This window comes from Heptranchias perlo, chromosome 36 (assembly GCF_035084215.1).
Source record: "Heptranchias perlo isolate sHepPer1 chromosome 36, sHepPer1.hap1, whole genome shotgun sequence".
Taxonomy (NCBI): Eukaryota; Metazoa; Chordata; class Chondrichthyes; order Hexanchiformes; family Hexanchidae; genus Heptranchias; species Heptranchias perlo.
This window is the reverse complement of record NC_090360.1, coordinates 5,882,256-6,422,294: the sequence shown is the minus strand read 5'-3', so window position 1 is coordinate 6,422,294 and position 540,039 is coordinate 5,882,256. Positions and strand designations below refer to the sequence as shown.

At 43.0% G+C, this 540,039-nt stretch overlaps 8 protein-coding genes across 21 annotated transcripts; 4 read left to right on the top strand and 4 right to left on the bottom strand.

Moving 5' to 3' along the window:
* The first annotated feature begins 150,039 nt into the window (after positions 1-150,039).
* On the top strand, positions 150,040-185,199 carry ecd (ecdysoneless homolog (Drosophila)). Of its 2 annotated transcripts, XM_067972447.1 has the most exons (14): positions 150,040-150,299; positions 151,868-151,985; positions 154,494-154,581; positions 155,263-155,441; positions 155,561-155,710; positions 156,823-157,015; positions 162,096-162,224; positions 165,225-165,359; positions 173,335-173,420; positions 178,172-178,278; positions 180,759-180,942; positions 182,097-182,164; positions 182,446-182,663; positions 184,618-185,199. In XM_067972447.1, exons 1-14 carry the CDS (start codon positions 150,092-150,094, stop codon positions 184,810-184,812), a joined length of 2,058 nt encoding a protein of 685 aa, XP_067828548.1. In that variant the 5' UTR covers positions 150,040-150,091; the 3' UTR covers positions 184,813-185,199. The 2 variants fall into 2 exon arrangements, with proteins under 2 accessions (XP_067828548.1, XP_067828549.1); XM_067972448.1 differs by lacking the exon at positions 155,561-155,710.
* On the bottom strand, positions 181,632-192,221 carry si:ch211-248a14.8 (solute carrier family 35 member D3). 2 transcript variants are annotated; one of them, XM_067972460.1, is made up of 4 exons: positions 192,046-192,221; positions 190,458-190,752; positions 187,698-188,248; positions 181,632-182,276 (listed from the first exon to the last, which is right to left on the bottom strand). In XM_067972460.1, exons 1-3 carry the CDS (start codon positions 192,214-192,216, stop codon positions 187,734-187,736), a joined length of 981 nt encoding a protein of 326 aa, XP_067828561.1. In that variant the 5' UTR covers positions 192,217-192,221; the 3' UTR covers positions 181,632-182,276; positions 187,698-187,733. The 2 variants fall into 2 exon arrangements, with proteins under 2 accessions (XP_067828561.1, XP_067828560.1); XM_067972459.1 differs by lacking the exon at positions 181,632-182,276 and having other exon boundaries at positions 184,474-188,248.
* A 2,580-nt stretch (positions 192,222-194,801) lies between these two features.
* nudt13 (nudix (nucleoside diphosphate linked moiety X)-type motif 13) lies at positions 194,802-206,592 on the bottom strand. 3 transcript variants are annotated; one of them, XM_067972457.1, is made up of 9 exons: positions 206,159-206,592; positions 205,206-205,344; positions 203,916-204,055; positions 203,182-203,289; positions 201,819-201,925; positions 200,620-200,745; positions 199,544-199,655; positions 198,533-198,687; positions 194,802-195,563 (listed from the first exon to the last, which is right to left on the bottom strand). In XM_067972457.1, the coding sequence occupies exons 2-9, from the start codon at positions 205,286-205,288 to the stop codon at positions 195,375-195,377; spliced, it is 1,020 nt and encodes a 339-aa protein (XP_067828558.1). In that variant the 5' UTR covers positions 205,289-205,344; positions 206,159-206,592; the 3' UTR covers positions 194,802-195,374. The 3 variants fall into 3 exon arrangements, with proteins under 3 accessions (XP_067828558.1, XP_067828557.1, XP_067828559.1); XM_067972456.1 differs by having other exon boundaries at positions 206,365-206,592; XM_067972458.1 differs by lacking the exon at positions 206,159-206,592 and adding an exon at positions 205,443-205,995.
* Positions 206,593-207,087: 495 nt separating this feature from the next.
* Positions 207,088-283,849, top strand: p4ha1b (prolyl 4-hydroxylase, alpha polypeptide I b). Of its 7 annotated transcripts, none has more exons than XM_067972452.1 (15): positions 207,088-207,171; positions 235,602-235,719; positions 237,583-237,679; positions 237,903-238,054; positions 241,846-241,983; positions 244,052-244,291; positions 246,663-246,868; positions 249,669-249,845; positions 251,230-251,300; positions 264,031-264,130; positions 268,195-268,248; positions 270,669-270,734; positions 274,184-274,252; positions 276,237-276,333; positions 281,013-283,849. In XM_067972452.1, the coding sequence occupies exons 2-15, from the start codon at positions 235,632-235,634 to the stop codon at positions 281,081-281,083; spliced, it is 1,626 nt and encodes a 541-aa protein (XP_067828553.1). In that variant the 5' UTR covers positions 207,088-207,171; positions 235,602-235,631; the 3' UTR covers positions 281,084-283,849. The 7 variants fall into 7 exon arrangements, with proteins under 7 accessions (XP_067828553.1, XP_067828556.1, XP_067828555.1 ...); XM_067972455.1 differs by lacking the exons at positions 251,230-251,300; positions 268,195-268,248 and adding exons at positions 251,743-251,813; positions 268,308-268,361 and having other exon boundaries at positions 207,096-207,302; XM_067972454.1 differs by lacking the exon at positions 251,230-251,300 and adding an exon at positions 251,743-251,813 and having other exon boundaries at positions 207,099-207,302.
* Positions 283,850-291,783: 7,934 nt separating this feature from the next.
* Positions 291,784-297,587, top strand: pla2g12b (phospholipase A2, group XIIB). 2 transcript variants are annotated; one of them, XM_067972446.1, is made up of 4 exons: positions 291,784-292,156; positions 293,806-293,882; positions 295,368-295,533; positions 295,811-297,587. In XM_067972446.1, the coding sequence occupies exons 1-4, from the start codon at positions 291,937-291,939 to the stop codon at positions 295,927-295,929; spliced, it is 582 nt and encodes a 193-aa protein (XP_067828547.1). In that variant the 5' UTR covers positions 291,784-291,936; the 3' UTR covers positions 295,930-297,587. The 2 variants fall into 2 exon arrangements, with proteins under 2 accessions (XP_067828547.1, XP_067828546.1); XM_067972445.1 differs by having other exon boundaries at positions 293,806-293,894.
* oit3 (oncoprotein induced transcript 3) lies at positions 297,472-312,151 on the bottom strand. The gene is made up of 9 exons (XM_067972444.1): positions 312,016-312,151; positions 309,142-309,516; positions 306,360-306,470; positions 304,788-304,910; positions 303,994-304,116; positions 301,359-301,519; positions 300,657-301,072; positions 299,607-299,706; positions 297,472-299,043 (listed from the first exon to the last, which is right to left on the bottom strand). The coding sequence occupies exons 1-9, from the start codon at positions 312,077-312,079 to the stop codon at positions 298,876-298,878; spliced, it is 1,641 nt and encodes a 546-aa protein (XP_067828545.1). The 5' UTR covers positions 312,080-312,151; the 3' UTR covers positions 297,472-298,875.
* A 7,295-nt stretch (positions 312,152-319,446) lies between these two features.
* On the bottom strand, positions 319,447-433,821 carry mcu (mitochondrial calcium uniporter). Its single transcript, XM_067972443.1, has 8 exons — positions 433,614-433,821; positions 336,333-336,405; positions 330,284-330,454; positions 328,217-328,321; positions 324,540-324,700; positions 323,670-323,873; positions 321,487-321,603; positions 319,447-320,026 (listed from the first exon to the last, which is right to left on the bottom strand). Exons 1-8 carry the CDS (start codon positions 433,725-433,727, stop codon positions 319,949-319,951), a joined length of 1,023 nt encoding a protein of 340 aa, XP_067828544.1. The 5' UTR covers positions 433,728-433,821; the 3' UTR covers positions 319,447-319,948.
* A 2,091-nt stretch (positions 433,822-435,912) lies between these two features.
* On the top strand, positions 435,913-519,006 carry micu1 (mitochondrial calcium uptake 1). 3 transcript variants are annotated; one of them, XM_067972441.1, is made up of 14 exons: positions 435,913-436,004; positions 444,487-444,569; positions 456,617-456,778; positions 471,971-472,130; positions 477,314-477,476; positions 480,386-480,429; positions 485,720-485,758; positions 493,463-493,577; positions 500,851-500,933; positions 502,678-502,875; positions 509,147-509,284; positions 511,744-511,852; positions 513,364-513,453; positions 517,615-519,006. In XM_067972441.1, exons 3-14 carry the CDS (start codon positions 456,618-456,620, stop codon positions 517,773-517,775), a joined length of 1,461 nt encoding a protein of 486 aa, XP_067828542.1. In that variant the 5' UTR covers positions 435,913-436,004; positions 444,487-444,569; position 456,617; the 3' UTR covers positions 517,776-519,006. The 3 variants fall into 3 exon arrangements, with proteins under 3 accessions (XP_067828542.1, XP_067828541.1, XP_067828543.1); XM_067972440.1 differs by having other exon boundaries at positions 444,484-444,569; XM_067972442.1 differs by lacking the exon at positions 485,720-485,758 and having other exon boundaries at positions 444,484-444,569.
* The last annotated feature ends 21,033 nt before the right edge of the window (positions 519,007-540,039 follow it).

The following is a 540,039-nucleotide window of genomic DNA, read 5'->3' as shown; positions in this document are numbered from 1 at the left end:
AAGCTTGTGAATTTAAAATAAAATTGCTGGACTATAACTTGGTGTTGTAAAATTGTTTACAATTGTCGCTTTGTAAGCAGTGCTTGGTGGTGTTTGGAGAGCTTTACTCTGGATCTACTGCTGTTTACACCATTCATATAACACATGGAGGCAGGAGTCTAAAAAAGATTTTCATGCTCTTTTCTAAGTTCACTCAAACATATAAAAGTCCTTTTAAAGTCACGGTACCTGACACTGCACACAATATGCAAATTGCAATCTTACCAATCAGTTACTACAGGGTTAACAGAACCTGTGACAAGTTCAAATCAATTGCCCTTGATATGCAGCCCAGTACACGATTAGCTTTGCTAACAGTTTTGCATTGATTGTCTACTCCCAGTGAATGGTCAGTAATCGCACCCAAGACCTTTTCCTTATCAGTAGAGTGAACCTAGTCAGGGGCTGAACAACGGATATTGTAATTTCAAATTGACATCCTGGAGGTTTTGCTTGATTATATTCAGGGAGCAGGGAGAAATTTCACAGTTTGTGATTATTCACTTCCCCCAAGAGAGCAAACGAATAGAGACTGTGACAGTGCAAACATCACACTACTCGTTGGAAGGCGCCTGCCCAATTTGCAAAAAGGCTTTTCTTTGTCCCATGATTTCTATTTGGGGAACAAAAGCAAGCAGGATCTCTAAATGAAAACTGAACAAACTCAAATGGTGTAGTTTAAAAATCACCACCTGAAATTTGGATTCAAATCCAACCACAATTAGTAGGATAAAAATCTCCTGTCTCTGATGACCACAGGAAATGATTTGGTGACAATTTTAGTTCAGTTCCTGGTAGGGGTAAATGCACAGCACATAGCAACCTAAAATTTAGCACCAAATTAGCTGGGATTTAGCAGGGCGGAAGATCAGCAGACACCCAGTAAGATACGATACCCAAGTTTGTGAAGACTAGGAATGCCTGCCTTATACAACAGACCATTTGTTTTCTCCTACTGCCTGCTCCTCAACATCAAATCCTAGACTCCCTCCTCCATCTGCTTCACAGGTATCTTCAAGTGTCTTGTCCTGCTCACTCCTTGTGCCTACATCTGAGTTCTCCTTACTACTTTACACACGTACAGCTGAGACCTCTCCTGCTGTGTGAGGCTTTTAAAAAAACAGGGTAGCTCCATACTACTCTACTGATAACAATGGCATTTCAGGTGTATTTACCACTGCACTTAACCATTGGGTTCTAGAGATCTTGTCCTGTGAAACCAGCTCCATGTGTCACTCTCCTGCTTTTACTCAGAATCAGGAAAAAGTCTCTGTAGGTGTGCTGAACTCTGCTATTAACAATGAGACTTGGAGAGCATATAGTCACATTCACTTTAAACTAAGAGGTTGCCTTAAACCAACAGTCGTTTCACATTTCCTTGGATCAACAGTTCTATTGTTTCCTGGAACTTTGGGTTGTTTATACTAGGGAGCAGAGCTGGTGGAAAGAAAAACAAGACAGTCTTGCATTTGTATAGCGCCTTTCACGACCTCAGGATGTCCCAAAGCGCTTTACATCCAATGAAGTACTTTTTGAAGAGTAGTCGCTGTTGTAATGTAGGAAATGCAGCAGCCAATTTGTGCACAGCAAGATCCCACAAACAGCAACGTATCAGATAATCTGTTTTAGTGACGTTGGTTGAGGGATAAATATTGGCCAGAACACTGGGAAGAATTTCTTTGAATAGTGCCATGGGATCTCTTTCGTCAACCTAAAGGGCCAGACAGGGTCTCGGTTTAACATCTCATCCAAAAGATGGCACCTCCGATAGTGCAACATTCCCTCACTACTGCACTAGAGTGTCAGCCTAGATTTTGCACTCAAGTCTCTGGAGTGGAGGGACAGCATCTGCAGTCGGCTGCATTCACGGAGTGAAAATCTGCGGCAGTTCCACTGGTCTCCTGCTATAACTCTGGCAGGAAACTGGCGGAACCCACCAGAAAATGGCGGGGGTCTGGCTGTGCTCCTGTCGTTCGGATCTCAGGGCAGGAAGGCTCATGCACCAGCTCCCTGCGTTCCCATGGATAAAACCAACTCTCCTCTCCCGAGGGCAGAATCACAGGTCCATGAAAATGTGGACCTCGGATCCTGCCATCAGGATAAGAGATTTGGTTTTAGCAACGTAAGCGGAGGGAGGCAGGCCCACGGATCGGCACTAACATTGCTAAAACCGACTTCCTCATCTCAACAACAAAATTGTAGGCCCCACGGTCTTAGACCACAAGGAACTGACGCAAGGATTCCGCAATCGGAACTACGTAAGTTCTAAATATAAAAGCACCTTTTCGTACTCAGGAAGATAGCCTCAGTAGATTAATAAAAGCGATACTTACGGTTAATGTATTATTTTCAATGGACAACCCATTTCCTATTTATTACAATATTGATCATTCATATTAGTCACCCAGCACAAACTTCTATCCGCTCAGCAATACTAATTTTAATGTATATGCTGATTTTTAAAAATTCAGCATTATCCATAATACATTAGACTTGATGGTATGACAAATGTTCCTCTCTGTTTTACAACACGCAGTCACTCTCACTCACCTAAGTGGGTAGACTCTGCTCCACTTACCTGTTAAGTGTGCACAGCGGTTTTAAGTGTATGGATTTTTGAAAGTTAAAATGTTTTCTATTTCATTTTATTGAAGTTTGCACTGTTAAAGCTGCAGTCCCAGGACAGTTGCTAGAACATTCTACCAGGTCATCTCTCTAACCGTCTTGTTGTATATCGAAAAGATACATTACGTGGGGCACTGCAGCTTTAAGTAAATGGCATAAGGTCTATTGATGTTCAGAGAACTCGAGTTAGGTTGCTTTTGGTTGATAAAAGCCAATCGAGGTACAGGACTGTGAACTGCAGGGTTAGATTCTAGGGAGAAAACAGCATTACTGCCGTACACACCAGGTAAAAGGGAATCGCAAGGGCTGTACATTTATGGTAACAATCAATCAAACTCATTTTTATTACATTGGATTCCAGGATTTTTACCAGTGTTTTGGGGACCACAACACATTCAATGAAAACCACAATCATTCACTAATATGTCTATTGCAGAAAAGCTTCCCCAATGGCTTAGGATGTAAAGAAAGAAAGACTATATTTATATCGCACCTTGCACGACCTCAGGACATCCCAAAGCGGTTTAGAGCCAATGAAGTTCTTTCTGAAGTGTAGTCACTGTTGTAATTTAGGAAATGTGGCAGCCAATTTACGCACAGCAAGCTCCCACAAACAGCAATGAGATAATGATCAAATAATCTGTTTTTGTAGGTCTTGGTTGAGGGATAAATATTGGCTAGAACACTGGGGAGAACTCCCCTACTCCTCTTCGAAGTAGTGCCATGGGATCTTTTACGTCCACCTGAGAGGGCAGACCGGGCCTCAGTTTAACGTCTCATTCGAAAGATGGCACCTCCGACAGTGCAGGACTCCCTCAGTACTGCACTGGAGTAAATGGACCTCCTGGTGTAGGCACTGAGCAATACAGCCCAGGGGGTCCCCAGGTTCGGTCTCCTGTCTATACTGAGGTAGCTGATCTCGGCTGTGATGGCAGTAGGGGTGTTCTTGAGCTAGAATATGTGTGGGAGAAATCAGCCAGGGTTCCTGTACCTGATCACTGTACATCCTGCCGCAAAATGTACTGTGCAGACAAATGTTGAGGACAGGATCAGACTCACCTGTCCCCACACTCTGAGTATCCTGCTAGCAGTCACTGTCTAAGCTCATGGGTGAAGAATTGCCAATTGGGTATGGACGACCCACAGCCGAGGAACTGTATCCCAGCATGAGAGGAGGGGAGAAACTGAGAGCACTATGCATGTAGTTCTGAATGGCTTATAAATTTCACAGTGTTAACACCAATAGATGTAAAATACACTGGAGAAAATGGAAGAATTTATTTATCTGATACAATGGGGTAGATTTGAACTTTCACCTCCGGGCAGAACACTGGCGGTAGTGGATTGGCCACCAGTTGTACATCCTGCCCGGTTTTCCTTTCCATTTAAGTTGGGTGGCGAGTTTCCCACCCGGCGCTGAAAGTTAAAATCAGCTTATATATGCCTCATTGTTAACTGCTGTGTGTGTACAGTGCACATCAGGGAAAAGTAATTATTTTCTGATATCTGGTACAGCAAAGTCTATGCAATCTCCTGGACTAGTTTCAATTGCCTGAGGCGGTTAGAGAGGAATTTTCCAGAGTATTTTTCCCCTTTTTGGCCCTGGATTTTTTCTTGGCTTTGTTGCCTCTCCCAGGAGTTTACGCGGTTGCGGTGGGGGAGAGGGAGGGGGAGGAGAGCGGTAGCTGGTGTCTGGTCACGATGCTCCAGTCATCATGGTGTGTGGGGCAGGCTTGTTGGACCAGCTGGTCTTTTCTTGACCGTCGTATGTCTCAGATTTAACACCTATGTTTATATTACCTGCAATCACAGTAAACTGTATTACACCCACTAGAGCAGTAGAGTGTGCAGGGCAGCTGTAAATATTTAGGTGAACAGAACTCCACTGTGATTGACAGATGCTCCATGTTCCTGTTGTGGGAAGGTCCTGTTAAATGAAGTTCCCTTTTTGAGTCATGAGACTCTTCATTGCTATCCCAAATTTATAGAACTTCACCTAGATGAAGCGTGTCAGATTAAGTTAGGCATTTCCCATTTATTTTCTTGAAGGGGGGTTGGGGGGAGAGGGAGGAAGATGTGGGTTTAGTTTTGGTGGGTTAAAAATTCATCTATTTGCAAAGCTCAAACCCAGTCCCAAACAAAATGGCAAGGCTGGTATTTGTGAGTCACCTTAAATTACTGATGATTATTTTAATCAGATGTTTCCTATTAGGTTTTAACCAGCTGAGCAATGTTTCAGTGTAGCCACTTCTGTTGCTTGTCCTCTACAAAGCAAAACAATGAGAACATCTTCAAAAATTCTGCAGCGGATTAATCAACAATTAGTGCAGGATTATCTTGTAGACTGTGTAACAGCACCGTCCTCTCCCCTCTCAGTCCAGGGCAGAGGGGGTATAGGCTTCGTCTCTTGGACTGGGGACAACCTTCCACTCCGTGTTAATCTGTTAGGACACCATCCTCTCACACTGTAGGCCTGAATTCCCTACCGAACACCAACGTGGGAGCACCATCACCACAAGGACTGCAGCAGTTCAAGAAGACCCACCACCACCTTCTCAGGGATGAGCAATAAATGTGGCCTTGTCAACATTGTCCACATCCCGAGAATGAATTAAAAAAATTCCAAGCTTACTCCCTCTCTGATGGACATTAAGGACCACAAATAAGAAGAGTTTGGGAAGTTATAATTGAAAACCCTTGCACATGATCACAAGATTCATACTGATAAAGGCCATTTGGCCTATGTTAGTTTATACATTCAGAAAGGCCCTATAATTTCCCCATTAAAAAAAACAATTGTTTCTTCAATGATTTCAGGATTTTTGCCTCCAATACCCTACCTAAAAAAAATCCCTTCCATACGTTGCAGAAGAATTTTCTGACATGTCCTTAATTTGCATTTTACTGGTTATAGCCTATGTCGCCTTGTCCTACTGCCATGGTTTAATTTGGTGCAGTGTTCCGGATTTACTTTTTTTTAATACTGTTTACTATCTTATAATGTTCTATATACGTCACGTCTCAGTCACCTCCTCTGAAGGCTGAAAAGCCCAAGTTTCTCCAGTCTTTCCTTATAGCTCAATCCTCTGACACTGGGGATCAGCCTCGTGCTTCTTCTCTGAACCTCCTTGATGGTTTCAACGTGTCTCAGTGACCAGAGCTGGACACAGTATTCAAGGTGAGCTGCACCCAGCATTAATTGTACTCAATCAAATCAGCAATTTAAAATACTCAGATCAAATAAGTTTTTATTTTAAACTGGTTCGTGCTGGTTAATAAATGTATTCCACCTCTTTAATATATTAGGGATCCCACCTCTTTAATATGTTATTTCGATGTGTTAGATCATTTCCTATTCATTACTATACGGATCATTACTAATAATTACAAAAAACATACTTTTATTAACTCATTATTCTGCTTCCTTTCTACAAGCTGAACCAGTAAATTCAGCATCATATATATAATGCATTAAGTTTATGGCATGTCAAAATTTATCTCACAATTTACTAACATGACTAGGGCGTTTAAAGGGGCAGGGTGGCTTCAGTAAAGTTTTGCAGCTTATGGATATATGACTAGCTCCTCTCAGGACTCCAATTCAAACTATTATAGGTCCCAAGACATAAAAGTAGAAAGAAAGACTTGCATTTATATAGTGCCTTTCAGGACCTCAGGATGTCCCAAAGCACTTTACAATTAATTAAGTACATTTTGAAGTGTAGTCACTGTTGTAACGTGGGAAACGAGGCAGCAAGCTCCCACAAACAGCAATGTGATAATGACCAGATAATCTGTTTTAGGTGTTGGTTGAGGGATAAATATTGGCCAGGACACCAGGAAGAACTCCCCTGCTTATCTTCAAAATAGTGCCGTGGAATCTTTGACATCCAACCAAGAGGGCAAACAGGGCCTCGGTTTAACGTCTCATCCAAAAGACGGCACCTCCGTCAGTACTGCACTGGGAGTGTCAGCCTGGATTATGTGCTCAAGTCTCTTGAGTGGGACATGAACCGAAACCTTCTGACTTGGAGGTGAGACTGCTACCCACTGACCTAATTATCAAAATGGTGGGGAACATTTTTGTCTTCAGTGTCCCAGTGCAGTGCTTCACATGCTAGGAGTACAAGGTCTTGGACGTTTGGTTGTGTGCTCAATTGCGAGGACACAACTTTCCATCTATTAAATGCAACTGTGCACCTGGTATCTCTGCACCAGGAGCAGGGTAGGCAGGGAACAGGAAGAGACCATCAAAACCCAGCTGGCTGGTACAGTCCCTTGTATCCCTCAATCATTTCTTTCACTAAAATACCTTCCAAGTTCTCCCTGAATTTACATTTCAGTAGTCATGTCTGGGGGTAACAGGGGGTGGATGAAGGTTACAGCAGCAGCGAGGTGGGATGGTGGGGGATCCAATGTTGCAGACATGAAATGTGGCAGCTTCTTGGTAGTGAGAATGCAGAGTCTGAAGGTCAGTTCAGGGTCAAACAGAAGATGCAGGTCAATTTTTCAGCAATTTGTAATCTATATAGAAAAGAATCACAGTAGGGCTCCAGTGATTTCTGTGAAATAAACTGGGAATAATCCAGGCTGTATAACTCACAAACGCTGCAGGACTATTAAATTATGCTGCTGAACCTTTTCCTATGGGGAAAAGGCAAGGAAATGGGATTGAAGTAGACGACTCTAGTTGAAGAGCTGCCTGGACCGAACGGGCTCCTTCTGTGCCGTAAATTCTGATTCTATGGAGGCAATTTGAATCTAACCCGCCCGAAGGGAAACTGACGGGAGAGAGTGCAACGCTAGTTTTACTTTCCGCCCAATTTTACTCTCCATTGAATATTGGGCAGGGTGGAAAACCGGCATTCCATTCAATCCCGTGGTTTCACGCCTCGCGAGTTAGGTTAAAATTACACCCAATGCGTCAGATGCAGCATTGCATGTATAAAACCACCAGTCACTGTTGGGTATGCTATTTTTACAAAACTTGATTACTTTTTAGATAATTTCTGGGCGAATCAGCTTTAGAATTTAATGGGAGATTCTGTAGTGACATCTTTAAAGCTGCAGTACACTCAGCTATTTATATCCAGGTCGCACAGGATAGGATACCATTGGTTTCGTGGCTCTGGTTTAGTTCTGTGCTATGGACTCGCATTCACTGGGAACTGGGTTGAGATAGTCCACTGAGGGGGGAATTTGACTCCCTCTGACTGGGCTGCATTCAAACCAAAACCCCAGAGGTAATAAGGTTATTTGGGTGAAATTTATCTTGGGAGGTAATGCAAAACGGGCAATAGCGAATCAGCAGCTTGTTTTACACTCTGTAATTCTATAAAAAAAGAAAATTGTGCACAGAATTTACAGCACAGAAACAGGCCATTCGGCCCAAATGGTCTATGCCGGCATTTATGCTCCACACGAGCTTCCTCCCACCCCTCTTCCTCTAACCCTATCAGCATATCCTTCCACTCCTTTCTCCCTCATGTGTTTATCTAGCTTCCCCTTAAATACATCTTTGCTATTTGCCTCAACTACTCCATGCTCCACATTCTAACCACTCTCTGGGTAAAGAAGTTTCTCCTGAATTCCCTATTAGATTTATTAATGACTATCGTGTATTTATGGACCCCTAGTTCTGGTCTCCCCCACAAGTGGAAACATCTTATCTATCCTATCGAACCTTTCATAATCTTAAAGACTTCAATGGATGGGAAACAAAATCAGGCGGAATATAAAACAGGCTGTTGATTTGCTATCACTCATTCTGCACTATTGCCCATATGGATTTCCTCCCCCCATAGTTTTTATACACCTTATAAGATCATTTTAATGATGGAGATGGTTAAAGAATGATAAAGTCGGTGCTACTGAATGGTAGACAGCAGGATATTTGGGGGTTGTTGCAGCTCTCATACACATCTGGAATCAACCACATGCATGGCAAATATAACAGCCAGTGAGGACTGAGCCTGTCATCAATTACATCAGTACTGAACTGGGGTCCCAACTTTTGCCTTGAGTTTGGGCTCTTTGAATATGAGCACAGACAATTAATGTATTTTTTTTTTTTTATTCGTTCACGGGATGTGGGCGTCGCTGGCAAGGCCGGCATTTATTGCCCATCCCTAATTGCCCTCGAGAAGGTGGTGGTGAGCCGCCTTCTTGAACCGCTGCAGTCCGTGTGGTGACGGTTCTCCCACAGTGCTGTTAGGAAGGGAGTTCCAGGATTTTGACCCAGCGACATTGTTTTGTTATTTTAACAGAGGTGCTAATCTGCTTAAAATAAACCCGTTAAAAGCCACGTTAAAACAAGTAAAGGAATTTCGTTGGACTCCAATATTCAAAGAGCCTAATTTCAAATACAGTTTTTTATATTGATAGTGGTAACAATCGCTGACAATCTTTTTTGGTGAATAGCGTGACTTGGGCAGGACAGCTCACTTACATGCTACTCTTTAGCTGCATGTTAAAGATTCTCTAGCGCTGTTCAGAGAAGAGCAGCGAGTTCTACTAATGCAAGGTGTGATTCTTCTAGTGCTGGCTAACATTCCACCCTCAACCACCACAACCAGCATTGGTTAACTGGCTATTCAGCTCATCACCGTTTATGGGAACTTGCTGTGCGCAAAATTGCTGCCACATTTGCCTACATCACAACAGTCATTGCACTTCAAAGTAATGAATTATCAGTGAAGCGTTTGGAGACAAAGGTCAAGATGTCTGTGTCCATTATTCCTAGACACAATGGGACACTGTAATATGAGATGAGGAGGGGGGGAGCTTTGCTGGACCAGATTAGCGACAGATATTACTTTTAGCAATAGAGGAGGTATTGCAGGGATGTGCAGCGATATAAGAATCATATGACACTGAAATCATCAGATAAACTGAAAGAAAGCAGTATCATGGGTGACTAGGGTGTTAGTGGCAACCCTCAGTAGAGTGGAGCTCCAAACTCAGGGAAATCACTCCAAATCCAGGCCTGGCCTGGCTCATTAACAATCCAATAATGTTCTTCCATCTCAATGATATATGAAGACTTAGCATCCTGCTTAAAAATTAGAGTATTTCTCTGCACCCCTAGGGGAGGGAACCCAAATCTCTTTAATCCAGAAAAGAGAAACTTTCTTTGCTCTTTTTGATTGCAATTGGTGGGGAATGGAAGTGGGGGGGGGGGGGGTCAGATTTCTGCTCCAACTAATTAATTTTGTCAGAGACTTTGGTGTGTGTTGTGAAGGAGATCTTTCCAACTAAAACATCTCCAAAGTCTGACATCTCTGCAGTGGGCCCATAAATTCTTTTGAAAGACATTTTGAAGAGCACCCATCTTTAAGGACTCTGATCCCTAAAAGCAACAAATGTTAATGGGACTTATTTCACAGTAGAAAGCTAATAATTGTGACAAAATAATCTGTTACAAGCTTAGCGTGTGTATAGACTCACAAACAAATCAAAGGCTCATAAAGATCAAGGGCCCTACCTCCTACCGTTTTTCTCCAGTATTTAAGTGTTTGAGCTTTGATAGCCATTGTTGTCATCTCTCCTTGTTTCTTTATCACCCAGCTCTGTGTTCATCTATCTGTGCACTACTTCATTGTGGAGTGCTTCTGTATGGTTAGCTGTATGCCGGGGCACAGGGATCACAGATAGGTAATTCAATCCTTAATGTTTACTGTGGGCTAGAGACCCTCTTCTGTTAATACAGCCCAAGCAGGAGGATTTTAATTAAAAAGATTGGCAATAAGTTGGCATATTGCTATAATCTGTGCTGCTCGTCTACTGGAAAATGACTTAACCTTTGTCTTGGTTGCCGTGGCAACTAATGGACCTGATTGCACCAGTGTGCACTGGCTGCACTGCTGTGTTTTTAATGGCTCGGGTATGATAACAGGGGAGATTAAAGTCTTATCTGGGCAGTTAAACAGCGAATCTTCATTGCTGGTGTTTTTGTGGAGAGAGGATCCTCTTCCTTTCTGCCCCCAAAGTGAGGGGATTAATTACAGCCATCCATCCTGTGACGCTGGAGCTGGACTTGCCAGCTTTCTGCTCATCTATTGATTTGAAATGTAACGTCGTGCTTCCTGCTTTGTACCATTAAGCAGGATAATATTCATAATGGTTTTTAATCCAATACAGCTCAGCACCTGTTCTTCACCCTCACCACCCCCCATCCCGCATATCCTTAATGATAAGACTTAGCTGAGCTAGTGGCCCTTTCCATCACAACTACATACACAGGCAATTGTCAAAACATCTTACTGGGAATAATTAACATTAACTGCTGTGCCAACTAATATTTCTCAGTTAAGAAATAAATTGAGCATTAACAGAGATAGATCGGAAGACAGGAAATTTATTTCCTTTAATATTAATTCCTGTCCACAACCCATGCAGGAGCAGTTTGCTGTCACATCAACGGCCCCAGCAAGAGGTCAGAGCAGTCAGCCCGCTAGACATCTGTATGACCACCGTGCTGTGTTGTTTCCTAACATGACTGTGGAGCAAGGTGCTCCATCTAGTGGATTGATCAAGAATAACTCCCAAGAGTGGCAATTGGGTTTGAGTTAAAGGGAGCCCTGAGACCTGGGCTATTCTAACACCAGGGCCTCATTTAAATGCCACCAGATCACTTTCGGCCTCTAAACGGGCAACAAAGAGGCTGCAGAGTGGCTGCCGGCAGGTACATAGTGGAGAGAGGTTTTTGGGAGGGTCTTGCGGGAAGGAAGGGGGTTTGGGGGAGGTGTCCAGGGTAGGGGAGGTTGTTACTTTCCTTGTGGGGCCTCTCCTCTCCACTCTTGCTCCTCCTGGACCCACAAAGGAAAGTTTTAAACTTACCAGAAGGGCCTCTTCTGTCTTCAGACAAGCTGCAGACCTGCTTCTTCCGAGTGGGAAAACCACAGCTTCCCCAGCTCGGGCCCCGAGTTAAAATTGCATCAGGATCCGATTGACGTAATGGGACCCCGATTTGCATAAATTGATGATGTGCCTGCCTGCTTTAGCACCTCTTCGCCACCTGTCACGGCTTCTGTTGCTTTCGGATTTGTTTTCTGCTCATATTTTGCCTTTGCTGTTAATGTCTAATGAGGCTACAGACATTGTGAAAAGCGCACTCCATATATTCATTGCTACAGAGAAAAAAAAAGCCACATGGAACTAGCATGCCTGGTCAGTGGCCAAAAAAGAAAGTTTAGCATTCATGAAACACTTTATCATGTCTCTTAGAAGCGCCTCAAAGCTCTTCAGATATAATGGAATACTCTGAAGTGCAGCGACTAATACTTTCCAGGGAAGAATGACAACCATTTTACACACAGCAAGATCCCACAAACAGCACTGAGATGAATGACCAGTTAATCTGTTTCTTTTGGTAGTGTTGGATGAGGGAAAAATGTTGGCCAGAGGATTGGGAGAGTTGCCAGCAGTTCTTCAAATAGTGCCACGGGATCTTTAAAATGCACCTGAACCTTCGGAACAGCCAGACTGTTTAATTGGTTGTCACTTTTGCATACATAACACTTTAATTTGTTTAATCTTTCATCTGAAGGTCAGCACTTCTGACAATTCAGCACTTCCTCAGTGCAGCACTGAAGTGTCAGCCTAGATTATCTGCCCAAGTCCTGGCGTAGAGCTTGAATGCAAAAACTTGTGACTCAGAAAGGTTACAAAGAAGAAAGGGAAACCAGTCCAAACCTACCCACTGCTCCATCACCCCAAGATGGCACACTAACAAGATACAACAGTCAGGTTACAGCAAGTAGTTTTATATATTATTAACATAATTACATTAGTTAGGTTCCTTTGACATGGAAAAATGTTCTTTCGGTACATCTAAGCAATAGTAAGCATTGTGCATTAGTTTTCTGCTTCGTGGCTGTGACTTCCTTACAAGTTAAAGTAAGGCCCTATCTACCTGTTCAGGTAAACTATAAAGGGGCACTTTTCCAACTTGGCGCTGGAAGCGCATACGGGAAATTTGAACAAGCATAGTGCACGATTTTCAAAATATCCATTTCAAAAAATCGTGCCCAAATTTCCAACATTTGCTAACAGTGGGAAACGTTCCGTTTGGAGTGAGGGATTCGATCAACTACCCATTAAAGGTCCCATGGTAATACTCGAAGAGCAAGGGATTATTCCAATGTCCAGTCTTCATTCAACCACCAGCAAAAATCAGATTAACTAGTCACTCCTCTCGTTGCTGTGCACCAAATGGCTGCCACTTTTGCATACGCAACACTTCAAAGTAATTCAGTGTGTGTAAAGTGGTTTGAGGTTATCTGATCACTATCACATTATGGGATCTTGCTGTGGGCAAATTGGTTGCCGCGTTTCCTACATTACAACAGTAACTACATTTCAAAAGTACTTCATTGGCTGTAAAGCGCCTTGGGACATCCTGAGGTCATGAAAGGTGCTATATAAATGCAAGTTCTTTCTTTAGGTGTTCCGAGGGGCTTCATAAATTCTTTGATAGATTTTTTTTCATCTATTAGGCACCTCCAGATTTGCCAACGTTCAAAATTTTTGTTACCGTACCACTCTGTCAGCAGCTTTCAAACGCTGCCGCTCCTTCAAATTTTTATATTATTCAGCTGATGATGCATTTTTTATTTTTGATCCATAGACACTGATTCGATTCTATTAAAAAGAGACACCAATGGGAAAAGTAGGAAGACTGGAACATCTGGAATAGCTGAAAGGACTAGATTGGTGTGTGGTAAGTGGATAGAATAATGACCACTGATGTCTGAACAGTCTACACTTAACACCTCCTTCAGAGCAGCAGGGTCAATCTTACACCCTTCCTGATGGATTAGTCTGACCTGCCGTGACCCTTTGTTTAATATTACAGTGCACACTGGTATCATCTACTGCCTTGCAATGCAAGTGTAATGGGTTAGTTAACTAATTAACTTAATTGGTCCATTCAAACCAGTACATTTTCTCTAAGCACAATTGAGTTTTTAGCCCCATGAATCATGTAAAAGTCCAGCTTGGGTGAGTACCTCACTCTGTGCGATAAGCACTCTGCACCTGTACGAGAACAATCATCTGCTACCTGTGACCACCTGATATCTAGGGTTCTCCCTCAACAGCCCTATCCATTGCACCAATACTCCTCCTCCTATGAATTCATTCCATTAAACAATCAGGCTGCTCACTAGACAGACACTGCTTGCTGCAGATGTGAACACAAACATGTTTGAAACTCAAGTCACACATCAGCTGTCTTAAAGCATCCTTCTCGATTAGCACACATTTGTAAGACATGTACCAAACCCATCCATGTGGAATAATACCACAATTGGAATTTAGGTCTATTAAAGTCGTATAATTCAAGTTTATTATAGCAGTATATTGTAGCAATGGATTATAGTAGTGCAATGCATATGTATTATAGTAGTGTATTATAAAGATGCATTTCAGCACTAATGCAGATATTTATAGCAGTGTAACACAGGTGCTTATAGCAGGGTAATACAGGTGTATTATAGGAGTCAAATATGGGTGCATTGCAGCACTGTTCTATTGGTGTATTGTAGCAGTTATTTATATCAATATAATTCAGGTGTAATATAGTACAGTGTTATAGCAATGTAATACAAGCTTTTTAATAGAAGTATATTATAATATTATAAAACAGGTTCATTATAGCAGTGTAATACAGGTGTATTATGGCATTAGGACATACTTTACAGGCAGGTGTAATAGATCTGGGGTAATAAGAGCATAATGGTACTAGCATATAAAGAATGGGAGTTCCTTCAGTAAGGGGGTAACAGTGAGATAGTAATTTATTCCAATTTCTTTGTTTGTCACAGAACTAGATATTCCCATCTGGGCTGTTAATCACTCATGATAATATGGATGAGATAGAGACAGCCATGTGAATTTAAGGCTGAGCTTATACTGGATGTAGCAGATTCAGATCAGTAACTACAGAATTAGTTCCAGCTTAGTGTTACCTTGTTTATATTGCCTGACTTCAAATCGAATTCTTAGGGTTGGAGCGAGCTCTGCGTGGGAATATTTAGACATAAGCATGGAGTTTCATTCCTAGCCAGTACATTTAAAATATTTTGAGAGCATAAGCAGAAACATATTGGCTCAGTGGGTAGCAATCTCACCTCGAAGTTAGAAGGTTGTGGGTTCAAGTTCCATTCCAGAGACCTGAGCACAAAATCTAGGCTGATAGTTCAGTGCAGTACTGAAGGAGTGCCTCTTGTCAGAGGTCCTTCGGATGAGGCGTTAAACCAAGGCCCCGTCTGCCCTCTCAGATGGACATAAAAGATCCCATGGTACAATTTTGAAGAAAAGCAAGGGAGTTCTCCCCGGTGTCCTGGTCAATATTTATCCCTCAACTAACATCACTAAAAACAGACTATCTGTTCATTATCTCATTGCTGTTTGTGGGAGCTCTCTGTGCACAAATTGGTTGCCGCGTTTCCGACATTACAACAGTGACTACACTTCAAAAGTACTTCATCGGCAGTAAAGCGCTTTGAGGTCGTGAAAGGCTCTATATAAGTATAAGTTTTTTCTTTATTTCCTCTGACTCTGTATACGTTTAGAAAGTATCCAGGAGGCTCTTAGGAACTTTTTAAACCCTGTTTCAGTGGATTGAAGTTATACTTGTCAGTGTCAATTCCATACAGTTTAAGGCTTTGGGGATTCTCCCACTGCTCTCCTCTAGAGTCATCTCTGGCCCAATGTGCAGTTATATTATTACATTTGCTACAAAGCAGCCTGAGTTTACATCAGTTTACAGGTGACATCAACTCAAATGAATTGGCCATTGAAACACAAACATAATAAAGCCACAAAGCCTCATAGCAACCCAAGTCTTGACATGCCTCAGGGAGCAGTTCATTCCTTCAACCAATCCTGGTTTTAATCCCAAAGGTACTTTATTGAAAAGAAAGAAACCCACGACATAATACATCACTGACAATAAAGCTTCATTTCTGTCACAGGTAGTTCTGTCACAATTCAAATCATAAAGTTCATACATTTTTAATAGCTATGTATGAGATGTCACTGATTACTTTAAATTTGTGTTACTGTAGCCTAATGTCTTTGGGTAAAGTAGAATCTACATTCTGTGGTCAGAAATTACATTGAGAAAAATGAGCCCCACAAACGTGCAGCTGCCGTGACACTAGTTGTCCTCGACATCTTAATACTTTTTAATTGCAAAGCCATTAGTGTTGATCTCACCAACACACTTCCTGATAGCAATCTGCATAGTTACCAGTTTATCCAGCCGATTGTCAGGCTGCCATCTTGGTTGACGAGAGACATGTTTTTTTTTGGGGGGGGGGTTCCTGATGCTTTCAAGTCCATTTGAGGGTCAGCTCTGCAGCTGGAAGCGACTGTGTCTGAAGGATAAATGGGACAGCTTCCCCCTATTTATGAGATCATCTGAGTCTGGAGGCTGGAGACTCTTTGTTGGTGGACAAATTCTCATGTATAGAAGTTACATTAGAGACACTGCTCCAAGTTTAATATTACTGAGATAGTGTTGCGAATTTATTATTTTTGTATATCTCTGATGAAGTGTTAGTTAAAGGCTCTGTATCTGAGTGAAATCTGTTGTATTGACTTTCTGCTATTGTTCAACCTTTACTTTAAGTAAACCCAATTTCTATTTTAAAGCGCAAGTCATATGGCCTGAAAGTGTGTTTATTCTTCTGCTGCCTGAAGACTATAGGAACATCAGAGGGCTCATGTAAATTTCAAAGAGCTATTACAGTAACAATAACAATGGACAACATTACATTACCAGATACTGTGCGTCTGGAGTGACACTCCAGGATCATAGGGAATGAAAGCTTACAGGAGTGATCTTTGGCACTGAGCATGAGCGATATATCTAGTGAAATCCTAAAAAATACAGCTATCTCTAAACAGAGTGTCTACTGACACCACTGCGTCAGCCAATGAGTTGGAGGCGGCGCGGGGCTTACGGCAGGACTCACAGCAAACAGATTATTTACTTAGCAGAGTCTATTTACTCAGTAAACAGAATCTGTTTAAACAGCACACTACAGCAAACAGTGAACAGAGTCTATTTAAAAAGAGTCTCTATGAACTACAACATTAAGATCTCATGACCGAAACTGCAGCAATATCTCCCGATAATGCATGGTGATTTCTCTAGCAAAATGCAGTCAGTGGAGGTTGGTTAAATACAAATTATGTGCGTAAAATCAATCCCAGTCACTTACAGCAGTGCGGTCTCCAGGTGTGATTAACGGGGGAATTACCCAATCATCTCCATTCTGGCTGTGAGTAGTGGTGTCACCATATGCAGCCATCTTTAAAAAAAATAAACAGAAATTGCTACAACTTTCATTCTGTTTTACCCAGATACTTGTACAGTTGCTTTCTGAGGATTCAGTTGACACCATATTGACTGTTTTTAACAGAAATCTACTTCAGGTATCTACAGTCTACAAATGATTCTTCTCCACTCCATAAATCTTGTACATAAGAGGTTTTTTCAACATTCTGTATTAATGCTAGGATATACTCAAGCAGCCAAAATCATATCATAATCTAAACTGACACTCCAGTGCAGTACTGGGGGCGTTCTTTGAATTAGATGTTAGACCAAAGCACTGTCTGCCTGTTCTAGTGGTTCAGGTGGATGTTAAAGATCCCATGGCACTGTTCAAAAAAGAGTAGGACGTTTTTCCAGTATACTGGCCAACATATTTTCTCAAAGAACAGTACCAAAAACAGATCAGCTGGTTGTTGCTCTTTGTAGAATCTTCCTGTGCGCAAATAACAGTCACCCCAAGTAATTCATTGTATATCATCATAGAATCATAGAAATTTATCGCATAGAAGGAGACCATTCGGCCCATCATGTCCGTGCCAGCCAAAAAAGCCTAATCCCACTTTCCAGCTCTTGGTCCGTAGCCCTGTGGGTTACGGCACTTCAGGTGCACATCCAAGCATTTTTAAATGCAATGAGGGTTTCTGCCTCTACCACCCTTCCAGGCAGTGAGTTCCAGACCCCTACCACCTTCTGGGTGAAAAAAAATTTCCTCAGCTCCCCTCTAATCCTTCTGCCAATTACTTTAAATCTATGCCCTCTGGTTATTGACCCAACTGCTAAGGGAAATAGGTCCTTCCTATCCACTCTATTTAGGCTGCTCATAATTTTATACACCTCAATTAAATCTCCCCTCAGCCTCCTCTGTTCCAAAGAAAATGACCCCAGCCTATCCAATCTTTCCTCATAGCTAAAATTCTCCAGTCCTGACAATATCCTCATAATATGAAGCACTTTGGGTCTTTTGTGAAAGATGTGATAAGGTGCCATATAAATGCAAGTCTTTCTTTTTCTTTTATGTAAATAAAAAACTAGAACGATTTATTTTTGTACTCCTAAGTGTGTTTATATAATTTTTTCTCATCAATCACGCTCAAATGTAACATATTAAAAGTCAACACCTTTTTAAAAAAGAAATTCGCTCAGTCAAAACGGAATTTCCCCTTGAAAACTTTCCAGCCCACAGCTACCAATCACAGACATTACTGCTAACAGAATGTGCCATGCACTTCCACACATGACTGCAACTTCTGGCAGCTTATCCCTTTAATGCAGTAGATCCACATTTCACCTGCCTCTTCCCACTGACAGTTATTTTGCAGAGTGGCTCCCAACTAACTTAGACCCCAGTTACCATCAGACACTGGAGTGCCTCTTCCTATTCCTTTCACCAATGTCTTCCCAGTTACCTTTGCCACTAAGTAGTCTGTTCCCAGCACAGGAGATTAACCATTTCACTTCCAGTTACAGCTAATCATTACCTAGACAGTCAGTTCCCAGCACAGGGAATTAACGGTTTCATCCACACTTACAGTTAATCCTGTTTCCAGAGACATGATTCAATTATTTGATTAAAAATAATTCTAATTGAATAAGGGACGATACAATTTGACCAATAAATGGACTTGAAAACAGAAGACGAGAGGTGGAAGGGGGATTTCACTCAGACACAAAACCGTGTGTGAAAATTAGAGTTTTTTGATGCAGAAAGAAAGAAAGACTTGCATTTATATAACGTCTTTCATGACTTCAGGATGCCCCAAAGCGCTTTATAGCCAATGAAGTACTTTCTTTTGAAGTGTAGTCATTGTTGTAATATAGGAAGCACGGCAGCCAATTTGCACACAGCAAGATTCCACAAACAGCAATGAAATAAATGACCAGATCATCTATTTTTTAGGACTTGGTTGAGGGATAAATATTGGCCAGGACACCGGGGAGAACTCCCCTGCTCTTTGAATAGTGCCGTGGAATCTTTTACCTCCACCTGGGAGGACAGATGGGACCTCGGTTTAACGACTCACCGAAAAGTCAGCACCTCCGACAGTGCAGCATTCCCTCAGTACTGCACTGGAGGGTCAGCCTAGATTTTGTGCTCAAGTCTCTGGTGCAGTAGTGCAGCCGTGTGAAACCTGCAGCCCCCAAGTGTTGGCAAATTCAACCCTTGAAGGGGGCTTTGTCCTGTTTGAATTTCATAAGCATGGAGCTCTGGAAAGGGCTGCTCTTGGTGCTGTTGCCTCATTGGTGAATAAATTCTAAATCACAACACCAAGATCGGTTAGTATCTGTACCTTGAGATATATGGGAATTAACAAGAATATTGATTCAAACTTTATTTGTGCCCCCAGGGCACTCCAAGGTTCACCACTACACAGCCCACTAAGACGAGAAGCTCGGACACAAATGTGCCCACCACATTGGTGCTAATCCCGCACAGAGACTATAAAGATGGTTGACATGGGACGTTCGGATATCATACAGGTAAAAGAAGGAGTAATCTTTTGAAGTTGGAGCCAAGAAGCATTTGACAGGAAGAGCGTGCAGTTAACCAACTTCAATTGGGGGTCAAAACAAGGTAAATGTTCCTTTTGTCAATAAGGACAACAACTTCCGTTGAAACACCTTTTACTTAGAAAACATCTCAAGGTACTTCACATGGGGTTAGAGAAAAAGTAAATAAAATTAACAAATACTGATGTAGCCCTCAACTTGAACACAAAAATTCACAAAACTGAAATTATGAAATAAAACCAAAAGGGACTGAGAGTTGAGCTATTTGCCATCATCTGCAAATATAACAAAAAACAAAATTGGGAGATCTTTTGTCACATTGCTTACAGTAAGTTGGGTAGTTTGTGTTTTCTAATCACAACCTGTTGTACACGGAATATAAGGGGCAATGTTCCATTTCAGTGCTCCTGGCAAGAATTAGTAGAAAATCTCCCCCATATTGTATAATGCAAGTGGAAACAGATCACAATCCTTCCCAGCTAAACAATTATAACATTACAACTGGAAAAAAAATATTGTTTGCAGAGGAAAATAGCTGCAAATTTGTATGAAATATGATGGGGTAGATTTTCCTGGCTTTGCACCTGGACTGTTGGCTCTTGGTGCAGAGAATATAGGAAATTCAGGTGGGCTGGCAGATCTACCCTACCCAGACAGATCTACCCCACCCAGACAGATCTACCCCACCCAGACAGATCTATCCCACCCAAATTCATGGCTGCAGATGGTGCAAGAAGGCAATAATGGAGAAAAAAAACACAGGGAGACAACAAGTTGTGTTTTCTGCAGAATGGCCTAGAGGTTCCATCAAAGATGGAGAAGCACTCAGTGGTCAGCCCTATTCTTCTGTTCCCTACATTACAGTAAAAATTGTTAACCCCACCCCCCCCCCCCCACCACCACCACCGTTTATAAAAAACAGATTTCTGCTTTTGTAACACATAACCTGTGCAGGAAATCTATCCCCATTGTTTTCAACAATGGTATTTGACTATATTTTGTTTTGATGGACTAATAATTGGCCGTCCCAAATTATTTATGGACAGACTGTGAAAATGGAGTACTGTTTCTGAAGCAGGAATTTTTCAACCTGTAAAGGCAAACAATTCCCCCTGCTCTTGATGTAGTGCCACTCAGCAGCTGAAGGATTACTCCTTCCTCAGGGGAAAATTTTTATTGATGACTAAAATGATTCATGACAGTCCAGATGGATGAAAGCGTAATCCACATAACACGACCAAAGCTTTTAATGGACCCTTCCAGAAGTGACTTTCTGTGAAAAAGCAGCATTTTTGCAGAGGAAAATAAACACTTCTTGTTTCTCCCTTTGATCACCATTCGCCCCCCTCTCTTTCACCCCATGTCCTTCACAAGAGGCACTGAACCAAAAGCCTGTTCCAAAGGTTGAGGTGGACATTAGATTCCTTGGAGCTATTTGAAGAGGAGCAGTCAGTTATCCTGGTGTCCTCACCAAACTTTTCTCCCTCAACCAACACCACCAAAAACATACAATTAACTGACATCCATCTCACTGCTGTTTGTGGCAGTTTGCTGTGTGAAACATGACTGCCACATCTGTCTACATAGCAACAGATAATGCACTCCAAAAGTAATTCATTGCATGGGAAGTACTTTGAGAAATTTCTGAGAAATGCTGAAGTACAATATGCAAGTCTTTCTTTAGAGGTAGGGCTTGTCTGGGCTTCTGATGCGTTAATGCTGCTTTGCAATGTTGCAAACTGGAAGCAAGATAGGTAAGTCAGAGTTTCCGAAATGAAATGACTTTCTCATTCTGCATGGCGCTCCCTCTCATTCCAATAATGCAAACTGATGAAATTCACCTCACCAAGGTAATGTACAAGAAGTAAAAGAGATAAGATGCCTTGGTATTGAATATGGGGTGGACTGGCACCCCCAAAAAGGGGCAGGATTCTCACAGAAAAGGGTGAGGGCAGGGGGTGTTGATAATACAGTGCATGGAATCGTTCACAGGAACACTCAGAAATCTCCCAATTTCCTTTATGGTCAGTCCGCCCTGTATTGAATGATGGGTAGCCCTAAGACTTTTTATTCCCAACACAAATGTTGAGAGTTAAGTGTTCACCTGCTGAATCTATAGTATAAACCAGGAAAAACCAGAATGTCGATTAACATGTGACACTGTACAAGAAGGCAATAACTTGTGCGTGTCTCAATGTCAAATGTAACACATGTATAGTGCTCAACTAGGGTAATTGTTTACCACTCACTTCTGGCAGGAGAAGTGGAAAGGAGGGAAAGGGACTGAAGAGGGAGGTGATTTTTTTTTTAAAAACGACAATTTGCAAAAGTAGAGGCTTGGGAAAATCAAACACACTGTATTTAGCTCGAGCTGCTCGAGAGCATTGATTATACATTATTGTAAAAGAATCAGGGGTGTGGAAAAATGTGCATCGACTGATCTTTATGATTTAAATATATGTGTAATTAAATGAATATTAGGCTAAAATTTGATGCTGTAATTTGCCCTGTCTGAACATGCAAAATGAACAAACTAACACTTCGTTTTGCAACACAATCTTTAGATTTAGCCAATTCAATACTGACGATCAGATTTTGAGGACAAGTAATAGAATTGTGGCATGTATTACAGTATTATATTCTTGAAGAAACAAAGCACATTCCCTTCTCCCTGGAGATGCTGTATTGCTGTACACAACTCTCACATTTCACAATATCTAATTACAAGCTATTTACAATGAAACCCGCATCTAACAGCCAACTTTGGGGGCTATATATTTGGAGTTGCTGGTAAAAGGCAACAACAAAGAAGGCATGTGAATAAGGGATGATTTTTTTCTCCCTGTCCATATTTGCCTCGCTGAGGAAAGAAAGACAGACTTGCATTTATATAGTGCCTTTCACGACCTCAGGATGTCCCAAAGAGCTTTACAATCAATGAAGTACTTTTGAAGTGCAGTCACTGTTGTAATTTGTGCACAAAGTCCCACAAACAGCAATGAAATACACAACCAGATAATTTGTTTTAGTGATGTTGGTTAAGGGATAAATATTAGTATGCCACTAAGATACACGTGGGTACAGTCTGAAATGTATTGATCTAGTCCATGTTTTATATCTGACACTAAAACAGACTCATCATCAGAGGTCAGAAGTGAGAGAGTGACCTGCAGAAACCAGATAGTACCAGCTGTTTATGAAGGTTGTTTCAGTTATTTTCAGAACACATTTGTGTTTTGAGTCTTTATCCACTACACATCCCAGAAACGATTTAGCCTCTGCCTTTGCTTCCCTGTGGAATAAAGTCTTGCTTCCGTACAGTGGTATGTCCTACTGCTCCTAGTTACACCTGTTGACACCTGCAGTCAGAAATGGATCTTATTAAAAGAAATTCAAATTGGAGTGAGGACACAATTCCAGTACACCTACTTCCTGGAAAATCTACAGTTGGCCTCTGCTTTCACCAATTCTCTTTCTTCTAGTTTCACATTCATGTCTGAAGTTAGTCACATGCACAGTCCTGGGCTGTTACTACTGCAGGTCTGTTTAGTATTTCTCACGAGTTCCTTAGAACATATAAGAAATAGGAGCAGGAGTAGGCCATACGGCCCCTTGAACGCTCTCCACCATTCAATAAGATCATGGCTGATCTTCAACCTCAACTCCACTTTCCTGCCCGATCCCCATATCCCTTGATTCCCCTAGAGTTCAAAAATCTATCTATCTCAGCCTTTAATATACTCAATGACTGAGCAACCACAGCTGAGGAAAGAAAGAAACCACTGCTCAGATGGTCTCCTTCCCCGCTACCCAAAGTATTGGAGTTTCCTTTTCTTTATCTTAATGAGCATAGTTTTCATGGCCTCAGTCTTTCAAGCACCCATTCATTATCCCTCTCTGCAGTCCATGGACTACAAGGATCTTTTTCATTCCTTGCGACTCGAAACCTTGCAAAATTTCTCTGTCCCTCTTTTTCAATGTGCATCTTCGTATCCATAGAGGACCACTGGCCATATCATATTTTCTGTAGTCTCTTCAATGTGCAAAATATACATCTATTTTTCCAAACTTGTTCACTTTTACCTGTCTTGCTCGATGGCGCCACTCTCTTTTGCATATTTGTTACACTCTGTAACCCAGCATCGCAAACAAGTTCTGAATTGACAGAATCATAAACTCAGAATGCCTCACTTGTGTATAAATGGGATAGTAACTCTTTTCTAAGCCAGTACCTTCAATAATGTCATCCATTTTTCTTACCTCACACCAAATATGGGGGCAAGTGATTGAATCCTAACGTGCTTAAGGCTTTGAGGGTAATTTTTATTTTTGGCCAAAAACTGGCACAAAGTCAGTGTTGTGTCCACAGCACCTGCCCAGGGCCACTGCCAGGAGGCTGAACCATTTTCAAGTTTGGGCCTCATTTGAGTTTAGCTGGCAAGCTGCGGGCACCAAACTGGCACTCCACTGTAAACCGCCAGTTTTGGATGGCTGAAAATTGAATCAGGCAGGCCTTGAGCATCAAAGTGTGCCCAAGGTGCCCACCTGATCTTAAGACGCGGCGAGCGGCAATTGAAAATCGCCCCCCATTCCGCTTTGGACCCTAAAAGTAGGCCTGGAATATTAGGGAACCTTTCTGGGGTAATGACAATTTGTACAGAGAGGATGGCCTGCATGTAACCAGGATTTAACGGTTGGCTAAGAAGTTGGCTCAGAACCTGAGAGAACTAACTGGAATTCAGTTAAACTGGATCTGACAAGAGGAGCAGCTAAAAAAATTAGTGAACATAGATAAGCAACTAAGAGGAAGAAGGAAGTAATAATGTTCAGGGTAAATAGAAATAGAAATACAATAAAAGGTTTAAATAAGGATACGAAAGGGCTGAATGATAAGCTGTAATGCTTTTATACTAATGGAAGGAGCATTACGAATAAACTATTGGAATTAGCCAGCAACAATATTGACATTATTGGCATTAGAGAAACATGGCTAGGAGCAGATGGCAGTCAACAGATGGGGCTAATGGAGCATAGAATGATTATAAAGATGAACCAAGGTGCAGAAGTGGCATTCTTAGTACAAGGTTTCACAACAGCTATCGAAATAACTGGAAAATGAGAGATGGCAGCAATTTTGAGTAGAAACTAGCAAGAAGGACTTGCATTTATATAGCTCCCTAGTACATTTTAAGTGTTGCTGTGATGTAGGCAAACACAAGAGATATTTTGTGCACATCAAGATCCCACAAATGGCAAATGAGATAGAACCATAGATATTTACGGCACAGAAGGAGGCCATTCAGCCCATCGTGTCTATGCCAGCCGAAAAAGAGCTATCCATCCTAATTCCACTTTCCAGCACTTGATCTGTAGCCTTGTAGGTTACAGCACTTCAAGTGCACATCCCAAGTACTTTTTAAATGTGATGAGGGTTTTTGCCTCTACCACCCTTTCAGGCAGTGAATTCCAGACCACCACCACCCTCTGGGTGAAAACATTTCTCCTCAGCTCCCCTCTAATCCTTTTATCAATTACTTTAAATCTATGTCCTTTGGTTATTGACCCCTCTGCTAAGGGAAATAAGTCCTTCCTATCCCCTCTATCTAGGCCCCTCATAATTTTATACACCTCAATTAAATCTCCCCTCAGCCTCCTCTGTTCCAAAGAAAACAACTCCAGCCTATCCAATCTTTCCTCACAGCTAAAATTCTCCAGTCCTGGTAACATCCTCGTAAATCTCCTCTGTACCCTCTCTAGTGCAATCACATCTTTCCTGTAATGTGGTGACCGGAACTCTAGGTAGTACTCAAGTTGTGGCCTAACTATTGTTTTATACAGTTCTAGCATAACTTCCCTGCCCTTACATTCTATGCCTCAGCTAATAAAGGAAAGTATCCCGTATGCCTTTTTAACCACCTTATCTACCTGTCCTGCTAACTTCGGGGATCTGTGGACATGCACTCCAAGGTCCCTCTGTTCCTCTACACCTCTCAGTATCCTCCCATTTATTATGTATTCCCTTGCCTTGTTTGCCCTCCCCAAATGCATTACCTCACACTTCTCCGGATTGAATTCCATTTGCCACTTTTCTGCCCACCTGACCAGTCCATTGACATCTTCCTGCAGACTACAGCTTCCTTCCTCACTATCAACTACATGGCCAATTTTTGTATCATCTGCAAAAATCATAATCATGCCCCCTACATTTAAGTCTAAATCGTTGATATATACCACAAAAGGCAAGGGACCTAGTACAGAGCCCTGCAGAACCCCACTTGAAAGAGCCTTCGAGTCACAAAAACATCTGTCGACCATTACCCTTGCTTCCTGCCACTAAGCCAATTTTGGATCCAACTTGCCACTTTCCCTTGCATCCCATGGGCTTTTACTTTTCTGACCAGTCTGCCATGTGGGACCTTGTCAAAAGCCTTGATAAAATCAATGTAGACTACATCAAACGCGCTACACTCATTGACCCTCCTTGTCGCTTCCTCAAAAAATTTGAGATGGATGACAACTAATCTGTTTTTGCTGCTATTAGTTGAAAGGGGAATGTTGGCCATGACACCAGAAGAACTTACTAATCTTTATTTAATAGTATCGTGGGTTCTTTGATGTCTAACTGAAAAAGCCGACAGGTTCTTGGTTTCACAGCTTAGCCAAGAAGACGGCGCCTCCAACAATGTAGCACTCCTTCAGTATGGCATTGGTGTGTCAGTCTAGATTATGTGTTCAAGTCCTGGAATAAACTTGAACCTAACTCCAAGACAAGAGTGCTACCAATTGAGGCAAGTTGAGACCTGGTGACATAATAAGGGTAAAGGAGTAGTAATGGGCAGTTCAAGGTGAAAAGTGGACATCAAATCATTCAGGAAAATAAGAAAAGCTGTTGGAAACAACTAGAATAGATTCTATTCCCTGGAGCATCAAGATGTGTCAATTATGCCATGGCGGGGGGGGGGGGGTGTGGAGGGTGCAGGGAGAACAGCTGTGACGATGTTATTAATTAGCAGCACCCTCAGTTTCAACAGTGTATTAGAAGTTGAATTGGCCACCTCAATCTCAGCCTTTGGAACCGAATCAGCCAGATACCAATTTTGAACCAAGGTTGGGTCAATTTGTAACCAAGGAGTTGAAGACCCTAATGACTTCTCCTTGGTCATACAAGCTGACAGATGATACAGACAATACTGATGCCTCTTTGAGGGAGTGGTCTTGAAAATGCTCCCTTCTCACTAATGATTCTTTCAAATCTGGGTGTGGCAGATTGTTTAAGAACATAGGAAATAGGAGCAGGAGTAGGCCATACGGCCCCGCGAGCCTGCTCCACCATTCAAGCAGATCATGACTGATCTTCGACCTCAATTCCACTCTCCCGCCCAATCCCCATATTCCTTGATTCCCCTACAGTCCAAGAATCTATCCATCTCAGCTTTGAATATATTCAATGACTCAGCATCCACAGCCCTCTGGGGTAGAGAATTCCAAAGATTCACAACCCTCAGCGCGAAGAAATTCCTCCTCATCTCAGCCTTGAAAGGCCGCCCCTTTATCCTGTGACTATACCCCCTTGTTCTAGACTCACTAACCAGGGGAAACAATCTCTCAGCATCTATCCTGTCAAGCCCCCTCATAATCTTGTATGTTTCAATGAGATCACCTCTCATTCTTCTAAACTCCAGAGAGTATGGGCCCATTCTACTCAACATCTCTTCATAGGACAAGCCTCTCATTCCCAGGAATCAATCTCGTGAACCTTCGTTGCACCGCCTCCAAGGCAAGTATATCCTTCCTTAGATAAGGAGACCAAAACTGTACGCAGTACTCCAGGTGAGGTCTCACTAAAGCCCTGTACAATAGTAGTAAGAATTCCTTACTCTTGTACTCCAACCCCCTTGCAATAAAAGCCAACATGCCTTTTGCTTTCCTAATTGCCTGCTGTACGTGCACACTAACATTTTGTGTTTCTGGTACGAGGACACCCAAGTTTCTCTGAACACCAACATTTAATAGTGTGATATATTGAGCTATATCTCCGGTCTCTGTGCATACATGAATCACATTTTGACCATTCTCTTATGACAGTTGAATGGATCATGTTGAACCCATGCACAGAGTAAGGAATAAACTTTATGTGTGGAAAACCTGTGTTGTATTGGTAAATTTTCAACCCCATTCATCATCAGCTGCAGACAGATCAACTGAGGTAAGTTCAATTGAGATAGGCCAATTAGGAAACAATCCAAGATGGCGCGAGTGGAAAAGAACACAATGTTTTCGTCTGAAAGTACAACTGATAATTTCTTCAGGGATTGAAAGAAGGGACTTAAACTTGTTGTGGGAGGCAACAAAACTGTTAATGACAGGAGAAAAAGAATCAAAAGACCCTTGTCAGAATGAGTCTGTTACACAACAGTCAGGAAAGGCCACCTGACCACACAGTTTCCTTACGGCGCAGGGTTCTGATTGAGTATTCCTCAGTGAGATGATGGCAATTCCTATTTATATGTGGAGCTTACACTAATGGGGAATAATTTATTACTTTCTCCCATTGTCCTTTCCAGTTGCCCTACACAACCCATTTTCTTTCTCACGGTGGCTTTCTCTCAAACATCTTGTACTGCCATCCTGCAGCCTGAAATTAAGATGTCTGTAAGTATCACCCACTTCTTACGGGAAAACGACAGTTTCTAATCAGCACTTGTCTACGATTGCGTACCTAAGTTCAGGAACTCGCTCCATGGGAAATCTCAGTCACAGTCTTCCCTTCCAACAGATACTGCACTGTGCACTGTCCACAGAATTGTTCTGGACACACGACACTCCTGGTAATTGTGTATTCATTTTTATCTGTCAAGTTGCTACTTATTGTACATTTTGGCAACCTACCCCATAGTCAGAGTTCAAATCCTTGAGATTAAATTGGAAATTTACACCCTTGAAATTAAAAATTGTGGGCATTAGGATACAAAAACTTAGCATGGTTCTACTGAGATTCCTTTGCCTGATGTTTTAGCCAAAGCTATAACATGTTTATTGTAAATAAGTTAATGCCTATAAGATAGTGAGAGAAGGAATTTCAGACAAACGCACCAAGCATTCATATATTATTATTCCACAGTGTAATTTAAGGACCTATGTTATTTGTGTTCAGGATAATATGACAGTTATTGACGACTTAAACAATCTGCTCCTTTGAGCAGCTAGTCTCTAACTCAGTTTTAATGAATAATGAATAAAACCAGAAAATGCTGGAAGTGCAATGCAGGTCCATCAGCACCTGTAAAGAGAAATGGACAGATTAATGTTTTGGATGTAGACCCTCCATTAGAACTGGAAACCGGAAGAGTTCTGACAAAGGGTTTTCTGAAACATTAGCCTGTCTTTTCTCTTTTCAGAAGTGTATTTCCAGCACTTTTCCCACAATTTTCACATAAGTAGTTTGTTCTTTCTATTTGTACTGTTTTAATTCAACACTGTACAGATTTGCATTTACATATAGTCGCGATCAGGAGCAGTTAAACTCTGAGTGTAAAACAGGGATAGCAATCATGATGTCATGTTCTTCCGATCAGCCTGCTCAGTCAGGCTCCTTGTGATTTATTTGAGAGTCGTCACTCACAGGATATTCAAAAGGAAGTCCAGTAGCAATTAAGAAAAATCAATGTAAGAAATTTCTGTTGCCCACCACCAAAGTCAGTTCATGTACTAACATTCTAAATAATACCCAATAAGATAAATGGCTATGTATTTAATTCCAGAATAAAACAAACCGAGAATCCAAATTAAAGTATTTTCTATGAAGGTCTGTCACATCTCATGGCTCGGTGATCAAATGGACTGCCACTATAACACCAAAACCATACAGGACAGAGTTTTGGAGAAACTTGAACTTTTAAGCCTCAAAAGGCGGTAAGAGAGGTCATCTTACAGAAGTCTATACGAAAAGGTAGATTCGGAAAATTAAATTAAATTGAGAGAGAAGTGAAGAAAGAAAGACTTGCATTTATATAGCTCCGCCCATTTTGTACCTGAATTTTGCTTTCAGGGTCCTACAACCAGCATAGGACCTCGATTCGCATATTTAAGGAGCCTAACGTGTGCGTCAGGCAGATGCCTTGGACGACTAAAAGTCACCCGAGTCAATATGATGTCCAGTGTACTTCCGGTCCAGATTGGGCACAACAGGTCACGATGCAAAAACTCGGAGGCCTAACGCCCATTTTATAGGCGCAAAATGGGCAGCTGTAAGTTTGAATTTCTCCCTCATTATTTATACAATGAACCCCTTATCGCTCCTGCACTTCTTTCCCCGCTATCAAAGTCCTCCCTCATCTCATCACCCAACAACTTCCTGCGCCACCAAGTAGCCCCCATGTATTACATTTGTATATCTCTTTCGGTTTCCAATTTTAAAAAATTTGTTCTCAGGATGTTAGCGATGCTGGCAAGGCCAAATTTATTGCCCATCCTTGTTTGACCAGATGGGCATTCTGTAGCGATCGTTTTTACAGCTTAATAGCTTGCTAGACCACCTCAGCAGGCATTAAGTGGTCTACCATATAGTATGGTATAAGGGAGCTGGTTCCAACAGTGCAACAGGAGAAATCAGCACACAGACATTGCTTTCCCCGTGATCCAAACTAAAAATGTGTCAAAAGGGCTTATAGCTGACTCCCGCCATCAGGGAAAGGGCGTTGATTTTAATAATGTAAACACAAGGAGTTAGAACTGCACCTTGTTCTTTGTGGCTCAATGTACTGAAAGTGCTCCTGAGCTCTCAGCTTCAAGTGCAAAGGTGGAAGAATGCACAGAGGTGACTCTCCTGAAACTGCACCTTTATTCTCATTCGCAGTTAGTACAATGCCCACAAAATACTGTACATTCACAAAAAAACATTCCCATTGTTTTCCAGTTTCTGCTGGAGTAGTCACGCCCTATACTTCCTCCATCAATTCCCTGCCAGTACACAGCGATTTCTCTTTCCTTTGTATGGCACTCTTGGGAATTAGTGCCTCTTAATTGAAACAGACCCTCATAAAAAATCACCAGCTGGTTTTGTTGCCAAATCCTCATAAACAACACGAGCATAAAAAAAACAGACAAGCCAATTAACACAAAGCGCAGCTTGATGGAGCAAGGCCACACTACGAGAACAGCAAGGCAACCTGACGCTATAAGGAAAAAGAAATCATCGAAGGCTTGGTTTTTGAGATGTAAATAGAACTCCATAGTCTACAGGCTGTATTTATACCATGGCCAACAGTCCGAGACCACTAGGTGCAGTCTCGATTACAGCCCGGCGGCACCTGGTTTACACGGCCTGGCTCCGATTTGAATTCTCTCGGTCAGGAGGGAGCTCTGCACAGGTGTGCTCATACACAGAGCTCCGTTCCCATCCAGTAAATATTCAAGTGTTTTGAGTGGGAGAGCCCGTATACCCAACGCAATTAAATAAACTTCGGGCAAGTTATTCAACGTGTCGAGGGGGCCCAAGGAATCCCTGAGTACGCTTTAAAACAGGTTTGGTACCGCACTGCGTATTGGCATCACATGCAATGAGCAGGCCAGGGATTTGGATGTTGAATTAGTCCTATGCATCACTGTGCTCACATCATGGTACTACTGGGAGTAATCCTACTCTGAAATCATCAAGTCAGGGAGAGGCATTTATTAGTGTTTTGGATGAGATTGTTAAACCAAGCCCTGTCTGCATGTTCAAGTGGATGTTAAAGATCCCAAGGCACTATTCATAGAGAGCTGGGTTTGACCTAGCAAACACTCATCCCTCAATCAACACTACTAAATAAAAAGCCAGGTAAACTAATCCTGCGTCTCATTGCTTTTGTGGGATCTTGATGTGCGCAAATTGCCTGCGGTGTCGGTCAAAGCAAAAGAACTCACTACTCTTCTTGGAATAGAGTTGTGGGTTCGGTGCACCCACCTAAACCACCAAAAAGGTCCCATTTTATCATGTTACCTGAAGAACAGTACAACTTAGCACTCCCTCATTACAGCACTAGAGTGTCAGATTTGATTATGTGCTCAAATCCAGGATTGGGAACTGAACATATGGCTCAGAGGCAACAGTACTACCAATCAAGCTGAACCAAGACACCAGTGTTTTACTAAGGTCAGTCATAAGAGTTTATTTCTCAGTTAAAAACCTACAAACATCAAATAATAAGATTGTGGTCCATCCAAATGCAATAGAGGAGGTACAGTATGTGGATTCAACTGTGTCCTAGAAAGTACTCTGAATAGGCAGCCTGAGTAACATTATCAAGAACTGAGTGTACAAAAATAACCAATACAGAGAAATTTATAAGTAGCCTAAATATTTACTTGTCCCACAGTATTGCATTTGGGCTTTGGTGAAATCCAGTACTTCACTTCAACATGTTTCCAGTCAAGAGGATTTTATGCAAACATGATCTATAAGTTCACCTGCAGATTGGATCAGTAGCTCTAGAATCAACTATGGCAGAAAATTACCTTTCTGTTCTGTTACATGCTCCCAAGGAACTTCCTGCTCACAAGAGAACAGGTGCAAATTAAACACAAAGAGGAGATTAATTTTTCTTCACGAGGAAATGGGAGGAACAGGGTGACAACTGGCTGAGTATACAGCACTGAGTCGGGATATCAACACCTACTGGAAACCGTCAACACTTGCAAATCATCTGCATGTGTCACCAAGGCCGCTGAGAGGCTTCAAATTTATCTTTCTTCTCCCTCCAACAGACACACAATAACTTTTATATCTGCTTCCCAGGTAATTGTCATTAGTTAAAAGATTTGCATTAATACAGCACGGTATCACGATTCTCAGAAACATCTCGAAGTGCTTCACATACAGTGAATTACCTTGAAGTCAGTGACTGTTGTTAAGTAGGTCAACTTGGTAGCCAATTTGTGCCTGCGACATCACACATAGTACAATGAGATGAGTGAACCCCTTGGGACATTTTACTATGTTAAAGGAGCTACAGAAATGCAAGTTGTTGTTGTTGTTTAGTGATCAGTTATTCTGTTTTTTTGGTTCTATGGTTGAAGTATGAATGTAGACTTCCCTGGCAACATGAGCAATGACTTTGATTAAGCATTTTTCAGGTTACATTTTTATGACCATCAAGTAGAAGAATACTAGTTCTGGAAAAGGGAAAACATTGTCACTCTCAGTGCCCAGAGTCAGTAATGAGTGCTCCGGGTCAGGTGCACTGTAGCTCATATGCAGAGCAAAGCTCCATCTGCTCTGCCCCAAAAATGTGCTTTAACCTCATCAGAAGACCATCCCCTACTGCACCTCTATTACATTTCCCATATAAACTACCCTCGTAGGCCCTCTGGGTAAGATTACTGATTTAGTATCAGTAGTCCTGAATTGTACTGTGGGCTGATCAGTCAGTCGACATTACCAGGCTAACCATAGATGCCACAAGAGCTTCCTATTGTACTCTTCTCAGTGCCAATTCCTTAACCTATCTGACATTGTTACTCTTCCTTTTCGGTCCTTCCATACACAGTCCCATTAAGTAAAACAAGTTTGGAGCTGCCTCAGTCCAGCTACAAGTTACAGTATTTTACTTGTTGTGATACACTGACACTGAATTACTGACGAGAGAGATCTGTTCCTCCCAAGGTATTTTTCTGTTCAAAAACTGCAACCAACAGCAAAGGTATAGTTCTCCCGGTGTTTTTCCGTGGGCTTTACAAATAGCTGCTGGATGGGCTGGCTCCTCCTCAGCCTAGCACTTGAAGGAGAACAGCACCAGGTAAAAATATAAACTGGGAGAACATTACCAAGAGGCTGGTAATAGGATCACTCTTCCAAAATCAGTATAACGGTGCAGAAACACCACAAATGAAGTCTCTCTGCTAAAACGTCACATTCATGACATGTACCTAGTGCTAAGCCCATCACAGCTAATATCCTCCATGCATTAGCTCTGAGATCAATTGGTGAGACTGGAAAGATTTACTTGAGAACTTACCTTTCATGTAATCTTTGTGAGGCCTCTCAAAGTCCCTAATATACAATGAGTTCTTTCAAAGTGCAGCGACTATTGATATATAAGCAAATATGGCAACAGATTTGCACATCAAGGTCCACTGGGAAGCTCTGGGTTTTGCCTGAATGAGGCGGGAGCCTTATTACTGTACGTGAATCGGAGTACAATGACGTATATAGGACCCCAATGCAATTTCGAGGGACAACTGGATGGAGCATGCGTGCATCCCTGGTGTCCTGGCCAATATTTATCTCTCAACCAACATTACTGAAAGCAGGTTATCTGGTCAATATCACTTTGCTGTTTCTGGGACCTTGCTATGCGCAAATCAGCTGCCATGTTTCCTCCATTTCAACAGTGACCACACTTCAAAAGTACTTTATTGGCTATAAAGTGCTTTGGGATGTGAAGGTGCCATATAAATGCAAGTCTTTCTTTCTTCTTTCTTCTATTGGAAGCACAGGCAAAGAGTGCCCAAAACTGTCAGAAGGTTGCAATGCTAAGATTACAAGTTGAATAATTTTAGTATTAACCCGGCTGCTGCATATTCTGTTGACACAATGGGTCCCACTTCACAGCCCTCCATTTACTGCATTACATTTATTTGTAATAGACACCATCCAAATTAGGGTTCGGGCAATTTCAAAGCAATGCCCACAGTCTCACCTGTTTCAATTCCTAATGGGCACAGTTCAAAATCTGGCTTTAAATCTGAGCAGAACACTGTGTGGTTCCACCTAAAATAATATTCAGTTTACTCTACAACAGATTTTTAATTAATCTTTATGTAATACCCTTGGTTTGCCGTATGCATGAACTAGCAATGAAAGTTAAATTGTTTGGAATCTGCTCACAGTGCTTTAGCTACACAGAATTGCCATCAATTTACAATGTATACATATTGATTAATAGATATCCATTAGGAGTGACAGGGCAAGGAAACATCAGTACACGCATATAGCAATACATATATATATCTTTTATTCAAAAAATCTATTCTTAGACCCAAGTCCTCGGGACAATATTGGCTTCAGATTCACTACTAAACGTTACACCATTGCAGTATGGGGTGCTTCTTTAAGACTGGAATTAGAGCAGATTGTCAAAATGAAGTAGGGAAAACATGGCATTGCACTTTGCCTTTGTCATGCCCGACTTGGGAATGCCAGATGCTGCCGCTGGGTGCAAAGGTAAGGCATTTCCCAGCATCGTCCTTTATCAAACTGTTGAGAAAAATATGCAGAAAGAACAGAAAACCAGCCAGAGAAAGCAGCGACAAAAGCTGGTGTCATCCAGGACTCAATGCACAGAAAAGCAAAGGGCTGGTGTCTTAGGACTGCAAAAAGATCAGCCACAGCTATCTCAAGACCCATAATTTGGCTTGACAGACCATGGGCCTCTCCGAATTAACCTTCCATTAACCTTGTCTAAAGGCAGCTTGATTCTCTATAGCGTGACTAATCATTCCAGCACTCATCTCCTCAGGTCAAGTACACACAAGGCTTCCAATGGCTGGAAAGGTCAGTATAGCCACTATCGTGCCAATTATATCAAAGTCCATCTAAATGCAAACACTTCTGTGATTAAAAGCTAGCTTTTCAGCTCTAGGTCATTGGCATTAAAAAATATCCCAAACAGGAAAAGCAAGAATAAATACAACGTAGGTTTCCTGGTCTGCATTTCAAATATTGAATAGTTTCCATATTTTCAGAATATCAGACTGCTGGCTATCACACCTGTTTCCTAACCATTTTAGTGGTTCTAAAGTGTAGCTGGTGAATGCTCTCAGATAAGACCACCAACCATCCAGTGTCAGACTGGATGAAATTTCTAAACTCCTAACTAATCTCCTGTGGCAATGCTCACAGATATTCTGGGATCTGAGGAGCTTTTGATGGATCTCTGTTTAACCCAACTTGTCCCTTTAAGTCCGCTGCTCACCTGTAGGAACGTGGTCCAAATATGTATGTGATGACGTGAGTTGGAGGCTGAGGTAATTTTCTCTCGATTGGCACCTACTTTCAAATTCCCAATTCTTCTCGTTGGAAGACCGAGACCAGTAGATAATGTCTGGATTTCTTTCCCTTATTTTTAATACAACTGAACGATGTTAAAAAATAGTAACATGGCTGTTTTATGAATATTTGAGCCAATCAGATGGCTGTGTGACATATACTTTGCACATGTTACACAAGTGTGACATTTCCAATGTGACACTTTAAGGTGCGACAGACACACCCTAGATGCACAGTGGATAAACAGATAGTCAGACAGACAGAAAACAGACACAAGAATTCCAGCTTTAAAAATAGAAGTCTTACTTTCCAAGTTACTTCTGTTCAGTCTCTGGTCTTGGTGTCACTTTGACTCCAGGTTATTGTCTTGGAGCTAATGAAGTTCCTGATCTCCCAACATCCTTTGGTGGAGCGGCTTCTGATTGATTACTGCTAATTTGAAATTTGGAGAATTTGTCACATTTTATGGAGTTGCCGGCAGCCTCAAGCATGTCATTAAAAGTGAGGCTGTGGCCAAGGATTCAGCGAATGACCAATTTTGGACTTGTCCACCAAGCACTCGCTGGTATTTCTCCAACCTCCAGTAAGGTAGCCACACTTCTCGTCTCACTAAGTGCAGAATTTCAGACCGGCAGCAATTAATGGATCTCCAATATGTCCACTTCACCGACAAAAGAAAATTCTCACACTAGACCCTAAGATGACCTGGTTCAGATCAGGATCCATTTCTCCTTGCTATAAAATTTTATTTTTTCCTTCCCTTCTGCAGATATTCAAAGCCATAACACACCCTTCCAAACAGTGTTTCGTAGGGCCTTTGTGGACTCATTACTGAGATGCTCTTGGTCAATCAGGTGAATCGGTTAACCTGTAACCAATTAAAAATCTTCATGAAATATCAGTTGCTCAGGGTTTTTAGCAGGTGGCAGAGCTCCCTCCAGTGGCTCAACAGGCAAATGTGTGTTAATGACCCATGCAAACCAGGAACATCCCACGTTCAATCCCACTGACCAACATGGATACAAACTCCGCTCAGCTTTCTTTGTAAGATCTTGGCTACCTCCTCCGAGTTCACATAGAATCATAGAAATTTACGGCATGGAAGGAGGCCGTTCAGCCCATCATGTCTGTGCCGGTCGAAATAGAGCCATCCAGCCTAATCCCACTTTTCAGCTCTTGGCCCGTATACTTGTATATCCAAGTATTTTTAAAATGCGATGAGGGTTTATGCCTCTACCACCCTTTCAGGTAGTGAGTTCCAGACCCCCACCACCCTCTGGGTGAAAGGATTTCTCCTCAATTCCCCTCTAATCCTTCTACCAATTATTTTAAATCTATGCCCTCTGGTTATTGACCTCTCTGCTAAGGGAAATAGGTCTTTCCTATCCACTCTATCTGGGCCCCTCATAATCTTATACACCTCAATTAAATCTCCCCTCAGCCTCCTCTGTTCTAAAGAAAACAACTCCAGCCTATCCAATCTTTCCTCATAGCTAAAATTCTCCAGTCCTGGCAAAATCCTCGTAAATCTCCTCTGTACCCTCTCTAGTGCAATCGCATCTTTCCTGTAATGTGGTGACCAGAACTGTACGCAGTACTCAAGATGTGGCCTAACTAGTGTTTTATACAGTTCTAGCATAACCGCCCTAGTCGCATATTCTATTCCTCAGTTAATAAAGGAAAGTATCTCATATGCCTTCTTAGCCACCTTATCTATCTGTCCTGCTACCTTCAGGGGTCTATGGACATGCGCTCCAAGGTCCCTCTGTTCCTTTACGCTTCTTGGTGTCCTACCATTTATCGTGTATTCCCTTGCCTTGTTTGCCCTCCCCAAATGCATTACCTCACACTTCTCCGGATTGAATTCCATTTGCCACTTTTCTGCCCACCTGACCAGTCCATTGATATCTTCCTGCAGACTACAGCTTCCTTCCTCACTATCAACTACATGGCCAATTTTTGCATCATATGCAAAAATCTTAATCATGTCCCCTACATTTAAGTCTAAATCTTTGATATATACCACAAAAGGCAATGGAGTTAGTACTGAGCCCTTCAGGAAACCCACTGGAAACAGCCTTCCAGTCACAAAAACACCCGTCGACCATTACCCTTTGCCTCATGCCACTGAGCCAATTCTGGATCCAACTTGCCACTTTCTCTTGAATCCCACGGGCTTTTACTTTTCTGACCAGTCTGCCATGTGGGACTGGTCAAAAGCCTTGCTAAAATCCATGCAGAGTACATCAAACGTGCTACCCTCATCGACCCTCCTTGTCACCTCTTAAAAAAATTCAATCAAATTATTCAAACAAGGCCTTCCCTTAACAAATCCATGCTGACTGTCCTTGGCTAATCTGTGCTTTTCTAAATGAAGATTAATACTGTCCCTCAGAATTTTTTCCAATATTTTGCCCACCACCGAGGTTAGGCTGACTGCCCTGTAATTACTCAGTCTATCCCTTTCTCCCTTTTTAAACAATGGTACAACGTTAGCAGTCCTCTAGTTCTCCGGCACCACACCTGTAGCCAGAGAGGATTGGAAAATGATTATCAGAGCCTCCGCTATTTCCTCCCTTGCTTCTCTTAACAGCCTGTGATACATTTCATCCGGGCATGGCGATTTATCTACTTTCAAAGATGCTAAACCCCTTATTTCCTCTCTCACCGTTTATCCCATTCAATACTTCACACTCGTCCTTAACTACAATATCAGCATCGTCCCCCTCTTTTGTGAAGACAGACGCAAAGTATTCATTAAGAACCATACACACGTATTCTGCCTCCACACACAGGTTACCTTTTTGGTTTCTAATAGGCCCTACTCTTTCCTTAGTAATCCTCTTGCTCTTTATGTATTTATAAAACATCTTTGGGTTTTCCTTGATTTTACTTGCCAATATTATTTCATGCCCTCTCTTTGCTTTCCTAATTTCCTTTTTAATTTCACCCCCGCACTTTCTATACTTTCTGCAGTATTGAGCTCTCGGTATCTGACATAAGGGGACTCTAGATTTGGGAGTCCCACCTTTTTTCTTTGTGGGAACTTATTTGCTCTGAACCTTCACTATCTCCTTCTTGAATGCCTCCCACTGCTATGACATTGATTTACCTCCAAATAGTTGTTTCCAGTCCACTTTTGCTAAATCACATCTCAGCTTAGTAAAATTGGCCTTTCCCCAATTGAGAACTTTTACTCATGGTCTAATTTTGTCCTTTTCCATAACTACATTCCTTTGAGAGTTTGATTCAAGGACATTTGTGTACACTGGGAAGAAAAGGGCCCAGCATGTATGCATGGGGCATCCACTCAATAGCTAGCCCATTGCTATTTAGCTCTGTTTATGACTACCCTGTACTTCTTAGTTTGTAAAGCAGTCTCTTAGGTGGTGCTTTAGCCTTCAGAAGTTAAGCTAGATCATGACAGATGGATTTCTCCCTCAATTTGGGATATCACCTCCTCAGAAAAGTCTACAAGATTGGTCAGGCAAGGTAAATAAATGATATAGATGATGTTACGCTCGTTTTTTTAAAAACCTGAATATCGCAGGAGGAAGGAAAGACTGGGAAGCCAAGGAGTTCCACAGCTGGGAGGTCCTGGGAAAAAACAACCTAGAGTAGGAGATTGTGTTTCGAGTTTGAATTTCAATACAGAAGGGCGAGGGAGTGGGAAAGTGAAATGAAACCTGGCCTTACGCCATCCACATAACTTTTTTTTTATTCGTTCACGGGATGTGGGCGTCGCTGGCAAGGCCAGCATTTATTGCCCATTCCTAATTGCCCTCGAGAAGGTGGTGGTGAGCCGCCTTCTTGAACCACTGCAGTCCGTGTGGTGACGGTTCTCCCACAGTGCTGTTAGGAAGGGAGTTCCAGGATTTTGACCCAGCGACAATGAAGGAACGGCGATATATTTCCAAGTCGGGATGGTGTGTGACTTGGAGGGGAACGTGCAGGTGGTGTTGTTCCCATGCGCCTGCTGCTCTTGTCCTTCTAGGTGGTAGAGGTCGCGGGTTTGGGAGGTGCTGTTGAAGAAGCCTTGGCGAGTTGCTGCAGTGCATCCTGTGGATGGTACACACTGCAGCCACAGTGCGCCGGTGGTGAAGGGAGTGAATGTTTAGGGTGGTGGATGGGGTGCCAATCAAGCGGGCTGCTTTATCTTGGATGGTGTCGAGCTTCTTGAGTGCTGTTGGAGCTGCACTCATCCAAGCAAGTGGAGAGTATTCCATCACACTCCTGACTTGTGCCTTGTAGCTGGTGGAAAGGCTTTGGGGAGTCAGGAGGTGAGTCACTCGCCGCAGAATACCCAGCCTCTGACCTGCTCTCGTAGCCACAGTATTTATATGGCTGGTCCAGTTAAGTTTCTGGTCAATGGTTACCACCAGGATGTTGATGGTGGGGGATTCGGCGATGGTAATGCCGTTGAATGTCAAGGGGAGGTGGTTAGACTCTCTCTTGTTGGAGATGGTCATTGCCTGGCACTTGTCTGGCACGAATGTTACTTGCCACTTATGAGCCCAAGCCTGGATGTTGTCCAGGTCTTGCTGCACACGGGCTCGGACTGCTTCATTAGTTGAGGGGTTGCGAATGGAACTGAACACTGTGCAGTCATCAGCGAACATCCCCATTTCTGACCTTATGATGGAGCTGACGCAACTTGTTTCCATTTGAGTGCAGTAAATGGGCACTTAAAATCCAGATTACTTTTGGAGCATAGAGTTAAAAAAAAAATCTAGGAAAGTTCCGATTCGATCAAGAGATACTAACTGGATGCAACGTTGCAAGGGATACTGGGAGCTCTGTGTCCATTCATTGCACAGGCAGTAGTATCCATATTTCCTATATATTACCTTTGATAAGAGAAATAAGCTTGGAAAATATGTCACTTGCTACGCTCAGTCACCACTTATTGGGGCTCTGACTGGAAATAGATTTTTCTGCCTCTGATCTCCCACCCAAGCTATTAACTTAATATGCTGACCCTTCCTTTCCATCAATCCCCCTACAAGGATCCATGAATACGTGAAAGAGAGCCAGCTTTGTAGATTACAGAAAGATAATGCTCCCTTTGGGAAGCCAGACTGCAATAGTACCAATTAAATTTACAAGACACCGTTGCTTTTCAGCAGTCACAATTAACACTTGCTATTCACTCCAATTTGCTTATTATTGGGTGCATTCGGTCTCATTAAAGTACAAGGTAACAGCGTTAGGGAAACGGAACATTTTGTGAGCAAGTGACAGCATCAAGTACTTCTGGCTCTGTATGGGACAGGTCAGATGAAGGTCAAAATTCATCCTAGATTATCTTAACAATCAGGGGATTTACTGGACGCCCAGCAGATGCTTACGAGTCTGACATCAAAATGTCCACGGTCTCTGTTAAATATGTTGCATGATTAAGCAGATTTAAAAAGCTAAATCGGACCCATAGGCTGAGTAATGAACTAATTCTGCAAATTGAGTTTATATTCCATTGATGGCTGACAATCTCCTGTGAGGGCATGCTGTTGTCAGTTTCATTGATATCAAACAGAGAATTCTACAAACATAAGCCAGACCAGGCCACCATCACAAGGTAATATCCTATCTTTAGGTGAATGTTTTTGGAGTTATTGTACTGGTCTGTGCTCCCAGTGGGGAGACTAGCCCACTGGGAGTGTGTATCAGAAATTCAGGCACGCATCTGGTCACGATTTTGCAACCATTGAAACAAACAGTCAGAAAATCACGCCCAAATTTCTGACATACACTCACAGCGGATGAGTATGGTTGCTTAAATTATCCCATTTATGTTGGCTAACTGGTGAAATATTAAGTTTCAATACTTCGAGCTTGTGAAAAGAAAGGAAATAGTCCACTTGTGTCAGACTTTCAATACAGTGGCATCAGACACAAATGCCTAACATCTTACAAATAGCCTGAAAAAAATTGCTTCAACCCTAAAGAACATATCCTACTGCACCGAAGTGACATCCTTCAATTAGTGGTGAATTATTGGCATTGCTGTGCTGTAGACTCGTGACCCTAGATTAAGCACAAATTCATTTTTCTCAAACCATAAAAGTCAATGTTCAACTATAAAGGCTTAATATCTGACCCTTTGATGTTGATTTATTGTAATTATCACATTCATCATGGAGTATAATTATCATGATAGGAAGAAAGAGGAGAATAAACACTGTATAATTGTCAGTGGCTATACATTTAGAGGATGGAGAATGGAGAGCATTAGGATACAGAGAAAGGCAACGGGAATCTGTGAAATGCTAGAGACAGTTCAGGGGTGAGGATGACCTCACAACTCAATGGAAATGAAGCAACAAGTTTCTAAAAGCTTGAAAAGCTTAGAGAACCGGGATGTGAGAAGCTTATTTAACCTAAACTATAGGGTGAATTCACCAGTCCCATAATACTAGCAGGGAGGCAGCCTCAAAGGGAGTGTGGGTCAGAGAACCTGCAGTACATTGTGGTAGCCCCAACTCTAACTTACGCTCTCCTCCAGCGGGCTCTTCACTGGGATAGGTACAGTCAACTTACTTGAATGAATGCAAATTTGAAGGATGTGAGTGCAAACAAAACTGAAGACGATGGAACAAATATTCTTGCCCACCTCCTAACGGCAGTGAAGTGTACACGTAGAAAAGACTACATCAAAATTAATTAAAGGGGGACAGTTCAAAGCACTCCACTTCCTTTTAATAAAAGAAATTAGTACGTGCCAGTAATTTTTTTTTGATGTTGGAATAAAAGCACGGAGACACACAAGTACAATCTCCCTACCAGGTGGTTAACACTGAAGTGCTCCCATACGCCAAGGCAGCTCCATAAGAAACAATGGGAACTGCCTGAGAGCTGCTCTGGACTGGAGGGGTCTCAGGAACATACCCAGTCAGTGCTGTCACCTGATCAACGGGACTCTCCAAACTACCAACAAAAATGACACTTTTAAGCAAAGTATGTGTATGTGTACCTCTGTTATGTGTATTATTTTCTTCTATAAAAGGGGAGTGTTTTAAACAAAAACCCTAGTCTTTCCTTTCCTTTTAATTTTAGGTTGAATAATTCCTTTAAAAACAAAGAGCTAGAAGAACAGGTCCGAAGGTCCTAGTTTGGAAATAAATGATCAAATGTTCTATGGGAACAATGTGGCTGGAGTCCTTCTGCAACCATGAAAATGCTCTTTATGGAATGGAACTAGTCAGGGATAAACTTTAGTGGTCGTGGAGAAAGTTTGGAGTTTTCACTTTTTAAAATTTTTATCTGTGCTTAGTCACCTTACTCATAAAATGGAGAGAATCCACGAGAAGTAGAAACTGCATAAATGTTGGAAAAATTTGGCCCTTTCTTTGATACTGCTCTTAATCCTCACCAGTGAAATACAAGCACATACGTGAAGGTGGAAGAGTATTACAACAAGGCAATACAGGATTCAGATAAACCCCTAAACTACTATTTTAATTAAAATACATTTTATGAAAGGAGTTTGCATGGCAGTGAATTGTATCCATGTTGATTTAACAGCAATCACTTGTATTTTGCTAATGAAAATAGATCCAAGTCACAGAACCTCATAGAATATTCAACAATAGTGTATAAGACTCAGGAAAAATAGTCCTATGCTATAGGATCTCCGAACATCACGCTAGATTCGGATGGTGAATCACAGAAAAATGCACTACCCTCTGTATAAGATAACATCTTACACTTCACTCACGTATTTATATTTATACTAGGCAACATGAATAATAGGTGAAAACTGATGAGCAACACTGTAACATAATAAATATCTCCACTCAGAGTGACCATAATCCTCTTGTGATTTTGTCACTGACGAGTTATTCTCTCAACCTCACATATTCTTTCCCAAAGCTAAAGCTTCATAATAGACCCATTGAATTAGGTTATATTGGAAGCTTGGACTACCTCATCAATTATAGTTACCGGGGAGCGGGGGGAGGTGGCGGGGGAGAGAATAGCCCATAGATCTGTAGCTGAACTGCACAATGATAAATTCTCTCAGTTTCTGCGTGGGCTGAATGGAAAACACACTCGCTGTCCTAAATTTCAGGCTGGGGCTATTCTAAATCCTGAGTGCACCTGCTCCTCCTGGCCCCAGAAAGGAAAGTTTTAGACTTACCAGAAGTGCCTTTTCTGTCTTCAGACCAGCTACAGACCTGTTTATGCCGAGCGGTGAAAACCACGGTGGTTTTCCCGCTTGGGCCCCGGTCAAAATTGCACCAGGGTCCGATTGACATGTTAGGACCCCGATTTGCATAAATTTATGAGGCTCCCATCTGCTTTAGGCGGGTGCCTCATCCACCTGAAAAACCCTGCAAGTTAACACCACAAATGGTAGGAAATGGTCAAGATCTGAGCGGGTTAAGTAACCTGCTCGTATCTAACTGCCCACCCACCTGGTTTCCGCAGGGTGGATAGGGTTAAAATCAACCCCTTGGTGTTCTGATTTAGGATTTATCCAGCAAGGAGGCAAAAGCACCAAGAACAGCCCTTTCCAAACCTCCAGGCCCATAAAATTCAAACAAGACAAAGCAGCAATAAGAAAGATAAGCACAAATAGAACTCAATTGCTTTGGGTTTCAAGGGCCAGATTGCCAGGGCTTGCAAGCCACATGTAGCTCACAGGCCATAGTTTGCATATTCCTACTGGAAAAAGATTTTTTGTTTTAACGTTAAATACCACATTAAGTTTGTATCTGTGCTACACACTGAAAAGTACATTTACCTTTTGTACCTGGACCTTTGTTGGCAGCATGATGGATATGTAACAAACATTACAGCAATATACAACTGTTACAATAAACCTCGAGCTATTTGTTTTGGAGTTCTTTTCATAAGATCTTTACCTATATGAGAATGATTAATAGATATGGAGAGTAAGAGAGTCTGGTGAAGGAAAAATTCCATTTTGGCCAATGAGCCTACTCTTTCCAACAGAGGGTGTACAACCCATAGGGCCATGGACTCTCTCCAACTTACTTAATCTCCTGAGGGAGGGAAGTGACCATAGGAAAACTGGAAGGAGAGAAATCTCTGACGTTTTACCCTGTCTAGTGAAGTTGACTGACTGACACTCCAGGTTATCAATCTAAAATTACAATTTACATTATTCACTCTTAACCAGTTTCATTTCATAGACAGTAGAGTGCAGTATGCATTATAATCATTATGATTAATCTCATCCAACAATGAGTGTGGTTGGATTGGTTACTCTAGTCAAACAGGAGTCGGAGACCGATCACTGTAAGTATCGTACACTGCCCGCACATCGGGGTAAAATTTCCTGTGGGGACGTAATCAAGAAGTTACATCCAATATTAAGCCCATTCTTGTGCTCATTTTGCCGATGTCAATTTACGCCTCAGTTTCCTGTCAATCACATTAGCATACGCCGGAATGCAAAAATCTACATAATCAAATGGAAATCAGTGCAAACAATCGGGAACTAAGGTATGCGTGGAACTCACATTAGATATTCCTTCTTTAAATATGAATATTAATGTACCAATCAATCTAACCATTATTCATGCACATCAAGCACAGCATGTTTAAGAAGCTTTTCAATTTTTAATGTAACTCATAAAATTGCATTCAAAAAAACAGAAAATAGAGTGCTGGTTTCATTAAGGATAATTATTTCTTTAAGATCACTTAAAAAATCTCAATAAAACACCACAAAAATTACTGTTTGCTTCTGTGCCTAAAATTCTGGGCTTAATTTTACACCTGTTTTGAACCAGCCAATAAATATACAAATATCTGAACACAATTTCTGGACCCCCTTGTGTCCAGCAGGTTTGTCATCCTCAATCATTTTCCTCCCAACAAATGCATTTCACTTTTCCTTCTGAACATTTGTAGAAGTTACAGTTGTTGTTTTGTATTTCACTGACAGCTGAAGATCAACTTTAGAAGTCTCTGTGCTGGGAAGGGGCTAAGGAGCACAGGCACACCATTCGCTGGAATTACTCCTGTCCCCATTTAGACACGGTCACTGCTGGCTGCCTGACTGAGGAGTACAGATCCTGTTCACTCTGCTACTCTCAGTGTCAAAGCACCAACCGATCCTTGAGTGTGGATTTAAATCAGCTTTGCAAATGATCGCTCTATACCAGTATGAATTTGAAGTGATGTTAGGTTAAAAGAAAAAAAATGCAAATGCTGAAAATCTAAATTAAAACCAGAAAATACCCAGCTAGTCCTCTGAAAAGGGAAAGGATGAATTTTTTTTTTTGACACTCTAGGGTGCCTCATTGCCTTACAGGTCCATTTCAGATTCCTTACAGTGACATTACATCAACCCAAAACTCTACACTCTGCCAGAGAGGATTTCTCCCTGACTGCATCCCCCCGGCATACAATGGCGGGAAGGCTCCAAACGGTTGCCTTCCCCCACTTGACCACTTGATCTTAGCCAAAAGGCCGAGAATTAATGCTTCAAATGTAAATTCCATCCGAGCTTCTGATGAAGTGTCTGCACCTGAAACATTAACCTACCTTATCTCTTTACAGATGGTGATGAACCTGCTGTGCATTTCCAACATTTTCTGCATTAATTAATTCTAAGTTCTTTGTACGAATACAATGTTCCAGTTTTCTGCAACACTCATTTTTTAAGCCTCCTCTATCAGTGGGGAGTTTAAAATGATCCATTAAATTTAAGAAGTAATATCTATTTAACATATTTTAATTTAGATCCATTTTTATTTTGAGTTAAAATGTATGGGGTGCTTCATGCGTTTATTTTACACTGCAATATCATTTATTTAATTTTGGTTCTGAATGACAGTTGGGCCCCACTTACTTACATAGTGTCAGCAACAAAAAGCTTTATGCAATTAACTGGACACATTGATTAAATGAAGAAAACAGTGGACAAAACAACTCACAGATTGAACCACATGTCACTGCATCTCATGTTCCCTTAATAAAAACAGAAAATGTTGGAGAAGCTCAGCAAGTCAGGCAGCATCTGTGGAGAAAGAAACAGAATTAACGTTTCAGATCGAAGACCTTTCGTCAGAACTGGAAGACCTTAAAAGAGTTAAAGTTTTTAAGCGTGCATAGAGCCAGGGAAAGTGGAGGAGGGAGGGGTGGGGAGGAAAGAACAAAAGGGAAGGTCTGTGATAGGGTAGAGGGCACGAGTGATTAAATGACAAAAGGGATAATGGTGCAAGGCAAGGAGGGTGGTAACTGGACAGGTTAAGAAACAAAAGATTGATCAGGAGTAGCTGTAAATGGCAGCAGCAGAGCCATTACCAGCACTAACCGACCAAAAAAATGGGAGCAGTGTTACTCTCATGAGAAACATGAGAGAGCACTCTCATGTTTCCTTGTTGCTTTGCGGCAGAGAGCCAACAGTGTGCTAGGAACTCATGTTTGCGCTCGATCAGAATACATCAACGAATGATGGTAGTGCAAAAATACAAGGCGACAGACTGTGAAAGGACCAAAAATATTGATGCACATAAACAGGTTATGCAAATATCTGCAATATATTTTTTAAAAATTCCATTAGTGAATGGAAATGAATGGGTTCCAGGCAGTCACCTGCCTGTAAATGGACGCTACAATAAACCATTCTACTGATACATGACACCCACTCTATTACTCTGAATAATTATTGAAACACATATTGTTCTAGACCACCATTTATTTAATTTTAATTTTCAAGCAAGTCTCTTTTATGCCCAGCTGTTCACAGTTTCTTTAGTTCTCCTCTTTTGTCTCAGTTTCTTTTCAGTCTGCATTTGAAGTTGGTTTTAATCTTGTATAAAAGTAAAAGAACAAGTGAGTATATTTGAACAGTAGTTAAGCTTGGCTAGCTCCTCATGTATTAGAAATAATAAATAGCTCATAATTGCTGCACTAAAAGCAATATATGATAAAAGCAATATTCTTAAATAGCAGTTTTTTTAAATGGAAGCTAACTGGCCTGACTATATCTCTTCAAAGGTCCTAGAAAAACTACAATTTCAAAAAAAAAGGCCAATAAATACCTTTCAGAAAAAGTGACCAGGATCAAGCAAATGTAAGTAAATGTGTGAAAAATTCAAGAAAACCTTCCAAACAAACAAATATTTGAACTAATCCCAAAAGATGTTTGTATTTGAATTGAACGGCTTGGGGCATACTTGGGCAGGCCATCTCAGCCAAACCAATTATTTGTTGCAACAATTTATAAAGTTAAGCTGGTCCATCACTTTTAAGAGTGAAGCTGGTTTTTAACCCTTTATGTGCCATGAAAAAAGTTTTAAAAATCCAATGCTAAGTTAAATTTTAGACAAAAAAAATGCATCAATTTGTCATATAGAGTAACTAACAGCCACCAAGTACTGACACGTTGGACTAGCACAACAGCGTATACTAGCGTCACTGTCACTCCCTGGAATCAGTCTCCAAGGTCATCCACAACCTTGCCACAATGCAGCACAGCCACCCGAACAATGTACATCGTGTATTATGTATGTCAATGTTATAATCAATTTCAACCTAAAAGAAAGTTAAGAAACTAGTGCTTTACCATTTTCCCCACTGGATAAACAGGACCCACGTACAGTTACATAACAAATGTAATGAAGAGTGCTTTGACCCTGGCGAATGCGCTTGCTCAACAGGTGTTGTGGCTACAGTTTCAATATCATCTCGACTGAAGAGTCACGGTACTACTGATAGTGATTGTGCTTATCCTCTGAAACTGAATTAGTTACAAAATATATAAAAGACACATGTGTCGTAGTGATTCAACCTCCCCCCCTCCCATCCCAATTTTAAAAAGAACAATTATTCTGTATTTATACCAAACTGCTCAGGAGAGATCACCATTTTAATTTGGCCTGGCCTTTATTTTTTCACATTTATTACTAGTTTTCATTTACTGAACGCAGGTCTGGGGATTAATGAGGTATTGAGAGTTTTTTGCTGTTTGCTTCAGTGCGTTTGACTCTTCCATCAATCACCAGAACTGATTGCTTTGTAATCAGGAATTGTAAACTTTAAGATTTCATTAAAGGATCCAGCTTAACATTTAAACGTGAAATTAATATTTTTCTTATTAATATATCCCAGATGTAAGAATAGAAACTGCTGAAATTTACTTTTGTACTGTGATTAATTTTTAATTTCCACGTGCCAGAGATTGGCTTCTGTGTTTGGTTAACATGCACTGCCCTCTCTAATAGAATCAACAACACAGAACCGCACATTATTCAGGGATAATCCCAGGCCATTGGTTCACGATGACAGAATCAGTCCGATTCTATTTTTATTACATGGAATTCTGGGACTGTTGCCTCGTTCTTGGAAATCACATCCATTTTTTCCATTGAAACAGAAAACCAGTGGCCTTGGCTGCAATACACAAAGTGTCTGCTGGTTCCTAAAATTAGAGGCATTGTTTTACAGTGACTGAATAAAGTCAAATTCCATTCTTATTACATGGGATTCCAGGAATTTTTATCCTTATTTTGGGGACTGCATTCTGCGATTCCCTCCATTTTTTCAGAAAAATGGAAAACCAGATCTAATTGCAAGTTTCACTCAGAGAGGCTATAAAAATGGGACACTGGTAAAAATCTCAGAATTCCATGGAATGTCTTGTTAGTTTGAAAGGTCTCATCTTCGAAGAATGAAGTTAAGCAATGCTGTTGATGCATTTAGTACAGTCTGCATCTACCAGTGTTAACGTAATCTGGGAGTACTTCATTCTCACCTTGATGAGCACAAAACGTATGAACATTTAAAAAGGATGAATAAAGACCATTAAGCCCATCAACATTCACACTATCCACTAGATGCTGTGACCTCACAAACTGCCCTCCCAACCACTAGTTAAAAAAAGAGGAACAGAGAAAAAAAATCTTTGAACAATTTCAGGAAAAACAGTGGGAAATTTCTCCTGAATCCACAAGGCAAGCTCTAGGAGACCGCAGTTGTCCATGGGACATCATTGAGCAAACTTAACCAACACACACACGCACAATGTCTTCACTGAACAACTTCTCATGTCCCTTCTTAAAGGGCTGCAGCATGCCCATAGTTACCACATCTTCCAATAACAAGTGCCAGAGAGTGACATCCCTCAGAGAAGAAATCGTTCCTGGAATCCAACCTGACCCACTGCCTACATTTTTCATACTGCCTACTGCCTTCCCTTCTGCCACTATCCATTTTGTACACCTTATCCAAATCCACTACCTCCAATCCCTTTACAATTTCAGTAACATCAATTATATTCCCAGAGCCTCCAATTCTTCAGAGTAAATAACCCTATCTCTCTAAACCTATCCTCTCAACAAAGTGATCTAAGTTTAAGTATTGCCCTAAATTTGAAAAACAGAAATACAAAAAAGAATTTCACATGTAAGAATCAACAAAAAATTACTCCAATTTGCTACATTGTTGTAAATTTGCATTTTTTTAAACTGCAAAAATGAATTGCACATGTTATGTCATGAGTTACTGTGCAAAATGCTGAGCTGCTAGCTTTATATATTTTTAAAATATTTGCTGCTGTGGCTGCATTAATTGTTCAGCCCCCAGTGCCCATTGCTAGGACTTTAAATTTGTTATAGCAAATTTCTAGGACACACATGGATTAATAATGGTAAAAATGTTAGGACTTGTGAAAATCATAGTAAAAAAATCATGAACTGTCACAGACTGATTTTGCTGAAATAGTCTTACACAAAACAGAAAGTGTCTGTGTGGTGCAGAGTACTTTCTACCCAAGAGTTAATCAGTACTTTCGGCTGTGTGTCATCTTGGCTTAGTTGGTAGAAAGCCCAGCTAGACTTGAGCACATAGTCTCAGCTAACTCCTCAATGCAGTACTGAGGGAGTGCTGCATTGTTGAACTTGCCATCTTTCTGATGAAAGGTTAAACTGATGCCCTTTCTTCCTGTTCAGGCGGATGTAAAAGATCCTTTGGCACTATTCAAAGAGCGAGAAGTTCGTCAAGTGTCCTGGCCAACATTCTTCCCTCAACCAAAACATCATCCAGTCAGTCATTCATTCAATTGTTGTTTATGGGAGCTTGCTGTCCACAAATTGGCTGCTGTGTGTGCCTAGATAAAACAATGACTGCACCTCAAAAGTAATCCATTGGCTACAGAGTGCTTTGGGATGTTTGATAACGCAATAATGCTCTTCATTTGGGCAACAAAAGAATGCATCAAATACTTAATTTCCAACAGCTCCTTCCTTTCATCCACATGTTCCATTAAAACATTCTAAAAAGCAACGGCGGGGATTTCCTTGCAGCTACTCCCACTCCAACACCGTAACTTTGTGGGAAGTGCAGCGGAAACCCCGCCGTAAATGGGATTTCCGTCACGCTTCTTTCAAAGGTACAATGGTCGGAGCAGATGCAGCTTCGAGGAATTTTCTGGCCAAAGTGTTCCCTTAGTAACCACACTGTCAACAGTAACAGGACAACTAAACTAACCAATTCAAATGCTTCTTCAAATGATGACAGTGACAGTATGTCATGGCATATGGGGGGGGGGGGGGGGGAGAAAAGTTTTGACCATAGGAAATAGAGAGTTTCAAAATGTAAAAGTGTTTTTTTTTATTCGTTCATGGGATGTGGGCGTCGCTGGCGAGGCCAGCATTTATTGCCCATCCCTAATTGCCCTTCAGAAGGTGGTGGTGGTGAGCCGCCTTCTTGAACCGCTGCAGTCCGTGTGGTGACGGTTCTCCCACAGTGCTGTTAGGAAGGGAGCTCCAGGATTTTGACCCAGCGACGATGAAGGAACGGCGATATATTTCCAAGTTGGGATGATGTGTGACTTGGAGGGGAACGTGCAGGTGGTGTTGTTCCCATGTGCCTGCTGCTCTTGTCCTTCTAAGTGGTAGAGGTCGCGGGTTTGGGAGGTGCTGTCGAAGAAGCCTTGGCGAGTTGCTGCAGTGCATCCTGTGGATGGTACACACTGCAGCCACAGTGCGCCGGTGGTGAAGGGAGTGAATGTTTAGGGTGGTGGATGGGGTGCCAATCAAGCGGGCTGCTCTATCTTGGATGGTGTCGAGCTTCTTGAGTGTTGATGGAGCTGCACTCATCCAAGCAAGTAGAGAGTATTCCATCACATTCCTGACTTGTGCCTTGTAGATGGTGGAAAGGCTTTGGGGAGTCAGGAGGTGAGTCACTCGCCGCAGAATACCCAGCCTCTGACCTGCTCTCGTAGCCACAGTATTTATATGGCTGGTCCAGTTAAGTTTCTGGTCAATGGTAACCCCCAGGATGTTGATGGTGGGGGATTCGGCGATGGTAATGCCATTGAATGTCAAGGGGAGGTGGTTAGACTCTCTTGTTGGAGATGGTCATTGCCTGGCACTTGTCTGGCGCGAATGTTACTCGCCACTTATCAGCCCAAGCCTTGATGTTGTCCAGGTCTTGCTGCATGCGGGCTTGGACTGCTCCATTATTTGAGGGGTTGCGAATGGAACTGAACACTGTGCAATCATCAGCGAACATCCCCATTTCTGACCTTATGATGGAGGGAAGATCATTGATGAAGCAGCTGAAGATGGTTGGGCCTAGGACACTGCCCTGTGGAACTCCTGCAGCAATGTCCTGGGGCTGAGATGATTGGCCTTCAACAACCACTACCATCTTCCTTTGTGCTAGGTATGACTCCAGCCACTGGAGAGTTTTCCCCCTGATTCCCATTGACCTCAATTTTACTAGGACTCCTTGGTGCCACACTCGGTCAAATGGCTGCCTTGATGTCAAGGGCAGCCACTCTCACCTCACCTCTGGAATTCAGCTCTTTTGTCCATGTTTGGACCAAGGCTGTAATGAGGTCTGGAGCCAAGTGGTCCTGGCGGAACCCAAACTGAGCATCGGTGAGCAGGTTATTGGTGAGTAAGTGCCGCTTGATAGCACTGTCAACGACACCTTCCATCACTTTGCTGATGATTGAGAGTAGACTGATGGGGCGGTAATTGGCCGGATTGGATTTGTCCTGCTTTTTGTGGACAGGACATACCTGTGCAACTTTCCACATTGTAGGGTAGATGCCAGTGTTGTAGCTGTACTGGAACAGCTTGGCCAGAGGCGCAGCTAGTTCTGGAGCACAAGTCTTCAGCACTACAGCTGGGATGTTGTCGGGCTCCATAGCCTTTGCTGTATCCAGTGCACTCAGCCATTTCTTGATATCACGTGGAGTGAATCGAATTGGCCGAAGACTGGCTTCCGTGATGGTGGGGACATCGGGAGGAGGCCGAGATGGATCATCCACTCGGCACTTCTGGCTGAAGATGGTTGCAAAAGCTTCAGCCTTGTCTTTTGCACTCACGTGCTGGACTCCGCCATCATTGAGGATGGGGATGTTTGCAGAGCCTCCTCCTCCCGTTAGTTGTTTAACTGTCCACCACCATTCACGACTGGATGTGGCAGGACTGCAGAGCTTTCATCTGATCTGTTGGTTGTGGAATCGCTTAGCTCTGTCTATAGCATGTTGCTTCTGCTGTTTAGCATGCATGTAGTCCTGAGTTGTAGCTTCACCAGGTTGGCACCTCATTTTTAGGTACGCCTGGTGCTGCTCCTGGCATGCTCTTCTACACTCCTCATTGAACCAGGGTTGATCCCCTGGCTTGTTGGTAATGGTAGAGTGAGGAATATGCCGGGCCATGAGGTTACAGATTGTGCTGGAATACAATTCTGCTGCTGCTGATGGCCCACAGCGCCTCATGGATGTCCAGTTTTGAGCTGCTAGATCTGTTCTGAATCTATCCCATTTGGCATGGTGGTAGTGCCACACAACACGTTGGATGGTGTCCTCAGTGCGAAGACGGGACTTCATCTCCACGAGGACTGTGCGGTGGTCACTCCTACCAATACTGTCACGGACAGATGCATTTGTGACAGGTAGGTTGGTGAGGACGAGGTCAAGTAAGTTTTTCCCTTGTGTTGGTTCGCTCACCACCTGCCGCAGGCCCAGTCTAGCAGCTATGTCCTTCAGGACTCGGCCAGCTCGGTCAGTAGTGGTGCTACCGAGCCACTCTTGGTGATGGACATTGAAGTCCCCCACCCAGAGTACATTCTGTGCCCTTGCTACCCTCAGTGCTTCCTCCAAGTGGTGCTCAACATGGAGGAGGACTGATTCATCAGCTGAGGGAGGACGGTAGGTGGTAATCAGCAGGAGGTTTCCTTGCCCATGTTTGACCTGATACCATGAGATTTCATGGGGTCCGGAGTCAACGTTGAGGACTCCCAGGCCACTCCCTCCTGACTGTATATCACTGTACAGCCACCTCTGGTGGGTCTGTCCTGCCGGTGGGACATGACATACCCAGGGATGGTGATGGAAGAGTCTGGGACATTGGCTGAAAGGTATGATTCTGTAAGTATGGCTATGTCAGGCTGTTGCATGACTAGTCTGTGGGACAGCTCTCCCAATTTTGGCACAAGTCCCCAGATGTTACTAAGGAGGACCTTGCAGGGTCGACTGGGCTTGTTTTGCCGTTGTCGTGTCCGGTGCCTAGTGGTCCGATGCCGGGTAGTCCGTCCGGTTTTATTCTTATGACGACTTTTCGTAGCGAGATTTTACAACTGAGTGGCTTGCTAGGCCATTTCAGAGGGCAATTAAGAATCAACCACATTGCTGTGGGTCTGGAGTCACATATAGGCCAGACCGGGTAAGGACGGCAGGTTTCCTTCCCTAAAGGACATTAGTGAACCAGATGGATTTTTACAACAATCCGGTAGTTTCATGGCCATCATTACTGATACTAGTATTTTAATTCTAGATTTTTATCTAATTAATTGAATTTAATTAATTAATTGAATTTAAATTCACCAGCTGCCGTGGTGGGATTTGAACTCATGACTCTGGATTTTAGTCCAGGCCTCTGGATTACTAGTCCAGTAACATAACCACTATGCTACCTGTTGACATAATCTCTAGAAAAAAAGGAACAAATGGCATTCCCAGCAAGGTTCCTTTGCTTCCAATAGTTTACATGCTGATGAATCAGTACTGGGAAATGATATTAAATAGTCCATTAGCAGATACACATGCAAATCAGAATTCCTGCAGTCCACAGGAGGTGAGGTTGACAATTAGTGCTCTGCTGTGGATGATACTGTGATGTCTGAGTTCTGAAGGCTGACTCACTTCTGACCCCATCTACTGCCATAACAAAAGACTTTAGGAGAAGAGTCTATGAGGAAGAAAAATCATCAAATTGGTGATGAGAAAAATACTGTACCAAAAGCAGCTCTCCAGGGCATGAGTCGGCTTGGCTCAGTTTGTATCCGAGAGTCAGAAGGGTATACAGTCAAGCCCCACTCCAGAACTTAAGTACATAATGCAGGCTGGCACTACAATGCAGTCCTGAGACAGTGCTGAATAGTTGGAGGTGCTGTCCTTCAAATGTGATCTTAAACTGAGGTCCCGTCTGCCTGTTTCGGTGGATGTTAAGAACCCATGGTACTATTCAAAAATAGAGCAGGGAGTTTTCCCAGTACCCTGATCAAAATTCCTCCCTTAACCAACACCAACACAAGCAGATTAACTGGCATTGCTATTTGTGGGATCTCACTCTGTAAAAATGGCTGCCATGTTTGACTACATAACTACAGTCACTGCACATCAAAATGATTCAGCATATGTGAAGAGCTTGGAGATGTTTCTCAGAGACATGATAAGGTGCTGTAGGAATGCAAGTTTTACTTTCTTAAGAACCCCAGACTGTCTAATGACATCAGCAGACACATATGACTATTGATTCCACTATGTCACGCAGATTGTCACTGACAAAAAAAATTCAGCGGTCCACTTTCCTTGGTACTGTGTGCTTGCTTGGGCAGGATAATATTTCTCGTTCTCTCTCTCTCTCTCCCCCTCCCTCTAACTGGGTGTAAAAATATGTTTCTTAAAAGTAATTTCCTGGATGCAAACATTTACTCTGCTATTACGAGGAAAAATAGTCTTATTACTGCTCTAGCCCTCCGGGCAGCAGCCTTTTCACTTAATTACCATATGCTAGCAATGACAGCAAGCAGTTTAACATCCTGGAGTCTGGTACCATACAATATGCGTAGTATAAAAATCAGATTAAAAACCACTCAAGACAGATTGCACTTTAATCATTTTTAAAAACAGCAAAAAATAAATAAAACGCTCCGTTCTGAGTCATGATGAACTGATGGCTCATACACCAGAAGCTGTATGGTTTATATGTGCCCTGTAACCAAGCAATGACCTTTAGCCATTTCATGAGACAATCCATTCTACCATTGCCATTAAATCCCTTTACATCCTGGAGGATGATCATGTGTCCAGCTACTGGATGCACTGGGTTTTGTGTCTTTCACTTTCCACAGCAGCTCAGGTTCCAGCTGGTCATCCATCTCAGTTGATAAGGGAATACTGCACTCCCAGGAACCTCTGCGAATATTGACAGTCCTGGGAGATCCCCTGCAAATATTGGCACATTTTCAGGAACCCCGGCACCCTAATGGAAACCCCCTGCAAATACAGACATTCTTCCCCAGAGCCCCTGCAAATACAGACATTCTCCCCCAGAGCCCCTGCAAATACAGACACACTCCCCCAGAACTCCTGCAAATACAGACACACTCACAACGACCCTCTGCAAATATCCCTCAATAACATAATAACAAACAAATTATCTGATCATTTATGTCATTGCCTTCTCAGGTGGACGTAAATGACCCCATTGTTCCATTTGAAGAGAAGGGGAGTTCGCCCCAGTGTCCTGGTCAATATTTATCCCTCAACTAACACCACCAAAACAGATTAACTGGTCATTATCTCATTGCTGTTTTTGGGACCTTGCTGTGTGTAAATTGACTGCCACATTTCCCGACATTACAACAGTGACTACACTTCGTAAGTACTTAATTGACCGTAAAGCGCTTTGGGATGTCCTAGGTTATGAAAGGTGCTATACAAATGCAAGTTCTTTCTAATAATGGGGCCAGTGACTCATCAGCATGAAACACCCCATAAGTGTCACCCTACAGTGCAACTTCTCCCGATAGCTTCTCAACTTAGAGGCACTTGAATTTTAACAAGCAGTGTGCTTTACAGTCCAGGTGTTCTGCCTCTCTCAGCCTGGCTAGGAGTAGAGGAAATTGCCAGCCCGGTTTACCATAACAGCTACTCATACAGTGGAAACATGCTCTTCTTACTAGCAATGTAATCCAAACTCTCATTCTAAACCATGTCACTGAGTGGAGCATTTACCATACATCCAGCTGCTACAGTAACCAGATAGAAATTTCCTTCACTCTTTGCTTGGCTGAGGGGAGAATGGCATCGCACTTTAAAACATGCTGCTGATTCGTAAAACTGAGCGGAAATATGACAGGATACAGTGCAACGACTCAGTAGGCCAACTCTGACAACATCACCAGCCCCAAGGCCTCCAGCACCAAAAGGACAAGAGCAGCAATGTCATGGGAATACCATCAGGGGGATTCAAGAAATGATTCTTCTTGGAGGAGAGGCTCCTTGGGTTGTCCTTCCCTTCCATGGTGGTCCAAGAATATTTTTATTTGATCTTTTAAAAAATAGAACCTTGTATTTTGCACATTTTGACATCATAAACACTGGAACAAGTATATGATTTTACATTCTCATGATCCATTTATTTTCCTTCTCTATGTAATGAACTCTGTACTCAGTGATTCGTGGTTTTTTTCTAACAAATTAAAAGTATAGAGTGTATTAATTCACACCCACAAATATCAGTTAACAAAAAGAGAAAAACCTTACCCACGAAAGGTGTCAAGGGAGCATAGTCGGCGTGATTTGGGTCTCGGAGCCTTGGCTGAAGCATCAGCACTATTTACGGGTGCAAGTTCCTGAAATGAAAAATGAAAAAATATTTGAGTATTTTCCATAGCTTCAGGTAGGGGGCATAAACTGAACAAAACTAAGGATTGGGGAATGGACTGCACCAGTTGACGCAGTCTGCAAGTACATGGTCCCTTCACCTCAGTGTTCAAATTAAGCCAAGAGCGATGGACTAAAAATCTCCTTCTTTGTAATGGTTCTTGAAGGTATTAAGTGAGACAGGTGCTAGTGATGCACAATGGAGCTCCAGAGCAGGACAAGAGCTTATGCCCTTGCTTCCTCGCACTGTGAGTTTCCAACCTTGGCCCTATCATCAAGAGGAAGCCAAGTAGGTGCTTCCACAACTGGGGTGGGGGAAGGGGGTGGAATCAAAGCCTGGGTTGCTGATTACTAGTGGACAGTTAACAAGCAGCATTGGTAGAACTCTTCCCACTTCCTGCTACACTGAGAGCAAAGGAAGATGATTGCAGTGAAGGCTCACTGGAAGAAAGGCCTGAAAAATTGCAGCTTCTTTCACTGGAAGATAGAAGGTTAAGGGAGGATCTCATGCAAGTTTTCAAAATCAGAAGATTTTGAGAGTAAATAATGGAAGACTGTTTTTGCTGGTTGGCAAAGTAATAACAAAGGCACATAAACTCAAGATTATCGTGAAGAGAATGAAGGGGGAAGTTAAAGAATTTTTTACTCCCACAGAGGATTATTAGAACATGGAATGCTTTACTGCAAAGTGGTAATTGAGGCAGACAGATTTTAAAATGGAATTGGATAAGTAGTTGAAATGGAATAATATAAACAGACATGGAGAAAGGGCAGGGAAATGGGAATAGTTAGCTCTAATTGAAGAGCTAGCACCAGCACAGGGGCAATGGGCCAAATGGTTTCCTTCTGTACTATGATTCTATGTGAGTGAGACTGTGGGATTGGAAGCATTGAGCTGGGTAGAAGGGGGTTCAATTCAAGAGAAACACGATCAGAAGAGAGAGTGGTGTGTATTGCATACAAGATTCATGACCTGGGGTATGGTCTTGTTGCACAGCTCCCAACATGTTGCATCACTGAATAAGAGTGTCTGACCTCTTCACTTGCCTCTAGAAAGGGCTCACTAAGGAAATACACAATGGTTAAGTTGTGCAATTGCCATATAAAAGGTGCAAATGTTAATAGATTGAACCTGCAGTATGCAAGAGGAGCAGTGGCTGCTAACCTGAACTGAATACCAGTGATGATGTCTTGTGTCCTTAGCACTGTACTAGTTATAAACCCCTGTGGCCAAAATAATGGGTACTAAGGGTGAGCACAGAGGTCTCCAACTACAACTGGATAAAAGAACTGTTATCCTCATATTTAACTCAAGATGTTTCTAAGAACCATAGCATACCTTTACAATACTGCTTGTACTGACCCATTGATTAGATTAGCACACATCCTTATATATTGACTTAATTGCCACTAATTACAACAGTTGTGTAGGCTGCCTGCTTGTGTAGTACAACCCTGCGCATTATCCTTCTCTTCAACAAGTGTTACAACAACTCCATACAGACTGTATGCATTACATATTGTCTTTTTGTTATGTATGATACCCAGCCAATACAACTTGTCTCACACCAGGCATGAGATGCTTTGTCAATAGTTTATTTTCCAATCCAGAAAACACAAATATCACATTGATTGCAAAGGAGGGTGTTAAACCAGCTGTGTTCTAAAATCAAAACAGTTCCCCATGCAATTTAGCAGCCATCTTTGTAACAGTATCATAGCTGGAAGGATTTCTTCACAACTTCCTACTTTGGTGCTTCATGGCTCTAAGTAGGCCCCTTAAAAGAACTCTTCACCCAGCTAATAAGGCAAGCCTCAGTTTTACCTTCTGATGAGATAACTAAAATCAATCATTTATATAGGGGCAGGAGACGAGGAATGAGGTTAAAAACCCATATCCTGCAATTTTGCTGTACCGCATCTCAGAACATCAAATGTATTGTATCACTAGACCACCTTTTATCTAATTACCACTTGTTTCTTCCTCCTGATAGCCCAGCAGAGATTATGAACTCCACACGGGGAACAAGAATCGCAAACTCATATCTTACAAATTTGCAGCACCCCACAAACAAAAAGCAGAACCAAAGGAGGTAGATTGGTAATCACTAGATTGTGAGCTTTGTACCTGCCCTCATCTGACTGTATATACCTGGGAACCCAAATATTCATCTTGGAAAGTTGCTAAATGGGCAAGGCCTGTGGTTATTTTTTTTTTATTTATTCGTTCATGGGATGTGGGCGTCGCTGGCGAGGCCGGCATTTATTGCCCATCCCTAATTGCCCTTGAGAAGGTGGTGGTGAGCCGCCTTCTTGAACCGCTGCAGTCCGTGTGGTGACGGTTCTCCCACAGTGCTGTTAGGAAGGGAGTTCCAGGGGCTGCCATAAACCAAAATCCTGGTAACCATATTGAAAAGCCACTGACATTTCTATTTAACATTTACATTTTCCCCAGAACGACACCCAACCCTCCCAGACCCATCTTGTCATTCATAAAGCACCTACCTGCCTCCATGAAGTAGATTTCCATATAGTTTTATCAATTCTAAATTGTAAATGAAACTTCAAAAGTCCAAAATGAATTGATAAATTATATGCACAGTAACAATACCTCCCAAAATCTTGTTTTGGCATAGAAGTTTATACACGAATGTTTGTAGCGCTGCAGAATGCAGCAGTCATTGATTTGATTTGGATGTAGTATTACCCTGGGCTAAACCTTCAGTCCGACACAGATCAGATTACAAATCTAAACAGAGCCGGAATCTGCTTTCAGTCTAATTTTCTTTGATAGATCTTTTTGTCATTTCGATTTGTCAGGGTAGAGATAGCCTGAGCCGAGCAATGGACGGTGCTCCATGGCTGCAGGCTACGTGTTCAGACTGAGGAAATGGGCAAGGCTGAGCTAGTCTTAAAGGGACAGTCCTCTTCAGAAGCACTGCACAGACTGGATGCTTAAAGAAACTGCAAGAACAAATCAACAGTTTGATTCTGGTGTGCTCCTGTAAGAAGCAAGTCTTTGAAATTATGTTTTCAGGGTTTTCTTCAATTCGATTTTCAAAGAGAAATAACAATTTTGGAGATTCTATGAAGTTTTTATTCTCAAAGAGCTATTGGATTCTCCAAAACAACACTCTGTTCCCTGGTCAAGGTCCCTGACCTCAGTCATTGCCACAACACGCAACATTTCACCGGTGAGCTCTTTCACCTGTACTAGTGCTACAGCATACACTATTCCCCAATGAAGCTTTCAAATTTTTGCCAGTGCCAAAACCACTAAGCTGCCAATCCTCTCCCAAACTGCTCCATAACTGCCCATTAGGGAACCCACAAAAATAGCACCAATTAACTCACCTTACCAAATTCTTTCCCTCACTCAAACTCCTGTTCCCATTCTGCCTCCAATCAAAAGTTCAGAAGTATAAAACAAGTCAATGGAATGAGGAGATTTTCTGCTTTGTGCCACATGAGGAATTTCTTGTGATTTTCTGCTCATCAATTTTAATGCGTGCAAAATCGCAGGCCCGACTGGGAGTGAGCAATTTCCCACTATACGCTACTGACAACTGCTGAATAGGAAAAGCTCCCTGTACTTCTCAAGCTATAAGATCTAAAATATAATCTGCAATCTTGGGTATACTCCCCTTAATTTCCAAACCCAGGTCATTTATATACGAATGAAAATCTTGGGCCTTGACACCAATCCCTGGGGGGACACCACATGTCACCGCCCACCAACCAAGGATTGTCCCTTTAACCCAACTTTTTGCTTTCTACCTCCAACCAGTTACCTATACATGCTAAGAGGTTGCCTCAACTTTAGCTTGTGAGAAAAATCTATGTATACCACCAATGCTGCTCTATCCATCACCTCACTCACAAATCTCTGTTCTTCCCTGTACCTCTCATATTTCCTCCTCCTTCTCCACGGTGAAGACCAAAGCAAAATATTCATTCACCTTATCTTCCATTATTGTCATATTTAAACATAACTGTATCGGAACCACCTCCTCCTTTACTATTCTCTTTTCTTTTACCCTTGATGTCTTTATATATTCCCTCTTTGCCCTCCTTACAGTTTTTGGTCTATGTTTGTTGACTTCTATAATACGCCCAATCCTCATTCTTGCCATTATTCTTTGCCCTCACATGTGTCACCTCGCTTTGATAAATACTGGCCCTAACCACTCCCGTAGATCATAGTTACATTACTCCAGAAGTTTCCTTTTGTCTTTCAGGAATATATAATCTACCAATTACTTTCTTGAAGAGTTCCCAATGTTAGTCCATAGTTTTGCCAACTAGTTGTTTCTCTCTCCCTGTTCCAGCCAATTCCTTCTTTGTCTCTTCAGAGGTCACCTTGTTAAATTCAAACCCATAGTTTGTGACCCTCCTGTCTCCCCTTCAAGCCCGATAGTGAATCCAATCACGTTATGGTCATTACTACCAGATTGCTAACTATTTCCCGCTCGTTACTCATAACTAAATTGAGGATCCCTGCTCTCTTGTTTGGTTCTGCTCCTTTATGAAACTGTCTTGAAAACACTTAATAAATCCACTCCCTTTCCTACAAGTAGGAAAGGGAGAAACTGCATGTGGTTTCTCTCCCAACCACATGCAGTTTAAAATCTCCCATTATTACTTTTTTCTTATAAGCCTTTCTGTTCTTCATATACGTATAGTCCTCCGTTAAGACATTCATGGGACATCATGCTACATTAAAGTTGCTGCACAAGTGCAAATAATTGGTGTAATAAGTGAAGTTGAGTGTTAGCAGTGAGCTTAACAATTCAACTTGTTCCAGTTTAACCTCTTACTGTGCAAGAGGCTCAGTAAAAGTGTTTCTGCTTGGTGCGTATTCCATCCTCCTCTATGGCCACCCCACCTTGTATTGTACAGCGTGTATTATAAGATATGTACTATTTTAAATTGTAATATTGGAATCATATTATGTACGTTGTATTGTTTTGAATTGTATTACCTTGGAATTGTGGTATCTTTAAATTTTATGAAATAAAATGTATTTTGAAATTTTAAAAAAAGTATTCCATCCTCCTCCAGTTCAAACTTAAAGCAATCACGAGGTCAAGCACCAACAAAACCAATGATTAAGTACTTGGGTCACAGGGTAGCTATCAACGTTTACAAACCTTCTCTTAAACAGGATGGTTTCACTTCAGTCAGCTTTGTCCTCAGCGCCATAAAATTTTCAATCAATAATCTCTGATCAATATGTGATTATTTTACTAATTAATATTTTAACCAGCTTTTTTTAGGGGTGTAAGGATATTAATTTGCTATTTCGTTGACAAATTTGGTGTCAGTCTTAGAGGCAATTCCACAGTCCCATGGTTCCAGAATGGAGCCACATTCGCAAGCAGCACTAGTCGGAGATTTAGGGGTAAGTCGGCCAAGCAAAGGGGGAAACCTATCCTGGCATCAGGACCCCTTTTCATATTTAAAGTTTTTAGGCAACTGACTACTTCCCCTAAAATACAATTTCTGACACTGCTCTTTCATTACCTCACTCAGTTCTGCTTGTACTTCGGTACTAGAAACTAAGGAGAAAGGTTTGGAGCAATCTGATTGGTGGAAAACAAAAGTAGCAAATAACCAATTTGAAAACACAAAAACAGAGACTAAAACAGTTAACTGATGAGGAAGAAGAGAATTGACTGATGGCTCAACATGGACAGACGACTTGATGTACAGAAGAAATGTTATTAGAAAGATTGATTAGCTAATGGAGCTGAATCTTGCAACAAAAGATACTTATTAGCACTGAAGTCTCAAATTTTTGCAATCTTATTAAAGGGGAGTAATATCCAATTTAAAAATAGACACAAACTCAATCCTCTGCCAAGACAATCGGCTACAACATAGTGATGTGGTAAATTCCAACTTACCTGACTGTATTTCACAACTCTGGAGAAATTAATGGTCACTTGAACTGCAGGCATTGATGTGACAAACACTGGGTTGTGCTTTTCTTGTTTTAATCACAACCCAGATTACATAAAAGACCATTTTTTTAAGTGTCTCAGACAGACAACAATAATCTTCAAATTACACTATATGTAAAATAGCACATAAATGCTTAAAGGGCTATATGAAATATCTTTGCCCGTTATTTTAACAGAGGTGTTACTTTTAAATGAATTGGCACTTCAGTTAAAATAGCATACATTGAGCAATCATTCATTGTTATTGCACAGTGTAATTTCAAGGACCAAGAATATGAAATGTGGGATCTTTGTACAAAACAACTGTCATATTTGCCGCCATAAAACTCACCTCACTTTAACAAAATGAATTTTATCTGAAGTGCTTTGGGACGCTATTAAAAGACACAGTGAACTGCTGTCTAAATGCTAGTTCTTTCCTCTGAATAGAGGAATCAGTAACGCTACAGCTCCCTTCAAAGATGTGTTCAAATGATCCGTGGCTGGATCATTTTGGGCTTCACCACTTTCTGGCTACTTCAGGCAAATGCAGCTTTTTACTTCAGGTTCAGCAACCACAATTCAAACATTACAGCCTGTAGATTACTTTGTGCAATAATACTGTACGGATGTTTGGTGCAATCATGTGAAATTTTTTTGCTATTTTAATGAAAGTGTTAACCCATAATTTAAAATGAAGTAACACAATAAAATTTGCATAGCAATATGGAGCAATGTAACTTCTTGGCTTTTATTTCTACTCGCTCTCTGGAATGTCCCAAGATCAGGAAGTGGGGGGGTACAGCGGTTTGTGGGAGAAGGTTAGGGTGGAGGTTGGAGACCGGGGCTGAGCTTTAGGTAGAGGACAGACCAGACAATGTGAAGGACATCACAGAACAATGAGATGGATGGACACACAGTTAGCATGGAACAATCAGATTGCAGAATGCAGGGCTTCAGCTAAATGACTAATCAGATCGCAGAAAACAAGGCTTTAGCAACAGACAGACCAGTCAGGAGTAGGGCTTCAACACTGGTGTCAGTGAAAGATGGCTGGATGGACTCAATGTTTTTTCCTATATAAATAAATTTATTGACAACTCTATACGACAGTTCTCATTCAAGAGTTAAGAGCCCCTCCTCACACACACAAACACTGAACAAATTAGGCATCTTACTTTTCCTCACTGGGTATCCTCTTTAACAAGTGTCAAAGTGGGGCCCCAAGTGTCCACAAATACGTTCTCTCTCTGATCTTATTCTACCAACGGGTTTCCATCCGCTGTCGCTCTGCGTTTCCAGCACAGTGATACTTAAACTGCAACTCTCCCTCCCTCCCGACTACAGTCCTGGCTCCCGCTGCTGATTTTAAATCTCCTCTCCCTGTACCTTTCCCATTGGGCTGTGCCCGATTTAAAATGAGCAGCAGGGTCCTAGATTGAGGTCAGGAGAAAAAGTCATTGTTTAAATATTTGCAGGGCTGGAGGAGCAGAGGGGCTTACATCCCCTGATCCTCCCTGGCCTATCCAGCTCAAATAATTTATTGTTAGTGCTTGATGCTGACACAAGATGCCAAAGGGACAATATTTTCCACTCTCCACCAGATGCATTTCTCCAACTTGATGAGTTTAAAACTTTGCTCAAAGAAGTACAAAGAGCTGGAATAGATCTGGTACTTACGGTGCTGACACTGTGAGTGGACAACGCAAGGAGCTGCTGTACAGATCTCTCGGTGCATTTCATCCTGAAACAAAACACAGTCTTTGTCTGAAATGATTTGGTGCTCGGGATCAGATTTTTCACAATTTTTACACGGAAACAAAGTTGCAATTTTTTTTTAGGAGTCTGGGAGTTCAAGGGGAAAAATTAGTAAAATCAGATGGACTGGGGGAAAAACAGCAGGAAAACATGGGCAGAAGGTGGCACAGTGCACGATGGGTGCTTGTGCGCATGGGTGTCTGGCGGGCAGGGTGTAGGACAGGTGAGTGTGTAAGTGGTGTCTGGTGGGCAGGGGGCAGGACGGCCGAGTGTGCGAGTCGGTATGTGATGGGCAGAGTGCAGGACGGGTGAGTGTGCAAGAGAGTATCTGATGGGCAAGGGTCAGAACGAGTGAGTGTCCGAGTGAGTGTCTGATGGGCGGGGTGTAGGACGGGTGAGTGTGCGAGTGAGTGTCTGATGGGCAGGGTGTAGGATGGGTGAGTGTGCAAGTGGTGTCTGGTGGGTGGGGGCAGGACAAGTGAGTGTGCAAGAGAATGTCTGATGGGCAGGGGGCAAGACGGGTGAGTGTGCATGTGGTGTCTGGTGTGCAGGTACCAGGACGGGTGAGTGTGCAAGTGAGTGTGTGATGGGTAGGATGTAGGATGGGTGAGTGTGCGAGTGAGTGTGTGATGGGCAGGGCGGGTGTGTGTGCGAGTGGGTGGCTGGTGGGACAGATTCATTAGGTAAATAGGTAAATCATCAATTCATAATTTTTCCAGATTAGATTGAATGCTTTTGACACCTAAGTAATTGAACTGTATTTTTGCCAATTAATTTAAAGGCTCCATCAAGATAAACAATTAAGAGATTATTTGCAAAATGAAAGCCAGGGTCATTAAATCATCCAGCTAAGTGAACAATGTATAATCAAGTGGGCTGCAAAATTATACACTTCATTCATTATTCTGAACGCTAATCATAAAAACAAGAATCTATATAATAGAAACAAATAAAGGAAGTTAAGCCTTTCATAATATTTTGTGACAGTAAGCCTTTGACAAGTAAATTCTTGATAATCCTGCATGGATCACAGAACTAAATTTAGGCTGCAGTTACACTGCCATTTTCACGTTAATGCAAAGCAGCTTTGGGTGTGCATCAATGTGAAAGGGGGCAGTATAACTTTGTGCCACATCCTGATATGACACTGAAGCACCCTAAAGCCAAACAGTGTGAGATCCTCTCTAAAAGCCCACTTCACACTGCTCACATCAGCTTCAGTATAACTCCAGTCCGTTGTAAGGTGCCTGTTGGAGCTCCCATCAACTATTAAAACTTGGTACTAAATATTTTTTAACATTAGGACAAAGTGGGCAATATTGTGCAATGTCTAACATTAAAAGCTGCAGCTATACACAGTAGCTGCACCTCGATGCCAGTCAGACCGAGGTTGCTCTGTAGCATATGAAGGGTCTGTCAGCTGCATGTCGCAGACAGCAGACTGAGATCGGGGGCTGCAATGTAACTGAGCCTTAATCTTTTAGTAAGGACATCATCACACATCAACCATTGACTGCCCTGACAATTATCAACTAAGGCAGCCACCAAAGCAGTATTTTAAAAAGTCTTCCACACAACAGACTTAATTTGATAATTAAAATGAGATTCTGATGTGTGTATGCAAATATACATACTCACACATATGGGAGCGTTTATGTATATATATTTATACACTGCCTGGGGCGAGACACTGCCCTAAACGCGCCCATTAAAATGGCGGGGCGCACGAGTGCATCGTGGACAAGGTGAGCACCGCACTGCTGATGTTTTAACCCCCGCACGCCCCACTCTTGTCTGGCGCAAGAGGTTAAAAACGGCATTGTACACACAAATAAAAACAAAGGGTGGACGAAATTAGTTAACGTCTCATCTTGCTCAATTTGTGGTTTAGATAAAATCAACTACTTGAACTTCACTCTTGTGGTTTCTGATATCATCGGAGTCAAAGACATTTTCTTGTAATCAATATCCTCTTTATAAACTAATAACTAATAATTCAAATAGTTGAATGGAATTTTTAAACAGTCTTGAATCCACTGGAATGGCATCATTCAGCTGCCTTGGATGACATCACCTGCAAGTGTTCTGCGAGCCTTTTATTGACATGAGTGATGTCGTGACATGATGCCATCATGTTGTGTGTTTATAGAACAAAAGTGGTGTAAGAATATCCCTATTATCCTCACGGGGCAACGATGCCCTGTAAATACAATTTCTTGCCCCCATTGATACTGTGTAGCAAATGAGACTATGTGGAAATATTGGGGTATAAATTCATCTTGGTAGCACAAACGGGCAATAGCGAATTGGCCGCCCATTTTGCACTCCGCCCGATTTTGACTTCAATGGGAAAGAAAATCGGGTGGACGGCCGATTCGCTGTTGCCCGTTTTGGACTACCGCCCGAGTCTAATTTAAACCCCATTGGCACCGAAATTCGATGGGAGGTCTTTTGCAGCAGACAGCAACTTTCCCCCACCTGATGGATGCATTCCCAACCCCATCCCAAATTCCAGGACTGGGACTTTAGCTTAGAATTGGCTCCATTGTTAATTGTATGATTTATATCAATCAGGATTAATTGTATTCAGGTGGTGGGTATTAATTGGGGATTCTCTTGTATCCTTTTTATAGGAGAGCTTAGCTGTGATGTGGTGTATGTGTAAGGGGAATCTCTGTGAATAAAGGCTTGGAAACAACTAAAGACCAGGCTTTAGTAATCTATCCTTCACCACATAGCTATCCAATTTTAGCATCTATGATCAATTGCTATAGGGAAACCAGCCATTGAAAGCTTTCAATGCTGGACGCTAGTTACACATGGGCATCCCTTGCTCTGTTTTTACACTGATTTCACTGAGGAAATTTGGGGTCATAGATTTTACCTCATGTTGCTAAGTACTCTTCCCCTTAACAAATGCTTCCTACAATCCACTCCAGAGTGCAGTGATGCTAATTACAATCCATGGTCTGAGAGTCTTTGTTAGAGTTCTTCTTTTATTTTGGTCACTTTTTATTTTGTGATGTCTTCCAGTGGGGTGCACCTTCCTCCAGACTGAGGATTGACAGCAGGCCTGCCCATAGACCTCTAATTCTGCTTTCCCATGTCAATTATGGTCTAGCTATTGGAAAGTGGGTTTTGGTGAGGCAGAATCAGGTTTAGCCTTGGGAACCACTCTCTGGATCCTGATTGATTTGCAAATCAGAAAACCTGCCTGTGCTCCACCGTCCCAGTATCGACACACCATACTGTAACCATCACTGGTTAGTTCAATTTATATTACCCTATTGAAGATATAGAAAAACAATCCCATCATTTTATAATTTGCAGCTCAACATCCACCACAGATGGGCCAGCTGTGCATGCCCAGGTTTTATTTCCGATTTCGAACATTTTCAGTTTTTAATTCAGATTTCCAGCATTTGTGGCTGTCTTTGCAACATCTGCAATTCCATATATACTTAATGGACGTACTGTAAAATAGATTAGGACATGAAAAATATTACCTGCAAAGATAACATCCCATTGCATAAATAAATGTCAATCCCACGAAGATAACAACTGCAACAGCGATGGCTGTGGGTGAAAAATAAGAAAATGTCACTCTTTTTGGTGCTGATTGAAGATGATTATTTTGTACCACAACCTCCTACCTCATGATGGCTCAGGCTAAGCACACATTGAAATCCTTGGGGAGAGTAGTGTATGAGACTGCACTGCCCAGTGGCTAGGGAGAGCCTCACTATTTTTGTTTCATCTTCTTTTCCTATATTCTTACGTCACCAGCAGACATTGTGAAAGTCATTTTATTTCAACTCAGGTGTTAGATTCAGGTCCCAAGGGTTCAATCTTCCCACACTATTGCATTCCCGATCTCAGCTGCATTATATTGGAAAGTAACTGAGCCAATGTCAGACAGGTCCCCAGAAAGAAGGATCCTCTCTGGACTTTACTCAAATGTCTAAAATCTACACCCCAAACGTTAACCCATCTTTCCTCTTCACAGCTGCTGATGAACCTGCTGTGTATTTTCAGAATTTTCTGTTTATATTTCACACGTCTACTGAAAATTAATAGAGGACAGCGTAGGAAAAAAATCTACATTTATAAAGCACCTTATCACGTCACTCAGAAAGGTCTCAAAGTGCTTCACGTACAGTAAATTACTTTGAAGTGCAGTGATTGCTGTTATGTAGGCAAACACGACAACCATTTTGGGCACAGCAAGTTCCTGCTCACAGCAATGAGGTGAATGATTAGTGAAATTTGTTTTTGGTGGTGTCAATACAGACAGGACTAGTAGCCAGGACATTGGGCGAATCCCAAATACTCCCATGGATCTTTACTGTTCATCTGAACGAACAGCTGGGACCTCAGTTCAATGGCTAATCTGAAGGACCTCGGACAATGCAGCATTCCTCAATAATGCACTGGAGCATCATACCCCCTCCCTCTGCTGCAAGAACAAAAAGGAAGAAAATTTACAATGCAAATAGTATTTGAATTATTAGAATTCATGGTTTACCAGGAAACCTTTACACCTGCTTCGAGATTACTGTAAAGTGTCTTAAAAAAAAGTTTAAAAGAACAATATCTAATCCACTTCACCCATCATCAGATGAAAGAGCTAATGGTATGTTTAGATAAAGAAAATCCTTCAGCACATTTTATCTTTCCCTTCCAGAATACCAGCCCTACCATCATCCCACGCAGCATTAACAAGCAAACATGATTCCAGTTTATCTGAAGGACAGCATCTCTGACAATGCAATACCCCCTCGCATTATACATGAAGGTTATTCTAGGTTATGTGTTATATTCTGGTGTGGGGTTTAAAACCACAAATGTCTGATATCAACTGAGCCAAGCTGAGACAAGAACTTCTCCACAGATTAGGTGTGATCTGAATCCAACTCCCAGGGGTGAAAAGACCATTATAACTTGCATCATCACTGAGGGTCAGACCTAGGTGGTTGTTAAACAGTCCTGACATGTTTCTCAGTTTTAAGCCATCTCCCAATGTAATTCTCAGGTTGAGACCCCTGAAATGGTCTCTAACTTCTAGCCAGACATACGAGTATCAATTCTTCTCCAACACAGAGAATTCAGATCTGCAGTAATCATTTTGAACCGTACCTCACAAGACTTAATAATAAGAATACATAAGGAATCCCATGAAATTAAATGGGACAGGTTTCTGATCTGCTCCACCCGCACAGGTACTTTTTTGCACATTTTAAAGCTGGTCACCAAATCATAATTCTTTGAAGCTCAAACTCAAACTGGATTTCTCTTGGTTTTCCCAGATTTAACCACGTACCTCAAATAGTCTATCTGACACTTATTTCGGTGGTAGTCATGATGTGGAGATGCCGGTGATGGACTGGGGTTGACAATTGTAAACAATTTTACAACACCAAGTTATAGTCCAGCAATTTTATTTTAAATTCACTTATTTAAATTTAATAAAATTAATTTTATTTAAAATAAAATTGCTGGACTATAACTTGGTGTTGTAAAATTGTTTACAATTGACACTTATTTCAGTTATGAACACAGTCACCCATAGACAGAACCACTACTTTTTTGTACTGATCTTTTCTAATGGATCATTACAAAATGGATAAGGAAGACAAACTGAGGACAGCTGGACGAACATCAATGGCCTTAGTATTGCTTTACAAAGTAGCAATCAAGCTTTGGCCTCCATGTGCCATTTAATGAAACTCAGCCACTATTTTACTGACTTAAGTAAAAGAAAGAAAGACTTGCATTTCTATAGTCTTTTTCACGACCGCATGACGTCCCAAAGCGCTTTACAGCCAATGAAGTACTTTTGAAGTGTAGTCATTGTTGTAATGTAGGAAATGTAATGTAATGTAAATGTAATATAAGTAATCATAAGGGTCAAATCTGTTTAGAAGATAGAAAAAGACTAGCCCTCATGAAGCTTGCTAAAGATCTGGACGTTAGATGCCTGATCCTCATGGGGCACAAGGATGACACCATGATACAATATTCTAAGGAAGGGGACCAATCTCCCAGTATTTAAAATTATCATTAAAATTAGCATTATCTTTAAATAAACACACATCTTCCATTTCCCTTCTCTTCACCCCCCAACCAACTAATTTTAAGATAATTTGTGATGGATTTTTAAATATATAATTGCAATCTATTGAAGTTCTTGCATTGTTGGCCTCAGAATGTATACAGTATTGTGCGGTCAGCATATTTTCCAAATTTAATCAGGGTTAGAGCCAGATAATACTGCAAGCTGTATAGTTTGCCAAGATTTTGTTATTATTGACAGACCTTAAGCGAGCTGACTCTATCCATGTTTGAGAATTAAGAGGTTGTCTGAAACTGTCAGTATTGTCACAACTGTACCTGACAGTTTATACTTAAGAGGAAGGTGGAAGGCAGATGTCAACCGCACTTTTAAAAGCTTACTTTGTCTTCTTCCCACGGGAAACATGGCACACGGCAGAGGTTTGTAAACAAACTTTCTTCTTACCAAAGTCTCATTGTGCCTGAACCCTTGAGGTTGTTGGTGATTGATTCCCACCAATCTGTTGCTCAGCGTGATCCTTTTACATTGTTGCTATGTGATCCCTGTCGGCTCCGAGGCAATGCTTCCAAATTGAGTTTTGCTGGCGTGTGATCTCCATTATTCAACAAAAGCAGGGAGTTCTCCCAGAGTCCTGGCCAACATTCCTCACTCAACCAAACACCGCCAAAATTAACTGGTCATTCAGCTTGCTATGTGCAAATTGGATGCCGTGTTTGCCCACTGTACTTCATTATATGTGATGCACTTGGAAATAGTTCTAAGAAACATAACATGAAATATAAATGCAAGATTTCATTTCTCTGTCCCTCCACCACCACCCCCCCCCACCCCCCACCCCAACCCCGATGCAGAAAGCAAAATCACTGGACCATTCCTGCATATCTTTCAGTGGCCAGTTTACAGTGAGCTTGGGAGTAGACCTGGAAGCAACTTTCCAGCCTGTTTGGGAAGAAAATGTTGAACCATCAGACTCTCAAAATAGTATGGAATGATAAAAAACTATTCAGGCCATCAAGTATACGCAACAAACCACGCGTGCATTGTGCACCATTGTGAACGCTCCGTAATCTCCTGAGGAAAAATAAGCTCAAGCAACAGTTTTGAGAAGGAACATAAATCTCAAATTCCTCTAGATGCCAAAGACAATCAAGGCCAACTTTCAAACTAACAATACAGCTGATATTATTCAACCCTGGCCAAGTGAATTCCACAGATGACACTGCTGTGATTCAAACAAGACTCATACATTGTGTTCTATCAAGTATTGCATGATCTGCATTTATATTTACCTCTATAAGGTTTAATCCCTCTTTCTAAAACCTAATTTAACACAAAGTCCATTTCTGGCAGCTTCTCCTTGTAACTCAACATTTTGAATCCCATAATTATTCGCATCACTCTGCTTTGAACCCTCACTAATGCACCATTGTCCTTTTTAAAATATGGCAACCAAAACTGCACATAGGATTAGTGAGTTTCAATGGCGGTCTTCTTTGTTAAGTGAAGAATATGTTAAGGGACCAAGACAGTGCAAATTGTTCCTGGCCCATTGGAGGCCATTGGGTTGAATGGCTCTTTTCCATTACACACTTTACCTCACATATTTACCATGTCATTATAGGGTAACCTTCACAGCTGGGAGCCTTGCTCAATGGAACACTGGATTAGAGAATCGGGTGCAGAGGGCAGCGCTTCCAAATTTTCTTGTGATTAAAATTAACCTTCCCATTAAGACAAAAGTCCAATTCTGTCAGCTTCTCCTCATAAATTAACATTTTGAATCCCATAATCATCCTCATCACGCTGCCTCTGAGCCCTTCCAAATGCACAAGTGTCCCTTTGAAAATATGGTAGCCAAAATCGCACATTACGGGGTAGAAACTCTGATGCATACTCGTGGAGAATCATGGGCTCAGAGTGCGCAATCTTCTGATATACATTCCCAGCACACACCACAAACAGGCACACTGGAATTTTTACACCAGTATTCCAAATAAGAATTTACTAAGGGCTGAATTGACCTGTTTTGGTTTGTAGCCAAATGCCCTTCACAGGCATCCCAGGGCGTTATTAATGATCAGATTACAGGTCTTCTGAAGGTTGTAGTGCAAAAACAGACTAGACAGTTTCTTAAAGTGAGCTTTTCAGTCTGTGGCAAGGTTTAGAACCCTCTTGTTATATTCGTTTATTTGAGAGTGCTTTGTTACATAATATGTGATTGAAATGGTTAATTCTCCCTAAATTATCACCTATCTATTTAACTAATGTTATCATTCTTCAGTCTAACCTATTAATCTGTGTTACCCAGTGGAGCATTTTTAGGGAAGGGGTTTCAAGATAACCTGGAATTTTACGACACTCAATGCATATATTGTGTTGCAGAGATACTAGCTTTGGAGAAATTATGTAAATAAGAGTAATGAGCACGAGCCACATGCTGGAAGCTTAAAGCACAATTTGTTAATCAGTGCCTGCAGCGGGATCACAGAAAAAGAAAGACTTGCTTTTATTTGGTGCCTTAACCCATCTCAGAAACATCTCAAAGTGCTTCACATAAAGGAATTACTTCTGAAGTGCAGTGATTGTTGTTGCATTTTCCCTCGTAATCATTTTACAAAAGAGCAGCAGTTTTTGGTAGTTTGGTTGAGGGAGGAATGTTGGCCAAGACATCAGAAAAACTCTCTCCTCTTCTTTGAGTAGTGCCATCAGGTCTCTAACATCCACCTGACTCACCAGAACAGACAGAAAGGGCCCTTGCTTTAATATCCAGAGGAAGGTATCTCTGACAATGCAGCTCTCCCTCAGTACCGCATTAGTGTGTTAGTGGTCAACAAGGTTAAATTTTATTGCTTGGAAAAAAATTAAGGATTTGTTTTAAATGGAATTGAAGGTTTCACATCTCCCATTAAATCTAAGAAAGAAAGAATTTGCATTTATTTAGCACCTTTCACAACCTCAGCATGTCCCAAAACACTTTACAGCCAATTACATACTTTTGAAATGTAGCCATTGTACTCCAGGAATTGCGGCAGCCATATTGCGCACAGCAAGGTCCCACAAACAGCAATGAGATAACGACCAAATAATCTGTTTTAGTGATGTTAATTGAGGGATAAATAAACATTATATTTTCAAAATTTTAACATAAATTGCAAATAGTGTACTACCCCCCTCCCCCCACAACCAAATAAAAAGAGGCAAGAGCTCTCTTCATTTTTGTTTCTTTAAAACTAATTACTGGGTGGAGAAAAACTAATTTTGCAACCAAGATGACAGTGCATGAGTGTTACTGAATTGATTTACTTCCCGTTGCAGGCACGTAATAGCCCCCAACATGCGATCAGGGAGTTGTAACTCGCAGCTCATCAGCCAGCCGACACTGTTTATTGATCAGAAAACAGATTGTGTTCGTGATATTGCAACAAGATATTTTAATTACTGCTGTACACAGCGTCCCGACCTCCAGTCCATTAGCACAGAATTAACCCACACAAGTAACTATTAAGAAGTGGAGGCCTGGACTAGTCTGCCTTGAAATCATATTTGTAACATCAATACCACCAAATCAATAGCCAATAGCTACATATTCTTACAGGAACATGTTCAAAATGCTTTCGATTTAGTTTATCAGAGAGCTTTCACTTGCCCAACACAGCAGGACTCTCTCAATCATCAATCAACTCAATATCTCTTACAACTCAACACTATCTCTTTTGTGTACCAGAGCCTTGTAATAATAATCATGGTATTTAAGACTGCAGTGCCTTGTGGTGAACTATAATTGCCGTTGTTGTGCTCATTAAGCTCAATTAAGTTCATTACACCGGATAGATATCCGATTGGGAAAGAAATCGAAGGTTAGAGGGATATGGTTAGGCTGAGTTGATTAATTACTTCATGGGGCATGATGCTGGCTGTACAACCAGGGCTCAGGAACAGCAGCACAGAATACAGCAACATTTATATTCTTTGCACCCCATGTTAGCATCAAGCACGCCAATGGAATGGTCAAGGACTGAACAGGTCTGATGCCACAAGTCACTATACTGCCCCAGAAAGATGCCTGAACCAACCCCTCAGAAAAGAGCCCAACATTGCAACAGTGATATTTACATTTCTCTACTCTGTAATTGCCATTTAATGAAAGAAAGACTTATACTTAAGCAGCATCTTATCACATCTATACAAAACATCTTAAAGGACGTTGCCCACAATGAATTACAATTTATTCCTAACAATTCAAAGTTATTTTTCTGCTTTAAAAATTGAATTTCCTAAAAAATTTAATTAAGCCATGTAAATAACATAGCAAAGGGGAAGTTTAGTGCTAAAATAATTTTAATTAAGTCATGCTTAATTAAGATAAGTTGACTGCTCTTTGAAGTGTATTGACTCTTGTTACATTGGCAAACATGCCAGCCATTTTGGCACACAGCAAGATCCCACAAACAGCAATGTTATTTCCCATGAAATAGGAATTCCCAGTAAGTGCTGTCATTGGTCTTCATCCAACATCCTAGAGGGACTAGTGGCATTTAGCCACATAAGATCGAGCAATAACAAGTCTGTGATGCCCTTAAACGTCTAGGGCTGCACATGTACAACACTCAAATGGCTCAGCCTGTTACTACTCTATGCTCTCAGTTGTGGGTAACCCATGGACCCAATTTGTGATGGGGACTGTGGATTGCAATTAATAGTCATTTAGTGCAGGTTATTCTGCACAATGAACAAGTGCCCACTGAGATCTGGACTGATGCTCACAAGCCAAATTATATCTTCAGCTCTTCAGCATTTTAAATCCTCGATGCTACCCTGAACCTGAATCCCAAAACCCTTTAGCTCTTTCACATCATCTAGCCTTTGCCCAGAGTTTAATTATTACTAATATTTTTTTAACCAAAGTGTACCACCTCAGATTTACTGACATTTATTTCCATATACCATTTTTGGCCCATTCTTTGACAACTTCTCTGACAACAGTTTCACATTAATCACAAACTCCGAGTGAATGATCAATAAACTCAGGCAAATGCTTTACCTTTTTCACCTTGATTAATGGACTTTCCTTCAAATATGTATCTGTTTCACATTTCCTGTTCCACTTTATAACTTACATTGCTTTACAGATTAAAATTCATCTTCATTAAAATTCCAGCTTGCACCCTCTGCTCTTCCAACCCTAAGAGCCCCCTGTCTACACCACAAGAAGCAGAGTCTTCCCCTTCACACCCTGCACTCTAGAATTCCCTTAATGAACTCCTCCACCTTGCTACGTCTCCCCACCTCCTAAAAACTTACCTCTTCAACAGTGCTTTTGGCCATCTTCCCAACTCCCCTTGATAAGTTTTTGCTATATTAAAGCTGCTATATAATTGCAAGCTGTTATTGTTGATATTTCAAAAGGTGGAGAAGTCCTGATAGGATAGGATAGCCAGCTCTTTTCAGACGTTAGAAGTAAAAAGGTGACACCATCTGGGAGATTTTTTAAAAAACTTTAGAGCTCAGTAAAGTTTAATAAACCCCAAGAGCACTGGCTGCAGTTATGCTCCTCAACAAACCCAGGTTAGCAACATGACAATGTCGATTTTCCTCATGTGTGTTCCTGACATGGAGCTTCACTGCTGGGAGCACATATCGGGAAATCAGGGGCGTGCTCCATGATTTTCCATCCATTTATTTCAATTGTGCTTGAACAATTCAAAAGCTTACAGCCCTCCGATGCAAGACCGACAATATAACAAGAGCTTAAGAATACCAGAACTAGTTGCACTAGACCCTTAATATATACGAGATAGAGTAGATCGTCATTCTCTCATGGCAGGATTTGTACTCAGGTCCCCAAAGTGAAAAAACAGGTTTAAAGCACCCACAACCACTGAGTTTCTCCTGTCAGACAGCACGCTTTCTACTCTCCTGTCTAGGCTGATTTTAAGCCAAGGTCCCAGTTATGCATCATCCAATTCCCTCACCAGAGAAAAGATACTTTATGTTGAATATACGAATTAAGAGCAGGAGTAGGCCTTTCTGCCCCTCGAGCCTGCTCTGCCATTTGATAAGATCATGGCTGTCAATAGCTTCAATTCTTTATCAGGTAGAAGATACTTTTTCAATAGTAGGATGTAGCTGGACAGGATTACGAAGACAAAAGCCTCACCAAATGAACCCTGGTGAAGGGAGGGGAGGGGAAGAGGATGGAAAGAGAGCAGGACAGAGAGAGGGAGAGGGACAGAGGAAGGGGGAGAGAAGAGGGGAGAGAGGACAGAGAGGGACGGAGAGAGCGGTAGAGGGGGGAGAGAAAGAGGGAGAAAGGGAGGAGAGAAATGGGGGAGAGAAAAGGGGGAGAGATGAAGAGAGAGAGAGGGGGGAGAGAAAGGGAGAGAGAGAGAAAAAAAGAAATCTTTTCAGGTCATCAAAACATCTCAAAGAATTATGTTTTGAAGTATAGTGACTGTTCTCATTTAGAAAACACAGCAGCCATTCTCGAACATCTCACAACCAGCATTGAGATGAATGACCAGTTAACTGGTGTTTTTGGTGATGTTGACTGAGGGAGGAATGTTGGCCAGGACATTGTGAAAGTTCTGCTCTACTTTGAATAGTGCTGTGGGATCTTGGTAACATTAATAAAATCCAGGTAGAAGACAACTACAGGCCCATCCAACCTGCCCACGCAACTATCCTTTTCCTTCCCTGAGATGTATCTCCATCATTTATTTAAGTGAACAAGCACAAATCCCTACAGATGACAGAAAATTGCCCATTTATTTTTTGAACCACCATTAAATTTTCCTGTTGTCAAAAACATATCATTGAGGTCCAGTGATGCACAGAAAAAGGTACTGCAGTGAAGCAAGGAATATGGCTTGAGCAAGACAGGGAGGATACAGTGTACTTTATGGAACAGCAATATTGAAAGAAAGAGGGAACATAGGAAACCTATGTTTACAATGTCATTAACACACAGTGACCAGAAGAAATCATCTCCTGTTATTAAGCGAAATAAAGAAAGTCTTGCCCTACAGCTGACTACACTATCCACTATTAGGGAATGCTAGATGTTGACACCAGATGACAAGATTGGCAAATATGCTCGATTACACAAGAATGACATCCTTCACCCAAAATAACATTCACAAAATGCCACCACTGACAATTCCAAATTTATGTTACTCTTTTCTTGGTTTTTGGACCAAAAAACACAGCTTTTTTCTCAAAGAAGTAAAACCATTGGCAGCTTATAAATTCAGTCAATTTACACGGACATCCAGATACATTTAAAGCTCTATTTACTTCACAATATTTACAGCATCACTGTAAATTAAAGTCTGATCCAGCATGAAGGCTCCTGACAGATTGAGTAAATTGAAAAGTGTTGAAAGTTGCTGGGTAATCATAGCCTGGGGAGGAGGGGAGGAGGAAACGAGACTACATAAAAAGCAGTCAAGAGTCTCGCTATTCGCTTCTAATCTTGTAGTTAATAAAATCTCTCCCAAGGAAAAGGTCAACATACACTACAGTAGTTTACATTTAACTCTCTGGTATCTAGGATAGACTAGAAGAACAGAGAGAGAGAGAAAAAATACTGCAAATGTGAGCTAAATTTATAGAAAATACTGGAAATGCACTGTAGGTTAGACTGCATCTGAAAAGAGAAAAGATAATTTAATATTTGGGATGTAAACCCTTTTCAGAATTGGAAAAGTTAGATCAGGGTGAAATTGATCTACGTCATAATGAATTGACTTCAATGGAAAATAAAATCGGGTGCTGTGTAAAACGGGCTGTTTATTTGCACAAGACTATTTCGTACAACTGGCGTAGACCAATTTTACCCCCATGAGCTCCAATGTCAGCTTGGCTCAGTTGATCGCACTTTCACCTCTGAGTCACAAGGTTATATGTTTGAGTCCTATATCAGGAGTTTGAGTTCATAATCCAAGCAGGCAGTCTCCAGTGCAGTACCGAGGGAGTGCTGCTCTCTGAATGGGACATTCAGGTGAGAGGGGAGAGATACAAAAGGGTCCAGAGGGGCAATTTTTTCACTCAAAGGGTGGTGAGTGTCTGGAACGAGCTGCCAGAGGCAGTAGTAGAGGCGGGTACAATTTTGTCTTTTAAAAAGCATTTGGACAGTTACATGGGTAAGATGGGTATAGAGGGATATGGGCCAAGTGCAGGCAATTGGGACTAGCTTAGTGGTATAAACTGGGCGACATGGACATGTTGGGCCGAAGGGCCTGTTTCCATGTTGTAACTTCTATGATTCTATGATTCTATGATTAAGGCAAGATCCTGTCTGCCTGCTCCAGTGGTTCAGGGGGACATTCGAGATCCCATGGCACTTTCGAAGGAAAACAGGAAATTCTCCCAGTGTCCTGGCAAACCTCCCTCCCTCAACCAATATCACCAAGCTTCTCATTCATCCCACTGCTGTTTGGCGGATATTGCCGTGTGAAAATGGCTGCACATTTGCCAACACAAGAACAGTCATGGCATTTAAACATAATGTTTAGTACCTGAATCACAGACGTTTTTGAGAGATGTGACATATGAATGCATTTTTTTCTTTACAAAGATAGTGGAAATAGATAATATCATCACTTATAAATATTTTAAGTAAAATTCTGAAGCAAGCAATCAAGACTGAGGAAGAATAATGCCATTTCTTGTTTGTGAAAAATTCAATCTTTTTTCTGGAAATCAAAACATCATCAATGAGAAACAGAAAATATTTGCAAGGCCATTATCTCTAATTGGGATACATATGGCTATAACTTAATTTGAAAATGCCATGTTGATAGTAGATTAGGAATACTGTACGTTTATTGCATTACCTAACGACCCTGTTAGAAGAAGCTCACTATCCCTCGAGTGCACACAGCACCAGACATCACTTTTGTGCTGCTTTGTTATGTGAAACACATATTCTAAATTGAACACAATTTTGAGATGAAGAAATGTTTCCATTCATTAAAAAGCTGTTTCAGCCATTGAGCAGAATGGCATTATTTCTAGTTATCACCCACCTGAACTGAAATGCAAATAATTATCTGCTAATTGTCCTCCAGTCTATTCAATTTTCTTCTTCTAACTGCAGAATCTATTGTATGTGAGGAACACAGATGTCTCTGACACATAGACGCCTCATTTGATGGGGTGAAGCATCTCAATGGATATGGGTAAGGAGCAAGAATGTGGTAGCTCCCCTCGATGGCTCAGCAAGTTTGTCCAGTGAATAACTGAAGTCATGAAGGGCTCATTTGATGCTCAATCCCCCGGTCTGTGCAGAGTTAGCTGATGTCAGTCAAGGCAGTGGTAGCAGCACTATAGTTGGCCGCTGCATGCTCCTGGATTAGGGAACGGAAAATCAGTCAGCAACCCCTGGCGTAAAGTTCACACGTGAGCATTGACTAAGGACAGGATTGGGCTCAGCGGTGATGCCTTCTGTAGTCAATACTCACAACTGAATAAAGGTCACTTGGGCTACGTACTGGAAAGTGCCTTATTGCCTGTGGAACTGTATCTCACCAGCAAGTCAGCACCTGTACAGGAAGAGGGACGGGGAGAGCAGCAAACTGGCAAAAAAAAACCACCAAGAGTGTTTGTAATTCATCTCCATATAATATAATGGTCAAACTCGTATCAGATACAAGGACCACTGGAGTGAATTCAGCCAGGAACCCTACTGGCTCATTTTGGGGATTAAAGGGAAGTGCTCTGATCATCAAGGAAGACCATCAAAATAAACCTGCGCAGGTAACAAGATTGTCAGCATGTTGTAACAAAATGGGGATTTCTGTATCAGATTTCATATGACTTTAGATAGACAGGGAAAGATGATTTCTAAATTAGTTTCAGCCAGCTATATCTATGGTGTAGCCCATTGTTTCTGTGGCAATGGTGACCAAGACACTTAACGAGTTCCACAATCAGACCATGGCAATGGGAGTTGTCTGTCCTGATGGATTACCTTCATTTGTCCTGAAAGCATTCTCTTTGTTTGTATCAACACCTCTATTCCAAAATTAATTAAGTCATAATTTGTCTGAAGATTCGGGCTGGCTGATTGAAATGTTAATGACTCTGGAATAGAAGAACTCAATTACCATACTCTAATTGTTGAATCATTCAAGCAAGATATTTGTAGGAAGATGGTAATAACTAGACATTAAAACTCCCCTTCACAAGATGTGAGAACTGACTTCAAAAACATAGCAGTAACTTGAAAGGACTCCCATGGCAACAAGTCACCTCTCTGGTTACTCAACTTTTGTCCTGCCTGGAGATCTGAACTCCACAGATTAGAAATTCACATTAACCAAGCAGAAATTTGCATCACGAAAGTCTATAAAAAAAACTGTTTTGTATCAAACTGTGTTAAGATGTGTTCTAAAAGGCTACTTTAACCCTTGTGGGCTGATTCTATATTATTTTCATAGAATCATAGAAAGGTTACAGCACGGAAGGAGGCCATTCGGCCCATCGAGTCCATGCCGGCTCTATTCAAGAGCAATCCAGCTAGTCCCACTACCTCACCCTATCCCCTAGCCCTGCAAGTTTTTTCCTTTCAAGTACTTATCCTGTTCCCTTTTCAAAGCCACGATTGAATCTGCCTCCACCACCACCCCTGGCAGTGCATTCCAGATCATAACCACTCACTGCGTAAAAAAGTTTTTCCTCATGTCACCTTTGGTTCTTTTGCCAATCACCTTAAATCTATGTCCTCTGGTTCTTGACCCTTCCGCCTATGGGAACAGTTTCTCACTATCTATTCTGTCTAGACTCTTCATGATTTTAAATACCTCTATCAAATCTCCTCTCAACCTTCTCTGTTCCAAGGAGAACAACCCCAGCTTCTCCAGTCGATCCACGTAACTAAAGTCCCTCATCCCTGGAATCATTCTAGTAAATCTTTTCTGCACCTTCTCTAAGGCCTTCACATCTTTCCTAAAGTACAGTGCCCAGAACTGGACACAATACTCCAGTTGTGGCCGAACCAATGTTTTATAAAGATTCATCATGACTTCCTTGCTTTTGTACTTTATGGAGGTGATTTTAAATCCCAAGAATGGGCGGGTTGGGGGCGGGTGGGAATTGAAAATAGTTGTTTTTTTGGGTCACAACCGCAAAGTTTTCGGACTTTAAACCCGGAAATAAAGTCGGGTTGCGGTCGCGACCCAAAAAACAACTATTTTCAACTCCCACCCGCCCCCAACCCACCTGTTCTTGGGGTTTAAAATCACCCCCTATGCCTCTATTTATAAAGCCCAGGATTCCGTATGCTTTTTTAACCGCTTTCTCAACCTGTCCTGCCACCTTCAACGATTTGTGCACATAAACCCCCAGATCCCTCTGTTCCTCTACCCCCTTTTAGAATTGTGCTCTCCAGTTTATATTGCCTCTCCTCGTTCTTCCTACCAAAATGGATCACTTCCCATTTTTCTGCGTTAAATTTCATCTGCCACGTGTCCGCCCATTTCACTAGCCTGTCTATCTCCTCTTGCGGTCTATCACTATCCTCCTCACTGTTCACTACACTTCCAGGTTTTGTGTCATCTGCAAATTTTGAAATTGTGCCCTGTACACCCAAGTCCAAGTCATTAAGATATATCAAGAAAAGCAGTGGTCCTAGTACCTGGTATTTTAAGCTTGTAGTTGTGGTAACTTGTGTCTTACAGCTTCTGTGTATCACTGCACCAATATAATTGACTATTATATTGAGCCTGAAAACATTGATCTGACGGTGCGGGTGTTACTGCTTTGCAAAAGAGACATACAACATACATGATCTCCAGTGCATTAATAGTTAATCCTATGGTATGCTGATCCACTGATGGTATGTATAGGGGCACAGGTTTTGATTCATAGGAGACACAGTCAGATTTTGGAAAGTTTTTTTGTTGAGCAGAAGACAACAACTTGCATTTGTACATAGGAACAGGAGTAGGCCATTAAGCACCTCTAGTCTGTTCCGCCTGTACAGCACTTTTAACATAGGGAAATAGCCCAAAGAGCTTTACAGAGAGAAACATTTCAAAAGATGAACTGGATGCTTAAACATCTGTGCTATTCACTCTTGTACACAAGCCAAAGATATAACTGCCCAAGTAATGAACACTTTAAATTGCATTCTGTGGTCACCTCTTCATTCTTCTGAGCTTCAGCCCAGGAGAAACAGAAGAGACATCCAAAGCTCAGTGGAATTTGAATAAATTTCTGCTTGAAGTTCAGATTTGTGTTCTACCTCAAATCTATCATTAAAGAAGAATAGTGAGCTTTTATCCATAAATAGGATGTCAGAGATGGGAAAAAGTTAACAGGCGAATTGCCTTATGTTGTAGTCTCAGATGATTTAGTACAGCTTTAGTAACCAGGATTAAGCTGATATTTGCTTTTAAAGTCCATTATTTCCAAGTCCCAGTAGTAACTTAATGGATCTTAAAGACGGAAATTGGGGGCTCCCCATTATGTTGTGTATTAAGTACACAAAACAATGAGAAATGGGGAACACTGACTAAGTGAACTGAGCGAGTGCACTGCTTATTGCTGATTAATGGGGAGGATGACAGTGATGGATAACAGCCAGCTTCCCCAGTTTGACCAAACAGGACACCACACCAGGGATCAGTCATTAGGAATCAGCAATGGCCTGTCTAAGTGCACAGTCCTCTGCAATTACAGGCAAAGATTTGGTTGTGAGCGTATAGTGTGAATTAGTCATTTAGACTACCCACACCCCATATTAAAAGAGCAATCTCAAGATATTGGGGTATATCTTTGTGTGGATGATGAGCTTAACACCTCACAAGTGACAACAATGTCCTGTACCCAGTAGCTCAGTAGCCGCAGGAACAGTATTCAAACCCCACTCTAGGACATGAGCACATAATTTAGGCTGGAACACCAGTGCAGTATTGTCAGAGGTACCATTCTATTCACGTTAAAACCAAGGCCTTTGCTGCCTATTCAAATGACTGAGACCAATCAAACCTCCATTTACATTTTTGGAGCTGTATTTATCACAGTGCAATATATTAACATAGGATAGATTTTTAAATCAAAATAAGAGAACTTCACTCAAGAGACTTGAGTGATCTTTGATATAGGACAGATTTTCCCATTTGTCTTAATATACATTTTTTGTACATTGTCTGGGCCCAAAACAAATAATGGGGGTGGGGGAGGTACAGGTATCTGGAGGACAAGGAGAGCTTGAGTAATCATAGCAGTGGCCTCCCAATCAAAAGGTCAGGGATTTGTTACTTAAAAAAAACTTGTCTCATGGGGACATTTTCATTCTGTTTCCAACTGGTATAATATGACAGGCTGGCATTCAAAAAAAGATTTGTACTTATATATACACTGAGAAAACTCCCCTCTCTACTTTGAACCATGCAGATCTTTACTTTTTGCCTCAACAGGCATATGGGGCCTCAGGTTAACATATCATCTGAAGAGCTGCTCTTCCAACAATGGAGCACTCCCTCAGTACTGCACTAGAATGTCAGCTTAAACCCGCAACCCTCTCATTCAGAGGCAAATGTGCTACCAACTGAGCCATGCTGACCCACTAATCTGGAGATGCTCCCTATAGGAGTAAACACATCCCATATGCAATTTTTTCACCATGTGAAACACCCTCACACTTCAACAAAAAGCTCATATCCCGTGATAGTGCAACCCAGATGCTGAACTATAACCTTCAACAATAATTTGCACTTATATAGTACCTGTAACAAGTGTCTGTAGGCACTTAGCAAGAGTGATTGGACATTGAACAGGAGTTAGGAGGTAAATTAGGGGAGATATTTGAAGAGATATGTTCTGAGGAGGATTTTGAAGGTATATGATGATATAGTGATGGCAGAATGGCCGAAGGCTCTTCCACCAACGGTTCTGCAGATGGAGGGGGCGAGATGTAGAGTAAACCAGAGTCAGAAGAGCAAGGGTTGTGAGCTAGAATGTAGAGCTGGAGGAGGTTGCAGAGATAGGGAGGGACGAGTCTATAGAAGAATTTGCAAAAAAGAATGAGGATTTTGAAATCAACATGTTGGGGTGCAGTACACAATGGGATGAGGGCTTAAATCTTTCCTCTATAATAATTTAAAACTTGAATCACAGATTATTCTTCATCTTAATACTCAAAAGAAAAATAACTGCACTAACAAGCCACTGAAATTCCAACACAGCGAAAGTCCATTATTATACAGTGAAGTGCTACTGGTGAAATGGATGTGAGCCATTAACAGAAATGTGAAAATTAACCTTAATGCACTTTGTAAAAGATGATGAATACACCAGCTTGAGCCCAGTTATTATATGTGGAAATTGGTTTGTTCATTTTTTTCAGAATAAAGCATAACTCAAAACATCAAGTCTTGAAAACAAAATCTGCAGACGTGCCTTTAGGGAGGCTAGCACTTGTGGAGCCTTAACAAATGGAGGATAATCTATTAAACCTGAAGAGGCAGTAACTGTAGAATTAATACACTTTGTCACTTGGCTAAGATTGAAAAAGTAGGAGGCAGCAGCTGATGTTTCATTATTGAGTGGCGGGCAGTGCAAAATTAGCTGCTCCATTCAGCCGTGACCTGAGCTGAATGCCTTATTGATTGGCTGAGAGAGAGAGAACTGGGCTTAAACTGGAAACCTGCAGGCCTTTATCTTTGAAAAGCAGACAGCCAACACTTAGATGTGCTTGGTGCAAACTGGAGGGGAGGGTTGTGCAGGGGGGGGGGGGTGCGGAGAGAGTTATTTCTGCAGGTTCCCTCAGTGGTTGTAAGGGATATGCTGACCCCTTAATCCTGTTGAACATGCTGTCGCTGTTAACTATCACTGCAATGCAAAGTCATGCCTTCAATAGAGACACAGGCAGAGTACACTGGGACCATAAACTCTTAGGGCGAATGATTCCTGATGCACTGTCACATTTTCAGATCATGCTTATGCCTTATTCCCCTTCATTTTTCATCTCCATGAAGCAGTTAAATTGTGACATGAATGTTATTACAATGATAGGGTCAGAACAAAGGTACAGGAGCTTTGAATTTAGGCTGTGCAAATATTAGCACACAAATGTTTAACACATTCATATAGGATTCCTTTGTCCACTATTTTAAGGTGTCAACCCATTCATTTCATACAAATACATTAGTACTTGAACAACACCATTTCAAGGCCATAGAGATTGTGGATGGTTGGGAGTGAGTAATGAATATAGTTTAATTGAAGGGTTCAGATATCATCATAAACAATTAGATTAAAGCTTGAGTGGTTTATGGGCATCACTGAACCCCAATATTCAATGAATTTACAACCATTTTCATACACTCTGACATCCACTAGAATACATATTGAAGCCTAACAACAATGAAAAATTAATACATTGAATAACAGAGGTTGGAGTGCATTAAGGAGCCAACAAGCTGGGACATTTAAGGGAACTGTCAGGCAGCAGCAGCAACAACAATTTTCATTTATATACCGCCTTTAACATACAAAATGTCCCAAGGCTCTTTGGGCACAGCTGAGATACTTCTCTGAAGGAAGGGAGGAAGGACACAAAACTTGGATGTGTAGTGAACAGTGAGGAGGATAGTGATAGACTTCAAGAGGATATAGACAGGCTGGTGGAATGGGCGAACACCTGGCAGATGAAATTTAATGCAGAAAAATGGGAAGTGATACATTTCAGTAGGAAGAATGAGGAGAGGCAATATAAACTAAGGGGCACAATTCTAAAAGGGGTACAGGAACAGAGAGTTCTGGGGGTATATGTGTACAAATCGTTGAAAATGGCAGGGCAGGTTGAGAAAGCGGTTAAAAAAGCATGGGATATTGGGCTTTATAAATAGAGGCATAGAGTACAAAAGCAAGGAAGTCATGATGAACCTATATAAAACACTGGTTCAACCATAAATGGAGCATTGTGTCCAGTTCTGGGCACCACACTTTAGGAAAGATGTGATGGCCTTAGAGAGGGTGCAGAAAAGATTTACGAGAATGATTCCATGGATGAGGGACTTTAATTACATGGATAGACTGGAGAAGCTGGAGTTGTTCTCCTTGGAACAGAAAAGGTTGAGAGAAGATTTGATAGAGCTATTTAAAATCATGAAGGGTCTAGACTGAATAGATAGTGAGAAACTGTTCCCATTGGTGGAAGGGTCAAGAACCAAAGGACATAGATTAAAAGGTGATTGGCAAAAGAACCAAACGTGACATGAGGATAAAAGATTTTACGCAGCAAGTGGTTAGGAACTGGAATGCACTGCCGGGGTGGGGGGAGGGTGGTGGAGGCAGATTCAATTGTAGCTTTCAAAAGGGAACTGGATAAGTCCTTGAAAGGAAAGAACTTGCAGGGCTACAGAGATAGGGCGGGGGAGTGGGACTAGCTGAATTGCTCTTGCATTAAGCCGGCACGGACTCGATAAGCAGAATGGCCTCCTTCCATACTGTAACCTTTCTATTATATATAGCATATATAAATGTAGGGCCCATTGGTGTTTTGCTCCTTCATGGTCAATGGGCATAAAATCTGGCCCATATAACTTGCAGAGTGGATCCCCAATAGGTTAACAATTAAATTACAGACCGAGCTGGAAACTCCTCAACTAAACACCGTACAACATCTGTGTTATGGGTTCCACACTACAGGCCTACTTCCACACAAACCCTACATGGTTGTACATCACCAATTGGACCCCAGCTTGAAGACTCCAAAGCCCACATTTTCCATTTGGGTTTATTCTAACATGGCATTAATGCATTTTGCATTAATCCTAGCGTTAAAATAATGTCACTGAAAATTAGGTTTTTGAGTGAAAGTTGAAATTACAGTGAATGTTGAAAGAGGCAATTGGGACATCTTCGTTGTCATTGCAAAATAATACTGTCACAGGAGAATGCAAGGGAATTAGTTCCAAAATTATCAGATTATAGGGGTATTGTGGACTTAAAACAGGTGCAGCTATAACCAGTTTAGCAGGGCAGAGGCCTGTGTCCAATCTGCACAGGTGTTCAAGCCACTGCTAAATTGGTCGGGGTCATTTTTTAAGGTGGTCTCCATTGAACGCAGGCCTGATTTCAATATTGAATTGAGGCTATTGTATCCATTTCCGACCCAAATTCCTAAATTCACTTGGACTGCAAGCTCCGACTGGTATTTCTGCGTCTTGAGCGGTCTAACTAGCTGACATTAAAGGAACCATTGGAAGCCCCTAAAAAAAAAGCCCCAAAACTTTGAGAAATTGAGTTTTTTTGTGGAGTCAGAAAGAGCAGGAGTGCTCCTCCTGGTTCCACATAACAACTGCGGGCCGCTATCAGCCCACGCTCACCCCCTCCCGGACTTACCTGTGAGCCTTGCAGACAACCAAAGTTGGTTAGGCCCTAAATGGCGAGCTGCGTTGGTGCCCGTAGCTTGCAGGAATTATGATGAAATCTGGCGCGCCGAAGCTGCGAGCCACCGGAATCGCGCCCAGTTTTGGGGGCTGTCCAATTTCTACCCCACAATTTCTACATGGTGTGCTATTGCCCTGTAACTTGCAATGAAGCAAAACTTAACATTATGTTGTTTCAAGTCATTGATTTGATAGAGGGAGATCGCCATCTGTCATTGCCCACTACAATATCAGCCAGCCAAAACAAAGCAGCTTGCCAAAACCAAATTAAAAATGCACGGTTCAAACCTCACCTCTTTACTTGATGAAGAAACTCACATACTGGAATGTGTTTATAAATGGTAATGTACCTCTGGGTTCAGCTAGAAAACTACTCCAGTTTCGTTCTCAGGTCGTAATTTCCATTTATCAACGTGTTATTGTCTTGTAACACACTCTAGCTCGTGCGTTGTTCAGGGCCGCGGAGGACCCTAATTATCTTTTATATATTAGTAGCCTTGTATACAGCGCACACTTCCTGTAGGTGTCACATTTACTTCCTGCAACACTTTCCTGTCACACTTCATTGATGATACCTGTATTGTTAAAATCAGATTATCCTCTGACTGACTGAGAGCAACTGCACAGGTCTATTGGTAATATAACCTAAAAATATTCCATTATCTTTCTGCGGCCATGGTCAAGTAATAGCTTGAATAGAAAATAACTAAATATAAAGGGAAGATACTAAAGGGGGAAATTAATGAGCTGAATGACATTAGACCCAAGTTGTCCCAGGCCAGAGTGATCTACTGGTTTGAAATGACCTCTTCCCACCATTACTGTGGTGTTGATTACTCAATGATCTCCTGGGAAATCAACCATTAGTAGGTTAATTGGAGTTTGTTCTAATATCTAGCAATAACAGCTATGTAGAACTGCCAGTGCCAACAGTAACAAACCATTGGCCCTAGCTGCAGAGGGATCACCAGAAATGACCAGACACGAGAGATGGCCTGGCAGGACCACTCTCAATTTAAAAGCTGATTATAATTCCAGTGCCAATCTACATGCATTGGGTAAAAGGAAGCCACAAGATACCATGGAGCATTTGAAGCTGAGATCTGTGTAAGGTTTAGCGTCGCTGCAGAGAGGTACTTAATTGGGAAGTGATTGTTTTGTGTCTGTTACTGCTATTCCCAATTCAGTGTGTAATTTAATTGTTAATCTAATGCAGATCCACACTGCAAGTTACATAAACCAGGAGGTTGTAGTTTTGTAGTATTCTACATATCTCTGTTACCTAATGTACCAATTCTTCAAGTACATACCACTGGTACTGGGTTTGGGAATCAGATGCTGACTCTGGACGGACATCCCAGAATGAAAAGGATGTCGATTCTTCAATGGCTATTTATTCATTATTGACGTCTTACAAAACATGTCCATTTTATAGGATCCTATCTTGAAAGAGATAGGCTTGCATTTATGTTGCACCATATCAGGTCTCTCAGAAGCATCACAAAGCAGTTCAAATACATACCTTGAAGTGTAGTGACTGCTATATAGGAAGTCATTTGGTGCACTGCAAGATCCCACAAAAGCAATGAAATCAAATGCCCTCTAAAGACAAGTGCAATATAAAGTGCAATGTTGTACAAAAGAACAAAATTGTTTTGGTAAAACTTTTCAAACATATAAAAATGATCGTTTAAAAACTTTATTACATTAACACTGGCTGTTCTCCAGTATTTAGTAAACATTTAAGTGTCATACTGAACCATTGGACGATCATAAAAAGACTTGCATTTACCAAGGCAACAATCAGGACCATTATTAATACAATGCTAAAGTGGCAATGTACTTATAACAGAATGCACGGATGTTGCACTCAAGCAAAAAAAAATCAGCCCAGTATGGATCTCAGCGCCACCTCATGCACATACAAGCGAGCATGATTTGAGCTCCGGTACTTCAAGCTAAACCACGACACTAGGAAAAGGGGGCGTGGGTTTAAACTGGCAAAGGGCAAATATAGGACCGACGGCAAGAAGAATTTCTGTGTACAGACAGTGATCCACACTAGGAATAAATGGAATAGACTGCTGGAAAGAGTAGTGGAGCCAAAAACCTGAAAATCGTTCAAGAGCTAATTAGGCACAGTGATGGGCCACTGTAGGTTTTTCCTTTTGGACGAATAAGCTAAGTTGGGCCTAATGGCCTTTCTGTATTCATCTTATAATAGGAGTAAATGCTCCATCATCTTTTATGCTAGCTATTATCGTTGTTGAAGATGCAAGTGGCAATTTTTGATTTAAGTATCATAGAGTGAAAGGATTTGGGTTTATATACTGAATACTAATTAAAGCTGCATCATCCAGGTAGTACAAACAGGCAGCAAATGCGGCCTCAACAGGGAATCAAGGGAACATCTCCGGGAATTGTGGGAGTATCCCAAGGCTGTTCTCACGCACCTCCCAGTTGTCAGTTCAGGGGGAATGGAGAGTGCCCTGGGAGCTGATGAACTCCTTTTCCTCTTGGTATTTATACAGCACAATTTACGATCTCAGGACATCCCAAAGCGCTTTACAGCCAACAAAGTACTTTTGAAGTGTAGTCACTGTTGTAATGTAGGAAACACGGCAGCCAATTTGCGCACAGCAAGGTCCTACAGCTAGCAATCAGATAATCTGTTTTTAGTGGTGTTGGTGCGATAAATGTCGACCAGGACACTGGGACAACTCCCCTGCTCTTCTGCGAATGGTCCAACGTGATCCTTTACATCCACCTGAGGGGGCAGATGGGACCTCAGTTTAATGTCTCATCTGACAGCACCTCAGACATGGAAGAACTCCCTCAGTACTGCACTGCAGTGTCAGCCTGGATTATGTGCTCAATTCTCTGGCGTGGGGCTGAACCCACGACCTCCTGACTGAGAGACGAGCTATCAACTTAGCAAAGCAGAGGGAAAAATGTAATTGAATGTAAAGCTATTTTTACAAAAATGAAACATGCAAAACAATTCAAAAATAAATACTGAGCAAAAAAAAAGAATGAAGTAACATCCCCATTATTCTCTCTTAAAGGGATTTGCGCGGCCCATTTATTTGTGTACCTTTCCCTCCTTCTGTGTATCAGTGTAGAAACGGTTTGACTTTTTGAAATACCTAGAGCCTGATTTAGTGCCTGAATGTCATAAAAATGTCGCGCAATCATCCTACCATTAAATACTTGTCACAGTGACAGATGCTTTAATACCCAACTTAACCTCACCAACCTTACCTCATTTATTATTCAGTTTTTCAATATTTAAGCCGTGTCAGCTGTCACAAATCCAGAAATGAACAATGTAACACACAAGTTGGTTTCCAAGTCATTGATTCAACTCATAAAACCCAAATACATTCCTACTCCAATCTGCGGTCTTCAGGATTTCAAGCCCTTTGCGCCCTTCCTCAGATTCTCAAGTGTCCAGATCGAAACAATATACCCGCCAATCCATCAGTGCTCTGACCCAGGGATGTCCAAACAACGCCCAGGGGTCATTTCCAGCCCCTGAGCCTTGACAATCTGGCCCACGAATCTCAGGAAACTCGTGTATTCCTTACTCGCTGATTTGTCCTGTATGAATTTCATGAGCCTGGTGGTTTGGAAAGGACTGTTCTTCGTGTTGTTCTCTTTTTGGTGGATAAATCCTAATCAGAACACCAAAATCTTTAGTATCAGCAATTTGAGATTATATAGGGATTAATGGAAGCAGGGATTTAAACATTATAGGCTGATCTTTCACCTTCAGCTGGGGTATAAAACGGGCAGTAGTGGATCACACACCACACCCGATTTTCCTCTGCATTAAAGTTAGTAGAAAGGTAAACGAGCAGGCTGTACAACAGATGGATGAGCCACTACCACCCGATTTACGCCCCTGCCAAATTTGAAATTTCCGCCCTATATGTGCTATGTGTAAGGTGCACACCTTAGGGCCCCATGAAGACAACAAGGTCCTGCTCTAGTCCCTCACTGGGACACATTCTGATATCTGATACCATGCCCTGTTTTATGGCTCCATCATTGAGCATTCAAATAACACACCAGCATCAGAAGAGTCTTCGCTTGTCCATTTTTGAGTCACATCCGATCAGAGATGAAGTTTAACAGCACAAAAGAAATGTAATTTCTAAAAGGCCCCTTTCCTATCAGATTTCCCTGAAGTCCTGCCAGAAACTAAATCATATGTTCAGAAGGTATTTGATCAGTCAGTAATAAGTACCCCACCCCATTTCCTCTCGGGCTTATAACCAGCCGCTAGCTTGTGCTCAGGTAGATTTGCTGCCCACTCAATTATTTTCAGCTGTAGCTTGGATTATTATCTCCATAACTCCAAAATCCAACTAGGCAGACAGTACTTGCTGCTTCAAGAGAATGATCTCCATGCACTGCCTCCCCCCACCCCCACTCCTGTTTTTATACTCGGCATAGTGAGCCTGTCTCCACAGGCATGCTAGGCTCCACCGTATAAAACAGAGACCCAAAATTCCTTGGGTGGACAGTCTGCTAACATAAATGCAGCAGAGTGGAACCCACATCCACCCTAGCCTCCATCAAGAGGCCCAAGGTGGACCATGTGTGCCTGCAACGGCACCTCCCTTCCCCTGGCCTGGCCCGGCCTGGCCTTGTAATGTCTGTGGTAATCCCATAACTCAACCAGGCAAGTCCACAGGACACTGTTGATGATTGGCCAGCCACCCTGGCCCACAGGTGGGTAAGAGGGGACTAGTATTCTTCACACTTCACTTTGCAATCTAACAGCCTAATGGGTAAGTGTGGTCCCAGCTGGACAAGCAGCAGAAAGCTTATCAGTGCAGCCATAATGGGCACCAGAAATTCTCAGTAGCTTGGTTTGGGAATTCAAACATTAGGGTGGGTTGTGTGTGTGTGAGATGTCAGAGTGACGCAAAAATAAGAAAAAAAATTCACCATTGGCTACATTCCTCTAGAAAGAAAGCACCAAAATAGTCACACGTGGTTACCAAAAGTGGCAGAAACAGAACATCGTCACATAATCCAAGCCATGATGTTTTAACCAAACCCCCCATATATACAACATAGAAAACCTGTTAGACTGGTCACTGGCTGAATTTGTGGCATTCTCATGTGTTACATTGATAGAACATGTTGTTCTGAATGGGTGATGGGGATAGTGAACATTCATCAGACTCAAAGCTACTGCAACTGAGATTCCAGCAATTGCCCAGTTCTTTGCTGGTCTGTATAATGTGTTACTATGGTGATATTAACATTACATCATTGTAAAGTGCAGCTTTGTTACTGGCTATAAAAACCAGAACAGCAGAGGCCCATTAATCAGCAGGTTAGAGCAGGCAAGAGCAATCAATCATTAGGCGACTGCACTCCAGTAGCTTTTTCAACCTTACACCACTGCTGTAAGAGCCGGAGAGCTGGAAAATGAGAGAGCTGAAGGGAGAGAACTGAAGCAAGTGGTTAGTCATGTAGAATCTTCAAAATGTAGTGATCTACACTCATTAGCGATGCAACATGTGAGCCATATTCTATAAAGAAAGTAGCTCGATGCATTTTGTGCCGATAGATTTGCACAGCGGAGCAACCACAGATAAAGTCAGGGAGGGAACATCGGGGGACAATTCCTGATTTGAAGTGGGGGTGATTGGAGGCAAGGAGCACATAACCCATGCCAGGAAAATGGGGGCTGGTAGTTGGAGATACAATCCCCTTGTCCACCCAGTGGCTCAGTCTATGATGTGCACCAATATACTCTTTTAGGTTGATGTATGTGATAGAGACACTTTGGCAGGAAGCAAAATATTTTTATTTCATACTCTGAATTACTTACGGCATACAGTAACTTGTTATATAGGCAAACCTGGCAGCTAGTCTGTGGAGCAACAATCCACAAACAGCAGAGATGAGTGATTAGTCAGGTGTTTTGTGGTGATGGTTGAGGCAAAGATGTTGGCCAGGACACCAGAAGAACTCCTTGCTCTATGAATAGTTCAATGGGATCATCAACATCTACATGAACAGGCAAACAGGACTATGGTTTATCGTTCTTCTGAAAGAAGGCACAAACTAGAGAAGTAAAACCCTAAGACTGTCTGTTAATGCACTGATTTGGTGTTATTCTACACAATATTTACAGAATTGTTGGCCATTTTCACAAAAGTCAAAAGTTTTCTAGTGGCAGGCACTTGTAGTTATCAGAGATAAACAGAAAAATGTTGGAAATCTGAAATAAAAACAGACAATGCTGGGAATGCACAATAAGTCCATCAGCATCTGAGGGGAAACATAGATCAACTTACATCAGATTTGCACCCAAAACATTAACCCATCTACTCCTTTCAGATGCGGACAGGACTGTGTATTGCGCGCATTTCTCGTGTGACTCAAACTGCATTGTTATAACTTTTACTTAACTGAACGCTACAGTCTATCATTGTATGGTGCAGATATAAATCTAGTAATTGTTTCTTGTAAAAGTAAAGATGTGTATAGTGATAACAGCAAATTTAAACAGAAAGACCACCAGGGGAAAAGAAAGTAAATTATTTTCGATTTTTTTTTTTGGATCCACATCTCATGGCATATGAGATGCATCAGAAGATGCTGCACTCTGGCTTAAATGGAATCAACTGCTCCATTCTAGTTCAGTAAAGAAATTGCCAGTGTCCAAACTCACATCAGCTTGTAGATTCGAGGATACTGCATCATGATAAGGTCTAGTTGCTTAATTACTGCTGCCGTTCTTCTCTTATCAGTAACACAGCTGAGCCAAGATTTCCCATCCTCATCACAGACTGCATCAATCTGTTTTGGGCTTTTTGTGTCAATAGTCCTCAGTTTCAAAGAGCAAAGATGATCGATATCAGTATAGTCTCCTGTAGGACACATTCTAAGGACAAACAATGACTACGTGTCTGGTCATGGGCTCAGGACAGAGATGATGAGGGGCAGTTTTGATCTTTATAAATAAATGCAAAGCCACAAGTTGGGACAAGTGGAGTCTCTCCATCGACTGCTTGATATAGAAGAGCTGCCAAGAAGCCGACTGAAGGCAATGGACAACTCAAAATCTGGACTGGAGGATGCACTGGAGAACATCAAGAGGGACTACATCCGGGATTAGTTAAAGCTGGGTGGGGGGGGGGTCCAAGAGAGAGAGGAGGATGGAATGACAGAGAAAAAAATCGAGGGAATCATAACTTTAACTACAAGGGCGATATAAACATACAGGGAATCTCAACAATAATCCTAAAATAGACTAATGCAAATTGGACAATCTGAAAGATGAACTTGATGTGCATGGAAGCACTCAAGCAGGATTGCAATACAAATCCAATAGAAATTGGCCATTAGCCATTGGCGATTAATGATGTGGCACAGAAGTAAGCTGCCCTGGCGTGGTGTATATATTTGGGGAAAAATATAGTGACTAACAAATTTAAATTTAATTCATATTTTCATAGAGCACAGTGACATTATATGAATCCCCAAAGCATATAAGAAATGTGTCTTGGAACTATTTTATTAAAGCAAAAAAAAAGCAACTAAATGTTAATTGGTTAAATCAGAGAAATATCAGGCTTCCTAAACCAGCCATTTATAACTGTTCAGCTAAAACTAAACCTGATATTACAACAACAACTTGCATTTTTATAGCACATTAAACGTAGTAAAACATTGCAAGGTGCTTCAGAGGGGCGTTATCAAACAAAATTTGATACCAAGCCACGTAAGGAGTCATTAGGACAGGTGATCAAAAGCTTGGTCAAAGAGGTAGGTTTTAAGGAGCATCTTAAAGGAGGAGAGGGACATAGAGAGGCAGAGTGGTTTAGGGAGGGAAATCCAGAGCTTAGGGCCTAGATGGCTGAAGGCACGGACGCCAATGGTGGAGCGATGAAAATCAGGGATGCGCAATGGAGGAGCACAGAGATCTCGGAGGATTGTAGGGCTGGAGGAGGTTACAGAGATAGGGAGGGGCGAGGCTATGGAGGGATTTAAAAATAAGGATAAGAATTTTAAAATCGAGACTTTGCCGGTTCAGGAGCCAATGTAGGTCAGCGAGCACAGGGGTGATGGGTGATCAGGACTTGATAAACCTACTCAAATGTCAGTGTTATTCCTTCATTATTGTCAAATCAATGCGCTACTACCCAAAAACGATTTACAATACAATTTTAAATACAAATTACATTTTATACACTTCATATTAGCCCAATTTGGCTTTCCCTTTCCCTTTATCAACCATTTTAACTTTGCTTCCAATTCTAATACAACCTAATCTATTCTATAACTTTTCTTAAATAAAGTCAATTTTAAAACATTTCACAGAGCATTTTTTTTGCATTCCTTCTCTCAAAAGATAGGAACAGCATTAAAAAAAAGTCTTAGGTAATCTGAAATATCAGCTCTAAACACCCACGTTAGAGTTAATTCAGGCTTAGAAGAAGTGAAAAGGTTGACATGGTCACATCGTAGGTGCAACCAGATCAACCTTTGACATGATTTTTCAATGTTAAATAGAATCACGTGTAGTAGGGGTTAACAGGAGCAGTAAGGGTTAACAGGAGCAGTGGGCTAACACGAATTTTGCTAACCCAATGAACTAACATATTTACAAATTTCATCACTGCTGGGGTGTTGTTTTGGCTGCTTTTAAGTTCAACTACAAATATACAGCTAACATGGTTATACTATGTGCATAAGAGTTGACACTGAATTATACCCATAAACTCAGATTAGACTGCTCTCAAATGCCTCAAAGCATGTAGCTTTGGGTGGCATAAGTAAGGTTAGTTGCCATCTCTCAGTTATAGTTAGAGCATAGTTGATTATACTAGGGAATAGAGAGGGCAGAAATATCAATCAATTTAAAAAGTATTTGTTCCTTTCCTTCCAATATTTGAATATCACATGTGTGAGGTTTAAGAGGTTAAGCTGGTTACAATAAAACCTTGTACATTGTGTGTTCTGTACAAAGAATGGGAGCTTTGTTGTGCTCATTCTCTGCATATGACATTAAAATGGATAAAATCAAGTGAAATGTATAAAGGTTTTTAAAAAGCACTTATGCCTTAAAGTTGACCAAACAGACAATGAATTGTTCCTGGATACTACCAGATAGCACTTTAGTATCTACACTTAATTGAGAGTGTCGACAAATTCAAGAGATAGTTGGATAGTTTTTTTTGATGAGGGGTGTAAGAGTACAGTAAAGTATTTTGTCAACTTTGAGCTGGCCAGATGGGCTACAGTGGTCTTTTTCTGACGTGTGCATTGCGATGTTCCTACGTATACTCACGTATATAGCTATTAACAGGTGCCTGGTCGGTGGTGTATCTGCACGAGAGGTCGCTTATTGACTCATTGCCTGAGGCACTCTGAACCCAGATCGAGTAATGACCAAACTCTCCATATGAGTAATGACGACTATTAAAAGAAAAAAAGTTAAAATTAGCATCTTAAACATGGAGAGCAATGTTACACTTTACAAAATCCAGGGCAGATGCTAAAATGATATTAGGCAGAGCTCAGAGTTTAATATGGTTTTAAATTTTAAATACGTCTTTGTCAAAGCTGAAAGTAACAGATGGTGTTAACTTATGCTAGAAATTTTTAAAAACTATAAAAGCTGAAAATCTGAAATAAAATCAGAAAATGCTAGAGGTATACAGCATGCCCATCACCATCAATAAAGAGAAGAGAGAAGTTCAGGCAAAGGATCTGCACCCAAAATATTAACCAGTCTTTTCCCTTTTCAGATCCTGATGGACCAGCTGTGCATTTCCACCATTTTCTCCTTTTTTTAATTTTTGCTTCATTTGCTTTTTTGTTCTCCCATTATTTACATTGCGAAACTTAGACGTCGTATGCAGTCAGAAAAATTTGGCTTGCAAATCTGAAATTGTTAGCATATCAAGGATGGCAACAAAACTACAAACCAAATTTTTTTTAAATTACAAATAATGAGGTTTTTGGGAAAGTTTCAAAAGTGCAAACTTTAAATAAACAGACCATGCATGACAGGTGCTCATTCAATACCTGTCCAAATAATACATGAGCATTAAGATTGTTACTGCATTATAGTATATAGTCTGCCTGCAGTGCAGTGACTGTTGCTATGTAGATCAGCACAGCAGCCATTTTGTATACAGCAAGATTTCACAAACATCGATGAAATCAGTGACTGGTGAATCATTTTTGGTGATATTGATTGAGGGAGAAATGTTGAGCAAGACACCAGAACTCCCTGCTCACTTTCAAATAGTGAAATGGGATCTTTAACAATCCAGTGGTGGTAATGAAGACTGACTCACGACAATCCTTCAAGAAGGTGCTAGACAGATTTTTAGAAAACAAAGTGATCATGACAATGAAAGATAAGATTAATTATTCTGGAAAATAATTAATGGATTTGGGGTCTTCTAGGACTTGCCTGGTCAGTGAGGAATTTTTCAGAGGGCATCAGAACTATGTACAGGTCTCCGTTTGTTGCCTCTCCCAGGAGGTGAGGGCAGAGGGATGGCTGGTACAGGGGGAGAGAATCAGACAAAAATTGGGGCGAGCACATATGAGCCTGATGGCTTTTTCTCATCCCAAGCATACAACACTGTCACTGAACAGGTCGATGGGACCTCAGTTTATCATCAAATCTGACAGACTACATCTCTTGACAATACAACAACAACAACTTGCATTTATATAGCGCCTTTAACATAGTAAATTATCCAAAGACGCTTCACAGGAACGTTATTAAACAAAATTTGACACCGAGTCACAAAGAGATATTAGGACAGGTGACCAAAAGCTTGGTCAAAGAGGTAGGTTTTAAGGAGCATCTTAAAGGAGGAGAAAGAGGTAAAGAGGCAGAGAGGTTTAGGGAGGGAATTCCAGAGCTTAGGGACTAGGCAGCTGAAGGCACGGCCGCCAATGGATGCACAAGAGGCTAGAGTTGTATGAACCCAGAGATCTCGGAGGGTTGTAGGGCTGGAGGAGGTTAGAGATAGGGAGTGGCGAGGCCATGGAGGGATTTGAAAACTAGGATGAGAATTTTAAACACAGAACTGCACTGGAGTATCAGCCTTGATTCTGAGTCCAAACTTCTAGCAGGGGCTTAAACCTACAACCTTCTAACCTAGAGGTAAGAGTCTAGCAACTGAGCCCAGCTGACAGTCAGACAATTAAAATAACCAAAGAATGAGTGGCCTGTTTTCTGCTTACACCCTCAGGAAATAAAAATATTTAAAAGCCTTTTTTAAAAAATAACAAACCATCAATGTAAAAATGGTAGCTTTAATGGTACATTAGATTGATGCAGAGGAAAAGGACAACTGCAGCACCAGCAAATTGTATTCAATGAATGCTATCTAAAGAGTTGAACAATCCAGTCCAAATGTGTTAGAGCTTTTAGATGAGAATCGTGCTTTGGAAACTCTCCAAAAATATCCATTGCGAAAGTCTGGCAGACTTACACTTCTATTGCCTCTGGGCTGCAACTTTGTGCTGCTCAGTGGTAACTGTTTCACTATCACCTGTAAACTCAGGATGCTATTATTGACAATCACTGTAAAGAAATTTGCACTTCGCAGCAATGCAGAAGCGATTGATGGCTCTGATCGGATTTAGCACACAGCTCTGTCAGACCATTCACTTAAGAAGTATACTTCCAATGCTGTATATCTATAGGTCACATTTTTAAAAAAATTTTCAGACTTTCTGTTGGAGTTTTTTCAAGTGGTTTAGAAAGCATTTGTTCCTGTCCATGTCCTGAAGCCAGGTATGGAGTCCTGACTCTACATTTAAGCAATCATCTGCAGGACATTCTTCTGGCCATTAGAGTGCAATTCACAACCTGCAGGATAACTTAGGTGTTACTGCTGCAAATCACACTGTCCAGCTGCCGATCTGAGACGAGTACTGCACTACAGCATTTGTGACACCTGGTGTGGTGATTTTCACTCCTCCTAAAGTAAATGTAATCACTAAGAGGATGCAGTGCACGAGAGGGGCAGCCCCAAAGCAGGTCAGGTTTTCTTTTAAGGCTATATGATTTTTCCAGTTGAACTGTAACAGATCACTATATCTGGAGTTACAGTCCCCCTGATATAAATAAAAGTTATTGACAATGCAGTTCCTAAATTAAAATGAAAGAACTACTCAAGCCCCAATTGAATCTCATAAGAGTAACAATATCCATTTCTTGCTAATTACTTTAATCACAACAATGACAGTGCTTCAAAAGTAATCCATTGGTTGTGAAGCATTTTGGGGCATCCTAAGGTGCTATATAAATGCAAACTCTTTCTTACTTGGATGAATTCACTTCACCATAAAAATAAAACCTGGAAGTAACATTCAGTCTGCTATCAACAAACTTCTTACAAATGATAACTGACTCTCTTCTCATCATACCTTTCCATAAAATGTTGGGCCTACAACCCAGAAAACCAACCTTCCCTTCAACTCAATACTAGTAGAAGAAACTACCAAATGCCCAGTCCTTAACAATTCAGACCCTAACTAAGTCCTACTTCAGCTGTAGGCAGCACAAAGCAGAGTAAAGCACTTCTCAATTAAAATAATCCACAAAACTTTTATTTAACCCGCAACTCTCCAAACTATTAAAGTGTTTTATTGTGTACATCATTGCTTTGCCTAGTCACCTTCAGTCCTCAAATCGGTTCCAACATTCAATTAGATCATGGCTAATGTGTGTTTTAACTCCATCTACCAGCCTTAGTTCCATGACCCTCAATACCCTTGCCTAACAAAAATTTACCAATCTCAGTTTTGAAATTTTTGCAGCAGCCGATTTGCACACATCAAGGTCCCATGAACAGCAAGGAGAAACATGACCAGATAAACTGTTTTTAGTGGTGTTGGTTGAAGGAAAAATATTGGCCAGGACATCGGGAGAACTCTCTTGTTCTTCTTTGAATAGTATCGTGGGGTCTTTTACGTCCACCTGAGACGGCAAATTCTTGTTGGTTTAATGTCTCATCTGAAAGACAGCATCTCCGACAATGCAGCACTCCCTCAGTACTGCACTGAAGTGTCAGGCTGGATTATGTGCTCAAGTCTCTGGAGTGGGATTTGAACCCATAACCTTCTGACTCAGAGATGAGGTTGCTACCAATTGAGACACAGCTGACACTTGAATGTAGCTGACAGGCTCTCACTGCCCATGTACAGTATTAAGCTACACTCAGTATGCCCTGTTACCTAAGGCTGTCTTTCAACACTGTGAACTAGAGTACTGTCAATTAGTGAAGCTATATATTATACTGCAAAACATTTGCAATTAATCATAACCTATAATTTATGTTAAAATCAATTAGTAATAACCAACCTGCCTCTTTATTTAATTGAAGGGAGGTTCTCCATGTTCAGGCCATTTCTGATCTGTCAGTCTCACTTTCAAAGTCAAATAATGAAATCAAGTTTTTTTTTCCTTTTTAAATAGTCATAAGATTAATGACCTCTGAATTATGACTGTAATTTTTAAACAAGGCCTTAATCAATTCCAGTCAACAGTTCTGTTTTGCGTATCTGAAGTTTCTCACAGGAGAATGAGGTGACATGCTTTTAACTCATTTTTTTTCCAATATCCCAACAAACTGCTTTGGGACTTCTTAAAATCCTGGTTCTAAAGACTGAGAGAAAAATAGAGCGAGAGGAAGATAGAGATATAGACAGGAGAAAGAAAAAGATTGCATTTGTATAGCACCTTTGCACATCTCAAACCACTTTATATACAATGATCTATTTTGAAGCGTAGTGATTTGTTATGTAGGCAAAGATGGCAGCCATTTTGCACACAGAATGTCATAAACAGCACTGAAATCAATGACCAGTTAATCTGTTTTGGTGGTGTTCTTTGAGGGATAAATGTTGGTCAGGGCACTTGGAATTCCAAATAATGCCATGTGATCATTAACATCCCCTGAACCAGCAGAAAAACCTGTTTATTATCTTGCCTGAAGGATAGCACTCTGACAATGCAGCACTCCCTCAGTACTGCACTAAGTGTTAGCCAAAATGATGTGCTCAAGTCCTTGCGTAGGGTCTGAACACATGGCTTCTGCCTTGAAGGCAGCCAAGCTAACACACAAAGAAAGAAATAAAGAACAGACAATACAGGTCGAGGACTTGCATGGACAGCTTTTAACTGTAAAAAACCTATAGAATGAGATTGTACGAGAGTTTAACAATTTCCAACATGTCCATATAAAGACGATACTTGGGATGAAGGGTATTAGCTATGATGAAAGATTGGTACAATTTTGGCAATATTCTGGTTTTTGGTTATATTCGTTGGAGATTAAGAGATTAAGGGGTGATCTGCTCGAAGTATTTAAAACAATAAAGGTTGACAGGGTAGAAGGGGAATGATGATTCCTTCTAGTTGGGGAGTGTGGAAAACGGGGTTTATGGTCTTAGAATTTGAGCTAAGACAATTAAAAGTGCATCCAGAAAACTTTCTCTACACAAATGGCTGAGAGAATGTGGAACGCACTGCTCCTGAAGGACATAGACGCCAAATCAATTGCAGTGTTTAAACGGGAGGTGAAACCTCTGATTTAAACCTAACCCATCTGGAGGCATTGGGGCAAGTCCGGGTCAGGCACCCGTTATATGCCCCGTGACTTTAATGAAGCGTAAAATCAGGCGGGATGTAAAATGGCGGCCCATCCGAACTCTCCCATTCCCGCCAGTTGGAATATGTTAAAATTGGGGCTATATATTTACCTGGGAAGGCTAGCAAGAGATACGAGGGTAAATTCACTGATCCCACGGTCCCAGTTGGGAGCCATCCGCAAAGGGAGTGTGCGTCGGAGACAGGGCTACAACACTGTAGCCCCCATCCTATGACCCAAGTTCCTTTCAAGCCACAGGATCGGAGAACTTATACCTGGAGAAAAGGTTGATAATTGGGATTAAAAAGATCTGCCATGGCTAACAAAATGGCGTAGCAGCCTCAAAGAGCCAAATAGCTGGCTCATGCTCCTGGGCAAAAGATCCAGTGGTCTTTCTGAAAACCTGGTGTGTGACCATTCAAAAATGGAGATGGTTCTACAGGTTGTCACTCCAGAATCAACTGAGAGTGAGAACACTAAAGGTTTGAAATTCTGCTCAGCACACTAGCTAACACACCCATTTAAAGATTGTTGCACTTGATATTTTAATGCAGCCCTTAACCTGTTTTAAATCTTCTACCGCACAAGTTTGCTTTGTATGGTATACTATGTACAATGCAGTATTATCATGCTTTTAATCAATGGAATTTGGTTTAGTGTGATAGCGTCTGAAATTCTATACAGGCTTTTTCTAAGGAAAATCAAATATGTTCAATTACCCGATTTTGTCGCAAGTCTGTCCATACCTCAGTCTCAGCAGAGTTCGACTTTCAGTCATATTTCAATGTAGAAATTTTATTATATTGCCACCCCGTGGCAATATTCAGGAAGAACAGCAAATTTAATAAACCTCAAGCTTTAAGAAAGAATTACATTTCTATAACACCTCATCACTTCTCACAGCAACATCTCAAACTGATCACGTATAATGAATAGCTTTGAAGTGCAGTGACTGTTGTTACGTAGGTAAATATGGCAGCCATTTTGTACACAGAAAGATGTCACAAACACCAATGAGATAAATGACTAATAATTTTAATGTAGTTTTGGTTGAGGGAGGAATATTGGTCAGGAGACTGGGAGAAATCCCTGCTCTTCTTTAAATAGTGTTGTGTGATCTTTAATGTTGATCTGAACCAGTACAACAGGCGGTCAAGGCCTCGATTTAATGTTTCATCCAAATGATGGCACCTCAGACAATGCAGCACTATCTTAGCAGGCATGTAGGCAACTCCCTGCTCTTTCAAATTTTTCCCATGTCCCGGCCAGCTTTCCTCCCCTAACAAATGCCACCAAAAACAGATTTATTGATCATTACTGTTTGTGGGATCCTGCTGTGCTCAAAATGGCTGCTGTGTTTGCCTGCATAACAAGAGTCACTACAATTCAAAGTAATTCATTATACCTAAAGCACTTAGGACATTTCTGAGAGACATGATAAGGTGGAAGTCTTGATATGCTTTAAGGACAACTTATGTGTTATTTTGCAAACAGAGTATTGTTCAGGAAGTAAAAGTCTGGCTAAGGAAGCTGAATTTACATCAGTAGATTCCACATATAACTCATTGGGCCGTAGCAATTCAAGAACAGTAGCCTGCTCTTTGGCCTCTGCTAATGTTGCTCTGTAACTGCTCATGTGAAGATGCACAACAGCGTCCGGCCAACTCTTTGATCTTTCTCTTCCTCTTCACATGTAAAAGATTACTCCCTATATTCTTCACTTCCACCTGAATTAGGAATTCATCACAGATGGATTAGAAGTTTTTTTTTCTCCCTGAAGACAGTGGACATTTGGAACAGACCACCACAAAAAAAGTTAACTCTGCCTCAGTTAATTCCTTTAAAAAGGAACTGGATCAATACCTGCCAAGAAAGAGGAGTGAGGGTTACAGAGATACTATAGAGATGGCGACCGATTCTAAAACCATTTGGAAAAACTCTGTGTAAGCTTATGAAGTGCGCAGGAGGCCTGAGGGACACCATCCCCCAGAGAAAAATGTTTTTAAAACCTGTTTACACCTTGCGGTGTGAAACCCCAGCGGTGTGAGGCTGCCTCTTCTGGAAGTTATCCAATATCTAACTGCTCCTCTCCAGGATCCAATTCCAGAGTTATACTGTCACGTTTGCATCACTGTTAAAAGAAACTACTTCACAGTGGCACAACAGTAAAAGTATGTCTGTAAAATAAAGACCTGCATTTATATAGTGCCTAATTAGTGTCTCTCTGAATGTCTTAAAGCACTTGATGTACTTTGATTTAGTCAGTGATATTACGTAAGCAAACTCAGCAGCCAATTTGTACAAGATCCAACAGACAGCAATGAGATGTGTTGGTGGTGAGTTCGAGGGAGGTATGTTGATCAAGACACCAAAACTCCCTGCTCTTCTTAAAATCTTTAACATTCATCTGAAGGACAAGAACTGGAAGACTGGTGATCCATTTAACATTTCCTCTGAAAGGCATCACTGCTGACAGTGCAGCATTCCCTCAGTATGACACTGAAGTATCAGCCTGGATAATGTACTCAAGTCCTGGAGTGAGGTTTGAACTCACAACCTTCTAACTCATAGCCAAGAGCTTCATTCTAATTCAGCAAGCTCAGGAGTGCCACACTTCAGAGCTCCCCAGCCATCTGTGACTATTTTATTCCAGTTAAGATAAGGTTTCATTCAGCTGTGAGGCATTTTTCTTTGTCTCTTCTATTTTAAAATTGTCTGTATTGATTTCCTCACAGATATATAATATGATCAGGACAGCCTCAATTTTTTTTTTGTGAGCATCGGTCGATAGATACTTGGGTTAAAACAGAGAGGGACCTACGCATTGATTTGAAGATGATATGCTGGGCCAGTCCCAGACGAGAGCAGGGCAGAAAGAAATCCAATGCTTTCAAAGTTCAGTTAAAGCTGACCCTAAATGAGATTTTCAATCTCAGTGTCTACTTCATTCAGAATGTTTATAAATACAGACAGAAAAAATACCTTGAAAAGGACAACCGTTTGAGGTTTTGTTTTGCCTTTGTATCCTCTAAATTTTTAATAGGATCTTGTAAAGTCTTTAGGCTGGAGCGTTCTTGTGTTTTACAACATCAGTTTTTATTAACTGGGAGACATCAATACATGGGCTGCCATTGTTAGGATCATATTCTAACAATTTGCCCAAAAGGGATTTGGAATATAGATAAAAGGGGAAAAAAACAAGAAAATGCTGGAAAAGGGAAAAGATGGGTTAACATTTCGGATGCAGATAACTCATCAGAGCTCAGGTGTAGACCCTTTGTCAGAATTATTGTGAAATGTTAACCTGTCTTTTCTCTTCACAGATGTTGCCAGACTATGGGCTTGATATTACCAGGGCGGCAGGTTCGCGGCGGGGGGGTCTATTGGGGACGTGGGTAACGCGCCCGGTGAAATCAGTCTGCCCCGCGCGCAATCGCAGGCTAATTCGATCCACTTGCCTGGTCTTCCAGGTTCCCCGCTGCTGAGCTGCGCATCGGGCGGACTGCGCATGCGCAGTAAGGTCTGTCAGCTGGAGGAGCTCTATTTAAAGGGGCAGTCCTTCACTGACTGATTCTGCAAGAAATAGGAAAAATTACAGCATAGAGCAGCCCAGGGGGAAGGCTGCTCCCAGGTTTAATGATGCCTCACTCCAGGTATCATTGGATGGGATGAGGAGGAGGGGGAGGACAGAGATCTTCCCCCCGGCGGGCTGGAGGAAGGGGCCTGCCTCTGCCACCAAGAAGGCCTGGCTCAAGGTGGCAGAGGAGGTCACCTGCACCACCAACATGTCGCACACCTGCATACAGTGCAGGAGGCGCTCCAATGACCTAAGTAGGTCAGCCAAAGTGAGTAGACTTACTCATTCCCCTACACTCCATCTGCCACATCACCGCCCCCACCCCACATCTCCTTCTGCACTGCCAACACTACTCTGTCACATCACTCCTCACACCCACTCAAACCTCATCCTCATCTTACCTGCACTTACTCACCTCGCCAGTACTCATCCCGCCACTACCACTCAACCCAATCCTCATACAATCTCATGGCTCTATCTCATACTCACCCTCTCATGCATCTCTTTCACGGTCAGCCTCACTCAACCTGCCATTACCTGTGCTGCAGCCACAGGGTATGCATCACATATGTGCAGTAGGCAGCGTAAGGCAAACACGTCGTGAGCATGAAGGGGATGCACAAGGGTGTTTGAGGGTTTGTCATGGTTTTTACTTATATTTAATTTCTGAGCAACTCACATCACATATTATATTGGCACCACTTTGCGAATCTTGTCTGGTTTGTGCAATAATGCCCTTTCCTGAGGATCACAATGAAGACCCACACCTGATGCCACCCATTGTGTCACTGCAGAGTGGGTCTAGGTGTATTTGCAGGGCTCTTTTGTGCAGACGACTGAGAGACATCGGCGATGTCCCCGGTGGCACCCTGGAAGGATGCGGAGGAGAAGTTGTTGAGGGCAGTGGTGACTTTGACAGCAACAGGTAAGAAGATGGTGCTCGGGCCAGCCGGGAGCAGCTCGGCATGAAGGAGGCTGCAGATGTCCACGACTACACGTCGAGTGACTCTGAGCCTCCGTGTGCACTGCTGCTCAGAGAGGTCCAGGAAGCTGAGCCTCGGTCTGTGGACCCTGTGGCGAGGGTAGTGCCCTCTGCGACGCATCTCTCTCTGCAGTTGCCCTCCCTCCTGCTGTGCAGGTGGATGTGTCACAGCATTGTGTTGTGGAGCTCCACGTGTCAGAGGTGGACGGCGTGCCCAGCTTGGCTGGTGATACTGTTCGCCCTCCAAGGAGGTCATGACTGCAGCTACGGCGGCCCCCATCCGGAAGATGTACATCTGAGGGGGTCCGCAAGGTAGGTACATATGTCTGGACACCGGGGTAAGTGTGCAAGTTGGTGAATTTTATTGTTAGGAGGAGGGTGGTGGAGGCCAAACTTTGTCCAAAGTGACAGAGTGGCCTCCTGCAATGAGTGAGGGTCTCCTCGCAACCTGTCAAATGGACCTTTGCAGCTGCCACAGGCTGATGGCTGCAACACGTCCATTTGAACTGGGAGTGTTTCCCCCAGTACAGGAAACAGTCCCGGTTGTTTCCAAAATCCCACCCCATGTAAAATATCTCCTTAATCAGGTCTCTAAACGACCTGAAGTACCTAAATAAATAGCTTAAGTGGCACCCCGCCGGCTTTAATTGCCTGCGGGAGTCCCACATGCGGGGGCTGCACGCGCATGTCAGCGCGTCTGTGGGAAACCCGGAAGTGGGCGGGTTGGTGCCAGGCTCCCGCCCCGCCCCAGGATTCCCCGATTTTCGGAGCCCCCCCTGCCAGGAACGCACCGGATAACGGGTGCTAAAATCGACCCCTATGTATTTCCAGCAATTTTAGGATGTAAAGAAAGAATTGCTCTCTATAGCACCTTTCACGACCTGAGGATGTCCCAAATTGCTTTACAGCCAATGAAGTACCTTTGAAGTGTAATCACTGTTGCAATGTAGGAAACGTGGCAGCCAATTTGTGCACAGCAAGGTCCTACAAACAGCAATGTGATAATGACCAGATAATCTGTTTTAGTGATGTTGGTTGAGGGATAAATACTGGCCAGGACATTGGGGAGAACTCCCCTGCCATGAAATAATACCAAGGGAGCTTTTGCGTCCACTTGAGAGGGCAGACAGGGCCTCAGTTTAACATCTCATCCGAAAAACGGCACCTCCGACTGTATAGCAATCTCTCAGTATTGCACTGAAGTGTCAGCCTAGATTTTGCACTCATGTCTCTGCAGTGGGATTGGATCCCACTACCTTCTAACTCAGAGATGAGGGTGCTACCAACTGAGCCACAGCTGACACCTTTGGAATTTTAGGGTATAGTTTCCGATGGCCAAAATTCCTTTGTACATTGTTTCTAGGCAGGAATCAACCCATTTATTCCAAATGGGCTAATGCCTACCTGAAAAGAGCACACCATGGAATGCAAGGTATGATTCCACAATCTCACACTCCCAGTGGGGAATGGCAATCGAAGGGAGGGCAGGTCGGAGGTTGAGCCGCACCATGTAGCTCTGATTCTCCGACATACACATTCTCTGTGGGAGGAGGAGTGCTGAAGCACCCCCAAATGTCAACATGTTAAGCACTTGTACCTGAACTTCAATGATCAGAAAATATATCCGTTTGTGTCTAGAACCAAAATGGGGATGTAGCATTTGATATTTCCACTGAAGCACTTGCTTATCAGAAAGGCCTATGACCATTATTATTATAAAGCTAGGAAAACATGAAGTGTCAAACATACAACTGTTGGATTACCCAGTTAATTGGGGGAGTGGTTTGCTGCAGGAACAATGTGCAGCAGCAAGAAGTGATGGGACACAGGTTCAATCTCCCAGTCTGCCAAGTTCCTGATCTCACTAATATCACTGTGAAGAAAAAATGAGCAGGAGCCGACACTTCTCGGAGTGGAGGGACGGTGATGTCATCGACACGGAGGAGCACGTGCTTCCCAGACCAGCTCCACTGGGGACTGTGAGTTCAAACCATCCTGAGTGCCAACCCAGAACTGCCCATCCAAAGGAGAACATGCCATTGCCAGGGCATCAGGCATGCCCAGCCAGTCACATATTATCCCAGGATCAGACAGCTTCAGATCAGCACTCAGGCCAATCTTAAGACACAACCCAAACTGTAATCAATGGAGCCTCATTTCCCTATCAGTGTCATCATGGCGTGGCCTAGCAACAAGGAGACCTGGTATGGTGAGTCTCCATGCGGGTGAGAAATTTGATTTTTTTTAAATCGATATTATTGATCAAGACTTTTCAAATTACAATAGAGGATCTGAACAGAAAGTATTCCCCCTGGACCATGCTTTCTCCCTTTAATCTCACTCGTCCCTCTATTGAGCTGATGGAAAATATTATGTCTGCCTTTTATAATTGGTCTATTTTCCTTTGAGCAGAGGATGGAATAGTCATTAACACAGAGTAAATCCTGTGACCTTGAATTTACCCTGTGTGAATATTAGCGTGCAAAGGCTTAAGGTGTTTTTAGCAATTCCCATCTCCGATATTTTAACAGAGGTGTTAAACTGTTTATTTCAATAGATTAATATCTCTGTCACAGTAGCAGAAAAAGCTAATTTAAGGCCCATTTATTTAGCTACTAACCAAAAATATGAGGCTCCCCAATTATTTTTTTAAAAAAGCTTTTTTGGGTTGACAATGTCAAATTTCCATTAATTGTCTGGTAGGTCGCCAAAACCAGGTAGCCTCCTGGTATTATCATTTGGTTACATTTAGCTGCCAGTGATACAACTCACTAAATTATTTTATTTTGGAATCCCATCAGCATGGTGGCAAAAAGCTTTCTTTTTTCAATTAAAAAAAATATCATTCATATTTGCTGATGCTTAAATATAAGCACCCCAGAGTAACAGTGTAGTCTGCAGAAAGCTCCTTTGTCTTGTTTCAGGAAAATGCTCCATACACAGTGCTAGGCATTGTGGATTCATTTCTATATAAATAGATGTACCAGTAGTCTATGGTATAAAGAAAGATTTGCATTTATATAGCACCTTATCACATCATTGAAACAGCTCAAAGTGCTTCACAGAATGAATTACTTAAATGTGCAGTGACTGTTGTTTAATAGGCCAACACAGCAGCCATTGTAGACCAGCAATGTCCCACAAACAGCAATGAGATAGATGAGTCTGTGTTTTTTTGGTGGTGTTAGTTGGCCAGGACACTGGGAGAACTCCCTGCTCTTCTTCAATCTTTAATATCTACCAACTCTGCCTCAGGTTAACATTTTATATAAAACACTCCCTCAGTATTGGACTGGAGTTTATTTAAAACAAGTTAATGCCTAATTAAAATAGCAAACAGAGGGATGTCATACTAATGCATTCAATGTAGATTAATACGCATACAGTAATTTCTAGATTTATACTTTTTTTTAAACAATCAGAATCATTTAGAAACAAAGCAAGTAAGGGTTGATGCAATAAAAACACTGCTGTCTTCCTCTATCACAAGACAACTAAAAGGTTTTGTTTTTGTTAATTTAGATGATTAATAATAGATTATAAGCCACCACCATTTACTAAAGCGAGCGTTTAAAACAGCTGGTAAATTACTGGGGAAAAGCATCCAAAGGCTTTGTTCTTGGTTCATTTTCAATCATTAATGCTCAAACTTCCAATTAAATACCATTACCAGTTCAAAGAGCTCTCCCTTTCCATACTCAACCACTCCCACTCTCTTATGCTTTGAAACTGAACTGATAACTTTTACAAAGAACATAATTCACTATTTTATGGAATTGGGAAAGGGCGAGAAAGTTGCAGGGGGTTGTTTGGGTTTGTAATTATCAAGATGAAGAATCTTGTTGGTTGGAAATAAAACACTCTTTCACCTAGTCTCAGCATCAGGCATTCTGTAGCTGTGAAGGATGGTAGAACTTCAGATCATTTGCTCACAAGGTTTTCAAATCAAGTTGGTCATTAGGGAGACAACCCAATAAAGGCAACACACTTTACGCAGACTGCCCACATCTGTCCTAGTGCCCTGTACCAAAGCAGCTTAGACATAAGGCCTGAGAACAAGTCACCCATCTGCTCTGCCTAGTGAAAAAATAACTTCTTTGAATGGGAGCAACGAAACCTTGAATAGAATATTTTAGTGGGAATACCATTTTTCTCCCAGTGAGTAAGATCTTATAACTCGCTTGCAACTTCATCATTTATGCACTCAGGATAACAAAAGCACCTATCAAGTATCTCTTATACTTCCTAATTAAATAAGGCAACAACTTGAACGTTTAAGGTTATCTTTGACATCGTTGAGAGTATCGGCGACAGATCAAGAGTCACGAGTCTCCACGACCATCGGCTGAACAGAAGTCTGTATTTGGAGTGCTGTTGATTTGTGACATTCAGGTCTGTACCTAAAGCACCATTAATGTATCAAATGCCTTGGAGTAAGAGGAAACATATTGCCTTGCTGGAAGGAGGAGTTCCTCATTTTCCCTTTTCCTCTTTGACTTGCACTTCGATAGTAGTCTCTCCAAGTACTCACCCACTTCCAAACAGTTTGATATGAATGCGAATTATCTAAATATTCCCCCCCCAAAAAACAATTATGCTGAAAGGTGACTTCTAATGATGTAAGTACATTTGATCTGGATTTAAGCCCCACTCCAGGACTTGAGTACATAACTTAGACTGACGCTCCAGTGCAGTGCTGAAGGAGTGCTGCATTGTCAGAAGTGAAGTTCTTTGTGTAAGACATTAACACAACAACTTGCATTTATGTTCTGCTCTGCCTGCCTGTTCTGGTAGTGTGGTGAACGTTAAAGATCCCATGAAACCATTCAAAAAAGAGCAGAGTTATCCCATTGTCCTGGCAACATTCCTCCCTCAGATAACATCAACAAAAACAACAAGTCAAAGTGGCTGCCACATTCATCCACATAACAACTTCAAAGTAATTCAATGCATGTGAAGCACTATGGGACGTTTCTAAGAGGTGTGATAAGGCACTATACAAATGCAACTCTTTCCTCCTTGCAGAATGTTTTTGTGTTGGACTGAATGAAGTAGCATCTTGCATTGTTGTATGCAATTCACTCAAGGAAGCTGTTTTGCTTTCCTCTCTGATGCAGAACTGTGTTCAGGAAGTTGCCTTAATGACTCCCATTATCAACTGTACAGATGCATTTGTAAAAAGCGATTTCACTGACAGGCAATGGGACTAAATAAATAAAAAATGTTAAAATGTTAGGAATTATGGCTGTGCTACAGCATACATAATAAAGGAGAAGCCTGGCTCTACTAAGGTCTGCAGCGACCTTTCACCTCTGGTCCAGGAGTCTAATCTCACCCAGACTGATAAAATACAGATTGTTTCTCAGCCAGGTTTCCATTTCAAACTGGGTGCAAGTCCGCAGCACAAAATTGACATAGTTAGGAACAATAAGCAATTGCACTCAAAGGAGCCATTAGGATAGTTGTGGTGTGAATTGGAAACGTCACACTCGTGCAGTAGTGGTGCTCGTTTGACTCTCATGTTAAGGCTGCAATGTTGGAACATGATAGAGGGAGCTTTACCCTGCAAAACAGCAAAAAAGGGTAAATGATTCCAATCATATATTCCACTAGCTAGACATTGATTTATGACTTCTACTTTTATCCCACCTTTTATCTATTACTTGAGTGATGTAAGCCTGTTTTTGAGCCTGTATGTAAGATGCAGACACTTGAGACACAACCCTTGCTGAGATCAGTAAACTCAGCACAAACTTGGGACCTTTCTGATTTGAATGGTTCAGGACCAAATGAAGCAGCACATTCAGCTGCTGAATGATTGAGAACATAAAAATGGAGATTTTGAACCCCTTACCTGCAAATGGCAGAGTTGTTGTACTCATCTCCGGCAGCAATCTGGAATGTCAGGGGGAAACGAACACTCACAATGGCACTGGCATTTGTAGGACTGCCTCCCTGTTGGACTCCTGCCCGCATTAGAAGCTGGTAGAGACACTGGATGAGAAAACAAGAAAGAAATATTACCATTATTCTTTAGCACTGTGGCCTCAAGAATTCACAATGATTAACAATAGCTTCTAGCCTCTTGCCCTCCTTTGAGCTTTTCATTGAGAACTGCTACAGCAACACTGGTCATCTGTTTCTCTCCTTCTCTTACTCAGTCTCATCTGACTCCCTGTTGTTGTTTGGTGCAAGGACCTTTATCTGCCTGAATACTGATCACCAACGATATGACCCCCTTTCCTTTTAAAAAAAAGTTCTGATGAATGATCTTCACCTGAAATGTTAACCTGTCTTTTCTATTTTCAGGTGCCAATGGACCTCCTGCACATTTCCAGCATTTTCTGTTTTTATTTCAGATTACATTGCAGCACCCCATATCCATAAAGTAGTTCAAATAACTCTTTGTGAAAATGAGAATATTCAGACATTTACAATGCTGAACATATATCTCTCATTTTATTATCAAATTGATATTGTTCATCCTGGCAATCATAAGAAAGCACAGATTCAGGGTCAAGAGGGCAAAGGTTCACGGTCAAGAGGCCATAAGTTCAAGATCAAGAAAGCACAGTTTTGAGGTTATAAAATGTGAGTTCAGGACACATGTCATGAAGCATTTCTTTACACAGATGATGATCTAAAGCTGGAACTGGTTGCTAGATTTGGTGGCTAAGACTAGGACGCTGCACTCGTTTAACAAGCAGCTTGGTTTTGTGACAGAAAGACGACAGGGTGAGAAAGATGAGATCAAATAGGCTGAAGGGCCTTCATCATCATCATCATCTTGTGAAAAACGTAAGTATGGAGTAAATTAAAACCATTTGACTCAGTAGGCCCATTCCTTACAACAGACTTTGTACAAACTGCACTGCCCAATTTATTTAATGCCCTGAGGAAGATGAAAGTGAAACTTTACAAATGAAGTTTTGTGAAATTTACCCATGACCTAGTGAGATAATCAAACTCAAGGTTATCAATCTAATATTATAATCTGCATTACTCAATCTGAACTCACATTCCACAGGTAGCACTTCTTTGATTCCAACTATACAAGAATGCAAGAAAAGTCAGACATGAGAAAAGCCATAAAATCCATTGAAGCTCATCCTTCTCATACCCTAACTCTCCCAATGAAGCTCATCCTTCTAGTATCCTATTTGCCCCAACACAATATCCAACAATATTTTGAACAACTGCAATGCTTTTGGTTCTATTTGCTTTGCAGATTATTGCAAATATTTATCACACTGAGTAATACATCTGTTTTAAATTAACTTTTCATTCACTTCCATTTATTTCCTCTGGCCATACTTTCCTGACTTAATAATGGTCTGGGTTTACATTATCTATCTATTTAATGTTTTATATACTTTGATGAGGTCCCCACTCAACCTCCTTTCTTCTAAATTGTAAAGCTTTAGTTTTGCCAAGCTTTCACCATAACTCATCCTCTTCATACTTGGCATCACTTTGTTGCTCTTCTCTGCATGGCTTCAAGTGTATGTATATTGTTTTTGTGGCATGGCAACCAAAACAGAACATAGTGATAGCACAGAAATCAGTGGCCAAGAAATTTGTTGACACCGTGCCTGTTTTACAGGCGTAAAATGGGTGCCTAACCATCCAATATAGCGTGCAGCATGCATGCACACATTCCACGCCTGAAGTGCGCTGTCCCCCATAATGATAAAGGCCGAAGTACAGGCGTCCAAGGCCCCCACCTGAAACAGGCATTAGGCCCTTTGCATCTCCAAATAGTGGGCCTAACACCTGTTTCAGGGCTCTTACCCAAAATTGGGCTGTCTTGAACACAGCCGGTGCCAGGCCTGCTGCATTTAGGATAACCAAGTCTACAATCCATAAAGGGACTGCTACAGGTTGCCACCAAAAAGGTAGGTTTTTAGAAAAATACTTACCTGAATGTGGAACCAGAAGGATTAGCAGTTATCCTCCCAGCTCCACTGCAGTCCTGAAGACCGTTGTCAGCCCCCGCTAAGCCCCCTCCCGATCGCCTCACCCCCTCCAGAGACTTGAGCACAAAATCTAGACTGACACTTCAGTGCAGTACTGAGGGAGTGCTGCACTGCCAGAGGTGCCGCCTTTCGGATGAGATGTTAAGCCGAGGCCCCATCTGTCCTCTCAGGTGGACGTAAATGATCACACGACATTATTTCGAAGAAGAGCAGGGGAGTTCTCCCCAGTGTCCTGGGCAATATTTAATCCCTTAACCAATGTTACTAAAACAGATTAACTGGTCATTATCACTTTGCTGTTCGTGCGACCTTGCTGTGTACAAATTGGCTGCATTACACCAGTGACTACATTTCAAAAAGTATTTTGTTGGCTGGAAAGTGTTTCGGGACATCCTGAGGCCATGAAAGATGCTAAATAAATGCAAGTCTTTCTTTCTTTCTTTCTTCTTTCACCTCCCCTAATCTCCTTATTTCAACTTAGTGTTTGATCTCCTCTTTGTGAAGCTCTTTGGGATGTTTTGCTACATTAAAGGTGCTATTTTAGTGTAAGTTATCGCTAAATTTGTTGTTGTAATTGATTGAATCTCAGCCATTCATCTTGTATTTGCCTTGAAATTAAATTCTTTGAATATTAGTGTATGGACATTTAACACTTTCATGTGCAATCTTTATTCACTATTTTAACAGTGGAGCTCACCCATTTAAAATAAATGTGTTATCACTTCCGTAACAATAGTGGTCAATTTCATATGAATGTCATACAAATCTTCTAATATTCCAAAATCTCAATTTCAGGTCAATTGCCTCTAACTCATGACATCCATCAGTAGAACAGATGAACGACCAGTTAAACTGTTGCACTTCAGTATAGAAATACAACTGCAGCCCTCAAAGGGTTAAACATGTAGCTCTTTAATCCAGATGCACACTTTGCAGCAGATTAATAGTCCCTTATTCACACCTTCCCAAATGCTGATCTGTTTTAAGTGTTCATCCAACAGATCACTGTAGCACCTTCATTATTCAGTAACTACTGGAGTCTTGCCAATGTAAATACAATTATTCTAAATTCCTTTAAACTGTCCTAAACTAGTGGCAATACAAACATAAATGGATCCTGACATAACTAGCCTGCCAAGAAATATTCTGCTTGAATCATGATTTCTGTCGACTGTTGATAAAATAAAACTGACAAATCTATAATATTTACATCTTAGCAACAGTTCATTATTTGTGCTTACAAAATAATCTAAATGACTTATAAATAAAAAATTATTTTTATAATTCAAAGTTTTCAATGTGTAATAGAGGATTTAAGTGCTACACAAACAATTCTCAGTGTACTCAGCAAAAAGAAATGGAATATTTTTAACCAGGATCAAGAATTCTATTCACTGAATGGTAAGTGGTTCGGTTCATTAGAATTCTAAACAATGGGAGTGAATGAGGAACGATTGGTCCAATAGAATTCTTTATAATGGGAGTGAATGGGGAGTGATTTGCTACATTGAGATTCTATATAATGGAAGTGAAAGGAAGTACTAATACAATCGGTATCATTAGTGCGTCACCTTTGTTCAGTTGGTAGCACTCTTACCTTTGGGTCAGAAGGTTGTGGGTTTGAGCCCCAAACCAAGACCTGAGTTCATAGTCAAGGCTGACACTTCAGTGCAGTACAGAGGTGGTGCTGTATTGGTGAAGAAAGGTACAGAAAATCATGGGCCGAATGGTAAGGCTCCCACCAGCAGCGTGACTCGGAAAATTACCTCACGTGTACTGACCCAATAAACATGTTTCTTTTGCGATGACATTACATGTAGCGACCAGAACAGCATTGTCGGAGGTGCTATCCTTCGAATGAAACATTAAACTGAGTTCTGTTCAAGATTGTTCACTGCTGTTGTGAGATCTTGCTGTGTGCCAAATAGCTGTTACATTTGCTTACATAACAGCAATCGCCTGCAATTCGAAGTAATTCACAAGCCCCAGTTTGAGCCTAACCTTCCGTGAATGGGGCAGGTTCGGGTCGGACGCTTGATTTACATCCCACCTGATTTTCGACTCTATTGAAATTAATGGAGTATAAAATCGGGCGGAGTGTAAAACAGGCTTTCGACTCGAATACATCCTGTTCCCGCCGGGCGGGATAGGTTAAAATCGGGGCTCTAGTATGTGAAGCAGATTGAAATGTTTGAGAGTTGTGATAAAGTCTAAATACAAGGCTTTCCCTTTTATTGGTGAAATAGTTAAACCTTCCTTTTTCTGTCTGTGGTGATCCTGAGCACTACTTGCACAGGGAATACTATCTGAGAAGAGTGGTTTGCAGAGATTACAGGGACTGATGGCTATCAGTTGGTCAAAGTAGCCAAGGATATCAATCAAATGTCTGCCTCTCTTTACATAATACAGTTTCACTGGTAGCTAATTGTTTTCCTCTCCTTTCATCTCTCCAGTAAGGTTAAATGCAAGGGCAAAGGGTGGGGATTTGTGTAGCGTTTGAGCAGACAAATCCCTGCACGTAAAAAAAATTATTCTCAAGAGCCATTTACCGAGGGCATAAATTCCTATTTAATAATTTAATAGTGTGGTTTTTGGTTAAACAAGCATCTGAATTTCTTAACAGTTTCACATCCAGCATTGGAAAACTCATTGATCAGGGGGTTAGACAGGTATGTCAGTGATTATGGCTGCTGTGTTGGGTTCAAACTAGCAAAAGGAAAGCTTAAGACTGATATAGGAAGTTAGTCTTCACACAAAGAGTGACCAACATGTCAAATGGACTACCAGATAGGGTAATATAGGCAAAGACCTGGGATCATTTGAGAGATAGTTAAATACTATGCTGATAGGGCTGTAGGCTTTAATAGATGGATAAGCTGAGTGGCCTTTATCATCTGTACCTGTTTGAGATCTTGTGAACTCAAACTGCTCTGTTGCCTAAAGTTGAATTGCCACCAACCTTGCGTTAAATTTCTTCCCTTCTGCTCCATTACCTATTTTTCTAGCTGTTGCTGCTGCCATGGATACAATTCCTTTCCAAGCGAAACAGATAAACTATCCTCTTTCACACACTGCAGTTCCATCAATCAGACCATCATTGGCCTGACTGTTCCCTAGAGTAGAATTTCATTTTAAAATAAAATTATGAAGTAATTTAAAGGGTTAGTATTCTAATCAATTTTTTGCCTCACCCAGTCAAATTTATGGTATGTATACAAACATACAAAAAGGATGAGTAAAGACATTAGTCCCATCAATGTTCATCCCCTCCATCAGACAGTGCAACCTGGTGTCCCACCCTCCCCAATCACAAGTAATGAGGCAAAAAACCAGAGAAAGAAAAAAAATCACCAGACTCAATCTCGAATCCCTAAGACAGTCAAGCAAGCTGTAAGGGACAACAGTTACTTAGTACATCACTAGATGTAATGCGTGCATCCCCCAATATCCTCCTCCCTCAGAAACTTGAAAGAACTGTGATGTGCCCACACTTACCACATCCAATGATAATCTGCTGCAGAAGCTAGTAATCAGAAAATAAGTCTTTCCTCGTCTCTTTGCATTTGATAAGCACTTGCCACAGTCCTGTACCATCCACTACCCTTCTCAAATATCATCCAAATCTACTGCACCCAATCTTTTCATAGTTTTAAGAATTCCATTTATAACCCTTCAAAATACATGCTGTTTGGCCTTGGTTTTAATTTCAAATCTAAAGGGCGCAGCAAAAAGATCTTAATTGTAACTTTAATTCAATGGACTATTTTGAGTTATTATTGGCTATTTTTTAATCTGTGACAATTTTATACAGAATCCAATTAAAGTCAAGTGAACACTCTTGCTCTAATACTGGATTTGAGAGGGGAAGTGTACTGAAGTGCTGTGCCAATTTATAGCTGCAAGTTTCATGTACTCGTTCGAGATTTGAGATAGTGCTTTACAGAATAGGGAAAGAAGAACAAACTTGCTTTTATACAAGCACCTTTCACATCCTCAGTCAATAAATTAATACTGAACTGTAAACACTGTCGGCTTGTAAGCAGATGAGGCAACCAATTTGTATACAGCAAGTTCCCATGAACAGCAAATGAGATAAATGACCTGTTAACCTGTTCTAGGAAGGATATTGGCCAGGGAAATTCCCTGCTCTTCCAGTGATGCCAGTGGACAGGACCTCGGTTAATATCTTCATCCAAAAGACAGCACCTCCATTAATGTAGTAGTCCTTCAATACGGCATAGGAACATAGGAACAGGAGTAGGTCATTCAATTAGATCATGGCTGATCTGTACCTCAACTCCACTTAATCACCTTTGTTCCATGTCCCTTGATACCTTTCCCCAACACAAATCTATTGATCTCAAAATGTCAGCCCAAATTATTATATGCTTAAATCCTGGAATGGAACTTGAATCCGCAACCTTCTGACTCAAAAGCGAGTCCTGTCATTGACAATTAGGGAATAGCTGACACAATAGGGGGAAAAAAATGGGAGAAAAGAGTGGTGCAATCAACCTAGGTACTTTCCATGTTCCTGCCAGCGTCAGGATAGCATTCTACCAATGACAGAAGCTTGTGGACGGGTTATATCCCCACACTCTCGGTAACAGTACAGTGTGTGGTAAGTAGCACAAAGCACAACTAAAATAAAAGGCCCATAAAAGGCTCACACACAAATCAGATTGCTGCTTTGGTGGAGTTGTTGATGCAACATAAATATTTTATCAGATGATACAGCTGTTGCCAGCCCAATTAAAAAGTATGTTGTTATATACCAAGGGTACTTAGGAACACGCTGCCCAACATGGAATTCCTCCCACTGGTGTTGGGACTCAATTAAATACCAAGTTGGATAAATTCCATATTCCATGGCTTGCCATTGAATGTTCTGCCTCTACCGCATTATGATTTTGCAATAATAATCTAATTTTATTGGAGTATGTTGCTTGCCTGCATAAAAGTGATTACACGTCAAAAGTAATTCAGTGGCTGTGAAGCATTTTGAAAGAAAGAACTTGCATTTATATAGCATCTCCAACAATGCAGCATTCCCTCAGTACTACGCTGAAGTGTTAGCCTAGGCTATGTACTCAAGCTTCTAATGTGGGGCTTGAATCCAAGATTTTCATCATTTAGAGGTAAGGGTGCATTCACTGGACCAAGATGACATTTTAGGACAGTCTGAGGATGCGCTGCATGAATGTATTTCTTTTTCTTAACACAATTTTTAGCCTGGGCTAAAATTCAACAACTTTAAGGTAGTAAAACATTCCAAGGCGTTTTTTGTCTGATTACTCACATGAGAGTAATCAGACAAAAAAATTGAAACCAAGCCAAAGAAGGAGACATTAGGTCAGGTGACCAAAAGCTTGGTCAAACAGATAGGTTTTAAGGGGCATCTTAAAGGAAGAGAGAGGCGGAGAGGTTTAGGGAGGGAATTCCAGAGCTTAGATAGCCAACATTTTTCATGTCTTTGTTTAAATCCTCTTCAGAATATTTCATCTATGATCTTACAAATCAAGTTGCCAGCAATTAAAGGCTCTTTTATGTCATAAAGGTGCATCTGACAATTCCTCCTGTGATCTGCTGCACGAGGAAACATAACAGTGCTGATGTCCCTTGTTCCGGCAGCAGCAGACATCAGCCTTTTTGTTATTATTTGCGAATGCACAAGTCATAGAAATAAGTTTGGGGAAAAAAATTCAAAATAGTAACTGTAAAGTAAAGAGGTAAACTATAAATCAGACATGTACTAGAATGATTCCAGGGATGGGAGACTTTAGTTACGTGGATAGACTGGAGAAGCTGAGGTTGTTTTCCTTGAAACAGAGACGGTTGAGAGGAGATTTAATAGAGGTATTCAAAATCATGAGGGTCTAGAGAGACTATGTAGAGAGAAACTTTTTCCATTGGCAGAAGGGTCAAGAACCAGAGGACATAGATTTAAGGCGATTGGCCAAAGACCCAAAGGTGACATGAGGAAAAACTTTTTTACACAGCGAGTGGTTGAGATCTGGAATGCACTGTCCAAGGGGGTGGTGGAGGCAGATTCAATCATGGCCTTCAAAAGGGAACAGGATAAGTACTTGAAAAGAAAAAAACTGCAGGGCTACGGGGATAGGGCGGGGGATTGGGACTAGCTGGATTGCTCTTGCATAAAGCCGGCAGTGACTCAATGGGCCGAATGGCCTCCTTCCGTGCTGTAATCTTTCTATGATTCTATGTCAAAGGGGGTACAATGCTGCTCCGTTCTCGCCATGCACCCTGTCGTTATCCTTCGAGGGAAACCAAAGCTGCAAATAGCAGAATAGGGACAACCTGGATCCCTGTTACTGGAGCAGCCATTTCATGGTGCCAGTGGACGACCGCTGGACTCACCAACTCCGCTTCTGCCCAGCATCTGATTAAGAGCAGTGCCAGGTAGGAATGTAATCAAGCAAGACGGAGCCAGTGTGGCAAGTGGAAAGTCAAAGTGCCCAATCCTCCCACGACACCACATCCTGGATTTTCCGTTCGGTGTTATTTTAACGCCGGTGTTGGCCCAAGATTTAGGCCCTAGAAACCCAAGTCTCCCCATCGCACTAGCTTAATGCAGAGTCCTGGCCTCACCCACTCTTCCGAGAAACCCGTTCCAGCTGCTGGTCACCTTCTATGTAAAGAAATAATTCCTGACATTCGTTCTAGACTTGCCCTTCACAGTCCTGACCCTGTATCCTGGTATATTTGAAAGTATTGTTCCAGGCTTACTATCTCATTAAGCATCTTATATACCTCTATAAGGTCCTCTCTGAGATGTCCCTTTTCCAAGCTGAAGAACCCTAGCTTAATGTTCCAAATTGCCAATGTTCCAATCCTAGTACGGAGTGTTGAGTCCAGATGGTGTCCGTTGAAAGCAGCCTTCGAATCCCCATTGATTTGCAGCTCGTGCATTTCACACGATGCACATTTAACCTGCATACAAAGTGCGCATATACAGAAACTCTTGAGCCTGTTTTTTTTTATTCGTTCATGGGATGTGGGCGTCGCTGGCGAGGCCAGCATTTATTGCCCATCCCTAATTGCCCTTGAGAAGGTGGTGGTGAGCCGCCTTCTTGAATCGCTGCAGTCCGTTTGATGAAGGTTCTCCCACAGTGCTGTTAGGAAGAGAGTTCCAGGATTTTGACCCAGCGTAGATGAAGGAACGGCGATATATTTCTAAGTCGGGATGGCGTGTGACTTGGAGGGGAACATGCAGGTCGTGTTGTTCCCATGTGCCTGCTGCTCTTGTCCTTCTAGGTGGTAGAGGTCGTGGGTTTGGGAGGTGCTGGCGAAGAAGCCTTGGCGAGTTGCTGCAGTGCATCCTGTGGATGGTACACACTGCAGCCACAGTGCGCTGGTGGTGAAGGGAGTGAATGTTTAGGGTGGTCGATGGGGTGCCAATCAAGCGGGCTGCTTTGTCCTGGATGGTGTTGAGCTTCGAGTGTTGTTGGAGCTGCACTCATCCAGGCAAGTGGAGAGTATTCCATCACACTCCTGACTTGTGCCTTGTAGATGGTGGAAAGGCTTTGGGGAGTCAGAAGATGAGTCACTCACCACAGAATACCCAGCCTCTGACCTGCTCTTGTACCCACAGTATTTATGTAGCTGGTCCAGTTAAGTTTCTGGTCAATGGTGACCCTCAGGATGTTGATGGTGGGGGATTCGGTGATGGTAATGCGTTGAATGTCAAGGGGGGGTGGTTAGACTCTCTCTTGTTGGAGATGGTACTTGTCTGGCACAAATGTTACTTGCCACTTATCAGCCCAAGCCTGGATGTTGTCCAGGTCTTGCTGCATGCGGGCACGGACTGCTTCATTATCTGAGGGGTTGCGAATGGAACTGAACACCGTGCAATCATCAGCGAACATCCCCATTTCTGACCTTATGATGGAGGGAGGTCATTGATGAAGCAGCTGAAGATGGTTGGGCCTAGGACACTGCCCTGAGGAACTCCTGCAGCAATGTCCTGGGGCTGAGAAGACTGGCCTCCAACAACCACTACCATCTTCCTTTGTGCTAGAGACTCCAACCACTGGAGAGTTTTCCCCCTGATTCCCACTGACTTCAATTTTACTAGGGCTCCTTGGTGCCACACTCGGTCAAATGCTGCCTTGATGTCAAGGGCATCACTTGTCACTTGTGACCTCTAGCAGGTCAATGACACCATTTAGACCCAGAGCACTAGATATTGATACACTATGTATTGGAACCCTTGATACTGGTACACCTGGTATTGGTACATCGGGTATTGATACACTAGTTATTGGTGTTGGTACACCAAGCATTAGTACACCAGGTATTTGAATCCTTGATACTGATACACTAGGTATTGGTGAATCAGACATTTATATTGGTACTCCTGTTATTGGTGTTGGTACACCAGGCTTTGGTACACCAAGCATTAATGCAACAGGTATTGGTATAGTAGGCATTGGTTATCTGCCACTTAACACCTAACGGTCTCACCTGGCTAAATAAGCTGAGACAATTAGGTGTTACTATAAAAGGCTGAGCTACCTATGGGGCTAAACACCGTAAACTGCTTTTAATCAGTTTAAATGCCCAATTTTTTGAAACAAAAGACACCAGTTTAGTGCTATTTTACAGAATGCTTTAAATAATTATATGAACTGTCCCCAGATCCAGGACAGACGTCACAAAGTCTAAATCTTCATGCTGCAGAGTTTGATGTTCAGGTGCTACAGAATTCATAGGGCTCTGTCCCAAGTGGTAACGTCACAACGAGTTATGTGAGTCTTCGTCTTGAAGCTAACAGATTGGCGTCCCACTGCTCCTCACTGTGCATTCTGTTATATCACAAGTGACAAATGAGGTACCTAAACAGGGTTTCAATTGATTAAAAATATCCTTTTAAGTGCAGCGAAACTGCGAAACACTGGAGGCTGTTAAGCTGCTTTATGAGGTTATGAAGAATCTGCTGTGACTCCAGGGTAGTTATTGTGCCATCATCGAGAATTATTATCTCTCCCAGAAGTTAATTTCTTAATGTAAAATCCTCAAGAATAAGCCTTGAGTATTTATTTGCTGCCAACAGCTGTTGTCAACCAAAGTGCAAAAGACACTAAATTCTTCATTCTCTTCTTTCAAAGATCACCCCACTTCCCCCCCGCCCCTTCCCCCACCACATTACCAACAAGGACTACCAAGTTTTCAAATTTGTGAACTGAAATAAAGGTTTGTATGTGGGGATCTCCACTGTCATAGATCCTTCCTCTCAGGAGCTCTTGTTGAGAGTGCAACAGTTCTTGTTGAATGCAGGGGCACAGAGGCGATGGAACAGTAATCCCTTCCTGCTACGTGCACACTTCCAATCAGCCAACAATACCACATCACTGCCAGGAGTCACAGCAAAACCCACAGCCCAGACTGCCCCACTGTGAGAGGGGCCAAGTCATTCCTGCAAGAATGTATGGGAGTGGGGTGGAAACTGGGAAAATGAACAAAAAGCAGTGGGAAGTAAACTAAATTTCTCTAGTTCGGAACACAATGCAGGAGGGAGATCTGTGGGTATTGATTGATAGCGCCATGAAGCAATAGTACAGAGTGCGGCAGCACGAGGAACGCTAACCAAATCGTAGGATATGTGGCCAGAGAGATAGATAGAGTACAAATCCCGGAGGTGAAAATGAGTCTGTACAAGGCACTGGTACAGCCACACCTGGAGTACTGGCTGCACTTCTGGACACCACAATATAGCAAGGTTATCCAGGCATTGGAGGCAGTGCAAAAAGAAGTGCAACTGAACCAATACCGACCTTAAGGCATCTGAGTTACGAGGTGAAAGTAATGAGCTTGGGACTGTTTACTCTGGAGAAGAGAAGGCTCAGGGAAGAGGTTATTCAAGTATTCAAGGTCCTTAAGAGGTAATGACAGGAGGCACTTCTTCACACGAAGGTTAGTGGAAATCTGGAACTCTCGCCTCAAAAAAGCTGTTGAGGCTGGGGGTCAATTGAAAATTTCAACACTGAGATTGATAGATTTTTGTTCAGCAAGGGTATTGAGGGTTACGGAACCAAGGCGGGTAGATGGAGTTAAGATTCATCTAACTGAATGGCGGAACAGGCTTTAGGGGCTGAACAGCCTACTCCTGTTCCTATGGCAATAGATAATTTAAATCTCAATAATATATTTGAGATATAAACCCTAGAACCATGGGACACAAGCTCAAGCGTAGAAAGAGAAAGGTGCACAGACAGTTTAACTACTTTACGCAGAAGGTGGTGAATGTGTGGAAGGGACTGCCCGGGGAGGCAGAGAATGTGGAAACATTGAAGGAAGAATTGGATAGGTATTTGAGTGGAAGATTCAGAGCCATTTGTTTTTGGGACCAGCCAACTGACTGTAGAGTCTTACCCGGTCCTGTACTTCACTGCGTTCTTATGTGAAAACAGTTAACGTAGCAAATCTGATGTTCGCCAAGCGGCCAAGTGGGATGCCGAAAATCTTGTGAATTTCTACACCTTCCACATGGAGCACGATTTGCTGCCTGCACAAAAGGTCCAGAGGCCATGAAAATGCTGAGCACGGAGCAAATGAGTGATAACAAATCAGCTGCACTAATCATTAGCTACAAGCTACCTGACTGCAACAACAGGGGCGTGTATCTAATGGTAGATTGATTCTCATAATCTGTTAGTCTTAACTACCAAGACAGTTTTTAGTTCGATTGGAACTTCATAACTGGCTGATGATTTCGCCTACATGAAAAAGTGTCGGGGTTGATTTCTTTTGTTTTCAAATGAACGCAAGACAAACAACGTAAATTGCACTGAATCGTTTGTGTGTGATGCCAGCAGAAAGCTCCTGGTTCTCATGACCTCAAACCAAAGAAAAGTGCATTGCCAGAGATGCCATCCTTTGGATGAGATGTTAAAACTGAGACTCTGTCTAACGTTAATCTCTTTACTCAGAGGGTTGTTGGAGCATGGAACGTTTTGCCACAAAGAATGGTTGAAGCAGAGATTATTGCATCTTTTAAGATGTTTGAAGCAAGGCTATGGGGCGAGAGTAGGGCGTTGGGATTAGCTTTGGATTGTTCCAGCAAAGAGCCAGCAGAGGCATCCTTCTGTGCTCTAAACTTCTATGGTTTTATGGTGAAGGTGATGCCCTTTAAAACAGGGCACAATGTGTAATATTTGTACCTCTGCCGTGTAACCACTCAGCGTGTAACCAACTCAAATTAAAACACACAAAACAGGACTTTTACAAGACATTCCTTTGTGCTGACATGCAAAAGGTAAAGGACATATTGGTCTGACAATACTCAATGAGCTGAAAGAAAGAAATGAAGACTTCCATTCATACAGCACCTACTCACATCTTTCAAAAAACCCTCAAAGTGCTTCAATACAATACTTTAAATGTTTGTTGTTATGTAGAGCAGCACAGCTACAATTTTATGCAGAGCAAGATCCCATAAACAAAACTGAAACAAGTGACTAGTCAATTAATGTGTGATTTTGGTAGAGGGTGGAATGTTGGCCAGGACACAGGGAGAACTTCCTGCTCGTCTTCAAATAGTGCCACGAGATATTTAACATTCACCTGAACTATCAGACAAAATCTCAGATTAAAATCTCATCTGAAAGACACGTCCCCAACAATGCAGCACTTCCTCGGTTCTGTGTCAGCCTTTGTGCTCACGTGCTGGAGTGGGGCTTGAACCCACAACCTTCAGACTCAGACATGAGAATCGACTGCAAAATCCAAAAAATGAAACAAATATTGAAGATTATTTGATGCCTCGATCAAGAATGCGACATAACAGTAAATAAAAAGTGATTTGTCCAGTGTGTCCCCGTCTGTGGATCACTCAGAACAGTTTGGGCAAGGGCTATATTTGATAACAAGTCAGCCCTTACAAAATGTACAAATTTAGTCAGAATATCTAGCTTCCAACACCACCTGGTGGTTAGAATGAATAACTGTAGATTTTTTTATTCGCTCTTCAGTTTTCTCCTTCCTACACTAGGGACTCAATTTTAAAAGAAAAGTCCGGGTGCGTTGGGGGCAGGGGGGCAATGAAAATCGGGATCTTCTGGAGCGGGCAGGAATCCCCGCTCCAACACGCTGAAGAACGCGCACGACCCAGAGTCACCTGGGTGTGCGCGCTGTTCCCGAACCCGGAAGTCCGGCGGCAATTAAAGCCGGCGGGAAGGTATTTAAAACACGAAATCAAGTACTTAAAGTACTTGAAATGTACATAAATCCAATTAACTATGAAGGCAAGCGATTTCAACGCTGCCTCAACGTGTTCCCGTGCTGTGTGAAACACGCCATGGTGAAGGAGTCATGTTTCAGCCGGCAGCCATTTGGACATTTAAATGCCTGTTTGACAGATGGGGATAAAAGGTGAGTTAATGCAGCAGGGCACTCAATTCTCTCAGGCAAACTTTTGGCTGAGAGATCTTTGTGTTTAGACTGAAAAATCTTGGTTTCCACTCAGAATTCTTCTGTTTACGCATATTTACCAACTTTTCAGACCCCCTCAAACTGACACCATCAGGATGGGGGGCATGATGGCTGCATTCACCACTACATCCAAGGACGAGGAACATCACCATCCTCGCCAGGCACGGCATGCACTTCCGCCACATGGAGCTCCACAATGCAGTGCAGCACCACAGGTACCTGCACAACAGCAGAGAGGGCAACAACAGAGGGAGTGACATCGCAGGAGGCACTACCCTCGCCAGAGGGTCTACAGACCGAGGCTCAGCTTCCTGGGCCTCTCTGAGGAGCAGTACATACGGAGGCTGAGAGTGAGTCACCAGGTAGTCGCAGACATCTGCAGCCTCCTTCGTGCCAAGCAGCTCCTGGCCGGGCCTGGTGGCATCTCTTTACCCGTCGCTGTTAAAATCATCACTGCTGTCAACTTCTTCACCTCCAGATCATCCCAGGGTGCCACCAGTGACATTGCCAGGGTCTCTCAGTTTTCTGCATAAGTGCATAAGGCAGGTCACCGACAGCTTGTTTCACAGGACCTCGCAATTTGTCAACTTCCCCATGGATGACCTCAGCCAGATGGAGAGGGCAGTGGGATTCCACTCTGTGGCTGGCTTCCCACGGGTACAGAGTTCAATCGATTGCACGCATATAGCAATTCGAGCACCTCCACATGAGCCAGGACTGTTCATCAACAGAAAGGGCTATCACTCCATCAACACTCAGCTCGTTTGTGACCACCGCCAAAGATTCCTTCACATGTGCGACAGATTCCCTGGCAGCTGCCACGATTCCTTCATTCTGAGGGAATCCAACATCCCGGACCTCTTCCACGCACTGGACACGCTTAAGGGCTGGCTCCTCGGGGACAAGGGATAGCCCCTGCACACGTGGCTCATGACACCTCTAAGGAACCCCATCAGTGAGCAACAGCATCGATACAACAACAGCCACATTGCCTTCAGGTCTATAATTGAACATGTGATAGGACTGCTCAAGATGCGATTTCGGTGCTTCGATCATTCTGGGGGAGCGCTTCAAAACGCACCAGCGAGAGTGGGTCGCATTATAGTAGTGTATTCTATCCTGCACAACACGGCACAACAGAGAGGGGTGCCGGTTGAGGAGGCCCCATCCCCTCATCCACCATCCACATCTGCCATGCACGGTGAGGAGGAACAGGAGCAGAAGGAGGAGGAGGACGACGACGACGACAAACCCATGGGCAGACAACAGTTCACCTGCCTGCTTATGAGGCCAGGGAGTCACTCATATGTGAACAGTTCTCGTAAGATCAGAAAGTGAGAAGAGTCCAGTCCTCACACCACCTGGAAAGACCAGCGCCAACACCAGCACCCCCCCCCATCCTGCACAAAACAGTCCTGCAACTGCACATACACCCATAGTAAAATGACCCACTGGGTGGCATCAAGTTTCGACGTTAATGGTGAAACCCATGAAAGGGCGCTATCACAAAAGCCAGTCAATAATGGGCAAGACGTGGCAGTAGTGGTGAGAAAAGATAGCATTTAATGTGACTTTAACAAAAACCAAATATAAATCAAAAACATGACAGTCTGTCAGGCACCCTTGTGCATACCCTTCGTGATCACAAATCCTTAGTCTTTCTCTTCCTAACGCTTCTGTAGCTGCAGCAGAGGTAGTGGCAGGTTGCTCATGGTCATGCCCTGACTACTTAGATGCTTTCAGCCTACGTCCTCTGAGTTTTGGAGCCCCTGAGGGCCCCTCCAAAGACTGCTGCAGCTGCACCTGTGCAGAGGCAGACTCGGCCAACTGGAGAGGAGGCAGCATTGCGGGTACTGGTTGAGAGGTGGGCAACAGGTGAGACGTGGGAGCGCTTTGAGTGGCGTCCCCACTTCCATGTCCCCTTTCGCCATCATCCCTCTCCTGGGTCAGGCCCACATCACATCATTCCTACCATCCTGCTGGACAACAGTTTGGAGGACATGTGTGATGCCTTGGTAGGCCACTTCTAAAGTATCTGTCAGCTTGTTTAAGGCGGCAGAATGTTGTTCACCGTGAGTCCGAACGGCCGTTGTCAGGGCCTGAATGGGCTCATTTGTGAGCCGTGCTTGAAGCTCAACAGAGACTAGCCTTCTCTCCATCATAGACATTCCCGCACTTGCCTGCAACACTATCTCAGACTTTTCCGCAGTTACTGCAACACTATCTCAGCTATTTCAGCAGTTACCTGCAACAGTATCTCAGATATTTCAGCAGTAACGTGTGACACTACCTCAGACAGTTGCTCATGTCCCTGTGACACTATCTCAGAGATTCCCTCCCACACCTGTGCCACCCTTCCACTCATGCAGGAGTTGGACTCCTCCATCCTCTGCGCTATTGTGGCGAATGTGCTGCTGTCCCTCGATCATTCTCCTTTTAAAAGATGGCCCCCGGGGTTCAGCACCTGCGTCCAGCTGAGCAGAGCCTGGAGAGGAGTGCGCCCACTGATGCGGACTCTCCGCAGCTGCCCCTGCCACTAGTGTCTGCACGTGTGTGTGGTGACTCATCAGGGGCCAACCCAACTAACTGACTACTAGGACCCACCGAGATGTGAGTACCAGTGCTGGTGGATGGCTCACTAAGGTGTGACTTTGCACCCTTAGAGGCCAGGAGCTCCTCTGAGGAATCGCCCTCTCCTGCCACTGGGGTCGTTGAACGGCCTGTAAGAGAACAGAAGGTAACATTAAGCATCATCACAGATGTGTCATGTTGCGATGAGCAGACTGAGTTCAACATGCCAATCACTGTTAACATCAATTCATGTTGTGTGTGGTGAATGTTAAAGTTGTGTCACCAGACGTTTGTAGTATGCCAGTCTCGGCGTCCCCGGCGGATAGACACTCGAGGGTGCAGCTGATCTTCATGGCCTCCTCCTCCATGTGGCCCTATTTGTTGTGGCCCCCCTCCAGTCCTCGCCCTCTCAAGTGCATTTTGCGCTCTCTTCTCCTAGAAGCGGATAAAGTGTGAGTGAGTGATGGTAAAGTGGCCAGCCGATGAATGCATTGCTTTGGGTAAGGCTGACCGTGAAAGAGATGCATCAGAGGGTGAGTATGAGACAGAGACATCACATTGGATCAGGATTGGAGTGTGTGGTAGTGGTGGGGTCACAAATGGGGAGGTGAGGAAGTGCACAGGAAGTGCAGGTAAGTTGAGGATGAGCCTTCAGTGGGTGTGAGGAGTGATGTGATGGAGTCGGCTTGGCAGTGCAGAATGAGTTAGCAGAGGAGGGGGTGGCAGGTGATGTGCAACACGGAATGCAGGAGAATCAGTAAGTGTACTCACTTTTGCTGACCTAGCTAGGTCATTGAAACGCTTCCTGCACTGGACCCAGGTGCGGGATATGTTGTTTCTTCTGGTGACCTCCTCTGCCACCAAGAGCCAGGCCTCCTTGGTGGCAGAGGCAGGGCACTTCTGCCTGTCAGCCGGGTAAAACATTTCCCTCCTCCTCACCTGGGCCAGTAGCACCTGAAGTGAGGCATCATTAAATCTTGAAGCAGCCTTGCCCCTGTGCTGTTTCTTTGTGTCTTTTTGATCTTTGCTCCAGCAAAAGCCATTCGAGCAATGGCCCTTTAAATACAGACGTTCCAGCTGACAGCCTGTCACGCGGGTGCACAGTCCGCCCACTGCGCAGCTTTCGGACGGCAAACCTGGAAGCCACGTGAAAGGACCACCAATTGAGTCGCGATTGCATGGGGAAAGGTAAGTTTTTATTATCCAGATTTGCCGCGCGCCCATTGACCCTCCCCCCACCGCCCCCGTTGCCATCCTGCCGCCCTTCTAAAATTGAGCCCTATGTATTTGTCCACAGCTAGGATGGGGAGTGGAGTTAATCTGGAAAATATAATCTCTCTATATGCTCCAAGGAATGTTGGTCCATGTTAAATCAGCAGCATGTGTGATTGCAGAAGGGTGAACCTAACAGAGGCAGTGTGGGATTTCAAAAGTATCATTAAAGTTCTCATTGCTGGAGTTACCTTCTGAGTGACAATGAATTTTTATACATTATGATGCTGGATGGCACATATCTTCTGATATGAATCTTACATAAAAATCAGCCACTACTCATATCTTTTTATAGGAGAGGTTTGTTGTTCTTTACAGGGATAAGATTTCCTCTGTATGCTGTTTGTAGTGAAGTCAACAACTTGCATTTAAACAGTGCTTTTAATGTAGTAAAACACCTCTGTTTCACAGCAGCAAAAACGGAGGATAAACAACTAGAGGAGGAGAGTTGGGGGGGGCGGGTTCCGATGGTATGGGCGGAGAGGTATGTTTTGAGAAGGCTTGTGAAAATGGGGGTAGCTCTCGCAAGGTGGAGAGGCTTGGGGAGAGAATTTCAGAGTGTGGGGCTGAGATGCTGAAATCAGACATTATAAATGCATTTTACAAGTTTATGAACAGAAGATATCTTACCTCAACATTTTCTGACTAGATGTTACCTAAGATGATGCATATAGGTTACCTAGTGACAGTAAAAGCTTGTTTACATGGAAACCTTAGATATCATCAGTTTATTGCTCCTGTGCACTTTGTATTATCAGTTACTCAGCCTGTGGCTATTTTATCAACTTTCCAGTAACCATGAGCTTTTTAACCTCAATGCTCCCAACAGAGAAATATTCATTGGCCACTTGTTTGTAACGCTGTAACTTGTATCAGTACCTCATTTGGTAGCACTCTCAGCTCTGGCTCAGAAAGTTATGAGTTCAAGCCCTCTCCAGGACGTGGGTGCATTAGCAAGTCAGATAAGCCTCTTTTGTGGTTCCATGGCTGCCAAATGGATTTGTATCCTCACTCATGTTCTTACAGAATTCAATCATATACTTGAGTAGTTCTTCCCCCATGCTCCTTAGAATAAGTAAAAATTGCTTTATGAGCCTCACAGAGTGTTTTCACATATTCAGACTTGTTTATCATTGCAAAGTCTCTAACATCTCACACTTGACAACTTGAAAAAGACAGCATCTCTGCTGTTTAGGCTATAGGAGGGGACTTCAAGGAGAGTCTACAGAAGCTGAGAAAGATGAGAGGGAACCTTGATGAGGTGTTCAACATCCTTAAGGGTATCGACAAGTTAAACTCTGAGAAATTGTATGCCATGGCCCAGAGAATGACAACGAAAGGGCAAGCTCAGAGAGGGAGGGTGAATGAACGGATCAGATATAACTATTTCACACCAAGGGTGATAAATGTTTGGGATGGGCTGCCCTGGGAGACAATCAACGCTAATAACTTCAATAATTTTAAGAGGACGGTGGACAGATATTTGGTGGAAAAAAAATCCATTAAGTAATATAGGTAGTGAACCCTACATTCTATTTTTGAACTTTAAGACCAGCCAGATGGACCTAAATGGTCTTTTCTGGTGCTGTACTTTCCAATGATCCTATGAATTAGAATGAAGTTGCATTTATACAGTGACTTTCAAGTTGAAACATCTCAAAGTGCTTCACACAATGAATTACTTTTTGGAGCACAGTGAGTTAGTTCTGTAGGCGGATGTGGCAGTTGCCCTATGCCAGCAACATCCCATAAACAGCCATGAGATGAATAGAGACAAATTAAGCCCTTCCATTCTAGGATGGATTTTGTCAAGTCACGACCCATTCCCCCAACCTTAGAGGCAACTACACCCAGCAAGGATGGTGTTTTCATCGCTCCGCCATTGGCAGCCGTGCCATCACCTGCCTAGGCCCTAAGCTCTGGAATTCCCACCCTAAACCTCTCTGCCTCTCTCTCCTCCTTTAAGACGTTCCTTAAAACCTACCGCTTTGACCAAGCTTTTGGTCACCTGTCCTAATATCTCCTTATGTGGATCAGTGTCAAATTTTGTTTGATAACGTTCCTGTGAAGCGCCTTGGAATGTTTTATTACGTCAAAGGTGCTATATAAATGCAAGTTGTCGTTGTTGTTATTTGCCAGCGGTGATCTGGAGGCAGCCATGAGCGAATACAATTGTGAAAATCCATCCATCCAATAAATTTAAAGGGGATGATTGAGCGGTAAAAGCAAGGTCTAAGTGACAGATTGTTTCCAATCCAAATTATACATAGAATTTCCGAACAGCAAACATCACATGCGAGTTATGGCCTGTGTAAAAACAGCGGTTGCACACGGACTTCATCGATTAGACGTTCTGCCCTTAGAAATCGCTGCTTCCAGATAAATGTTCCAGATAGATCTTACAGGTAACATTTGAAATGTGTTGACAAATACCCTCTTACCTTATAGCAGTAATCAGACAAGTAGAAGATGCTGACATTATGTCGGCTCAAGGTGTTATGCAAAATAACTGAGGCTTGATTGATCTGCGGATCCGTGGCTATAAGGAAGCAAAAGAAAAGCAAAGTGTCACATCTCCTTTTGTTCCTCTTTTCATTTCCACCCACATCCACCTTAGCAGTCAGACGGTGCTTCAGTTTAATGTCTCATCTGAAAGACAGCACCTCCGACAGTGCTGCACTCCCTCAGTCCCACACTGGAGCGTCAGCCTAGATTTTGTGCTCAAGTCTCTGGAGTGGGATTTGAACCCATAACCTTCTGAGGCGAGAGCGCTACCCACTGAGCCACAGCTGACACAAAGGTAAAAACAGTGCAGGTTTGAATCTTTGTTACAGGTACTATATGGCATAATAGAGTGATGGTAAACACATTGGAGCCATAAAGTGATGAAATCGTATTATTAGATTGCTAAGTATCAGCAGCATTGATCCAGTCTCTCCCTATTATCTCAGTTTCTCTCTACGCTCCCCTCCCATTCCATTTCTTTACTCTAGCAAGTCTCTCTCTGTGCCCTCTCTCTCTTGTTTGTTTTCTTCCCATTCCAGGTTCTTTCCCTGCTCCAAGCAATCTCTCTGTACTCCAGGTATTCTCCCAGCAGTATTGTTTTTTAACTTTTTTTTTGTTCATACAGGCCTAAATTGTTTAAACCCAATTCCCTTGTAAACAGCACAACATTATGAAGCAATTCTAAAGCCCCTCACACCAGCAGTGTACCCAATAAGGTGGAAGGAGTTGCTCCAGCTCCTAGAGTCAACACTTTTCTCATCACTACGTGTCAGGCTTGGCTCAGTTGGTAGCACTCTCACCTGTGATTTAGAGCTCCACTGCAGGACTTGAGCACTTCAGTGCAGTACTGACAGAAGTGCAGCCTTTTGGATGAGACGTTAAACCGGGGCACCATCTGCCTGCTCAGGTGGATGTAAAAGATTCCATGGCACTATTCGAAGAAGAGTTGGGGAGTTCTCCCATGTGTCCTATCCTACATTTATTCCTCAACCAACACTGCCAAAAACAGATGAAGTGGTCGTTCATCTCACTGCTGTTTATGAGACCTTGCTGTGTGCAAAATTGCCTGTCAGATTTGCTTACAAAACAGTGATTGCACCTCAAAAGTAATTCAGTGGCTGTAAAGCGCCATGGGACATCCTGAGGACGTGAAAGACGCTATGTTTCTTATGCTCTACAACTGCCTACGGTGGATATAAATGATAAAATATTGAGACATGATTTTTACAAAGGTTCGACTATTAAATCAGCTTTCTGTACAAGTACTTCATTGGCTGTAAAGTGTTTTGGGATATCCTGAAGTTGTGAAAGACGCTATGGAAATGCAAGTTCTTTCTTTCTTTAAGTTACCAGCAGGCTGACAGCACCACACCAGGGGCTCGCTGCGGCCACCAGCTTTTGCCACACTCCGCAGGTTACAGGGCAGTACTGGCAGGGGTCTGGCTGCAACTTGCTCTTCTTAGCTGGAGAGCAGTGCGTGTGATGCGAGGAGGAGAATGAAAAGCACATTAAAAACACAGATTTTAAAAATAAAATCCATTCTTGCAACTCACTTTTCAGTGTCCAACTAACTAGTAAATCCATGAATTATTTGTTTTAATCTGTGGCCATTACTCTCCACCTGTAAATCATTCATCACAACTGTACTTTCTTCATCGAGGGAATTTTTATTAGACACTCTATCCTTGTCAGTACATTTCTGATTCATCTTTGCCGTTTCTCCTAGGGGACTGCCAATGCTGCACTCACAAGAATCAGTCACATGCACTGGAGTTTCTGATCACTCATTGGTGCATTGTTACTCTGACAAGTCTAATGATCTGTTCCACCGATTTTTTTTTGCCTGTTGTCAGGTACGAAGTGATATTTGAGTCATGTTACACATGCTTTATGGGCTCCAAATGTGAATAAACCTCCATCATTTTTTGGGTGCAGGTCAACTTAGATGGACAATGATACCTACCAGTAATGTATCAATAGGTTCTGATAACATTGCAAGTTCCAAGGGTGAAGCTCGATTGTGTTGTTAACTTTACCTGACTCCATGATGTATTAATCCCTTAATCCACCCTGCCATCTGTGTCACTCTTACTAATATCTTTGATTTATCTAATTATCAATCTCTCTTTCTAAATTTGAGCCTAGCATACATCTGCCATACTTCAGAGTATTAAAAGTACAAACAGAGAAAGAAAGCCAGTCATTTCCTGCTGATTTTTCTGATCTTCATAACCTGGCCTCTCCCCAAGGGCCAAGTTACTGCCAATCTACAGAAAAGTCCCCCAATAATTATTCTCTAATTAACTTCAGGACCTGCGTATTTAGACCACTTCCCCACATGAGATACCCAAGCAGTGGCTTTAAAGGAACAGGCCAGGTTAAGCACAGCTCATTTTAGCAGCAAAACAGTCATGCTCCAGACGCCAACTGCTTATAAGCGATGCCATGAGTGATCAACTAGTATACTGTACAATAATAGTTCATCCTCCATGATGTTGCTCAGTATATTGGAAATGTTACTGGGGCACTTATCATATAGGTTGCCATAGTTGATGGGTGAAAGGCTTTAACTGTGTCCTTTCAACTGTACTGGCTCATGATAATTGGCCTGATAACTGTGCTAACATTTGTTCAAATAAGGGAATTAAAACAACAAGAAAAGTAATTCTAAAAAGAATGGTACAGCATATGTATTTCCTCCCAGTGTTCAACGGATCCAATAGAAGAAACAGCTGGAGACCTTATTGGAATGGAATTGGGTAGGGAGGCTATGAGTATCAAAGGGGGAGGGGGTCATCAGCAAGGCCACTGATTTAAGGCTTTCACAGAAAAGTGGATAGAATCATAGAATTCAATCCTCGCACATGGGTAAAGATCCCAGAATTCTTTGTAACAGAACCAGAATTTGAATTATTCAGTCATCATAAATCAATGGCCCTAATTGTAAACAGATGAAATTGTGGAATGCAATCTGAAAAATGTTAGTTAAAAATCTCAGAATTTCATCATAAATACACAATTTGGCTTATTCAGTCATTGTAAACCAGTGGTCCTGATTCTCAGGGCACAGAGTGTAGAGTGGGTACCAATGCAGATCTCTTACAGTTATTAGTACCATGCAATGAACTCCTCTGGTTCAGATAGTGAGTGACTGAGCCACATAGACCATCCCAAATAACAATAACTTGCATTTATATAAAGGCTTTATCATAGAGAAACATCCAAGGCACTTCACAAATTAAAAACATACACCGAGCAGTAGTGGAAGAGTTAGGAGAGTTGACCAAAAGCTTGGTTGAAAAGATATGTTTTAAGAGGCTTTTAAAGGCGTTAGATAGATAGTAAGGCAGAGGGACTTAGGAAGGGAGTTTCAGAGAGTAGGACCAAGATGGAAGAGTTAGGAGAGTTGACCAAAAGCTTGGTTGAAAAGATATGTTTTAAGAGGCTTTTAAAGGCGTTAGATAGATAGTAAGGCAGAGGGACTTAGGAAGGGAGTTTCAGAGAGTAGGACCAAGATGGAAGAGTTAGGAGAGTTGACCAAAAGCTTGGTTGAAAAGATATGTTTTAAGAGGCTTTTAAAGGTGTTAGATAGATAGTAAGGCAGAGGGACTTAGGAAGGGAGTTTCAGAGAGTAGGACCAAGATGGCTGAAGTCTTTACAGCCAATGGTGGATATAGGGCTAAAGGACATTGAACAGCTAGGTGGACCGAGGCTGTGGAGAGAGGATGTTGAATTCAATGTGATTCGGGAAAAGGAACCAATGGAGGTCAACAATAGTTGGGGCGTGGGTGTTGGTGACGGGCAACCGGTATCTTGTGAATTTTTTTTATCACAAGGTGGTGTTACATCAAGATTTAATATCTGGTGAAGTCCTACATTGCAATCTGAACTGAACTTGTCAAAAGAAGCAGTTAAAAAAGTATTCTGGTCAGCCAAGTGTGAAGAAACCCATCCTCATGTTTAAGAAACTCTAAACTAAATTACTGAGAAAGACACACAAGTAGAGCATCCATTTGCCTAAAACGCACTGCATAAGGTATCATGACTGGGGCAATAAATGGACCGGCTGGTCTCTTCCTGATTGGAATTATTCGTATGTTCGTACACTCTCCTTGTTTTGGCAACCTACTTACCTACGCCTAGAGAACTTAGGACCAGTTTGTCAGAAGCCAAGTCATAGGTACCCCTAAAGTTTGTGAAGTTAGGTACTGATGGAATTTCAATGGCTAAAACACCACGGTTGCTTAGCAAAAGAACTGATGAGCTTCCATTGCTAATCCAGACAGGGTCACCATTTGCATTAGGGTGTTAGCTTGCAGGGTCACCTGGAGGCTAGTAGAAAAACTCCTAACCCCGAGTACTCCAGCCGTCTCTGTCAATAAGCCAAGCTGGAGTACTGCAGATGTACTAGCTCAGAGATTACACAACTGAGTCTGTCGCAAAGGATCAACTATGTTCCAATCTCCTGTCAACAAACATGCTACAATAGAGCCAACTCAACGCCAAACAGACCCTGCTTATCTCCTCTTCCAAGATGAAAAGACACCAGTTGATCATTATACAACTGACAGTCATGGGTTTGAGCTCCTCTCAAACTGTACGGTGAGCAGCACAACTCATCATAAAATGTGTGAATGCATTGCCACGATCTTTCTGACCACAGTACGGGCAGACACCATACCCCATCCAATAGTGGTTCAAACACTTGCAGTGCAGAGTTTTGGTAGCAGCTGCTTGCCTCTCTGCAACCCAATCAAGGTGTTCACACACCTGTCTTCTAGGTAATGCCTTCTCTTAGCTGTTGTCCCAAACCTCAGAGTTTCCTTATCAGCCATTGGACAAACACTGGCCTTCAGCATAGTGGGACTACACATTGATGTTCCAGATGTCCTAGTTCAACGCTGCGTACTAGGCTTACTCAACACCAACATCTTAATCCAGGTCCCCATGTAAAGCTATTTCACATGTAAAACATGAAAACAATAGCACATGCCTACTAAAGGATTACTGGCAGTGTTCTAGTCTTAGGATTCAAACCATGAGAGATTCAGCCTCACAGATCATGGTGTTATCTGAACATCACAATTGAATCACTGCCTTGTAATTCACAGTCAGGCATCCAGTATTCCTTATGCATTTCTTACCCAAAGAAATTCCCTGGCTACACATCACTGCAGCGAAAACCACGTAGACCACAGCCTTTTTAACCTCCATGTTTGACAAACGATTGAGGATCTGAACTTTGGTCTATGCTTGAAGAACTAAGAGCAGAGTTCAGAGCTAACTTTAAGATATATAGCTGCAGATATAATCTAAGTAATTTACTTTACACAAGTACAATAAATTGATTGTTAATATTTCAGTTCACATATCTAGTGCCCTCACTGAGTGCATGAAATGAATGTAAATAACTATTGGACATCTGCAGCATTACATTGCAAATATCCCTTCCACCTCAGTCATGTTCCCCTTTAAGTCAATATTCAAGTAACAGAAATGCAAATTGCCTGTGACATTGCCCAGGATGAGTTGATGAATACAAGTTTGTTTTATGCACAAGATGTGGAAGGAGTTGGGACAGAACCTTGCTCCATAGCATGGCCTACTGGCCAGAACCTGCAACCACATCATTACAGGCAACTGTTCACATACAGGATTTTAATTCTAAATGATTGCATAGGCAGTTTCAATGCTAAATGTTGACATAAAAGCCTGACTTTTAAAATCTTAACAGCAAGTTGAACAAAAAGTTCACGCATGCACAAGAATGTTAATACTTATAGATAATGCTTTCAGACCAAATTCTGACTTTTCTGTAAGATGCACTTTTTCTGTATTTCCTTGGAAATGTGCCTGTTCGATTTAAATTGCATCAAGAAAGGTATGAAATTGTTGCCTTACTTTGCTAAAACAATGTCAGTTACACCTGGCTGATACTGGCATGCATCATTAAGTGACAGGTTCAACTTTGATTGAATTCATACTAAAACTAGTCATTACCAACCAGGTAATTTAAGTTGTACAGCTGTAAATCTAATTGTCGGGACAATGATGTGTGTAGTTACAGGGGTGCACAGAGCTCTGTCCCCAGCCATGAAATTCTAAATGCTTTGAGTGTGCAGGTGGCAGCACCCACACTCATAGAACATTTAAATAAGCTCTGGGAGAGTCCCAATGAGCCTTAAGGGACTCCAAGCACTTCCTAAACTTGGTTAAGCCAATGCACCAAATGGCACTAACCAAAGTCACACCTGACATCCTCTGTGACTGTGACCACGGTGCATTATCCCTCCTCGTCTTTCTCAACCTCTCTGCAGCCTTTGACACGGTCAACCACACCATCTTCCTCCAAGGCTTCTACTCTGTTGTGAAGCTCAGTTGGACTCCTCTCACTTGTTTCCACTCTTACCTACCTGATCGTAGCCAGAGAATCTCCAGCAATGACTTCACTTCCCACCCCTGCATCATTACCTCTGGACGTCCCAAAGTACTTCACAGCCAATAAGTTACCTTTGAAGTGGTCACTGTTGTTATGTAGGTAAACACAACCTTGAATGAAGGTGGTTGAGGAGTGACCTCATTGTAATATACAAGATAGTAAATGGTATGAGAAAGGTAGATCTGGAACATTAATAAACAGTGTAGGACAAGGGGACAGAGTCTCAAACTAGCAAAAGGCAAATTTAGAACTGATGCCAGGAAGTTTCATAGAAACATAGAAAATAGGAATAAGAGTAGGCCATTCGGCCCTTCGGGCCTGCTCCGCCATTCAAAATGATCATGGCTGATCGTCGAACTCAGTACCCTATTCCCGCTTTTTCCCCATATCCCTTGATCCTTTTAGTATTAAGAAATATATCTATCTCCTTCTTGAATATATCTAATGACTTGGCCTCCACTGCCTTCTGTGGTAGAGAATTCCACAGGTTCACCACCCTCTGAGTGAAGAAATTTCTCCTCATCTCAGTTCTAAATGGCATACCCCGTATCCTGAGACTGTGACCCCTGGTTCTGGACTCCCCAGCCATCAGGAACATCCTCCCTGCATCTAGTCTGTCTAGTCCTGTTAGAATTTTATATGTTTCGATGAGATCACCTCTCATTCTTCTAAACTCTAGTGAATATAGGCCTAGTCAACCCAATCTCTCCTCATACGTCAGTCCTGCCATCCCAGGAATCAGTCTGGTAAACCTTTGTTGCACTCCCTCAATGGCAAGGACATCCTTCCTCAGATAAGGAGACCAAAACTGCACACAATACTCCAGATGTGGTCTCACCAAGGCCCTGTATAACTGCAGTAAGACATCCCTGCTCCTGTACTCAAATCCTCTTGCAATGAAGGCCAACATACCATTCGCCTTTCTAACTGCTTGCTGCACCTGAATGCTCGCTTTCAGCGACTGGTGTACAGGGACACCCAGGTCTCATTGCACCTCCCCTTTTCCCAATCTATCACCATTCAGATAATAATCTGCCTTTCTGTTTTTACAACCAACGTGGATAACCTCACATTTATCCACGTTATACTGCATCTGCCATGTTCTTGCCCATTCATCCAACCTGGGTAAATCACATTGGCCTCTTTGCATCCTCCTTACAGCTCACATTCCACCCCAGCTTTGTGTCATCTGCAAACTTGGAAATGTTACATTTAGTTCCCTCATCCAAATCATTGATATATATTGTGAATAGCTGGGGCCCAAGCACTATCCCTGCGGTACCCCACTAGTCACTGCCTGCCACCCGGAAAAAGACCCGTTTATTCCTACTCTCTGTTTCCTGTCTGTCAACCAATTCTCAATCCATGCCAGTATATTCCCCCCAATTCCATGTGCTTTAATTTTGCACGTTAACCTCTTGTGTGGGACCTTATCAAAAGCCTTCTGAAAATCCAAATACACCACATCCACTGGTTCTCCCCTATCTATTCTACTAGTTACATTCTCAAAAAACTCCAGTAGATTTGGTAAGCATGATTTCCCTTTCATAAACCCATGCTGACTTTGTCCAATCCCGTTAATGCCCTCCAAGTGTTCTGTTATCATATCCTTTATAATAGACTTTAGCATTTTCCCCACTACTGATGTTAGGCTAACTGGTCTGTAATTCCCTGTTTTTTCTCTCCCTCCTTTTTTAAATAGTGGGGTTACATTTGCCAACCTCCAATCTGTAGGAACTGTTCCAGAGTCTATAGAATTTTGGAAGATGATCACCAATGCATCCATTATTTCCAGGGCCACTTCCTTTCGTACTCTGGGATGTAGATTATCAGGCTCTGGGGATTTGTCAGCCTTTAGCCCCATTAATTTCCCGAGCACTATTTTTTTACTAATACTGGTTTCCTTCAGTTCCTCCCTCTCACTAGACCCTTGGTTCGCTAACATTTCTGGCAGGTTATTTGTGTCCTCCTTTGTGAAGACAGAACCAAAGTATGTGTTTAATTGTTCTGCCATTTCTTTGTTCCCCATTATAATTTCTCCCATTTCTGACTGTAAGGGATCTACATTTGTCTTCACTAATCTTTTTCTCTTGACATATTTATAGAAGCTTTTACAGTCAGTTTTTATGTTCCCTGCTAGTTTACTCTCATACTCTATTTTTCCCCTCTTAATCAATCTTTTTGTCCTCCTTTGCTGAATTCTGAACTGCTCCCAATCCTCAGGCTTTCTGCTTTTTCTGGCAATTTTATATGTCTCCTCTTTGGATCTAATACTATCCCTAATTTCTTTTGTAAGCCATGGTTGAGCCACCTTTCCTGTTTTATTTTTGCGTCAGACAGGAACGAATAATTGTTGTCATTCCTGCACATGTTCTTTAAATATTAGCCATTGCCTATCCACCGTCATCCCTTTTAGTAAAGTTCCCCAATCTATCATAGCCAACTCGCACCTCATACTTTCATAATTTCCTTTATTTAGATTCAGGACCCTAGTTTCGGATTCAACTACTTCACTCTCCATCTTAATGAGGAATTCTATCATGTTATGGTCGCTCTTCCCTAAGGGACCCCGCACAACAAGATTGTTAATTAATCCTTTCTCACTGCACAATACCTAGTCTAGGATCGCCTGCTCTCTAGTTGGTTCTTCAACGTATTGGTCCAGAAAACCATCACATACACAGTCCAGGAATTCCTCCCCCACAGTATTATTGCTAATTTGGTTTGACCAATCTATATGTAGATTAAAGTCACCCATGTTGTACCCTTCTTGCATGCGTCTCTAATTTCCTGTTTAATGCCCTCCCCTACATCTCCACTACTGTTTGGGGGCCCATAGACAACCCCCACCAATGATTTCTGCCCCTTGGTGTTTCTTAGCTCCACCCATATAGATTCCACATCGTGATTTTCCGAGCCAATATCATTCCTCACTATTGCATTGATTTCCTCCTTTACTAACAATGCTACCCCACCTCCTTTCCCTTTTATCCTAAATATTGAATACCCTGGATGTTCAGTTCCCATCCTTGGTCACCCTGCAGCCATGTCTCCGTAATCGCAACTATATCATAACCGTTAATATTTATCTGCGCTGTTAATTCATCTACTTCATTGCGAATGCTCCGCGCATTTAGACACAATGCCTTTAGACTTGTCTTTTTAAGATTGCTAGTCATCTTAGTTTTATTTTGCACTATGGCCCTATTTGTTTTTCGCCCTTGTTTTCTCTGCCTTCCACTATTGCTTCTTCCCTTTCTGTCTTTTGTTTCTATCCTTGTTTCCCCCTCCTCTGTCTCCCTGCTCAGGTTCCCATCCCCCTGCAATTCTAGTTTAAACCTTCCCCAACAGCACTAGCAAACACCCCCACGAGGACATCGGTCCTGGTCCTGCTCAGGTGTAACCTGTCCCGCTTGTAAAGGTCCCACCTTCCCCAGAACCGGTCCCAATGTCCCAGGAATCTAAATCCCACCCTCCTACACCATTCCTGCAGCCACGCATTCATCTGGTCTATTCTCCTGTTCCTATACTCACTAGCACGTGGCACTGGTAGTAATCCTGAGATCACTATCTTTGAGGTCCTGCTTTTTAATTTATCTCCTAACTCCTTAAACTCCTGCTCTACCTGCCTCGTCCTTTTCCTTTGCCTGGCGATCACCCATTTCCTTTCTGCCTGCGTGATCTTTACCTGCAGTGTGACCACCTCACTGAACGTGCTATCCACGATAATCTCAGCATCGCGGATGCTCCACAGTGAATCCACCCGCAGCTCCAGCTCCGAAATGCGGTTAGCCAATAGCTGCAGCTGGACACACTTCCTGCACACATGGTCGCTGGGGACACCTGTAGTGTCCATGATGTCCCAAATAGTGCAGGAGGAGCATATCACGGGTGCGAGCTCTGCTGCCATGACTTGCCTTAGATTTTCACTGCGTTCACCTCTCGGACTCTCTTCCCGCTCTCTGGACTCTGCTTTTACATTGCGCTCACCTCTCGGAACTCTGCTTTTACATTGCACTCACCTCTCGGACTCTCCTCCTGCTCTGGGACTCTCCTCTCGCTGTCGGACTCTCCTTTTACACTGCGCTCACCTCTCGGACTCTCCTCTCACTCTCGGACTATCCTCCCGCTCTCGGACTCTCCTTTTACGCTGCGCTCACCTCTCGGTCTCTCCTCTCCCTCTGGGACTCTCCTCTTGCTCTCAGACTCTCCTTTTACACTGAGCTCACCTCTCAGACTCTCCTCTCGCTCACCTCTCGGTCTCTCCTCTCCCTCTGGGACTCTCCTCTAGCTCTCAGACTCTCCTTTTACACTGTGCTCACCTCTCGGACTCGCCTCCCGCTCTCGGACCCTCCTTTTACACTGTGCTCACCTCTCGGACTCTCCTCCCGCTCTCGGACTCTCCTTTTACACTGCGCTCACCTCTCGGACTCTCCTCTCGCTTTCGGACTCTCCTTTTACACTGCGCTCACCTCTCGGACTCTCCTTTTACACTGCGTTCACCTCTTGGACTTTCCTTTTACACTGCGCTCACCTCTCAGACTCTCCTTTTACACTGCGCTCACCTCTCGGACTCTCTTTTTACACTGCGCTCACCTCTCGGACTCTCCTCTCGCTCTCAGACTCTCCTTTTACACTGCGCTGACCTCTCGGACTCTCCTCCCTTCACGTCACACAATGAATGGACAATGAATAATGGTGGCAAAAATAATTTTAAGAAACAATTGAATGCCCCGAAGAGCAAAGCGTATGGGCTTTCTGGAGAGCTAAGCTGGATCGAATGACCTCCCTCATGTGTATTTACCTTATGATTTGGAAAAGCTTTCATTTGAATGTCTGGACAGAATATAGGAAAAAGTCTGTTTTGTGATAGACAATTCCTTTCTCACTTCCAGCCTCCAGCCTTTCTCCATCAGAACCTTCCTTTCTCTACTTTACCAATATCACTCGGGTCATTGTTTACTTGAACTTTCCTCATTCCTCCTAAGCTCCGCACGTGCCATCCTGTATTCCTTCTGCGTCCTCACTGTGTTGAAATGATGGCTAATTGCACCATCAACTATTGTAACCCACCCTTTTCCAGGAACCTAGAATTGTGGAACTCCTTAAAATGCTCAGCATTTTAGTCTTCCTCACACTCTAAAAAAACAAGTTCAAACATTACCTAATACTGCTTCTGGAGTTATCTCATCTGATCTCGTTCCCTTTCTCACCGTGATGGTGCCCTGGTCTACAAGCCTCACCTAACTTTCTCAATGAAATTCACACATTGTACATCCAGGACTTCCAGAAGACATTCGATAAACTCCTTCATAAGAGACTGTTAGCTAAAGTTGAAGCTCATAGAATTGAAAGCAAATTATTGACTTGGTTAGGAAATATGCTTAGTGGCAGGAGCAGAGAGTATGGATAATGGGCAGGTACTCAAATTGGCAGGATGTGACTGGTGATGTCCCACAGGGGCCTCAACTATTCACTAACTGTATTTATTAATGACTTAGGTGGCAGAATAGGGAGCCATGTATCCAAGTTTGCTGATGCATTGTAAGCATAAAATTACAGAGAGATATTAATAGATTAAGTGAATGGGCATAACTGTGGCAAATGGATTTCAATGTAGGCAAGTGCGAGGTCATCCACTTTGGACCTAAAAAGGATAGATCAGAGTACTTTCTAAATGGTGAAAAGCTCGAATCAGTGGAGGTCCAAAGAGACTTAGGGGTCCATATACATAGATCATTAAAATGTCATGGACAGGTACAGAAAATAATCAAAAAGACTAATGGAATGCTGGCCTTCATATCTAGAGGACAAGAATACAAGGGGGTAGAAGTTATGCTGCAGCTATGCAAAGCCCTGGTTAGACCACACCTGGAGTACTTTGTTCAGTTCTGGGCACCGCACCTTAGGAAAGATATATCGGCCTTGGGGGGAGTGCAGCGATTTACTAGAATGATACCTGGACTCCAAAGGTTAAATTATGAGGCGAGATTACACAAACTAGGGTTGTATACCCTGGAATTTAGAAGATTAAGGGGTGATTTGATCAAAGTTTTCAAGACATTAAGGGGAACTGATAGAGTAGATAGAGAGAAACTATTTCTGCTGGTTGGGGAGTCTACGACTAGGGGATATAGCCTAAAAATTAGAGCCAGAACTTTCAAGAGTGAAGTTAGGAAACACTTCTACACGCAAAGGGTGGTAGAAGTTTGGAACTCTCTTCCGCAAATGGCAGTTGATGTGAGCTCAATTGTTAATTTTAAATCTGAGATTGATAGATTTTTGATAACCAAAGGTATTAAGGGATATGGGGCGAAGGCAGGTATATGGAGTTAGGTCACAGATCAGCCATGATCTCATTGAATGGCGGAACAGGCTCGAGGGGCTGAATGGCCTCTCCCTGTTCCTATGTTCTATTGGGGAAAAATTGGATAGGGCCTATTATTGGGAGGGGTAGCGCGATCCGCTATTACCCTGCGCCCAATGGCCCCTGCGCAGGCAGGACGAGACTTTCGTAAGGCCTGAGGATTTACCTTCAAGCAGGGTTCCGAATCAGTGTTGACACGAGGATTCAATGCAATTCGCACTTTCCACCAGCAGGGGGAGCCCCAATCTCTTAAAGGCAGGCTGTCGCTTAAAAATCTCTTATTTGCTGAAAATAACAGTCTGCTGACTGCACGGAGTCTGAACAGAGATCAGACATCGCACATGCAAAACACATGTCCCTATGTTTACAAACTGATGAGTTACGTTAAAACATTGAATAAAGGTTTTGCACTACTAAATCCCACATCCTCCAATCTTCATGGCAGACCTCACCAATCTGCCGATCTAACTTTGTACCGGACCTGCGAGAGTGCATGCAGCAAGGTTCTCTGCTGATGCACTATAAGACCATAAGAGATAGGAGCAGGAGTAGGCCATTCGGCCCCTCGAGCCTGCTCCGCCATTTAATGAGATCATGGCTGATCTGATTTTTACCTCAACTCCACTTTCCCGCCCTTTCCCCATATCCTTTGACTCCATTGCTGATCAAAAATTTGTCTAACTCAGCCTTGAATGTATTCAATGACTCAGCCTCCACAGCTTTTTGGGGTAAAGAATTCCAAAGATTCACGACCCTCTGGGAGAAGAAATTCCTCCTCATTTCCATCTTAAACGGGTGACCCCTTATTCTGAGACTACGCCCCCTAGTTTTAGATTCCCTCATGAGGGGTAACATCCTCTCAGCATCTACCCTATTGAGTCCCCTCAGAATCTTGTATGTTTCAAGAAGATCTCCTCTCATTCTTCTAAACTCCAATGAGTATAGACCCAACCTGTTCAATCTTTCCTCATAAGACAACCCTTCCATACCCGGAATCAACCTAGTGAACCTTCTCCGAACTGCCTCCAATGCAAGTGTGTCCTTCCTTAAATAAGGGCACCAGGTGTGGTCTCACCAGCACCCTGTACAGTTGTAGAAGTAGTAGTATTAGTGGCCTTGGTGCGAGAGGTGGACAGAAGGAGGGACATCCTATATCCGCTGGGGGGGGGGCGGTGCAAGAGGCCCTCCAGACATATACCCAAAAGGCATTGGGAGGCAGCGGGGGACGAAGTCAATGCCAGGCGCACAGCATCATGAACATGGATGCAGTGCAGTATGAAGTTCAATACTTTGACATGAGTGGTCAAAGTGAGTGTGGTTAACTGTCAAGTGGTGCTCCTACCAACTGCTCCACTAGCCGCATCCACTGCTCCAAGCACTACACCCCCCCATCACCCACAAACCAACAAACTCTTTCCATCAGTACTCAACTCTTCCAATCAGATGCTTCCTCTCACCCTTACACTTAACCACTGCTGCAAGCCCCCCACGCACAAGTCACAGGCCACACACACTGGCAGCTATTCAACCAGGACAGGCATATCACCCTGACACAGATCCCGCTTTCTTGCAGGAGAAGGTGGCGCATATCAGTAGGCAGCAAGTGGCAGTGGCATTTAGCCCCTTGAGCCTGTTCCGCCATTCAATGAGATGATGGTAGACCTGTGACCTAACTCCATATACCCGCCTTAGCCCCATATCCCTTAATACCCTTGGTTCACAGAAATCTGTCAATCTCAGATTTAGAATTAACAATTGAGCTAGCATCAACTGCCGTTTGCAGAAGAGCGTTCCAAATTTCTCCCACCCTTTGCGTGTAGAAGCATTTCCTAACTTCACTCCTGCACGTCCTGGTTCTAAATGTTAGGCTATGTTCCCTAGTCCTAGTATTCAAGTGCAGGAGACCTCCAAAAACAGTTACAAATGTCTCGGCAGCCAGAAGCAATAATCCAGTCACTAACCTGTAAATCCTGCATGGTCCCTTTAAATAGCACTGGTGGGCGGTCCTCCAGGCACTCTGAGACACGTTCAGATGGTCAGGGTTAGGACTGCGCGTTGAGTTGAGCGTTAAGTCCCAAAATGGGGTCTATCACTTTAAATTTTCTCCGAACTTTACTTGCTTTCAGCGTTGGATATTTGCGCCTGCGCTAACTCCTAGACCAAGATAGCGTCCAACGCACATCACGCTGGAAACTTGCGTGCGCAGCCAAGACACCATCTTGGATGTTGGAGAGGCCGGGTAGCGCCGAAACAGCAGGCGCTACACGGCCCAATTTAGCGCCCTATGTTCCTACATTTCCTACCTGGTCCAATGTCGCACAAAGCCCTTTATCAGTAGACATTGCTGTTTAAATGTATATTTTAACTGTATATTTTTCAGTCAATTTTGGAAATTAATGAAGAACAACAACAACTTGCATTTATATAGCGCCTTTGATGTAGTAAAACGTCCCAAGGCGCTTCAAAAAAAATATTTAAATTATATAACGCTGGGATAACATTTAAATCTGGCACACATATTTTAGCAATAATTTGTGATTTGTAATATTCTAAAAAGTTCATTTAACGGTTGACTCCGGCGCGTGGCGGATTCAAAATTAACGTGCGTGATGTCGTCATGAACATGGATTACGTCACGATCGTGGACCACGTGATCTCGGCGGGGACGCGTTTCAGTGCCGGACCTTGTCGGTCGCGGTGATGGAGGTTTTGGCGGGGCAGAGGAGCGGCGAGCGGCCGCAGGACGCGGTCCGTTACAGGCTTTACCTCAGCGGGGAGACGTCGCAGTCCGACCCCAGGGACGCCCTGGAGCGCCAGCTGGAGGGGATCGTGGGCCGCCTGGCCCTGCTCTGTGCCGGGTACATCTGGCACAATGAGGCCTTCAGGCTGAAGTACACGGCGGCCCGGGGTGAGTGCAGGGTCTCCCGGAGGAGGGGAGACTGGGTCTCCGAACGCACGCACACCGATCCGGGGGCAGTGCAACCAATTGTACCTCTGTGTTTAAAAATCTCTGTTAAGATATTAAATCTTCCATCTGTGTGCCTTTCATGTCAACAACTTTCCACTATAATATATATGTTCACATTTACACAGAAAACTCCCCATGTAGGTGTGTCACGCTGTCAGCACACCCACCTGCAGTGAAGGAGCCTTAGTGTCTGTCACCATCAGCAGCAGGATGAACAATATAGTGTGAAAAATATACATAGACAGTTTCCAATATAAAGGAGGACACAGGAATGTACAATGGCAATATAAAAATAAAAGACACAACTTATGACTTTATAATGGGGACTGAATTACATCTGCAGGCACTAGTCCAATTATCCTTCTGCCTCTAACCCTGCTTCACCTGAGGACTGCAACTGGTCTTGACTCCCTGTGTGCAATGCCACGGGAGCAAAGCTTGTATAGTGAATACTATATTTCCCTGCCCCCCCCCCTCCCCCCATGTTTATGGTCTTATCTAGACAGAAACAACAGTAACTTGCATTAATGCAGTGTTCCTCACCTAGAAGAATGCCTTAGAGTGATTTAAAAGGGGGAGAGGAGGACCATGAATAGGGGATGGGAAAGTTTGAGGGGGTTGAAGGAAACTGAAGGCATAGCTGAAGAGGTACACAGCAGATCCATCTGCATCTAAAAAGAAAGAACTTGCATTTATATAGTGCCATTTGTTTTCTTAGGGTGTCCCAAAGTGCTTCACAGCCAAAAAGTTACTTTTGCAGTGTAGTCACAGTTGCCATGTAGGCAAACACAGCAGCAAATGTGTGCACAGCAAGATCCCACAAACACAGATAAATGACCAGATAATCTTGTTTCTTGGTCTGTAGTCAGAGTCTGTATTTGAAACTTGAACCTCATTTTACAGATGTTGGTGTATGTCCATTTGCAGTTTGTTTGCTAGGTGTTTAATGCTTTTGAAGGATTGGAGAGAGTTACCACAGGAAAGACCTTTTGAAAGAGAGTTCCAAAGAGCATGAATGGTAATGGTGACTGAAAGAACAGCCTCTGACTGTAGAGGGGAACAGAGATTGAGGGCAGGAGCAGGGAGGGCTGAAGCATAAGGCACAAAGGTGAAGGATAGTGGAGGATATTTGATAAAACATTTCAAGTTTCATTAAAAAAAAATTCAGATTGTGACCCTCTCTGTGGTCAGACAGCTTGCTGGATTCACTGGACATGCACATGAAGAATGGACACTGAGCTAAGGTACTAGAGGGCTCCCATTGCTGGTTGAACTATACCCCAGTTGAGATTCAACACCTTCAGTAGAATTTATTTTCCCTGCAGTCACTTTTAAATTGTCATTGCTGAGTTTGAAGTGAGGGCTGCTGGGCCAGTACATCTCCATAGGTTGATACCTGTATGATGTGGCAGTAGAACAGGTCCCAGGTTTGATTCATGATCTGAGCCATTTAGTGTAACATGGCTCAATGTATTAAGAAGATAATGCAAGTCTGTGATCCTTTTTAGGAGACATTCCTGCCCACATCGGTGGTGTCACAAACTTTGGTGATAATGTGGATGATGAATGGTTCATCGTGTACCTTATTCAGCAGGTCACCAAGGAGTTCCCGGACTTTGTGGCAAGGTATGTAATCCCTTAAGACTAATTACTGTAACTAGCTGTAACTAGCAGGAATCATTGATTTCAGTGGAGGGGAGATAGACAGCTGATGAATCAGTCCTCCTCCATGTTGAACACCACTTGGAGGAAGCACTGAGGGTAGCAAGGGCACAGAATGTACTCTTTGTGGGGGACTTCAATGTCCATCACCAAGAGTGGCTCGGTAGCACCACTACTGACTGAGCTGGCCGAGTCCTGAAGGACGTGGCTGCCAGACTGGGCCTGCAGCAGGTGGTGAGCGAACCATCACGAGGTAAAAACTTACTTGACCTCGTCCTCACCAATCTACCTGTCGCAAATGCATCTGTCCATGACAGTATTGGTAGGAGTGACCACCGCACAGTCCTCGTGGAGATGAAGTCCCGTCTTCGCACTGAGGATACCATCCAACATGTGTGGCACTACCACCGTGCTAAATGGGATAGATTCAGAACCGATCGAGCAGCTCAAAACTGGGCATCCATGAGGTGCTGTGGGCCATCAGCAGCAGCAGAATTGTATCCAACACAATCTGTAACCTCATGGCCTGGCATATTCCTCACTCTACCATTACCAACACGCCAGGGGATCAACCCTGGTTCAATGAGAAGTGTAGACGAGCATGCCAGGAGCAGCACCAGGCGTACCTAAAAATGAGGTGTCAAGATGGTGAAGCTACAACTCAGGACTACATGCATGCTAAACAGCGGAAGCAACATGCTATAGACAGAGCTAAGCGATCCCACAACCAACGGATCAGATCAAAGCTCTGCAGTCCTGCTACATCCAGTCGTGAATGGTGGTGGACAATTAAACAACTAATTCGATTCACTCCACGTGATATCAAGAAACGGCTGAGTGCACTGGATACAGCAACGGCTATGGGCCCCGACAACATGCCGGCTGTAGTGCTGAAGACTTGTGCTCCAGAACTAGCTGCACCTCTAGCCAAGCTGTTCCAATACAACTACAACACTGGCATCTACCCGACAATGTGGAAAATTGCCCAGGTAGGTCCTGTCCACAAAAAGCAGGACAAATCCAATCCGGCCAATTACCGCCCCATCAGTCTACTCTCAATCGTCAGCAAAGTGATGGAAGGTGTCGTCGACAGTGCTATCAAGCGGCACTTACTCACCAATAACCTGCTCACCGATGCTCCGTTTGGGTTCCGCCAGGACCACTCTGCTCCAGACCTCATTACAGCCTTGGTCCAAACATGGACAAAAGAGCTGAACAGGCAGCATTTGACCGAGTGTGGCACCAAGGCGCCCTTGTAAAATTGAAGTCCATGGGAATCGGGGAAAACTCTCCAGTGGCTGGAGTCATACCTAGCACAAAGGAAGATGGTAGTGGTTGTTGGAGGCCAATCATCTCAGTCCCAGGACATTGCTGCAGGAGTTCCTCAGGACAGTATCCTAGGCCCAACCATCTTCAGCTGCTTCATCAATGACCTTCCCTCCTTCATAAGTTCAGAAATGGGGATGTTCGCTGATGATTGCACAGTGTTCAGGTCCATTCGCAACCCCTCAAATAATCAAGCAGTCCGAGCCCGCATGCAGCAAGACCTGGACAACATCCAGACTTGTGCTGATAAGTGGCAAGTAACATTCGCGCCAGACAAGTTCCAGGCAATGACCATCTCCAACAAGAGAGTCTAACCACCTCCCCTTGACATTCAACGGCATTACCATCGCTGAATCCCCCACCATCAACATCCTGGGGGTCACCATTGACCAAAAACTTAACTGGACCAGCCATATAAATACTGTGGCTACAAGAGCAGGTCAGAGACTGGGTATTCTGCAGCGAATGACTCACCACCTGACTCCCCAAAGCCTTTCCACCATCTACAAGGCACAAGTCAGGAATGTGATGGAATACTCTCCACTTGCCTGGATGAGTGCAGCTCCAACAACACTCAAGAAGCTCAACACCATTCAGGACCAAGCAGCCCGCTTGAATGGCACCCCATCCACCACCCTAAATATTCACTCCCTTCACCAGCGGCGCACAGTGGCTGCAGTGTGTACCATCCACAGGATGTACTGCAGCAACTCGCCAAGGCTTCTTCGACAGCACCTCCCAAACCCGCGACCTCTACCACCTAGAAGGACAAGAGCAGCAGGCACATGGGAACAACACCACCTGCACGTTCCCCTCCAAGTCTCACACCATCCCGACTTGGAAATATATCGCCGTTCCTTCATCGTCTCTGGGTCAAAATCCTGGAACTCCCTTCCTGTGGAAGAACCTTCACACAGACTGCAGCGGTTCAAGTAGGCGGCTCACCACCACCTTCTCAAGGGCAACTCGGGATGGGCAATAAATGCTGGCTGCACCAGCGACGCCCACATCCCATGAATGAATTGTTTTTTTAAAGAAATTTAAAATCAAAACAGTATATTCAGATTATCTCCAGAGGAAGAGACAATATAATTTATTTGGCTTTTTCCTGTATTTCAAGCTAATATTGACTGTTTTTGCCCTTAGTGTTGAGGATAACGATGGGGAGTTCTTGTTGATTGAGGCTGCCGAGTTCCTGCCCAAATGGCTGAACCCAGACACCAGTGCAAACAGGGTAAGAGAGTGTCCACTTTTTTTTCCTCACCAATTTTCTCCCCAATGAAGGCAATGAGTCATGTTGGCCTGTGGTTTCATTGGTGTTGGCAACCGTCCTTAGAAGTACTTAGTGAAGTAGCCATTCTTGACGTTTGTGCCACACAGTGCCTGCTGGCAGGCGGTTCCTGAGCCCAGTCCTGTTCTTACTGAATAGCGATCAGAAAGTCGGACTGTCATATAGGGAAAGCTTGCAGCCACTTTGCACATATCAAGATGTCACAAACAGCATTGAGATGAATGGTTAATTGTCTTTTACGAAGGTGTTTTTGTTGATTTTGGCCTCGGTGGAGGTAGACCAGAAAACTGTAAAAACCAGTTAATTATTGACCTGTTTTTATATTGGATTAATATTTTCAAGAAAATAATGGGTGTCCTGAGGCACTGCTCAAGGTGATAGAGGGTACATTTTTTTTAGAATGACAGGAACATTATACCCAAATTGACCTGTGGCATCGCTCATGGACCAAAAACTGTGCACCACTTCCTGTAATTGTTTCTTTACATCTTTTCCACCTTCTAATTTTCTGCTGTACAGCAGTGCGCCAGATGTAAAGACTTTAGTTATGTCGGTAGATTTTTGTTCCTGACTATGTTGCATTTTGTAGGAAACTCAGCGTTATTATTTCTTGTTGCTCTGTAGGTATTTTTCTATCATGGAGAGTTGCACATCATCCCAATCCCTCAGAACCCAGGGGAACTGTCTTGGTTACCGTCTAGCAATCCCACCATCCCGCAAGCCCTCAACCTGCTCACCGCTCATTCTGAAAAGTGCCTGGCTGCAGAACCCATTCGCAAAGCTATAAGCAGACGCATTCAAAGGTAACTGGAATTGATTCTGAATCTTTATTAAACCTCAAAGAACCACCAAAAACTTCAGAAAAACAAACACAACCTGTTGTAGAAATTCAATTTTCAATGTCAAAATTCCACACTTGCAGAGGCAGCCACAAACTGGCCTGCTGGAGAACTTCAAACCTCCTAGGTACAGAGGTTATTATGGTCTTGTGTGCTGGATCTGTCGGTGATTGGAATCTCTCACGTTACAAGATGCAGTCCACAGAGTTCTTCCTTATGCAATCACTTGCTCTGTGAGTACCTCCCAGACTTATCCTTTTTTTAAAAACATATCATTAGGTTCAGAACCCATTGCCAGCCCTGTAAGCATATGTTACACATGCCAACATCTGGAGTTAATGCACTGAAATACTATCAAGTGGTAAAATCCATTTCAGCATTCCTACGCCACAGCCTGGATTGTTTAATCTCCTACGACAGACGAGTCCCGAGTCTTCGCTGTTCATTTCTAATGTTTGGATTTGAAGGAGAGATCAAGAACTATGAAACAGTTCTCCTTCTCCTATAACTGAAAAGTTTGCTGCATTCAAGTTGGTAGCGATTAGTCTTGTATTCATTCTAGCACACTGGGAGACTCAGATTGACCTCCAAGCAGAAATAGTAAATCCAAATTAGTATAGGTTTAGAGAGCAGAGAGGGTTTTTTTTTCTGGTAATTGCACTGTAATCATGAGAACACAGGAATGTACAGGACAGAAAAAGACCATTGCACTCAATCGCATCCAACTCTGGATTTTTTTTTACCAGTGAGACTGATTCGTTTTGTGCTGGAATCCCCATTGTTTTCCCCCATTGCCACCATCTGATAATGCTGGTGTGAGTGAGCAGTGTTAAACAACTGAGAGGTGCTGCTCAGAATGCACACTTCAAACATTTGAGTGATCAGCTGATTTGTCTCTCAGTATCAGTGCTGTTAATACCAGTTGCTCACTACTGCTTATTTTTGTTGTATTCATTCTGTCCTAAGCTGGCACTCAAGTGGAACGCTACTAAGTGCTATTTGGCAATTGAAAACGTTGGATGGCACATTGTGCTGGATAGTGCTGTGCAGTATACCATCGGGACTGAATGACTGCAGAAAGAAAGTGGTAATATTAAGAAGAGAAGCTGAAAGGAGTCACTGACCAGCTGATTAATCAGCTGTTTAAAGTGTCGGTGATCTCTGAACAGCACAGTCGCATCAGTAATTGCCTATGCTGCTCAGTTAGTTATAATGTTGATTTGGGTTACTGGATGAGTTAATCACCTCAACGTGGTTGGACTAACTTTTTTTTAAATGCGCGGGGTCTGCCGACTTTCAATCCTCCTTTCTTCAGTCTTGATTGGTACTTCTTTGTCTTCTACAGTTACCCAGAAAAGATTCATGGTGACCGACATTGTGCTTACTGCTACGTTCCAGCAGGTATTGCTGCGGTGCTGAAACGTCGTCCGGACCTATTGGCGCCTGCCATCCAAGCCTTCTATCTACGTGATCCTATTGACCTTCGTGCTTGCCGCCCCTTTAAGCTCTTTCTCCCCGAGACCCGCGTGACGACTCTGGTAAGACCCTTCATTGGATGCAGTAGAAATGAATGCGCCATCAAACTGGGCCGTAGGTATATGGAGTAGTGATGGGTTGTAATTTATATCTTAAAATCTCTTGTGCATGTCGGGCACCAGTCAGATATTGTCAGATAGTTCTGTATCACCAGTCTGTGACACCCAGTCACACCTGTAGCTACACGCATCTACCGCTAGATGGAGCTTCAGAAGCTATAAATCCCCATACCTACAGCATCACCAATGCACTGAGGGAAATCCGCTTTGTCCTGACTTTCCGTGGGCAAAACCATGGGAGATCCACGAGCATTTTTAATCCGCTCTTTTAATTCTCCAACGGTGATACATTGACCATTATTCTTTAAATGTATTTATTCTATTAAACTTGTGTTTTCAATCAACTGAATATTATTTCCATTTATAACAAATAGATACCTGAGCAGGGAGTCAGAAGGGAATAAAGTTGAGAGCAGCAAGAGAGGGGAAGACCCAGGGGAAATCTACAATACAAATAGTACAAACAGTTGTTCAAGAACAAGTGAAAGGGAAAAGCGTAGAGCAGCGGAAAGAAAGTGTACTTTAGGCACAACAGATAAAATAAAAACTAGAAGGCGTAAGGCGATTAACCCAGCATCAAAGCTGTGGCAGGGGGTTGGGAACTTGAGCAGGGAGACAGAGGAAAGCGTGTCAGGAAGGGAAAGATGGTATGGAGTAAAAGGTAAAGTGTTAAAAAAGGAAAAAGCAGGAACTAAGTGTCACAAAACATATTTGAAAGTTCTTTATCTGACTGCACGTAGCATTCGTAACAAAATGGATGAGTTAACGGCACAAATCACTACGTATGGGTATGATCTTGTGGCAATTACAGAAACATGGCTGCAGGGTGACAACGACTGGGAATTAAATATGCCAGGGTATTTAACAATCAGGAAGGACAGGCAGGAAGGAAGGGGAGGTGGGGTGGCTATGTTAATAAAGGAAGGAATCACTAATACAGAGAAATGATATTGGGACAAAGGATCAGGATAATGAAACAGTTTGGGTAGAGATAAGGAATAATAAGGGGAAAAAACACTAGTGGGCGTAGTATATAGGCCTCCTAATAGTTGCAACTCTGCTGGAAGAAGTATTAATCAGGAAATAGTAGGGGCATGTAATAAGGGAACAGCTATAATTATGGGGGATTTTAACTATCATATTAACTGGACAAATCAAATTGGGCAGGGCAGCCTTGAGGAAGAGTTTATTGAGTGTATTAGGGATGGATTTCTTGAGCAGTATGTAACTGATCCTACAAGGGGGCAAGCAACCTTGGACCTGGTCCTGTGTAATGAGCCAGGATTAATTAGTAATGTCCTAGTGAAGGATCCCCTTGGAATGAGTGACCATAACATGGTTACATTCCATATCCAATTAGAGGGTGAGAAGGTTGGTTCTCAAACAAGCGTACTGAGCTTGAATAAAGGAGACTATGATGGTATGAGAGCGGAATTGATTAAAGTGGACTGGGAAAATAGATTAAAGGGTAAGACGGTACATGAGTAGTGGTGTTCATTTAAGGAGTTATTTTACATCTTTCAAAAAAAATATATTCCACTGAGGAAAAAAGGGTGTAAAAGAAATGACAGCCATCCGTGGCTAAGTAAATAAATTAAGGATAGTATCCGACTAAAAACAAGGACATATAAGGTAGCCAAACTTAGTGGGAGGATAGAAGATTGGGAAGTCTTCAAAAGACAGCAAAAAGTAACTAAAGGATTGATTAAGAAAGGGAAGATAGATTATGAAAATAAATTAGCAAAAAATATAAAAACAGATAGCAAGAGTTTCTATATTTATATAAAAAGAAAAAGGGTGGCTAAGGCAAACGTAGGTCCCTTAGAGGATGAGACCGGGAAATTAATGGTGGGAAACATGGAGATGGCAAAAATGCTGAACAAATATTTTGTTTCAGTCTTTACGGTAGAGGACACTAAGAATATCCCAACACTGGACAAACAGGGGGCTCGAGGGGGGGAGGAGCTTAATACGATTAAAATCACTAAGGAATTGGTACTCAGTAAATTAATGGGACTCAAGGTGGATAAATCCCCTGGACCTGATGGCTTACATCCCAGGGTCTTGAGGGAAGTGGCAGTAGGGATTGTGGATGCTTTGGTAATAATTTTCCAAAATTCTCTGGACTCGGCAAAGGTCCCGGCAGATCGGAAAACTGCTAGTGTAACACCCTTATTTAAAAAGGGTAGCAGGCAGAAGGCTGGAAATTATAGACCAGTTAGCCTAACATCTGTGGTTTGTAAAATTTTGGAGTCAATTATTAAGGAGACAGTAGCGGAACATTTGGATAAGCATAATTTAATTGGACAAAGTCAGCATGGCTTTACGAAGGGGAAGTCATGTCTGACAAATTTGCTTGAGTTCTTTGAGGACATAACGTACAGGGTGGATAAAGGAGAACCAGTGGACGTAGTGTATTTAGACTTCCAGAAGGCATTCGACAAGATGCCACATAAAAGATTATTGCTCAAGATAAAGAATCACTGGATTGGTGGTAATATTCTGGCATGGGTGGATGATTGGTTATCTAACAGGAAGCAGAGAGTTGGGATAAATGGTTCATTCTCGGACTGGCAACCAGTAGCCAGTGGTGTTCCGCAGGGGTAGGTGCTGGGTCCCCAACTCTTTACAATCTATATTAACGATTTGGAGGAGGGGACCGAGTGTAACATATCAAAGTTTGCAGATGATACAAAGATGGGAGGGAAAGTAGAGAGTGAGGAGGACATAAAAAACCTACAAGGGGATATAGACAGGCTGGGTGAGTGGGTGGAGATTTGGCAGATACAATACAATATTGGAAAATGTGAGGTTATGCACTTTGGCAGGAAAAATCAGAGAGCAAGTTATTATCTTGATGGCAAGAGACTGGAAAGTACTGCAGTACAAAGGGATCTGGGGGTCCTAGTGCAAGAAAATCAAAAAGTTAGTATGCAGGTGCAGCAGGTGATCAAGAAGGCCAATGGAATGTTGGCTTTTGTTGCTAGGGGGATAGAATATAAAAACAGGGAGGTATTGCTGCAGTTATATAAGGTATTGGTGAGACCGCACCTGGAATACTGCATACAGTTTTGGTCTCCATACTTAAGAAAAGACATACTTGCTCTCGAGGCAGTACAAAGAAGGTTCGCTCGGTTAATCCCGGGAATGAGGGGGCGGACGTATGAGGAGAGGTTGAGTAGATTGGGACTCTACTCATTGGAGTTCAGAAGAATGAGAGGCGATCTTATTGAAACATATAAGATTGTGAAGGGGCTTGATCGGGTGGATGCGGTAAGGATGTTCCCAAGGATGGGTGAAACTAGAACTAGGGGGCATAATCTTAGAATAAGGGGCTGCTCTTTCAAAACTGAGATGAGGAGAAACTTCTTCACTCAGAGGGTAGTAGGTCTGTGGAATTTTCTACCCCAGGAAGCTGTGGAAGCTACATCATTAAATAAATTTAAAACAGAAATAGACAGTTTCCTAGAAGTAAAGGGAATTAGGGGTTACAGGGAGCGGGCAGGAAATTGGACATGAATTTAGATTTGAGGTTAGGATCAGATCAGCCGTGATCTTATTGAATGGCGGAGCAGGCTCGAGGGGCCGATTGGCCTACTCTTGCTCCTATTTCTTATGTTCTTATACTTTAAGGTACCTGAATACTTGCTGGATATGCATTCCTTATATGGTGTAACTAGCAATAAATTCAGTTCCTTTTTGACTTTGAGAGGGAGAGAAAATGATGAGAAACACAACAGAGTTACCACGTGTTGCACTGTTGGATGGAATGCCTTGTAGGGTTTGCATCTATAAAAGTGAGATTAAAAATACTGAGAGCTGAAGTGGTTCTTATGAAAATGAACATTATTAATGCAACAGTAAGCCTACTTTAAAAAGATTTTATGCAAATAGATTATACTACATCTGGTAACCCCTGGCAAACATTTTGCTGCAGTATCTGTAATAGTGGTGTGATTTGATTTTATTTTTTGTCTGTACATATGCTCTTTGTCATACATTTTAAGCTGGTCCAAGGCACAGAGTTTTGAGTTTAACCCATCCAATGCTATTGGAGACTGCTGATTAAAATGAGATATTATTGCAGCTTCCCCAATGGCTCAGAGTATAAAGGCACCAAATGACATGGTACAGAGGGTTACAGATCAGAGAAGCCCTAGGCTCCATCATTGTTCTGTACTGAGGTGCTGACCTTGGCCAGGGCAGCATTAGCAAGGCATTGTCAGTGGTTTTGGTGTCCCCAGGCTAATGAGAAGGGAAAAATCAGTCAGGGCCACGCTCCTAATCATACAATTTTGAAATTTTGGCAGTGTTATTGTACGGATGCTTGTTCATCTCGGATCATCCTAGCTGTTGGGGCATTGGTTTATAGAGTCATCTGGAGCTGAGTGGAACGAATCCTCATCCCCAGGCCCAGGTCTACCCATCAGTTACCCACTATGAGCCAGGTTGGCTAGTCAGTCTTGAACTAGTGTCCTTGAGTGCTGCAGACCCCCCCCCCCTTTCTCAGCTTAGGTATCAGATTATTAAGTCTACCAAAGAAGGTTGACTTGAATCCAAACTTTTGTTATCTTGGAATTACCTTGACTCCAAGGATACCCCAGTTACCTCCATCGATTAGTCACCAGTTGGTCATTAGACAACTGACATGTGTAGGTTGAAGCCCCCATTGCATGAACAGCAGGTACCAGGAGTTCCTCGCAAGTAGCATGATGAACTCACCATAAAAATGTGTGAGGGCATGCCACTATCCTGAGCCACAGCATGGGCAGAAATCATCCTATCAAATGGTGGTTGGAGCTTTAGCTGCAGTTGCTTTCCTCTCTGTAACCCAGTATGGCGGGCACCAAGTCCTAGAGAGAAAACTAGGGCGAGGGGATAAAATGAAAACTTTGATTCGCTGGCTTAGGAAGCAGTTAATATTTTGTTATAAGCATTGCATGTAAGCATGAGAAATGTGTTCTTCTGGAAGTCGGGTATCAAATGTTCCCTTGCATTTCACTGCAACCCTTCTTTGTTTTAGGTGACGTTTACAAAATGTTTGTACGCCCAATTACAGCAACAGCAGTTTATTCCAGATAGGCGCAGTGGTTATACGCTGCCAGCACAATCCGACCGGCACTTCAAAGCACATGCACTAGGCATGAAACTGGTAGGTAATGTGGAATATGAGTGTTTTAGAATGCCTTGCGTGTTCTACTGCTGTGGTGAGCAGTCTGGTTATTGTTTGGATGACTCTGGGACAGTGGAGGGAACAAAACAGGTCAGACTAGACCTTGAATACTGTGTCCATTTGTGGTTACCGAGACACAAGGGAGACATTGAAGCACTGGAGGTGGTGCAGAGAAGAGCCACAAGGCTGATCCCTAGTGTTAGAGGTCTGAGTTATGAGGAAAAACTGGAGAAATGTCATCTTTCCAGTGTCGAAAGGGGGCATCTGAAAGGTAATCTTTAGAGGTATGCAAGATAGTTAAGAGTATGGAAAAGATAAGTCTAGAATATTACTTCCAAGTAAATTTCAAGAGTAGGGCAATAGGACATGGGTTCAACTAGTAAAAGACAAATTTAGAACTGATATCAGGAAATGCTTCTTCAGTGATCAGTACCTGGAACAGACTAGAGTAGTGGAGGCAAAAAGCCTGGAATCATTTGAGAAACAATTCAGTGCTGCAGTGGGGACACTAAGGTGCTTCTAGATGGGTGGAATTGGATAAGTATTTGAAAAGGAAGAATATAAAAAGATACAGGGAAATGGGACTAGAGGAGACTGCTCCAGTTTAAGAACTAGCATCACCACCAGTTCGAATGGCCTCCTGCTATGCTATAAATTCCATGAGGAACACCTCTATGATTCATTAATAGATAAGTTTGAAAGTGAGTTATCGATTGTCACAAAAAATGAATTCTTTATTCCTCAGTTTCTCTTCCTAATTCCTCAGCTCCCATTCTGTTTTCCCAAGTCTCCCGTTAAGTTTTTTGTTATTTGCCTTTTAAAAGGCCTTGAAAAAATCTGAAGAGGCTTCCCAACTCCCTTTAGCAATATTTGTGCTAAACATTGAAAACTACCATTTAAATGAACAAAGTACAATGAACAATCATTTTATTTTACACTGTAGTTCATACCTCTAAGAGGCACTGGAGACGGTGCAAAAAAGATTTACAAGGACGATACCAGAACTGAGAGGTTATAACTATCAGGAAAGACTGAACAGGCTAGTACTCTCTTTAGAAAACAGAAGGCTGAGGGATGACCTAATGGAGGTCTTTAAAATTATATGAAGTAGTTTGATAGGGTGGACATAGAGAAGATGTTTCCACTTGGGTTGTTTGGGGAGTCCAAGACTAGAGGTCATAAATATAAGATAGTCACTAATAAATCCAAAAAGGAAATCAGGAAAAACTTCTTTACCCAGAGAGTGGTGAGAATGGAACTTGCTACCATATGGAGTAGTTGAGGCGAATAGCAGAGATACATTTAAGAGGAAGCTAGATAATTACATGAGGGAGAAAGGAATAGGAGGTTATGTTGATAGAGTTAGATAAAGTAGAATTGGAGGAGGCTCGTTTGGAACATAAACACTGGCATAGACCAGTTGGGCCGAATGGCCTGTTTCTGTGCTGTAAATTCTATGTAAAAATTGACTTTAGATTAAAAGAGCATGCCTGGGTATGCTCAAAAATCAGATTCGTGAGCCTTCTGTTAGTACCAGCGGTCCCTAAATTGAAATTTAAGCATACTTTTGGTAATACATTATTTTAATTTTTAATAATCTGTTCAGTTGCTTCTGCTGTTTCACCCTCCCTTTCCCTTGCCCACCAAGCCAACTCTCTTACCCCCCCCCCCCCCCTGCTCTGAACCCACCTTTGTCTAGTTTCTCTCCTATCTCTCCACGCGCTCTCTGAACTCATCTTGTCCATGAGACCTACTTTCTGCTATCTTGACCCCATTCCCACTAACATGCTGACCACCCAACTTTCCTTCCTGGCCCCCATGGCAGCTGTAAATGATTCCCTCTCCTCAGGTGCTGTCCCCGTCCTATTCAAAACACCCATCATCATGCCCACTCCCCCTCAACTGCCCCATTTCCAACTTCCCTTTCATCTCCAACGTCCTGGAACATGTTGTCCATCTTTCCCACTACTCCATGTTTGAATCTTTCCAATTGGCTTTCTGTCCCTATCACAGCACCGAAACGTCACTAACCAAAGTCACAAATGACATTCTCTGTGACTGTGACTATGGGGCATTATCCCTCCTCGTACTCCATGGCCTTTCTGCAGCCTTTGACACGGTCCACTGCACCATTCTCCTCCATTTTTCAGCCCAGCGAAATTGCCCTCGCTTGGTTCCACTCTTATCTATCCAAGCGTAGCCAGAGCATCTCCAGCAGTGACTTCTCTTCCCGTCCCCACGCTGTTACACTGAGAGTCCCCCAAGGATCTATCATTTGTCTCTCACTGGGCACTTTTATGTTGCGGCTGTGGAATTGGGGAGTGTTGCTACACCAGCCTCCTGCCACTGCTTCCCTGCCTCCCCCCATCCCCCCTCATTTGCATTTCTGTCATGCAGGTGAGAAGCAGAGCTGGCAAATCTAATATCAGCTCCTGAGGCCCACTAAACAGTGGGGCACTGCTACCAGGACAGGGTATGTCGGGCAGTTTATATTTCCATGCAACCAATGGTGAGAACTGTGTTTTTGAAGCCATTTGGGATTTTAAAACTTAAAAGCACCTCCAGAGAAATGTTATTCATAAAAGTGAAGACAACAACCGAATTCGAAATAAATTTTGGCTCTTGTTAATATACAGGATTCAAACGAATGCCCAATCCATGCTGAATCAGTGGATTTTCTCACTTTGAGCAAGAGTGGTTAATTGGCTCCCCAGCAACTTCCACACTTGAAATACTGGTCGTGTATGTGAGATGGCAGGGGAGACAGTTGAAATCTATTACAGGTAGATTCCTAAAATCTCCTGCCCAACACACAAACTCTGTTTTACACTACCACTTTTGGTGGCCAGCTGTCTTTTTAAGATGGTCTGTCTACTGCAATGTTTTTTAATGCCGTAGTTTTTGAATACTTACTTATAAATACCATTATCCTCATTTTTAATCTTATATGACACACATTTTCTCCCTTTCATTTTCTAGGCCCATGGCTTTGAGATCCTGTGTTCCAAATGTTCGCAGCCCTTAACTACAGATTCTAAGACTGGAAGCAGCGTCTCCAGTGACCCCCTCTGGGAAGGATTTATAAACAGTCTAAAGAAGAACGCCTATTTCAGGGTAAGGACTGAAGCTGTTTTTACTCACTGTCTTGTGTTCACTGTCGTGTGTTGCTTCAGTGATGGCACTGCTGGAGTGTTGCAGCTGAGCTTGTTGGGTTAAGTTGCAGTGAATGTTTTTCCAGAAGAGTTTTAATGCCAATTTCATGTTCTTGGGGAAATATGAGATCAACTCATCTGCTCTCTCCAGGTCCCTGAGTTAGTATCTGTGTATAATTTCTTTTCTTCCAGAGCTCCACTGCTTTATCACTGCCTTATCACCTCCCTCTCTGCCTTTAAGACCCTCCTTAAGACCCACCTCTTCGACCAAGTTTTTGGTCATCCGTCCTAATATCCTCTTCTTTGGCTCGCTATTCATTTTTTCATTAAACCTCTTTGAAGCAGCTAGGGTTGTTTTTTTTCTCCATTAAAAGTGCTTTATAAATGCAAGTTGTTGAATTTGTAGTGACCCATCTTGTGAAACTGAATAAAATCTTGTTTTGTCATCCAGCTGTTCAAGCGCATTAGACAAGTAGTGAAAAGTAAGAATTGCATCTTTTGCCACCTTGGTATTGCTTAAAGAAATCCCTGAACCTACTTGATTCTTACCAGCAGATGACAGCGGTGCGCTATTTAAATCTTCAAGTAACATTTAGTATTGGGAGTTGAGTACTAGAACCTTTGCATGACTTTGTTTGCAGTGCTGAAATATAAATTTGGCCTCCCACAGGTCTCGATAAACATTAATACCATCAACAACTTATATTTATAAAGCACCTTTAACATGGAAAACATCCAAGGCGCTTCACAGAGGAGAAATGAATGGCGAGCAGTAGTGGGAGTGTTAGAGGTGACTGAAGGCATGGTTGAAAAGGTAGGTTTTGAAGAAACTTTTAAAGGCACAAAGGAAAGCAGCGAGGGGAGGTAGAGGGAGGGTATTGCAAAGGGTGAGGCTGAGGTGACTGAAGGCTTTGCCACCACTGGTGGTGTTGAGGGATGCACAGGACGCCAGAATCAGAGGAGAGAAAGAAAGAAAGACTTGCATTTCTGCAGCACCTTTCACAACCTCAGGACGTTCCAAGGCACTTTACAGCCAATGAAGTACTTTTGAAGTGTAGTCACTGTTGTAATGTAGGGTACGGTAGCGTAGTGGTTATGTTACTGGGCTAGTAATCCAGAGGCCTGGACTAAAATCCAGAGTCACGAGTTCAAATCCCGCCACGGCGGCTGGCGAATTTAAATTCAATTAATTAAATAAAAAATCTGGAATTAAAATACTAGTATCAGTAATGATAGCCATGAAACTACCGGATTGTCGTAAAAACCCATCTGGTTCACTAATGTCCTTTAGGGAAGGAAACCTGCCGTCCTTACCCGGTCTGGCCTATTTGTGACTCCAGACCCACAGCAATGTGGTTGATTCTTAATTGCCCTCTGAAATGGCCTAGCAAGCCACTCAGTTGTAAAAAAATCTCGCTGGGGATGGGCAATAAATGCCGGCCTTGCCAGCGACGCCCACATCCCGTGAACGAATAAAAAATGTGGCAGCCAATTGTGCACAGCAAGCTCCCACAAACAGCAAAGTGATAATGGCCAGATAATCTTGTTTTAGTGATGTTGGTTTTCCAGAATGTTAAACTCCCGCCCAATTATAGGTGTGATTAACATCAGCAGGGTCGAACCCCAACTACCAGAATGAACATGGTTTTTTTAAATTTATTCATGGGATGTGGGTGCCACTGGCAAGGCCAGCATTTATTGCCCATCCCTAATTGGCCTAGTTGGTTCAGTCCTACATAAGAACATAAGAAATTGGAGCAGGAGTAGGCCAATCGGCCCCTCGAGCCTGCTCCGCCATTCAATAAGATCATGGCTGATCTGATCCCAACCACAAAAGAACACAAGAAGTCGGAGCAGGACCCGGCCACATAGCCCCTGGGCCCTCTCCGCCACCCACAGGGCATTGACCGATCCGAACTCAGCTTCATGTCCAATTTCCTGCCCGCTCCCCATAACCCCTAATTCCCTTTACTTCTAGGAAACTGTCTATTTCTGTTTTAAATTTATCTAATGATGTAGCTTCCACAGCTTCCTGGGGCAGCAAATTCCACAGACCTACCACCCTCTGAGTGAAGAAGTTTCTCCTCATCTCAGTTTTGAAAGAGCAGCCCCTTATTCTAAGATTATGCCCCCTAGTTCTAGTTTCACCCATCTTTGGGAACATCCTTACTGCATCCACCCGATCAAGACCCTTCACAATCTTATATGTTTCAATAAGATCGCCTCTCATTCTTCTGAACTCCAATGAGTAGAGTCCCAATCTACTCAACCTCTCCTCATATGTCCGCCCCCTCATCCCCGGGATTAACCGAGTGAACCTTTTTTGTACTGCCTCGAGAGCAAGTATGTCTTTTCTTAAGTATGGAGACCAAAACTGTATGCAGTATTCCAGGTGCGGTCTCACCAATACCTTATATAACTGCAGCAATACCTCCTTGTTTTTATATTCTATCCCCCTACCAATAAAAGCCAACATTCCGTTGGCTTTCTTGATCACCTGCTGCACCTGCATACCAACTTTTTGATTTTCTTGCACTAGGACCCCTAGATCCCTTTGTACTGCAGTACTTTCCAGTCTCTCGCCATTAAGAAAATAACTTGCTCTCTGATTTTTCCTGCCAAAGTGCATAACCTCACATTTTCCAATATTATATTGCATCTGCCAAATCTCCGCCCACTCACCCAGCCTGTCTATATCCCCTTGCAGGTTTTTTATGTCCTCCTCACTCTCTACTTTCCCTCCCATCTTTGTATCATCTGCAAATTTTGATATGTTGCACTTGGTCCCCTCCTCCAAATCGTTAATATAGATTGTAAAGAGTTGGGGACCCAGCACCGACCCCTGTGGAACACCACTGGTTACTGGTTGCCAGTCCGAAAATGAACTATTTATCCCAACTCTCTGCTTCCTGTTCGATAACCAATCCTCCACCCATGCCAGAATATTACCCCCAATCCCGTGATTTTTTATCTTAAGTAATAATCTTTTATGTGGCACCTTGTCGAATGCCTTCTGGAAGTCTAAATACACTATGTCCACTGGTTCCCCTTTATCCACCCTATACGTTATATCCTCGAAGAACTCAAGCAAATTTGTCAGACATGACTTCCCCTTCATAAAGCCATGCTGACTTTGTCCTATTAAATTATGCTTATCTAAATGTTCCGTTACTGTCTCCTTAATAATAGACTCCAAAATTTTACCCACCACAGATGTTAAGCTAACTGGCCTATAATTTCCAGCCTTCTGCCTACTACCCTTTTTAATAACGGTGTTACATTAGCAGTTTTCCAATCTGCCGGGACCTCTCCTGAGTCCAGGGAATTTTGGAAAACTATCACCAAAGCATCCACAATCCCTACTGCCACTTCCCTCAAGACCCTAGGATGGAAGCCATCAGGTCCAGGGGATTTATCCGCCTTGAGTCCCATTATTTTACTGAGTACCATCTCCTGAGTGATTTTAATCGTATTTAGCTCCTCCCCCCCGAGAGTCCCCTGTTTGTCCAGTGTTGGGATATTCTTAGTGTCCTCTACTGTAAAGACTGAAACAAAATATTTGTTCAGCATTTTTGCCATCTCCATGTTTCCCACCATTAATTTCCCGGTCTCATCCTCTAAGGGACCTATGTTTGCCTTAGCCACCCTTTTTCTTTTTATATAACTATAGAAACTCTTGCTATCTGTTTTTATATTTTTTGCTAATTTCTTTTCATAATCTAACTTCCCTTTCTTAATCAATCCTTTAGTTACTTTTTGCTGTCTTTTGAAGAATTCCCAATCTTCTATCCTCCCACTAAGTTTGGCTACCTTATATGTCCTTGTTTTTAGTCAGATACTATCCTTGATTTCTTTACTTAGCCACGGATGGCTGTCATTTCTTTTACACCCTTTTTTCCTCAGTGGAATATATTTATTTTGAAAGTTGTAAAATAACTCCCTAAATGAACACCACTGCTCATGTACCGTCTTACCCTTTAATCTATTTTCCCAGTCCACTTTAATCAATTCCGCTCTCATACCATCATAGTCTCCTTTATTCAAGCTCAGTACGCTTGTTTGAGAATCAACCTTCTCACCCTCTAATTGGATATGGAATTCAACCATGTTGTGGTCGCTCGTTCCAAGGGGATCCTTAACTAGGACATTATTAATTAATCCTGACTCATTACACAGGACCAGGTCCAAGGTTGCCTGCCCCCTTGTAGGATCAGTTACATACTGCTCAAGAAATCTATCCCTGATGCACTCAATGAACTCGTCCTCAAGGCTGCTCTGCCCAATTTGATTTGTCCAGTTAATATGATAATTAAAATCCCCCATAATTATGGCTGTTCCCTTATTACATGCCCCGACTATCTCCTGATTAATACTTCTTCCAGCAGAGTTGCAACTATTAGGAGGCCTATATACTACGCCCACTAATGTTTTTTTTCCCTTATTATTCCTTATCTCCACCCAAACTGTTTCATTATCTTGATGCTTTGTCCCAATATCATTTCTCTGTATTACAGTGATTCCTTCCTTTATTAACATAGCCACCCCACCTCCCCTTCCTTCCTGCCTGTCCTTCCTGATTGTTAAATACCCTGGCATATTTAATTCCCAGTCGTTGTCACCCTGCAGCCATGTTTCTGTAATGGCCACAAGATCATACCCATACGTAGTTATTTGTGCCGTTAACTCGTCCATTTTATTACGAATGCTACGTGCATTCAGATAAAGAACTTTCAAATCTGTTTTGTGACGCTTAGTTCCTGCTTTTTCCTTTTTTAACACTTTACCTATTACTCCATACCTTCTGTCCCTTCCTGTTACGCTTTCCTCTCTCTCCCTGCTCAGGTTCCCAACCCCCTGCCACTTTAGTTTAAACCCTCCCCAACAGCACTAGCAAACACTCCTCCTAGGACAGCGGTCCCGGCCCTGCCCAGGTGCAGACCATCCGGTTTGTACTGGTCCCACCTCCCCCAGAACCGTTTCCAGTGTCCCAGGAATTTGAATCCCTCCCCCTTGCACCATTCCTCTAGCCACGTATTCATTTGAAATATCCTCCTATTTCTACTCTGACTAGCACGTGGCACTGGCAGCAATCCTGAGATTACTACCTTTGAGGTCCTATTTTTTAATTTACCTCCTAACTCCCTATATTCTGCTTTTAGGACCTCATCCCCTTTTTTACCTATATCGTTGGTGCCTATGTGCACCACGACAGCTGGCTGTTCGCCCTCCCCCTCCAAAATGTTCTGTAGCCGCTCCGAGACATCCTTGATCCTTGCACCAGGGAGGCAACACACCATCCTGGAGTCTCGGTTGCGGCCGCAGAAACGCCTGTCTATTCCCCTTACAATTGAGTCCCCTATCACTATAGCTCTGCCACTCTTTTTCCTCCCAGCCTGTGCAGCAGAGCTACCCGTGGTGCCAGGAAGTTGGCTGCTGCTGCCTTCCCCTGATAAGTCATCCCCCCCAACAGCATCCAAAGTGGCATATCTGTTTGAGAGGGGGATGGCCACAGGGGACCCCTGCACTACCTGCCTGCATCTCTTACTCTTCCTGGTGGTCACCCATTCACTTCCTGCCTGTATACCCTTTACCTGCGGTGTGACCAACTCGCTAAACGTGCTATCCACGAGTTTCTCTGCATCGCGGATGCTCCACAGTGAGTCCACCCGCAGCTCCAGCTCCGAGATACGATCGGTCAGTAGCTGCAGGTGGACATACTTCCCGCACACATGGTCGGCAGGGACACTGGTAGTGTCCATGACTTCCCACATCTTGCAGGAGGAGCATATCACGGGTGCGAGGTCTGCTGCCATGACTTGCCTTAGCTTAGTTACCCCTTTTAAATTACGTTGAAATTAGAAAATGTTAACTATACTAGGGACCTAGGTTCACTAAAAAAAACACTATCTGCTATAAAACCTGCAGATCTTCCCTTTCTTATTACTTTACTTACAGTAAAATGGTAGAAATACTCACCTGAACCTACTCACCAATCAGCTGCCTCCCCTGTGCCGCGTCACTTTCTGACTGGTGACGTCACCCCGAACTCTGCCGCTGGTCTCAGAGTCTCGCTCTCAGAGTAAGCTCTGGTCTCGCTCTCTCCGCGTTGTTTATATCCCCGCTCTGGTCTCGCTCTCTCCCGCCGCTCACCGACTGGACTCTCGCTCTCTCCGCGCTGTTTATATCTCCGCTCTGGTCTCGCTCTTTACCGCCGCTCACCGACTGGACTCCTGGATGTGCTTAAGGGCTAGAGTATAAAACTGGAGGAGGTTACAGTGGTAGGGTGGGCCGAAGTAATGCAGAGATTCATAAATGACACAGTATTGAATTGACGATCTAAGCTGCAGATTCTGTACTTAGCCTTTAATCCCATTGTCACCCAGTGACACCAGCAGGTATTCTCTCATCGCTACAACGGTCGATTTTGTTGGGTAAGGGTATCAAGGGATATGGTGCAAAGTTGGGTAAGTGGAGTTGAGGTACAGATCAGCCATTATCTAATTGAATAGCAGAACAGGCTTGAGGGGCTGAATGGCCTCCTTCTGTTCCTATCTGTTCCCTCCACAAGCTGTTTCTGAATGTGCAATTAAAGAAATCTCTGAACCCACAGAATTTTGAGTTGTGATATTCACATCCCCCAACGGCCTCCACGATCCCTTAGTTAACAGCATCTTAGAAAGTTTTCACTCAGTGAAAGGCACTTAAAAATGCCAGAATTGTAAAGCCCATTTGTAACCTTCAAGGTTTGTCCTCTGAGACTGCTTGAGCAGTAAACACAACTGGGTGAGATTTCTCAGCAAACAAATCACAGCCATAGAACAGTTCACATTCCTGTGTCAATAGCCAACTTCATCTCCTCAAAAGCATCTCTAGCCCCAGTAACTTAAGTGATAATGAAAATAAAAGACACCATGGATGCTACTGAAAACAAGTAAGCATGGTAAAGTGGGGTGTAGTGGACATTGGAATATCAAATCTCCAGTGGCAACTTTTTAATGCCATTGTATTGGGTGGATTTCAGTCTGAGACTCCTGTGAAATGTGAGAGCCCTGAAATAAATACTATCCATTGCTTCATTGTGTTAAATATGCAGTTTTGGAAATGCAGATAGGCTGAGAACTGTTGCCTGTATAGTTTTAAACTAAAAAATGACGAGTATAAGCACACTGATAAAAGACCAGTAAAGAGCTGGGAGCCCTGGAGAGCAGAAAGAGAGTGATAATTAACCCAACCCTATATAGCTCATGGCTAATTGGTTACTGGAGCATGTATGTTCATCTAATAGCAGCTTTAGCAGCCAAGCATATTAAAGGCACCACTTTAGGAAGCTGCTCTGTAGTACTGGGTGCCTATTCACATATATTGCGCTATGGTTCCTGCAACACATGATTAACTTTGAAACAGGTGCATTTGTGCATGCAAATTTGTGCTAAAGTTTGCTGCTCTCTAGCTGGTGACTTTCCCAGTCATGAGAACGAGCCAGCAATCGTAAAGGGCAGAAGCGCTTCAGCTGCTTCCCTCTGACCATTGCCAAAGGCTCTGATGACAAGCTTGCATCTGTTTGTATCACTGTTGGAGGCACCTTTAGGTGCCTATTAGGACTCCAGTTAGTGGCTCCCAAATTGAAACATAGGGCTGAAATTAATTTAAATTAATCGACTGGTGATGCAACTGTTGTCCTTAGGTGCCCTTCACAGGGGACATTGGAAAGGTGTCCTACAGAACATGCAGTGTGAGTCAATACAGAGCAGGATTGGCAGAAGTCAGAGATTTCTCACTAACCTGGTTGGAGAACAGCCTGGAATCGGAAAGGCAGCAGGAGGATAAATAATGAATTGAACCCTCCCACAAGACAGGCAATACATTTACATTGAAACAGCTAGTTTTATTACACATTGCAGCTTGATGCGAGCAGGTTGTGTGTTTGTGTCTGACAGGGAGAGCTGGCGGGTTCTGCACAATACAGAGAATTGCTCCAAACGGCAGAGATTTACTTCCAACAGGCTGTCGCCAGATCCAAAAGGTACAGTACAAGATATGTGCTCTGTGCACTTACGTTTACGAAAATGGAGTTAAACTACCTCACCCAATACTACAAACCAGGGAACACTATCTGTGCAAGTAATTGTTCTGATACATTGAATAAAATCAAGACATTGTGTATTAAGAAATAAACTTAATTGTTCATTTGTATTAACTACTTTAGGAAGCGGTTCTATAACATTGCTTCTCATCCATTTACAGTGCACTGTGTTTGCAGTTAGAAACGTAGAAAAATCTACGGCACAGAAGGAGGCCATTTGGCCCATCGTGTCTGTGCCAGTTGAAGAAGAGCTACCCAGCCTAATCCCACTTTCCAGCACTTGGTCCGTAGCCTTGTGGGTTACGGCACTTCAAGTGCATATCCAAATACTTTTTAAATGTGATGAGGGTTTCTGCCTCTACCACCCTTTCAGGCAGTGAGTTCCAAACCCCCACAACCCTCTGGGTGAAAAAATTTTTCCTCAGCTCCCGTCTATTCCTTCTACCAATTACGTTAACTCTACACCCCCTGGTTATTGACCTCTCTGCTAAGGGAAATAGGTCCTTCCTGTCCACTCTATCTAGGCCCCTCATAATTTTATAACCTCAATTAAATCAACCCAGAGCCTCCTCTGTTCCAAAGAAAACAACCCCAGCCTATCCAATCTTTCCTCATAGCTAAAATTCTCCAGTCCTGGCAACATCCTCGTAAATCTCCTCTGTACCCTCTCTAGTGCAATCACATCTTTCCTGTAATGTGACCAGAACTGTATGCAGAACTCAAGCTGTGGCCTAACCAATGTTTTATACAGTTCTACATAACTTCCCTGCTCATATATTCTGTGCCTCGGCTAATAAAGGAAAATATCCCGTATGCCCTCTTAACCACCTTATCTACCTGTCCTGCTACCTTCAGGGATCTGTGGACATGCACTCCAAGGTCCCTCTCTTCCTCTACACCTCTCAGTAGCCTCTCATTTATTGTGTATTCCTTTGCCTTGTTGACCTCCCCAAGTGGATTACCTCACACTTCTCCGGATTGAATTCCATTTGCCACGTTTCCATCCAACTGACCAGTCCATTGATATCTACCTGCAGTCCACGGCTTTCCTCCTCACGATCAACCACACGGCCAATTTTTGTATCATCTGCAAACTTCTTAATCACACCCCCTACATTTAAGTCTAAATCATTGATATATGCCACAAAAAGCAAGGGACCGAGTACTGAGCCCTGCAGAACCCCACTGGAAACAGCCTTCCAGTCACAGAAACACCCATCGACCATTACCCTTTGCTTCCTGCTACTGAGCCAATTTTGGATCCAATTTGCCACTTTCCCTTGGATCCCATGAGCTTTTACTTTTTTGACCAGTCTGCCATGTGGGACCTTGTCAAAAGCCTTGCTAAAATCCATGTAGACTACATCAAACGCACTACCTGCATCGATCATCCTTGTTACCGCCTTAAAAAAATTCAATCAAGTTAGTCAGGCATGACCTTCCCTTAACAAACCCATGTTGACTCTCCTTGATTAATCGGTGCCTTTCTAAATGACAGTTTATACTGTCCCTCAGAACTGATTCCAATAATTTGCCCACCATCAAGGTTAGACTGACTGGCCTGTAATTACTAGGTCTATCCTTTTCTCCCTTTTTAAACAACAGTTCAACGTTAGCAGTCCTCCAATCCTCCGGCACCACGCCTGTCGTCTAGTGGTTTTACTGTCGCTGTTTCTGACTCCCGAGCTGGTGATAGTATCTTCCCCAGTAGTTGGAATGAAGCCAGAAATTCGAGTAACAGCCTTGCTACACTTGGGCAGTGGGAGCACTTGTGCTGCTTCCTTCTGACAGGAGCCAAAAAACATCATCAGCTCCACCTCAGACTCTTTGTTGGAATTACAGTCAGAACCACCTGTGGCAACCTCTCTGTTTTGGTGGTGCGCAGCTACCCCCCCCCCCCCCATGGCAGCAGTGCTTCACTGACCGTGGAGGTGCCATTGGCAGCAAACTGGCATTGCATGTGCAGCTCATAATTGATGACTTGGAACTGTGGTTCAAGCAAACTCCTCGATGATGAATTTCCATTTAAGACCTCTGGAAAGGTACTAGTCTAAAGCATCCACATCTCTGGGACAAACCTTATGACTGAAAAGATTAAATTGGCTATGGTGCAGATTTGTGAAGTGCTTTGTTCTCTTTGTAGCAGTGTTTTGTATGTGCTGACAAATCTCGCCCAGCCTTTACTACAGAAAAGCCTTGATGGGTTGCAAAATGGACTTTAAACCTGCCATATAATTACAGTAAAACTTGTGTAGCGCCTTTCACATAATCAAAACCACTCAAGTTGCTTTACGAGGGGCTTGAGGGAATACTGAGCTGGAAGTGAGAAATAAGTTTTACAAGAGGTGACCAAAAGCATAGTCAAACGGGTAGGTTTTGAGCAAGCTTTTGAAGGTAGCAATAGAGATATCAGAATAAAGGGAGGGACACACAATAGACGTTGGAGGAGGATGTATGCTGGGATGCAGGGCTGGAGCAGATTGCAGTGATGGGGTAGTGGAAGGCCGTAGAGGGACTTTAAATCTAGAATTTTAGTGCTGGTTCATGTTAGGTGTGCATAATACGCCATCACTGCAATCTGCTCCAGCCCTGCATTTCCAGAATGCATCCTCCTCGACTGGTCTATTGTGTGCCCATCCCCTCCTTCTGATATCTCTGCCCCCACCTTCATAGCCCATCATATATCGATTTCTGGCTTAGGTTTAATCATAAATGACAGTAAGAACAAAAGCTAAGTATATGTTCTATAAGTTTAAGAATGGTGAGTTTCATAGTATAACAGTGCCTTCTCCACTTACTAAATTATGGGTTATAGACCAAAGCACATTCTTCAGTAATTGTACTTTTTAAACTGTATTCAAATAGGGGTCTTCAGACATTAAAGGGGCTGTTGGTTTGCTAGCACATTATTTCTGTTGCTGTACATGAATTTAAAGAAGCACATTTTCAGTCATATTTTCCTTTTAAGTAACTGACATTGTCTTTCAGATGTTAAGATAGAAATGCATAGGGTCCCTGGGAGTGTGTCAGTATTTGCAGGATGTCCCTGGGAGTGTGTCAGCATTGGCAGGATGTCCCTGGGAGTGTGTCAGTATTGGCAGGGTGTCCCTGGGAGTGTGTCAGTATTGGCAGGGTGTCCCTGGGAGTGTGTCAGTATTTGCAGGATGTCCCTGGGAGTGTGTCAGTATTTGCAGGATGTCCCTGGGAGTGTGTCAGTATTGGCAGGGTGTCCCTGGGAGTGTGTCAGTATTGGCAGGGGGTCCCCGGGAGTGTGTCAGTATTGGCAGGGGGTCCCCGGGAGTGTGTCAGTATTGGCAGGGGGTCCCCGGGAGTGTGTCAGTATTGGCAGGGGGTCCCCGGGAGTGTGTCAGTATTGGCAGGGGGTCCCCGGGAGTGTGTCAGTATTGGCAGGGGGTCCCCGGGAGTGTGTCAGTATTGGCAAGAGGTCCCTGGATGTGTGTCAGTATTGGCGGGGGGTCCCCGGGAGTGTGTCAGTATTGGCGGGGGGTCCCCGGGAGTGTGTCAGTATTGGCGGGGGGTCCCCGGGAGTGTGTCAGTATTGGCGGGGGGTCCCCGGGAGTGTGTCAGTATTGGCGGGGGGTCCCCGGGAGTGTGTCAGTATTGGCGGGGGGTCCCCGGGAGTGTGTCAGTATTGGCGGGGGGTCCCCGGGAGTGTGTCAGTATTGGCGGGGGGTCCCCGGGAGTGTGTCAGTATTGGCGGGGGGTCCCCGGGAGTGTGTCAGTATTGGCGGGGGGTCCCCGGGAGTGTGTCAGTATTGGCGGGGGGTCCCCGGGAGTGTGTCAGTATTGGCGGGGGGTCCCCGGGAGTGTGTCAGTATTGGCGGGGGGTCCCCGGGAGTGTGTCAGTATTGGCGGGGGGTCCCCGGGAGTGTGTCAGTATTGGCGGGGGGTCCCCGGGAGTGTGTCAGTATTGGCGGGGGGTCCCCGGGAGTGTGTCAGTATTGGCGGGGGGTCCCCGGGAGTGTGTCAGTATTGGCGGGGGGTCCCCGGGAGTGTGTCAGTATTGGCGGGGGGTCCCCGGGAGTGTGTCAGTATTGGCGGGGGGTCCCCGGGAGTGTGTCAGTATTGGCGGGGGGTCCCCGGGAGTGTGTCAGTATTGGCGGGGGGTCCCCGGGAGTGTGTCAGTATTGGCGGGGGGTCCCCGGGAGTGTGTCAGTATTGGCGGGGGGTCCCCGGGAGTGTGTCAGTATTGGCGGGGGGTCCCCGGGAGTGTGTCAGTATTGGCGGGGGGTCCCCGGGAGTGTGTCAGTATTGGCGGGGGGTCCCCGGGAGTGTGTCAGTATTGGCGGGGGGTCCCCGGGAGTGTGTCAGTATTGGCGGGGGGTCCCCATACAGAAAAGTTTAAAAACCACTGTACTAATATATTGTAACCGATGAATTGTAATTACAAACTTTTTTTGCGCTTTATATTTAACTGGATGGAATATTCATTCAAGTCTTAAATACCAGCACACTGAAAATATATATAATATATTTTTCCACTTATGCAAATACTACATATACGTTCTGTTTATACGCCAAGTTTTGGGACACAGTCCCAAGTTTAAAAAAACATTTCTAATTTTTCTGTGTGACGGTGCATCTTAACTGGCATCCCATCAAATTTCTTCATTGCTTGTAGGAAGTTAGCTTTTTTTTAAAGTCACATTCTTTCTTTCTGGTCTCCTCAGTTCATCTACCTTAAGCCCAGGGGAGCAAGTCCTGCAGCTTTTACAAACTCTGTCCTACAGTGTGGAAGAACTACAGAAAGAAGGGGACAGCCTCTCTCCAGAGGATGGTGGGTACATTTGAGTAACGATGTCTGAAAAGTTCATATTACAGACTTTCAGACTGTGCATTAGAAGTCAAAGGAACTATACAGGGCTGTGGTCAAACCACAGCTTCAATACTGTGCCCAGTTCTGGTCACTTGAGACACAAGAGAGACATTTAAACCCTGGAGGCAGTGCATAGAAGGGCCATGAGACTATTCCTTAGGACTGAGTTATGGGGAAAGATTAGAGAAATCTGAAATAAGGCAGCTTGGAGGAGGCTTTATAGAGTTGTATATAAGATAGTAATCAGCAAAGAAAAAGTAAATCCAAAACATTACTCCAAATTACACTAGCAGTAGGACAAGGTTCAAACTAGCAAAAGGCAAATTTAGAACTGAAGTCAGGAAGTTCTTCACAGTGATCAACATGTGGTGTGAACTAGAGGTATTTTAGTGGAGGCAAAAACTCTGGAATTATGTAAACAGCTGGAGATTATGATGGCCAATTACTGGTGTTTCTGGATGGAGAGGTTAGAATGAGCCAAATGCCCTTTTATCATCTGTACGCATATTGTGGCTGGTTTGTGGTCAGCTGGTGTAAGGCAATATGTGTGGAATGAAATGAAAAATTCCCTGTAGTGGCGCACCCGACAACATCCCGGCTGTAGTGCTGAAGACTTGTGCTCCAGAACTAGCCGCGCCTCTAGCCAAACTGTTCCAGTACAGCTACAACACTGGCATCTACCCGACAATGTGGAAAATTGCCCAGCTTTGTCCTGTCCACAAAAAGCAGGACAAATCCAATCGGGCCAGTTACCGCCCCATCAGTCTACTCTCAATCATCAGCAAACTGTTGGAAGGTGTCGTCGACAGTGCTATCAAGCGGCACTAACTCACCAATAACCTGCTCACCGATGCTCAGTTTGGGTTCGTCCAGGACCACACTGCTCCAGACCTCATTACAGCCTTGGTCCAAACATGGACAAAAGAGCTGAATTCCAGAGGTGAGGTGAGAGTGACTGCCCTTGACATCAAGGCAACATTTGACCGAGTGTGGCACCAAGGAGCACTAGTAAAATTGAAGTCAGTGGGAATCAGGGGGAAAACTCTCCAGTCATGCCTAGCTCAAAGGAAGATGGTAGTGGTTGTTGGAGGACAATCATCTCAGCCCCAGGACATTGCTGCAGGAGTTCCTCAGGGCAGTGTCCTTGGCCCAACCATCTTCAGCTGCTTCATCAATGACCTTCCCTCCATCATAAGTCAGAAATGGGGATGTTCGCTGATGATTGCACAGTGTTCAGTTCCATTCGCAACCTCTCAAATAATCAAGCATTCCGAGCCCACGTGCAGCAAGACCTGGACAACATCCAGGCTTGGGCTCGTAAGTGGCAAGTAACATTCACGTCAGACAAGTGCCAGGCAATGACCATCTCCAACGAGAGAGAGTCTAACCACCTCCCCTTGACATTCAACGGCATTACCATCGCTGAATCCCCCACAATTAACATCCTGGGGTCACCATTGACCAAAAACTTAACTGGACCAGCCGTATAAATACTGTGACTACAAGAGCAGGTCAGAGGCTGGGTATTCTGCGGTGAGTGACTCACCTCCTGACGCCCCAAAGCCTTTCCACGATCTACAAGGCACAAGTCAGGAGTGTGATGGAATACTTTCCACTTGCCTGAATGAGTGCAACTCCAACAACACTCAAGAAGCTCGACACCATCCAGGACAAAGCAGCCCGCTTGATTGGCACCCCATCCACCACCCTAAACATTCACTCCCTTCACCACCGCCGCAGAGTGGCTGCAGTGTGTACCATCCACAGGATGCACTGCAGCAACTCGCCAAGGCTTCTTCGCCAGCACCTCCCAAACCCGCGACCTCTACCACCTAGAAGGACAAGGGCAGCAGGCACATGGGAACAACACCACCTGCACGTTCCCTCCAAGTAACACGCCATCCCGACTTGGAAATATATCGCCATTCCTTCATCGTCGCTGGGTCAAAATCCTGGAACTCCCTTTCTATAACAGCACTTTGGGAGAACCTTCACCACATGGACTGCAGCGGTTCAAGAAGGCGGCTCACCACCACCTTCTCGAGGGCAATTAGGGATGGACAATAAATGCTGGCCTTGCCAGCGACGCCCACATCCCATGAACGAATTTTTTAAAAACTTCAGTTGTAGGGGCGTGGTCTAGTAACTTGTTTTGCAGTTGTATTGCCGGTGGCATGACATAACTTTTGTTGCCAGGGACACCTGTGTTCACACACGCATTCAGTCTCTACTTGCTCAGTCCTTTCTTCTCCCATTTAAAAAGGTGGAAATGCTCATGTGAAACACATCCTGCCTTGGGATAAGATCTTGCTTCCCACGGTTTTTACCTTCCCATTATCGCTGGGAGGATTTGCAAGCATATCATATGTAACCACTTTCTGGCCAGACGGGTCACTCCTGCTTGTCATCTCACCTTGTTTTTGATTCCTTTGCCTGCCTAGATGACAGCTGGTTGGATATTTCACCGGAGCAGCTTGATCAGATGCTGGAGGAGGCCTCGGGAAAGAAACTGCTGAATTCTGCCAGAAGGGAGGAGGAAGAGGATTATGATCTGAGTGATGTCACCAAGAGTATGAAGGCTTTTGTATCAAAGGTGTCCTCACACGAAGGTGCAGAGCTACCATGGTATGGAGCAGGAGTATTATTCATATATATTTAAAAGTCTTGGTGTGTTTGCAATTTCATATGATTGTAGTGAGCCTGTAACATTGGTCTGTGGGGTATTATGTGATTTAGCATGGATTGATTTTGGAATTTAGCATGAATCCATGCGAACCACATAATGCCATGGACCAATCAAGATTCCAGCATTGGTCCAAGATAACCACGTGACACCTCCCGTTTGGGGGAATTGAATCAATTATTAGCTGCCATGACCGTTCCCCATTCCCCCCCCCCCCCCCCCCCCCAAGTTAATCTTCTGTCTCAGTGATTTGTCCATTCAGCTGACTGCTCCCTTCCAGACTTCCCTCACTAACCCTTTCCCAAGTGTCGCAGCTTTGCCTTATCCCTCCCTCCCATGCCCACCGAGTGCTCAAACTCCACTTCCTCCCTCTGAGGCCCTTCCCAAGTGTTCCAGTCCCATTCTTTCATCCCTCCCAGGTTAACTTCAAGTGCTCCATTTGTGGCTCCAATCCTTCCGTCCCACTGAGGTTTACTTTAAGTACACCAGCTCTGGCTCCACTTGCCTCTGGTTCAACCCTTAAGAGTCAGCTTCCCCTCCTACCTGATTCCAAATGCAGCAGCTAGGTCCCCTCTTGGCCATCCCTGACTGCAGCCAGTCTCTCTCCTCCCATCTGAACTCTGAAGGTAGGTGGAGAACGACTATTGAGTGACCATTTCAATGCAATTAAAAAGATGGCATTGTTTATTTCTTTCAATGTTATGATCGTGTTTTTGGTAACTGAGTCCATTTAGAATTCTTGCAAAATTACATCTACGTGCTCTGGTCCAATTATCTCTGCCCTCTAACCCTACTTCACATGAAGACCATACTTGGTCTGACTCCCCATGTGCAATGTAAAATGTTAGTTTGTTATTTGTGGCCAATACATAGTAGACTGCTGCCTCGAGCTACAGATGCCTAATCTTTGTGAGTAACTAATTAAGTTTGTTGTAATGGTCTTTGAAATGATTACTAAAACTTTATTATAAATGGAGTACCATTGACGGTGCATTGTAAAGATTTTTTCACTTCTCTAAATGATCAACTTGTGTTGCTGTGATATCCTTTTTGTGTTGAAGCTATACCTTTTCTTCTTTCTCAATCTTCCTGTCAGGTCTTCGGCTACCAGTCAAGTCCAATTTGATGTGAACTCCTTCACCAGTGCTTTGGAAAAGATTCTAGGTAGGAATCTAGGCTGATGCTCTATGTAGTACAGACCGATTACTGCCTTGCAGGAAGTGTCATCCTTCATACCAGATGTTGAAACAGGTCCAGTCTGCCTGTCAAAGAGCACCTGTAACAAGAAAAGAGGTTAATGTTTCAGGTGTGGACCCCTCATCAGAACTGAAACGTTAACCTATCTTTCCATAAGGTGACAGACCTGCTATTTCTGTTTTTATGAAGTCTGCCTTCCCACTTCAGGCCATTATGCTGCATTGACTGTGCTCTGGCCTTGATTGCAGGGGTGGAATCGGACCAGTTGGATTCTGATGATCTTGACGAGGAAGAGGATTGTGATTTATTGGACAGCGATGCAGAGTCTGACACGAAAAAGGAAAAACCAGAAGAGGGTGTGTCAGCAGCAGAGACCCTTGAGAATATCCGAGACTACATGGAACAGATGGATCAGGAGCTGGCAGGCACCCACATTGGCAAAAGCTTTACTAAAATCACCGGTGAGGTATGTTCTCTGTGAAAAAGACCCTCTGTTCATATTTGGATTCCTGCAACAGGAGTGCAAGATTCTCACAGCGTGGCACCAATCTTGGCCATTGTGATACTTCATTTCTAATAGCCTTATTGACCCTGCCATTGGTGGCCCACACATCAAGTGGGCCCGACAGCAATTCTGTGCCCATTTTTCTTTGCCTTAAATGGTAAATTGAATCAGAATTTTGCTCAGGACTATCAGATCTTTGTGATTCCGTTTGCCCCCATGTGTACCCTGCACTCCTTGGATGCCAGTGAAGCCCTCGTTCCCCACTTCCCTGCTCCATCAATGCCCTGCTCTCTGGAGCTCTTCTTCCCAACGCCCCCCCCCCCCCCCCCGCCAAACCACTCTGACTTGTCACCTCCCTCACTGCTTTCAAAAGCCTCCTAAGAACCCTGCTCATCAACCTTGCTTCCAGCCCGCACCCCATAAACTCTGCTTTTCCTTTCGTCTTCTGCTCATTGTCCACATTACTTCCACCCACTAAAGCACTTTTCTTGCATGAGGAGCACTATTAACATGCAAGTTAAAGTAGGCAAGTTTAAAAATAGTGCTATGTACTGTCAGTTTACGAGCTTAGGTGAGTTTGTGGGAGACCAGAAAGCTGGGTTTGTCCATTATTTGCCCATGAGCTAGATGTGAAATGTCTTTCCATCTTTGGGGGTCTCCCTCCTCAGATCAGCAGGCCATAAGCATGAATACACTTGGCTTGACCACCTCAAGCTCTACATTTCCCCCTTTACCACAATCCAATCCCCATTCTGGAGAGTAGGAACAACTCCAAATTCCTCTTCACAAATAGTCATGTCCACTGATTTCCCTCCAACCCATATGTGCTCCAACCTCAACTTAAATACACTAAATGTGAGGAGCTGATGGTATCATATCCAAAGGAGAGATCATCTACTCTACCGCCTCTCAACTGTTCCCTTCCTGACCCCAACCTTTTCTCAACTGAGCCCTCGCCCCTGTTTACTGCGTTTTTTCTCCAGCTCACAAAATTTATCTCTTCCAAGAAGCCCACCCTCTGCTCTCTTGATGCTAAATTTGCAGCATAATTCTGGAGTGTGGAGACCTGACTCCAGAAAGGTATGGTTGGAATCCTCTCCTGAGGGAGCTAGTCTCACACCCTTTGGGTTTAACATTGCATGGAGCATAACTCCAGATCTTAAAAGTGCTTAAAGGATCCCTTGGACATCCTGGACACTTACTAAGTTTACTCAGAATTTATCCAAATGAGAGTGCAGACATAATCCCAATAGCGCAGACACGCAGAGGTCTCTGGTTGGGAGGATTCAATTTGGAGTCACAGTATAAACAAGGTACTGCCTAGCTGTAACTGATACTGTAGGGTTAAATTATGAGGAGAGGTGGCATAGACTAGACTTGTATTACCTTGAGTATAGAAGATTAAGGGATGATCTAATTGAGGTGTTTAAGATGATTAAAGGATTTGATAGGGAAGATAGAGAGAAACTATTTCCTCAGGTGGGGGAGTCCAGAACAAGTGGGGCATAACTTTAAAATTAGAACCAGGCCATTCAGGGGGTGATGCCAGGAAGCACTTCTTCACACAAAGGGTAGTGGAAATCTGGAACACTCTCCCTCAAAAAGCTGTTGAAGCTAGGTTAATTGAAAATGTCAAAACTGAGATAGATAGAATTTTGTTGGGTCTGGGAATAATGAGATATCGAGCAAAGGTGGGTAAATGGAGTTGAGGTACAGATCAACCTTGATCTCATTGAATGGCAGAGCAGGCTCGAGGGGCTGATGGCCTACTCCTGTTCCTATATTCCTTCCTGGCCACCAGCCTCAGTATAAATGCGCCATTAGACTCAAAGCACGCATTCTCTCAGGCACACGTGGTGACGCACTGTACTTACCCTAAGTCACTAATGCTGTTTTCTGTTTCATCACCTCATAGGCTGGCTCAGACAGACCTGATATAACTGAAGAAACTGAGTCTGAAGGGAATTTGAAGATTCTGCCTGTAGACGTGGATTTGAATCTGGTGGAGAACTTACTGGAGTCATACAGCTCACAAGCCGGCCTAGCTGGGCCTGCCTCTAACATTCTACAGAGCATGGGGATACGACTACCAGATAACCAGGATAAATGAAGCCTGATGTGGTACCTCTTCTTCGTGACCACTTTGCATCTGGTTTCTAATTCTTTCTCACTGCTCCAAGATCTACAGTTTCATTATGACTAATGTTCCATCACTGAAGACAAGTAGCCTTTAAGGCTGGCTGTGGTGTCGATAACAGTCGAGATTTACCATAAACTGAAAACTCAAATACTTGAAAGCAAACAATTGTATAGGACTAGAATCTGTGAGAGAATGCAGCTTTTTATATTTTAAAATTGTTTTTCCATAAAATCTTGCAGAAACTATTTTTGTAATTGTAAATAAATGCCAGTGCAAACAACAGAACTGACAAATGATGTAACGAGGAGCAGAATCATTTTCTCAACCTCCGGGCATCCCAAAGCACTTCAAAAATAAGTCATGGTTTGTGAAGTGTAGTCATTGTTATGTAAGTAAATGTAGCAGCCAGTTTGCATGCAGCAGGATCCCATAAATAACAATGAGCTGAATGACACATTAATTTGTTTTTGGTTGAGGATGGATTTTTTTTAGATTCACTTGAACAGGCAAACAGAGTTTAAGTCTACCACCGTCTCCAAAAGATCACACCTCCAGCAATGTACCACTAAGTCAATACTGCACTGAAATTCAGACTAAACTATGTTCTCGATTTCTAAAGTGATGCTTAAACCCATGATATTCTGACGTATTGGGTCTGAAGGGTGAATGAATGCTCCTTCCAGCACATTTGCAGATAAATGAAATTTTTATCTCTCATTCTGCAATTTGTGGATTATATTTCTATAGGATGTCTCTGACACCACAAAGCTGCTGGACTATTTTCGATGTAGTATTTCGATTTTCAGTAGTTTCTCTGGTTGTTTGGGATGTGAGGGTACTGTGGCAGCAGAGCATGCAAGCTCCAATGTGCTGGACCAAAGAGGTGCAGGTCTGTGGTCCTCCAAATGGGGAATACAGAATCCTTTCTATAAGAATACATTGAGTTGGAGACTTGATAGCTCCTCAGAGGGAGGGAGAGTCAGCCTGGGCTATTCAAAAGCGTGTTACCGTCATCCTTGTGATTAGAGACATTTATCACATTGCACTGCTGCCTGTGGCCATTTTGTGAGGTAGAATTCAAGTTTTTATGTTCCAAAATGCAAGGAAGATAGGAACAGGAGGAAGGCCATTTAGCCCCTCGAGTCGTTTCCGCCATTCAGTGAGATCATGGTTGATCTGTGACCTAACTCCATATACCTGCCGTAGCCCCATCTCCCTTAATACATTCAGTTAACAAAAATCTATCAATCTCAGATTTAAAATTAACAACTGAGCACATAAATTGCAAAACTAATCCTCTTTACTTTTGTTAACATACCATCAACAATAAGTAAATGAGCTACAATAATTTCTTAGAATTAATTTAGTTGTCAAATGGACATTGGTGACCTAATATAAATTCAAGTATAGCTACTATACCATTAGAAATATAATCTTATTTCCATTAATATTCACACAAGTCTGTCTTTAATAAGTTCTTGATGCATTTAATGCAACAAGACTGTAGAGGTGACTATTCCAGCTAGTGCCAAACCCTGTTCTCCTGAGAGCAAAGAAGGTTAAGGGGAAATTTAATAGAGGGGGTTTTGATGGAGTAGAGAGGGAGAAACTATTTCCACTGGCGGGAGGGTCGGTATCCAGAGGACACAGATTTAAGATAATTGGCAAAAGAACCAGAGGGGAGATGAGATTTTTTTTATGCACCAAATTGTTATGAGCTGGAATGCACTGCCTGAAAGGGTGGTAGAAGCAGATTCAAAAGTAACTTTCAAAAGGGAATTGGATGTATACTTAAAAAGGAAAAATTTGCAGGACTGTGGGGGGGAAAAGCAGGGGGAGTGGGACTAATTGGATAGCTCTTTCAAAAGGCTGGCACGGGCACAATGGTCCAAATGGCGGCCTCCTGTGAGTCAAAAGCCCCTTAAACCACACCTTTTATCACCTCACTATACCTACTAAGTGTCCAGTTCACACCTTTGAGGTGTGCCTTGGGACATTTGTGCTACGTTCAAGGTGCTATATCAACTGGACAGTGGTAGAGGTACTACAGGTGACTTCAGCACCACTAGGCTAGGGGGGAGAAAAACTGACCAGGATTCTCGCTCCTTAACCGCCATCCAGTGGGGTGGACGGAATCGGATGGGTTGCAAAGTACCAGTCAATAACCTGTTGAATCCTGACTGTTTAAGCTCATGGTCACAAGGTACTGGGGGGCCTGCTAGTGTCTGTTGAATGGTACCTTGGCATTAGGAGGGGGAGGGGAGAACTTTGGAGGAGGTGGCATTGGAAAAACATCCAAGGTATTTCTGCACCACATGTGAGTTTTTTTTTAAAAAGATACTAAAATTTCCAACAACTGCCCTGTGCAACAGTAAAGCACCCAACAGTAAAGCACAGCTATGAAATATTTGCTCAGTGTAAAAAAGGGCAGAGTCAATAACTACTCTGACCCAGAGAGCTTGATTTTGCAGACACACAGCTGAAGCAGTGGGTGGCTCATTTAGAACGTGTGCTGCTGTGTTGCCCTGATGCCTGTGAGTTTAACTAAATCCACTGAATTAATGGAGTCGTGTAGATTCAAGCTGAGTTAGCTCTTGGCAGTGGGAGCAATACAGTTTGTGCCCTTAGGAAAAATTTGCTCGTTACCATTCCTCATTGCTATCTGGAGACCCCTGCTGGAAATACATGTGTGTGGATGTCAAGTGACATTGGTACTTGAGTGGCTGCGATGCCATCCATAGTCGAATAGCTTGCCACCATTCACTATTGAGGTTCATACATGAATAATGGTAACTTGGATGTGGGTAAGGATCAACACCCAGAGGTACAGCGATGAAAAAAAAATTACCCACTACCTTAAGTTCCAATACTTGGAATATACAGAGCAGTTTTCAGATGGGGATTCCCTTTGCCTCTTTCCTTGATGTCTTTGTCTCTCTGGACTCTTTGTATATATAGATGCCTACTCCACTGGCACTGATGAAAAGGCTAGTGAGAAACGGTGGTGGTGAGAAAATCCATTCACTTGTGACAATGTTCCTCAGAGTCAGTATGTCTGTCTTTGCCACCTCAATCATGCTCATTGTCAGTGCTGAGCTGCGCAGGGTACACAGGCAAATGAGAAAATTCAGCAAACACCCCAGGACCAGCACCAAGGAAAAGAAGCCCAGAAAGATCAGACTGGTCCAGCTGCCTGAAGGGAAAATCTGAGGAGTATCTGGATGGAGAATGCAGTACACAAACAGCAGTGGACAGCTGTTAATGGTGCAGGTGTAGTAGATATCCACCACTGACTTCTTGTGGTCTTCACAAATCTTCTGGATCAAAGTGAGGTAAGTGCTCTCGAACGTGACGTTTAACAGCCCGTATACATACACAACAGCTTCATCATTAAAGTCTTGAAGCCCTAAGGAGGAACAAATTAGAACAGTTCACATTTAGAAAGCAAGATAAAAATGCTGGCAATTGTCATTTTTCTCCCATCCTTTAACATTCTCCAAAAAATATTCCCATCCCAAGAGGACATGCATTGAGCTGCTGCCAATGGTACCCTGCAGTTGGATGTTGAGAGATATGCCATGCCCTATATTATGGCAACAATAGCAGATGGAATTTAACAAGGACAAGTGCTACACATAGGAAAAGAAAATGGGTGACACGTACTCTGAATGGTGTTGAAATAGCTAAGGATGAAGTTGAAAGGAACCTAGGATTCTTGGACATGGCGCTCAACATGTCTAACCAATGTCAGGCAGCAATCACAAAGCCAATGGAATGTTGAACAGTAGAATACAAGCCAGAGGAAGTCATGATCAAACTGTATATTACTCTGGTCTACCAACACCTTGAGTACTGTGTCCAGTTCTGGTCACAAAGACATAACGGAGACATTCGATTGCTGAAGGAAGTGCGGAGAAGAGCCACCAGGCTGAGCTCCAGCATCAAAGGTTTGACTTATGAGGAAAAAGTTGAGAAACTTGGGCTTTTTAGCCTTGACAGGAGATGCTTGAGAAGTGATCCTATAGAATTATCCAAGATAACGGAATGGAAAAAGAAAATTAGATAAAATTACACGAGTAGACAAGGGGTCACAGGTTCAAACTAATAAGAAACAAATTTGGGACTGATGGAAGACCATCCTTCGCACAAGGAATGATCAGTATCCGGAATGAGCTCTCGAATAGGATCGTAAAAGCAAAACCCTGGAATCATTTAGGTCCATTGGATGCTGGAATGGTGGTGGGGGGGGGGGGGTACTTATTCTGGATGGATGAACCAAGATAGCCTTCCTCATCCATAATTACACTATGATCTTGTTAATTGACCTAGGATATATTACTGTTACTGGGAGTCTGGCCCACATCGTCACAATGCTCTGGAGGGGGGGGGGGGAAATTCCTCTAATCACTAACCTTGCCTGCGGCTTGTGAATTCTGTCATGGTGTCCTTGAGCTTGGCGCACACTGCCCAAGCTAAATTACCTCCTTATCAATACCTCTCAAGATTCTGAAGACCTGCCTCCTCTTTGCCTTTTCTCTGGCAACAGACTTTGTCCTGTAGCTTGATTCAAGTCACCTCTCACCTAAATTTAGTTATTTTAGAGACAAACAATAACTCATTTTAACAAACCACGCTGGCACTGCAAGAGTTAATGCTCCACAAACCATTTGCTGATCGATTGTCACCATTTTTTTGGAGGAAAGATGGAGAGACCAAAATGATGTGCTGCGGATCACCCCTTACTGCCCTTTAGTTCTCTGTCTTGCTGAAAGTGGGTTTATATCCCCTTTAAATCACTGGTATGAGATACAAGGGGAAGTTTGGCACTTGTACCAAAAGACAGAATATTTTCCCTGTATTGCCCTCAACTGGACAAACAAGAGTTGATGGAATGTAACCTCTGTGGTTAATGATTGGCAATATTTCATGAACTATCTATAGTTGGGAAGAGATGACTTTATGTCTGAGGCTAATTTTAAGTAGAGATAAAAAGAAAGATGACTGCAAATCCTGGTTGACATTTGTAAAGAGAAAAGTCATGTTTACATTTTGGTTACAGACCCCTTTACAGATCTGGGAAGAGAGGTCAATGTCAGAACGTCATGAAGGGTTTAACGTTAACCTATCTGTTCCTTTATAAATGGTGGTGGACGTTCTGTGCATTTTCCAGTCATTTCTGTTTATATTTCACTTTTAACACCAATAACCTGTACTTATAATAGAGCCTCTAATGTCCTAAGGTACCTCAGAGCACGAGTGAGGAGAGGTGAACGAAGGCTCGATCGAAGAGATCGGTTTTGAGCAGACTTTTCAAGGGAGAGATGTAGCAATGTGGAGGGATTATGGAAGGTAATTCCAACATGCAGCAGCACAAAGGCTGAAGGCTTTGCCACCGAGGATGGAGCAGAGAGAGAGAGGGAAGCACAAACTAGGGTTAGAAAATGTAGGATTAGGATGTCCGTAAGATAGGAAGTAGAGTTTGAAACTACAGGCTTGCATTTATATAACACCCTATTATATCTCTCAAAAGCTTAATATAGAATGAATGACTGAAGTTTAGTGGTGTATGTAAGCTATTCTAGAAGTATGATGGTTTATTCTTCATCACGTCTTACCTGCAAGAGTTGAGCACAAAGTGACCAGCAGCACCAAGAAAGCACTGCTGGAGGGGGTTCTCTTTTTCAAGTTAAATGTTTCCATCAGTGCTAAGTTGGCCAGGGGTGTAAACCGTTTGATGAACGTGAAGACTGTGGAGTTGGAGCTGGCCACAGCCCACAGGGTTAAGACTGAATGAAAACTGAAACAAATGGAAGGGATCAGGATAATCTCTCCATTCTCCAGTAAATAGGGCTGGATCTCCAACAGTCTGGCTCGCCTCAGCAATTGCAGCACGATAGCAGTCAGGAGTGCCTATCAAAAGATAATATGGTCAAAAAGGATAACTTATTTATACAGCACCTGGTCATGTCTCCTAGAAAGTCTCAGAGCATTTTGCATACAATAAGTTACTTTAAAATGCAGTGACCGTTATGTACACAAATGCAGCTATTTTGTTCAGAACAAGATCCCACAAATAACAATGAGATGACTCCGCAGCTAACCTGCTTTTCTTGGTGTTGTTTGAAGGAGGAATGTTGGCCAGGGCACTGCGAGGACTCCTTGCTCTTCAAATAGTGCCATTGGATCTTTGCTATCCCCTTGAAAGGCATATATGCATTTAACTCTGACATTGCAGCACTCCCTCAATACTACATTGGAGTGTCTGCTTAGATCATGAAGTCCTAATTCCTGGAGTGAGGCTCAAACCACAATGCTCTGACCCAGAGCCAAGTTGGTTAACAACTGGGCCATTCATTAAAACTCTCCTGCAGTGTTTTCACTGGTGTCAGCTGAAGTACCATTAATCCTCTGAATTCAAATGTAATTCTTTTTTGTTACAAAATAATACTTCTTTTTGAACACACAACGTTGTTTGTCACTGGAAGTAAGTGAGAGTTGGCAGCTCATTGAGAGCAGTGTACAGGAACACTTAAATAATTGACCTACAAACAAAGCGGATGAGAAAAGGCCAGCAGGTATATCACTGCATGTCCTGTTCACTGAACATAGCAACCTCATGCACCACTGTCCCCAGCTACTAGTAATGCTAACTCCTGGGGAAGGCAAAAAAACCTACAACCAATTTCAGTATACACGCAGGGAAATTCTTCCCTGACTCCTTGAGGCAATCAAGCAAACATCCAGGGACCACAGACACCAGTAAAAAGTCTACAAACACTTTGAATAAGTCAAGTTCTGTTTTTATTACAAACACCATAAACCAGTGGCCCTGACTTTAGGGAATAGAAGCCCCATTATATATCAATGGCAAGGCCACTTGCTTTGGGTTTTCACTGCTAAACAGACAAAATTATGGAATTCAATCCCTTAAACACCAGATTTTTAAAAAATCCTGCAATGCCCGGTGATAAAAGCAGAATTTGAGTTGCTCAGTCACTGTAAACCCAGTGCCCCAGCACTGGATACACTTGAGAGCTGTAATGTATCCAATTTAAATCCTGTGTTCTCGCTAAGCACACTGGGAGGTGTAGTCCCACTGAGCTGCTCGCCATGGTAACGAAGCGAGCCGCCCAGGGCGGGAGACGACAGTTCCCAGACCGCGTGCGCAGAGTCGCCTCCCTCACTCTGCCCGGCTCCCCTCACCTGACAGAGGGCGATGAAGGCGGGGTAGCTGAAGCGGTATTGGGTGACGAAGACGCTGTTGAGGAACTCGGAGGACGCGGAGCAGAGCGTGTAGAGAGCGGCGGCCGACAGCCAACAGATGCACAGGAGCCACCTGTGGCCGGCCTCTTGTGCAGGGACCTCCGCTGCCATCCTCCTTTTCCTAGTGAGGGGTGGCGGGGGGAAAGTCCAACTGCAGTCAAATAAAAAATTAACTACAAGCCATTTGAAGTGGAGAGCCAGCCTGACCTGTCTGCACAGACCTTTACTCCCACAGCCAATGATTTACAGGATACTGAAAACATGCTGAGTTTAAATAAGAAAAATAAAAACTGGAAATCTGAAATAAAAACAGAAAATGCTAGACATACACAGCAATTAGGGCCAGGGAAAGATTGGTTCACCTCTGGGGTGTGGGACAAAAATCTATAAGTGTTAAAAGGAAAGACAAAGACTTGCTTTTATACAGCAAACAGCCTCAGGACATCCCAACGTGCTTGTCTATTCTTTTAACTTGTCCAAGTGTTTCCTACAACAGTGACTACCACTTCAAAAGTACTTCACTCTGGTACATCCAGAGGTTGAGAAAGACACTGTATCAATGCAAATCTTTCCCGATATCAGATGCTGTTGGGTCTGTTTTGCATTTCCTGCGTTTTCTTAATTGAAATATATAAACAAATGAAGAAAAAATATTAAAGGTTATGGGGAAAGAGCAGGGAAATGGGATTAGAGTAGATCGTTTCAGTGGGGAGCAAGCACCAACCACAAGTACGGTGAGTTGAAGGGCCTCCTGCGCTGAAATTTCTATAATCTGCGACAAGCCGCAGCTGGCAAAATAAGTTGTTGAATCAAATTGGGTGCTAACAACATTGTCTGGGTACAGTCTGGGGTTACAGTGTGTGAGGGAGCTGAAATTAGTTTATGTTTGGAACGCGGCTAACAGTGATTCAGCTACAACAATTTGCCTCTTAGGACTAACATTAGGTGACATTGCAAAGAAGTTCTTAAAGCAAAAAGTGATCAACTTCCAAGTAGACTAATGGAGGCAGAAACTTTAGAGACAAGTCAAGAAATAGTTGGATGCTGTGATACTGAAGGTTTTTCTGGATTGATGAACTAGGATGGGCCGAATGGCCTTTTCATCCATTTTGATCTTCTGATCTTGAGTAGCTGGTCCTCGCTCTGCAGAAAATTGTGTGGTTCAAAGGGACAGGATATTTTAAACACAGCAGCAGAATAATAACTTGTATTTACATAGCACTTTGAATGCAGAAAAAAAAATCCCAAAATGCTTTACAGAGGTGTACTCAAAAATATTGCATTATACATCAAACCGTATGGTGCTCCTGTCATTATAAAGCAGCCTATCATCCGACCAATGAGAAATATCAAGGGAGATCCGCCAGTGTGTGAATAATAGTAAATTTAAAAACTGTAAGAGCAGCTTACTTAAAATATGTATATAATGCTGCAGTAACCTCCCAAACCAGTGACCTCCACCACCTAGAAGGGCAAGGGCAGCAGGTGCATGGGCACACCATCAGCTCCAGGTTCCCTTCCACATCACACATCATCCTGACTTGGGCATATAATCGGCCGTTCCTTCATCACTGGGTCAAAATCCTGGAACTCCCAACGCAACAGCATTGTGGGAGCACCTTCACCACACGGACTGCAGCGGCTAAAGTAGAAGGCCCACCGCCACCATCTCAAGGGCAACTGGGGTGGGTAATAAATGCTGGCCTTGCTAGTGACAAGAATAATTTAAAACAACGAAACTGTGGGCAGCCACATCTGTCCAGATGAAAAGTGGACCATGGTTACAGCCCACTGGTACTGCAAAACTTGAATGGAGTAGCACGGCTAGCATTACTATAGGGTAACAAGGGATATCATTAAAACAGTACATTAAGAAGGCGGTAGGCAGTTAGTGTAATTGGTGTAGTGATTGCAAAAAGTTGTGACAGAGTTCATGTGAATGCTTCACAGGCTACAAATGACTTTGAACAGCTGGCAGATCCGTGATAGTTTTTTTGTATTTATTATTTATGTTTTGACTTTTTCTGACCCTTTAATTGAGTTAATAGAAAAGTGAAGGATTATGCTAATAGTTATTTATTATGCAATGTGACAAATGGCAAATAATGCTGGTGATAAGGAATGAAATGCCAAACTGCATTTTAATAGGATCCACCAGTGTCAGAATAAAGGTCAGGGAGTCCCCAGAAGTGTGTCAACATTTGAAAGGGGTTCTCCACACATAAAAGTTTGAAAACCATCACCGTACAGTTTTAACCCATTCAAGTACAGTATGGTTTGCACATATTAACCCCTCACAGGTACCGTAATAACTGAAAAGGGAGAGCCAGCGTCAACTGAGGAAATTTTAGAAATCCTTACTCTCCTTCTGTTTCCACCTCACTCCCTGATGTGCTCTTGGCTCCAGCAATCACTGTCTTTGAGAGTGGCTTTGTTTCACATGGATAAGATAGAATGGGTTGAATGTCCTTTCTCATCCATATCTATCTTGTGATAGCCTGCATAACAACAGTCACTGCACTTCAAAAAGCGATTCATAGAAAATCAATCCTGACTGGGTTTTCCAATGATCTAACTTTCTAATGTAATCACCTGAATGTTGCATGTAGATGAAATGAATGTGGAAAATGATTGATTTAAGGAGGAGCACTTATGTTACCAGCATACTTTCTAAAAAAAACTAGTCGCAAACTCCATGACAACAATCATGTTTATTGTTAACTTAAAATTATAAGCAGCAATTTACATAGATTTTAGCAATATGCTCGTATCTCACTCCAGACGTTCTCATGTTTGGAGAGAGCGCCCATATTCCAGTCTGATTTGTATTATGAGACAAAAAGTACTCGTGCAATATGAACATAGATTCGGAAAAAAAGTAAAGGAAACCTACTTTGGGAAAATGTGTGGCCCAAACATTTTCAAACCCTTTAACGCCTCAGGACATAACTTTCTAAAGTAGGAACCTTGGCAATAACCAGAGTATTATTATTTATAATTGGCCAATTAGGATCCATATTAATAATGCATTTGTACTATGATCACTTGTCTTCTCTCCTTCTATGTCCATTGCCAAAGTGTCAGGAAATCTTGATATTTCCCTTTATAAAAGGTTTCTGAGATAGAAAAAAACTCTGATGCAATGCGATTTTTTTTATAGCTGCCTCATTAATAGCTGACCCACAAAAAATACCTCTTTGATAATGCACATTGTAAAAAACAGTGCCTGTGCATCATACAATCCCAATAATTCCAGTGGTTGCAGAATTTCAGGATTGTCGCTGCCTTTGGGTCCATTCTTTGATCAGTTGATGTGCTATAGCCCACGGTGGTGGGATCCAGAATGGAATCTCTCCCATTTCTTTCTTGGTAGGCATCCGTTTACGTTTTAAAGCTTCGGCCAACTCCTCTGCATCAAACCAGCGGGCATCTTCAAGCTCAGAGTGGTTCAGATCAATCTGCAGCCAAAGCAAAATACACATCAGTAATTTGGAAATTACAGTGGTGATGAAAAACGGTGTTGGCCAAATACAACAATAATCCTACACCTGCTCATAAGCTAATAAGGAGATACTGGAGCAATAGTGGGTCTGGGTATCTATACCTTGCAACTGGTTACAGGGTAAAAATAATTGAAACCTTGCATATGTATGTGTGATTTGGCTGTATTAATCACTAGTGATTGAGTTACAAGGAGGTTGTGATGATTGCCTCACAAGGGAAAGATTTTCTGTGGAAAACTGCTAATGTAACACCCTTATTAAAAAGGGTAGCAGGCAGAAGGCTGGAAATTATAGACCAGTTAGCCTAACATCTGTGGTGGGTAAAATTTTGGAATCTATTATTAAGGATACAGTAGTAGAACATTTGGATAAACATAATTTAATAGGACAAAGTCAGCATGGCTTTACGAAGGGGAAGTCATGTCTGACAAATTTGCTTGAGTTCTTTGAGGACATAACGTACAGGGTGGATAAAGGGGAACCAGTGGACGTAGTGTATTTAGACTTCCAGAAGGCAGTCGACAAGGTGCCACATAAAAGATTATTGCTCAAGATAAAGAATCACTGGATTGGGGGTAATATTCTGGCATGGGTGGAGGATTGGTTATCTAACGGGAAGCAGAGAGTTGGGATAAATGGTTCATTCTCGGACTGGCATCCAGTAGCCAGTGGTGTTCCGCAGGGGTCGGTGCTGGGTCTCCAACTCTATATTAACGATTTGGAGGAGGGGACCGAGTGTAACATATCAAAGTTTGCAGATGATACAAAGATGGGAGGGAAAGTAGAGAGTGAGGAGGACATAAAAAACCTGCAGGGGGATATAGACAGGCTGGGTGAGTGGGCGGAGATTTGGCAGATGCAATACAATATTGGAAAATGTGAGGTTATGCACTTTGGCAGGAAAAATCAGAGAGCAAGTTATTATCTTGATGGCAAGAGACTGGAAAGTACTGCAGTACAAAGGGATCTGGGGGTCCTAGTGCAAGAAAATCAAAAAGTTAGTATGCAGGTGCAGCAGGTGATCAAGAAGGCCAACGGAATGTTGGCGTTTATTGCTCGGGGGATAGAATATAAAAACAGGGAGGTATTGCTGCAGTTATATAAGGTATTGGTGAGACCGCACCTGGAATACTGCATACAGTTTTGGTCTCCATACTTAAGAAAAGACATACTTGCTCTCGAGGCAGTACAAAGAAGGTTCACTCGGTTAATCCCGGGGATGAGGGGGCGGACGTATGAGGAGAGGTTGAGTAGATTGGGACTCTACTCATTGGAGTTCAGAAGAATGAGAGGCAATCTTATTGAAACATATAAGATTGTGAAGGGGCTTGATCGGTGGATGCGGTGAGGATGTTCACAAGGATGGGTGAAACTAGAACTAGGGGGCATAATCTTAGAATAAGGGGCTGCTCTTTCAAAACTGAGATGAGGGGAAACTTCTTCACTCAGAGGGTGGTAGGTCTGTGGAATTTGCTGCCCCAGGAAGCTGTGGAAGCTACATCATTGAATAAATTCAAAGCAGAAATAGACAGTTTCCTAGAAGTAAAGGGAATTAGGGGTTACGGGGAGCGGGCAGGAAATTGGACATGAATTTAGATTTGAGGTTAGGATCAGATCAGCCATGATCTTATTGAATGGCGGAGCAGGCTCGAGGGGCCGATTGGCCTACTCTTGCTCCTATTTCTTATGTTCTTAAAAGGCTACTTGCCCCATAACTGTGCTGTCAGTGAACAGTGGGATTTCCAACCAGTTTGCAAATTCCAAGTTAGCATTTCTCTCTGGCTGGTTATTATCCTCAAGTTTTCACTTAATTAAGAGTTTGACTATAAATATTATTACATGTTTAATAGTAAAATAATAGACCACCCAAGGTAAATACAAATCAGCATGGGCATCAAATTTCCGGTATTGCCAGCGATGCGCATATCCTGAGAATGAACAAAAAAAAATTGGTACAACTTAGCTGATTCACTTAAAAAAAACATTTCCCACCTCATGACATTCCTGTCGATTCTAAGTGCTGATCACATTTTATGCAAAGAACGACTTTCCGACATCAATCCTAAGTTTGCTTTTGACCAGATTAAACCTGTGCCTCCTGTGCTACTGACAAGATTTGGTACAGACAAACTTTGCAGTAAGGATTGGTCTTTTGAGTTTGGATAACGTACAATGACGGGGCATTGTAGAAACAGCTTTGCTCTATATCCAGCTCATGTTATGTCCGACCTAGGAGTGGCTCAATGCTTACAGTAGGTGCCAGAAAGTGGAAAATACTCAATTCTTCATTCTATCATTTAAGAACACTTCAGAAGATGATGGCATATTGATGAGAGGCTGTGCCAAGAGCATATATATTTACAAAGAATATAAGTCACGGAGAATCTGGATGATGTCAGATCACAAAACTCGGTTACCATCTCCCTCTTCTCAAGCAGTGGACTGCATTCCAGTTCCCACATGATGTGCCATGGAATGGAGGGTGCTGGATCATGCCTACACTTCCTCCTGTGGTGAGTTCCTCTTCTCAGCTGTGCCTTTAGGGAGAGGCACCAAGTGGAGACAAGGCCCTTGATACAGGCGAGCAAGGCAAATAGAGTCAACTTGGGTCACTCTCGTTGCCTGCTAGTTACGGAGCAGCACTGGCAAAGCCACTGGAAGAGGTGGTCTATTCAGCAATGTAGACGGGGAAGCTGAAAGAACATAAAACACCACAAAATAAACAAACAAACAAATCATGGTCCACCTTTCAGGGAGAATGTGGTAATTTTTCTTAGTTTCCCTTAAGCCAAAGAATGCAAAGTGATCAGGACATTAATTTGCAGACTCATAACCACCACTCATTCTGTAAGCTGCATGACATGATATATACATACTGACTTTATGTGCTTTCGCTGCTTTCCAGCAGTCTGAACACAGCTCACCTTGTTCTGTCCTGGTTGCACCATTGCATGGCATGCAATCATCAGTGAGCTACTGGGAAAGGGCCAGTACTGGGATGCAGAATACTCTAATGAGGACACGTCCAAACCAACTTCCTCCGCGACCTCCCGGTGCACAGAGTCCTCCACAGTCTCTCCTGGGAGAGGCGGGGGAAAAAAAATTAAGAATCGTCATTCAGCTGAAAAAACAAATTTGTTGTAAATCAGTCCAAGTATGTCAGTGCGAGATGTTCTAGTATCGACTTGTGGCCATGGGTTTGGCAATCCAAGTGCAATTGAGTCACTTCTCTGCAGAGAAAGAGCGAGAGAGAGAGAACAACAAATCAACTTCAGCCACTCCCATGGATCTTCAAGTACCTCTTCAGAGCTGCACTGCATGTCGGGAGTCACAGAGGTATTTGGTTTGGAGGAGGTTGCCTGCTTACTTTCTTGACCAAGTAATGTGTGGGGGGGGGGGGGGAAGCATAAAAGCTCTCTATCCTTTTTGTTACACTTTAGTGCCTTCAAAAAAAATCTGAATCAAGGTATGCAGCGCTATTATAACAGTGTACTAACACATCGAACCTTTCTCTTTTCATTCTTCCCCTGTGTTCTTTTCATTTTCACTTCCTCTTTTATGACTTCTGCCCTTTTGTTTATCTTTTAATTCTGTCTTCCTCTTCTAACATTTCCTCTCTACCTTTCTCCCTGTCTGGGTTTCGTTCTTTTCAGGAAACTATGGTAGGTTGGGATTCCTTGCCCACAATTCCCCATGGACCATGAGTTCTCCATCTCAATCATGCTGTCAGAGGGAGAAGCCAGACAATCATCATGGGTCACACTCCTGCATCTCCTCACAGAACAATTTATAAGGGCTTTTGGAAATAATTCAAAATGACAGGGGAAAAAAAAACATCCAGACAGGTACATTTCATAGTAAAATCAAATTGGTTACCTTCTGTCTACGCAATCTCCCACATTACATTATCTGTCACTGTAAGAAAGGCTGATTACCAATATCACAGAATCCAGCCAGTGCACTGTACATTCCAGGAGGAAATGCTTCCTGGCGTGCCAGCAGGCACTGGGTTCCATCAGATACCAGCGTGATAATCACAGGAGACATCTGTTAATAAAGAATTGCAGATAGCGTCTTAGCAGGAGGAAGACGTGTATACTGTGGACGAAGGTGTAGCAATTTTTGCCTTTGATTTAAAAATTGTTAAAAACAGTAATAAATATTTAAAACAGTCATGATCGAATTGAATGTCGGAACAGGCCCCAGGGGCTGGATGGCCTACTTCTGTTCCTATGTTCCTGGAAGCTGCTCCTTCACTAAATTTCAAAATGGGGGATAGAAGACATTCCAATTGCCAGAAACCCACAGGATTGTGGCTCACTAAAATGGTATAAAATGGCTCACTGTGATGCAGGGCCAGCGTGATTAAGAGTCCATAAGTTGGCTGGACAATGATAGAACATCACACTGCTGGAGTAGGGGATGTTCCTCTGAGTGTGGGCTTGAGGCACATCATTAGGACAGACTGGAAGGAGCTGCTAGCCATGTTACACCTGACCTGGGAATGCTTAACGTCGTCATTAGGAGCACGAAATTCCATTTCCCAACATTAATATCCCTCACCTTGAAAAGCACAAAATTCACAAAAAATAACTTTTAAAAAAAATGCATCTCCAGGTGTTTATTCTTGAAACTTAAATTTTTTTTCTTAGCTTTTTAAATCTTTTTTTGTCTCCTCCCTTCCTTCTTAGTTGCAGCTCCGTCAACAGTCCAGAATAGGCAGACTATGAATTAAAGCTCAGACACCTGGAGCAGCAGATCTGCTGAAGGCCAGAGGTGAGAGGGGGGTGAGCTGCAAGTGACCCTGGGCTGTGTTACAAGTACCTTCAATGCACACTATGCAGGAAAATCAGTATATAAATATACACTACACGGCGTGGGTACAAGGAAATAAATGTACACATAGTGGGAAAACAGGATAAATATACCATACAAAGCAGGAACAAGAACAAATAAGTTATGTCAGATGAAGTTAGCTGAATGCTCATTAGAGTTACGCTCTAGTGCTTACCTGTGGGTAGTAGATTATTTCATCTGTGCTACAGACACGTTTACTGCCCGACATATTCTTGTGTGTCAACTGTCCAGTTCTACTGCAGTAGAGGTGTATGCTGTGCCAGCGGAGAAGGCCCTGTGCCTAAAATACATCACATTATTGTGTCATGTACTCTCCACACGTCCAGACAGGCAGCCTGACCTGAAATACAAGCCCAGTCTAAAACCTCAGAACACACAATGCAAACCAGAGAAGATCACTGTTAAATATGAAGTAAGAGCCTGTCACTAGTCCAAGGGATATCTTGTAGCACAGGCCAACACTAAAAACTGTCTGCCACTAAAGGAGAAAGTCATACATCAGAATTTTCTGATAATGAAGAAAAATCCATCTGACCAGCTGTGCACCCCACCTGTCAATTCACACAGTCGTCATGTTCAATGTCACTGATTTACAGTTTTATTGGGGAAAAAAGCAGAATTGCAGAGTGCAATCACAAAAGTTAAAATCCCATATAATGAAAAAGGAATTTGACTTATTCAGTCACTTTAAGCCAGTGTGGAGCAAGCCTTTGGCTTAGTGGTAGCATTCCCGCCTCAGAGTCAGAAGGCGCAGGGTTTGAACCCCACTCCAGACAGTCCCGGCGAGTGGAGACCGGAGCTCCGGCTCTGAATTCTGGGATACTCGAGTCCGGTGGGTGTGGGTTGTGGGAGCCCATTAAACCCTCCCACCGTATCGGTCTAACCATCCTAAGGGTTGGTATCAAGGCGGCTGCGGCTATGGAAGGAGCGTTCATGTCGCGGCCTGTCAGACCGTTAATCAGCCGGCGAATTGTCCCACTACTTCACGCTGTTCTCCTACGGGAAGAGTGCGAAGAAACGAAAACGACAACAACTGTAAGCCAGTAGCCTTGTTAGAACTGTGATGGATCTGCAAAAGCATCGGCAGGTGGTCCGAATGCAACCAAACTAATGAGAGGCACGAAGATCCTGAGAAAACATATAAAATATGCAGCCTAGACAAACCCTGGTCAGTACACAGTGTGACCAGTTGCGCTCACCCCCTCCCTCCCCCCCCCCCTCCGCTACCCCCATGGATTTTTCGTGTGTGTGTGCTACCCAGCAAAATGTCTAAATCTGATACTTGCTCCTGCATGGAAACAATGGGTGAAAAAGTTTGCATGTTTTCAAAGTTTGCCAAGGCTTCTATCTTACCTGGGATAGCAAGGGCGCATCCTTTCCATTCAAGAGGAAGAAGGCTTTCCGTAAATCGACAAACGTTCCCTTCAAAAGCGATTCTGCTCTGGCCTTTTCAGTTCTTCCTGAAGTTAAAAAACACAGGTTAGAACATCATCTTGAATTATGTTCAGGACATGTAAAATTAAGTTTTTCTAGTCTTCAGTGTTTTCGCAATACGATTGCTTAATGGTGTTTCAGGCTGTCATGTCAGAAGTCATTACGATTCAAAATGGTAGTGCGTTGGCTTGGCTCATTTGGTCCCTCTTGCTTCTAAGTCAGAAGGTTACAGGTTCAAGTCCTCACTCAGGACTTGAGCACATAATTTAAGTAATGTGGGCTGACACTCCAGCACAGTGCTGGATTGTAGTGGGTGTTGTTCTTTGTATGAAATATTAAACTAGACCCTGCATGACTGCCTGTTCAGATGAATAATAAAGATCCCACTGCAATATTTGAAAAGCAGAGGGTTAGTTCAGTGTCCTGGTCAACATTCCCACTTTAATTACCACTAAAAACAGATGAACTGATCATTCACCTCATTGCTATTTGTAGGATCTTGTTATGCACAAAATAGCTGCCATGTTTACCTGCATAATAATAGGCACCGCACTTCAAAGTAATTAATTATGTGAAAAGTGATAAAGTGCTACATAAACACAAATCTACTCTTTCTTCAGCTATAACCCAGATTCAGAATGGTAAGGAGGCTGGGATAGTTGCAGTTTCCAATAGCATTGTTTAATTCTTTCCCCTCAAGAGAAAGCAATGGTACTTTTCAAAGGTCCATAAACTGCCAGCAATGAGGGATCTGAAATAGATGGAGCACGGTGGGGGAGGTTGAGAGACTCAAGACTCACAAAGAGCAGGTGCGAGGGGAATTCAGACAAATAAGGATTTAATGGAAGAGTGGACTTTGATGCACAAAGAGCAGGCAGAAGAGAGACTCGGTTAGATAAGGACTAGGTAGCCACGTGTACTTGGATGGAGGAGAACTGGGCAGGAGGGTGGATTAGAGCATACAAGGAGCAAACAGGAGAGGTGTATGTGTACGTAAGTGGAGAAGGGACAGAGTTGCATGCATATGGAGCGGCAAATAAAGAAATTTTGCTCATTCTGTCAACCAAATGCCTTACGCAATGCACATTGCAAATATTATCAAGACCTGTACAGCATTGTTTTATAAAAATGTATATTCCACAATGCTAGTTAATGTGAAGATACGTATGTATCTAACTCCATATAAATGTGTATTACAGTGCTGTAAAGGTGTGTACTACGGTGTTACTCCACGAGGTAGTTACATTAATTTTGTACACAGACCCTTGCTTAGTAATCTCACCTAGATCAAGTGCAAACTGTGGCACATGACTCTCCGTACAGCCAATCAGCACTGACTCCTCCACATACTCCTCCTTCTGATCCAGTTTCTGAAGAATTCCATTCAGCTCTGGAAGGGAAGTTGGCCTTGTTTAAAACAGCATTATTTCTGTATTCAAGGAGACAAGTTTGCAGGATACTGCATCAGGAGTGGAGGTCACTTCACAAGTATAAGAACCACCCAACGTTGCAAGCAAACGAGTATTAGGTCAGTAAGAGGAAGCAACCCTGCAATCCCTGTGAATGGTGCGATTCTGTTTATACTACGTCTGTGGGTATTTTAAAAACAGTATACGATCATTCATATATGACTTTTGGATAGCTCCTATAGCTGACCAATACTACTGATTTGTCAACACCGCTAATTGATCATAATTTTTTTAAAATAACTCTTTCAAATCATTACAATCAATACCTCAAGATACATAGTGCATCTATGAAAAGCACCACACTTTTACAACTACTGTTATGTTAAAGAGGAACAATAATTTTTGGGGACGTGAAGAGATAGGGAAGAAGGCTCTCCTCTCCAAAGACACAATAAAAGACTTGTTGAAACATTGTCCAACATAAGAGGAGATGTTAAAGTATGCAGTCTCTTAGAGCCCAGACACACAGACACAATTTTCAGCTTCTGAAAGATAAATAGAGGATTGACACAGCCCCCAAGTGCCTAATGTTCTCCGGCATTTGTACCTGAAGCGGTCACAAATGGCACTGTGTACTTGTTCTCAGTCCTCTGCAAAAGGGGAGAGAGATCGTGAAAGAGAAGGAAGGCTCCAGAGCTCAGGGCTTTCCGGCAGGCTTCATCATCCTCCTTCAGGTCAAACAGGTGGCTGCAATTTAAAAAGGCAGAAGATATTTTATATGAATATGGACTACAACAGTTCCTCCACGTTTTCAGACGTGAAATAATAAATCTGTATACACAAAAGCCATCAGATGCTTCACAGCCCCCTGCAGTTGTCTGATGTACTGCATTTAAAACTATTTTTGACAAATGGCAAAAATGCGGGTACTTTGGGGCATCCTGCATTGCCATGGACTCACAGGTACCAGGTGCGTGCTCAAGATTCCCCATATGGTGAGTTTTCTTGATCTATACAGAAGTCCTGCTGAACAGATGCATACAGAGGGGAAACTGAGAGATACAACTTGCTCACTGTTACCCTCCTGACTGGTTACAGAGCAGCACTGGCAGGGACAGCGGTTTGCTAGCTCTCGTCTTGGCTGGAGGTGGATGTGACATGAAGGAGAGCCTACTACAGGGAAAAAAATAGGAAAAATTGGGCTAGAAAAAGAGAAAACTACCTGGCCTTGTTAAACAAAGTCAAGGACTGAACAACTCCACCTATCCATATAACCAGGTTTTTGCTCACCGGCCCCTATATGCTTTCCCCAGCCATTCGGGAAGGTATGGCACCCAGAAACAGTCAACCTGGCAGTAATTTTTCTGTTTGTGTCGAATCCACTATGCAATACAAATGGGATACATTCTAGAGCACTGGAAGACTCAGGCATATTTTCTTCAAGCAATTCTGCAATATAACTAGGCCAAAATGGAGCACATTGATGTTTCACCTCTAGAACCTGGGCTAAAATCTGGTGCAGAGTGATGGGATTAAATTATCTCCCTTGTAAGGGCTGTATAGGTCCTAGGTGAAATCATTATGGAAATCTGTAGCTATTTACTAGTGGGCAGATATTTATTATACAAATTAAAATCTGACCAGACACTGAGGCCACAAGAGTGGGAAATGGAAAAGTTTGTACTGATGCACGATGGAATTCTCATGAGATTGGGATTGACCTCAGAGTGGCAGCAACTTTACTTTGCCTCTGCCTTGTGCTTTGCCTGATCTGGGAAAGCCCAATGTTGATACTGGGTACAAAAAGTAGAACAGCACTTTTATTCACCATTGATGCCTCTCCTCAACTTGAAGAGCATAAAAAAAATAAACGGGAGCACAAAGAGATAAAACTCACCGCATGCGACTGACATAATTTGACACCAGTCTGCAGGACAATTGCAAGGCTGGCGTGTTGAAATTCCTCAAAAAGAGATACATCACTTTCCATTTACAGCTCCAGCTTGGAGTTTGTAACTAAGGCTGGCCATTCTCTCCTGGGTACCAAAAGAGCAATGGAAGCGGTTAGGAAACAGAATTGGGTCGAATCCCATACACAAACAGCCCTGAAGAGCAAGCAAAAAGGATTACCAACCTTACTATCAGGTAATGTCTCACCTCCCATTGATGGCATGGCTCAGAACAAGACTTCATAAATGAAATTAATTAATTACTGGGGGTTTTCCAAGTCTCCTGATTAAAGCCAAGATAGGCTGGGGTGTAGGCGTAGACGATTTAAATATGAGGATTTTAAGATTTAATGCATTGGGAGGAAACAGGGAGCTAATGTAAATCAGCGAGGGCAGGGAGATGTGAGGGCAGGACTTAATGTGGAACAGGATACATGTGGCAGATTTGGACAAGTTGAAGTTTATGAAGGGTAGAGGGAGGGAGGTCAGCAAGGAGTGCATTGTGAAAAGTCAAGCCTGAAGGTAATGAAGGCATATTACATAGAATGTACAGCACAGAAACAGGCCATTTAGCCCAACAGATCTATGCCGGTGTTTATGCTCCACACGAGCCTCCTCCCTCCCTGCTTCATCTAACCCGATCAGCATATCCTTCAATTCCTTTCTCTCTCACGTATTTATCTAGCTTCCCCTTAAATGTATCTCAGCTATTCGCTTCAACTATTTGTGGTAGCAAATTCCACATTCTTACCACTCTCTGGGTAAAGAAGTTTCTCCCGAATTCCTTATTGGATTTATTAGTGACTATCTTATATTTATGGCCCCTAGTTCTCATGCTCCCCACAAGTGGAAACATCTTCTGTACATCTACCCTATGAAACCCCTTCATAACTTAAAATACCTCTATCAGGTCACCCCTCAGTCTTGTCTTTTCTTGATAGGTATGACCTCTCAGTTCTGGTATCAGCCTAGTAAATCTTTTTTTGGACTCTCCCCAGTGCCTCTATAATCCTTTTTATAATAATGGAGACCAGAACTATTCACAGTTGCTCCCAGTGTGAGGGGACGGAGGCGGTCAATATTGCAGATGCGGCACCCAGGCCTCACCGTCTGCCCGATGTCGGCGGCACTTGTCGCAGCCGAGAAAAAGCTGAAGGCGGCTTCTGAACCAAATCGGTGACACCGCGGGCTGAACCGCGCGGTATTTTACACTGAAATGGTCCGGTTTCACGGTCCAAAAACAAATCGCCAGCCGCCGTTACCCAGGGCAACCGGGAGGGAGGGGGTGAATCCAGGGCCCCTTCCAGCTGCCTGTCAACGAGAGGGAACAGCAAGATGGGTTCCCCCGAAATATAATCAACAGGACGATTTAATCACACTGAGTCGCGTAAAATAATAACGCGATGATAAGGAATTTGCAATGTTATGTTTGAGAAAGAAAGGGGTATTGTTCGGTTTCTTAATGTTATTACTGCTATAGTGATGTGTGCATTTCGCGCTGTGCCGCTCACAGCGCCTCCGATGGTCGGAGGTCATTCCGCGCTGTGTCGGCACTGGGGAAGAGCCGGGTGTTAACCCACAGCGCCTCCGATGGTCGGAGGTCATTCCGCGCTGTGTCGGCACTGGGGAAGAGCCGGGTGTTAACCCACAGCGCCTCCGATGGTCGGAGGTCATTCCGCGCTGTGTCGGCACTGGGGAAGAGCCGGGTGTTAACCCACAGCGCCTCCGATGGTCGGAGGTCATTCCGCGCTGTGTTGGCGCTGGATGTGCAGAGTGTGAGAAACTGCACGTCCCGAAGAGAAGGTGCGGGAAGAAGGGAAGGGTAGTGGTGACGGTGACAGAGAGGAAGGCCCGCCTGCCCGGGGGTGGCGACAGAGAGGAAGGCCCGCCTCTCGGTCGCAGAGTGACAGTAAGGTAGGTTGGGGCTGTGCTGACCCGGTTCGATCTTCCTGAGGAGAAGGAGGCGGATCTGAGGAGTCCCGACGGAAAGTCAGAGGAGGCCCCAGTTAGGGAGAAGAAATTCAGCCTTCATAGACAAGGCCTAGGTAGGATTTACTGGAGCTTTTCATTCCTCTTATACACACGAATAATTATCTGACGGTTTCACTCAGTCAACAAAGTCTCATTCACTCAGTGCAGCTGTTTAACCAGCTGTTTCAATACTACACAACTTGTAAATGCGCAGAAAATATATATTTTTTATGTTGGTTCTGCTTCCCTCCCAATTTTGAAATGTATCCCAATTTTTTATACTGCCACTCACATTTGATTTTACTCGGCCATTCCAAAGCTGCTTCTGAATCTTTCAATTTGCACACACTATTCAGATCAATGGTGCAGCATATTCTACACACATTCTGCCATACATTTGAGCTCCAGAATATCACAGCTATACTGCCAGTCAAGAATTTGAACTGTGGTCTGAAACCACAACGGATCTCCCATTGCTCGTGGCTGGCCAGAGAATGCTCTGTGTTGCTCTACCTCATGATGTTTCCACTTGTGGGGAGTCCAAAACTAGGGGTCATAAATATAAGATCGTCACCGTTAAATCCAATAAGGGATTCAGGAGAAACTTCTTTACCCAGAGAGTGGTTAGAATGTGGAACTTGCTACCCTGTGGAGTAGTTGAGGTGAATAGCAAAGCTGCATTTAAGGGGAAGCTAGATAAGTAAATGAGGGAGAAAGGAATAGAAGGAAATGCTGATAGGGTTAGATGAAATAGAGTGGGAGGGGACTTGTGTGGAGCACAAATATTGGCATAGACCAGTTGGGCTGAATGGCCTGTTTCCATGCTGTAAATTCTGTGTAATGACAAATACCCAATACCCCTGGTGGCAGATTTCGTTGAATCCCCACTCACAATGATATGTTAAGTTGCAAAAAAATCTATAATCTTGTTTCTGAGCACTGGGTTGACTAACGGGTTTTTCGTTTGTTCAGTCACCTAGTGTGAATAACATATATTTGTACAACATAATCACTGAGTATTGTTAAGATTTCTTGCTGTGCTGTTTGCCAGCTCCGTGCTGGGAATCCAGCATGAAGAGGGGACCCATCAAGCGAAAGATCCAATGGCAAAGATGGGTGAGAGTTATGGTTAGTGGGGAGTAAGTGGCAGGGGGTTAAAGGTTGAGGTTATGATGTGATAGAAGTAAGGTTCATTGTGATGTGCCCGACCATTACAAGGACAGGAAACGGGGAGGGTATTAGAGATCCAGAATCCCAAATGAGCTATCCCAGATGGGGTGGAAGGTAAGCTTTAGTGTCCAGGACATTTTGACTTTGCAGTTATGCTTTTGTATCTCACAGTGATTCATTGTGATCCTCCTCATTTCAATGTCCTTGCAATTTACCATTCTACCACGAGATAACTCATAGAATCATACAGTACAGAAGAAGGCCAGTGGAAACAGTTTCTCCCTATCCACTCTATCAAAACCCCTCATAATTTTGAACACCTCTATTAAAGTTTCTCTTAACCATCTTTGCTCTAAGGAGAATAATCCCATTGTATCAGATATTTCAGATGAGTACTTGATGAGCAAGGTTAAAAATCTGAATTTTGCAGTTCTTCTGCCATTGTCTGCCCTTTTAAATATAAAAGGCCAGCTTGCCATGTTCTTTACCTTCCTAGGCTTGGCGTTTGTTTTTCCTTACACCTCTGTGGAATGCCCTGGGCTGTTTTTCTGTGTTAATGGCTCTATACAAATGCAAGTGGCCACACCTCCTCCAGTGGCAGTGCTGACAACTTTCTCACTGGTCATGTGAATTCCACCAGATCAGCAGGCTCAGCTTGTCACTGGCTTAAGACATATAGAATTACATAGCACAGAAACAGGCTATTCAGCCCAACAGGTCCATGCCAGTCGGTGTTTATGCTCCACACGAGCCTCCTCCCACCCCTCTTCATCTAACCCTAGCAGCATAAGCTTCTATTTTCTCCCTCATGTATTTATCTAGTTTCCCCTTACTTGCTAAGCTATCTATGCTGTTCACCCCGACTATTCCCTGTGGTAGCGAGAAAGTAAATGGGGTTTCATTGAAGTGCTGGGAGAACAGTAATACAGTTAAATGTTGCTCTCTAGCATATAGCTGTTTCATGTTTTTATTTAAGCCCCTTAAGAAAAGTGGGGGGGTGGGGCAGGGTGAACGTGTCCCATTTTTCTGATGACACTGGGCCACCCATGTCATCCCAACAATTAAAAGAACCAAATTAAATCTTAATTTTATTTTCCTTGTCGACGATGCTCTCCAGCCCCTGGTCCCGGAAAGCCTCAAGCGTACCAGCAGATATTGCATGCTCCTTCTCCAGGGCCACCCAAGCGCGGAGAATGCCGCAGAAGAGAGGCAGAGCGAATCCCCCGCCACGGGCCGGGTCTAGCCCGGACCTGTAGATGGTCACCTTGGTCAGGCCCAGGAGCAGAACCACGAGGAGATCCTCCGACTTGCCCGCCCACCTCCTCACTGGGTGCCCAAAGATCAGGGGCATGGGACTGAAGTGCAACCAAAACTTGGAGAGCAGCCCCCTTAAATGTGAAAACACTCAACGTAATCGTGGAAGACGGACTCCTTCAGGCCGCAGAAAGTGCAAGCAGCCTGGGAGTCCGTATAACAGCTTAGCAGTGGGGACTGCTCCGTGTTTCTTAGAGTTGCATTGCATCAGATTCTGAAACGTGATCCAATTTATTTTTGTATGCCACAAAGTTTGGCTGACTTTCAGCTGCACCTCTCTCATTGGCAGGGCTATGCTCCGCCATGAATGCTATCCTGAAATATTTTTGAAAAATATAATGGACTATGTCAAAAATGTCCATGTGTCTTGGCAGTGTGATTGTACAGGTGGCAGTGAGATCCTGACAGGAACAGAACAGTCGCAGAGGTAACTGGAATCTGAGCATGATGGGTACATGCCTAGATTAGAAGAGAGTGATGGATAACTGCATGTGGGTATATTCGAGGAGCATAGGGTTCGTTGAGTCTGTTTAATGAGGTGTCATGGCCAACCATTGTCTCCTGGAGCTTGCTCAATTGCCGTAGAGTTGAGGTATTTCTGGCCACAGATTTTTTTGCCTCCCCAGGAGTTAGCGTTAATAATTATTAGATTGGGGAGGGTGGCATGGATAGGGTGAGGATAGTTGGGCCTCGTGGCCTTTTCTCACCAGTTCTTTCATATGTTTACATGCCTGGTTTGGCTAAGATACTAGCACTGTGCTACAACAGTAGTGCTGTAAATACATCATGACTATGCACCCCATAAAATGAAATTAGTAACTTGAAGCACCTTGAGGTGTTTCAACTATGTGATAGGATGCTACAAAATGCAAATATTTGTTTTTTATTTTGCTCTTAATAACAGCCTCGATTCCTTGGCTCAGTGGTAGCACTCTTGCCTCTGAGTCAGAAGGTCGTGGGTTTAAACCCCACTGCAAAGACTTGAGCACATAATCCAGGCTGACACTTCAGTGCAGTGCTGAGAGAGTGCTGTGATGTTGGAGGTGCTGTCTTTCAGATGAGACATTAAACCGAGAACCTGTCCACCACCTCTTGGGTGGACATAAAAGATCCCATGGTACTATTGGAAGAAGAGAAGGGGAGTCTCCCAATGTCCTGCAAATATTTATCTTTAAATCAACATCACAAAAACTAATGATCTGGTCATTTATTTCCTTGCTGTTTGTGACACTTGCTGTGCACAAATTGGCTGCCACGTTTCCTACGTTACAACAAAGACTACACTTCGAGATACCTCAATTTGTGAAACACTTTGGTCGTGGAAGTTGCTATATAAATGCAAGTTCTTCGATTAGAGCTGGCTCACATCCCGATTCCACTTTTTCAAGTGTTAGTTTGGCTCAGCGGTAGAAGTTTCTGAGTCAGGAGGTTGTGAGTTCAAGCCCTACACCAGGACTTGAATATTTAATCTAGGCCGACGCTTCGATACTGTAGTACTGAGGGAGTGCTGCATTGGCCGAGGTGCTGTCTTTGGATGAGACATTAAACAGCGGCCCGGTTCACCTATTCAAGTGGATGTAAAAGATCCCGTGACACTATTTGAAGAAAAGCAGGGGATTTCTCCCAGTGGTCTTGCCAAAATTCATCCCTCAACCAGCAAAACAGATTACCTGGTTACTTTATGTCATTTGCTGTTTGTGAAACTTTGCTGTGTGTAAATTGGCTGCCGCATTTTCCTACAAAACCATAGTTCATTAACCATGAAGCACGTTAGGACATCTTGAGGATGTGAAAGGTGCTATGTAAATGCAAGTTCTTTCTTTTTAAGTATGATGGTGTTATTGTTGAACAGAGTTCAGTCGAACACCTTTCTCTTACCAGATGTTAGAAGTTACACTCCTAGAGCTCTCATCAAGTAATCTGGTCATTCAAAATGGAAATCTGTAGTACTTTTTAATGTAAGAAATGCAGGACTTGAACAAACAAATGTTTTATTTACAACCAAAATCATTTGAAACTACCTGTTGTAATTTGGGGCAGAGTGATGGAAAATTGCAAAACACACAAACATGAATTCAATTTTATTTGTTTACATCAACACAGACATTGAAAACAGGCACATACAGTTTGGTGTTGGACTCTCCTGAAAAGTATACATGTGCAACTTCTTCAATATCCAAGATGTCAGAACTGAATATGCAGCCATTCTGCAACTTATTTTTCCAAGACCAATTTTCAACACTGTGATGCTGTTTTTATTTTACTTTGTCTTTTATTCAAAGCTGCTGAAAAAAAGCAGCACAATATTGTTGAAATTTGATCTTGAAAAATAAGTATTTATAAGTAATAGAAGTTCACACCCTAAGCTATCTGTTGGGAGGTGACTTAAAATTGTATGAAATGTTAGTCACTTGAGAGATTAGTTCAGTGAGCATACATTGGTGTTGGAATCGATCACACTTATCACAAACTTGCATCACTACCTTAGTGGATTACAATTCGTGGGAAGCCCTGATGTGCTCTTTCCACAGCTGGATTACCTTTCCCCAAACCCTTGGACGGAAAAAAATAATTCCAATGGCAGAATGGGCATAGAAAAGTCTTTTTATTTGGATAACAAATGCTGAATTTCCATCACTTCAGATAGTTACGTGCCTGATATCCACAGCCAGAAGTTGTAAATTAGATTCCTATTGCTGCCTGTCATTCCAACTCACTTGTCTTACTTGAATCAGTTTTATCTGTTAAAATTTAGGACTTATAGATGGAACCATAGGAAGAAATAAGTCAGGGGAAGAGAAGAAAGCTGAGATAATAGGACTCTTTCCTTCACTTGCCCATCCATTCCAAATACCTTGAAACTGGCTCCTAGTTGATGGTAACCGGATACAGCCAGCAAGGAGCTGGCATGATAGGAGAAAGGGTTGTGGAGAATTTGAGAATGAAAACAATTGGATCAAATGGAGTGTTATAAATTGGATAGCCAGGTGGTGAAGGATAGACTACTCGAGCCTAGTCTTCAGTGGGTTCCAAGCCTTTATTCACAGAGCTCCACACCACACCCTGGATCAACTCTCTTATAAATGGATACAAGAAAGTTCAGTTGATACGCACCAACTGAATACAATTAACACTAATTGATATAAATCACATGGATACAATTAAAATGGAGCAATCTTCTCCACCCTAATTCTAAGATGAAAAGATGCTTGATTTTACACTAATATTTGTGTTGACTCCCTAAATTCATCTGATGTTTTTTTTGTGAAAAGTCCATGGTAGAGCCCCTTCAATATTTTGTTTGTTGTAAAATCTGAAGGGGGGTTAAATATTCCAAAAGGAAGAATTTATTTTTGGTTATCTGGTGTGCTGGACATGGATCTCCTGATGCATCTGTTCCTGGGCTTGGCAGAATCTGCCACTCACAAGTGTGTATTGTTTGGCATTTCAAGGCAGGGCTTCTCCGTTGTCCAGCTGAGTGGGACTGCCCTCGCCTGGTTCCACTCTTACCTATCCAGTCGTAACCAAAGAATCTTCTGCAATAGTTTCTCTTCCCGCTCCTGTACCATTATCTCTAGAGTTCCCCAGGGACTTATCCTCGGCCCCCTCCTATTTCTCATCTAAAGGCTGCCCCACGTGACATCATCCAAAAGCACATAAGGTTCCACATGTATGCTGACAGCACCCATCTCACCACCACCTCTCCCTCACCACCACCACCTCTCCCTCACCACCACCACCTCTCCCTCACCACCACCACCTCTCCCTCACCACCACCACCTCTCCCTCACCACCACCACCTCTCCCTCACCACCACCACCTCTCCCTCACCACCACCACCTCTCCCTCACCACCACCACCTCTCCCTCACCACCACCACCTCTCCCTCACCACCACCACCTCTCGATCCCTCCACTGCCTCTGTATTGTCAGACTGCTTGTCCAACATCCAATCCTGGATGAGCCAAAATTTCCTCCAGTTAAACATTGGAAAGACTGAAGCCATTGGCTTTGTCCCCCGCCACAAATTCCGTTCCATAGCCACCAATTCCAGCCCCCTCCCTATTTCTGTAACCTCCCCCAGCAATTATGCTTTCCTTCACTTCTGGCCTCTTATTGCATCCCCCACTTCCTTCGCCCACCATTGGTGGCCATGCCTTTAGCCATCTAGGCCCTAAACTCTGGAATTCCCACTGTAACCCTCTCTGCCCCTCCACCTTTAAGATGCTCCTTAAAACCTACCTCTTTGACCAAGCTTTTGGGCACCAGTCCTAATGTTCCTTCGGCTCGGTGTAATTTTTTGTCTGATTATGCTCATGTGAAGCACCTTGGGTCGTTTTATTACATTAAAGGTGCTATATAAATGCAAGTTGTTGCTTGCTATTGTTTTGATCTCTGGTGAATACCCTAGTAAATGAGGACTCGTACGTGATGCCTACCAGTTCACTGGAAGTTGTTCATGACTAATGGGCACTAAGGCTGATACCAAATTTTAGTGTCCCCAATTAACCATTTTAATTCAAGGTCAAGGTGCTCCGTTCCCTAAAATGCCATCAATCCATATGAAATAGTACATTATGCATACAATGCTGGAAACTTTCCATGAGTAATGGATGTTGCATGAGGCAGAATATTTAGTTGTGCCTGATTTACTAATAATAATTCAAGGTCAAGATGCCCCATTCCCCAGAAGGCTTCGTGCAATCTTGCTTACTATCAATCCATATGAAATAGTACACGTATTCACATTGTACATAAAATCTATGCCATTCCTTAGCACATCCATTTGGTTGGTCTGTGATCTATTTCGATCTCTGTAATACTTGGTCACATAACCTGGTCTCAAACAAATTTTATAATCTTACAAGAAGCACTCACCTCCATATTATTTATAAATTACCAGAACGCCTTTGGCATTGCTCCTAGTAAGTCGGATGATGCACTGTAAAAGCAACTAATTGTTGTTAAGTAAACACAGGCTCTGGTTACTCTGGGTTGGATTGTTGTTTGTGTAGGGAAATTCTCAGTTGGGAATGTGCTTGTCAATTTCAGGTTGCAGGTGAGAACCATCCAGCATTTTAATGGTTTTACATCTATAATGTTTAACATCTGGAGTGTATGTGTGTACAATAGACATGTTTTTAATTACCACAATTTGTGTACATTGATTTGTGAAGACTGAATAAATAATTTAATATCTCTGCTATTTCCTAATTCTCCTTAATACTTCTACATATCTCTTAATGTGAATAGCACAGGGGCCAGAACAATTCCCTGTGAAACTTTACTAGTCCTCAGCCAGATTTTGTTTCTATTGTATTGTTTCTATTCTGCTTTCTGTTGTAAAGCCAGTTTTCAGCTGAATTAGCTAATTTGCCATTGATTCCATAAACCTTGATAGTTTTAGAAGCCTCATATTAAGAATCTTACCTTCTGAAAATCTAAAATAATATTCAATAGATTATCATCAACCAACTTAAATTACCTTTGGAAAAAATTAACAGTTATGTGATAGATGACTTGTTGCTTCTATGTCTGCATCAACTCTTTTTTTCTCCTTAGATCTACACTGAGAGCATCCCATAAAGCACTTTTAAGCATTTCCCCCATTACTAGTGTTGAATCCCTAACTTCATTTGTTTTTTTGAATATTGGCGTAATATTTGCTATCTTCCACTTTTTGAGCCCATGGTCTGGCTGGTGCTTTTAGAGAACTCCTAAAATATTTACCAGACCTCACCTGCTTCCTCTCTGATTTCCTGAAGGATTCTGGACTATGCCATCTGTTCTTGGTGCTGTGTATAGATTTAACTCTTTCATAACACATGCTGTACTGATGTTTACACGTGCTACACATTCTTGAGCTAAAATTGCCACAATTTGTGTACATTGATTTATGAAGACTGAATAAATAATTTAATTTATCTGCTATTTCCTGATTCTCCTTAATACTTATACAGATCTCTTAATGTGCCTGACTTTTTATTAACCTCCCGTCCACTGCATATATACTAAAAACTTTGAGAATCCCCCTGGTGTTGTCTTCATTTCTCATTCTATTACCATTTTACCTCTTCTGGTGCTCATATTAGTTATCCTTAACTCACTCGTGTGTGATTCCTAGTCCTCTTTGTTTCCGGATGTGGTAGTAGAGGTTAGTGTTGTCCAATAGAAATTGCTGACTAGCTGCAGGTGTGACTACAGCGACACGATTTTAGCCACTTGCACTCATTTGAGTAGAAAATGCTTTACCTGCACAAGAGGTAAATTTGCTTCACTTGTATATTTGCTTAATAAACCATTCAGCAACCAAGGAAATAAAGCACTCACAACGATTAAAAAAATACACATGCACACTCAGCTTTTCATCTTAGCAATTTACCAAAAAACGCACAAAATATGAGTGTTAAGATCACATGCCCAATGACTGGGTTTATTACTCATTTTTTATTTACTGATCAGAAATGCAATTCGCCGCATCTGAATTCCCAATTCGCCACATGTGGCTAGTGGCTAATATATTGGACAACATTCGTCTAGGTGTTATTGTATTTTGCCTTGTAGCTATACACTTTTCACCAGCACTTCAAAATGTTTTTAAAAGAAAGAACTTGCATTCATATAGCGCCTTTTGCAAACTCGGGACATTCCAAAGTGCTTCACAGCCAATAAAGTACTTTTGAAGTTTAGTCATTGTTGTAATGTAGGGCAACAGAAGAAAACTTCTTTTTAAATCCTTCTAGTCCCATTTCCCATTTCATCCTTCTGGAGCTCTTCTCTTACCTCAGAATTTTCTTATCTAAAGTCTTGCACAATTGTGTGGTCACTTGTCTTGATTGGAAAATGTACAATGATCGCCAGAACCCAAGGATTTTCCTACTTCAAATTAGCTCTGGTAGACTGCCAAACAATACATCTAATATAGCATCTGCGCTAGCTCTCTGCTTTTTTTCTCTTCGTTCCCGGGATGTGGGCATCGCAGGCAAAACTGTCATTTATTGCCAATTCCTATTTGCCCTTGAGAAGGTGGTGCTGAGCCGCCGCCTTGAGCCGCCGCAGTCCATGTGGTGAAGCTGCTCCTATAATGGTAGGGAGTTCCAGGATTTTGACTGAGCGACGATGAACGGCCGATATATGCCCAAGTCAAGATGGTGTGTGATTTAGAGGGGAACTTGGAGGTGGCGGTGTTCCCATGCACCTGCTGCCCTTGTCCTTCTAGGTAGTGGAGGTCACTTCACATTGCTATGTTGAGAAGCAGTTATTAATCAGCTGTTGTTAAACTGTTCTTTAACAGTCCCATACCCAGGTGTCTTGGGCCTGTTCACCTTTACCTCCAGGGTACTGAAATTCCCAGTATTACATTAGAATTGTCTGCAGCCTCCTTTAATTGCCTAAACTGCTTTCTGCTTACCTATTCATCTTGAGCTGATGTTAGGTAGCAGCTGCCAACTATTATTTTGCTGCCGTAAGAATGGCACGTTGTCTTAGGAAATAATTGGCTATCTTTTAGGAATGCACTAGGCATGTATCAAAATTAAATAATTAATACTTGAATATACTTGAAGGTGGTCAGGTACAGAATTCTAAATTGTGCAATTGACAGAACTTGTCCATGCTTGCATGGCTGATACATTGTACATACTAACTCAGACTGCATACACTTCTCCAATCAAGGCCAGTCACTGATTTTTGCTGCCTCTTTAGTTGAATAGTTCAGTATTAAGTCTGTTAATAAAATGTGCTTTAATATATGGTACTTTTTGGATGTTATAAAGATGCTAAAAATGTCAATCCATCAGACAGTCAAATGCCACAATGAAATCCTACTTATTGAATATTTCCTTGTGATGTGACAAAATATTGTATAACTTATCAAAGACAATTCTTGTTCTATACCAGTTATAACACCATTCTGTATTGGGCTCAGAATTAATTTGCAGGATCACTAGACATGAGAACTTGTGACTGACATAGTCATGGTCCATCTGATTGACATGTCTTGTTTCCTCCCTCAATCTCGCCTTCGACATCATCTCTCCACCACACGCATGGCTACGTGCTTGATATCATCATCTCATGTGGCCTTGAGACTTTTGAGATCTCTTCAATCACTGCCTCAAAATCCATTCTCCTACACCTCTCATCTGCCCAAACCCCTCCACTGTCACATAACTCTCGATTAATAACTGATCCTCCCTCTCCTCTCCTCCCTCTCCTCTCCTTCTCCCTTCCCCCCTTCCTTCCTCCCTCTCTCCTCCCTGAGTCAAGCTGCTTGTTACTTGAGACCCAGGTAATCTATTTTCATCACCTTCCTTTTAAAACTACCTAACTCTCAAACATGTAATAATACAGAAGTTAAATGTAACAAGACTTGTCTGACCAGATCAGACAAGTTTTACCAACACTGACATCCTATCCACTTGTTGAAGGACATCAACAAACATAGGGATTACAAATGGGCGTGATCACCTTTGTGACTTGTAGAAAGCTGTTCAAACTGCAGGAAAATTAGTTGAGATCTTGTGAGCACCACAACACTTACCCATATTTTTACCCATAGATCATGGGGGGAAAATGCTCTTGGAAATTGGGAAGTATGTGAAAGGGTTAATTCCTGGACTGAGCGAGTAACTCCCTCCCCCCAGTCTCATGCAGAGGCTCTGTGAGAGTTGTTAGTGTTTAATCCCCGTTCGCCTCTCATACCTACGACACCCTCTCTACGCAGCAACACATCTGCCGCTTAACAGGTAAATCGCGGGAAACTCTCTCTACGACTACTCTTTTTTTTTCCTCCTCTGTCTCTCTATCCGCGATTTGATCCCTGATGCGGGCTGTATCCGAGCGGCCCCGGCCCCATCGCAGCGCCTTGAGTTTGGCCTCTCTGGGAACGACGTCAGTGATTTTTTTTCAAACATCTTTTATAGTTTTGAGGATCAGCCCGGGTTCTGCACTTCCAAATTCCCCGTCCTTAACATCGTGTGTTGTCGCAAGATCGTTCTAAATGTTAAATAAAAGACTTAAAATAACTTCCAGTTACTGAAGAAGAAAAAAAGAATATTCGAGTTAGCCGTAGCATTTCAGGGAAATAGTTTTCTTGGTTTAAAAAAAAGTTTGAAAACTTTTCCACCATCTCTTTACGACAGGGAAAAGCAGTGTCCAACTCCTTGAGACGTCTATTGCATTTTGCTTTTGCGTTTAATGTAAACTAGATTGTAAATGTATTATTTTGTATTGAAAAGTTAACCAAACTGTGGAATGTTGGCATATTGTATAACGTTTACCTCCTATTATATGTTTTAGTAGTTTGGTTGGGTTTTTGTATGGCTCTAATGCTGGATGATGATGGGGGGGTGGGGGGCGAAGAGAGATAGAGGACGTGGCAGCTCGTTTTCCCCCACTAAGTACTATTCACGCCTTCTGACCCTAGGCGATGTAAAAAACTGCACGTTTCCCACATAGTCCATTTGGAGTTTGCTGTATACAGCGATGCCAATTTTCACATCTCCAGCACCAGGAAGGGTTTTCTTTGTGATCTCCTCGGATTGCATTTGAGAATTGTTGGGATTTACTCATCCAAATGGAGACGAGCCACGTTGCATCACTGCATATTTTTGTAGTCTTCATTTAGCGTCTCAAAAAAAATTCCTCAAAAAAGGAGCTGCATCTAAATTTGCAATCTAGTCTCCCCGCAGCGAGTCTAAAACGACTGTAACCCTTTAGGGCTGGTTTGCATATCCAGTTTCTCCTGATGGTTGGCAATGTTGCATGGAAACAAAAAAAATGATGGCATTCACATGTAAAAGTTAATATAGTCTCTTTAAAGCAACTTAAGTAATGGCACATATCATCTATTATGTGCTGAATTACAATATATAGTTTAAAACTGTAACTAAATTTATTCTGAACTTTGTTCATTTTATTTTGAAAATTATTTTGAATCAATTCTTAAGCAGCGAACCAAAGAACTGTCAGCATATTGAGGAAATTAATAGCGATCTCTGCAGAGATGTACATGTACAGAGCTGCACTCCCTGTTGTAAAGTTTTATTTGCTTTGTGAGAGCAGGTATGAGTGCATTTTTAAGAAAATAAATCAGTTTCTAAAGTGTGCAGGAAGTCCAACGGCTGGAGCTCTTTTCTCTAGAAAAGAGAAGGCTGAGGAGTAATAGAGGTCGTTAAGATAATGAAAGGGTTTGATAGGGTGGATGCAGAAAAAACGTTTCCACTTGTGGGGGAGTCCAAAATTAGAGGTCATCAATATTCACTAATAAATCCAATAAGAAATTCAGGAGAAACTTCTTTACCCAAAGAGTCGTTAAAATGTGAAACTTGCTACCATAAGGAGTAGTTGAGGCAAATGGCATAGATGCATTTAAGGGGAAGCGAGATAAACACATGAGGGAGAAAGGAATAGAAGGGTATGTTGATAGGGTTAGATGTGGAGGCTCGTGTGAAGTATAAAAACCGGCATAGACTTATTGAGCCGAATGGCCTGTTTCTATGCTGTAGAGTCTATGTAACTCTAGGTAACAGTTCTGTTACCCCAACAGCAGAGTCCGAGATCCATATTTTCATGGGTCCACAATTCCGCTGTTGCAATAAGTGAGTCAGTTTCAGTAATGTAGTTGCAGGGAGCTGGCACGTAGACATCAGACATCCACGAGCTGAACTACAGAAGCATTGAATGTAGAAGTGCGTGATGGGTCCAGTTACAGAGCAGTGTTGGCAGAGGCTCCTTTCCTGACAAGGTAGATAGTACAAAATAACCTGTCTTTTTCTTTTAACTAATTCACCTACTTTCACGGTGGAATTTATTTTGTGGAATCGTCCTCTGTCGTTTGCATTTTGTGTTGTGTTGAAGTTAGCATGAACCAGCATAATCTCACTGGATTTATGTCCCAGCACTGTACATTCACAGAGCTATGATAGGATTTTATGCAGTTTCTTTGGTTATTTATCTCAAATGACCTAGTTTAAAAGCTAGCAAAATGCCTGATTTTCAAATATATCTCGAGAAAATATAAGCATTACCTTCCTAACGAATCTTTGGGCACAGAAAAAGAATGGCTACATTTAGGTTTGAATTTGCATAATTCTTTTGATTAAACAAATGATACAACTTGGCTCTACTGTTAGCGCTCTTGCATCTGAATGACAAGGTTGTGGGGTCGAACCCATGCCCAAGTCCAGGCTAGTGTTTTAGCACAGTCCTGAAGGAACACTGCATTGCTTGAGGCCCTATCTGCTGGTTCAAGTGGATGCTAAAGATCCCAGAAAGTTCTCTCAAGTGTCCTCGTCCACATTCTTCCCTTAACCAACACTACCAAAAACAGACCAGCTGGTTGTTCACCTCATTGCTGTTTGCAGGATCTTGATGTACTGGTTGCCTACATAACAACCGTGATTGCGCTTCAAATTAATTAATTGTCTGAGAAGCACTTTGAGATGTTTCTGAGCGATGTGATGAGCCATTATATAAATGCAGGTCTTTCAAACAAAGTTGATTAATGTTCATATTAATGTTTCAACTCGTACGATTGAGTCTGTTTGAGGATCTGCATCTGTCTAAGGGTGGGAGACGGGAAACTCGCAAGGCCAAGGCCAGCCAAGGGACCATGTATCAGTATCGCTGGAGTTCATTCAGAAGATGTTTGGCAAGAAGCCCTTAGCCCAGACTGTATTAATTATTACTTAATTGGTTATTTTAAAGACATAATCTTAACTTTTTATGTGTGCAGCTAGTACAATTACAATTTAACCCAGCTGGAGCAGAAAGCTTACTCCTCGGAGGACGCAGTAAGGGACTTAAATGCCGATGAAAGTGGAGGGAGAGAAATCTTTTTTTAAAAGGAAGTTATGCTAAACCTTTATAAAACACTTGGTAGGCTTCAGCTGGAGTACCGTGTTCATTTCTGGGCACCACACTTTAAGAAGGATGTCAAGGCCTTAGAGTGGGTGCAGAAGAGGTTTACTAGAATAGTGCCGGGGTGAGGGACTTCAGTTATGTGGAGAGACTGGAGAAGCTGTGGTTGTTTTCCTTAGAACAGAGAAGGTTAAGGGGATATTTGATAGAGGTGTTCAAAAACATGAAGGAGAAACCATTTCCAGTGGCGGAACGGTTGGTAACCAGAGGACACAGATTTAAGCAGCAAGTTGTAATGATCTGGAATGCGCTGCCTGAAAGGGTGGTGGAAGCAAATTCAATAATAATTTTCAGAAGGGAATTGGATAAATACTTGAAAGGAAAAGGTTTACAGGGCTATGGGGAAAGAGCAGGGGAGTGGATTGGATAGCTCTTTCAAAGAGCCGGCACAGGCATGATGGGCCGAATGGCCACCTCCTGTGCTGTACCTACTATGATAATTAATGTAGATGATGCTGTTGCATTCACAAGTATTGATTTTTATAACATGTAAGTGCATATCTGCTTTTGAATTGATGTAATTGTAGCTTATTTAGTTTTCGCTTAAACATCTTTATTATCACTGCAGTAATTTTACACTGAAGTCCCTTTTTGGGAAGGTCCTGAAGTCGACAACTAGCGTTCAGCTTTCTGGGTGTTAAGGGAAGAAGTGTAATCAGAGTTAAAATTCTCAGTAGGAAATAAATGCGCGGGGGGAAAAAACTTTTACGGCATATATGTAGAGATGAATATGGGAGAAGTAGTAGAGAACGAAATAGCACTGACAGAGCTTGCTGAAATTAGGAACTGTAGGTTTCCCACAAACCTGTTCTTGGGCATCCAACACACTGGCAGGTTTCAGCTTGGTTTCAGCCTAGTATTCATAGGGGCCCGGGAACAGGTTGGATGCTAACCCTCCATCATTGAATGGTGCAAAATTCATGGGTTGGGAAAGAGGAATCCTATAAGTGTTCTGAAATTTTAAAAAAGCAACAATCTATTATATGTGCATGGGAAAACCTAATTTGATTGGGATCTGAAACAGAATGATATTTTGTTTTTAGACTGAACATGTCACCTTTGACAATAAGTGGAAGCAAAAGCAATCTCATTCAATACTGAAAACTGATTCTGCCAAAAATATTCAAAGTCTCCTATCCTTCTAATTAAGGATCAAAGATACTGATAAGTGAAAAAAATTCTCTCTTCTCCCTCTCTGTTGTCATCAGAGTATCAGCTGTGGCTCAGCGGTAGCACTCCCGCCTCCGAGTTAGAAGGTTGTGGGTTCAAGTCTCATTCCAGAGACTTGAGCGCAAAATGTAGACTGACACTCCAGTGCAGTGCTGAGGGAACGCTGCACTATTGGAGGTGCCGTCTTTCGATTGAGACGTTAAACTGAGGTCCCATCTGCCCTCTCAGGTGGATGTAAAAGATCCCATGTCACTACGCACATAAGAAATAGGAGTAGGCCATACAGCCCCTCGAGCCTGCTCTGCCATTCAATAAGATCATGGCTAATCTTCGAACTCAACTCCACTTTCCCGCTCGACTATTTTGAAGAAGAGCGAGGGAGTTCTCCCTGGCGTCCTGGCCAATATTAATCCCTCAACCAACATCCCCTCTCCTGCCTTAGCCTTTCCCAAAATGTACAATGTGCAGCATGCATGGCCTTCCCTTTTGCATGGAGTGAGCTCTGCACCTGATGTTATTTGTCAATTAGATTTGATCCCTTAAATCCACCAGTGCAAAGAAGCTGTGCAGGAGATTACAATGCAATGCTGTGCTGGAGGCAATATGTTTAGTAGCTGGTATAAAATGCCTAGATATGATGTGAAGAACTGTTAAGCAATGTGCAGTAATTAAGTTGTGCTCAGCTTGTGAGGATACTCAGAAGCTGATCATCTATTTCAGTTTTTAGATAAAGTATAAACTGGATGAAAACCTATTCTTGTTAGAAATTGATTGGGGTGAAGTCCCCTCATTTTACATCACTTGCATTTTCTTTGCAATGCTGATTATTGGGTCTGACAAGGTTCTGTTTTATAGATGCATCAACATTTGGCTGTGGTTTGCATTATTCATATAGATCTGTTGATTATTTCTTATGAAACTTGGTAAGTTGTAGTTTGTTTCTGCTTCCAGTTCATGATCTTAAATTCTAAAATCAGGATTCCGTTGCTAGGTACTGATTCCACCATAATTAATAACAATCCATAGAGCTGTGGGTGACAGACTATCCAGGAATAGCCTTTGCACAGCAGCAGCTTATTTTTGAGTTGTCTGAGCCCAAACTTTTTTTAAAAAAGCACTAAATTTGCATCCCTGCTGGTATAAGAAAACCCTGACAATGCTCCTCTTTGTGTTTAGCAGATGGATTCCTTGAGTTAGGCATTGTGCTGTAGTTCCAACTGTTTCAATGGATATATAACCTTTTTTTTGATTGTTTTGGCATGTGGCTAGTACATGAGTATTCTGCTGCTGTCTGTAGTCGGCTCATAATCTTGGCACGGGCAATTTGATTATAAAACTTTCTGTCGGGATAATTATCTTGGGGCAGAGAGGGAGAAAGCAAAATAACGAGGTGGGGTGGGTACAAAAAAGATTAATAAGTGCCCATTTCATACTGAAGATGTGGCTCACTGTATTTGTTCTTTGTAGTCTGAGTTGTAATTGTTGAAGAGCTCAACAAATAAACAGCTTTGGTTTTCAGACATTAATGAGAAGTACAGCAGACTCAAAAATGTAAAATGAGTAAATACCAGATTAAAGTCTCATCTTTGGTTTTGGAAGCCAAGCTATTTCTCTGGCATTCAGCTCCATTTCTGGAGTCTAGAAGTTATGCTAACCAAGGTCAGGATCCTGGTGAGAAAGGCAAGATTGAAATGTTGGTCCATGGTGTTTCCAGGCATTGAGGACAATAAAGTGCTTGAGCAGATCAGGATGAAAAATATTCAGCAATTAAATATTTCAGGTTCCCTCCTGGTATTACATCTAGAGTTGCCATCTTTGGGATGGATCTTGGTAATCCAGTCTGAATTCAGATTCCTGGGTATATATTCAAAGCTGCAGCACAGTGTTAATAGTGAACTGCTCTAGGGTGTTCCTTTCCTCCTGTAAAAGGCATGAAGATTTATATCATTGGAGACTGGGCCAACTCAGGTCTTCAAAGTGTAAGTTTCTACTGAAAAATATATTTCTTGGCGGGATGGGAATATTTGGCTAGCTCCTCTTAGCAGGCAGCTCTGCGAGTGTTTGTGGTGGCTTATAGGAACAGTAATTGGTCATTCAGCAACAAGAGAGAGTCTGACCGCCTCCCCTTGACATTCAACAGCATTACCATCACCGAACCCCCCACTATCAACATCCTGGGGGTCACCATTGAACAGAAACTTAACTGGACCAGCCACATAAATACTGTGGCTACAAGAACAGGACAGAGGCTGGGTATTCTGTGGCGAGTGACTCATCTCCTGACTCCCCAAAGCCTTTCCACCATCTACAAGGCACAAGTCAGGAGTGTGATGGAATTCTCCCCACTTGCCTGGATGAGTGCAGCTCCAACAACACTCAAGAAGCTCGACACCATCCAGGACAAAGCAGCCCGCTTGATTGGCACCCCATCCACCACCCTAAACATTCACTCCCTTCACCACTGGCACAACGTGGCTGCAGTGTGTACCATCCACAGGATGCACTGCAGCAACTCGCCAAGGCTTCTTCGACAGCACCTCCCAAACCCGCGACCTCTACTACCTACAAGGACAAGGGCAGGAGGCACATGGGGACACCACCACCTGGACATGCTCCTCCAAGTCACACACCATCCCGACTTGGAAATACATCGCCGTTCCTTCATCGTCACTGGGTCAAAATCCTGGAACTCCCTATCTAACAGCACTGTGGGAGAACCTTTACCACACAGACTGCAGTGGTTCAAGAAGGTGGCTCATCACCACCTTCTCAAGGGTAATAAATGCTGGTCTTGCCAGCGATGCCCACATCCCATGAACACATTTTTTTAAAAAGCCCCTCGAGCTTGTTCCTCCATTCAGTTAGATCATGGCTGATCTGTACCTCAGCTCCATTTACCAGCCTTTGATTCATATCCCTTGATGCCTTTACCTAACAAATGTCTATTGATCTCAATCTTGAAAATTTCAATTCATCCATCATCCACAGTCTTTTGAGGAAAGAGTTCCAGATTTCCACTACCCTTTGTGTGAAAAAGTGCTTCCTGATTTAACTCCTGAATGGCCTAGCTCTAATTTTAAGATTGTGCCAGCAGAGGAAATAGTTCTGGATTCACCCAGCAGAGGAAATAGTTTCTCTTTCTTTACCCTATTGAATACCTTTTATTATTTAAAACACTACTTATAATCAGATCACCTGTCTACTGCCTAACTGCAGATAGTGTGTGGACTGGGGGAGGGGGGCAGAGGAGATAAGGAAGAGCTGTATACCCTCACAGAAATTACACTGAAACTGGTTTTCTGTTGCACATTGCCCTCCCAAGTGTCAGCTTGACTTAGTTGGAAGCAGTCTTGTCTCTGAGTCAGAAGGGTGTGGGTTCAAACCCCTCTCAAAGACTTAAGCATAATGCACATATAGTGCGTTACTGAGGGAGTACTGCGTAGTGGTGCTATCCTTCAGATGAGAGATTAAATCAAAGACTCGACTGATGTTTAGGTGGATATTAAAGGTCCAGTAGTACTATCCAAAGAAAATAGCAAGCATTCCTCTTGATCCAACTCCACCACCAAAAATTAGTTAACTGGTCAATCGTCTGAGGTGGGAAAGTAAGCTGTGAGGAGGACACAAAAGTGTCTGCAAAGGGATAAAGACAAGTTAAGTGAGTGGGCAAGAAGGTGAAGATGGAGTAAAATGTGGAGAAATGTGGCAGATGGAGTATAATGTGGAGAAATGTGAAGTTATTCACTTTGGTAGGAAAAACAGCATATTTTTTAAATGTTGAGAAACTGCTAAATGTTGGTGTTCAGAGGGATTTGTGTGTCCTTGTACACGAAACACAGAAAGTTAATATGCAGGTACAACATACAATTAAGACAAATGGTATGTTGACCTTTATTGCAAGGGGGTTGGAGTACAAGAGTAAAGAAGTCTTGCTGCAATTGTACAGGGCTTTGGTACCTGGAGTACTGTGTACAGTTTTGGTCTCTTTACCCAAGGAAGGATATACTTGCCTTAGAGGCGGTGCAACGAAGGTTCACTAGATTGATTCCTGGGATGAGAGGGTTGTCCTATGAGGAGAGATTGAATAGAATGGGCCTACACTCTCTGAAGTTTAGAAGAATGAGAGGTGATCTCATTGAAAGATGTAAGATTCTGTGCGGGCTTGACATGGTAGATGCTGAGAGGTTGTTTCCCCTGACTGGAGCGTCTAGAACTAGGGGGCATAGTCTCAGGATAAGAGGTCGGCCATTTAGGACTGAGATGAGAAATTTCTTCACTCAGAGGGTTGTGATCTTTGGAATTCTGTACTCCAGAGGGCTGTGGATGCTCAGCTGTTGAGTATATTCAAGGCTGACATCGATAGATTTTTGGACTCTAAGGGAATCAAGGGATATGGGGATCGGGCGGGAAAATGGAGTTGAGGTCGAAGATCAGCCATGATCTTACTGAATGGCAGAGAAGGCTCAAGAGGCCATATGGCCTACTCCTGTTCCTGTTTCTTATGTTCAGCTGTTGGTAGGATCTTGCTGTGTGCAAAATGGCTGCTGCTTTTGCCTACACTTTGCCAATAGTCACTGCACTTCAGAGTAATATTTGAATCAGTCCCTTCTTTTTTCCTCTTTCGCCACCCCCCCCCACCCCATATCATTCATTTTAAGGTACTACGGGCTCAAACTCATTAATTTTGTGTGTGACTAAATGCAGTAATGCCTGAGCGGAGTGGTCTCACTGCTACATAGAAGGTGGAATGTATAGATACCGTACAATGTGACCTGCAGGTCAACGTGACTTTGCTTGCAGTACGATGCCATGCTACAGAATGCTTGCACAGCTGTTGCCTTGCAGATTTGACGCTCATTTGTGTAGTTTTGGCTTGTTTGTCAGTAGGTGAACTTTAGTTTGAACTCGTTATTGCTGGTGGGTAAGAGCTTACTGTCAGTCCTAGAGGAATGATGTACATTGGGTGTTGAAGGCACCCTGACCTCTATAATGGAAAAACAATATAAAATACCCTCTCGACTAACACTGATATCATGCATTCTAATATAACGTACATTGCTTCTAGCTCGCTCATTAAAGAGGTAATTTTGAAGTGCCTTGAACTGCACAATGAATATGTGGCTCCCAAAGGCTGTTGCTAAGATCCTTTACATTTCCTGTTGAAATAGAATTCAAGCTCTGTTTCCTGTGTGGTAGTATTCCCATTTTACATTACCAATTTTTTGCCAGATTGAATCCAAATAATTTCCTCTTGAATGTTCTTGCCAGTTTATTAAGCTTCAATCCACTGGCTGTGGCTTTCATACCAAGATGATCATGTAAAATGAACGCCAAAACTTTTTGAATTCTCCATGCATTCATTTAAATGTCAGTTTAATTTTATTGTGAAAATACTTGTACCATATGGTCACCCCATGAAATTTCATATCACATTTCCTAGGGAGAATTGGGTAATGGGAATGTTTCCTCTATGGGTACCAGAAATAATCCCAGCTCTTTGGGATTTGTCTATGGAATCTTTATCAAGGTTGGCAAATATGAACTCTTGGTTGGGCCAGTGCGCTGAGCACTAAAGAAACTTCTGTAACATTGAACTAGGGGAGAGTCATAGAACCATAGAAGTTTACAGCACAGATGGAGACCATTTGGCCCATTGTGTCTGTGTCGCCTCTACGCAAGAGCATTCCAAAACTAATCCCACTGCCCTGCTCTTTCTCTGTAGCCTTCTGTCTTCCTCTGCTTCAAATAATTATCCAATTTTCTTGTAAAAGAAGCATTGGTCTCTTGGCTTTTGACAGCATTGAAGCTCTGGGTGCTTCATTACAGAAACATCATATAGTACCCAGCACCAGTTGAGATATTACAGCTAATCAAACACTGCTATTCTGTGCGGATAATGTTTGAATTTTTCAAGAAATTTGTTTAAATTGATGTGGGGAGGGGGGGAAATTGCACGTGAAATTCCGCTTTAACAAAACTGCATACGTGAACCCCCCCCTCCCCCCCCAAGCATGCAGTTTGGCAGAAAAGGAACACAAATATTTTCATAGTTAGTCACATCTCCGTTCTCACGTGTTAGTCATGAACTCAAGACTGAACAAATGAGCATTGAATAGTATAAAATGAGGGGCTGGCCTCACACTGCAGGGAACCCAAGGGATTAGTGGCATATTTTCTATATTAATAATTCTCTTCTGTTGCACAGTGAAGCTCTATTCAGTATGTGCAGAAGTAAGGAGTACTAATTATGAGAATGTGTCACTGCTGCACTATTACATGAAATAGGAGCTTAGTTATTTAGAATTTAATTTAATTTGTAGTCCGTGAATGATTTGAGGGAGAGAAGAAAAATATTGGTGCATTTATTTCAACTTAACGGTATGTAGACCATTGCTGTTTGATTTAATTTCAATAGTGCAGGTTTGGTTACACAGAATTCGTTATATACACTCCACTGAGATTATACAACTCTTTGATATCACGGCTTTGTATTAGTGTAATATCAAAAAGAGAGCAATTAGTGTTACAACAAAATGCTTTGCTTGTAAAAAAATCTTGATCTAAATAAGGGTGAAGTATATGAAAATCTCCTGGGCCAACAGAGTGTAACTAAGCAGATATGTTTACTTCTATCAAAAGCAAAATACTGCAGATGCTGGAAATCTGAAATAAAAACAGAAAATGCTGGAGAAGCTCAGCAAGTGAGGCAGCATCTGTGGAGAAAGAAGCAGAGTTAACGTTTCTGACGAAAGGTCTTCGACCTGAAACGTTAACTCTGCTTCTTTCTCCACAGATGCTTCTCCAGCATTTTCTGTTAATTCATATTTACTTCTGTGTTTACAGCCCTGAGTGAGAAGTGTTCACTAGTGCCAGTTTGTATTGGCAGGCATTGCACTGTTCACCAAAATTTAGATTGTGAAGTAAACAAATGTTAACGATTTGTTTGCTTCCCATATATCACTACTTTTATCACTTCGATAACTATTATGCCTGCATGACTTGCTGCAGCCTACCTCAGAAACCTCCTTCAGCCCCCTACGTCCCACCCTCTGCTCTTCCATTTTTGGTCTTTTGTGCATTTTCTCCTCCACATTGGCAATAGACTCCCTTGCCATCATGCCCTTGCACTCTGCAGTTTTCCCTCCAAACATATACGGCTTGCTACATTTTCTTACCATTTTCAAATGGCTCTTCCCTCTTTTCCCCCCCACCCCAACAACCTCCCCTCACTCCTACTTGGTGTTTGCTTTCTCCCTCTTGGAAAGTGGCTTGGGACAGTTCCAACAGTAAAGGTGCTCTATAAGTGCAGGTTGTTAACTGAGACTGAGAAACACTGCAATTGCTCCTCTTGGTGCTGAAATCTATCATTGCTTTACTAACACTCTTCTGAGTGACTTAATGGGCCCATGTAATTGCTGATATAACTCAAAACATTCCAGACTCCAAAAGAATAATAGCCTATAAATTACTGTTGGCAATATTAGTGGATGATTTAAAATGAATGGGTTAACTCCTGTATTAAAACAATAGACAGGAACGTCATACAAACACATTAATGTTGACCAAAGTCCCTTGTAGACTTGTGCGCTGTACGCAGTATGGAGTGCACCCTGTACATCAATATTCTCATCTTGCTCAGAAAATATCAACTTAAGAGAAGTTTAATTTTGGTAGAATTACATTATCGTCACTAGGATTTCAGAAAATTGTAACGGTGGGTGTGTGAACTTCTTGCAGTACCCAGGGAGTCCAGAACAAGGGGGCAGAACCTTAAAATTAGAGCAAGGCCATTCAGGGGTGATGTCAGGAGGTACTTCTTCACACAAAGGGCAGTGGAAATCTGGAACACTCTTTTCCCCCAAAAAGCTATTTAGGCTGGGAGACAATTGAAAATTTCAAAACTGAGATTGAAAGATTTTTGTTAGGTTAAGGGTATTAAGGGTTACAGAACCAAAGGCGATAGATGGAGTTAAGATACAGATCAGCCATGTTCTAATTGAATGGCGGAACAGGCTCAAGGGGCTGAATGGCCTACTCCTGTTCTTGTGTATCCATTTGAACTCTGAAAAACATGGAGCAGTACAATTACCGATTTTTTTTTTTGCTGTTCCAAACTTGAAATGCATCTGGCAAGAACATTTTGAGATTCGTAATACTAGGGTGCCGTACTAGTGGGTTGAGTTGATGTATGAAAGAGTTTTGCACATAAAGCATATTGGCGTATTTGGGTATTTTTGTAGCGTGTTGGTACCAATACACTCAGAATATGAAAGGTATTGTTGCATTTATATCAGAGTGAGTATTGACACCACTGTGTGAGCAAATGAGTTGGAGGCAGGGCAGGACTTACAGCAAACAGAGTCTATTTACTCAGCAAATGGAGTCCATTTAAACAGTCTCTACGCACTACAGCAAATTTAAACCGAGTCTGCTGATAAAAGCAGGATTATATCTCCAGCAAAATGCAGTGAGTGGAGGATAGTTACGTGCGTAAAATCAATCCTAGTCACTTACAGCAGTGCGGTCTCTGGGTGTGATTGAGGGGGAATTACCCAATCATCTCCATTCTGGCTGGGAGTAGTGGTGCCACTATATTCAGCCTTCATTATATGTAAAGCACTTTGACTTGCTATATAAATGGACTGCATATAGTGACACCACTATTCCCGGCCAGAATGGAGATGACATAATGGTGTCAATACTCACTTCGTATAATGAATTACTTTTGAAGGATCAAGTGCCACTTTGAGACCTGAACACATCTAAATGAACACTCCAGTGCTGCACTGAGGGGTTGCTGCAGTTTTGGATGCATAAAAACATAAGAACATAAGAAATAGGAGCAGGAGTAGGCCAATCGGCCCCTCGAGCCTGCTCCGCCATTCAATAAGATCATGGCTGATCTGATCCTAACCTCAAATCTAAATTCATGTCCAATTTTCTGCCCGCTCCCCGTAACCCCTAATTCCCTTTACTTCTAGGAAACTGTCTATTTCTGCTTTGAATTTATTTAATGATGTAGCTTCCACAGCTTCCTGGGGCAGCAAATTCCACAGACCTACTGCCCTCTGAGTGAAGAAATTTCTCCTCATCTCAGTTTTGAAAGAGCAGCCCCTTATTCTAAGATTATGCCCCCTAGTTCTGATGCAACTGTTAATTGAGACCCTGATTGCCAGTGGATCAGGAGGTCATCAAAGAGTTAGAGTTCTGATGTCTGGCCAAAATTCCTTACTCAACCAACATCACTAAAAGCAGATTAACTGGCCATTAATTCTCATTGCTGCTTGTGGGATCTTGCTGTGCTAAAACCAGCAGCTGGGTTTCCTACATAGGAGCATTAACTACAAAAGTAACTAAGTGTATGTGGATGTTCTTGAGACATTACTAAGAGATGCAGTAAAGTGCTGGGTAAATGCAAATTTTTATATATACATTTCCGTTGTTGAATATTGTAAAATAAAGAATGGAAGAAATGTTGAGTGGAACTCCTAGTAATTTTGAGGGGGGGGTGGTGAAGGGAAGAAGGAGTAACACGCAGGTGTAGTGAGAACACATGGAAGAGAGCAACATGGGTTGAACTTTGTTTGTTTTGAACATTCACGGTAAGCTTACTATTTGAGATGGACTGTCACAGTTCAGTTAAGATCTTTCTGCATCAGCACATCCCATACAAGTAAACTTCATGTGTGGCCTGGCAGACAACTGTCGTGAATTGCTGCTTTCAGTGAAAAATGGGTGGAGATCATGATGGAAACGGGCAAAAAAGGCCATTTGACCCATCCTAGTTCGTCTATCAAAGAATAACCTTCAGCTGAGATGTTGAACCAAGGTCCCATCACCTGCTTTGGTGATTCAAGTAAACTTTAAAGTTCCTGTGGCATTACTTATTCTACCCTCCCCCCCCCCCCCCCCCCTTCACCGTATCCAACTGTTTCTTAAAACAATTCCAGTTTTTTTTTGCCTGTACTATCCTACCCAGAAGTTCATTCTACATATTGACTCTGTGTATGTGTGAGTGTGAGAAGATCTTGTGGATTTACATTTTCTACATAATTTACTGCCTTGTACACCCCTGAAATTTCCTCACAGCTGCTTCCTTTCAAGGTTGAAAAGTCCAAGTGGATGAGGTGGGGTGTTGGTAATGATAATGCTAAAGGCATAGTATCTGATGTATCTGCTACTTTTGCACTGATGCAAAACTATTTGTATCATAGTCAAAGTGGCAGTATAATTGCACCCTTAATAACAAATAATCTCCATCTTCTCTCAAAAGCAAAATACTGCGGATCTTCTCTATTTAGTTTTCGACTCAGGTCATTGTCTAGGCTAATGATCAATGCTATCAATTACGTGTCTGTGACACTGAGCCAGTCGTATTACATAATATAACTTCTAATTTCAGTTGTAGCTTATCCGTTAACCCAACACTCATAAAATATCAGTTCTTGGCAGTGATACTTGTAGTGCTTCGCAAATTTTCACTTTTTTAATGGAAAACAAAAGTTAGTTTATTTTACGAGCTCTGTTGGAGGTTTCTACCTCTAGTTTAATACCATTTCTTAATGCGGGTTTCAGAAACATTGGGGACCAGCTAAACAATCTTATTCTATTAATAAACATAACACATTATTTTCTGTTCATTTAATACAACAGATGAGTTTTGCGTTTCCTACATTACAACAGTGACTACACTTAAAAAGAAGCACTCGTTGACTGTAAAGCACTTTGGGCTGTCTGGAAGTCGGGAAAAGTGCTATATAAATGCAAGTACCTTTTTCTTGCCCATGTGTTATTGATTCTTCCCATGGAAGAAAGAGCTTGCATTTATAAAGCGCCTCATAACATCCTCAGAACACTGTATAGCACTTCACAGTTAATGAATTATTTTTGAAGTGTAATATTGTTATGTAAGAAATGCTGTAAATGTGATCTACAACGTTCTCTGTTAAGCTGCCCTGTGGATCCCTTCCTTGTTTGAGTGGATGGGAGTCAATTTAAAAATTCCATGCAGAATAATGGATACCTGGGTGTGATTTGAATGCATTAATCTTATGGAGGGGTTCAAATGGTTTTGTGGGCGAAAGTTCAGTGCTAGAGATTGGGTTATATAACCTTAAAATCATTCTTTGGTATTAATAATTATTATTGATGCATACTAATACAATTTTAGGTGGTAGTTTTGCTCAGTCTGTACAAATAACAGCTGTGTGAGAGTGTGGATGAAAACAGTTGTGAGCATTACATGCTCTAGTTGCATGACATCATTCGCACAAAGGAATGATCAATTTTAGATGTCATGTTAGTTTATAGAAAAATGAGCTGCATTCAGTTATGGGAATAGCACATAACGCGTCTCCTGCAAGGACCCTGCATTTTAAATTACTATCGATAATAAAAGTCTAGTGTTGAGTACTTCTGTCACACTTGCACTTGATTTGGCTGAAATATATTTATAGAACAGCAAAAAGGCACAATTGAAATTTAATTTTAAAAATATATAAAAACAACAACTTACATTTATATAACGCCTTTAACGTAGTAAAACGTCCCAAGATGCTTCACAGGAGCGGTAAGAAAGCCAGTCATTTTCTGCTGCCCCCTTGTCTCCCCAGGAGAGGAGCCAGATATTTACAAGTAGCTGCCAATCTAAAGATAAACTTCCTGGAGTAACAGCAATTAGCCTCTAATTGACCTCTATTTAGATTGCAATTCCTGAAAATTGATTAAGCAGTGATCAGTAACTTTTTACTGGGAAATAAGTCAGTTTACATAGTGCAAGACTACTAGTAAATTAGGTTTAAAATTTGATTTGAAACTTTTAAATATAAGGAGGTTAAACATTTCTATATTAAGCACAGTAATTGCTACATTTGTGGAAGTGGGAAGAGAGATTTATGGTCTATTATCCCTTCTGAGTTATTTTAGATTGAGGATTATAGGCAAAACATGGTGAAAGCTGCTTGTACTAGCAACGAGCAATTTAAGGGATAATTATAACCTTTATAGCTTTACGGGAGTATGGCATAGGTTTAAAGGAGCTATTAAATATGCCTACATTTAGATTATAGATAGTCTGGTAGCTTGACCGTAAGTTTTTAAAATATTTTATATGAAGAAAAATGTAAAGTTTAAAGTTTGCAAGAAAACGTGGCAACTATTTTGAACACAGCAAGATCCCAGAAACAACAATGAGATGAATAACCGGGTTAACCAGTTTTTGGTGGTGATTCAGAGGAATGTTGGTCAGAAAACCAGAAGAACTCCCTGCTCCTCTTCAAATAGTGATATGGGATCTTTAATGTTTACTTATATAAGCTGACAGGGCCTCTGTTTAGTTGTCCTGAAGTCTACTAGTGCTAGCCTGCTATTGATTTGGCTTTATATTGTAGTACTATTAACCTTTGCCTGTTAAGCAGGGAAGTATAAGTCCACTTTAAAGCAGTGCCAACTGAACTGTTGAGCTAAAGCTGGCTCCAAAGCAAGAGTGTTACCAACTGAACCAAACCAGTATCCTATCTCATTTTGAGAAATACTTGTGTAATTATTCTACCAGTCATGACCGACACTTGTGTTAAAAATATAATTTCACTGATGATCTTGATCATGGTACCATTGACAGTGTGAAGAGATATGCTTTCATTTTATAAACTTTCAATGTATTGTGCACAAGAATAACATTCATACCACTTCATTGCCTTACAGCTCACTCATACTAACTATTGTCCTGATTTGTTCAACTCCTCTGAAATGATTATGCTCTTAAATCTCCCATTTTCTGTTTATTTTATCCATTGTAGAGTACCAGTACAGTGCCCAGTTACAAAGCCATGGCGGGTATAAAGATTTGGTGCATTTTAGGGCTAGGAGTCCTGATGTCCCTCACACAGGCCCATACCGATTTCTTCACATCTATCGGTAAGCACAAGCTTTTCTTTTTGGTTAAAGTAGCAGTTGTTTTAAAAGTTTAACCCAAATGTTACGCCTGACTAATAATGCATGAGCCATGGATAATAGCGTAGGGCGGGGGATCTAACATTAGAGTGCACACTTGTTAACCTTTATTTCTGTTTAGTTATATGAGAGACCTGAAAGAATCTATTTTAATGTAACTGTCCCAGTGCATTTGCTCTAACCAGCGGAGTTGCTTTTTATGTATATTCAAGACGTAGATCGATAGATTTTTGGACACTAAGGGAATCAAGTGCAATGGGGATTGGGCGGGAAAGTGGAGTTGAGGTCGAAGATCAGCTGTGATCTTATTGAATGGCGGAGCAGGCTCGAGGGGCCGTACGGTCAACTCCTGCTCCTATTTCTTATGTTCTTATGTAAGCTATGCACAATCAGGACAAGAAGAAACTGTCCTAGGTGAACTTCTAAAGTAAAATAATAATCTGTGTTATTTGAAGGAAGCTAGACCATTAAATTTAAAGCACTTCTCTATCCAGGTAATGTAACATTAGTAAAAGACAAAATAAAAATCATTGTTGTAAAAATATTTGTAGTTCTGTCACCTCCTATGCCCTCTAGGTTGATGTGCCAAATGGGAAGGGATCACTCTGGACCAATCTTGTGGTTGGCTACAAAGTGATATTGGCAGCAGCCTAGGAATGGGTTGCACATCTGTGATCGCTTGTCTTGGGATGGTGCAAGTTTCAAGGAGTTGAAATTGTCCTGAAGTGTGATAGCAACAACCCTGCTGCATCCTCTCCTTGTGGGGCACTGCCATGCTCGTGATGCCATCATTGTCCTGTTCCTCCACTCCCAAGCAAAAGTTATGCCTAAAATTTAACGGCCATTGGTTACAGAGTTGCCAAATTCCAAAAATTAATCACAGAGCAAAGTGGATCAAACTAAGATAACCGCCCGACCTTTAGTCCATCTCTATTGTACAAAAAATGTTGATTAGTGGCTAATTGTTACTTTCCAGGCAGCGTTGGGTGTAACTTTTGCAGTGAATTTTTAAAATATTTTTTGTAGAAAATATAAATGCAACAATGATGTACTTCCAAGCCCAGCATGTTTGGGAGGGAAAAGGTGACTTTAGACTTATGGTTCACAAAGCTCTCCACCACTGGGGTTTTCCTCATGTAATTTCTGGATCTGTTGTACACTAATTGATCAAGATCGATTGCTACAATTAGTCAGCAACTCTATTACCATTGTATCATGCGACTACCAGGATGGTAGAAGGCAAACTAGATAGACCTTGGTCTTTTTTTCCTCTAGCAATTTATATGTGCCTATGAATGCAGCATTTCTAACAGCCTCAAAACAGAGACATCCCAAAATTCCAAAGCATTGCATGGTGGCAGGCAGTCACACTGTGACAATATTCCATATGATTACTCCAAATGAGAAAGTAACATTAATTTAGTTTTTTGTGTGTGGGGGTGGGGAAACAATTGCAACTTATGGAAATCGAAGGGAAAAAAAACTTTGAAACCTACTGATTATAAAGGGGCACAGCAATGCTTTGGCAGGGGGTGGGTTGGGTATATAGCCAGTCAGTCCCTTTAGCTCCCCTTTGTCTCCGAATATAGAATGTCCTTTTCCAGCTTTCAAAATGCACGCATTCATATGTTTTTTAAATGTATATCCTTTCCAAAATGATTTTCTGTAGTTTTTACATATGAATATTAAAGAGTAAAACTTTTTTTAAAAACAGAATCAAAGCATATTTTTCAATTTAAAAAAAAACTTGTGAACTTGTTTTTGATAATGAAATTCCTCTTTTTAGTAAAACACCTTGCATAAATCTGTTTTGCTTTCCTTGGACAGGCCACATGACGGATCTGCTATACACCGAGAAAGATCTGGTGACCTCGCTGAAAGATTACATCAAAGCTGAAGAGACCAAACTGGCTGAAATCAAACGGTATCAAAGTTTCGTGGAATTTTGAAGTAGCTTTTGTTTAACAACATTTAGCTCCCACTCTCTTAATGCTTTCTTTTCCTCTCTTGGTTTTTTTCCTCCCTCTGTATGGCTAATATACCCACATGCATTTGCACACCAAGCCATTGGGGCATATGTTAATGTATAATAATATCAGTAAAGGTTTAATTAGTTCCTAGCAATAATTTCTTCTCACTCATTCTAGGTGGGCAGAGAAGCTGGACCTACTTACTGAGACAGCTACCAAAGATCCAGAAGGGTTCCTAGGGCACCCGGTGAATGCCTTTAAATTGATGAAACGACTGAACACAGAGTGGTTGGAGCTGGAGAATTTGGTGCTCAAGGACATGTCAGATGGTCAGTTGTTAATCAACTTTTTCCCTTTCTTTGCCCCACGATTCATGACTTTTTTTTTCTTCACCAACCCATCATTCTCGGTGTCCATATCATCTGGCAGGGCAGGGCAAGGCAATCCAACCTGTGAACATCTTCACAAACACTGTCACCTGTTAGGACGTTTGTCTGAACCCTTTCTTCCTTAGACCACCTGTGTGCAAGAGGCAAAAAATGCCCCATTGGCAAAAAGCCCAAGTGTGAAATCAATTGTTTTTCAAGCACTTGTGTGTATCTTACAAATCTGCAATTCAGAATGATACTCAGGGCTAAAAGGGTTAAATTATAAGGACAGGTTACACAGATTAGGTTTGTATTCCCTTGAATATAGAAGATTAAGGGGTGATCTAATTGAGGTGTTTAAGATGATTAAGGGATTTGATAGGGTAGATACAGAAACAATTCCCTCCGGGGGGGGAGTCCAGAACAAGGGGGCATAACCTGAAAATTAGAGCTAAGCCATTCAGGGGTGATGTCAGAAAGCACTTCTTCACACAAAGGGTGGTGGAAAACTGGAGCTCTTTTCACCCCCCCCCCCCCAAAAAAAAACGCTGTTAGGCTGGGGGTCAATTGAAAATTTCAAAACTGAGATTCATAGATTTTTGTTAGGCAAGGCTACTAAGGGTTACTGAACCACAGCGGGTAAATGGAGTTCAGATACAGATCAGCCACGCCCTACGCTCTAATTGAATGGCGGAACAGGCTTGAGGGGCTGAATGGCCTACTCCTGCTCCTATGTTAACTACATTTGATGCCTCTAGTGGTAAATCGCAGGTCTGAGAATTACAAATATGACCAAAGGCAAAAAGTTTACTTCTGTTTTTGCTTTAGGGTAAAATGTTTACTTTTATTTAGGTATTTTCTCCTCTTTGCTAGAGTTTACCAGTATTGCTCTGAAAACAGCTGGGAGAGTAGCCTGGGGGAGACTTTTACACTATATGTGCCTTTTTGTTATTTTTCTCCCTGTGGAAATCAGTCTGTCCCACATTTGGCATCTCCTCAAAGATGCTACAGCTGAAATCAGTAACCCACCATATGCAAAATCACAGGCATTTACGTCCTACAGCTTCATAGTGTGACTTTAGCACTGCTGCATCCAGAACCGTTTACTGTAGGAAGCTTGTCTTTTGTGTTTGATCCAAAGAACTTTATTTAATTAAAAACAAGTAACTAGTTGTTTCAAATGTATTGGCATGTTCTGTTGATGCAATGGAACTTCATTTTGCTTGCCAGCACCCACAGCTCCTGTAGCCAAGAGATCAGGATAGCTGACTTGCCACCAGTGATGCTTTTGGCTTTTTTTAAAAAAGAGTGCAGTAGTGCCCTGATGAGTACTCTTGCCCAATATCCCACAACTCTGCCCTCCACTCACTCTATATATATATATATATATATATATATATATATTATATAATATATATATATATATATAATATATATATATAGTAGCCAGACTATTCTTATTTTTAATTCTTAGTTTATGATTAGCTTTGGAATACGTGCGTCATAGTAAAAGGAAGCAGCTATGAAAGGTTGTTTTTGGTAAATGGGTCGAGTTTTCCACCAGTGTTTCCTGACTGGAATAAGTCCAATATTGCTTTTCAGTTCTCCCTTCAACATGGATGAAGGATTATCATTAAGGACTGAATCAGGCCTTTGTCTGGACTCTATAAGGGAATTCATTCTAGAAACTCATAACATTTTTTACCTTTAAGGAACCAACACCCTGATTTTGTTTTGTGTCTGACGTGTTACTGGCTCTACTCATCAAGTTCACATCTGCACTTCATTCAATAAATAAATTCCAGTTAAAACAGCTGGGTTTCATATTGAAATAGTTGCACTAAAAAACTAGGAGTCTCTAAATGTGAAAGGGGCACTCTAAACTCAACTGTGCAGTGGCCAACAGTTTTACTGCAGTAAACTTTTCAATAAACTTCATTTGGCAGATGAAGAGGTTATGCAGCAAAGGGCAGTGGACTGATCCATGTTGTAAATTGAATGAGAGCTTGGCATGAAGAAATACAAGACTTAACAAAAATGATTAATGTTTGATAATCTCACTCTGATATCGTAATCAATCGAAAATGTCTGAGCAGTCGTGTTTTTTTTATTTTAGAAGAATGAAAGTGATGGAATATTTTCATGGGCATGCTATTAAAATAGATGTGATTGAGATTGAGGTTGGCAGGCACTGAGCGGCCTTGGCTGCTGAGCAAAGATGAGATGGTATTCCAAACTTGCCTTGTCAAAAGCTTACTAGCTTCTGTTAATGCAGGCATGGTTGGCTTAAGATGAACATGCCTGTTCCTGATGCACGTTCAACTCAGGTTTATGTCAAGGGTTCCGACTCTCTGATATGCAAGACATGACGTTTGCTTCCTTAATGGGCATAGATGACATTAGCTGACTAGTGACCAAGATCATGAGCAATCCAGCCAACCAGATAAGTTGGATGAAAGCCCCACCATTACCAGAGAGGGTTTAATTTTTTTTTAATGAATGGAACTACTAAGGAACCAAAAAAAACCCTAATGTTGCTAAAAGGAGGTGGTGAAGGAGCAGTATATAGTACAAGTTGTGGACAATTTGACCTGAAATTAACACAAGGCATTGGTAATCCAACGTACTAAATCCAATGGAATAGTAATGTGTAGGTTCACTCTAGTGATTTCCCCCCCCCCCCCCACTCCCTACACTGACTTCCTGCATTCTGTGTCCTGTTGAACAAGACAGCAAGTAGAGTATAGCAAATGTGACTTTCAAACTGTTCTGTATAGGGGGCCCCCTGTAAATATTGACACACTTCCATGCACACCTGTACCAACTTCCAAAAGACAGCCACCCAAAGGAAATTCTGGTACCATTGCAGGAATCCTTTTTATTAACCTTTATTGATATACAGCAACACAGTCAACATGCTAGTAAGTAGATAAACAAAAAAATATAAAATGTTGAATTCTTGAGACCAAGTGCTCACTGTTCATGATATGCTCAGGCCCCGATAGCCGGAAATTAGATGATCTCTCAGACCCTAGTTTGAAAACTATGATTCAAGCATGAGGGGGTTAACCAGGATCCCGTTCTCATTTACTATGTAGCAGTTTGTTAAGATGTTTGCAGTCCTCTGCTGACAGTAAGTTGCTGATCGCTTGAGACTTGTCTGGTTTTGGGCCAAAAGTAGAAAGAGAAAATTAATTCTCGTGCAGCAGCACCTTTTATAGACGTTGAACCAGGGGGGTTATTGACAATACTTGTGGAGGTTTCCCAGGCCTCCTCACCAGGAAGAATTGCCCAAGTATGGGAGGCACAGTTGAGACTAGAAGGACAATGTATAATACAAGCACTGATGATCTAAAGCACCATGGGGATTCACTAACCTGACTCAGATTATCTGAGGAGTTGAGCGAAGGTGAAATTCTTCCGTAGAGTGGGGAAAGGGAGGGAGAGTAAAACAGAGAATGAGTGAATCTACACTTGTTCTGCATGTAGCCTAGGCTTCAACAGAGGTCTAAGAAGAGGTCTTCTGCCCACGGGAAGAAAAGTAGCCATTACAAATTAAAACAGAAAGAAATAGGAATGCGAAAATGCTAACCTGCCATTTCAGTTACTTCCCTGCCTGTTTGGAGCACCAAACCTGCATTCCTCTACTGACCCAGAACAGAGTATCATGCTGCAGGCACTTGGCCTTGTGAAAGGTTTGAATGTGATCTTTAATTTTGAGTTTTGATGCATTGTTACCGATATCTCTACAGGATTTATTTCTAACCTCACCATTCAGAGGCAGCACTTTCCCACCGATGAAGACCAGACTGGAGCTGCCAAGGCTCTGATACGTCTCCAGGATACATACAATCTAGACGCAGATACCATCTCTCAGGGCAACTTGCCAGGTATGCAGCAAAGTAGATTGTATGGTGTGCTACTGCTACTGGGTCATGACCCCAACAGGTCTTGTGCAGATGGCAGCAAGATCAAAGTAACTTTGCTGGATTTACTAAGACTTGTGGCAGGGAACATTTGTGTTGTCTGAATATTTGTTAGTTGTGAGTTGGCAGCAGTAGCATGCCAGTAAACCTAATATAAAAGCAGCTTTACCTTCTGGTGGGGGTAGGTGGGAAGTGGCTAAATTAGGTTACCAGCCCATCAGACTAAAATACTGCCAAATTAATACATATACAAAACTACACATATATGTAACTACAGTAAAAATGTTACTTTAAGGTATATATTTTTGTGACCACATACCTATTACTGAGTATTTTAATCTGAATTGAACAAAAGACTCATTATACTCTTAATTAATTTGCTTTTATCTAGCATCTTTCACGCCGAAACGTCGCAAAGTACTTCACAGGATCACTATTTGAAATGCTGTAACTTGTTATATACGGAAATGCGGCAGACATTCATGTCAGCAATGCTCCACAGACACGTGGCCTGTTTTAAGTGGCCTTGGTTGAGGGTGGATTGTCGCCCAGGCCACTTAAAATGTGTTGATCACGGGTCACTGCCCATAATCCTCTGTGTGGAAGGTAAAATCCACCCAACAAAAAACTAGGCATTTGCCCCAGGAAAGGAGGATAAACTAGAGGACCAGTCTCTGACTGCTTACGCATTGTTTCCATAGGGTGCCTCCCCTGTCTTCGTGCTAACTATTGACACTTGCTTTCCTGTTAGTCATGACGTGGAGATGCCGGTGATGGACTGGGGTGGACAAATGTAAGGAATCTTACAACACCAGGTTATAGTCCAACAGTTTTATTTTAAAATAAAATTATTGGACTATAACCTGGTGTTGTAAGATTCCGTACATTTTTCCTGTTAGTAGCACAGTCTGATTTAAAGGATTGTCTTTTGTTGATCTCCTGGAGAAAAGGTTTGAGAAAAAAACGTTATTGTCAGTTACTGTGAAACTGATAGATGTTGAGAATATCTTTTCACTATTTGCCTGTTGCTGTCATCATAATGCTCACCTGTTACTAGCCAAGCAATAATTTTGCTGTTCAATATCTCTTTCCAAAAAATCCTTTGTATTTGTGTCATTTTTAGGTGTGAGTAGAAAAGTTTGATTTAAATGCTGGTAATAAGGGGAATCCAACTTTATTTGTAATGAGGGGGAAAAAAATCCATATCCTAATTCCTTTACCATGCAAGTTAAAAGAATAAAGCTTCTGTTTCAATGAAAGAAGAGTCAGAAGGTTGTGGTTTCAAGCCCCACAACATGAATAAAGCACATGTTCTAGACTGGCAGTACAGTGAAGTACTGAAGGAGTGCTGCATTGTTAAACAGATGAGATGTTAAAACTAAAATCCTGCCTGCCTTTTAGGTGGAAGGTAAAGCTGTAATGGGAAGAGAATAGGGTGGCTCTTATTGAAGGATCCAATTAAATGGACCAAAGGGGCTGCTTCATTGAAACACTTCAATCTAATCAGTGATAGATGTCTCTAGTATTTCTGTATTATTGCTGGCCAGCGTATTGTTTTTAATGATGGTCAACATGTCCTCAGAAAACAAAAGCGTGCATTTATACAGCACCTTTAGCATTGAAAAACATCCCACGGTGTGTCACAAAGGTATGAAGAAATCAGGCAGCGAGCCGGAGAAGAAGAGGTCACAAGGGGTGACCAAAAGCTTGGTTTAAGAGTTGGGTTTTAAGGAGGAGAGGGAGGTGGTGGGATTTAGGGAGGATTCGAGAGTGCGACCGAGGCAGCTGAAGGCTGGTCGTATGTGGTGGAGCAAGGGGAGGGGTCTATACAACAGGCAGCGTCAGAGGAGCAGAGAGATTGAGGAGGGACGAGTTTAAGGTTGCAGGAGGTGACAGAGATGAGATTGAGACCCTGGAGAGATTTAAGCGCAAGGATAAGAATTTTAAATGAGTTTGGGGAACCAGATTGCAAATGCTGTTCACTATCTGATCCAGCTCTGCAAAGGTATGATTCTGTTTTTTTTACTCTCAGGTGTGAAGCATAAAACATCACTCTCAGCAGAAGACTGCTTTGAGCTGGGAAAAATAGCCTACTCGGATACAGATTACTACCACACAGAACTGTGGATGGAGCAGGCACTGAGACAGCTGGATACTGGCGAGGTATCCAACATTGACAAAATCATTGTACTTGACTACCTGAGCTACTCAGTGTATCAGCAAGGTGATCTGGACACCGCATTGGAACTCACAAAGAGACTGCTGAAACTGGGTAAGGATGTGATGTGAAAGGCTTTTTACGCGGGGAACTCCAAAACTACAGTTTGTAAGGATAGGAACGTGTCCAATCCTGTTACAAAAGAGGGTTTGAAGCTAAACCTGATTAAGAATCAAAATGTTAGAAAATCGTCTTATGGGGAAAGGGTTTACAGCTCTATTGACACATTTAGTAAACATCTTACAATAATAAAATAGCCAAATACCTGATGAAACAAGTAGCAACTTTATATCTGTACTTTTCAATATCCTCAACAAATAGAATAATGACTAAAACATAAGTAATTATCTAAATCAGATATGTGACCTTATGTCCAAAATAATCTAGTATACTGGGCCATTCAAGTATGCACTAAAAGTGATGTAGATTATCACTCTACACTTTAGGTCTCTTTGACCTAACAGGTAAATAATACTCTGATAGACCTTATATTTCAGGCTAAAACTACACATCAGATTTATTAAGAAATAAAATTAGCTAAAGTAAAAGTCAAACAATTGCAAATACATAAAATCATAGCTTACAGAATCTGTTACAGAAGTCCAGAAAACCCTTATAATTCTCTGCAATACTTTAAATAACGAATGTCCTTGACGGAACACTTTTATGTGAGAGAGACACATTCATGGAGTTCTCCGTTTGCCTCTGCCTACACTGTAGTACAGCTAAAAGGAATCAGCTCTGTCAGGTGGGCGGTGATGGTAGAGCTGTCAGTTAATGTTAGTATCAGACGCTAGCTGAAATGCCTGCCAGAACAAACACTCACCCCTTGGTGGGTCAACAATCCGAAACAATTAGCTGTGTCTGCCTTACAGCTTGTGGGGGTGCACTCCATATTAATTGTTTCTAACACCTGGGTAAATTTTGCATTTACCACTTGTCGAGCAGTCTACCTGGACAGAGGTGACTCATCTGCCTTTCAGGAGGTGTCACTATGAGACTGATAATGTGTATTTTATCTACATAGAGGCAGGCTGTGTCCAACAACAGTTTTTAAATTTTAAAGTGATTACAACATAGGCCAGATAAAAACACCCATAAAGAAACATTACAAAAATATAATCTTTTATCATAGAATCATAGAAAGGTTACAGCACGGAAGGAGGCCATTCGCCCATCGAGTCCGCACCGGCTCTATGCAAGAGCAATCCAGCTAGTCCCACTCCCCCACCCTATCCCCGTAGCCCTTCAAATGTTTTTCCTTTCAAGTACTTATCCAGTTCCCTTTTGAAGGCCATGATTGAATCTGCATCCACCGCCCCCTCAGGTGACTTGAAACAAGACAGATCTCTGATCTGTTATCAACTGTCTGCCATTTGCTGCTTTTAAAAAAACCCAAAAGGCTGCAAAAAATAGCTGCTAGATGCAAATACTCAAAAGAATTAAGAAACTGATTGATACAATCAGTTGATTTTTGTTCTATTTAGGGGCTTTTCAGTTTAAGGGTAGGCGGGGTGGGGGGGGATGTTCCTGATCAGTGTCCTTGCTCGATGTGTGTCTGTGAAGGCAATTGGGTAAGGACAAAATTGGGCCCTCCCCACAGTCAAATAACTCCCGACGCACTCCATCAAAGTTGACACGTGAAGCATAGTTACTTTGGCAAGGTCCTGGATGGTGACCAACACAATCAGAACCATAGCTGGATTTAAATTATTTAGATAGAGTGGGTTTGAAGTATGCACGTAACCGCACACTCCAAAAGTTATAATGTTTGAATCTTTGTCTTAAAGTCCTGACTTAAATATTTCAAAATCTAAATGGAAGCCACATTCAAAGGGGGCATGAATCGGAGATCAGGCAACAGCAATGTAACTCAGGTTCTCCAACACACACTCAATTTGAGCATGGCTCCCCTCTAGGAACACTGGATTTACCCATAAATCTAAATTTTAAAGTTCTGTTGCTCCTCTCTTCTGTGTAAAGAGTTTCACTAGGAATACCAAGGTTCCCCTCACAGTTGTGCACACAAATATTACGTACTTGCGTATATCTGCCACTGACCCTGTGCTTTTTGCCGTGGTTCACGTATATCACACAAGCAAAACCCAGAAGTCAAGAGCAGCAGTCAGCAATGTGATATCACAAACTGCACATATTTGAAATTGACCTTTGCTTGTCCTTTTAATAGATGGCGCAGAACAAATATAACTATTTAAAATGGCGAATAGTTTTAATAAAGATTGTTTTTAAAAGCTTTACCTCCTTCCTGTATTTGGGCGGGAGTGGGGAGAGAAATTGCAGCAATCATTTGACAGTGAAGCCTTAAGAGGCTGCCCCGTTTATTCATCAAAATTATATTTAACTTGAAGTGTGAGTGGACAATAAGATTTCTGTGAACACTGTAACACTGACCTTGATGTTGTAGATCCTGAGCACCAGCGAGCAAATGGAAACCTGAGATATTTCGAGTATATGATGGCTGACCAGAAAAAAGAAAATTCAGATGTGACCCAGAAGACTGAAGGAAGCAAATTGCAGAATGTTTCACAGACCAAGAAAGGGCGCCCAAAGGATCACCTACCAGAGAGACAGAATTACGAAAAGCTCTGCCGAGGAGAAGGTATCAAACTGGTAGGTGAATTATTTGAACAGCGAGGGTTCCTGGGTGCTGAGGATTTGCAACTTTCAGTACCTGTCTTTTGCTTTTAAAATCAATTTTTATGGAATGTATCACTTTATATGTACAAGCCAAATAAATGAGGAAGATGCCAGATTAGATCCTTGATTTTCCCCATTGAGGAAATCAAATGAATGAAGGAGTTTAGAACCCACTACAATCGTGGCTCAGTGGGTAGCACTCTCTCCTATGAGTCAGAAGGTCGTGTGTTCAAGCCCCATTCCAGAGACTTGAGCACATAATCCAGACTGACACTTCAGTGCAGTACTGAGTGAATGCTGCACTGTCGGAGGTGCCGTCTTTTGGATGAGACGTAAACCGAGGCCCCGTCTGCCCCCTCAAGTGGATGTAAAACATCCCACGGCACTGTTTCAAAGAAGAGCAGGAGCGTTCTCCCCAATGTCCTGGCCACTATTCCAACACCTAAAACAGATTATCTGGTCATTATTTCATTGCTGTTTGTGGGGCCTTGCTGTGTGAAAATTGGCTGCTGTGTTTCCTACATTACAACAATGACTAAACTTCAAAAATACTTAATTGTAAAGCACTTTAGGACACCCTGAGTTCGTGAAAGGCGCTGTATAAAATACAAAATAAATACTGCAGATCTTTCAGCAATTGTGCCTCAGTGTTGCCAGAGAGGGGAAGAATTGGCCATGGTTCTTGCTGCTGATTATTATCCAGTGATATGTGGACGTTGGTTGAGAACCAGATTGGGCTCAGCTGTATTGCTGCCCATGGTTGAATAGGCTGCTGACGCTCACTGACTAGGCTCAGATGTGAAGAATGGCCACTTGGGCAAAGTGCTGAAAGACTGCTAGGGCTGATATTCCACCATGGGTCACCACCTTTACAAGAGGAAGGATAAGAGGAGCAAATCGGGGAAACAAAATTGCTTAAAAATTGTATTCTGTGTGTAGTTCAGTTAATTGCGGTGCCCGTGGACCGAACTGGTAGCACCAAGTTTCCACTGGAGTAGCGCTAGGCTGAGTGATATTACTGATTTTCCTATTTATTTATCTGGAGAGTTCGTCTGGTTGTGTAGGCAATGTTTGTGGTATTGGTTTTCATCTGTTCTTGGAGACTTAAAGAATGGCTTAGTATACAAAGTGTTTTTTTATGCAAAATTTAATTTTTTCATGAAATCGGTCCAGTGCTTTTATCTTGCGTGATGAAACTAAAATGGTTACAAGCACGATGCTTGTAAAAATGGCTCTATCCAAAATATGGTCAGTGACCAGTCTGCTTTCACTCCCAGATCCCTTTCAGCAAATCCCCTAGCTAGATCAACCCTATTCGTTAAGTAGGTTTTCCACTTTTTCTTCCAGTGTTTATAATCTTGCACTTCTGTAGATTGAATTTCATTTATTTTATTTGTTCATGGGATGTGGGCATCGCTGGCAAGGTCAGCATTTATTGCCCATCCCTAATTACCCTTGAGAAGATGGTGGTGAGCCGCCGCCTTGAACCGCTGCAGTTCGTGTGGTGAAGGTTGTCCCACAGTGCTGTTAGGAAGGGAGTTCCAGGATTTTGACCCAGCGACGATGAAGGACTGGCAATATAATTCCAAATTGGGATGGTGTGTGACTTGGAGGGGAACATGCAGGTGGTGGTGTTCCCATGTGCCTGCTGCCCTTGTCCTTCTAGGTGGTAGAGGTTGCGGGTTTGGGAGGTGCTGTCGAAGAAGCTTTGGTGAGTTGCTGCAGTGCATCCTGTGGATGGTACACACTGCAGCCACGGTGCGCCGGTGGTGAAGGGAGTGAATGTTTAGGGTGGTGGATGGGTTGCCATTCAAGTGGGCTGCTTTGTCCTGGATGGGGTTGAGCTTCTTGAGTGTTGTTGGAGCTGCACTCATCCAGGCAAGTGGAGAGTATTCCATCACACTCCTGACCTGTGCCTTGAAGATGGTGGAAAGGCTTTAGGGAGTCAGGTGAGTCACTCACTGCAGAATACCCACCCTCTGACTGCTCTTGTAGCCATAGTATTTATGTGGCTGGTCCAGTTAAGTTTCTGGTCAATGGTGACCCCTCAGGATGTTGATGGTGGGGGATTCGGCAATAGTAATGCCGTTGAATGTCATGGGGAGGTGGTTAGACCCTCTCTTGTGAGATGGTCTACTTGCAAATTCCATCTGCGATCTTCTATAATTCCTCATCTGTACTTATCCTTCCAGACTTTACAGGGGATTGGACCCAGGACCTTCTCCCAGCAAAGCAGACATGATGATAACTGTACTGTGAAACCATCCTTTTTTTTTAAAACTGTGGCAAAGCGAGAAGCTGCAAATTAAAATTAATACGTTCAGTGATAAAAATATTGCACCAGTAAGATGTCAATGTTTCAATTCCATTTGATTGAAAATTGCAAAAGTTTCTGTCTCTGGTTCTCAATAATGGTAAGTGAGATGTTCACAGCATCTGGTAAAATGTGCCCTGCACCTCCATGTATGTTGGATAAAAGATTTACACAGTAATAAAACTAGTTGTATATGCTCCTCATTTTTTTCAATAAAGGAGTGATTTTCCCTTCCGCTGTCTGAATAACTTCCTCTTCCGGAAACTAGAGGACAAATGAATTGGTTCTTCATCTCGTGTCTACTTAATGCAAGTTGCTGGCACGAAATGGTTCTGCATTTGTCTCCATAACAGTCACTGCACTCCAAAATTAAATCGGGGTATCAGGCACTTTGAGATGCTTCGACAAATGTGATAAGGCACTATATAAATGCATGTCTTTATTTCTGTTTCTGTGCAGACTCCTCGAAGGCAGAAAAGGCTCTTTTGCCGCTATTCAGACGCAAACAAGAGTCCAAGATACATCCTGAGTCCTGTGAAACAGCAGGATGAATGGGACAAACCTCGAATTATCCGTTACATTGATATCATCTCTGACCAGGAAATTGATCGAGTGAAAGAGATAGCAAAGCCAAGGGTAAGACATCACCTCATTCCGAAGTGCTGTTCACTAGCTCTGTTACAAAGCGGACGATTGTGAGCCTGGTTGATTTGTCCCGCAATTAAACTTATTTTGTGTTATTTTTCATTCCCTCTTGGAAGGTCCTTCTGTGCCATTTGCACCTTCCCCCACACCCAGTACATTGATACAGTGTGTTGGACTGCTTGAAATGATCAAATTGAGTCTTGGGCTCTTTTGAAACCTAATCTGAGAGTGTGATGATAAGGCTACTATGAGCAACAATGTGGGTGTAGGGCCCATAGGAGCGACATTGGTTCAAGACTTTGAGTGCAGGTCTCTGGCCTGCCTTCTTGAATAGGGATGTGCATCACGTGAAGCAACCCGAGAAGAGGAACAGTGAAGGAATCATGTTCTCCTTTTTTAAAACAAAAATGCTGTCACAACGGAAAATTGTTTTAACTTTTTTTTAAGCCCCAACCCTAACAAAAGCAACTGAAACATCCATTTTCAGTATCCTACCTAAAATTTCAACCTATTATTGTGTTAGTGAATAAACAATCTTCACCCTCTGTTAAATCTTGTGACTTGAGACCCTGAGGGCACGCATTTGGCTTTAACACTGAGGGCACTGTGAAGATCTGTTTACTACTTGTGTAACTGATGGAGTAGTGCAAGATCTGCATAGGTCCATGATGGAAAGCAGATTTCCTAACTCCCCGTCAGCATCTGTGCAACAATTTCAGAGAGCACAGAAAAGCTCTTTTTGTTCTACAGGAAGTAAAATGTACTTGTCACAAAATCGTCCAACCCTAGTTATAGAATGTGTTTGGAATACTTCATCCTTTGACCATTCTGAATGAGGTTTCTAATTTAGTGGCAATTAGTGCTGAATTAGGTGTGGTTTCGTACTGTAAACCATCAAGGGCTGGATTGAGATCGTCTAAACTCGTTTAACATAGCCAAGAGGCAAAGAAAATTCTTGACAACACAGAATTTGAAGTTGTTTAATGGTCAAAAGAAATTGAAATGTGTTCACGATTTTATTTTGATACTTGTTTGCATATTTTGGTGCTATAGAATAAAGTCACACGTGCCCTTGTGATTGGTTACCGTAATATATGCTTATATAATAAACCAGTGGTAGCATTGCAAGATTCATGATCCGATCGCTATTAATGTCATTTGAGAAGTACCACTGCTTTAAAGCTCCACAAGTGCGATTGTTGCTGTCGCTGCTAACTGCACACGAGCCAAAGATTGTGGTAAAATAACTTAAGAGTTAACTTAACTTCCAGAGGGATGGGCTTGGCTTTTTCACTGGAAGGGTTCTGATTGGTCCTGTTCTACATCCAGCCAAGTTGGTGGTAATCTTTTGTTTTCTGATTGGTTGGCTTCACAGCTGAGACGAGCCACCATTTCTAACCCAATAACTGGAATGCTGGAGACAGCTCACTACAGAATAAGCAAAAGGTAAGCGAGAGCTGTGCCAGCTCCTCTTCACAGTGAAGCTGCTGCATCTTGTTCAAACTGTGCATGTTTGGAAACTGGCATCCCACCGACGTGAAACTGGGAATAGGTGACGACAAAGAGCCGGGCCGAATTATCAACACGTCAGTGAATTGCAAACATGCAGTTCGAACCTGTGGTTCTAATATGTGCAGGCAGCTTAAACAAATGCAATCTCACATTTCCCCCCCCCCCCCCCCACCACCATCCTCAACTTAAGTTTGAGGAAAACCAAATTTTAAAAAGTGAAAGGACATTGAATTGGAACTCAGCCCCAGATACAATACTTGCGCCTTCTTCCATTTCCCTCCCCCCATATCCTGAACAATCGGAAGCTTCCAGAATTCCACTTATGACTGGAGATCTGGCTGTTGCAGGATTAAATTTGTCCTTTCTCTTTCTGTAGCTGAAGCGTGCCACTGTGCATGACCCTGTGACTGGCCAGTTGACTGTTGCAACTTACAGAGTCTCCAAAAGGTAAGGGGGATGTTATGAGGTACTCTTTAACAGTTCAACGAGATGGGATAGATCTACCACCACATACATTGACTGTGAGCAGCTTCATCTGTGGTTAATGTTGCGGTTTTTTGTCCAACTGCTCGACGTCCTGTTGAGCTTTGTACTAACTAATTGAGAAAGCGAATTATCCAGTGCTTGGAATAACAAAAGTTTCAGAACCACACAGAGCATTCGTGATGCCAGGGCAGGGTACAGGTAACTGGTCATTTGTATGATGAGGTTTCAATAAAAATGAATTATGATTGCAGTCTGTGATTGGAGAAGCACAAATTGCTACTTGTCAATATGTTGAAATTTTAAATTTAGATAGATTCTAAGAACTAGTTTCTCAACAAGGTCCTCTTGTCTTCTTAATATTTCTAACTTTTTCTTTGATAATGCCACTCGTTATACGTATACATAGTGAGATGACTCCACTTATGACAACAGCATTGGTACAAATCGTGGATTTCAGACCTCATTATGTAACTCGTTGCGCCTTTCTATTATTTACTCTTTTAACATCTGATACTTTCCAATGTTGTAGCAAATCTGGAAATATGTTTACAAACGTGTTCACTGATTCATTGCAAACAACAGACGAACGAGAATATTAAAATCATAGAAAGGTTACAGCACAGAAAGAGGCCATTTGGCCCATCGAGTCTGCGCCGGCTCTATGCAAGAGCAATTCAGCTAGTCCCACTCCCCCATGATATCAGCATATCATTGTTACAAGGTAACAAGGCTGTTTTTCCTGCTGCATTGTGTTGCACTCTCTGATATGTTGTGTTCGGTTGTGCCCTATATTGTGCATCACACACAACATCCTTGGCTCTTGAGCTTTGTGTTACAATGAAGGTTGAATGTAGTGTATTTTCAAAATGCTTATTTTTGTATGGCATCAATTATGAGTGTTCACTTTTTTTAATGTCACAGGCTTTACAGTTAGTTATGTGGGTTTTTTTTGTTCATCAGTGTCTGTTAAAAATTATAGCAATTAGCAGTCTCCGTAAAGTGCTTATTTGCTGGGGACAGAAGGAATGCTGTACATGCACATATAGTCCAACTTGAGTGGAGGGCTATCTGTGTGATGGCTTGAGAGATTGGAGCAACAGTAGCATTCAGTCTAAGCTGAGTTTCTTTGCATATAACAGCTCCCCCTAGATCAGCTAAATGTACATTTAAACAAATTATTAAAATTGTTTAAAGCATCTTGAGTTCATTTCTAGAATAATGGAATACAAAAGAAGGGATGTAATAAATTTATATGAAACCTTGCTTAGACCACACTTGGAATGCTGTGTGCCTTTCTGGTCTCTCCATCTACAAAAATGATATTGAAGAACTGGAGAAAGTGCAGTAATTTATATTTACTACAAGGATGTTACCAGAATTGAGAAGATGAAACTGTCGGGAAAGATTGTGCAGGCCAGGACTTTTTTTCTCTGGAAAAGGGAAGATTAAGAGGAGACCTGATAAAGGTCTTTAAAATGATGATGTGGAGAATCTGTTTCCACGTGTGGGTGAGTCCAGAACAAAGGGGCATAAATATAAGGTCCCTGAAGAGATCCCAAAGGATCCGAAAAGTCATCAGGTTTCTGTCTCTGGTTGGGTATACCAAGCGCCACAAACACAGCATCTCCAATTCTCTTTCCCCCCGCCGTCTTTGTTAACACACTAGTATAATTATTTGTGCTGCTGTCCAGTAATGCTTTCTGCAGTGATAGCACAGTTTTCCTTTGGCTGGCTGATGCAGTCTTTCAGAAGTGAGTACAAGGGGTCCAAGGGAGTGTGTCAATTTTTGCAGACAAAATAGTTTGAAAATCACTACTCTGGTGTGCAAACTTTACCGCAAATGTTCTGTACCACACTCCTCCTAAATTAGAACAGAAATGGAGAAGGGAGTAGGGACTGTGGCTATTTTTCCCACCCAATCCTACTTAGCCAAGAGTGCTGAGGCAAACTAATATGCCAATGGACCCCCAGCTGAAATTAGCTACCCCCTGTTGCAGCTTTAAGCTAATAATAAGCTGAAGCTACCTTGGCATTAGTTCACTTCAGCTCTTTTATGTATTGGAATAAAATGGACAGATTTCCTTTCTCTTTATTTCTTTAAGTTTGCATTCTGTCAAGTTTCTGTATAACCCAGGCCCAGAAAATGTAGGTCAGACTTGTAAAAGTAGAACTTGGCTTTTTTAGCTGGAAAATGTGGAAAACCTCCACGTGATTTTATTACAGTCCAGAGGGAATAGGATGCGCTGTAATTATAGGGTGCGGAGTCTGCTCAGGAAGGGTCAGCTCTAAAAATAACATTTATAGCCAAGAAAACAAAATGGTTCATTGAAGTTTGCAGTTAGCTTAGGGAGGCATGGGGTGTGTTGCTGTCAGTGGTGTGAACTGTTTTTTCATTCTTTCGCCCTGGTGTCTGGACAGTAAAAGATGAAATCACATAGCATCTGTTGGGGTCTGAAATCAGAAGTCCATGCATTGCCTTGAGAGTTCCCAGGGATGTAACTGGGCACAGAGCTTTGTAATATTTAAGGTAATTGTCAAAAGAATTAAAGAACTTTTTTTAGGCAGCGAGTTGTTGTGATCTGCATTGCACAGCTTGAAAGGGTGGTGGAAGCAGATTCAATAGTAACTTTCAAAAGAGAATTAGATAAATACTTGAAGGGGAAAAATTTGCAAGGCTATGGGGAAACGGCAGGGGAGTGGGACTAATTGGATAACTCGTTGGCCTCCTCCTGTGCTGTATCATTCTATGATTCTATTACCACAGTGTCCCCACATTCTCCGATATTGGTCATTCATTTATCACAGCGTTGACTCTTGGTCTCTTTTGAAGCCTAGATTCTTCTCCAAACACATCAGCTCCATTTGTACCAGAAAGAACAAGCTTGCATTTATATAGTGCCTTTCATGACCTCGGCATACTAAATCACTTTGCAGCCAATAAATTACTTTTGAAGTGTAGTCACCGTTGTAATGTAGGAAACGCAGCAGCCAATTTGCGGACAGCAAAGTTTCAGAAACAGCAATGAGATAATGACCAGTTAATCTGTTTTAGTGATGTTGGTTGAAGGATAAATATTGGCCAGGACACCGGGAGAACTTCCCTACTCTTCTTTGAATAGTACCAAGTGATCTTTTACCTCAGCCTGACAGGACAGACTGGACCTTGCTTTCACGCCTTATCTGAAAGATGATACCTCTGACAGTGCAGCGCTCCATCAGTACTGCACTTAAGTGTCCGCTTGGATTATGTGCTTTTGTCGCTGGTGGAGGGCTAACACCCTTGTCACAGAAAAGTCGCACTTCTAGCTGTGTAATTCCCAATAATGTGCTGAAACTGATTTAAATCAGTCTAAAAAGTTACCTTATCTTGGATCAGAGAATAGTATGAAGCTGGCCTACTAATACAGCAGGATTCCAATCCCACCATCCTATGGGACTACTGCTAAAATATCTGTGACATGTACTCCTTTGATATAACTTCCTTTTGGTGATATTACCTTCCCTGCCTTGCCATGAATATGTTATAAACAGCACAAAGTCTTGCCTTGTTTAGTCCTCGTCCTCTCTTTGATTGAGAAGACCATTCTGAAGTCAGAAGAGTAATGATTCTCTGCAGTCTGACTGCCATCTGTTTTTGCAGTCTTGGCTTTGATCAGTTTAACTGTTTATGAGCCAGTTATTAGTATGCTCCTATTGAAAGAATAACGGGTAACTGGGTGTAGTTACAAGGCAGTAATCCAATCAAAGGAGTTTGATGACCTCTTAAACGGAGTCTGCAACTCGAGCAGTTTATAATCATCTATAGAGTACTGAATTCAGATTCTCTCCTTGAAATTACTCTAAGATAGCTTCTGTTTTCTGTGATTATACGTATTATCTGGTAATTTGATGGATGAATCTGTTCTGGGATCTTTTATATTGAAGATAGCTGTAGGTGAACTTAATGTGATGCCTGGCACACGAAAGCATTAATGATTATAGTATCTTTTACTGCAAGTTTGTATAGAATGTTTTTTTTTGACTACATACAAAAGAGGGAGTTACAAAAACCACCGTGCTCATTAATGTTCACCCATCTGCTGCACAGTGTGACTTCATGCATCACCCTCCCCAGTCATTAACCATAGTAACTCCTGAAAAGGGAGGAGGGGGGGGAATGGTAGCAAATTTCAGGAAAAATAGGGAAATTCTCTCTGACTCCACAAACCATGGTCCATGAGGCCATGGTTGCCTATGACCTATCAATAGATGAACTTAACAGGTTCCTCAGTGCGAGGGGTATTAAGTCCATTTTCAAAGAACTGTGGCTTGCCCATACTTTCCATATCCTCCAATGGCTTGCTCCAGTGGGCAACAGCCCTCTGAGAGAAGAAATCCTTTCTGGAAACTAACTTGATCCATCGCCTACATATTTTGTAGGCATTTCTCCATCCTACAAACGTTAACCATTTTGGATATCTTATCCAAAGCTACAACATGTCATCCTTTTTATAATTTTAAGAACCTCAATCATATCACCCCAAAATGAATAAACTGACTCTCCAAGCCTATTACTGTAACTTAGAAATCTAGGTTTAGGTATCCTCCTTGGTGCCCTCCTTTGCACGCTCCCCAGAACCTGGATCCATTAGTAGATGTGGTAACCAAATCTAGGCACAAGATTCCCAGTGCAGATACACTAAAGCCTTATAAGGGATATGGGGATCGGGCGGAAAAGTGGAGTTGAGGACGAAGATCAGCCACGATCTTATTGAATGGCAGAGCAGGCTCGAGGGGCCGTATGGCCTACTCCTGTTCCTGTTTCGTATGTTATATAACCACTGTATAATGCTTTTAGTTTTGTACTCTACTGACCTGGTAATACATTCTAGAACCCTGCTTGCTTTCCCTTTGGCTATCTCGCATTGCTTTAAACCTTCAGTGATTGGTCATTCACTATTGTGGCTAGTGTTTTGTGGTAACTCTAAGTCAAATTTTATTTTTTATTACATGGAATTTTGTGATTTTTACTGGTGTTTTTGTGTATCGTATTTTGGAGTTTCTTGTCTCTCTTGAAAATTAGTAGCCATGATGTGGAGATGCCGGTGATGGACTGGGGTTAACAATTGTAAACAATTTTACAACACCAAGTTATAGTCCAACGATTTTATTTTTAATCCCACAAGCTTTCGGGGGCTTTCCCCTTCCTCAGGCGGTGTGGGATTAAAAATAAAATCGTTGGACTATAACTTGGTGTTGTAAAATTGTTTACAAATGAAAATTAGTGGTCTTGATGACTACCCTCAAGTTCCTTTCCTGCTCTGTTACTTTTAGTGGTGGTGGGAAGTGCATGTCAGTTTGTTCTAATTTCCCCTGACCACACCATTTCTAACACATTCTTGGTTTTTAAAAATCAGTTTGGGTGGACGAACCCAACCTTGGAAAATACTGGTGGGAAGGCACTTGATGAAGTCCCTTTGGGGCAACGTTTACCTGACCCCTTTCATGTTACCAGTTTGGGTGGGCCAAACTTTGCCTGAACATCAGTTAAGAGGAGACAGTTGATTCTGTACCTGTGGAGCTAGACTTGCCTGGTCCTACCTTTTCACTGCCCTGTTCAAAATAGTTCCATGCATGGAATAGACATGCTTGACAACATGTGCATAACACAAAGTCTCTCCATATTAAATGGCATCTGCTGTTTATAAGCCCATTCACTTAGCTTCTTTAAATCAGCTTGGAAGCTATTAATCTGTACCTTATTGCCAACCATTGCACACACTTTCATATCCTTTGAAAATGTAATAATAGCACCATTTATGCTTTCCTTGAAATCACTAATGAAAATAATTAACACTAAAGGCACATTACCCCCCATTTAATATAAATAAATCCTAGCCATCCAAAGGCAAAGGCTTGAATTTAATTATGCCTTTTTGTATTTGAGTTGCCTGTCATTAGATCTCATCCAAACACCACTCCTCTTGTTCAATAATACTTCAGATCCTTTCAGACAGAAAGAGAAATAAACACAAGAGAAAGAGAGATATACTAATATCTCTTCTGGCTCACAACTTGGGCATTAAGCCCAAATTCTTACTCGTGCCCATCTGGCACCATTGGTGGTCGTGCCTTCAGCTGCCTAGCCCCTAAGCTCTGAAATTTCCTCCCTAAGCCCTCTCTCCTCCGTTAAGACGCTCCTTAAAACCTATCTCTTTGAGCAAGCTTTTGGTCACCTCTCCTAATATCTCCTTACGTGGCTCCGTTGTTCCTGATCCTCGGCAAATGCTGCACTGTAACTGGACTCTTAACAGTGATACAGGTATAACCTGTGGTAATTTGCTGTTCAGTTACTTGGCCATCTCCCCAGGAAGAGGAGTACATGCTGACCTCTTCTCCATGACTCGCCTCAATGGCATGGCTGCGCTCAAGGACTTGTCACGAAAGTGCTTAGATGAAGTGATTTGGCACGGTGCAACACGCCATGAATTTCTACACTTGCCACGTGTCATGCAATTTGCGGTCCTAGTACCACAATGTTACACGGAGGCAGTGTGAATGCCAATTGCTGAGCAAGAATAAATGACTTACCCTAGGAATCTCATTTTGTTAGATTAAGCTCCTGTGAAGCCCCTTGGGATGTTTTACTATGTTGAAGGCGCTATTTAAATATGAAGGATTATAAGGATATTAATATCTGATTTCTCCTCCCTCCCCCGCCCGCAGTGGAGGAAGAGGAAGGAAATCAGCTGCCCTTGTTATTAGTTAAAAGCTGGTACTGCAATTCCAAAGTAATCTTGCCAGTTTGGCTACGACAGTCAGCCAGAAATATCCATTTTTTAACCAGGTCTTCCCAATCACCAGCCTTGCTGAATCCGGCAAGTTTATTTTGGAATTGCCGCTGTCTGTGGGAGACCTATGAATTGGGTGCTGGTGTCACTAGTATGGCACTAAAGCAATATAGAAGCAGCAACTAATCCTTTTTGAAGCAGGGGATCAATTGGGAGGGATGGCAAGGCTGGCAATCTACGATAGAATAGTTAATTTGTGGACTCTGGATGGACTGAGTTTGCTGGGCCCGATGGCCTTGTCTTAATCTGGAATTTGTTCTTAAAATCTGCAAGGCTTGTTGCCTTTTAATTTATGTAAGTTCTTCAGCCTCTGCAGTAAACCTTGTGATCTCTGAAAGTGGCAACAGCTCCATATTAACTAATTATCTGTTAATAAAGTTTGAAACTTGGCCCCAGTTTAATGTTCTTTGCTGTAAAAAAAGGCTTTATAATGAGAGAACAGAAAACTAGGATAGGGGTTTGCACTCGCAATTCCTAGGGTAAGTCATTTATTCTTGCTCAGCAATTGGCATTCACGCTGCCTCCGTGTAACATTGTGGTACTAGGACCACAAATTGCATGACACGTGGCAAGTGTAGAAATTCATGGTGTGTTGCACCGTGCCAAATCACTTCATCTAAGCACCTTGAGCTCAGCCATGCCATTGAGGCGAGTCAGCATGTACTCCTCTTCCTGGGGAGATGGCCAAGTAACTGAACAGCAAATTACCCCAGGTTATACCTGCACCCCTGCTAGAGTCCAGTTACAGTGCAGTATTTGCCAAGGATCAGGAACAATGGATTGGCTGCCTAAGCTCTCCACCAAGAAAAGTACATCATGTACTGCAATAGGTTTATTTTATACGCAATTAAAATGATGTGGCAACTAACTGGGCTGGATCTTTTGAAATTTGATCGCTCAGTTTAGTCTTCACCGCCCCCCCCCCCATTTATTTGTGGTTATGTGCTAAATGTAAAGGTTGCCACAGAGCCCTGTTCTGTGCCTGCCAGTGCCCTCCAGCACTATCCCCACCGGAGTTTGTGGGGTTAGCAGAAGGGCCTGTAGTTTGGATGGGGCATCCCGGGACATGCCTGGACAATGCCGGGACGTTGCGGGCCTGCCCACAATGGGAGGGGCGGGTTGCCCGGGTCCCAGCGCCAACCCAAGCCATGTCCCCTTTGAACCCTGTGTAAGTGGGCCAGTCAAGATATTTTGTTTTAAAAAGTTTAACGCAGTCTTGGGGGGGCTAGACCACTCCTCTCGCTTGGACCCACCCAAGTCGGTGGGGTCCACCTCCACCCATCTGGAGACGTTTTGCCTAATTTCACTGGGCGTACTGATCTCTAGTACTACAGTGGGTCCCAAATGAGCCCTGGGAAGTGGGATCTCCCAGCATAGGGAGACCTCAACCTGGCTCTGCTGCCCACCCACCTCCCCTCCCCCCTCCACAACCATATTTACCCAGTAAGGTGTGGCTGTATGTTCCACCCCTTTACAAGGCAGGCTGACAAATGCCAGTAACAGCAGAGACCTCGTGCAGCAGGATCCTGGCCATTTTACGGTGGGTTACAGTGAGAGTTTGGCAGATTTTCAGGGCCTCTGTTTTGTTTGGGAATAGTTTAAATACGGTTTGATGAGCCTTCCTCCTCTTCCTGCCCCTCCAGTTACGAGCTTGCATGTCATTGGATCGGTTTCTGGAAGTTTTATGAGCTGCTGTCTAATTTCCTTGCAATGATTACTTGAATATATTTTAAGGATTGTGAACAGTTTGACATATATGATAGGGATTGGTATGTGTGAATATTGCTGCTTGCTGCACGTACGTTACAGATGGGGAATAATTCAGTGTGTAACACAGCATTCTGCAGTTGGGACAGATGAATTTGAACAGCGCAAGTTCATTTTAGAATTTTTCTGCAGTCTGCTACGTGTCCACACAAGCAGTTCAGGCTCTGTGCAGGCATGAGAAATGGTTTAAACAGCTGTTAAAAGTAGCTGAAAGAGAAACCCTTAACCTTCTTTAATAAAAATCAAACACTGTCCTTTAAAAGAAAAGGAAAGTCTAGTGGAATCCTTCTTTGTCCTGAGTACTCCTGCATTCTATGTAGAAAAGTATTAGACTTGTCATTGTTTGTTTTATTAACATTTTCTGATAAAGGTGTCCATTTTCTTGGCGCTGTGGAGACCCTTGAGTCTGTTCACGCTGGCTGATTGGGAACATCCCACAAAGGCCCCGTCGTAAACATTAAACACTGCATCTTTGGACTGGCTGGATGGAGAGACGTGGCAATTCACTTTACTGGTCAGGGATGCAGATTTCCATTTTCATTTTTATGCAAATGTGAAATGAAATAATGAATCTATTATGTTTCTAAATAGAATAGGCGAGTACTTGAATGACCCTTCCTCTAATCTTTCCTTCCCCTTCAGCTGCTGATTATAGTTTCAGTTGAGTCTATAGGATCACAGGCAGCTTTCACTGTAGACATCCATTGTTCGAACTAGCCTTCCTATATCTGTATGTATTTCTCTTCCCTCTGGCTATCTGGTTAATTGTGCTTCTTTTCCTCTCCTCCCAACACACTGTATCGCTGACAGCAGCAAACTCATTTGTGGGGCAATTACTTTTGCCTTGTGAATTAAGTTACTCCTTTTCTATCCTGTTTCATTTGTCATATAAGCCAGGAAATGACACTAAGCAATAGTAGTGTAGGAACATTTAACATGTTTGGATGAAATTACATTGTCTGCTATCTCAGGAGCATCCAAGTTTTTAATCTTTGTGAGTTGCTTAAGTGTTTGCTGTAGAGCCTCGGGGCTACATATGATGTTTAAATCCATGCTCTACATCAATTTGTCTACATGTCAATTTGTGGATACAAACAGATCCTGGTGTTGTTGCTTGAGGATTTATCCTCCATTGAAGCATCAGCACTACAACCAGACCTGTACAAACCCATAAAATTCAAACAAGTCAATCCAGTGAGTGAGAAATAAAAGTAGCAATAGATCTGAGTTGGCTTGGCTAGGCTTTGTAGGCTGGATTGCCAGGCTGATAGCCCCAGGGACGTAGCAGGGACACACGAGTGCTATTTTAATGGTGGTGTTAACCTACTTAATAGCTTAACGTTTTCAATTAAAATAGCAAACCAATTTCATACAAACACATTTAGTTTTGGGGCACTAGTATTGCCCAGTGTAATCTCTAGGCTTTTTTTTTACTAGGTTGTGTTCACTGGTAAAACTTTACTCCAATTTTGCTGTTGCTAGTCAATATTTGGAGAAAAGTAAAGTTTGAAAAATATCTTTGAGGAAATCTTGGCAGCGAAGTTCTTCCTGTCAAAATATTTAGTGCAAAGAATTCCCCCCTCCCTTTATCTCAAGTTATTTGTGATTTTAAGTTCATCACACATAACTTGTGTTCTAAGGTCAATTCAGAGTGGAGATGCAGTAGCTTTTTATTTATGTTGGCACATGTTTTATTGGGCACATTCCACACATTTTTTTGATGGCTCTCCTTAAATGGTTTATCGTCAGCAGTTCCAGGTATCTGGATAAAACCAGTTTTCAGTGAACTCCTGGTACCTCTGAAGTTCCTCTTACAAATAGCTGTTTGCACACGATTCGTCTGTGATGCACCTAATGAGCAAGATACTTAATGCTGCTTTTGTTTGTTTTGCATTGTCCCTGCTTGCATTGGTGGTGGAGTCTGGTTCCACAATACTTATTCAGATTCAATAATGTAAAATGTCTGTGTAAAGTGAACACTTTTTTTCAAAAAAAAGTGCTGATAAAGATTATGTATTTAATCAGTTGAGGCATTAGTTTCCACTCATCGGTAAAGGAAAGAACTTGCGCCTTCTGCATCCTCAGGATGTTTCAAAGCGCTTCACAACCAATGAAATACTTTTAAAGTGTAGTCGCTGTTGTAATTTGGGAAATGCAACAGCAAATTTGAATACAGCAAGGTCCCTCAAACAGCAGTGAGATAAATCACCAGAAAATCTGTTTATAGTGATGTTGGTTGAGGGATAAATATTGACCAAGACACTGGGAGAACTCCCCTCCCCTTCTTTGAATAGAGAGGGCAGACATCTCATCCAAAAGACGGCACCTCCAACAATGCGGCACTCCCTCAATACTGCACTGAAGTACCAGCCTAGATTATGTGCTTAAGTCTCTGCAGTGGAGCTTGAAGCCACAACCTTCTGACTCCAAGGCAATAATGCTACCTCTAAGCCAAGGTCGACACCTAAATTATAATCTTTTGATCGGGCTAAATAGTTTATTGCGCAGAAATAGATAGTAACATAATTACAACCGAATTGTAGTTACAGGTAAGTATTTTACATGGAATTTGGAGTTTCTTTCACTGTAATTGATCATTTCACTGGATCCCAGATTGTTCTAAGCATGTTCCAGTGTAATTGCACACGGCCAGAAAATTATTTTTTTCCAATTGTTTGAAATTTGATGTGTTCTATAAAAACTGACAGGGAAAAAAAGGATGCAGCAACTTCACTATTGAACAGTATCAACAAAGAACAATTCGTTCTTCATTGATAAGAAATTGTAATCTTCTGTAAGTTTACTTTGTTTGGGTTCATTGATACTTTAGAGGGCTGATTGCTGTAAGTACTGTGTTCGCACTGCTTAATCTGTGTTTGCCCTCTCAGTCCAGGCCCACCTCGTTAACATTGCAGTGTTATCAGATTGTCCTTTGAATATTGACTGAATCTTACCAGGGTTAGATGAAGTAGTGTGGGAGGAGGCTCATGGAGATTAACACTGGCATAGACATGTTGGGCTGAATGGCCTGTTTCTGTGCTGTAAATTCGATGTAATTATCCGTGGTTGTCGACATGTTAAGAATGGCTGATACCACGTCAGTGTTATTCTGAGAGATATGCGTGTTTGAAACTAACATCACCTGGCTGATATGGCCCAGGAATCCATGCCCCTGCTGGCCAGTTGTAGAATAATGTCGCCTTCATGGGTGGAAAAAAATCTGTCGCTCCCTTCATCTGGGTCTCCCTTCTGTAGAAGAACCACCCTCTTGGGCAGTGGTCAATAAAGGGTAACTGTACAGGGGGAGATAAGTTATTTGGTCTATTTGTAGTGGTACTATTTATAAAGTTATTCAATGTGATAACTTTTGTGCTGTTGTAGCTGTGGAACAGCTGCAGGTTGAGTCTTTGGAGTACAGATATTCATGATTATTTAGCTCCAAGCTGCTGCCCTTAATAGGATTAATCAGAATTCTGGAGGGAAAGGTGTTGTGGAAGATATAGCAAGGGCATCTGCTGAAGCTATATAATCACTGATAGTAATGCACTAACTTGAACAAACCATTCTTTGCCTCCACTCAGTGCTTGGCTGTCAGGATATGAAGACCCCGTGATTAATCGTATTAACCAAAGGATAGAAGACCTCACAGGGCTTGATGTTTCCACAGCAGAGGAGCTACAGGTGAGTGTCGACCTGAACTGTGTGCAAAAAGATTTTATGGAAATGAAATTGAGCCCTAATGAATAGGGAGGTGGGTATTTATCCCAATAGAAATGACCGTTACAGCCATATGGTGTGCATATATTTTTTAAAAGTAGAATACAATATTACAAATCAGAGTTCTCCATAATAGAGCAGCGCCTGGTTTGGAATATGTGGCAGGGTCTTTTGTTTGTGAAAGTGATCAGTGAAATTAAAGAAAGGAATAGAAGTCCCCCAACTTCAGTTGCTAAGATGTTGGCTAGTGTTGCTAACTTCAGTTTCTAAGGCGTCAGGTAGGGTTCTGCCCTCCCCCTTCAACAATGGCTAATCAGGTAACATTTTCCCAATTTCTCCCCCTCCCGCTTTAATAGCCAGGATGATATACAGTAGAATTCCCAACTTCAATAGCCGAGGCGTTGGATAGCATTCTCTTTCCCTTCTGCCGAACTTTAGTTAGGATTTCTCATTTGTTCCGAATATATCCTTTCAGGCTATGCAGTGCAGGCCAACTGCTGATTTTGTAGCATTGGGTTCTATGTATAAAGCAGTATTCTTTTTGCTTTTTTTCCTATATTTGGAGGGCTCCTCTATTACTCTATACCTTTTCTCCAACAGGTCTTGCATTGTCAGTTAGGTTCTGTAGGTGAGTCTGCCCCTTAATTTTATATGGTACGTTTATAACGAGTACAACTGCATTGGTGCCTGAACTTTGGGCACACAACTTTGTGGCACAGGTCATGGCTCAAGAAGTTAGACACACAACTTTTTTGCAGGTTTTTAAATCGATGCAGTTGTTCAAGGGGAGGGATGATCTCTACTATCAGCCTTTCGGGTCTCTTACTCTCTGTCTGTGTAATTTGACACATTGTGTATTCAGTATACTGGGACCTATTGTTTTCCGTGGCTAACCTGTCTGAACACCAACGACACCTTTGATTGGTGTGATGGTGTCCCAGCCTAATAAGATATGCGATTTGAGAACCTCTCATTCACTACTCACCTGACGAAGGAGATAATCTCCGAAAGTTTGTGATTTTAAAATAAAAGTGTTGGACTATAACCTGGTGTTGTAAGATTCCTTACAGCTGGAAAAAGTGATATTTGCATGGATTCGACTGTACCTGTTAAAGGATTGTGACTTTTTTGTTAAAAGCCTGAGCAACATCTTTCAGGAGAAAAGAGGTGGAAGTTGGGAGGGATGGAAGGTCTGTTCAAACCAGATTTTATTCTACTGCAAATTACCATCATAAAACAGCACTTTATTGAATTCTATATAAACGCTGAATTTTATTCTGGTAGCTAAACCAAAACCATTTGTGAAGACAGTACGCTCATCACAGCAGAAACCTTTCAAAGCTTGACAAAACTTTTCATTTTAGCCAAACATTCTCTTTAAATGAACCATTAAAACTCTCCATGTATAATCCTGATAGAAAGTAATTTGTCCTTTAAATATTCCTAGAATGAATTTTGTTAACTGTAACTTATGTTTATCAGATTTATATTGGCTGATCAGAGTATGCCTCCTTAAAGGGGTTGACTGTCTTCAGGGAGCTGTGGGGATTAAGGGTAAACCCTGGGAATGGATAAGAAACTGGCTGAAGGATAGGAAACGGCATGTACTCGTTAGAGACGTTATGTCAGGGTGAGGTGGAAGGGAGAAGTACTGAGTGGCTTTCCTCAGGGCTCTGTATTGGGACTACTATTGTTTCTAATTGACATAAATGACCTGGGCTCAGAAACTCAAAGTAGTCAAATGATGATACCACACTAGGAGGGACAATGAAATGGGAGGCAGCGGCTCAGCAATTACACAATGAGTTGGGCAAAATAAGTAAGTGGGCAGAACAATGGCAGAAGAAATTCCATGCAGCCAAGTGCAAAATGCTACACATAGGAAGGAAAAATAGATGACATTCATACTCCATGAATAATGTTGAAATAGCTAAGGATGAAATTGAAAGAGACCTAGGAGTCTTAGTAGAGTTGGTGCTAAACATGTCCTACCAATGTGGAGCAGCAATCAACAAGGCCAATAGTATGTTGAACTACATAGCCAAAATAGTAGAAGTCAGAGGAGGTGACGATTCAACCATATAATGTGCTGGACAGATTGCACCTTGAATACTGCATCCAGATCTGGTCTCCAACAAATAAGAGTCTGGTCTCCAATGTCAGAGGTCTGAATTATGAGAAAAGACTGAAGAAACTTGGCCTTTTCAGCCCAGAGAGGGGGTGGTCTGAAAGGTGATCTTATAGAAGTATATTAGATTATTAAGGGTATAGGAAAAGTTAACCCAGACTTTTACTTGGAATTAAACTATGTAAAATGATGATTCCACTTCCTTTCCATATTAATGACAATACCTCACTCCCAACCTGTGGCAGCTGCCTGTAATGGAATGTGGCATAATGTTCCCACAAGGGAAAATGTGTTAGTGACGACATTAACGTAGCGGCAAGATCTCTGTTGTCCCTTTAGAATTTCTTTGATTTTGCTGGAAATAGGAAATCATTCCCATTACATTTACAGTATTGCTAACATAAAACAGCCAGAGGAAAGTTTCCCCCATCACTAAATAGTGTTAGTACAGTAAGATCTAATCCAAGACTCAATCTGTAAGCTAATCGTGGTTTAAGATGAATTCCACTGAGATTTATGTTTTTCCTGAAAGCCTTTTGCACACCCAAACATCTGATCCTATGGTCCCAGCATTTATTTAGCATTGTTGACTTGTTTTTAGAAGTGGTAACAGATTATTAATATTCTCTTGTTTGTAGCCTCAGTCCATGAGTGGGAATAAAACACCTTTTTACTAGACTAGATTACATTTTTATTCTCAGAATACAAATGCTTTGTGTTAATTCCTAAAGGTAATGGTTGCCTTACATATGGGACATAACTTCGTCTGGTTTCCCTTCTAGCAGAACAACTTCTGTAAAGATGGTGGGTCAACATTAGTATCTGAAAACAGCACTTTCCTATCAGCTGTTGCTCTCCCCTGCCCTGCCCATCCAGCACTGTGATATTTAAATAGCAATGCTCCCACCTAACTCCAGCCCCAGCTCCTACTGATGAGTTTTAAATTAGAGACAGGCCCAGCAGAGTAGGTACAGGGAGAGATTTAAAACCAGCAGCTGTAGCCAGGGCTGAAGTTGGAGGGAGAGTTGCTGCTTAAATATCTCAGCGCTGGAGGAGCAAAGCAACAGCTGATAGGAATAAGCTGGTTGAAATGAGAAATAATGGAGAGGGAATGTATTTTGTCGATGCCAGCCATCACACAGGTGAGGATTGAAGCTGTGGACTAAATTTTTTTTTCAATCAATGTTCAACTGTTTAAAATAAATGGGAAAATGCCAAATGAAAAGTCCAGACTGCTGACAGGTGACCGTCTTTCACGTGGGTCACCTTGTATGTGAGAATGTACAGTAAGTTTAAACATGCGAAAGCAAAATCTCTCCCCATGTGATTTTATTTTCTTCTGAGTCAAAATCCATCGTAATTGTGGGTATTTTAAACACCTTTTGAAGTCCTATCAGAAGACACAGTCAGTGTTGCTCTTTGTGTTTTGCTTTGGGATTGTTTAACAGGGAATGAGATACGATGGTTATAAAGCTTGTCTATGCTAGGATCTTTAATCATGTCCATGCATGTTTTTTGACACAGGCCAAGGCCAAAGCCAAGCTGTGAAACAGTTGCTGCCAAGATATAACCCTGAGTATATGCAGTACTCCGTGCTGCATTATTGCCAAAAAAATACAGCTACATTTCCTGAGACCAAGCTTGGAGATAAAACTGTTGGATTCTGTTAGAACAGATGTCTAACCTATTAACATTAATGGAATTAAAATACAAAGTGAAAGTTCCAATTTCAGCTTGAAGACATCTTTGGCCAAACCATGGTTCATATTGGTGTTCAGCCTGTGCACCATCTGGCCTGGGGATACGCTTTCCACTGTACAGTAATCCTGTGCATAGTGCTCAGTGCCTATGAAATGTTGAGTATTTGACCAGTTCTGTCTGACTTCTCATTTTGCCGTAGGTGGCCAATTATGGGGTTGGGGGCCAGTACGAGCCTCACTTTGACTTTGGACGGGTAAGTGAGTTATCGTTGGTTTTCAGCTCTCTTTTTTCCTCCATCTGTTTCTCTTTCAGGTGGCTAATTATGGCGTGGGAGGGCAGTATGAGCCCCACTATGACTTTGCACGGGCAAGTAGAGTCACAAAAGCTGCAACTATTACAAAGCTTTCTGCTTTTTAATAGGTTTGCGTGAGTAGAATAGCCCTAATCAGTAATGTTGCATGATAAGGGCAGCATCTTATTTGGGAAAATCATATTGATTGATCAATATATAGTTGCAATAATTTATCACTGCATGCTAGGTGATGGTTTTACATTACAAAATTCAGGAGCCGATATAAACCAACAATTCAGTGCACACAGCAGGCTTCTTGGTGAGCTGGGGAGGCAGGTTTCCATGTATTTTTGGAGAAGGGAAAAATATCGATTGTCTTTTGTTTGCTACAGTAAAGTTAAAAATTAGTATTGGCTACAAAATTGACATGGCTGTTGATTTATTGGGAATATTGTAATGTGTATTCTCAATCCCTGTGCATTTAACCCATCAAACCTCTGGCAAGAGCAGTACTGAAGTTATGCCATGCTGCCCTAGTGATGAACAAGTGTGTGGAAGATCTGCAATTCGTCAATAAGCCCCTTTGACTTAAGTAAAGTCCAACACAGTCTGACATTACAATATTTGGCCTTTGTGATCTGTAGACTTCTCAGCTATCTACAGATTCTTTACAGTTATCTTAAGCTTCATTTTTCTAATGAATTATTTTTCATGGTGCAGTGATAGAGCTTCTATATGGATACTGATCTATCATCTATCAATGCTTCTCTCAATGCTGTACTTGATTTTTACACATTGATAAACTAAAATTGGCTAGAATCCAGGCATTTGCTCTATAATTCCTATGTTCTTCCTCATTTAGGCCCAATTTTTTGTTTTGGGTGTGCACCACTGGGACATTGTCCCTTTAAGGATTCAGCACAATACATGAGCCACATTAATCATATGATCTTCTCCCAACCCTGCACTGTGAAAAGTGCGTGGAAACTTCAGGCTGCAAGTCAGAAGTTTTGAAGATTGTTCTGCATGCTTGCCAAAATGTGGCATCTAGAGTATGACTTTTGGGTGCACTAGATGTATTGTTTTAATATACTCATATAGAAGATTGATTGGGCCCAGTGCCCTTGAGAGAGAAAGAATGACAACATATTATTCTTAATATTTTACTTGTATTCTACAAGTATGGCTGTGCATATGTTATGATGGAGGAGAACATTCGCAATGGCTTGAGGGAAGCACTACTCTGGTTGATTGGTACGATTCCTGGGCTAGGACAGGCATTTTAAAAATATTTAGTTGATCTGTTGTGTCATTGGTGATGCAAAAAATGTTTGGGTTGATAATTTATATTTGTGTTTAAATATATTAATGATATATTTATAAGGAAGATTTCAGTATGAATTGTAGTGAGCAACTGAATGAATATGAAATAGTAAATGCAGGCAGTAAATTAATTTGTCGATTGTGTATTATAGAGCGAAAGTATCACTTGCTAAATGTACTGACAGTATGTTACACAGATAGAGGTTATTAAAATGTAAGCACTTGTATTTTATATCTCAGTTGTGCTAACAGCAAGATGCTGAAGCTCTTTGTTGCCTTCCATTTGCTGTTCTGCTGGTTATCTGTTGTGGGCATAGGACCCCTGCTAGTTATCTTGAGTATTCCAGTCAGGGGATGCTTCCCTGTCATGTCTCCAAGATAGTGACTCTGGGGCTATGGACAGTAGAGTAAGTGATTGTTGAAGATGTCCATTCTTAGATTAGAATGGGCCTCCTGCAACAGGCCTGGAAGATTGTAGTGTTTAGGCCTAAAGGAAAATAAAGTGCATGGTTGACTTGAATGAGAAGTGTTCAAGGTAAAAAAAAATTCATACGAATTGTGAGAGAACAGTGGCTCGGAAAGCACAGAGGCAGGCAGAGTGTAGAGGCAGAATCAAACCCTGTTTTAATTTACTACCTGGTGTTACTTGGAAAACATACCAGATGTGATGCATGGCTTGATTTTTACAAGTATGGCTGTGTAATGCACTACTGGGAAGAATCGCTGTGACCCTCAAATTGAGGTCTGCAAAAAATTAACATTTTTTTTATTCGTTCACGGGATGTGGGCGTCGCTGGCGAGGCCAGCATTTATTGCCCATCCCTAATTGCCCTCATCTAATTATGTTTATATGTAGCTGCTTTGTCTGCTGATTTATAGGAGGGGTGAATCCGTTTGTCAAAGCATTTACGGGTTAGTGCTGCAGTTAAAATAGCAGAGAAAGTAATTGTACATAAATGCATTAAGTGATCATTAATACTGGCACAGTAAAATTTCATATACATGTATTATAGACATTGTAACAACAGCAACTTTTAAAGATTCTTTTCTTTTTATAGAAAGATGAACCTGATGCTTTCAAAGAGCTGGGCACCGGGAACAGGATTGCTACCTGGTTATTTTACGTAAGTAAAACACATTCTGATACATGCTTGATTGAACAGGAGCAATGAATTTGGAGATCAAGTTTATGACTGGCTTTGGAGTCACGAGCTTGAAAATTCCAAGTAAGCTCTGTGTTTCACGAAGAGTTTTGCTTTCCTGTAAAATCCCTGTTGTGTGTTCTGTTTTTGCATTAAAAACAAATCGATTGTGGCATTTTAACTACTTGTGTTTCCCTGTACCTCATAACTATGACCATAGTAGAAGATTTAGGGGAAATGTCTGAAGGCCTGGTCAAGGTTGTAGGTTTTGAGAAGTTCTTTTGGGGGTTGGGATGGGGTGGGAGGAAAGAATGATAATATGGTAGAGAGTTTTAGGGAGAACGTGCCAGCGTGTAGGGGCTTAGGTGACTGAAGGCTCTGCCACTGAAGAGGGAGCATGGGATGCAGCGGAGGCCAGAGTCAGATGAACACAGTGGGCACTCACCGGCACATGGAGATAGAGGAGACTGCACCAGTAGGGGGCAGCAAGGCCGTGGTGGTAAAATAGGATTGACTATTCATCTTTACTCTCTCTCTCCTTTTTCTCTCCCTACCCAGTAGAGCACCTGGTTCTGCTTTGCACCTCCCCACAGAGGCACTGCTGAGATCAGAAACTCGGCAGAATCCTACTGCATTATAGGTGCTTCGACGTTGCAACAGGGCTGCTGGTTCCTTGAAGTGCAGGTTCTGCAGCTGGCTGCAAGCCAAGTGCAAAACTTTTTGGATGCACTTAAGATCCTAGTATGGGACTCAGGAATGTTTACTCTTGCAATGCAGGGAGTTAGTGTTCCCACATGCTGTGACAGGGCACATATTACATCTTTAACTTTCTATGATTTGCACTTATATGGCACCTTTTTTTTGTAGAAAAAGTTCCCAACGTAGTTTAAGAAAAGGGGGCTCCAACACCAAGCAAGCGTTTGGGAAGAGGGGTGGGCAGTTAACCAAAGATATGGCTGAAGAGTTGGCTTTTGAAAGGGCGTAGAAATGAGGCACTGTGGAGGAGTTTACGATAGGAAGGAGTTTACGATAGGAAGGGAATTTCAGAGTGCAGAGGCATGGTGACTGAAAGCTCTTCCACTGGTGATGGAGGCTAAGGCAGGCTAGACCAGAGTCGGAAGAACGTATGAGAGCTGGGACAGAGGGGATAGAGGAGGGTGGAACAAGGTCATGGAAGCCACTGTCAGGGTCAATTGAGGCTAGATGTTTCCGCTAAAGAGTCACTGGCAGGCTGCCCCTCAGAACTGCCTGAAAGGAGGTCAACTGACTGCTCTCTTGGCCAGGGAATGATGCATGGAATGAATGGTAGGTGGTTCTGTCTTTCAGATGAGACATTAAACCAAGGCCCCATCTGCCTGTTCAGATGAATGTGAAAAATCCCATGGCACTATTTGAAGAGCGGGAGGAGTTTTCCTGGTGCCCAAGCCAACATTTATCCATCAACCAACCCCAGAAAAAGAAACAGTTTAACTGGCCATTTATCTCATTGCTGTTTGAGACCTTGCTGTGCGCAAATTGGCTGCTGCATTTGTCTACATTACAGCAGTGACTACACTTCAGAAGTATATGGCTGTGAAGCGCTTTGGGACATCCTGAGGACTTGAAAGGAGCTATATAAATGCAACTCTGTCTTTCCTTCAAAAGTACAGGGGGAACTTATTCTAAAATTGAAGAGGAATCATTAATTTGAGGTTCATCAGTGTCAGGCGGACCTCAATCTAGCCTCCATTACTGGCTGCTAGACTACTTGTATTTTTGATTTGGCAACTATTAGCTTTAAGTTAGTAAGAACGTCCACCTTGACTCACAGTAACCTGTAACACATTATACACATGTGCTTTGGCAACATCCTTTCAACTTTTGAGAAGTTAACTTGACTTCTAATTGGTGCCAAAACTCCCAGGTGAAATTACTGTGGACTGTGTGAGGTCAGGTAATTTAACTTCAGTGTTTGGCAATAAAACCTTGGCTTATTTTAAGCAGCAGATGAAACCCTTTGCTGATAGGGTGTTCCAAATCCTGTCATCAAATGCAGAATCCTGTGGCAAAATCAAGTACAGAACATCATATCCTACTTGTTTCCTTGTTTCTTGAGTGTGAGGGGGAGGGAGGAAAATGGCTAATGTGGTGTGTACAATATATAGTTTTGCATATGAGGAGTCAAGGCCAAGTGTAGTTTCTAAGTGAGATGGGAATAGAGGTTGGGAGGCAATGGGACCAGGGCAGGCAGATGTAATTCAGTCCCAATTCTGTAATTATTTCGATATTTTCATTATAAATCCCTGCATCCAAATTAAGATGGAATTGCCTGTCAACTTGTCTGGCTGTAATTTCAGCCTCCCATTGGTCTTGGTGCTACAGTGCCTCCACTGGCGGGAGGGTATAATTCCCATGTAACTAGTTTACAGAGGCATTTTCTATTGTAAATGCGGACATAGGAATTTGAAATAGAAAAAAAGTTGAAGTGTATACATTATTTTTTTATATTATATAGATGTAATTATATTATCCACAAATTTGACATTGAAATTCATGGCCTAACTTCTGTCGCTAATTGACATGGATTTTGATCTGTTTGCTATGACAGTAGTGCGCTGTAGCAAGATTTATTTCCCCTTTCGTGTTGATAGTTTAGACATTTTCCTAGTTGGATGAGATTGGCAACATTGTGCACTCTTATTTTTCCTTTTGGTTAATAAGGAACACGTGCAGCCTACAAACCATGTGAGTGTGAATTCACTGGCAATGTGAGAAACATCTGTTGGCCCTTTTCTGTTCTAAAACTTTCAAGCAAAGAACTACATGCATTTATATAGCTTTTTATTGCAACATTGAAATGCCTTGAGGCATTTCACATTATTAATTGCATTTGCTAGTGGAGTGACTGTTATGTAGACAAAACATGCTGATTATTCTACATAAGCAGTGTCTCACTAACAGCAACGAGATGAATGACCAGTTAGTCAGCTGTGGCTGCTCCTATGGAATGAGAGGGACATGTTCCCACTTTTTTTTCCTCCTTCTCCCCTCCTGGAAATTGTTTTGACATCGTTTATGCCCCTCTCTTACCTTTACAAATCCTGCCCTGATGACCCTTTCTCCCTCAACTCTTCCCGGTGTTATTGGTCGAGGGAGGGATATTGGCAAGGACACCGACAGACTAAATGCTCCTCTTCCAATAGCGCCATGGGATCATTACCATCCACCTGAACCACCAAAACTTTAATATCTTATCCAAAGGACACATCAACTGGATCCTGATCCTTAAAGAAATATCAGACAAAGATAAAATTATGGCTGTTTGTTAGATTTTATTTGTGGCATTACAGTAACTGTCGAATAGCCATCATTGAATTAACATTTGGTGCCATTCAGGAGATGATATCCATTGTCATTATTCTCTAATTTGTTTGCTGTTTTTATTCTGCTAGATGAGTGATGTAGCAGCCGGAGGAGCCACAGTTTTCCCTGAAGTAGGAGCAGCTGTGTGGCCACAAAAGGTATTGGCATTGATTCAATCTCTTTCTCTTCCATCCAGCAGGCACATGCACACACCCGCACTCTCTGCTGCATGTATTATCTCTCACTCACACACTCTGGCTCTCCTTTGCACTTAGTGCTGTTGCATGCGTTCGTGGTCTCTTATTCTCTGGCTCTGTCTCACATTCACCATTGTGTCTGTTTAACTCAATGTTGTCCAACTGAAATAAGATAACCAGAATTTGGGTTTTATATCATTAATGGGAATTTTTTGCTCAGCAGGTTCCACAGTTATCTGAGTAAATCTATAACAAACAAACTGAGACGTTTTGACCCTCTAATTAATATCTGATACTTCAATGATGGAGCAATAGTCTTGGAAAGAGAAACGCATTGTAAACATTAAGAAGCGATTGCAGTAAGCTGGGAGAGGAAAGTTGTCACAGTGAAAGAGGTACCGGTGTGGATTGCAATTCTTGTAGCACTGAAGAAAGGGAACGTATTAAGAAATCGCCTGACCATGGCATGAAGGAACAGAGCAGATAGCAGAGCAATCACAGACTGGGCTTAGGTTTCTATTCTTATCCAGGCCATTGGGGTTGGCGCGAGCTGTCAATCAGAAAATGAGTTGACCCAGTCAAATTCTCTTCGCAACACTTATCATTAACACAGCATGATTGACAAAGATGTGGCATTAGGTAAGCTGAGCCAGGCAAATCATACGTTATGCAAGGAGGACATACAAAGAGTTGGAGGACATGAGGTAGTACTCTCGCCTCTTGAGTCAGAAGGTTGTGGGTTCAAAACCCACCTCAGGACTTGAGCACATAATATAGGCTGACACTTCGGGGCAGCACTGAAGGAGTGCAGCATTATCAGAGCTGTTATCTTTCATTTAAACAATGTCCCATCTGCCTGCTCAGGTGGACGTATAAGATCTCAATAGCCTATTCAAAGATGAACAGAGGAGTTCTCTAGGTATCCTGATTAACAATTATGCCCCAACCAACGCTACCAAAGCAGATAATCTGGTCATTCATTTCATTGCTCATTGTGGAACCCTGCTTTACACAAATTGGCTGCTCTATTTGCCTACGATACAACAGTGACTACACTTCAAAAGTAATTTATTGGCTGTGAAGCGCTTTGGGACGTCCTGAGGATGTAATAGGTGCGATATAAATGCAAGTTCTTTTTTTTTAAATAAGGGGCAACAACAGAGGAAGTAATGTGAAGAGAGAATAAGAAACATTCAAGGGAGCTTTGAGAAACTTTTATTACATCGTTGTTTTTTTTACAATGCAGTATTTGGCTGGCTTTTAATGAATACATTCAGCATCAATTAGAACCACTCTTGTAGCCTTGAAAAAACTCCCTGCTACCAATTTGTTTGGTTTTTTTTGGTTTTTAAGCATGCACTGGACATTTAAATATAAAAAGGAAAGTAAGATGTACATTTATATGGAGGCTTTAACCATCTCAAATTTTTCAAAGGGCTTCACCTGGAAGGAACTTATATGAAGTGCAGTGACTGTTATGTAGGCAACAGTAACAGGCAGTTTGCAGATAGCAATGGAATGAGTGGCCAGTTAGTGCTGTTTTTGGTGTCGTTTTGTAGAGAGAGATGCCAGGAAACACCCTGCTCTTTGAATTTAACATTCATTTGATCCACTGCAGCAGAAAGAGGTTGGGTTTGGCATCTCGTTCAAATGACGGCACCTCCACCAATGAAACACTCCCTCAGTGGCGCACGCGAGTGTGAGCCCAGATATAATTGTTGCTGACCGTTTGTGGTTGAGGTGGCCCACTTTATTCATTCCTGCTTCATGATGTAAACGAACAGTATAATGTTCACAGATTATTAAACTGTGACACCGGTACTGCAGGTTTGTCCAGAAATAATTTGTATTTTGTTGCATTGAAATTCTAGGCGCTGTGCATGTTAATCAGTTCACAGTTCATTTGTTTAAAATGGTGAGACACTATTAGGTGCTTGTATTGCAGGGCACAGCGGTGTTTTGGTACAATCTCTTTCCCAGTGGAGAAGGTGATTACAGCACTAGACATGCAGCTTGTCCAGTATTAGTTGGAAACAAGTGGGGTGAGTACAATGACGTTTTACTTCAATTTCGGAGGAGCTGTGGTTGTGTGTTAGCCATATAACTTATGCTCCATAATTGTGTCAAAAGAAAATCTTACCTTTCTGATTAATTCTCAGATTTTACTGTTTACGTACAAGTAATAGCAGGCACTCAACATTGAAACATTACACATACTGTACACCAGTGTTTCCCAAACTGTGGGGCATGCTCCCCCCCGAGGTTCCAAAGGGGGAGGCACGAAGTGGTCGGAAAAATAAAATCTTTTCGGAAAAAACGATGTTGAGGCGTGTCCCAAAGTGAATACTTTTGCCATACCCTCTACACGTGTGGCGGTTTGGGACACTGCCTTAGATTGTGATAACCCACTGACGTGACCTGGGAAGTCCCATGAAATGGCAATGACATCGCTCCGGCAAATGACCAATGGGCTGTGCGTGTGGGAGGCAGAGTGCCTTTAGAACATATGACCTAGCACCGTTATTAACTTCTTGTCCATGGCCACGATTCCAGTCTGTGTCTTTCTCTAGAACCACACAACAACTTGCGTTTACATAGTACTTTAACATAGCAAAACATTACTAAGGCGCTTCAGAGAGGTGTAATAAAAAGAACAAAAATGGACACTGAGCCAAAGAAGGCTCATATTAGGAAGGGTGGTCACAGAGGTGGGTTTTCAGGAGGGAAGTGGAGAGCCGGAGAGATTTAGGAAGGGAATTCAAGAGCATGGGGCTTAGGTGGCAGAAGGAACGGCTGGCAATAGTGGGGCGAAGGGAGGAAGGATGCTTATGAGGCCACAGTCGGAATAACGGAGAGATCGGGGGGCTTGTAGGGCTGGAGGAGATTACAGAGCTGGGGAGAGGTGAGGCTGTGAATGGGTTTATATATGAGGATGGCAATTTTAAATTTGAGGCATTAGGGGACCAGGAGCCAATGTAGGTCAGTGAGGACAGGGATGATGTGTGAGTGGGACGGGACGTGGACAGCAGAGTTTTGGATGAGCTGCAGGGTTTTTTTTATTCATTCTTGGGATGTGGGCATCGAAGGTTGCGGGGGGTGGACAGCAATTAGACAACAAGGATTTTAAAGGAGGGGTGGAACAGAGTGCGGTGCTTAAAGGAGGACAAGGTACAAAATGAGTGGGGGGAGAGACCAAGATGTGACTTAGTGATAAGGGCCACACCACCACCGTGGCGGTTTGGGCAGCGCAGGTGGTGGAAAGTATAGTCAGATGAGGAGGTTTTGGCAAGGGGCAAGGTGTCACTGCCTGTGAGCCAAGTTTCAAAGCCTGGATGCCAATGTAGTCATCCATGGTAAGATTGTGGATGGTAAGGGCTTTGCTCACAAGTGAACAGACATTCTGGAGGAAAATACAGAGTGGGTGTGATTTTTGATCTACTGGCAGATTCCAAGGGGGTACTGGTGGGTGGGATGAGCAAGAAAGAAAGTAGGTTGGCAAGGTTAATCCCCAGTGGGCGCACTGGGTGAGGAGGTCGGTGAGAGAGGAGGATGTGACAGTTGGAATTGCTGCTCATAAGAGGGAAACAACAGGTGCCTCAATGGGCCCTTCAGAGAATGCCGAGAGCAGCACAGAAGGTAGCTGTGGGACTCAAGCCTGTAATGTTGACAGGAGCAAAGGAAGGCACAAGAGTAGTGATGGTTTCGAGTAGGTATTGAGGGGGGAGGGGGGGTGCGCAAAGTACCTGAGAAGGGAGAAATGAAAGATGGCATGACTGCATGACAAAAGGGGAGGAAACAGGAGAGACGAGGGCAAGAGAGATAAAGAGGGAGGTAGAAGTAATGGGTCGAGTCTGGAGCGGCAGCTCAGGAATGCTGCATCACGGAATGGCAGGAAGTAGATCAGTACCTGCAGTTTCCCCGGAGCTCATGGTTTCAGTCATCACACCGTGGCCAGTTTCCAAGTACACCCCAGGCACTTCCCACAGGATGAAGAAACAGAAGATCAAAGGGCTGGCTGGTCGTTATTTTTTATATTGATGGTGTAAGTTTGGTGGTTGGTACACGGCACTCTGGCAGGAGAGGTGAACTCCATGCCTCAGACAGCATCTGGGACTTGACATTTCCTGGGTCACAAAAGGAGCTGTGGAAACATTGGGGCTGCGTCCGACTGGCTCTACAATCACCTTTCCACATCGTTCACCTGAGGAAGGAGGTAGCCTCCGAAAGCTTGTGAATTTAAAATAAAATTGCTGGACTATAACTTGGTGTTGTAAAATTGTTTACAATCTACAATCACCGGTGGTACACTAGAAAATGTAAAAGGAGTCAAGTGCTGCATACAGATCGTGGCCTCCTCTTCATAGAATCATAGAAAGGTTACAGCACAGAAGGAGGCCATTCCGCCCATCAAGTCTTGAGTTTCATTCTTCCAACTCCCAGCATCAGTGTAAATTTTTTTTTAGAAGGGCTCTTTCATCTATGGAAGCTGAGATAACAACCCCTCCTATTGGTACTCCCTTGCTCTTCATAGAATTTTACAGTGAGGAAGCCATTTGGCCCATTATGCCTGTGCCAGCTCTCTGGAAGAGCTTTCAGTTTAGTCCCACTATCCTGCCCTTTTCTCATGTGCTTTTAAAAGTTTTCTTTTTCAAATATTTATCCACTGCCCTTTAAAAAGATATAATAGATTTTATTTCCACCACTGTTTCTGCTAGGGTATTCGATGTTCTAACAGCCTTCTGCATAAAGTTCTCATAACCTCTCCCTTTTTCCTTTTGGTGATGATCTTAAACTTATGCACTCCAGTTACTCACTCACCGACCAGTAGAAATAGTTTTCCCCCAGCCCCCTGCCCCATTTACCATTTCAAAGCCTCTTTTAATTTTGAACAGATCTCCACTTCACTTTCTATCTTCTAGTGAAAAGAGTCCCAGTTTCTCGAGTCTACCCTCACAACTAAAAGCTTATCATCGTAGTGAATCTCTTCTGCACAGCATCCTCTCCAATGTCTTGATATCTTTATTAAAGTATGGCACCCAAAACTGGGTGCAATATTCTAACTGTGGCCTAACCAGTGACTTGTAGAAGTTTAGCATTGCCTCTTTCATACTCTACGCCCCTGTTTATAAAATAAAGAATACCATATGCTTTTTTTTTCAGACAGTTTTAGCAACTTGTCGTCCCACTTTTAAGTATTGTCTATCTGACCCCCCCCCCAAGTGTTCCTGCTCTTCTACTCGTCTATGGTTGTACTTTTATTGCACATTTCTTTACTTTTCCTCCAAAAATGTAGCACCTTGAATTTCTCTGCATTCAATTTTAGCTGACATCTATCTATCTGCCCAGTCTACTAACCTGTACGTATCTTCCTGGAGTTGCTTACAACCCTCTTCACAGTTAGCCACGCTCCCTATTTTTGTGTTATCTGCAAATGTTGCTTGTTTCGCCCCATACCCGAATCCAGATCATATATTGTCTATCTCCTGAAAGAAGAGGAAAGAGCATTGAACCCAATTCAGTCAACATCCCACAGCTGGGCCAACCGTGAATTATGAACCATAGGCAAATGTAGTAGCAACTCTGTCGAGGGCTTCACAGGGTCCTTGGGCTGTGTTATGTGTACCACTGCCGTACAGATAGAATATGCAGCGTATCGTGCAGACGAAAGTTACAACCAGAGGTGTATCTCTTAGAATATACCGTACAGTGTATATGTGAGATGTTACGCAGAAGATGTACTACCAAAATAAAATTCTTCAAACGATTGAAAGCAAATCAACATTTGTTTCTAAGCAATCTTCTGGTTTCTAAGATTTACATGAGGCAAAGAACACATCCCAGGTGTTTAATGGTTCCTCTGTCACATGGTGTTACTTCCTTCTACCATTTGTAGCCTTTAAGGGTGAGAATGGTCCAGTGACTTGTTCACAAGGTAATCAGGAAAGACCTTCTCAAGTCAAGTAAGTTGTGGAATCCACATTTCCCTACTGAATATTCTGTTCTTACAGCCCATGTTTATGTGTGAAAAGTTAAAAGAAGGATTAACATATCAAATGAATGCAAGGAATAATGGAAATATCATACATGTGTGATTTTTAAAAAAACATTCATGAATGGACCGTGCGGTAAACAGAGACATTGTATCAGTCTCTGCATCCAAATATCTTAAGCTGCTTTTGTATTGATGCTGTTCTATTTCAGGAAACGGGTATCCATGGGCAACCTCTGGCATTTACACTGCTAAATCCCCACTCCCTTATTCCAGCAGCAGAATTATAGAACTTTTTTTTAAAAAAAGAACTGGATCTAACAAATCTGCCACCAAGATAAAGGAGCCAGATTTATCAGTGAACACACCGGTCTTTCAGAATCCAACTTAAAACAGAGTCAGTATGAAAGTAGCAATTTCTCCTCTGGTAGTTTAACCCAAGAACTGATGAGCCCACATCAGGTACGTTTCACAGGACTGCATGTTGGGATTTGAACTTGCTGCCTTGTGCTAAAGAAGTTTAGGGCCCCCACTGGTAGAATTATCGGGCCACCCACTGAGCCTTTATTTATAAAAGATGTAGCTACTCATAGTATGTGAATTTTTAACAGACTGTAAAATGGTGGGGATGGTCAGGCGTAATTTGTCCTGTGAGGATGGGTCTAGTTTGCGGTGGCAGTGAGGGAATTGTAATAGGTTTACTGACACTGTATCCGTTTGACTGTTTTACAGTGTCTAATAAATGGATCCATGAGCGTGGGCAGGAATTCCGAAGAAGATGTAACTTGTCAGAGTTGGATTGACTTCCTCCACTGTGTATGTGAATTATACCCCTCTGCCCGCACCACTTACACTACAGCTCGGTCACCGTTTACACTCTTATCATCGCTCATCGACCCCGTTCCCCCCCTTCAGAGTCCATCTGACTTGAACATCTTTCTGTTTTATTGCTATATGAAGACCTGAGCAGAAGAGTTCATGTTTTATAACCCTTACTATTGACAGGTTTTATTGAAGTAGACAGAGCTAGTCAGATGACTGGAAATGTTTCTCTAACTCATTGAGTCTTTCACTAAAGCTACATTTCTCCTTTTTAAAAAAAATAATGTTTGCTGAAGATACTGGGCTCTTTTCTACAAATTGCTTTCCAAGGGGTGATTTCATGGTTCTGAGCTTCCGACGGGAAGCTGCACCCTCAGTGAGCACAAGTCCAGGATGGGGCTTGGAGCGAGGATTGTGGAATCACCCCTCTGAAGTATGTTTCGCTTGGACACCTATTGCATCGTGTGGCTTTCAGGAATAATTCTGTTTAAAACTTGGTACATTCTTGTGAAATGCATTGCTTCAAGAGTAGTGCTTTTGCTTCAAGGCATCCTGATTAATGAAGCCTTTTGAAAATTTTGAGTTCTTGCAGGTATGTTTGCTAGATTAGTGCACATATAGTGATATAGATGGGCCTCTAAAGTCACACTGAGTTCACTGACAAAGCCATGGTCTTGACTTTAGAAGTACATTATTCCTTTTGTTAAATGTAAGAAAATCATCTGAACCTTGATGCTTTTCAAGAAACTATGTTGGCCAACACAATGAATCATTGATCAAGGGCTTTTTTCAACAAAAAAAAGCAATGAATTCAGCTTCACATTTACAGAAATATAGCTAAGAAATTACTTATTTAAATAAGGTGGCTGCTGTTGTACTACATATGTATGGAGTATACAGTAAAAGCTCCAATCGTGATGCATTGTATGTGTGTGGTATACTTGGAATGCAAGACTTGGTGCAGTTTTGTACGTCACTTCCAACATTTGATCTCTCTTTGTGATTCATTGTCACTTGTTGCTATTCTCTCTGGAGTATCCCATTGAAACACGGGGATTGTATCATGTAGCAATATCAATTCATTACACCAATCAATTGTGTCCTCGGCATAATTGCACCTATGCTTCAAAATCAGACAGCTCTGTATTTGCTAGTACTGACTAGAAAGACTGTGTTTTAAAATATATATTTCACGATCATTGTTGCCCCCTCCCTCTTTCCTAGTTTACCTGGATAATCATGGAATAAAAAGAGCAACCACTGAGTGAACTTTTTAAATAAACAAGTGCAAAAAAGGGTAAAAATTAGAACTTCTAAACTGTGAATGGTCTGTGAAAATTTGATGGGGGGAGGGGGAATAGCATGACAGAATAGCAGGAATGGAATAAAACAGGTGCCAGGGGAATTATTTTCAAAAGAAAAGTCAGTGGGAGAAATGTGTATTTATATATCTTTATTTTAAAATGAAACCTGCCCCGTTCTCTCTCTCCTTAAATTACTATTTCCTTTAGTGTCTCATTTTGTACTTGGTCATGTGGGTGGTTTTCAACTCAATTCAATGCTCCACATAACTATTGTCTCAGGAATGAAACACAAGCCCGAGCTGATTGATCCATGGCAGGCCATGCCAAACCTGCCAGATCAACGGGATATGAGAGGGAAAACTTCTGGATTTATACAGGCAGCAGCACACAAGCTGACATCTCGCAGTTATTTTTCAAAGTGGGAAACAGCTGGTCACAATCAACGCAACTTCTTATATAAAAAAACGCCAACTCGTTTGATTTTACACCTGGGTTAGACACCCCAGCACAGTAACAGAGAACTGTCAGTGCCAAGGGGGAATTCCCAGCAGATCTCCAGGTCAGGGGATGCAAAGTGAGACACAACCCCAAGATTCCACCCTATACAGAGAGCCATTATCCGGTGGGAGGCCCCATGATCAGATCATGCGCCTGTTTCTCTTTCCCTCCCCCCACCCCACCCCCCCAACAGCAGGGAGGGGAGTCTGCAGGGTTGAGAGCTGGTGCGAGTCCTGTCGAGGCTCTTTGATAGGCCCCAGAATCACTGCAGAGCAAGGTAGTCAATCCAGGAGTGGACGATTATTGCTTTTGTCCCAGTAAATGGCTCCATTTCAGAATGGGTGATTTTTTTTCTTAATCTCTTTCTCCTCTTCCCCTACCCCCCCACCAAACCTGATTTGGGCCTCCCCGGCAGGTGGGATCTTATGGTGAAGTGGCTGTGGGTTGCTCCACTTTACAAGGGTAAATCAAATGGGCGCCACAGAAGCCAACCTTGCAGTGGGTGGCAGCCTGACCCGACTATGCAGATGACCCCCTCCCATCACTTTGGGACAGAGTCCATGTCATTGGGTTTGGGTACACACGGTTCCTGCTTTGTCTCGCTTCTGCTAGTGGAGAGGGGCCACTGGAATTTTGGCTTCTTACATTTAAAGTTATTTTCCTAACTGCACTCCTTCCCTTCCTTGAAATACCAGTTAAAGGGTGTGTTTGATTTTAACAAGAAAAGTTGCAGAGTCAGCGTTGTCTGAACGTTAGATGTGAGTGTTCTGTTTTGTCACATATTCCAGAACGCTACCTTACTAACCATGTGCTGCTCCTACACGTCTGAATTCAGTGTTTTGTCCCAACTATTTGCTCTCCTTTCTGTTACAATGTAAATTTTACACTTGAACAAGATTTTTCAATAAAGTCTCACTGCAGCGACGGTGAAATTTTTCCTTTTAAGTTCTTTCGTTGCCTTGTGGTTTTATTGTCTCTTGAGCAGCATTGAGCTGCTGCTTTTTGATGTTGACTTTTAGATTTGTGTTTTGAACAGCTCAAGGGGAAATTCTAAAGTGCAGAAGTTGCAAAATTGCAATGGATTGTAACCGCTGAGTCTCGAATCCCTGGGAATTTGGAAATGAGCATTTGGACGGATAGCATGAGGATAGGACTCTGTACCAAGGAATGTGTCAAAAAAACCTACAGATCTTAGCCAGATTATTTTGCACACAGAAAACTTGAATGGAGTATGACTTGCATAAAGGGCATATGGCCCACTCAATGAAAACAACTCCTAATTTTTTAATACATTTTTACATAATTTTCTTCCCATTGATGCTAACTCTATCAGAAGGGCAGAAGTCAAACCCTGAACTGGAGTAACTGCTAGGAAGTGAATAAAAGCAGCTGGTTACGGCCTCTGAATTTCACTCCCTGTACAGAAGTCTCTTGCCTCATCTCTGCATCTGGGCCGTTTTTCCCCTCTCCCCTTGCAGAACTTGAAGGGCTAGATTTATTGACTATTAATAGACAATGGGCAAAAAATTGAACCCATTCTAGTGGACGGAAAGTCTGGCCCACCTTTAAGCGATCTATTAACACAGACCTTAGAGTGCTTTTCTCATAGCCATGCATCTCGTCAAAGACCATGGAGTTGTTCAGGATTGAGGGAAGGGATCACAATTCACCAATGTTACGTTGTGAAGCATAAAATCAACAATGTGTCACAATTTATTAAATGGAGGGGAAAATAATTGTTGTGGTTAGTACGGATAATTAGTTCTTTGATGTACTAGCAGTGTTAGATATAGAGTTTCTGAGATCAGCCAGATAATCTGAGTAAGTTTAAGCCTTGGGTGCAGATCTTTGGCCGCACCCTTAAATACTTGTATTTATATAGGACCTCATCACCTCTGTAAAGCATTTCACTGCACTTCACATGCTTTGAATTACTCAGCATCTTTCAGATGAGACACTACGCCAAGGCTATGTCTGCCTTCTCAGGTGGACGTAAAGGCTCCCATGGCACTATTTAAAGAACAGCAGCTTATTCCTAATGTCTTGGCCAACATCCATCCTTCAATAATACCACCAAATAACAGATTAACTGGTCATTCAGCTCATTATTGTTTGTGGGACCTTGCTGTGCGCAAATTTGCCTACAAAACCACACTGACTATTCTTCAAAAGTAAGTTATTGGCCATGAAACACTTTGGAGTGTCCAAATTGATCAGGGCCTTTCTTTGGATAGTACCATGGGATCTTCAATATCCAACTGAACCAGTGGGACCTCAATTAAACATCTCATTCAAAGTGCAGCAGTTCTGACATTGCAGCATTCCTACAGCAGCCTGGATTAGGTGCTCAAGTCTATGGAATGGAGTTTGAACCAACGACTGCCCTGAGATGTTTTGTTCGATGAAAGGCACTATATAAATATAAATTGTTGGATTCAAACTTTAATGGTCTCTTTGGTAAATTTACTGACTTTTTAAAAAATCACTTAGAAAAAATATAGTGTATTTCAAACATCAGGACGTCCCAAAGAGCTTTACAGCCAATGAATTATCTTTTGAAGTGTAGTGGCTGTTGCAATGTAGGAAATATCGCAGCATGGTAATGCTTGAGCCTCTGATCTTCACACAGTGAAGCTCTAATCTCAACTCTGCCATCAAGTGGAGACCAGGTGCATTCACCGAGGATGGGAAGGTTACGGTGAGTTGGAGTCACCATTCACTTAGTTGCTGCCAATGAAAATAAATGTTTGCTAACACGGACACTTGCTAACATGGACATGGCTGTCAAAGGTCAACTTTATTAGGTGGTGTAGAGCAGAGGTTTGTACAGTTGAGTTAATAACAATTGCCTTCAGTTTATTTTTTATGTAGTTATTTTTTTTATTTGTTCTTGGGATTTGGGCGTTGCCGGCTAGGCCAGCATTTATTGCCCATCCCTGATTGCCCTTGAGAAGGTGGTGGTGAGCCGCCGCTTTGAACCACTGTAGTCCATGTGGTGAAGGTTCTCCCACAGTGCTGTTAGGTGGGGAGTTCCAGGATTTTGACCTAGTGACGATGAAGGAACGGCGATATATTTCCAAGACGGGATGGTATGTGACTTGGAGGAGAACGTGCAGGTGGTGTTGTTCCCAGGTGCCTGCTGCCCTTGTCCTTCTAGGTGGTAGAGGTCGCGGGTTTGGGAGGTGCTGTTGGCGAGTTGCTGCAGTGCATCCTGTGGATGGTACACACTGCAGCCATGGTGCGCCGGTGGTGAAGGGAATGAATGTTTAGGGTGGTGGATGGGGTGCCAATCAAGCGGGCTGCTTTGTCCGGGATGGTGTTGAGCTTCTTGTGTTGTTGGAACTGCACTCATCCAGGCAAGTGGAGAGTATTCCATCACACTCCTGACTTGTGCCTTGTAGATGGTGGAGAGGTTTTGGGGAGTCAGGAGGTGAGTCACTCGTCACAGAATATCCAGCCTTTGACCTCTTGTAGCCACAGTATGTGGCTGGTTCAGTTAAATTTCTGGTCAATGGTGACCCCCAGGATGTTGATGGAGGGGGATTCGGCGATGGTAATGCCGTTGAATGTCAAGGGGAGGTGGTTAGACTCTCTCTTGTTGGAGATGGTCATTGCCTGGCACTTGTCTGGCGCGAATGTTACTTGCCGTTTATCAGCCCAAGCATGGATGTTGCCCAGGTCTTGCTGCATGCGGGCACGGACTGCTTCATCATCTGAGGGGTTGCGAACGGAACTGAACACTGTGCAATCATCAGCGAACGTCCCCATTTCTGACCTTATGATGGAGGGAAGGTCATTGATGAAGCAGCTGAAGATGGTTGGGCCTGGGACACTACCCTGAGGAACTCCTGCAGCAGTGTCCTGGGGCTGAGATGATTGGCCTCCAACAACCACTACCATCTTCCTTTGTGCTAGGTACTCTTAATATAAGTTTCAACCTCCGGACATATTTTTTCTTCTCTTTCTTCCCTTCCCCCCTAAAAGAAACAATACTGATTGAAACTTTTTTAGAAGTGCTAAGTCCTTTCAGGAACTCGTTCTACTTGGAAGGGAACTGAACATCGCCCATCGGTAAATACTGTACAGGGATTAACGAGGTGTGAAGAACTGCCCAAAATAGTTGGCGTGCTTCATACATTATAAGCGGCGCCTATATGATTGACTCTAATGGTACTGGCAAACGGTTAGCGCTATTTGCCTCGTGGGCAGCTGCCCGTAATAAGAGTGGATAATATAAGTGGTGAGGACTGTATATATAATACCTTTAAAATCTTACATCTGCACACACTTCCTATTAAAACTTTTATGTCAACTTTTTCCATTATACATTCCTGTGTCCACATTATGGAAACTGCTTATGTAAAATTGCCACATTGTAGTTACACCCTGTCACCTTGATATAATATATCAATTTTAGGTCTCCCAGCTCCTCAGACAACACACACTACTTCTCTGCTTCCCAAATTGCTGCAAGTTTTGCTATTTAACTATAAGCAATAATAGAAAGTCTTAAGTATATAAAATTAAGGATCGAACATATGGCTGTAAAATGTGGACTGAATTATTTCTCTGCACCCTAGTCGAATTATTCCCCACCCGCTAATCCCTTTCACCTAATGATTACACTTGTTCACCCCATTTCTTCCCCAGTCTTGATGCTGTGATTCTGTAACTGACCTCTAAAGGCGTCAGCCATGGCTCAATAGTAGCATTCGCCTCTGAGTCAGAAAATTGTGGGTTCAAATCCCACTCTTAGAGACTTGAGCACAAAATCCAGCCTGACACTCCAGCGCAGTAGTGAGGGACGCTGCACTGTCAGAGGTGCCATCTTTCAGATGAGACATTAAACCGAGGCCCCGTCTGCCCTCTCAGGTGGGACGTAAAAGATCCCATGGCACTATTTCGAAGAAGAGTAGGGGAGTTCTCCCCAGTATTCTGGCCAACATTTATATCTCAATCAACACCACTAAAACAGATTATCTGGTCATTATCATATTACTGTTTGTGGGACCTTGCTGTGTGCAAATTCTCTGCTGCGTTTCCTACATTACAACAGTGAGTACACTTCAAAAAGTACTTAAATGATTGTAAAACACTGGGACATCCTGAGGTTGTAAAAGACGCTATATAAGTGCAAATCTTTCTTTAAAATAGGGTGCCCAAAAGTGCCAATAGTACTCCAGTTGTGGCCTAACTATTGACTTGTACATATTCATCACCTCATGTTTCTATCCAATGGCCCTATACATGAAGCCCAGAATCCAATATGTACCTTTTCTGGCACATTACCTAGACCAATTGGCCATGACAGCAATGACGCCATGCCTCTGCCTGGTAATCAGGGCTAAATCTGAGCTTGGTTCCAAAGTTGCTGTTGATTTTTGGCTTGACGACATTGGTGCTCATTGTGATAGCTCATTTCTGTAAAACGAAAAACAGCAGGGAGCAAATTCCATTTTTTTTGCTTATAAGTGCTGACTGGGTGCCATATCTTTTAGAACTGTGCTTATCAGGAGATACTGCAGTCGGTTCATACAGCAGATACCAAGGTCTGCGTCAGGTACAGGAATGCTTCAAAACTACTAAAGGCAGCCTCTGAAATGGGTACAGTCGGTTCATCTGGGGAGGGGCATATCTCGCACTTTAGGCAGCCACTTTCAAACATCGCAACTCGCCAAGGCTTCTTCAACAGCACCTTCTAGATGGACAAGGGCAGCAGGTGCATGGGAACTCCGTCACCTCCCAAGTTCTCCAAGTCACACACCATCCTGATTTGGACATACATCGCCATTTCTTCATGGTCGATGGGTCAAAATCCTGGAATCCCCGACTTGTGGGAGTACCTTCACCTCACAAGCTGCAGCGGTTCAAGAAGAAGGCCCACCACCGCCTTCTCAAGGGCAACTAGGGATGGGCAATAAATGCCGGCCTTCCCAGCAACGCCCACATCCCGAGAATTATTTTTTAAGAACACAATAGTTCTCCAATGGGCCTTGTCACAGAACAATAGGGCGCAGATACAAGTATGCAGTTCACCACACACAGGTTATGTTGAAACACTGAGCAAATGGCCAGGAGTTACCCTGAGCTGTTCTCATGCATGTCCTTCGGTACAGTCGAAAAGCAGCATTAAGGTAAGGTTGGGAAGATGTGAACACAGATTCCACACATGGACACCTGCAGCATTGAACATACATATAAATGGGGGTTTAATTTAGTATCAGTTTACAATGTTGGGGCAGGAGAGGGTGGCAGGGAAACAACGTCCAACCTTAGCTACTTCAGTTAGCTTGCACGGGAGGGGGCAAATGAAGTGGGTCCTATGACAAAGAGTTCAAGATTGCCGGCCTTGTGATCATATAAGTGAACCCTAACAAGAGTCTGAATGCTATTCATTCAAGGCTTCTTAACTTAGCAGTGCTGATTCTTTATTTTCTTTCACACCGTGGTCTCAGCACCCCACAACAACTTTGTACTTTGCCTGAGCTCTCGGTCTTAATCTCAGCCTAAGCTATTGAGTGTAATGCTAAAATGAATCAGCCAGGGCAAAGCAATTGCATCAGCAAGAGCATCCAGCAATGATGTCGTTGGGCATCCAATATCACTTGGCAGCTTCCCTCTGTATATTGTGGTTAAAAATTTAAGAAAAAAATGCCCAAATTTAATTTACAAATACAGATGCCGCCATGGTAACATTCACACTGCAGCAGATGCTCATATTCCTCACTTTGATATTGGTTTCCCCTTCCTATATAAACCTTCACTCCAGGGAATATGTGTTCATTAGGAAACCCAGAAATTGGCGTCCGCCCAGGTCCAATCGAAATCCTGGTTTGCAGACTCCTGAGCCAAGAATAATGAGCCAATTGTAACATCTCCTATCTCAGGCATCTGTGGATCAACATTTGATTCAGTCCCACTCACTGAATTCCTCATTACCTTATGGAGCCACATTTGGAAATTCCCCCATTGTGAGGGTATATCTGAAATAGAAATCAAAGCAAGACTTGCATTTATAAAATGCCTTTCATCATCTCAGGATGTCCCAATGCCCCTTACAGTCAATGAAGTACTTTTTGAAGTGTAGTCAGTGTTGTAATTGGCTGCAGCCAATTTGCGCACAGCAAAGTCCCACAAACAGCAATATGATAATTATTAATGGTATGATTTATCTCAATTAGTGTTAATTGTTTTCGGGTGGTGGGGACTCTCGTATCCTTTTTATAGGAGAACTTATCTAGGGTGTGGGATATGTGTGTAAAGGGAATCTCTGTCAATAAAGGCTTGGAAGCAACTAAAGACCAGGCTCTAGTATTCCATCCTTCACCGCGTGGCAATCCATTTATAACAATAATGACCAGATAATCTGTTTTAGTGATATTGGGTGAGGGATGAATATTGGCCAGGACACCAGGGAGAACTCCCCTGCTCTTTAACGGTGGGCTTTAATGAGCAAGGTGAGGGAAGATAATAAAATCAATCTTATCTACTGTGCGATGGGAGAGCTTTGCTTCATTTTCATGCACTGCACTTGTGAAGAATATTGGCAAATTCTTGTTTTCCTCGGGGGGGTGGGGGGCAGAGGTAAGTCTGGCATCGAGCTGACTCTAAATGACACCGCCATTGACGGGAGATTGATATCGAGCTGGTCCTCTGTGGTAGACTCAGCAGTCTGATACCTGAGCCAGACCTGAGCTCTGCAGTACTTCAGACACTGTTGATGATTGACCAGACAGCCTGGCTCATTGTTGGGTCCTCCAGGAGTGACCTGTCACTGGGGCTAGGATTTTTTTTCCACGCAGCTCCAGATAACTTTGCAAGACAGCACCCTAAGAGGCAGGGTGAACCTGGCTAAACTGCAGAAAGCTTACAAGTGCTGTGTACTGGTAAACTTCAGGAATATACCTGGGAAAATTGCCCAGGTATGTCCTGTCCACAAAAAGCAGGACAAATCCAATCCAACCAATTACCGCCCCATTAGTCTACTCTCAATCATCAGCAAAGTGATGGAAGGTGCCGTCGACAGTGCTATCAAGTGGCACTTACTCACCAATAACCTGCTCACCGATGCTCAGTTTGGGTTCCGCCAGGACCACTTGGCTCCAGACCTCATTACACCCTTGGTCCAAACATGGACAAAAGAGCTGAATTCCAGAGGTGAGGTGAGAGTGACTGCCCTTGACATCAAGGCAGCATTTGACCGAGTGTGGCATCAAGAAGCCCGAGTAAAATTGAAGTCAATGGGAATCAGGGGGAAAACTCTCCAGCGGCTGGAGTCATACCTGGCACAAAGGAAGATGGTAGTGGTTGTTGGAGGCCAATCATCTCAGCCCCAGGACATTGCTGCAGGAGTTCCTCAGGGCAGTGTCCTAAGCCCAACCATCTTCAGCTGCTTCATCAATGACCTTCCCTCCATCATAAGGTCAGAAATGGGGCTGCCTCAGCTCTTGTCAACCTATACTCAATTTCTCTGGGGAGTGTCGGGCAAACAGAAACTTTTCTTCTGTGGGTCTCTCAGTGCGGTTGGTTTGGAGACACTGGTACATGGTAATGTCCTCATGCATGTCACACGCCCAGCTGGTCAAAAACTCCCTGATGTGCCCCTGTGGTTTAAGGATTACACAGCCGAATCATTGTATTTTATACATTCATACTTTGGAATTTTGAAGTAACGATGCCCTTTGTTGCAACACGAAGCTCACAAAGTGATTAATATTTAGAAATCTGGACACAATACGAGATAAGGGCCTGTCTAGGTGTTTAAAGTACACAGATCACGATAAAACGAGACAAGCTTTCTGACTCGAGGACGAATTCCAACCAAAACTCCACTCAGTCTGACCTTTAGACTATTATAGCAGTGAGCTCAGCCCAGATAAAAAGGTGAAGGTTGAAAGTCCAGCTTGGAGAGTGAATAGAAAGAGCCCCTGCTGTGGTGCGGCGTGGAACATACTTGGCTTGTTCTGAACTTTGCTTGTGCTTCACCTCAATCTTCTCTCCCCACCCCCTCTGTTTAACCAGCTTTGGTAGCCATGAAAGGAGGCGTTGTTGTTGTACTGTGCCTGACCCTCACTCTGGGGCATTCCGAGGAAGTCAACACCACCGTCACAGATGAGAACGAGTCGACCACCAGCTCAGATTGGGGCATCGGATCCATCCGAGACAGCTTCGAGACGGTAAACGGATACTTCGACTCATTCTTGGAGCTTCTCGGCGGCAGGAATGGAGTGTGCCAGTACAAGTGCCGATATGGTAAGTGTGAGGCAGAGAAATCAGGTAACGATACATCCCCGTGCGTCTGTACAGCTGAGAAAGTGCAAGGGAAGGGGCTGAAAGAGGGTTTAGAGAACGATACAATGGAATAGAAAGCCAGAAGCAGAAGAGGGGAGAGAGAGATACCCAAATAAAACAGGGGTGAGGCAGATGGAGGCACAGAAAGAGGTCAACAACCAACAAGAACACTAGAGCAACAAAATGATCTGCACTGCTCTGGGATTTACTGTGATTTAGAGGAAGATAATTCAACAGAAAAGCTTGAGAACTAAACAAAAGCAACTCTCTCTGTGTGTGGGCCCCACAATCATTTTCTGCTTTAGGATTTCTCTTTGTTTTCTACTGAATCTTTGTGATTTGTGATTGTTTAATCATTAACCATCCTTAAAAGGCTTTCATTTGTAATTGAGGGTTAAAGAACTTAAGGGTGAGGAGAATCAAAGAAAAGTAGGAAAATGTTACAAATACCAATAAAATGTGATTACAGACGGTAAAGTAAGGATTCACTTGAGAAGTGTATAATAGTTTTATCGAAAGGCACAGGAACTGAGTATGTATGTGAATGTTCATTTGTGTACGCGTGAGTGTAGTATGTGTGTACGCTTTTATACATCTGTGCTTGCATCTGTGTATGTCTGAGTGTGTCTGTGTATATGTGTATCTATGTCAGTGCACTATCCATATGTGTGTTTGAGTATTGGCATGTGTATATCAGTATAGATTCTGTGCAGTACTCAGCGAATGCTTCATGTTTAGAGGTACTGTCCTTCAGATGAGAAGTTAAACCAAGGCCCTATCTGCCTCTTCTGGCTGTTAAAGATCCCATGGCACTATTTGAAGAAGAGGAGGGAGCTCTCCCCGTGTCCTGGCCCAAATTCCTCCCTCAACCAAAAGCAGATTAACAGTTCATTCATCTCAATGCTGTTTGTGGGGGTCTTGCTTTATGCAAAATGGCTGCTGCATTTGCCTACATAACAACAGTCACAGCATTTCAAAGTCATTATTTGTGTGAAGTGCTTTGATGTGATAAAGCTAGTACAGTCCCCACCACTTACACTGTCCACAATTATCACCGGCAGCCTCCTATGGCAGGCAAATGGCACAAACCATTTTCCATTACCATTGGAATTAATTCCAAAGCCACTGCTCATAATGTATTAAGCGCACCGACTATTTCAGGCAATTCAATAAGTACATACCCTGTACTTACCCATTTAAAAAGTTCTGCTGATTTCAGGCAATGTCAGGTCTTCAAAGCAGTTTCAATCAGCTGTTCGCACCTCTGTAAAGTGCGATGACCTTAGTGATGAGATTCTAGATGCAACTGCTAAGCATTAGGAAAGGCCGTTGCCAAGTGAGATTTCCTATTTTTAAACATATGTTGGTTACTTTGCTTTTTGGGTTTACTGCCCTTAAACCACGTTAACACCAAGAGCGCCCACTCTAGGCGGTAAATGGAAGTCTTTCATTGTTTCGTTTCTATTTTGTGGATAGAAAGCAAGCCCATTGTGGAGTGAATGAGGAGGAAGGTAAAATGGATCTTACAGGATTTTGGACTGAACTACTAGGATGAAAAGATTACCCTGTTGTATAAACACTACCATTCACTTTGTTCTCTCTCTGCCTAGGTAAGGCACCTCTACCAAGACCCGACTATAAAACTCCTGAGCCAAATGGCTGTAGCTCCTCTTTCCTTGGACTCAAGGTACCAGACACTGTATGTACAACAAACACAGCTACAATTTTATATTAATCACCTTGCAATAATTACTCATAACTTTAGTCCATCACATAATCTAGGCTGACACTGAGGAAGGTGCCATCTTTCGGATGAGACGTTAAACTGAGGCCCTGTCTGCCTTCTCAGGTGGCTACAAATGATCCCACAGCACTATTCGAAGAAGAGCAGTGGAGTTCTCCTCGGTGTCCTGGCCAATATTTATCCCTCAACCAACATCACTAAGGCTGCCATGTTTCCCTACATTACAACAGACTACACTTCAAAAGTGCTTAATTGGCTTCCTGATTTCACTCCTGAATGGCCTAGCTCTCATTTTAAGATTGTGCCCCCTTGTTCTGGAATCACCTAGTATTGGAAATAGGTGGTGAGGTCAAATTCACTCAGTTCAAAAACTTCCCCTCAGGTTGGCTGGAGCTGTGTCCATCAGATATGGAGGTTACTGTTAATTGTATCCATGTGATTTATATCAATTAGTGTTAATTGTATTCAGGTGGGTGTATATCAATTGGGGCTGTCTTGTATCCCTGGTGGGTGTAATGTGGAGCTCTGTAATTAAAGGCTTGGAAGTAACTGAAGACCAGGCTTCAGTATATCATTCTTCACCACCTGGCTATCCAGCTTAGAACATTAGTGTCAGCATAAAGCTGTGAATTATGGGCTAAATATAATTCTAACAACAAATATGGTTCCCCACACCTCTGCTTGATGGTTAGCAGCCCTGGATGTATCTAGTTACCTTCACACTGAGGTAGACATGTTAAAGTGACACAGGGTAAGAGGATTCCCTTATAGTGAGTCTGCTCCGGAGCACTGGGAGGCAGAGCTTACAAACTCCTAATGATATGTTGGAGGGGAGGCATTTTTTTTTTAAGAATTAGACACCTGTTCCCACGCCGTGGTAACCTGTCAGCCCCCAAGACCAGAAGGGAATACTTTCACTTAACTTTCGAATTGGAGAAATGGCACAAAATAAACGGGTGTTGTCTACATCCATGGGTAGAGAATAAGACCTGGTCAGCCATGATTTATGAAAAGTAACTCCACTAGTCTCCCAGGAGATTACATGGCAGTGGGAGGTGGGGGGGAGGGAAGAAGTGTTTAATCATGATGGTCTGACCATCATGGTGTGGGGCAGGCTTGATGGACCAGCTGGTCCTTTCCTGCCTCTCAATTTCATGTGTTCATAGCCAGACTGACCAAATAAGACATGAGCAGTGCTATGGGTGCGTACAATTGTTTACACCAGTGGAGATACTTATCGCGGTACCTGACCATGCTTTAGTGAGTAGAGTTGATACAGTTCAGTGGTGTGGTTTACCAGCGTATCATTGCTAATGTTCAGGTGCTGTCACGAGATGTTGAATTTCACTGACCGTCGGGGACCTCGAGCAGGGTTTGGCTCCAGACTCTTAAAAGCTGCCCTTGCAATAATGTTCCTTCTATTTTCAGCTCGATTTGGGAATCCCAGCCATGACCAAATGCTGCAACCAGCTCGACTTGTGCTACGACACTTGCGGAGCCAACAAGTACCGATGTGATGCCAAGTTCCGCTGGTGCCTCTACGGAATCTGCTCCGATCTCAAGAAAAGTTTGGGCTTTGTGTCAAAGGTTGAAGGTCAGTATTTTAATCGGAAAGATATCAGCATGAAGACATTTCAGAGATTTGTACTGGAGACACAGAGATGCTTATGGAAAGTATTGGATGTGGTGTCAGTGGATGGAGGGGTAGAAAACACACAATATTGAGAAATTACTGGAAATACACAATAGGTCCTTCAGTATCTGAAGAGATAAATATTTTGGGTGTCGATCTTTCATTTCTGTTTATATTTCAGAATTCCAGCATTTGCAGTTTTCTGTTTTTATTTCTGTATCTCTTGTTCTGTTTCTAGCCTGTGAATCTGTGGCAGATACAATGTTCAATGCAGTCTGGACCCTGGGTTGTAAGCCTTTCATGAACAGTCAAAGATCAGCATGCCTGTGCAGTGAGGAGGAAAGAGACGAGCTTTGAAGATAAAGACTGCACGACCTGTTAATGTGTGTATGTGTTCGCCTGTACATACAATGTGACTCTCCCTCTCTGTGACTATACATATATATCGCATGACTTTGTCTGTACATATGTCATAACTCTCCATACTGGTGCCTGTATATACAACACTGGAGCTATCTGCTGGAAAAGTAAATTATTTATTTCATAGTCATTTGTAATCATTTCATGTCAATTCATGAACAACGATTACTACCTACTGCCAAATTTTTGGAACAGCTTTAGGTAACCAATATGGCCATTGAAGAATATTTAATATTTTACATGTATACTTTGCCTCCCCTTCTGATATTGTTCCTTTCCCTCATCTGAGTCTTGCTGTGTCACGAACCATCCCCAGAGTGTGGGCGTGACTTGTTCCCTGGTCTCCACCAGTACCACCCCATTGGCATTGACCATTATCTATAGGACGCATCCAAGGTTGTCCCAGAAGTGACTGTCTGTCTAATTCTCCCTGAATCCGCGGCTGAGTTGGGAACTTGGTGTAGGAGGAACATGGGGACAAATCCACACTCAACCACCTCACAGGGCAGAGAGTTGCTTCCAGTGTGCTGTGCCATCACCCCATCCTTTCTAACCTGGCAGCCTAGAAATAACAACTAAACTTGCATTTATATAGCGCCTTTAACATGGTAAAACGTCCCAAGGCGCTTCTCAGGAGCGATTATCAAACAAAATTTGACACTAAGCCACATAAGGAGATATTAGGACAAGTGACCAAAAGCTTGGTCAAAGAGGCAGGTTTTAAGGATCGTCTTAAAGGCGTAGAGGTTAAGGGAGGGAATTCCAGTGCTTATAACCTGGATCATCAGCATAACTCACCACCAGAGCTGTCAATACTGGCATTGCTATTCTCATGAGGGAGATGATAGGCTGGAGGCTGGTACACATGTCACTCCCACATTTGCTGACACCAAACAGCAGTGGTTTTCAAACTTTTCTGCATGGGGCTCCCTTGCGAATATGAATGTAATCCTGGGGCTGGCTCATCTTAACTTCTGATAGACAGTGTCAGCTACCCTAAGAGCTGTACCATCTTTGCAGAAGGTGTGTTTTATCAGTGGACAGCGACATCAATAAGAAGCTCGCAGGTCAATAAATAGAGAAAAATATAGAAGATAGTATTCTCAAGATACTACACTCACGGTGCCCAGTGTGCCTGGCCCCAGAAATCTGATGACCTTGCGGAGCCCTGTTGCAGATCCCCCATCCCAGGATCTGTGGACCCCAGTGCGCTGTATATCACATCCCATCTGCAACATTAGGCCACAGGAAACCAGCTTCTTTCAGTTTATTTCACTGAGTGCAGCCATAGAGTGTGGATACCATGTGCACCATCTTCCCTGCTGAGTGTACAGTTGGCTGGTCACCATGGTTCCTCTTCCCTTTCAGGCCCCCTCTCCATATACGTGTGAAGTGGTTTCTTTTGGGCTTGTAGCACAAAGTAGCAACATTTTAATGGGGGGGGAGAAATCTTTTGTATTAAGGATGAACAAAATTGCATCAAACCAAATGTTTTTTTTTATTTAAATAAATGTTTGCAAATGTGTCTGAGCACAGTGCTGTGACAGGAATAAACATGTTGTGGGGGACAATGCACCCATACAGCACTGAAACCATTCTGTGTTGGTACATTTCTGATTCCCTGGTATATACTCAGTGGTGGTGCTGAGAGTGAGTGTGTGTGCGTCGGTGTGCGTGTGCATGAGTGTGAATGAGCGTGTGTGCATGTGCGAGTGTCTGCGTCATCCATTCCATACATGAAGTTGCCAGTGTAACCCATGTGTTACACACAAATCACAAGATCAAAGCCACAAAGACTTCATACTGTGACCGTGTGAATGGATGTTTCATTTAAACTTCGAAATCTACCTGAGGCACATTCTGACCATCAAACCGATCTAGGTTAAGTGTTTGCACAAGGACAGAGCTGATGGTAATTTGTACCCTAAAAAGAGAAACCACTATTGTTACGGAGGTGGGAGTAGGTAATGGCGAGGATTTGGGGTCTGAAGCTTAGCTCAGGGTCAAACAGGACACTGAGGTTGCAAACAGTCTGGTTCAGCCTGAGACAGTAGCCAGAGAGAGGGGCGGAATCAGTGGCTACGAAACAGAGTTTGTGACAGGGGACCAAAGACTTCTCAATGTTTAATTGGAGGAAATTTCGGCTCCTCCAGGGCTAGATGCCAGACAAAGAGTCTGACAACACAGAGGCAGTGGAGGGGTCGAGAGAGGTGGTGGTGAGGTGGAGCTGGGTGTCGTCAGCGTACATGTGGAACCTGATGTCATGTCTTCGGATGATATCGCCGAGGGGCAGCATGTAGATGAGATATAGGAGGGGGCTAAGGATAGATCCTTGGGGGACCATGGAGGTAATAGCACGGAGCGGGAAGAGAAGCCATTGCAAGGGATTCTCTGGCTAGGACTGGATAGGTAAGAGTGGAACCAGGCAGCCACAGCATAGAGGCCAGGAAGGGTCAGCAGTTTAATGGGAATAGGGTCAAGAGAGCAGGAGATCTGACACGTCTGGGGCAGGGAGAGGAGAATCCAGGCCAATGTGTCTGTGTTGGCATTAGTGACAACAAATTTGATTTCAAGTACGTTATGAGAGACTAGCAACTTGAAGTAACATAATGGGGCATCTTTATTAAAGTGGTACGATTACACATCACTATCATTGAGATATTATATTCAAAATAGATTATTAAACGTTATGCTGCAGTGTGATATTTATGCATTTAGTGTCCTGAATGTCTTCCAAGAAAGTTATTTTTAATTAATATTGAAACCAAACTGGATATACTTCACTACAAAAAGCAATGATACATTTTTGCTGTTTGTGTATTATGCACAAACTCAACGCTCTTCAAAAGGGTGAATGGAATGTTCCAGATACTCCAAGTCCCATTATTCAGTGTCGATCACTATTGGACCTCCAATGAGGAGATGGTCCCTCAGGTGACCTGTATCCTCCGTCTCGGCCGATCTGCGCATCCGTCTACGGCAGCCCTGCGAGCATCGGGATTTGGCATCCAGGGCCCCACACACCAGAACTCGACAGTGCAGGTACACTTTCTACAGAGTGAGGAGACCAAGGGTCAGTGCACAATCGCAGTTACGCTCCTAATCCTGATCACGGGGAGCAGGTTTCATGAGTTAGCACTTTTCCCCCCCACACGGAGCCTCGATCGGTGGGAGGGCTGATCGGAGAGTCGGGCGCACAGTGCAGGGTGCCTGATTTGTGGCCCCCACCAATTTGGATCCACATCGGCTGCACTGACTTCTGTGCCTAATTGTGCGATCTGCCCTCCCGTGAAGTGAGGGTCAGTGCTAGGAGTCCGAGCCCTGCAAACTCAATCCAGCTCATAATTAAGAGATAACAAGACAGATTGTCACAGGCTCCACACCCTCCTCCTGTGACAGAGAGTGTGACAATGCCTCTCAGGCTCTCCATACCCTCCTCCTGTGACAGAAAGTGTGACAGAGCCTCACAGACTCCACATGCTCCTCCTGTGACTGAGTGGGTGTGACAGAGTGTCACAGACTCCAACTCCTTTTGGCTGAACATGGTGTTTACTATCCACCATCAGTCGTGGTGCATCTCGAACCTTCACACTTCTTGTGAGGGAACTTCTTACCTTATTGTCTTTTCCCACAAACTTAAAGACAGGGACGTAGAAATGTTTTGCTAGATGGTCCTTGGATGTCTCTTGTTTGACTGTATCATCATTAATGCAGCTATAAAAGGGGGAACAAGACATGTGTTTACACTCTAGTATATTTGAATATATATCCATTGTTTTTAGGATCTTTAATTGCGAGTCTAGTTCATCTTGCTCTTAGTTGGTCATGTAGGGTATTTGATCATAGCAGGTGGATGTATAGAATCTGCCCTCAGGGGGTTGGGATGTAGAGTTGGGTTAGATTGGAGTTTGGTGGGTAAGCAGGTAGAGTTGGCTTTCTATGAATGGACAGGTTAGTTGTGGAGTTTGGTGTTTGAGAATATGATTGTCAGAAATATTTGTTTTTCAGAAACTAAAGAACATTCCTTTGATCACCAAAGAGCTGAGTTAATAAATGCAAAATTATGAAGAGAATCAAAACAAACCTGTTCAAACTTTGGCCAATGTGATGTTATCAAAATGTCAAGTTTTACCCCAATAAGAAAGCCTCCTGCTGCTATAGAGGGTGTTCGCACAATTTCCCCACTGATCTAATGGAATTTGTGTGTCTGACCTCATAAGGACATTTGATCTATCAAGCTGTGAGTAGTCCATGTACAATCTACCCTCCCGTGGACTCTACTCCATCTGTTTAATCTCCAACAGGGAAGTTCTTTTCCACACTTTTGTCACCTCCACTGTTTCCTTGGCTGAATTCCTGAGCTCCACCTGACACAAACTCTTAACTCATCCAAATCTCCACTGAATTTAAGATGCAGCAAAGGAGGCGGCCATTCGGACCATTGTGCCTGTGCCATCTCTGTGAAAAATCTATCCATTTAATCCCATTCCCCTGCCCTTTCTCCATACCCTTGCATAGAAAGGTCAGTGGATGATTGTTTGAACCTGTTGTGTTTCATGGTTATTATCAAGGACATTCACTCACTTGTAGTAATTGCAGAGCAGTGCTTGTTAAATCAGGACTGTTGATAGACGTGAAAGGTTTTGGCTCCACCTGGTACTTACCCATCCTTGATGAGGTAGTACCTCATGACATCATCACTGCTGGCTGAGGGGGTGGCAAAGCAGTTCTCAACCAGAGCTTCAAGCCCATCCACATGCATGAGAGGCTCGATCCCAAAGTACAGCGAGTCACGGAGTTTGAGAACCGGTGGTGTCTCTTTGTAAATTTCATCAAAATCCTTGGATTTAAAGATCTCCAAAGCAAAGGGGAAGAGCCCATGGTTTCGGCCCACAATCTGCAGTGGAGAATTTGCGGGGTTGGGCACATATCCCTCAGACACGGTGTACTGGCGGGGGAACTCACAGGTGATGGGGATCACCAGTTTACTGGTCCGGACGATAATATCCCCATTACTGCCTGGAGTCTGTTTGGGAATGCCAGTGAGTGTGTTTCTTGCGATTATCTTATCACCTGCAACCTAGAGAAAAGGGTTAAAAACACAAACAGAAAGATTAACCAATACTTTTTTGCCTAGGCAACCAGTCTGCTCAAACAATTTCCTTCAAGAAAATTATAAAGGCTGAGCTGACCTCCTGTGGGTAGCCCAGGATCTGGAGCACAGTTTGTGATGTTTAGCTGTGGACCAACCAATGCCAATGCAGAATAGAAAGTAAGAGGAGGGCGAATAGAAATATAAACCGCTACAGGGTCTACCTGATCGTTGCAGAACATTCCTGTGAAACGGATTTAGTTTGCATTATTACCTCAACAGCCGTGCCACAACTTTTGAGGTTAAAGTTGATGTTGACATGCGTCCCATTGGAAAGTGCTTTACACGATGCATTCAAGAGATACAGCTCCAAACCGCCAACCAAATCCTTGGGTACAGCCACTTCAATCGACTCTGACTTGCACTGCACAGGCACTGGCAACAGAAAGAGACCACGAGAGGTAAAGTTTTGGTACTAGGGTAAGGGGTGGGAAGGAAGGTCAGAGACAAGGCAAATTATTCACTATAAGATGTTCATGATGCTCGGACTCTAAATCCCTTTTATAATGTTGGCTCAAATGCAATAGAGACAATTGAGACAAAGATCTCCATCTTTGGGGCTCTAAATGGTGCAAAATATTAGTATACTGAACTTTCAACAATAAATCCTGGGGAGGGCAAGAGAAAAGAGGTCTCCTCTCTCTGGAGTGTGTTAGAAGACCTGTCCATCAGCTCGAGAGCCTGGATTCAAATCAAAAGAGGAGGAATGAGAGTCTCCTATCTTTGATGGGATTGGCTGACACAAGGTCATACAGGCCAGTTTATAGGCGTTTTACGTTGAAGTTTCTTGCTGCTGAAACCTGGACCTGTATTAGAGATAGCCACATGTCCAAGTGTTCATTGAATGGTTCCATTCTATTTAAGCACCATGGGAAGGATCCATGGAATCCAAAGGTTTGGCCTTCATATCAGTACAGTGGGTATAGTAATGCTCTACCACCAGATCTCACCAGCACATTTTATAAATACCATTTATTCTCATGTTTACCAAGCACATTAAAAGCTTTTATGGACATCCTGGACTTGAGCAAATAATCTTGGCAGACACTTCAGTGTAGTACTGAGGGAGTGCTGCACTGTCGGAGGGTCAGTACTGAGGGAGGGCTGCACTGTCGGAGGGTCAGTACTGAGGGAGGGCTGCCCTGTCGGAGGGTCAGTACTGAGGGAGGGCTGCACTGTCGGAGGGTCAGTACTGAGGGAGGGCTGCCCTGTCGGAGGGTCAGTACTGAGGGAGCGCTGCCCTGTCGGAGGGTCAGTACTGAGGGAGCGCTGCACTGTCGGAGGGTCAGTACTGAGGGAGCGCTGCACTGTCGGAGGGTCAGTACTGAGGGAGCGCTGCACTGTCGGAGGGTCAGTACTGAGGGAGCGCTGCACTGTCGGAGGGTCAGTACTGAGGGAGCGCTGCACTGTCGGAGGGTCAGTACTGAGGGAGTGCTGCACTGTCGGAGGGTCAGTACTGAGGGAGTGCTGCACTGTCGGAGGGTCAGTACTGAGGGAGTGCTGCACTGTCGGAGGGTCAGTACTGAGGGAGTGCTGCACTGTCGGAGGGTCAGTACTGAGGGAGTGCTGCACTGTCGGAGGGTCAGTACTGAGGGAGTGCTGCACTGTCGGAGGGTCAGTACTGAGGGAGTGCTGCACTGTCGGAGGGTCAGTACTGAGGGAGTGCTGCACTGTCGGAGGGTCAGTACTGAGGGAGTGCTGCACTGTCGGAGGGTCAGTACTGAGGGAGTGCTGCACTGTCGGAGGGTCAGTACTGAGGGAGTGCTGCACTGTCGGAGGGTCAGTACTGAGGGAGTGCTGCACTGTCGGAGGGTCAGTACTGAGGGAGTGCTGCACTGTCGGAGGGTCAGTACTGAGGGAGTGCTGCACTGTCGGAGGGTCAGTACTGAGGGAGTGCTGCACTGTCGGAGGGTCAGTACTGAGGGAGTGCTGCACTGTCGGAGGGTCAGTACTGAGGGAGTGCTGCACTGTCGGAGGGTCAGTACTGAGGGAGTGCTGCACTGTCGGAGGGTCAGTACTGAGGGAGTGCTGCACTGTCGGAGGGTCAGTACTGAGGGAGTGCTGCACTGTCGGAGGGTCAGTACTGAGGGAGTGCTGCACTGTCGGAGGGTCAGTACTGAGGGAGTGCTGCACTGTCGGAGGGTCAGTACTGAGGGAGTGCTGCACTGTCGGAGGGTCAGTACTGAGGGAGTGCTGCACTGTCGGAGGGTCAGTACTGAGGGAGTGCTGCACTGTCGGAGGGTCAGTACTGAGGGAGTGCTGCACTGTCGGAGGGTCAGTACTGAGGGAGTGCTGCACTGTCAGAAGTGCCTTCTTTCAGCTAAGACATTAATCCACGGCTCTGTTTGCTGGTTCAAAGCATTGCCGGGAGCTCTCCCCAGGTCTTATCCGACACCATTGAGAAAAATGGTGAAGCATTTTTGGAGGCTCCGAGAATGTGATAAAGTACAATGTAATCGAAAGTTTCTTTTTTTCTAGACAGATCATCGGTACTGTACCAGGGTGTTTTCCATATTCACTGTCTTGAATGTAACAATAACTTCCTGAAAATTGGACGCGGAGGATCTAAATGGACATTTGAGCATCAAAAACCTAGGTCGAAAGGTGAACTTACCTGAGTCTGCTCAGTGCAGATCTTATTAAGAATCCTCAACAGCCTCCAGAGAGAGAGACGGTATTCAGCCCTCTCTGAGTGGGATGAGATTTATGCAATTCATAGATCTGAACAGACAGAATAATCAGTCTTTTCATTGCTGTGGCCACTAAAATCCCATTTGGTGCGTAACTGGCTTACAACATATTGTATATGTCCTCTGATGTAAAAGTGACACTAGGGCGGCAGGATTTACCTTGACAGGTGCGATTGTCCTCTGACAACATTAATCCACGAGGACACTCGCACTGATACCCTTCCTCCACCGACACGCAGGTGTGGCTACAGCCTCCGTTATTGCTGTTACAGCCTTCAATATCTGCAGAATCAAACATAACATTGCGTCAAGTAGAGGAGAACAAAAAAAAAATAGCATTTTATTCGGTGAAAATAATCAACCACTGCTTCACACAATGGTCTTCATCCCGTGTGGAGCCACTGGTATCACTGCGCATATTCCACCTTCGCCATAACCTCATCAATATTCTCATTCCGAAGCAAATCGCAACAAATTGCCTGCATTTCACTGCACCACCCCCTCATGAAGGTCACACTGGGCAACGTCCATATGAATAATGCACTGGAATAACAGTCAATGATCCACTCGGTCCCTCTGACCGTAAAGGAAAGAGTGGGTCACTGATTGGAATGTCAGTCAATGACGTGGTGGGGTCACTGAGAGATATCCCAGGCTGTGGAATTGGAAAACTTTTGACTGGCAGCCAACCATTTGAGCACAAAGAGGCCACTTCAGAAATTCTGTGAACAGAGTTTAAGTACCAAAGACAGTGGCTAGACGAGCCTCACCTTCTGACTCAAAATGTTCTTGGAGAGACAGGAACCAACTGTTCCTCCAACTTCAAATATTTCCATAGAGACAGCGCCCGACTGCCCTTGCACCTCAAACTGTTCCCAAGGTGATTGGAACCGACTTAAATCTAAATTCCCACCTGTCAGAGATTATTTTAAAGTTGGGAGCTTTTCACTCACCTTCACAGATCGCAACGTGCCTGCCCAGTGCGCGTCCAATTCCACACTCGCAACGGAAGGAGCTCTGCGTGTTGATGCAGATCTCACTGCAGCCCCCGTTATTGACCTCACATTCATTGATGTCTATAAATATGGGAGGGGTGGTGGGGGGGGGGGAAATCCATGATTGGATGTTAGAGGTTATGTAACGTATGATTTCATAACATATAAACCAGTCATCCTGACAACCAATTATTGCAAATTAGTTATTGCTAAACTTGCAACAAATGTTAGGAACGCGAGAAGGTACAGAATTGGAAGAGATCACTGCGTTCCATCTGACTAGCCCCAAACTACCCTACATTACAACAGTGACTACACTTCGAAAAGTACCTCATTGGCTGTAAAGCGATTTGGGGCATCCTGAGGTCGTGGAAGGCGCTATATAAATGCAAGTTCTTTCTTTCTTTTACCACCCCCCCCCCACTCTATCTATCATATCCCTCAATCCCTTTCTTTGCCAAACATCAGTTCCCTCTTGAATATGCTGATACTATTTGTCTCACTGCCTCCCCAGACAATCTGCTTGGTGTAAAGTATGATGTGGAGATGCCGGTGATGGACTGGGGTTGACAATTGTAAACAATTTTACAACACCAAGTTATAGTCCAGCAATTTTATTTTAAATTCACAAGCTTTCGGAGATTTTCTCCTTCCTCAGGTAAACATTTACCTGAGGAAGGAGAAAATCTCCGAAAGCTTGTGAATTTAAAATAAAATTGCTGGACTATAACTTGGTGTTGTAAAATTGTTTACAATGGTGTAAAGTAGTTCAATGTTCACCTTCCCTCTGCTGAATTCCAGTCTGTACCCCCTTGTGGTGTTTGTGATTACGTCAAACATATTATCAGGCTGCAGTCTATCTCCATCCCTTAGAATATTGAATACCTCAACTGCCTTTCCTCTAGTTTTCCCTAGCCCCTCCTGAGTTCAGGTATCTAATCCAATGCGTCAATTCAGCTGTGCTCCTCCGTACATGATCATTATTAATTCTTCAGTGCGAGCAGCATCACAGTCACAACATGCAGAGCTCCCACATCCTAACTCAGAACTGCTGCTTATACAAGAATGAAACCTAAACTGAATAAATCCGCCCTATATATGTATATATATATATATATAAAACATACATATATTATCAACTTCTAATGATTTCAAAACACTGGTCTTTACTTTCTTTCATTCACACTGGTCCCGCATTGAAAAGCCCCCAATATACACTCAGCTCGTCACTTATTATTGCCTAGATTACAAACTCCAAAACCAGGAAGGTTATTTGGTCCATCTAGCTGACCCTTCCATAGAAACCGTGCAGACCCAACATCACTGCATCCAGAAATTGCTCCTAATCTTTGAATATGCTTAAAATATGTCACAAAAATTTTTAAAAATATTTTTGACCATTAATTCCACCTTTGGATCAATTCTGTGAGGATTAAAGAATATTTTATTCTCACTGTCTTTCTTCTTTCCCAGACAGGTTAACATTCTCCCATTTCCTTCCCAAGAACACGCTCCTTTCGAACTCCTTACCTAGACATGTCTGGGCGTCTGGTCCCAGGACGGTCCCCACTGCACACTGGCACTCCTCTGTACCCACGCAGTGTCCCTCACACTCTGCTTCATCACATATGTCATAGAAATCTGCAAAAGACAAAACCCTGGCTCAGTTGGAGGTGACGTGTTTAAAGGGGCAACAGCTTGGTGCGAGAAAGGATTGGGAGAAGCTGCAGCAGCCCCACTGGCAGGAGGGCGTAATTACAGCGTGACAAGTTTACATAAGCGTGGATGTAGAAACTTATAATGGAAGTCTAAAAATAAGGACAGAATGGATAACTTTAAAATGGGGACTGAATAACATCTGTGTGCCCTGGACTAATTATCGCCTGCCCTCTAACCCTGTTTCACCTGTTTGCAATGCCACCTAAGGTCAATTAGAATATAATCACTGCTTGCTAGCCTGTAATTTTCCAGTCCAATAAATTGGGTGATAAGGAAACCATAAGCTGGAGGGTGTGGAATCATAACTTCCCGAGCAATAAGTCAAATTCTGTTCTGTCAAATCAAACAAGTGTGACGGGGAAAGTGTTGTAAGTGTGACATTTCCAGGAAGTGCATGCTATATGCAAAGCTTTTAATATATTACTAGCAGATTTGTTTCCACTGGCAGGTGGATCGGTAACCAGAGGACACAGATTTAAGGTAATTGGCAAAAGAACCAGAGGGGAGACAAGAAGAATTATTTTTTATGTAGCAAGTTGCCATGATCTGGAATGCACTTTTACAACACCAAGTTATAGTCCAGCAATTTTATTTTAAATTCACAAGCTTTCGGAGGCTACCTCCTTCCTCAGGTGAACAATGTGGAAAATGCACTGCCTGAAAGGGTGGTGGAAGCAGATTCGATAGTAACTTTCAAAAGGAATTGGTTATATACTTGAATAGGAAAAAATAGCAGGCCTGTGCAGAAAGAACAGTGGAGTGGGATTAATTGGATAGCTCTTTCAAAGAGCTGGTACAGGCCCGACGGTCCGAATGGCCTCCTTCTGTGCTGTAAGATTCTATAATCTCTCATAGCATTGCTCACAGTAAGTCAGATGATATATTGCTTTACAAGAATAGCACTATTATTACCAAAATGTGATGGGGAAATTGTTACAGGAAGTAAGTGTGACACAGGAAGTGTGCACTATAAGCAAGATTTTCAGTATAGAATAGTAAATAGACAGCTGACCTCCAATGGTGTTGCTGACGGTGAGTTGGAGGAAAGGCGGTTTTATAACAATAGGGTTGTTATCAACAAAGCGTGACAGGGAAATTGTTACAGGAAGTAAGTGTGACACTTACAGGAAGTGCATACTATACATATTAATATATTACTGTAATATATTACAGGTATATTTCCTTTGGGGAATGACACCATGACTAATGTAATGGAGGTAGGATAAAAAAAATCTGGAGTGTATATGGAAATAAAATATATCGAAGTACAGAAGATGCTTTCACTTAGGGGGAGTCCAAAACTAGGGTCCATAAATATAAGATAATCACGAATATATCCAATAAGGAAATCAGGAGAAACTTCTTTACCTAGAGAGTGGTTAGAATGTGGAACTTGCTACCACAAGGAGTAGTTGAGGCAAATAGCACAGATGCCTTTTAAGGGGAAGCTAGATAAACACATGATGGAGAAAGGAATAGAAGGGTATGGTGATAGGGTGAGATGAAGTAGGGTCAGAGGAGGCTCATGTGGAGCATTAATACTGCCATAGAACAGTTGGACTGAATGGCCTGTTTCCATGCTGTAAATTCTATGTTAATTTTATGTAAAGTCAAGCTCTGCAAAAGAACAGATTGTGCAGCTCTCTTGGGGGCTTAGAAAGTTTAACCATTGAGCAGCTGCACCATACAGATCAAGATCATCCCAAGTACAGGGACAGAACTGTGCTGACAGCTGTTGAGGTGTCACAACTATGAGCAACCCCCACCCCGCCCCCCCACCCTACGCCATTTGGCCAATGTTCCCGCTCCTGATTGCTTTCCTGCTGGCAGAGTGTGGACATTGAGAGAGGTCGGAATTGGCTTCGCTGTGATGCCCCCCGTCGTGGAATAGCCCACTAGCACTCATTGTCAGTGCTCACACTGGAGTGAGGTACTGCAGGGCAGTTGTCACCCACGGTCCCACACTCCAGCAAGGAGTCGACACCTTCAGGAGAGGGGAGAAAATTTGGGAGGAAGAAAATGGAGCAGAGTATAACAGAGTGAACATGAAAAAACAAAAAACACAGGTATGGAGAGGGAATTTGCTGAAAATAAATAGCTGATAGATAGGAATGTTCACGCCAAGTGCTCTAAACAGGTGAGGCACTGATCAATCCTATCGTTTACTTTCAGTTCTGTTTAGGATTCTGTTGAGAGGGACCGGGCGATGTTGTGAATCAGTGAACGACTGGGACCAGGGGTCGAGGTTTAGACTCAACCCAGACTGATTGGGTGAAAGATTCCTCTCTACTGGTTGTTAGTGCCCTGTTTAAAATAGATTTGGACATTACCTGCACAACATATGTGGCCATTGTCCAGATTTGGCTCCAATTGGCATTAAGGTTATAGTTTCACTCAGAAAGGCCACAAGAGCCACAGGTGTGGGAGGTGGAAAGGTCAGATTGGTGCTGTAAAGTGGAGTCCGGGAGCTGGGAATTCTTCATGTTGGTGCTGGGAGCAAAAAAGTGGGCAAAGGTTTAATTGGCAGAGCTGGCATCACTCACCTCGGGGAGCGCAAGACTTAGCAAGAGACACGAAACCATTAAGTACTTACGTCCGCAGTAGACATGGAAGCAGACACTAGGCTTGGGCAGGCGATACACGTAGTAACCGCCCGGACACGCCTTCACATCCACCATGGTGCTCCACAGGCAGCAGTTGTCATTGAAGCTGGCACACGCTTGCACGGACACAACGCCCTCGGACGGCATGGGGTGGCTGCCGTTCAGCCAGATGGGCGCGTGAGTGCCACAGAGATTCTCCTGGATGCAGAAAGTGGGCATGGCGTCTCCCGCCATCCCGGTGAAGCGGTACCACTCTCCGTTCATGTAGTTGTCGCACATGGGAGCCCCGTGTGAGATGTTGATATGATGCTCAGTGTTACGCCATGGCTCGTTCAAGCTGATGTACGCGGAGCAGGGATCCGCCACTGTGGATGGGAAAACCAATCGTCATTTCACAGGACTCCATCCACACACGAGTACATTTCAACAATACAACCCCACCCCAGCACTTGTGAATACAACTTCACGATCCATGTCTGTGTAATCCATGAGTTTTGTGGACACCCTACATTCCAGCCAAAATCCTGAAAAAACTCGAGGGAGTGGGAGAGGTGGGGGGGGGGGTGGACAAGAGACTTGGAGAGAGGAGGAGAATGGGAGAGGGATCAGGAAACCAAGAGCAGCAAGCAGGGGAATGGAAGAGGGTACAGGAGACCAGAAGCTTGAGAAAGGAGTGAGAGAGTGGGAGGCAAAGAGAGGGGAGTGAGGCCCTGGAAGAATGAGAAAGAAGAGAGTGGCACTGGGAGCTAGAGAGAGTCCAGAGAGTTGGACTGGGCCAGGACCTACAGTGCAATCCAACACAATAACTCATGTAGAACAGCTCCCTCATACAAGGAAGCCAGTTTGTGGGACATGCAAACACTCTTAAATCCATGTGAGTAGAATTGTGTTTGGCTTGTTCCTGAATATATTGCACAGAGAACCCGCAAGAATCATTCTGCGGCACATACATTTGTGGGGTAAGGCAGAAGTTGTGAAAGAAAGATGTGCATTAATATTGCACTTTTTACATCCTTGTGATGTCCCAAAGTGCTTCACAGACAATTAATTACTTTTAATCACATTTATACAGGCGAATTCAGCAGCTGATTCACACACAGCACCGTCTTACAAACAGCGATGAGATGAATGACCAGCTAATCTATTTTGGTCATATTGGTCGGGGGTAACTGTTGGACAAGAGACCAGGAGAACCAGCTCTTCCAAAAATGTGCCATGGGATCTTTCATATCCACCTGAACAGGCAGACAGAGCATCAGTTTATTATCTCATGCAAATAACAGCACCTCTGACAATGCAGCACTCCCTCAGTACTACACTGAAGTCATCGAATGATACAGCACAGAAGGAGGCCATTTGGTCCATCGTGCCTGTGGCGACCTAAATTGTATACATAATCCTGGAGTGGGACTTGAATCCACCACCATCTGAGAATGCAACCACTGAGCCAAGCTGACACTCAATGCATTAGGTATACTCTAGAACCATTAGTATTCAGGGAAAGTGGGAGCCACCTGATAATGGGTTTTGAGCTGAATTTACTATCTATTCCCTGACACACACTCTCTGCCATTGCTCTCCAAACCAAGATTACACAGCACCTGACTGTGTTATATAATAATACAGAAAAAGCGTTTTCAAACATTGTTCAACAGACAGGATGAATTACACTTTAGTTAAACATGTTAAAGATTACAGTAATAAAGCAGCATCGATTATAATGCATTGGAGGGGGGTGAGAAAATGAACAAGACTGATCCCAAAGGTAAATGGAGCATTGAAGAAAGATGAGAGAAATTTAGGGTTTACAGTCCCAGAAAGAAGGTGGATGGAGGGGGGAGAGGAACCTCATCAAAATTATTCAATGGTATAGATAAAGTAAATCTGAATTATTACTGCAAGGTAGGTCAGGAAAGTAAGACATAAATAAAAATTTACTGAAAAGTAAATTTGGAACAGACATTGGGGAGGGAGAACTTTGTTACTCAAAGAACAAGAAACGTTTGGAATTATGTTGTCGGTAAAAGAGGCAAAAACATGGGAGTTATTCAGAATATAGTGAAAAGAAAGAAAGAACTTGCATTAAAGGACGTCCCAAAACTCTTCATAGACAATTGCTCACAGCAAGATCCCACAAACGGCAATGAAATTAATGACCAGATAATTTTTTTTTGGTGATGTTGGCAGAGGGATAAGTGTTGGCCAGGACACCAAGAGGAATCCCCTGATCTTCCATTATATCCAACTGAGGGGGCAGATGGAGCCTCAGTTTAATGTCTCATCCAAAAGACAGCAGCTCTGACAGTGCAGCACTCCCTCAATACTGCACTCAAGTGTCAGCCTAGATTTTGTGCTCAAGTCTCTGGAGCAGGTCTTGAACCCACAACTTTCCACCTCCAAGTTGAGAGTGCTACCGCTGAGCCAAGGCTGACACAGTGATACCATTGGAATGGTTGGGAGGCACGGGCTGGGGGCGCAGTTTCCCAATATACATTTCCAGTGTGCCAGGAAAATCCTGGCCATTCAGTTACTGTAAACCAATGGGTCTGAACAAGTGGAGAGAGAAGATCAGATAAATACTGATTTCTTGGACTCAGAATCCGGTAGTTTTGCAGCAATTTGAGGCAGCCTGTACTTTACATTAAAAACAATGGTTGCACATTAATGGCAAGAAAACTACAGCTCAAATAACATCAGCAGTTTGGAGCCACTCCATTCTCCAAATCCAGTTGCAATGGATTTTCTCAATTTTATACATTCGCACTTGGCCCGTGACACTGTTGCTCTTTGCTATTCTAGTAAATATTGTTACATTCCGACTTTTAAAACAGGCGCCGCTGACATTGTCTTTGCTACACACTTACCAAATGAAGCCAAAGTTTGAAGCTCAGTAGAGAGAGCTATACTCAGCAGGATCAGGGGTAACATGCTCCTCAACTCCAAGACAAAGTCTATAGTTATTATTCCTCTCCTCTCTCCAGATTCCCGATGACTGATCCTTCTAAATTCTATCTTGGGGGTTTTATCCCTTGGATAGAGTCTTTATCTGGGCACAGGAAGGAGGGACTGGATATGCAGCTTCAGCCTTGGCCTGGCCTGGATGGGGAGACGAGGGACCGATGTGCCTATTCTGATAGGGAAGCTATTTTCACCCATCCTCCTATTGTTTGAATTTCTTTTGCTCTTAAATCACCAGCTATCTTATCCCACAGAAAACGTGATAACGGGCCTCAACCATCCCCTCGTTCCTGTCTCTCAACTTGGTCATGGTCAACACATTTCCTGTCCTCTCTCAATAACCGGAAAGTCTTACAGAAAACAGGGTGACGGCTGGGCAGATGGCTTGTTCCAATTTAGCACAGGTTGTGACCTATGTAAACATGGATAAGGTCAATCGCAATTGAAAGGAATGTTTGTCCTGAAAATTATCTTGAATTCTCTTTTAAAGTTGCTTTGTTTTTGGTGTTTCGTGTTACAAGTGACAAAGATACTCAGAGTGCAAACAATGTGGGTGAGAGGGAGGGGAGAGTGTTGGTGAGAGGACTATCTCAAGGGAAAAATAGCAGCAACATAACACGGAGACAGATTAAATTAATTTCAAATTAGTCAAATCATTTTCCAAGCAATTTATATTTCTTTGTCTTTGGTGAGGGCTGCAGTTTGTAGTTTTTTCTCCCCTAGGAAAAATAAAAGAACTTTGATTTATATAGCGCCTTTCACCACCTCAAGACGCCCTAAAGTGCTTTACAGCCAATGAAGTACTTTTAAAGTGTAGTCACTGCTGAAATGTAGGAAAGGAGAAGTTGCAAACCAGACTGTGAGGGAATCGTCTCGACTCCCCTTCCCATTTATGAGATATAAATGCTGAAGTGGTTTCTGCTTCAATCACTAACTCTGGTAGTGCATACCACAGCCTCTCAACCCTCCGTGTAAAAAAAAGTTTCTCCTGCTCTGTCCTAAATCACTTACATTTAATCTTATATCTATGTCCACTTATTCTTGACCTCCTCAATCACTAGAAACAGTGTTTCTATCTACTTTCCTGCATCCCTTCATAATTTTAAACACTTCTATCAAATCACCTCTTCATCTCCTCTGTTCTAATTAAACAGCCCCAACTTCTCAAATCTTTCTTCAGATTTGTATTTCCTCAAACCAGGCAGTATTCTAGTGAATCTGTGATGTACCCTCTCTATTCCCTCAACATCCTTCCTATAGTGTGGAGCACAAATCTACACACACTACTCCAACTGTGGTCTTCGCAATGTTTTATTTAGATTCACTGTTACATCTTGACTTTTATAATCTATATCTTTTGCTATAAAACCACAAGCTATTTTATGGCCTTATCCACTTGAGGAGCTGCTTTTAATGTCTTATGAACCAGAACTCCCAAAACCCTCTGCTTTTCCACATCACCAGCCTTTTCCCCAAAGTACAATTATTACTTTTATTTTTTTAACCAAAATATACCACCTCACATTTATTGACATTGAATTCCACTTGCCACATTTTTGCCTATGTTACCGTCTTATTAATAACCCCTTGCAGCCTCCTATGGTATTCAGAATTAATCATATGCCTCCTATTTTAGTATTGCCTGCAAATTTAAACACCACTCCCTCTAGTCCAACATCCAAATCATTGAGGTACACAGTGAACAGAAGCAGCCCCAGAACAGAACCCTGCAGGGCACCACAACCTACTTCCAACCACTCTGAGAAACCACCCTGAAATCCTACTCTGTTTCTTCCCTTCCGATTAGTTTTTAATCCAATTTGCTTGCCCCACCCTAATTCCATTACCCTTCAATCTTTTCCAATAGTTTCATGTGGTACCTTGTCAAAGGTTTTCTGAAAGTCCATCTACACCACATCCACTGTACTTCCCCCATCCACCATAAAAAACTACTGGACAATATTAATATCCCAGTTAACCATCACCTTCCAGTTAGTCTATTGGAAGTTAGCCAGCCCCAGTGATGTTGAATCTAACACATTGGGAGTAATTTTGACCTAACCCGCCTGGCGGGAAATTGAACAGATTGTGTCGAACGACGGGTTTAGACGTCACACGATTTTACTCTCCATTAAAGTCAACGGAGAGCAAAATCAGGTGGGGTGTGAAACTGGTTTTCGGCATGGTCTGGTCAGTTTCCAACCTGGCGAATTAGGTTAAAATTAGTCCCATTTCTGTCTCCTTTCTGTTCCAGCAACCAAGTTTGGGGAGGGGGGAGGGTAATCAAGCATGATATAAATTTAGACCTCCCGAAACCTCTTTGCCTCCTTTAAGACGCTCCTTAAAACCTACGTCTTTGACTAAGCTTTTAGTCACCTGTCCTAATGTCTCTGTCTTGATGTCAATTTTTGTTTGATTACGTTCCTGTGAAGCATCTTGGGATGTTTTACGTCAAAGGCGCTATATAAATGCATGTTGTTGTTCAGTCAATAAACTTCCATTTAATAAGAACATAAGAAATAGGAGCAGGAGTAGGCCAATCGGCCCCTCGAGCCTGCCCCGCCATTCAACAAGACCATGGCTGATCTGATCCCAACCTCAAATCTAAATTCATGTCCAATTTCCTGCCCGCTCCCCGTAACCCCTAATTCCCTTTACTTCTAGGAAACTGTCTATTTCTGTTTTAAATTTATTCAATGATGTAGCTTCCACAGCTTCCTGGGGCAGCAAATGCCACAGACCCACCACCCTCTGAGTGAGTAATAAACATGACACTTAGTTACCTTAATATTGTCACAATTTATTTGCAGTTCTCTTGTGCAATCAGGGACAGGGATGACTGAACTTGTGACTGAGCACACAGAAAAACAGCTGCTGTAAAGGTGTGCGATTGTTTTTATTATAAGAGTCAGATATTGTTCAGAGAGCGAACATTTAAACATTATTGAGCTCACCTTGAAGAAGCGGAGAATCTTAATGGACCATGAACACTGGCACATGTAGTTTAGAGAGAACAGCCACTCTGCCATCATGTCGAGACTTGATTACAGCACTCAGAAAATCTGAAAGCACAACTGGGTCAGTTTCAGCTTCCTGTTGAAAGCTGAACCATTCCACCAGACAAGTTGTAAAACTAATATCGCTCCTGTCCTATAAAGTGCCCCAAGACACTTTCCTTTGTGCGAAGGCGGCTATAGTAATGGATGTTGCAGCAGTCATGTGCAAGTTGCAAAGCAGGCATCTGTTTTCTTCATGAAATACTTACTCCTGCGATCTACGTGTTGCAAATCTACATGACTGGTTCAAGCCACATTTCAGTTGATGGATTAGAGAGGAAGACACGGTTGAAGCCCAGGATGAAAATGCAGAAGGACTTCCTGACGTCATGTTTACTAAGAGTCCTAACCTGGGAGAACCCCATTCAGGAATTCTGAAGCAGAGCCTCAAGAGGTGGCATTTAAGGTTTTAAGGGATGGTACCTTTTCATCTATTGGGAGCTGTTGAACAGAATGCTAATCTAGTCATTCATTAGCTTTGAGTAAACACAAACCACCACAGAGGTTCTTCAATAAACAAATGCCTAAGAGTACTCCAATATTGGTTACAGTGTTTTCATACATGACTTTCTGTACTTTGGGAGTCAGAGATAATAAATCATTAAAAGTTCACCAGCAGTGTGACAAGGCCAGCAGGAAGGGAAATACGATATTAGATTTTATTGCTGGGACAATACATTTTAAAACTAGAAACACTATACTTCGGCTGTACTAGGTTTTAGTACACACAGGTGCAGATGTACCGTGTCCAGTTTTGGTCCTCTCACAATGGGGAATAGAGAGCTCTGGAGGGGGTATAGCAGAAGGGCAACTAAAAAGGTATCCAGTCTCGGGGATCTTAATTAGCAAGATAGGTCAAGGAGCTAAGGTGATTCTTATAAATACGGTCTTAACAGGGATATATCTGAGGTTTTTAAAATGAAGAGATTAGAGTCTGTCCTGTTGGATGTATTATTTGAGATGGGTGGGAATAGTAGGACTAAGTGGCATGGTTATAAAATATGTTGGTAAAGAGTTACTTTAGACATTAATAAGTATGTATTTTCAGAGTCTGGAACAGATTACTGAAGTGTGCAGCGAGTATGGATTCCCTACAGTGCGTTATAGGGGAGCTGGACATTTCCAGTTTGAGAGGATAAGTTGGGTTCAGAAACATTGAGGAGATACTGTGGTCTCCTGGAGCTTCAAACGATAGCCTGAGGGATTCAGGAGAAGAATTCCCCAGAGTTTTACTTAAATTGTGCTCGGGTTTCTCTCTCCCCACCGGTCAATGCTTTTCCAAGACTTGGAATACCGGATGTATCAGAAGGTGGAACTGAAGGGACTTTACATCCAATGTCACAGAGCTGGAGTCCTGTATCAAGCACAGCCCTCTACATGGCTCTGCACAAATGTAGCAACAGCAAGGAAACAGCGCTGTGTTAACATGAATAAATGCGAGCAGTTCTTGGGGAACCATCTGCTGCACTTAGGGTTGCCAACTCTGATTGGACCTATTCCTGGAAGTTTCACCACATGACCTCCCACCGCCCCCACCCAGTCAAACAGCCTTTTATGCCCCATTTCCAATATTCCTATAACCAATAAACAAAAGTGTTCAAAGAAAATTTTTAAAAACACAAGTGTATTTTTAAAAGTGATTTTTCTCCCGGAGTTGCTCGCAGCAGTGTCCTGGAGATTAATCCTCAATTCCTGGAGAGTCCAGGGAAATCCTGGAGGGTTGGCAACCCTTGCTGCACTGTGCTACCATCGCTTAGTCTACAATTAACCCTTTGAGGCATGAACGAACCCACCAAAAGAAAATAACGATGCAACTTCAAAGTTGTGGTTTTTCTTTGTGCAATTTATTCAGTCAATAGTGTCAACTAAGAAATGGTCTGTGGTTTGATACATTCCGCTGATTCTGCTTCATAATATTCAGCATTAGAAATTTACATAAGTTCTGTATGTTACATGATAGAAAACATGTGCGTATCCTGAAAGCTACAATCGAGTTTCAGTACTCAAGGGGTTAACTTAAAACCCCGTTAAAGGAATTGGAATTTCAAGTCTGTCGTTGAAAGTAATGGGAATTCCGCGATGGTTACCTGTGCTGTAGGATATAAAGAGTTATTCGTATCACTTATGTTCATGCCGTCTATCCATGCCCAGGAAGGACAGATATCCAATTACCTCATAACATTCCACATGTGGCATTCTGTAGCACACACTTCAAAGGACACCGTAAATAGAACATACCATCTGCACTGGTACACTGCAGTTATTATTCTTGTGTAAAAACAGTCATATCAAACTATCACCTGCGATGCTTGCAACATTCTGGTCTCCTGCAATCATTAAAGAACAGTAATGTCACAGAGTGCAACACCCCAGGAGTCCTATTTGGGTACAGTAATTAAGCTCTCAAAGGAATTTGTTCCCATGCACGTCACTATGGTTTCCTAGGGTCTGGTTCATGCATTTGGTACAGTAAGTACATCACAGTCTCTCAGGATTCCTCAGGCTAGATGGTGAAGCTAAGGCACGAGTCTCAGTCACTGCCCATCACCCCCTGGAGACCCAGGTGCAGATACTGTACAGCCCAGGGAGAGGAGACGATGAAAACCGGCTGTGGTTTTCCCTTGTTGCCGTATTAGCTGGTTCAGTGTTGCAGTTTGCTACAATGGTCCATCTCCGTGCTATTAGCACAAATATATTGCTGTTCCTCTGCAGTTACCTGACCAAACTGGGACAAGACCATGTTTGACATAAAACCAAGACACAAAGGTTACATCTACACGCATCATAAAACCTTTCTGCCTTTAACATCTTGTGCAGAGTTCAAGAGTTATGAACTAAAGCACTTTCATTGTACAAAATTAGTTTTAAAAAGTGTATTTCCTCAAGTTTGCAAAAACATTTACCATCAGTGTATTATATTTACCTGATTTCTGCCTAGAAGTCATGCTATTTATTTTAAAAGAGCGAGACCAAATAATCTAGTGACCCCCCCGGGTGGACACTCTCAAAATGCGGTGTAACATTGTGTACAAATCCCTAAGTTTTTATGGCTGCCATTTTGGTAAAAACCCTTTAGGTCACAGTGATTGACAGGTCGTTCCTGTCTGTAGATACAAGGGGATCATGCAATTGTGACTTGTACACCTGATGTTACAATACACCTCCAACGTATTCGAGTCCCTGTCTAATAAACCATGCAAAATAACTTGCTCCATAATGCAACCCTCACAGTAACAGTGATGCAACATGCATTGTATATGGCTCGATCGACACGCACCACAGAGCATCGAGGGAAAGTTCCCAAGTAGATGATCTAATGTACTTACTAAATCCTCAAAAAGGAGCTTCTAATGCGGATGGATATAATACTATGCAACAAATAGCACACACACACACACAAAATCCTTAATATGTGAAAAATTAAGTTAGCAGACAACAAATACCTCTTAAAAGGGCAAGAGGTTAGTCATCCTTTTCCTATTTTCAAAAAATAAATGCATTTAATTAAGGTTGATTTTGGGATGGCTGGTGTGAAAAGAAAGAGATGAGAGAGAAGTGTAGCGGGCTGTTGCTTAAATTGATTGGTACGCATTTCTCTCGGTCTTGTTCGATTGGTCACTGCTGGTCAGACAGGTCTGTAACTTTGGCCGTATTATGAACGCTCTGCTGCATTCTCTCACCCACAGGATCACAAACAAAAGGAGGGAGGGATAAGCTGGTATCTTAACCCATGGAGAGTTGGCAGGTGCATAAATAATTCAATTATTTATGTTACGTTCTAAAGTGCCTTTTTCAAGCACACACACAAGGTGCTGAGGCGCAACCTGCCAGCTTAGTTGAGGGAGGTGACAAGAGATTTGTAGAAGAGAATGGAATTACCCGAAGGTTGTAGTTTTAGGCTGAATTATCTGCCACATTATTCAACGAGATTCATTACATTCAGACTAAAACACTTCAGATTGCTTGCCAATATTGATTGAGCCCTAGATAATAACCGGGCGATATTCACTCACTCTGTCATTGCAGCTGAACGCTCTTTACCCCTGAGAAAAGGATCAGGAATGGCCAGTCACTTGCCGTGTTTCAGAGGATGTCCTTAGGACACGGCAGCAATGCGGTGCCGACCCTCCCAGGTAAAGTAACGGCGATAAGAGCAGAGCATGAACCCGACTGACAAAAGCCCAGGTAACTGCAGCCTTCTGTACAAACCGTGCACTGAACCAGAGGCAAAGAAAGCAGAATCAATTAACCCAACACCAGCGATCAAATGCAACACCCAGGTTAGCTCCAAAACAAATCGTGGTAGTTATTTATTGTCAGAATTACATTGCTCTTTTATACATTTTTTCACAAACGATGCCCTTTTTCTTAATTGTATGCAATTTTTTTTTCTTAAGGACTGCAGCGATTCCGATGTCAGACGAATCGATAGTTTGTAAAATCGGCACACAAACAGGATAAAACAGTAAAATAACGCACGTAAACAAATTCCTTAATCTTTTTTTTTAAAACCCCCAGAGGAAACGTGCATCCATTCTGCCCGCATGCCGTCAGTTAGAAAGGCGGCACCCGTTCTGTCCGCTTAATCGACGTCTGCAAGGCACCTGACATCCCGACATGATTCCGATTCCCTTCCCCTCGGTCGGATCTTTAAAGCCCCGCAGGCTTGGTTTAAACAAGGTTAAGTGCGCCCCGGCCTCAGCTTCTCCAGGCGTTCCACGGGTTGGTGGGAGTGGAAGTGTTGACCTGGGGGACTGGTCAGGGGGACTCAGCCCTCGCTTGGTCACTCCTGGTCACTGACTGGCCGCACGGGGAGGTGGAGCTGTAGTGGATCTCGGAGACGTTTCAGGTCCAACTCAGCCTGAAAGGCAGAATTAACCGGTGTTACTTTTATTAAATATCAAACAGTTTATTACAGTTAATGACAGTTACTATTACATCTTGGCAACTCGTCAAGGCTTCTTCGACAGCACCTCCCAAACCCACGACCTCTACCACCTATAGAAGGACAAGAGCAGCAGGCACATGGGAACAACACCACCTGCACGTTCCCCTCCAAGTCACACACCATCCCGACTTGGAAATATATCGCCGTTCCTTCATCGTCGCTGGGTCAAAATCCTGGAACTCCCTTCCTAACAGCACTGTGGGAGAACCGTCACCACACGGACTGCAGTGGTTCAAGAAGGCGGCTCACCACCATCTTCTCAAAGGCAATTAGGGATGGGCAATAAATGCTGGCCTCGCCAGCGATGCCCACATCTCATGAATGAATAAAAAAAAATCTTAACTTTCTTCACAGGGTCAAGGTTCCAAGATCTCAATTTTCTTGGGACAAAGCCGTCCCCAAACCAAACCCCTCTACTGACTCACGATTCAAATCAATACCATACAAAGACTTGCATTTATATAGGATTCTGCCAACGTCTCAGTAAAGGAGGAGGTAGCAGAGAAATTGGATAGGATCAATAGGTAAAGAGGAAGTACTTAAAAAGGTTAGCAGCGCTCAAAGCAGAAAAGTTACCCGGTCCAGATGGGACACATCCTAGGTTGCTGAGGGAAGTGAGGGTGGAGATAGCGGAGGCTCTGGCCACAATCTTCCAATCCTCCTTAGATATGGGAGTGGTGCCAGAGGACTGGAGGATTGCAAATGTTACACCCCTGTTCAAAAAAAAGGGGCGAGGGATAAACCAGGCAATGACAGACAAGTCAGTGGTGGGAGAATTTTCAGAGATAATAATCAGAGACAAAATTAATTGTTACTTTGAAAAATATGGGTTAAAAAAAACAGCATAAGCATGATGGGCCAAATGGTCTCCTGTGCTGTTTCGCTCTATGATATAACGTCATTCATGACCTCAGGACGTCTCAAAGCGCTTTACAACCAATGAAGTACTTTTGAAGTGTAGTCACTGTTGTAACGTAGAAAATAATTTGCAGAGAATTGTTCTACTTCTCTCTGTCTCTCTCTCTCTCTCTACCCAAAAGTTATATTCTAAGAGTTTCCTCTGCAGCTATCTCTTAACCTTATCTTATATATTAGGCAGAATGTCGCAGCTCACATTCTGGGCGATACTGAGGTGCAGTTATCCATCCACATACTTACAATGCAGCAGTGCATCATCCCACACAATTCAGCTCCACGGGGTCCCTAACGTAAATTGTATCGCAGTGACGTTCCATCTAGTCATCCCACATTTCTGTCTTTCCTGCCAGTTTGACCTTTCAGCAGACGCTTGACTTACAATCGAGCAGAACACTGGTTCCCAGGCCCTGGCACCAAGAACACATCTCCAGTTTCTGCAACAATGCCGTGTTTACCTGAGCAATCGCACTCTTGAGCTGGTTGTATTTTTCAATATCAAATCTCGTCTTTTTGGCTCCTTTGTGAAAGAAATGTAAGTATTGCCTGTCCCTAGCGTCGGGGTAAATGTACTCCTGCGGGGGAGAAAGGGAGACAGCGTCAGTTAGGGCAAGGTGACTCACTCATTAAAAGGAACAACTATATAGGAACATAGGAATTGCTAGAGGAAAAATGACCAAGGTCCATCTAGTTCGCCTTCTACCATCCTGGTAGTCGCATGATACAACGATAATGGAGTTGTTGATTAATTATCACAATCAATCTCTATCAATGAGTCTACAACAGACCCAGACATGAGGCGAGGGAAACCCCCAGTGGTGGAGAGCTTTGGGAACCATAGGTCCAAAGTCATCTGTCCCTCTCGAGCCTGTTACACTCACCACACGTCAGGTCTCAAATTACTCCTATACTGTATCCCAAAATGTTATATAAACCATGGAATCTTACAGAACAGAAGGAGGCCATTCGGTCTATCGTGCTTGTGCCATCTCTTTGAAAGACCTGTCCAATTTAGTCCCACACCCCAGCTTTTTCCCCATAACCCTGCAAATTGGTCCTCTTCAAGAACATGTCCAATTGCCTTTTGAAAGTTCCTGTGGAATCTGATTCCACCGCCCTTTCAGATCTTAACAACCCTCTGTGTGAAATAATTTCTCCTCATCTCCCCTCTAGTTCTTCTGCCATTAATTTTAAATCTATGATCTCTGGTTACCGACCCACTTGCTAGAGGGAACAGTATCTCCCAACTTGCTCTATCAAAACCACTCATAATTTTGAATACCTCTATCAGGTCTCCCCTTAACCTTCTCTGTTCTAAGGAGAACAATCCCAGCCTCTCCAATCTCTCCACATAACTGAAGTCCCTCATCCCTGGTATCATCCTGATAACCTCCTATGTAAATAAAGCAATTTTGTAAGAGAGGCTACTGCCTGGAGTATGGAGGGTTGTAAATACTTAAGTGGTGGTGGGGAGCTCGGCACATGGTTTCAATTGGTTCAGCCACTACCCAGAGTGCAAAGAATGAATGTGCATTTATATAGCACCTATTACGTCCTCAGGATGTCCAAAAGCACCTCATGGATCACTTTTTGAAGTTTGGGTGTTGCTGATCTTCACTGTCCTGGCTCCTCAACAGACACAACACTATTTCTCTGGCAACTCAAGTGCTCTTTTGTTTGTGTGTGTTGATGGTTGATGTGCCCAGACCGCCTCTGGGGCCACCTCTAGCTGTTCTGGAACTCCAGTTGTACCAGGGACGAACCTCGGTGAGGACGAGGCCTAGTGCCCGGCAGAGACGGTGAAGGAGACAACGGTGGCTCAAGTATATAAACCACAATTCTCAATACAGCGATATCCTGCGGATAAGGGGCGTTTGTTAGTCTCATGGCACACTGGCCCACTCGTTGGACACAAGGGGCAGGTTTTGGTTCATGGGAGACTCGCTCTGCTTGTAGAAGCTGCCTCTTTTGCCAAAAGCACTGGGAAAGAAACTGTAACATCACATCCAAAGGATGGGTCCTCCTCACTTATGCACTGAAGTGTTGACCTGGGTAAGGTGCTCAGGTCCTGGAGTGGGTCTTGAACCAATGGTCTTGTGACCCAGAGACTACCAAAGGAGCCAAACTGACAAATCATCTCTTTACACAAGCCTCCTGCAAATATTTTGCTTTGCCGTCCTAAACAAAACTGATTGGGAAAGGTGGGAATTCCCACTGAAATCTAATTGCTGTAAAGAACCCCTCCCCCCCAACACAGTGTCCAGACTGAACTGGCTGCTAAGCTTCCCCTTTTGATCTCAACTGGCCTTTGAGGGAGAGAAGAGCCAAAGCCAGTCTGAGCTGTGGCCAACCAGTACAAGCAAACCAAGAGAGGCAGGCTGACTTTCTTCTCCTCCTCCCCCATCTCAAATAATTCAGGGCTACAAACGCCCTCCATTCTCCCCAAAAATTCTCGAATTAGATTTGCAGATATAGTCCACAATCCTCCTCTCACCCTAAGCACTGGCACAGACCAGTTGGGCCGAATGGCCTGTTTCTGTGCTACATTTCAGAAGGATGTGGGAATTTTTTTTTTGCAACGGTAAACCAACTTCCAGCTATGTCAAGAATCAAAAAAATAACGCACAGCGTGTGGGCCTACCTGGCGTGTGAGAGCAAAATAGGCGTACATAGCCATAGCACTGCCATAGGTGATGAAATAGGTGACGGGCTCCATTATATCCCAGGAATATTCCCACCAAGTGAGCCGGGCCAGGATACCGAACTGTGTCGCCATGTAAGCCATCCCACCCCACAGTACCCAGGTTGTCCTCTTCTCTGCTTTCCTGGCTAATTCCAACTTGATCTGCAGGAGAAGGAAGAGAAACTTCAGTGATGAACCAAGAGCTCCAGTACGCAAGGCTGAATCAGCCCTTTAGAAGAGAATGTGTGTGGAAATTCATTCACAAAACAATTAGGTGATGACACTTCCTTTATCTGATGAAATAAAAATTAAATGATGGAAAGGAAAAGAAACTCCCCACAGTCAGGCCCAGGCTCAGGCCCATCCTCCCCACAGTCAGGCCCAGGCTCAGGCCCATCCTCCCCACAGTCAGGCCCAGGCTCAGGCCCATCCTCCCCACAGTCAGGCCCAGGCTCAGGCCCATCCTCCCCACAGTCAGGCCCAGGCCCATCCTCCCCACAGTCAGGCCCAGGCCCATCCTCCCCACAGTCAGGCCCAGGCTCAGGCTCAGGCCCATCCTCCCCACACTCAGGCCCAGGCTCAGGCCCATCCTCCCCACAGTCAGGCCCAGGCTCAGGCCCATCCTCCCCACAGTCAGGCCCAGGCTCAGGCTCAGGCCCATCCTCCCCACAGTCAGGCCCAGGCTCAGGCTCAGGCCCATCCTCCCCACAGTCAGGCCCAGGCTCAGGCCCATCCTCCCCACAGTCAGGCCCAACCTCACCAGCATTCAAACACACAACCTTCCAGCTGAGAAGGCAAGGTCTATAATTGATGCACAAGTTCACTTACTTTTTCAAGTGGCTCAATTTGAGCTTTCAGCTCCTCCACTCTTCCCTTCAGCTCCCTCTCCTTGTGGAGTTGGTGCTCCTCGATGCGCAAGGTGGTGAAGAGCTGCTGGACAAGGATTTTAATGTCATTCATTGATGTTGCGTCTTCGTGACTCAGACGCTCTGCAAAGTTTGAAGATAAATAAATGTATACGGTTAGCCTGTGGTGTGGGTGAACTTTCCGGAAACTCCGAGAGCAAGTTGTCCACAAGGTGTGTGTTGACCCCCTCCCTCGGGCATCTGACTGCCCCCATCAGAATGGCCTCTGACCACTCCCCCCAACACGGCCTCTGGCCGCTCCGCTCCGCCCCTCCCCCCCAACACGGCCTTTGGCCGCTCCGGCCCGCCCCCACCAACCTCGCCTCCAACCGGTCCCCTCCTCCCAACACGGCCTCTGGCCGCTCCCCTCCCACCCACCGACACTGCCCCGTCAGCATGGCCTCTGACCATTCCCCCCCGCCCCCGACACGGCCTCTGACCGCTCCCCCTCTGGAGGCAGTGCTTTGGTTGCAATATTCCACTCTCTGACCGGCTCGAGGGCGCCACTGACTGATGGGAAAAGTTACACCTCTCTGCGAGGGAGAGCTGAAAAAGATTTACATTAATATGGCTCCTTATTGCGTCTCCCAAAAATGCCTCGAAACGCTTCACTTCCAACAAATTACCGTGAAGTGCAGTGTCCATGACATAAACCGAAACTGCCCATTCGGCAGCCATTTTGTGCACAGCAGGATCCCACAAAAAAAAAAATGCAATGACATGAATGGTGCCCTAACGTTCTGTACTACAAGAAATAGTCAGGAGCATTTTCCTTTGCGTTCCGATATTAACATGAGGGTTATAACAAAGTGTGAACGGACACAAAGGTTAAGAGGATAGCAGGTTGGAGGGGAGTTTGGACAGAAGCTGCAGTGGAAATGTGTTCAGGTACTCATCCGCAATGTGTGCCCTCCGCCACTAGACGACAGCAGAGTAACATCTGAAAGGTTTGGTTCCATCACGGGGAAGTTATTAACTGCTCGATTGTCAGTTTAACCACTGAGCTGCTTTTAGACGAATGTCACCCTTACAGAGCTGCTCTTCAGAAAAAAGAAAATTAAAAAGCCAACTCGTATTTTCTACACATCGGGGAGCGCAGACTGCGGGACGCCCATCACTGGTGTCGGTGGGAGCGTGTACGCGCAGAGGGTAGGGTTGCCATCTCTGGTTGGACATATTCCTGGAGGTTTCATCACATGACCTCCTGCCTCCAGCTGCCCCCACACTCCCGCCATTGGTCGCCCAACATGTCCATCCTCGTGGTGCACCACGCCAATCGGAAAGAGAACAGACTCTCCATTACCCAATTGGTGGATGATTCTTGACTGTCAGTCAAACAGCCCTTTTTTAAAAATCACCCACCCTGCCCAATATTTTTATAACTAGTAAACAGAAGTGTTCAATGAAAACATTTTTAAAGACACACTTTTTTTTTTAATGCCGCTATGATTTTTTTCTCCCGGGTGTTGCTCGCAGCAAGAGTCCTGGAGATTAGCCTTCAACTCCTGGAGACTCCGGGGCAGCCCTGGAGGGTTGGCAACCCTAGCAGAAGGATCAAAGGTCATGAATGGAGCAGCCTGAAGAGGGAGCAGGGGAAAAGGACGAGTTTGGGAGGGGTGGGGTGGTGAAAGAGAGAGAGAGAACACACACCGGGTTAGCATGGTTGTCATTGGTGAGGAGAATGGAAGTAGAAGGCAAGGTCATAGCTACTGAGAAAGGAAGGCCTTTGAAAGCAAAGGTTGGCAAAAGTCTCGTGTGATTTAACGGGTAACTGTGTTCATAAGCTTTGGATGTTTTTCAGAACTATTTAATTTTGTCAGTGCCACTTTGGCCCAGTTGGCAGTACTCTCCAAAGCAAGAAAGTTATGGGTTCGAGCCCCAATCCAGGGCTTGACCCCAGAATGTAGGCAGACACTCCAGTGCAGTACTGAGAGAGTGCTGCATTCTCGGAGGTGCTGTCCTTCGAAGGAGATATTTAAAGCAAGGTCCCATTTATCAGTTCTGGCAAGTTGAGTGAAGGTTAAAAATCTCTCGGCACCATAGGAAGAGGAGGAGGGAGTTCACCCCATGTCCTGGCCAGCATTCCTCCCTCAAGGATGTCTTTAACATTATGAAAGGGTTTGATAGGGTAGACGTAGAGAAGGTGTTTCCACTTGTGGGGGAGACCAAAACGAAGGGACATAAATATAAGATAGTCACCAACAAATCCAATCGGAAATTCAGGACAAGCTTATTAACCGAGAGAGGGGTTAGTGTGGAACTCACTACCACAAGGAGTAGTTGAGGCAAATATCTTAGATGCGTTTAAGGGGAAGCTAGATAAACACGAGGGGGAAAGGAACAGAAGGATATACTGATAGGGTTAGATGAAGAGGGGTGGGAGGAGGCTCATGTGGAGCATAAACACCAGCATGGACCAGTTGGGTCGAATGGCCTGTTTGTAAATTCGATGTACCCAACACCATCAAAATGCAGGTTAACAGGCCATTCATTTTCACGACTGGTTTCTTGCTGTGTCTAATTTAGCTGCATATTTGCCTAAAAAGCAGTCATTGCATTGCAGATTCATTGTATGCGACATGCCTTACGTTGTTTTGCGAGACACAATAAGCTGCTATATGAATACAAGTCTTTCTTTTGTTCAAATCGTTCCCAGAATATTCATTGCTGCCTTTCAGCATGGCATTATTTGATTATTTTGCCCTCTTGAATAAACAAGCAGATGCACAAAATGTTGAACACAAACGAAAACAGCAGTCGCGTAATGTAACACGCACCCGTCGTTATTAATTAAGCTAACATTCTATGAGGTGGAAAACGCTGAGACAATTCCAATTACAGGCGTAACCGTACCTGCTTCAAGTACACTCACGATGTTCTAAGCATGGATTTTCTAATTGGGCCCGAGCTTGACCAGACAAGGGCCTTCTCAAGGGCAATTAGGGATGGGCAATAAACGCTGGCCTTGCCAGCGATGCCCATATCCCACGAATGAATAAAAAAGGGGTGAGCTGTGATTCACCTGACAGTGAGCACTGTCCCCACCGTAAGTTTAGGCTCAGCCTCTATCTTTTTTGAATCGGCTCTTGCCATCAGGGAGTGGGGCAGGGGGGCAGGAAACTGCATGTTGCTGCACGATTTAAATGCCTGCGGCGGCTTAAAAGGGCAACGCGCTCCTCCAATTCTGGCCTCTTGCGCATCCCCGATTTTCATCGTTCCACCATTGGCGGCCTAGACCGTGCCGTGTCCAGGCCCTAAGCTCTGGAATTCCCTCCCGAAACCTCTCTGCCTCGGTCTCTTCCTTTAAGATGCTCCTTAAAAGCTACCTCTTTGACCAAACTTTCTGTCACCTGTCCTAATGTCTCCTTCTTTGGCTCGGTGTCAAATGTCATTTCATTACACTCCTGCGAAGCGCCTTGGATGTTTTACTACTTTAAAGGCGCTATATAAATGCAAGTTGTTGTTGTTTAAACCCAGAGATAAGGCAGGAATAAGAAATTCTGCAGAAGCTAACGTTGATGGATATAGATTTAAATGCAGATTTATGCCAGATGTAAGGTGAATTGACTACCGTATTCTGACCCGTAAGAGTTATCATACCTCTCTTTGGTGGCTGCACATAGTGCGTTGTGTCATTTATCACTAAGTTGAAGTCATCTTGAAGCAGAATATCAATTCCTGTTGATGCTGCTATTCGAGATCCATCTGCAGGACACAGATATGGAGCAATTAGAGCAAAAAGTCACCAGGGGCAGCACAATCACCATCAGACTGTAGGATCTGCTCAGATAAAAGTAGACATTCTGTCCTTCCACAATCCAACCTTCTGTCCACTTCAGGTTTCGTAAATGAGGCGTGAACCACCCTCCCTGGCCATCCGTCACGCATCAGCCGCACGCCCCTGCAACGCCAGTACAAACCTGCCCAACAGGTGAGTGACTTCACCCCCCCTCCAAGCTCAATGATGCAAAGGTCACAGAACAACTCTGGAATTGGGTCCCAACCAGACCCTGGAGGAAGGAGCGAGGAACCAGGAACTCAAACTAGTAAATCTTACAGGTGAACTGCAGATCTCATCATCCGGGCTACTGATGTCAAATTTCCATTGGATTTTCACCAGTGCCCCGTTGATGAGGTTTCGTGATCGATTTTCGGTGAAAACACACCAGAAACATTGCTCATTATTCATTGGAGCCTGAACACCGAGCACAGAACCTGGCAGAAGAGATCTCAGGTTGTTTTGTTCCTAGAAATGACGTTGATTTTAGTTTTAGTCTCATTTTTGGACCTTAAGTTTTAATTTTGTTTTATTGATTTAGTCCGAGTTTTCAGTCGATTTTTCCCCCCAAATTTTAGTCTTATTTTCATTCCCCCCCCCTTCTCTGTTTTTTGTTCCTGTTCAGGAATTTCTCCAAAATTCGAGAGTCCTGCTCGCTGTTTCACTTTTCACAAAGCTCACAAGGCCACAAGAAATAGCGAGAAATAATTAGCGATGAAAACAGAGACTTTATATTTGTCGGTTTTCATTTCCAGTGCGTGTTCCATTAAATTTCAAACTACTGACCAGAAACAACTCAAAGAATTTTAATTTGAAACTTTACTCTCGTTCTTTATCATAGAAAGAGGCCATTCAGCCCATCGAGTCCGCGTCGGCTCTATGCAAGAGCAATCCAGCTAGTCCCACTCCACCGCCCTGTCCCCGTAGCCCTGCAAATTTTTTCCTTTCAAGTACTTATCCAGTTCCCTTTTGAAGGCCATGATTGAATCTGCCTCCACCACCCCCTCGGGCAGTGCATTCCAGATCCTAACCATTTGCTGTGTAAAAATGTTTTTCCTCATGTCACCTTTTGTTCTTTTGCCAATCGCCTTAAATCTATGGCCTCTGGTCCTTGACCCTTCCACCAAGGGGAACAGTTTCTCTCTATCTATTCTGTCTAGACCCTTCATGATTTTGAATACCTTTATCAAATCTCCTCACAACCGTCTGTTCCAAGGAGAACAACCCCAGCTTCTCCAGTCTATCCACGCAAGTAAAGTCCCTCATCCCTGGAATCATTCCAGTAAATCTCTTCTGCACCCTTTCTAAGGCCTTCACATCTTTCCCGAAGGGTGGTGCCCAGAACGGGACACAATTTATAAAACACTGGTTCAGCCACAACTGGGGTTGAACTGACTGGCCTGCAGTTGCTGGGTTTATCCTTACACCCTTTTTTGAACAAGGGTGTAACATTTGCAATTCTCCAGTCCTCTGGCACCACCCATGCATTTAAAGATGTTTGGAGGATTATGGCCAGTACCACTGCAATTTCTACCCTTACATCCCTCAGCAACCTAGGATACATCCCATCCAGATCGGGTGATTTATCTACTTTAAGTACAGCCAGCCTTTCAAGTACCTCCTCTTCATCAATTTTTAGTCCATCCAGTATCACAACTATATCTTCCTTTACTGAGATTGTGGCAGCATCTTCTTCCTTGGTAAAGACAGATGCAAATTATCTTGAATAAAGGGCTAGGGATTTTCCGACCAGTGTCTGTGAATCAAGTCGTTAGTTCTAACTTCAGTTTAGCATCAATGATCCGATGATTTTTAAAAAGATTTGGTGACTATTTCTGTCCCGATATTAAATCACCGTGCAGGCTTGGCTCGGTGGCCGGGTGCCGTACCTGGGGAGTAGATGGCGACGCGATCAATGCCCTTATCCTCCGCCTGCAGCTGCTTTAGGAAAATGCCTACTGAGTCGGAGATGGGTCTGAGGGTGAACTGGCAACGCTCTCGCCGTGATGGTAGATTCACGGAGATCACAGGCAAGCCGTTCTGGTAAACAACAGTTACATCTGCAGAGAGAGAGAAAAAATACAGTGAAGGTTCACTCAGGGTAAGAATGCATTGAAGAACACTTTCTCACAAAGACACCAGTTCAACTTAACCCTCCATGGCTTCGCCCTTCCCTGTCTCTGTAACCTCCCCCAGCCCGACAACCCTCAGATCTCTGCGCTCCTCCAATTCTGACCTCCTGCGCAGCCCCGATTTCCATCGCTCCACCATTGGCGGCCGTGCCTTCAGCTGCCTCGGCCCTAAGCTCTGGAATTCCCTCCCTAAACCTCTTAACCTCTCTACCTCTCTCTCTTCAAGCTTTTGATCACCTGCCCCAATACCTCCTTATGTGGCTCGGTGTCAAATTTTGTTTGATAATCGCTCCTGCGAAGCGCTTTGGGACTTTGTACTGTGATAAAACCACTATATAAATGCAAGTTGTTCTTGTTTGAGAACTCCACGCACCTACTCCGAGATGCAGTGTATTAGGAAGCTACTGATTGTATTTATTGTCGTTTTGCTTTACAGTGACATGAAACCGAAGCCTGGACTTAGACATCATCTGCCTGCTCTGATGGTTCACATGGACAATGAAGAACACTTGGCAGCGTCCCAGCCAACATTCACCTCTCAGCCAGCAGCAGCAACAAATCAACTGGTGACTCATCTCATTGCTGTTTGTGGGATCTGATCATTAGGTTTGGGCACCAGTCTTGCATCACGAGTCTGCTGCCCAGTTTGTTTATTTTTAATTTTTTTTTTTTAAAAAGGTGTCTCTTACCACGTGAATTGTTTTCCACGTACTTCACAGCAAGTCTATGAATTACAACAGGCAGCCTAGAGTTGTGAACTTGGAGGTTTGTGCTCAACACGGACAGATGGCAGCTCACCAGTCCAAGCTTGTTAATCCTAGTCGCACGTCAAAGATGCCTGGCCTGCTCCAACCTAGTTCCAAAGGACAGAGCAGCACGGCGAGCAAAGTCAAGGCACAAATTGGGCACGTATATACAGGCGCATTCTGCCCGTCTGCCTGTTACAGGCCCTTAGCAAAGCATCGTTTTCTCTGACAGGATCTAGGCTTTGATCCAAGATGTGTTCCTTTTCAAGTGCGAGACAATGGCAAGAAACTGACAGCATCAGATATTAAATATGTAGAACAGCAGCAGGTTTCAAAACGACAAGTTTCCAGCTCTTATTGTAACTGAAGACAGTTATTAGATTCAGGCCAATGTCGAGGGGGGCGCGCGCGCAGAGAGGGGGGAGGGGGGCGCGCGCAGAGAGGGGGGAGGGGGGCGCGCGCGCAGAGAGGGGGAGGGGGGCGCGCGCGCAGAGAGGGGGAGGGGCGGGCGCGCAGAGAGGGGGGAGGGGGGCGCGCGCGCGCAGAGAGGGGGAGGGGGGCGCGCGCGCGCAGAGAGGGGGAGGGGGGCGCGCGCGCGCAGAGAGGGGGAGGGGGGCGCGCGCGCGCAGAGAGGGGGAGGGGGGCGCGCGCGCGCAGAGAGGGGGAGGGGGGCGCGCGCGCGCAGAGAGGGGGAGGGGGGCGCGCGCGCGCAGAGAGGGGGAGGGGGGCGCGCGCGCGCAGAGAGGGGGAGGGGGGGCGCGCGCGCGCAGAGAGGGGGAGGGGGGCGCGCGCGCGCAGAGAGGGGGAGGGGGGCGCGCGCGCGCAGAGAGGGGGAGGGGGGCGCGCGCGCGCAGAGAGGGGGAGGGGGCGCGCGCGCGCAGAGAGGGGGAGGGGGGCGCGCGCGCGCAGAGAGGGGGAGGGGGGCGCGCGCGCGCAGAGAGGGGGAGGGGGGCGCGCGCGCGCAGAGAGGGGGAGGGGGGCGCGCGCGCGCAGAGAGGGGGAGGGGGGCGCGCGCGCGCAGAGAGGGGGAGGGGGGGCGCGCGCGCGCAGAGAGGGGAGGGGGGGCGCGCGCGCGCAGAGAGGGGGAGGGGGGCGCGCGCGCGCAGAGAGGGGGAGGGGGGCGCGCGCGCGCAGAGAGGGGGAGGGGGGCGCGCGCGCGCAGAGAGGGGGAGGGGGGCGCGCGCGCGCAGAGAGGGGGAGGGGGGCGCGCGCGCGCAGAGAGGGGGAGGGGGGCGCGCGCGCGCAGAGAGGGGGAGGGGGGCGCGCGCGCGCAGAGAGGGGGAGGGGGGCGCGCGCGCGCAGAGAGGGGGAGGGGGGCGCGCGCGCGCAGAGAGGGGGAGGGGGGCGCGCGCGCGCAGAGAGGGGGAGGGGGGCGCGCGCGCAGAGAGGGGGGAGGGGGGCGCGCGCGCAGAGAGGGGGGAGGGGGCGCGCGCGCAGAGAGGGGGGCGCGCGCGCAGAGAGGGGGGAGGGGGCGCGCGCGCAGAGAGGGGGAGGGGGGCGCGCGCGCAGAGAGGGGGAGGGGGGCGCGCGCGCGCAGAGAGGGGGAGGGGGCGCGCGCGCGCAGAGAGGGGGAGGGGGGCGCGCGCGCAGAGAGGGGGAGGGGCGCGCGCGCAGAGAGGGGGAGGGGGGCGCGCGCGCAGAGAGGGGGAGGGGGGCGCGCGCGCGCAGAGAGGGGGAGGGGGGCGCGCGCGCGCAGAGAGGGGGAGGGGGGCGCGCGCGCGCAGAGAGGGGGAGGGGGCGCGCGCGCGCAGAGAGGGGGAGGGGGGCGCGCGCGCGCAGAGAGGGGGAGGGGGGCGCGCGCGCAGAGAGGGGGGAGGGGGCGCGCGCGCAGAGAGGGGGGGCGCGCGCAGAGAGGGGGCGCGCGCGCAGAGAGGGGGGCGCGCGCGCAGAGAGGGGGAGGGGGGCGCGCGCGCAGAGAGGGGAGGGGGGCGCGCGCGCAGAGAGGGGGAGGGGGGCGCGCGCGCAGAGAGGGGGAGGGGGGCGCGCGCGCAGAGAGGGGGAGGGGGGCGCGCGCGCAGAGGGGGAGGGGGCGCGCGCGCAGAGAGGGGGAGGGGGGCGCGCGCGCAGAGAGGGGGAGGGGGGCGCGCGCGCAGAGAGGGGGAGGGGGGCGCGCGCGCAGAGAGGGGGAGGGGGGCGCGCGCGCAGAGAGGGGGGAGGGGGGCGCGCGCGCAGAGAGGGGGAGGGGGGCGCGCGCGCAGGGAGGGGAGGGGGGCGCGCGCGCAGGGAGGGGGAGGGGGGCGCGCGCGCAGGGAGGGGGAGGGGGGGCGCGCGCGCAGGGAGGGGGAGGGGGGCGCGCGCGCAGAGAGGGGGAGGGGGGCGCGCGCGCAGGGAGGGGGAGGGGGGGCGCGCGCGCAGGGAGGGGGAGGGGGGCGCGCGCGCAGGGAGGGGGAGGGGGGCGCGCGCGCAGGGAGGGGGAGGGGGGCGCGCGCGCAGGAGGGGGAGGGGGGCGCGCGCGCAGGGAGGGGGAGGGGGGCGCGCGCGCAGGGAGGGGGAGGGGGGCGCGCGCGCAGGGAGGGGGAGGGGGGCGCGCGCGCAGGGAGGGGGAGGGGGGCGCGCGCGCAGGGAGGGGGAGGGGGGCGCGCGCGCAGGGAGGGGGAGGGGGGCGCGCGCGCAGGGAGGGGGAGGGGGGCGCGCGCGCAGGGAGGGGGAGGGGGGGCGCGCGCGCAGGGAGGGGAGGGGGGGCGCGCGCGCAGGGAGGGGGAGGGGGGGCGCGCGCGCAGGGAGGGGGAGGGGGGCGCGCGCGCAGGGAGGGGGAGGGGGGCGCGCGCGCAGGGAGGGGGAGGGGGGCGCGCGCGCAGGGAGGGGGAGGGGGGCGCGCGCGCAGGGAGGGGGAGGGGGGCGCGCGCGCGGAGAGGGGGAGGGGGGCGCGCGCGCAGAGAGGGGGAGGGACACGTGTTTCCTGGTCCAGTTATTCCCTGGCCTCTAATCCCACTTCGTAGACAACACTTGGTCTGGACTCCCCGGGGTCATTTTAACTTTCAATGATGGTGTGAAATGGGCGATATCTGATTGGCCGCACATTATGCACCATGGCCGAAAGTTAAAATTGCTCCCTCCCGCGATGTGCAATGCCATGGGAGATGGGCTAGTGTTTATAAAGAAAGACTTGCATTTATATAGTGTCATTCACAACCGCAGGAAGTCCCAAAGCATTTTACAGCCAATGAAGTACTTTTGAAGTGTAGTCACTGTTGTAATATATGACACTCAGCAGCCAATTTGCACACAGCAAGATCCCACAAACAACAATGAGATAATGACCAGATAATCTTTTTTAGTGATGTTGGTTGAGGGATGAATTTTGGCCAGGACACCGGGGAGAACTCCCCTGCTCGTTTTTGAATAGTGCCATGGGATCTTTTACATCCACACCGAGAGGGCAGACGGGGCCTCAGTTTAACATCTCATCCGAAAGACGGCACCTCCGACAGTGCTGCACTCCCTCAGTACTGCACCTGAGTGTCAGTCTAGATTTTGTGCTGAAGTGTCTGGAGTGGAACTTGAGCCATGACCTTCTGACTCAAAGGTGATTTAAAAAATACACAGAAGAGGAGACCTGATATTGTACAATGGACACACAGCTGTGATTGGAGTGCTGGATCCAACAAACACTGCACACAGGGGACAGGAGATGCGAAACCACCTGTCATGCATCAGGCAGTCCATGACAATTCAGGGCATAAGTTGATTGTCTGCTTTTCACGACAGGTTTCTGCACACATTGAAATGAAGAACTGCCACGAGAATCGTTGTTGAGATCGATCCACCTTCCCCACTGAACTCTCAGCTCAGACAGTTTACTGACAGCAGCAAATGCAGTTTTGGACAAATTCAGGCATCTTGTAACACTGCGGGCAGGTGAGGGAATTATCTGAATGGGAGGATTTCTTGGGTCTGCAATTGCAAGGCAGTGCTTTTCTATTAGTGTGATACAGCACAAAAGGAGACCATTCGGCCCATCATGCCTGTGCTGACTCTTTGAAAGAGCTACCCAATTAGGCCCACTCCCCTGCTCGTTCCCATAAGCCCTGTACATTTTTCCCCTTCAAGTATTTATCCAATTCCCTTCTGAAAGTTACTATCGAATCTCCTTCCACCGCCCTTTCGCTGCGTAAAAAAATGTTTCTTCATGTTGCCTCTGGCTCTTTTGCTGATCATCTTAAATCTGCGTCCTCTGCCAGTGGAAACAATTTCTCCTTATTGTCAAAGCCCCTCATGATTAGGCTGCACTGTGATTTGAACAACTTGCTCCCACCTGCAGGATGTGGAAGAGCACCTCAGTGGGCAATGGAAACAGAACAATGAGGAGGTGATGAAGAGCAGGCAGCAATACGATGGTCAAAGCATAAGAGGCTTCTAAATCCAGGGAGGTGGCAAGACCTCAGTGATTTAGGGAAGGGGGTTGAGGGCAGGGATTGGTGGCTGTAGGAGATAAGATACAGATCAGCCTTGATTGAATTGAACGGTGGAACAGGCTCGAGGGACTGAGTGGCCTCCTCCTGAACCTATGTTCCTTGAAGTCACTGATTATGAACACAACCGAGCCAGAATGAGAGGTCAATTTTACGATATATTGTGTAACCCGAAACAGTGCATGCATTAATCTACTACAGGGGTAAATAGTGGGGAGTTTGGAAACAGCCAGCAGGAGAAACTGAGTGAGTGAACTGAGCACACTAGGGATCATGTTCAAATCCCTCCATGCCCTCACCCCTCCTTATCTCTAATCTTCTCCAGCCCTACAACCCTCCGAGAACTCTGCATTCCTCGAACTCTGGCCTCGTGTCTCCTGCACTCCCTTCAGCCGTCTAGGCCCCAAGCTTTGGAATTCCCTCCCTAAACTTCTCTCTCCTCCTTTGACTGTCAATTTTTGTCTGATTGCGCTCCTGTGAAGCGCCTTGGACGTTTTACTACGTGAAAGGCGCTATATAAATGCAAGTTGTTGTTGCTGCGTCTGAGCAGCTTACTGCTTGGTTGTGTATCTGCCTGAATCTCACAATGCAAATCAGCAGAGGGACAAGCTCTTGGCCAAGTGCCAGCAGGGGATTTGTGTCACTCACCGTTAGAGGGCACTAAGGTACTGGAGCAGTACAACACTCGCTGACTGTGCCATGCTGGAAATCTCTGGCATACCTGCAGAGCAAGGAAAGGATTTTAGTGTGAGTAGAACTACATAACATACTGTACACATCCGCAAAGAGAAACCCCACCGAGTGAATTGCAACACAATAGATCAATGCAACTGTTAGACCCCGTAAAGGCAGATATCCCAACAGCACAGGTGAAATGCTAGATCATCACAGAGTAGGCACTGCTCCAGCACTGCGAGCATCGTAACAATGTCAATTAGGGCACGGCCACCAACCCTTTGCATCGGGACTGAACAGTCTGGTTTCCGAGTGGGTTGTCATAAAATTCCTACAATGTAAGCCCATATTTCTGACTGTTTATTGGAAATAATCCCAGGATGGTACTAGGAAGGGGGGGGCGGATCCCGAGGAAGAAACAGAGGTCCTTTTAAAAAAAAAATTCATGCAGCAACCAGTTTTGGACCTGGCAAAGAAATACGTGCTGTTAAAACCGTTACAGCCCCGGGAGAAATGTTAGAGAGTAGCGACAGCTGCTCTCAGATCAACATCTATGAAGCTCAGACCTTCTCAAACCATCATTTCTTCAAACATCATTAACCTGCTCTGAATACTGCTGATGATGCACATTGATTATCGATTGCACTGCAGAAAATGAGTGGGTGAGCAAGAGCGTGGGGTTAATAAGCCCAGTACGAAGCGTTCATCAGAGATTCAGATAAAAGGTTGAAATCAAGAAGTCACTGCGAATTTTAGAAGTCAACATATTACAACTACAGCAAGAGTTCTCATTTTTAAACTCAAAGAATATTTGACCACTGCCAGCCTGCACTCTTGGTATCAGCGTGATATCCACTTGGGCCCTGCCTTATTACTAAAGAGCAATATTGCAATCAGCTTTGGCTCAGTTGTTTGTATACTTGCCTCAGAGTCCGAAGGTTGTGGGTTCAAGCCCCAATCTAGACCGATAGTGCAGTACTCCCTCACTCCCTGCTGCATTGGCCTGTCAGAGGTGCATCTTTCAGATGAGTCATTAAACTGAGGCCCCAACATTAAAAATCCCACAAAAGTCTAGACGGCCAGACAGCTCCATGGAGAAGAATGCTGTATAATAGTTAACAAATGGCCTTTCCGTATAAGGGCACTCGTAGGTCACGTACATCACACGCATCAGGTCTGCCCAATACATATATTTGCCTCAGTTTGGCCTGCGGACAAAACAATTTGAGCACACGAGAGCAGGAGTCAACGGCATACCCGGAACATCACTTCAAAATCAACTGTGACAGTAAGACAAGGGTCCCACAGGTTCCTGCTGATGAAAGGCAGAATAAGAAGACAGGAGGTTCTTCATACAAAGAATAAGACAAAAGAAAACTGGAATTATTTAAGGAATAGCTGGCTGCGATGATCTTTTTTTTTGGGGGGGGGGGGTGGGGGAGGAGTGAAGAGAGGACTACAGGTTCTTTGTGGGTGGCCCTCCTGATCTGTGTCTGGCGGACATAAACCAGGTCTTAATCGGGCCCATGAGCATTTCTAGCTTTTCCCTGCACCCTCCCCGCCCTTATGTCCCTTTACATTTTGCCGCTGACAGGCGATCCCGTTATTAACGGATTGCTGCTGGAAAACATTTGTGTCGTTGAATGAACGTTACTCTAAACTAAACGGATTGTGGGAAGCATGGGGTTTCTTTTCTCTCTCTGGGAAGGATTGGAATGCATTAAATAATCATGACTGTCTAAATGAGATTCTTGCCAGCAACACCATTTAGCTTGAAGGTGACTTAAGATGCAATAATGTAAGCAGGGATACAGACTTCAAAAGAAGAGATCAGCAGAGTCTATCCTTTAAACAGAGATTAAGAACAGTGGTTGGGGGGGGCAGGGGGGTGAAGAGAAAGAAAGAAAGTGTGAGGAAAGAGAAGCGGAGAGAGGGGTGGTGGGGGGGGGGGGGAAGAGAATGAGAGAGAAGGCAAGAGAGAGAGAGAAAAATAGATAGAGAAAAATTCTGAAAACAAACAAATAGAAGCTATACTAGGCATTAATATTTGATCAGGTAATTTTATTGCTCTAACAAGAATCTTGAAATATTAAATAACTAACACCAATTTAATGTGAAAACTCTAACCAATACTCAAATATTCCCCTGGAATTTGGTGCTGTGGATTTACATCCCCTAGGAACTGGATTAGTACTGTTGAATATTAACTACACTTAGGACTATTAAAACAATCAGAGAGGAGAGAGATTAATCTGTATTGGTCTGAATGGGACTCAAAAACATGTTCCAAAGATCAAAGCCAAATATTTCAACTGACTGCACCAGCTAGACTCTCCCCATCAGACTGAGGTGACCTTCACCCCAATTATTTCTTTGTGGATGTTGTCGGAAGCAATCACTCTTGGTCCCAAAACCGAAGGGTTTTAACCCACTGCACTGCTCCTCCGTGAAACAAGATGGAGGCCTTCAATCTCTGTCTGGGTTGGTTTTAAAACCTGAAGATATGGTGTTGTAACTTGCTGCACAACCCCAGCCTCCATCTTTCCTCCTCACCCCCTTTTCCCCCAAATCAGAGAAAGCAGTAACCTTCATTTCTTCTGGTCTGGCCTGGCTTTGAAACAGCTCAGGTCTCATTCTCTCTGTGCTGACAGGGGCTTTATGTGGACATAGTTTGTGTGACATGTGTAGCAGGTCATTATAGGTCTGAAATTCATGGTATTTTGGTGACTGTCATTTGGTACCCAGTGCAAAAATGGTGCACTGGCAGCCAAAACCACTTCAAAATCTCAGCCATTACACACCATTGATGATGGGAAAGAACAGGAAGCAAACAGATTATTGACTACACTTTTCTCTCTCCGATGAAGTATGACTCAGAGGCCATACACAGCGGGAGGGAGGAAGGAAGGAAGGAAAAGAATGAATGAAAGAGAACAAGAAAGAAAACCCCACTTGCATTCATGGAACACCTTTCACCACCTCAGGACATCCCAAAATGCTTCACAGCCAATGAACCACTTTTGAAGTGTTGGAATGTCAGGAAATGCAGCAGCCAATTTGCACACAGCAAGATCCCACAAACAGCAGAGAGATAAATGACCAGATAATCTGCTTTAATGATGTTGGTTGAGGAATAAATGTTGAGAGCATTTAATAAGGATGTGAAGGAAAAAAAAATCTCTACAACGATTGTTTTGACCCCCTGCATTAAGTTAATTTTGAAAATCTAAATCAAGCTCCTACAGGACACAAATCCACAGCACAACATTGCTGAAAGCAACATGATAAAAGAACATTAATTGGAATGTAATTCAGAAACCCCATAAGTAGTTGCAGCATTTAGCAAAGATAAGTAATAGAAATTTACTCTGCTGAAAGACTCAAATATGCAATAACTTGCATTTATATAGCGCCTTTAACGTAGTAAAACGTCCCAAGGTGCTTCACAGAAGCGATTATGAAACAAAATTTGACACCGAGCCACATAAGGAGATATTAGGACAGGTGGTCAAAAGCTTGGTCAAAGAGGTAGGTTTCAAGGAGTGTCTTAAAGGAGGAGAGAGGGGTGGAGAGATTTAGGGAGAGAATTTCAGAGCTTAGGGCCTAGGCAGCTGAAGGCACAGTGGAGCGATTAAAATCGGGGATGAGCAAGAGGCAAGAATTGGGAGAGCACAGAGATCTCGGAGGGGTGTAGGGCTGGAGGAGGTTACAGAGATAGGGAGGGATGAGGCCATGGAGATATTTGAAAACAAGGAAGAGAATTTTAAAATCAAGGCGTTCCCAGATTGGGAGCCAGGGGTGATGGGTGAACAGGACTTGGTGCAAGTTAAGATACGGGCGGCAGAGTTTTGAATGCGCTCAAGTTCATGGAGGTTGGAAGATGGGAGACCGGCCAGGAGAGCATTGGAATAGTCAAGTCTAGAGGTAACAAAGGCATGGATGAGGGTTTCAGCAGATGAGCTGAGGCAGGGGTAGAGACAGACGATGATACGGAGGTGGAGGTAGGCGGTCTTGGTGATGGAGTGGATATGTGGTCAGAAGTTCATCTCAGGGTCAAATAGGAGGCAATGGTTGCGAACAATTGCTGTTAGTTCATTTTTTTTTAACATTAAATTGGGATATGGGCCATTTAACATTTCAAAAGACCCTAATAAAGGAGCTGAGATTTAAGAAGATACTTTAAAATCTTGTTAAAGCAAAGAAAGAGCTTACATTTATATAGCACTTTGCATGAGCTCAGGGCATCCCAAAGCTCTTCACAGCCAATGTAGTACTTTTAAATTGCAGTCACTACACACAACATGCACAGAGAGCTTGTGAACATCTGCACAGCTTGTGCAAGTTGTGTGGTAATGCCATATATTTTAAGCTGCTTATTTGGACCATGCTATAAAGGAGCCAAATCCAAATTAAATCAAGTTGAAAAATGCAAAACATAAAAAGGCAATACAGCTGAGCTGCCAGTGTAAATTGGATGTAATGGTATCAAGAGAGACTGAGGCTCGACAATATTCATAAAAACCAAACCCAGCTAGATGTAGGTTTTTATTTTGAATGTTCACAAGTTGGAGCTGAATAACCTTTTAAAATAAATGATCTGTTCCCAATTACCACTATAAATAAAGCACAACACACAACACGAATGAATCTTCATTAAACAAGATCACAAAATAGATACAGATGAGGATGGTCAGTTGACCACTGTGTGAAAAGAAAGTTCCTGATATTAGTCCTAATTTTTTATTTATTTATTTATTTATTAATTTGAACCTGCATCCCCTTGTCTGTGTTTAATATGAAAGAGTTTTCCTGATTTGCATGTTCTATGCTATTTATTATATGTTGCCTCCTTTCAAGGCTGAAAGGCCCAAATTTCGCCAGTCTTTCCTGATAACCCAGTCCTCTGACCCCAGTGACCATTCTTTGCACCACCTCCAGTCCTCTTCGGTGTCTTGTTCGACAGCGCCTCCCAAGCCCTCGACCTCCACCACCTGGAATGACAAGGGCAGCAGGTGCATGGGAACACCATCGCCTCCATGTTCCCCTCCAAGTCACACACCATCCCGACTTGGACATATAATCGCCGTTCCTTCATAGTCGCTGGGTCAAAACACTGGAACCACCTATCTCAACAGCACTGTGGGAGCACCTTCACCACATGGACTGCAAAGGTTCAAGGCGGCGGCTCACCACCACCTTCTCAAGAGCAACGAGCAACACCCACATCATGAGAACGAATTTTTAAAAATGAGTTATCCGCACCCCCATTTAAAAAAAACCAAGGTCAGTGCACTAGAATGAAAAATAAGAGAGAGCCTGCAGATTAGTTTTCATCATCACCAAGACTACAGCACGATTACAATTTTAAAACTCTGTAACTAAGGAAACAGGGCCTCAAAATATTCTGCTCTCATAATCCAACTTCCTACTGCCAACCTATAGTTTTGATGGTGGAGTCAATTCCTGTTCAGCTTGAATACTCTTGATACTGGGTGGAAGTTTTATAGAAAACTGGCTGCTCGCTGATGTGTGTCCTTTTTCAAATAAGCTAACGCCCAGCATACTGTTGAACTATTTTGGATTTCTCCCCCTCAGTTGTAACATTTTGGCAACCAAATCAAGAGATCCAAGTGCAACAGGGAGACTTATCCCCGGGGCTGAAATGGTAACACTGATCACCCAACTCACAATATAAATCTTGAGGACAAATTTCCCCTTATTTTTCTCATCATTCTTTCTCTTCCAAGGTCCGACACCAACTGAAGCAGAGAGTTAAGCACCATCGTTTGTGCAACACCCCAAACTCCCTCTCTCAAATCGGAATGGGCAGGATTGGAAGACACGACCTGGCCAGGCCCAAAGTTCAAAAAGACCTGCTACCGAGCGACTGCTTTCTTTCCCCCCCCCCCACTAAAAAATAAAACTATCCAACTCCCTCGAACTCAATGACACGTTCAACCCCCACTGACTCCCTGGGCAATCTGCTCCGCACGTTCACCAACCTGTGCGTGAAGTAGTTAAATTGAAACTGCCTCTTCGACCTTCTCTCTTCTGAGCTCTTTGCCTCCTGGTTACAGAGTTTGTGGTTGTGCCAAGTTAGTTCTTAGTGTTCAGCTCACCTGGACCTCTTAAATTCTTGAAAACGTCAATAAGGTCTCTCCACCCCCCCCCACCCCCCAAGGCTTCTTTTTTCCGGTGTAAATATTTGTAGTTTTGTTAGTCTTTCAGAGCTCAGGTGCCTGATCCCCAGTAATCAGCTTGGTGGCCCTCCTCTGTACTCTCTCCAAAGAGAGGGAATCTCCACTGCAGTTCGCAGTATTCCATATGGGACCAGCTCACGAGTACTCCCTGGGACTTCAATGCCTTTGGCGTTAAATCCTACATCATGTTGCATCATGTCCTACTTAGCCCAACTTTTAATGAATGTCTCTCAGAAAATGAAAGATCAATAACTTCTGGCCTTCTGAGGAGTTGAGACAATGATTTTGTTCTCCAGAATAATAAAAACACGCCAATGCTTCCAGAATGTTCTAATATGAATTATGTAATTGTGGCACAAAGCACCAAATCCTAAGATTTATTTTGATTCTAATAAGCTGGCAGTGTTCCTCCTGTTGTATATTCTTGACAGCTGCATTACAGAGTGATTATAACCCTGACAGCTTATCAATATTCGAATGAGAACAGGTAAATGCAATTCCATTTTCTGTATGAATCAAGCATGTGCCAATAAAAAAAAAACAAATACAACATTTTTCAGCTTCTTCAGAGTAAAATGCTGGAAGGATTGAGTTCACAAACCAACAGAATCCCAAGTCCACATACATTTAGAATCCACACAGGTACGTTGCGAAGTCACTGTATAATTTTGTCACATGACATTACCAGGAGGATACAACAAAAACTTGGCTTTGATGTAGTATAACGTCCCAAACCGCTTCACAGGCGCGTTACCAGACAAAATTTGACACCGAGCCACATAAGGAGATACTAAGATAGGTGACCAAAAGCTTGGTCAAAGAGGTAAGTTTGAAGGAGCATCTTAAAAAGGAGGAAAGAGAGGTAGAGAGGCGGAAAGGTTTAGGGAGGGAATTCCAGAGGTTAGGGCCTAGGCAGCTGAAGGCACGGCCGCCATTGGTGGGGCGATGGAAATTGGGGTGGGCAAGAGGCCAGAATTGGAGGAGTGGAGAGATCTCAGAGGGTTGTAGGAGGTTACAGAGATAGGGAGGGGCTAGGCCATGGAGGGATTTGAAAACAAGGATTAAAATGTCTAAATCGAGGCGTTGCCGGACTGGGAGCCAATGTAGGTCAGCGTTGACATATGGGATTGTCAGTACAGCTAAGCATGTGCTAGGGGCACCCTGTCTATGTTTCATGGAAAAGGGGGTTTTGGGTTTGGAATATTGTTCTAGGAGCCCAATCAGATGGTAGAAGACCCACGCTAGCATGTGACCATGTTCCAAATTGGCCTACTCAAGTAATTCAGAGCAGACTTTGGCAGGGGAGCACGGTTGGGGGGGCAGGGAGGAAAGAGGGGAATCTCTTAGTTGCGTAAGTGGGCTCTGAGCTGCCGAGTACCTCCAGAGATTCTGGTAGATTTCTGCACATTATTCTTTCTGACTGGCATAGAAGTTCCACGCACATTTGTTACCGGGAGGGTTTCATTTCACAAAGTGGAGAAATACATCTGAACACTGAATCCTGGGTTAAGTTACTTTCTCAGGCTCTGCTTCGGTTGAGTGGCTATGACCATCAAGCCCACCATGATCGAATAATTCAGCGGGGTAACACGTCAATCCCTTCTCAGGAGAGAAAAAGCCTGGCACAGGAAAAATCTCCAGCAACCTAAATCTCAACACATCATCCAACAGTATTTGAAATGTCAAATGCCAAGACACTACAGCTGGACAGAGATCAGACTGGACAATGATGATACCACCACAAGCCAAGTCCAATACACACCAAGACTGGCATCATCATACACGTCATTAGCTCTTGTTTAAAGCAGGATTCAGCATGGAGCATCTGGACAACCAATACCAACTCAACTGGCCTTTCCCTCTCCTCTCTTTCCCTCTCCTCTCTTTCCCTCTCCTCTCTTTCCCTCTCCTCTCTTTCCCTCTCCTCTCTTTCCCTCTCCTCTCTTTCCCTCCCCCCCTCCCCCCCTCCCCCTCCAATCTGTTATGTGACTTATTACCTCAAACAGACAAAAAGTGCATCTTGATCAGTGTTCAAAAACTGAAGACTGAGAGGCCGGAAATCTGACACGAGCTAAATTCAGGCCCCATCACCACCCTGCAGTGAATTTATTGCAGTAATGGACCCGTGGCAGGTCAGCTTGCTTCTGCATCATGTGCTGACAAGTAGAAAATTGGCAATTGGCCAACTTCATCTCAGTTTTATGAATCACTAATTATGGCATGTGTTGGGCCGATCATATATACAGGAAGCATAAATAAATAGGAAGCGACACACAGATTTACAACATCTTATAATAACTAAAATGCCTGAAACAAACTAACAGCTGAAATTCGGAGAGGGAAATGCTTCCTCTCTTCAATCCATACTGGTTGCACAGAGGCCACTTTCTCAGTGCACCACCTCCAGCACATTCCAAAGTGGCTGCTGAGAAGAGTTACAAACCTGTCTCCTCCTCCCATCGGTTGTGTCAATGTTCGTGCGTCAATCTACAGGTCAAGAGATGCTTGCTTCACAACCAGGGAGCTCAAGGAACTGCAGTGACACTTCAATTAAAAAAAACTCCACAAAATACACCCACCACTAAACTTTAAAAAGCACAGAAATGGATAAGGTACATTGTCAAAAGGCTACAACAGTCTCCCTTTATGGGAAGAAAAGGATGTTGCTGTTCAAAGGGAATGAGGGAGCTATCTCTCAACACTGTCACTATCATTCACATATATGACATTTTATATATTTATTTGAAGAGTTATTCTCCTAGCAGTTATTGCACCATTAAGGAATTAAGCCACATTCATAGGCACTAGTTCATTCCATCTTGAAGAAACCCCCAGTTTATAGAGAAATTGGAGAAAGTCTGACACCCCCTCCCCACCGACCCTCCTCCCCACCCCCCCCCCCCAAAAGGCTCTGACCCTCCTCCCCACCACTACCCCGCCCAAGGCTCTGACCCCAATAGCAGATTTTTGGTAGACGTAATTTGCTGGGAAATAAATTCCCATCTCCCTTTTTAAGTAAAATATACATACATCTTTCTGTTTTGGAAGCTATTTTATCCTCTCGTCACACAGCAGTTCCTCAACAAAGGCATGATCAGATAACCAGACAAAGGCCTGCACTAATATTATGGGTTTGGCATGTGTGACAACTGGCCGTGCCAGTTCACTGAGCTTTCATCCCTCACTGTGCAGAAGAGCCTTGACTGGAACTCCTGCAAAATATGACCGAGATCAGAATTCAACCATGCAGAGTGTCTTGGAGCCTCTCCTACCAATCCTCGACCCTGGGCGCACATCGCTCAACATATCACGTGAATAAAACATGTGGGCAAGCAGAGAAAAATCAAAACAGCTCACCCCAGCTCTCATATACACACTGCTCCATTTGAATTTATCAAATAGCTCTGTACAAATACACTGTTCCAAGGTGCTGTTACCTCTGCCCTTGACCTGCAAACATCATAACCTTCTCAAAGTCACTCAAATAAATGTTCTTTTTACAACACACACACACACACACACACACACACACACACACACTTCTACATTTACCAGCCTCAAACTATACAGTGCAGGAAGGGCCATGATAAGAAATTATTTGTATATATATATATATATATATATATATATAAAAAATTACCCTTGTGCAGTTTAAGGTCAAACTTGACCAGGTTTGCTACAATTTACACAGAACAGATTGGATTTGATTTCAGAGATAAGTAAAAAATGAAGTTTCCCTCCATGGCTTATAAGAAGAGATGATAAATGCTCTGAGAAAGTCAGGATGACCTCTTTGTGCAAGATTACTGTACATGTTCCCACTGCTAATTACCATTCACTCCCAGTCCTGCGATCCGTCCTAACAGCAGCAAAACATCCTCAAAGGGAACCTTCCTGTTGAAAAGGCCCAATTCTAACCAGGAGGCAAAAAAAAGTACGCAAAAGGAACCTTGGACATAAAAAATGCGACGGCACTATTTCGAAGAAGAGCAGGGGAGTTCTCCCCGGTGTTCTGGCCAATATTTATCCCTCAACCAACACCTAAAATTACAGGTTATCTGGTCATTATCTCATTGCTGTTGGTGGGACTTTGCTGTGCGCAAATTGGCTGACTCCAAATTACAGTGAGTACACTTTAAAATGTTCTGAGCTCACTGAAAGGCGCTATGTAAAATGTATCTATCTAACCTAGTCTATGCCGAGTTCAGTGATCTCAGGCAAAGCAGCAGTGAGGGCACAGTGGAGCAGAAGGCCCTCTGAGCTAAGGAAAAAAAACAAAATTAGCCATGGTTCCTGCTTCAAACTGCTATCCAGTGACTCCAACTGAAGTGTACCTTTGTGGACACCAGGTAAGGGCAGAATTGGGGTTACCAGGATGCCCCGAGGTGCAATAGGCCCAACATCCAGACTCTCGCGCATAGAACAGGGATGAGGTAGAAGGCTAACGATGCCTGTGCAAATTTAGTGCAAGTACAAGCTACCTTCAGATGGTGAAGACTGGAGGAAAGGTCTTCAAGAAAATAACAAAACACAGCATTGTTACCTATTAGGGTTGCCAACTCTGGTTGGATGTATTCCTGGAGGTTTCATCACATGGCCTCCAGCCGCCCCGCCCCCACGCTTCCTCCATTGGTCGTCCGACATGTCCATCCTCGCAGTGCGCTGCCTTCCCATGGCCAATCAGAAAGCAGACGGGCTCCTAATTACCCGATTGCATGACGCCTGACTGTCAGCCTTTTTATCCTATCTCCAATATTTTTATAACTAATAAATGAAAGACGGTGAGAACAAAATTCACAAGAATGATCCCAGAACTGAGAGGATATATTTATCAGGAAAGACTGAACAGGCTGGGGCTCTTTTCTTCAGATAAAGAGAAGGCTGAGGAATGACCTGATAGAGGTTTGCTCGTAACAGTGTCCAGGAGACGAACCTTTAATTCCTGGAGACTCCAGGGCAGTCCTGGAGGGTTGGCAACCCTATAACCCTTCTCTCTCAGGAGACAATTTAATAGGTCTGTGCTGTTGTCCTCATTTCAGAAAGAAATGGAAAAAGTTGGATTTTCCATTTATATTTATTGTAACCAGTTAACGCATCGTAAGCAAAATAAGTAAGTGTAGTAATAACAACACTCAGATTTCTGTTTCCCTCCCTCCTCCCCACTAAAACAAATGACAAAATAATGAAGACGGTGACCAATGGGGCCCCATCCTAGCTCGGCCATCTAGGAAGACCCTGAAATCCCCTCATCATCATCTCCAGCTGCCTCCTAAATGATCCTGGAGATTTTTGCTTCCACTTCTCAATGTGGAGTCCATTTCACGTTGATGGCTCTGTGTGAAGAGTCCCTGACGTCAGTTCTAAACTTGTCTTTGAACCAGTGCTCCCTTTCTCTACTGTCACGGTTTCAGTTGGAGCTATGTTCTATATTCACCACATGTACCTCGAGGAGGTCTCCTCAGTTCTATGGAGGCTGGAAGCCGAAGTTTTTTTTCCTGGTCTTTCCTCGCTCTTAACTCTAGGGACCAGCTGGTGACTCTCCTCTACACTGCCTCCAGTGCTTCAACACCACCAACTTGAAGAAAAACACTGCTCTTGTTACACGCGTATTGCCTGGGATCATAATTCGGTGTCCTAATCACATTACATCGACTAATTTCATAGTCATCAGTGGAAGGATGAACAAAACAGAGACAATGCCTTGTCAGACCGGTTGACAGCTGCATCTTTGCAGACATCTCAGAGAAGATGCATTTCTGTAGGTTGTTGACCAGGGCTCCAGCAAAGGCTACAAAAGAACCTTTGTTCTGTGTATAATTGACAAAAAAGTCCAACACTGCATCAAATTACCAGATGGGCCTCCAAGGGGGTGGTGCACATAATTTAGGCTAGCACTTCAATGCAGCACGGAGGGACTACTGCAATGTCAGAGGTGCCGTCTTTTGGATGAGATGTTAAAACAAAGCCCCATCTACCTGGTCAGGTAGACTTTAAAGATTCAGTGGCACTATTTGAAAGGGGTTCTCAATATCCAGGCCTACATTTATCCCTCAATCAACACTGTTAACACACCTTAACCAATCATCTCATTGGCCATTTGTGGGACCTTGCTGTGCATAAATTGGCCACTCTGTTTGTCAACATAACAGGGACTACAACTTCAAAAGTAATTAATGAGCCGTGAAGCACTTGAAGACATCTCGAGGCCATGAAAGGCACTATATAAATGCAATCTTTTTCTTTTTGCTTTCTTACAAAATCGGGCCATTCGTCATCTCTGTTTTCAGTCTTTGTTCCTTTCACAATAAAACCTGTCTTACTTGAGCTTGCTTCAATTATTCCTCCCCGCCAGTGAGGCGAATTAATCAAGAGTCGAAAGTAAACGTAATTGGAAGGTTTCCTCACCTCCCAGTCATCAGAGCAGAAGAGCAACAAGTCTGGAAATAAGGCAAGACCATTCAGCCCAACAAGTCTGTTCCTGCACAGATCACGTACAAACACTCTGATCAGAGACACTACCTAACCCGACAGAGTTTCTCTCTGTTCATAAACAGAACTCCAAAATATCCAACCAGTTTAAACAAAATTGTCTACTTTCTTCATATACTGGGATTGGGGGGGGGGGGCACGGTGGGGAGAGTGGGCACGGTTGGCACAAAAATCCATTATTATTTGGTTCCAACATTGCAACGACCACATTTCAAAAGCCCTGAGGCCGTGAAAGGCGCTATATTAATGCAAGTCTCTCTTCCTTTCCCTTTCAAGTTTAGTTTCAGCCACTGTATCCAAGGCCAGTGGGACTTTTGGTTTTCACGGGAAATGAACAGAACTGTGAAATGGGACTTAGCAAGACGTCAACAAAAGTCCCAAGATCACTGGAAATAAAAATGGAATTGGATAAATACTTGAAGGGAAAATAATTTACAGGGCTATGGGGAAAGAGCAGGGGAGTGGGACTAATTGGATAGCTCTGCCAAAGAGCCGGCACAGGCACAATGGGCTGAATGGCCTCCTTCTGTGCTGTATGATTCTATGACGTAGTTGCCATGAGTCAGTGCCCTGATCATAGGGAACAGCGGTCCCCCCCCTTTTGTATATTAGCAGAGTCACTGGTCTGCCATTTTCATGGGGAAGTGGACCTAATGGTAGAATGGAACCTCCATAACAATAAAAATCCTAGAATCTCATGTGATAAAAACCATAATATGCCTTACTCAAACTCCACAACTGGAGTATTGTGTCCAATTCTGGACACTGCTTTTAGGAAGGCCTCAGAGAGGGTGCAAAAGAGATTTACTAGAATGGTTCCAGGGATGAAGGACTTCAGTTATGTGGATAGACTGGAGAAGCTGGGGTTGTTCTCCTTAGAGCAGGGAAGGTTGAGAGGAGAGTGATAGAGGTGTTCAAAACCATGAAGGGTCTAGACAGAGTAGATAGAGAGAAACTGTTCCCATTAACAGGAGGGCAAGAACCAGAGGACATAGATTTAAGGTGAATTGGCAAAAGAACCAAGGGCGACACGAGAAGAACATTTTTCTTTCACACGAGTGGTTAGGATCTGGAATGTACTGCCTGAGGGGGTGGTGGAGGCAGACTCGATTGTGGCTTTCAAAAAAGGGAATTGGACAAGTTTTTGAAGGGAAAATATTTGCAGGGCTATGGGGAAAGGGCAGGGGAGTGGGACTAGCTGGACTGCAGAGAGCCGGCACACGCTCGATGGGATGAATGGCCTCCTTCTGTGCTGTAATCATTCTCTGATTCTACCATAAACCAACGACTTGAATTACAACCCTCATTTAAAACACACGGAAAGATGGCAAAGGGGAAACGTCAGTAAATGTAGGCAGCTTGGGACAAGGTCCCCATTCAGCTCCAACTAGGAACACATGCATTAGGACCCGTCTGCAAAAACTCGAGTGTGTTGCTAGGATACGTGAGTCAAATATAGTCGCTGTTATTGGTACAAAGGTTAACTGCCACCGGGGAGCCCCTGTGATTCATCTCAGAAAAACGATTAGATTCAAAAGGAAGCAGTCTCCAGACTAGTACAAGCAAAGCTCAGTGGAAAAGTCCTGCCATTAACAAATGGTCGGAAAATTAAACAGCTAAAGAATTATACAAGAAAATACTATTTTTCTTTGTCTGTTTGCAGCAAATACTGATGGTATAACTATGGTACATCCATCAACTGCCACACTTTCCTCCCCCCACCCCCCCCTCCCTCCCCCCTGACCCCAACACACATTCCATAAACGCCACACTTTCCCTTTAAACACATTCCTGGAGGCACTCCCTCTATAGGGTAAGCCCAGCCCCACTGTGTAAAGTCAAAACGGATTGCAATTCAAAAGGAAGCATTCTCCAGACTAGTACAAGCAAAACTCAGTGGAAAAGTCCTGCCATTAACACCTGGGAGAGGGAACTGTCTCTCCACTTAATTTATAGGAACTGGTAAGATCAACAAGGCGGCAGACTTGGAGACCCCCATTTTTATGCAATTTGCAATCCTAGAAACTCAAGTTACTGCACATCATAACAGGTTTCACATCATACGGGAGGGTGGGGGGCGGCCTCCATTTTGCTCAGAAACTAAACGCCAGCAATAGCCATACGCAGACAGTCCCCATTTCAGCAGGTACAGGGTTATTGTGCGGACTGCCCCCATTACAGGAGGTACAGAGACCTTATGCAGACAACCCCCCGTTACAGGAAGTACAATGCATGTTCCCATTGAGAGAGAAGCGCGCTAAAGCTCAACTAGTGGGCTCCAATTACAAAATTCTAGGCTGAAAAACACATTAACTTCAGATGTCCTCCATGGCTCCAATTGTCTGTTATATGATAATCTCTTAAATTACCAATAAGCTGAAATGAATGAATGAATGAATTGCTGGCTTCTTGACAAGATGGTTTTTAGTAAGTATGAGCAGCTGAATCATGGCACAATAACTCTGGCCTGTTGTACTCCGGTGAAAGCAAACCCTTTTCTCAGCGCACTGTTGGATCCAATTTCTTTTCAAAGTCTGTAAGCCGATCTTCTTTCGCCCAACTCATCATCCACGGTTTTCAGTTGTACAAACACAGAGAGCTATAGATCATGTACATTCCACCTCCAACTTTGGTCTTAAACTGCCAGTGGGCGAGGATGTAAAGGAGAATTCAACCCAACACTTGTAAAGTTTACATGCACCCAAAGTCCTGTTAGCCCTTCCTTCGATTCCAGAGTTTCTTGATGTTTTAATATGAGTGACCCTCTGCCTTAAACTCCCTGTCATTCAGATTAAGGCCACTCCACACTTGGTGGAAAATCACTCAGAAGGTACATCAAATTGAACGCATAGAGTCATATGACATTTATGCTGGGAACACTCAGCAGGGTTCGGGCAGCAACTGTGGAAAGAGGACAGTAAGGTTAACATTTCAGGTCAATGACCTTTCGTCGAGCCGAAACATAAACCCCACTATTCTCTCTCCACAGATGCTGCCTGACCTGCTGAGGGATTCCAGCATTTTTGGTTTTTATTTCAGATTTCCAGCAGTATTTTACTGTTTGGACCAGAGGTGTAGGATTACCATTCATTCTACATATATCAAAGATTACTTGCCAATTCCCTTCACCCTCTGCGTTAATATTTCCAACCAGAGAAAATGGATTTTTTTAAAAAATGGACAATATGTGGATAGAAATATCAGCTTCCAGAACATGTGAGGCCACTTTACGTTCAATGCATGGTGCCTTTTTTGTGTACCAGCTTGGCTCAGTTAGTAGTGCTTCTCCATTGGGTCTGAATGGTTGTGGTGTTCCAGGACTTCTGCACATAATCTAGGCTGGCATTCTACTGAGGGAGCGATGCACTGTTTGGGATGTTTACAGATCCCCTTCATGCTCAGCACTCCGGTGAGGTTAATCAAACAAAACTCACACCACGTAGTCCTTGGAAATATAAGGTAGCTTACCAAAGTTGAACATTTTCAAGAGCAACTTCTATTGGAAGGAGAGTTACAACCCTGCAGTATGCTTGTTATGTCCCCCCCACCACCCACACACAATGTAGAGAGTGGGGTATTTTTGTTTGAATCTCCACTAAAAAAAATAATTTTATGAATCCAGACAAGCATCACAAAAAACCCAAATGCATGTGTATACAAGTGCAGAAGTAAACCCATGACGTAGGGCTGGTGCACAGACTGTCTTGTAGCATCCTGCATACAGTAATTAAGCTTTTCTATACTGCATTGCAGATCTAACACCACCAGTGATGAGCAGAGGACACATGTCCCACACAGCATGCAAGACACAAGGTGGGTAACCCCCTCCCATCGAGCAGCCCCATTATCCATGTTCACAACACAGAGCGGCAGAGGAATTCCAACATCAGCCAAAATTGGAGGGAAGCTTCAAATCCCCACCCAGCAGTCGACTTAACCACTTCATCACTGGGCTGTTCCTCGGTTGGGTCTCAGAGAACCTAATCTCACACCTTTCTCTTTCCCTGAATTGGACACTTGCTGCCACCAATTAGCAAATGATGCTGGTCCAACCCAGATGTGCAATTCCTAGGTTGATTCATCCGGTTGGTGTACAGCTGGGGTGGGAACCCTGGCCTAGTTTTTTTGCCTCTACTCTTCTACAGAAACCATGGCTGAGGCTGATATAACTCTGTCCTCCTCTCTCTCCCAACCTCCACCCTCAGAGTAATACAACATTCTCTTCTTCGAAGTCAAAAAAATGAGGCACGCACACAACTTCAACAATTCAATTTTCAAACACAATTTTGTCCTCAATTTAACTGATTTTTCTCCCACAGGCTGTATCAAACGCACTACCCCATTAACACACTGCCTAGTGATCTTGCCACTGACATATTAAGGAACCACGGGGTGGGGGGTTAGAGGGAGGAAATGAGGATGAAAGAGACCAGCACTGCACAGAACTCTGGCATTGTCCTCCCAAATAGCAAATCAATTAAAAACTGCAGCAATTTTTTTTCCCCTAAAGTCCTGATTTCACCATTTCTAGGCATCAGTAGGCTGTCAGTCCAAACTGCAAAATTCACTTTTGATCATCACATTTTGAGGCAACATCCATATGAGAAACTTGCAGGCCAACCATCAGCAGGACAGAAGGGGTCCCTTCATCCCAGTCCCATTTCCTTGTACACGGAAACTGGATTGTTCCTATTTAGACATACTGCTAGTTTTGGCTTAGTTGGTAGCACTCTCTCATGCCTGAGTAAAGTGGTTGGGGGCTGAAGCTCCACTCAGGACCTTCAGCTCATGATCTAGGCTGACCCTTCAATGCAGTAGTGCTGCCTTTTGGATAAGACATTAAATCGAAGTTCCTTCTGCCTGTTCAGATAAATGTCCTCATGACGCTATTTGAAGAGAAGCAGGGAGACCTCCCCTGGTGTCCTGGGCACCATTACTCCCTCCACCAATGCCACCAAATTACATTAACTGACCTTTTAAACTATTTGCTGTGGTGGAATCTTGCAGTGTGCAAATTGACTGCAGGCTTAACCAAATTGGCCTACATAACTGTGACTACACTTCAAAACTACCTTGTTAGTTGTGAAGCAGCTTGGGACATCCCAAGCATGTGAAAAATGCAATATAAATGTAAATTACTTTCTCTTTCAGTAAACTCTATTGCAAGTGCACGGATAATACAATATTAATTATAATCCAGCACTACCACACAATACTGTGGAGTGCTCAGAGACATGGTTTTTAAATTACATTTTTATAGGTAACGATTTGCATTTAAATAGCAAAAATGTCAGAGGGGGAAGACCAGGAGGGCCCTGATTTAAACTTGCAGCTGTGGGAGAAATATTGTTATTTAACACTCACATCAATTTCAAGTCCCACGAGGCGAAAGAGACAGAGTACACAAAGAAACATTTCAGACTGGAGGTCACAAGATGACAAGGTAAGTTTGGATGAAGGCTCTACACCCCTCCACCAACCCCACCACCCCCCATAAACTTGACAGTCAACCCTACTGTATCCTTATGTCATGATTCAGTAGTTCCTTCAATGTCCTGAACTTAGTGGAACCTCAAACAATGAGAGACAGCCTCCTGGATGAGGGTCACACACTACAGGGGTTCAGTGCGCCCGGTGGTCTCTCCAGCTATAATGCCACTTTTGTTTTGATATGAAACCAAAACCACTTAATACGAAAGCAAAATTGCAGCCCTACCCTGAGAGGCAACAATCAATCCTTTTGACAATTTTTTTTGCCACCTTCCTGGCCCAGATCCATTGCTTCTCTCTCTCTCTTTCACTGAGTGACATTCAATAATTTTGATTTGCTTTTCCATCAGCTGAACATGGAATGAGGTTTGAGATCTTCACCTCCACAGTCGAACGAGCTTTCTCGATGTGGTTTGTCAGCTCCTCACGAGCACCGGGTCTCAGGCCATTATCGTTTCGTGCTTCACCATGCGATGGAAAACTGCTCAAGTCAACTGACATTAAACCTCAACGCAATTCATGTTCTACATTCAGCTATCTTCATGATATCTAGATTATGTGTTTGTAGTGATTTACTGTTCCAGACAAAATATCCCCATGTTACATTGTCCACAGATATGACAGAGCTGGTTCCAATGTCATAACATAATGTTATTCGGAATGTCACAGCCTGTGTCCTTAACCATATGAAATCCTGCATTGCCATCCTTGGTGATCTGCACTAGTTCACCAGTGAATTTAAGACTGACCCTCACTTTCAAATCCTTCCACAGCCTCGCCCCCCACCCCTACCTCAATCTGTTCCAGTCCAGCAACCCTATGTGCAGCCTCTGCTTCTCCAATGGTGTGTTACTCCTCGTTTCCTGCACCATCATTAACAGTTCCTTCACTCCATCGCAGCCCTCTGGATCTTCCTAAATCCTTCCACCTCGTCACCCCCTACTCCGCTTAAAAAACTTCCTCTCTTTGACCACATCTTCCACTCCAACTTGGATTTCCTCTCCCTATACAGCATTCAGAGAGGTCACCTCTGTACGAGAGCGCCACAGAAATCTAAATTGGTCCTTCAGTTAGTTATCCCTCAACCAACATCACAAACAGATTATCTGGTCATTATCACATTGCTGTTTGTGGGAGCTTGCTGTGCACAAATTGACTAACTCATTTCCTACATTACAACAGTGCCAACACTTCAGAAGTATTCTATTGGCTGTAAAGCACTTTGGGATGTACTGAGGTCGTAAAAGGCGCTATATAAATGTAAGTTCTTTCCTTCAATCATTATTTGCCTCGATTCCCATTTGGAGCTGCCTATTCCTCTCCCTTGTGCATCAGATAAAGAACTAAAGGAGTTATCACCCAGCCACATCACTCTCCCCCTTCCCCAAAATCTCTACCCCAACAATGGGTTAAACACATTAAGTTAAGCAGGATTGCTGAAGCTGAAACTTACCTTCCCGCTGAAATAGCCAATTTTGATACATCAATCAATCTGCTCCACTCTTAATGCCTTTTGTAACAGCTGTCAAAAATGAAAAATGACTTTCTTTCTAATGATACATTGCTGTTTGATCTTAATCACTCTGTTTTAGGGACGGCACGCCGACAAATTAACACCAAGCGCTGGCTCCAAACATTCATTTTTCACATACTTAAAAGAGATTTGCACAAGAAGTATTCAGTTGTTGCACAGGCAGCAGTCGAACATCATCACATGCACATAGGGAGTCGCAACATTTTGCGTTCTGAATTTGCACAATCGCCATCCATCAGCAACTTGTATTTACACAGAGCCTTCAAAATAACAAAGCATCTCGAAGCGCTGAGCAAGCTTGGATGGGGTGGGGGCCGGAGAGGGGGAAACAGAGACCAAGCACAAATTAGACGAGGTGAACAAAGTTGCATTCATGGAGGTCGGTTTTGGAAAGTGGAGAGAAAAGGGTCCAGTGAGAGAATTCCAAACTGTGGGAGCATGATGGTGGACTGTACACTGAGCTGGACCATTGGGACAGAATTTATAATATATTCTTTAAATAGATTTTAGTGCAGAAAAGCTATTGTTGGCCTCAATCGGATTAAATTCAATATAAAGGGAGGAAAAAAGATGGGAGAAAGAACAGAACATTACTCATTACCTAATAATCTACAAAGGATTACAGACTAGCAGTCGACTAAATTGAACAGTGCATCATCTCTCCTCATATTCATAACTGCGCAGTCAATACAACAGCCGCTTTGACCGCGGCCAAGGTAGGTAGCCTTGATGAAAACATTGCCATAGTTACGTGGCTGGTGTGTGAATGCCCAATGCACTAGATGCTAGTTATTCCCTTGATAACCTGCCCTTAGAACTGCTCCTGAATGCTAAGTAGGGGAAAAGCACTAGCTCGGAATCCCGGCTCCCTGGAGAGATGAGATCGACATGCACAGAATGCGTACGATTCTGACACCTCCCTCATTCTCTGCGATCTGCTGAGTGCAGCACTTTGCCTGAGGTACGTGTGAGGAATCAACAGCAACCAGGCGCAGGGAGCAAAAGGAAACTAACCCTTCGGGTGCTGGAGGGGAGGCCACGGCGGGAAGTACAGAGATTCCACTGCAATGCGCTCGTCAGAGAAGAAAATGCTGGAAGTGAACAACAGCTGTAAAGGCAAGAGAGAGGTGAACGTTTCAGGTGTAGATCTCTTTCTTCAGAAATGGGAACAATCTGAGGGTCATATGAACCTAACTCACCTGGCGGGCAACCCACGAGATCGGGTGGAACGCTGGTTTTAGACCCCGCCCGATATTACTCCCCGTCAACTCCCATGGAGAGTAAAGTTGGGTGGAGAGTAAAACCAGAATTGCACCTGATCTTGTCAGTTTCCCGACGGGCGGGCGAGGTTAAAATTGTCCCCTTTAAGAGTCTGCCCTTCAAATAGTCACCGTCTCTCTTCGTAGAGTCTTACTGAACTGCTGTGTATTTCTATCGTGTTCTATTTTTCTTTCAGATATCCAGCATTTGCCAGTTTTTAAAAAAAAATTATATTTCTAAGAAGCTTTACACTCCAGGTATCACACTTTGTATAAAACACCAACACACTACAGCTCAACAATCTTTTTTTACAAAAGGCAATGAAACCTGGTCATTTCCTGCAGTAGTTCTACACTTGAGCTAACCTGGCATTAAGAGAAGGAGGAAAGGGGCTAATCAGCTACCAATCTAGTGAGACTTCCCACAATACACTCTCAGGACCTACTTAGACATAGAGAGTGCCTGGGTAGGGACTTAAAGGCACAGGCTGGGTTAAACATTGCAACTGTGTTCTAACTCAGTGTTGTCCAATACTTTAGCCACATGTGGCAAATTACAAATCCAGATGTCGCAATTGCATTTCTGATCAGTAAATAAAGAGTAATAGACACGGTTGTTGGGCATGTGATCTCAATACTCATATTTAGACAGCGTATCCAAGTGTACTTAAAGCTTTTTGTACATTTGTTGGTAAAATGGTCAGACAAAATGCAGAGTGTGAGTGTATTTTGATTGTAACATTTTACTTCCTTGGTTACTGAATGGTGGTAGATGTTTGTTCTGTAAATATACACACGAAGTACATTTACCTGTATTGTGTGTACAGCGTTTTCTACTAAAATTCATGCAAGTGGCTAAAACGATGTCTCCCTGGCCACATCTATGGCTCGTCAGCGATTTCCATTGGACAATTACTGATCCAGAGTTCCAAATTCAGAGAGATCACCTAGAATTCTATAATCTACGCCATTTGCTCAGTAGAATAATTTTATGTCAAACAAACAAATCAAAAGGGTAAAACACATACTTTTCACCCCAGGCCAAGAAGCAACTGCAGCCATCCGGACTAACCTGCACTTAGAAACATAGGAACTGGAGGAGGCCATTCAGCCCCTCGAGCCTGTTCCGCCTTTCAATTAAATCATTGCCGATCTATATCTTAACTCCATCTACCTTCTTGGTTCCGTAACCCTTAATACACTTGCCGAACAAAAAAACTATCAATCTCAGATCTGACATTTTCATTTGAGCTTTTTGGGGAAGAGTTTTCCAGATTTCCACTACCCTTTGTGTGAGGAAGTGCTTCCTGACATCACCCAGGAACTGCCGAGTTTTAATTTTAAGGTTATGCCCCCTCGTTCTGGACACACCCACCAGAGGAAATAGTTTCTCTCTATCTTTCGCCTCCTTTGATCATCTTAAACACCTCAATTATACCACCCCTTAATCTTTATACTCAAGGGAATACAAGCCTAGTCAACGCAACCTGTCCTCATAATTCAACCCTTTTAGCCCACTTGGCACTCTTGCTGACAGCAAAGCAACTGAGGTCAGGAACAGGGCGGGCTGGGAGAGCAGAAGCACAAACCCAAGGCCCCTCACTCCCTGGCGCTTGGTGATGCCACCCCAGCTCGATGCATTCTCATATGTTCCACGCTCAAACCCTTTGATCTAGTATTGGGCACCATCAAAAAATACAGGCTGGAATAGAAACACATCCCATCATGTTCACCGCAACCTGCTTGAAATGAAAGACTTGCAATTAGGCGAGTAGAATACATTGGACTTTTCACCCTATAATTCTGTAATTGGAGTCACGTTACCCACATTTTATGGGATGGATTTTGTGACCAGTCCTGGTCCTGTATGAATGCTTTACATACTTTTCTGAGAGTTTTTTTTAAGCAAGGGCATTAACCACGTTCAAGAAAAAGCACAAGAGAATTTAGTAATACAGGAACGCTGCCAATTGGAAACTCCACCATTATATTCAACCCTTCTAATTAACTGGTAGTAGAAGCTCATTGCACATAAGTGCAGAGGAAAGACTTAGGATTTATTTAGCACCATATCATGTCTCAAGCTATTTCACTTCAAATTAATTAGCTTGATGCGCAGTGACTGTTGTGCAGGTAAAGCGAGCAACACTAGTGCCAGGCAATGACTATCTCCAACAAGAGAGAGTCTAACCACCTCCCCTCGACATTCAACGTCATTACCATTGCCAAATCCCCCACTATCAACATCCTGGGGGTCACCATTGACCAGAAACTTAACTGGACCAGCCACATAAATACTGTGGCTGCAAGAGCAGGTCAGAGGCTGGGTATTCTGCGGCGAGTGACTCACCTCCTGACTCCCCAAAGCCTCTCCACCATTTACAAGGCACAAGTCAGGCAGGTGATGGAATACTCTCCACTTGCCTGGGTGAGTGAAGCTCCAACAACACTCAAGAAGCTTGACACCATCCAGGACAAAGCAGCCCACTTGATTGGCACCCCATCCACCACCTAAACATTCACTCCCTTCACCACTGGTGCACCGTGGCTACAGTGTGCACCATCTACAAGATGCATTGCAGCAACTTGCCAAGGCTTCTTCGACAGCACCTCCCAAACCTGCGACCTCTACCACCTAGAACGACAAGGGCAACAGGCTTTTGGGAACACCGCCACCTGCACGTTCCCCTCCAAGTCACACACCATCATGACTTGGAAATATATCGCCATTCCTTCATCGTCGCTGGGTCAAAATCCTGGAACTCCCGATCTAACAGCACTGTGGGAGAACCTTCACCACACGGACTGCAGTGGTTCAAGAAGGTGGCTCAACACCACCTTCTCAAGGGCCATAAATGCTGGCCTTGCCAGCGACGGCCACATCGCATGAATGAATAAAAAAATGTTTTCAAAGGAGGTTGTCACATCATTATTACTGCAGTAATTGATAAATACAAAAAAAAACATGCAGAATAGCTTTCAATGTAACTGGAAAGAGAAGATAACGGGTTGGATTATGAAAATTCCACAAGGTGGAAGGTTTGTGATTCATTGGATACGGATTTCCCAAGAATCTCAGTTTAGGGAGAATGAAGGTTAAGAGATTCCTTTCCTTTCCTCTGCTGCAGTGCACATTACACCCACAGCTGTTCCACCATTCATCACCCTACGATTCTGTAACTGCAGATGTGCTGTCCCTATTTCAAGAGGTCATTCTCTGCAGATAGATGTCAACTGTAATGATAAACAGCCTGCTCCCTACAGCGAACTGTACAGTCGGTACACAATCAGCCTGGGCACTCACCATCTACTGGAGTCTTCCCTCCATGAAATATCCAGCTCCATCACAGTTACAGGAGCTCCCAATGGTATATTGCTCAGATTGAAAAAGAACTTGCATTTATATAGCGCCTTTCACGACCTCAGATGTCCTAAAGCGCTTTACAGCTGATTTGCACACAGCAAGGTCCCACAAACAGCAATGTAATAATGGCCAGATTATCTGTTTTAGTGATGTTGGTTGAAGGATAAATATTGGCCAGGACACCGGGGAAAACTCCCCCGCTCTTCCGCGAAACAGTGCGATGCGATCTTTTACGTCCACCTGAGAGGGCACCTGGTTGAACGTCTCATCCGAAAGACCTCTGGCAGTGCAGCACTCCCTCAGTACTGCACTGGAGTGTCAGCCTAGATTCATGAAGTACTTAGGGAGCGATGCATTGTTGGAGGTGCCATCCTTTGAATGAGACATTAAACGGAGGCCCTATCTTCTAATCGCTCAGGCAGCTGTTCGTGATACTATTCAAAGAGGAGCAAAGCGTTCTGCTAGTGTCCGAACCAACATTGCCCTGAAATAAACTTCAAAATTTCAGTTAATGAATGCAATGTAACTGAGCGGACTTAACCCTTTATACACTCAGCTTTCATAGGTACCTGGTTCGTGGCCAGATCTCTCCTCCTCCTCCTGGCTCACCCAAGGCAAAAATAAATCATGCTGAACTGAAAGCAGATAATAATATACACACACTCTTGCCCCTCAAATGCATTCTACTGCCAATCACTTCAACCACCCTTATCCTTACTCCTACACACCTAACCTCCCTCGCCCCTTACCTTTCTCTGAAGATCAACACTGATCTTGCATTTATTTCACATTTGATTGTGGAAGGACTTGAACAGGAGGATGAGAATTGTAAATTTGAATACTATGGGGGAATACTATACTGTGACTTCAATTAGAGCCAATCCAGTACTGGGAAAAGGGTGGAAGCTGGACGGGAGGGTTTTGAACAGGGAGTTACGGGAGAGGTGGGCATGGAGCTGGGCAGCGATGGCACATTCAAGAACCTGAGGTTGGAGATGGGACAGTAGTTGACAAGGATAGAAGGGTCAGGGAATGGATAGGGGTGAAGATGGCCAATTTGAAGGGGAAAAGGCTGGTGGCCTGAGCAGAGGGAACCATCGATAATGTCGGCTAATGTGAGCACCAAGAGTTGAGCGGGAAGACGATTGAGGAAACAGGACTCAATTGTATCAATAGCCGCACACAGACCAGAATTCAGATAAAGGTGGTTCCAATTACAGAATCAAAGGATCAAAAATAAGTTCAGATTTACTGTTTGTGCCACTTGCTATCCTGAACTGTACGGCATCTGTAGGATAACAGCTCCAAGTTACACTCAGTTGATGAATTGCTGGCATTTTGGGGAGATTGTTTCAATAAATATTATTCATGGACAAAAAGCACACTGGATTTAAAGAGAAACCGCCACACTTACTGTAATTCATCTTACTTTTTTGTTCCCCAGTCAGTGCAGCATAATTATAGAAGTTTTTTTTGTGACGGTGCAGAGTATCAGGCAAGACCAGATCAGCTGGGAATTCCCCCCCCCAGACACTGACGACTCGTTTAACTAATAAAAGAGCAGGTCCTTTCAGCGAGAGGGGGGACATGCTGCAGCGTCCCGAGCACGAAATGGTTACAGCCCAAACCCTCGGCCACTTTCCGGCAGCGTTTTATGCAGCAATTCCCAAAAGGGTTTCCAACTTAGTCAAACGAGATATCATCTACAGCCCTTACCGTGAGAAATCACCACCTCTACATCATCGAGTCACAGCTCGCCCACTAATTCTGGACTGCACTGTCCTGAAGTATAGAAGGTGCTCCCGATAAAGACAGCGAGCCAGTTAACCAGTGCATGGTCCTGTGTGTAGAGTAACTGCAGACCTAATGTAGCAATTTTCAAACATGTCTATATAAGGGGGAACCCCCATCAATGTGGAAACAATACTGGGGTTCTCCTATTCTAAACTTCTGAAAAGACAATCTCGGTTATCCAAAGGAAGCAGTCCTATCACTGCAAATTTAAAAAAAATTAGTATGCAGCAACAGAAATAACAGGCTTGCAAGGCGAGAATCATACAACGAAGAACTCTGGAGACACTGGCCTTGATTTTTGCGGGGGGAGCCCGGGGACGTGGAGGTCCTGCCTGATTTAAGGGCAGGACCTCATCATAATTTGTTTTTCTTCCGTTTCCCACCCAGCAGCCAGCCAAAATTGACAGGCTGGCCGAATTAAAGGGCGCAAGTAAAGAAAGCAAGCCGTGGAGGAAAGGAGATGCAAAGAAACCCCCCCCCCCCCCCACCCCACGGGTTAGAGGAAGAGACTCCCAAAGAAGGGTGTTCATTTGGGGTCCAGCAGCACCTTCAAAGGGAGCTGGAGGTACATCTGTTGTGAAAGGGGGGACTCAGCATTGAGACATGAACTGTCTTACTTGACCATATTTTTGCAGGCAAGTAGAGGAATTAATTTAATGTACGGAATCAACAGGCGGTGGTGATTTGAGGGGAGCAGGAGAGGGTAGCACCTGTGATAGGATTATCGTACCTCGATTTTTGGTTGGAGCAGGCTTGATGGGCCGAATGGCCTTTTCTTGCTCCAGATTTTATGTTTAGCATCGGGAACAAGTTAAAAAATATTTCTTTCTCCCTTTCCAATCGGATTCCAAATCAGTTACTCTGTATCGCGATCTACTGCCTCGTTCCTCTCAATATATAGAATCACAGAACACATAGGAGGCGGCCATTCAGACCCTCATTTCTGTGTTGGTGCTAGCTCTTCAACTCTCACCCCACTTCCTTATCCTTGCCCTGGACCTTTTTATATTCTTCCTTTTCAAATATTTATCTAATATCTTTTTAAACGATGCTATTGTCTCCGTCAATAGCCACCTATAGTAAAGCCTTCCATGTTCTAATAACCTTCTATTAGAATGTCTGTTGCAGCCAGTACAGTCTTTCACCAGAAAGGAACAATGCGTTTTCCTGCCAATGATGGCCTGGGTTCCTAACTGGATCACTTACTTCCCGAAGCACAGGGTTGGAAAATGCTGCTCCAACCCATCGGGTTTCAGTGCAGTGGTTAGGAGCGTGCACTCTCAAGTACTATTATTCCCATCAATGCACGGAACAGAGCAAAGCAATGAACACGACCCCATCAATAACAAACTGCAGATGGCCCATGAAGGGCTTGAATATTAAAATGTGACAACAGCTCGTGGATACAACGAAAACAAGAGTCAACAAAACAGAATGTACATGCAATTAAAGTCACAAGTTTATTTATTAAAAACTACTGGAGCATATCAGGTCAGGAATATTGGCCCCGGAACAGATATTAATACAGCAATCTGGACTCTAATCAACAGCCAACACTGCAATGCCTGATCCACGAACCATAAGGACAGAATGTAAGATTAAAATGGGGACTGAATTACATCTGCACATCCTGGTCCAGTTAATCCCTGCTCTCTAACCCGGTTTCATCCACTTGGCTCCCAACTTGCCGTGTGCAACAAGACGGGAGGTCGACTAGTAATGTATTAAAAATATTGCATCCGTGTGCATTTCATGTGTGCATTGCCCGTCTCACAGTGAGTATAATTGAGCTTCATTTGCCCATATTTTGTATTCATAAAACACAAACAAATTACAGTTTGAGAACTCTGCAAGTTACCAGTCAAAATCAGTGTGAAAATAACCAATTAGGAACTACTAAGCATTTTACACAGGAACAAATCAATAGTTATCAGTGTGCAAAGTCTACTATTAAGAGAGATTGGGAGCCCAGCCAAAGGTAATTTATAAGCACAGGCAATTTTCAAATTTTACTCACCAACAACAATTAAAGTCTAATTGGCCCCAGAATCATGCATAATTACAGGAATTAGATTTTGTGCACTTAAAGGCACATATACCAAGCTTAAATACAGCTCTGCCTTGGCAGCAGAGCAATAGATTGTGCAAACATGGAAAACATCCCATCATGAAACAGAGCAACCCCTGATTTACTGTGAGCAACACCACAGGAGATCCACTAATGATGTAATGAAAGTTCCAAGATGCAGAATGTTGATCAGTGTGTGTGTGTGTGTGTGTGTGTGTGTGTGTCTCCAAGTTCCTTATGTACAATCTAAATTTTCCTTATACTAGTTTGATTCTGTGGCCTCTTGTCCTACCCTTACAATTTAAATTAATTTTGCAGATTTGCCTTTTCCATACCATTTACTGCCTTAGGGACCTCTATAATATCACCCCTCAGACACCTCACCTCCCTCAAGGCTGCAGAGCTGCCTTTTAAGCAGCCAGTCAACACTACTTCAGGCCCTTCTCCCAAAGTGCAAGAACTCCTACCACAGGAAATTCTCTCAACCTTGCATGCACGGAATATACATTAGGCTTAGGTCTTTGATCCAGAATGAGTTTGCGCATAATTTGTTGGGAGGGTGGAGGAAATAACAACCTGCTTAAACGTGAATACAAGCCACTTAACTGAATGGAAATGGAAATGTTGAGAACTGGACAAAGAAATCCATTAGAATGAATAAAAGGATTAAAAAAAGAACCAAATCGAAAGATACAGTCTCTAATCTAACATTTAAAAATTAAACAGTGTGAGAAAAGAAAGAAAGAAAAATTAACTTGCATTTATTTAGCACCTTTCACAACCTCAGGACATCCCAAAGCGCTTTACAGCCATTGAAGTACTTTTGAAGTGTAGACACTGTTGTAATGTAGGAAACACGGCAGCCAATTTGCGCACAGCAAGATCCCACAAACAGTAACGTGATAATGACCAGATAATCTGTTTTAGTGATGTTGGTTGAGGGATAAATATTGGCCCAGGACACCGGGGAGAACTCCCCCTGCTCTTCTTCGAATAGTTGACATGGGATCTCTTGCGTCCACCTGAGGGGGCAGATTGGGACCTTGATTTAAGGTCTCATCCAAAGCAGCAATATACAATAGTCATTGGCAAGCTTTCCCTGCTTGCTCACCAATTAAAAAACAATTCTTGAAACCACAAACTAGAACTTATACTTTAAATTTACAGGTATGTTGAAGTGACAAATTTTATACCTGTTCGGCAAAAGAAAGTGCAGAACACATCTTAAGGCTACCCGAGTGATAATTTAATGCTTTGTTGTAAAATCATAAAAATGTCAGCACAGTAGGAGGCCCATCATACCTGTGCAAACTCTACATTGGATTTCTATTCTAATGCCATTTCCATGGTCTTTCTCTGCATCCTTTATTATTTTCCCTCTTCAAATGTTTATCTAATCCTCTCTTAAATGTCATGACTAACTTGGCTTCAATCGCCACTTGCGGTCATGCATTCAAGATTCTAACAACGCGAAAGAAAATCCTTCTAACCTCTCCTTTTCCTTCTAACATGAATCCCAAGTTTATGGCCATACCCATTATGTTTCTCTATTTAACCTCTCAAACCCTTTGAATAATTTTGAACACTTCTATTATATCCCCCTGAACCTTTTCTGCTCCAGTGAATACAGCCATAGCTTTCAAATCTTCATTATAACTACATGCTGTCATCCCTGGTATCACCCAAGTTGCACCATGGCTCCAAAATACTTTCTCACAGTGGGTGTGATAAAACATACAAAGTACTCCAACTGTGGCCTAACAATATATATTTGCTATAAATATTTTAGAAAGTCATTTTTGCTCTGACTGTATGAAAGGTCGTGTTATTTTTGTGAGGCGTTTTATTACCTTTTTGCCAAGCAGCCCACGAGGGAGGACTCTGCTGGAGCTGCTCAAGTGTTAAGATGTGATGTGCAAAGGAGCTCCAGAGATAAATCAGTTTCTATTTTTCTTCCCCTGCCAGTCTTCCACCTACTGACTCATCACAGCCAAGTTCAGGAACTCAGGAGAATTGGAAGTCCAATCCCACATCCCACCACTCTCAACCCAACACTACCTTAGGCATTGCGTAGATAAAAAAAAGTAGCATTTCCAGAAGTTTCTTTCAATGAGTCCCCCTGAAACCCAGACGTATAATTGTGGGAATGTGCACTCAATTAGCACTGCAATCTGGTAGAATCGATTTCATGCTAATCTCTTTTTGAATGGCTCAGTTGTACAATTAACTTCAGATATGAACTTTGCTTGTGCACCAATTCTAGTTCAGTCTCGGCAAAAGCTGCACAGGATGTTCCTGAACACTACAATGCTACGAAGCAAGACCCAGGCACAGGGCAAGTTCATGAATGGAAGCAAACTGAACGTGTTATTTTCTCTTTCACTTTTCACTGTTAGCTGTTAGCAGTTGTGGAGTTACTGTAAACCAGTGACCATTTAGTCCTGGAAATAATTTTCATTTAGTCTCCACCACAAACTGTTTTCTCATTCTAGTTATAATCGAGGAAAACTTCCATCTACTGACTCATCACAGCCAAGTTCAGGAACTCAGGAGAATTGGAAGTCCAATCCCACATCCCACCACTAGTTTATAGTCTAGGGCTGAGTGCACTGGATTCAGCAAAGGCTACGGGCCCCGACAACATCCCGGCTGTAGTGCTGAAGACTTGTGCTTCAGAACTAGCTGCGCCTCTAGCCAAGCTGTTCCAGTACAGCTACAACACTGGCATCTACCCGACAATGTGGAAAATTGCCCAGGTATGTCCTGTCCACAAAAAGCAGGACAAATCCAACAAATCCAATCCAGCCAATTACCGCCCCATCAGTCTACTCTCGATCATCAGCAAAGTGATGGAAGGTGTCGTCGACAGTGCTATCAAGCGGCACTTACTCACCAATACTCAGTTTGGGTTCCGCTGGGACCACTCGGCTCCAGACCTCATTACAGCCTTGGTCCAAACATGGACAAAAGAGCTGAATTCCAGAGGTGAGGTGAGAGTGACTGCCCTTGACATCAAGGCAGCATTTGACCAGGTGTGGCACTAAGGAGCCCTAGTAAAACTGAAGTCAATGGGAATCAGAGGGAAAACTCTCCAGTGGCTGGAGTCATACCTAGCACAAAGGAAGATGATAGTGGTTGTTGGAGGCCAATCATCTCAGCCCCAGGACATTGCTGCAGGAGTTCCTCAGGGCAGTGTCATAGGCCCAACCATCTTCAGCTGCTTCATCAATGACCTTCCCTCCATCACAAGGTCAGAAATGGGGATGTTCGCTGATGATTGCAGTGTTCAGTTCCATTCGCAACCCCTCAAATAATGAAGCAGTCCGAGCCCGCATGCAGCAAGACCTGGACAACATCCAAGCTTGGGCTCATAAGTGGCAACTAACATTCGTGTCAGACAAGTGCCAGGCAATGACCATCTCCAACAAGAGAGTCTAACCACCTCCCCTTGACATTCAACAGTATTACCATCGCCGAATCCCCCACCATCAACATCCTGGCGGTCACCACTGACCAGAAACTTAACTGGACCAGCCATATAAATACTGTGGCTACAAGAGCAGGTCAGAGGCTGGGTATTCTGCGGCTAGTGACTCACCTCCTGACTCCCCAAAGTCTTTCCACCATCTACAAGTCAGGAGTGTGATGGAATACTCTCCACTTGCCTGGATGAGTGCAGCTCCAACAACACAAGAAGCTCGACACCATCCAGGACAATGTAGCCTGCTTGATTGGCACCCCATCCACCATCCTAAACATTCACTCCCTTCACCACCGGCGCACTGTGGCTGCAGCGTGCACCATCCACAGGATGCACTGCAGCAACTCGCCATGGCTTCTTCGACAGCACCTCCCAAACCCGCGACCTCTACCACCTTGAAGGACAAGAGCAGCAGGCACATGGGAACAACACCACCTGCACATTCCCCTCCAAGTCACACACCATCCAGACTTGGAAATATATCGCCATTCCTTCATCGTCGCTGGGTCAAAATTCTGGAACTCCCTTCCTAACAGCACTGTGGGAGAACCTTCACCACACGGACTGCAGCGGTTCAAGAAGGCGGCTCACCACCACCTTCTCGAGGGCAATTAGGGATGGGCAATAAATGCCGGCCTCGCCAGCGACGCCCACATCCCATGAACGAATTTTTAAAAATCAGACCTCGTTTTAATTAAGTCGTTTGTTCCCAGCTTTGAGTCATATTTTAGCTTTGGAAAAATGGCTTTCCTTCCCATTGGGTCATTCTAATCTCAAGATTTAGTACAGCAAGCATCCTAAGGCAGTGGGCTGACTGGAAAAGCTGACAGAGATATGGAGGGCACGGTTGAAAAGATAGGTTTTGGATAGGCTTTTTCACGGAGAGAGACATATGGAGGGTTTAGGGAGGGAGTTGCAAGTAGGGGCAACATGGTTGTTGGCTGTTACAGATGATAGAACGGCGGGAGGGAGAGCTACACAAGGGGGCCAGAGTCAGTGAACTGAAGAGCACAGGCTGGGATGTAGGGCTGGAGGAAATTGGAGGAGGAATTTGTATACAAGTAAGAGATTTTTGTCTTCAATATCTTGGGAAGCAGGAGGTCGGCAAAGACAGGGGGAATGGGTGGGAAGGACTTAATGTGGGACTGGATACAATGTGTGATTGGGTTTTGATGACCTTGTGAAGGGTGGAGCAGCAATGTTGATCATACATGCAAACTCACATTCAAGCACTATGATGCTGCGTTAATACTTTAGTGTCTGCACCAGAACGTCACCTTGAGTTTCATGTGTTGAACAACAACTTGCATTTATATAACGCCTTTAACGTAGTAAAACGTCCCAAGGCGCTTCACGAGAGCATCAAACAAAATTTGACACCGAGCCACATAAGGAGACATTAGGACAGGTGACCAAAAGCTTGGTCACAAAAAGATAAGTTTCAAGGAGCATCTTGAAGGAAGAGGCGGAGAGGTTTAGGGAGGGAATTCCAGAGCTTAGAGCCTAGGCACGGCCGCCAATGGTGGAGCGATCAAAATCGGGAATGTGCAAGAGGCCAGAATTGGAGGAGGGCAGAGATCTCGGAGGGTTGTCGGGCTGGAGGAGGTTACAGAGATAGGGAGGGGTGAGGCCATGGAGGGATTTGTAAACAAGGATGAGAATTTTTAAAATGGAGGCACAATTTCACCCACTTAAATTCTTCTTTAAAAAAGTCATCACATGGTTCAATGTCACTGAATACTGCATTTCTTTTTGACCTAAATCCGACTTATATGAAAATTAATTGAATCTGCCACTGAAGCTCCTGCACATTCCCCTTCACTACGTCCAATCGTTCCTGTATATTTCAACTTGACTCTTTGTGTACTAGATCATTCTGAACCACAGCAACTCCGTATGGATTAGCTGCCTAGGCGATGACTTCAATCAATACTGCAATCAAGCACTGCATGACATCTCTTAAATCATTTGGCTCCTGCAGTGACAATGCATTATTTGTTAATATGCCAACCCTATACTATCTGTAATAAAAAACGTATGCAGTGAAAGGGTAGTGCACAAATATTTGAAGAAGAAACATTTAAAAGGGTACGGGGAAAAGGCAGGATTATGGGTCTAAATGGACATTCCAGCACAGGCCTGTGGTCCAAACGGCTATCCTCCCAAGTGATAAAATTCTACGATGTTAAAATCTTTCAATTTATATCTGGCCTGTGTGAATTCTGTTAACTGCTGTGTTGTATCGAATTGATTTTATGCAAAATATTAAACAAGTAGCAGCTCTGGTGCAATAAGGTTTTGCGAGCAAGTTTTCAGCAAATTCTCGACATCTCCAGTGTACATTTAAGATTTTTTTTTAAACTGCATGTTCCACCCATTCATTAGGTAATGGGTAACAACCAGTGCCTTCTTCAGGGTGGATTTATTAGTTTAATAACACTGCCACCGCCCCACGCTTTAAATTTTGAATGACTGGCAAGTGTCAAGTGTTGACTGAGGAACGTCCATCACAAATACAGGAACCTCCGTGCCTTCGCGGCACGCAAAAACTGCCAGTTGCCAAGAAGCATCTGAGGTCAAGTGGCAAATGAGATGGCTTCACCCTGCAGCTCAAACAGGACTACAATATTCCATCATTGGGAAAGCACTGACTTTGCACAATTCAAACGCTGGAGCAGTTTTATTAATGCTGCCATTTGATTTGGATTCCGAGAGATTGCCAGCTGGGAATCTTAAAAATGGTGATTGCGACAAGTTGAGTCCAGCTTTCCTTGGGCTCCCACTCTTCTGCAACCTTTCACATCTATCTTTGCTGTTTGTTTATTGCAATACAGATCAAATGCCATTACCAAGCCAAAAGCAGCAAATATTTGTAACCATAGTCTGCTTGCAAATCTTATCGAGTGGGTGCGGATGAACAACATCATGGTTAATCTTTCTTAAAGTCACTGACTTGTTCTTGTCCCATTCTGTCTGCATCTGCTTCTGTCTCCAACGAATTTACTCATCTTTCACACAAGGACCAACATTCACTCAGAACCAGTTACTATTGCTCAACAACCACATTGGTTAACCGGTCAACCCCTTCCCCTTCTGTTTGGGGAGACTGCTTCTCTCCACCCCAGCTGAGAACAGGAAGTGTGCGCCAATCTGTGACCACAGGCCTGCGACCGACAAACCAGTAGAACAACTGGCATTTATATAGCGCCTTTATCATAGTAAAACGTCCCAAAGCGCTTCACAGGAACGTTAACAAAATTTGACTTTGAGACACATAAGGAGATAGTAGGACAGATGGTCAGAGGTAGGTTTTAAGGAGAGTCTTAAAAGGAGAGGTAGCAAGACAGAGGGTTTAGGGAGGGAATTCCAGAGCTTAGGGCCTAGGCAGCCAAAGGCACAGCTGCCAATGGTGGAGCGATTAAAATTGGGGATGCACAAGAGGCCAGAATTGGAGGAGCGCAGAGTTCTTGGAGGGTCGTAGGACTGGAGAAGGTTACAGAGAAAGGGAGGAGCAAGTCCATGGAGGGATCTGAAAACAAGGATGAGAATTTTAAAATTGAGGCTTTGCCAGACTGGGAGCCAATGTAGGTCAGCGAGCACAGGGGAGTGATGGGTGAACCGGACTTGGTGAGAGTTTTGGAAGAGCTCAAGATTATGGAGGGTGCACGGTAGGAGGCCGGTGAGGAGAGCATTGGAACAGTCGAGTCTAGAGGTAACAAAGGCATGAATGAGGGTTTCAGCAGATCAGCTGAGGCAGTGGCATAGACGGGCGATGTTATGGAGGTGGAGGCAGGCAGTCTTGGTAGTGTAGCATAGTGGGTTGTCCCTGAGTCATAGAACTGAATAATGGGGAGCTCAGTAGCGCAATGAGCTCTCTGCACCACATTACTGCAATTTGGGAAACATAGAGAAGGAGCACTACAATTCTGGGAAAGGAGTCCCTTGAGAAAGCAGAAGACACCAAATGGCTCATTTTAACTATGGGCGATATCAAATTAGCCATCCATTATACACCACGCCCGATATTCCTTTGTGCTATTTGCAAAATTGCTGATCATTAAAATTGCACACAGTCCCTAACCCAAACAACACCAACTCACACTAAGCAGTGTGCGGAGGAAATTAAACTTCTGGGTAGGTAGATAACATGGCCATATGGAAAGTGACTTTTCAACTATGGCACTTACATAACCTCATTGTCTAAACATATTCCACAGCACACAGTGTTTGTATAACTGATGCATCTGCTACTTCCCATAACAGGATCTCTTGGCGCTTTGCCTACATACCTGATATAACTGTGCTCATTGTGCAGCTGCAAGCACCAGATGTGTGCAGCAGGGCTACCTATATATATATATATATATATATATATATATCTCACACAGAGGAGACCATGCTACCAACTGAGCCAAGCTGACACTGGACAATCCAGCACTATCACAGCAGCTAAGATCCACAACTTGGCAGCGTGAAGGATCGCAGGCACATTTCCGTGTTTCACTGCTGCATGGAACTGATGGCCCAGTACTCTGGAAAGCGCTACATAAATGCAAGTTTGTTCCTTCATTGGTTCTCACTATGGGGATTTAAAAGGCACACAAAACAATCCATTCATTGTTAAGGTGAAAGTAAATACTCTGCAACTTTTGTGAAGAACGTGCGATGGCATCTCCCGTGGCGCTGCTCGCTGTGACACGCTGATTCACTGGTCATTCATCTGATCTGGGATCTGATGGTGACAAACTGGTATTTGCGTTTACCTAAATAACACTCACAGGAACTCACTGTGAAGAGCTTTGGGATGTTGGAGAAGTGATAAAGCTCTGTTGTAAATTAAAGCTTTTATTCCTTTTCAACTATACGAGTGTAATGCTTTTCGAATAACATCCAAATAGATTGTGTTTAAATGGGAAGCGTATTGCACTGAAAAACCCTGTAGCCTAACAGCCACAAAGGATAAAGAAGGGAATTACCTCAGCCCATTGTTCGATTGTCTCTTGCCTCAAGGCTTTATGCTTTGCAACAATTGGTTTAAGGTAGCCATGGTTCTCTTTCCCACCCCATAACATCATTAAGACTGCGATTTGTAAAAAATGTTACTACATGGAACGAAATGAAGCCAGGAATTTATCATGGGCATGTAGCATATCTGGACTTCACAAAATACAGTGTGAAAAAGAAACCCATTTACTTAAATTTAATTGGAGACCCAATTGAGCGACTGGTATTATTTTGACAGTTTAATATCACCTTTTGACAGGTGAGGCAGACGGTATACATGCTCACCCAAGGCAGCTTGTTACCATAGCAAAGGGCCCATCGCCAATGCATTTTATTTTCTTGCTGATAGCGATCTATTATAAGAAGAATGCACGGTCAAAGAAAAGAATAAGAGGGGAACCAATAAACACATGGGAGAGGACAACGACAATTGGCAAAGCCAACTCCTTTTCTTATAGGAACATGTTTATAGGAACAGGAGGAGGCCATTCAGCCCCTCAAGCCTGTTCCACCATTCAATTAGATCATGGCTGATCAGTATCTCAACTCCATCTTGGTTCCATATCCCTTAATACCCTTGCGTAACAAAAATCTATCAATCTCAGTTTTGTAATTTTCAATTGAGCCCCCAGTCTCAACAGCTTTTTGGGGGAAGAGAGTTCAGGATTTCCACTACCCTTTGTGTGAAGAAGTGCTTCCTGACATCACCCCTGAACGGCCTGGCTCTAATTTTAAGGTCGTTCCCCCTTGTTCTGGACTCCCCCCACCAGAGGAAATCATTTCTCTCTAATACCCTATCAAATCCTTTAATCATCTTAAACACCTCGATTAGATCATCCCTTAATCTTGTTTACTGCAGGGAATAGTTGCAGCGTTTGCCACCATTTAGGTTGAGTTCCATTAATTGAAGAGCAGACACTTCACCTAAAATCCAATCTCCCAATGTTCCAGTTTAAAAAAAACCAAATTGCTGCACAAAGTAACAGTTACTTTACCCTATGCGGTACATTCAGTGCGGGGTGAGATCACAGTCACGGTGATATCTAGTGAGCTGACAAAGCCAGTGCGTGCAGCCATTCTATCAATCACTAACTGGTCTATCATTGATGTGAGGGCTCAATTTCTGCCCCACTACCAAAATGGACCCCACTAGTCTCGCGGCGGACACAGAGGAATTCATCAGGAGAATGAGGCTCCGGGAATTCTACCACAAACCCCAAGATTTCAGCAGCGAACCCAATGAGACAATCGATGATCCGGAACAGCAGACAGAGGGATCCGCGGTACAGCAACCGAAGAGGAAAGAGTCAAACTGGACTCCTCCGGAGGGTCGCTGCCCTCAGCTGGACATGTATGCTCAAGCTGTCAGGAAATGCGTCAATGCCAGATTCATCAGCCGCACTCAGAAGACAGTCCAGAATGTCACCCGAGCACAACGCAACGCCATCAACGCTCTCAAGACCAACCGCAACATCGTCATCAAACCAGCGGACAAAGGAGGAGCCATAGTCATACAGAACAGAACAGACTATTGCAAAGAAGCATACAGACAACTGGACAACCAGGAACACTACAGACGGTTACCCGCAGATCCGACCAAAGAACACACCCACCAGCTCAACAAACTGATCAAGACCTTCGATCCAGACCTTCAAAGCATCCTACGCATTCTCATCCCACGTAATCCCCGCGTGGGAGACTTCTACTGCCTCCCAAAGATACACAAAGCCAACACACCCGGACGTCCCATCGTATCAGGCAACGGAACCCTGTGTGAGAACCTCTCTGGATACATCGAGGGCATCCTGAAACCCATCGTACAGGGAACCCCCAGCTTCTGTCGTGACACTACAGACTTCCTACAAAAACTCAGTACCCACGGACCAGTTGAACCAGGAACACTTCTCACCACGATGGACGTCTCGGCACTATACACCAGTATCCCCCACGATGACGGCATCGCTGCGACAGCATCAATACTCAACACCAACAACAGCCAATCTCCGGAAGCCATCCTACAACTCATCCGCTTCATCCTGGATCACAATGTCTTCACCTTCGATAACCAGTTCTTTACCCAAACACACGGAACAGCCATGGGGACCAAATTCGCACCCCAATACGCCAACATTTTCATGCACAAGTTCGAGCAGGACTTCTTCACTGCACAAGACCTCCAACCAACACTATACACCAGATACATCGACGACATTTTCTTTCTATGGACCCACGGCAAGGAATCACTAAAGAGACTACACGATAACATCAACAAGTTCCATCCCACCATCAAGCTCACCATGGACTACTCCTCAGAATCAGTTTCTTTCTTGGACACACGAATCTCCATCAAAGACGGGCACCTCAGCACCTCACTCTACCGCAAGCCCACGGACAACCTCACGATGCTCCACTTTTCCAGCTTCCACCCTAACCACGTCAAAGAGGCCATCCCCTATGGACAGGCCCTGCGAATACACAGGGTCTGCTCAGACGAGGAGGAACGCGATGGACACCTACAGACGCTGAAAGACGCCCTAGTAAGAACGGGATATGACGCTCGACTCATCGATCGACAGTTCCGACGGGCCACAGCAAAAAATCGCATAGACCTCCTCAGGAGACTAACACGGGACGCAACCAACAGAGTACCCTTTGTCGTCCAGTACTTCCCCGGAGCGGAGAAACTACGCCATGTTCTCCGCAGCCTTCAACATGTCATCAATGAGGACAAACACCTCGCTATGGCCATCCCCACACCTCCACTACTCGCCTTTAAACAGCCACCCAACCTCAAACAGACCATCGTTCGCAGCAAACTACCTAGCTTTCAAGAGAACAGCGTCCACGACGCCACACAACCCTGCCACGGTAACCTCTGCAAGACATGCCAGATCATCGACACAGATACCACCATCACACGAGATGACACCACCCACCAGGTGCATGGTTCATACTCCTGTGACTCAGCCAACGTTGTCTACCTCATACGTTGCAGGAAAGGATGCCCCAGAGCATGGTACATTGGCGAGACCATGCAGACGCTGCGACAACGGATGAACGGACACCGCGCAACAATCGCCAAACAGGAGGGTTCCCTCCCAGTCGGGGAACACTTCAGCAGTCATGGACATTCATCCACCGACCTTCGGGTAAGCGTACTCCAAGGCGGCCTTCGAGACACACGACAACGCAAAATCGTCGAGCAGAAATTGATAGCCAAGTTCCGCACCCATGAGGACGGCCTCAACCGGGATCTTGGGTTCATGTCACGCTACACGTTACCCCACCAGCGAACAAATGTTATCTGTTTTTAATATAATGGGTCATTTGCTGGCTCTCTCTGCCTTCCGGATGTTTCTGCCTCTCTCTGTGTTTTTTTTTCTCTGTTTTTTTTCCCTGTTTGTTTTTTTATTGAATGTGTATTCGGAGGTTCTGCAGGTAACACCTCTCTGTCTGAACACGGTGATTGCCTTGGCAACGGGCAGTTGCAGGGGCAGTCTGTAAACACCATGTATTATTGTTCAATATGTATAAATGCGTAGGCTTCAAGGAGATCTTGAAACATTTGCCTGAGGAAGGAGAAAATCTCCGAAAGCTTGTGAATTTAAAATAAAATTGCTGGACTATAACTTGGTGTTGTAAAATTGTTTACAATGGTCTATCATTAACAAGACAAGGTGACAGGACGACAGCATGGTCTGTACCGAAATCTGAAAGATAGCTGACTGGTTCCAATAATTATTTGGGTCGTTCCAAAATTCATCAAAAGGTCAAAGTGGCCAAAAAGTGGCCTTTTTTCCTTCTTTATAAAAGATCAGTGTAGCAGGCCCAAGGGACAAGATATATAGTTTGACTCGGGAACATGGATCCCTGACGGATGACTGCAATCAACAGTTCCCCCAGTGTTAAACTGGCTTCATCTCAGCTTCTTTGTGCTCTGTAAGCACCAGTATCAAACATAACAAATGCGATGTCTTTTCTGAAACTGTTCAAAAGGGCAGCCCGGCTCTAGAGATTTAACACTGGATTACTAAAACAAACCATGGGAGTTGAAAGCCTGAAAGGGATGGCTTTTATACATCCTTTCGCTCCTTAATCGCCTGTTTTATTAAAAAGGATTAGAGCAATTTGGAGTCCTGAGGTTTGCATAATGTACCATGTACAACAGAAGTTACATAGAATTACACAGAACGTACAGCACAGAAACAGGCCATTCGGCCCAACAGGTCCATGTTGGTGTTTAAGCTCCACACGAGCCTCCTCCCTCCTTACTTCATCTAACCCTACCAGCATATCCTTCTATTCCTTTCTCCCTCATGTGTTTATCCAGCTTCCCCTTAAATGCATCTTTGCTATTCGCCTCAACTACTCCTTGTGGCAGCGAGTTCCACATTCTCACCACTCTATGGGTAAAGAAGTTTCTCCTGAATTCCCTATTTGATTTATTAGTGACTATCTTATATTTATAACCCCCAGTTTTGATCTCCCCCACAAGTGGAATCATCTTCTCTCCATCTACCCTCTGGTCATTGGAACCACACATACAGGCGCCCTCCCAGAATTTATCAAGCTCAGTTACAGGTATGACCCACTGTGAGCAGTGTTCCCTCTCCCGTTTTGTTCTGGTCATCGATACGGGGCTCCAAATACAAAGCAGTACAATCCTAGAATTTCAATAGTATCTTCAATCATTGGAACACATGGACTCACACTTGTAAACCCCCGCACATCATGTTGAGCCATTCCAGGTAGGCCATCAAGGCAAGAGAATGCAAATAAAAACCTTACTGTGTGGCTCAATTATGTCCAAGAGCATCAAATGAATTACTGAACTTCAGCAAAGAAGTCAACTATCTTTCACACAGCAAGTCTCCACAAACTTCAGATCAGATGAATGATCAGTTAATGTGCTTTTGGAGGAGTCGGCTGAAAGGGGAATCCTGGCCACAGGGAGAACTCCCTTTGCTTCTTCATAATGCTCTAGGAATCTTTAGCCTGAAGCTCTGGAAAATGGGGAAAAAGAACCTTGTTTATTCATTTATTATATTTGTTAACAGTGATTGATTGGATGTGCCGCTTCAGAAGTTATCCTCCAAAATAAATCAGGAGGGTTCAACAACCTACAGGGGCATCAGGAATCAGTTTAGATCGGTCAGTAGCAATCTCCATCTTGGGGCAGAACGTCATATCTTTCAGCCTACTCCAGGATTTAAGCTCATGGTCTAGGCTGACACTTGAGTGCAGTACTGAGTGTGCGGCATTGTCGGAGGTGCCATCCTTTGGATGAGATGTTAAACTGGGGCCCTGTGTACTTGTTCTGATGATTATAATGCCATGGGATTTTTTAACAACAACTTGGCATTTATATAGCACCTTTAACATGGTAAAACGTCCCAAGGCGCTTCACAGGAGCGATACCAGTCAAAATTTGACACCGAGCCACATAAGGAGATATTCGGACAGGTGACCAAAAGCTTGGGCAAAGGTTTTAAGGTGCGTCTTAAGAGAGACGGAGAAGTTAAAAGATGGAATTCAAGAACTTAGGGCCGCCAATGGAGAGGTGAAGGCAAATCGGGGTATGCACAAGAGGCCAGAATTGGAGGAATGCAGAGATCTGAGGGGGCTGAAGGAGGTTACAAAGCTAGGGAGGGGGAAGAGGCCACGGAGGGATTTGAACACGAGGATGAGAGTTTTAAATTTGAGGCGTTCCCGGGCCGGCAGCCAACGTAGGTCAGCGAGCGCAGTGGTTACGGGTGAACGGGACTTGGTGAGAGTTAGGATATGGGCAGCAGAGTAAAATACGAGAAGGCGTCTCGACCAGTCGTCCCTCAAAACAATTTAACCAAAACAAAACATAGATGAACTGGTGATTCATCTTATTGCTGTCACAGAATGGCGGCTGTGTTTTGCTTACACAAGAGTCACAGCACCACAAAAATAACTCATTGTGTGAGGCGATTTGATGTATTTATATAGCAGCTTTTATCACATGTATTTATAAAAGGAGGACATTAAGGATGGCTGATATGGCCAGGCTTCAATTGTAGGAGTTAAACATAGCAGCTCATCAACTCATAGGCAGCTGTCTGCAGAGACATACGTCAGAAATCCCCGATTCCCATCCTGGGCAGCCGTGCCTTCAGCTGCCTAGGCCCTAAGCTCTGGACCCTCCCTAAACCATCCACCTCTCTCTCTCCTCCTTTAAGATGCTCCTTAAAACCGATCTCTCAACTATCCTAATATCTCATGTGGTTCGGTGTCAAATTTTGTTTGGTGGCGCTCCTGTGAAGCACCTTGGGGGCGTTTTACTATGCTAAAGGAGTTATATAAATGCAAGTTGTTGTTGTTGTTGAAGTACATGGAACAAACTGCACAATTCATGGGATCGTGCTTGGACACATACTAGGTGCTGGTTGGTTTCTGAAGTGCGTTTTGATAAAAATACCCCTTTGAAGGTTGAAAACAAAAATAATCCTTTGATCCTTGAAACAGCTCAAAAGGACTGAATCCTGGACTCAGACTGTGGGCGGCTTCAGATTGGAAAGATAGCAGCGAAAAGGAATTTAATTAGAAACACAACTGGCACTTATCCACCACTGGTCAGGCAACAAAGATCCCACGGTATTGTAGAAGAGGTTGGGGGACACTGAGCAGGAAGAGTATTTGGTGAGAAAGCAGAAGGAGGTTCTGAGGAGTTAAACATAGCAGCTCATCAACTCATAGGCAGCTGTCTGCGAGGTAGAAAGGTTTAGGAAAAGGATTTCCAGAGTGCAGATGGTCACTGATAGAACAGCAAGGGGAGGAGTTGGGGGAAAAAGTAGACGAGAAAAAAAGGATGCATGTTGGGAACTGAGGCTAATTTCACCTGTAATTACAACTGAACGTACAGAATAGGCACCAAACACACCGGCTATGGCAGCTGTCTCACATCGAATGTACAGCACAGAAATAGGCCATTCAGCCCAACTGGTCCATGCCAGTGTTTAAGCTCCACGCGAGCCTCCTCCCAACTCTCCATCTCACCGTATCCTTCTATTCCTTTCTCCCTCATGCGTTTATCTAGCTTCCCCTTAAATGCAACTTTCTGGGGCTTAACGCGATTATGTTGTTGAGTGTCAGCTTCGTTCAGTAGTCGAACTCTGACCTCCACGTCAGAGGGTTGCGGGTTCTAGCTCCGCTCTAGGACTTCAGCTCACGATCCAATTCAGTGCAGCACTGAGGGAGTGTTCCACTACCGACCACACCGAAACATGCCGGTCATTCTACATGTGCTGGCAATTGGCCGCTGCGCTGCCACAAGGAGGCAAGTAGCAGTGGTTCGGAGGTCTGGAATAGGAATAGAGGGTGACAGGGGTGGGGAAATTAGAGAGTGAGAAGGGATTGAGCTACCGATTATCAATTGGATTCCGAGACACTAATGGTGGGCAGGGAGTCACCTTATCACGTGCCCTTGGACAGTGTACTGTGCGAGGAAACGAAGGAGAAAGAGGAGGAAAATGCTTCCAGGGTCGGAGAATACTTTCACCCTGTATTTTCTTTCCTCTAAAGCACAGACATTGCTAACTTAGAGCAATTGGGAACAAAGGGAAATTAGAAGTGGAATTTAAAGCAATTAATTCAGTAGCACTGCTGCACTTCATGGATAAGTCTCTCCTGCAAGTCCCCAGTGGGTTACACAACCCAGGATTAGATCTCTTAATGGTATTCCACACAACAGGGATTCTCCTCAAGTACAAAGATTTGGATCGATTGGAGCCTTGGCCTCTAAAATAAGGAAGCGTCAGCACAGCCAAAGGCTGCAGTGAATTATTTGATTTGCAGTTACTTTCTCATGCTATTAGTTTCTGCTCAATTCACAAGTGACTGGCAGCAGCAACGGTCAATCCCCACCTCCTTGAAAATCAGCTTACAGCTAATTGATTGTACTGCGTAAAACACGGGAGAGGAGACTCCTTATTCAGCACAAAGTCATGTTTCTGCAGGCCTTGTTTTCACTGAAACGTGATCACCGAGATGATTCAAGATCTGACGCTATTTCTTTCCTGCAGAAGACGCTTTTGATGCAGTCTCAGCACTGACTGTTCCTTTGTCCTTGTGAACCCCCGAGTGTAATCCCACCTCTCTCTCAGTTTTGTGTCCCTTCAAAAACACGGGTGAATTTAACACAAGCGTAACCATTTCCTGGAGGGGCTCAAAAAAAAAATGTTTGGCTAATTTTCTTTGTGCAGGTGGAGGCATAAAGAAAATTGATGGAAAGGGAACATGTTGTATTTGTCACAATGCTAAGTAGCTTGGCAACAAAGGTTTACCAAACACCGTTTAATGAAGATGATGGGGTAGAGTTTCTGCTTTGGGCACAATCGGTAATTGCAAGCAAATTGCAGTGGTTAGATTACAGTTTAAGTTTCTGCTAAAATGCATTTGCACAGTCATAAACGTAAAATCTTCGGTGAACCAGCGCAATCTGGCAGCTTAACAGAGCGTGATCGTTTATTGTTCCTTTGCAATAAAAAATATTCACTGATGTATTTTAAGTGTGATAATTTGGTGCAGTTTTATTAATACAGCTGAAAATGTGTTTATCACAAACAGCATTTGTAATAAGTGTCCAGTCCTCCACCTGTGAATAACTTCATTTTACATCACTGAAAATGACTTTAAAAAACTATACTGAACCATTTGTTACTTTCATTTGTGCATCCTAGTCAGCTTCTTAGTTAAATTAAATATATTTTTTTAGCATGTTTAAAACATGCCTACTGATTGGTGCCTGTACACCAAAGAAAATTAGCTTAATTTGAAGACCCTCTTCGAACGGCCACAATTGGCAGAAACTCGCCATCCTTGTCATTCCGTTCTGGGGACGGGGCTGTCTTCGGGTGCGAAGATTTTTGAACGAGCGCAAACTCGATTTCCGCCTGACTTAAACTGAGATTGATTTTCAACGATTTTCCACAATCTGTTGCGTTGGTTCGGGAGGATTGCACTGATAAAACCAGTGCGATCTAGCAGAGACTCTACCCCGTTCAAAATAGGAGTGCAACTTATATAAAGATACGATTTATGATCTGGGTTTTAAGCAGTATCCAAAAGCCACTGTTGATGTACAAACCCACTACCACCACTCATTTTAAAAAGGATTGGGTCGTTTTTCAGGAGCTCAAGTAATTGACTTGTATCAGCACTAATCCAAGATTGCAGTTATATTGCCAGTTCTGCATTGATGCAAGACTGTTTTGGGCATGCCTATCACACACCCACAAACCTATACCACAGACACAGACACAGAGCAATGCATCGTTTTGGGGCCACCTAAATTTTTAAAAATATCCCCATGCGACATGGGCAGCTGAATATAAATCCAGTGAGGGATTTATGGAATGACGTTAGCAACACTTCAGATTCAGCTCTGTGCTGCACAAGTTATTCTGATATCCGGAAGGTTGGAGGAGGGGAGCAAGTGATGTTGGAAAGGAAGGTGAATCAATTCTCCCTCTCTGTAAATGAAAAACTTCCATTGACTGTCAAAATAGAATATTCTAAACTCACACATTTTTTGAGAGCCAATTGTTTCAGTGGTGCCCTCCTTATAAAAGAGGGCACTTGCCAGAAATTGACAATTAACGTGTGGCAAATGCCACTTTCTGGTTCAAACAAAATAAAACAAAGGCAAGAACGAGAAGAAGCTTTTCAAATCCTTCGAGGTCTCCATGGGGTGTCCATGTATAATTCTTCTATCTGGGACTTCCTGTTGATACTAAGAAACACCAGGTTCCTTCTCCAACATTCCCCGAGAGAGAAAAAAAAATCAAGTCTCTCGCTAACTCTCAACTCTCCTTCTCAACCGATAATGACCCAGCTTCAGTTTGACAGATTACAACCGACCCCAAAACGACCATCTTCTCCAGAAGTCCGTTACATAACTTTCTGTATCTGTGCCATCCTGTGTCAGGAGGGCAGGACCAACACCCATTGCGCTACTTAGCGAACCTTTCAACAAAAGAAACCTGGACCTCTCCCCAGGTGTTTCTCATCTCCTCCACGATCGAGCTTTTCTTGTTATTGATCTCAATTGATGAAATGACCACGTTGTCAAACTTACTGAAAATGTCCAGTATGAGAGGGGTCAACGTCTTAAAAGATTGAGAGGGAAAAAAAATTGAGACAAAAGGAATTTAAAAAAAAAAAGACAGGCTTGTATTTATATAGCACCTCATCACATCTCAATCATCACAAAGCATTTCATGTACAATTAACTACTTTGGCGCAGCCACTGCTGTTATTTAGGTGAACGTACCAGCCATTTTTCACGCAACAAGATCCAATAAACAGCAATGTATACAAATTCTGATCATCTCTGGCTAAATTGAGAGTTGCTTATTTATGAGGAATAAATAACAGATTGGGGAACATTCCTCGACAGATTAGGGAGAACACTCTGAGCTGGTGATGATTACCATAAGTAGCTTCAGGTCAGATTAGTGTAATTAGCAGAGAAAATGTCAAACAATTCCATTTGAAAAACACCGGACTGGGAATTGTGATCTCCTAGAAGACGTCTTCTCATGTTCAGTCCTAACCCCATGCCATGTCTATGCTCACAGAGAGACCACTCTTAAACACCCCCACCCCCCCCCCCCCAACCCACCACCATCATACTGATGTGACCCAGTGTACTGAATGATCTAAACAATTACTACAACTCCAGCGCACACTCTCTACTGGAACGTAGAGTGAGTGTCACGTGGTCAGAGATGAGATGCTAAACCAAGGCGTGCTGTCTGTCTGTTCTGGTGGATCCATTCAATGCAAGTTATAAAACGTCGGACAATTCTCATTTTATCAATCCCCATTTTGGAGTTTCCAGAACGCTGTGAATCAGCTCCATCGAGCAGATCCAATTCACACCAGGTATGAAAATTTACAAATACCAACCCCGAGGAACTAATGTATTCAAACATTCAACAAATCTCCTACTTTTCAGTCTGTTCATTGAACTGATTCAACCTCTTGTTTGATCATTTGGCTCCTGTGTATTATTTAACCCTGTGTATGAATCTGTAATTTTAGGCTGCACGCACTGGTCTATAGGCATGGTATTTTTCCCTCTTCTGGAAGACACGAGAATTTGGGGGAAGGGGAATTGTTAAGCCTGGGTGTGCAAAGTCATACATGGCAGATGCAAGGGTCTGGACAGTATAAGGAATACTATCTCCTGAAGGAAACAGCCTGTTTGCCGCGAACACCAGGCAAAAATATTAGAAAAAGAGCAAAAATGTAACGTTGCAGTCCTTTCAGCCTCTTCTGGTGGTTCAGGTGGATGTTAAAGGTCCCATGGCAGTATTCAAAGAGGAAACAATTCTCTCATTGTCCTGGCAACATTCCTCCCTCAATCAACACCACCAAAAACAGATTGCTACTGTTCATTGACTTCAATCTTGTTTGCAGGATCTTGCTGTGCGTGAAATGGCTGCCATGTTTGCCTATATAAAAGTCATTCTCCACATTCACCTGACGAAGGAGAAAGCCTCCGAAAGCTTGTGATTTTCAAATAAATTTGTTGGACTATAACCTGGTGTTGTAAGATTCTTTACATTTGCCAACCCCAGTCCATCACCGGCATCTCCACATCATATATAAAAGTCAGTGTACTTCAAAGTAATTCATTGTATATGAAGCGGTTCGCGATGTGAAAAGGCTATATATATTATCTATCATCTATCTATATATCAGGGAGTGATGGGGTGTATTAGCACTGGGAGGCTGACTGTTAAGAACAAAGGAGATCAACCAATTCCCAAACACATCATTAACGGTTTCAGCAAGCTGTGACCTTGAAACATTCAGTGCTGAAATGCTGCACTGAAATTAATTTTGAAATGAAGTTGATAAAAACAGGAATGTCTGAATTGCAACCAGGAAATTCAGCCTTCGCCCCACTTCCCCTCATATTGCGAAGTTACAATCCACCGGACAGAACCATGTCATGAAGTGGAATGAATGGGGGTTAATTGGTAAAAGATTAAAAGGGGTTTGCACATAAAAATGTCATTGCTGCTGGTAGTTTAACAGAAAAAATATGTTGAGTTGCGAACAAAGGAGCTCAGTAACATCAAACTGTGCCTGTGAATGTCTTAATTACTGAAGTCAAGCCAAGGGACTCCATAGTGAGTACAGTTCTGAACACACTGCTACAATGGGTTGACTAACCTGAATTTTCCAGTGTGATTTTCATCAAAGCCAGACATCTGCTTTCTGAAAGTTTTTTAGTGCTTAATTGTACATCTTGACAAACAGACTTCACATTATGATCGCCAGCAAGGACAATCCAATTCGGTTTTGTGCTCAACGGGATCAGAAAGGTTCCAAGGGCTACAAGTCCATTTGTGAACAGAGCCAAATTCATTACTTCTCTGCATGTAGAGAACCTTGGCAGCATCCCTGGGTTAAACCTGGCCCAAAGTCCATTGATTTTCTGCCCCAGCACACTCAGCACATGGGGACGTGATGGGGTGTGTAAGTGCTGGGAAGCTTGCTGCTAATACAAGGTCATCAAGTTTAAGAGCGTAATTTTTAATGCAGAATTAAATAATGTGATTTAAAGCAGAATCTAGGGTAAGAATGAGCTTACTCATGAATATTCAGTTTCACATCAATTCTTTATGAAACTGAATGTACCTTTTCTCTAAACTTATTTTAGATTATGCTATTTAAATGGTGCTAAAAATGCATTTTAAAACCTAAATTGTGACAAACCCATGTGTTGGTGCACTAATGGTTCTGGGCCATAAAACAAATGCAGTCACAGAATCATAGAATGATACAGCACAGAAGGCCTTTCAGCCCATTGTGTCTGTGCTGGCTCTTTGAAACAGCTATACTATTAGTCCCACACCTCTGCTCCTTTCCCATAGCCATGCAAATTTTTCCACCAAGTATTTACCCAATTCCTCTTTGAAAATTATTATTGAATCTGCTTCCATCGCCCTTTCAGGCAGCGCATTCCAGATCACAACAACTCTGTGTAAAAAATTTTTTCCTCATGTCGCCTCTGGTTCTTTTGCCAAATACCGTAAATCCATGTCCTCTGGTTACCGACCTTTCTGCCACGAGAAACAGTTTCTCCTTATTTACTCCGTCAAAACCCTTGATGAATCTCCCCTTAACCTTCTCTGCACTAGGGAAAACACCAGATTCTCCAGTTTCTCCACATAACTGGAGTTCCTCATCCCTGGTACCATTCCAGTAAATCTCCTCTGCACCATCTCAAAGACCTTGACATCCTTCCTAACGGGTGGTACCCAGAATTAGACAATACTCCAGCTGAGGCCTAACTAGTGTTTTATATGGTTTAGCATAACTCCCTTGCTTTTGTACTCTTACACCTCTATTTCGAATTGTAAACAATTTTACAACACCAAGTTATAGTCCAGCAATTTTATTTCAAATTCACAAGCTTTCAGAGACTTCCTCCTTCCTCAGGTAAATGTTCAGGAGCTCCTTGAAGCCTACGCATTTATACATATAGAACAATACATGGTGTTTACAGACTGCCCCTGCAACTGCCCGTTGCCAAGGCAATCACCGTGTTCAGACAGAGAGGTGTCACCTGCAGAACCCCCGGATACACATTCAACAAAAAAACAAACAGGGAAAAAAAAGAGAAAAAAAACAGAGAGAGGCAGAAACATCCGGAAGGCAGAGAAAGCCAGCAAATGACCCATTATATTAAAAACAGGTAACATTTGTTCGCTGGTGGGGTAACGTGTAGCGTGACATGAACCCAAGATCCCGGTTGAGGCCGTCCTCATGGGTGCGGAACTTGGCTATCAATTTCTGCTCGACGATTTTGCGTTGTCGTGTGTCTCGACAACGCAAAATCGTCGAGCAGAAATTGATAGCCAAGTTCCGCACCCATGAGGACGGCCTCAACCGGGATCTTGGGTTCATGTCACGCTACACGTTACCCCACCAGCGAACAAATGTTATCTGTTTTTAATATAATGGGTCATTTGCTGGCTTTCTCTGCCTTCCGGTGTTTCTGCCTCTCTCTGTTTTTTTTCCCTGTTTGTTTTTTTGTTGAATGTGTATCCGGGGGTTCTGCAGGTGACACCTCTCTGTCTGAACACGGTGATTGCCTTGGCAACGGGCAGTTGCAGGGGCAGTCTGTAAACACCATGTATTGTTCTATATGTATAAATGCGTAGGCTTCAAGGAGCTCCTGAACATTTACCTGAGGAAGGAGGAAGTCTCCGAAAGCTTGTGAATTTAAAATAAAATTGCTGGACTATAACTTGGTGTTGTAAAATTGTTTACAATTTTCAACCCCAGTCCATCACCGGCATCTCCACATGGTGATAACAGACAGTTTTTTCAACTGCCCGTTGCCAAGGCAATCAGTGTGCAGACAGACAGGTGTTACCTGCCAGGTCTCAGAATATACAAATCACCAAAAAAAACAACAAACAAAAAAAAAGAGATAGAGAGGTAGAAAGCCAACTCTATTTCGAAAGCCAAGGATCCTGTATGCCTTTTAACACCCTTCTCAACTTGTCCTGCCACCTTCAAAGAATGGTGTACATACACCAATTTGAGTCAGGCTGTTGCTGGGAGACAGGATTCTTTTGGTTGCCTGAGATTTTGGGAGCTGAGTTAGGAAGGGGATTATTTCAAATCAGAGCCAACTCTCAGGCAGATATATCTGGTGGTCGTAGCCTAACATTGAAAGGGGTCTGGGAATATCTCATCACAGAATATCATTTGAAATCATCTGGCAAGAGGGATGTAAAAGAGCGAGATAAGGTGGTGAGATGTCTATTTATATATCCACCATAAAGCACAGCAATCCGGCTCCTCTCGAGAGACACTTTAGATCAGCGCCCAGTAAGTTCCAGTGTGTTTCACTCCATTATACTGAGGATGTTAAATATGAAACAAAGTACAACTCACGCAAGATTTTAATCCCTTTTAGCAAGGTTTCAGATCTAGAATTAATACATTATCTGGTCATTATCACATTGCTGTCTGTAGGATCTTCCTGTGCGCAAATTGGCTGCCGCATTTCCTACATAACAGTCGTAACATTTCAATGTGATTGATTGTAATGTGAAGCACTTTGAAATGTTTGAGGGGTGATTAAGTGCTGTTTCAACACATTGCCTTTCTTACATGGGGAGCAAATTTCATTACACAGTAAGTGTAGAATATTTGCGCCAAAACCTACATGGGCACTTTTACACTTTGTGATACATAAAAGTAAAAGGAAGAAATTATAATGATCTTAAAAAAGAAAAAAGTGTTAAATTTATTGAAGTTCTTGTGTAATTGAATGTTTCAGGGGGCTGTGAATGGATGAGAGAGACTTGATTGCAACTTCACAAACAGAAGGCCCCTTATAGCTGGGAAGCCAATATCATTGAATAGTGTCCCATTAAAGCAACTAAATTAATCATGTCTTCCAAAACTAATTAGCCAACAGAATGCTTGATGTGCCTAAGTCGGCACAGAAAGAGACGGAAACCCAAAATTATCGTACCAGCCGTTTGCAATAACCAAACCTTAACTTAGGGGGGGGGGGAAAGAGAGTCAGGTACAGTACTGCAGGATGCAGCACACACACACAGTAAACAAAGTATGTGACCTTTGTCAATGTGACTATCTTCCACACAACACATGGGGACAAGATCAGAGCATGTCGTGGCAATGCATCAGCCTCTGGTTCAAGGGGAGTGTGGTAATGGGAGATAATGTCTGCCACTTCAGACTCTTAAGCGAACTGGAGAAGGCACTTCAGCCACTTGGACCCAATCAGGAACAGACAATAGTAAAAGATTTAAAGGACAATTCCAGTTAGTTGGAATTATCCAACATCCACTCTTGACAGTCCCTCCTCAGCCCAGATTTAGTAATTTTCTTTTCTTCACCTCAAGACTACACACCAGTTCCTAAGTCGACAGACGGGTAAGGCCTGTTCCTAAGAATCTGCCACTGCTCCAATTGAGCCAGTTTGCTAGAAGCTGTCCTGAAGCCATACTGGGTTGACCCACTCTCCAATTTGTCCCTCCATGGGAATAGTCTCCCACAGATGGACCAGCTAAGATCACAAACCCTTCCCATTCAGAATGACAGAAGAGCCCATGTTTTGCCAGTTGATGTCAGGGTCTTCAGACACACACATGCTGCCAGTATCTAGCATGAACTCGATTTACTGAGGGTGCGCACACTATCACTCCATCCAAGCTGTATGTAGCATTTTGAAGAGTTGTGATAGGTCGCCATACAAATGGCAAGTCTTTTTATTTGTGAGTCTTCCACAGTCGCACAGCTAAGATTAGGAACTGTGGGTGTGGGAGGTGAGAGGATGAGTCTCTAAATCCTCCTCGGTGTTGCCATGCCACACTGCCTAACTCCATCTTTAATTTCTAACAGCAAAACATACTTGAATTTCATGCTACCTGCGTCTAGATCAGTCAGTCTTGACCAGTGATACTTTCTGCATTCTGTACGTAACGTCTCAAACTCCTGTTCAAAAACAGGTTTGCACTTCATCCATCCTCTCCAAACATGGAACTGTTTAATAAAAAGGTTACTTGGCAGAAGCATTAGGGGACATCAGCTCATTAGAAGTTAACAGAGTCAGCATTTCAGTAATGTGGAGTTTATTGCGAATGGTATTACTAGTGTACTTTCGGGATCTGTAGAGACCTTTGTGGAGTCATAAACATTCTGAGCTCCTGAAGTCAAGAGGAACAAAGGAGATAGTAATTACAGAACCAAAACACTTCAGGAAATAGTTTGATAAAAAAAAGCGGACAGCAGGTGCTGGTAATGGTTCTGCTGTTGCCATTTACACCTCCTCCAGACCCATCTTTTGTTTCTTTATTGTCTCGTTACCACTCCCTTTTGCCTTGCATCATCATCCCTTTTGTCATTTAATCATTCCTACCCTCCACCCTATCACAGACCTTTCCCTTTGTTCTTACCGCCCCCCTCCAAATACCTTTTTCCCTGACTCTATACTTGCTTAAAACCTATTAAAACTCTTAACTACTACCAGTTCTGATGAAAGGTCATCAACCTTAAACGTTAACTCTGTTTCTCTCTCCACAGATGCTGCCTGACTTGCTGAGTGTTTCCAGCATTTTCTGTTGATAAAAAGTTGCATCTCCCTTTTGTAGTAGAGTGTGTAAATTTCATTATTACCAATTGTATAGTCAGTCCCACCAACGCGGAGGTGTAGCATCACCGGCTGGTTCACATATTCCTTCTCCCCCATGTCCTAATAAGCTTTGTCATCCACTTTTCCTTGAACAGAGTCAGGGCAGTGCAAGCACAGAGATTCTGCAATCAGTTGGTCAAGTATTACTGATATCCAGGCAACAGGAAGGAACACAAAACACAGACACAATCAGGCCGCCTTTGATCCTGCACATATGCAGCTTGAGCCAAAGTCCATGTTGGTAGAATCAGGTCACTACCGGAGTCACAACAACTACTTGTATTTATATAGCGCCTTTAATGTAGTAAAACGTTCCAAGGAGCTTCACAGGAGCGATTATCAAACAAAATTTGTCACCAAGCCACATAAGGAGATATTAGGACAGATGACCATAAGCTTGGTCAAAGAGGTAGGTTTTAAGGAACGTCTTAAAAGGAGGAGAGAGATGCAGAGAGGGGTTTAGGGAGGGAATTCCAGAGCTTAGGGCCTAGGCAGCCAATGGTGGAGCGATCAAAATTGGGGATGCGCAAGAGGATGAACTGGAGGAGCGCAGAGATCTGAGGGTTGTGGGGCTGGAGGAGGTGACAGATAGGGAGGGGCGAGGCCATGGAGGGATTTGAACACAGAGACGAGAATTTTAAATCGAGGCACAGTAACTAATCACAGCTCCTTAGTGTAAACCAAGGTTCATGACCTCTGAATCCAAACAGGCAGGTTCCAGTGTGCTGTCCTGGTGGTGCTTTAGTAAGCTCCATGATGAGTTTTTTTTTTGCCTGTCTGCTGTTTTAAAAAAAAACTTGCATTTACATAATCCTCAGCACATCTCCAATGTGTCCATGCACTCAACCTACCACGAATTACTTTGAAGTGCAGTGACTGTTCATGTAGCCGAACACAGCAACTGTTTGTGTGCAGCAAGATCCCACAAGCAACACAGAGATGAATCACTTAACCTGTTTTTTTTTTGATGGCATCATTTGAGGGGGGAACGTTGGCCAGGACATCGGGAGAACTCCCCACTCTTCAGGGAATCCATGTGATTTAACCTCAACTGGCAGATGGGGCCTGAGTTCAGTGCGTCATCCGAAGGAGAGCACTCCCCCAGTACTGCATTGAAGTGTCAGCCTAGATTATGTGCTCAAGCCCTGGAGTGAGCATTGGAGCCACAAACCTCCTAAATTAAGAGGGAAGACAGGCCACTAACTGAGCAGAGCTGAAAGGTAAATCAAATCAGCAGGAAAAGCAGATGGAAAGCAGGGCCTGGTGGCTGAGGCTCCTGGGAAGAGGATACAGTGGGCAGAACAAAGGCAGCTCAGCAATACGGGAAGGAAAGAGATTTAATCTTGTTCACCATCAGGCTGTACCGGCACTCTTCCAAACCAGCACGCTACGAGCCCATTGGAAGAACTAGACCTCAGGATGTAGCAAAACACTTTACAACCAACGAAGCAGTTTTGGAGACTGTAATGTAGGAAACGTGGCCGACAATTTGCACACTGCAAGGTTCCACAAACAGCAATGTGATAATGACCACAAGTGATGTCGGATGAGGGATAAATATTGGCTAAGACACCGGGGGAGAGCTCTCCTGCTCTTCTTTGAATAGAGCCATGGGGTCTTTTACGTCCTCCTGAGACGGCAGTGGGAGCTTCCGTTCAACATCTCATTCAAAAGGCAGCACCTCCAACAGAGCAGCACTCCCTCAGTACTGCACTGGAGTGACAGCCTAGATTTTGTGCTCAATTCTCTGGAGTGGGACTTGAACCCACAACCTTCTGGCTCAAGAGGGGCGTGCACTGCATACTTAGCCACAACTGACGCTACAACTGCCACAGAATGCATAGGCCACAAGAATGGGTACATGTGGAGCCAGCAGACTGCCACAGTATCTGACTGACGACTGACTTAGGGGCTCAACAATACCCATCGCAGTCTTTGTGAACCTTGGCTGCACATTTCCAACACAGGAGGATTCTGCAGAGTTGTGAATGGCATCCAGGCACTTCTCAGGATCAGTGGCTTTAAAGGAAGGCACGTTGGTTATTTTCTTTTCCTAAGACACTGGAATTCAATATTACTTTTATGCTGGTTTTAATGCATATTGAACCGCTGCGCTTAACACCACAAGCCCTTCCGCTCATGTTCCTCACCATTGCGGCACGGTTATGTGGAACAGGCGAGGTTAAATTGATGCCGCAGGGGATGAAAAATAAGGAAAAAAAAATCACAAGGCCACCACTGGCAGAGGCTTAAGGAGCAGATCCAGGCAGTCACCCGCTTGGTCCTAGGGGTTGAGAGTCTCCAGGATTGTCCTGGATTCTCCAGGAACACTGCTGCAAGCAAACTGCGAGAACAAATCAGTGACCTGAGATTTTTGAAAATTTTCTTTGAACATTTATTAGTTATAAAAAAAAAGTTGGAGATGGAATAAAAAAAACTGTTTGACTGACAGTCAGGCATTGTCCAATCGGGTAATTAAGAACTGGTTTACTTTCAAATTGGCTGTGGGAAGGCGGGGCAATGCGAGGATGGACGAGTCGGGCGACCAATGGCAGGCGGTTGGAGGCTGAAGTTCATGAGATTAAACCTCCAGGAATACATCCAACCAGAGTTGGCAACCTTACTTGGTCCCCATTGGGCCTTGAAGCTCAAGGTATTGTCGAGGCAGGAGTGCTGCAAACCGAGGCAAGACGACGCAGAGGCTGACCATTTGTAAAAAGTAAACAAAATTTGCAGGAAAACAAGGGCATGGTTTTGGGGAAAGGGTGCAGTGGGTAGAACAAGCGCAGCTCAGCAGTACAGGGAAAGGAAACAGATCGAGAGATCATCTCAAGTTCACTGCTCGGCCTGATGCCAACCTGTCGTGGGTCTCGTTTACACTGGCACCAATTCAGAATTCATAGACCAACAAGAATCAGCACCCTGCCCCCGCCCAAAGAAAGTCATCATGTGGTGCTGACACTGTGGCTCCATTTCTCATTCATATTGTGTAGCTGGTACTCTAATAATGCTGGGATAGCAAGGGGGGGGGTCAGAAAAAGGAGTCTCTGGTTATCCTGCAATAGATTTCACTGAATGAGATTGCTGACCTTGTCTGTGCAGCTCATCGAGGTCAGAAACAGCTTCAAGGATTCAATTGTTTTGCGGGGGAAAATGAGCAATGGAGACCGGTCCAGTTATTCCCTGTGTGTAAAATGGCAGAGTGTGGCTCACAGTGGTGGAATTGTACTGGCCTGCTCAACAGGCTGCTCCCCCCCCGTCCCCTGTCCTAGTGACCACACGGCATAAATAGAACTTAACTTCCAACAGAGCTCACGTACGAAAAAAAAACCAGCTGAACATTTAACCCTTTATGCTAAAGCCCACAGGCAATTTATTACTGCCACTTTATGATTTGTCATCTAACACAGCAGTGGGTCCCTGTTGCATTCTGTAAACAGCAACTTGCATTTATATAGCACCTTTAAAGGTAGTAAAACATTTGGACAGTTACATGGGTAAGATGGGTATAGAGGGATATGGGCCAAATGCAGGCAACTGGGACTAGCTTAGTGGTATAAACTGGGCGACATGGACATGTTGGGCCGAAGGGCCTGTTTCCATGTTGTAAACTTCTATGATTCTATGACATCTTAAAGCACGTCACAGGAATGTAATCAGACAAAATATGACACCGAGCCACAGAGGAGATGTGAGGACAGGTGACCAAAAGCTCGGTCAAAGAGGAGCGTTTTAAAAAAGGAGGAAAGGGAGAGGTAGAGAAACAAGAGTAATCATTAAGTATTTGTTGCGAGCAAGGACAGGTCAGTGATAAAGCAAATCCATGTGTTTTTTGAATAACGAGCAAAATACTGCAGTTGCTGCAAATCTGAAACAACAGAAAATGCCGGAAACACCCAGCAGGCCAGATGGCATCTGTGGAGAGAACAGACAAGTTATTTCAGTTAACATGAAACGCTATCTCCTCTATTCTCTGCAGGTGCTGTCCTGCTGTTTCCAGCATTTTCCGTTTTTGTTCCATGTAATGAAAGGTAATAGTCTGGGTAGTAATAATAAGGGACAAAGGGGGAGGAATTTTTGTAGTGTGTTCAGGAGAAATTTCTTGACCAGTACGTTTCTGGCCCAATGAGGAAGGAGGCATTGCCGGAATTGGTTCGAGGGAATGAGGCGGGCCAGGTGGAGCAAGTGTCAGTGGGGGAACATTTAGGCAACACCGATCATAGTATCGTAATGTTTAGAATAGCTATGGAAAAGGACATAGACCACTCTAAAGTAAAACTACTTAATTGGAGGAGGGCCAATTTGAGTGGGATGGGAACTTATCTGGCCCGGGTAAATTGGAATCAAAGATTGGCAGGCAAAACAGTGATTGAACAGTGGGCAGCCTTTAAGGAAGAGATGGTTCAGGTACAGTCTAGGTACATTCCCACACGGAGGAAAGGTAGGGCAACTAAAGCCAGAGCTCTCTGGATGCCAAAAGAGATAGTGAGTAAGATGAAGCAGAAAAAAGGGGCGGATGACAGATGTCAGGTTGATAAGGCAAGTGAGAACCAGGCTGAAAATAGAAAGCTCAGAGGGGAAGTGAAAAAGGAAATAAGAGGGGCAAAGAGAGAGTGTGAGAATAGACTGGCGGCCAACATAAAAGGGAATCCAAAAGTCTAATATAGGCATGTAAACAGGAAGAGGAGGGGTGGGGCCGATCAGGGACCAAAAGGTCTACTCATGGAGGCAGAGGGCGTGGCCAAGGTACTTAATGAATACTTTGCCTCTGTCTTTAGCAAGGAAGATGATGGTACCAGAGTCTCAGTAAAGGAAGATGTAGTTGAGATACTGGATGGGCTAAAAATTGATGGAGGAGGTACTAGAAAGGCGAGCTGTACTTAAAGTAGATAAGTCACCCGGTCTGGATGGTATGCATCCTAGGTTGCTGAGGTAAGGGGGGAAATTGCGTAGGTACTGGCCATAATCTTTCAAACATCCTTAGATACGGGGGGTGGTGCCAGAGGACTGGAGAATAGCAAATGTTACACCCTTGTTCAAAAAAGGGTGTAAGGATAAACCCAGCAACTACAGGCCAGTCAGTTTAACCTTGGTGGTGGGGAAACTTAAACGATAATTGGGGACAGAATTAGCGGTCACTTGGATAAGCATGGATTGATTAGGGAAAGCCAGCACGGATTTGTTAAAGGCAAATCGTGTTTAACTAACTTGAGAGTTTTTTGATGAAGAAAGGGAGGGTAGATGAGGGCAATACGGTTGATGTCGTGTATATGAAATTTCAAAAGGCATTTGATAAAGTGCCTAATAGGCTTGTCATTAAGATTGAAGCCAATGGAATAAAGGGGGCAGTTGCAGCATGGATGCAAAATTGGCTAAGTAACAGGAAACAGAGAGTAGTGGTGAACAGTTGTTTCTCGGAGTGGAGGGAGGTGTTCAGTGGTGTTCCCCAAGGGTCGGTGCTGGGACCACTGTTTTTCTTGATATATATTAATGACTTGGACTTGGGTGTACAGGGCACAATTTCCAAATTTGCAGATGACAAAACTTGGAAGTGTAGTGAACAGTGAGGAGGACAGTGATAGAGTTCAAGAGGATATAGACAGGCTGGTGGGCATGGGCGGACACGTGGCAGATGAAATTTAACGCAGAAAAATGCAAAGTGATTTTCATAGAGGGAGTGCAGCGAAGGTTCACCAGACTGATCCCTGGGATGGCAGGACTGTCAAATGAAGAGAGCTGGGTCGACTCAGCCTGTATTCACTCGAGTTTAGATGAGAGGGGATCTCATTGAAACATAAAATTCTGACAGGGCTAGACTATCTGGATGCGGGGAGGATGTTTCCCCTGGTGGGGGGGGGTTCAGAATGAGGGGTCACAATCTCAGGATACAGGGTAGGACATTTAGGACTGAGAGGAGGAGAAATCTTTTCACCCAGAGGGTGGTGAACCTGTAGAATTCTCTACCACAGAAGGCTGTGGAGGCCAAATCACTGAATATATTTAGGAAGGAGCTAGATAGATTTCTCGGCACAAAAGGCATCAAGGGGTATGGGGAGAGCGCGGGAATATGGTAGTGAATCAGCCATGATCATACTGTATGGCGGAGCAGGCTCAAAGGGCCAAATGGCCTACTCCTGCTCCTATTTTCTATGTTTCTATGTGATACATTTCAATAGGAAGAATGAGGAGAGGCAATATAAACTAGAGGGCACAATTCTAAAAGGGGTACAGGAACAGAGAGCTCTGGGGGTATATGTGCACAAATTGTTTTAGTACCTTTCACAACCTCAGGATGTCCCAAAGCGCTTTGCAGCCAATTAAGTACTTTTGAAGTGCAGTCACTGTTGTAATGTAGGAAACACAGAAGCCAATTGGCGCACAGCAAGATCCCACGTACAGCAATGTAATAATGACCAGATAATCTGTTTTTACTGATGTTGGGTGAAGATAAATATTGCCCAGGTCATCAGGGAGAACTCCCCTGCTCTTCTTCGAAATAGTGCCACGGATCATTTACGAGGGGGCAGACAGGGTCTCTGTTTAGCGCCTCATCTGAAAGACGGAACCTCCAACAGCACAGCGCTCCCTCAGATTGGTCAGTGGGTGAATGACTGTTAAATTTGTGGTGCTGAACAGTACAGTCCATGGAAGTCCCAGGTTGATTCCCAGTCTGTGCTGAGTTAGCTGATCTCAGCGAGAGGTGACTGAGATGCTGCAATTGCTCACACTTTGTCCTTGGGTTCGGGGGAAAACGAGAGAAAATAGCCAGCCAGTGACACCTGCAGGAGAATGTTGCTATTGCATGCGGCCTCAATTGGACTTTCCATTCCTTTTCATTCCCACCCCCCACAGTTGAAAAGCGGCTGAAATGCAGCATCTGAGCCCACAGATGAGCAATGAATGACCACAGGGACACAGTGCTCGACAGTATCCGGTACTCGTCAAACCACAACCCAATGGACATTACTGCCAGCTTTTGGGGGAAGGTCCAAAATTGGAGCTAATCACATAGATCTATTCTCAGTGATCATGCTGCCCACAAGGTTCAAGTTGCCTTGGTATCCTCCAACAGATTTGTAATCTAAATAAAAACACACCCACCCACACACTGGAACAACCAAGAGGGAGTTTGTCTCATGCGCCATCTTATCGGAGTGTAAAACCACAGGAATTTAATTAAATCATTCTTCCATTATTAATTCAAGACCAATTTATAGCAGAAAATGCATCCAAAAGGGAATCTTCGGATCAATTTGGGCACAGAAGTGAATTAAATCACTGGAGCATGGTGCGCGAATAAATCCAGCTTTGTTTTTATTAACTGGAATTCCAAGATTGTTATCACTGTTAGAGGAATGCAATCTGCAATTTCATCTATTTTTCTTTGAAAATGGAAAGCCAGTGGGCTTCTCTGTAGCGTCCCTTATAATCAGGTCTAATGGGTTACGATGGCTGAACAGATCAAATTGCATTTTTAATTCCGTGGAATTCCAGGACACCTCCTGGAATTGTGATCCATAATTCTGTTTTTCATTGAAAACTGGTTTTGGTAACATGGCGTCACACAACAACTTGGATTTATACAGCGCCTTTAACGTAGTAAAACAACACAAGGCGCTTCACAGGAGCGCAATCAGACAAGATGTGACACCGAGCCATATAAGGAGATCTTAGGACAAGTGACCACAACACAAAGCCATTCACCCACTGACCAATCTGAGGGAACGCTGCACTTCTGTGGAGAACTGTCATGAGTAAAATGTCCTCCCTAAACCCCTCTCTCCTTTAAGATGTTCCTTAAAACCCACCTCCGTGACCAAGGGTCACTTGTGATCGTTTTTGTTTCTGTATATTTTAAAATGGTTTTAATCTTGAGTTCAGACAAGAGGAGCAAATCCACGTGGTTAAGGAGAAGATGATTCAGACTTTGTCTGCCCCCGCTACAATTAAGGAGAGTTAACTCTGTAACATGATCTAACTCCCTTAGTTACAGGAGTTTCAGAACAAACACGACTGTATAAAAAGCTTCCAAACAGCAGCCTGCATTCCATCCATCTGCCCACCAATTAGATGAGCTACAAACTTTTTAACAGTTCAGATGGGTTACACGTCACATGGAAGAAAAAAATCCAATGTCCCCAAGGCTTGTGTAAAACCAAGTCCATATTTGGGAAAAACTCCACCATTACATTATTCCTGTAGACTTTCTTTGAACTGAGCACTTGATAAAGTGAGCGAGTGTTTCTGGATTTGGTGAAGAGAAACAGAAAATCACTTCCTACAGGCCACACTTCCTGCTTTCACTTAGTCTCACCACACACGTTCAATTATTTTCACTTCTGTGAAGTGAACTTTATTTTCCCACAGATTACAATTTTTAAAACTAAATTTTTTTAAAACAAAACAGCAGACTTTATTTTCTCTGCAGGAATAAAAATCTACCAAATCAAGTAGCAGCACAAAACCAATCACATTTTTGAAGATTATATGATGCAGACAGGTGAAGAAGGGCATTGGAGTCACCCTCTTTGGTGATGTTATCTAACAGCTTGCTTATGCTGAGCTCCAGTGCTGTGATCTGGATCAGCATTCGGACGCACAAATGCCCTTTGCATCATCAATGATCTATTTAAACGGCAAATGCCAGTCAGTATAACCCGAGTGGTCGATGTGCCACCAAATCCCACCTTGGTCTCCATTACATCTGCTGCTTGCCTCACTTCACACTATTTTTAAAAATGTATCTGCACACTTAAGCCGAGTAAGTTGTGGCTTCTGACGTGTTTTTTTTAATTCATTCATGGGACGTGGACGTCGCTGGCGAGGCCAGCATTTATGGCCCATCCCTAATTGCCCTAGAGAAGGTGGTGGTGAGCCGCCTTCTTGAACTGCTGCAATCCATGTGGTGAAGGTTCTCCCACAGTGCTGTTAGGAAGGGAGTGCCAGGATTTTGACCCAGCGACGATGAAGGAACGGCGATATATCTCCAACTACAGGAGGTGACAGTGGACAGGGCAGCAATGGGTCACCGAGTCCAGCCACAAAGATGCACTCGCAGTCACCTGTGGGTCCTTGAGTGGCTTGGGAAGCAAGAACAACAACTTTAATGTAGCAAAACAGGAGCGATCATCAAACAAAATTTGACACTGAGCCTCATAAGGAGAGATTAGGACAAGTGACCAAAAGTTTGGTCGAAGAGGTAGGTTTTAAGGAGCATCTTGGAGGAAGAGAGAGGGGTAGAAAGGTTTAGGGAGGGAATTCCAGAGCTTAGGGCCTAGGCAGCTGAAGGCACGGCCGCCAATGATGGAGCGAAGAAAATCGGGGATGCGCAAGAGGCCAGAATTGGAGGAAAGCAGAGATCTCGGAGAGTTGTAGGGCTGGAGGAGGTTGCAGAGATAGGGAGGGGAGAGGCCATGGAGAGGTTTGAAAACAAGGGTGAGAATTTTTAAATCCAGACCGAGAGTCAATGTAGTTCAGTGAGCACAGGGGGCGATGTGTGAACAGGACTTGGTGAGAGTTAGGATACGGGCAGCAGCGCCCTAGCTGAGTCTCGCTCATGTCCTGGCAATCATTACTTAACAGTCAGGCTCCTTTATATAGGCATTAGCCGGATTTCAGGTTGAACGAACGTACATCCTGAAATACCTCCTCCTCCTCCTGCCGTGCGAACAACACGTTACATTGGCACTGCTCCATTCAACCTGACTGAAGTGTCTGCCGTGAAGCTATAACCGAAAGCCTCGCTAGTACCATGTTTTCGTGACAGCAATAGATATATAAAGTTTTAAAAAAAACATTCCACTTCAAAGTGCAAGTCACTATATTCATCTTGTAATTCTCACAAACTCACCAAGTTAACAATCAAAAGTGATGCTTATAATCTCTGCTATGCCAACTCCATGTAGTTGCTAGTTATTTATCACGGTAAGGATTATTTGAACAGAATATCCCACTCTCCCCATTTCCTGATCTTCCCATGACTGTGACTGATGCACACACACACCCCTTATTCCCAAGCTTCAGGTATTGAGCACATAACTGGTCCGGGAATGGTAATCCCACTGACGTTCCCTCCACTTCATCTCCACTCAGCAGTGTGACTGGGAAACTATTCCTTAAAAGCTTCCGACAGTTCCTTATCATTTTACACTAAATGGCAGGAATGGAATAAACCTGCAATGGAGAACATTGGGCACCACAAAACACAAAAAATTGGAATGCAAGAGGTTCATAAACTGTGATGAATTATATGCTCAAATTCACTTTAAAAGTAAATATGCATGGATGTGACAAGGCACACTGGAGTTCAGAGACTGATCTGCGCCCACGATATTGCTGTACCTGCTGGGACTGCCTGCTGGCAGATGTCACGGCTCCTGCTGTAAATAAGTGGCAAAATGAGGGCTGATTAAAAAGTGGAAGGAATAGATTTGTTTATTCTTTGTCCCCTTGCTAATGTTTCAAGGTACAATGCTTAAATCTCTTGCTGGTTACTGTAGTTTGATGATCTGACATTAAAAGGCGGAACATACTGTCCACATCACTCCAGGTAAACAGCAGTTACAAACAGAAAACAATGGGAATACAGAGTCACCAGAGTGTGATTGTCTGCCACTCTGGCTGGAAAGTGCTAGTTAGCAGACTGGATACCAATGTCATGTCACTGCTTCAAGGTTGGGACCAAATCAGTTTGTAGCTTCAATGCCTTTAAAGTATGCAAAGTAACTCAATAGCTTGTAAGCAACGCTGTGTGTCTCAGTATTTCTGAATCTACATTATATCTTTTCAGTTTGATTCTTTGAGATCATTGTAGCTCCTCCGCTGCCCAATTCTTCCCTTTTAGGATGCAACAACTTGCACCTTTAACGTAGTAAAACATCCCAAGGTGCTTCACAAGCGGCAGAATCAAACAAAATTTGACACCAAGCCAAAGACTTGGAAGGAGTGTCTTAAAAGGTAGAGAGGGTGGAGAGAATTCTAGAGCTTAGGACTTAGACAGCTCCAGTTTGAAGTTCAAGCAACATGTTTGGGCTCGATATCTCAGTTGGCAAACGTGCCATGTGTTTCGACACCTTTGCATACAAACCAGTGGAGCTCCGAGCTCAGAGTCTTCCTCTGTGCTATGTTAGCTATTCTTACTAAGGCTTGGAAGCTCTACAGCTGGCTTCAGTGACAGAGGAGAAACAATAATAAAGGATAAGACGGGGTTCCCAATCCTGATCAGTGCTATTTTTATATTGGACTTGTTTAAATTTGGATTCAGAGAGCCTGATAACTGGGTCCCCAGCTCCCTGCTATGCTGTTAACTCTGGTTACTAAAGACCAGCAGCACACTTGTAAACCCAGGAATTGAATTAAAAGATCAATACCAAAGGCTGTATTATTTTTTAATCCTACGCACAGGGTGCAAGTGTCTGAACACGGGTTTGGTTTGGCCATGATAACTCTATTTGAACAGCCCAAGTTCACATGTGAATAGTCAACCTGACAAAGTACCAGAATTAAACCCAACGGTTAGTCCAACATCAAATTGTGAAATCACCTTTTACTTGCTGCTGTAACAACCTGAACTTTGTAACCTAAATCCCAAGTGAAGTGACACGCAAAACATCACAGGACAACATGGCCTGGTTGCCAATTTTGGGTGTGGAGGAAATGGGAGAATACAGTCCTAAATACATTAACAACTTGGATTTATGTAGTGCCTTTAACATAGTAAAATGTCCCAAGATGCTTTTATACAATACTATCTTATGTCCAGGAACTTAGAATTTAAAATCATTTTGTTGAAATTGTTGACAAATGCCCCATCTTTTCACGCCCTTTTGTTTAAACCATTCTCCTGGCTTTGTTGTTCTTGCTGTCTTGTTGCTCTGTTCTTCGGCATACACGATACTCAGTAGCTGACGATTCACATCAAGTTGTTACAAAGACTCAGGGACAGACCGTCTGCCATAAAATTCGCCACTACACCCGTCCCATTTTACCCCACACCACCGTTTCCCTTCCCAAACAACATAGTTCGCCTGTCACATGTACCTTTCTAGTTGCAGGGCAACTTTTCAAAAGGAATCAAGAGGATCAAGGGTCAAAAGACACTTTAAGAGGGCCCCTCTAAGAGTAGAGATAGAAACAAACAAAAAAAAAAATGCTGGAAGAGAATAAGAAACTGGATTTCAAGTCAGGCCGACTTGCCGATCTCCCAGCAGCTTTATACAAAACAGCATTGAAGATTCCTGGGATCACATCAGCTGCCAACCCCCCCCAGAGAGTGCTGTGCCCTCGTATCACAGCTCACTCTGCTCTAAGTCCTATGTCTTTTTACTGCATCATGGCTGTAAAATCAGTGCGGGCAAACATCAATTAAACCGCTGCACCAAACACACAGCCACTGCCCTTCACGCCCAGGTGCGTAGCAACTGGTTAGTGCTGCCTATCGATGGTTACCTGTAGCTTTATTTCTATAGACAACCGTTGCCAAATGATTAGAACCAACTCAAAACATCTAGGTTAAAACCAGTGAGGAAAAATGTCAATTGCGTAGCAACACTGAGGTTAACATATCCAGTACAGTCAATACAGAACAAACACCAGCCTCAATTAGTCTGGGAGGGGCACCAAATGAAAGAGTCAATTGCCACCAGGCAATTCTCTCAGCAATTCTATTCAAGCAGGATTCAGAAAAATAGGGTTAAATATCATAAACAGGCTTGTTACCTTAGAAATCTTAAGTTTCCACTAAGATTTTCAGCGTTTGAACCTCAGACGTCACATATTTCCTACGTAGGTGGATATTATACACCCTTTCATATCAAACGTCCACAATTTATTTAAAATAAGTTTGCCTTCAGTAGTGAAAAGATTTTGTGCTGGAGAACTTAGGTGGCGAAAAACGAACAAATTAACTAACTTGCATTTATATAGCGCCTTTCACCACCTCAGGATGTCCCAAAGTGCTTTCCAGCCAATGAAGTACTTTTGAAGTGTAGTCACTGTTGTAATGTTCGGAAACGCAGCAGCCAATTTGCCCACAGCAAGGTCCCACAAACAGCAATAAGATAATGTACGGATAATCTGTTTATTACTGATGTTGTTTGAGGGATAAACATTGGCCAGGACATCGGGGAGAACTCCCCCCCCCCCCCCCCCCGTCCCCTCTTCTTCGAGTAATGCCGTGGAGTCTTTTACATCCACCCGAGTGGGCAGACGTTTTAACATCTCATCCAAAAGACGGCACCTTCGACAGTGTAGCACTCCCTCAGCACTGCACTGGAGTGTCAGCCTGGAATTTGTGCTCAAGTGGAATGGGACTTGAACCCACAACTTTCTGACTCAAAAGCGAGTGTACTACCAATTGAGCCAGAGCTGCTGATAAATTGTTATTCAATATTACAGTGGTACATTGTAAGTCACCCATAAGTGATTTGGGAGTGCTCGATACCAACACCAAGAGCTAAAAGTAGAAATAAAATGTTTAATTTCCCAGCACCAACGTCCCACACCCTGCCGTGGACCTGAGGCTCAGTCGCACTCTGACAGGCCCATGCCACGTTATCTGTAAAACCCACAGTGCAATTTTCAGTTCTGTTTAACAAGCTGAAACATGTGGAAACAAACAGCTTGCACAAAGCACTTTGACCAATCCATGCCAGGTATTAAAAGATATCCCATTGAACAGCTACAATATACCAAACTACTGCCACAAACTAAGCTCCTGTAGTTGCTAGGTGACCATAACAACAGTTAGCCAAGATGACGCCTACTTCCTGAATTTTCATTGTAGGTAAGATGAGAGTTGGACTTCAACTTCAAAAAAAAAATCATTAAATGATAAATTAAGTTGATATAGAATCATACAGCACAAAAGGAGGCCATTCAGCCCATTATGCCTGCTCTTTGACAGAGCTAACCAATTAGTACCATTCCCCCGCTCTTTCCCCATTGCCCTGCAAATTTTCTCCCCTTCAAAAGTTACTATTGAATCTGCTTCCACCGCCCTTTCAGGCAGCGCATTCCAGATCATAAGAACTTGCAGCGTAAAAAAATTCTCATCTTCCCTCTGGATCTTTCGCCAATAACCTTAAATCTGTGCCCTCTGGTTACCGATCCCCCTGCCAGTGGAAACTATCTCTCCCACTTCACTATCAAACCCCTCAAAATTTTGAGTAGCTCTATTAAATCTCCCCGTAACCTTCTCTGCTCCAAGGAGAATAATCCCAGTTTCTCCAGTCTCTCCACATAACTGAAGTCCCTCATCCCTGGTAAATCTCCTCTGCATCCTCTCCAAGACCTTGACATCCTTCATAAAGTGAGGCCTTAGCAGTGATTTTTAAAGGTTTAACTTTAACCCTGAAAGGTAACAATACTGTACCACAGCCCATCAGTGAGCATTGAGCTGGTGGTTCAACTCAGTCTTCCCCAATTGCATGGAGGTGGTGCCTAAAATGACACACAAAGCAAGTTTCCAATTTCTGCCACGTCATCAAGGGGAAGTGTTGAGTTAGTCAATCTCAGTCAGGGGGCAGTGAAAATGCTACAACTGCCCTCAGCATCTCTGGACAGACTTTCAGCTAGTCCCCCCCTCCCCCTTATCTTCCCTGGTGCCGACCCTCCTGCCAGTGGAAACTATTTCTGCCACTTCACTCTATCAAAACACCCTCATCATTTTGAGCAGCTCTATTAAATCTCCCCGTAACCTTCTCTGTTCTAAGGATTCAAACGCTTACGAAACGCATTGAAATAGAAAATGCTGGAAATACAAAGTAGGTCCATCAGCATCTGGAGAGAGAATATACAGGTCAATACTTCAGGTATTGGCACTTCACGTCCCGATGAAGGATCCATATTCAAATCTCCACTATCAGATGTCGACAGATCTGTGTTCCCAACATCTTTTGTTTTTATGTTTGAGTTTCCAGCAGTTGCAGGTTTTTTTTAAAAATTGAAATTTATTGTCTGGATTCCGAACCGAAGGGATACTTGGCAATGATAATGGGAGGTAGACACTAACTACGAGTCTGTACTGAAAACCTCTCAAATGGAGGATATATTCTGTACTACAAAGTGCCACCTGCAGTTTTTTCTGAAAAGCAGAAAGTGTGTTGGCAGGTCATTTGGTTTAGGGAGGTCCATCTGTAGCTGATGCTGTCTTCTACAGATAGACGTGCACACGTGTACACAACTCTCCCAGGAGGTAAATGGACAATAATCAGGAATGGGAGTCCCTGGCTTCTTCTCCCTCCTAACTCATGGATGTTGAGGCTAATTGTTGAGCTACTGCTGTCCAAAATGAGACTGGCTAACTGGTCCTTCGCCTTGACTGAGTTGGAGAAGTTTAATTCTCACTTCAAATCTTTATGCAACATATGGTGACTGATACAGATTAGTACAGCACTGATACTAGCTCGCCTCCTCAAACCAAACCTGGCCCCCAAACCAAACCCACAGCCCAAATCGACCAAGCAACACAAATCACCCCTGCAACCCAACATCACATTACACCCCACGCTAATGCACCAACAAAAATTAGCACTGCATCAGAAACTAAGTCACTCAAAGTACATACAGGAGGTAGAAAGAAAGAGGGCTATAGAGGCAGGCTGGGAAGAGGTCATTAGAGTGGGAAGAGGATTTTGTGGAGTATAAACACTGGCATAGATCATTTGGGCCAACTGGCCTGTTTCTGTGCTGCAGGTTCATGTAATTTTGAAGCTCGAAGCCACAAGAAACTTTGTCTGCACAGCTTTTAAATCTGCATCTCTTTCCCGTTCCATCATTTGAGCAATACGACAAAAATTGTGGGGTGGTTGCAGGGGGCAATTCTCAAAGCCTGAGCCAGTCAGGTCCGTTTTTCTGCCTGACTGGCACTTTAACCAGCGGCATGTTTTAAAGTGGATATGTGCTGTCTCAGTCAGCCTGCCCAACACTGAAAAGGTTCCAGCTGGTTACTGTGGTAGCTGTTAAGAGGAGCTCTCTTCAACAGCACTTTGACACATTTGAGAGACCGGTTAAGGTGCCATTTAAATGTGAGTCTTCTGTAATTCATTAACCACTTCCCTGTTGGGAGCTGGTCTGCTTCAAATGATCCTCTCCCCTCGGTGTGATCCTAAGGGTGTGGATTTCTGCAGTAACACAGGCCTGCGTTTCCACCTGATTCTTGGCTGTTTAAAATTATGTTCTCTTCTATGATTATCTGACTTACAAAGTCCTCTCTTACAAAGTGCTGGTTAAAATGATATGGAGTAACTGACTGGAAAAGATACGCTTCAGGAATCTGCGGTGGGATATTGTACAACAAGAAAATTCTTGCCCTCACTAAAATGCTGCATTTCTTAGTATAAGATTATCATACAACAGCACATCATGAGTAATGTCAGAGAGGTCCAGGCGTGTTTTTCTAGAAGTGCTTTGATACACAGCACACTTCATGTGTGCAAATTTGCATGTTACTTAAAAAGCCAGTCATTTCCTCCTGGTTGCTTCTGACCTTGGGGAGAAGCCAGGGATTTACAAGCAACTGCCAGTCTACAGAATAACAGGCTAACTGACCTCAGGATGTGCCCATTTACAGTACTTGGATCTTATTGCCTTCAAGGGCCAGGCCGGGTCACATACAGGTTTCACCTTAGCAGCAGAATAATACACCGTGCGTTACATGGTGCCATGGCCATGTTCGTGCGTTCTGCTACTTACCAGCGACATCACGGGAGATGTGCCAAGACTTTAATGCAAATGCCACGTACTGAACTATTATAGAGCACAGTCCGAAATGAACTTCCCACCCTAAGCAAACAGTGAACGTAAAAATAAGAAAGGCAGTTAATTGATTCCTTGTCAAGTTATATCTCTCACGTAAAAGACTGGTCAATCTAATCCTTCTGTTTAAGATTGAACAAAGAGAAACTGCAAAGGGAGAGAGAGGACTTTGTAAGTCAGATAATCATCGAAGAGAACATAATTTTAAAACAGCCAAGAATCAGGTGGAAAAGCAGGCCTGTGTTACTGCAGAAATCCACACCCTTAAGATCACACCGAGGGGAAAGGATCATTTGACACAGACCAGCTCCCAACAGGGAAGTGGTTAATGAATTACAGAAGACTCACATTTAAATAGCACCTTATCCGGTCTCTCAAATGTGTCAAAGTGCTTCACATGGAATGAATTGCTTTGAAATGTAGTGACACTTATGTCAGCAAACAGAGTGACCATTTTGCACACACCAAGATCCACAAACAGCAACGAGTTAATTTGCTTTGGGCGGTGTTGGTTGAGCGATGAATGTTGGCCATGACGTTAGGAGAATCCCCTGCTCTTCCTCAAATAACTTAATAGGATCTTGAACACTCACCTGAATAAGCAGAATAGTCAAACAGGGCCTCGATTCAAAACACAGAAATAACACGGAAACAGGCCGTCTGGCCCAACCATTGCACGTCGGCATTTACCCTACAGGTGAGCAACTAGTTTGAATGATGTTTCACGTCTTAGCCGAGGATGTCCAGTGATGTGCCACAGGGCTCAGTGTTAGGTCCCTTGCTGTTTGTGGTATATATTAATGATTTGGACTTGAATGTAGGGGGCATGATTGGCAAATTTGCAGACGACGCAAAAATTGGCCGTGTAGTTGATAATGAAGAGGCTAGCTGTAGACTCCAAGAAGATATCAGTGGGTTGGTGGAGTGGGCGGAAAAGTGGCAAATGGAGTTCAACCCGGAGAAGTGTGGGGTTAAGCACTTAGGGAGGGCAAACAGTAAAAGGGAATATGCAGTAAATGGGAATATATTGAGAGGGGTAGAGGAAGTGAGAGACCTTGGAGTGCATGTGCACAGGTCCCTGAAGGTGGCAGTACAGGTAGATAAGATGGTGAAGAAGGCATACGGAATGCTCTCCGTTATTAGTCGAGGTATAGAATACATTAGCAGGGACGTAATGATGGAACTGAAAAAACGCTGGTCAGGCCACAGCTGGAGTATTGTGCATAGTTCTGGTCACCACATTACAGGAAGGACATAATTGCTCTGGAGAGAGTGCAGAGAAGATTTACAAGAATGTTGCCAGGGCTTGAAAATTGCGGCTACAAGGAGAGATTGGCTAGGCTGGGGTTGTTTTCCTTGGAGCAGAGGAGGCTGAAGGGAGACTTGATTGAGGTGTACAAAATTATGAGGGGCCCAGATAGAGTAGCCAGGAAGTACCTGTTTCCCCTAACGGAGAGTGCAAGAACTAGAGGACATAGATTTAAGCTGATTGGTGGAAGGATTAGAGGGGACATGAGGAAAAACTTTTTTACCCAGAGGGTGGTGGGTGTATGGAATTCGCTGCCCAAATTGGTGGTAGAGGCAGAGACCCTCAACTCTTTTAAAAAGTACCTGGACCTGCACCTGAAGTGCTGTAAGCTGCAGGGCTACCTGGTGCTGGAAGGTGGGATTAGAATGGGCACCCGGTTGTTCTTCGAGCCGGCCCGGACATGATGGGCCGAATGGCCCCCTTCTGTGCTGTATCTTTTCTAAGTCGCCACTGCCTCACTTGAATATCAGCCAAATGATCAATTCCTGGAGTGGGACTTGAACCCACCTCCTCCTGTTGCAAGCCACGTTACAGCTCCAAGTTGAGGCTGATGTAAACAAAGTTTTTTCCCTCAATATTACCAAAGTTTAAGAATCATTGAGCATTTTTTTTTGTGGGTGAATAAAAATCAAATAATAGAAGTGACAGCTCGAGTAAAAGCACAGGGTTGGCGGTGGAGGCAGGAAGGAACGGGCTGGCAAGTCGGTTTTAAAATGCGAGTTAGGCTCTAGATTCCACGACAATTGCGATCACAGCTCATGCGTCTTTGGAATAGATCCATAATTCCATCAAACGCTGAGGTGCACAGCACTCACCCGTCACCAGGAGATGCTTACAAGGGCTTATCGAGTTGAGCTATGAAGTAATTGGTGCGGATCAGTTTTGGCACTAACTTCAATGCCGATCTCACCATTACCTTCAGTAACTTCCAGACCGCTTCAAATAGGACAGTCTGCATCAAGGTGTAAGGGATCTTCGTTTTTTTCTTTCCAATTCATTTTGTTCTGTTGAAGCACTGATAGTTAAGTTAGCCGACAGGTTATTAAATAATGTATGCCTATTGGTAGCCCTAATGTGATCTATTATAATTGTAAACAATTTTACAACACCAAGTTATAGTCCAGCAATTTTATTTTAAATTCACAAGCTTTCGGAGACTTCCTCCTTCCTCAGGTAAATGTTCAGGAGCTCCTCGAGGAGCTCCTGAACATTTACCTGAGGAAGGAGGAAGTCTCCGAAAGCTTGTGAATTTAAAATAAAATTGCTGGACTATAACTTGGTGTTGTAAAATTGTTTACAATTGTCAACCCCAGTCCATCACCGGCATCTCCACATCATGATCTATTATAAAGCAACATCATTCAAAACTCTCAAGAAGGAACCTGTTAAAATGTCTTTAGAGTGCGCTGGAGGGAAGCATTTGCAATGTCAAGCACTGGGCAAATCATTTTCTTCCCCTCTGCCAAGTTTTTACCTTGCACCCTGGAAGATGCTGGGTTTGGTTCGGTGGGGATCTGCGCATTTCTCGTTATCTGGCCTAATGGCTGTTCATCACCAAAGAACTGACAGCACCCGTCGGCCAACTATTCTATCACTGATGGTTGGTGGGTGAGATTTTTTAAAAAACAGGGTAAAATCGAAGTCAAGCCTCATCATGCCCTCAGCTAACATCCCATACTCCATGTATTGACAGCAGGGATAGTTGGAAAAGCAATCAGGAGTGGGGGTCCTAACCCATGGGCACCGAGGACAATTATACTACCCCCACCATGGCTCCAGCTAAGATGAGCTACCTCGGGACAGACCAGGGATCGACCCCAAAACTTTCCTCGTCTACTCCAGATATAAACTCACCAGACTATTGGGAAGGGGTGGTAGAAGAGCTCGAGAAAGGTAGCACTTCCCATAATTAATTGGCTATGATCGCCTAATGGTTATGTACTGGGCTAGCAACCCAGAGACCAGGAGTTCAAATCCCATCATAGCAAGTTGTGAAATTGAATTCAGTAAATCTGGTAATTTGTGGACTGGATCTTGAAGTCCTCTGGACCGGTTCACTGATGGTCTTCACGGAAAAGGACTCCAGTCCCACACTACATGGTTGACTCTTAATGCCCTCAAGGCAACCAAGGATGGACAATAAATATGGCCTTGCCAGTGTCTCCCACATCACAAGAACAATAATAAAAAAAAATCATGAGGAAATTTATGATCCCAATTTTTCATATGAAGTCTCTCACTGAACCAAATACAAATTTAGAGGCGCTCCTCAGGGAGACATCAAAACCACACGCCCCCGTCTCTCTCAAGATCCACTTCACAGATCTGGACTTCTACCTACAGGTGTTACTATTTACGGTAATTTCTAATTTTGCTCAGCTGCAGAAGATGTAATGCAGCTGGATTCTAGCAACCTGGAAAAATACACACAGCATCATCTAAGTGTGTAGGCGTCATCTATTTAAAGAGGCTCAATTATATTCAGAATTAGGCTATCGCCAGAGGAGGTCTGAATCACAGATTAACAAGGCAATAGTTTAATTATTTATTCCATTTTACCCATATCAGGCCTGCACTGATATATGCCAGTTCTGAAACCTCTGATTTTATGTGATTTGAGCCATATTACCTTTAGATTTATTTCATTAGTAAAACCACACACACACACGCGCAGTTTCGATCAATAGCAATACATCTAATTTATACAGTCGTCCATTTAAATAATTCAACAATGCTCTCAAGGCTAATAAATTATATCTTTTTTAAAAATGGGATTGGTTTATTATAATATCTCTCACTGGCCAGAGTTCAAACTGAATGCTTAGCATGCAACAAATGAAAGCAGACTGGGGAACATTTTTTAAGATTAGGAATCCACTGGAACTCCAGACATAGATCAAGATAATACAAGCACCGTGACGACAATACCAGGCACATTGACTCAGCCTAAATTGACAAAATGATGCAAACCAAAACAGACAGGCAGAAATAGTTGGGGCAAAACTACACAAGACACTGCTGCCAGCCTCCAAGCGCATGCAAAACATAACAGGTAACCGGAACTCTGCTGGACTTCAACCATCGCCTGTGAAGGGGAATCCACAGAGATGGCGGGATCACCAGATTTCTGCCCGTCGGGGGCTGGCGATATCTCATGCCACAAGAACAGTGCGTCCCAAATTCTGTACTGTGCATTTTTTCCATCTATGGGGCATTGCCCACGGGGGAAATCAGGGTTCAAGGTCAAGAGAAAATTGGAAACAATTTTACAACACCAAGTTATAGTCCAGCAATTTTATTTTAAATTCACAAGCTTTCGGAGGCTTCCTCCTTCGTCAGGTGAACGATGTGAAAATTTTCACATCGTTCACCTGACGAAGGGGGAAGCCTCCGAAAGCTTGTGAATTTAAAATAAAATTGCTGGACTATAACTTGGTGTTGTAAAATTGTTTACAAGAGAAAATTGGACCAAGGTGCTCAGAAGGAATCCAGTCCTCACTTTAAAGTCATATATTCTGTTCTTATTTCTATATATTCCTATATCCACATTTATAATGGAATCTGGTCACATTGTAAAACCACTCACCCACCAGTCATTGCATGCAGTGCCTCCACTGGTGGGAGGTTGTAATTAGAGAGTGGCAAGTTTACATAGCATTTATAATGGAAACTGCCTAACATAGGCATTTATAACGGCAAACGTTGACAGAGCGGGCGAACACTCGCAAGATTTTAAATGTATTACAGATTTGTTGATTTGCTTGCTGTGCACTAATTAAAAAACAATTCTGTAATGATAACACTCTCCTTCAGAAATTAGTACAGTGGATACCCAGCAGGGTTCTGCCAGATAGAACAGTTTGAAAACCACTCCTGTAACCTTTATGCTGCAGAGCATTAAGCAGCACCAGACTTACACAATTGAAGAACATTTTACGGGGACACAGAGCACAGAGTAGATTAAATGCCCAACTGTACTAATGGGCCAGCCATGTAAATTTTGACCCGCTCAGACAATAGAGCTTAAATATATTGCAGAATACGTAACAAAATAAAAATGACTAATAATAGGAGCTTGCAATCAGCCAGGTCACTCCCTAATGACTAAAACCCAATTAACAACTACCCAAAAGCAGGATTAAGCTACATCTCCATGAATTTCATCTGCACACAATGTGAAGAGCAACATAATCCAGAGTGCGTTTCAAGGACAATGTGCAGAGCTGAGATGAGGGCAATAAAAATGCTAGTGATTACCAATATTATCTCAAACTCCAAACAGGCAATAAATTAAATGTTGAAGCAAGTAGCAGGGAGCAGTGGAAAATTGAATTTTGGAGGAAGTTGCTTACTGTCATCAATCTGGGGCATCACCCCAGTGGAATATATTTCCATTGATGTTTCAGTGCACAACGGGAATAACCTTCAAAGTGCAAAACAATTCACTTATACACTGCAGCCATTCAACGCCTCAGTAACCAACAGCTATAGGACAAGAAAACCTACAGTGATGAAATCCTAATCGTTAATCCTCTCTGTAGACGTCAGTTTGGTCCAGTGACTAGCACTTCTGAGTCCGAGTCAGAAGGTTCAGGCACCACTTCAGGATATAAAAATCGAGACTGACACTCCAGATCAGTACTGGGGCACAGCTGCATTGTTGGAAGTGCTAACCTTCAGATAAGATGGTAAAACCAAGGCCCCTGGCTGCCTGCTCAGATCTCTTGGCAGTATTTGAAGAGAAGCAGTGAGTTCTCCTGTGTTCTGATAAACATTCCTCCCACAACCAACACCCAAAAATCTTTCAACTGTTTTTTCAATCATTTGTGGGATCTTGCTGTGCATAATGTTGGCTGCCACATTTGCATACGTTACAATGACCGTATTTCAAAAGTAAACCATTGGTTGTAAAGTGCTTTGAGATGTCCTGAAGGTGTGATAATGGTCTACATAAATCTAAGTACCTTCTCTAATGTGGGTATCACAAGATAAATTTGTACGAAGCAACCTTTGACCCATTCAATCTCATCCTTCCAAGACGTCAACCCTATGGTTTTCCCATTACAGCTGTTCCTGAACAGAGTCCAGTGTCCCAGCTTCTATCACCCTCAGCAAAGCATTTCAGAAGTTCATCATGCTCCATGCAAGGCAATACTTCCTATCTTCTGCCCTAAACTTGTCGTTCACAACCCTGAACCTGTGCCACCTCGTCCATCCATGGTCGACCTGCAACTAATGCTCCAGTTTTATTTTCTCTATTCAATTAAGTATCTTAAGAGCCTCTAAGGTTCTCTCTGACATTCATTTTTGAGACTGAAGGCAAAAATACTGATTACGTTCTGAGCTATTGCCTAATATCCACTGTTGTACCTTGAACTGCACCTTATCCCCTCCCTGTGAATAATATCGGAGGCAATCAATCAAATCTTTGTACGTCTGCCAATGTCGGAGACTAAGGATTGCCAAGAGTACAGTAAATGGTTACGCAAACTCAGCCCCACTGCATTCCTGCACTGGGAGAGGCTTTCCTTCAACTCTATCGACACTGATGCGATTACTCATCAGAACCATTGGCACTGTGGATTCAGGTGTGTTTCATTCACCATCCCATTTACACTGCAAGCACAGCTTGAATAGGGAGGAAGCACTTAATCCAAACCTCTCGAGCACCCATGCAGTGCTACCAAATTTACAGCACAGGTTTCCTAAACATTTTCTTCCTTACACTGGTCATACTCACCTCATGGCCTCATCAGCAGCATGGATGGTGATCCAAATAAACTGGTACAATTGTACTGTGATCCTTCATAAAAGGAAGAACATATATGAATTGTAACACCTTGCATTTATACAGTGCCTTTAACGTGGTAAAACGTCCCAAGGCGCTTCACAGGAGCGTTATTGGACAAAATTTGACACCGAGCCACATAAGGAGATATTAGGACAGGTGACCAAAAGCTTGGTCAAAGGGGCAGGTTTTAAGGAGCATCTTAAAGAAAGAGGTAGAAAGGTGAAGAGGTTTAGGGCCCAGGCAGCTGAAGGCATGGCCGCCAATGGTGGAGCAATGAATATTGGGGATGCACGGGAGGCCAAAATTGGAGGAACACAGGGATCTGAGGGTTGTCGGGCTGGAGGAGGTTACAAAGATAGGGAGGGGCGAGGCCATGGAGGGATTTGAAAACAAGAATGAGCATTTTAAAATCGAGGCAATATATTGCAGCAATATACGCTTCAATGTGGTGAAAGGCCTAGATGAGGCAATACAGTTGTAATATTACTGACAGGATCACAGGGGTTCACGATGGATAGGTCACATCTTCAGGATTGATATCAGGAAGCTCGTACTCACACAAAGAGTGATCAATTCATAAGAATTGATTTCTGGATAGGGTAATGGAGGGAAAACCCTCAGAAACAGTTATGAAACAACTGGGTGCTACAACTGTAGGGTATTCCTCACAAAATGAACTACAATAAGCCAAATGACCTTCCGCGCCAAAATTACCTTGTGTATACCTTAGGATTCATCATCTGCAGGTTAACAGCGCATACAGCTACTGTGTCAGCTTGCAAGAATCATTAACCTTCAGTTCAATAAATCTGATTTTCTCCTCACCCAACACATAGTATCCTATATAGCTCTCAGCAGCCTGACGAAATCCAAATATTTGTCTGTATTACCATCACTTGGATTCTAGGCAACACAAACATTCACTGTTATTGTAACCTTTAATAAGCACCTCTGGTGTAAAATCCATATCTTACTGTAAACAAAAAGAGTATTATAAATCAGAATAGCAAATATAACTCTATATATATCGAACATAGAATGAACTTAACCATTCTTGGCCTTGCTGGAGGTCTGCATACATCCAAACCTAAACCTGTTTGGGGTTTAGGGACAGAAGGAGGCAGGAAGATGTCTAAGGAGAAGTTGACAGAACAAAAATGCAACAACTTACATTTCTGAAGAGCTCCTCACAGAGTGAGCTCAACAGAAAAGTGGACACCAAGCAGGGAGAGGTGGCGAGGCAGAGGGATTTCCAGAGGATGGGGGTTGGAAGAACAGTCAATATTGGAGTGGAGAATGAGGAGCAAAGCATGCGGGACGTATAGTTGGCGATGACAATAGGATGAAGCCATGGCAAGATTTGGACATGAAGAGGCTCAAATCAATCAGTTGGGAAGCCATTTGAATTTGGCAAGGAGTGATACGAGTCAAGGGAATATCAAGGTGGAAAACAACACTGGAAAGCATGTCGGTTACACATGGTCCTTGACCTGCAATCTCTCTATCTGGAGCAGTAGCACTTGACAGATCTAAACAACAAATCCCAGCCTGCGGTCTCACACCTGTAAGTTGTCGCACTTTTGTTGTGGCATCTTCCTGCCTTCTTCCCTCCCCAATTCTCAAATGGGTTTGGGTTTGAGCGTGCAGATCTGCAGTAAGACCCAGTTTATCCCGTGATGCATATACTGTGAGTTGTATTTGCTATTCTGATTTCTAATACTCTTGGCTTACAGTAGGAAATGTGGATTTTACACAAGAGGTGCTTATTAAAGGTGACAGTAACTAATGGCAAATGTGTTGCCAATAATCCACGAGGGTAATGCAGTCAAATACTTGGTTTTAGGCAGACCACACTTGTGCCGACATATAACATCAGAGCACCAGACAATATAGTGCCTGCCTCCAACTACCTCTGGAGATTTGATCTAGTCATTTGATTGTTCTGTTCATTTTTTAAAACCCGTTTCACATCACAGCCTACATTAGGTTCTGTGCCAAACATTTTTTGTAAAAAAAAGAATGTCATGCTTTACTATTTTATTAATAAACATGTCATGCCGATGACCAGATTAACATTATAATTATGAAACTCTCAGGTTGTAACAGAATCTGGTTACAATCTTTGAACCTACCCTACCCCAAATGTTGATCCTAATCTAACATTAGAATGCCAGATCTCACACCCCCGCCCTGCCCCCACCTCCCTGGTTCTTTCACAATCTCCTGGGTGGGGTCTGTGGATTCCTCCATGATATTGTTAGCTCCATTACTTAATACAGAAGACAACTTCAGCAGTTCTGCGGGGGCACGTGCAATAAGCCCCTCTCGCCCACCCCCATCCACTCAAACTTTTGTCTATTCTAAATGAGGCTTCAGCCAAGATTAGCCGAATTTACCAAACCTCGGGGGAGGGTGGAATACGACCTATTTACATTTGTATGGCACTTTAGCACATCTCAGAAGCTTCTCAAAGTGCTTCACATACAGTGAATTCTTTGAAAGTGCAGTGACTGTTGTTAGATAGGTAAATGTGGATACCACTCTGCACATAGCAAGATCCCACAAACAGCAATGACATGAATGCCCAGTTGATGCATTTTTTGGTAGTATTGGTTGAGGGAGAAATGTTGGCCAGGACACCGGGAGAATTCCCTACTCTTCACATAATGCCACAGGACCGTAAACATCCACCTGAACCATTTGACCAGGCAGATAGGGCTTTACATTTAGGATCTCATCTCAGACAGAGCAATATTCTCAATTTTGGGGAATATAATCAAATACATGTGATTTTATGGCGAGTAACTTTCATAAATGTTACTTCCTCACTGAACTAATTTGTAGTACCATAACCATCAGCTGTGGTTAAACAACCAAACAGTACAAACGGAAAAAGCACACAAGTTTTTAAGGTGCTTTCAATGATATTCTGAGGGGAAGTGGCCTCAACTCAGTTCCCTTTAGGCAGTGCCACAGATCTCAACATAAACTGTAAAAACCTAAGCACATTTTCATCAACTATCACTTTCAAAACTCCTTACAGCTTACATTTTTATAGCACTCCTCACAAAGGCATCTCAACACGATTTACAGATTTGAGTTTTTAAAAAAAAAAGTGGATGTTGAAGAGGAGAGAAAGAATTAGGATGGGATATTATCGGAAGCTAATTAAAGTGGGGAGGGATTTGGGGGAAGCAGTTATGAAAGAGCAGCCACTGTTGGTAGTGCGACGGGAAATGAATAAACGGACGTCAAAGAAGTGTGGCTCATGGAGATCGCAGAGGATTGAGACAATGGAGAGATTTGAAAATTAACACTGAAGGTCTCAAAACTAATTCACTGAGGGGTGTGGGACCTGGGGAGATAGGAGTGTGGGACTTGGTGTCTAGAGGATTTGGGCTACAGAGTAGAGGCAGGGAAGCGACATACAATAAAAGATGTAGATTTGGGTTTCAGCAGCGAGGAGAGGTAGAGATGGGAACAATGTTACAGAGGTGGAAGAAAGTAGTCTTGATGAAGGGATTTGAAAGAAAAAGGACACTCAGTTCTAGCATCACACCTGGGTTCTGCACCTCTTGACTCAGCCAGGGATGTCAATGGAGTCAAAGCCAGAGGCACCCTGGTGCTGGAACAAAATTTCCACTCATCCAGGTCTTAATGTTGGACAAGCAGTTGAGTAGTATAGGAAGAGTCCTAGGTTAGAGAGAGTAGGCAACAAGGTCCAACCAACTGTTGAACAGGTGACGTACCAAAACAAACATTTTTCAATAAAAAGGTGAGCTGCACATGCACAACATCTCAACAAAAGAATCACTAAGAATTTAAAAGAAAGCGACCAGATAGTAAGTGGCTAAATATCAGACGAACAAATAGGGCCATAAGCAGATAAGAACCCACTCGAATCCTCAGGTGGTTTCTCTGCAATGAGTCAGCAATGTTTCTGCAGCTGCTGTGAGAGTTTAAATATACAATGAGCTAAACTTGCTGCAGCTGCACTGTATTAGCTCAGCATTGGTGCAATCACACAACCAGCAGCAAGGCATGAAAACATGTGCTCAACAGATCTGCACACTTCATTCATCCTGGAGCCCCATTGATAATCCAGAACTGGGGCCGAAGTTTACTCCCATCACAAGGCAAACACACACTCCACTCCTCTCCTCTCACAGCTCAGTGACTCCATCCAGATAACAGGCGCACATAAAGTCCCAGGTTTGAATCCTCGGTTGGTGCTCAGTCAGCTGAGCATGGCAGGGATGCAAAGACACAGACAACACAGCGCGCGACAGGCAGGCAGGGACAGAGAAATGGAATAAAGAGGTTCTGCCATTAACTTTGGCACGACTTCCATGTCCCCGACCTCACCGAGTTCTTTGGCCACTTTCGGCCTCCCCCGCAAATATCAGGGCCAATGTTTCTGCAGATTAATTTTGAATTCCTCCCCCTTCAAGCCAGGCCGTGTCCTCTGGTTCCAATTACATTCACAATCATCATGCAAATTCACTCAAAGCAGCTCCCCTTCGATTGAGTGTTTCTCTTTGGCACAAATGAGTTAGAATACTGAGATCTGAAATAATCAGATCTCAGTCGGATCAGGGAAACTTTGTATCCCTAGTTTTTAGGATCACTCAGAGGACTATTAACAGAAATAACTTCTTTGCCCAAAGAGTGGTTAGAATGTGGAAGGTGCTCACACAAGGAGTAGTTGAGGCAAATAGCATAGATACATTTAAGGGGAAGCTAGATAAGCACGAGGGAAAAAGGAATAGAAGGCTATGCTGATCGGGTTAGATGAAGAGGGGTGGGAGGAGGCTCGTGTGGAGCATAAACGCTGGCATAGACCAGTTGGGCCAAATGGCCTGTTTCTGCATTGTAGACTGGATGTAATTGGTGTGATGAGTAAGGAACAGAAGCAGCAATGACTGCAGATGCAAATCATCCAAATGGGACTTCAATGTGAATTATATTTCTGCCTGAATAATTTAAAAGGACTTTTATGAAGCCTTCAGGTGGTTATTTCATTACAAGTTAAAGTTCATTACAAATCAGCATGATAACAGAGCAGCAACACCTCGTAGCTACCAGAGCACGTACACTGTTCTAGAATGAAAATTTCCTCCTGGTACAATATTCCTCTTCATATTATAAATATATTCCCATGTGATAGATGTTAGAAAATTGACCCAACGCTTTTATATGAAGAGAACACACATTGGGCAAGGCGGCTAATGGCTAAGGATAGGAAATAATGAGAAGGTGCGTGTAAAATTGGGAGAGGGCAGCCTGAGGTCCTGCAGAGGTCAATGTTCAGCCAGAGTGGGATGCTGGCAGGGGCCGGTGGGGGGTTGTTAAGCAAGCATGGATACATGGGGAGGCCCAAGGACAAATAAAGGACATTGGGGTGGAGGATGGGGTTAGTGCTCCAAGGCTGAATGCCTGAAAATGGATATATTGGGAGGGGAGGGCGAGGGGGACAGATGGCTGGTTTGAGGCCTGAAAAGTCAGTTGGGGGGAGGGGGTGAGGGCAGAGGCAGCAGCAGGTGGAGAAGAAACCAGGCTGCAACCCGAGGCCCAAAATCAGCATAGGTTTGGGGCAGATAGGGAAATGGAGTGGAGGAAGAGTGTGCTGGCCCCAGGCCCCCAAATTTTTATGAGGGCGGGGTGGGGGGGGGGGGGAAACTGGTGACTGGTGGCAGTAATAGGGGGAGGGTGGGGATAAAGATGGATGACTGAAGAGAGCGGTCAGATGGTGAAGAGCGCGCAGTGCAAGTGGTGAGACACAGAGTAGGGAATAAAAGTGGCAGATAGATACAACGGACCCAATTCCAATGAGAGGCAAGTATAAGTAGCACAGTGCCACCTGGCTGGGAGGACTAAATAAGCAGCACTGCAGCATCATTGAAATAAATAGGGGAAAACACACCCTGGCAGCTGTGAGGAATTGCAGAAACTAAGTGTTACTTGACAAGATGCGCAAATGTGCAAGACTTCTAATATATTAGAGATTGGACAGGTAAAGGCACTCTCCAGTTGTCAGTCATGAGATCAGCTTACAGGAGTGGTCAATAATGTTGAACCCAAGGAGAACACAGGGTGAAAACCCAAAAATGTAACAGCTACAAAGGAACTGGATACTAACATGTTAACTGTTTGTGTGATATCTGTCAATGTGTTTTTGTTAAAAAGACAGTAATTGGAAATCCTGATGTTACTGGACAGTGCCAATGAGATATTAGAGTTCAGTCTAACTGTTCCACAATCACTGTCCTTTTCTCATCACTAGAGTTTGTTTTGACTTTTTATTGGCTCAACTTCTCATTTTCTCTATTTGTGACATTGTCTTTAATCACCACTGTGGATGACAGAGTACCAGATACGTTACAACCAAAGTGTTACAACCAGTCCGATAAAGGCTTACAACCACTAAGGTCGAACGCAGAATTGACGAGCATCTGTTCTCACTTTTCACATGGTGATGTGTACGGAACAACTGCGAGGGTTATAGGAATGTAGCAGTTCAGGGACAGTCAGAGCAGCTTTATACAGACTCAATAACACAACTCCCCTTACAATACACTCATAGGTTGCGTATTCTGCATATAACCCTCGCTGTGCGTTTATCATTCAAGAGCTGCCGCACTCTCTACGTAATAGAACTGCCTTCAACATGGTGTCAAACAAACAGCTTTCACAGAAAAACAAATTCATAACAGCACTTCCAAACCTCCCAAAGCATTTCACATACAATGAATTACCTAGAAGTGCAGTGACTTGTTACACAGGCAAGCGTGGCAGCCATTTTGTACACAGCAAGCTGCCACAAATAGCAACAAGATGAATGAACAACTAAATCTATTTGTGGTGGTGTTGGTTGAGAAGGCAAAGTTGGCCAGGGTACCGGGAGAACTTCCAATAGTGGCAAGGAATATTTTCCATCCAATTGAACAGGTGCTTGATTTAACGTCTCATCTGAAGGACAGGACCTCCAGTCATGCAGCACTGACCACTGCACTGGCACACCACTCTCCATTATGTGCCAAGAGTCATAGTACAGGGTTTGAACCCACAACCTGCAGCTCAGAGGCTGAGCGGTGCCAACTTGGCCAAGCTTACAATATGGATGGAATCAGACACGAAAACAAAATTGTTTTAAATGACAAACGGAAGACTGGAAGAAGCTATTTCAGGAAAATTTCAAGTGATGATTGACATTAAAAGGAATTATACTGGAAGTTGCGAAGCAGGATTGGAATGGAATTATGAGCCTGGTATGCATTATCATCTTATTAGCAAACACTTGGAGATCAAATTTGCCTCAGAAGAAGTAACAGACAATCAATGCTCTATCTTCAATTTGAAGATAATTCTTAATAATTATTTGAATATTCTGCCCAGTGCGTGGGATAGAGAGTAAATGTGCACCCTTCGCAGTCTTGTGAAACTTACTGGTAGCTGATGAATCAATTATCGTAACCATAGTAACAAACCATTAAAGCTGTATATTTAAACCATAAATTTCCTTTTGACGCTTCTCAACTCATGAAGGTATCAAGTTACCCTGAAAGCATGTGTAATTTAAACTCCAGCGTTGCAATCGTTTATGTTAAAATCTTGTCAATGCCAGTTGAGCCCGTATTACTGTGATATGATTCTCTGGTATAAAGCTGGAGGCTGCCCCGGGGTGCACATTTTCTCGCCAGCCCTACATTAATGAGGCCCGGCCCTCAACACCCACACAGTAAGGAAAATCTACCCCAAGTTGATGCACGAGTTTGATAAATTATGATGCTGCGGCCTCGACTGTTTTGTCCAATTATGTTTCTTTGAAGCGGTTAGAGCGTTTTTCCATGTTAAAGGCGTTGTATTAATGCCAAGTTGTTGCTGTTACAGTACCAGAGGCCAGCGGATAGGCTGTGGCCAAAGGGTTTAACAAAAGCAAGAAATCCTGCGACCAAAGGCTTTCCTCTCTTCAAACCCGTCCAACTTTATGACGTTTACCAAAACTGCCACAGACTAACCTTCTGTTTCACATCACCCAGTCTAAAGCTTGAAAACAAAATAAAGCGTCCTAACAGTACCCAGATTTGTTGGCAGAGAGATCCGGTCTTAATAAAGCTGGTTATTTGTGATGGTGCGAAGAGATGGTGTTCTTCTGCAATCAATCACTCGCTCATAACTTTGTTCTAGACAATCACTTTGTTCCGTCACTGTGTACAAAGGACCAACTGCAAATGTTGTAATTCTCAACAGGAGAATGGCTTTTATGGATGAAGTCCACGTTTCTACAAACATGCACGATTACTTTGCTGTCTTTTGGGAGTGGCATAAAGCAGTGCTAGAATTTTAACCCTGGAAATAATTTTTCATTTTATTCTCGTGTCCAGGGTTCAAGCTCCAGTCTCGTTTTATTTACAGTTTTCAGAAGAAATTTAGTCGAGTGTTTTGTTCCCAAACTATAGTCTGGCAAAAAAAAAATATTTTGTTTTAACCTTCCCTATTTTTCTTCTTTTCAGGAACTTGTTCAAAAATTGTCCTAATTGTGGTTTTATTTCCCACACAACTCACCAGAAATTAAGACAAACTAATAAAGTGAGGCTTGAACGACAATTGTAACTTTGCTGGGTTCAATTCCCAACATCGTTCGAATATTGAGGACATCTTTTCGCCTCAGAATCATCTTAATTTGGTTTTTTTTAGTCTCATTTCTTTCATCTTGAGTTTTAATCTTCACTTGGAAATTTAGCTTCAATTTTATTTTAGTGACAGAAACAAAAAATGGACTATTTTCCTCATGTGTGTCAACAAGTACACTGACATCAACATAACTTGTACTGTGAAAAAAGATGAGTTATAGAAACCCCAAAGTATGCACAATTTAGTTTAAGATGCATATAAAAAGGCCCCGAGTTACAGGCCTCATCTTTGCAACTGAAACGTCTCCTGAGAAAACTGGGGTATTTTTAGATCATTTTCAACTTTCCCCACAAGTTACTTATAAAATCACAAATGCATCACATTTTTTTTCTAATGTCTCGGATGCTGATTGAGAGACTCAAGAATTGTTCTATTAGCTCAGAGCTATTATTTTGCAGGCGGGATATGACATGTATTAAGGTAGCAAGAGAGATTATTAGTGTGGCTCAGCGTGAGTAGAAGCAGCCACAGGATCTTGAAGTATAATAGAATTTAGTTCTAATGAGGGATTTGGCAATACCTGACTCATTCCCCAGTGTCAGGCTGCTCAGCACTGTTGGCCACTTTAAACAGATGAGCAGCTCAGCTGTTTAAAGTGCTGGTTAGCACTGAGCAATGACCCATTCAAAGGAGTTGACTAACTAAGAGAGACAGAGGGAAGGGAAAGCACCTGATTAAACAACTGCTGAAAGCGCCCAGCAATGCAGTCCCAACCCACAGATCAACACAGGAGTCCAGTACAGGCTAACCAATGCAACAATAACTTGAATTCATATAGCGTCTTTAACGTAGTAAAACGTCTCAAGGTGTTTCAATCAAAGGAAAACCTGGACTGAAGGCGTAAACTGGTTTTGGCAACAAGGATTTTAACATAACATTGGCCTGATTGCTACCAGATTTTACTGCCACACTTGTTCTTCATTGTCGGGGAACGAGAAGAGGCAGAACCACTTCAGATGATTTTGTTTGGTGATTTGTCCTCACGGACCAGGCAGTATTCAGTGTTTGAAGAGTGTGCCCCTCAAACTTCACCGGAAGTTACTTACCAGTGTACGAGGTGTTTTTTTGGGAGAATCTACCAAACAGCTGAATTACTGACCCGTGTTCTGTGCCACACAGCAGTGGGATAAAGTTTACATTGACATGTACATCCTGATCCCTGCCACTGCGAGAAGTGCTTCACAGTGTGGCAGAGGCTGGTTATTTAAAACGCAAATTGTTTTGCGAGTCAACACAACTCAATCTAAATTACAATATTTACTGACAATACCCTTCTGAGAGGACTTGGAGTGGATTATCTGCCTGTTCCTTTATTCTTCAGAAAGACTACACTATGGGATGGGTGGTGTTTGGTTGGGTGGGGGGGTTAGATTATACATTACACTAAAAAAGGCCAAATTCACAATCAAGTGGCAACAAATTGAAATGTTCCAGTTGTGGGACTTGCAGTGTATTCTCCAGATTTTTTTTTTGCCCATTTCATTAATTGATTACACTCCTGGTCTCTTTAGTTCTCGTTACACCTATAGAAGCAGAAGTTTAAGCATGCAGGAACTACAGAGATAGCCATGCTGCCAGGAACTCCACCCCTCTAACACATCCGTAAAAGTGCCCAATTCTCAAGCTACTAAAATAACCAATTCAGTCGTTGTGCTGAAAGGCTCAATTGCCAGCTGTTCCGAGACTCAAAATATTTAATACTTTAACATTACAATCAGATTGCCTAAATATGTAATGTGTCTAATTAAAATACAGCAAGCAACACATTGAACTATATATAAAAACATAAATAAATATTGAACCGTGTATTTGCATAAATGGAACTCTGTTTTAAAATTGGAATCATCTTTATTTAAGCACATTTCCGGTTGATTAATGGTTTAAGATGAATACGGTCTCTAACCCATTGTTGCTTATACAGAGCAGTCACTAGTTAATAGTATCACACGGCACTCTCAAACAGTCAATTCAATGTGCATTCAAGGTGAAATTCATCAAAATCCTTTTGGATAAACACTGCAGTGATAGGAGAAAGGGTAGGTGCATGAATTTCATTGAGATTTATTGAACACATCAGCAAGGAGGGACAACAAGGCAGTGATGTGTTTGAGCACTGCAAATGGCATCACAGACGACAGAGAAGCTAAACTATTCACAATGAGTGCCTGAACCCTGCATCAGTTACAGTTACTAATGGATGGAAGTGGTGCAGTGAGAAAGATTGGAAGAAGCTGCGCCCTAAATAGCTTGTGCACCTCATCAGGGCAGGTTCTGATCAGCTTCTAGCGGACTCTGGGAACTGGTTGCCAATCCTCATCAACCACAAACGTGTGGGGCCCAGAGAAACCAAGACTTGTAGCGCCTTTCACAACCTCAGGACGTCCCAAAGCGCTTTACAGCCAATGAAGTACTTTTGAAGTATAGTCACTGTTGTATTATAGCAAACGCTGTAGCCAATGCGCGCACAGGTCCCACAAACAGCAATGTGATAATGATCAGACTTTTTTTTTTAAAAAGTGTTCGTTCAAGTTGGAATGTTGGCCAGGACACCGGGGAGAACTTCCCTGCTCCTCTTTGAATAGTGCCAAGGGATCTTTTACGTCCACTTGAGGGGGCAGACGGGGCCTTAGTTTAACATCTCATCTGAAAGACGGCACCTCCGACAGTGCAGCACTCCCTCAGTGCTGCCCTGGAGCATCAGCCTTGATTTTGTGCTCAAGTCCCTTGAGTGAACCCATGACCTTCTGACTCAGAGACGAGAGTGAAATATAAGGAAGAGAGAGTGAATTAGATCCTCTCTCCATTACCTCTTCCACAACACTCAATTGCTGAGCAAGATGACTCCATAATGTGCTACATGGGCATGCTCATGCACGACAGCCCAACTCAACTTGCCCAGTCTCTTGCGGGGAAACCTGGCCTCTGTACAATACGCTGAATTCAAATTCCTCATTGTTTACAAGTTCGCTTTATAGCAATGCCCCACCCACTACATGGCCTTGCCCCATCCAACCTCTCCAGCTCTAGGCTCCAGCACGTACCCTTCAGTTTTCCGATTCTGATCTTTTGTGCACGCTACGCACCACCACCCCCCACTCATCACCCACCTATGCTCCACTACCAGCTTGGCCCTACTCCCTTGCACTCCACCTTCTCCTCACCTTAAACTTTTTCCAAGTCTCATCCTTTGATTCCTAACTCCAATACTCCTCGCTGCCATTTCCTCGCTGTGAAGTGCCTTGGGATATTTGCAATGTTAAAAGGTGCTCTGTGAATGCAACTGTGTTGATGGCCCTGATGTACCAACCACGAGTGGAAAGTTAGCAACATGGGGGAACCATGGATGGAAGGACAGATCTTGCCAGCTGATGGCACAGCTGCATCGTTGGATTGAAATTGTTCTTCATTTTAGGCACGAATGAATTCAAGTAATGGACATTTCAAAGTACAAAAGCTCACTGAAAAAAGATTTTAAAAAACATGTGTTTTCCTACAATATTTCTTCCCAGTTGCACTATGTAACAATTTTGATTGTTAACATCAAATAACAAGCCCCATTGGGCAAACTGGCACAGCATATCCTCGGAAGGGAGGGATTTCTCACTGCAAATAACTTGTCGACAGTCAATCCTGTTAATTGTATCCATGTGATTAATATCAGTTAGTGTTAATTGTATTCAGGTGGTGTGCATCAATTGGGGACTCTCGCATCCATTTATGAGAGCTTAACTAGGGTGTGGCTGGTGTTGATCTCTGAATAAAGGTTTGGAAGCAACTGAAGACCAGGCTCTACCCTTCACCACCCGGCCATCCAATTTATAACAAATCCTCCCATTACTACTTCTTTCGACCAATTATAATAGCTCATTAAAACTCAACATTTAAAAATTATCCTTTTTTTTTCATGTCGTCTCAAAATTGTTCAACATTAAATACTGAACATGTCGCAAATATCAATCCCTTCGCCAAACTCAACAATAGAATCACATCATCTGCCTATCTCAGCCCCGTCACGGCACTAACCCACTCATTTTATTTGAAGCTGAATGCTGCTAATCCTTTGCCTGACTAGAAAGTGAATGGAGTTGTAGACTAGTCGCTCTACCAGCTGAGTTACTCAATAAAGCAAATACAAACATGATTAACTCCCTTTCCTGGGATGATAAAAAAAGGGGCTTTGCTGTGGAGTTTCAGGTCACAGGGCCAGTCTTGTACACAAAATATCAAGACACAAATTTGATCTCAAAGCAAAACAAATGCTCTCTGAAGATGAATGACATTCTCAGCATTGGCAATCTACTTCCGGTCATTGCACCGGACATGGAGAGTTGGATGTTGAAGCTGCTGCTTTACTACAGTTTGACCTCGATACCTGTAGTGTGCAAAGCAGGCCTGAGTTATACCGTCAGGATGTCTCAGTTTATACGAATATACTGTTGTACACAGTTTATATGAATACACCTGATTATACTGTTTCACACATTATGTGCATTAGCAGGTCTCCACCCCCCAGCTCAGAAACCAACATGGAGAGTCTCTTCAAAGCTACAACTGGATGATAATAGAGCATCTCCTCTCTCAGAAAAGATAATCGCAGAGTAACCTCCCTATATTTGGGGAGAGTGGTTTGGAGAAACATTTATAAATCAGACTGTATTCTCCTTGCCACATGCAGTACTGTTCCCCTTGAAGAAGCCCCGTGCAAAAAAAATATCAGGGCTGCCTATTAACTTCACTATTTCCCACTAAAAGTTATAAATTTGATCTTGACTTCAAATACGGTCCTTCCGAAACTTATGCACAACCGTTTACAGAGGTTTATCATAGTGCACAATTATTTGACTTTTAACATTTGGGGAAAGTGGTAAAAACCTAAGGTCAGCCAAGCTAAGCTCGGATATATTATGACGAATGCGAAGTTAGGATCCATTACCCTGAGATTTTAAGGTCCATTACTCACATCTGCAATTTTCTCCGCTAAGTATTATTTTTTTTTCCCCGTAGAAAAGCAAAGGAACTGCGAAATTGTACTTTATTCTTCCGTGTCCCTGAACTTATTGTGTTCAACTTGGGCTACAGAATTTGAAAAAAATTGCCAGTGTCAAAATACCTGGTGCCACATTTGATGCTCCAGTGCTGTGTTTGTGAAATATATTCTGCTCACATTTAAGGACAATCTTAATTAAATAGGGAGGAGATAATTGATGTGCAAGTCTCGTATAGTCTACAAAAATCCATAACACACTAATTCTCGAACGTCCTTTACGTCCAGAAGCTTTTTTAGCTTTCTGATAGGTAGCATTTTTAAAATGAGGATATATTTTAGAAGGATATGCTGATAGGGTTTGATGGAGGAGGCTTGTGTGGAGCATGAACACCAGCGTGGACCAGTTGGACTAAATAGAATTTACAGCACAGAAACAGGCTATGTAATTTTATGTAATTCTGTTGTGACCGTCATCTTCCTGACAAAACCTCATTTTGAAAAATCTGCTCCATCACACCTGCTACCCATTTGATACTGCTTCACTCAATGTCAGCAGAGTAGCATTACTATACAGCCTAGGAGTCTCCCTCTGATCTCACTTCAGTAAACACCTAGCAACTGCAAAGTTCTCATTTTTATTCCTCAAACAGCCTGTTGGACATTTAAAATCTAAAAGGGAGTCTCCACCATTAAGCTGTCACTAACAGTAACGAGATGAACAACCAGTTAATCTGGTTTTGAGGTGGCTGAAGGAACAATGTTGGGCAGGACATTCTCACTCTCTGCTCTTCATGAAGTGGGATCTTTAATACCCACGCAAACAGGCAGATGGGGTGTCTCACCCAAAGGACAGCACCTGGCACAATGGTGGCAGCGGGCTGTCACAGTTACGATGGGCCGAATGGCTTCCTCCTGTGCTGTAAACTTCTACGGTTCTCTGCAGCACTCCGTACTGCATTGGAGTGTCAGCTCAAGCCTTCTGACCCGGAAGCGAGTGCATTACCAACTGAGCCACGCCAACATTCACAGGACATACTCTCAAGATCCTGCATATTACTGCAGCACCAGTCTAACACAGTTCTTGTACAAACTGCAATCCTCACTTAAGTCAGGAAGCACGAGTTTCAGCAACTAAATTATACTGAATGGAAACAACTACGAAAGGGTCAGTGTAAGAATTTCTTGCCAACAAAGGTGGCTGGCTGAATCAGGGCCTGCAATTACTTTCATTGCACACTTACCTTTTAACATACCTCTCTAAAAGCGTGTGTCCCAGATCCTACCGGGATCTCCAAGGGGATCCCCAGTGTCACTCTACCTATATTTTGTGGGTTTTTTTTAAAAAAGTTACTAGCACACACGCAGCAACAGAAGTAAAAGTATTTTCTATAATGATAGGACTGTTTTCCGTTGGGTAGCTGAAATTTGTCTTTCATAAGTTATGACAGGGGTGAGGGTTTGCCAGGAAGGTGTCAAAACCTACAGGGGACTCATCACAAGAGTTTGACAACCACTGATCTACACAGTAATGTTTAGAATGCACTGGAGCTGCAGACTGCATTGGAATTGCGTATCTCTAATCCGCACAAACAGGTAGATGGGGCCTCATTTAACATCTCGCCCAAGCTGACAGCACCTGCCATAATACAGTACAGTACTGGCCCACACCTTTTTTCAGACACACTCTTCAGCCCCTCTATTCCCAATATGAATTCTTCACCAATCTGCTACGTCCCATCTCCATGCTGCAATTTCTTTATATTTCACCACTTACCGATTCTACGGTCACATTGTAATAAAATCAGAATTGTACGTTATAATAAAACGGACAGCATTACACAACATCCTTAAAACACTATGCTGGGCTACAAAAATAGTGGATCTAGCAACTTTATCCCCCCATCTTGATTGAAAGGGCTGTTAGCTGTGCAGTGCCAGGCAAGACACCTTGCAATCTTTCACATCATATGTCATTTACATAAATGTGTCATTGAATAGGCATTAAATAAAAGCAAAATTATGGTACGTGTATCAAACTGCCAGCAAAAATTTTCAGGTCACAATGCAAAATTCTACCCGACAGGCATCACAAAGCAAACTTTACTGAGAACTTAGCCCAGCAAGAATTCCCTGAACTGCAGCCAAGTAACTTAAAAGGAGGATAAAATGGGATTAGACGGGTGAGCTCCATCATTTCAATACAATCTGCACTATGTCCATATCATTACAACAGGGATAAAGTTACATAGTGCGGGTGGGCAATAGTGCACTTGCTGGCGAATTTACCCAACAGCTGGGCAGTGGTTAGGTATACTGACAGCCCAACAATGCACCAATGGCCCCAGGGCAAATGAGCCATTACTGGGCAGGAAATGTCACCCAAGACAGAACCTTTAGTCAGCCAACAGCATCCACTGGAGGCAGACATCAAGTCCAAGCTGCCTGGACTGTACCAGCCTGTGACTTGGCCACTGGCAGATAAGCCCAATGATGGCACCATGTGGGAAGATATGTTCCTTCATTAGAGTGGAGGATTATTTACTTCAATCTGGAAATATTAATTAAAACATGAGCAGAGCATTTCTTTGACATCAGGCCATTTTCTTTTTCTCCTTCTAAAAATGATGGTCCCTGCAGCCAGCATTTGATCAATAGCATTTCTTGCCCATCTCCGATTTTCATCGCTCCACCATTGGCGGCTGTGCCTTCAGCTGCCTAGGCCCTAAGCTCTGGAATTCCCTCCCTAAACCTCTCCGCCTCTCTCTCCTCCTTTAAGACGCTCCTTAAAACCTACCTCTTTGACCAAGCTTTTGGTCACCTGTCCTAATTCAGCGCCAAATTTTGTCTGATTACATTGCTGTGAAGCAACCTTGGGACTTTTTACAACGTTAAAGGCGCTATATAAATGCAACTTGGTGCTGTTATAGAGAGTGCACTGTCTGAATCATTAAGTGACCTCCAAATAGAACCCATGGTGGCACGATAGATCACAATGGACCACACTTGTCTGTGCAATTTACTAACACTCAATGTTGCATTCCATCAGCAGAAGACTGAGCACTTGTTTTACTCACAAACTCAGTAAATGGATCACTGAAAGTATAATACATTATAACCTAAGAGTCTTAAACAACTGCTCATTCTATCTTCACTCAGGACATACAAAATCGTGTTCTTATCCTTATAAATATTTTAAACCTATCATTATCACATGTTTGTAATGCTGCCTCATGACAACTTGTCTGTCCTACACATTCATTTTACAATACTTTATTAATATTTAAGTGAATGTTCATTAGTCTAAGCTGTCAGTTAGCATCTTATTTTCCCCTCTATGGCACATCAATAGCTTGACACATGCCCTGCAGCATGGTAATCAGAATAGAGCAATACACCCAAAGTGTTCTATAAAAAACCCCGGGTGATGACTGCATCGTCTGTTTTGAGCGCAAACCACACCAAATGCAGACTTCGAAAATGAGTAAATACAAACTTAACAATCGTATTGCTTTGCCAAATTTCTAGGAACAATCCATATTTCACACGGTGTCAAATCCTTTGGTGAGGGAGGTTTTCCACTGTTTTCTATCTGTAGCGAAATCATATACGCAGAGAGAACAAGTCACGATTTCATTACAAACAGGGACCAGCAGAAATCGCCCTCCACACTGCCGTGTGTTGGCTCATAAAATGCTCTAAAATAAACGCGGCAGAAGACACACCTACGGATTGTCAAGTTCTATAGGGATGCGTTTTTCATGCATTAGAAATAAACGTACTGGAAACAAGGCCCTGGGATTATGTTCATAATTAATTACCGATAACAGGAAAGATTCTTCATGGGGATATCATCACATTGGAGAACTGTGGGTGCAACGATACGAACCAGTCGGTTCCCAGTCAACATCTAAAATTCATACTAGAGCCAACTTACTTTAATGTGACATGAACAGATGCGTCTTTAACAGCAATGACACTCTGCACTAACTACAACTCATTCACAACTTTGTTCAGGAATCCTCGGGTTGGATGTAAAACACGTCCACCTGCTACTCATCATAAATCCAGTCCCAATCTTAGGATTGCAGTATCGATATCCAACATTCTGATATTACCTGCAGGAAAAAAAATTCCAATGCTCTCTTCCCAAGGCGTTGAATTGGTGCTGGGGTATAGTTCCACAAGTGGGGGCTCCTTCTGGTATCTGAACCATCCATTGGGCCATTCTGACAACACGTATCAGGTTATTCAACTGCAGGGGGCTTCCCTGCTGAGCACGTCCATACACGGGCACTTCCAGCGGGGGCTGATCAGGAGCAGGAACCCTTGGTTGATTTCCCTCCCTCTTGTGCCTCCCCCCCGCTCACTCCTCCTCCTCCCACTCCCACCCCCGCCCCCCCCCCCCCCGCTCACTCCTCCTCCTCCCACCCCCCCCAAGATCAACTAACTCACCAGAGAGCAATGATGAATCCTGGCACCTTCCTGTTCTGGAGGACTTTACCGGCTCACTGGATAAACTCGCTGAGCAATCGGGGCAACTATTTCCAAGAAAGTTCGGTGAGGTTTCCCCCCCCTCTCTGCCTTTCGGTCCCTTTCACCATCTTCAAGCAAGCCTGAAGGTAGATAAGCTGCTCCCCTTCTTCTGCAGATACTGGCCGAGGCTCTATAACAGGAGCAGGGGGGAGGTGCTGACTGCCACCAAGCATCAGCTGAAACTGAGGACTCACCAGCATAGCAATAAACTCACATCTCCCCCTCACACCATCCTAAACAATCTTACAACACCAGGTTATAGTCCAACAATGTACTATAACCTGGTGTTGTAAGATTGTTTACATTCGTCAACCCCAGTCCATCACCGGCATCTCCACATCATCCTAAACAGGCCTGACACAACTCACTGTGGGGCTTGACAGGGAAAATGTATGTTAGCACTCTGCACCATTAGGCCACTAAACGCCAGCATGTTATTAATGAACCGAATACTGAACTACTGCAGCATACAAAGTCCTGTTGATGTCTGCTGATTGCACGCTGCACAGACACACACACTCTGCCGATTCACAACATCCCTACATCCGACTCGCAGCCACTTCAGGAAAGGGCTCAGCATTAGTTTCAGGTTTCACTTTACAACCAGCGTGGAGGGGCCACGGAGGTTGGTCTCCACCTCCCGGTTACAAACTATGCAGGCAAACAATATCAACGCCATTTCTCTTTTGAGTATCTTGCAACACAGCCGCAGGTCTTTCAAGTCACTTGTTTGGCGGCCCTGCGGTGGTTACCCTCCTCTCTCTCCTCTGAGCTCCCAGCCCAGGGAGGTGCCGTCACTCTTCCCCCCCCCCCCTTTTGCTCGGAGTTCCCCCTGTCGCTGCCGCATTCGCCCAGCTCTCCTCCTTAGAAAGGCATCAACTTTTAGTCACTGCCGCCCCGAGGATCCGGAATGTCCTGGGCAGGTTGGCGGGCTCCTGCTCAATCCAAGGTGCTCTCTGGAGCCGAAGACACCTTCCAGGGACAACCCCGGAGAGGAGGGGGTGGAGGAGGAGGAGGAGGAGGAGAGTCCTGTCGTCTCCCGGGAGGAGGGCAGCCTCTCCTGGGGATTTCCCTCCCGCACGGTCATTCACCTTCTCCCCTTATCACAGAAGACGGGCACCGGCTCTCTGGTGCCCGGGTAGGAGAGGCCCCACGTCCCGTACAGCCGCACTCCCCCTTCCACTCCCCACCTCCGGGGGACTCGCTTCGTCCTCCCTCCCGGAACCAGTCCAGGGGGGGGGGGGGGTACTCAGGAGCTGCCTCCTGCCCCACTCACTCACTCACCGTCCGCTGGTGCTGCCGCTGCCTGCTGATCCCCAGCCCGCTGAAGCCGCTCCCAGCCGCTGTCCTGGTGTTGCTGAGGGCGGCGGAAAGCAGCACCCTTGCCGCAGTCGCCATCACTGGGAAGTGGAGCCGATTCCCGAAGTCTTGCCAGTCGGTCCGCAGCGGCGGTGGGGGCCACGGCAGGGCGGGGCCGGGCGGGCGAGCCGCAAGTGGGGGAGCGGAGCACGGGGGCGGCCACTGAGCCTGTCCCTCAATAGCTCCACCAATCGCAAGCTCAGTCTGGTAGAGTAAGGCGGGGCTCGAACTCGCACCGCCCCTAAACAGAAGAGGCGTGGTCTCCACCTATCAATCACAAGAAAGGACGCATTGATTGGCTTGGTACAGCCAATGGGGCGTAAACTACAGGACACACACCAATCATGTCCATTCATTGGCTTGCTCTAACATCTAACTGTTGAAGGTTAATTCATGTTTTCCTCTTCATTTTTTGTTACTACATTTTTAAAGGATTTGTTAATTTTGAAAAACCGAGAGGTAAATGTGCACTGAACACTATAGAGATACTAGTTAAGTTGTTTGCCGTACTTAAACATATGTTTTTAATCAAGCACATGCATACTATAAATAAACAGACTGCTTTCAAAGTGAATAAGCGTAAAATGTTGAGAAATATCAATCACTCGAACTGCCGGAGTTAAGGGCTTGAATGTTTCAGTTGTTAAAAAAGTCAATATTGTAACAAGCTTGCAACAATGAGGCGAAATATCTTCAACAATGTAGCAAAATAGGTTCAACAATGTAGCGAAATAGGTTCAACAATGTAGCGAAATAGGTTCAACAATGTAGCGAAATAGGTTCAACAATGTAGCAAAATAGGTTCAACAATGTAGCGAAATAGTTTTCATGTTTCCTATAAGGGCCTAGCAGGGACTTTTAGAAAGTTGAAACCCAAATGCCATTTTATTAAACATTAGATGTTTTCCCATAAATTTAAGTGAAGCTCTTTTCAATAAAACAATTCAAAAGCTCCAATTATTTAGTTCTGACGAAAGGTCTTCGACCTGAAACGTTAACTCTGTTTCTTTCTCCACAGTTTGCTGAGCTTCTCCAGCATTTTCTGATTTTATTTCAGATTTCCAGTATCCACAGTATTTTACTTCCAATTATTTATTGTTGTCCTTCTATTCAAGCAAATTTTCCAACTTCACCCACTTCCACTTTTTGGAGTGATTTCCTCCAATCCCTCTCCATATCTGCCTCTTCCTCTAATTGTCTGCTTTTGAAGATTTCTCTTTGTCTTATCTGCTCTCTGTGTACTGTAGAGTTCATGACAAGTTTTACACTAATACTGTAAATTAAGTGGATGCTATTTCAATTTCTGCTTCTGCTTTTAATCACATTTTTAGGAACTATTTTATTTCCTCGCCAATTTTTCCCTCTCTACCAAGTATCCCTCGCTGGGACACAGTTCTATGGACTCCAATCACTCTCTGGTATCTTGTCCATGTCTTCATGGTTCACAAGTGAGCCTCCATAGTGAGTGGTGGCAGGGTATTGAATCATAGAAGCCATCACAGCCAAGCCTGTATGATGCCTATGAGCATATTTCGAGCAAGAGTCATTGGATACTGATCAGGAATGGGAATTCTGATTGATTGTAGCCCTCCCTGATCCAAGTGCATCGAGGACAATTGTAGCACAACGGTGTCCTGGTCAATATTTATCTCTCAACCAACATCACTAAAACAGATTATCTGGTCATTATCATATTGCTGTTTGTGGAGGGAGGGAATTCCAGAGCCTAGGGCCTAAGCAGCTGAAGGCACGGCCACCAATGGTGGAGCGATTAAAATCGGGGATGCATGAGAGACCAGAATTGGAGGAGCGCAGAGATCCAGAATCTAGAACGAACAATGAACAACAATTCTATATAGTATAATGGCAATAAAAACACAAAATGCTGGAAATGTCAGAGTTCTGACGAAGGGTCATCGACCTGAAACGTTAACTCTGTTTCTTTCTCCACAGATGCTGCCTGACTTGCTGAGTATTTCCAGTTTTTATTTCAGATTTCCAGCATCGGCGGTATTTTGTTTTTGATTTAAGTATAACAGCACCTTGAATCCTTTAAAAACGAACAAAAAGTAGACTTTAACACTCCAAGGGTGAGGGCAGCACTAAAGTGAAGCGCCACGCCAACGCCAACCTGTCTACCTAGTATTAGTGCTCGATGGGCCGAATGGCCTCGTTTTATGGGCGGAGCCTGTTACGTGACGTTTTACGTGTTGACGTTTGGGGACAGGGCGTCGGAGACGGGAGTGAATGTGTATGGTCGGGCGAGACTGGGCCTTGGTTACTGAGACTGGATGCACTGCTCCCGCTGAGGATCCGGTAAGTTGATGCACGATTCTGGGGGTGTGTGAGTATGTTATCGGTGAGTGAGGGGTCGCTCGCTGCTCCCTCTCTGGCCCTTTCTCTCTCTGTGTTGTGAGGCTTTGGGCTTGTGGTGAATTTACAGTCGGGCTGTTATCCACGGGAAGGGACGGGGCATCAGGTACACTTTTTTTTTGGGGGGGGGGGCATCAGGTACACTGCGGTGACAAGTGACCTCCACTTGCAAAAAAATATTAATGGGGTTCATTATGCAACAAACTTTAAAGGGCTCATAAGAAAGCCAAAGCGAATGTGTGTAGCATAGGCTTACCAGGATAGCCAACTGTAATTGAGAACAGACTTGAGATACTGGGACTACTTCCACTGGAGTAGAGAAGGCTAGGAGGGAATTTAATCAGAGTTTTACAAATATGCAGGGTTTTCATAGAGTGATTAGATAAATACTATTTCCTCTAGTTAGGATGCCAGTGATGAGTATCAAGTTAAAATTATCCCTGAGACTGAAGGAGGATTTATAGGAGAAGTTTCTTTGTTATAGAGGGTGGTTGGTTGGAGCATGGGATGGTTTGTCACGGAGTGGTCGAGGCAGAGACCATTGCATATTTTGAAGGAAAAGTGAATAAATATTTGAAGCAGAGAAAAATATAGGGTGATGGGGAGAGTGGAAGTCAGTGGGATTTGTTTTGAATTGTGCTGGCAAAGAGCTGGTACAGTCATGATGGGCAGAATGGCCTTCTGTGCTGTAAACCTCTTTTGAAAGATGGAGAAGTTTCAAATGTCTTGATCAGTTTCAGTAAATGTATGTGCTCCCAAATTAAGAGCTGAGGTTGAATTATAGATGAGGTTTGGTGAGCTAAGGTGGAGCCTGGCAAACATTAAAACAATGGAATAGCTTCATGTCTTCCTCAGGTGTTAATATTTTAAAATACTGGTAGTCATCTTTCTTGTATGTTGCCAATACAATGGGCTGCTGCGCACCAGGAAATATGCCTGTTTGGGTAAGTTGATGATGGGGATAACTGATCAGGGAAGAGATCCGTGAACCACCTAAAATCATTGTTTCCCATTTTTGAACCAGTTTCCCTCAATGAGTACACATTAGAGGAATTAAGTCAAAATGGGGTGAAGAACTGAGTGGGATGTCTCAGGGGCTCAATATAGTTTCCTGGTGCACAGCAGCCCATTGTATTGGCAACATACAAGAAAGATGACTACCAGTATTTTAAAATATTAACACCTGAGGAAGACATGAAGCTACGCTTGTTTTACAATTTACCAGGCTCCATCCCAGCTCACCAAACTTCATCATCCTATAATTTACCCTCTGCTCTTAATTTGGGAGCACATACCTTGATTCTAATTTACATCGATGACTTGGATTCTGAAACTCAATACAAAGTGGTCAAATATGCAGATGATAGCAAACAAAGAGGGGCAGTGACGTTGGAGGGGGCTTCCCAAACTACGGAATGATTTGGAGAAGATATGTAAGTGGGAAGAACTATGGCAGATAAGATTTTATGCAAACAAATGTAAAGTGCTACACAGAAGAAGTAAAATGTAGATAGCACGTGTACTCCATGAACAGTATTGAAATAGCTAAGGATGAAGCTGGAAGAGATCAATGAGTCTTAATAGACTCAGTGCTACACATGTCCAACCAATACAAAACAGCAATCAACAAATGTTGAGCTACTAAACAAAAAAAAAGCAACAGAAGTCAGAAGAGGTAAAGATCAAACGTTATAGTTTTCTAGTTAGACTGCACCTTGAAAACTACTTTCCGTTCTGGTTACTCAGAAACGAGAGATATTTAAGTACTTCAGGCAGTGCAGAGAAAAGCCACAAGGTTAATGACCAGTGTCAGGGGTATGAGTTATGAGAAAAGACTGGTGAAACTTGGCTTTTCAGCCTGGAAAGAAGTTGTCTGAAAGGTGATCTTCCAGAGTGTATGTTAATTGTATCTAATTGATATAAATCACATGGTGTTAATTGTGTTCAGGTGGTGCATATCAATTGGAAACTCTTGTATCTATTTATTAGAGAGCTGATCTAGGGTGTGGGGTGGGTGTAATGTGGAGCTTTGTGAATAAAGGCTTGGAAATAACTGAAGACTAGGCTCTAGTATTCAATCCTTCACTTGGCTATCCAATTTATAACAGCAGATTGTTAAAGATAGTGAAAAAGTTAACATGGACTATTACTTTAAATTAAACTGTGGGAGTATAAATAGGGGACAGAGGTTCAAACTAGAGAAGGGTACTTTTAGGACAGATATCAGGAAATCTTCATGCAAAGAGTAATCAACATGTGAAATAAACTTCCAAATAGAGTAGTGGAGGAAAAATCCCTGGAATCATTTAAGAAGCAATTGGATGTTATAATGGAGGGGAACTATTAGAATCTCGCTGGATGGATGAATCAAATGGGCCGAGTGGCCATCCTTTCCATCCATAATTATCTTGTGATTATTAGAGCAAGTGATTTTGCATGGTTATACATCCCACAACAAATCCGATGAATTTCTAGTTACCTTTTATGGAGTGCTGTTTACAGCACTTTTGCATCCAAAGTTCTGGAGTGAAAATGTAAGTTTCTGCATAGATTTCAGCCTGAACAAATTACTTGCCTTGCTGATCACATTGCTATTGAACATTAAATATCATATCAATATATTTTGTACAATCATATATTTATAAATGTATGGTATTTTGGGATGTTGGGACTGTGTGTTTGGCTGATCACTTCAGATGAGTGGCATTTAGATGGATGGTGAATTACTGTAAAATAATTACAGTGGTAATACATCCTCATCGTCCTGTATCTTATTTAATCTTTTTGGGTGAGGAGTTGTCTCGTTTTTAATTTGCAAACAAAAATGGTGTTGATAGTTGGTGTTGCAGTAGACACCATTTAAAAAGGATGAAAATTGTTTAAAGCTGGACAGTCTGTTCAGAAACTTAATGATTGCTGCAGTATTGGTGCAATGTAACTGGGGGTCACTAGCTTATTTAGTAACTACTGTATTATGAGATATTTAAAAGTTGCATTGGCTAGATTGTTTCTGCACCAATTCATTTTTACTCTTTGCTTGTCAGAATCTAACATTGGACTTCTGAAAATCTGATGCAGTTGTTTGTGAAATCCCAGATATATAATGGTCCTCCTTTTTGCCTTGAAAGGAGGCAACTGAGAGGGAATATGAGAAATATATAAGATATTAAGTAGAATAGAAAAGGTAAATTTGGAGCACTGTTTTGCTAAACCATGACTGCAGGACAATGGAATGTTGGTATAAACTGGTGAAAGCCAATTCTGGACTTTTGTCAGGAAGCATTTCTTCACACTTCAAGGCAGGGTAGTGAAGGCTAAGATCCTGGAATCATTCAAGAGACAATTAGAAGCTGAAATTGGGGACCCAGTCTCCTGTTCTCTTTAGTAAATTATGTGCCACTGGAAGGTCCCCTCTCATTTGTGTCCTTCCAAGGCCAAAAGAGGATTATAACCTCAAGCATTTTCAGATGTCCAACGCTAGATTCAGGCGGTCAAAAATATAGATGTATCAATATTTATCTTGTGAACTTACTTGTTGTTGATGTACATAGGAAGCTGTGGAATGTTGTTAAACATGCTCAGAAAACAAACACAGGCATCCCCCACCTTACTGAATGTCCCAGGAGGAAAATGTTTGAAGTGAAAAGTTAATCTTCCAATTCCTTTTGATCATCTGCCCAAATCATTTAAATTTTTAAAAAAAACTGAGTTGCTGCTAAACTTATTAAAACTTTGTTAAATTAGTCTTGTTTAAATTATTGTGCATTCTGTAGATCTATTTCCATATTTCCATCTGGTGTGGGTTAATACAATGTTATGATTCGGACACTCTCTAGATACTGTTTCTCATGCCTAGCATAGAGAATTGCTTCAACTGGTGAGCAAGCCTTTGGTTCCTATGAAATGAAATGAAACATGATCTTATAAGAATATGATTGCAAGTCTTTCACAACTCAAAGCGCTTTACAGCCAATTAAGTACTTTTGAAGTGTAGTCACTGCTGTAATGGAGGATGTGCAAAGTAACCTGGAAGGTGGAGTGCCTGCAGTGAACAATAAATCCCTTATGCTGCTGGAAATAGTAATTCCAGATCTTTCCCAACAATGGATAAATCACATTCTGACAAACCATATTTCACAGGCAATAAAGTACAAGTCAGCTTTATTATTGAGTAATATTTAAGCAGAAGAAAGAGCAAACACAACAGATTTCACTACATGACCGTGATAGAATGTGTAATTTTTTACCAATACTTTTAATCAAAGTTTCAGAAGTCCAGTATTCGAATTAAGGAAGACAGAAAGTAGACAAACTGGTTTCAGAAACAATCTGCCCTTTACAGTTTTAAACAACATATAGCAATACCCCAATTTTAATGCTAGAATTCTATATAGTATGATCTGAAACTGAGGTCTTTGATCTGCCACATCTTTTCCCCAGGATCAATCATGCCTGCTCAATGTTTCTGGTAGCAAACTATCACATATCTGAATGCTCTTCCTGTACTTGAAATGACAAATGTTACATACAAAGCAATATTTAAAATGACAGGAGCACCTGCGCGGCTGTGAAGCAGAACCATTATATGGAGCAACTTATCTGTCTCCTGGCTGGGGGCGGGTAGGTGGGGGGGTGGAGAATGCTGTGTAAGATCAAAAATCCCAACTTGACTTTTGACTTCATCTGTCTGTGATAACGGGCGATAGATGTGTGGCATATTGATGAGCCGGTGATCTCGCAGGTCTGCCATTTAGAGAATTAAAACCGAACATCCTGGAAAAGCATAGTAGTTCTGATGGTATCTGTAAAGAGAAAAGACTGGTTTATCATTCACTCATTCTGACGGATTCGCACCTGAAAAATTAATCTGTCAAAACTCTTCACATAATCTGATGGATTTACTATGTGTTGCCAGCACCTTATGTTTTTACTTCAGATTTTCTGGTTAAATGGGGCTCGTCAAATTGCATCAGGGCAGTAATTTGACAACTCCATTGACAAACAAGGTGAGGAAGTTTCTGGAAGTCCTAGTAATGGAGACAATGCAATGTCTGGTATTTATAAATTTGAGAAAATACAACTTACTGCATTAGGGCACAAAGACAAATTGGATATATAGATTTACAAAGTAAGATTACTTCTTAGCAATGGAAAGGGGTATTACTCTTAGACATTATGGGTGCGGTTTTGAAACTAACAGCATGTGGGACGACGATAAGGCTGTGAGGAAACAATTGCGTTGATTAAAAATGATCTTTTAATAGAAAACCTGTTATTGTTCATTTTCCAAAAAGTGGGACACCTAAGGTACAAGCTCGTGTGAAGCATTGCACACTTATTTCCCCAAATAATCAACTGTGTTCGACCCTTTCTATTAAGCTGATTGAATGGAAAACAGATATTCTTCTCCATTCCTGCATTAAAATAAAAATTTGTAACTTGAAAAGATCAATTTTCCTGTATGCCTTGATGTAATACAAGTCCCCTTACATAAATTTTCTTGGAATTTGCTAAATTTAGAAAAGTGGGGATGAAGGTGCAACTTAATGTTTGTAAACCTCAATGAGGCAATCAAGAGCAAAAAAAAGATGTTTCTGTTCTGCCCTTGGCTTAGGATACCATTTCTTGAATATTAATAAACTACCTGATCAGCATATGATGAAAGCAGACAGTGAATTGCTGCAGTCTTCTCAGCAACTGTATTTGAAACAGTGCACATACCAAAAAAAACAGTTGCAAAGATGATGACATTCCGTGGTCTGCTCGGTTGCTTTTAAGTAACTAAACTGGTTCTAAATTATTGCTAACTCTCCTCAATGATGACAAAGATGCTTACTTTTCAACAAAAATAGGTAATTGGCAACTAACATCTGTTGTCCATAAATGTCAGACTTTGGGTGTCCAAGGACCTCACCTGCAAAGGAAAGTTGATAGCAATAAAATCCCAAGCACTGAAATGATTTTAGCTTGGCCTTTATGTTCTCTGTGTTGCATAATATAGGAGTAACATTGTATCACCCCAGTACTTTAAAAGCCATGAAAATGGTCAAAGATTGTAGTTTTAAAAAAAAGAGCAATCAAAACCATTCGGCACACTAAACACTGACACTTCTTGGAGTTGTATTTTAATGGAGAGATAACTACAGTTATCTTTAATTATACCATCTGCTACAACATGTTCTTGATCTATGGGAGAGATGCCTTGTAATTCTTCTTTTCACTGGTTGGTAATTTGCAGAAAAAATGCTTCTGCCCTGACAAAAGTGCTAATAACCTAGAATATTCCCTGTTAAGATTCACCAAATTTTCCCCCTCTAGAAATAAGAGAAAACTTAATTATCTGAAAAATATTTAGTAATGTTGAGGAGACCAGAATTGTGACAGTTAACTGTGCACCTAAATCCTGCGTTGCAATTATCCTACAACTAACTAGGCTGATGACGTTGCCCTTGACTTCATGTTTGAGCAGTCGATTCATGATCTGGATGAGCCACACTCCTTAAAAACATTTTCGTTTAAAATACCCAGTCCTGTAGTTTGCCCACTTTCTTCCCTATCACTAATTCCGTGTGTTCATAGTGGTGGTCCAGATTGTAAGTCCTGATCTGAGCTTTACTGCGTTAAAGGTGCTATATAAATGCAGTTTGTTGCTGGGGAATGTGAAGCGTGAGATTAAAGACAAGCTGTCAGAGCTGCATCAGGAGTTGGGAGACCATGCTTCAGTCTTAACTGTAGTAGAACCAAGGCATGCAGAGATTAACTAAAAATTAGTTTGTATTTTCCAGTACAGAGCTATGGGAAAAGAGCAGGAGAATGGGACTAATTAGCTCTTTCAAAGAGCTAGCATAAGCATGATGGGCCGAAAGGCCACCTCTTGTGCTGTATATATTATGATACTTAAAATCACTGAGTGACGTGCTTTTTATTTTCAAGCCATTGTGAAAGTCCTAAGTGTTTTATTTACAGCAGCAATTATTACACTGGGTGTCTCCCTTCCCTTTTTGATTATGTCTGAACTGAGGTTAAACCCTAATCTTGGGGGATGAAAATACTTTTTTGACTGTTTCACTCATTCTTCTATAAAATTTTAATACGTATGACTGTCAGAATTCAGAATTTATCTTGTTATGATTGTGTTAAAAGGCCTATTTGGATTTGGCAGTTTATATCTGCCCCACATCTGGCTTTGTTTACTCCCTGTGTTGGGAATTCAATAATTGCTATATTCTACATGCTAAGAATTGTTATTAGCTGTCAGAAACTACAATGGAAGGGAGAAAAGGTTTTATAGCAAGGGACCATCCATAGTGGATACAAATAAATTACTGTAAGATCCAGTGTCACTATCCCAATGCTGTAAAGACACTTGGGACATTATGCTGGTCAAAAAGATATGTCTTCACGTGCAGTTGCTCAATTTGTATTCCTAGGTTTGTATGCTATCAAAAATTGCATTTAAACCATGACTTATGGATCATATATTTTAGTTTATATATACTGTGGAGCAGAAAAGGTGTAAATTACTTTAGGAAATGGGGATGGAGGAAGTGTATACAAAACCATGCAAAAGTGGGGTATCAAGTATAACAACAACTTGCATTTATATAGTGCCTTTTAACATCGTAAAACGTATAAAAATTATAGTGGACCTAATGCAGAATCTGAGCATGTTCATAGAAACTAAACATTAAAAGACCCAGGGCTTCTTTGGTGACTCAACAAGTTTATCCAATGAGTAGCTGAGACATCAAGATCAGGAGGGTCCTGGGTTTGTTCCGCACTCACTCTTGAGTTAGCTGAGCTTAGCTGGGGCAGCAATAGTGGTACAACAGTTGGCCGAAGGAACCTTTTGGGTTAGCGAGGGAGAAGTTGGCCTGGGTTCTCGCTCCTCACTATCCAGTGACCTCCTGCTAAAAGTTTAAGTGTGTGGATATCCTGTGAGAACACAATCGGGCTTGGCCATGATATTCCTTTTGTAGTTGAATAACCCGTCAACATCACTATTAAGGTTCACAGTGAATATTGCTAATGTTTGATAGCCATCTTGAAATTACAAATTTGGTAATAAATTGCAGGATTGCTTAGCAGAGATTTAAAATTATACCAAATACTCATGGTGACGTTTGGTCTTTGGACCAGCCCGTTACAAGCTGGAAAGTGCCCCACAGCATTTTATGCATGTTTTATTCTCCACTCCCCAATACTTGATGGGAATGCACAAACCACATTCAATCCATGTTTCTAACAGTTAGTGTGATCAGCCCAGTCTTTTTCATAATTTTGTTATGCCATGAACAAACTGTTAAAAGTTCCAAGAGTCTTGCCCAAAATGTTGACTTGCTTTTTCTCTTTAGAGATGTTGGCTCACTCTGTATTTCTAGGGTTTTCTGTTTTTGCTAAAATTCAGTCCATTTTCTGTTAGCAGATTGTGATCTGAAAGGTGGCATCGTCTTTCCAAGTGCAACCAGAGGCTTGACATCCATTGGGAAGCATAAGGTAGTGCCTGAGGTATGTGCCATACATTTTACTATATTTTCAATCAACTTATGCCAGTGCAAGAATAGAATTCCATTGTGCCATCCTGTGGAGACAGGTATTGTGGACAAATTCAGGAGTGAAGTGGCAAGCTTTTTTGGCAAAAGGAGTGATTGAGAGGGTATAGGAGATATAGTACAAGATGATATTTTTCAAATTTTGGGACTGGCCATTCCTTTGATCTCTGTTGAATGTGCCAGATAGCAGGTCAATTGATTCAAGTAACTCACAAGATACATTAGTTTGGTGTGTGACTTTTAGTCCAAAGTCCATCTGAACTTAACTAAGCATTACATTCATAGCTGGATATTAATACTATGATACCTATTCTGTTGCACGCCTTAAGTAAGTACATATTCATGGCTCGGGGCACCTCAACTGATTCAGAAGCTGGGTCCTGTTCTCCTGAAGTGACAGATAACTAATCTACTTCCTCTTTATATAATCATACTTGGTTTTAACTTTTTCAGCCGACTCTGGTACTCAGTATGTAGGCGTCGGACCATAGCTGCTGCATACGCCCCATTCTTCTCTCTACTTTCTCGAGGTTGTGGAATGAGTTCACTCTTTGGCCAGAATTTTCTATTACCCTTCTGCTATTTTGTTAACCTTACCTTCCTGTTTTGGCTGGTTTGCTCAAACACACGTTTCCTCGTGGCTTTGTTAGCAAAAGTCTGTTAGGCTACCTGACATTACCTCATATTAACTTGGCTTACCCATGATACTTGGGTTAAGATACTTTGTTATTGTTTACTGCTAAAACCTATATAGAAGTGCATTTATTTTCCAACACTCACTTTCCTCCTTTCATGCGGAATTGCTCATCCAGCTATAATAGTTATTTCAATATTCAGTGCCCCCAAAATCATCAGTTCCCTGGCAAGTGTTACTCAGATACAATGCCGTATTTTAGGAGTCCAGTCACTATAGTGTAAAACATGTTTTTGTTTTAGGTTGGCTTGTTAAATGAACATTGTTGTGATAGATTGATTTTTTTTTCAAACAGGCTTTTTAATATGTGGTTTATGCAAATCTTAATTGAAGCCTAACACTTTTTTTTGAAAAACAAATTAAATGTTAATCAGGATTCAATTGTAATGTACAGAGCGTTGTATACCTGTGGACCGGCTGAGGGGATGGCAAGCAACCTGCACCCAAACTTCTGCAAAATGCTGGTCAATAAATTTTGGCTAATAGATATGTGAAGGTAGCTTGAGGTTGTTCCTTCACAGATGGGAACTGAGATGGAGAACGTACAGCAGGTTTTTAGTGCAGAATAATTCCCTCTCACACTACAATGATATGATGATCGCATGTCTCAGACCTTAACTTGTACAATTCTTTGTGCCTTATTCTGTAACCTTGGTATGTTCTTTTGTATCCTTCTGTAGGGCAGTTTAAAAAAAAATTAGTTTCTTTCAATTCCTGAAAGATACAATTACTTCTTGGCTCTTGTGAATTTAATCAACTAGTTTCACCACTTGCCTTTGTTACCGCTATCCTTTTCTTCGTTCTTCTATCAAGATTCTTGGTCTCGCTATCTGCTCTGACCTCAATTGGAACTCCCACATCTCCGTTGCTAAAGTTGCTTCCAAGAAATTTAATTTCCTGATTCGTAGAAATTTAATTCCATTTCTAACCTCGAACTCTTAACTCTCGAAAGCTTAAATCCATCTATTAATACTCAGATGCTGCTTTCTTGCCAGGAGAGGCCCTTAGTAACATTCTCGCTCCTGGACAGTATACAAGACAAAAGCTCATCTTATAATAACTCAACTCCTCTCTCACCTCTAGCCTCCAATCTCTCTTTCTCTGCCACTCTATTGCAATCTTTCATGTGTCTCTCACTTTTATTAATATTACCAGCATCAGTGATCCTATGAACTTTCCTCTTGTTCCTTCTAAACTCCTTTGGTGCCTGTGCATTTAACTAAGTTGGAATAGGGACTCGTTACATAGTCATCTACTTCCAAATAATTCTTTCTGATGTGATAAAAGCTACAACTTCCTACCTCCCTGATTCTTCCTCCTGCAATTTTAAAACCTACACTTAGCAACAGCTCACTCTTACACTCTTTTTGTCTCTTCAATTTCAGTGACCTGGACTATGGACCTTTTGCCCTTTTTACCTTGGTTTTTCAATTTTAAAAAAGCCTCAGTATATGTGTTTATAAAAACTACGAGCAGCAAGTGCCATTAAATCTTGGGGTCATAAACTATTCGTTTTGCTTCTGTGGCTCATAATATCACCTGAATTCCCTGGGGTAACACCAAGCCTTACTGCTTGCTTCCAACTACAATACTGTACATTATATCATGCTGCTGAAATATTTAGGTAGTTAAGCAGCTTTGACAGCTGTCACATCGAGTTTGTTCTCTTCCTTCAATGATTCTAGGTTTATTGAAATTATTGATAATTTTGTACATGCTCCCAATTGTGGTGACAGATGTGCAGTGTTCAGTGATGTTGGGCAGTTTTATTTCATGCTGATGTTTATGCACAGAAGTTGGTCACTGGAAACCTGCTGAGCGCTAATGTGCTATATACTTGCAGTAAACTCCCACAGTGGCTTTTCATTTCTGTACATTGAACTCATACAGTGTTGCAATGGGTCTTATTACAAGTGCTGTTATAGTTTAGCTCCACGGTCGATGCTGTAATGAATACACTGAGATAATTCAAACAGCTCTTGGAATCAGAGAATCTTACAGCACAGAAGCACATTCGGCCCATCGTGCCTGTGCCAGCTCTTTGAAAGAGCTATCCAGTCAGTCCCACTCCCCTGTTCTTTCCCCATAGCCATGCAATTTTCTCCCCTTCAAAGTAATTATTCCCAACTCTCTCTTAATAAAAGATTAGAGAAGGAGTGGATCACAATGTGACTTTTAACATTTTTAAAATTTGTTCATGGGATGTGGGCGTCGCTGGCAAGGCCAGCATTTATTGCCCATCCCTAATTGCCCTTGAGAAGGTGGTGGTGAGCCACCGCTGCAGTCCGTGTGGTGAAGGTTCTCCCACAGTGCTGTTAGGTAGGGACTTCCAGGATTTTGACCCAGCGACGATGAAGGAACAGCGATATATTTCCGAGTCGGGATGATGTGCAACTTGGAGGGGGACGTGCAGGTGCCTGCTGCCCTTGTCCTTCTAGGTGGTAGACGTCGCAGGTTTGGGAGGTGCTGTCAATGAAGCCTTGGCGAGTTGCTGCAGGGCATCCTGTGGCCTCAGCCACAGTGCGCCGGTGGTGAAGGGAGTGAATGTTTAGGGTGGTGGATGGGGTGCCAATCAAGTGGGCTGCTTTGTCTGGATGGTGTCGAGCTTCTTGAGTGTTGTTGGAGCTGCACTCATCCAGGCAAGTGGAGAGTATTCCATCAGACTCCTGACTTGTGCCTTGTAGATGGTGGAAAGGCTTTGGGGAGTCAGGAGATGAGTCACTTGCCACAGAATACCCAGCCTCTGACCTGCTCCTATAGCCACAGTATTTATGTGGCTGATCCAATTAAGTTTCTGGTTAATGGTGACCCCCCATGATGATGTTGGTGGGGGATTCGGCGATGGTAATGCCGTTGAATGTCAAGGGGAGGTGGTTAGACTCTCTCTTGTTGGAGATGGTCACTGCCTGACAATTGTCTGGCACGAATGTTACTTGCCACTTATGAGCCCAAGCTTGGATGTTGTCCAGGTCTTGCTGCATGCAGGCTCGGACTGCTTCATTATTTGAAGGGTTGCGAATGGAACTGAACACTGTGCAATCATCAGTGAACATCCCCATTTCTGACCTTATGATGGAGGGAAGGTCAGTGCTGAAGATGGTTGGGCCTAGGACACTGCCCTGAGGAACTCCTGCAGCAATGTTCTGGGGCTGAGATGATTGGCCTCCAACAACCACTACCATTTTCCTTTGTGCTAGGTATGACTCCAGCCACTGGAGAGTTTGCCTCCTGATTCCCATTGACTTCAATTTTACTTGGGCTCCTTGGTGCCACACTCAGTCAAATGATGTCAAGGGCAGTCACTCTCACCTCACCTCTAGAATTCAGCTCTCTTGTCCATGTTTGGACCAAGGCTGTAATGATGTCTGGAGCCGAGTGGTCCTGGCAGAACTCAAACTGAGCAGGTTATTGGTGAGTAAGTGCCACTTGAGAGCACTGTCGACGACACCTTCCATCACTTTGCTGATGATTGAGAGTAGACTGATGGGGTGGTAATTGGCCGGATTGGATTTGATCTGCTTTTTGTAGACAGAACATACCTGGGCAATTTTCCACATCGTCTGGTAGATGCCAGTGTTGTCGCTGTATTGGAACAGTTTGGCTAGAGGCGCAGCTAGTTCTGGAGCACAAGTCTTAAGCACTACAGCTGGGATGTTGTCAGGGCCCATAGCCTTAGCTGTATCCAGTGCACTCAGCCGTTTCTTGATATCACATGGAGTGAATCGAATTGGCTGAAGACTGGCTTCTGTGATGGTGGGGATATCGGGAGGAGGCCGAGATGGATTATCCACTCGGCACGTCTGGCTGAAGATGGTTGCAAATGCTTCAGCCTTGTCTTTTGCACTCACGTGCTGGACTCCGCCATCATTGAGGATGGGGATGTTTACAGAGCCTTCTCCTCCCGTTAGTTGTTTAATTGTCCACCACCATTCACGACTGGATGTGGCAGGACTGCAGAGCTTTGATCTGATCCGTTAGTTGTGGAATTGCTTAGCTCTGTCTAGCATGTTGCTTCTTCTGTTTAGCATGCATGTAGTCCTGAGTTGTAGCTTCACCAGGTTGGCACCTCGTTTTTAGGTACGCCTGGTGCTGCTCCTGGCATGCTCATCTACACTCCTCATTGAACCAGGGTTGATCCCTTGGCTTGTTGGTAATGGTAGAGTGAGGAATATGCCGGGCCACTAGGTTACAGATTGTGCTGGAATACAATTCTGCTGCTAATGGCCCACAGCACCTCATGGATGCCCAGTTTTGAGCTGCTGGATCTGTTCTGAATCTATCCCATTTAGCACGGTGGTAGTGCCACACAACATGTTGGATGGTATCCTCACTGCGAAGACGGGACTTCGTCTCCACGAGGACTGTGGGGTGGTCACTCCTACCGATACTGTCATGGACAGATGCATTTGCTACAGGTAGATTGGTGAGGACAAGGTCAAGTAAGTTTTTTTTTCCCCTCGTGTTGGTTCGCTCACCACCTGCCGCAGGCCCAGTCTGGCAGCTATGTCCTTCAGGACTCGGCCAGCTCGGTCAGTAGTGGTGCTACCAAGCCACTCTTGGAGATGGATATTAAAGTCCCCCACCGAGTACATTCTGTGCCCTTGCTCCCCTCAGTGCTTCCTCCAAGTCTGGCGCAATTGTTACTTGCCACTTATCAGCCCAAGCCTGGATGTTATCCAGGTCTTGCTGCATGCGGGCACGGACTGCTTCGTTATCTGAGGGGTTGCGAATGGAACTGAACACTGCGCAATCATCAGCGAACATCCCCATTTCTGACCTTATGGAGGGAAGGTCATTGATGAAGCAGCTGAAGATGTTTGGGCCTGGGACACTGCCCTGAGGAATTCCTGCAGCAATGTTACTTGATTATCAATTGAAATGCACTTTTTTGTGTAAAATTTCATGTAACTTATTATCTAGCAGGTCAGCCCGTTGACCACAGTGGATAGCATTATCATCACTGAGCAGTTATTTTGATTTATAAAATGTTGCATAATCAGAGGACAAAATTATCTAATCACTCTTGGTAGCTGTGGTCTGCTCTTTGGGAAGCATGTTCACTGTTTGCATGTGTAAACGCCACTTGCCACATAGTTCTGCTCTGTTCCCGCATTGTGGTTATGAGCAGCATGTAATACCAGTTAGTCAGGTGGGGCGGGGGTGATTGGTGGTTTGGCACAATTAGAAGGTAATATTGTGGAATTCAAAGAAACTGCACAAATGTTGCCCCAGGCTCAGGTCCTTTTTGTGATTAAATATTGTTAAACTAAGAATTCCACAATATCACAGTGTAGCATTGCAATCCCAACACTGAGGTAATCTTATTGACAACCAGTAGAAGGTTGTGCAATGCCTCCATTCAAAAAAAAAATGCTTTTTCCATGTATATATTCTCCTCTTTAAATTGAGCAACAGTACACCCATTCACAAATTCCACTTTAGTTTTATTTTTACTCTTATTGGCACTGTGCTAATATATTTCTTGCATTAGAGGACAAATGCACCTCTGTTTTCAGTACAGTTTTTCAGTTAATGAATGTGGACTCCAGTGAAGCGTAATTGCACATGTGCATTGGGTTTAACGCGAAATGTCTATACTTAAGTCAGGGAAGTACACACTTTTTTCTTTTCATGGGCCACTCTGTTGCATACCATGAAGTGCAGGTGTAGCTTTGCAATGACAAAACTGAGGTGATATTATTGACAACCAACAGAATGTTGTACAATAACTACGTTCAAAAAATGCTTTGTCCATGTGTGTATATATACAATCAACTTTTATATGGATTAGGTATAGTTTAGTAAGCAGGGAAACAAGTTGAGGATATTTTAACACCGTTACTTCGAGATTTTAACCTCGAAATTACTTACACTAGATTTAGTTAATTATGACCAGGAGCCTTTCACGATAGAATGTTCTTTGTCAGTGTTTAAAACGGTGTGAAAACCCATGTACAGCACTGGGCAACAACAAACTCCAGAGCGTTTAATAATCGACAACTATGGCCAAGGCCAGCAACACAGAGCATATAGCCTTTTGCCTCTTTCTGTTCCTAGAACTTTCTAGGTCTTTCCTTATATATGCAACTTCCCCACCCCCTTCCTCCAGTAATCGAGGACTTGGAGCTGTACCTTCCAACGGCCCTGCCCCTTAGGATCATTTAGAGGTGGGGGTGTCCTTGGATTTTGTATGTAAAATTTGCCTCCTCTTTGGTTCGCTTCCTCTATGGAGATTGTGATCTGTTTTTGGAGCTCTCTCAGACAACATGACTGAGGTTGGGAACTCAAGTCTGTTGAGAATTACAGGCAAAATGCTACATTGCAGTTAACTCTTTGCAATGCTAATACGCTGTGGTCACCTTTTCTGCAGATTTTAGTGAAGTGGAATTAGCATAATAGAATACACTGAATTTTTGAATTTGCATTATTTTAATAAACATATCAGCCTTGTCTTAATTATTACATGTTAAAAATTCTTTTTTAAAATAAAAGGAGGGCATGTACTGTAAATGCAACGTTTAAAGCTTTTTTTTTAGGAAAAGAACGTAAGAAATAGGTGCAGGAGTAGGTCATCCGGCCCCTCGAGCCTGCTCCGCCATTCAAGATCATGGTTGATCTTCTACCTCAGCACCATTGTCCTGCACCATCCCCATATCCCTTGAAGCCTTCAATATCTGGAAATCTATCGATCTCTGTTTTGAATGTACTCAATGACTGAGCCTCCACAGCCCTCTGAGGTAGAGAATTCCAAAGATTCGCCACCCTCTGAGTGAAGAAATTCCTCCTCATCTCAGTCGTAAATGGCCGACCCCTTATTCTGAGACTCTGCCCCCTGGTTCTAGACTCACCAGCCAGGGGAAACATCCTCCCTGCATCTACCCTGTCGAACCCTGTGTGCACAAATAGTGTTTAATTAATCTTTGCAAATCCGATGTAGTGAGTAGATAAATTCCTCTAAATAAAATGCTATATTCAGCTTAAATTTTTAATTTGGGGCCTGCTGTGTTTTCTGACATGGATTTTGTTTGGATCATTAAGTCTCAATTTCGGGTTTTTATTTACATTTTTCACTGTGGGTGGCCCCGTATATTCAGCTATGTTCACTAATAATGTACCTCATGAAAGATGTTCTTTTTTAAAAAAAAAACCTTCTGAAACTTGCATTTAACATCTTACGGCCACATGATTAGGATAGTGCTAAAAATTGCAGCTGCAGTAATTCAAAGCCCATCAATGAGCAGCTCTCACAACATCCCTGTCGATTGGCATTCTTTTCAGACTTGAATACCAGTTGAAAGCCTTCGACAACCGATCCCTGGTCAGTACTGAATTCTTTGATCCCAGCCAGGGCTGGTGTGAGAGTACGTATTACAAGGGGTCTCAGAACCCCCAGATTAGAGAGGAGAAAATTGGCCATCCAGCTGTGGCAGTGCCTGTGTGTGAAGGCTGGGTGAGGAGCAGCTCGGGTTTGGCTGGGAATGCCACCTGTGGCGTGGCTGACCCACGCCCGCTGACATTCACTGTTGCATATGAACAATGGCCGCTTTGGTAGCTTGCAGTGAGCCTCCACCTCAGCAAGGAGTCGATGCTTTCGGGACTGGAGAAAGTTAACCAGGATGGGGGATTGGAGGTGAAGTTCTGGCCAGATTCTGCTTCTTGCTTTTAGTTAATACGTATTAAAGTTGCTGCTTCCTGATCGGCATCTTTTTTGCTCACTCTTGCCAGTTCTTCCTCTAATTGAATGCTCAACGATATCAGCCATAGGCTGTCTTTTGTAGTTTCAAACCCCAAATGGTGATTCCGCTGGAGAGGGACTCCTGGTACAAATCCAAGATCTTTTACCAAATTGTTGTGGGTGAATTAGCTTAGATTTGAAGGACTCACATCCCACAATAAATGTTGAATTTACTGTGTTCAATATTAATAGTGCTTCTTGTTGCAATGCCTGCTAGAGATGATGGTGGCTAGAAGAGCATTGTAACCTTGTACGGTGAATGTACCGTCAGGATGCTGGCCCTTGTGTTTTTGTAACTCACTCTCGGCCCGTAAAATGACTTGACTTGTCTCGGTAAATACAACGGTTTCTTGCTTTTGTCGTTTCCGTTTCCTAGCCACTAATTCTGACAGTAAGTGTGAAATAACATTGACAGTGTTTCACTGGACTTTCCTGCATTCTTCCTCAGAAAACATTTGACAGGCCAATTTAAAATGAAACATTGTTTTAATAGCGATTTTCACTGCATTTTAGTGCAAAGGTTTGATTGCTTTGTCCATTTGGAGAGCAATTTGCAATTGACCAGGGTAGTGTGAAAATGGAAACTGCATATACGTATGGAAAATTAATGTTTTGTTTAAACAAGGCATGAGCAGGAATTTAGCAATAAAATGGAAGAGCGACCGAGGATCACACTTTCTGCAGACTGATTACAAACTTTTTTTTCTTCTTCCTTCCACCCTCTCCTTTTCAGGTTCCATTGAATATTTTGAAACCAGCCAGTTTATGGTAGCTGAATAAATCGAATTCTGTTTTGATTACATGAGATTTTTGGATTTTTTTTTTCCAGTGTTCTGGATATTGTATTCCAAGATCCTAACCATTTTTCCATGAAAACTGCAAACCTGCAGCTTTGACCATTTCATTACTTGTGCAACTCACCTCCGAACAGTTGCCAGTGGTTTGGAATAAATGTGCTGCCAGATTCCCTTGCCCTAAAGCTGCCCAGATTGTCCATTCCACCCCACGGTAAAGCCTGCGGCTGTTTGCAGGACTCTGGAGAAGCATGGGAACAGGTGCATTTCTAAAGCAAAAATGTATAAAACAAAATAAAATCCGGGGTACCAGTATTAATCAAAATTTACGGATTCACATAAAACCAAATGGAATTATGGAAAGTGACTACCAAAATACTAGAATTGCATGTATTTGTAATGGAAGTTGACTTACTCAGCCATTAGAGGTCAGAGCCCCATCGTTGCCATATTGGTATACGACCTTAAAAAATAATTTTAAACATTATTGGCACCTTGGCATTATATTGTGCACCGATGCGCCGTAGTAAGACATGGATTCTTCTGTGCAGTTTCTCACATGGGAAGGTTTCTTCAGTATGCTGGATGTAAGAAAACACTTAAAGAACAAGTTTACGGTTTTGCCAGACTTCACATGCGGAGGAATTGTTAATCTACAGGGAATTCTGAGTCTCAGTGGGACCATGCAGGGAGGTGGGGGATGACAGTCAAGTGATGAGATAAATTCTCACACTGAGAGAAAAGAGGAGGTATGTTGGCCAGTGGCACAACTTGCATCGATCCTAGCCACTAATTCTGTGCCAAGTTGGTAGAAGGTCCTGCAAATTAATTATTTGGTTATTGAAAAGTCTATGTTCCAAGGAAGGCAGGGGAAAAAAATAAAATACCAAGGTGGAGGAAATACAGAAGCCTGAGATTGATGCTGCACTGCTTCTAAGGCTTGTACTTCAGCCAGAAATGCATTTAATTAAGGCTCAAATCTACAATAATATCAATGTAGTGTTCTGCATCAGAGATATCTGAATGATGGCCGATTGCCTCATGAGCCCTGGGAATCTGGTTTATGAAGCTCAGGCAATTGAGTTCTATTTACACCTGTATTTCTTATTCACTGGTTCACTCTTTGAATTTTGTGGGTCTGGAGCTTTGGAAAAAGTTGTTCTTTGTGCTGTTGACTCATAGATGGAGAAATCTTAAAGCAAGACACCAAGATTTGCATCCAGAGCTTGAGGTGTGTGCAAATTAATGAGAACATGGATTTAAACTTTATATGCTACCTGGGGGGCCCTGTGGTATGCATGTGTGCAGCCCACAAAGTCAAAAAGTTTGGATATTTTGCTATTCATGATGTGGTTAGATCACCATTGAAAAAATCAGATGCTCTTGCAATTTGGACTTGTGAACCATTTGATGTGTTAGTGCGCTTCCCAACGTACCCTGAGAAGTTCCATCTTTGTAGCAGATTTAAAAATTCAGTGCCGATAATCTTTGCACACTATTCAATGGCATTTGAATATGTGTGTACTTATCAATCAGTGGTATTGGGTGTATATAAAAATGCTACATCTCGCTTGTGCTGTTTCTATCCCTGTAGACACCTCACACTACTTGTGCATTTTTAATGATTTATCAACTATCGCTGTAAGGTCTCTTTCTTGATCCATAACCTTTAATGGGTACCCCTGCATGGTATAAATATGCCTGAAGTTTCCCAACCTCAAATGCATCACATTACATTATAAAATTGTGTGTTACATAGTGTAAGGCTTCAAACATTATAAAATATCATGGTCTCCAAAACCATAAGCAGCGTGATGGGAGATTTGCTCACTAATATATATGGTATATCTAGCCTGTATTTATCACTCTCCAGCCATTTGACTTTATTTTGCATCGGAAAGTGTTTTGTTTAAAAAGGGCCAGAAAGCCAGTTGCTTAATGCTGTGTGTTTCTGACCTGGAACCCGAAACGTACAAACATTTTCAACTTTCACAGTTCCCTCACCAAACAATTAAACTCTGACCTGAACTGTTTACTTAACAACAATTAGTGCCCTTAAAGGGGCACAGCTCCACCTTAACATCAGGATAATACATTGTGCATTATATGGAATAAACCTTTGTCCCTATAAAGTGGTGTATTATCTGATTTATCATGAGCTGTGTTTACCAGTATTCTGTAAGTAAATCCCTACAACTTCCTGTACAGAAAAGAAAAAGCAGATGGTTGTTACCTGCTCAGCATAAGAAAAGTAGCAATAGAAAGAGAGAATTTGCATTTATTATGATGCCCCAAAGCACTTTGCAATCAATTAAATAGTTTTTGAAGTTCAGTTACTGTTGTGAGGCAGATGTTGAAGCCAATCTGTACACAGCAAGGTCTCTCAAATGCAATGAATGACCAATTAATGTATTTCTGTTGGTGTTGATTGAGATAGGAATGTTGACCAGGATACTGGGCAAATTTCTTATTACTCCTCAAATAGTGTAATGGGATCTCTTGCATCCGCCTGAATAGACACATGGGGCCACTGGTTAGTGTCTCATTTGAAAGATGGTACCTCCAACAATGCAGCACTCCCTCAGAACTGTACTGAAACCTCAGTCTACGTTATGTGCTCAAATTCTGTAATAGGGTTTGAACCCATAACCTTCTGATTCAGAGGCAAGAATGCTACCAACTCAGCCAAGCTGATATTAGAAACCATGAGGCAGGCAGCCCCGTGGAAGGCAACTGTAGAGTGTTGGCTGTTAATGTCATTCCTTTGGTTCCACTTACAGGATGTTTCGCTTCAAAGTGCTGCCTGCAATGGCAGTTCTTGGTAACTTCTCCAGACAATACTACAGGGTAGCAGCCCCAAACAAGCATCGGCGCAAATTAATGATGGCGGCATTTGTTGGAGTAACAGCTGTTTCGGCGACAACAGGCTTACTATGGAAAAGGTAGGGGACATCTACGTTATTTATGCTTATTAGGTCAGGAGGGCACAGAGTAGTAGGAATGTAATTTTTCATATTGTGAATTCCCAACCTTACCTGAGTCTTTGGGAGAAGGACAAATGTATGTGGATGTTAGAGGGATGGGGGGTATTGCAGTGTCAACTTGCACCAATCGCTCAAATCTCCTGGTGGCCAGATACAGTGTGGAATCAACTGAGGGCTGAGAGCAAGTCACCCTGGTTCACATCACCCAGCAGTTGCAGAAGGGAACAGAACTGGGAATTTTTCGGCTTAAAATGTTCTGCCTGCTCCTCCCCCTCCAATAATGATTGGGAGGGCATTGATTCTTATTAGCTGTCGTCATGGTAAGAAAAATAGAACTGCTGAAGGTTGACAAAATGTTAATTCTATGATGGGTAACAAAAATAGTTGCTTTAATTTGGTTGTAACTATTGTTGTTTCAATCTCATTTCTTTATGGATTCCATGATTGTTTTACAACAATCCATTACCTTGTACTAAAGAAGTAAGTGTTCGTGCTTGAAATTTTTTGTTTTGTAATTGTTGAAGTTTATGATTATTGAGCTAGTGGGAGAAGGAAAAGAGCAAAGGCAGTCATTATCCTAGGTTTTACTCCCTGTGGTTGCCAATAAATCCAAAATGTGTTAAGATCACACTTTTGTTTCACAGATTCTCATCAATCAATACTTTTAAAAGTCCTGTTTTATTCTCATTGAAATCAATTTAACAAGAGGCTTTTAAGTGGGTGAGATATTTAGCCAGCCCTGTGGAGCAGCACGAACACATCTAATGGTCACACTACTTGGTGCATCTATGTAGCTGGAAAGCTGGGGTGTCACAGCAGTGATTATTGTGTGTGGTAGTGCACTTGGCTCAAGAACCAATTACTACTAGAAACCTCCTTTAAGGATGTCGCAAAGCGCTTTACAATCAATAGATTACTTTTGAAGTGCAGTCACTATAGTTACGTAGGTAAATGCGGTAACCAATTTATGCAGAGTAAGTCCCACAAACAACAAATGAGCTGAATGATCAATTCATCTGCTTCTGGTGGTGGTCTTTGATGGAGGACTGTTGGCCAAGACATGGTGACACTGGATCTTATACGTTCACCTAAACAGCTAGATAGGGTCTCGGCTCAATGTCTCCTGCAAAAGACCGCACCTCTGGCAATGCAGCACTCCAACACTGCTTTGCTTGGGTGTAGTATGTCTGGCCCCAAACAGACACAAATCTAATGAACTTGCAGGTGCCCTGGAACTCCACTTTGAACTCCACTTTGGAAGCCCAAGCTCAATATAGTGCAGCCTACTTAAAAACATGACACCTTTGGTTTTGTCTTTTTTTTAGTTTTTGTAATTTTTGATTTGTGATTTTGTTTCTTTGTGGATTCATCCTTAATGTGGTTTTGACAGAATGCTCGAATGTTATATTTTAAATACTTGGCCAGTAGAAAATGCTTCAACCAGTATCCCGTTGAATAAAAAGAATATGATTTAGGATTTTATAGGCACAAGTTTTCAGTGAATGCCGGAGTTCAACAAGCTTTTTATAGATGTGTGTATGAGTCACATCACAAGAGACCCACAAGTGAGTGCTGCAATTTTCCATCCTTAACTTCAGCCATGTGTTTCTTTTTTGGAATATCAGCTGAGTTATTTGATGCACCTCAATTTATGTTTGGTGCTCACAATTTCTGGAAGGTTGCGGTCTGAAATGGTTCTGCAATCTCCAGGAACGTCAACTGGAAGAATTTCCATGAAGTGTTCTGATTTCATTTTCTCCCCAAGATGTGCACCTGACATGCATGGCCATTTGAGACAGGTTAGAGGCTTTAAAGAGAAACTAGAATAAGATTGAAAGTTAAACCCTACAATAACTTTACAGAATATATGTACTTACGTTATACCTAATCACTTGTAACTCTTTCCCGACTCTATAAACAGGAAGTGTTTATAGTTTAGTGTTTGCAGTTAGTGCGCTTGTGTTTTCATACTTAAATTCTCACAGGAAGTTGGATTATGGTTTTGGTCATTTTCTCCAGTTCGTTATGTCCGTTAGTGAAGTTGAGTTTTTCACTGCACTAAGCTTCAACTGCAACTGCATATATCGAGCTGGAGTAGGCACACCGAATGTTGGAGCAAATCTGTAAACTCTGGAGCAAAATCATAGTTTTTAAACCCAGTTTTGCAGTTGGCTCACTTGTGCAACCAGTCCTCTTTGACAATAAATGAAAGCATTTAATTCAGTAATTCTCAAACCTTTTCAACAACTGGTTGAGTTCATCAAGCAACACTGACCTCTCATGCCTTTCTAGCTAAGGATGCTGATAGTTGGTCTGAAAAAATAAGCTTGTGTTGTGTCTTTCTTTGCAATGGATTGAGATAGCCCAACGCCTTTCTTGTAGGACCGTCAGTTAGCAGAAAGCAGACTTTCATCTCACTTGTCTGCGCTTGACATGAACCCAGAGACACAAGACCTGTATCATAATCCACTGTACCCCCAGGCTCAATAGAAGCTGTGTTTGTGTTGAAAGCTATAGAGGACCTGCTGAAAAGTAATTTAATCTTTCTTCCTTTATGAAGATGATTAATATCTGAGATGGTGACATACATGTTTTGAAATGGATTTAGATAAATGAGGGAATTGGGTTTTGAACTGTTGTCCATTGAGTGTAGCTTCATTATTATTTCTGCTGTCTCGGATTTGATCGCTGTAGTGTGGCAGATGCAGATGCTGATTGCTTTTGAAGCAACTTGATGACATTGTATGTAACATCATTTATATTCTGTAATAACCATTTTTTGTTAAATTGCAATGAAACATATTCTTGTGCAAGCAAATATTGAAATGGCACAGCATATTGATCTGTTCAACCAGGATTAGCATTCAGATTATTCTGTTTCCTTGAGGTCTGTTTTTAATATTTCGCAACTAATCTGTGTTTGGAACATTACGTTAAATTGTCAGTGCCACTGCAAATATTTTTAATGTTTTAATGAATTATCACTTTGTTCATTTCTTCAAAAGCTGCTTCTTCATGTCTATGTTCATCAACCTTGTTGAAGGTTAGCAGATTTTGTCACGGGAACAGTTTCACTGTGTATAATCTGTTTATATAAATAATCACATTACAAAAATTCTCCTCCTCACAGCAGTTCTGTTCAACCAGTGGTTTTCAAACTTTTGTGTGTGGGACACCTTGCACATATTGGCACATTCTCAAGAGAACCCTGTCCTAACTTCGGAAAGTGGACACTGCATTTTGGAAGGGAAACCATGCTTTTGAAAAAATTTATTCTCTGGATAATGGGCATCGTTGGCAAAGCAGGCATTTGTTGCCCATCCCTAGTTGCCCTTGAGAAGGTGGTGGTGACCCTTCTTGAACCGCTACAGTCCTTGTGGTGCAGGTACTCCTACAATGCTGATAGGTAGGGAGTTCCAGGATTTTGACCCAACGACGAGGTAGGAAAGACCTATATATGTCAAGTCAGGATGTTGTGTGACTTGGAGGTGACGATATTCCCTTGACCTTCCAGGTGATGGAGGTCGTGGGTTTGGGATGTGCTATTGTGTTTATAGAGCAGTAGAAATAACATTCTCGTTAAGCCAGCTTTTTTTAAAATTCATTCTTGGGATGTGGGCATTGCTGGCAAGGCCGGCATTTATTGCCCATCCTTAGTTGCTTTGAAACCGTTTGATACAACTTGAGTGGCTTGCTAGGGCCATGTCAGTAGGCAGTTAAGAGTCGACCACATAGGTGTGGGACTGGAATCCCATATAGACCAGAGCAGATAAGGTTGGCAGATTTCCTTTCCTAACTGACATCAGTGAACCAGTTGGGTTTTTACGGCAATCCGACAGCCTCATGGTCACTTTTACTGATACCAGCTGTTTTTAAACTGAATTCAAATTCTCAAACTGCCATGGTGGGATTTGAACTCTCATTCTCTGGATTATTAGTGCAGTTCTTTAGATTGTTAGTTCAGTAGCACAACTACTACGCTGCCGTACCGCAGCACAGAAAAGGACAAAAAAAAGTAGAATACAGAATTCTCAAAACAATTTGACTCTGAAATTGCCTTATAAATCCCTGAGATCTACTCTTAGACCCCTAAGGCATAGATTTCCATTCTTTGATTCCTCAACCATATGGGACTCGTGAGACAATCTGGAAATGGCCACTAGGCATCAGATTTCTATATTTGTCTTGACATTAACTGCATTCCTATTACTATATACTAATAAAATAATGTTTTCTGCAATGAAATGATGATGTTTCCCTATAGGTAGCTGACACCGTCTTAGACTGAGGGTCTCCAGGAACCTGTTGATATTTGCAGGGGTCCGCCATACACAATAGCTTGAAGGCCACTGTCTTCTGGTCTGTGGAATCCAATTTGAAAACTGACATTTCAAAGAGTCTACACACCTGATTACTGTGGCCCTTGGTAGATCAAACATTAGCAGATTTAGTAACATTGAAACAAAGTAGAACGTTGTTTTTTTGATCAACATCTCAACATTTGTCTGGCAATATGTTGGACCCAACCAATGACTCGCAACCTTTTGTCCTAGAGACACCAACTTAGCCAAGCTGACACTTAAGCAATGCTAGACAGCCACTTTGTGAGACTGATGCTACTGTGCAATCACACTCGCTATGGAAAAATGAGTTTAGCATTTTTTGAGCTGAATGTGCTCTTGACCGAGGTTTTATTTGCTTTAGAAGGAATGCAATAGCATCTGGAACCATGCGTTCAGATGTTTCTGCAGCTGGATTCAAAGGTAATTCTAAGTCGTGATTTGTATGTTGCACAAAAATATCTTGCGTTTCAATAATTTAGAAAGCATCATTAAATTTTGATGTTTGAGATCTTGTCATTTTTATGCAACCTGGATGCTTTACATTGTCTTTGGAGAAAGTTAACAGCTCCCTATTTGCCAGCAAGCCATTACTCAGGCTTCTTGTAGAAAACAATTGCCAGACAAACAAATGCAAATTATCTTGATATTTTACCAAAGATTTATCTCCCTTTTTTAAAACAAAAACTCTAGTTAAGAGCTGGAGGGTCTGTGTACTCACCCAGAGAACAAAATATTCACAACCTAACTTTTCACATGCTCCCTTTGAAGATTGTTTCAATTATTTTAATTCTGGGATATGTGCATCAAGTAATTGGTGCATCTCAGATTTGCCTAAACTTCCCACTCCTTTCCTGTGTCCAGTGTGCCTGCTTAGATGCCAAACACCACTTTTCCTTGTGGAAATAGTCCCCTGATAGCACTCAGTGGTGACCTTATCTGAGGGCACCTACTTATTCTCTTAAATTATGCAGTGTAATAATAGCTCAAAACATAAATGCATTTGTATTAAATTCTTCAGTCCATTTTGTTAATTAAGATGTTAGTTAATTTATTTTAACTGAAACAATGTGTTTGTTAAAGTAGCTGGTTAGAGGAATTTCATATGAATGTGTTCATTACTAGTACCACACACAGCAATTGCAACCTCAGAATATCTGTATGAGCAGCTGCAAAACAGTTAACTAGCAAAGATTAATAAATGAAGACACAAAAGCTGCCAGTGCATCTTTGACTTCCCCACCTTCTACCCTGCAATTGAGGTGCCATGTCACAGCAGGTTGGTGCATTAATAGGTTGTGTCTTTGAAAGATAGGCTGCAGACTTACTCCTGCAACATTCCCATATGGCAACCATTGTTAAAGAGATATGTTAAGATGAAGATAGGTGGTACCCCATAGGAATGAAGGGAAGGGAAAGTTAACAAGCTACTTGCTGCTGATAATTCTTGCACATCTTAGCAGTGTCCTGGGAACAGTTTGGGAGGATTTGGTTGCCATAGGTGCTGCCAGACCAACAATTGGCAAAGCTCATGCAAGTTGAAATGATTTGAGGCTGGATTCTATTGGATCATGATGGCCTGGAAATTGCTCTGGCACTGAAAATTAACTTTCAAAAATGTGGAGTCTTATTCCTCCCGATATTAATCGTTGGGCACATTTTTGAAATTTTACTTATGCTTTTTGTCTCTCTTACCTCTGCCTTTTAATGTTACCCTTTCTTTCTTTATTTCACTTTCTCTAACTAATTTTATAGAAAATTTACTATCTACCTGACACTTCCTGGTTCTTACTCTGGGTGGCTTGTGAAGGAAGCTTCACTTCCTGGTTCTGACTTTGTGGTTTGTCAATGATGCTTCAAGGTGATTGGTTGAGGGGAGAGCGATCCTTTCCTCCTCTCACAGCTCAGAGAAGCTCGGGAAAGACTGCGCCACCTCTTGTCGGTCTCAATTAAAGCAAGTTGGCGCCCAGAAGCCCGCGAAAAGTTTGTGGGTGAGTTAGTGACTTCCGAGCAGCGAGTGAAACCCGTTCGCTGCTCAGTGGAATTTCCGGCCCAATTGCTCCACAATTAGAAATATTGGGATAGTGAATATTTACTTCCCTTTCCCCGACCATGTGCCTTTTTCCTCCAGTTTCTCTTGTGGGCAGGTTTGGAGAACAAACACAAAAAAATATTTTTGTTGTAAAATTATATCTAAAGCCGTGAAGAGCCTAATTTTTTTTTGTTGTAAATTTTCAAAGAAAATATAACTCAGTACATTTCTGAAGTGGCAAACCAGTACAAATGTTTATTGCTCGACTTGTGGGCTGCTGGGGCCTCGATGCCTAATAGGCGCGGTGAGGGTGGAAGAGAATATTAGTTTAAGGAAATGCAGATTTTCCAGAAATATTTGCTCACACTGCCATGATTGATTCCTTCCGGTACCATAAGAGATTAAAGTCCTTTCATTCACTTCAGGGAAACGTGACCTTGTGCAGAAAGCTTCCCTTGACGGAAGCTAATCGTCCTCAGCAGATAATACATTTCCAGAGCAGTGTGGGCGTTCCTGTGTTCCAAAATAAATAGTAGCTTGAACAGAAGTGTTGAAAACCAAAGCAAAAGGTTACTAGGAGGCATTTTATTTAGGCTTAACAGTTCCTCCCGACATACTACACCCTTTCCCAAGCAGTAGGAGATTCACAAAGGATTCTGTGGCTGACAGACATTTTTTTTAAAAATTAAGTTAAAATTTCAGGCATTTGGCCACCCAAAATAGGATCTCCCACATCGGCTGAATGTCGGAGGAAACCCGAAACAAGATAGCAGCCCTACAGTTCTCTGTTAAGACTCGGTCACACCATGCCAAAAAAAAATCCTCCCTAAATCAACACCACAAGAAGCAGATGAACTGATCGCTCATCTCATGCTGTGCACAGACTAGCTGCTGCATTTGCCCACAGAATAACTGTGGCAATACTTTAATAAGCTATTTCCAAGACGAGCATGAAGTAAGAAACATTTTGCCGTTCACTGTACTTCTGTAATTCTTGTTTGAATTTGCCTCATTTATGAAAATATTGACACCTTCCCTCCAGTGTACATTGATACTGTGCTCCACATCAACAGGAAAACTATTTCAGTCTTTTAGTAAAGATCGTTGCTATATCAAATCATTGATGAATTCTTTAAAATCCAGGAGCCCTTGCCAACTGAAACTGCTCAATAGCCTTGTGGCATTGCACCTGGGCTACTTAAAGTTCAGCTGTGACGTAATCATTGGCAGTAAATAAAGATGGCCTTTTCTTGAAAACAACTTGCTCCTGGTTGTGATCCATTCGAAGTGTTATTTTGTGGCAGTAAATGTAAAAGAAAGGCAAAATACTGCAGATGCTGGAAATCTGAAATAAAAACAGAAAATGCTGCTTTTATCTGAAAGGTCATCGACCTGAAACGTTAATTCTGTTTCTCTCTCCACAGATGCAGCCTGACCAGAGTGTTTTCCAGCATTTTCTGTTTTTATGATATTTTTGGGGGGAATCTAACACTTCTGTTTTCAATTCACAACTAATATTTGATACAAACTGCACTTGCAAATGGTCAGTTTATCACACATGCATGTATAATTTTTTTTACATTTATTGGCCAGTATGTCAGCAATGGCTTATGGTAGAGGATTCCACATTCTAACCATCCTCCGTGATTGACTTGGCTTCAGCATGGAGTGATTTGATAGGGACGTCGAAAATTATGAAGGGATGGGACAGAGTGGATGAAAACGGACTGTTTCCAGTGATTGTGGGGTCTAGAACCAGGAGACATAGGTACAAGATTAAATGTAAGAGATTTCGGACAGAGAGCTAGAGTACGTTTTATACAGAGGGTTGTGAGGCTGTGGAATGCACGGCCAGAGTTGGTGAAGCAGAGGCCATTCAGCGCTTAAGAATATGTTAGGTAGTTGAAGGAAAGGGGGATGAAGGTATATGGGAACGGAGGTGGGATTAGGGCTATTGCTCACGCAGAGGATAAACACCAACATAGACTATTGGGAGATGTAATTTCGATGTAATACCCACATAAAGCAAAGCATTCTATATCCTAATGACTCTGGGAAGTTCCTTCTGATCTCTACCTATTTATTTTTTGTATTTTGTGGCAAAATGTAATGGAGAAAAAAAGTGACATGTTAAGTAGTGAGGGGAAGGGGGAGGTACTAAGTACGGTTGAGATCGGATTGTGGAGGATCTCAGGCAAAAACACAAGCCCCAGCACACAGATATTGCAGCATTGTGATGCTCCATTGTGCTGGCCCACCTTGGGAGGAAAGAGATTTTTGTCCAGTGTACTCAGAAGTTAAGGGTTAAAGTGGATCTGCCTTTGTGTAATATTATCAATCATAGTCAAGTTCATGATTCTGCTTTGCCATAACAAGGAACCCTTTTGTTGCATAAATCTAATTATGTTTTCTTTGCATAACTAAGCACTGAATCTAACCACCGTGGCCTCTGACAGAAATAATTTCAGCCTCAACATCATCTACAGGATATGAATCAAGTGTAAATGTGCTTTGTTTCTTCAAACAGCTTCTGCAATTCTGCTCTGTCAACATTACAATTTAAAGCTGCTTCTATATTGCTCTCAAGCCATGCTGTTGCCATCAGCTCATGACCTGCAGGTCTCGCACAGCTGGCATTAACACCAACTTTGCTAAGCCTGATGTCCAGGAAGAGCCAAGTATCTTAGCTGCCAGCTGCAGAGAATCTGACAAGTTTGTCTCTGGTGTTGCCATCAGCTGCATGTCAGTGTCCAGCAGCCCTGGCACTCACTGGTCAGTGTAAAGGTGGTGTCACCACTGATACAAATCTTTGCTTATTTTTGCTCTTCACATTTGCTTTGTCCTTCTGTTTGAACTTGGGTTTTCTGACTGTTGATCCTCTGGACTCTCCTGATCACAATGATCTTTTTCAGGTCTTGTAGATTTTCTGTGTTATGATCTACAGTAACACTCCACTAAATATTGCCTATGCATTTACCATAGTGTCGTTCATTTTAGTTATAACACTTCCTGCATCTGTGTTGATTATTATTTTATACTTAACTCCCTTATGTACTTGCACATATTTACCGTAAAACAGTGGCTTATAAGCTGTACCATGTAGTTATTAGAGGTCAGATTCCATAGACAAACACAGAATCGTGAGGGGCAATGATTCAATAAATGAGAAGTAGCGATAAGGCTTGTCCCACAAGTATATTTCCCTCCTGTAATTAACATCGTGAATCCTTTGGCTTAGGTTCTGTTTGATTTCGCTAATAAAGAGCTTGTAGAGATGTTCAGGAGGAGACTACAAGTTGTGTGTTCTATGAGTCATAGTTTTTTTTTTAAAAAGAGAAATTTGTTCCTTGGCTTATGTAAAGAGTTTTACTTTTGCATTTGTGAACAATTCTTATAGAATCATTGAAATTTAGGGCGAAGAGGAGGCCATTCGACCCATCATGTCTGTGCCGGCTGGTAAAGAGCTATCCAGCTCTTGGTCCATAGCCTTGTAGGTTACGGCACTTCAAGTGCATATCCAAGTACTTTTTCAAAGCAATGAGGGTTTCTGCCTCTCCCACCCTTTCATGCAGAGAGTTCCAGACCCCCACCACCCTCTGCGTGAAAAAAATTCTCCCCCGCTCCCCTCCAATCATTCTACTAATTACTTTAAATCTATGCCCCCTGGTTATTGACCTCTCTGCTAAGGGAAATAGGTCCTTCCTATCTAGGCCCCTCATAATTTTATACACTTCAATTAAATCTCCCCTCAGCCTTCTGTTCTAAAGAAAACAACCCCAGCCTATTCAATCTTTCCTCATAGTTAAAATTCTCCAGTCCTGGCAACATCCTCGTAAATCTCCTCTGTACCCTCTCTGGTGCAATCACATCTTTCCTGTAATGTGGTGACCAGAACTGTATGTAGTACTCAAGCTGTGGCCTAACTAGTGTTTTATACAGTTCTAGCATAACTTCCCTGCACTCATTCTATTCCTCGGCTAATAAAGGACAGTATTCCGTATGCCTTAACCACCTTATCTACCTGCTACCTCAGGGATCTGTGGACATGCGCTCCAAGGTCAACTCTGTTCCTTTACGCTTCTTGGTGTCCTACCATTTATCGTGTATTCCCTTGCCTTGTTTGCCCTCCCCAAGTGCATTACCTCACACTTCTCTGGATTGAATTCCATTTGCCACTTTTCTGCCCACCTGACCAGGCAATTGATATCTTCCTGCAGTCTACAGCTTTCTTCCTCACTATCAACCACATGGCCAACTTTTGTATCATCTGCAAACTTCTTAAACATGCCCCCTACATTTAAGTCTAAATCATTGATATATACCACAAAAAGCAAGGGACCTGGTACTGAGCCCTGCAGAACCCCACTGGAAACAGCCTTCCGGTCACAAAAACACACGTCGACCATTATCCTTTGCTTCATGCCACTGAGCCAATTTTGGATCCAACTTGCCACTTTCCCTTGGATCCCATGAGCTTTTACTTTTCTGACCAGTCTGCCATGTGGGACCTTGTCAAAAGCCTGGCTAAAATCCATGTAGACTACATCAAACACGTCGCCCTCATCGACCTCCTTGTTACCTCCTCAAAAAATTCAATCAAGTTAGTCAGCCACAATCTTCCCTTGACAAATCCATGCTGACTGTCCTTTATTAATCTGTGCTTTTCTAAATGATGATTAATACTGTTCCTCAGAATTGTTTTCCAAAAATTTGCCCACCACCGATGTTGGCTTGACTGGCCTGTAATTATTCAGTCTATCCCTTTCTCCCTTTTTCAAAAATGGTACAACATTAGCAGTCCTCTAGTCCTCCGGCACCACACCTGTGGACAGAGAATTGGAAAATGATGGTCAGAGCCTCCGTTATTTCCTCCCTTGCTTCTCTTAACAGCCTGGGATACATTTCATCCAGGCCTGGCCATTTATCTACTTCCAAGGATGCTAAACTCCTTAATATTTCCTTTCTCACTGTTTATCCCATCCAATATTTCACACTCCTCCTCCTTAACTACAATCTCTGCATCGTCCCTCTCTTTTGTGAAGACAGACGCAAAGTATTCATTAAGAACCATACCCACATCTTCCGCCTCCACACACAGGTTACCTTTTTGGTCTCTAATAGGCCCTACTCTTTCCTTAGTTATCCTCTTGCTCTTTATGTATTTATAAAACATTTTTGGGTTTTCCTTGATTTTACTTGCCAGTATTTTTTCATGCCCGCTCTTTGTTTTCCTAATTTCCTTTTTAATTTCACCCCTGCACCTTCTATACTGCTCTAGGCTTTCTGCAGTATTGAGTGCTTGGTATCTGACATAAGGTTCCCTTTTTTTGCCTTATCTTACCCTGTTTGCTCCTTGACACCCAGGGGGCTCTAGATTTGGAAGTCCCACCCTTTTTTCTTTGTGGGAACGTAATTGCTCTGAACCCTCACTATCTCCTCCTTGAATGCCTCCCACTGCTCTAACACTGATTTACCTTCAAGTAGCTGTTTCCAGTCCACTTTTGCTAAATCACATCTCAGCTTAGTAAAATTGGCCTTTCCCCAAATTAGAACTTTTGCTCCTGGTCTATCTTTGTCCTTTTCCATAACTACGCTAAATCTAACTGAATTATGATCACTACCACCAAAATGCTCTCCCACTGATGACCCTTCCACCTGCCCAGCTTCATTCCCTAAAACTAAGTCCAGAACTGCCCCCTATCTTGTTGGGCTTGCTACGTACTGGCTAAAAAAGTTCTCCTGAATGCATTTTAAGAATTCTGCGCCCTCTATACCTTTTGCACTGATTGTATCTCCGTTAATATTAGGGTAGTTGAAATCCCCTACTATTACTGCCCTATTGTTTTTGTACTTCTCAGAAATTTGCCTATATATTTGCTCTTCCATCTCCCTCTGACTGTTTGGGGGTCTCTAGTACACTCCCAGCAGTGTGACTGCCGCTCTTTGTTCTTCAGTTCAACCCATATGGCCTCATTTGATGATCCTTCTAACATATCACCCCTTCTCACAGCTGTAATTATTTCTTTGACCAATATTGCGACCCCACCCCCAGCCCCTGTCCTTTTTTATCCCCCTCTCTTTCTCGTCTGAAAACCCTGTACCCAGGTATGTTGAGCTGCCATTCCTGCCCTCCTTTAAGCTATGTTTCAGTAATAGCTATGAAATCATACTTCCACATGCCTATCTGTACCCTCAACTCATCTGCCTTATTCACTTGACACCTTGCATTGAAGTATATACCATTAAGCACTGCCAAATTCCTTTGTATATTTTCTAGCCTTTGTTTCCTCTGCCTTCCAAACTTACTTACTAATTTTCTGCCTTCCATTTCCCACTCTGCTTTTCTCCCTTCTGAATCTACGCTCAGGTTCCCATCCCCCTGCCAAGCGAGTTTTAATCCCTCCCCAACAGCACTAGCAAACCTCCCAGCGATGATATTGGCCCTGGCTCTGTCCCTGTTGAGGTGCAACCCGGCCGGCTTGTACAGGTCCCACCTTCCCCAGAACCAGTCCCAGTGCCCCAGGAATCTAAAGCCCCCTCCCTCTTGCGCCATCTCTCCAGCAATGCATTTATCTGCACTATCCTGCTACTTCTATACCCACTAGTGCGTGGCACCAGGAGTAATCTGGAGATTACTACCATTTGAGGTCCTGCTTAATAATCTCTTTCCTAGCTCCCTAAAATCTGCCTGCAGGACCACATTCCCCTTTCTACCTATGTCATTGATACTGATATGGACCATGACCTCTGGCTGTTCACCCTCTCCCCTCAGAATGTTCTGCAGTGTGGGATAACCTTGAAAGAGCCAGTGCGAGATGAGAAGTAATTATGGCTTCTGACCTCCACCTTTCTTGCGCTGTCTCTTAATTTTCATTACTAAGTCTTTTATTTGATAATTTGCTTTGTACTGCACTCCCAACACGGCTTGCTGTTGGTTATGAAGTTGCTGTTACACTACAACTGTGGTGCCAGTGTGAAGCAGGGTGAGACACCTTCCTCCAGAGGCTAAGTTTGTCTTGCAATTACACCTTTAGTGTGAAGCATATTAAAGAATGGAAACATTTCCTGCAGCACTTGTCACAATCTCCGAGTGGCAGTGATTTCCTCTGGACGAGTTCAGCAATGGTTGGGCTGCTGCAAGCAGTAAGTGTGTAGACAGTGTACAGCGGTCACTGCTGTCCTTTCCTGCCTTCACTTTGGTTTGTCTGATTATCTGTCATAGGATCATGCAGCACAGAAGGAGGCCATTCACCCATAGTGCCTGTCCAAACTCTCTGAAAGAGCTAGCCACTTAGTACTATTTCTCTGCCCCTTCCCCATACTGTTTGTAATGTTTATCCACTTCCCTTTTAAGAGCAATCATGGACTCTTCTTCCACCTCTTATTTATGGTAGGTCATCCATGTCCTAACAACCCTCTGTAAAAAGGAAAGTTTTTCTAATCCATCCTTTTTTTCTTCTTCTTGGTAAATTTATGCCTGCTATTTACCAACTTGCTGATCAATGGAAATAGTTTTTCCCTATTTATGAAAACCCTTGATGATTTTGAACAACTTTATTGGATCTCCTCAACCTCTGAGTCTCTAGTCTCTCATGGAATGGTGCATATCTCTGAACGTTGTAGGTGCATATTATGTATCGGGGGGTCTCATGCTCATGCTATAGGTGACTGAATGCACAATTGATGATGGCAGCCTTTTGATTTCTCTCGTACTTGAGGACATGCCGAGTGCAGAATTGGCTTCTGCACTGGGCAGGTGGGTTTCGCCTGCAAATCTGAAGCCTACAGTTGGTCCTAGAGAGATAAGAAATACCAAGGTAAATTCACCAATCCCAGACTTCCAGCAGGGAGCAAGGCTTAAAGGGAGAACAAGTTGGAGATAGGCTCAGTATGCAACACAGTAAGCCTCAGTTCTCTGCTCTACTGTGTTGCATGTAGTTTTCATGATAAAAAAATTCCTTTCGCACAAATTCATGCATCTGCAAGTACAACGTTTGTGACCTAATGAAGAATGGTAGTTGGAACAACAATAAATTGCTTTATGGGCTTTAATGTAGAGAAATATTCCGAAACACTTTACAAAGAGGAAAAATAAAATGGAATAGATGTCATACAATGGTGGGAGAGTAAGAAGAGGTGACCAATCACTTGGGTTGAAAATAGGAGTTTTTAATTAGTGTTTGAAAAGGAGAGAGAAGAAAAGCTGAACGCTTTAGTGAGGGAATTGCAGAGAGTGGGGCTGAGGCAACGCAGCCTCTGCTAACACTGGTGGAGCAAAGGGAGGGAGGGTGCATAGAAGGTCAGACAGAGGGTCAAAGGTTGTGGAAGGGAGTTTAAGACTTGGAGGAGGCTTCACAGGAAGGAAGGATGGCTTTGAATTTGAGCAGGCTGATCAACACAGGTCTCACGGAATCCAAATTCAGACAGCGCCAACGTAAAAACAGCTCTTGTCTGCAGCTTTCAAGAGCAACTCAGCTCCTGTTAAAATAATAGAAGTGTTAATAGGCTCTTGCCCTTTACAGCCGGTAGGGTTGGGAATTTGTATACCGACACCTAGTTTTTTTTTTGATGTCAGGAGAATGGTCACATGGGCACCTTTCGAAGAGTGATGATAGAATTGTGGTGATGTTTCAGTACTGAAAGTGCTTGCAGGAAAGTTTAAAGATGAAACAACTTTTTGTTCGACCTACTTCCCCCATTGTCTATACCCCCCCCAAAAAAGTTGATAAAAATATACTTGTATGCTTTGACATTTTATTTTGTGCCTTTACTTGACAGAGCATATGCAGAGGCAGCTACCTCAGTCAAGCGCACACCTAGAACTGACTCCTCTGGGGTGGATGAGGAGAAGGATGGTGGAGATGCTGTGGAGTCACCAGAAGAGGATGCACAGACTGAAAAGAAGAAGCAGCAGCGGAGAGGATTCAGAGATCGGAAGGTATATCCATCTGGCGGGATTCAACACACAAAACCTGGAACATCCGAATTAACAATAACCCAGATACCCTACAGCCTCCCTCTCCTGAGGGCACTGATTTATCCTGGGGTATGGTACAGTTCCATAGATGCCAAGTATCTGTTCTTTGCCTAAGTGGCCATTCCTCATGTGTGAATCTAGACTGTCAGTGTCAGTAGGCTATTGATTACAGAGACATCACAACCGAATATATTCAAGGCTGAGATGGATAGATGTTTGGACTCTATGGGGATCGGGCAGGAAAGTGGAGTTGAGGTCAAAGATTAGCCATGATCTGATTGAATGGCAGAGCAGGCTCGAGGGGCTGTATGGCCTTCTCCTGCTCCTATTTCTTATGTTCTTATGAACCTGATCCTAGCCTCACCCAATGACCATATACATGTACTTTGCAGCACAGGTCACTGGATAGTGATCAGGGAAATGAACATTGGCTGATTTTCCCCTACCCTCATATTTCAGGGGTGTGGCGTCCTCACTACTTAAGTTTTTGTTTTGTACCCCCAAGATAACACTTTCCCTACATATTAATAGCCAACAATCAAACTGTCCTCTGTTAAAAGATCAGGATTGAGCACCTCACGTGTACTTTCATTGATGCCATCAATGATTGATGCATCTAAAAGCACAGTTGACCTATATTTGCCAGTGACCTGGATGACGATGGCACCAGTCTCCTAGAAAATCCCGTGCACAAATCTGCTTAAATTGGGATTAAAATCGGGCTTCCCATTCAAACGTTAGCTGCTGTGCATCTGTTTGCCTGCCCTATATTTTGGAAATGAATTATTGTGAGTGTCCTCTCCAGTGATAGATTGCTAGCTAATTTATTGAGATCTAAGATTACATTGTGGTATCACTATCACATTGGAAAAATTGCTTCCGCAACTTAATGCGGCAGACGTAGCAACTGTCTTCCAAGCCGCTACTTTCCACGGTAGATTTCTGCCTAAGGAAGGCTAAATTTATATTAGTGAGGTAGCATTCAGTTCCTACATTAACCAGGTATGAAGAATGGAAATGTAGCAGTTGGGCATTTTTATACGCAGCTATATCTTGGCAGCCAGTTCGCTAAATCGTATTCTATAGTTTAGTCACCTGACTGTGCAGTAGGGATAGTGTATTTCAACATTAAATCATTGGCTTTCTCAATAGATTTCCTTCCTGTTGCTTTTTTTTGCATTTTTCTCTTTATTTTGACACATAAAATGGGTGCTATAAGGAATTTAACTTCTATTGCACGGAAAGCCACTTTGCTAATTTGAAGCTCAGCCTATCACTTGAGGCACGGTTACGGAGAATAGGTCTCTCGTTTCTTAAGGTAGGAGAGTCCATACTTTTGTGGGCCTGTTAGAGTACGTAACATGGGCCCACTGAGCCACTTATCAAATTTAAACAAAATTCCCATTAATTCACATTCATCCCGAGCTGCAACAAAACTTGGTGTTCAGAATTAGACTTTATCAACCCATGGGTGAGCAGCATTCAGAGCAGATGTTTCTAAACCTCCAGGCCCACATCATTTAAACAGGAGAAACCAGAGGAGTAAGAAATATAAGCAAAATCGAGCTGAGCGGCCAGGGCATCATGAGTTGGATAGATGAGACTTATAGAATCATAGTAAGGTTACAGCAGGGAAGGAGGCCATTCGGCCCGTCGAGTCCTTGCCGGCTCTCTGCAAGAGCAATCCAGCGAGTCCCACTCGACCGCCCTATCCCCGTTGAGGTGCAACCCAACCGGCTTGTACAGGTCCCACCTTCCCCAGAACCAGTCCCAATGCCCCAGGAAGCTAAAGCCCTCCCTATTGCGCCATCTCTCCAGCAATGCATTCATCTGCACTGTCCTGCTACTTCTATACTCACTAGCGCGTGGCACCGGGAGTAATCCAGAGATTACTACCGTTTGAGGTCCTGCTTAATAATCTCTTTCCTAGCTCCCTAAAACCTGCCTGCAGGACCACATTCCCCTTTCTACCTATGTCATTGGTACTTATCCAATTACCTTTTGAAAGCCACGATCGAATCTGCCTCCACCACCCTTTCAGGCAGCGCATTCCAGATCTTAACCACTCGCTGTGTTTAAAAAAAAAAAAAAATTTAAAAATTTGTCCTTATGTCAACTTTGGTTCTTTTGCCAATCACTTTAAATCTATGTCTTCTGGTTCTTGACCCTTTGCCAATATGGACTGTGGGTGGTAAGTATGGAAGCCCCAGTTTTAAGGGCTCTCTGTGGCGTGAGGGCATGGAGTTGATTTTGGTTTACAATTGCCTTCTCCACTCAACTAGATCCTTATTTTGTTTTTGAACATGTTAGGACGAGTGATTTGTTATTGCTCCGCTTCACTCAGAAATTGGCAAGTTCAGAACTAGTAATGCAAAATTACAGTACACCACCAACAAACCTGCACATAGTTAATGTAGAAATTTATACTGCTTGTCAGGGAATGTCACGTCAAATCAAATCACCTGCACTACATTTGGTGCATCTGTACAGCATTTGCATTGATTAGATTTCTTGTCCTGACACTGACACTGACAGTCTAGATTCACACATGAGGAATGGCCACTTAGGCAAAGAACAGTCAGAATCTTAGTCAGAAAAATGAAAGATCCAGCCTTCGAAAGATCCAGCCTTCTAAACATCCCATAAAATTATTAACGTCTACAAATGTTATCCTGGAAGTGGCCTTAAAGGGGGGGGAGGGAGATGGAGGGGTTTAGGTAGAGAATTGCAGAGCATGGCACCTAGAAAGCTGAAGGAACAGCCGTGAGTGGTGGGGCGAAGGGAGGGAGGGAGCTATCCCACAGATAGCCCAGCAACCACACCCAGCTCAGCATCAGTTCTTCCAAATATTTGGTTTTCTTGGGCAACTGTCGATATACAAGTAGCTCAGTGGCTATCTGTTCCATCTCATGAATATATATTTGTTGTTCTCATGGGAATCTTGAAATTGCTGCTTCAATCCCACTTATTGCCCAAGGCTACTTGTACCTTTCTGCATTTCCTGATTCTCCTCCTCCTCCTTGTCTTCATCTTACACTGCTGCCTCTTCCTTCTCCAAGTCCAGCTTGTCGCTGGCCACCATTGCCTCTTCATCCTTGTTGTTTTCCTTCTCCTTGCTTGGCCTAATGGTCAACCTTTTCCTTCAGCCATTCTTGTTGGATTACCTTTGCTTGAATATATTGCTTTTTGAGTTTTGGCAAAGTTTATTCTAAGAACCTTCAGGTAATTTGAAAAAAAAAGGATGCCCCAGGATCTGATCTTAGTGGCATCAGAAATGATGATTTCTTGTAAAATTCTGCTACCTTTTTCTACAGTCGTTTTTACATACTTCAACAATGCACTATGGGACTGCAAATCCCCAGAGATGTAGAATTTGCACAATCTTATTCCCTATTATTATTCCGTTTTGGTGCCATTGCAGATTTGCAGCAAAAGCTCAGTGGCCTTCCCTAATCACCATTTGTCAGATATGGATGCATTATGTTCCCTGACTTGCGGATGGAGTTTTTCTTGCTGTAATGCAATATACTATAGTGAAATCCTGTTGTGTAATTGATCAGGAGGGACTAAAGTTTGCATATAATATAACCACTCTGATGTAGAATGGCAGTAACAATGTGCATTATCAACTATGTATAAATATAAGAGATACCTGTCTAGACTTGGTGTTGTACCAAGTAATAACCATCAAGGAGCATTTAATAGAAAGACTTATATTTATAATGAGCCTTCCATGACCTCCAGATGTCCCAAAGCGCTTTACAATCAATTTTCTTGAAGTTTAGTCACTCTTGTAATGTAGGCAACGTGGCAGCCGATTTGTGCACGGCAAGCTCCCACAAACAGCAATGAAATAATGACCCGATAATCTGGTTTAGTGATGTTGGTTGAGGGATAAATATTGGCCAGAACACCGGGAAGAACTCTCCTGGTCGTCTTTGATGTAGTGCCGCAGGATCTCACTAACTAACTAGGCCAAAGAGTGAGGATTGCAGATGAACTCGCTTATGGCCTTTTCTTCCTCTATAAGGCACCAGCCTCCTAAATCTTATGGTGTTTAATTTTCTGAGAACTTTTTTTAAAAAAAAAGGGTTGAGACAGCATGGTGTGGAGATTTATCACTGGAGAAGATGTTACATCGGCAAGTTGTTATAAAGTGATTGTCATGTGACAGCACATAAGGTTCTTTTGTTGTCTCTTCCCCCCACCCCCAATATAATGTACCTTGGGATTTCTTCTGCTTCAAAGGCAGTATGTATAGAAATAGGCTGACTGGTATGCACATGAAACCGTAGAAGTTTACAAATGTAAAGAATCTTACAACACCAGGTTATAGTCCAACAATTTTATTTGAAAATCACAAGCTTTCGGAGGCTTTCTCCTTCCTCAGGTGAATGACGAAGGAGAAAGCCTCCGAAAGCTTGTGATTTTCAAATAAAATTGTTGGACTATAACCTGGTGTTGTAAGATTCTTTACATTTGTCAACCCCGGTCCATCACCGGCATCTCCACATCGTAGAAGTTTACAGCACAGAAGGCGACCATTTGGCCCATCTTGTATGTTCCAGTTCTTTGCTAGAGCAATTCAAAAGTAATCCCACTGCCCCGCTTTCTCTCCCCATAGCTCTGTATCTTCCTCTGCTTTGAATATTTATCCAATTTTCCTTAAGACTAAATGGTCTCTGCCTCAACTACTCCCTGTGAAATGCATCCCATGCTCCAATATCATTATGCATAAAAAAAATTCTTTAGCGCTGTTTCTGTACAAACGCTTAACATGTGTACTAAATTCCTCTCTGCACTATTTTAGTGCAGGAATTAACCTACTTATTTTAAAATAAATGGGTTAATACCTGCATTAAGCTGGCACAGGGAGGAATTTATTATACGCTTTTGTATGGCAACAGTGCCAACTGGAAAATCTACCCCATTAATATAAAATCATCGGGATTTTATTTTTGTAATTTGGGGTTCAGGATATTGGAAATGTATCTTTTTGTAAGGCCCTGTATTAGAACCAGGAATGAAATGTTTCGTATTGAGGATTTGCTGAAGTGTCCAGCCGCCATGTACTGCAGTGAAGTTTCCCTACCCGGGACAGATGAGAGGAGCTCTTGATTGCAATCCATCTTTTCCTCTTTCAGGTAATGGAATATGAGAACCGAATTCGGGCTTACTCCACTCCAGACAAAATCTTCCGATACTTTGCAACGTTGAAGATCATCAATGAGAACGGAGACTCCGAAGTGTTCATGACGCCCCAAGATTTTGTCCGATCCATCACGCCAAATGAAAAGCAGCCAGAGAGTGAGTGGGAAAAAAATTGTCATTCAATTCAATTCATTCACTTCAATTTAAATGTTCCCATGGTTACTAAGGTTCTGCAATCCAGACTGAAGAGTTTGAATTTGAATCTTGACATTAGCACTCAAGCTAACTCAAGAGTGGGTCATTTGGGGGATGGGGGGGAAGAAACATGACCATTCAGTCCGTGTGATCATGGGGAAATATCTCTCCCCGTGCTGAATCCGATATCAGATTTCCAGCATTGGCAGTTTTTTTTTCTTATTGTCTTTACCTGGTGCACCAACCGGAAGATTATGCACATCACAAGTAGTTAAGCATAAGGCTACACCCGTCATTCACTATTAAAAAGCAATATTTAATCTTCGAGCCCTCTGTACCTTTAGTACTTTGAGCACCTTGGAATATGTAAGCGGGGTTGGGGGGCATTGATATATTGGCCCCTTCTGCGGAGCAACCTGAACTACACAAAATCACAGCAACATCCTGCTTTTTAAAACTTCCTTTAAACCTTTGTCCTTAGTCATCAGAGATTAAGATTCAAATTCTTCAGTCAAGTATACTGAAATGGAAAATTGCATTGAATATTTTTGCCGAGCAATCAAAAATCCATTTAATGGGATGTGCTCAGTTACTTTCCATGCTAATAGCCTGGGGAGTTAGTTTGCAGGTAAGTGATATTTTATGTTTTCTGCAGAAAAGGAATATGTTCGACTGCTTTTAATTATGGCAGAGGAGTACAGACTAATCAAGAGTATATTCATAACCTTTTTTAAAGTGATGAACAGTAAGGCAAAATACATTTTGTTTGCAAGCAGAGTGTTAATCATCAAAGAGGGTTCTGTTGTTCAACAAGTCTGGGCTCTTTGCCATTTATTTGATTCCCAAGACTCTGGAAAAATGAAAAGTCATGGTTTGAATCTGGCTTTTTTGGTTTAAACTCTGTGTACAGTCAATGAGCAGTCTTAGTTGAATACATTTTATACCAGTTGATCTCCTTTTGTATTGCTAATGGGTGGCCTGGGGTCTGAAGCACAGTTTTGATGGACAGCAGCTAAGGTGGAGCTGTGTCTTCACACTGGCCTGTCCCTTTAAGGCCACTGCTCCGGTATCCCCTGTGGGGAAATGGTCAAAATAGGCACATCCTGAGGTTAGAGGGTAATAGCTGCAGGAAGTTTTTGAAGATTTGCAGCTGCTTGTAAATCCCTGGCTCCTGCTCATGGTGGAGGTCAGGTTATCAGAAACAGAACTACCAGCAGGAAATGACTGTCTGTTTTTCTGGGGTTTATTTAATATATCAACCTGAAAATGGCAGAGGGAGCCTCAGTTTAACATCTCATCCAAAAGGTGGCTCCTCTGACAATGCAGCACTGTCTTGGTACTGCACTGAAGTGCTGGAGTAGATTACGTACTCAAGTCCTGGAGTGCGGTTTGAACCCACAACCTTTTGACTCTGAGGCAAGAATGCTACCAACTGAGCAGGTTGACACTATTTGTTAGAAACTAAGCATTTATAAATGTACTGAGCGCATTCCCTCCCCATTATTGTGCTTTAAATGATTGATTCCCAGAGACGCAAGCTTCTGGAAAAAACCTTGCAAGGACAAACTAATGTGTGAATTTCCTGTCTCTGCATTATTAGTGTAACCTTGAGCTTCCTTTCATAATAGTTAATCCTTAATCATCATGTAATTCTACAGCTTGAGAGTGTTTCCTGTCTACTTTAACAGCACTGACTTACTGTAAGAATTTCCATCTGTTCTAATGAATTGTGGTTGGATTACATTGGTGTTCTGTGACTCGGGGACATCAGATGTCTGTTATTACTCCTTGTGACTTCACTGTTTATTATGGTAATTAGCATGTACAAAAAATATGGAATTGGTTTGGGTTTCATTGCTGGTTTTGAATTTTGCTTTTTTATGCATCACTGGTACAGGAAATGTAACTTTGACTTAGCGGGGCATTGTTTATTTAGGTTTAGCTGAAGTAACAGCTGCCTGGATGGTGTAGCAGTACCACTGAGGGTTCGCAAGTACCAACTCTGTGACTTTATTAAAATTGGACTGTCAGTGAACCACTGCTGATATCTGCTTAATTCCTTAGATGGTGCAGAAATTGTAACTTGTACTAATTTAAATTGCCAGCCCTACTTGCGCTGGCCAGAACACAATGTTCTAGTTGTTGTGTAGTTGTATTCAAAACATGCCAAGCTTTTATTATTAAATATTATTCCTTACAACTTTTGCAGACATTTTATTGTATTGTTTCTGCAACTCATCCAGGACTTAACTGCTAACATCCTGTCCCATACTTGGGCTCTGACCTCCACTGACTTTCCATCTCTCAGCACATTGATTTCAAAACCCTTGTCCCTTATTTGCGATGCTTTTATGGCATTGCCCCACTCTACCTCTGCAGTCTCCTGCAGCCGTGTTGTCCCAGTTCTCACTCTCCACTCTCCTGCGTCTGGGCTACTATTTGGCACCACTTCCCTAAACCACAATTAAACTCAGAGCCTTTGTTTGCTTAACAACATTTAGGCTTTGTAGTTTTCAAGTACACAGCTCCACCTCAGTAGTAGAATACATTGTGTATAACGCTCCTATCGTAAAACAGTGCATCATCTAACGTACCGTGAACAATGCCACGGGAGATCTGCTAGTTGTATATATTCTGGCAAAAGTATTATTATAGCCTGACAAACATGCCAAGTTGGAACTTGTTGCAGATTTTATTTATTGAAAGCATTTGTTGAAACATTTTTTAAAAAGATTTTCAATCAGAATTAAAATGTCTCCATGGCAGTCAACACTAGTACGATTAAACTCGCATCTGAATGAATAAATCGACACCCAAGCTGTTCGAGGATTGCACTGTGTTGTCTAATCATAACCCTGTTTTTTTTTCAGATCAGGGCCTGGACCAGTTCATAGTGAAACGATATGATGGGAAGGTTAGTAACAGCTTACTGCCTTGTACATTAAGTAGTTGTCACTAGATAATTGTCTGTAGGTTCTTTTTTACAAAAAAAAACAGCTGCTGTGACCCCACACTGACCCTAACGCACAAGTTATTTTGCGTAAGGAAAAAACAAATGGTAGTGAATTATGTTGAGCTCTACTTGCAAGACATTGTGTAAGATCTGTGTATAATATATACTAGATGAAATTTCCCAGTCATCAACTACAATTCATTTCTTGATAAATTCGTAGTAAGCTTAATGTTTCTGTTTATTTTATGTAACAGATACTATTTTTTTCAGTGGAAGTCCCTCAACACATTCCCTGATGGATGTATTAACAGGCATGACTGGCAATTTTTCAAACTCAGGCTTGGGCGGTACAGTAACACATAATTTAAGCCCCCACTTTGCTGCGTTCATGATCTCAGCTATTATGCATTGGGAGGTGTCCAAACAAGCAGCTGGAACCGACAGTGGCCCGAGGGCAACTGTCCACCCTGTTACCTTCTTGGGGCCCCAACAGTACATGACTGAGGGAGGCTACCAAGAAGCAGAATATGGATGGGGAAGAGAGCTCATTGCAGAACAATATAAGCTCATGAAGAATAAAAGCAGACTTGCCCCCATTCTGTTCCTCATCTTCCATCAATAACCAAGTAGATGTTCGCAAAAGCAGTGATGTTTTATTTCATTTGCTGATGACACGAGGTCTCTAAACAAATAACTGCCTGGTGGATGGATTGGTGAAGTGCCACTTTCAGTGCTGAGATCAAATCAACAAGATATTGATATGTTCCCCTCCCACCTCTACTCTGTGAGGGTTACAGACTCTCCTCAGTTACAAGCAGTGAGCTCCTTGACTTGTTAATGTCACAGAGACTGGATAAGCTGTTAGAAATTCTGTGTGTTTTTTCCCTGTATCTTTTGCTTGCCGGTATTTTTTCCGCCAACAATTCTCTCTCTCCCTCTCGAGGGCATTGACTCTTTGCTGGAGTGCAGTTTTTTGGGTACCAGGTGCCCTCCAAATGGTCAATATTTGAGCATAGAAACTTTTAGCACAGCAGGAGACTGTTCAGCCCGTGTTGTCGACATTGAATTTGTGCCCCTCTCAATGGCAGATTATTCATGTGTGGGCAAGCTATTCAACCGTAGGGACATTAAGTCCAAGATCAGTCCTGTTTTGGTACAACGTCCGCAGGAGTCCATACTTATAGTAGAGGCCATTGGATGGCGATCTGGAGCAGGAACCCTAGACAAATTTTCCCATCCATAACTCGGGAGCTGAGTGCAGCCATAACATCCCTATCATCCATGAAACTGGGATCAACCAACTCTAAACAGACTGGGAATGGAACTTAGGACCTTTCTGGTCTGTATGCTCAGCTCAATGGATAAACACTGAGCTGTGAAAGGACCTATTAATCATCTGTTTTCCTCCCTATAATAAAAAATCTGTGCATCTGGTATTTGATGACAACTGATTGTAAATGGAGAAACTACAGAAACCTTGAAATTCAATTTAAAAAAAAAAAATTATTTGGATAAAGGATGTTTCTGCGATACTGACGCGTGGCCACTGGACGTAACCGACGCATTTTATTTTTAAAAAATAGAGGAGTTGACTTTTCCTCCACCGCAAAATGCAGCTTCAACTATCCTCACACCTTTGAGGTGTGTTTTCTGACTAACATTGTTCACCTAATGTGCTCGTACTGATTTCCTTTGCCAGATATTTAAAGAGACTTTTTAACATATTTGTTTAAAATTAACTATTGAGCGCAGAAACATCATCAGTTAGGAAGTATATCCCCTTAAGGTTTCCCCCCGCGGGTCCTGTTGCTTACCTGTGTATATTGGTATCGTGTACACCACGAATACATCACGCATTAATTTTTCCCCCAGTGTGTTCTTGGAATTTTTACGCCTAACATTGTAGTACATGTCTGGTGTGTGCGCCACTCAATGGTGGGTGGAATGTAACTAACTGATGTTTTATCCCTTGCATTCAGATAAAATGCCATATGCAGTATTAACTTGATGCTTTGGTTATTTTTCCTCAGGAGCTCCCAGCCGCATGGTTTGCTGATTCTCTACCTAAGCTTTCAAAATGTGTTTCTATAACCCCGCTGAGAATTTTCCACAGTTTTTTAGTTGCTGAATATTTTAACGAAATCCAATATTTCACATTTCACAGGATTTTTTTTTAATTAATGGTACAAAAAAATGCCACTGTAATTCTTAAAGGATTAAATTCAGAGACCCTGTAACTACATGGTAGTAAAGTTTCCTCCATCTGGTAATGTTAACAAGATAAAGAAAATGCAAGTATAAAGTGGGAAGCATTATTCTGAAGCCAATCTTTTCGCGAACAGGGAGAGGGAAAACACCCTGCGTTTTGGTTTGCCCTCACCGGCTCGGTTTAGTAAGGGATGCAAGTTATGAAAGTGAATTCGCAAAGTCTGGTATATCGTGGGCTGGAACTATACAAATTAAAGCTGCTGGATTGTCATGAAAACCCAACTGGTTCAGTAATGCCCCTCAGTGAAAGGAACGGGTTATCCCTACCCAGTCTGGTCTACATGGGACTCCAATGGCTCCGACATCTTGCCTTTTGACTGAACCCTGAGTTCATCTCTTGATATTTTTGGCCTCACTATTTACTCTGACTTCAAATAGAACATCTACATTTGCTCCACTGTTAATGCTGCCTCCTGGAAGCTCCATTTCCTCTTTCATGGCAAGCTCTTTTTTTCCTCAGTAACTCTTAATTCTCTGTAAAGTCTGCGTCAATGTAAGACTCAAACTGTTCTCATTGCTAACCCTAGTCTTGCCCCTAGTGAGCAGGATAAAAGGAACCCTACTGATCTGTAGGTGGCTCTTCTTTCACCTCAATTCCTGTTTTTCTCTCCAGCGTAACCTTTTTTTTGTCTCTTGCCAGCTTATCCCTACCTACAATGATCATTGTTCCTCTGAGCTTTCTCTTCTTGCTCCTCATATGCTCCAAATACCCTGTCCAACATGCTCTTCCTGCTCCCAACATCTTCACTGCTGAAATCAACACTCATAGCACACTCTCCTACTCTAACCCAGCCTTCCCATAGTCACAAGACAATGGCACTGCTTCCCTTCATCAGTCTTCACTCCTTAATTTTTAGACTTTTAAAATCGAAGTTTGGAATCCCTAATCACTGCTTCCTGATTTATCGCGTCTTCTCTTTTACTCTTCAACTATTTTGACCCCATACCTGGGTTCTTCAAAAATCATTGCTGCATGACTATGTTGTAATTTTGTGAACAAGAGATTCCAGTTATAATTGAGTGCTGCGGTCTCATTGTGGCTATTCTTTGGTGTGCTGTAGTCTCATTGCTGCATTTCCTCTATACACACGTATTGCCGTCTCACTGGCCTTTCTGTCTCTCTACAGGTATGCTGCAATCTCACCGTTCCTATTCTTTCTTTCTACAGGTCTATTGTAGTTTCACTGTAGCTTTCTTTATCTCTACAGATGTACCCAGTTTTACTGTTGCTGTTTTAATCTCTACGGGTCTATTGTAGTTTCACTGTGGCTGTTTTGCTCTCTACAAGTGTATTATAGTTTCACTTCCAATTGGATTCACTCCACATGATATCAAAGCAGCTGAGTGCATTGGATACAACAAAGGCTATGGGCCCCGACAATATCCCGGCTGTAGTGCTGAAGACTTGTGCTCCAGAACTAGCCGCGCCTCTAGCCAAGCTGTTGCAGTACAGCTACAACACTGGCATCTACCCGACAATGTGGAAAATTGCCCAAGTATGCCTTGTCCACAAAAAGCAGGACAAATCCAATCCAGCCAATTACCACCCCATCAGTCTACTCTCAATCATCAGCAAAGTGATGAAAGGTGTCGTCGACTGTGCTATCAAGCGGCACTTACTCACCAATAACCTGCTCACCGATGCTCAGTTTGGGTTCCGCCAGGACCACTCGGCTCCAGACCTCATTACAGCCTTGGTCCAAACATGGACAAAAGAGCTGAATTCCAGAGTTGAGCTGAGAGTAAATGCCCTTGACATCAACGCAGCATTTGACCGAGTGTGGCACCAAGGAGCCCAAGTAAAATTGAAGTTAATGGGAATCGGGGAAAACTCTCCAGTGGCTGGAGCCATACCTAGCGCAAAGGAAGATGGTAGTGGTTGTTGGAGGCCAATCATCTCAGCCCCAGGACATTGCTGCAGGAGTTCCTCAGGGCAGTGTCCTAGGCCCAACCATCTTCAGCTGCTTCATCAATGACCTTCCCTCCATCATAAGATCAGAAATGGGGATGTTTGATTGCGCAATGTTCAGTTCCATTCGCAACCCCTCGGATAATGAAGCAGTCCGTGCCCGCATGCAGCAAGACCTGGACCACATCCAGGCTTGGGCTGACAAGTGGCAAGTAACATTCGCGCCTGACAAATGCCAGGCAATGACCATCTCCAACAAGAGAGAATCTAACCCTCTCCCCTTGACATTTAACGGCATAACCATCACCGAATCCCCCACCATCAACATCCTGGGGGTCACCATTGACCAGAAACTTAACTGGACCAGCCACATGTAGCCACAGTATTTAAGAGCAGGTCAGAGGCTGGGTATTCTGCGGCGAGTGACTCACCTCCTGACTCCCCAAAGCCTTTCCACCATCTACAAGGCTCAAGTCAGGAGTGTGATGGAATACTCTCCACTTGCCCGGATGAGTGCAGCTCCAACAACACTCAAGAAGCTCGACACCATCCAGGACAAAGCAGCCTGCTTGATTGGCACCCCATCCACCACCCTAAACATTCACTCCCTTCACCACTGGTGCACAGTAGCTGCAATGTGTACCATCCACAGGATGCACTGTAGCAACTCGCCAAGGCTTCTTCGACAGCACCTCCCAAACCCGCGACCTCTACCACCTAGAAGGACAAGGACAAGGGCAGTAGGCACATGGGAACAACACCACCTGCACGTTCCCCTCCAAGTCACACACCGTCCCGACTTGGAGATATATCGTTCCTTCATCGTTGCTGCGTCAAAATCCTGGAACTCCCTACCTAACAGCACTGCGGGAGAACCTTCACCACACGGACTGCAGTGGTTCAAGAAGGCGGCTCACCACCACCTTCTCAAGGGCAATTAGGGATGGGCAATAAATGCTGGCCTGCGAGCGACGCCCACATCCCATGAACGAATTTAAAAAAAAAACTGTGGCTGTTTTACACCTCTCTACAGATGTATTGTAGTTTCATTGTGGCTTTTTTTTTCTTCTACAGATGTGCTGCAGTCTCCGTATGGCTGTTGTTTCCCTACAGGTATACTGCAATCTTATTGCTGTTTCTCTACAGGTGTAATGCAGTCTAGTAGACTGTACAACACTTAATAGAGAACTGTCAAAATAAGAGTGGATCTGAAATAAAGCACACTGTGCATGTTACTGGGTCATTTCTGCAGGTGTATTTTCTAATTATGGTTGGTTCTCTGTACAGGAATATTGTGGGTGATGCATTTTAATTAAGCAGCATCTTGGCAAATGTTGCCTGCACTCAAATACTAAAATGCTTTGACTGTATTGTGATGTTTTTAACATTCCGTGAGTCCTGTGTACGTTTGGTCTGCTAAAGTTTAACATTGGTAATGTCAGCCTAACAGAACTGGGGGCCTAATTGTCCCAAAATGCTGCTGTTGGCTTAATGCTGATGTAGCCATTAACCGTTCTTCTTGTCTGTCTGCTGTGTTGCTTGTAATCATTTAATGTGTAGCGTACTCTATTTTGTGATGTAACCAAGACCCCATTTTCTTTTCTTCTCTCACCACACTCCCACTCGTCAGGATTTCTGGCAGGTATGAGGCGTGTGAGCATGTGCATTAACCAGTATGCACTTACAGCCTTTACCACGCTCTCCTCTGTAGGACTCCCCCTGTTTTCCCCTGACTGGACTATCCTAGCATGCTCTGTTGCAAGATCCTGAGACGCCAGGAAAGACTGATCAGTTGAATTGAAATTACTTTTATCTTCATGGTGCTCTTCATGTTAATGAATGTATATTATTCTGTGGGAATCATAATTACCACTGCTTCTAGCACCGTGGCTCAGTGCTTCCAAAGTGTATCTGCACATTGGTGAATGTTGGTGCACTTTATTTCTTTTTTTAAAAAAATAAGGAAAATTGGTGGTGTGGGAGGCATTGGATGAATGTGACAAACACACTATGATTATGGAGAAGAGAAATAACAGGCAATAAGGTGCAGTTATACAGCACCTTATTGCTCAAAGAACAAATTATTTTCTGCAGTTTCTTTCACTATGCAGGTAACCATGGGAGCCATTTTATGCACTGCAAGCCCCCACATATGGCAATGAGGTAAAATCATCAGTTAATCTGTTTTAGGCTGGTTGAGGGAGGAATGTTAGTCAGGAGACAGGGTGAACTCCCTGCTGTTCATGGTCTTATGTACAGTGGAGTTCCGAGCCAACGAGGAGAGCATTGAACTAGTCGAGTGTAATGGGGTCCAAACCATTTTTTTTTTACTGAGGTGTTCAACTTAAATTATGTATCTAATTTATTTGAAGTATTTGCTGTGATTTTTTTTTTCTACAATCCAGTAACAAATTGGTGTGTCTGCAGTTACTGGAGTGCAAGAAAATGGTGTTGCTGTAAAATCATTTTCTCAGAGATACATCCTGTTTTTGTGTTAATATTAGAGGCTCTGTCTGTATTTGTTTTTTGTCGTCTGCATTGAGCTTTTTTTTTCAATTTGCCGTTGAGATTTTACTGAAGAATTTCACAACAAACTGTACTTCAAAGTAATGCCAATGTAGAGAGGATAAAGGTAACTGTGAATTCTACTTCATATAGAAGAATACAGAGGAATCAGGATCAGCAAGACAATCCTGAAAGCCCTGGTTATCAAGCGTCCTGTGCTCAGAGTAGCAGGGAAACAGCAAAAATTTGGTGGCATATGTTCTTTGAGCAAGGGCAAGTACTAATTGACCATTTTGGAGCACCAAAGCATTAGGGATAAGGGGAGAGGAAGCTGCCAATGTCTCATCTGGAAGTGGTAAAACTATTGGCCCCTGGCCTTGTTCTAAGCGACTCCTATCCTTAAACTCTTCGGAGTTATTCGGCAGTCCACAGTTGAAACTTTTCCAAGAAGGGGGAATCAGACATTGAAATATTGTTCAGATGCCCCAGGAAAGGACAGTTAATGGAGCTGCATCTATTAACCCCTTCAAACATATCTGGTTAAGAAAGGGATATAAGAATGGACCGTCATTTCCAAATATTTCATGATGCGGTGCTACTGGGAAAGGGGAGAGATGCTGCATGTGGAGGGTAACTGGCCTGGGTTCAGTCGTGGAGATGTGTGGTTTGATATTTTGGTTTGTTTGATTACCTTTGGGGATCAGGCAATATTTATTCGGAACTTTCTCTCGGGATTAAATACGACGATAGAGAAGCTGTGATAGGGGAGATTGCACATGAACAACGGAAAGGTTCTTGCACTCCACGTTGGTCAAACACGAGTGGTACGAGGCTGACTCCTCCAAGGGACCTTGCACTGCTCCCAAACAGGCAGCTTGTAGGACAGAAGTAGCTTTTCTTCCAAGTTTTTTTTTTCTTTCTCTTGCTCCAGGTGGTAATTCAGATCCAAGATTCAGCAGCCAAGCTGCTCGAGAATGTCATTGAAACCTTTGATTTGCAGGCTAATATGTAAATTCACTGCCATTACACTCTTTAATCCAGTTAAAGGTTGCTATAAAATCATATGCTGCAGGAATGAAGCTCAATGCTTTACGCATTTCCTCGAGGCCTCGAGATTCAATTAGTGTCCTTCTGTCCCCCTCTATTATTTGTGATTTTATATTTACAACAGCAGCAGTAAACCTTTCGATAACTGAAGCAAACCTCTGTCTGTGCAGTTCAACAAGGGAAAACAGTCATGGATAAAAGCTCATAAAACAGAATAAAGGTGCCCCTGGAGAATTGGAGAGAGAAAATTTGAGAGAAATGCATGGAATTGAAGGGAGACAGTTTAAAAATTTTAAAGTTTTAAAGAAGGAGTCAGCAGGAGCAGCAAAAACAATGTATTTTATTAGTCAAATTGGGAAGATTAATGGCACAGGAAGAAGGCTATTATCATCCAGGGCGATGCATGAACTGAAAAAAATCATGCAGTACTTTCGCTTTCTGCTTCTGCATAAAATAACGAGCACTACACACTCGAGCTAGTTTGGATGATGTCTGCAATGATATATAGCTGTAATAAAGTTGTATGTTGTTGGCAGTATGTTGCGTCCTCGTTATAAACATAGTTCACATGAATCGATACCCTTCCAACCTGTGGTCTGTTGGAGATGATCAGTGTGGCCATTGTCTTCAAGGCATCGGATTTGTATCTAATAATCCCCTGTATTCGAGATTTATGACCCAGTGTTAAAGTTGACAATGGTGCAGGCACATTCTTTGGCTGTGGTACAAGAGACGTTAACCACCGTGAAAATGGTCTCCCTGGTGCATCCCTTATGATGAGCACCGTGTAAAGGATCACTTAACACTAGGATGAGGTTGAAGGTGTGTAGATTAGTCAAATTTACTCTTTTTTTGCACGCCTATTATGAACTTTTGTGTTTAGAAATGGAATGCAAAGGGAAGGAGTTCAGAGATGTGGTCTGTCTTAAGTTTTAGTGTTCAAATACTTGAGCTACGATGATTTTTTGAAGTTTTAGTTTATGAAACTGGAAGAAATTTTTTATGGTTTTGGAGATCAGAACGCTGAAGGCACAGCTTTCATGGATAATGAGCTGAAGGTAAAAAGAATAAAGTTTTAATGACCTGCTGTTCTAAGTCATCATTGGAAAAGGTAGCTTAATAACTTAGTATAAAGCTGGTAATAGCATATTTCAGATAACCCTCTCACTTGACTATAATCGTGCCAAATCATCTTGCATTATATTTTCTGTGTCCTACGGCGTAACCTACATTCATAGCGTGAAAGTAGCCACTGGGGCTGCGCAATATAGTTTGTGGAAAATGTTTAGCAATCAGTTAACCTTAAATCAGCTAACTGTCCACACTAAATGCCTGAACATGTCCCAGAACACTGGCAATTACTAATCCAAGTATTTGCTTAAAAGTGAAAGATACATTTTAAATGCCAATCATCAAAATATAATTTAGGAATCAATGCAGTTAAAATCTCCAGTAGGAAATTGTTCAATAGAAGTTAAACTTTTACTTGTTTAACTCTTGATTACCAACGCCATCCATGTGGAACGACATAATTTGTCTGCTATGATGGTGTCACCTACTGAATACTTTTTTTGAAGTATACCTGTTTCTTGCACGGTAATGCCCTATGTATCCATATGTAATGTTTGTTTTGAAGTGAAAGCTTTGAGGTGGGTAGGGAAGGGATGAAGGTGAATATAACTCAATCCATCTGGTCTGAAGATATTTAACGGCCCAGATTTTTCTGCCGAAATAACAGGGAATTTAATGGTGCTTGCCGATATTAATGTGTAAATTGTCCAGCAACTTGTGGCGAGGAAGAGATACCCTGTGAATTGCAAATTGTCACAAGTTGCTGGACAATTTGCACCACTTCCCCATTAGCCTCGCGAAAACGTCATCTCATGCTTAACCTCCCCGTGAGTTCCAAGAAATTGCTGCATTTGTACATTAATTGCCAATTAAACTCGTCGCAGAAAATTAGGGCTAGTACTTAATGGGCCTAAGTACCCTTTTTAATGACTAGGCTTATGTTCCTGCAATACCACTTCACCTCCCCGGCCCAGAAAGGGAACAATTGAAACTGGAATCTCATTCCTACAGGTTATAAATTGTTAGATATTAAAAATTTTCAATTTTTTTCTTCCTTTTGTCTTTTCTCTCTCAATCCAATCTTTCCCTCTCTTTATTTCTCTTTCTGTACCTGATTCGACTCTAATTCGTGCGATTTTCTTCTCTGTTGCTTCCCCTATTTCTTTCTCAATCCTAAAATCTCATATTAGTTAAGGACTGTTGGTCCCGTTGATCACAGAGGTCCCGGATGCAGGGCAAAATTATTTCTGGGGGGTGGGGGGGGGGGGGGTGGAAGTTTAACTGGGCATGCGCGAGCTGCCCCACTCCAGCAAATCCTAGGCCAGTGTCTTTTGTAGTGGAGGTCAGCAGCAATTCCTCATGGCTCGACTACACCTGCAGCTGACCAGTCCTGATTCCCGCCAATCTTAGGTCGAAGTCTCTGACTACATGTTATCACTCTGGGCTCCTGCTAGTTTTAGAACCAAGAAGGTTGCGCGCAGGGCGGCCTCATCAGTGTGCAAAAGGTGTGTTCAATTGCCATCTTTCAACACTGCAAAAAGTTGACAGTCTTCAGAGTGGCATCTGCAACAGCTTTGCTTCCCCCCCCTCCTCACTTTTCCTCCCTCTGTCCCCCATTTTTTCTCCTTCACTTCCTTTTCCTCCCTCCAGTTGCTCTAAGTCACGCCTCTTCCGTGCCCAAGAGGATGGCTGGAGACTTAATTCCAGACAACTGCCAATGTTGTTTGCAATCAGTCGAACTTGGAAATGCAGGAGAATGGCCCAGGATGACTTGCCCTTTTTTTTAAATAAAAAAAACATTCTTTCCCTCCTCCACTATGAAAACATATTGAGTGTTTACTCAGTGCTCGCCATTTCTTCACAATAGAGTGACCAAGATCAGGGATCATTGCTCTGATCTTTGTCACTGTGTGTGCTGCAATATATTGGTGTTCCAGTGTTAACTGTCTCCATTTTTATTTGTCAGGGGTAGCCTTCTCTAGCTGTAATGTACTTATGTGGAAAAAATATAACTGAGTCTTTACAGCTTTAAATGTATTGAGCAGAAGATTTCACCTTTGTCAGTGAAGTATCTATTAGTGGATGCTTAGTGTTGCAAATTGGGGTGTTTTTCTTGTTTTATATTAGGGTATTTATAAAATAGCAGGCAGTATTTTTTTTCAAGCCAAGATTTCAAAGACACAGGAGTGTTCTTTCCTTACCTTCAAGAGTTACTTGGCTTTGCTGCTCATGTGAAATTACCTCAGATTGCTAAATTAGTGTTATATGAAATGTTCATTCATGAAGCCATCTATTCCCATTCAACTGTCTGGCAGCAGTATATAGTGTGAAACTGTTTCTGCAACATTGAACCATCAAATGCATTTTGTTTATAAGTAGTTTTTGTGGTTTGATGTCAAGCGAGGATGTGATTTCCAATTGTTACAATGTTCAAATGGCAGGCAGTTACGCATGAAAGAGTTGTGTGGTTTCACAAACAATGTCTCCCATTTGTATTATTCCTGAGTATTATTGGTACAAGACATGTCTGGGTTTGTACACGAAAGTTGCATCCTTCAGAGAAATTAAGGGGGATGAGGTCAGGGCCTTTTGGTGGTTCACTAGTTTTGTTGCTGGATTTCTGAAGACTGCTCTTTTTCTTTGGTTTATGTATTTTACATGAAACTTCCTACCTGAAGATACTGCCCATGTGGATTTAATTTTTACTGCACAATATTGTTTTGTTCCAAGTTATTGGTTAATTCCAAGAGACACTAAAAAGGACTCGTGAGACCAGTTGGTGGTAATGGATACTCTGTAGTAAGCGTATTTTAAAATGCTGCTTGTACTTGGTAATATATACTTAGTATTTTTGCTTCTGAATGTTATATTTAAGTTTAAATACACTGGATTAGTTGTTTTAACTTGTACAGATCTCACCTAGTGTGTGGTATTGACCAACATCTCGAACCCTATGTAAATTCCAGTACGTAATTTAAAGGGTTAATTGTTAAACCCCAGTTATGTTATCTTTTTCTAGGCAGAAAGCAGAAGATGCAGATTTCAGGTTGGAGACACAGGTTGAAAGGAATATAGTTCACTTACAGAATCTTATCAGGCATTTGAACACCAAAAGTAATCAAAAAGGCTAATGGAATGTTTGCCTTTAACGCAAGGGGGGGGGGGAGAAATGTGAAGGAGAGAATGTTGTTCAGTTGTACAGAGCCTTGGTCAGAGCCCATGTAGAGTACTGTGTTCAGTTTTGGGCACCGAACCACAGGAAGGATATATTGGCCTTTGAGGAGGTGCAGCGCAGAGTCACCGGGGTCTAAAGGATTAAATTATGAGGACAGGTTGCATAAACTTGGCTCCTATTCCCTTGAGTTTAGGAAGTTGAGGGGTGATTTAATTGAGGCGCTTAAAATGATAAAGGGATTCGATAGGGTAGATCATGAAACTATTTCCTATGGTGGGGGGAATCCAGAACAAGGGACCCTAATAAAATAAGAGCTAGGCCATTTAGGATTGAAATCAGGAAGCACTTTTTCACACAAGGGTAGTGGAAATCTGGAATTTTCGCCCCAAAAGGCCTTGGACGCTAGATCAGTTGAAATTTTCAAGACTGAGACTGATAGATTTTTGTTTGTTAGAGGTATCGAGGGATATGGAGCAGTGTCGGTTAAATGGAGTTGAAGCACAGGTTAGCCATGATCTGATTGAATAGCAGAATAGGCTCCAGGAGTTGAAAGGCCTACTCCTGTTCCTATGATTACGGTGTTTTAAATCCCAATTCGTAATGGGGTTTCCTTTTTTATTTCTCCCTCAATGTTATGATTCCTTGCTGGACAGAGGTAACTGATATCCTTATAGCAGTGATCATTGGGACTTTGGCATGACATTTTGCTGCGTTATGTATGTGAATCTGTCTGTATCAGTCTTTCCTGTTTTAAACATTGCTGTGTTTATCGTGTGTCTGATACTGTGGCTCGTGCATGGTATTACCCTCAACCCCATCCCTCAGCCCCATCCCTTAACCTTAGCTTGTGCACTATTTTGTAATATATATTCAATTTTGCAATCTACTTAATCGCCATTTCTATATTTTCTTGGCTTGTGCTCTGCATCTCCTACAGTTTGATACCAGGCCTGTGTTTGACAGCCCAATAATCTCACAGTTGGTGTCACCATTCTGACTTTTTTTGTTTTCTTTGGCAGAAACTTTCCCATGGGCGGGAGAAGTTTGCTGACGAGGACAGCATATTTTACACACTGGGCGAGTGCGGACTAATTTCCTTCTCAGATTATATTTTTCTCACCACCGTTCTGTCCAGTGAGTATTTATTGATGCGTTGTGACTCTCAACTCTCCTAGGAACCATCTGTAAACAGTGAAGAAATGGATCAATAAGGTGTATTTCACGTCAGGAGCATCAAAACAGAACATGGCTTATAAAACTGCCTTTTATTAATATTACAGGATTGCATGAATTTGTTTAGCTTTTCTGTAAGATCTCCTTATACAAGTGGAAATGTTTTGTGATCATCCTAACTCTTGAATTATTGGCCTGTAATGATAAACTTGTACTTCGATGATTTATTGGGGAGGAGGGGTGGGGATTGGTGCTGGCCTTGTAACTCACAAGCACCACGCAGTGTGGATAAGAACAGTGTCTGGGACAAGAAAGACCCATCAAGCACACTCCATGCAAGAATCCATGCATTCTGCCCCTCTCACCCCCTTCCACCAACCTATTGATTCCTGACTGTAAGAAACATAGTTTCTTCTCCTACCACTCCTGAGGGGGAAATAAAGTCAACCAGTGCTAGTATTTCTATAACCTCAGTCCCCCTCCTCAATGGCTATTGATCTTGCTCCCTTGTAAAGTTTTCAGTTTGCTGCAAATTAACTACCTTCTGTGGGGTCTGTTCCCCATGTCCACCAGACTGTAGGAAAATAAGTTATTTCTTACTTCAGGCTTTAAAAATAATAATGTTATGTTGACCAATACACAAGGAGTGTTTTCAATTTGTCCCAGGCATGCATTCTTTTTATACAGTATGTATCTCAAAATTAGCATATTTGTAGGAGCACCCCTTCCAAAAGCATCTCAATTGAAAGTGTGGTCTCAGTGACACACTTCAGGGCATCACATCTCCCAAGTGCATCATGCAAAAAATTATAATTGGCTCAAATAATCACTAACCTGTTAAGTTACGAATCAAAAGTCCCAATGTGCAAACGAGTAACAGAAAACCAAGCAATCAAATTTCTCATTTATGAACCAGGAAGTACCACAAAACTAAAATCAAATTGCTCAATTATTTCCAAATTCTTTGGCCACGTTGTTTCCTGCGCCAAAGATTATATATTTAAAAAAAAAACAAAAGAAACACATGAAAAACTGAAATAATTCACACACACACAAACTTTCAACAGACCTATAAGATTTCCTATTGGAAATCCATCCATTTAAGTTTTGCCCCAGAGACCTCCCCTCTGTTGTGTGCTGGGACCTTCAGTCCTGCTCTCTTCCCACAGCTTTTGAACTTTCCCTGGCCACCCATCAAAATATTTCCTGGGATTCACACGCTCACAAGGTCTGTATCCCTCACTGCCTCTATGGGGCCTCCGTGACTTCAGAACACACATCCAATTCCCAGTGTTGCCTCCCTCTGAGTAAAGCCTCAGGACAATCACTCAAATATCGTCATTTTTTAAAATTTAAATTTTTCTTTTTAAAACGGTTGTTTTCAGACGCAGCACTTTTATTGTGGAGTGATAGATGACTTGGATGTTAAGTGAAGATGTGACGTTGCATATTTTCTTATTTTGTAGCCAGAGCTTGACGAATAATATTGTACAGGAAGCAGAAAAAAAATGTTTGGGGTTTTTGTAATCTGGATTTAATTTTGCCAAGTGTTTTTATCTGGAATATTCAACTTTTTTATTATGTATGAAACAAAGAAAGTAATGCATTTATTTAGTGCCCATCGCATCTCAAAGCATTTCACATACAATGAATTATGAAGTATAGTAACTTTTTTTTATTTATTTATTTATATATATATATATATAAATATATAAATCCAATTTACACACAAAATTCCACAAGCAGAATCACCAGTTACTAATCTATATTTGGTGTTTGAGGGAGGGATGTTGGTCAGGATACTGAAAGTAAGAGTTCTCCAAGTAATCCATGCGATCTTTTACATCTGTCTGAACTACTGTAACAGGTTAACAAAGCCCCAGGTTCAGTGTTTGATCGGGAGGCCGACACGTCCAACACTCCCTCAGTATGGCACTGTAGTGTCAGCTTAGATTATGTACTCAAGGCCTTGAGTGCAATTTGATCCTGCAACCTTCAGGGGTGAGAGTACCACCGTCTAAGCTAAGATGACACATTATGCATTTTTGAATAAGTTCAACACTTCATCCTAGTTTGGTGAGAACTGAATCACTGTTCAAAAAGTCAGGTGTGAAAGTTACTTTTGACTATCTCATATATACCAGCCTGGAAAATTAGCAAAAGCTGTTAACTATATATCTGGTGGGTGTAAACACAGGCTTTGTAACTGAAGCTGTTGGTATACTCAGCATTTCTTCATTCATATTGAAGGAAAAATAAATGAAAAGGGAAATCCAGTTGAAATTGGTGGTATATTTCCATGCGGGGGAGGGGGCAGTCCCTGGAAAATTTTCAATTCTTACATTAAAAATTTTAAGCAATATAATTCATTGGTTTGTTGATTAAAAAATGAGACCACCACTTCCCCAAATGTTATCTCAATGGTCACTTTCCCTTGTCCACCACCCAATCACAGCCGAGCTTACAGAGGCACCGTACACACTCTGGAACCAAGTCACACCACCACTGCCCCATCTAACTCCCCGCCCTTTGATGGTGGCACTTTCTCCTCCTCCCAATGCTCCCTGTTCACACTCTAGACTTTTTTTTTACAGGGAAAGACTTGGTGGAAAATTAAAATCCACCCAAAATTAACTAAGAGCAGTTGTCGTGATGGGCAGTGCTAGATCACAGGTTCTTGCAATTGAATTATGTGATTCGATCAGAATTGAGATTTATTTATTGCATTACGTGTTTCAGGAAAATTATGGACTACATATTGTCGAGGTAACTACTGGTAAAAATGGAGTTGAAGTTTTAGTTTTGTTTTGGAAGATAAGAAACTGCAGCCTGCGGGATATTTCTACAGATGCAACTGACCCTAGTGTCCAGTTAAACCTCCAAGAGGAATAGTTGAGTGATGGAGAAACAGACACGTGCATGCATGTACGCATCCATATACCCAGCAGATTTCCCTTCCCTCTGTTGTGACCGAAGCTGATAAAAAATCTTGGTCTCCAATGGACGCCTTAGTTGGATTGTTTGTGGAGAAGGGGTGTTGTGTTCACTGGGCTTACCATCACAATGTTTGTTTCACTGCAAATATTTGAAGCTGTAGCATTAGAACAGGAAAGTTGTAGAGGTATGATTTAAGCAAGATTATGTGAAAAAGGATTTTCTAAACTAATAAGTTACTTGCTAGAATAGTGGTACGTCCTTTCTTAATTACACAGATCTGAGTTTAAGTCCCAAAGGTGCCCGTTGCCTGGGTCAGTCTAAAACAATTGGTTCTCGGTTATTGTGATGCAAGTGCACAGCGGGATAATCCAAATACTTATGAGAAGTTAGTCATGAGCCTTTAATAGTCCCATTGCAACACATAGCAGAGACTAAGGCTGTTCTCGTGCATAGACTGTCATTATTTTCACGGTAAAGTAACAGCGGCAGCGACTGAAAGTAATGTCCAATGCGTGGTATTAGTTTTCCTGCTGTCCATGAGTTTACGGGCAGTGCATCTTAAGAATCACAGAACAGCCTGGAATTGATGCAGTGGCTGCTTTGCAGTTCTGGATTCAAAGTCATATTCTGCCAAACTGATGTTTGAATCCACTAATCACTAAAACAGAAAGACTTGTACTTGTGTAATCTATGCTTAGATTGCAATTTTTATATTCAACATAATGAATACTATTTCGAGTTAGTTTCACAGCAGAGCTGTTTAATAACTACATTAGGGCTTAATGGAGAGATATAGTACAAAGTTCCTGAAGGCATTGCTGCAAAACAGTTCTTATTCTCTGCTGACTGTTTACTCCAAATATTGATAATTATTTATTGAGGATGCTAATTTTTGGCCTGATTCAGCAAATACTATTCATGGAACTTTCAGATTACAAGAAAGAAATCAATAAATCAATAAATCATGCCATCTTTCAAATATATTGGCATATTCATAATTCTTCCAGTTATCTTTGTGCCTTTTTAAGAAAATCTAATTACATCTCCACATGAAAATTAATTTTTCTTGATGTAACTTCACCAAGTTGGGCAGGTCCTGACACACATGCCCGATTGGTTGTGGCTTTATTCAAGGATGGAGAGCGTTGTAAAGTGGGGAAAGCCCAATTGGCTTTCACCGATTTCTATAAAGACTCAACCTGGCGCCTTGTGCAGCCTTCATAACGAAGCTGGAAGCTACGGGAATATATGGCCAAATCTTGGATTTTATCCAGGATTATGGACTCCAGCTCCAAGATCCCTGAGATAAGGTGGAGGTATGGTGTGAGTCTCTACTGTGTCAGGAGGGTGGTGGTAATGCGCATGCATGTTTTATGATGTCGCTCGTCATGCCACTCATGAAGAGTTCTTGGTACTTGCTGTCCGTCTCGTGAGGGCTGAAGCCTGCATTTGTCAATTGTCTAACAGCCAACAAATGATTATCTTCCCAGGATGGGGTGGGGGGGTTGATAAGTGGGGTCTCTTTGAGGTCAAAGTAGCCCTACGGTGACGTGCCTGGCAAATGAAGTTTGCAACAAGTTCAACCCTCCGTTGCAGAGTCGATAATCTGACACTAAGACGGGCCGTTAATACTCCATGGCACTGTTGGTGATTGACCAACCAGACGGTTCACCAGTGGAACTTAGAGGGGTAGACCTGTCACTCGGGGCTCCTGCTCAGCTCCAGCGAATGCCCTAAGAGGTAGATAGTCCTAATTGGAATAGCAGCAGAAAGCTTCCTAGTGCTCTGTGCTGAAAAGCCAGACAGTTGTAGCTGGTTAAACTGCAGAAGTAGCCATACACATACTTGGGGGTCCATAATCCTTGGCTCTGCCAACTGACCTAAGCTCTTTGGATTTAGATAGGTCGGGTGTGCCCCTAAGGAGGGAGAGTGTGAACTTCATATCAGGCAAACAGAAATTCTGCAGGCCTCAATTTCCCAGTATCTTGGTTCAGAGGCCCTTAAACAAGGTAGGTTGCCATGCTTCAGTGACCAAAAAAAGCCCCAAGTCGGAGTAAATTGCCTCAAATTAAGGAACTGCAGATCGATGGTCTTGTGAGGCTCTCTTGATTTTTCTTCCACAATCAAATGCTGCTAGTTGTATTATTCTGACAGCCAAAGAGCCCCCAACTTTTTCTGATGGCATTTGAATTCCACAAACATAAATAACACATTAAATGATACATTTTACACCAGTGTGATCAGATTTGGATTGTACACAAGCACAACGAAATAAGCCAGCCTACGTGAACCAAAGAGGCTTGTTTGTAGTTTAACTTTGAGTTTGTATGTTCAGCCATACATGCCAATTCATTGCAGCAGTCTCTCACTTTCCAAAATGAAGTAGGTGCTTGCAATAAGGCATATTAAGAGATGCCAGCCTGTAAATGACTTTTGTGTGTGAAGTGGTTGCCGAACTTATCAGTGTGGTTGGTGCAGAAAGTTGTCCTCTTTGTGCAGCAGCTAGTTTGGTGATTATTTGTCATAACACACTGGCTTTTTAAAAAATTTATCCCGCATTGTGCTGCGTGCAAAATGAACTCAATAGCTGTGCAAAATAGGGCGAGACAGTAGCACGGTGCAGGAGGACGCCAACGTTCTCCGACAAAGCGAGTTCCCAATCTCGGCTCTGCTACTGTGGGGTGGGTGGGGAGGGAATGCTGAGTACTTTCCCAAAAGATGAGAAAGGAAAATGGGAGAGGGGGACAGTCACACCAACCAACTCGCATGCACATCCTTATGGTCGATTACCGATCCATAGGCATTAAGGCTGAGGGCTGATTACCTTCCCATACTCTGGTTGTGGCTATTGTGCAGAGAGGTCTAGAACAACAGAGCCTGCTCTTGAGGTGGGGGGGGTGGAAATGCAATGTCACTGGAACATTTTGATCGCTTGCCATAAGGAGACAATGTAAATCAAACAGGATTCAATTAAAATGCATCCAACTCTACAGAGAGGAATTGAGGATGTTTGCATTTTTCTAGGCTGCTATGATTAAAGATGAACACCACAATTGGGGAGTTGTTAATGGGAGAATCAATGAGTCGGAATTGCCAACCTATGAGAGAGTAGCACAGCATAAATAAAGGCATGACAATTGGAGCTTAACATTTTAACGAGGGGTTATCACTGCAGAGAGCGACTCTTCCCCCTCCCAGTCCCATGTGATCTGAGCCTCTTGAGAAGTGAAATCATGACCCTGCGACAAGTAACCTTGCCCAAGAGGTGTAAAGTTGTGTAGGATCCTTAACTTTAACTTACCATATAATCTACAAAGCAGCATGTATGCTTATTATTCTTTATTCTACCATGAACTGAGAATGTTTGTATATAGCTTAATAGAAAAATGGTTACTTAGTAAATTAAAAATAATTAATGTTTTTTTACAGTAATCTTTCTAAAACCATGAGCATGTCCCTCTGATCATCCCAAAGCACATACAGGAATCCTACTCTTTTACATGGTCAGGGACTTGCTGTTGGACTATAACCTGGTGTTGTAAGACTCCTTACATTTAAATACAAGTGCAGTCCTTCAGTAGGATCAATGTGTGGCAGCTTGGCTCAGTTAGTACTGGTGTATCTGAGTCAGAAGGTTGTTAGTGATATTCCAATGCATTACTGAGGGAGTGCTGCATTGTTGGAGGTGCTGTCCTTCTGATATGTTAAGCTGCAGTCATATCTGCCAGTTCAGATAGATGTTTAAGATCACATGACACTTCTAGAGCCGGCAGCGTCTTGGCGAACATTCCTCCTTTAACCAATATCATCAAAGTCAGATTGCCTGTTTGTGTGATTCTGATGTGCACAAAGTAGCTGCACACAACGCACCATTGAACCTCAAATTTATTCATTGCGTGTAAAGAACATTGGAATGTTTGAGATTTACTGAAGTGCCGTATAAATCTAAGTATTTGATACTTTCAATGCTGGAATGGATTTTCTGATAAAACAATCGCAGTTTAAATTCTAAATCCTCTGCAAGATATTCAGGTCTTGCTGTTTGGGAGAAGTTAACAATTTCTTGATCTTGTGTTTAAAAACATTTTTATAACAGCCAGTGAGCACCATAAAAAAACCATGTATTAGTGAGGTTTGTCTTTTATGACTCTTACTATATATAGTTTCTCTATTAATATGAAAGCCATAAACAGTGCATGCTATACCGGAGGTTGTAGCTTACCCAAAACTGCTATGTTGAAGGATTCTGTAAACTTGTATTAGTGACTGTGCAATTAATTATTTCTTCTCTAATTAGCTCCACACAGGAATTTTGAAATTGCCTTTAAAATGTTTGACCTGAATGGTGATGGTGAGGTTGATCTGGAGGAGTTTGAACAGGTAATGATTAGTCTGTATTGGCGCGTAGGATGCTCTGTCAGCAGCAGTAATAGTTGGGGGTGGAATTTCCGCAGGAGGTCTCCCGATCTCCTTTCGTAAGTTGGGCGGAAGAGCGGTGGAAACCTCAGAAATGGCGTTACGCAGCCGTTTCTCCAGGATTTCCACCTACGTTACGACAGGACATGCATGGGGAAAACCCATGTGGAAATTCTACCCCTTAAAGTGAAAAAACCATTCTGTTAGATGCAATGTTTTGATAATTCAGTTTCAGTGTAACTGTTTAATTTTACAGTGGCTGTGGCCTCCGAAGCAATGCGGTAACTAACGTCAGATAAAGTTATTGTAATTGTGCAAAAAAAAATTAGGAACATAAAATACAGGACCAGAAAAAAATGCTGCAGTCCATCTGGCTGGTACAGAAAAGTAACAACCCTCAACCCTCCACTCCCTCATATCTCCCCTGAATTTTTCCACGCTATCTGACTCCACCGCATCCCTGAGCATTCTGTTCCACACGTTCACCAGCTTCTGTGTAAAGTCGTTAAATCTAAGCTGTCAGTGAACTTTCCCTCCTCCGTGTCACCTGATTCTCGAGTGTGTGGCAATCCCAAGCTTCATCAGATTCCATTTATTCCCTTAATGATCTTTAATATTTGAATAATATCTCCCCTAACCCTTTTCAGAGTAAACATTCCAAACTCTTCAACCTCTCCTCATAGCCTTACGCCAGTTTTACACTGGTTTCCATGTCAATTATGCGTGCTATTATAGTCATAAAAGGGTGATTGAGGCCAGGACACTGGATTCATTCAAAAAAAGTTAGATGCTGTAATGGGCACATGGTAGCTATCTTATTCTCGAAGGCTATAAAACAGGCTGGAGCTCTCCTATGTAGCATTAAACATTTCAGTATTGCTGTGTTTGGCCAACGTGACTAAGTAGCTGTACTGGGGCAGCCCTGCCTTGTCTAAGGGTGCTGCTGGGTTTGGTCACTATATATGTAGAGCGACCTACCTCCTTGTGCTGTGAAGCCTTGTATAAACTTCCAGGAAACCATTATAGATCAGTGTTTTTTCAGCCTTGGGCTGAGGCTCCAGCTGACCTAGCAACTGATAATTTGCTCTAGTCCCTTTCTCACAGAAACTCAGACATTACAGTGGAGGAGCAATGAGTGAACTGATGGTGTTGGCACTATAAGCTCAGAATTTGGATATGTCAAAATGCCAATTTTATACTGATTGACACTTGTGGAGAGGGATTCTATTTCTTATGTCCTCCCCTAACCTTTTACTGATTCAGATTTGGTACCTGGCATCCTTTTTATACTTGTACTACTTGCACTGTACAAGTCAGCTACCGGTACTCTTAAATGCTACTGGAGCGCCAGTGCTTTCACTATAACCAGGACCAATTTGGCACTGGCATCCCTTGTGTTTTCATTAGGATCATGTACTTCCTGCAGCCTAGTGGGGTAGTGTGACAGCTAGCAGCCAGTGGGTGCACAAAAGACTTTTGTGTTCAATTTCTGTCCCCCCCCCCCCTTCCCCTATTTTACTTGCAGCACTACATCAGTCCTCTGCTTTCTGCCTGCCCCTTACTCCTTACAGTTTGGCTGAGATCAGGAACTTTGTAGGGTGGGATGGCGAACCTGCAGCTCTTCAGAGGCTTTTAAGTGCATGCTTTGGCTTCAGTGCATAATAAGTTTTTATTTAAGCTCGACTTATTTCTCCTTACATTTTTGCAGGTTCAAAGTATTATTCGATCACAGACCAGTATCGGCATGCGTCACCGCGATCGCTCCACGACCGGGAACACGCTCAAATCTGGAGTTAGCTCAGCGCTCACCACTTACTTCTTTGGTGCAGATCTGAAGGGAAAACTGACCATTAAACACTTCCTAGAGTTTCAGCGTAAACTGCAACAGGATGTTCTCAAACTGGAGGTAAGAACTACGCAGGGTGTAGTTTATTGGCAGTGTATTTAAAAGGAAAGAATCTGCTGCTAAACATCCTGAAGGGGACAAAATGTTATGGTAAATAAGAATATGAAAAGCCAGTCTAATATACTTTGGACTAACAGGGAACGGCAACGTATTTGGCTGACCTAACACCAAAGAGAAGCTACTCCAGCAATAGTGGGAATTAGGATTGATTTTATTTGATACTTACGAGAATGCCTCCCTGTTACTCTGTTACAGAACTGCCAGTTTGATGAAGCCCAGAAGTGGGTATTTAATAGTAAATGTTGCGATGCTGTGCTCCCAGAATAGAGCCTTGCTTGACTGGAGCACAGATCAGAGAATCGGAAACAGAGGTCAATGTGCATTATTGGCGCTATTAGTGCTTCTGGTTTTTTGGGCATTAAAATGAATCGCTGGAAAATCATGAATCAGGTACACTGACGTCTCTGCCCAGTTCTCTGATCTGTGCTCCAGTCAAAAAAAAGCTAGGCAAGTCGAGCGGAACCTTGCAAGATTTACTGTTTACTGTAGAACTCTCCTTTGTGTGACATTACAGAATACTGCTCTGGTGCCCACATGAATGAAATCCACCTTCCTGCTGTCCTGGAAGTTATATCCAATAATGTGTTTTTCTTCAAGATTCTTGTCCAAGTTTACCTTGAACAGATTTAAGTTACTAGTCCCTACAACCTCCATTGTTAAGTTGTTCTCCAAACCAACCACCTCTCAGTCAAGTAAAATTCCCTTATATCCTGCCTAAATCTACCTCTTCTCACCTTAAAGTCATGGCCCCTCAATCTGCTGTCTCATACCAAAACAAGTAAGCCTGGCAAATGTTCTACATCCCTGATCTTGATTAATTTGAAACCTCACTTATGTCCCCCTACAGTCTTCACTTCTCCAATGAGAAGAATGTCAGTTCTTTGAGCCAATCCTCGTGTGTTTTATTCTCTAACCTCCTTAGACTGTACCTTTTTTAGCTCAGCTATGTCCTTTCTGTAGTGTGGGTTCTAGAACTGCCGTAGCACTGCAGGTGGAGCCTGGCCATTGCTTTATATAACGGTAGGATTACTTCCTTTGATCAATGCTCCATTCCTCTTTTTATGCAACCTAACATCCCATTATTTTTTTTAAAGCAGACAGACATTTAATTTCTTTAGACATCTCTGTACTGGAACTCCCTGTTCCTGATCTGTGTTTCAGTACTTTTCTATTAATCCTGTAATCCCTCTGCCTGTTCTTTGCCCCCAAGTGCATGACTTTACATTGAATCTACATTAAACTGCTTCTACTAACTGTCAGCTCACCTTCCCAATCAACCTGAGTCCTCCTGTAGCTTGTCCCCATCCTCTACCACGTTAACCACTTCTATTTTGGCATCATCTGCAAACTGTGAAATGAATCTATTGGTACCATCTTCTAGATCACTTATGAAAATATTGAACAGTACCAGTCCCAACACCAAACTCCGGGGGACTCCACTCATCAGACCCTCCATCGAGAATTCTCCCCACATTCACACGTGAACCAGCTACAGTTCAGTTGATTTCAGCACACCGCTGCCAGTAACATGCCTGTTACTTTTGATGACTTGTTTGCCATGATGTACTTTATTGAAATGTAGGACATCTACACATTCTCGCCCTTGTCTACTACTTTTGTACTTTTATCCAAGAATTCTGTTAAGTTACTCCAACGTGACTTCCCTTTTTATATAATCCATGCTGACTCTCACCAAGAGAAGGAGCCAAAGGGGGAATTGAGGAGGCAAGTTGGGGCTGGTAGGAATGGAATCATTCCCATTGAACCAAGTCTATTGTATTAACTTTCACAACCAAGAGCTGTTTTCTTGCCAGTGAGGCTTTCAAGCTGAATATTTTACCTCCTTTTAGGCATTCTCTGTTTCTCTTACTGAAATAACTACACACTTGCCCTCCAAATCTTCAGTTTTTCTCTGGTCTCATCATTCTTTCATGCTTTAGCTTTTCCTGCAGCTGCTCCCCAAAACCTACGGAATTACAGGGCTCTAGTGCTGCAGCTCGTATAATATGTCTTGAAATTCTTTCCTCGTTTCCTTTTCTTTCTGCTTTCTCCTATGCCAATTTCTACTAAAGTGTTGGAATGGGTATTGAGGGTGATAAGCACCACAGATATATGTTTTGATGTCCTAATACAGTTAACTGAGCTTGCAGTGTTATGTTTTTGAATATTTTATACCGGTTCAAGTGACTCAGACCATTCTTGGCAAGCTCTCTTCCCCCTATGCCTTTATCCATCCAATCTCTAGGTAATTTATAGACAGCCCAGGGATCGAGCAGGAAACCCACACTCCTATATTTTGACTACTAGTTAATCACGTGCACCAATGTGATCCTCCTCAACTTTGGAAAGGGGTGGAATAAAATTAGACCATGGCTTAGGCCAAAACTTGCCAAACATTTATTAATAAATGAACAAAAGCAGTGACATAATGTAGATTTACAGTAGTTACAAGCTTAACCATCCCATCTCGCAAGATGGAAAAGTCAGCCACTTCAGCTGCATTAAACTGCAATGTGACCTGGACTAGACACAGGATTGCTGATAAAGGTCGTTGAGGAAGGGGATACGTAACTGAACTCAGCTGAGAAAAAACAAATCTTCTGGCCCTGATCCTGGGGGATGATCCTTGCAATCGGCCAGTATGAGCATCGAGACTGTTTCAATTAGTTTAAAAATGAACAGAAATAATTTAATTTTGTTAACTGAATTTTGCAACAAAAAGTACGCATTTGGAATGGATTTTGCGACATCCTTGGAAAGATCTGAGTAATTCAGTGGGTTAAGAGTCAACGATAGTAGGTTTAGGGGTCAATTTTGAAACTTGGGTTTCGTTCTAGTTAAGTGTCAGCTTCACAAGCGGAAGTGAAGATCCAGTGGCCAAAAAGCTTGGCTGCTGAGAGTCTGCCTCTTGTTCCTTCTTGCAATTGAATTAGTTTTAGGAGAACTCAAGCTGTGGCTCCTCCTGTCAAATGGTTTAAAACGGGGCAAATAAGTAGACGTTTGCCTATGTAACAGTTACTGCGCTTCAAAGTAATTCATTGTATGTAAATTGCTTTGGGGCTTTCCCCAAGTTATAAGGCATTACATAAATACAAGTCCATCTTTAAAATTGTGTATGCTCCAACTGCTGCCCATGCCTTTGTCCTGGAGAATGTGTGCCTCTTGAAACTTTTAAGTTAACATTTTTTTCCAAAGTTAGCTAGAGCCACGTGGCATGTAGCCAAGTGCTGTTAAAACCACTTAATGTGTCATCTTCCTCTCTCCCCACACGTCTGCCTCAGCCGCAGTTTGTAATGGTGGGAAAGCAAAGCCAGATTTGCATCTTCTACTGCTGGCGTTTGGCTACGCAACAAAGAGGTTGTTTTATCTTGCTAGTTTTAAGCAGCCTCAGTGATGAATTGCTTGTCTGGCTCCCATATCCTGCTATAAACAAGGAATTAGCCAGAGAATGAGATGAGCTCTTTCGGAACAAAATAGGAAGATTTCTGTAATATTTTAGGAATATTTTTCAGTGGTGAAAAAGGCAGAAGGCAAATCACACTCCTATTACATGTCTACAAAGTGTGAAAATTGGATTTCTGCTGAGACTGTAATGCAGTGCTTTTTTTTTAAACTTAGTATCTGCATACCCTCTTCATGTGATTCATACTGCTGTCTTTAAAAATGTAAGCAATTTGTTTTTAAAAAAAAAATCCCTTCCACTAGCTTTGAACTTCAGTAATATTAGTGGCTATTTTGGCAGGGCATTTACTGTAATTCTATCTGTGCCAGGTATAAGTTAGCTCTTTCAACTGTAAAATAAAATCACAGCTGCTCGCATCTGAATGTAGCTCAAAGAGAAATGGAGAAGTTTAGTTATGTGCTTACAGATGAGCACCTGATTTCAGTGGTGGCACAGAAGCAAAAACTGAGATTTTTCTTTTATAATTTCTAACGTTTTTAAGGAACGGAATTACTTCGAAATTCTTTCTCTCACGGGAACGTTTGAGGGAAAAGCTCTGCCGATGTCAGCATTTTCTGTTTCAGCACCACTGGATGAAGCTCATCGTCCTTGGACCAATTGCAGTTGTGTGTGTTTTTAAATAAAAGACCCATGATATGACCGTTTCATAATGAGCATTTCAGAGTACTTCATGGCACAGTAGCAGCTGTATACCCCAGCTCCACTGCTCTCCTCCTGGAGTATACAATCGCCTTGGTTCTAAATTCCTTTCAAGGGAAGGCACTCTGTTTGATCATTAAGCTTGTCCGTGGCTGTGGCATGGTTACGAGTGATGAAATGCTCTGAGAACAAAGGCGGTCAGTCTAAGTGTAATCTGTCATTTTGTGTTGTCAGAGTTCATTATAAAATATAGACAAGACTGTGGAACATGGAAAATAAATTGTGGCCCATGCCAAAATTCTGAAGCATATATGCTTGAACATCTTGGGCTCAATTTTAACATTGAAAAACAGGTGGGGTGGGTTGGGGGAGGGGGGGCCATTGAAAATTGCCACCATTTCAGACCCGCTTCCAACCCGCCCATTTCCGGTTTTCACTAGGGCAGGAAGAGGGGCGGACGCCTAACCCGCTCCCAGGAGGCGAGTCGGGCCTTAAAACTTTTCAATGAGGCTTCGAGCCTCCATTTTTCTGGACTTCCCTATTTCAACCCCGCGGGGGTGGGGGGGGGGGGAGGAGGGTCCAAGATGCCCGGACCTTCTGTTTTATGCCTCGTGAAAGGAGGTGAGAAGGCCCGAGACTAACAGTTAAGTGCCTAGAAAGTCACAGCTTGTGTGCCTGGAGGAGCAGGAGTGCTTCCCCCAAGCCCAACAAGCCTACCTGCACCAATTTACCCCACACCTCCTCCCCCACCCGATCGCAGACACTTCCGCCCCCCCCCCCCCCCCCCCAAACCCGATCGCGGACACAATTAAAAAAAGAGAAAGGGAAAATGTACCGTACGTGTAGTTTCAAACTAGTAAAAGACAAAATTGGTATCAATATCAAGTTGTTCTTTGTACAAAGATTGCTCAACACGTGGAATAGACTTCCAGGTTGGTTATTGAAGGTGAAAACCCTAGAACCATTTAATGAACAGTTGGATGTCATGAGAAGGGGACTGTCTGTTCCTGCTGGAAGGATGAAATAAATGGGTCAAAAGACCTTCCCCATCTGTAGCTATCTTGTGATATAATAAATGTCTTACTTTCAGGTATGACGGATGCATTGTGTATATCACATGAACCTGGTTGGCTCAAGTATCATATTCACAGAACAGGAACAAATAACAACTAAACAATTAAAAAAAAATAAAGCAGGAAAGCCCATAATTTCCTGCTGGTTTCGGTGAACTTGATAATTTGGCCTCTCTTCTCTCCACCCCCCCCTCCCCCAACCCAAGGAAGGAGCCATGAATTTACAAGCAACTGTCAATAAATTCCCTCAGCAACAGCAATGACCTCAAACTGACTTCAGGATATGCCTGTTTACAACACTTCCCCACTTTGTGGCTTTAAAGGGACAGGCTAGGTTAAATGTATCTTATTCTTGTTTTCAAATCCCTCCATGTCCTCGCCCCTCCCTATCTCTGTAACCTCCTCCAGCCCTATAACCCTCCGAGATCTCTGTGCTCCTTCAGTTCTTGCCTCTTATGTATCCTCGATTTTAATCACTCCAGTGTTGGCAGCCGTGCCTTCAGCTGCCTGGGCCCTAAGCTCTGGAATTCCCTCCCAAAACCCCTCTGCCTTTCTACCCCTCTCTTTTCCTTAAGACGTTCCTTAAAACCTACCTCTTTGACCAAGCTTTTGGTCACCTGTCCTAATATCTCCTTATGTGGCTTGGGGTCAAATTTTGTTTGATAATCGCTCCTGTGTAGCACCTTGGGACGTTTTACTATGTTAAAGGCGCTATATAAATGCAAGTTGTTGTTGCTAAACATTGTAACTGTTCAAGATCCTAGACTACCTGTAAACAATGCCATGGGAGATCCGTTAATAAAGCAAAACTACAAAGAAAGAATTTAATTTAAGATTATTTGGACTGGGTTGGTGGGGTAGGAAAGTGAGAATGGTAAGGTGATGAAATTACTTGAGTGGTTACTCTTAGGGTAAGTATAATCGTGCAATGGTACAATGCTTAACAGGTAAATGATCTGCTCTATTGAAACATTAGAGATTGTTGCTATTCTCACACCTTTTCTCTTTTTTTCTTCCCCCCCCCCCCCCCCCCCAGTTTGAAAGACATGACCCGGTAAATGGACGAATCACAGAGCGTCAGTTTGGCAGTATGCTCTTGGCATACAGTGGTGTCCAGTCAAAGAAGCTCACTGCAATGTTGAAAAGTATTAAAAAGCAATTCAAAGATGCAGAGGTAAGATCTTGGCACCACTGGCCTGCGTGCTGATGCAATAGAGCAGAGCTCCCAGCAAAATACTGTTTGCTTATTTTCTTATTACTGTAGGTGTCCCAGTACACAGATCATTTCTAATGGGTAAAACAATCACAAACTACTCTGGGGTTTATTGTGGTTTTTGAGATTTTTTTTTTACAATAGTTAATTGTCAGCTTGGCTCAGTTGGTAGCACTCTCTCCTCTGAGCCAGAAGGTTGCGGGATCATGTTCTACTCCAGAACTTGAGCGCATAATCCAGGTTGATACTCCAGTGCAGTGGTGATGGCCTGCTCATTGTCAGAGGTGCTGCCCTTGCCAGGTGAGACAAAAAAATAAGCCCCTATCTGTCTATTATGGATGACATCAAAAATCCCATTGCGTGATTCAAAGAAGAACAGCAGCAACAAGCTGTCCCTGGTATACTGGCCAATAAAAGGTGCTATATAAATGCAAGTTGTTGTTCTTCTGTGCAATTCCGCCTGAGATGGTGGCACCACCATAGTCGCATCGTTAATTTTGAATTCCAGATACCGTACCATTGAAGTATCATGGGCACCAGCCATTGTAACTTAGATGTAAAGTGCCAAATGAAATCACTTGAAGTGATGTCGTCTTTGATGTGCAGCACTAGAGGAATGTAGAGCTTCAATCAGCACTACAGCAGATGTTGTCAGTACGACTAACGACAGCAGAATTAAGCCAGGTCCGTTGAGACCTACCAGGAGGTATAGGTTACCACTCACTAAACTTTCCCCAGGTATTGGAGAAGGGGTTCAGTTTTCTCTAACAGCAGTCATGAATTAGAATGCAGTGTTGAAATTGAGTGTTTAGAGTTTTGTGACTGATAATTGAGCAGTTGCTGCTGGTCGTCTTATTCAATTATTGGTTGAGGCATAATTGGCCTGCTTACCATAGCTGCTTTTTATATTACAGGAATGCAGCTTTGATTATCTCCTTATCTATACACCAGAGCCTGGTTGGCCCTCCTGTTCCATTTAAACTCTTACTATTTAAGGTGTATTTCCTTTCTCTATTCTTACTTCCATAATGTATTTCCAAAGACTTCATATTGACTGTTTTTATCATATTATGTGTAATAATTCTCCATATGTCTCTAGAAGTGAATGTAGTGCCAGGATTAACATAAAACTGTGAACTTCAGCTTATTAATTTGTCATCACAGAAGCATTTATCAGATTTTTGCCAGTGTTTACAAATAGGGTGAGTGATTTATTGCTCAGCAATGGCATTTTCACTGCCTCTGGGACTTTTTATTGTATTCGGGCAACAAATTATGCTGTACATGGCAAGTGAAGAAATCTGCAGGGTTTGGCACAGCAAATCAATTGTCCCAGTTAAAAGGTGTTTTTCTCTTATTAATCTCTGGATTCCAGTACAGGCATGCTGCAAATGTTCCATGCTTTTTCATTGAGATTGAAAACTCTAACCTTTTCACTTAAGTAAATTGAAAAAGGTCTATTGGGTTTCCTCAAGTGTGACCCCCCCCCCCCCCCCACTTTCACTGCACTCTGGATTGAGCAGAGAAATAGGCAATATAAGAGGTATCCATGTACCACCAAGTCATACAGACTACTACCAGATCTTTCCTAGTGATAGAATTGTGCATATAGGGACTAACCACCAGTTAACATGCTTGTAAATTATGTACGTAACAGAAGCGTGCGTTTTAGCAGCAATCCAAAAAAGGTATATTTACTCCTTTTCAATTGACTCCACACGTGAAAGTATATGATGTACATCACTCAGACATGTAGGGGCCAAATTCCATTTTTGAGCGGGAATAGGTCTGTAGCAGGCCAAAAATCACAACACACTACCTAGTGTCCAGTTACTGCCGATGTCCAGCCCACCTCAATCTAGGCACAGGCTGGGAAAAGGCCAGCATCGCTCCTGACACTTGGTGAAATACGGACTGTGTAAATACTGGCAAGCCTATATTTTGTTTTTATGTGCTGAGTTTTTGTGTGTCTGTTGTTTTGAGCTGTCAAGGGAATAAACCTAGTATATAGAATTTTAATGGCGTGCAAGAGGTAAGAGAGCCATTGCTATTACATGAAGCATTTTACTGCCTATTTTATGCTATATTTAAGTTATGGAGGAGCACTTTATCACTGCTTCCAATTTTTGTTTGGGTTACCTGTCTTTACTGAGTTATATTCTGGCATTGAAGAAAGACTGCATTGGAATCATTGACATGCTGTTTGATTATGAAAATCTGCTGCAATTATTCAATAACCCTCTCCAAAAAATCTTCTCTCTGATTAAAGGGGCTTAACAGTACTGAGGCTGAAACTCCAGGTAGCTGAGCAACATCAAAAGCGCTTCCACTGCACAGGCTTAGATGTACAACAGATGGTCTTTTCCCACCCCAGACTTTATGGAATCCCTTTCATTTCACGTGATTTTTTTTTTCTACAGGGCATCACATTTGAGGAGGTGGAATATTTCTTTACTTTTCTAAAGAATATCAATGATGTGGACACAGCGCTGAGCTTCTACCACATGGCAGGGGCCTCCATTGATAAAGGTATAATGAGCTAATAGAATATGGTGTTAATGCACTATAGACTATGTGCACTCGAGTCAGTGCAAATGGGGAAAAAATCCCTCCATATATACTGGTGGGGATTTCATTCTGCTTCCCTTTTGTTGAATTGGTTGCTAGAGTTTTTCTATTTACTCCTCTATTTACCCCCCCTCCATTCCCCACCTCCACCAAAAAGACCTTGGTATAATTGAAAACATTTTCTATGCCTTAGAAGTTACAGTGTGCAAAGATTAGCGTACATGTATTTAATGCATTCTTATTAATATCGATTGATAAACTAAGGAACTTAACAGTATTTAATAGAATTAGCATTTGATTTTAAAGTAACAGATATATGGAATTTTATTACAAACTGATTCATGCACTAATTTTTGCAAAGCAGAACTTCAAGGCATAACTTCCCTTTGATTGGCTTCTTGAATAAACACTTTGCATTTATCTGCTTTTATCAAGGAGTCACTGATTTCAGTAAAGTTATTGCATAAAATGTTATATTTGACTCATAAACATGCTTTTTTAAATTTCCCCTGCTGCCTCTATTGATTAAGTTGTGAAGCTCTGAACCTCAACAAGTCCAACCAATGTAGAGCAGCAGTCAACAAAGCCAATAGAATGTTGAACTGTAGAATACAAGTCGGAGGAAGTTCTGATCAAATTGTATAATGTGATTAGACCACAACTTGAGTACTGTGCCCAGATCTGGTCATGGAGAAACAATTCTCGAGCACCAGAGAGAGTGCGCAGAAAAGCCACAAGTCTGATCCCTGGTGTCAGAGGTTTGAGTTATGAGGATGGACCGGAGAAGCTTGGGTTTTTAAGCCTTGAAAAGAGGAATTGGAATGTTAGAGGTGGGAAGTTAAATCCAGAAAATGACATTACATTGAGAGAGTAGGACGAGGGGACACAGATTCAAAGTAGCAAAAGGCAAACTGAGGATTGATATCAGGCAGATCTCCTTCACACCAAAAGCAATCAACATATGGATTGAACTAGTGGAGGCAAGAAACACTAGCAAAAGATGTACATTTTAAAGAACTGAGGATTGAGCAAAGTAAATGAATGCTGTGAAATGAAGCCTGTCTGAGTTTGTATTGAAACTTCTGGGGGCCTTTTAAAAATAAAAAGGCCTGGATTGGGTCCAATTTTGCCCCTTGTGGTTAAAGAGTTAAAATAACAGGGATTTGAAAACAAAGCTGTGAATTTTAAAATCGAGGCATTCCCGGATCGGGTACCAATGTAGGTCAGCGAGCACAGGGGTGATGGGTGAACGGGACTCGGTACGAATCTCGAAGTCACTGTGTCCTTTTGCTCATTCCACTTTAAGCAGGTTCTGAGCAGTTTCTATTGGCAGACTGACTGTGTGTGTGTGTGTGTGTGTGTGTGTGTGTGTGTGTGTGCGCGCGCTGTAGGAGAACCCCGCCTGCAGACCTACAGTCACAGCCACAGAATACTTTGTCGAAAAATTTTAACGGATCTCTTTCTCTTAACAGCAACCATGAAGCAGGTCGCCAGGACGGTGGCACGAGTGGAACTTTCTGATCATGTTTGTGACGTCGTCTTTGCTTTGTTCGATTCTGATGGTGAGAGAAGCCAAAGATTTCCTGCATATCTCACTCCACCCTAGCTTCCAGTTTTCAGCCTCCGCTCTTCCGACTCTGGTTCAGTGGCAAAGCCTTCAGCCCCGCGCCCCACAAACCCGGAGTTCTATTGCTAAACCTCTCTGCTTCTCTCCCCATCCTTCAAAAGCCTCCTCCAAATGTGCTGTCTGTCAGCTCCACAAACTTCATTCCTATTCCCTGCTTCATGTGCACCGCTCCTACTGTCAAGCTCCTTAGGATGTTCTTTTCCCCACATGAAATGCATTACAAATGTACGTCATTATGGGCTCACCCCCCTTCCCTAAATCATTTTCCCCCTTCTAATTGTATTGGAGCCAATGCCTCGTGCACCAATACTAACACCTGGTGTTCTGAGCCCAATTGTATAAGGTGACAGTAGTCCCCTTGATTTGCAATTCGTTAAGCCCCATGAATTTCATAACTTCCATGCTTCACTTGCACATTACTTGTCCAGCCCCATTGATCTCGGCCCCATTCCCAGAGCTTTGCTGAAACTCTGAGACCAATTTAGCAGGTGAAGTTTGCATGGTTCTAAATGCATAGCAATTAACTACCTGCAGATCAATGTGGATTAGAAGATTGCTGTCTTCTGACATTCGGATTTAGACACAAGACACAGGTTCACCTGCTATGCAGGTAGCATGTGCAAGGAGCGCAATGCATGGAACTTATCGACTCCTACTGTTCTCGGCTCCTTAATGAGCTGGTTTTGCAGAAGCTCGAGAATTCAGACTCTGAGCCTCTGATGCTCAACTAAGCCCAGCCTCTGTGCTCTTAATGCTCTAAAGTATAGGTATTAACACACAACATCCCCTATGGTGAACACAGCCTTGGCACTAAGTTTTCCTGTTTAAAGTTACAATGTGCCAGAGGGCTGAGTGCATGTTGAATGTAACACTAGCTGGTTACTGTATCTGTTTGTCAGCTCACCGACACGTCAAACATTCAAGGAAATAAAATATATCAATTTTTGAGTTCTAATTTGAAATGAGAAAATTCAGTGTGTTTTTAATGCTTAGGCTCTGCTCACCATACTAGGAAATACATTAAAACAAATGCAAAATACTGCGGATGCTGGAAATCTGAAATACAAAGAGAAACTGCTGGAATTCACTCAGCAGGTCAGGCAGCATCTGTGGAGAGAGAAACAGAGTTAACGTTTCAGGTTGATGACCTTTAATTAGAACTAAAACATTAACTCTGTTTCTCTCTCCACAGATGCTGCCCGACCTGCTGAGTGTTTCCAGCATTTTCTGTTTTTCTAGGAAATACATTGTTATAAATATCATCACTTTAAACAAAAAAGTAATGCGTTGAGCTAGCTGACACCACTTACCTGCCTGACCTAACTAGTTCAGACAGCTAGGGGTACACAGCAGCAGCTATGGCAGTGAACAGCTGAGCCTAGCACAATAAACTTGCTTTTAAGCATTTTAAGTGCCCAGTTTTTCTAAAAGCCACAAACTTATCACCGTTTTATGCAATGTTTTAAAAAAATATATTGAATTATACGGAGGGAGTTGTTCTCCTGGGAGCAGAGAAAGTTAAGAGGAGATTTGGTAGGGGTGTTCAAAATCATGAAGGGTTTTGATAGAAGGAGAAACTGTTTCCAGTGGCAGAAGGGTCGGTAACCAAAGGACGCGGATTTAAGGTGGTTGGCAAAAGAACCAGAGGCGACATGAGGAAACAAAATGATTTGCCCAAAGTTGTTATGACCTGGAATGCACTCCCTGAAAGGGTGGTGGCAGCAGATTCAATAATAACATTCAAAAGGGAATTGGATAAATACTTGAAGGGGAAAAATATACAGGGCAACGGGGAAAGAGCAGGGGAGTGGGACGAATTGGATAGCTCTTTCAAAGAGCCAGCACAGACACGATGGGCCAAATGGGCCCCTTCTGTGTTGTATCATTCTATGATTCTACGAGTATCTTAAAAACATTTAGCTTATTGAGATTTTCTCAAACACTGGACAGACTTGCTGCAGAATTTGGCCTTGAGATACTGCAGAGGCTTTGGTGGTTTGTGAAGAATTGCTGTGTATAATGTACTTAATGGTCATTTTTTTTAAAACTCTGGTTGGTGCACTAGGTTGTAACTCTGGCCTTTTACCTTAGAGGCCTGATTTGAGTCCAGTGCCCTCAGCCAGCCTTCCTGGCTAATGATTGAGCTGTTAATCACCCTCTGTCTAGAAACACTTCTTGACCTCTGTTCTAAACTTGCCATTCACAACCTTGACCCAGTGCCCTCCCATCCTGCTGCCCTGGTGTATCAGAAAGTATTGTTCCAGGCTTACTTTATCTATCCTGTTATGTATGTTGTACGTCTCAATTTGTTCCTAATGCCTCATCTGTCTGTAATGGAGAGCAGCCTTGTTGCTTGTTTCTGCACAGCGTTTAGGGTCATTGTGCTGCAGCACTGTTTCTCCAGCCATCCTCTGAAACTTTGGCTCCTGCAAACAAACATTCACCAGTAGCCTCCACTCCAGCAGCCTCCCCAGCTACCACCTCAAGCTAAGCCAGCAATATAGAACATTGTTATATTGCTTGAACCCCAACCTCAGCTTCCACTAATATGTCGTACCTTGTGTTTGTCCATATTGAACTTCATTTGCCATTGATCAGCCCAGGTGCAAATCCTGCCTATCTCTCTTTATAGACTGTTGGCTCAAAAAATGGACCTGTTGGCTTAAAAAATGGACTAGTGGCAGCTCTATTCACCATTATGTAGGGCTCAAATAACAGAGGAGACAAGTTACAAATTAGGAACTTAAGAGTGAGAAAGGAAGTCAGGTGGAATTACTTTAATGTGTAGGAGACTTGTGGAATAAGTTACCTGGAAATGTCACTGAAGCAGACAGTGTGAACACATTCGAGGAGCAATTAAATACAACAGTGGGGGGCTGGGAGAACTGATGCCGTCACATTTACTTGACCAAAAGAGATTCACTTAATCTGATTTGTCGACTCACATTTTCTTGTAGGTCTGTGATGCCCCCAGTTCCCTGAGTGTAGGGTGCTTATAGCAGGGAGAAAAACCCACCGTCCCCGCATCAGCTGCAATCCCCTAAGATAAAAATCCCATACAAGTCTAATGGCCACGTTACAAGAGGAACCATAAGTAAAAAGAGAGGACTTTGTGAGAGAAAAAGAACATTGTTCCTCAGACTAGTTGTAACAACAGCTGGCTGGAATGTGCAAACACAACACCTCCAGCAATGCAGCAAATCTCCAGTGCTGCACTGAATTATCAGCCTAGATTATATGCTCATCGCCTGGAGTGAGGCTTGAAATCAGAGTTGACCGTGCTACCAGCAGAGACGAACTGACACTTGATAGAAGCCACATGCCTAGTAATGCATATTTTTTTGCTTGTTTTTGACACTGGGAAGTTGTGTAGACTATAAACAGTGTTTCACCCAAATCAGTGCTCAGTAAATCTCTGCTTATTTGGATCTTGTTGACCATTAGATCCTGTTCAACCAGCAGTTGTCACAGAAAATAATGTTCCAGTCCTGCTCAGTGTTATCCTAACTAGCATCATCCAAACAATCCAACCACAGGACCATTTTCATTTCTATTAGGAACACAGGAACAGGAGTAAGCCATTCAGCCCCTCGAGCCTGTTCCGCAATTCAGTTAGATCATGGCTGATCTGAATCTTAACTCCATCTACCTGCCTTGGTTTCATATCCCTTAATACTAATACCCTTGCTTAACAAAAATGTATCAATCTCAGTTTTGAAATCTTCAATTGACCCCCAGCCTCAACAGCTTTTTGGGGAGAGAATTCCAGATTTCCACTACCCTTAGTGTGAAGAAGTGCCTCCTGACATCACCCCTGAATGGCCTAGCTCTAATTTTAAGGTTATGCCCCCTTGTTCTGGACTCCCCCATCAGAGGAAATGGTTTCTCTCTATCTACCCTATCAAATCCTTTAATCATCTTACACACCTCAATTAAATCACCCCTTGATCTTCTGTACTCAATGGAATACAAGCCAAGTCTATGCAACCTGTCTTCATAATTTAACCCTTTTAGCCCCTATTGTATGTAATCAGCAGGTGCGGGGACCTGTGGGTACTGTGCAGGTTATTAATAGAGGTTTGAAATTGTCTTTCAGGAAACGGAGAGCTAAGCAACAGGGAGTTCATCTCCATCATGAAGCAACGGCTGATGCGTGGACTGGAGAAGCCCAAGGACACAGGCTTCACAAGGCTTATGCGTGCAATGTGGAAATGTGCACAGGAGACCGCCTGGGATTTGCCTTATCTGTCCAAGTAAAGTGAAATAGAAATGGCCCAGTTGTACAGCAGCCTTGAGCAGCTTTAGCACAAACTCCCGAAGGGTTATCAGGAGGACTGAACTGGGACGGATTGATGCCTTAACTCATGGGATGTTTTAAGATAAAGGGTTTTTTTTTCAATTGTTTTTTTTTAAACATGGGAATTTTGCATGTCAGATACTATAAACTATCTACAATTACACAAATGTGTTGCTCAGTAGGTTTCAATCTACTCTGAAGCACTGATGGGCTGAAGAAGTTTGTTGTTATTCTGGTCAGTTTGTTTCTAGCTGTGTGCAACCAACACTGGGGAGATATAACTCTATCATTCTTTTATCAGCTGAAGCACTATCTAAATTGCCAGTTCCTTCACGGCGCATGGTTGTCAGATTGCTGGGAGTCACTGAGAGTGGACTCAATTACTCGGATGCTCACAGACCATCTATGCAGTGAAAGTGACCCCAGTGGCTATTGTAAAGTTTGTGTTGCAGTGTAAGCCTTTCACTTGCAGTTTGCATTCTGTGGGATCCAAACATCTGCAGCGTCCCACAGTACTTGTCAGGTTCGAGGTGTTGCTGAACACACTCCATCTCACTTCACTCTCAAGTATGATAATGCAAGAACAGACTGAAACTTACTGTTAGAACCATTTTCGCGACAACTTTATTTTTCAGTGGGCTGCCAATCAACTAAGATTTGCTTGTTTTCTGGGGCTGCTTCTCCTTTAAGACACTGATGTAAAAAAATAATTGTATAATGTTATTGTATAATACTTTAAAACTTCAGATATGATTTGTAAGGCATTTTCCATTTATTTGACTATATCTGGTGTCTGCTGAGGAGCTGTTCGTTGTCACCATCTCTTCCTTAGTCTCGAGAAGCCAGAGGCTGAAATTCCTAATTCCAATTCTGATTTGATGCTTATTATTGATTTGAGTGTTTGTCATTACTGTTCAAACAGTCTTTAAACCTCTCGCCGCTACTGTCGATACAGAAGTGTGTAAATTACTGGCGATATCAGCAGGCAAACCTTTTAGCACACTTGCATGACCCTCCTCTGTCCGCTGTTTTAATGGATGTGTTGGCCCGTGTTTTGTGCAGACAGGTTTAGCACTAATATTCAGTGTAAGTTCAAGGTTTGTGCTAGGAGTCTGTCCTTTTCAGATGGTTCTTTAGTAAATATGAATGTAGGAGCCAAATAGCGAAGCCTGAAATAAATGTTTTCCTGTAGATATTGTCCCTTTATTTTGAAGTGTGTTTCACTCTTGTGAATCTTACCCGCCTTGATTTACAGATTTGATTCTAACTTTTACCAGCCCCCAGCAGTCCCTGAAATTCAGGTACTTGCTCGAAAGTGCTGAAGATCTCCATTTTCTCTGAATAACTGAAGTGACAAAATGTTGCTTAAAAGCTGGTTTTCACAGCAACTTCCCCTTCCTGTACATTCCTAAATCAGCTGGCTGTGGCTCTGCTGTAGGAAGGCCAGGTATGGAACTGTTGCACCATTGCAGAAGCTCTTGCAGTATGATAGGTACAGCTGAGTTGTTGCACAGTTAGTAATTCATGTGAGAAAGTCTTGCATTTGTTTTGTGCCTTATCACATATCTCAAACACCTCAACCAGCTTCACAAACAGTGAATTACGTTGAAGTGCAGTGACTGCTATTATGTAGGCAAGTGTGACAGCCGCTTTGCCACAGCAAGATCCCACACCCTGCAGTGAGACGAATGATCAGCTTTTGGCGGTGTTGCTTGAGAGGGGAATGTTGGCCAGGACACCAGAAGAACGCCCCACTCTTCGTTGAATAGTGCCGAGGGATCTTTAACATCTACCCGAATAGCACAGCAGACAAAAAGGACCACAGCTTAACATCTCATCCGAAGGACCGTGACCTCTGACAACATACAGCACTGGAGTGTCAGCTTAGTTTATGTGTTGGTGTACTGAAGTGGACCTTGAACCTATGACCTTCTGACTCGCAGGTGAGAGTACTGTTGGTTGTTAATGTACATGTACAGTATTTTGCTTTGGAATCTGCAATACTAACAACCTAAGCGCCTTGGGATGTTTTACTACATTAAAGGTGCTATATAAATGCAAGTTGTTGTCCGCTCCTGATACAGTCAAGGAGAACTCATGAAATGTGAGAGGCTCGAAGATCTTTTTCACCTGGTATTGCTCAGTAAACCTATAAACTGTGATGTTTTTAGTAAGGGGAACATGGAATTAATAATTCACGGTGATCCTCCAATGGATAATACAACTTTCACTCTTAAACGTTAATAGCCATCACTGTGTGGCTCAGCATTTTCTGTCCAGGTAAGGATCAATGTTGTATAGGTATGTACCTTTTTAGGGGCTGGTTTCGAGGCATGGTTTAACTCCAGTTTCATACTCCATCTCATTCAAATTGATTTGAGCAGAAGTCAACCTGTGACTGGTTAAGTATTCAGCTACTTGTGCCTCTTAAGATGCTTCTAATTATTGTAGTGCTGTCAACACCGTTCACAAATGTACATGATCCCAGCTCCATTCGGCTCTTGAGAATGGAGACCCACTTATACGTGGCCCTCCCGATCTGCCATCTGAATAACCACCTGTCACCTGCTAAATGTGCTGAACCAGTTTCCCACTTGGGACCATCAGTCAAATTCCTTAACCAGGTCACTGCATGCAAATATGTCATGACTTAATATTCCTAGTCCAGCCTCTCCCTCACTCCCTCCCCACTGCATCTAGTCTCTGGACCTACACAGAGACCAGAGCAAGGTGGCGGTATAAACCCACAAGAGTGGTGCAGGTCGGCCACTTTGGCAATGTGTTGTCTGTATCCCATCTCCTTGAACGCTAAATGTAAAAGCTGTTTTTAGTGTGCTGGAGCAATGCTAGTACATTATCTCCATTCTGATCACAACTGGCACAACATGAACAACAGTGAACTCTTACAAATTTTTCCCTCATTAACTGGTGCAAAAAATGGATATTTGCCAGGAACCCATTATCACAGTATCATGGTAAGTACAGCACCGGAGGCGGCCATTCAGCCCATCGTGCCAGTGCTGGTTCTTTGAAAGAGTTATCCAATTAGTCCCATTCCTTTGCTCTTTCCCCATAGCCTTGTAAATTTTTTCCCTTCAAGTATTTATCCAATTCCCTTTTGAAATCTAGGCTGCCACTGTCCCTTTAATCCCATGGGCTTTAATTTTGCTAACAAGTCTATTATGTGGAACTTCATCACATGCCTCTTGAAAGTCCATATACACATAATCATCTGCACTACCCTTATCAACCCTCACCCTTCAACAAAGAATTCAAGTTAGTCAAACACTATTTTCCTTTAACAAATCCATGCTGACTTTTATTCATTAATCCATACTTTTCCAAGTTCAATTTTATTTTGTCCTGAATTATTCTCCCTAAAAGTTTCCCCACCACTGACTTTAGGTTGACCGAATGTGATGTGATTAGATGTGATAATTATCCAATAGGCCAACTCAACACAATTAAACCATGAGGAACAGCTGGTAGAATATTTTGATACTGATTCTGACCTTGACTTATCCTGTCCCATGGAACCCTTGTCTGTATATGCTCTGGATATAAACAGAAACCTATGTAACACTTTCCATTTTTCACACCAGCCTTCCACTGCACCCTGTGATTCAGATTACCACTTGGCAATGAATGAGGGCACTTTTGCACAGAAGACTCATGCCCATTAGAAATGGGGTTGAGACTGGCCAAACTAATTTCACATAGGATGTATGCCAGCAGAAGTGACTTTCATTTCATAAGTCTGAACTGGATTCAAACCCAGGGTGTCAAGAGATGGAAGACTAGACTACTACCTCACTGCACCACCCAATCACCTTCTCCATGAGGTGTTACTTGCATTTACTGAGATCCATGGTATAAACGGGAAACGTGCTGAGGGAAACCACTGGTAGAAGCCCACAATGCACTCATGACTCCCCTGATTGCGGTTTATGCTGGTAAGCTGCCCCTTGTATAAGTACAACCAGTGGATGCAGTGGGTTCTGTGTTTGTGACAAAATTAATTTAGAGAATCAGTTTTGATGAGGCATGATTATAATTATGAGCTTATTCTAATGCCCTCCATTACTTTAAGTAAAACGGCATTCGACTATAGTCAGAGCTTTGGCTGCTATATTGCAAATCCTCTAACTAGGAGTTTAAAAAATTGGGGTAGTGACAGCCTCCAAAACAGTATATACTTTAATAATTTGTCACATTTACAGTTGCTCATCTTGCAAATGTCAAAAATATAAATACAATTTTTAATGCCTCGGCCTTACTATTAAGTGTTAGAGACAGTGCACCATTCCTTTGCTTTAGTTCTGCATTCAGCTGTCTGAACTGATCTCAGTTTCTGTCAGGACGCCGTGCAAATCTGTAAGTATTTGTATTCATTGGTGGTGCAGTGCTCTGCTGCACTTGAACACAATGCACCACTGAGCCTCGTTATATCGGGAACACTTCTCCCTCTCTGTCTAGGTTGGATTTACACCCAGGTCCCAGAGTTGAAGGTTATATGCTCAAAAAGCCTTCCTGCGTTACTAACTAATTCCCTGCCAGAGGGAGAGATTGTCTTCCCCTCCATGTGGGTTGCATTTGTATTCAGGTCTCACTGGTTAATAGAGACGTTGTATGAACCCAGTCCCCATTTGAAAGAGCTGAATTGATACCCAGATGTCTGAGATGAACGGTCAGTGTTGTAACAAACAACCTCTACTGGAGAGAGGAGACAAATCTTGCTGTCATTCTGGTCTAGGTTTGAGCCTGAACTTTAAATGGTAAATAATTGTGAATTTTGACCTGTTTTTCTTTCTCAACTTGCTGTACAACCAACATTCAGCACATTCACTTGGGCAAAAGTACAATAGCACCAGCAAAGCCCTAAATAACAAACATTCTTCAACTCTTAAGCACAGTAGGTACATGTACCCATGAACTTGCATGATTTCCAGGACGTTTAATCGCAAAACATTATTACACATCTGGTGGCATTTTTATTTCTGATGATTAGAGAGCTACATATGTAGTTGCAACTCATCAGTGAAGTCAAACAGGGCTGTTCTCAGTGTGTGTTAATGATACTCTGGCTCATAGATGAAGCTTGCTAAGTACCTCACTGGAGGTTTTTTTAAAAAGTTGAAATTCAAAAGATATGAAGTAAATCGTGTACTGATTTGGGGGGAAACGAAGCGTGGGTTTTAAAAGTCTGAAGACTGTGGGAGGTGAGGAGTTCCACTGTTTTAAGATCCTGGAGAAGAATGAGTTGGAATCGAAGACTCATTCTTCATTTGAAATGAGTCTTCATTTCAATGCACTGAGGATGTAAGGAGGAGGAGGAATGAGTAGGATAGCTGTTTGGAGCTCAGGAACAATGGAGGGAAGTTCAGAGGAGCATTGTGGCTATCACTAAAATGGGGAATGATGAGGAAGCTTATGATGGAGAGAGGTTGAAGGCCAGTAATGAGTGAGGGATCCATCTATTGCCTGACAAGCTTTGTGTTTGTATCTTGTCCAGTAATGTGAGAATCTCTGCAGGAATGAAGTCTTGGACTGACTGGGTTACTGAGTGAGTTGCTGGGAGAAGGAGATTGTTGGTGTAAATGGAGTACAGACAGCTCCCTGCATTATTAACACACTCTTACTTCAGTACTGTCAGTTTGAACTTTCCCCAACACTTGTGAAGACCGGCAGTGGAATGTTTTTAAGCCAAGGTTCTGTGTACGAGCCCAGTAAATAACATCTCTGTTCCCATGCAGGCATCAGTATTGGCCTATTGGTCATTCTTGACTGTCAGAGTAAAGTAACTGATTTTAAGTTTTCCAGGGCCAGATATTCTGGCTAGGTGAAATATTTATTAAAAAAATTAATAACTTTACAAGATCTCCTACACTTTTTTTGTATCAAAGCAGAAAATGCTGGACATACTCAGCAAGCCATTCAGCATCTATGGAGAGATGGGTAAAGTTAACATTGCAGGCATACATCACTTCCCCAAAACTGAGAGTGCATTTTAATTGATTGGAGTAAATTTGGGGGGCGGGGAATACATGTAAGGAAGTATCAGCAGAAAGAAAGATTTGCATTTATATAGCGCCTTTCACTACCTCAGCCGTTCCAAAGTGCTTTACAGCCAATTAAGTACTTTTGAAGTGTAGTCAGCGTTGTAATGTAGGAAACGTGGCAGCCGGTTTGTGCACAGCAAGATTCCACAAACAGCAATGTGTTAATGACCAGATCTTCTGTTTTTGTTACATTGGTTAAGGGGTAAATATTGGCCAGGACACCAGGGAGAGCTCCCTTCCTCTTCTACGAATAGTGCCATGGGATCTTTTGCTTCCACATGAGAGGCCATTGGATAGGTTATCTATAAACCTGCTTAAAAGATGATTTGAGATCTTTACATCCGACAATAGAAAGATGTCTGATTAAAGATCATCTCAGTCATTATCCACCTGCTAGGTAGAGGTGAGTGTATGATACCCACTGAAACCTAGTCAGTTCTGCAGGCAATGAAAATGCTGCTTTCTCCTGACCTGTTCATAGAGTACAGCCTCCTTAAAATTACAATTCTACGCCAGTGGAGCGCCACCATTTCTCTGTGTAGTGAATTCCCAATTTAGCGCATATCACCAGGAGAAGGCCCTAAGTTGTTTCGGGCAGAAACGGGGAGAGGGAGAGGTTTCCCCTGCGACACCCTCGTCCCCTCTCCTCTCCCTTCCCCCCCCCCCCCCCCCCCCAAGTCTGGTCCTCATGCCCAGGCAATGCACCCCTATTTGCCCTTGTATTTCTTATTGATTGATTTGACCTGGTTGAATTTTGTGGACCTGGAGCTTTGGAACTGGTTGTCTTTACTCCTGTTGCCTCATTGGCGGATAAATCCTAACTAAATAAGAACGCCAAGATCTGTCACTATCAGCAGCTTGAGTTATATGGGAATTAATGGAACATATGATTCATCAAGGTAAAAGGTTTGGGCATCCCCTAGCTCACTTCACAGCAAGTTTAAGAGCAACAGTGGGCAGCGATTGGGAGTGTGGCATCTTTAGGCTGTGTAAAATGCGTGACCTAAGGAGGAGGAGGAAATGAAATAAATGACAGCCTGAATGGAGACCAATCAGGGCTGCTGTGAACGATCCATTCTTTGTGTACTTACTTTGTGTACTATTGGAGTAGCAATCACGGCTGGTAAGCTGCTTAAAATCAACTCTTCCCTTTTCTTTTCTCTTGGGAGAATTTTACAAAACACAGAGAGATCTAAATGCTATTATATTCGCTTCTGTGAATATGATCCTGGGCTCAGTGTTGATTGCAGTAGGAATCTGTCACCCACTGTCTGCACGGCAATGAACAATGAAACCTGAGAATGACTGTTAGTACACAGGTTAGCGTTTCATTAAAGCTTGGCTGTAGGGAAGCAGCACATTCAGCTTCCCCGGGATGGGAGGAGGGAAGAGAAAGATTGTGTGCATAACAATACTAAGTCCTGACGATGAAACGTTAACCTGCCTTTCCTCTCCACAGCTGCTGCCTGAGCTGTCGTGTATTTCCAGCAATCGCTGTTCTCTCCACCCTTTTACTTCTTAATTAGAACGGAACAAAAATAGATTGGCAATGCAGCTTCATGATTGTATCACTGAGGAATCTCGCCAATTTTGTAACAGTCACGAAAACGAATCTGAACTTGGAGCAAGCATCAGATGGCAATTTGTGATATTGTTGGACTTTGAAGTGAAGTAAGGCTAACTGGGGCTTCAAACCTGTCTAACATTAATTTCCTCAAATATTCCTGGTTAATTTTTCGTAGCATGTCATACACAAAGCCTTTAGCAAAGCACCCCATGAGTTACAAATAAGACACTCTCGTATAAAAGTTGACTTTACAACTGGCCAGGAGAGGGGCGGGACAAAGGTCACATTCCCCCTCTCACGGCAGAGGGGGATAAATTGAAAGGCAGGTCTGCGTGGGTATCCTACTGTTCTAGAGCGGCCCTTACAACGGCCTGGAAATAAACTAGAATATTCTCACTTGTCGGTTGCTGGCACAAGAATGAAGAACAAGAGACAATTGGTTGTTGCACACTGCAGAAAGCAGACTGCAAAGCAAATTAATGGTCAAACAGACAGACACACACACACAACAGAAAAGCAGAAGCCAAAATGCAGAGACAGAAAAGGGGAAATAAAACATAGAAACCAAGAACTGTCAGTCCCTACCTGCTTGCCTTATCACAGATCAAAGAGAATCGCTGAAAGTGGATAGAGAGAATAATCTGCAGCCAGGGAGTCCCAGGTCCAGTGGAAGTGAGCAGGCTAAAAGCAGGGACCAGTAATCTATAAATGTTAGAATGCAATCTTGAATCAAAATAACTTAACTGTGCGTTTCTTGGTGTGACCTACTCCCGGCCATCTATAGGAAAATCTCGGAGAAAGTTGCTTAATTTTGCCTTGTCATTCGAGAACACTGGGGTGGGGTGTTTTACAGATACTCCTTTGCAGCTGTTACTGTATTTAATATGTTCCTAAGGAGCTACTGTATATACTCATGTATAAGGTGATCCAAGTATAACGTGAATCGCTTCCCACAGCTTTAACAATCAAAAAAAGAACAAAAATCAATCAGTTACAGCATCTCCCCAGAGAGAGAGAGGAAATGTTATTTTAATGCGCACTGACTGCCACGCACTGCACATAAAAAGAGAGACAGACCAGGGGCCTGTGAGGAGCGAGTGTACGCTGGGGAGTTTAGAATGGACAGCAGAGTCGGACTGAGCCACCGCCAGGTGAGTGCGCTCCCCAGCGAGGGCTCCAGTCCTATCTATCCACCACAGTGACTCATGTATCAGACCGCCTGCCCCACTTTCAACCCTCAGTGAGCTACCTTCTGCTTGCGCATGCTGGTGTATGTAGTTGTGTTACATGCGAACATATAAACAATGAGGGGCAGGAAAAGACCCTCTGGCCCATCCAGCCTTGTTCCACACAACTCCGATGCCATGTATGTCACAATATATACACTCCCCACCCCACCCCACCCACGACTATGCGATTTCCCGGGAGAGGTGAAAAAACATTAAAAACCCAGGCTAATTTGGTGAAAAAAAATCTGGGCAATTCCGCTCCCAACTCCCCCCCCCCCCCCCCCCCACGATGGAAACTAGTCCAGGAGATCAATTTAGACCTGATTAACATCCTTCAGTTCCCACCTCTTGTATGAGGTGATCTCCTCTTCCCCCCACCCACCCCAGCCAGAAACAGGTCCAGCTCTTGCTCGAAGGAATCAGCGATTTAGCATCCACTGTATAAGCCGGCAGCCTGTTCCAGAGGTCCACTATTCTCTGGGAAAAGAACCACCTCCTGACATTTCACCCAGATCTGGCCTTCTATAACTTGAAATTGTGACCCTGGTCCTCCCTAATCTATTTAGCTGAAACAAACTATCAACTCAAACACAATCTATTTCCTTGATCATCCTATAAACCTGATTGGATCGCCCCTAAGTCTACACTTCTCTAAAGTGTAGAGTCCCAGCTCTTTTACCCTAATTTGATAACCAAGATGCATCAAACTGGGAATTGATCTTCTGCACCCTTCCCAAAGTCTCAATATCACCCACCATCTGAGGAGACCAAAATTGGACACAGTATTCCAATTAAAGCCTCAGTTGCTCTTTTTCCTCTTTCTTGAATTGGTTAATGATTAGTGAATTCTGAATATCTGTTCGTTCTCTGCTTTGGTTTGGCTTGTTTCATACCTTACAATAAACTAGACTAAAGTAAAATTGAAAATTCCCAATCCTGATTGAGCCATTTGGAACAGCACAAACAAATGCTGTTGGGGTCCACCTCCCACAATCGCACACAACTTCTTCCTGGTGGGTGAAGAGGAGAGGCAGTCAGTCAGCATGAGAACGTGTGATGGACGAGAGGGGAGAGACCCCTGAGAGGTAGGAGCAAAACGATGGCCAAGAGCAGGGGAGGAATTAGGAAAATAGACCGAGATTCTCCCCTCAGTCAGGACTTGGTGCTACAGGCAGCTCTTTAGTAAATGTGAACAATCTGCTGCTAACGGCAGTTTATTTATGTTGGAGATGATTGGAGACCCGAGTTCTTACTTTTTCAAACATAACGAGAGATGAATAACATCTGCATTTTGTAATGGGAACCAGCATGTGGTCTGACGATCAGAGAATATTGGCGATACCTCTAGTTACACGTTCCCATGGCAGCAGCACTCAGTGGTTTATTTCTGCTTTCTGTACTGTTACTTGTCAGTACTTTGTCCCCTTGTGAAATCAAGAAACCCCAGGGTCCCTTCTCGTTCATTAACAGCCTGACTTGGTAACGTTGAACGGCAGCAGAACAATAATTGGAAGTTATAATCTGCAAAACATTGGAGATAAGAATAAAATAACGCAACAAATGCGAGAAATCCGAAACAGAAACAGATAACGCCCGAAATACACAGCACTCCCTACGCTTCCTGGTCTTTGGCCACCTGGTGCGGAGGAGGGCGGGCAAGTCGGAGGCGCTACCCGTGGGTCTGCTCCTGGGCCTGGCGAAGACGGCCATTCACGTCGGGGGGTCGCTGTGGCTGCTTGGCTCTCTTCCGCGGTCTTGTCTGTGCCCGGGTGGCCCCGGAGAGTGAGCCTGCCGTATTCACCGTTTAATGTTTTGCAGGAGGTCGCTGGGATTGTAACCATACTTGCAAAGGATATCTGGGAATTTGTAGGGGGGTCCAAGGGAGTGTATCAATATTTTTAGGGTGTCCCTGGGAGCGTCAGTATTTTTAGGGTGTCCCTGGGAGTGTGTCAATATTTTCAGGGTGTCCCTGGGAGTGTGTCAGTATTTTTAGGGTATCCCTGGGAGTGTGTCAGTATTTTTAGGGTATCCCTGGGAGTGTGTCAGTATTTTCAGGGTATCCCTGGGAGTGTGTCAGTATTTTTAGGGTGTCCCTGGGAGCGTGTCAGTATTTTTAGGGTGTCCCTGGGAGTGTATCAATATTTTCAGGGTATCCCTGGGAGTGTGTCAGTATTTTTAGAGTGTCTCTGGGAGTGTGTCAATATTTTTAGGGTGTCCCTGGGAGTGTGTCAATATTTTTAGGGTGTCCCTGGGAGTGTGTCAATATTTTTAGGGTGTCTCTGGGAGTGTATCAATATTTTTAGGGTGTCCCTGGGAGTGTGTCAGTATTTTTAGGGTGTCCCTGGGAGTGTGTCAATATTTTTAGGGTGTCCCTGGGAGTGTGTCAATATTTTTAGGGTATCCCTGGGAGTGTGTCAATATTTTTAGGGTGTCTCTGGGAGTGTGTCAATATTTTTAGGGTGTCTCTGGGAGTGTGTCAGTATTTTTAGGGTGTCTCTGGGAGTGTTTTCATAATCGCAAGAGGTCTCTCACATAAAAAAGTTTGGAAACCACTACTGAGATCCTGGGGTATCTAGTGCATGCTACCGGCCTCACTTTACACTGACTGCCTTAGTCTGTATATGTTATGCCTAGTGTGTCCCTTTACCGATAAATTACAACTCTCTGTCAAACCTGTCTGTCACTCCTCTCAAGTAATTGATGCGATTCAGTATTTTTAATCAAATTTCTGACTCGTTTGGCTATGCCTGAGTATATTGCTGCCACTCGGAGAAAATTGTGTTTCAGGAGGTTACTGCAGATGGAATTCAATTACATGAGAGAACATTCTTTTCAAGTGTGTTTTGCTGCTAAAAGTGCAGAAGCTTGTTTTATGGGTTTCCATGACACAGATTAAATGTATTGTCTTGAAGAATAACTATCAATGTATTTGCTTTGAAATGCCAGCTGCTAAGCAGAGTTACTGGAGAATTAGAGCAATTTGCTTGCCTGAGGTTGATGAAGATGTTTTGGAACCACTGTCAGCTTGGCTCAATGGTAGCACTCTGGCCTGAGTCAGCAGGTCATGGGTTCAAGCCCAACCAGAAATTGAGCACATAATCTGAACTGATGCTTCAGTGCAGTAAAAAGAAAAAATATATATTCTTGCATTTACATATCACCTTTCATGACCTTCAGACTTCCCAAATACTTTACAGCCAATGAAGCACTTTTGAAGTGTAGTCACTGTTGGAAACGTGGCAGCCAATTTGCACACAGCTAAGGTCCCACAAGCAATATAACCAGATAATCTGTTTTTAGGTGTTGGTTTAAGGAATAAACATTGGCCAGGACATCAGGGAGAACTCCCCTGCTCTTCTTTGAGATATTTGCACAGGATCCTTTCTGTCCACCTGAGAGGGCAGACAGAGCCTCAGTTTAACATCTCACCTGAAAGACAGTAACTCCAGCAGTGCAGCACTCCCTCAGTCCTGCACTGGGAGTATCAACCTGGATTACGTGCTCAAATCTCTGGAGTAGGGCTTGAACCCACAACCTTCTGATTCAGAGGCAAGATTGCTACCCACTGAGCCACAACTGAATACCTGAGCACTGAAGGAGCTGAGCATTGTTAGAGGTGTTATCTTTCAGATGAGAGGTTAAAATGAAGCTGCTGTTCTGGTGGATGTAAATGGCCCCATGGTACTATTTGAAGAAGAGCAGGGGAGTTCTCCCAGTGCCCTGGGGCCATCGTTCAGACCTCAAGCAGCAGCACCAAAACGGAGTAACTAGTCATTTATCTTATTGCTGTTTGTGGGACCTTACTGTGTGCAAATATATAACGTACAAAACAACAGTAGTTACACTTCAAAAGTATTTTATTGCCTGTGAAGCACTTTCAGATGTCCTGAGGGCATAAAAGGTGTTCTATAAATGCAAGCCCTCTCTCTGAGTGACTGACACCTCCACAGCTCATGAGAAATTAAAAATAGAGACAAACCCTCTTGGGGTTCATCTCCCAAAGCAAAATGAACTTCTGTTACAGTGGCCTCCTGCTTCCAAGACCTAGCTGATATGGATAGGCTGGGCTGGCTGGTACCTAGACCCCTCCTCAGAAAGCACATCCAACCATGGCAAATGGGATATCCTCTCTAATCAGGATGGAGGTGACACCAGCTGAGTTACATTATTTGCAATATACTGTGAGCGAATCAGACCTCCAACCCCTCACTTCATCTGTGTCCTACATGCTGCTGTCTGCCTATACACAAGCAATGGGTCTGCGCACAGAACATCAGGGGATGTGCCGTTTCATAAGGATAGGACCATTAGGGAGGAAATTGCGGGTCCCCTAGCAGAGATATTTGAATCATCGACAGCTACAGGTGAGGTGCCTGAAGATTGGAGGGTAGCAAATGTTGTGCCTTTGTTTAAGAAGGGAGGCAGGGAAAAGCCTGGGAACTACAGACCAGTGAGCCTGACATCTGTAGTGGGTAAGTTGTTAGAGGGTATTCTGAGAGACAGGATCTACAGGCATCTGGAGAGGCAGGGACTGATTAGGAACAGTCAGCATGGTTTTGTGAGTGGAAAATCATGTCTCACAAATTTGATTGAGTTTTTTGAAGGGGTAACCAAGAAGATAGATGAGGGCTGTGCAGCAGACGTGGTCTACATGGACTTTAGCAAAGCCTTTGACAAGGTACCACATGGTAGGTTGTTACATAAGGTTAAATCTCACGGGATCCAAGGTGAGGTAGCCAATTGGATACAAAATTGGATTGACGACAGAAGATAGAGGGTGGTTGTAGAGGGTTGTTTTTCAAACTGGAGGCCTGTGACCAGCGGTGTGCCTCAGGGATCGGTGCTGGGTCCGCTGTTATTTGTTATTTATATTAATGATTTGGATGAGAATTTAGGAGGCATGGTTAGTAAGTTTGCAGATGACACCAAGATTGGTGGCATTGTGGACAGTGAAGGTTATCTAGGATTGCAATGGGATCTTGATAAATTGGGCCAGTGGGCCGATGAATGGCAGATGGAGTTTAATTTAGATAAATGTGAGGTGATGCATTTTGGTAGATCGAATCGGGCCAGGACCTACTCCGTTAATGGTAGGGCGTTGGGGAGAGTTATAGAACAAAGAGATCTAGGAGTACAGGTTCATAGCTCCTTGAAAGTGGAGTCACAGGTGGATAGGGTGGTGAAGAAGGCATTCAGCATGCTTGGTTTCATTGGTCAGAACATTGAATACAGGAGTTGGGATGTCTTGTTGAAGTTGTACAAGACATTAATAAGGCCACACTTGGAATACTGTGTACAGTTCTGGTTACCCTATTATAGAAAGGATATTATTAAACTAGAAAGAGTGCAGAAAAGATTTACTAGGATGCTACCGGGACTTGATGGTTCGACTTATAGGGAGAGGTTGGATAGACTGAGACTTTTTTCCCTGGAGAGTAGGAGGTTTCGGGGTGATCTTATAGAAGTCTATAAAATAATGAGGGGCATAGATAAGGTAGATAGTCAAAATCTTTTCCCAAAGGTAGAGGAGTCTATAACGAGGGGGCATAGATTTAAGGTGAGAGGGGAGAGATACAAAAGGGTCCAGAGGGGCAATTTTTTCACTCAAAGGGTGGTGAGTGTCTGGAACGAGCTGCCAGAGGCAGTAGTAGAGGCGGGTACAATTTTGTCTTTTAAAAAGTATTTGGACAGTTACATGGGTGAGATGGGTATAGAGGGATATGGGCCAAGTGCAGGCAATTGGGACTAGCTTAGTGGTATAAACTGGGCGACATGGACATGTTGGGCCGAAGGGCCTGTTTCCACGTTGTAAACTTCGATGATTCTTTGATTCTATTCTAAACCATTTAATACACAATGCAGTATGCTTCTTAAAACCTACTCCTTCAACTGTTCCTGCGACTGTTTCCCCCCAACCCTGGAAATTCAGTTTACATGTTATTCCTTCCTCTTTCTGGTTTGGTATATTGGAAACCTATAAAATGGGAGATTGGTGCAGTCAGTTCCAAAGAAATTGGAGTGAATTGGAAGTGTTTTGGTGCAGTGGGATCCTGTGATTGGAATAGTTTCGTCTAGAATCGACTGTAACCAGCCAACAGTGAGAAGGACCCGAGTTGTCGCATCTCCTGATTTTCTCTCTACTGTTGGCATTTTTTCTGGGCACCTCCTTCTGGCGGTTGATTGAGCTCAACATTTGAAAAATCACAAGACGTGAAGCCACTCTGCACCAGAGTGTGTTAACACACAAAGTGTGAAACCTTTCCCTGCCAAGTCTGCGTACTTCATAGTGAAAGGCTTCACGTGCGATAGTTTTAACAGCATTAGACATACCAACTGTGTCAGGACTAAATAAAATCAGCACTGAAAATTAAACGGACAAACATATTACGGATTAGCAATTTTATTTTCAAGATGTGGGGAGAGATAATTTATTCTCCTTTCGACAATAGAAACAAATGGACTTCAGAGAACAGCAATATCCATCTATAGTATATTAAAAATCTTGTATCCTGTTAATTTTTTCCATTATAAATTCCTATGTCCACATTTATAATAGAAACTGCCTCTGTAAACTTGTTACACTGTAATAGCATAGATGCATTTAAGGGAAAGTTAGATAAGTACATGAGGGAGAAAGGAATAGGAGGATATTCTGATAGGTTTGGATGAAGTAGAGCGGGAGGAGGCTCGTCTGGAGCAAAAACACCAGCATAGACCAGTTGGGCCGAATGGCCTGTTCATGTGCTGTAAATTCTATGCACTCACGCCCCCCTGTAGCACTACCACTGGCAAGTGAGTGTAATTACATAGTGACTGGTTTACATAAGCAGTTTCCATTATAAACGTGGACATTGAACTTTATAATGAAAATATAAAATAAGGGCAAACCATGTGACGTTAAAATCCCTCACCCTGCTCAGCTGAAGACTGCACATGGTCGTGACTCCCGGGGGTAATTTTAACTTTTGGCAAAACAGGCGATACTGGATCGGATTTACACAATCTGAGCGATTTCCTTTCTATTGAGTTCAATGGAATGAAAAATCGGGAGAGATGTATAACAGGCGGCAGATCCGATATCGCCCATTTTACACTATCATCAAAAGTTAAAATGACTCTTCCCCCCCCCCCCCCAAGTGTGCAACAATAGGGGAGGTCAATTAGTCTGGAATTATAAATGGAATTGTGCATATTGAGCAGTCCACAAAATATTTTTAAATTTAAAAAAGTTGGCAGCAAAGCTATTTCCCATGAAGGGCAATCAAAAGCGAAAGTATTTGTGAGAGTCAGACTCTGGGGGAAATTCCCATGATTTCATTCCATGGATTTGGAATTGATGACACTCACAATGGGTCGTGGACTCTTAGGAGATAAAGTGGAACAAAGAGGTTTGTAAGGAGAGAGGGTTGTAATGCAAAAGAATAATTCAAATGCCGTTAAAGAACAAGCCTGTATTCATCGCGCATTAAAATGGCACAGAGAGGAATTTAGGAGGCTGAGCTAAATAAATGCAGGGCCACAAAGCAGAACTGGTGTAAATGGACAGAGGCTGAGCTCAATTTGAATTTCATTGCTGTTGAGGAGGGAAGTTTAGAGATTGGCAGGTGGAGGAAGAGAGGAAAAGACGGAAATGAAGGAGGAAGATTTCTGTAAATTATCAACCCCAGATCATGGATAATGTACAGGAAACGGTAAGAAATTATGATCATGCTGCTCTCATCCCAATTTTTCAATGCACATCTCCGGCTGATGCCGGTGTTAATGTAGTACACAGAGAGATTTGTATGAACGCGTTATGTATGCGGATGAGAACAGCAACAATCTTGATCTCGATTCTGAAAGTCTAATTCTGATCTGGGTGTGTGATACTGGAGTAAAGGAGTGTTTCATTTCTTGGAGCAGGGAGTCAGATTCGTAAGATGCAACCAGTGAGTGTACCATATGTGATTAAAAGTGCATTTACACTTAAACTTTAGTGTGGCTGTTTTGCCCTGATAATAAACGCACACTTAATTGCTCTCTCCCTCTCTTCCACTGTCTTTCTTTGCACATTTTCACTTTCTGTTTCTCTTCCCCACTCTTTCAATTTTCTTTTTTCACCTTTCTTATTTTATGTACCTCTCTCTTGAATCCATTTGCTGCTTCACCTAATTCACATCTATAACACGTGTCTGCAGAGATAAGGAGCAGCTTTGCTCTTGGTAATTTGTATTAGGGCTCCCTCTAGAGTGACATTTAATAAATTACTGTGCTCACAACAAAGTGCACACACAGCAAGCAACTGCCAACACTCAACATTAATTAAAATTGGGCTCTTCAGACTCAATAAATTCCTGCCTAGTTACTGCTGAGTGTGTGATTGTGTTTTCATCAGTAAGAGCATCTTTAATAGTCGCCACATATTTCCTTACCGGGGGACTAAAGAGTTCATTGTTGCCGGTGGTTTGTTATCGCTCAAATCTGGTCAGAAACCAGAATTCTTTCACCGCCTCTGGGCTGTTTTATGGAAAATTGTGCGAGCCAGGCTCAATAAGTGCAAGAAATCTGCACGATCAGTAGCCATAATCACTCGCACCACTGTTAGTGAACTAAGAAAAACACCAACTTAGCCAATAACTGGGGAACCCCACCCAGTTAACGTTAGTTAGTTTGCTGCGTTCAGGTATTTTTAAGTCCATCGCAAATTTGATCCAGGTTTTATTATTGCCACCCAACCAGCTGCAGTTTCAGCCGTTTGCGAAATGCCCGCCCTGTGGCACCACCATCAACCGGGTGAAAAGGTTTACTCGTTTGTCTAGAAGTAGGGAGAAAATGGGAGGCCATTCAACAAAAAATTATGTTATTGCAGACTCTACAAAAAGCAAACGAAATAAATAAATAAATAATATAGGACTGTATCACATCTCGCCAAAGGACCTCAAATCACTTTACGTGCAATGAACACCTTCAAAGTGCGGTGACTGTGGTCGTGTAGGCAAGTGCAGCAACCATTTGTGCACAGCAAGATCCCACAAACAGCGATGAGGTGGACTTTTTTTGTGTGAGTGTGGTATTGGAAGATGTGTGATGCCCAAGAACTAATCTTCCTGCTTATGACAGAAAACCAGAATGAACACATGCATCCTCCAACCTTAACCGGTCTTGGTGTGGCTCGTTGGATAACTTGTTGGTGCGGACATGATGGGCCGAATGGCGGCCTCCTGTGCCGTAAGTTTTCTAGGAATCAGTTAGAATCATAGAATCAAAGGTTGCGTTTTGAGGGACCATGATATCATGGTGTCAGTTGGTAGCATTCTCCTCTCTGATTCAGAAGCTTAAATCAGGTTTAAATCCCTCTCCAAAGACTTGAACACATAATCCAGGCTGATCCTATTGGGTGAGATATTAAAGCGAGGCCCTGTCTGCCCGCTCAGGTGGGCGTAAAAGATACCATGGCACTATTCGAAGAAGGGCAGGAGAGTTCTCTCCAGTGTTGTGGCCAATATTTATCCCTCAACCAACATCACTAAAAAAGATCGTTTGGTCATTTATCTCATTGCTGTTTGTGGGACCTTGCTGTGCATAAATTGGTTGCCATGTTTCCTACATTACAACAGTAACTACACTTCAGAAGTACTATGTTGTTTGTGAAGCGCTTTGGGACATCCTGAGTTCGTAAAAGGCGCTATATAAATGCAAGTTCTTTCTTTCATTTGAAACCATTACCCCGTTACAACCCATATGCCAAACCCACAAATTTAAAAGCTATTTTGTTTTTGTTTTTCTCGGGAGGTGGGTGACACTGGCAAGACTACATTTACTGCCCAGCCCTAGTTGCCCTGAGGAGGTGATAATGTGATATTTTGCTGCGTGAATGCAAGTTCCTCCTTTGCACAGGGCTTAGAATGGCACTGCTGGCAATGACATTCTAACATTCTAAGGTGGCACAGATTGGTTTGCTATGCTCCAATCTCATTCATTTTGTTCCAGACAATATTTTAATTGCCAGGTTTTCTATGGCACATGTGCTAATTCCTCCCTGGTACTGTCACTCAGTTCTGCTGGCTGTAATATAGGAGCATAACAGCTGAACTGAGTGAATAAATCCTGATTTGCACATATGTGTATCGTTTCATTGCACTGTTCAATATAATTTTTTTATTGTTATGTATTAGGTGTACTTCACTTTGAGAGAAGCCTGGATCTTAAATAAAATATAAACTCCATTTCCCTCTCTCTGCTTGGATCTTTTTCCATCTCTGCTCATCTTCCTGTTTGACTTTTGGATTTTTGATAGCTATTTCCTCTCCCTCATTCCAACTCTGTTCCTTTGTCCACTTCCCATATTATTTGTCTATAATTATCTCTTTCCCCTTAACTATCCATCCACAACTGGCTCAAACTCTCTTTCTGTAACTATCTCCTCTTTGCATGTATTGTATTTTTGTATGTTTACTTCCCTGTTTGACTTTAATTCTGTTGTCTGTTTAGTTCTGTTAGCCATACATCCCAACTGGGTAAGAGAGTTGTGTGGTTTAAGTCCCCTGAGTGTGTAATCTAGACTGATACTCCAGTGAAGTATTGAGGAAGTGCTGCATTGATGGAGGTGTTGCTCTTCAAACAAAATATCGAACGGGTCCTGTCTGCATGTTTCAACGGTTCAGTCAGATGGCACTCTCTGGAAAAAAAGAGAAGGGAGTTCTCCCAGTGTCCTGGCCAACAACCAATACCAGCAAAGAACATTAACTCATTTCACTGCTGTTTGTGGGAGCTAGTTGTGTGAAAAATAGCTGCTGTATTCGCCTACAATCACTGCACTTCAAATGAATCCATTGTAAGTGTGGTGCTTTGCGAGGCACTAAGATGCTCTATATTTGCAAGTCTTACTTTTTCTCTTGTCCTTTGTGTTGTTCAATTTTTTTGCCTTATCATTTGCTCTGCTCTTTCCCAAGCATTTCAATAGAAGCTAATGTGGCAGCAAAGCACTAATGAGCAGATCAGCGCAGTAACAAATTAAGTACCATGAATAACAAAGTAATTGAAAAGCCATGATTGTGTAATTACACTATTTATGCAGCTGCAATTAGTTGTGCATTACAGCTATACTGCCATTCTATTAACTTTATAATCAATACGGTAATTCATTTGTAATTACACTGATAGATATGGAGTTATAAAGTTTTAAGTGTGCAGTTAACATTAATTCTTTCTATCCATGTTTGATTTACCATATTAATGATTGGATTTGAAATAGTTAATAAGACACTGGGTTTGAAATTACACCATGTAATTTTGGTAATGAGCAAGTCAGCACATTCATAATTCCCATGTCTGTTATTTTATTAGTAACAGACATAGTTGTATGCAATTCCTCTATCTGCTATTTTACCAAAGTGCTAAGAAAGAAAGCACATATAAGCTAGATTTATATCTTCACAATATCCCAAAGCACTTCATAGCTTAGGAATTACTTTTTGAAGTGCATTCACTGTTATATAATCAAATGGGACAGCTAATTTGCACACAGCATGGTCTCACAAACAGTAATAAGATGAATGACCAGTTAATGAATATACAACTATTTCATTATAATGTTCATGCACAGACGGTGTACAAACTTAGTGTAAACAAAACTGCAAGTTCCCTCAGGAACAGAAATCTGCTCCATAATTCCTTTCATGACTGCAATATCCATACCGAGTGGATCGTATTATTGAGTAGGTTGAGTTGTGTTTGCTGTGGGATGTTCACAAATGAAAAAGGCAGGTATGACAGAGATGGGAAAACTGACTGTTAATCAGTAAGCTTAAAGAAAGAGTTATGGCTGTGGAGAGTCACGCACAGGAACTTACAAGTGCAGACAGAAGGGAGGGAATTTTTGAGGGCGAATGGATAGTATTAGATTCAATTAGTGAGTCATCGCAAGAAAGTGATATGGCCAAGATAGGATCAGACCTTGAGAGTGTAACTTCAGGGACGGGAGCTGGAGACCTGTACAACCAAGAGTGGTCATAAAAAAGGAACAATGGGTAAAAGAAGCCAAAAAAATGGAGATAACAGATGGACTAAGGTTGATAAAAGAAGCAAGAAATGTAGGCAACCCTGTGAAACTACCCAAGACAATATACTAGGGAAAAGATACCAGGCGCTGCTCAACACTGCAGAAAAATACAAAGTTCCAGAAGTAAAGATAGTTAGAGAACCAGAGAGTACAGTCTGGAGGAAGACACAGTGTGCAGGTCAGACAGAGACTCTAGTCATAGGCAGTTCTTTGCTCAGGAAATCCATGTGTTGTAAGGATAATGCTTTCAGGATTGTGAGCTAGCTACCATCTTTTAATTAATTCTCGGGATATGGGCGTCGCTGGCAAAGCCGGCATTTATTGCCCATTCCTAATTGCCGTTGAGAAGGTGATACTGGGTCTTCTTGAACTGCTGCAGTCCGTGTGGTGAAGGTGCTCCCCCAATGCTGTTAGGTAGGTCGCTCCAGGAATTTGACCCAGCGACGATGAAGGAATGACGATATATGTCCATGTTGGGATGGTGTGTGTGACTTGGAAGAGGGGAATTTGAAGGTGATGGTGTTCCCATGCATCTGTTTCCTGTGTTCTTTAGGTGGTGGAGGTCATGGATTTGGGAGGTAGAGCATATTCAGGAAAGATTAGAAGGGATATTGAAGGGGACAGGTAGAGACCCTGTAATAGTAGTCCATGTAGGGCTAAATGATATTTCCGGTATATGGGAAAGGAGCAGAGTTCACCAAAAGACTTAAGGAGATAAATGAGTGGCTGGCAGCATGGTGTGAGTACACTGCGACCTTCATAAGTAACTGAATATTTCTGGAATACAAAGGATTGGGACAGGCGAGGACTGGTACCTTGTTGCAGTCCTGAACTACACAATTGTCTCTTTTCATTTTGGCCATAGTTGGCTGAAGTTAAAATGTTATGGTGGTTGAATTTAGATCTGCTGAGAAATTCTGTTCTGTGCAGACAGCTCACAGTTTAGATAACGTCTAACACCATGTCATGGAACTAGCCAGAGGCTCATTTTGGCTTTAAATAGACCTATTTACAACAAGAAACTAGGCAGCATTTGATGTTACCTCTTGAAACATATCTAGAAAGCACTTGAGTAAACATCTTAGTCTTGCGTCAACCCTGCAACTAATTCTTTTGAAATGGAAATACATTCTCATCCAATTTGCGATTATCCAAACTGGCGGCAATTTTAAAAATCTAGGCTAGCCTGGTCACACACAAAAATAATAGCCAGGTAACAAGGGAACATAAATTTAGGATTAGTGGTAGAAGCATAAATAGGAAAGATGGAGGAAATGTCATCATGTAAAATTGTTAGAATATAGATTTACCACAAGTGGCCATTGGAAT

Coding starts and splice junctions, on each gene's coding strand:
- ecd (XM_067972447.1), top strand. CDS start 150,092: ATGGAGGTTTTGGCGGGGCAGAGGAGCGGCGAGCGGCCGCAGGACGCG. Junction 180,943..182,096: donor GAAGGTGCAGAGCTACCATG/GTATGGAGCAGG, acceptor TCTTCCTGTCAG/GTCTTCGGCTACCAGTCAAG. Junction 182,165..182,445: donor TGCTTTGGAAAAGATTCTAG/GTAGGAATCTAG, acceptor CCTTGATTGCAG/GGGTGGAATCGGACCAGTTG.
- si:ch211-248a14.8 (XM_067972460.1), bottom strand. CDS start 192,216: ATGGCAGCGGAGGTCCCTGCACAAGAGGCCGGCCACAGGTGGCTCCTG. Junction 190,753..192,045: donor CCTTCATCGCCCTCTGTCAG/GTGAGGGGAGCC, acceptor ATCTTTTGATAG/GCACTCCTGACTGCTATCGT. Junction 188,249..190,457: donor TTTGTGCTCAACTCTTGCAG/GTAAGACGTGAT, acceptor GTTCCTCCTTAG/GGCTTCAAGACTTTAATGAT.
- nudt13 (XM_067972457.1), bottom strand. CDS start 205,288: ATGTATCTCTTTTTGAGGAATTTCAACACGCCAGCCTTGCAATTGTCC. Junction 204,056..205,205: donor AATTATGTCAGTCGCATGCG/GTGAGTTTTATC, acceptor TTTAAATTGCAG/CCACCTGTTTGACCTGAAGG. Junction 198,688..199,543: donor GGCTGGATTCTGTGATATTG/GTAATCAGCCTT, acceptor CGCCTCTCCCAG/GAGAGACTGTGGAGGACTCT.
- p4ha1b (XM_067972452.1), top strand. CDS start 235,632: ATGGCGGGTATAAAGATTTGGTGCATTTTAGGGCTAGGAGTCCTGATG. Junction 237,680..237,902: donor AAACTGGCTGAAATCAAACG/GTATCAAAGTTT, acceptor CACTCATTCTAG/GTGGGCAGAGAAGCTGGACC. Junction 268,249..270,668: donor CTCACTTTGACTTTGGACGG/GTAAGTGAGTTA, acceptor TTCTTTTTATAG/AAAGATGAACCTGATGCTTT.
- pla2g12b (XM_067972445.1), top strand. CDS start 291,937: ATGAAAGGAGGCGTTGTTGTTGTACTGTGCCTGACCCTCACTCTGGGG. Junction 292,157..293,805: donor CCAGTACAAGTGCCGATATG/GTAAGTGTGAGG, acceptor CTCTCTGCCTAG/GTAAGGCACCTCTACCAAGA. Junction 293,895..295,367: donor GACTCAAGGTACCAGACACT/GTATGTACAACA, acceptor TTCTATTTTCAG/CTCGATTTGGGAATCCCAGC.
- oit3 (XM_067972444.1), bottom strand. CDS start 312,079: ATGTTACCCCTGATCCTGCTGAGTATAGCTCTCTCTACTGAGCTTCAA. Junction 301,520..303,993: donor GGACAATCGCACCTGTCAAG/GTAAATCCTGCC, acceptor TTCTGTTGCCAG/TGCCTGTGCAGTGCAAGTCA. Junction 299,707..300,656: donor TACTACCTCATCAAGGATGG/GTAAGTACCAGG, acceptor CCCCTTTTATAG/CTGCATTAATGATGATACAG.
- mcu (XM_067972443.1), bottom strand. CDS start 433,727: ATGGCGACTGCGGCAAGGGTGCTGCTTTCCGCCGCCCTCAGCAACACC. Junction 324,701..328,216: donor TGTGCAGCCACCAAAGAGAG/GTATGATAACTC, acceptor CAAACTTTGCAG/AGCGTCTGAGTCACGAAGAC. Junction 321,604..323,669: donor ATTTTGCTCTCACACGCCAG/GTAGGCCCACAC, acceptor TCTCCCCCGCAG/GAGTACATTTACCCCGACGC.
- micu1 (XM_067972441.1), top strand. CDS start 456,618: ATGTTTCGCTTCAAAGTGCTGCCTGCAATGGCAGTTCTTGGTAACTTC. Junction 456,779..471,970: donor ACAGGCTTACTATGGAAAAG/GTAGGGGACATC, acceptor TTTACTTGACAG/AGCATATGCAGAGGCAGCTA. Junction 472,131..477,313: donor GAGGATTCAGAGATCGGAAG/GTATATCCATCT, acceptor TTCCTCTTTCAG/GTAATGGAATATGAGAACCG.